This window comes from Magallana gigas, chromosome 6 (genome assembly GCF_963853765.1).
Source record: "Magallana gigas chromosome 6, xbMagGiga1.1, whole genome shotgun sequence".
In the NCBI taxonomy this organism is placed as follows: Eukaryota; Metazoa; Mollusca; class Bivalvia; order Ostreida; family Ostreidae; genus Magallana; species Magallana gigas.
The window spans coordinates 1006617-1527606 of record NC_088858.1 but is presented as its reverse complement, the minus strand read 5'-3'; the positions used below and the strand labels follow the sequence as shown (position 1 = coordinate 1527606).

The 520990-nt window shown below is 34.1% G+C and overlaps 30 protein-coding genes and 2 long non-coding RNA genes across 68 annotated transcripts in view; 19 read left to right on the top strand and 13 right to left on the bottom strand.

Moving 5' to 3' along the window:
- Nucleotides 1-4420: 4420 nt before the first annotated feature.
- On the bottom strand, nt 4421-15271 carry LOC105320874 (Bardet-Biedl syndrome 1 protein homolog). Of its 3 annotated transcripts, XM_034469244.2 has the most exons (17): nt 15087-15271; nt 14422-14445; nt 13482-13651; nt 13104-13193; nt 12679-12803; nt 12471-12517; nt 12072-12183; nt 10683-10814; nt 10168-10274; nt 9741-9864; nt 8860-9088; nt 8192-8350; nt 7044-7177; nt 6686-6820; nt 6415-6501; nt 6053-6179; nt 4421-4990 (listed from the first exon to the last, which is right to left on the bottom strand). In XM_034469244.2, exons 1-16 carry the CDS (start codon nt 15128-15130, stop codon nt 6060-6062), a joined length of 1839 nt encoding a protein of 612 aa, XP_034325135.2. In that variant the 5' UTR covers nt 15131-15271; the 3' UTR covers nt 4421-4990; nt 6053-6059. The 3 variants fall into 3 exon arrangements, with proteins under 3 accessions (XP_034325135.2, XP_034325136.2, XP_011417321.3); XM_034469245.2 differs by lacking the exon at nt 14422-14445; XM_011419019.3 differs by lacking the exon at nt 6053-6179 and having other exon boundaries at nt 15087-15270.
- A 167-nt stretch (nt 15272-15438) lies between these two features.
- Nucleotides 15439-23263, top strand: LOC105321149 (crossover junction endonuclease MUS81). The gene is made up of 20 exons (XM_066089250.1): nt 15439-15629; nt 16394-16553; nt 16742-16814; nt 16912-16968; nt 17118-17308; nt 17564-17665; nt 17945-18025; nt 18136-18359; nt 18597-18673; nt 18922-19006; nt 19783-19907; nt 20118-20397; nt 20634-20755; nt 20840-20946; nt 21046-21162; nt 21320-21415; nt 21602-21727; nt 21827-21930; nt 22299-22382; nt 22882-23263. Exons 2-20 carry the CDS (start codon nt 16416-16418, stop codon nt 22946-22948), a joined length of 2256 nt encoding a protein of 751 aa, XP_065945322.1. The 5' UTR covers nt 15439-15629; nt 16394-16415; the 3' UTR covers nt 22949-23263.
- Nucleotides 23264-23795: 532 nt separating this feature from the next.
- On the bottom strand, nt 23796-26647 carry LOC105320864 (probable ribosome biogenesis protein RLP24). Its single transcript, XM_011418994.4, has 5 exons — nt 26489-26647; nt 25130-25316; nt 24786-24849; nt 24231-24313; nt 23796-24030 (listed from the first exon to the last, which is right to left on the bottom strand). Exons 1-5 carry the CDS (start codon nt 26567-26569, stop codon nt 23954-23956), a joined length of 492 nt encoding a protein of 163 aa, XP_011417296.2. The 5' UTR covers nt 26570-26647; the 3' UTR covers nt 23796-23953.
- Nucleotides 26648-37131: 10484 nt separating this feature from the next.
- On the top strand, nt 37132-61542 carry LOC105320850 (limbic system-associated membrane protein). Of its 2 annotated transcripts, XM_011418976.4 has the most exons (9): nt 37132-37366; nt 51010-51119; nt 51485-51689; nt 57125-57283; nt 57440-57517; nt 58493-58621; nt 59018-59308; nt 59445-59588; nt 60935-61542. In XM_011418976.4, the coding sequence occupies exons 1-9, from the start codon at nt 37312-37314 to the stop codon at nt 61027-61029; spliced, it is 1266 nt and encodes a 421-aa protein (XP_011417278.3). In that variant the 5' UTR covers nt 37132-37311; the 3' UTR covers nt 61030-61542. The 2 variants fall into 2 exon arrangements, with proteins under 2 accessions (XP_011417278.3, XP_011417286.3); XM_011418984.4 differs by lacking the exon at nt 57440-57517 and having other exon boundaries at nt 37139-37366.
- A 2100-nt stretch (nt 61543-63642) lies between these two features.
- On the top strand, nt 63643-67406 carry LOC105320831 (uncharacterized). 4 transcript variants are annotated; one of them, XM_066089249.1, is made up of 4 exons: nt 63643-63801; nt 64498-64554; nt 66365-66577; nt 67138-67406. In XM_066089249.1, the coding sequence occupies exons 3-4, from the start codon at nt 66368-66370 to the stop codon at nt 67255-67257; spliced, it is 330 nt and encodes a 109-aa protein (XP_065945321.1). In that variant the 5' UTR covers nt 63643-63801; nt 64498-64554; nt 66365-66367; the 3' UTR covers nt 67258-67406. The 4 variants fall into 4 exon arrangements, with proteins under 4 accessions (XP_065945321.1, XP_011417234.1, XP_011417245.1 ...); XM_011418932.4 differs by lacking the exon at nt 64498-64554 and having other exon boundaries at nt 63645-63801; XM_011418943.4 differs by lacking the exons at nt 63643-63801; nt 64498-64554 and adding an exon at nt 64874-65032.
- A 706-nt stretch (nt 67407-68112) lies between these two features.
- LOC105320818 (nicotinamide riboside kinase 1) lies at nt 68113-72481 on the bottom strand. Of its 2 annotated transcripts, XM_011418913.4 has the most exons (7): nt 72300-72481; nt 71306-71396; nt 71070-71127; nt 70368-70512; nt 69668-69739; nt 68787-68890; nt 68113-68301 (listed from the first exon to the last, which is right to left on the bottom strand). In XM_011418913.4, exons 1-7 carry the CDS (start codon nt 72335-72337, stop codon nt 68216-68218), a joined length of 594 nt encoding a protein of 197 aa, XP_011417215.3. In that variant the 5' UTR covers nt 72338-72481; the 3' UTR covers nt 68113-68215. The 2 variants fall into 2 exon arrangements, with proteins under 2 accessions (XP_011417215.3, XP_011417221.3); XM_011418919.4 differs by lacking the exon at nt 69668-69739 and having other exon boundaries at nt 68122-68301.
- Nucleotides 72482-76472: 3991 nt separating this feature from the next.
- LOC105321141 (uncharacterized) lies at nt 76473-129140 on the bottom strand. Its single transcript, XM_066086994.1, has 22 exons — nt 128913-129140; nt 127333-127491; nt 125288-125413; nt 123134-123295; nt 122982-123020; nt 122558-122614; nt 122307-122432; nt 104088-104210; nt 102958-103029; nt 102261-102385; nt 101454-101543; nt 100924-101013; nt 96351-96461; nt 95883-95999; nt 94908-95232; nt 94457-94633; nt 89737-89792; nt 89471-89517; nt 79327-79754; nt 78853-78997; nt 77989-78062; nt 76473-77770 (listed from the first exon to the last, which is right to left on the bottom strand). The coding sequence occupies exons 2-22, from the start codon at nt 127469-127471 to the stop codon at nt 77721-77723; spliced, it is 2679 nt and encodes an 892-aa protein (XP_065943066.1). The 5' UTR covers nt 127472-127491; nt 128913-129140; the 3' UTR covers nt 76473-77720.
- An 82-nt stretch (nt 129141-129222) lies between these two features.
- On the top strand, nt 129223-168712 carry LOC105319446 (uncharacterized). Of its 2 annotated transcripts, XM_066086987.1 has the most exons (25): nt 129223-129329; nt 130302-130363; nt 130670-130773; nt 131291-131407; nt 136518-136739; nt 137433-137865; nt 137969-138012; nt 138126-138406; nt 161169-161323; nt 161436-161488; nt 162904-162984; nt 163297-163425; nt 163597-163692; nt 163849-163938; nt 164298-164413; nt 164511-164606; nt 164881-164952; nt 165074-165181; nt 165359-165503; nt 165884-166024; nt 166436-166536; nt 166976-167046; nt 167161-167195; nt 167908-168116; nt 168497-168712. In XM_066086987.1, exons 2-24 carry the CDS (start codon nt 130347-130349, stop codon nt 168075-168077), a joined length of 2877 nt encoding a protein of 958 aa, XP_065943059.1. In that variant the 5' UTR covers nt 129223-129329; nt 130302-130346; the 3' UTR covers nt 168078-168116; nt 168497-168712. The 2 variants fall into 2 exon arrangements, with proteins under 2 accessions (XP_065943059.1, XP_034325144.2); XM_034469253.2 differs by lacking the exons at nt 129223-129329; nt 130302-130363; nt 130670-130773 and adding an exon at nt 135866-135986 and having other exon boundaries at nt 168497-168711.
- A 1237-nt stretch (nt 168713-169949) lies between these two features.
- Nucleotides 169950-206298, top strand: LOC105334155 (uncharacterized). 3 transcript variants are annotated; one of them, XM_066086984.1, is made up of 25 exons: nt 169950-170124; nt 172776-172838; nt 173144-173247; nt 177119-177235; nt 178851-179072; nt 179493-179925; nt 182288-182325; nt 182647-183110; nt 183701-183855; nt 183947-183999; nt 184583-184663; nt 193634-193762; nt 194225-194320; nt 195307-195396; nt 196342-196457; nt 196541-196636; nt 197200-197271; nt 197418-197525; nt 197624-197768; nt 198234-198377; nt 199844-199932; nt 200186-200256; nt 200361-200395; nt 204056-204222; nt 205488-206298. In XM_066086984.1, the coding sequence occupies exons 2-24, from the start codon at nt 172822-172824 to the stop codon at nt 204220-204222; spliced, it is 3042 nt and encodes a 1013-aa protein (XP_065943056.1). In that variant the 5' UTR covers nt 169950-170124; nt 172776-172821; the 3' UTR covers nt 205488-206298. The 3 variants fall into 3 exon arrangements, with proteins under 3 accessions (XP_065943056.1, XP_065943057.1, XP_065943058.1); XM_066086985.1 differs by lacking the exon at nt 169950-170124 and adding an exon at nt 170159-170311; XM_066086986.1 differs by lacking the exon at nt 169950-170124 and adding an exon at nt 171669-171816.
- Nucleotides 206299-225012: 18714 nt separating this feature from the next.
- Nucleotides 225013-242135, bottom strand: LOC105334154 (uncharacterized). Of its 2 annotated transcripts, XM_034469255.2 has the most exons (7): nt 241980-242135; nt 238963-239650; nt 236982-237149; nt 231282-231405; nt 229161-229322; nt 226575-226671; nt 225013-225864 (listed from the first exon to the last, which is right to left on the bottom strand). In XM_034469255.2, exons 2-6 carry the CDS (start codon nt 239538-239540, stop codon nt 226642-226644), a joined length of 1062 nt encoding a protein of 353 aa, XP_034325146.2. In that variant the 5' UTR covers nt 239541-239650; nt 241980-242135; the 3' UTR covers nt 225013-225864; nt 226575-226641. The 2 variants fall into 2 exon arrangements, with proteins under 2 accessions (XP_034325146.2, XP_034325145.2); XM_034469254.2 differs by lacking the exon at nt 226575-226671.
- Nucleotides 242136-251489: 9354 nt separating this feature from the next.
- Nucleotides 251490-256411, bottom strand: LOC105337802 (monoglyceride lipase). The gene is made up of 8 exons (XM_011442708.4): nt 256190-256411; nt 254274-254383; nt 253806-253942; nt 253448-253558; nt 253052-253144; nt 252886-252935; nt 252114-252276; nt 251490-251832 (listed from the first exon to the last, which is right to left on the bottom strand). The coding sequence occupies exons 1-8, from the start codon at nt 256294-256296 to the stop codon at nt 251734-251736; spliced, it is 870 nt and encodes a 289-aa protein (XP_011441010.3). The 5' UTR covers nt 256297-256411; the 3' UTR covers nt 251490-251733.
- A 5022-nt stretch (nt 256412-261433) lies between these two features.
- Nucleotides 261434-300235, top strand: LOC105343821 (uncharacterized). Its single transcript, XM_066086989.1, has 29 exons — nt 261434-261569; nt 268329-268391; nt 268701-268798; nt 269227-269343; nt 277922-278143; nt 278568-279000; nt 279099-279136; nt 279371-279636; nt 279869-279936; nt 280040-280110; nt 280560-280600; nt 282001-282083; nt 282407-282435; nt 282877-282957; nt 283302-283430; nt 283575-283670; nt 284600-284689; nt 290338-290456; nt 290543-290638; nt 290964-291065; nt 291174-291281; nt 291406-291550; nt 291888-292028; nt 292147-292247; nt 292468-292538; nt 292719-292753; nt 293244-293365; nt 298745-298920; nt 299452-300235. Exons 2-27 carry the CDS (start codon nt 268375-268377, stop codon nt 293303-293305), a joined length of 2859 nt encoding a protein of 952 aa, XP_065943061.1. The 5' UTR covers nt 261434-261569; nt 268329-268374; the 3' UTR covers nt 293306-293365; nt 298745-298920; nt 299452-300235.
- A 1615-nt stretch (nt 300236-301850) lies between these two features.
- On the top strand, nt 301851-329410 carry LOC105343823 (uncharacterized). Of its 4 annotated transcripts, none has more exons than XM_066086991.1 (28): nt 301851-301914; nt 304483-304627; nt 305807-305860; nt 305950-306047; nt 306757-306873; nt 310304-310507; nt 313196-313628; nt 313719-313741; nt 313937-314220; nt 314454-314551; nt 314649-314728; nt 318620-318660; nt 318952-319034; nt 319390-319418; nt 319867-319947; nt 320306-320434; nt 321355-321450; nt 323028-323117; nt 325435-325553; nt 325634-325729; nt 326034-326135; nt 326243-326350; nt 326487-326631; nt 326960-327100; nt 327221-327321; nt 327544-327614; nt 327741-327775; nt 328191-329410. In XM_066086991.1, the coding sequence occupies exons 3-28, from the start codon at nt 305844-305846 to the stop codon at nt 328223-328225; spliced, it is 2856 nt and encodes a 951-aa protein (XP_065943063.1). In that variant the 5' UTR covers nt 301851-301914; nt 304483-304627; nt 305807-305843; the 3' UTR covers nt 328226-329410. The 4 variants fall into 4 exon arrangements, with proteins under 4 accessions (XP_065943063.1, XP_065943062.1, XP_065943064.1 ...); XM_066086990.1 differs by having other exon boundaries at nt 304483-304658; XM_066086992.1 differs by lacking the exon at nt 304483-304627.
- A 1429-nt stretch (nt 329411-330839) lies between these two features.
- LOC105343824 (chymotrypsinogen A) lies at nt 330840-333985 on the top strand. Its single transcript, XM_011451321.4, has 7 exons — nt 330840-330965; nt 331046-331222; nt 331754-331949; nt 332416-332512; nt 332636-332807; nt 333526-333659; nt 333767-333985. Exons 1-7 carry the CDS (start codon nt 330911-330913, stop codon nt 333929-333931), a joined length of 996 nt encoding a protein of 331 aa, XP_011449623.3. The 5' UTR covers nt 330840-330910; the 3' UTR covers nt 333932-333985.
- Nucleotides 333986-334829: 844 nt separating this feature from the next.
- Nucleotides 334830-337392, top strand: LOC105343817 (piRNA biogenesis protein EXD1). Of its 3 annotated transcripts, none has more exons than XM_011451306.4 (7): nt 334830-335024; nt 335624-335778; nt 336029-336156; nt 336238-336315; nt 336505-336618; nt 336727-336842; nt 337059-337392. In XM_011451306.4, the coding sequence occupies exons 2-7, from the start codon at nt 335670-335672 to the stop codon at nt 337267-337269; spliced, it is 756 nt and encodes a 251-aa protein (XP_011449608.3). In that variant the 5' UTR covers nt 334830-335024; nt 335624-335669; the 3' UTR covers nt 337270-337392. The 3 variants fall into 3 exon arrangements, with proteins under 3 accessions (XP_011449608.3, XP_011449609.3, XP_011449607.3); XM_011451307.4 differs by having other exon boundaries at nt 334830-335034; XM_011451305.4 differs by lacking the exon at nt 334830-335024 and adding an exon at nt 335027-335168.
- Nucleotides 337393-339335: 1943 nt separating this feature from the next.
- LOC105343818 (SH2 domain-containing adapter protein F) lies at nt 339336-355669 on the top strand. Of its 4 annotated transcripts, none has more exons than XM_011451309.4 (6): nt 339336-339792; nt 346211-346328; nt 349162-349947; nt 351122-351251; nt 353623-353742; nt 354073-355669. In XM_011451309.4, the coding sequence occupies exons 1-6, from the start codon at nt 339709-339711 to the stop codon at nt 354251-354253; spliced, it is 1419 nt and encodes a 472-aa protein (XP_011449611.3). In that variant the 5' UTR covers nt 339336-339708; the 3' UTR covers nt 354254-355669. The 4 variants fall into 4 exon arrangements, with proteins under 4 accessions (XP_011449611.3, XP_011449610.3, XP_011449612.3 ...); XM_011451308.4 differs by lacking the exon at nt 339336-339792 and adding an exon at nt 342104-342443; XM_011451310.4 differs by lacking the exon at nt 339336-339792 and adding an exon at nt 343572-343729.
- A 3314-nt stretch (nt 355670-358983) lies between these two features.
- On the top strand, nt 358984-361333 carry LOC105343816 (uncharacterized). Its single transcript, XM_011451303.4, has 3 exons — nt 358984-359687; nt 360542-360688; nt 360916-361333. Exons 1-3 carry the CDS (start codon nt 359480-359482, stop codon nt 361329-361331), a joined length of 771 nt encoding a protein of 256 aa, XP_011449605.3. The 5' UTR covers nt 358984-359479; the 3' UTR covers nt 361332-361333.
- A 432-nt stretch (nt 361334-361765) lies between these two features.
- LOC136269450 (uncharacterized) lies at nt 361766-368517 on the top strand. Its single transcript, XM_066089036.1, has 3 exons — nt 361766-361988; nt 364530-364676; nt 365082-368517. The coding sequence occupies exons 1-3, from the start codon at nt 361766-361768 to the stop codon at nt 365585-365587; spliced, it is 876 nt and encodes a 291-aa protein (XP_065945108.1). The 3' UTR covers nt 365588-368517.
- On the bottom strand, nt 367589-410351 carry LOC105343815 (organic cation transporter protein). Of its 5 annotated transcripts, XM_066089034.1 has the most exons (15): nt 407991-408150; nt 404924-405055; nt 404720-404818; nt 403914-404021; nt 400949-401036; nt 374816-374965; nt 374204-374359; nt 373547-373777; nt 373193-373389; nt 372744-373010; nt 371950-372084; nt 371609-371694; nt 371211-371331; nt 369294-369366; nt 367589-368877 (listed from the first exon to the last, which is right to left on the bottom strand). In XM_066089034.1, the coding sequence occupies exons 6-15, from the start codon at nt 374963-374965 to the stop codon at nt 368701-368703; spliced, it is 1593 nt and encodes a 530-aa protein (XP_065945106.1). In that variant the 5' UTR covers nt 400949-401036; nt 403914-404021; nt 404720-404818; nt 404924-405055; nt 407991-408150; the 3' UTR covers nt 367589-368700. The 5 variants fall into 5 exon arrangements, with proteins under 5 accessions (XP_065945106.1, XP_065945107.1, XP_065945105.1 ...); XM_066089035.1 differs by lacking the exon at nt 404720-404818; XM_066089033.1 differs by lacking the exons at nt 403914-404021; nt 404720-404818; nt 407991-408150 and adding an exon at nt 410264-410351.
- On the top strand, nt 381736-385537 carry LOC136276342 (uncharacterized). Its single transcript, XR_010714842.1, has 3 exons — nt 381736-381994; nt 382454-384279; nt 384711-385537. It is a non-coding gene; the product is annotated as an uncharacterized lncRNA (long non-coding RNA).
- A 4426-nt stretch (nt 410352-414777) lies between the features above and the next one.
- Nucleotides 414778-420518, bottom strand: LOC105343814 (uncharacterized). The gene is made up of 4 exons (XM_011451298.4): nt 420374-420518; nt 416173-416254; nt 415577-415934; nt 414778-415016 (listed from the first exon to the last, which is right to left on the bottom strand). The coding sequence occupies exons 2-4, from the start codon at nt 416252-416254 to the stop codon at nt 415004-415006; spliced, it is 453 nt and encodes a 150-aa protein (XP_011449600.2). The 5' UTR covers nt 420374-420518; the 3' UTR covers nt 414778-415003.
- Nucleotides 420519-426795: 6277 nt separating this feature from the next.
- LOC105343812 (uncharacterized) lies at nt 426796-429524 on the top strand. Its single transcript, XR_902772.4, has 3 exons — nt 426796-426920; nt 427649-427795; nt 428503-429524. It is a non-coding gene; the product is annotated as an uncharacterized lncRNA (long non-coding RNA).
- Nucleotides 429121-430961, bottom strand: LOC105343811 (ARL14 effector protein). The gene is made up of 3 exons (XM_011451297.4): nt 430800-430961; nt 430024-430139; nt 429121-429619 (listed from the first exon to the last, which is right to left on the bottom strand). Exons 1-3 carry the CDS (start codon nt 430902-430904, stop codon nt 429382-429384), a joined length of 459 nt encoding a protein of 152 aa, XP_011449599.1. The 5' UTR covers nt 430905-430961; the 3' UTR covers nt 429121-429381.
- Nucleotides 430962-431058: 97 nt separating this feature from the next.
- Nucleotides 431059-436298, top strand: LOC105343810 (uncharacterized). 3 transcript variants are annotated; one of them, XM_011451293.4, is made up of 3 exons: nt 431059-431198; nt 433298-433364; nt 433771-436298. In XM_011451293.4, the coding sequence occupies exon 3, from the start codon at nt 433775-433777 to the stop codon at nt 434840-434842; it is 1068 nt and encodes a 355-aa protein (XP_011449595.3). In that variant the 5' UTR covers nt 431059-431198; nt 433298-433364; nt 433771-433774; the 3' UTR covers nt 434843-436298. The 3 variants fall into 3 exon arrangements, with proteins under 3 accessions (XP_011449595.3, XP_019929102.3, XP_011449596.3); XM_011451294.4 differs by lacking the exon at nt 431059-431198 and adding an exon at nt 432997-433171; XM_020073543.3 differs by lacking the exon at nt 433298-433364 and having other exon boundaries at nt 431091-431198.
- A 2303-nt stretch (nt 436299-438601) lies between these two features.
- Nucleotides 438602-467419, top strand: LOC105344453 (band 4.1-like protein 1). Of its 5 annotated transcripts, none has more exons than XM_011452242.4 (16): nt 438602-438728; nt 439640-439740; nt 439843-439950; nt 443897-443939; nt 447391-447466; nt 447745-447789; nt 449981-450160; nt 450430-450517; nt 451296-451448; nt 451584-451681; nt 451949-452142; nt 452441-452742; nt 460372-460713; nt 464118-464246; nt 465414-465437; nt 466350-467419. In XM_011452242.4, exons 2-16 carry the CDS (start codon nt 439642-439644, stop codon nt 466407-466409), a joined length of 1941 nt encoding a protein of 646 aa, XP_011450544.3. In that variant the 5' UTR covers nt 438602-438728; nt 439640-439641; the 3' UTR covers nt 466410-467419. The 5 variants fall into 5 exon arrangements, with proteins under 5 accessions (XP_011450544.3, XP_034325157.2, XP_011450556.3 ...); XM_034469266.2 differs by having other exon boundaries at nt 464118-464261; XM_011452254.4 differs by lacking the exon at nt 465414-465437.
- Nucleotides 452749-459487, top strand: LOC136276558 (serine-rich adhesin for platelets-like). The gene is made up of 2 exons (XM_066088885.1): nt 452749-458181; nt 458251-459487. Exon 1 carries the CDS (start codon nt 452803-452805, stop codon nt 457483-457485), a length of 4683 nt encoding a protein of 1560 aa, XP_065944957.1. The 5' UTR covers nt 452749-452802; the 3' UTR covers nt 457486-458181; nt 458251-459487.
- Nucleotides 467420-469775: 2356 nt separating the features above from the next.
- Nucleotides 469776-474809, top strand: LOC136276557 (neurofilament light polypeptide-like). Of its 5 annotated transcripts, none has more exons than XM_066088881.1 (4): nt 469944-470412; nt 471508-471651; nt 472803-472826; nt 473740-474809. In XM_066088881.1, the coding sequence occupies exons 1-4, from the start codon at nt 470359-470361 to the stop codon at nt 473797-473799; spliced, it is 282 nt and encodes a 93-aa protein (XP_065944953.1). In that variant the 5' UTR covers nt 469944-470358; the 3' UTR covers nt 473800-474809. The 5 variants fall into 5 exon arrangements, 4 of the variants coding, with proteins under 4 accessions (XP_065944953.1, XP_065944954.1, XP_065944955.1 ...); XM_066088882.1 differs by having other exon boundaries at nt 469951-470412; nt 471508-471636; XM_066088883.1 differs by lacking the exon at nt 472803-472826 and having other exon boundaries at nt 469967-470412.
- Nucleotides 474810-482154: 7345 nt separating this feature from the next.
- On the bottom strand, nt 482155-484407 carry LOC136276095 (dentin sialophosphoprotein-like). The gene has a single exon (XM_066087033.1). The coding sequence runs from the start codon at nt 484405-484407 to the stop codon at nt 482155-482157; it is 2253 nt and encodes a 750-aa protein (XP_065943105.1).
- A 5343-nt stretch (nt 484408-489750) lies between these two features.
- On the bottom strand, nt 489751-491463 carry LOC136276092 (serine-rich adhesin for platelets-like). The gene has a single exon (XM_066087009.1). It carries the CDS (start codon nt 491461-491463, stop codon nt 489751-489753), a length of 1713 nt encoding a protein of 570 aa, XP_065943081.1.
- A 5675-nt stretch (nt 491464-497138) lies between these two features.
- Nucleotides 497139-499716, bottom strand: LOC105344445 (uncharacterized). The gene is made up of 2 exons (XM_011452234.4): nt 499562-499716; nt 497139-499211 (listed from the first exon to the last, which is right to left on the bottom strand). The coding sequence occupies exons 1-2, from the start codon at nt 499587-499589 to the stop codon at nt 497203-497205; spliced, it is 2037 nt and encodes a 678-aa protein (XP_011450536.3). The 5' UTR covers nt 499590-499716; the 3' UTR covers nt 497139-497202.
- A 1651-nt stretch (nt 499717-501367) lies between these two features.
- On the top strand, nt 501368-515375 carry LOC105344431 (mitogen-activated protein kinase kinase kinase kinase 4). 2 transcript variants are annotated; one of them, XM_011452222.4, is made up of 7 exons: nt 501368-501558; nt 503514-503649; nt 504307-505525; nt 506454-507328; nt 508994-509098; nt 510147-510215; nt 514623-515375. In XM_011452222.4, the coding sequence occupies exons 2-7, from the start codon at nt 503550-503552 to the stop codon at nt 514736-514738; spliced, it is 2484 nt and encodes an 827-aa protein (XP_011450524.3). In that variant the 5' UTR covers nt 501368-501558; nt 503514-503549; the 3' UTR covers nt 514739-515375. The 2 variants fall into 2 exon arrangements, with proteins under 2 accessions (XP_011450524.3, XP_011450518.3); XM_011452216.4 differs by having other exon boundaries at nt 501369-501558; nt 503514-503658.
- A 1810-nt stretch (nt 515376-517185) lies between these two features.
- Nucleotides 517186-520990, bottom strand: part of LOC105340100 (AP-4 complex subunit sigma-1) — a 5488-nt gene continuing 1683 nt past the window's right edge. Inside the window, exons 2-6 of one of the 3 annotated variants that reach the window (XM_034469274.2) lie at nt 520835-520990; nt 519616-519702; nt 518674-518742; nt 518052-518063; nt 517186-517587 (exon numbers count right to left, since the gene is read on the bottom strand). The exon at nt 520835-520990 is cut by the window's right edge and continues 11 nt beyond it. In XM_034469274.2, the coding sequence (XP_034325165.2) occupies nt 517465-517587; nt 518052-518063; nt 518674-518742; nt 519616-519702; nt 520835-520963 (420 nt within the window). In that variant the 5' untranslated portion in view covers nt 520964-520990 and the 3' untranslated portion in view covers nt 517186-517464. The remainder of the gene's footprint in view (nt 517588-518051; nt 518064-518673; nt 518743-519615; nt 519703-520834) is intronic. The other 2 variants (XM_066089090.1, XM_066089089.1) reach the window with 2 other exon arrangements.

Here is a 520990-nt window from a genome sequence, read left to right as displayed (position 1 = left end):
ATCAAAGCACCATCTTAATATATACGTGAGTTTCCCAGGAGAATATGAAAGTAAAGATAAATGTGGCATTCGACTGTATCTCGGAGTTTAATGGAGCGATATCTGGATGAAAGAATATGTGTCAACGTCATTCCATCAATTAATGGGCCACATTCTCTTAATTTAGGCTAGCTCTGTGGTTATTTAAGCTTAAACTGTTCCAAATTGGGTTAAATCGTATATCATAGATAAAATTCGTTCTTTAAATCAAAGTACTGAAGTACTGACGGGAGTTGATTTTATCGATTATTATTTATCTGAAAATCAACGAAATGTTATTTTGCTTGGCAAGTAGTTTATAATTTGTATTTGAAATACGCACATTTTTAAAATATGAATTCTCGGACTTTTCCGACAAGAATTTTGAGAAAAACCCCGTACGAATCACGTTGTGTAATATTTAAAATTGGAATCAATTCCATCAAACTATATGTATCGGTATCGAAATTTTTCAAAAATTGTATGGATCCAACCAATAATGAACTCTAGTCTCGTTCAACCAGATGCTCGGCTGTCTCCGTTAATCTCCGACAAGTAAGAGATACGTATACCAAGTCACGTGATAGTTTGATGATGCGACCTCTAAATACTAGTATAGACTCTCTGCTTGTCGGAGATGTACGGAGACAGCCGATGGTTGAACGAGACTATAGTACTGAACCCTGGCGTAGGAATACAAACGACTGCAAAAAAATTGTAAATTGCTCGTACTATTTAAAATCTGACTATTTTCAAGGTATTTATAAATAAGTTTCCTTTTTAAAAATGCTTCAGCGTACATTACATCGAATTTATCGATATTTTCAAGAACTAAGTCTTGTCAGCGGTGTTGATTTGTGCTTAGGTCTAAACACTGTTTCAGTTTCGGTTTGCAAGAGTAACTGCATAGAAGAGTTGATTAAAAATCAACTCCCAAAAATGATACAATGTAATGTATATAATGTAATAATGGGTGACGTCAAGTAGGAACTGAATGTAACATTGTGTAATATCAAGCAGTATTTTAATGCAATAATGTGTGATATTAAGCAGTTTCTAAATGTAATTATATGTGATATTAAGCTGTATCTGAATGTAATGATATGTGATATTAGGCAGTATCTGAATGTAATATTATATGTGATATTAAGCTGTATCTGAATGTAATGATATGTGATATTAAGCAGTATCTGAATGTAATATTATATGTGATATTAAGCAGTATCTGAATGTAATATTATATGTGATTTTAAGCTGTATCTGAATGTAATATTATATGTGATATTAAGCAGTATCTGAATGTAATATTATATGTGATATTAAGCAGTATCTGAATGTTATATTATATGTGGTATTAAGCTGTATCTGAATGTAATATTAAATGGGATATTAAGCTGTATCTGAATGAAATGATATGTGATATTAAGCTGTATCTGAATGTAATATTATATGTGATATTAAGCTTTATCTGAATGTAATATTATATGTGATATTAAGCTGTATCTGAATGTAATTTTATATGTGATATTAAGCTTTATCTGAATGTAATATTATATGTGATATTAAGCAGTTTCTAAATGTAATTATATGTGATATTAAGCTGTATCTGAATGAAATTATATGTGATATTAAGCTGTATCTGAATGTAATATTATATGTGATATTAAGCTGTATCTGAATGTAATATTATATGTGATATTAAGCTTTATCTGAATGTAATATTATATGTGATATTAAGCAGTTTCTAAATGTAATGATATGTGATATTAGGCAGTATCTGAATGTAATATTATATGTGATATTAGGCAGTATCTGAATGTAATATTAAATGTGATATTAAGCAGTATCTGAATGTAATATTATATGTGATATTAAGCTGTATCTGAATGTAATATTATATGTGATATTTAGCTGTATCTGAATGTAATATTATATGTGATATTAAGCAGTATCTGAATGTAATATTATATGTGATATTAAGCTGTATCTGAATGTAATGATATGTGATATTAGGCAGTATCTGAATGTAATATTATATGTGATATTAAGCAGTATCTGAATGTAATATTATATGTGATATTAAGCTGTATCTGAATGTAATATTATATGTGATATTAAGCAGTATCTGAATGTAATATTATATGTGATATTAGGCAGCATCTGAATGTAATATTATATGTGATATCAAGCTGTATCTGAATGTAATATTATATGTGATATTAAGCAGTATCTGAATGTAATATTATATGTAATATAAAGCTGTATCTGAATATAATATTATATGTGATATTAAACTGTATCTGAATGTAATATTATATGTGATATTAAGCAGTATCTGAATGTAATATTATATGTGATAATAAACGATATCTGAATGTAATATTATATGTGATAATAAGCAGTACCTGAATGTAATATTATATGTGATATTAAGCAGTATCTGAATGTTATATTATATGTGGTATTGGACATTTTCGGTTGGACGAACATTTACTAAACAGCGACAACGATCTGTCAGTATGGAGCGCACTTCTCACTAAAAGTGTAGAGTGTCTTGTTGTAAATTTTGCATTAACCAGTTGGTGGTTTATACAAAATTTAAAACATGACAACTTGTAAATTTTGTATTTACTGCCATCCGGTAAATTCAAAATTTACAATATGACAAAAGTTTCACAAAATATATTGCGATAACATTCTAATGACTTACACCTACAATGTGCTCGTTGTTAAACCGCAAAACATGTATAAACTCTGGCCTTGCTACAGGTACATGTATATAAAATGGATCATTTAGATTCTATGACAACCTTATAAACTGGTACCTTAAGTATTGTGCACACACATAGACAGCACCCCCCCCCCCCTCCCAATAAAACAAGGGAGTTGTAACAATATATTGTTTCATAGGCTTTCAGTTTTGCGGTTGATCTCTGTTTGATGATATAATTCTGTTGTATTTTCGTCTAACCCTGTGGTGTTTCTCTATTTATTTGCTGTTTATGATCAGTGAACGAAGTCCTAATTGGATAACGATTTGAGCAAATTTTCAAAGTTAGAGAGGAGGGCGTACTGCTTAGAATCATTTGGACCTGGAAATCCAAACCGAATATGCCGTATTTTACACAAATTGTCAATACATGTACAACCTGTGCGTAAATAGCATGAAAATGTCTATAACCCGAATGATAAAGTTCTTAGGGTCTCTCTTTGGTCTGTATATTTTAAAGGATCTTCCATCTACTGCATCTACTGCAGATGACAATTTTGCCAAACAATTAACATCTGCTCCCATTTGTTTATGGTTGGCCAAGATACAAATTGAAAACAATACACTTGAAATAACTCGATAAGATATGATAGTTCCTCTTTCACTATTGTTACGCTAAACAAATGTTAAATAAAGATGATCGCATATGATATGTAGAGTAACATCTCAACCAAATTAAGAAGAGCAGTGCTCTGTTGTTTGACGTAATCAGGTGATGTGCTGGGATTGCATCGCTTCGAAACTCAAACATATCACGAGCAATATCGACGAACGAATCGGGAATTTCGCCAGTTATTTCATAAAATGAATACATGGATGTACAGAATTAATGACAAACATCTCTTCCATTTCACTCCACTGGGAGTTAGTTTTAATTAAGAAAGTCGTTCGCCTTGCTACCTCCCGCTTTCAATAGAATTAAATGTTTTAGTGTTGTAATTTTTATCTAAATTCAATTGTCTTTTAGTGTATGAATATGAACTTTGACATGAAAAACTTATTTATTTGCCATATTAAAAAATACAGCATTTCAAAAACATTTATACAAAATACATGCAGAAATTTAGTGTCTTTAGGGTTCCATACAGTTTATCGATAATTGCAAGTTGTAGTAAATGTTCACCCAACCGAAAATGTCCAGTAAGCAGTATCTGAATGTAATGATATGTGATATTAGGCAGTATCTGAATGTAATATTATATGTGATATTAAGCAGTATCTGAATGTAATATTATATGTGATATTAAGAAGTATCTAAATGTAATGAGCTTTGACATTAAGCAGTATGTGATTGTTATGATATCTCATTTTAGTGATATAAAGCATGATTTGAATGTAATATGTGTGACATCATAGCAGCATCTGAATTTAATGATATGTGTGACATCAATCAGTTTCTAAATATGCGAAATAGCTCTTTACTTAATAACAGTTTATTGCTGAAAAATCATGTCTAATCTTTTAGGAAGGTTTAACACATAGCTTTCAAAAAGAGCTATAAAATATTCTCTTCTCATGCAACCTGGTTGAGGATCATACATATTGGATGTGCCATCCGATACTTCATGTAGTGATTCATGTAACATAGCAATGCACTCCAAATCTAGGGAAATGATTCATCCAACAGAAAAGGAACATGACTGATTATTTATTGTTCTTTAAATGAATTATAATTGAAATGACACCAGAGGTATGTATACAACTATATAGAAGCAATGGAAATAGTGGACATGCACACAGATCAGGAAAGAATAGAAGTGTTTCTATTATCTTCAAACATGAATTTATCAAACCAGGCATACTGTGTTGTGTTGGAGAGATATGTTAACAATTCTTTAACCTCATAAGACACAAAATAAAAAAATATGTAATAGTTCTTTTCGTCATGAACAGTCACTTGAATCACAGGCAGAAAATAATTAAATAAATTAAAACAATTCAATTTCTGGCTGTACGGATTCACTACCAGAATGATCCCAAATCCTGTCACCATTGTTCTTTGCATGCTTTTAAGATGTCTTCAAATATGACCTCAAATGACCCTAGCTTGACCCCAATGACCTCACACAACAACTAATCCCTCGCTGCCAGACATGCTGATGACCCAGGGGGACCTCACACAACAACCAATCCCTCGCTGACAGGCATGCTGATGACCCCGGTGATGATAGGGACACTCTTTCCATCCTTCAGAACGAACACCTGTCACAGAAAAAGATCAAACATCAACAGCAATGTCACCCTGTCACAGCTCAACATCAGGAGTTACACACCCCCATATCATACTCTCCTCTTTCTGTCCATACATAGGCTGAAATTCAATTCACCTATTTACATGTATATATTTTTATATTACAACTACCAGTATTAGCATTATTTGAAATGAACATACCTGTATACAGCTGATATTTATCTAAACTTTTCTTTTTACAAATTCATGATTACATGATCAACATTATATTTGTTAAGGAGCTAGTACACCTTTATTATTCTTCTATAAGTAGTAAGGTACATGCTTATATTAACACACCAAACAACTGTTACAGGTCAACAAAGCATACTAATTAATGGTAGTTGAATTAATACACATTTAATTAAATAAGTCAATTCTTAATGTAATTATCATAAGCATTCTTCATTAAATACCAATGGCAATAACTCTTGTATTCTTTCAGGTAATCTGAAACTGCATGCACAAATACCTCGAAAAAATATTTGATCCTTAAAAGGCAGTTCAAGTTCACATACCAAGACCATAACCTGAGAACAACTCTGGCAGAATTTGAAATTGACAATTTTTTAAGAATAATTGTATAAAGTTTCTGCTGTTTGTTTGTAGTTGTGATCACTATTAATACTAAGGAGTAATGGTGGAAAATTATGGCATACAAAACTAAAATAAAACTTTTTTGACTTCATTCTATTGCCAGGCTATGATTTTAAGGCCAGGCCAAATTTGAGCTTGTAAATAGGAACACTGATAAAAGTATGCCTTACACATTAAAGTTTATACTAATAGTAAAAACAGGATGCTGGAATCGGCCCAACTTAAGCTACTGACATTCAAGTGGATTTTTGTGGCCATGGGGTTGCTAGTTATCAAACAGCAGATAACATGACCTATCATATATTACTGGACTAGCCAACATGCATTGAGTTCAGATTACGTTCTACCATGCTGACATGTTAATATTTAGATTTACTGCTTAATCATTGAGTTCAGATTTCGTTCTACCATGCTGCTGTGTTAATGTTTAGATTTACTGCTTAATTATTCAAAGAGGTCCTTGTTCTTGGTCGACACTTGGGATACTGGTTCGATGTCAGTGCAGGGCATACTAATTACCCCAGTTATCAGAGGTACCTGAGATCCCTCCTTTAAAACAAAGGCCTGACAAAACAGAGAATAGGATCAATAAATTGATAACTGATCAGAATTCTAGAAGGGTTCATTTTCATCCTGATTGACAACCCAAATAACCAATGTAGAAAATTCTGAACTTATGATATGATTCAAATTAAACATGAACAGTACAAAGAAACCAGATTGTTTGGTGTATGGTAATACATTGGAACCCACAGGTCAGAGGAAATTTGGGAGGGAAGTATAGATGATAACATTTTACCTTGATGTTGTCCGAGACTCCTTTGTCACTCAGACATTCCAGAAACGTCTCAAAAGCATAGTTCAGACCTGGAACCAGCATAGGGACCTGAAAACCATTAACAGGTGAATATAAAGGTAAATAAATGTAGATAAATAATACAGGTATTTCTTCCAATACTGAACTTTATGGTAGAACATAATGATGCTGATATTGTTAAAATTAAAATGATTTTAAAAAACAATCAATAGTGTCAATTTCAGAGTTAATTCTAAATTAAAGAGATATATACCTCAATGAAAGACTTTTTGAAGTTGTAGAGTTTTTCGTCATACAGAAATGTGATCAGTAAACTGGTAGAGGGCTGGCTGAGAGACGTATTCTGGAGGTTGACCGTCAGCTTGAAGGTCGGGCCGATTCCTTGGACCTGACACAGATAAATAAATAAGATAAACATTGTGAGCTAGCTCAAACCAATTCTTTGACCTGATAAATAGTTCTCTACTAATCTAACATTAAGCATTATACCAAATGAAGGTGCAAAAGAATTTTAAATAATTGTATCCAATGTAATCCATTATAAGCTTTTTAAGATGGAATATAAGATACCGGTAGCTGTATCTAAAACAAACCATTATAAGCTTGCATACCTGGGCGTTTAGTTTCAGCGGCTCCGACGGATCTGACGAGATTGGATTCATGCTGTTGTCCAGAGATTTGGCGTACTCTCTCAGTGTGTTCAATCTCAACAGATACAGGTCTCGCTGGAATGTCCTGTGCATTGCTGACAAACAAAAAATAATTCACTGACTATCAATACTAGACAAGAGAAAAGCTGTCAATGTGACAGCAAACCGGGTTTTCTTTTATGTGAACTGTATCCATAATCCTATCAACACGTATCCAGTGAAATGGAGTACTCTATATGCAACATTTTCAAAAGCTAGTATTTTTTTTCATGAATTATTTGAAATCAAAATCCTAGCAATATGCACACCTCTGATATATGTACAATTGATCTGCAAAAGCACAACTTCCTATCTTGAGAACTGTAGGAGGAGTTATCCGTACAATGAGGGTACCCTATATGCAATATTTTGCCAAAAAATGACTAAGTTCAAAAGCTGGTATTTTTTTCATAAATTATCAGAAATCAAAATCCTAGCAATATGCACACCTCTGATATATGAACAATTGATCTGCAAAAGAACAACTTCCTATCTTGAAAACTGTAGGAGGAGTTATCCGTACAATGAGGGTACCCTTTTGGCAGCCGCCCGCCCGCCCGCCCACCCGCCCGCCATTTTCACCATTTTAATAACCGGATTTTTCCGTTGGAAAACCCGGTTAAAAAACCTTTCAGCAAAGTCAGAAAGGCTTCAATATGGAATGTATTTTTTAAACATCTCTGAAATACATGTACAGCATATATGTTTAATCTATGTTTACCTGAAAGGCATAATTAACAAAATCAAATACTGTACACAGGGAAATATTTGTCCCTGTTTTATTTTCACCATTATTGCCCTTGTTGTCAGCAGGCAAATTTTAAGACTTGGTAAATTCAAAACAATTTTAAATCACTGTGTTAAGTACGAAGAGTATCTAACGCAAAACTGTGTCTGGGTGAGTTCAAGACGAGCAAAACCATTTGCAAGTGTATAAGGGGGGAAAAACACAGGGTGAAAATAACCCTGTATACGATAGTATTTTCTTTGTTAAATAACCACATAATACAGAGAAGTATCTTCTTTAACTACATAGCATACGGAATTGTCTTCCTTCTACAGATACATACTGATGGCGTTTTCTCTCTCCCTCATGGTCTGGTCCACGAAGAGCTTTGTCTTCTTTGGGACGTTCAGTCGTGTGTTCTGGGCTGAGGGCGGACCCCCCGACAAATCCTTCTCCTCAAATGTGGCGTTCCTCTTCAGAATCTTTATGACCAGTCCTCCCCCTGTCACACAAAGACAGGTTATGTACAATGCCATTACAAAAAGATACATTGAGGTATATGTAGTACATTGTAACACCTAAATAATCAGTCACAGCAAAGTACCAAATATTGTATACTTATTATATTATAGTTATTTAACCCTGACAGATTGAAGGACAGGTTTGCGAAAATAGATTAAGCACAAATATTCTTTGAGGATTTCATTTTGTTATTTTTGTTGGCAGTATTAATCAATGAAATAAAATCCATGATGAATTTTTAACCTAAGTATTCATAAATACAGTGTTGATAAGTGGTACATTTGAGAGATCAAGACATGGCTAAATTAAATCCCAATGAAATGTTTTGGTTTAAAAACAATGAAATATTAACCAAATGAATATATGTGCTTCTACAGTACTCATGACTATAAGTCTCCTGCATTACATTCAAATAAAAGATGCTTCACATTATCTGTCTTTTTAATGTATTACATAAAAAAACTTCTGTCTTGAGGAGAGGAGGTTTACCTTTGAGGGTCATGATGAGGGTCCCCTCCTCCCGACCAAACTGTCCGAATTTGAGTCCGGTGACGATGGCGTCGGTTTTGATGACGTTGACGAGGTACTTCTCCTTGTAAATGTGGACCTGACAGTTATTGAGGGCCACGATCACCGCCTTGAAGCCCTTACTCTTGTAGTCAATCACCTCCATCGTCGTCATACTGCCCGGCAGCTTCACCGTCCACAGCTTCTTACCCTGAAAAACGAATGCCACTAGAGGGTCAGCCACACGGTAAAGGGGGTACTGTTAGACACAGACGTGATTTATTTACAGCTTTAGACACAGACTTAATATACAGTAAAACACAGTTATAACAAAGTGCCAGGGATGGGCGATTCTGCTTCATTATAAGCTTAATTCGATATATCTGTCAAGTTCACAACATGTAATAAAGTCACAGGGAGTGAAAATCAGTTTGATGTTAGCGTCAATTCATTATAAGCGTGTTCACTATAACATGTTTTACTGTACATGTATTAACAGCTATACATCTCTTATTTACTCAGAGTTCACAGCATAAATCAACTACATCATTCTTAACAAATAGTAAACTCCAGTGTTGTACATTCATGTCACTAGTTTCTAAATCAGTGAGAATTTTTAACCACAATGGCTTTTAAAATGGCTATCAAAACAAAACAAATTAGATTTTGCAGAAGAGCAGAAGATTTTCAAACAAAAGTGGTAAGCATACGAAAGAGTAAAATAGTGGTTTATTTGCACTGAAAGAGATAGAGTTGCAAGTAGGATAAGAGAGGGGCCTTACAATGAAAATTACATCATTGGCAAATTACTAGTATCACGCCAGAGGAGACAGAAACCCACTATATAAAAAAAGATGCCTGACCTTGGACGTGTAACAGTGCAGAGATTCGTCCATTGTTCCAACGTAGATGGTTTTGTTGATTCTCTCTAGCCCAACGGGCTGAGAGTTCAACTCTATACAGTTCTTCAAAGGATCTGTTGTTCCCCTGTTTACAGTAAAACAATAATTATTACATTTTCTCATCTGAAAAAATGTATTGCAGTGTACAAATTTATTAGACATTAGAAAATAGGTTTCTAAGGAATTGCTTATCCCCTGCAATGCACTATAAAAGGGTTTTATTTCATTTGCAGTGTATAAATTTATTGGACATTACAAAATATGTTTAAGGAAATGCTTATCCCCCGCAGTGCACTGTAATATTGTTTTACTTCATTTGATGAATATGACTGCCATGTTTTAAATCCTGAATTAGTTGACATCCATTACCATGGATACTCTGACTGACCTCTTCAGGGTGTATATACATCCGTTACGACAGGCCACCACAATGCGGTACTCCACATCAAACAGTCCCGTCACACTCAGGAACACAGGCACCGCCGGCAGGTCCAGCTGTAACCAGACAAACCACTCAGATTCAAGAATTCAATGAATTCATGGGCCATGACAGACATGCTCAAGTTGATCTCAGTCTCATCTTAATGTACATGTACATTGTTTTTGTGAAAATGAGACTTTCATCACACCTGAGCTTTACATAGTTCCTCAGTTTTGGTTTGGACCACTTGTTGGGTAATATCTCCGCTGCTCAATGAATCTATCAAACTCTCTATTTCCTTGATTATTGTTTGCATAATTTCTTTAATTCAAACAAAATATCTGGAACTGTCAAAATTTTAGCCAAGGGGGGTTTTAATAAAAAATTTAACTTTACACCATGGTCAGCATATTGATGACAATGAGAAATTAACTTATCAAGTTAGTGGTGTTACCTACACTGTAAGAAAAACATAAACTTACCGTGGTCAGAACGGTGAAGGCTTCAGGGTCAAGGACATAGATGGACTTACTCTCTGTCCCCAGCACCAGACAGCTGATAGCGTCCTCCTCCGCCATCGACTTCTTCATTGTACTCAAGCAGGTTATCACAGTCTGAAATATACAACAGGAGTTAACACTATACTCAGGCAGGTAATCACAGTCTGAAATATACAACAGGTGTTAACACTATACTCAGGCAGGTAATCACAGTCTGAAATATACAACATGTGTTAACACTATACTCAGGCAGGTAATCACAGTCTGAAATATACAACAGGTGTTAAAACTACACTCAGGCAGGTAATCATAGTCTGAAATATACCACAGGTGTTAACACTATACTCAGGCAGGTAATCACAGTCTGAAATATACCACAGGTGTTAACACTATACAGAATATAGTATTCATTCAGGTAATGACAGTCTGAAATATACAACAGGTGTTAACACTATACTCAGGCAGGTAATCACAGTCTGTAATATATAACAGGTGTTAACACTATATAGAATATAGTACTCGGGCAGGTAATCACAGTCTGAAATATATAACAGGTATTAACACTACACTCAGGCAGGTAATCACAGTCTGTAATATATAACAGGTGCTAACACTATATAGAATATAGTACTCAGGCAGGTAATCACAGTCTTAAATATACAACAGGTATTAACACTACACTCAGGCAGGTAATCACAGTCTGAAATATACAACAGGTGTTAACACTATATAGAATATAGTACTCAGGCAGGTAATCACAGTCTGAAATATACAACAGTTAACATTCTACAGAATGATAGATCTGAGTGGATGATGTACAGCTTTTTAAACGTCATGTCACAAACTGGGGAATTTAAGGTTGTAAATGTATATATATATATATATTTATTTACCTGTCTTTTGAGGGGGTGTATTCATACATATTGTGTATATATATATATATATATATATATATATATATATATTATATATATTGTTATTTACCTGTCGTGTGTATATATTGTTATTTACCTGTTGTGTGTATTCATTCATTACTTACCTGTCTTTTGAGAGGAGTGTATTTATACATGTTGTATATGTTTCATGTTGTATGTGTATATATTGTTATCTACCTGTTGTGTGTATACATTCATTATTTACCTGTCTTTTGAGAGCAGTGTATTTATACATGTTGTATATGTATATATTGTTATTTACCTGTCTTTTGAAGGGTTGTATTTACACGTTATATATGTATATTATATATATTGTTATCTACCTGTTGTGTGTATGCATTCATTACTTACCTGTCTTTTAAGAGCAGTGTATTTATACATGTTGTATATGTATATACTGTTATTTACCTGTTGTGTGTATGCATTCATTACTTACCTGTCTTTTAAGAGGAGTGTACTTATACATGTTGGCGAAGGTCTCGCAGTCCCCTACGTCTTGTAGCTGTAGAAATCTCAGTGACCTTACTGTCAACACCGTCCCCTCCGCCCTGAATGTTAGCAATTATATGAAGAGGTTAATTGAAGTTTAACAGAGTTTCAGTAATCTTTTCTTTAGGCACTATGACTTCATGATAAGACACTTGTTTTTGACTGGGATAAATCACTGCTTCCTCTTTAAGAAATTGTCAAATACATTTAGTGAATTTATTAAATTTTGCCCTACCTTTTACTGACAACTTAGATTTCTTTTGCTAAACTGTTATCATTTCATCAGTGTTTATTGTTAACAGAGGGATGTATGACAGAATTTATAATGTGGTCTTAGCAACCTTACCTCATTCCTTCCAGCATCTCCCTCAGAACAAAGATATTTATTTTCTCCTGAAATGAGAGATTCAATGGAAATAACAAAATAACACAAAGAGTATAAATTTACATGTAAATATATCAACCAAAATATGTAAGCCTTTAATAGAGACCCTAACACCTTCATTATAACCAGGTTTAACTGTAACAGAGGCCTTAACACCCATGTTTTATACCTCCTTGACCTGGTTCCAGAGGTCAGCTTCCACCGGGTTGACCTCTAACGTTGGCAAGGTGAACTTGAAATATGGTCTGAGGTTTTTATACACATAAATGTAGGGTCCTGAGGCAACAGCTATGGCTGTAAATAAAATAAAACCACATAGGCGAAAACTCTTAAAAGATAACCATTATCATAATAAATTTTTAATTTTTGATTTAGACACTTCGATGAAAAACTGAATTAAAATATTTTTATTTTTCATTTATAGTGATAAAAATTCTTTACTCATTTATTGCTTTATTTTCCGATTTAACAAAAATATTCATCTGACACTAAAATAACTCTTGACAATTTAAACTAGGTTTCAGTATAAACTGAAAATTCACCTGACAATGAGATTATTTAATTGGACAATATTAACGCAAACTTTGTGTATACCTGGAGTGCGTGGCTCGTGTGTGTCCATGTAGAACGACACGACACCAGTGGGGAGGTCGATGATGGTGTGCTCACTCATCAGGTTAGTCCCTGAAAGTCAGACCAGGACAAATCAAAGCCTTAAACATATAAACACTTGTCAAAATGTCAAGTCTGATTTTACCTCAACTGTAATACACATGTATAATTTGATGTAAAGTTTATCAAAAAAAGTTGAAAGGATTGCTGTTCTGGGGTAGGAAAATAATTTTGTAGAATTGAATATATGTTTATGCAGATTCTCAGATACCTGCCATCCTCCTCAAATATTTCTGCTTAGCTGAGCAATGTGTAGCTAACAAGCAGCAATCAACACACAATAGTGTACTTAACCCTCACCTTTGTAAACTTTTAATTTCATGTTGAAGGAGCCAGTCCCTAGATCAGCGATGATGAGTTTCCAGTCTCCATCAGCCTGGACGTCAGACAGACATATACACTGAGTCAGCGTGTAAAGGGAGGCCACTGGGTCCTTGTAAGCTTCCAACCACTTGTCGTTCCCAACCATCCTACACAAAGAAAGATAAACTACATGTATCAATTTCCCTCATCTGTAACTTGGACCAATTGACTGTATACAGGACAGAAAAATGTGATAAATTTTAATGAATCGTGTAAGGTATACATTCGTGTATAATACACATCAACCAAATTTTGGTGAAAAATACTGAAAAAACTATTTCTATGGAAAGTGCAAACCCCCTCAAAAACACCATTTTATCAATCAAATTTTTTTCTTCAATGTGCACGTGTTCATAATGTTTTAATAATACATTTAGAGAATATCATTAATATCATTAATAAATGTTTCCTTCTTTGATTTCACAAGAAACATGTCTTTAGTGACTCTAGTCCAGATCTATTGAATGATGGTTCTATTCAAAAAGTTTCTAAGTTAAAACATTAAATTCATAACAGGATACAAGAAGTAGATTAAAAGTTTTCAAAATCTTTCTGCACTTGATTAAACTATAAGGTCTGACATGAGACAATTAAAATAATATATAAGTGCATGCTTCACTGGAAATTGCTAAATAAAAACTGACCAAATTTGTAGCAAGTCAACAGGCGGCTGATTTTTTAATGGCAATTACACTAACGAGATTCTTTTGATGCAAGGAACAGTGGATGAATATTCAAAAGCATGGTTACTAAATAAACAATAAAATAATCCACAACAAACGTGATATTGCATGGTGGTCATTCTTTTGTATAACCTGCAGTGAGAAACACTCTCCAAAAAGACTCGTCAACATTTTTTCTTTTGTGTAGTACTCACCCCCCATTTTTAATCAAGTATTTGCTGAAATAAAAGTGCAACCGGTACTATACAACAGACTAAGTTATGTACCATATCAATCGAGCAAGCAAACATTTCGCTGCAAACAATAATATCTGTTGTTTGCTAAATAATAGTGTTGATATGTATTTGCTTAAGCACATTGATATGTAGTTGAATATTAACACGCTTCTATAAATATTTTAGACACATAATGGTAGCATTAATGTTTCATCTTACTGAATATCGATATAGTCAATCCTTTTATGAATACAAATATCATCATTTAAATATTTTTTACGTACTATGCTATAACGTCATTGTGTCTCAGTCCTGCTTAGCTCTACTGTGTGTTTTATATGTGTGTACAAGATAGATATAGTGAGAAGGAAAGAAAGTTTCAAGAATGAATTTGTATATATCTTTTGTTAATCTTTATTCACTCAGAAGCTATACTCATTGTCACAGCTGTAATAAAAATATTGTTATGATAAAGCCTGAAATCTTCTGTTGAATTTGGATAATTGCATGGTCAATCATCCATTAAAATATAACATACAAGAATTAGAAATATCTGCACTTATATCAAAATGAATGATTCTTAAATATTTGGTTTTCTTAAAGCTTGACCAAGACATTTATAATTAACTGAGTTTTGCATTTACCCTGGCGTGTCATTTTCTATCTGTTCTTTATCTTCCGTCGACATTCTGTAGAAACACGCAAAAATGAAACGTTTTCGTTTACATTAGCGTTTGGTTACAAAGGCATCAAAGGTTTAAAGGAAAACTTCAAAAAAAATTGTTGCGAATGAAAACAATTTCACCGGAAGTTCGGACCAGATAATTAGATAAGTCGATCATATTTCTCATATTAAATTTTCAGTACAAAATTGGGGGAATGCATTCTAAAAATAATCTGCATGAAAAATGTTTCTATTAATTTCATAGAGTGATAATTTTGCAATGTTATTGGACAGAAAATTATACCAAAGAGAATGATTTAAAGTAAAATCTACCTAAAAATCGTTGGCGCCATTTTTGAAGGCTTACGATTTTTATTTTGTGAGGGAAAAAGACTATTCATGTAAAGTTCAAATGTGTACTAAACAGGTTGTTTCATTCAACTTCAGATATATTGCTTATAATGTATCTAAAAAATGAGAACTTCCTTGATTTAAGCAGCTTTTAGAGCACTAATTTAAGTTTGTAAGTATTATACTGTTATAATTACATATATGTACGTACTGTATCCTGACATTATCCTTGTTGTTAACCAGGGATGCAAGACATGTATATATATATAGTATGTTTTATGGTTCAAACTTTAGAGCGAGCACAACATGAATTACAGACAACCCGCCCATTTGTTAAATATCCCAATGTATACTATCTTTCTTATCAAAGTGCATTAGCAAAAGTGATTTCAGTTAATAGGTACTCGCTGTACTGGCGTGCGACCAAAGCTCGCTGAGGACCATTTATTGTCAGTGTATTGTAATCATTTTGTCAAGACATAGAATTATATACGAAAAATGACATAACAATGCACTGGCAAGAAATGGTACAGTGAAGTTGCCAATTCCGGGTCATCTCCAATTCTGGGTCATTCATGTGTATTTCATGTCACCTTGTTTAACTTGAAGCATAAAAAACTTAAGAAATACATTCATCACAAACTATAGTCCTTTCTGTTTTTGATCATTAAACGATATTCGAAAATTAACATTTACAGACCCCCCGAGAAATGAATTTAGAAATCAAGTGCATTCGAGATGGATATATTTTCACACATCTTAGACATGCTATTTTCATTATCTATGCTTATTTTATATTTGGATATTTTTCTGAATAAAAAATGATAATAAATACTCAACATGTACGATTGAAATAAAAACTTGATTATCTCAATGTGTACACCATTCTGCCCTGTAATTTTCTCATAGTCCAATAAACATCTTATCTTGGTGTAGAAAGGATCCATAGAGCAGAGCCATGGAAGAGGAGTTGAGGTATGGGAAGAGGAAAAAGAAGAAGATCAAGACACCCAACCCATTGTTTGAGGCGTGGTTAAGAGAATGGAAAGAAGAGGCTGCAGAAAAAGGGATCAAATCACAATATGTGTATGCTAAGGTACCTGTTCATCTCTCAGCATGCTACTTAACAAAATTACATGTCAATATAAAAGTCTATGTAAATTATGTGATATTCATTAATAACAGTCTTTGGTTTTTGACATATATGCTTTTGTGTTTCAAAAGAGAGAAAACCACAAAAATAATTTTTAAAAGATGATGAAAATGAATACTTTCACTTTTCAGGCTTTAAAATCACTTCAAAGATACCCTCTTCTTCTAACATCAGGAAAAGACTGCAAAATCTTGGAAAACTTTGGTAATTTTTTGACAAGACAAATTTAACAAGCTGGCATGATTTTATTTTGATTAGAAGTTTAAAAATCAAAATACATGTCTATATTGTTTGAATCTAGGTGATAAGCTGTGCAAAATGTTGGAAGACAGACTTCAGAAACATATACAAGAACATGGTAAGTGTAAGGATATCTCTTGAATTATTTAGAGATGTACATTTATTTGCAAAATTCATGGAAAATCGGTCAAACAATAGTCTTCATGTTTATTTTGAGAGAATGCAAGATACGATGAAATTAAAATTGTTTAACCTTTGGCCTTTAAGGAGCTATAGTCCCTCCAGACCCAGAGGCCTCCACATCCAAAGCACCTGCTAGACAGAAACCCAAACCTACAAAAAATGCAGCCCCCACAGTAAAGAGAGCAGGGACACAGGGAGGGGGCCACCAGCGTGTAACCCATGCTCTGTCAGATTCAGACAGTGAGGGGGGCACCGGGGCTCCACCCCCACCCAGGGTAATTATGTAATCATTATTTGATGAAGATGCATCATGTTGTAGTTGGTTTTTTTTTTACAGATTAAGAAATTTTCCCTGTTCACCCTGCTTTTTTGCTATCTGCAGAAATATATTTTTCATGAACTTAGAGGATGATAAATATGAAAACTTCATATCTCTCCCAACACTTAAATTGTACTTCGTTTGTAATAAAAATGTAATTGATGATTATATTTAAAATAAGGAAATTAATACAATATATTTTTATGTGTAGAAAAGACAGAGATCAGGAATATGCAGTGGAGAGAGGGAATATATACCAGCCTACAGATCAGGGCCGTACGCTCTCCTCATTGCCCTCTACCGAGACAGACAGGTTAGTCAACTCATGTACATACCAGCCTACAGATTGGGGCCGTACACTCTCCTCTGACATAGCCCTCTAACGAGACAGACAGGTTAATCAACTCTTATACTGGTACGTAACGGCCTACAGATTGGGGCCGCTCGCTCTTCTTATTGCCCTATACAGACACAGACAGGTTAGGTAACTCTTATTGCAATAAAGAATATGTAATCTTAAAATAGCATATTCTGAAAAATGTGTGGTGAAGATCCAGAAGTTCATTGTACAATAATGGTTTCCTTTGTACAGTCTGCTGATGGGAGGGGATTCATGTCCAAGACGGAACTGTGCAACAAGGCCCAGGAGCTCGCCGACAAGTCCTTCACAGTGGTAAGTCAATTAGGGTCAGTCTAAGATTGATAATCCCTAACTATGTATCAATTACCTGTGGTAGATAATGTGTCAACTACCTGTGGTAGATGTGAGCTTTGTTATTACAGGCTGACCCTGGGTGTCGCTACACGGCCTGGTCTTCTATGGGGACACTGATAAAGAAAGGTCTGGTGACAAAGGAGAGCAGCCCTGCCAAGTACTCGCTCACTGAGGCTGGCTGTGAGCTCGCTCATCGGCTCGAGATGAGTCAGGCCGACGACTACCCGGTTTGCCTTATACCAACACCAAGGGCACCTGCTGGAATCCCTGAAGCCTCAAGTCAAGATATTGGGTAAGGTATAACATATTTATCTGTAACTAGAACAACCAGTTGTAAGCTAGATTCTTATTACCGGGTACACAGTATGATGATGAAGGGTTAGATGAAAAAGAGAATATAACTACCGGTAGTTGTCAATTTTTTCAGGCAACTTCAATACAAATTGAATGTTTCAGGCAACTTCAATACAAGTTGGTTTTTTTTTTATTTCAGGCAACTTCAATACAAGTTGTTGTTTTTTTATTTCAGGCAACTTCAATACAAGTATGTAACCAATGAAGGAGAAGAAGTGATTAACAAGGACAAAGCGGCAGTGTTGATTGAAGGTGAGAACTGTCAGTGTTGATTGAAGGTGAGAACTGTCAGTGTTGATTGAAGGTGAGAACTGTCAGTGTTGATTGAAGGTGAGAACTGTCAGTGTTGATTGAAGGTGAGAACTGTCAGCATTGTGTCTCTGTATTGGTCGGAGAGAGAGGAGACATCAGTGTTGATTGAAGGTGAGAACTGTCAGCATTGTGTCTCTGTGTTGGTCAGAGAGAGAGGAGACATCAATTTGACATAACATTTCTTTCAGATGACTTTGGGTTGGGCTTTTTGATCAAGGTCAACTACCAGAAGCTACTGACCAGTGGAAAGCGCTACAGACTGGACACCACCAGGTCAGAATCCATTCCTGTAGCCACTGTCAACTGTTAATCTTCACTATCAATGAACAACAATTTTTTGCTTCACTGTTGATTAATTATCTGATGTTTTACCATCAGTTAATGTTATCTCACTGTCTTCACAGTCAATTATTTTACAACTTCATTGTCAATTATCTCGCTGTCAATTATATCATGGTCATTTATTTCACTTTCAAATATTTCACTGTCTTTAATAACTGACAATTTTCTCACTGTCTTTACAGTCAATTTTCTTACTATCTTCACTGTCAATTATCTTACTATCTTCATTGTCAATTATCTTACTATCTTCACTGTCAATTATCTTACTATCTTCACTGTCAATTATCTTACTATCTTCACAGTCAATTATCTTACTATCTTCACTGTCAATTATCTTACTATCTTCACTGTCAATTATCTTACTATCTTCACTGTCAATTTTCTTACTATCTTCACTGTCAATTATCTTACTATCTTCACAGTCAATTATCTTACTATCTTCACTGTCAGGTATCACACTCTTCAGTACCAATTATATCTTTATCTTCTCTACCAATTATTTCTCTTTACCGTCAATAATTAATTGTTAATTATCATCACTTTCAATTATTTTTATCTTTGCTGGCAATAATTTTATTGTTTTACTGATATTTCTATCTTCTATAGGGAACTTTTTCATAAAGTGTCTGCAAAAAAAATTGAACAAACCAATTGTACTGAGGATTAAAGATATACATGTATGTGTGCTAATTGTTCCTCTTTTCCAGACCTTTGGGTGAGGATGTGTATGTTTATTTACATGGCGATGATACTGATGAGTTGGCCATCAATACAAACATGCCACGACTGCTGTCACTGGACGAAGACGATCTACAGGAAGCAGTCAATGTGGGTAAGCTGACATATAACTTACTTGTACTTCTTGATTTCATATTATTTGATTACCTTTATTAAATTTTCAATTCATTTAGCAAGTAGTGATTTGATGATTTTCCTTTTTACTTAATTTTCCTGATAAAAAGGTAACAAAAAAAGAACTTTTTAATTTTCCTTGAGAATTAAAATGGTAAATGATAAATAGTTTGTAAACTATGAATTGTAGAAAAACCTAGAAAGGAGGTAAAGAAGAGAACAAAAACACCAAAGGACGTAATGTCCTCAGCCTCAGCGGAGCCCCAGCTGCTGTCATTCCAAAGCTCCTCTCCCCAAACGGCCACTAAAACCCTAGGGCGAGTCCACTCCCAGAGGAGCTCAGCGACCAGCGAGAACTCCCAGGATTCCATAGAGTCGGCCGCCAGTACATGTGTACCCAACTTTGTATTTCAACCTGGAGAGTTTGAAATCATCCTGTGTGTGGACAATGCTGAATTCTATGGCTCCAGGTATCTTACGTATCAATGAGAAAGGGTAAACAGCAACAAATACATTTTCATATCTTTATATTAGAATGTTTTCATGCATACAGTGTTTTTTGCATCTAATAAGGAATTTGTTAAGCCCTAAATGTACATATTTGTAGAATTTGTAGAATTTAAACATTATTTACCAGTAATGTATTTTATTGTAAACATCTGTGTTCTGTATTTTAAAGTAAACACTATTTTGTATTTTAATGTAGGCAAGGAGGAGGGAAATCCCTGCTGCCCGACCTCATAAAAAATGGGGTGACCTGTGACCTCAGAAAGCTCCATGTGGGTGATTTGTTGTGGGTGGCAAGGGAGAAAACTCAGACAGAAGCAGGTAAGGGGAGGTAATTAAGGCTTCATCCAAAAAGATAGTTTGTTTTAAGATGAGACCTATTTTAACATGAGCCTGTTTTAACAGGTCAGCAGCCCAGGAGAAGGGAGCTGGTATTGGACTACATCGTGGAGAGGAAGAGGATGGACGACCTCGTTCACAGCTGTACAGATGGTCGACTCCCGGATCAAAAGGTCAGCATCTCACAGTAGAGGTCATTATGGTAGTCAGCGTGTAGTGGAAGGATACAGGGCTCTTGTAATAAGGATTAATATGGAACCTTTGTGTTGTAGTTCCGTCTGAAGCACTGCGGACTGAAGAAGCCGATCTTTATGATAGAGGATTATGGGTCACTCCAGCATTTCAGTATGCCCGAGGATCGCATCAGACAGACCATCACCAATCTCAAGGTCAGTCTACACCAAGGTCAAGGTCAAGTAACTCTGCCTTCAGCCTGGCTCTGCCATCTTCATCATTAAAGTGTGCAGTTGCTCTCACATACAGAAAAATTTCATTACATATTCAATGTTTTGTTAAAGATTTTTGTGTTTATGTCTGTGATTACAGGTGATCGACGGTTTTCAAGTGAAGAAAACAAAGAACGTCAAGGAATCTGTGGCCTACCTAACGGTGATGACCCGATATCTTCAGAGTTATTACAAGGTCAGAACAGAATTAAAAGAATATTGATATGATATCTGTTAAAAAAATTACAACAGAATTAACCATACAAAATATCTGAAGAGCTTTTTGCAAGATTAGGAAAATGTGTATAACTGTATATAAATTTAGAATCTGCTAGCATTGATTAATTTGCTGGAATCTATGGAACAATTTGATTTTCCACAGGACAAGCGGTTGTACGCCTGCAGTATAGATGACATAAAGGATCAGGTCTGGACCAATGACATCACCGACCGGGAGATCAGGTTGATGGAGTTCAACGAGTTCAATCAGGGGTCTGTTAAGTCCAGGGTAAGGGTTCAGTCATCTGGAGTCTATTCCTCTGTGTATGTACAGTTATGTATATATAATTTATGAAATTGTTCATAATTTATGTTTTGTACTTTGTAGAACTTAAGTGTACAGGACATGTTTTGTAAACACCTCAGTAAAGTGAGTGGGATGTCTGGAGAGAGGGCAATGGCTGTGACACAGGTCTACCCCACCCTCACTCAGTAGGTGTAAATATCATAGACTCACTTATCAAAGCAAGTGTAAACTCTACATAGACTCACTGTATCAAACCTAATGTAGATCTTGAAAATGTAAACTCTACATAGACTCACTGTATCAAATGTAATGTAGATTTAGTAAGTGTAAACTCTACATAGACTCACTCTATCAAACCTAATGTAGATCTTGTAAGTGTAAACTCTACATAGACTCACTGTATCAAATGTAATGTAGATTTAGTAAGTGTAAACTCTACATAGACTCACTGTATCAAACCTAATTTACATCTTGTAAGTGTATATTCCTGGGATGTGATGTATACATACTGTGCAAGTATAAAATAAAAGAAAACTTCAACTTTCTGTTTCAGTTTAATGGATGCTTACAGATCTTGTCCTAACAAAAGTGTAGCAGAAAGTTTACTGTCAACCATAAAAGTGAACAAGTCTCTCAGGTAAATTTCATCCACTAATCTATATCACAATAGTATGATTATTATGAAACAACAAAATTATACTAAACCATTTTCATTCACACACCAATATATTGTAGCGCCATGAAAATTTCTGCATCTACAGTATGTTAGCACCTCAACATGGAGTTCTTAGTTACTCGGAAGAGACAATAAGGGACCCTGATTCAAACTAAAAATGATTAAATCATGGATTGATACCAGTACATTATCCTTTTCTGTATCGAGATGTTTTCAGACACATTTTCCAAGATCAAAATTGATGGGTTCTCAATTCTATAAGGGAAATTTTATTCCTCAATTATGAACGTACATTGTCAACAAGTCTTTAACATCAAATTACTGAAATAACCCCCTTGCACCTTTAAAATTTTGCCAGTTTGGCAATCCATGAAAATTTGTCCCCACAATACAAGAATTTGTAGCAGATATTCTTAATCAGTGAAAAAATTTGCAATTTTAATACTTTTTTTTTCCACAGGAATTTAGGCATCAATCCCAGCAGACTAATCCACCAGCTGTACACAACACCAGGTGCCCTTACCTGATCCAAGTATTTAACTGGTTCCCTTTCTTGATCAAATGGGAATCCCCCAAAAACATGCTGTACAGAGCGACTGGTCCTTTAGCAGGATCGATTAGAGTTTCCCTCCACATACGTAACACGATGGATGGCGTTCCGTCTACAGCTCTATATACTAAATTATATACAAGTTACAATACCCAGTATAGATCAGGGATTGAAGTCTGATATACCTGTGAATACTTTTGCTGCATGGTTCTTTGTGGTTTTTTTACTGTAATTTACTGACAATATGAAAAAAATTTGTAAAAGAATTCTTATAAAAGAGAGAGAGAGAGAGGAGAGAGAGAGAGAGAGGAGAGAGAGAGAAACTGTTGTCCTTGATGCAATATCATTAAAACAATTTAATGTTGTTATCTGCATTGTTTACTTTATTTTGGACTTAATTCAAAAACAATTCTTAAAACTGTCAAAAGTTGTACAGTAAGTAATCTTGTATTAAAAATCTTTACAATTGCATTTATGTGAGAGCAACCACATGAATTATGGAATAACTTTTCACAAGCAATTCAGATGAAGTGAATTTATAACATGATTTTATCAAGCACAAAATATGTGTTTCAAGTAAAATCCAAGTGAATGTTCTTTTTATGTGAAATGCAGGAGGCAGAATTTGCTCTGCAAGTACTGGTACATAAAAGGAAAAAAATTGTGTATTTAGATATTAATTCTTAACGTTCTCAAATTTCCATTTGCGTCAATTTTTGGCAGGCCGAGTTTTATGAATTTAACACTGCTCAACCACTGTAGTTGCAAACAATGAGGACAAAAGTAACTGGGAAAAGAAATTGATATAATGAAACAAAAGAAAAGAATTTAATCTCTTTTATTTTTAATACAATGTATAATGATAAAACAACAAGGTCACATTAGATCAGTATGAATGTCTGTAGGAGCTGGTTCCCAACCCCCACTCCTGTTAGATCCTGTATTACAGTCCCACCCCTGTTAGATCCTCCTGTTTGGATCTTTACACTTCTTCCATATCATCGTCATCTTCCTCTTGTATCACTTGAACCATTTTCTTCTCCAGTTTCTTGACACGACCTGCAGGTATATCACATGATACCGTTATCCATATATAATGTTACTTTAATCATTCATACGTTCATGTACATCTTGACATTGCTATTACAATAACACATTACGATATCGGTATGTATCATGTTATAACTATTGCTTTAAAATGCATTTCAAATAAGCTTTCTTTACAGAGCATTAAAATCTGATTTAAAAACAAGACATACCTGCTGGGGCCTTAATTAAGTGGATGTTAGTTTCAACTTCTTTCACGTCAGCCTCCTTCCTGAGTTCTTTGCCCTTCTTTAATCTGTGTAAATATAAAAATTCAAAATTCAACAATTGTTTACTACTTCATCAGCCCTCCGTTTTATTAATACGGTACATGTATATACAATTTTTTTCCACAGTACACACTTTGATCCCTGGATTTTAGCACACATGTTGTGAAATCCTTTGAACATCTTCTTCACTGTTTTAAATTTATTCCTAGTACATTTTTTGCATAAATAGCACCATGGTATTAAAATGTCAATACCGTACTTCGTAATTGTAGAACCCTGAATTTCAATGAAAAGTGTTTAACGTAAGCTTTACTTAGTACTACATGCTTGAAGTTCGCAGCAAGATAATCTCAATTTTCACCACGTAAAGGACTTTTGCCAAAGCTCTCACAATTTGGAAGTAGCTTTTTGTTCAGCCTTGTGTGATTTATGAAATATGTCTGCAAAAAGTACCGGTAGTCAAAATTATGAAAAATGTATTTTTGAACCGCCACCTACCTGTTCAAGATGAACTGATTCTGTCTCTTGATTCTGATCTCTTCTATTCTCTTCATTGCTTTAACTGAAACAACAAATGAAGATCATTACTTGTCTTTAGTATAAACATTATATATTTAATCATCTACCTGATGGTATAGAAGAGAAAAAAGAAATTTTAGACTTTCTTCATTCAAGATATTTTTGAAACATTAAAAATTGGAGGGAAAGAAATATGAGGCAGATTTATAGTTGAGAATTAGACCTTAAAAATCCATGAAGTACATTTTACCGACATTACAACCAAGAATCTTCTAAAAAGGATATTTTCTCTGTAATCTAATTATATGGTACAAGGAACTCACATGTTGTCTGCCATAATTCTCTGTTGTATTTGACAGGAACATTTCTTCGTTTTTCAAATTCCAATGAGGGATCCACTGCCAATTCTTTGCCGGCCGCTTTTCTGAAAGCTTTGGTCCATTTGGCTTTTCTTGGATTTCTCTTCTTTTTGAATGCTTTGTGACATTTTGATCGACAGAATCTGAAAATCTATAAAATTATTGTCCTTTCATTAATTGTGTTTTAACAACTACATTGAAGAACAAACCAATTTAATAAGACGTCAGGTGGTATAATACCAAGCACAGTAAAATCAGAGAAATCTTGCTTCAGGAAGCCAGACTTAATGGTAACGCATATAAACAAGAAAATATATAAAAAAAAAAATTGAAGTTGAATCAAGGAGCTAAAAATATTACTTTCAGCCACTGCAATATTGGCAGCTATTTTGTTTGACAAAGTTAACTAGATCATTAAATGACTGGCGCTTGTCAATGTTTATTACCCCTAAACTGCAAGGCTAATTTAGTGGTAAATAAAAATAATTGACTATGCAAACCAGGTAAGTTTCAACAGTTTTTTAATCAAGAAATCTGACTAGTTTCATGTGTGTCTAATCAAATCAATTCAGCTATACCTGAGGAAAAAACTTGTTTACGTGTCCAACATGACATCATACATGTACCGGTAGCATAGATTGAGCATGCGATATTAAGTTTAAATTTGGCTTATATGAATTTGAGTTGACAGGTGAATCTTACTGTGTGCATTTCAAATTAATTCTTTTCTCTCTTTAACCAATTTATCAAATTGTACTGTCTCTGTCACCCCCAAAAATCTACGCTTGGCCCATGGTTCACACCGTTTACATGTACTGTATATGATATCATAGGCCTATGAATTTCTATCAATATTCAAAGCCGTTAAGTGTATTGGCAGAAAGATATATATATATATATATATATATATATATATATATATATATATATATATATATATATATATATATATATATTCCACCAATTTAAATAAAAATACATTTATATCAAAATAGGGTGTATTTTTCTCTCTACCTATACATTTAACGGTTTATTGATAGAAATTCAGAGGCCTGTGATATCATATACAAGTGGGAACAATTGTCGTGTTGTCAAACTTTGACAAGATCTTAACGTTAGTCAAATTAAGGTTTTGTTATAAATTATATATTTCCATTGATGTGTTTCTTTGTGTAAAAAGGAAATTAACGACAAAACGCCATAAATAAACACTGTCAAAAACGGTTCCCTGTCGAAAACACGTGCTTCCGAAAAACATCATCTGGCAACATGCGCTGTAAACAAACTCTGGAAAGTCTTAAAAAGGAAGAAACGACAACTAACCTTACAGTCGTTACGAACAAACTGTATCCCGTGACCCGGGTAGACGGTGGAGGAACAGAAATAACACTTTTCTAACCGCATTTTGTTGTTTCGTCTTACACCACCACCATGTTGTTTTGAAAGGAAGTTGCGTCTCGAAAATTGGAGTTGGGTAAATTGAGTGTGGGAACTGGGTAAACATGGGAAAACTCACCCTCTTTCACTGTCTGAGTTATGCATATGCAGTCACTGTTGCGTTGAATTAATATTCAGTAAGATAAATTGTGGTTTTTATTTTTTTTAAAAATAATGATTATATTGATTATTAAATGGTACGGTTTCAAGCACGACTTTAGATATGGCCAGAAATTACATGGTCCTTATCCCATTTCATTTGTAACCAGTAACAATTAAGGCACTGTTTTTTGATGACAAAAGTAACATAATCTGTGACAAAACTGTTTATTTTCTTTCCGCTGGATGGTTTAATTTCATCCAGTAAAAATGGTTACAGCTATATTTTCTTGATGACAAAGGGTACCAGAGTGACACAACTTTTTAGCAAGGGGGTCTTATTTCATTTAGTTACAATAGTTACAGCTATATTCTGTGGGTGACAAAAGGTAACAAGCTATTTTCTGTTTAGCAGGAAGTCTTATTTTATTTGGTTACAATTGTTACTATATTAATTCTCTTGGTGACATACGGTAACAGTGGTCACGAGTGGTGACAGTCATTTTCATGATTTATAGGGGGTCTTATTTTATTTGGTTACCCAGTCCCTAACCCTAAACCCTAATCCTAACCCTAAACTAACCCTAACCTACCCCTTATCCTAATTATTCCTAACCCTATCCCCAAACCTAACCTATCTAATTTGTAACCAACGTTACCAGTAACCACTGTAACCTGTCATAAGTACATCCAAGTTTGTAAATCATTCATAGTCAAGTAATGTATAACCAATGTTACTGGTTACAAAGAGAAAGGGGTCAAAGTCAGGACTAATTTCAGGCCATGTTTGTCTTTTTATCACCGTATACAGACTGTACATGGTATACAATTCATAACCATGCTAACGCGTGGGAGTCGCCAAAAAGTAAAGGAATGGGGGGGGGGGGGGGGTCGACTCCAACGTATGAGGGAGTCGATATTCTCCACTTCGTAGACGGGGGAAACTTAGGTCATGGCTTTTGTAGGAATTTATAACAACTATTTCCCCAAAAATACAGTATATACCACACGAAGACAGCGATGGTCAGACTTGATGTTGGTCAGTGGTCAGAGTCTCGTAAATATCATGGTAACGTTCATGCATAAGGAAAATGGACTGTTCCTTTTGTGCCAGTAACGTTTTAACAGTAATACATGTAGCAAGTAACTTACTTTTTATTAATAATTCATAAAATGGATCAGAGGTAAATGTGAATATGTGTTTCATACGCACATGCAATGATGTTAGCAAGCATTTCAGAAAATATGTACGTAAACTGTCAACTCAGGTTTTGTACTTCTTTTTTTAATGTTAGCTACCATCATACCTGCATAAACCAAAAAGAAAGCATTTTATTGGGATTAAACACAGTTGGTGACTATACATATAAGAATCGTACATTTGGCGTAGATTCGGTGTACAAACATGTATATTTATGTTATTGAACAGTCAAACATATAATTGATATGCACAATGCCTCAATCAGCTCAAAAAAGAAGAAAATAGCAGTAGGCATTCTGTTCACGTACACTTTTTGCTATTTTTACTATATTGCAGACACCACAAAACAAATTTTACAAGTCATCGACGCCTTATTAGATAATCATATTGACAAGAGCACCCACCAACCACCTTCGCTTCCTTTAAAGAACACCAAAGCGGCATAGAATTCAATTACGCCTCGTCCCACTTTCTGTCATGGCGAGTGCGATAGAGAGAAGATGGAAGGGTAGTGATAGCAAATACATGTATATAATATACAGATGACAACCCCCCACCCCCCACCCCCCCAAAAAAACAACAAAAAAAGAAAAAACATTTCAAACTAAAAAAAAAACACCCAGAAAAATAAACTACAACAGGTAAATGATTTTCGTTTTAAATTTTAGATCTTGGAGTTGTTTGTTTTTTGTTTGTGAATGTTGTTTGGTACCCTATGTGCCTTTAATATGGTTTGAGATACACAAATTATAAGAAGAGAGAAAAGTCAAATTATCAATATACATATGTATCTTTTTATCGGAATACATATTTTGCTGGCTAATGTCAATACAATATGAAATATTCAATATTAGTCAATGCTACGACCATGATTCTTCTTTTTTGGTATATTGAAACTAATTTTACTTTGTTGAACTCACGAACATTTAACTTTAACATCAAGCTAAAAACTGTGCATTTATAATTATCATTATTCTTGTAAAGCGCACAACATAAAACGTAAAATAGCTCACCCCCTTCCCCCCCCCCCCCTCCCCGTCTGTTGAATTGCTTAATGATTCTAGAAGCAATCTGTCACATGTTTATTCATAGTCGGACACCCACGGCCAGTCTTGTATATGTTTACAAACAGTTGGTTTACACGATTTGTTTTTATTTTTCCATGAATAATAATTCATCTCAATCAGCAAACGAGAAAGCAGATTTTATTTTAGTTTTAGGAGGCCTGAAAACGATGATTGTATGGAAAAATGCAGTTGATTATAAATCCATGCATAAGTATTAACGCGATTAGTGAGATTTCCATCACGAAAATGTGAAGGAGCCAATCGGAATATAACATGAATTATTCACGAGAACTAGAAGAATTCAGCAAATTGACCCACTGCATGTTAGGAAATTTTAGAAAGTTTGACTAGGAGTGCCGACAATGGTTTTAATAAACATTTAAATTTCTTGAAGACTAAGAGATACTAGTACATGTACTTACTTTGATTTTAAGAGCCACTAGACAATATTAACACCATAAACTGAGAATTTTTTCCCTTAAATTCAGTTTTATAGCTTATACCAATATCTGATATTTACTTTACAACTTTCCCTTGGATATTACTTTGGCGTCTTGTAAGCGACCTTTATGTCCGTTAGCTTTAAAGCCGGGAATATCCCTTCCTGGTGGATTAAGATGTGGAATGTCTATGGTGTGTACCAATTGTTAACTACACAATCTTCTTAACCATCCCCAAAATGTTTTTTTTTAATTTTACACTTTTTAAATTAATTCTTAATCAGATTACAAATAACAAAATTTTCCTGAACATTCGGCATTTTTATCAGGTTTTGTAGACTTTTGAGTTTCGTGTTATGAAGTCCGTTTTATAAAGACGTAATAAACATTAAAAAAAAAATCCCCAAAGTCAAAGAAAGAACGAAGGGAATTCATTTTAATTTTTTTAGAAAGAGGATTCGATTGTTCACGCAATTCAACAATGAAATGATTGTAATGCAGTCAATACTGTAAAAAGAAGAAACGACTTGGACAAAAATACCATGCATTGTTACTGACACCGGGACACGTGCGGCGTGAAATCGTCAGCATGCAAGAATTTCGTTTTTTATACTTTATTCACAAGCTGTGCATTTACAAAGATCGCATTTCTTCAATTATGAAAAATAAAAACTCAAGTAGTTAATATTTTTGAGATGATCTGCAAACTATCCAGCCTGCAAGATTGTGTTGCATGTCTATCGGTATAATTCAAAAATTAACAAAAAAAAAATAGAATCATTAGCGAAAAAAACCTTGGTGTTTACTTGCAACCATTTATCCGTCAAGATAATTGTAGAAGATCTAAGATTCAATTACGAAACAATTCGACGGGAAAATTCAGAATCTCAAGGAGAGATGAAAAAGATAGGAGAGCTGAGAAAGAATTAGTCATTGTTCTATAAAAGTAACATCCGGGCACTGTTTGCAATTTGTATGGTGGACATGAATGGCTCACCCCCGCTCTGGTCGCCGTTATTCCCTTACCCCCATCCCAGTCTTCCGTTAGACTAATACGATGGTTTTCTCGGCATATGAATGAACTTCATCATTTTAGTTTGTTCATCCGACAGAAAATTGCCGCGTTGCTTCGTCCGGTGTTTCTTTCCCTGGAAATTCAATTCAGCGACCGATTAAAGGCTGCAGGAGAAGGTCTTAAGGCCTATTGTAGCACCCTAGTAATGAATCTCGGCCCGTGTTGAGTGGAGAAATATTAATCTACTCTGCTGTACTAGAGCAGTTTTCTCTGACCATGAGCTGAAGTAATCGCCCGAAAAAGATATTAATTTGTTGTAAATCAATTTAGTAAGGACAGACTATAATCAGTATTCAGGATCCTAGGTGTCTGTAAAAGCTACCTTGCACAATGGTCGAGATTGTACTAGTCTTTTCTGTCTTTTTGCAACCACTAGAATGGAGCCGGGGGGGGGGGGGGGGGGGGCAACGCGAAATGTAATAAACAAATCTAAATGTAATTAACTCCCGTTATTACATTTTGCGTCGATATCAATGCAAATTGTAATAGCTTCTGGTAGGTAACTATAATTACACTATAGAGTCACATACTCGAAATCTTTGATAATTAAAAGCCGGAAAGCTATGACCTTATAAAGTGTATTATGTTCAAGATGTATTAAGTTTGTTGATTTTACAAATTTTATAATCTTTGTCAAAGCTTGATCTAATATGGATTGAATCAACAGTTCAAACTGCCTAAAGACGCCCAGTCTCACCCCCTCCCCCACGGTTGGATACACTGTCTAGCCATGTTTCATTACATTGCACATGGGAGAGACATCTACATGACAGGCAGGTTTATTATACTTTCATGTTAAATACTGAAGTCTGATTGGTTTAGCAGCAGTTGATAATTCGTTTTATTACCCTCAGCGTTAGCAACACACTTAGCAACGGGTAACACAACAAATTGTTACATGCGCGTAAATTATGCGCGTACTGTTCGCCGTAAAATTCACGTCATTTCTATATAAAAGCAGTTAAAATTCTCTAAAATTAAGACATTCAGTATAATAAAATAAATATTGCCTGTTTGGGAGCATAACAGTTGAAATTGACACCCCTCAAAAACCATTGTCAACCTCTTCTTCGCGTCGGTTGACAATGGTTTCCTCGGGGTGTCAATTTCAACTTTTTTTTCTCCCAAACAGGTACTATTTATATAATGTCATACCACATGTATGCCCACAGCAAATCGATACGTTTTCTAACTAACTGGTCTACAGTATTGGTATACGTTTGTAACTTTATTAAGTCGGTAACTGCATGGTGTGAGAGAATTGGTGCTCTAGCTACGTTCCGGCTCCAGTTTCCTCAGGAGGCAGTTTCTATAGTAAACTTATCCAAAGAACTATTTCTACGTCTCTGAAAGCTTTAGACTTGTAATTATCTATCCAGATGATTTTCAATGAGGTGGGTGTTTTTCCAAACCTTATAAATGCCCAACCTCCGACCAACAACAGTTCATTTAAATTACTTTACCAGAACAAATCCTACTTTCAAGTTCTGTTATTATACATAGTGATGCTACCCTAGCCCCCGGTATTCAAAGCGATTAGATGAAAATTGTAATCACCGGATTTCTCCAACAGAAATAAAAACAGCGCGCCTGCGGAGAGCGACACCTCGCGACTATTATTTCATTTCAGTCCACAAATCCAAAGATTCCATGTGGACTCGGGCTATAATTTTAATTCGCCAAATACCCTCAGTAGCAGAGGTAATGAACAGTTCATCTGCAGATCTTGAGGAACCTTTTACTAGGCCTAACAGAACGAGGCTAGAGCAATAGGAATAGATTAATCAGTGCTACAGCGAGGACATCCCTAATACATCATTTTAATTCCAAGTCGCGTAATCTTACACATCGAGTTTCGGAACGACAAGACAACTTCTGATATCCTGAGGGATATTAAGTTTTTAGTTAAATTCTGCGACATTGTGAAATATAACTCCCATGTACTCAATTATGCCTGGAATTCTTTATCATGGATGCTTGGCAATTCATTTGTACGGACTACGGACGTCATAGTTATATTTTATTAATTTTCTCTAAAAAAATCCACAAGAAATGTCACACATAACACCACCATTTTCTGCTCAAGAACTGTCAAGTACAAACGTTTACAATTAAATAACGTTACAATTAAATAACGTTACACATCACGTAATGAATCAAAAGTAAATCTAAAAATGGTTGAATTATTTTTGTAATTATTTTGTTGAATATAAGATGAAATAGCATTGCGCCATAAGTGATCTATCTCTTCCTGAATTATAGTTTATCCCAAAACATCTGCTTTACGCTGTAAAATCAAGCCGATTTTTTTATGGTCGACGTTTATATCAAAGCAATGAAACGGATTGATTTTGATTTATTCCCGACCATATCGAAGTTTGTTTTGGGGTTTTTTTTCTAAGTTGTTTCATGTTTCAAAATTCTAATTCTTTCACACTATTCCATTAACACAATTTGGGCTTTTTCATTCAATCGTATATCAAACCTTCGTAGAATCAATTCAAAGATCATTCATATTAATTTTATCGGGATAAATGCGGATATCGTTAAAGCATGTAGGAGTTGAAAAATAATCAAAAACTGAATTTGAATAAATCAAATGTCTCTAAAACACAATTTGAATTATTCAAAGAAAACCTTCAACTTACAAGGCACCGTTAATAATATCATGGGCTCTTTAGTACTATTTTCAGCCTGCTATGAGTAACTTTTTATCAGAAAATCTTATTTTAATATTCAGTTGAATTTGAATATCCTGCCTCGGTTAATTGCAGTTTGCATGTTATAAAGCCGGATATAATTAGTTATTAGCTGTTTTGGGATCAAATGTCTTGGAACAATAGCCGACATTACGGATTCTGTGTAAAGACTCGATTCCTTTCTCCAACATCGATCATTACCTGGCGAACACCTGGATGATTAGAGCCGTTACGAGGTATTGAGTTCCCCCTCAGGGCCGAGGGACCCGATGTATTGTTTGTATATTTCATTGTAGTTTTGTTTTTACTTTGTCTGTTGTGTTTCAGACGTACGTATTAGTCATAGCAGAAATCACAACAGATTTGTTCGTTAATGAAGCCGATTTCGCCGGATGACCAACAATGTTCTCGTGTTTCACAATACTTCATTTACGGTCGCCAGTAGGATGGCATGCTCGATACATAAATATTTGCAATACGGGCTCCTGAGAGCATGTGAAAGTCTCAGATGTATGCCCAAAATCGATTGGTCAATGTGAACAAGTGGCGCCTGTCGTGTTCGATTATCTCCCCTGTCAATTCACATCACAATCGGCCGCTAGGGTTCTCTACAGTCCCGTTAAAATAACTCCCGAGAACTCCCGATTGTCATGCAACGTTGTCTTGTCAACTTTTACGTTGCATCTCGTAAATCTGCTTCCCGCACAACTGTTGACGGTTTTGCATGACTACTGACTGCGTGACTTAAAACACCTTACGGTTTTTACAGGAATAAATTCAGCAAACACTGACCCCCTGTTTGTTTCGGAGATAAGACCCCTAAACGTCAGTGCCAGAACCACTCTGAAGCTTACCGTATTCATAGATCCTAAAAGTTTGACTCGCAAGTTATTTTAATTCACTCAGATGTCACAATGTTTTTATTTGTATTTTTCGACATAATATGCAATGAACTCTGAAGAGAACTCGTAATCTTTAATTAATTCAGATCTCCACGCCCTTCATTTTCCCTTTGTTAATTATTTGAATACAACGTTCATTTTAATTTCAAAGTTAAAAATAGTGTTGTTATATAAACAGACAAGATCGATTCAAAGAGAACTAAAGGAAAGGAAAACTTTTTTTGTCTCTTGATTGCAAAATGTAAAGAGACTATCGCGGTAAAAGTGTTGTCCCTTTTATCAGTTGCCATGGCGACTATATATCATAACTATAGTGTAGTACTATCTATCAGTTGCTAAATGTACTTATAATTACAGCTAATACGGGAATCAGTTGCCATTGTGACTGTCCCATTATTAATGTAAAGTTATTTATTAGTTGCTATGACGACTGTCTCATTGTTAGTGTAGTACAATTCATCAATTGCAATTGCAATTGCTAACCCTAACCCTAACCCTGTCTTACTAGTGTTGTAGTTTTTGTACTAGTTATTAGCTGCTATTTGCCATTGTGACTGTCTAAGTATTTATGTATTGCTATTATTAGTGGCCTTAGTGACTGTCTAAGTGCTAGTGTATTACTGTCATTAGTTGCCATAGTGAATGTCTAAGTACTAGTTTATTACTATCCTTAGTTGGCATAATGACTGCCTAAGTACTAGTGTATCACTATCATTAGTTGACATAATGAATGACTGCCTAAGTACTAGTGTATTACTACCATTAGTTGCTTGTCCATAGTGACTGTCTAAGTACCACTGTATTAAGTTTTATTAGATTCTAAAGTGACTGTTTAAGTACTAGTCAATTATTTTTTATTAGTTGCCATGGTGACTGTCTTAGTACAAGTGTATTATCATCATTAGTTGCCAAGTACTAGTGTATTACTTTTTAGTAGCTGCCATAGTTACTACTAAGTACTTGTATATAACTATTTTTTAGTTGATTAAGTGACTTTCTAAGTACTAGTGTAGTATCATTTATAAATTGATGACGTCATCACTCACTATATATATTCAGCCTATGAGAGGTGACAGATCTGAGTCAGTTGACCACCTCAGTCCGCTGTCACTAACATCCGAGAAATTGAGACCTTGCATCATGACCCGAGCTTCCGTGAGAGTCCCTGTCAATTACTGCTCCTGCAGTACATCATGGCCCTGAGAACAATCCCTTACCGGGTTAACATGCTGTTAATTGAGCGAGCATGTATACAAATAGTGACACCAACGCCCCGTGATCTATGACGTCTAGAGGCTGCCAATCAATGGACTCCTGTAGCTTGGCGTACTTATACATAGATAGTGTACACAAACTTACTTGGTCGTCAAAATTGGAATAAAGACAGTACAGACTTGGGGTAGACACAGAGGGGAAGGGGAGTCCCTTTGCTCATTGAAATAACTCAGCCTCATTAAATCAAGTCGAGGAAACGTTTGCCAAGCTCGCCATGTTTACTTCATGGAACATCCTCTGTTAGTTTTATGACAAGAAGAAATTTTAAGCATTCTTTGAAATCAATGAAAATCGCAAGCCGTGCCTCTACGGGCAATTTGTAGTTTAAGACAATAACTCCCAACACACGTGATACGTAGATTTTATAGTCTTCCAAAATTAACAATTTTATTACGTTGATCGCTGTATCGCCTGGTGGTTCAAAATCAACTTACGCACATTGACCCTCTGAATTGAAGTAGCCCCTCATATTTTTTAATTTTACATCAATATCCGATGTTTCTGGTTGACTTGGTCGCTGAGCTGTAAAAGCAACAGTTTCCATTACCCGGTGTCTGTATCATTCCCACTTCACGGGATCTAAGGGGCCCCCGTCAATCATCTTTCAGACGATTCCTTCTCTCATCCCCATCACAGTGTCATTCCAAGACTTTAACGACTCATAAGCCTCTTTTCAGGTCTCTCAGATGACAGGGCAAAAACGAAGATACAAATATTTGTGAAAACTCTAGGACACAGTTGCAGTGTTTGTGTGGCGTGCCTTCCCGCCACTGATGCGGCATACGATACGGGACCTCTCGCGTGCTGTTTGCCGAAGGACGAGACCTCGACAATTTCTGGTGTAAGCTCAGATGATAAAAATGTTACCGATATGTTTGTATCAAAATTACGGAATTTGTAAATATTTAGAATATTGGAAGATTAATGGATGATGTTACACTGTTCTTGATAAAATCTGGCTAAATCAACCAGAGATTACATCATAATAAAAGCCAATCAACGTGTGATGACGTAACTTCTGATTTAATATTTTCAAATTTATTATACTCATTTTCATGAAATAAAGTATTATTTAAAGAGGAAATTCGAGTGATATATTATCCAGCTAATATGGTTTATATAAAGAAGAAAATAGAGAAAGAGTATTTAGAAAGAAAGCTTTGGTCAAAACACTAGGTGCATGAAAACACACGTTTGGTATATAAAACAAAACGTTGTATAGGAAGACGGTGAGAAGGCACCCAGTAAAACCCTACACTAGTACTTTCTATGTTTCTATCCTTTCTGTGGCCCGGCAGTAGTTTTACAGTTAAAGTTTAAAATCGAAGAATTCCTAATATTCTAATTAACCTTTTCAAGATTTGTTTAGAATTTTTTGGTTTAAATGTAGCTGTTAATATCAATGCTCTTTCATTGACTGTATATATAATTCAGACCGAAATCAATGGAACTGGTTAAAGCACATAATTTCTTGAGAAAGTTAAAAAGTTATTTATGTAAAGAGATTATTTATAAACCCATTTCTTGCCATTAAGTTAAATTTTTGTGTGATAAAGATTCAAAAATAGGTTTTGGTATTGAGCGAAAAATCAAAATATTTACACTTCCAAAGAAGTGAGCATATATATTTTTGTAACTGTAGCGCTGAAATGTTTGGATCAGATAGTACTTCCACAGAGACCGACAAAAGACGATTGGCCCTGTGTAAGCCGAGCTCAGCAGCAGGTGTCCGTTCATTGGTCCTTCGCCGTGAGAACCTTCACAGTAGGTACGGGGGCGGGGCGCGCGCTCCGCGCTCTCACTGTGCTTTTTTCTGTAATTGTCAGAATGTAAAACTGTTGTGATCCGGAATGTTAACAAATCTGAAGCATAAACTCCGAATAAAGTCCCAATCTGGCCGGATTAAGAGTGGACAGGGGATGGAATAGCTGTGACCGTGGGTACAGCAGTGATGGCCCAGGATCTCGTGGGCTACATTCTGGTCTTTCTGACCCTGTTACGTAAAGGTAGGTCCAGGGAGGATACCCCCCCCCCCCCCCAGTCTGGTCGGGGGGGGGGGGGGACAGGTTAATTGCACGTTTATCTGTCTGTTAATTGATTTACAAGTACATGAAATTTATTGCGTTGTTCTGTATTTAAACTTGCCTTGCATCAAGTTTCATGTAAAATACTAAAAAAAAGAGATGGATTAAATCTTGCCAATTAAAGCCTACATTTATTGGGTTTAATTGCTTTAGATTAAACAAAATACTTGAAAGTACATTTTGTATATAATGTTTGCAGGTGCGATGATATAAGCAGTTCCCATTGATAACCTCTCTAAAATAATGTCAATTCATTAACTCTTAAAACTCTACTTATTGAATGAATTTCTTTTCAAACCTAAACATAATTCGATTTATTTTTTCTTTCTGAAAAGCCATTCATTGATCTTTTGCGTTGTTTAAATGGGTGTAAAGTATTTATTTTTTGTCTTTAAAAACAAATTTATTTTAATGTGCATTTTATTTGACTTCCGCTTAATATTAGCCGAAGTCCTCGAATTCCAAGGTAAAAAATTAATATGATAAAAGAATGTCGGAATGAACCTGGTGTTAATTTCAATAGTCCACGTGCATATATTCTGGCGGGCATGCTGTTGTAGGTAAACTTATCGACCTGTGATCGATGCCCCGTGCTTTGTCTGTCTATAATACGACATCAAGGGCACAGCAAGGAGCAAATTACCTCCCCGGCCGACCATTGTTACCCAAGTCTCGGAGAGAAAGTATGAAGCAGCTTACAAACTTTATTTCTGTGAAATGTCAAAAAACAACGGTCGATTCTGCGGTCACACGACCTGAAATTAACTCCTTTAAACCGGCAAAACAAGAAGCAGAAATCCCCAGTTGTTCGGATCACGTCAGGAGTGACGGGGGCTCACCGTCTCTTATTGCCTGAAATTTCCCCTCTCTTCCTCGTAACGATTTAACACTTCCATCTAGAATCGACTAATTTAGGTAATATCAAAGTTTTCATAAACGCTGCTGTATGGCTTTCCTTGTCGGTAATGAAGTAGTTAGAAAAGTGATAGATGAAATGTGTCTCTTTTTGTGAAAGTTGTTTTTGGAATGAAAAATTTGACGAGTCATTTTTGTCATTCTTGCCTCTCCCCTGACAATTCTTCATTACATTTTCAAACACTCTTAATCTTTTTTCTGGAAGTTCTCCATTTTCATAGACTGCGCTAAATTCGTGATTGGCCCATCGTAAATCAATCAGAAGAACAAACTCTGTCGGGGAGAGTTAAAAAGTAATTGTAAACATGTAGATGTTGGGTAATAGCTGAGGGTCTGGACTGCTAACTCATATAAAATATGGTAATTCATGAAATGTATTTGTAAGAGAATTGCAGGAAAATGAGCATTAGTATTGGATAAACCCTGAACCGCTTTCAATTAGAATTGTTTTTGGAATATAAATATTAAATGTTCCTTGGAGACACGAAAGTACCATTTATATGATATTATTTGGCTATGAAGAACAATAAACAGTCAGCTGTGAGGAAAGTTAGAGCTGATAGAGACTTCCTTGCTCCAGACAGGAGATTTTATTATTTATGGTGCTATGGTGCAGTGGTTACGTGCAATGACCGTTCGAGGTTCGAGGTTCAAAACCGTTTCAGTATTATTAAATCAAATGAGTCTGGAAATGGTCACGGCTTCCCAGGCTTCTTAAATCAAATAACGCGCCATTGTAAGGACGAATCTTTTGATATACAGGGCAATGCAGTTAACACATTTTGACGAATCTTTTGATATACAGGGCAATGCAGTTAACACATTTTGTGAATGTTAATTTCTGTACGAAATTAGTGATTGACGGAAAGCAAATACTTTATAAGGTGTAGCATGACTAGAGTGCCGAGGTATTTAAGTTACCTGTTTTAATGAGATAAAAAGGTTACGTGCATCAGTGCTAAGATATTAAAGTCACGTGTATTAGTGAGATAAGGAAGTTACCCGTATCAGGTTTGAGATATTAAAGTTACCTGTATTTGTGAGATGTAGAAGTTACCCGTATTAGTGATATAAAAAAGTTACCTGTATCATGTCTGAGATATTAAAGTTACCTGTATCAGTGCTGAGATATAGAAGTTATATGTATAAGCGAGGTAAGATGTTACTTGTAGTGAGATATAGAAGTTACCTGTATCAGTAATGGGATATTAAAGTTACATGTATTCGTAAGATATACTATAGGAGTTACCTATAAGGATTGAGATAGAGAAGGTTATCTTTTTTAGTATGATATAGAAGTTACTTGTAATAGGGCTGAAGGTAAGAAGTTACCTGTAATTGTAAGTTATAGAAGTAACATTTTAATTCCTCAGATAGGAAAGTTGTCAGTATTGATCCTGAGATAAAGAAGTTACTTTAGTTGTCCTGAGATATAGAAATTACCGTTACCAGGTACCTTTATCAGTGCAGAGATTATCTGCAATGACACCGAGCAAAATTCAAATTACCTCAATTAGGACAGAGATAGAGAAGTTATCGGTATTAGTTACCTGCATTTGAGCTGATATAGAGAAATACCTATATCAGTGCTGATTACCTGTATCAGTACTAAGTTATTTAAGCTTTCTTTAATATTGCTGAGATATAGTTATCTGTGTAAAAGCTGAGATTTAGAAAATACTTGTATTAGTGCCGAGTTACCTTATTTGTGCAGAAACTTAGACGTTAACTGTATTAGGGCTTGGATATAAAAGTTACCTGGATTAGTGCTGAGATATAGAAGTTACCTGTATAAGTGTTGAGGTATATCAGTTACCTGTATTAGTGCTGAGATATAGAAGATATCGATATCAGTTATCTGTATTAGTGCTGAGATATAGAAGATATCGATATCAGTTACCTGTATTAGTGCTGAGATATTGTAGTTATCTATATCAGTTACCTGTATTGGTGTTGATATATATCAGTTACCTGTATAAGTGTTGATATATATCAGTTACCTGTATTAGTGTTGCTATATATCAGTTACCTATCAGTGTCAGCTGGTGCCGCGTTATCAACTATTGATCTCCATGGCCTGCAGGTCCCTTGATTATGAATGACCCTAAACCAGTGGTAAACTTTCATCAGTACAAAGCTAAAAAAATGATAAAAACGAATTGATACCAACGAACGATTATGAAACCACAGTAAATAGTTTTTAGACCTGTTTCTATCACGTGTTTAAAGCTTATTAGTCACTGTATATGTTTTATCAATGAAATGATAGAGAGGTGTATTTATTCATTTCCTAACTGTTGTAGAATTTAAATGACTGTCCTGCATTCTCATCCATTTGATCTTAGTACCTTTGTAAGTACCGATGTGAAGGACCGAGACCAATTCACTTGTTGGAATAATCTAAGTCAATGGAGGACACTTGCACCTTTCCTGGGTTGCATTCATCTGAAAATAGAAGCGCCATACTTTGACTCAATGTTACAAGATTTTTGTGCGCCTGTACACGAATTCCTGTCTAGTTGTTCCTCGTCACAAATCGTTTTACGTATCGAGCAGATATCAGCTTATCTCTCTGATATCAACACAACTATCTGGATATCAGACTTATCTCTTTTTGTTATCTATATATTTATCCTGATCTGAGCTTGCAGCAAACTTACAAGTACCGATGATCGTTTTACAGCCAATTATCCCCCTTATTATCCATCCTTTATCGGGCTTAAACCTTCTTGAGTTTTCAATTCAATGTTGAAATTTGATAGAACTATTATTTTTCAAAGATTCCTAGTTTTTCCCTTTCTTCTATCTTGGCGACTGATATTAGTAGTTACCATTTACTTTAAGTGTTTTGATCTAAGAGAGAGAGAGAGAGAGAGAGAGAGAGAGAGAGAGAGAGAGAGAGGGAGAGAGAGAGAGAGAGAGAGAGAGTAATGAAACGTTTTTGTGTTGATATAAGTCTGTTCTTCATTGACAGTCCTATATTAGGCCACTCTGACAGCTTGTGTTGTGTTTTGAGGAGTAACACCATCAAGATCCCGTAGAATGATAAGCCGCCAATGTTCTCCGCTGTCGAGATTTGAAAAAAAAATGGATTCATTTCCATTTGTTAAGTTATTTTTTTCTTTTTTTACTGAAAACTGCTATCTTATCAGAATGTTGTTTTTTGACTCATTATTACAATACAATAACAGGCTGGTTGGGGGGGGGGATATATTTTTAAACTGCCCTACAAGAAGCTGACATTTCCAAGTCATTACATTATTAAAAAAGAAATCTGTCTATCCACCACAGTCACTATACGTAGCAGTATAAGTACCTGAACTGAAAACGCGACCCATCAGGAGTTTGTCTCATTTATTGAACATTCTTAAGGTGGGTCCCTTCTTAAGGTCAATATCTAGTAAATGAAAGGTGCCTACAGGTTTATGAAATTCAAGATATAAACTCTTTTAATGATGCTTCATAACAAAATCTTTGATTCATAGTGTGTACCGGGGCTTGATTTTTTGGTAAACAAAATGAAAAATCATGTTTTAAACAATCATTTTCTATGAAATATGAAGGATAAAAGTAACAAATTTCAAAGTTTTGTCCATTTTTGACTAATGAAATATATCTAGAATGCCTACAGTCTCTCCAAAAACGGCATTATACAAGCTCTTGACCTCCTCTTTAAAATGATGTCAAATAGAATATAGATACCGGGATTACTTTTCCCGTGATTTAATATAGAAGGTCAAAATATTGTTTTATTTTCTACATAATTCCTTTCAAGCCGTAAAATAAGGGGAAAAAATTCACCAATCAATTATGCCGCCATAATAGTTCTAGCACAAAAAAGACAGTCTTGAATCATTTACTAGATCTTGACCTTAAGTGACGTCATAATTGATTGTTCTGAACAAACTTCATTGGAAATACGTTATTATCCCTTTTGGAGAATCTAAGAGTTATTGTATATACCTTGTGTTAATAATATTGCTTTCAGTGGCAGACAATATGCAGTCCTCTCAATGCTAAAAAATTTGATTTTTAAACACTTTGCTCCAAAATATTGTATATATGTTGATGGATTGTAGTATATGCATGTAAAGTTCACGCAGCTATTTTTGAAAGAAAAATTGATCAATGACTTTTTCACGCAGTATACGTGTTTTTAAAGCTATCGAATTAACCACTACAATTTTTACTATTCAAGTCTCGAGTACTCGTGCCTTCACAATGTCAAAAACGTCAAAAAGGGAAATCAATACACTGCTTTTTGTCTTTTTTATTAATCAAAAAAGTGTACCTTGCCCTATACAGTAACATCCTGTGTAATTCTTGGAGGTGTGTATTAGCAGAGGAATGAATAATTAGATAATTTATATTTATAATGAAAAAGACACGTGCAAAAGATGGCCTTCCAGAAACAGTGATTCTTAAATGATATACACAAAATCAAATTAATATCTGGCGCCCTTTGATTGAAGGAATTTGCCAACCAGACATTTACTACCAGGTGATCCTCATTGGAACTGTTAGGTTAGAGTCTGAGATAACGATGAGGAAACTCGGCCTGAAATCCCATCACCTCCGTGAATAAACGCGAGCGCGAGAAGTCAGCGAGATAAGGTCTGTCAATGTATATGTCGACAGACAATTAAAACAACGTAAACGCGTCAATGCTATCTTACGGCGTTTGTTGTTTAACAGAAGTCAGAACGCTACCGTAGCGTAGCTTTATAGTCTTAATGATATCAAAGATAACGGTTTGTAATTCTTCATGATCCTCGGTAATCGTACGGAAATATGTCAATTCAAACCGAGGTATTTAGCTGAAACATGTTCTTCTACATTGTGTAAATGGTCCATCATCTCAGCTGCTCCATTTCTTTCTGAATTCACCAGAAGTTACTTTATTCTTGCTAAGAAATTATATTCGTTTTACATAGGCTAGTTATGTAATTATCTAAGGTGAATTGAACACTTTTTATTTATGCGTTTTGTACAATGGAGTCTTATCATTGCTTTATTGGTCTCTAAAGGTCATTTTGCTACGGAGACACATGGTTACGCTTTCTATGTTCAGTGATAAGAGATTATATGATACCAAATATACCTTTTAAAAACATGTTAATGGGCAATTTTATGTTAAATTATGTTTTGTAAGTCTAACTTAATTGTGTGCATTTCACCTACATTCACATTTTTTTAAAGATTATCACGAAAGGACGATGCGCAAGTACATTAATATAAATAAATGGGAGGAGGGATGATTTCTAACTATTCTCAAATTTCAGAATGAATGTTATCTAGTTTCTCTAATGTTCTTGTCAGATTTAGAATTTAACAATTTCTCTCAGCACACCTGTGTTTCACACTTTCAATAAGATTCTTTTAAAGATTGTACATCGTTTTTTCGAAATTTCATGTGGCTGAGAATCGTAAAATTCAGACAATTTCTCATTACGGCTATAAAAATATAAGCCAGCACTAGAAGTGCTCGTAAAAGTGAGTAGGTTTCAAAAGGAACATGAAACAAAACATTTCATGACCAACAAAATACTTGATTAATTAATGTCAAGGATTTGCTTTTTCTTCGTTTTAATACCCCCTACTCCAAAGTTTTTATTTCTTTTTTTCAGTTTCCCCAATGTATATTGTGATTTAAACTTTAATTGCAACCTCGATCCATCGACATGTGATGTGTACGTTTTGATGGTTGAAGCTCTCATTTGACATCTCGTTGTCTTCATTTTATTCTTTCAGCGTTAAAGTCGGTCTACGACACGACAAAAGTACACACACCTATATACCCTGATGATTTTGTTCCTATTTTCTCCCTCACACTCACAGCTGTGTGAACATTACGGCTTACTGACGAGCAACTGTCTGGTTTTCTGCAGAAGCCGAGGTCAAAATACTCCAGTCATTTGATTTGACAATTTCTTGGACAGCGGTAATCAAATTTGTAGTAATGTTCTGTTTTTGAGGACTTAGTTAATGATTTTGATATTCAAGGTGTGTGATATCGCGTCTGTAGACCACTAATTCTATTGTTTGAGGGGTTTCCCAGGAGTATTTTCACATTCACGGTCTCGTCTCGTGAGATTTTTGGACGTTGTTGGCATTTTGCTTTATTCACCCTGTAAAATTACACCTTATATTAGATCATGCGGATAATGACCAACAAATCGATGACTATTGTTTTAGGGTATTATAAAATCAAGGGAAAAGCCGAGATTCTGGGAATAAAGAAAACTGTTCAATAGATCATCGGCACCGGATCCAGTATCGAAGGGTTTGACCATAATATTCTTGTTACTAATTTCCACAATCAACAGCATATCAGCAAACATATTCAGGGGGTGTTTTATGTTTTTTATAAGGCTGAGATGAAATGATACCGCCTTTAACTTGATTTATGGCGGTGTTTGAATGGGATTCTTGGTTTCAATGATGGCTCCTGTGATGCCGCGATAGTGTTTGTATTTGTATACAGACTTCGGCAGAGGCTTATCTGTAGACGAGTTACCACTTGAAATCTTACATGTGTGGCTTCAATGAACGCTCTATTGTTTGGTGATCTAAATAGCCGGCAGTTGATGAAATGGGACAAAAACCAGGATCTCCGACCATCATCGGATATTTCATCACCTTTCACGGATATTGATCCCGAGCTTTAAGAATTTTTATGACAAATTTCACAAACAAGTTGTTATTCAAATACATGTATTTAAGCTGCTAAATCTTCATTTTTTTAAAACTAAGACGATTTTTAAAATATTTTTTAAACACTTTTTATCGAATGATTTTGCATAGATAGAGAGAAAACATCTAAAAAAAATGGAAATAAAAAAAGAACATGACCCCTGACAAATATCACAATTAGTTGTAGGCCTAACTGTTGCATAAGTAAAACAACAATTTTTGTTGAAAGAATACTAGGTGTTGCTTCCCTTATAAGTATCTCGTAAAACGGTATCTTAAAATCAGACAGGGGAGTGATATTCTTTTTTCCCCTTGATTTGTCTGAATTTGCGAAAAATCGCGGAAAAAAATCACGACTGCTCCCGTCCAGTGGACGCGAATCAATGAGAGCCCGTGTACTTGTCTAGAAAGGAACAAGTTTTATGATGGTATAATAATGTTCCAACACCATATCGGACATTAATTGAACAGCGAATCGGATCTACACCATCTTGGTTCTGTTATTAGTAATTTGTATCTTCCGTTTTGGTATTTTACCCATGGGACATTAGGAAAAGTGCCACCTAACGAGAACCATTGCAAAGAAAAAGAAAAATGACTAACAAAACACAAAATCCCCCGTGAAAAAGCGCGCGAGCAAGTGCTTACCGATCGGTACCCCGGGGAGTGGGTAATTATCTCTATTCGCGGACCCGATAGCGGATTTTTTTTTATCGTACTCGAAGTGAGCTTAAATATCTTTACTTTCTTTTCCGTCCATTTATATTCCTTTTTTTTCTTCAAAGCTTTTGTCAAATAAAGTATCCAAGGGTTGTGTTGTTATGATCACAAAATATGACGAAATTATTTTCCGAGTAGAAACATTTTATTACTTGATTTGACACTAAAAGGGTTGAAAACAAGTCGATTTCGTCATTAGTTGATTGAACGCACCATATATGCTGTAAATCTAAGATTTGCAGTACTAATAAAGTGTATATACATTCTGTGGTCGACACGCTACACTAATAACTAAGATGTTAGAGCTCTAATAAAACGCTCAAAAATGTCTAGCCAGTAATCTAGCCTTATTCTTAAATGAAGAACAAAACTTAAAAACTTTGCCAATCTCTCTCTCTCTCTCTCTCTCTCTCTCTCTCTCTCTCTCTCTCTCTTTTGCCCTTGGATTTGACACCTGTCAATATCAATTCTAATACATGCCAATATCTGTTGATAAAAACAATTAGTCTGTAATACAAAGCTTTAAACGCGGAGAAAGATATAAATATTTTTAAATGTTCGTGACATTTATATCAACAGGTCAATACTTTCTCCGAGTCACTTCATATCAATAGACCGACATTTATTGAGCTATAGATACCATCAATGCATAAGCAAATCTTACGGCAGAATTTTGAAGATACCACATTTTAATGTGAATGAAAGGAAAACAGGTTAATAATTTGTAAAAGAACCCCCCCCCCCCCCAAAAAAAAAATAAATTAAATAAAACCGTGAGACAGTAGGTGCTTATGTGAAATTTATTAAATTATGAGAAATTATTTTTGCACTCAAACTTTTTTTAAGACAATTTTTTGAACAAATAAATATTTCATCACCTATGTAATAGTTGATAATAGATATTCGAATTGGACAGGGGCCGTCAAATAAACTTTTCCGAGAATAGTAACGAAATGGCAAGAATTTAACGACATAACATTGAATGTTTTATCATTTCATTTTTGGTCTTTGAATGTAACTTGTTTGAGGCAGATCAGCTTGTGGACAAAAGAAGATGAATTTTAACTTAACATGAAATAAATTATTAAAAAAAAGAATTTTTCCTGTGGCAACTGTTCCAAATGCAATGAATTATAAATATTAAGTAGTAAGTTTGAAACTAGTTGTTTATTACTTAACCTTATACATTTGTAATTAAATGACTTGTAAGATTTGAAATTAATACTTTTTACAGTGCTACCTCTTGGGAAAACGCAGTCAAATTTATACCATAAAATATGTTTATTATCTCCATCTGGACATCATACATGATTTTTAACACTATATTTATCATACATAAGGAATAAGGAATCATTCTTTGAGTATTATGAGGTGATAATTTTGGTCGGGGCGTGATCAAATCCAATAAAGCCCGAAGGGCTTTATGATAGATTTGATCACGCCCTGACCGAAATTATCACCTCATAATATTCAAAGAATGATTCTTTATTACTTATATTCATATAATTTTAGGCCATCGTACGATTAAATATTTAAATATAAATAAGCAAACCCCGCTCGCGCCTCAACTTGGCGTCATTTGTATTATGGGTTATATAGTACAAAATCGATACGTAGTGTTATCACAGGCAAAGACACTGGATAATGTAAATATATATAAATAAATGCAATCGAGGCGTTCATTGAAACAGTAAGGCGCAAATAATCTGTCAAATAATGCTTATTTTCAAGCCACTTTTGAAATGCGTTTCTACTTTTTTATGATTTACTGAAATGCATTGGTTCTTTGGTCGGTTAGTTTCTCTTTCTGTTTCAAAGAGAATATAAACACTTTTTTTCTTGCATTGTGTTTATGGTAAGACTCATTTGTAAAGGAAAAAAAGTTGTAAACATTCAATGAACCACTATAATATCAAACGTTGCCATGTGTTTCTGTAATAAGATTTTTGGATCACCTGAGTCACTCAGGTAACCTACTAGTATTGCAATTGGTCTTCATCCGTCGTCGTGCGTCGTCCGGTGTGCGTCGTGCATTAACAATTTTACATTCTTAACTTCTTCTTGAAAACCATAAGACCATTTTTGATGTGAAGTATCTCTATGGTAAGAGGAGCCAAATATGCAAAAAAGCCAAATTTTCAAAAATCTTCTTCTGTTATACAACACATGTGAGGAAAAATCTGAATGCATGGTTATGATGTCCTCGAAGTCCTCTTTCATTGTGAAATTCATACCCCCTGGGTCAGGGGTTCAGGCTCTCGGTATTCAACCGTTAATGTCTATTGGCCTCTTTTGAAAAAAATGTTAGCAATACCTAAAACTGAATAATATTGAAAGCCAAGCTACAATAAATCCAAATCTATAATTTTCTTTTTAAATGTTGCGATTTTGATTTATGCATAATTTCTATAATTTTTTTTATAAAATGCTTAAAGCTTTCTTCATCACAAGCATGTATTACTGTTTAATAACGAATAGACAAGGGTCGGATTGTTTGAAGAAAAAACCCGTCTTATTTTTAAAAACCACTTTCAGTTTGTTATGTTAGTTTTGAGATAGCAGTTAGTAACCTAAGATATATAGCAGTTAGGAAGGTGAAATATAGCTGTATAAAGCATATAGTTATACATGAGGATGGCAGCTTTGGACTTTTTCTGCCGCTTTCATTAGTTCAGAGAACTCGCAGTGCCAGTCTTCGCGCATGCGCTTGCTATATTTTCTTTGAAATGAAGATTTATGCATTTGTATTTGCAAACCATTTTGGCGCTAAAAGAAACCATTCATTTCAAAGTTTTAAATGCCAGTTCTTTAGCTATAATTATTGGAATCTCGGCAGATTATCTGACAATTAACGGTAATTAGATTTGGGTGACGCTCGTGGTGCCTGTTGGTAGGACACGTGTCATTTATCTCCCTCCCCTTGTCACGACACCATTATACGCATGGTACACTCTGCAGCAGTTGTCTTCCATGTGCAGAAACCGAACAAATGTTCAAACAAACTGCGAGTGTAGTGGCTTTTCTCGTAGACTACTTCCAAGTTGCGTATAAAACAAAAATATATGTGCATGCAAACAACCCCGAGAGAGTTCTATTGTGATCACTCTGTTTTGTGGATTTTGTCATTTCATTTTTGGAATTATCGTTTCAGACGTGCAACTAACACTCATTTTTTCTTGATTATCTAACAATGTAATGTCTATATAATCACAAAAATATCACATTTTGTAAAAAAAAAATAAAATAAAAAATGAATAAACTAACAACAAACAACAACAACAAACGAACAAAAACAACAGACAGTGGGGTGGTTTGACGAGAGATAACAATTAATTAAAGCGCTTATTTTTTTTTGGAAATTTACGAGAAAGCTACATCGGTACTGTCCAATAGAATAAACAATTCATAACCAATCGACCAATCAATTGATCTATCTGCAATCAGCCGATTTGACACAATACTGCGTCTTGTTGGTGTTTTATTTGAGAGCTTACTCCGTTGAAATACATAGTACTTTTTTTAAAAACTAACTTAATGCAAAACTTTTTCTGTGAGCTGTGATTTGAAGTCCTGTCTCAAGTTATTTGCTTCTTTATCTGGAATTGGAATTAAATCGTATCAAAAAAGACCCATAGCGTCTTGTTTTAAACTGTTTTACTTAGAAACAGTAATTACAGCCTCCTTCTGTTATTTTAGGGATTCGTAAGCCAGTTTTGCCTTTAAGAAATAAAAACAATTATTTGGAGACGAAATGAGAACAGACGGTACCAGTAATTGTTTGAGACTTGTCGAAATTGCTTACTGCAGAAATCAATAAACGACATCCCAAGGTATCCAAAAACTATTTACTCTGCCCATTCCTGCCTGTTAACCAGCACAGCCACGCGAACTTGTCATGGCCGGGGAAATCTAAAATTCAAATCCACTAAAACATATTTGAGACCTCGTTTTTGTGTCTCTTGGTCGCACCATTGGTCACGATAGCGCCGAGAACTCCTGTGACTCACGAGACGTCGGTCAGATTTCTGTATTCAAATACAAGTAAACCTCAGAAAATGTTCGATAATTCTATAAGATAACTCATCGATCAATAAAGGAGATGTCAAAGGAAGCTGGATGGTCTACAAATTACCCAACAGATCTACCTAATATAGACTTTAAAATTTAGATATGATTTTTAGCTGTAAACTATATTATGTCCAATTTAAGTTTAAAATATGTACCGTGGAATCATTTAAATTCGTGGGTGCCAATTTCCGTGGATTGTGGTTTTTTTTCTAAATCGTGGGGGTGTAATTTCGTGGAAGCATCGGTTTTCAGTTTCAGAAAGAAAACTAAATCTTTTAAAATATGTCTTCGTGGTTGATGTAAATTTGTGGGAGACAGTTATCCACGAATACCATGAAAATTGAGCCATCACGAATTCTAATGATTCCTTAGTATACACTGGTGTATTTTCCTATATCTAGATTTCTTTTTCTGTAGGAGATTAATATAGCCCGAAATGGCCTTGACCCTTCGGTTCTTAAATGAGTTTTTTTAATATGTCTGCTGTTTATGTCTTATAAGATTAATATCTGCAAAAAGTTTGACGTTCAGAAATTTTCGGATTCGGTGGTGCATGTACTGTACATCAAAGGGTTTATTTCAGATCTTCTTATAAAGGTCGCAGTCACTGGTGTGATTTGATGTGCCTTTATTTCTCCACTCTAATCTGTGAATACGATAATTAAGATTCGTATGTCTGTCCGTATGATGAAAGTCCCGAGGGACAGTGAAATTCACTTTGCCGACTACTCGTGTGTCGGAGAAGGGTGAGAAAAATGGCCCCTCTTGACTGTGGAAAAGAAGATGTACCGAACGACAGAGCGGCTGTGACTCAAAAAGATAAGGCGATGAAGCATACTGTCTTAGAAGACGTAAATTGAAATTGCATGTCCATCCATTAACCCCTCCCCTGTCGATTCGATTATCGTGAAACAAACGACTAACCTTCCCTATTAAATAACATGCCTTCAGATTTACCGATGGTGTCAAAAAGAATACGTAATAAAAAGCCACCAAGATAGTCCTTTTTCTGTTTTTTCTTCTTCTTGAGATTCATAACGTTTCCAGAAATCGATAACAGTGAGCGGTTTTACGACAACCGGGCGATTGGATCTCTTCTTATATTACTGAAAACTCGCGCGCTCTTTGGTTGGGTTTAGTTTAACTTTATTTGTTTTGTTTATTTCTAGGTGCTTTGACTCTGGAGCCCAGTTTTGATGTTCCGGTGATAAACATAACTGTAGTGGTCGGGAAAACCGCCATTTTGCCTTGCTCGGTTGAGTTTCTGGGAGATCATAAGGTATATTTTATTAAATAGAATGATCTTTCAAAAGCAGACCAATCTAGATTCCACACCAGTTATCAGTTGTTTGAAAACGCGCCTTTGATGTTTTGGTTAACATTGTATTTTCAAAATGAATTAAAACGGATAAATATTCAATCCACCAGCTGCTATCTCTTAAATGCAGTTAAGTTGACATTCCGTCAATTATGCTGGATCAAGTACCCAGGAAACAATGTTTGTAAAACCAGCTTTACCTACAGTACTGTATTCTGAGAAGAAGTGCATAAAAATGTCTGTTTTTGTACGGTTTCTATGATGTAAATTGTCTGTTTTCCACATTGCTAACCTATGACAACACTTGTGTGCCTAATGTTTTGCAGGTTGTTTGGACGGACGAGTTCTCCACCTTGCTGACCTTTGACAACAAGCGTATCATTGATGACGATCGGATTGGGATAGACAGACCCTACACCAGAGACTGGAACCTAATTATTCATGACGTAAAAGTCAAAGATAGAGGGCGCTACATTTGTCAAATCAACACTCAACCAATCAAAACAAAGCCCGTGGATCTAAATGTTCTAGGTAAACTAGTACTGAGTCTTCTCAGGCTGCTTCACGAAATCACAAACTTGTCAATTTTACGTCTAGATTTCATTAAATATAATTTGAATCAGATGACCTGGCCCCGCTTCCTAGCACTTTATACAAAGTATGATAGGATCTGGACAGTAAAGTGGAAGATTTGTTTAGTAATACTTAATATATTGCAATTAAAACGGGCTTACATGTGACAGTTTTTCCCGAGTAAAATTCAATTGATTGCGAGATTTCATTCAAAGCATCAAACAATGTAACAACTTCAGGTTCTGCGAGGGGGGGGGGGGGGGGTCCTCGGGGGGGGGGGGATCTGTATTTTTGGAAATGCCATGGTCAACCTGGTTACCAGATTGGGTTTCTTACATAAAGTAAATTTTTGTACGAAGTATGAATAGTTGTACAGTTGTTTTTTGCGAAGACCTTTTGGCAAAAATTAAGGAGAGGATGTATTTTCTACTTATATTACGATATAACATAACTTGGGTCAGTTTACGCTTTATAAAACGCTAAGCAGTTTATAAATAAGGGTAAAAGTGTCCTATTTATGTTAAATATACTTGTATAACAGGTTGAAATAAAATTTATTCCATATAATTTAATTATCTTCAACTAATAAGATACAATGCCAATTATTTTGAAAAATGACGTAAATTTATAATTTAAATGTAACATAAAGCGAATTAATGCGTTTTGCACGCGCGTCATTTTGTGACGTAGGCAATTTTATACAATATTAATGGATTTGTTGGCCAATCAAATGAGGCTTTACAACCGGAAGTGAATTATTTAAGGAATAAGGAATCATTCCTTGAGAATTATGAGGGGGTAATTTTGGTCGGGACGTGATCAGATCCATTTAAGCCCAAAGGTCTTTATGATAGATTTTATCACATCCCGACCGAAATTATCACCTCATGGCATTCAAAGAATGATTCCTTTTTACTTATATTTATACAGTTTTAAGCCATTGTACCATTAAATATTTAATATAAATAAGCAAACCCCGCTGGCGCCCCAATTAGGCCTAAAAAAAAAGTTGTGTGTTTCGGGTAACCCGACCTAACCTACAAAAATGGCCCGATCCCACCATTTTTAGATGCCTGATTTAATCCGATTGTGAATTTTATCTTATTTCCAATAAAAAATACGTTTTTAAATATGAAACAAACAAACATTCTTAGGATTCAGGCAAAAAAATGATAAAATAATAAAAAAATCCCTACCTACCTAACCTAATTTTTTCATCAGTGTTACCCTAAACACACTATTTTTTTTTTAGGCCTTATACGTAATTTGAAGTTATGGGTTTTATAGCACAATATCGATACGTAGTGTTATCACAGGCAAAGACACTGGAAAATGTTAATATTTTGAAATAATAACAAACACAGGGCATGAGCACGCGATGTATTACAGAGAGTCAATGACGTCAACAGGCACCGTAATGAAGGGCGTGCAGATGAAGTCCCTGGGAATGGTGTTTACACTCGGCTTTGGCGAATTCACAGCTTTAATAGATAAATAAATGACAATGAATTTCTCAAAGATGCACACAGATAATCCTGAAATGTTCAATTTAACACCGTCAATAGCTTAGAAAAGATATGTAAATTACAAAAAAAAAAATAACCATTTTAATGTTATGAGATTCATCTAGTGTGTTAACTGTGAAAGCCATATTCCATTTGTTATTTAATGATTGGCTATTTCTGACTATATATGGGCTGTCTACTCTGGCTATATCTGATATGTTTACTGTGATTGGCTATATCTGATATGTTTACTTAGATAAGCTGTATCTGAGCTGTTCTGCATTAGGTTAAATCTGACCTATTTATTTGCTACATCTAACATGTTTACTGCGATTGGCTGTATCTGACCTGTGTACTGTGATTGGCTGTATCTGACCTGTTTTACTGTGATTGGCTGTATCTGACCTGTTTACTGTGATTGGCTGTATCTGACCTGTTTACTGTGATTGGCTGTATCTGACCTGTCTACTGTGATTGGCTGTATCTGACCTGTTTACTGCGATTGGCTGTATCTGACCTGTTTACTGTGATTGGCTGTATCTGACCTGTTTTACTGTGATTGGCTGTATCTGACCTGTTTACTGTGATTGGCTGTATCTGACCTGTTTACTGCGATTGGCTGTATCTGACCTGTCTACTGTGATTGGCTGTATCTGACCTGTTTACTGTGATTGGCTGTATCTGACCTGTTTACTGTGATTGGCTGTATCTGACCTGTCTACTGTGATTGGCTGTATCTGACCTGTTTACTGTGATTGGCTGTATCTGACCTGTGTACTGTGATTGGCTGTATCTGACCTGTGTACTGTGATTTGCTGTATCTGACCTGTTTACTGTGATTGGCTGTATCTGACCTGTCTACTGTGATTGGCTGTATCTGACCTGTTTACTGTGATTGGCTGTATCTGACCTGTGTACTGTGATTGGCTGTATCTGACCTGTCTACTGTCTACTGTGATTGGCTGTATCTGACCTGTTTACTGTGATTGGCTGTATCTGACCTGTGTACTGTGATTTGCTGTATCTGACCTGTTTACTGTGATTGGCTGTATCTGACCTGTTTACTGTGATTGGCTGTATCTGACCTGTTTACTGTGATTGGCTGTATCTGACCTGTTTACTGTGATTGGCTGTATCTGACCTGTGTACTGTGATTGGCTGTATCTGACCTGTTTACTGTGATTGGCTGTATCTGACCTGTTTACTGTGATTGGCTGTATCTGACCTGTTTACTGTGATTGGCTGTATCTGACCTGTCTACTGTGATTGGCTGTATCTGACCTGTTTACTGTGATTGGCTGTATCTGACCTGTGTACTGTGATTGGCTGTATCTGACCTGTTTACTGTGATTGGCTGTATCTGACCTGTCTACTGTGATTGGCTGTATCTGACCTGTTTACTGTGATTGGCTGTATCTGACTTAATTTTATGTGATTGGCTGTATCTGACCTGTTTACTGTGATTGGCTGTATCTGACCTGTTTACTGTGATTGGCTGTATCTGACCTGTCTACTGTGATTGGCTGTATCTGACCTGTTATACTGTGATTGGCTGTATCTGACCTGTTTACTGCGATTGGCTGTATCTGACTTAATTTTATGTGATTGGTCTCTAGTATACTGACCTGTTCTGATATGTGTGATGGTCTGAAGCACACACAACCATCGTCTCAAAGGTTGAGCAGTCTTTGTGTTCTATCTCCTTACACAGCTCGGAGTGGTCCAAGGAGGTGTGATCGTGATTCCCGGGGGCGGCAATGATGCCTGACGAAAACGATAGATCATTTGAATATTTCTTCGTTTGGTAGTTGTGATTTTTTTTAATGATAACCATTATTTAAAAAAGTTGTTTTTGAGCATTTTTGTATTTCAGTTTATGTATAATTTGATATTCTTACATTGTTTCATCTAATTTTGCAAAAACAATTGTTTACACTGATGTTTTTCTACACCTTTTCAGAGTGATGAGTAAATACCAGAAACAAACTATAACATTTCTATTCTAAACTTTTCAATAGACAATTCTTTTTGTACTGATCTTTTCCCCATTAAAACTCTATCAATTTAAGAAGGTTGGATCCTGCGATTACAAATCTTAAAGTTTTTAAATAAGGAATAAGGAATCATTCTTTGAGTATTATGAGGTGAAAATTTCGGTCGGGGCGTGATCAAATCCAATAAAGCCCGAAGGAAAATGTAAATATAAGTATTTTTAAAAATAAATCTATACAATATTCATTCTATTACGAACGATTAAAACAAAAATTGAGGTCTATATGATTCTTCCCTGCTACAGTGCTTTTAACTTGACCTAACTCACTGAAGTGAATCGTAATAGATATATTTTCGTTTTTGGCATAATAAATATCTTTCTATTTATCCGTGACAGCAGATACATATTTGTCAAGACCATTCCTTATTCCTGATCGGAATCTATATTAGGACACATACATGTACCGTGTTGATTTCACGGTTTTCTATATGTTACGTAAAACGTCTTCCGGGAAATGGCCTCCTCGTCCAAATGTTTAGTCCTAATAAGATCTACTGCAAAATTTTTGCAACAAAGGGGCATGAAATAAAAATCTTACCAACACACAGAAAAACGAAAACTAGGAGTCTCAACATGGTGTCAGTTTGTGGTCGTTGTGGATTCCCGGCAAGATAAGGTGGAACTTACCGAGTGATAACGACTACGGTCTCCTTTATTTGTGTCATGTGTGGGAAAATCGTGAAATGGTATCTCTTTCCACGCGACCTTGAGCATTGGAATCAACTACGTCATATGGATTCTGTGGCTGGTCAACACTGGCTGCTACAAAAAAAGACCATTAAAATTGTACATCTTTTATTTAGATTTAAAGAAGATAATCTTGCAAGTTGTGCTCGAGCATTTCAATTAAGATTGAGATACTTGGAAAACTATAGTAACTACAACGAATTATTATGAGTGCAAATAGGTGTTATGAACCTAAAGAAGGACCGTATAAAGCTGTAGATATACGTAGGTATACCAATTTCATCAGGGGTTTAAGGGTCAGTGGGATCATGTTGTTCACCCAAAAAATATATATGTATGATTATATCAGAACCAGCTTCTTAACGATTAAGATACAGATAAAAAAGATTAGGCACGCCAAAGAAACTGGCAAAAAACAGAGCACAAGGAGCAGATACAATTCAGGGCGCTGCTCAGGACACGGTCACAGTCAGGTCAAACGGAGATAAAGCTCAGAAGTCACGACGCTGTTACACAACATGAAGCACAATCAAACAATGGACCTTAAGAGCCCGGTTTTGTCGTAATATACATGTATACTTGTACCAAGGTGGTTTTTCTGTCTATCTATGACGTAGAGGGGGTAAACATGTACTTACTTTGCTTGCTATAATACCAATAGTTTGTATCTTTGTATGTAAACATTTTGATACCGATGTTTTTGGCTATATATGATTGTGTTGACTTGGAGAGTAGAAATATTTTTTGGCGTGGGATCAAAACTATGGTATCAAGAGGTCTGATTCTTTGCCCACTTAAAGTACGTGTAAGACCATGCACCAAGAAGTATTACTGTGGTTTGGATTTTATTTTTGTCCTATTTCGATTATGGTCGTTTTGGTAAGAAGGCCATATCTGGGGTAGAGTTACTTTATATGTTTTGTAAATTGTGTATAAAATAATTGACATAAATTCTTCCTGTGACTATCTTTGGACGTCCCGTTTCACAGTATGCCATGCATTGATCTTGTGTTTTGTTTAGTTGAAAAAAATCTTACATATTTTGAAAATCAATGCCAAAAAGGAATCGGATCGCTTTGAGAATGTACTTTGAACTTTTTAGATTAATTTTTATTTTCTAAAGCTGATTTTTCGTTGTCTTTTTTTAGTTCCGCCACAGATACTGAACGATGATGGTGGTGGGAGAGAGATCATCGCCAAGGAGGGAGAGACCGTCAATGTCGTCTGCAACGTCTCGGGAGATCCCGCACCGAGCGTGAAGTGGTACAGGCGCCCTCTCACGGATATAGAAGGAAAAGAAAGAGAGAGTAAGAACATAATCCAAAACTTACATTGCGCGATTCTATTACGCTACTTCATTGTGGATGATAACGGAATGCCTTAGCTGTGTTCATACACTGACATACAACATTCAACATAGTAAGAAGCATTGATCACGTGACCAATTGAATATTCGTTGACAGGCTTAGTCATCTCCCAGCTAGACACACCCGACGGCAGGTCGCGAGAGCCATGCATTTACACGTGCCCAGGCGAGTCAGGTAGTCCGCGAGCCTTCCACGTTGTTTGTAGCCAACTTTCGCGCGCTTTGTGTAAATGCATGGCCTCTCTACTAACAAACTTACAGATGCATGCTAACTACTACAACCTCTGATCTTTAACTCCTATAATAAAAAAAGGACTTATAAAGGCTCACCTTAAATTTATGATGGGTACATTTCTAAACACCCTGCCTGAACTGCTCATGCTTATTGTGATATGGTATATGTATCGATGACGTAATTTCTAATCGTTTTCTCGATCATTACCGGTCGCCAGATTGTGGTCGGTTATATGATATGAAAGTAAAAAGTATTTGTGCATTTCTGCAGAGCTGTTTCAGTCTCGACCAGACGCTTGTGCTTACAACACAAAATGCAAGATCAAGGTGATCAAGACTAAGCTCTTCTGAATGTCTAGTTCAACCAGACGCTTTGTCTTTGCCTGAGAGAGCGTGTTGTTGAATACGACCAATTGTATAAGTTTAAAAAAAAAAAAAAAAAAGTAAAATGTATTTTGATAAATGACATAATGGTTCTTGCATTTATCAATATATTATATTATAAGTTTTAAGATGGAATAGCAAAGGTTGTACTCGCTAATGTAACATAAGAATTATGGAGAAGCCAAAGAAACTTACTTAAAGAGTTAAGGGGCGATTTGGATTGATATAACCTCATATCTGTGTCTCAGCTTTTATGTAACTTAGTATGTACTGTATCATGAACGTTTTCTTTTCATATTAGTAATTTTGATCCTGGGGTAGGCACCATTTTGACTGTATTTCTTAGAATTGCGTACAATACACAAGTTCTTCAATTGCAAAACTTGGGTTGCCTGTGTTATTATAGAGGAAAGAAAGAAAGACATCGGCAGACAGTGGACCGAGAGTGGAGGCCATATAATTTTCTTTACGGCATATGTCAATCAATTTATGATTACCTTCGATTGTTTATTACGCGACTACTTTTTTGAAGGGATCGGGATGGAAGGGGAAATCCTTGTAATTCATAACGTGAGTCGTTTTTGTGACGGTGTGTACCAGTGTGTGGCTTCTAACGACGTCCCCCCAGCCGTGGAAATGGAAACTAAAGTGATAGTAGAATGTAAGTAAAACAGTAAGATATTATCATGCCAGGACAAAGGTGTCATTTTGCATCCGTCGAAGGTGCAGTTTTCGTAAATTCAAGAAATGTTATACAATGTACATGTATGGCAGACTATTACCTTGATGATATAAAACTACTATTCCTTCCGACAGGCGGGACAATTACCGTAAACGTAACAATCATACGGAGAAATTACAGCTTTAATGGAATTTTTTCCAATAAGACATATTTTATTGAAATTTTTCTGTTCTATTCAGAGTCGTTACGTAAAATTCAAAGTCCGATAACTCGAAGTTTTTTTTAACAAACTCGACAACACCAAACATTATTTTGTTCCTGTTTAATAAAACGCTTTTTTAATGACTCTACTGTTTTGGTTATGTTTTTTTCCAGTTCAGCCGGAAGTGACTATGGTGAACACACGTCAATCTCAAGCAAAGGGTAAGATGACAATCCTGATGTGTTACGTCACGGCGTTCCCCCAGGCCCTCTCCTACTGGAGGTACCATGGACAGGAAGTGCCGACATCAGAGAGAATCAAGGTGGAAATTTACCCGGAAAGTAAACCCCACACCATTTCTCTCAGACTCCGGATGCTCAATATATCGGAGTCGGACTTCGGGGAGTATGAATGCGTGGCCTCCAACAAGTTAGGGCGGGACCGGGAGGCCATGATTCTGTTCGGTGAGTAGTGACGTCACAATCAAGCATTGTGTTCGACGAGGACTCGTGAACTGTATTGTATTTTTGTTTTGAAAAAGATCTTCGTCGTAGGTGATATTTTGTATCCAAATCATCATCTCTTTTTAAATTCACGCAGAATATCGGCCTCCCGAACCGACCAGTACAACCACAACCTCTGTTGTTATCCCGACGACCAGTACAAGCCGATCATTGGTGGCTCTTGTGACGTATAGACCACGTGTCACGGAGAAAGTACAGCCATTCAAACCTGGAGAACCAAGTAGGTCAATCATCAAGGATCGGTAGATAGTGGGTGACCAAAGAGATTTATATATTTTCTTGTTTAACAGCCTTCCCGTTCTGTAGATGTTAGCAATAAATCATTAAAGGGCTGGGTGGTCGTAGCCATTTTAAGACTATATTAATCTCCTAAAAAGAAGATTTCTGTATACAATTAAAGCATAATATTCAAATTTTTAATCTTAAACATTTGTTGCTTTTCTTTACTAAAAGATAGTTTATAACTTAACATATCATATCTGAAAATTTAAGGTAGATCTGATGGTTCATTGACCGCCCAGCCTCCTTATTAATTATCGTCAAAAGATTTTACATTGAAGAGTATCGGAATCTATCGAATGACCTTGAAATTAAAACCACCGTGAAATACTTAGTAGTACATAAACAATCGGTCTTGCATCATCACTTTTTATTCGAGAATTCTAACGATTATATGTGGGGGAATATGACACTTCCATTTAATAATTAAATGGGGTTTTTTTGTTTGAGAAAAAAAAATTGGATAAACCTTGACAGTATTTATATCCTCACAAAGTGAGCGGGAGGCCGGCTAAGTCTCGGGGGAACAACAATTTTCTAAACTGAATCTCAGAATTACAGTGATTTTATTCTGTGTACTCTAATTCACGATGAAATCCCAAAGTGCCCCATATCACCTTAAGGATGTAATAAACGCCTACTATTCGGGACGAACTATATATTTTGAAATAATAAATACATTCAGATTTAGTATAGTCTGTATGTTCTTCATGCCTTATCGTTAAGACTACATTGTACTTAAAGGCTAGCTCAGATTGTTAAAGCATTGCTTTTGATCTGTAAGAATTCAACCTGTGGATTTTACAATTTTTACCTTTCTTTTTTACAGATTTTTAATGTACATATGATTTTTGATGGACAAATAATGCAACTTATATAGCGTTTTTTTTTAAATTTTGAATATCATAAATTATTATCTTTTGTGTGCATATCCCATTCCGCCTTACTTATCATTGGATGTGTCTGAGAAGCTATTTTATACAAAGACTTCTCATTGGATGTGTCCAAGAAGCTATTCTTATATATAGACTTCTCATTGGATGTGTCGTAGAAGCTATTCTTATATGAAGACTTCTCATTGGATGTGTCTGAGAAGTTATTTTATATAAAGACTTCTCATTGGATGTGTCCAAGAAGCTATTCTTATATATAGACTTCTCATTGGATGTGTCCAAGAAGCTATTTTTATATAAAGACTTCTCATTGGATGTGTCTGAGAAGCTATTATATATATATATTTATAGACTTCTCTTTGTATTGTCTGAGAGGCTGTTTTTTTCTTTGTAGGTTTTGTCAGTAGCCAGAACGGAGGGCATATTCTACATAAAAATTTAGCCGTTATTGTGGTGACATTATTTTTAAGTTTGCTTTCAATATCTTAGCACGGATTCTAATCACGTGACCCAGTGAAAATGGCGCCCAGAGGAAAGAAAGGCGAATGGATTTCATCCAATCATACTTTATACTTTGTGTTTCTTACATTCCACGTGATTTGGAGTCCGTTACTAATTTTGGTGACATCACTGTGTGTTCTAATAGTCTTGTTGTGTTATAACATCACTGATTGTTATCTGTTATTAGATTTGATTATTTTTATGCTCTTTATCCATCATTTCATCAAGTGCTAACATTTTCATTGAACTTGATTTTTGAGTTCGTATTCATACATGAAATGAATAGACCGATTCACAGTATCAGTCCCTACTCTTTTGAATCCATATTCAGTGTTATGTCTGACCAATGTGTGCGCATGCGTATGTGCATGTGAGTATGACCAATGATAGGGGTATTTTAAGCCCCCTTCCCCCTCCTCATGACCTTATTTCGTATGTGCTCATTTTTTGTACAATGACGACATTTATCAGATAGTGATATCTAATAAAACATTAATTTTACCTATAAGTTTCATCTTTTTCAATACCCTATCATAAGTAGATCAAGTCTATTCTTTCGTAAACTGTGTTTAAGATGATATGCCATGCTATATCAATACAATATGTATGTGTATACTACATTGTGTAAACCTGGGAGAACAGTTCAAACTCTCACTTTGTCACTTCCCTCTCAGGAATCTCACTTTCATCAGAGAGTTATTTAGACTTCTAAAAAAACAGCATAAAGGGATATTTTCAAGTCCCCGACTTCCTTCACACAGATGTATATCACCGGTTATAATGTGTAATTTGCTTTTATGTCACTTCTGGTACATTTTTCAGTGTAAAAAAAAATATTGAGCATGGATTATTTCCCTTAAGTAACTGGGCTGCGTTTTACAAACAAAACTTACGACTTACCAAAATAATAAATGCTAATCAAAAACAAACAAATCAATATTTCATTTTCATGTCTGTAAAATATCATCATGGACATCAGAGTAGTTTTATAAATATGGTTATGTCTAAGTTTTGTTCTTTAAATATCATTCCATGAGACTGAAAATATTTACGACTCTAGTTCTTTAAAATATCATTCCATGAAACTGAAAATATTTACGACTCTGTCGTTAGTTCTGCTGTAAAACGCGACAGAGCAACATTGTAGTTATTTACAGTAACAAGATAGAGAAATTTTTCCCAACATTTCATAAACATTTTTAAACGCTACTAGATTTTGGGGATAAATATGTACAAATTATAATCATGGTTTTTGAAGAGATGTTTTTTTTAAATCATTGTAGAAAAGGTTCTGACTGTGGATGGCATTATCTAAGAATGATGTCTGATCTATGCCAATATGATACAATCAACCGTGTGCTTTAGCATCAATCTTATATACGTCAAACTTTTGTAAGAGGTTGGAGTTAGTATAACTGATGACATTTTAAATTAACACGAAACTTGCATGATTCCAAACAAATTTGTTTAAGAAATCTTCCTGAGGTGATCAAATACTGTCAGGCGTGATTAAATCTACCATAAAACCCTTCTCCTTATTACGTATGTTTATGTGATTTTAAGCAATGCTGTCATTTAAACAATAAAATGCTTTCTTTGGTGATTCATTCGAGATATGAAGGTAGCGACATTGCAGAAAAAATACATAACCCGCGTTAGCGGGTTATGTTATTTTTTTCTGCAATGGTCGCTACCTTCATAACCCGCATGAATCATTAAAGAAAGCTTTTTATTGTTTATATTAACATCATTCTTAATACTAATTAATAAATTGAGCGTAAAAATTAAGTGAAATTCACTTAATGTTTATGTACATAAGTACGTAAGCTGAAAGAAACAGCTAAATCGTCTCCTGTGAGGCTTTGAGTCTGACATCATCATGATTACTTCGTGCAGTCCGTGATAGTTGTAGGTCTCGACCAATCGATAATCAGGGCGTGTCAATTCAAGTCCTGTCACTTTCTTGTCAGTTTCAGCCGCTGTAGATTTCGACCAATCGATAATCGGGGCTTGAAGATTTCAGTCTGGCTGTTTCTTTAGAGCTATGAATTAACTATAAGTTTCCCTAAGAAATAGAGGGAATAATACTTACTTGGTAGATGTAAATATTAAATCTTAAAAGGGTCATTATTGAAATGTATTGGACTATACATTACAAAATCAATTTGTAGCGTTGTCACGGACAAAAACATTGGAAAATGTAAATTGACAAATGTTATCAGTTAATATTTACATTTATTTTGATGTCTGTTTTAGAGATATATTGTTAAAACTGTTGCTAAATTCTCATTCCTTTATATCTGGAATACATTTTGCTTTGTGAATTTATTCTAAAATGTGTATCATCTCATAAATTGTAAAGACGTTTTATACAAAGCAACTCAGATATGGATTACTTTTTTTAGCTATCGGTGTAACTAGAAATCCAAGTCTTAGCTAAAAAATAATTTGAAATTTAAATAGAGTACATTTTTTTGTAAACTGACCTTTACATACTCTCTTAACAAATTGATGGAATTTTTCTACATTTAAAGTTAGAGAGATTTTTTCTTTTGTTTACTTATGTGACACCCTGTAAGCAGACACCTTGTGGTGGAGTAGTAATTTTGGGCAGAACCGTATAGCATTGGGTAGCCGGAGGACGTTTAAATACTAGTAATTCCTCACACCTCCCCTATCGCAGACAACAGTGTAGACTTAGTGATTACCTGAATGAACTTGTGATTAACAAGAATGGCCCTATCTGTCTGCAGCTTACAGGTGGGTCCTCTCTCTCTCTCTCTCTCTCTCTCTCTCTCTCTCTCTCTCTCTCTCTCTCATAGTTTATAAGTTACAAGCACTTGAAGTAGATGGTAATTAACTACTTAAATCAGTCGCCAAGATAGATGAAAGGGAAAATTAGGCATCTTCGAAAAATAATAGTTCTATCAAATTTCAACATTAATTTGAAAAATCTCCCTTCTTATACCGGACTATCTTTTGAACTGCTCATACAATCAAACTTTTTGAACCCTTTTGATAAAGTTTGCTGGTTTTCGTTTTAAAAGTTTAAAGTAAGAAGAAAGAGAGAGAGAGAGATAGCTGTGATTTACAAGGGGTGTATTGATGTATTGTTTGATATAAAACTTCGCCATGAATTGATCAAGTAACACTTGGTAACTGAAGAATACAGCTGATCTGAGGACGAGCTGGTAACTATAGCCCAGAGGGGGTGTGTATTAGGTATTTAAACTTATCAGTGAGCATTGACAGAGCGCGGGGCACCCAGATTTACAATGAACTACGATTAGATTGTATTCAACACAAATAATCAATTGTCGCTTATTTGTCAAATCTGAAACGGCCAGATGGGGGGTGTAAGATGGTTGCCAACCTCCCGGGTTTTGTTAAAGTGTTGATTGATCTATGATAGAAAAGTCTCAGCCGTAAGATTACACATTACACTCTTACTTTTAGAAAATCCGCCAGATCTTTTTATACAGTTCCGCGCCAGTTCCCTGAACATCGTCACTAGTAAGTCAACGTGGAAAAAAGGCTGCGCTTTTATTCTTGTTAAATGTAGCGGGGACTGCAAAGAAGCGGTGGCTAATAACAACCAATTGCTGTAAATGACTCACAATCTCTGTTCAAACCCATGTTTGGTCTCTCCTGGGTCCAGAAATCAATAGCAAAAGTTACAGAAATACGAGCCCTCAGAGTTCTCGAGATATGGCCAAGGCACCTGTAAAAAAATCTTTTCAGCTTGTTGTTTTAAGTACTTTAATGAACACCCTAACAAAATTGCAATTAACCGCCTCACGTGCACTTATTAGTTTAATCCTCTTTATCGCGCGGTCACGTGATTGGACCGCGTCCACGGTGAAGCCGGGATCAGCTTTAATGTGTTTTCCTTTCCCGTCTCCTACAAAGCTTTTTAAATACTCCATTCAAAATATTGTGTTTAAGGTTCGGGGCAGATTACCACTGTTGGAGAGAGAACGTAAATATAAAGGTATATTTTTTGCATAGAGGAGTATATAACTTGTAATTCACAGATTCACCTGTATCAGGTATTCAATAGGTAAGGATGACGTTTAATTTATTGACGTAAGTAAATATTTTTAATCTAAAACTTCCTGATATTTGAGAAAGGTTCATGGATTGCCTGATTGACCAGTTGTTCATCTGTTAGGACAGGTGCGAGAAGAGAACAACAATGTCGCCCATCTATGTATGTCCACTTATGTCACTGAATGTACGTGCTTGATATCTGGTAGTCATGGTTAGGCATGTACAGAACTTAGTTATTGACGGTCAGTCTCGCTGCTGGCCAATCTTTCGGCCATGTCGTCTAGATTTGAATTACTATCCAGGATAGGAACTTTTCCACTGAAAGAATAACAGTATTGTGTTCCTTTGCAGTAAATGCCCACTATCCGTTCGTCTGTCCATCATAACATAGTGTTCCTTTGCAGTAAATGCCCACTATCCGTTTCTCTGTCCACTATAATATTACGTTCCTTTGCAGTAAATGTCCATTATCCGTTCCTTTGTCCATCATAATAAAGTGTTCCTTTGCAGCAAATGCCCACTATCCGTTCGTCTGTCCATCATAATAAAGTGTTCCTTTGCAGTAAATGCCCATTATCCGTTTCTCTCTCCATTATAATATTGTGTTTCTTTGCAGTAAATGCCCACTATCCGTAACTTTGTCCATTATAATAAAGTGTTCCTTTGCAGTAAATGCCCACTATCCGTTCGTCTGTCCATCATAATTTAGTGTTCCTTTGCAGTAATTACCCATTAATTGTTTCTCTGTCCACTATAACATTATGCTCCTTTGCAGTTAATGCCCATAATTTTTTTTTTCATTTGGCTATTTTAATACTATGTTCCTTTGCAGTAAATATCCATTATCAGTTCCTCTGTCTATTATAATAAAGTATTCCTTTGCAGTAAATGCCCATTATACGTCTCTCTGTCTATTATAATATTGTGTTTCTTTGCAGTAAATGTCAAGTATTTGTTTGTCTGTCCATTATACATGCACATGTCTTCCTTTTGCAGTGGTCGATGATTACTTTCTAGAATCTATTTGCCTGTCTATAGCAGTGTGTTCCTTTGCAGTAAATGCCCATTATCCGTTTCTCTGTCCACTATAATATTATGCTCCTTTGCAGTAAATGCCCATTATACGTTTCTCTGTCCATTATAACATTGAGTTCCTGTGCAGTAAATGTCCAGTATTCGTTCGTCTGTTCATTATACACTGTATATGTATATGTCTTCCTTTTACAATGGGCGAGGATTGGTTTCTAGAATCTAGCAGTGTGTTCCTTTTCAGTAAATGTCCAGTATTCGTTCGTCTGTCCATCCTAAACAGCTGAACCAGCCCTGGGGGACGATCCTGAAGCCTGAGTACGGACTGGGTCACCAGAAGATGACTGACTACGAGATTGACCAGACCGTGGACCGCCTGTACAAGATCCCGGCCACCAAGGAGAGGGTGTACGAGAGGCCCGGCAAAAAGATGTCCGATGAGGAAATCGCAGAAATGGTAACTGTCCATTAGCTGGTGTTAAAACAGGAAAATCCTCTGTCAAACATGGCTTTCTTTGTTTTCTATTTTTAATAGAGAACGGTTCAGCACCTGTAGATCTAAATACTATTTATACAGACATTTACGTCGGGAAAGGGTGTATGTACAAACGTCGGTGTCACGATTAAAGTTTTAAAATCGTTATAACTATGGCTTACGAAATCAAACAGGTAAAAGTTGTATTATTGATTAATATATGTGTATATCATCTGAAGAAACCCAATTTGACAATTTGGTATCGCAGAAAGAGTTTAATGGAACAATTGTCATTCGGTCTCAACGCTTGTAAATGGTATTTTTCGCAGAAAATATTAGCTTTGGTTCCAGTAAGTATTGAGTAACATGCACGTTTTAGGAGTAGTTAACATTGCATAGCGGCGAACCAAAACCGTAAACTACTCCTAAAACCTCTACCCTCAGACCACACCTACGTTTGTATTGTTAAGACCGTTGAGAGGGGCTGTAATAAGATAGCCAAGAACTTTGACTCAAGAACCCTTCAATGTTTTGCCTTCCAGCTACAGCGTCTGACCAAGGCGCCGGTGGAGAAGATTCCTGACAGTGACCGGCGGGTCACCAAGTCCATGTACAACAATATGGGTGTGGTCAGCTCCTACGCCTGGAAGGGCTACAACTAGCACCACGTGATCGGAAGTGTCACAAGCACCACGTGACCGGAAGTGTGTGTAGGGAGGAGACTTGTCAACTCTGCCTTGTATTTATTTTTTTATGTTATACAGACTGCATTTAAAGTTGTTTAATTTTCAATAAATTGTTTATATTTATATATACAATTTTTTTTTATTGAAAGAAAAAACAAAAGTGGTAAAACTTGCAAATAGATAGAGCGTTACTGGCAAACACCTACACTTGTAATAATGTAAGAAGGATACAAATTGTTCCATTACTTTGGACGAGAACAGCACATAGTACTTATATGTGGACTCGAGTGTCATCTGATAAATGAATTGTGTAATTTAGAAGAATTTGTCATCATCACTGTAATTTTAGGAACTGGCTTTCTGCACAATGTTATTTATATGTCAACTATTGGCCATTTGAATCATGTAAATTAATTGTTGAATCATTCATTACATAAATATGACACATGGATCTGGACATCTGATTCAGGAAATCAACTAAAATTTTATCCTGCGTCTATATTAATTTTACTGTTCAATTAATTTCGATGATATGATTCAACATTGTAATTCAATTTTAAAGTTAAAAGGTCATACCCAGTCCACCCCTGAATATCAAGTGTGTTAGGCCTTACCAGGTATATAATTACATGTAGCATATGTATTAGCTGCAGGACTGTAGCTCCCGGTCTGAAAAAATTCGGATGGACGACCTGGACCCAGGTCGTCCATCCGAATTTTTTCAGACCGGGAGCTACAGTCCTGCAGCTAATGTATACGTTACTGGCCTCATAGTAAGTAGAATTTTGTAGCTTCTTATTCCGAGTAAAAAAATAAGAAAAATTTCAAAGAATCCAATATTTTATTGTAACATTAATCTAGTATAACAGTTACTATGTCAAAACCGGATGTAAACGTTGTAAAAGGGACATGATAAAACACACACTGGACCGAACTATGAGGACAGCCTGCATAGTCTTTGGATATCACACAGGACTCTCTGACATAACTCCTCCTGATTGGCCGTCCCGTCCAAATATTCTGTAAAAGAAAAATAAACAGCTGACATTTTATAAATTGCTTAAAACTAACCAAGAAATATCATTTAAAGAAACATAAATATTCTAAATATTCATATAACAAGACTAAAAATTAAAGACTAAAAGACTCAAAACAAAAATCTATAAAAGAAAGTACATGTATTAAAATTAATTTTAACCCCCCCCCTCCCAAAACAATAAATTTTGTATATAAACACCAAGATTTTTTCCTTTAAACATTTAGATTAAGATTTTTTTGGGAAGTTCATTAACCTAATACCTACACATATCTATATCTCATCCCTAAACATTTTACTTCTTATTTAAGTACATCCTTGGAAACACTTCACCTTCATTAACTACAGTTGAAACTTTTACTAAAGAAGAGAGAAGTTTAAACTTACTTTGTGTAATAGAATTTTTTAAAATCTATCTTTAATGTTTATTTGAAATGGAGGTCTTTTTAATACAAATGCAAGATTTTACCTATATCATCTTGATCCTGTATTTCTCTCTGGTGGTTTATCGACTCGGGCCATACAATCTTCTCAAAATACCCTGGTTTGTCTGGAGGGGTGTAATGCCTTGTTCTATAAATAAAATAATTTCTATAAATTCCGATATTTGGATCAATTTCTAATCATTTTTTGGGAGTTGATTTTAATCAACTCTCCTATGCAGTTACTCTGGCAAACCGAAAGTGAAACAGTGTTTGGACCTAAGCACAAATCATCACCGCTGACAAGACTAAGTTCTAGAAAATAATAGAAAAAAAATCGATGTTATGTATGCTGAAGCATTGTTTTTCAAGGAAACTTATTTATAACACTTTGAAAATAGTCAAATTTATATACTACGAACAATTTAGATATTTTTGTAGTCTCATGTATTCCTACGCCAGAGTTAATATAATAAATAAGTCTCGTTTAACCAGACGCTCGCTGTCTCCGTAAATCTGCAACAAACAGAGAGGAGGCTCTTTTGCTTGTCGGATATTAACGGAGACAGCCGAGCGTCTAGTTAAACGAGACTAGAGTTCGATATCAATAGTGCTTGGATCCATACAATTTTTAGAATTGTTTCGATAACTAATACATACTATATAGTAGTTGAAATCTATCTTTAAATATTACACAACACTATTCATATGGGGTTTCTCGAAATTCTTGTCCGAAAAGTCTAAAAATTCATATTATAAAAAAGTGCGTAATTCAAATACAAACTAGAAACTAATTGCCATGCAAGATAAATTGATTTTAAAATAAATAATAATCGATAAAATCAACTCCCGTCAGTACTTCAGTACTTTGATGTTTTAGTTGTATGAGGTTAGACTGATGGAACAAGTTATAAATCTTTATATTTACCTTCGTCTAACTTTACAAGCATCAAAGGAAACTCTTATAAAATATTTCTTGTTTATCATCTGTTCCAAATCCCTGAAAAGGCAAAACCAGGTTCTATATCAGATCTGATGTATTTGTGTAAGGGTACCCCCTTCAAAAGTTGGCAAGTCTGTCTTAATGACACACAAACTCCGCTATGGTACACCAATATAGAGTTCAATTTCAGTATAAACATGTACTGTAGATTCCTAATTAAAATGAGGAATTAATACATGCATGAACTTGCAAGAAGCAGCCCTCGAGGATTTTAAAAATCTTGCTTTTATTTTTCAAACAGATGTAAACTATATGGATCTTTAACTAAAATTCACCACTCACAATTTTTCATTCTCACTATTTGATGCAAAACAGTTGGAACGGGAATAAAGTACTCACATAAAAGAAGGAATCTACAGTATCCCCTACCTCAGCATAAATTAACATTACCGGTACCTACATCTATCCTTTACTTAATTACTTTAACAAATTTTTTCTACTTTTACAATATTAACAGGTTTCCCTCATGGAGTACCGATATATACCTGTATTCATAAATACCAAAAGCTACATTTACAATTTCACAGCATATATCAGTATCGTTTACCTGAGAGCTTACATTACAGGATATATCGGTATCGTTTACCTGAGAGCTTACATTACAGGATATATCGGTATCTTTTACCTGAGAGCATACATTCGGAACCCGTCCAGAATGAGTACATTATTATAGAGATCGCTGGGGGTGGGTCCTAAAAGGTCGGAGGTTTGAGCATCTTTCCAAGTCTGTACATCTGCTATCATTGCATCCATGTCCAAGGCATTTAATTCTGAGAGAAAAGGAAAGAAGAGCTTGAAAAAAAGTCTTCAAAGAATAATGTTTAATTTTTTGCATCCAATCATCATTAAACTACTGCGAATTAATAGATTTTATTTTAGCATTTACATATACCTACATAGAAAATCTTCCAGTCAGGTTAAAATGAAAACTTCACAAGCTTCTTTCATTTTGATTTTCGTGTGAGCTTGTAAAGGTTTCATTTTAATCAGACTGGAAATCTTCCATACAACAATCATTCTAATTTTATGCCATGAATAATTATTTTAAAAATTTCTTTTCTTATAAATGAGAACATGTAAAAGAATGGGAGCTTTTGAAACAAACTAATCATATGTATTGTAGTGTATTAAAAATGAACCTAATTTTTAAATCTTGATAACTATGGTACTCTGTATTGTACTAATAATGAAATCTGCCTTTTTAACATAGTATCAAATTATACATGTATAAAATCAACAGATGTGTGTGGTGCTCCTTTTTTCTAGTATGAGTTTAGTAATGGAACAATTACAAATAGAAGATTCTACAAAATCTATGAGTACAAACCATCAAAGTTATAATGGTCAAGCTCTGGAATCGGGGTCAGGCGCGGGTCAGGGGGTTCCTGTGAAGCACGGAGAGGAAATGTAATGATGATATAAGCCTCCGAGCATGCAATGATGAGTAGACAATACAGTACAATGACATTAAACAGTCTGCTATAAGGTCATGCTGATGTGTGTTTGTATTTGTGATAATTTAGAATAAGCAGCTGACGACTACCAGAGAAAGTTTTTACGAACCAAGAAGTAAGAGTCCTGACAGATTGTGCGGCACCCAGGGAGGTGGGCTCTCAGTTTGTTGGTCAGTGAGGTCTTGCCACTGTTTGTGATCCTGCAAAGAGCCAAAATACAGGTAATGTTAACACACTACAATTACTGTAACAGATATCATATTCTGTTATTTCTTCTTTGATGAACTTTCAAGGGAATCTGTCTTGAGTTTTCTCTGATGAAAGTTGCCAACTCATTTTCATATTCTAAATGTCATTGATTATTACCTATCTACTTTCCAGACTTAAAAATTTATAGGGTCAGATTAGGAGAAACAAAGCCAAGAAGTATTTGATAAAGGTCTAAAAATACAGGACCTGAAAATATCAAAATTAGCTTGTTTTGATAAGCATGTGTTAAAACAGGTTCTGACATGTTTTAAAATATTTTATAATCAGATGGAATGGATTGAGATACATTTCGGAATAAATAAACACTGATATAATCTGACTGACATAACCAGAGCCTCTTAACTAAGACAAATAAAGAAAAATATCAAAGTTAGACAACTTCTTAATATCATTTCATAACTTTTTTAATTATTATGCATAATCTATGTGTACTGAAAACACCCTCTTAAAAAGGCCTCTTTACATCTGTTATGAAGAAACAAATGGAAATATGTGAAGTTACAATTCAGATGTTTACTTTATAACTTCAAAATGCAACGCTATATCTTTTTTTCTATTTCTTGTTTTTGAAAACCAAATCCCCCAGAACATGTGTCAATTGTATTAAATTTTAACATTGATATAATGGCCATTAAAACCATGTAGTTCACATACATAAAACATATATAACAGTCTAAGCACTATGATTTAAAGGTAGTTTTATAACACTGCCTTCTATAATCCATACAGTAATTATAATTCAACATTATGAAATTCTCTTTCACGTGGACATGAACAGTTAAACCCTTTATCTTTTACATAGAAAGAAACTTTACCGAGCCTGTTCGACCTACCCAGATATTCCTATAATGATTGGTGGTTTTCCGGTCATGTCTCACTTCTCTTCCTCCCGATCCTCGCTCTTTACTTCCCAGTCTTCGTCTTCCACCGGTTCCACCTGAGGAAGTTCGGGTTGCGAGTTACCGACGTTTATCCGGTCAAGAAAAGCGGACAAAAGTCGCTTGTTTAAATGGTCCGTCTGTGTTATCTCCCTCTCAACCACCTCCTCCTCTACCGGCGGAGGCTCTGTTTCTGCGTTGCTTAGAGTTGTCTCATGCAATTGATTTTGCACGTTTTCTAAATTTGGTTCCCGATTGTTGATGTTTGCGTCAGCCATGTCCAAATTCTACTTCCGCGTGGAACCTGTTACGAGTAAATGATAAAAATCCGGAAAAAATTAGAATTGCGAATTTATATCTGTTTTATGTGAATTAGGACAATTTCCTCTGTATTATCTATGTATTAAGAATATGTTCAAATTTTATAAGAGACTGGAAGATATGGAACAGAAAAATGACTATAATAATTACTTAGTAACATCTGCATTCAAAGAAGACAAAAAATTGTCTTCTAGAGTATCTTGGCAAAGAAAACTGTCTTCATTGCTACAAAAATTAAATATCAATTCTTTGAATATCTGTCACAAAATTTCAAAGAACAAGTTAAAAGAACAATATCAAAACAAAAAACATGAACAACTAAACAATATATGTAAAGCTGACTCTGGAAAATTGTCTTTTTATAGCAAAATTGTAAACCAAAATGAATATGAACTACAACAATACTTAAAACTACCTTTAAAAAATGTGACAGATCTGTTCTAACAAAACTAAGAATCAGTGCTCATTCATTATTTATTGAAGCTGGTAGATATTCTAAACCTCCTATTACAAGAGAAAAACGTCTGTGTAATTTTTCAAATTATTTATTGAAGATGAGAAACAGTTTGTATTGTATTGTTCAAGATATGACCAATGTAGTTTGAATTATAATGATATTTTTAATGTGAACACATATACAAATGTCAATCCCATTAAGGAACTTGTCAATCCTAAAAACATTACAGCTGCTAGAAGGATATGTTGTTTTCTAAAAAACTGTTTCAATGCTAGAAAGGAAAGTCAACAATGAACACTTATACAATTCTATGAATACCAATAATAGTCTTCGCACAAACCTAGTTTTGTTCACCCAATGTTTTGTCCATTGTAGATTTGTAGTGTAGATTTATAAGTTAATGTTTTAACTTTAGCATGCTATGTTTAATGTTTTTGTTTTATGTAACTCATATTCATGACTGTATGCCAACATGGTAATTGTCAATAAATGAATTGAATATATCTTTTTGACATGTTTTTCTGATTTATGATATTAGGGCTTTTAAAATCAAAAATTAGTACATGGTTAGCTATTTACCGATGCTCTGATGTTGGTCACAGATGTTACCCCCCCCCCCCCCCCCGACGTCCGGGTATAATTTTGACAAAAATAACCTAAAAGGAACATTCTTTAAAGTCATACCCCTCTATAAAGTTGTATTTTATAGACGTGTACGATTTTATGTAAATGCCACATAAGGGTGTTTAATGAACAAAAGAAAGTAAAGGCCCGGGGGTATACTTCGGGGTGGGGGTGCATGGCCAGTCGATGCTGTCAGTTACTGTTTTGTTACATAGATTTCAAATATATTTGAACATGACAACACTTTATAATTTATCTGTTAGTAAGGCGTTCCAGCTCAGTCACGATTGGTCGTATGTGCTTCTATGGGTTGTCTATGGGTGGGTTTTATTGAAAATCTTGCGAGACACGCAAGTGCATCTTATGATTTTGGAAGGACGTACGCTTCCCGTCAGCACGCACTGTGACTGTTGGATATGCACAACAATCACCACGGTTGTTACGATAAATATGTCAAAATATCATTATCTACTATAATATACAAAGATGTGTCATCAGCAAATAATCTAACTGAGTTGTCTAAGTGTGTTGATATGTCATTAATGTACAAAAGGAATAAAAAGGGACCTAAGACAGATCCTTGTGGGACGCCAGAGTTGGTACTTCGCAATGTTGATGAAAAAACACCAAGGATTACTTTCTGTGTTCTATCAGACAAGTAGTTTTCAACCTAACATATAGTAATTTATTAGAGATTCCATAGTATTTTAATTTGCATAGAAAACCTTTGTGCCCCACTCTATCTACAATGATACCATTCATCAAAATCAAATCAAACCCTGTATAGAAACAAATACCAAACAGAAAAATACATAAGGTTCTTTTTTACAAAATATGGAGGACAAAGTAGAAAAACAGGACAAGCAGGGAGCAGATATTGAAGTAGATTGTACAGAAAACAGGCACGTAGCATCAGGGGGGGGGGGCCCACTTTTTCTCGCAGCAACAAATTTTTTAAAATTTACATATAAAAAAATGAATTATAATGGAGTTGCCCCCCCCCCCCCACTTTTTTAGAAGTAAGTAAAAAATTGATATGAAAATAAGGAAATGAGGAGTCAAATTGAAGTTACCACAACCCCCCTCCCCCCCCCCCCCCACGGATTAGGAATTTCATGAATTGGAGGGAAAAAACTTTTGGTAGGGAAGAATTTTGATATTAACATTTGTAAAAGCAATTTGATGTGGATTTTTAGTTTCGCAATAGCTTTTTCGAAGATATTATCACCGTGCAAAGTTCACTATTCATCAGTAACTTTTTTGGGGACTTGACTTCTTAAATTCTACATCTGTCTTGTAATATTTTTTCATGGTTTATTTCGTACAAAATTACTTATTCAATCAGTGATTGAAACTTTTCGGACTGTATATCTTGTGATTTCAAAGAGACAGATTGTTATGTCTCATGAACTGCTAATTAATCCCTTAAAACAATAATGTGCAATTATCTGTTTTTATTGTCTATGACATCAAAGACTCATTGCGTTTATTTAATTATTTTATAACTGTCAATATTCACTCAGCATACTTATGTCATCACCTGTCAATTTTTACTCTTTGTTCAGAATCCAATATATACTAGTCTTTCTAACGGCCCAGACAAGTGTTTAAATAATATACTATTTGTAATTCCCAAAATTTTGACCATGACAATGATCAAATAGGAAGAATAAATAATAACAAAGCATTTTGTTGAAAACTCAATCAGAATTTATTTAAGGGCTTGATGAAAAAATGAAGAAGCTACAGGTACCCAAGAAATAAACATCACAACATTAATACCTCATACGTTCCACGGTCGCGCTAATAACAGCATCTCATTGAGATCCCACGATAAAATAAAAAACCATTGCGGAAGGTTATTTCATGTTTATGTGGTCTAGTTCGGCAAAATTCGGATGCTAATTCAGGAACTTTCCACTCTTGGATTTATATCGTCCCGCCCATAAAAGCCATTGATGTGGTCTAAAATGTGCTGTGCAGTTGCGCGTGCTCTACGGTGTCTATGAGTATCAGAAATGTGAGTTACCCTAATGTAGCGGTCATGTTGACGTGTCGTTACATGACGTTTTGGCCTTCATGGCGATTCTTCAACACTTCCGGTTGCACTGAACTACTGGTCAAAACTTAGAATGATTTAGTGGTGTCTGTAAAAAATGTAACGATCTGTGATGAAAATCATTTATTAGGGGAAGCTGTTTTATTGTTTTTTTTAAAGGTTAAAAGTAAATAAAGCAATTGTTTTGAAAGGAAACAAACCAATTGTGATCCGCGTTCTGCTTTGGCCACACCAACTGATCTTAAAGATTCTTGGGTAAACATGCGCAGCATTTTTCGTAATTGTTTCTATGTTTTTTACAATCAGTTAAAGATGGGAAATCAATCGAATTAAGTCATTTTGAATAACACACCCGAGAAACACATCGAACATGCGTTCCACGCTTTTCAACAAAAAACGGTCATGGTCGAATAATTACCTACTCGATTACAATTTTTTTTACATGAACAGTTGAGCATTTTTAACAGCAGTCGATAGTGGTTACGACTTAAAAAAAATGATGTTAAAGTTTTGTATGTAATAAAAAAAATAAAAGTGGGGCGTTAGAAATTTTGGCCAGTACATAGAGTTGTGTACAATTGTCAGCCAGCAGTCCGGAATACGGCGGCCAGCTTCGGCCACGTCCGACTCACCCAGAGTCTTGAGTCATTCATAATCCAACACTAAGACGAGAAAAATATATTTATTTAAGGAAATCCCAAATCTATGATTTGTACATTAACATGTTGAAATAAGAATATGATATTGAAGTAGATTTTTATTTTGATACAGGAGAACTTGGTCACATGTGCAAAAATGGCAAAGAATAAAAAATTGCTATAATTACATGATATTGAAAGATAAGAAATTTTAACCAACCAAAATAACAAACAACAAATATCAAACCATCTCACATATATTTACACGTATGTTAAAAAAACAAAACCAAATAAAGTGGCTAATCACTGATATCTTAAACAAAATAAAAGTTGAAAAGGGAAATATTGTAGTAAATTCTATACAGTTCTTGTAAAGATAAACAAAAACCTTTTGGTTTGTAATTTACATTTGCATCAACCAATCTGGTTTTGGAATTCATCATTTTGCAAACTACATTTAGTGAATTGTTATTATTTATAAAAAAATCCTTGTGATGTAGTTAAAAATATTTGCTTAATTGATAAAAATTTCAACAGAGAATACAAATCATACAGCATATAAAACGCCGACCGTATGTGATCACTTAAAAATGGTTTCTATTATTAGATGAAACAACGCTGAATAAAAGGGTCTGTATAGACTCAAATAAATTTAGTAGATATAAAATACAAACATGAAAATATCGTAATAATATAACACCATAAATTAAAGCCACAGAAAAGCTAAAAAGACAATAGGACAAACAGATAGACAGAAGAGAATATACCAGATAGACAGAAGAGAATATACCAGATAGACAGAAGACAATATAACAGATAGACAGAAGACAATATAACAGATAGACAGAAGAGAATATACCAGATAGACAGAAGACAATATAACAGATAGACAGAAGAGAATATACCAGATAGACAGAAGACAATATAACAGATAGACAGAAGAGAATAACTATAACCATTATTCTATGAATAACACAGTTGGTCAAAGATTTTATAATTCCACTCCTACTGAGAATTTAACTACATAGTAATTAACGACAAATTGTAATCCTGCTATAAACAAATTCACCACTACAGCAAAGTCAGTTTCATTTCCCTCATCTTAAAAATGTAATATAGACACATTACAGATAACGTAATAATTTTTTAATCAACAATCTTTATGGCACTTCACTATAACTGAGTTTTGCTGTACAATGTAACAAATGTTATTTTCACAGCATAATGTTGTATATTGGATGATAGTAAATAACTTTATGACATCACTTCCTCCCTAACTATGCAGACCACATCTCCTGAAGCTCTCTCAACTTTTCAGCATCAGCTTCTGTATATATAGAAATCATATTGTACTTCAATATCTTTTAATAAAAATATAATTATTATCGTATATATTTTTTAAGATAAAAAAAACCTGAAAAGAAATCTTGATATCAAGAAAGCTAAAATTTAGAAATAAATTTATCCACAAAATAATCTGTAAGCTGTCAACTGTAGAAACAGGTATTTAATCTTGATTGATTTTAAAGAATTAGTCCCACTCACCCACTCTTCGGACTGGCCTTACGACTTGTTTTTCCACATTTCTTTGCTCCATGCTTTTGAAGATTATTCTTTCCCTAGTTGTGACAAATCAAGTAATAAAATGATTATTCGTTTATTGTTATGATTCCCTGATTAAAAGAATTCATTCAGTGTATGTAATTGTACACTAACTCAGAAAGGTTGTGTATAAGGACAGTGTGTGGTCAACAGTCACCCATTAAATCTACCTAATAATGTTTTAGATATGTTTATGAAAGCTATAAACTATATTCTTTAGAAAAAAAAATTCATATTATAGCTTTTTTAGAGCTACTCTTCTATAGGAGGTTAATACAGTCTAAAAATGGCCACAACCATTGTGTCCTCTTTAATCAACAGCTTTATAGTTATTATGGACCATAGGACAGATCTGTGACCCAAAATCCCAATACTGTAGATTCCTAATTAAACGCAACAAATTAATTTCTGCGTAAAATCACGAGAAGCAACCATCGCAGATTTTAAATTTTTTATTTTTTCAGACAGTTTTGAACTATAGAAAATTATAACTAAAAATTGGTTATCGCGATTTTATATTCTCGTGATCTGATACAAAACAGTGGAATCGCAGAATTAAGTACTCGCGTAAAATAAGGAATTTACAGTAGTCCATGTAGTTATACTCAGTGATAATTTATACTGTTAACAAGTGCCGCAGTAAAATGTATTTGAGCCACATTAAAAATTTGTTGGGACATTAAAGCTTTAAGATATACCTAGCCGCCACTGTATACAAGGGTCTGCAAGGCTGTCAGAGAAATTATTCTTGAAAAATGAATTAGTGAATGAAAAAGTAAAAAATTGAATCTTAGCTTTGGGACTTACGAGCCCTTTCCCAAGTTAATAACGATGCTTCCTTTACACTTGCGCTTCAGATATTCAGACTCCACCCGCTTTTGGATATCAGGGGAGTACGACCTCCAGTCGCCCTGGTCCGTATAGTACTGCCAAACGTAGCACACTTCATCGTCTAAATCAATGTACATATATAGGTTAATGTTTATTTTAGGCAATAAAGGTGACATTCAAAAATCTGTCATGAGACCATCAGGCCTGGAAAGAATTTTTTTCTTGCCACTTGAAGGTATTGTAACTAATTAACCAAAGTATTTTAATTACATGGGATGTAAAAAAAAATGATGCTAAGTGGAAGGAAAAACAATGTAAGAAGGACAGCATTTTAGCCATGTAACCAATAGGCATTAAAATATCAAACAAAACAATGGAGGAATTTGAACAACACAAAATTGTTACAACATGTGAAATAGAGGACAAAACTTGTCCCCACTCCTGGTATACCTGGTGTTTTTTTCCTGCTTGTGGTATTTGTGGTTGATGTGGTGCCTGCGATGGAGGATCCCTCTGATCTACCAGCTCCCGCTTGATTGGTTGCTGCAGTGGTGCTCTGGGATGGAGCTTCATTTCTTTTGTAGATAGTCTCGGAAGTCTGTGATGGGCGCTGTGCTCCCTGGGACCCCACTGACTGCTGACCCACAAAACCACCGGGTTGCTGACCTTGGGGCATGCCTGGTGGCTGACCGGTGGCGGGTTGAGGACCAGTCTTGGCAGCAGCCTGCTGTTGCTTCTCTCTCTGTATTCTGGCATACTCCTCTGCATGTTTTGGATTCAGGAACGGAATTTCCTGCGGTGGTTGTCCTGAATCCCTCTTAGGAGGACCTCCTCGGGGGTCAAACCCTGAGGCCCCAGAGGGGGTTGACGAGTTGGGCCTAGATTTCCAAGAAGAAAAGAAGAAACTCTGATAAAATCCACAAGAGCATGCTTGAAAGAAAATTTTGATTTAATAGCTTTTCAAATGGACAACAACTTTTTGATCATGTATATATAAGTATATATTTGAAAGAAAATTTTGAGTTCTGTTTTTCTTGGTGCAGCAGTTTTCTATAATTTTATATTTTTACCTACAGAAGTCATCATTGTCAGAATGAGAACAAAAATTGCTTGCAACCAAGGAACTAGCATATAGGGAAATCAAAGAGATAAGGAAGCATTTCTCTATCCTATATGTGTTGGTTATAAATACCATAACTAAATTCATGATTCCCCAGTACTTCCTTGTAAGCAAGACTGACTGTATATATGTACATATGTACAAAGTGGATACAGACTGTTGGGTGGAGGAGCTGTATATATAATAGATATAGAGTAACAATGGTACAAAGTGGATACAGACTGTTGGGTGGAGGGGCTGTATATATAATAGATAGATATAGAGTATCAATGGTACAAAGTGGATACAGACTGTTGGGTGGAGGAGCTGTATATATAATAGATATAGAGTAACAATGGTACAAAGTGGATACAGACTGTTGGGTGGAGGGGCTGTATATATAATAGATATAGAGTAACAATGGTACAAAGTGGATACAGACTGTTGGGTGGAGGAGCTGTATATATAATAGATATAGAGTAACACAGGTACAAAGAGGATACAGACTGTTGGGTGGAGGAGCTGTATATATAATAGATAGATATAGAGTATCAATGGTACAAAGTGGATACAGACTGTTGGGTGGAGGAGCTGTATATATAATAGATATAGAGTAACACAGGTACAAAGTGGATACAGACTGTTGGGTGGAGGAGCTGTTTATAAGATAGAGGTACAAAGTGGATACAGACTGTTGGGTGGAGGAGCTGTATATATAATAGATAAAGAGTAACAATGGTACAAAGTGGATACAGACTGTTGGGTGGAGGAGCTGTATATATAATAGATAGATATAGAGTATCAATGGTACAAAGTGGATACAGACTGTTGGGTGGAGGAGCTGTATATTACATAGAGGTACAAAGTGGATACAGACTGTTGGGTGGAGGAGCTGTATATATAATAGATATAGAGTAACACAGGTACAAAGTGGATACAGACTGTTGGGTGGGGAAGCTGTATATATAATAGATAAAGAGTAACACAGGTACAAAGTGGATACAGACTGTTGGGTGGAGGAGCTGTATATATAATAGATAAAGAGTAACAATGGTACAAAGTTGATACAGACTGTTGGGTGGAGGAGCTGTATATATAATAGATATAGAGTAACACAGGTACAATGTGGATACAGACTGTTGGGTGGAGGAGCTGTATATATAATAGATAGATATAGAGTATCAATGGTACAAAGTGGATACAGACTGTTGGGTGGAGGAGCTGTATATAAGATAGAGGTACAAAGTGGATACAGACTGTTGGGTTGAGGAGATGTATATATAATAGATATAGAGTAACACAGGTACAAAGTGGATACAGACTGTTGGGTGGAGGAGCTGTATATATAATAGATAAAGAGTAACACAGGTACAAAGTGGTTACAGACTGTTGGGTGGAGGAGCTGTTTATAAAATAGAGGTACAAAGTGGATACAGACTGTTGGGTGGAGGAGTTGTATATGAAATAGATAAAGAGTAACACAGGTACAAAGTGGATACAGACTGTTGGGTGGAGGAGCTGTATATATAATAGATAGATATAGAGTATCAATGGTACAAAGTGGATACAGACTGTTGGGTGGAGGAGCTGTATATATAATAGATATAGAGTAACACAGGTACAATGTGGATACAGACTGTTGGGTGGAGGAGCTGTATATATAATAGATATAGAGTAACACAGGTACAATGTGGATACAGACTGTTGGGTGGAGGAGCTGTATATATAATAGATAGATATAGAGTATCAATGGTACAAAGTGGATACAGACTGTTGGGTGGAGGAGCTGTATATAAGATAGAGGTACAAAGTGGATACAGACTGTTGGGTTGAGGAGATGTATATATAATAGATATAGAGAAACACAGGTACAAAGTGGATACAGACTGTTGGGTGGAGGAGCTGTAAATATAATAGATATAGAGTAACACAGGTACAATGTGGATACAGACTGTTGGGTGGAGGAGCTGTATATATAATAGATATAGAGTAACACAGGTACAATGTGGATACAGACTGTTGGGTGGAGGAGCTGTATATATAATAGATAGATATAGAGTATCAATGGTACAAAGTGGATACAGACTGTTGGGTGGAGGAGCTGTATATAAGATAGAGGTACAAAGTGGATACAGACTGTTGGGTTGAGGAGATGTATATATAATAGATATAGAGAAACACAGGTACAAAGTGGATACAGACTGTTGGGTGGAGGAGCTGTTTATAAAATAGAGGTACAAAGTGGATACAGACTGTTGGGTGGAGGAGCTGTATATATAATAGATAAAGAGTAACACAGGTACAAAGTGGATACAGACTGTTGGGTGGAGGAGCTGTTTATAAAATAGAGGTACAAAGTGGATACAGACTGTTGGGTGGAGGAGCTGTATATGAAATAGATAAAGAGTAACACAGGTACAAAGTGGATACAGACTGTTGGGTGGAGGAGCTGTATATATAATAGATAGATATAGAGTATCAATGGTACAAAGTGGATACAGACTGTTGGGTGGAGGAGCTGTATATAAGATAGAGGTTCAAAGTGGATACAGACTGTTGGGTGGAGGAGATGTATATATAATAGATATAGAGTAACACAGGTACAAAGTGGATACAGACTGTTGGGTGGATGAGCTGTATATATAATAGATATAGAGTAACACAGGTACAAAGTGGTAACACAGGTACAAAGTGGATACAGACTGTTGGGTGGATGAGCTGTATATATAATAGATATAGAGTAACACAGGTACAAAGTGGATACAGACTGTTGGGTGGAGGAGATGTATATATAATAGATATAGAGTAACACAGGTACAAAGTGGATACAGACTGTTGGGTGGAGGAGCTGTATATATAATAGATAAAGAGTAACACAGGTACAAAGTGGATACCGATTGTTGGGTGGAAGAGCTGTATATATAATAGATAAAGAGTAACACAGGTACAATGTGGATACAGACTGTTGGGTGGAGGAGCTGTATATATAATAGATAAAGAGTAACATAGGTACAATGTGGATACAGACTGTTGGGTGGAGGAGCTGTATATATAATAGATATAGAGTAACACAGGCACAAAGTGGATACAGACTGTTGGGTGGAGGAGCTGTAAATATAATAGATATAGAGTAACACAGGTACAATGTGGATACAGACTGTTGGGTGGAGGAGCTGTATATATAATAGATATAGAGTAACACAGGCACAAAGTGGATACAGATTGTTGGGTGGAGGAGCTGTAAATATAATAGATATAGAGTAACACAGGTACAATGTGGATACAGACTGTTGGGTGGAGGAGCTGTATATATAATAGATATAGAGTAACACAGGTACAATGTGAATACAGACTGTTGGGTGGAGGAGCTGTATATATAATAGATATAGAGTAACACAGGCACAAAGTGGATACAGACTGTTGGGTGGAGGAGCTGTAAATATAATAGATATAGAGTAACACAGGTACAAAGTGGATACAGACTGTTGGGTGGAGGAGCTGTATATATAATAGATATAGAGTAACACAGGTACAATGTGGATACAGACTGTTGGGTGGAGGAGCTGTATATATAATAGATATAGAGTAACACAGGCACAAAGTGGATACAGACTGTTGGGTGGAGGAGCTGTATATATAATAGATATAGAGTAACACAGGTACAATGTGGATACAGACTGTTGGGTGGAGGAGCTGTATATATAATAGATAGATATAGAGTAACACAGGTACAATGTGGATACAGACTGTTGGGTGGAGGAGCTGTATATATAATAGATAGATATAGAGTATCAATGGTACAAAGTGGATACAGACTGTTGGGTGGAGGAGCTGTATATAAGATAGAGGTACAAAGTGGATACAGACTGTTGGGTTGAGGAGATGTATATATAATAGATATAGAGTAACACAGGTACAAAGTGGATACAGACTGTTGGGTGGAGGAGCTGTTCATAAAATAGAGGTACAAAGTGGATACAGACTGTTGGGTGGAGGAGCTGTATATATAATAGATAAAGAGTAACACAGGTACAAAGTGGATACAGACTGTTGGGTGGAGGAGCTGTTTATAAAATAGAGGTACAAAGTGGATACAGACTGTTGGGTGGAGGAGCTGTATATGAAATAGATAAAGAGTAACACAGGTACAAAGTGGATACAGACTGTTGGGTGGAGGAGCTGTATATATAATAGATAGACATAGAGTATCAATGGTACAAAGTGGATACAGACTGTTGGGTGGAGGAGCTGTATATAAGATAAAGGTTCAAAGTGGATACAGACTGTTGGGTGGAGGAGATGTATATATAATAGATATAGAGTAACACAGGTACAAAGTGGATACAGACTGTTGGGTGGAGGAGCTGTATATATAATAGATAAAGAGTAACACAGGTACAAAGTGGATACCGATTGTTGGGTGGAAGAGCTGTATATATAATAGATATAGAGTAACACAGGTACAATGTGGATACAGACTGTTGGGTGGAGGAGCTGTATATATAATAGATATAGAGTAACACAGGTACAATGTGGATACAGACTGTTGGGTGGAGGAGCTGTATATATAATAGATATAGAGTAACACAGGCACAAAGTGGATACAGACTGTTGGGTGGAGGAGCTGTAAATATAATAGATATAGAGTAACACAGGTACAATGTGGATACAGACTGTTGGGTGGAGGAGCTGTATATATAATAGATATAGAGTAACACAGGTACAATGTGGATACAGACTGTTGGGTGGAGGAGCTGTATATAAGATAGAGGTACAAAGTGGATACAGACTGTTGGGTTGAGGAACTGTATATATAATAGATATAGAGTAACACAGGTACAAAGTGGATACAGACTGTTGGGTGGAGGAGCTGTATATATAATAGATAAAGAGTAACACAGGTACAAAGTGGTTACAGACTGTTGGGTGGAGGAGCTGTTTATAAAATAGAGGTACAAAGTGGATACAGACTGTTGGGTGGAGGAGCTGTATATGAAATAGATAAAGAGTAACACAGGTACAAAGTGGATACAGACTGTTGGGTGGAGGAGCTGTATATATAATAGATAGATATAGAGTATCAATGGTACAAAGTGGATACAGACTGTTGGGTGGAGGAGCTGTATATAAGATAGAGGTTCAAAGTGGATACAGACTGTTGGGTGGAGGAGATGTATATATAATAGATATAGAGTAACACAGGTACAAAGTGGATACAGACTGTTGGGTGGAGGAGCTGTATATATAATAGATAAAGAGTAACACAGGTACAAAGTGGATACCGATTGTTGGGTGGAAGAGCTGTATATATAATAGATATAGAGTAACACAGGTACAATGTGGATACAGACTGTTGGGTGGAGGGGCTGTATACATAATAGATATAGAGTAACAATGGTACAAAGTGGATACAGACTGTTGGGTGGAGGAGCTGTATATATAATAGATATAGAGCAACACAGGTACAAAGTGGATACATACTGTTGGGTGGAGGAGCTGTATATTTAATAGATATAGAGTAACACAGGTACAATGTGGATACAGACTGTTGGGTGGAGGAGCTGTATATATAATAGATAAAGAGTAACACAGGTACAAAGTGGATACAGACTGCTGGGTGGAGGAGCTGTATATAAGATAGATATAGAGTAACACAGTTACAAAGCGGATACAGACTGTTGGGTGGAGGAGCTGTATATATAATAGATATAGAGTAACACAGGTAAAAATTGGATACAGACTGTTGGTTGGAGGAGCTGTATATAAGATAGATAAAAAGTAACACAGGTACAAAGTGGATACAGACTGTTGGGTGGAGGAGCTGTATATATAATAGATATAGAGTAGCACAGGTACAAAGCGGATACAGACTGTTGAGTGGAGGAGCTGTATATATAATAGATAAAGAATAACACAGGTACAAAGTGGATACAGACTGTTGGGTGGAGGAGCTGTATATTTAATAGATATAGAGTAACACAGGTACAAAGTGGATACCGACTGTTGGGTGGAGGAGCTGTATATAAGATAGATATAGAAAAACACAGTTACAAAGCGGATACAGACTGTTGGGTGGAGGAGCTGTATATATAATAGATATAGAGTAACACAGGTAAAAATTGGATACAGACTGTGGGTTGGAGGAGCTGTATATAAGATAGATAAAAAGTAACACAGGTACAAAGTGGATACAGACTGTTGGGTGGAGGAGCTGTATATATAATAGATATAGAGTAACACAGGTACAAAGTGGATACAGACTATTGGGTGGAGGAGCTGTTTATATAATAGATATAGAGTAACAATGGTACAAAGTGGATACAGACTGTTGGGTGGAGGAGCTGTATATATAATAGATATAGAATAACACAGGCACAAAGTGGATACAGACTGTTGGGTGAAGGAGCTGTATATATAATAGATACAGAGTAACACAGGTACAAAGTGGATACATACTGTTGGGTGGAGGAGCTGTATATATAATAGATATAGAGTAACACAGGCACAAAGTGGATACAGACTGTTGGGTGTAGGAGCTGTATATATAATAGATATAGAGTAACACAGGTACAATGTGGATACAGACTGTTGGGTGGAGGAGCTGTATATATAATAGATAAAGAGTAACACAGGTACAAAGTGGATACAGACTGTGGGTTGGAGGAGCTGTATATAAGATAGATATAGAGTAACACAGGTACAAAGTGGATACAGACTGTTGGGTGGAGGGGCTGTATATAAGATAGATATAGAGTAACACAGTTACAAAGCGGATACAGACTGTTGGGTGGAGGAGCTGTATATAAGATAGATATAGAGTAACACAGTTACAAAGCGGATACAGACTGTTGGGTGGAGGAGCTGTATATATAATAGATATAGAGTAACACAGGTAAAAATTGGATACAGACTGTTGGGTGGAGGAGCTGTATATATAATAGATAGATATAGAGTATCAATGGTACAAAGTGGATACAGACTGTTGGGTGGAGGAGCTGTTTATATAATAGATATAGAGTAACAATGGTACAAAGTGGATACAGACTGTTGGGTGGAGGAGCTGTATATATAATAGATAAAGAGTAACACAGGTACAAAGTGGTTACAGACTGTTGGGTGGAGGAGCTGTTTATAAAATAGAGGTACAAAGTGGATACAGACTGTTGGGTGGAGGAGGTGTATATGAAATAGATAAAGAGTAACACAGGTACAAAGTGGATACAGACTGTTGGGTGGAGGAGCTGTATATATAATAGATAGATATAGAGTATCAATGGTACAAAGTGGATACAGACTGTTGGGTGGAGGAGCTGTATATAAGATAGAGGTTCAAAGTGGATACAGACTGTTGGGTGGAGGAGATGTATATATAATAGATATAGAGTAACACAGGTACAAAGTGGATACAGACTGTTGGGTGGAGGAGCTGTATATATAATAGATAAAGAGTAACACAGGTACAAAGTGGATACCGATTGTTGGGTGGAAGAGCTGTATATATAATAGATATAGAGTAACACAGGTACAATGTGGATACAGACTGTTGGGTGGAGGGGCTGTATACATAATAGATATAGAGTAACAATGGTACAAAGTGGATACAGACTGTTGGGTGGAGGAGCTGTATATATAATAGATATAGAGCAACACAGGTACAAAGTGGATACATACTGTTGGGTGGAGGAGCTGTATATTTAATAGATATAGAGTAACACAGGTACAATGTGGATACAGACTGTTGGGTGGAGGAGCTGTATATATAATAGATAAAGAGTAACACAGGTACAAAGTGGATACAGACTGCTGGGTGGAGGAGCTGTATATAAGATAGATATAGAGTAACACAGTTACAAAGCGGATACAGACTGTTGGGTGGAGGAGCTGTATATATAATAGATATAGAGTAACACAGGTAAAAATTGGATACAGACTGTTGGTTGGAGGAGCTGTATATAAGATAGATAAAAAGTAACACAGGTACAAAGTGGATACAGACTGTTGGGTGGAGGAGCTGTATATATAATAGATATAGAGTAGCACAGGTACAAAGCGGATACAGACTGTTGAGTGGAGGAGCTGTATATATAATAGATAAAGAATAACACAGGTACAAAGTGGATACAGACTGTTGGGTGGAGGAGCTGTATATTTAATAGATATAGAGTAACACAGGTACAAAGTGGATACCGACTGTTGGGTGGAGGAGCTGTATATAAGATAGATATAGAAAAACACAGTTACAAAGCGGATACAGACTGTTGGGTGGAGGAGCTGTATATATAATAGATATAGAGTAACACAGGTAAAAATTGGATACAGACTGTGGGTTGGAGGAGCTGTATATAAGATAGATAAAAAGTAACACAGGTACAAAGTGGATACAGACTGTTGGGTGGAGGAGCTGTATATATAATAGATATAGAGTAACACAGGTACAAAGTGGATACAGACTATTGGGTGGAGGAGCTGTTTATATAATAGATATAGAGTAACAATGGTACAAAGTGGATACAGACTGTTGGGTGGAGGAGCTGTATATATAATAGATATAGAATAACACAGGCACAAAGTGGATACAGACTGTTGGGTGAAGGAGCTGTATATATAATAGATATAGAATAACACAGGCACAAAGTGGATACAGACTGTTGGGTGGAGGAGCTGTATATATAATAGATATAGAGTAACACAGGCACAAAGTGGATACAGACTGTTGGGTGTAGGAGCTGTATATATAATAGATATAGAGTAACACAGGTACAATGTGGATACAGACTGTTGGGTGGAGGAGCTGTATATATAATAGATAAAGAGTAACACAGGTACAAAGTGGATACAGACTGTGGGTTGGAGGAGCTGTATATAAGATAGATATAGAGTAACACAGGTACAAAGTGGATACAGACTGTTGGGTGGAGGGGCTGTATATAAGATAGATATAGAGTAACACAGTTACAAAGCGGATACAGACTGTTGGGTGGAGGAGCTGTATATAAGATAGATATAGAGTAACACAGTTACAAAGCGGATACAGACTGTTGGGTGGAGGAGCTGTATATATAATAGATATAGAGTAACACAGGTAAAAATTGGATACAGACTGTTGGGTGGAGGAGCTGTATATATAATAGATAGATATAGAGTATCAATGGTACAAAGTGGATACAGACTGTTGGGTGGAGGAGCTGTTTATATAATAGATATAGAGTAACAATGGTACAAAGTGGATACAGACTGTTGGGTGGAGGAGCTGTATATATAATAGATATAGAGTAACACAGGTACAATGTGAATACAGACTGTTGGGTGAAGGAGCTGTATATATAATAGATAAAAAGTAACACAGGTACAATGTGAATACAGACTGTTGGGTGGAGGAGCTGTATATAAGATAGATAAAAAGTAACACAGGTACAAAGTGGATACAGACTGTTGGGTGGAGGAGCTGTAAATATAATAGATATAGAATAACACAGGTACAAAGTGGATACAGACTGTTGGGTGGAGGAGCTGCCTCTGTTTATCAGCCTCTTCATGGTCTCCTGTAATCACAAATGTCAAAGCAATCACACAAAATTTACACAGAATTGGTAGATTTGATATATTGACAAAATCAAACAATTTTTGTTTATTTATAGATAGTGGTAATTGAAAAAATTTCAAAATGCACTTCATGGGTTTTAAAATTTACGAAAAGACACTAAATTTTCAGTTGTACTTCAATTTAGTTTATGAATGATTAACAGAGTTGTAGAACTCACCACAAAGTCCTCGTCATCATTCTGGGACAAGTCCTCCTCCTCCAGGATGATCCTCTCTGTAAAATTTAAAACTATTCCTATAGAAATATCAGGCATTTTGTGAATACAAACTATTCCTATAGAAATATCAGGCATTTTGTGAAAACAAACTATTCCTATAGGAATATCATGAATTTTGTGAATACAAACTAATCCTATAGAAGTATCAGGCATTTTGTGAATACAAACTATTCCTATAGCAATATCAGGCATTTTGTGAATACAAACTATTCCTATAGGAATATCATGAATTTTGTGAATACAAACTATTCCTACAGAAATATCAGGCATTTTATGAACACAAACTATTCCTACAAAAATATCAGGCATTTTGTGAATACAAACGATTCCTATAGGAATATCATGAATTTTGTGAATACAAACTATTCCTATAGGAATATCATGCATTTTGTGAACACAAACTATTCCTATAGAAATATCAGGCATTTTGTGAATACAAACTATTCCTATAGGAATATCATGAATTTTGTGAATACAAACTATTCCTATAGGAATATCATGAATTTTGTGAATACAAACTATTCCTATAGGAATATCATGCATTTTGTGAACACAAACTATTCTTATAGAAATATCAGGCATTTTGTGAATACAAACTATTCCTATAGGAATATCAGGCATTTTGTGAATACAAACTATTCCTATAGAAGTATCAGGCATTTTGTGAATACAAACTATTCCTATAGGAATATCAGGCATTTTGTGAATACAAACTATTCCTATAGAAATATCAGGCATTTTGTGAATACAAACTATTCCTATAGGAATATCAGGCATTTTGTGAACACAAACTATTCCTATAGAAGTATCAGGCATTTTGTGAATACAAACTATTCCTATAGAAATATCAGGCATTTTGTGAATACAAACTATTCCTATAGGAATAGCTGGCATTTTGTGAATACAAACTATTCCTATAGGAATATCATGAATTTTGTGAATACAAACTATTCCTATAGGAATATCTTGAATTTTGTGAATACAAACTATTCCTATAGGAATATCAGGCATTTTGTGAATACAAACTATTCCTATAAAAATATCAGGCATTTTGTGAATACAAACTATTCCTATAGGAATATCTGGCATTTTGTGAACACAAACTATTCCTATAAAAATATCAGGCATTTTGTGAATACAAAATATTCCTATAGGAATATCTGGCATTTTGTGAATACAAACTATTCCTATAGAAATATCAGGCATTTTGTGAATACAAACTATTCCTATAGGAATATCATGAATTTTGTGAATACAAACTATTCCTATAGGAATATCATGCATTTTGTGAACACAAACTATTCCTATAGAAATATCAGGCATTTTGTGAATACAAACTATTCCTATAGGAATATCAGGCATTTTGTGAACACAAACTATTCCTATAGGAATATCTGGCATTTTGTGAATACAAACTATTCCTATAGGAATATCTGGCATTTTGTGAACACAAACTATTCCTATAGAAATATCAGGCATTTTGTGAATACAAACTATTCCTATAAAAATATCAGGCATTTTGTGAATACAAACTATTCCTATAGGAATATCTGGCATTTTGTGAACACAAACTATTCCTATAAAAATATCAGGCATTTTGTGAATACAAACTATTCCTATAGGAATATCAGGCATTTTGTGAATACAAACTATTCCTATAGAAATATCAGGCATTTTGTGAATACAAACTATTCCTATAGGAATATCATGAATTTTGTGAATACAAACTATTCCTATAGGAATATCATGCATTTTGTGAACACAAACTATTCCTATAGAAATATCAGGCATTTTGTGAATACAAACTATTCCTATAGGAATATCAGGCATTTTGTGAACACAAACTATTCCTATAAAAATATCAGGCATTTTGTGAATACAAACTATTCCTATAGGAATATCTGGCATTTTGTGAATACAAACTATTCCTATAAAAATATCAGGCATTTTGTGAATACAAACTATTCCTATAGGAATATCATGAATTTTGTGAATACAAACTATTCCTATAGGAATATCTGGCATTTTGTGAACACAAACTATTCCTATAGGAATATCTGGCATTTTGTGAACACAAACTATTCCTATAAAAATATCAGGCATTTTGTGAATACAAAATATTCCTATAGGAATATCTGGCATTTTGTGAATACAAACTATTCCTATAGAAATATCAGGCATTTTGTGAATACAAACTATTCCTATAGGAATATCATGAATTTTGTGAATACAAACTATTCCTATAGGAATATCATGCATTTTGTGAACACAAACTATTCCTATAGAAATATCAGGCATTTTGTGAATACAAACTATTCCTATAGGAATATCAGGCATTTTGTGAACACAAACTATTCCTATAGGAATATCATGAATTTTGTGAATACAAACTATTCCTATAGGAATATCTGGCATTTTGTGAACACAAACTATTCCTATAGAAATATCAGGCATTTTGTGAATACAAACTATTCCTATAAAAATATCAGGCATTTTGTGAATACAAACTATTCCTATAGGAATATCTGGCATTTTGTGAACACAAACTATTCCTATAAAAATATCAGGCATTTTGTGAATACAAACTATTCCTATAGGAATATCTGGCATTTTGTGAATACAAACTATTCCTATAGAAATATCAGGCATTTTGTGAATACAAACTATTCCTATAGGAATATCATGAATTTTGTGAAAACAAACTATTCCTATAGGAATATCATGCATTTTGTGAACACAAACTATTCCTATAGAAATATCAGGCATTTTGTGAATACAAACTATTCCTATAGGAATATCAGGCATTTTGTGAACACAAACTATTCCTATAAAAATATCAGGCATTTTGTGAATACAAACTATTCCTATAGGAATATCTGGCATTTTGTGAATACAAACTATTCCTATAAAAATATCAGGCATTTTGTGAATACAAACTATTCCTATAGGAATATCAGGCATTTTGTGAATACAAACTATTCCTATAAAAATATCAGGCATTTTGTGAATACAAACTATTCCTATAGGAATATCTGGCATTTTGAGAACACAAACTATTCCTATAAAAATATCAGGCATTTTGTGAATACAAACTATTCCTATAGGAATATCTGGCATTTTGTGAATACAAACTATTCCTATAAAAATATCAGGCATTTTGTGAATACAAACTATTCCTATAGGAATATCATGAATTTTGTGAATACAAACTATTCCTATAGGAATATCTGGCATTTTGTGAACACAAACTATTCCTATAGGAATATCAGGCATTTTGTGAACACAAACTATTCCTATAGGAATATCATGAATTTTGTGAATACAAACTATTCCTATAGGAATATCTGGCATTTTGTGAACACAAACTATTCCTATAGAAATATCAGGCATTTTGTGAATACAAACTATTCCTATAGGAATATCTGGCATTTTGTGAACACAAACTATTCCTATAGGAATATCATGAATTTTGTGAATACAAACTATTCCTATAGGAATATCATGAATTTTGTGAATACAAACTATTCCTATAGAATTATCAGGCATTTTGTGAAAACAAACTATTCCTATAGAAGTATCAGGCATTTTGTGAATACAAACTATTCCTATAGGAATATCAGGCATTTTGTGAATACAAACTATTCCTATAGGAATATCAGGCATTTTGTGAATACAAACTATTCCTATAGAAATATCAGGCATTTTGTTAATACAAACTATTCCTATAAAAATATCAGGCATTTTGTGAATACAAACTATTCCTATAAAAATATCAGGCATTTTGTGAATACAAACTATTCCTATAGGAATATCTGGCATTTTGTGAACACAAACTATTCCTATAAAAATATCAGGCATTTTGTGAATACAAACTATTCCTATAGGAATATCTGGCATTTTGTGAATACAAACTATTCCTATAAAAATATCAGGCATTTTGTGAATACAAACTATTCCTATAGGAATATCATGAATTTTGTGAATACAAACTATTCCTATAGGAATATCTGGCATTTTGTGAACACAAACTATTCCTATAGGAATATCAGGCATTTTGTGAAAACAAACTATTCCTATAGAAGTATCAGGCATTTTGTGAATACAAACTATTCCTATAGGAATATCAGGCATTTTGTGAATACAAACTATTCCTATAGGAATATCAGGCATTTTGTGAATACAAACTATTCCTATAGAAATATCAGGCATTTTGTGAATACAAACTATTCCTATAAAAATATCAGGCATTTTGTGAATACAAACTATTCCTATAAAAATATCAGGCATTTTGTGAATACAAACAAAGTAACTGAAGGTTCATACTGGTTCCTATCTTTCCCTCTATGTTTGATACAAAGGAATTTTAAGAAATAAACAAAATATAAATATCACGAATAATAGAAACTGTGATAGTTTCAGTTGTGGCAGTTGTCAAGTTTATACAAATCTGACAGTTGAAGAAAATTGCTGGTTTGTCAGCCAAAACACATTTATTTAAGTATACGGATATCAACTGATTTTGAACTTTTCTGTTAAATGTATTTCTCTTACTCAGAGTCAATTTACTAAACTATGAATCAAAACTAACAACACACAAATCTCTGTAGAACAACCCCCTCCCCCTGACAGCTGACCCTTGACCCCAATAAGCAAGCCTGACCTTTTCCTGGAGGCCACTCCACAGCATCCATCCCCCCTTTCAGTGGTTCGATGTCAAACTCGTAATCCAGGCCAAATCTGTAATCCTCCTCCACTCCATTGTCCCACTTGACCCGAATCCAACCGTCAAACTCGCCGGTGGGGTTCTCTTCATCGGGGCGAGATTCCACCACGGTCCCTGTACACCACAAACATTGATCATATTCCACACCATCAACTTAAGCTAAAGTAACCGTGTAGAGTAAAGACATTTCTTATAATAGGTCAAACTCATATTATTGATGTAACTGAGTGAAAGGTAAAGTTCAACGGAAGAAGCAGACTTTTCTTTGTTTACAATTTTCTACACTCAATTATTGCTGTGCCTCATGATCAGAAAAGAAACAACATTGTTTTCCATACATGACAACCATGAGATCTCAAAACCCGTCCAATGACCTTGACCTAGATACCTTGTTCATTTTCTTCCACCCCATTCATCCTCCACATCCAGTTTGGTCCGGTGGCGACTCTGACCCCCGGTCTGAGAGGGATCGGGAGGTTGTCCTTCTTTGGCGGCCCACCCCCATACTTCTCTAGAAGCTCATTGATTTTCTCCTGTGTGATTTCCTCTGCTTCCTCGCCCTGAGCCTCGGGACCGTCCGGCCCCCTCATCTGACCTGGGAGTTGGAACGGCATTGAGTTAGTATCCCGGGGCGGCCAGTCTTGAGGAATACCCCCACCATTCCCTGTTATTTCAGGAAATCCCCCCGGTAAAGAAGCACCGTCGATTCCTCCCTGTAATCAAACCCAAATATCAAGACATTACCAGTACATCTTAGCATTATTTGCTAAGCCGAAGACAAAGATGCTTGTTGAATATTGTACTTTTCAGGTAGCTAAATCATCATACTGACCTTAAAAACAGCAATAATTGTAAAATGTTAATTTTATACTCTGAAGAAATAAATAAATCTAATTCAGAAATTAGGTCTTCTAATATTTCAAATAATGTATATTACAAATTCCCTACACTTTTCAGAATTTTCAATACAAATCATTCAGAAATAAATTACGAGTATAGCAAGATACTACAGGTCCCAAATTTACCTGTAAAAAGACTGAAGTTTTGATCAGATATTCACTTAGTAATCCTGATTACTTGTAGAATGAATAAATCCTGATTACCTGTAGGATGGCTTAATCCTGATTACCTGTAGGATGGCTTAATCCTGATTACCTGTAGGATGGCTTAATCCTGATTACCTGTAGGATGACTTAATCCTGATTACCTGTAGGATGGCTTAATCCTGATTACCTGTAGGATGGCTTAATCCTGATTACCTGTAGGATGGCTTAATCCTGATTACCTGTAGGATGGCTTAATCCTGATTACCTGTAGGATGGCTTAATCCTGATTACCTGTAGGATGACTTAATCCTGATTACCTGTAGGATGAATCCAGGACTCCCCACAATGGACTGCACCGACACGCCTGGCCAGGGGTACCGGAACACAAACTCCTTGGGAGCGCTCGGTTCAGTAATTAGCACCATGACGGCATCCTGAAAACATCAGATTTACCAGAACAATTCATGAATGTCTTAATGTCGGCTTGAGCTTACTAAAGATAGTGGAAAGAAAGACATCTGGGCTGCATTTTACAAAAGAACTTAAGACAAAGTCGTAAATATTTACAGTCTCATAAAATGATCTTTAAAAAACCTAATTGACATAAAACTATTTGTTTACAAATATTTCAGTTCCCATAATTATATTTTCAAACCATAAGAATAAATCATTGATTAGTCTGTTATTAATAAGCATTCATTATTTTGGTTGTAAGTCGTAAGTTCTTTTGTAAAACGTAGCCCAGTGCTACTTGATGAATTAAAACACAATGGAGGACAACATACTACATCTCTGTCCTTCAGGGAGGGGAACTGCGATCGACCTGTGGCCTTGACCGTCAACTTGGTGATGGATTCACCTTTCTTCTGATTCTCTTTGACCTGTGCCGTCACTTTCTGTATAAAGTATAATCATAATACAAGGACTCTAATAAACAAAGCAAGGACGAAAGGTCCCATAGTTTTAATATGTGGGTAAGTTAATTGGATAACAGACCAAGTTTACCCCTTTAACAGTAATATACAGGTTTTGCCATACAAATATGAATTTATAGATATCAATTAAGTTTTACTAAGATTAATCATAGAAACTGAATTTGACACAGAAAGATACATGCTGATATTACACCTGCATGAAATGAATTAATGAATGTTACAACGGACAAAGTATTACGTAATACAAATACCGAACATAAAATTATGTAAAACTGATTACAGTAAAATAACTTAAAAGATGATAGATATCAGATCTAAAGAATAATGAAATAGTTGCTTACTCAGCATCAGTGTTATACGGAGTACATATTGTACTGGTAGCGGGAATAATGAAATAGTTGATTACTCGGCATCAGTGTTATACGGAGTACATATTGTGCTGGTAGCGGGAATAATGAAATAGTTGATTACTCGGCATCAGTGTTATACGGAGTACATATTGTACTGGTAGCGGGAATAATGAAATAGTTGATTACTCGGCATCAGTGTTATACGGAGTACATATTGTACTGGTAGCGGGAATAATGAAATAGTTGATTACTCGGCATCAGTGTTATATGGAGTACATATTGTACTGGTAGCGGGAATAATGAAATAGTTGATTACTCGGCATCAGTGTTATATGGAGTACATATTGTACTGGTAGCGGGAATAATGAAATAGTTGATTACTCGGCATCAGTGTTATATGGAGTACATATTGTACTGGTAGCGGGAATAATGAAATAGTTGATTACTCGGCATCAGTGTTATACGGAGTACATATTGTACTGGTAGCGGGAATAATGAAATAGTTGATTACTCGGCATCAGTGTAATACGGAGTACAAATTGTACTGGTAGCGGGAATAATGAAATAGTTGATTACTCGGCATCAGTGTTATACGGAGTACATATTGTACTGGTAGCGGGAATAATGAAATAGTTGATTACTCGGCATCAGTGTTATATGGAGTACATATTGTACTGGTAGCGGGAATAATGAAATAGTTGATTACTCGGCATCAGTGTTATATGGAGTACATATTGTACTGGTAGCGGGAATAATGAAATAGTTGATTACTCGGCATCAGTGTTATACGGAGTACATATTGTACTGGTAGCGGGAATAATGAAATAGTTGATTACTCAGCATCAGTGTTATATGGAGTACATATTGTACTGGTCGTGGGAATAATGAAATAGCTGATTACTCAATATCAGTGTTATACGGAGTACATATTGTACTGGTAGCGGGAATAATGAAATAGCTGATTACTCAGTATCAGTGTTACACGGAGTACATATTGTACTGGTCGCGGGAATAATGAAATAGTTGATTACTCAGCATCAGTGTTATACATTGGAGTACATATTGTACTGGTCGCGGGAATAATGAAATAGTTGATTACTCAGCATCAGTGTTACCGGTATACGGAGTACATATTGTACTGGTGCAGAGACAGTAAAACATGCTTATGGCAAACACACTTACAGTGAATTGACACGTAGTGATTTAAATTCCCCATGGATTATAAACACATTGTGAAGCTTACGGATATAATGAATTATCTATACTACTGTATTAAAATAATAGACTCGATTTTTTGGTCTTTAATACTGAGAAATCGGAAGAGTACGGTCTTTTGTTTTATATATTTTAAGTATCATTGGTACTTGAAAATTACCAATTTGTTTTTATTTTTTCTTAATCAAGCTTCGCTTATTAATAATCAACGAAAATCCCTTTAAAAAATCCGGAAATCATCTGGATTTTTTGGATTTTACAATCTTGCGCATGCGCTTAACATTCACGCTAAATCACGGGACGCTCTTTCGTTTATGTTTCCACAATATCTCAATGATAAACTCAGAAACGATAATACAAATACGTGTAAATTTTCATTGAAAATTTGCTATACATGTATATTCTGTTCAGGAGATAAATCTAAAATTCTAACTCAGCGCATTTAATATAAAAAATCCAGAGAGTTCCGAAAGTCAGCATGGTGTGTAAATATGAAGCGAGTAAAAACGCTGGTGAAAAAGTGTTGAATTCTTCATTGATATGAATTAAATTTTTAGATGAAAGGTATTTACAGCCTCAAAATGATTTGTTATGAATATTTTGACTGTTATTTTCAATGCAGCTTCATTAATTTTCTCCAAAATCATTTCGGAGCGATTCTGCAATTTTTGCTACATTATGGCTATATGGGAGGCATTTTAACTGTGGTGAACAGCTGGCGAAAACCTATCCCGAGACAAATTAGATTATTCTAACTAAGCAGAATGTAGTGAATTGTAGGCTTAGAGCTTGGTTACGTAAATGTCAATAATACTGTGTGTCGATGTACATGTATATATTTCGTAAATGTCTGATATCATATGCAATGTCAACCCGTGCACGCACGGGTAAAAGTCTAGTGTTTATAACGTAGCAACATCTATTATCCCAGGCACTTTGTTATAAGCGTGTTTCACTGTATAACCAAAAGCATGTTGCACCTTTTTTGTTTTAAACATACCCTTTATCTCTGTATATGTGTTATATATTCATTACCTGTTGTTTATGATGCATGTGTATAATTTATTCTATATAATACATATTATGTTACCTGAATTACCTGTTGTATTTGATGCATGTGTATAACCTGTCCTATATGATACATATCACATTACCTGTATTACCTGTTGTATATGATGCATGTGTATCACCTGTTCTATATGATACATATTACGTTACCTGTAATACCTGTTGTATATGATGCATGTGTATCACCTGTCCTATATGATACATATTACATTACCTGTATTACCTGTTGTATATGACACATGTGTATCACCTGTCCTATATGTATATATATTATGTAAACTGTATTACCTGTTGTATATGATGCATGTGTATAACCGTCCTATATGATACATATTACGTTATCTGTATTACCTGTTGTATATGATGCATGTCTATAACTACAATATATGATACGTATTACATTACCTGTATTAACTGTTGTATATGATGCATGTGTATAACTACAATATATGATACGTATTACATTACCTGTATTAACTGTTGTATATGATGCATGTGTACAACCGTCCTATATGATACATATTACGTTATCTGTATTACCTGTTGTATATGATGCATGTCTATAACTACAATATATGATACGTATTACATTACCTGTATTACCTGTTGTATATGATGCATGTCTATAACTACAATATATGATACGTATTACATTACCTGTATTAACTGTTGTATATGATGCATGTGTACAACCGTCCTATATGATACATATTACGTTATCTGTATTACCTGTTGTATATGATGCATGGATATAACTTGTCCTATATGATACATATTATGTAAACTGTATTACCTGTTGTATATGATGCATGTGTATAACCGTCCTATATGAGACATACCGTATAACGGGTAATTTTTACTGCTGTGATTTTTACGAATTTGTCATAAAATAGGGTGATTTGAATTTTTATGCGTAATTTTTTTACATATTGGACATGTCCGTAAGAATTAAAATCATCTGTGGTAAAAGGGGGGAAATTTCAGCGTGACTTTGTTACAGTTAACACACATACAAATCAGAAAATTGTTTTTCTGTTAACGATTCCTTATATTTATGATTGTGTTTATACATTTACCTTTATTTCATATGTAATATACACTTAACTTATTCCTATTTATCTGGGTATCATCATTGATGTACACCATGTGCTCGTCTCAGTTCGATTTACCGGGAAAAAAGAAAGACAACTCCATTTCAATTTAATTTCTCTCTCTCTCTTTCTTTCTCTCCCAACCAAAAAAGACATCTAGCTAATAACGTGGCATTAAACATTTTAAAAAATACCTAAGACTGAAAAGAAAGATCTGAACTGTTAATACCACGTGACCAAAAACGCTCAAATATACCTACATGTACAGCCGTCAGGGACTGAGCTGAAGGTCATTAACATTACTCTCATACGTACCATGTAGAAAATTTACGTGCGGTGTTTTTTTACTTCTGTGAAAATTTACGCGTTTAATTTTTACGGATTTATAAAACTCGTAAAAATTAGCATCACGTAAAAAATACCCGTTATAAGGTATTACGTTATCTGTATTACCTGTTGTTTATGATGCATATGTATAACCGTCCTATATGATACATATTACATTACCTGTATTACCTGTTGTTTATGATGGATGTGTATAACCTGTCCTACATGATACATATAACGTAAAATGTATTACCTGTTGTAAATGATGCATGTGTATCACCTGTCCTATATGATATATATTACATTACCTGTATTACCTGTTGTTTATGATTCATGTCTATAACATGTCCTATATGATACATATTACGTTACCTGTTGCATGTGGAATGACGCCAGACTCCCGATGTCCCCTGCCAACACAATGTGGGCCATGGCCACTTGACCTAGGCTTTCCGAAAATGTCTGAACCAAAAATACATCATCATAACATATAATACTAGTACATATTCAAAAAGCAAGTGAAACTTTGTCAATGTGAATTAATGAGGCAGAGTTATCCTTACAATATCATAGACATAACAGCAATCACTTAAAATATTACAACTGTTGATTCTGGACTTGCTTTATCTATAAGTTAGCCCAATGAGAAATCAATCATTCTGAAAAAGTTACTGCAAACCAACTTTAATTCACAATGAGTTTATTTCACGATTAACCGGAGATAGACTTGTTTGCGGAGACTACTATTCCCTATCAAGCCTTTAATTTACATCTGTGTCATAATAATAGCCATATGGCAAGGACTAGATTGCGTGAGAAATATTTACAATGACGAGGGTTTTATGAATTTCTGGCACGCGAATTAATTTGGTTTACAGTACACAGTATATATATTGACTTACACTGTCCGGGTCTCCGACGGGGATGTATATAAACTTCATGCACAGGCTGGTGATCAAGTATTTGATCATTTCGATTACTCCCGGTGTTTCCTGGAATCGAGTGTTATTTATAGAGTCAGAAAATAATATAAAATAATCAGAAGAACAAAATGTCAAGAAGAATACAAGAAAAACATAGGTAATCAAAGATTAATACAGGGCTCACTGAGACAGGCATCACCTTTATGAGATCGGCTTTATCAATTCATATAGAATCATAGTACTTCTATCGATATTTAGTTAAAATATTGTATATTATAGTGTGGATTGACACAAAAGAATTGAGAAGAAAAGGAGGGTACTAGATTGACGGTCAAAACTAGCATTGCTTTATAATAATGTTTGATAAAATTGAAGCTGTCAGAGCCAAAGGAGACAGGTTTAGGGGAGGGGTGCTGAACACATTTACACCTTGAATTGTAAAAATATAACCACAGAGAAATTTTTTAAATTTATGCAAATCTGAACATAAAATTTATGATTGGTTTAAACTATTGTACAGTTTTCTATAGATTTTTAAATCCATTTCTGACTTTATTATATTATGAATGATTTACAGGAAAAAAATCATTTTATGCATACTAAAAGTACATGTACATGTATGTTCAGTGATATCTATCTGTAGGCTCTTTTTGATCCTTAAAATTTAGCTTAACACAGCCCAGAACATAGTTGGGCCCAGTGCAATTGTAGGTGCCACCTTTTTTTATTGCTGGATTAGGGGGACGTTGGGCTGCATTAAGTAATAGATGTTTAATCAGTACTGACCTGTTGTGAGGTTTCATCCGTTGAAGATTCCTGTGCTTGCTGGTTTAGTGGATTAGTGGCGTGACCGTCCGAGAGAATGATCACCCTCGGATTCAGTACATGTCTAAGTACCACCTCACGTTGTGCTGGAAATAAATCACATAATTATTATATCTGTATCTTATGTAATAATTAAAAGGACTCTATATATTCTGTAATATCCGACCCCTTTCTCAAGTACATCTAATAAAGAATTCTTTATACTTTGTAATATCAGATCCCTATGTCATGTAATAAAGGACTATATATACTATATATGTAATATCAGATCCCTATGTCATGTAATAAAGGACTATATATACTATGTAATATCAGATCCCTATGTCATTTAATAAAGGACTATATATACTATGTAATATCAGACCCTTATGTCATGTAATTAAGGACTATATATACTATGTAATATCAGATCCCTATGTCATGTAATTTGAACTCTTTGTACAATGTAATATCAGATCCCTGTGTCATGTTATAAAGGACTATATATACTATATATGTAATATCAGATCCCTGTGTCATGTAATAAAGGACTATATATACTATGTAATATCAGATCCCTGTGTCATGTAATAAAGAACTCTTTTTACTCTGTAATATCAGATCTCTATGTCATGAAATAAACCAGTTTTTTAGCATCAAGCTCGTTAATATTCCTTACCTCTTTTGAGTGCAGCAACAACCAGGGATAAAGCACGCTGTAATGGGGTACTTCCTCGGGGCTGGACCCTCTCTGTAAGAGAACAGCAGGATTAGGTAATACAGAGCAATTGTGACCATTTATACTCTGTACCAAGATATCAAGATATCCTCGATTCACATTTTGCTAAATTACTCAATATTTATAAATACCTCGAGGTTTAAACAATGTTCATTCAAAATTATGAAAAAAATCCAAGACTTCTGAGTTGAAACGGCCCCTTTAGCTTATCATGTTTCAATACAGGGCTAAAAAATGTGATGTCTATTGGGATTTTGTATTGCAGCAGACTAGGATGATTAAGTTGAAAAATTGCCCAAGGTATTCCGAGTGACTTCCAGATGGAGAAAAGATGTGAACATTCCCCATAACAAATCTCCATAAGAAATCTTTTTTCGTTCTTGTGAATTTTTCTGATTGAAAAATCACAATGTGTCAATGAAGATATCTTGGAAAGTTTTCCTTTCATCCATTTCAAATGACAATTGCACTTCTTTCATGGGTATGTGTATTTTTTTTTTTTTTATCAAAAATTGGCCAAATGTGCTCCATAAATATCTTGGGACAGACTCTACAAATGGAGCACTCCAATTGTCAGACACACACACATAATTTTTAAAAAGTTTTTTAATTACTGGGGTAAGCTGTAATTTTCTGTGCTGATAGTGGATTTGAGATTTCATGAACAATCATTGATTCAGAAGTTTTTTTTATAATCCCTTTTTACTTCATTTGCATAAACTACTAACAAATAAATAAGCAAACTAATGAACTTAAAAAGGTAAGTAAAATCCCTCTACTTCTATTCTGTATCTATGATAGTGTGACGTCAGTCCTGTTACATCATCTGCACTAGATATAGCTCAGAAAGGTCTGGAGGAGGGCAGTCTTGGGAGAGGGCGGTCTTAGTTAAGGAACTTGTGCTCAATCCGAATTGTAATTTTGTACAATAAAAATATGTTCAAATCAAATCATAGTTCAGCTGGTAGAACACCTAACTAGATATTCAGGGGACCAAGGTTCGAATCCCTGCCTTGTCCATCATTATTTCCCTCAACCTGTTACAATAAAAAATTGATAAACTGGTTCACCTAAACCGCGCCTGATCAGCTGGTAGTCGTTGGTCAGGTGCTGTACTACGCTGGTCTCACTGCCACACGTGATGAGACACAAGTTCTCCTCCAACCCACTCTCCATGGCGACGTTCTCAAGCTCTACAACAAAATATCGTAAACACTCTCCATCTTCTTATTCACAACAACAGAGATACAGGCATTACAATCAGGAGGAACCAATCTCAGACAGAACAATTTCTGTGTTTAATAACAGAGTAAGTAAATCAAATATCACATTAAATCATTCTCAGACTAAACACTTTTCATTTTAATTAAAGTCACAAATAACAAGTAAGCAAAAATATACCACATATCCAGTTTATTTTGCGTGTCCAAAAATTTGCAAATATGGGTCAAATGTGTAAGATTTTTAATTTGCATCAGTCATTTTTAAGATTTGAAAAGTTTCATGTAGAAAATAATACTATAATAATAATAGACTAGAGCAAAGCTCGTTGCAAAGCAACGAGTGGGTCTCCCGTTAATGTCGGAAGTAAAGCTGGAAGTTCCTGTAAGAAGCAGAGCTTTTAAACCAGTAACAAGAGAAAGTAAAATAAAAAGATGAAAAAAACGAATTATTCCTGGTACGACTTAACAAAATCCGAATGATTTTAAGTACGACTTAACAAAAACCTTCTTGATTTTAAGAACAACTTAACAAAAAAAAATCCGAATGTGTCTAAGTAAGACTTAACAATTATTTTTGGTACGAGTTAATTTAACTATTAACATTACGCTATTTTTTAAACCAAGGACGCGGAAACAAAATTTCCGGAAAAATCAATTTTTAAACCCCGATATCTCTGTAATGCATCGTCCGATTTTCAAACGGATTTCAGTTTCGTATTCAGCATGAACAACTCTACAAACCTCGTAAACATTTAAAATTAAAACGAAAAATTCGAAAATTTTAAACACTTCCGGTTTAGACCGGAAGTGACGGAAACTAAATTCCAGCCTTATGTCCAAATAAAAACGATCAATGCTTCAACACAAAAAATTCCAAGTCTCTATCTTGAAGCGTTTTTGAAAATCGCCCTGGACAAAATCACGTTTTTAAAATTTAAAAATTGACGTAACGTTGAAACGGAAGTGACGTTGTAGTTGAAAATTTAACATCTTTTAGGGACGATAATGGTACATAATCCCTGAAAGTTTCATGTAAATCTGTTGAAAACTTTTTGAGATATTAAACTTTAAAAAAGTCAGAAAAATAAAGAAAAAGAATAATAATAATAACTAGAGCAAAGCTCGTTGCAAAGCAACGAGTGGGTCTTCCGTTAATGTCGGAAGTAAAGCTGGAAGTACCTGTAAGAGCTCTTAAACCATTAACAAGATTAACTAAAATAAAAAGATGAAAAAATCGAATTATTCCTGGTACGACTTAACAAAATCCGAATGATTTTAAGTACGACTTAACAAACACCTTCTTGATTTTAAGAACAACTTAACAAAAAAAAAATCCGAATGTGTCTAAGTAAGACTTAACAATTATTTTTGGTACAAGTTAATTTTACTTTTAACATTACGCTATTTTTTAAACCAAGGACGCGGAAACAAAATTTCCGGAAAAATCAATTTTTAAACCCCGATATCTCTGTAATGCATCGTCCGATTTTCAAACGGATTTCTGTTTCGTATTCAGCATGAACAACTCTACAAACCTCGTAAACATTTAAAATTAAAACGAAAAATTCGAAAATTCGAAAATTTTAAAACACTTCCGGTTTAGACCGGAAGTGAGAGAAACTAAATTCCAACCTTATGTCCAAATAAAAACGATCAATGCTTCAACACAAAAAATTCCAAGTCTCTATCTTGAAGCGTTTTTGAAAAACGCCCTGGACAAAATCACGTTTTTAAAATATAAAAATTGACGTAACGTTGAAACGGAAGTGACGTTGTAGTTGAAAATTAAACATCTTTTAGGGACGATAATGGTACATAATCCCTGAAAGTTTTATGTAAATCTGTTGAAAACTTTTTGAGATATTAAGCTTTAAAAAAGTCAGAAAAATAAAGAAAAAGAATAATAATAATAACTAGAGCAAAGCTCGTTGCAAAGCAACGAGTGGGTCTTCCGTTAATATCGGAAGTAAAGCTGGAAGTTCCTGTATGAAGCAGAGCCCTTAAACCAATAACAAGAGTAACTAAAATAAAAAGATGAAAAAAATCGAATTATTCCTGGTACGACTTAACAAAATACGAATGATTTTACGTACGACTTAACAAAAACCTTTCTGATTTCAAGAACGACTTAACAAAAAAATCCGAATGTGTTCAAGTACGACTTAGCGATTATTTTTGGTACGAGTTAATTTTACTTTGAACATTACGCTATTTTTTAAACCAAGGACGCGGAATCAAAATTTCCGGAAAAATCAATTTTTAACCCCCGATATCTCTGTAATGCATCGTCTGATTTTCAAACAGATTTCAGATTCGTGTTCAGCATAACAAACTCTACAAACCTCGTAAACATTTTAAATTAAAACGAAAAATTCGAAAATTCGAAAATTTTAAAACACTTTCGGTTTAGACCGGAAGTGACGGAAACTAATTTCCAGTCTTATGTCCAAATAAAAACGATCATTGCTTCAACACAGAAAATTCCAAGTCTTTATCTTGAACCGTTTTTGAAAAACGCCCTGGACAAAATTACTTTTTTAAAATTTAAAAATTGACGTAACGTAAAAACGGAAGTGACGTTATAGTTGAAAATTTTAAAACTTTGAGGCGCAATAATGCTTCATAATCCCTGAAAGTTTCATGTAAATCTGTTGAAAACTTTTTGAGATATTAAGCTTTGAAAAAGTCAGAAAAATAAAGAAAAAGAAAAATAATAATAATGAAAAAGAAACAATAGAATAACAAGAGGGTCTTCCGTTGAAAACGGAAGACCCTAACTAGAGCAAAGCTCGTTGCAAAGCAACGAGTGGGTCTTCCGTTAATGTCGGAAGTAAAGCTGGAAGTTCCTGTAAGAAGCAGAGCTCTTAAACCAATAACAAGAGTAACTAAAATAAAAAGATAAAAAAATCGAATTATTCCTGGTACGACTTAACAAAAAACGAATGATTTTAGGTACGACTTAACAAAAACCTTTCCGATTTCAAGAACGACTTAACAAAAAAAATCCGAATGTGTTACTGTACGACTTAACAATTATTTTTGGTACGAGTTAATTTTACTTTGAACATTACGCTATTTTTTAAACCAAGGACGCGGAATCAAAATTTCCGGAAAAATCAATTTTTAAACCCCGATATCTCTGTAATGCATCGTCCAATTTTAAAACGGCTTTCAGTGTTAGATTCAGCTTAATAAGCTCTACAAAACGTATATACATTTTTGATTAAATCAGAAAATTCATTTTTTCGAAAAATTTGTTTTACTTCTGGTTTCGACCGGAAGTGATAGATTTTCATTTCCAGCCTTATTACAAAGGTAAATCGATCAAATCATAACCATTCAAAATTTCAAGCCTCTATCTTAAAGCGTTTTTGAGAAAAGTCCGGGACAAAATGACTTTTTGAAATTTTTAAAAATGACGTCACGTCAAAACGGAGGTGACGTTCTCTTTAAAACTTTTAAATTTTTTAGGGACGCCAACTTGCAAAAATCTCTGAAAATTTCATCAAAATCGGTTAAATACCTTTTGAGTTATGAGGCAAAAAAGGAGTCAGAAGAAAAGAAAAAGAATAATAATAATAACTAGACACGATCTCGTTGCGAGCAACGAGGAGGTCTTCCGTCTGATTTTAGAAATTGAGATTTATGTTCGATCTTGATTTTGCTATTTAACAGCTATACATGATTTAAAACAGGAAAAGAGGATCTTCATTTTAAGTGCCTGATACTATTTTGTTTCAGGTGTTTAGAAATTCGTCACCGTTCTTGAGATATTTCAGAAAGAATATTTTAGGGGCCGGACCTTATCTCCTTATTGGGGCCGCTGAACAAAAATTGTAAGGTTGCATGTTATTAGGTACATTATTTTGAGCATCTTTTCTTTTATACTGCATTTCAAAATATTTTTTCTTTTTGAGATATAGGTTATCAAATTTTTGAACTTTTGCCCCTAAAAATCCTTAATTACGTAACACATGAGAAAAATCATTATAATGTTAGGCTACATAACTGTTAGATAAACATATTTGCTTCTATAATCTATTACGAAATACCCCTCGGTAAAGAACTATAGGAAAAAGACTTTAGAGCCCTCTATGCCCCTAATATTAGGGTCCAGCCCCTTTTTCATGGTATCAAATGAAAGGTCATTTGATTATAAAGACATTTTGTTCAACAAGTGTTCAGATATCCGTTACCATTCTTGAGATATCTCAGAAAGAATATTTTAGGGGCCGGTCCCTTATCTCCTTATTGGGGCCGCTGAACCAAATTTTTTAGGCTGCATGTTGTTAAGGACATCATTTTGAGCATCTTTTCTTTTATACTGCATTTAAAAATATTTTTTCTTTTTGAGATATAGGTGAGCAAAGTTTTGGACTTTTGACCCCTAAAAATCCTTAATTACGTAACACATGAGAAAATCGTTATACTGCTTGGCTTCATAACTGTAAGATAAACATATTTGCTTCTATAATTTATTACAAAATATCCCTCGGTAAAGAACTATAGGAAAAAGACTTTAGAGCCCTCTAGGTCCCTAATATTAGGGGCCAGCCCCTTTTTCTTGGTATCAAATGAAAGGTCATTTGATTATAAAGACATTTTGTTCAACAAGTGTTCAGAAATCCGTTACCATTCTTGAGATATCTCAGAAAGAATATTTTAGGGGCCGGTCCCTTATCTCCTTATTGGGGCCGCTGAACCAAATTTTTTAGGCTGCATGTTGTTAAGGACATCATTTTGAGCATCTTTTCTTTTATACTGCATTTCAAAATATTTTTCCGTTTTGAGATATAGGTGGTCAAAGTTTTGGACTTCTGACCCCTAAAAACCCCTAATTACGTAACATATGAGAAAATCGTTACACTGCTTGGCTTCATATTTGTAAGATAAACATATTTGCTTATATAATTTATTAAAAAATATCCCTCGGTAAAGAGTTATGGGTAAAAGACTTTAGAGCCCTTTAGGTCCCTTATTTGAGGGGCCAGCCCCTTTTTCCTGATATCAGCAGAAAGGTCTTGTAAATATAAACTTTTTTTACATTACATGTTTTAACAAAATATTATCCAGAAAAGAGATAAAGAGACAAAAGCACAAAAAATTACGACGCTTTTTTAATGTCAATTTTCGAGCCATAGCGAGCTTTGGCGCCAGTAGTGCTAAACATACAAAACAACAATCATGCAAAACTTCAATCTTTTGTTTACCAACCGTAGAAATCTGAGCTCAAAATCTCTTATAGTTTAGGAGAACAACAGAAGACAAAATACCCATATAAAAAATAGAAAAATCTCAATATCTCCAAAACGGATGTGACGTCATCAGTGCAAAAAATTTGCTATCAACTTCAGACCACTATCTATCACATCTAAAAATTTGATGGAGATCGGTTGAGCCGTTTCTGAGAAATCGCGTGCACAAAAATGGGAAGAAAAAAAAAGAATAAAAATAATAGGGAAAAAGAAACCGAAGAATAACAATAAGGTCTTCCGTTGGAAACGGAAGACCTTAATAAAAAGAAACCGAAGAATAACAAGAGGGTCTTCCGTTGGAAACGGAAGACCCTAATAATAAAAAGAAACAATAGAATAACAAGAGGGTCTTCCGTTTCTAACTAGAGCAAAGCTCGTTGCAAAGCAACGAGTGGGTCTCCCGTTAATGTCGGAAGTAAAGCTGGAAGTTCCTGTAAGAAGCAGAGCTCTTAAACCAATAACAAGAGAAAATAAAATAAAAAGATGAAAAAATCGAATTATTCCTGGTACGACTTAACAAAATCCGAATGATTTTAAGTACGACTTAACAAAAACCTTCTTGATTTTAAGAACAACTTAGCAAAAAAATCCGAATGTGTTTAAGTACGACTTAACAATTATTTTTGGTACGAGTTAATTTTACTATAAACATTACGCTATTTTTTAAACCCAGGACGCGGAATCAAAATTTCCGGAAAAATCAATTTTTAAACCCCCAAATCTCTGTAATGCATCGTCCGATTTTCAAACGGATTTCAGTTTCGTATTCAGCATGACCAACTCTACAAACCTCGTAAACATTTGAAATTAAAACGAAAAATTCGAAAAATCGAAAATTTTAAAACACTTCCGGTTTGGACCGGAAGTGACGGAAACTAAATTCCAGCCTTATGTCCAAATAAAAACGATCAATGCTTCATTACAGAAAATTCCAAGTCTCTATCTTGAAGCGTTTTTGAAAAACGCCCTGGACAAAATCACTTTTTTAAAATTTAAAAATTGACGTAACGCAAAAACAGAAGTGACGTTGTAGTTCAAAATTTTACATCTTTAAGGGACAATAATGCTTTATAATCCCTGAAAGTTTCATTAAAATCCGTTGAAAATTGTTTGAGATATTAAGCTTTAAAAAAGTCAGAAAAATAAAGAAAAAGAATAATAACTAGAGCAAAGCTCGTTGCAGAGCAACGAGTGGGTCTTCCGTTAATGTCGGAAGTAAAGCTGGAAGTTCCTGTAAGAAGCAGAGCTCTTAAACCAATAACAAGAGTAACTAAAATGAAAAGATAAAAAAAATCGAATTATTCCTGGTACGACTTAACAAAATACGAATGATTTTAAGTACGACTTAACAAACACCTTTCCGTTTTCAAGAACAACTTAACAAAAAAAATCCGAATTGTTCAAGTACGACTTAACAATTATTTTTGGTACGAGTTAATATTACTTTGAACATTACGCTATTTTATAAACCAAGGACGCGGTATCAAAATTTCCGGAAAAATCAATTTTTAAACCCCGATATCTCTGTAATGCATCGTCCGATTTTAAAACAGCTTTCAGTGTTTGATTCAGCTAATTAAGCTCTACAAAACACATATTCATTTTCGATTTGATCAGAAAATTCATTTTTTCGAAAAATTTGTTTCACTTCCGGTTTCGACCGGAAGTGACAGATTTTCATTTCCAGCCTTATTACAGTGGTAAATCGACCAAATCATCACCATTGAAATTTTCAAGCCTCTTTCTTGAAGCGTTTTTGAGAAAAGTCCGGGACAAAATGACTTTTTGAAATTTTTAAAAATGACGTCACGTCAAAACGGAGGTGACGTTCTTTATAAAACTTTAACATTTTTGAGGGACGCCAACTTGCAAAAATCTCTGAAAATTTCATCAAAATCAGTTAAAAACTTTTTGAGTTATGAAGCAAAAAAGGAGTCAGAAGAAAAGAACAAGAGGGTCTTCCGTTGGATAAAAAAAATCGAATTATTCCTGGTACGACTTAACAAAATACGAATGATTTTAAGTACGAATTAACAAATACCTTTTTGATTTTAAGAACGACTTAACCAAAAAAAAATCCGAATGTGTTCAAGTACGACTTAACAATTATTTTTGGTACGAGTTAACTTTACGATAAACATTATGCTATTTTTTAAACCAAGGACGCGGAAACAAAATTTCCGGAAAAATCAATTTTTAAACCCCGATATCTCTGTAATGCATCGTCCGATTTTAAAACAGTTTTCAGTGTTAGATTCAGCCTAATCAGCTCTACAAAACACATATTCATTTTTGATTCGATCAGAAAATTCATTTTTTCTAAAAATTTGTTTCACTTCCGGTTTCGACCGGAAGTGACAGATTTTCATTTCCAGCCTTATTACAGAGGTAAATCGACCAAATCATAACCATTGAAAATTTCAAGCCTCTATCTTAAAGCGTTTTTGAGAAAAGTCCGGGACAAAATGAATTTTTGAAATTTTTAAAAATGACGTCACGTCAAAACAGAGGTGACGTCCTCTTTAAAACTTTTACATTTTTGAGGGACGCCAACTTGCAAAAATCTCTGAAAATTTCATCAAAATCGGTTTAAAACCTTTTGAGTTATGAAGCAAAAAAGGAGTAAGAAGAAAAGAAAAAGAATAATAACTAGAGCAAAGCTCGTTGCAAAGCAACGAGGAGGTCTCCCGTTAATGTCGGAAGTAAAGCTGGAAGTTCCTGTAAGAAGCAGAGCTCTTAAACCAATAACAAGAGAAAATACAATAAAAAGATGAAAAATCGAATTATTCCTGGTACAACTTAACAAAATCCGAATGATTTTAAGTACGACTTAACAAAAACCGAATGATTTTAAGTACGACTTAACAAAAAAAATCCGAATGTGTTTAAGTACGACTTAACAATTATTTTTGGTACGAGTTAATTTTACTATTAACATTACGCTATTTTTCAAACCAAAGACGCGGAAACAAAATTTCCGGAAAAATCAATTTTTAAACCCCGATATCTCTGTAATGCATCGTCCGATTTTCAAACGGATTTCAGTTTTGTATTCAGCATGACCAACTCTACAAACCTCGTTAACATTTGAAATTAAAACGGAAAATTCGAAAATTCGAAAATTTTAAAACACTTCCGGTTTGGACCGGAAGTGACGGAAACTAAATTCCAGCCTTTTGTCCAAATAAAAACGATCAATGCTTCAACACAGAAAATTCCAAGTCTCTATCTTGAAGCGTTTTTCAAAAACGCCCTGGACAAAATCACTTTTTTAAAATTTAAAAATTGACGTAACGTTGAAACGGAAGTGACGTTGTAGTTGAACATTTAACATCTTTTAGGGACGATAATGCTACATAATCCCTGAAAGTTTCATGTAAATCCGTTGAAAACTTTTTGAGATATTAAGCTTTAAAAAAGTCAGAAAAATAAAGAAAAAGAATAATAATAATAATAATAAAAAGAAACAATAGAATAACAAGAGGGTCTTCCGTTGGAAACGGAAGACCCTAATAATAACTAGAGCAAAGCTCGTTGCAAAGCAACGAGTGGGTCTTCCGTTAATGTCAGAAGTAAAGCTGGAAGTTCCTGTAAGAAGCAGAGCTCTTAAACCAATAACAAGAGTAATAAAAAGAAAAAGATGAAAAAAAATCGAATTATTCCTGGTACGACTTAACAAAATCCGAATGATTTTAAGTACGAATTAACAAAAACCTTTTTGATTTTAAGAACGACTTAACAAAAAAAATCCGAATGTGTTTAAGTACGACTTAACAATTATTTTTGGTACGAGTTAACTTTACGATTAACATTATGCTATTTTTTAAACCAAGGACGCGGAATCAAAATTTCCGGAAAAATCAATTTTTAAACCCCGATATCTCTGTAATGCATCGTCCGATTTTAAAACGGCTTTCAGTGTTAGATTCAGCTTAATAAGCTCTACAAAACACATATTCATTTTTGATTTGATCAGAAAATTCATTTTTTCGAAAAATTTGTTTCACTTCCGGTTTCGACCGGAAGTGACAGATTTTCATTTCGAGCCTTATTACAGAGGAAAATCGACCAAATCATAACCATTAAAAATTTCAAGCCTCTATCTTAAAGCGTTTTTGAGAAACGTCCGGGACAAAATGACTTTTTGAAATTTTTAAAAATGACGTCACGTCAAAACCGAGGTGACGTTCTCTTTAAAACTTTAACATTTTTGAGGGACGCCAACTTGCAAAAATCTCTGAAAATTTCATCAAAATCGGTTTAAAACCTTTTGAGTTATGAAGCAAAAAAGGAGTCAGAAGAAAAGAAAAAGAATAATAATAATAACTAGATACGATCTCGTTACGAGTAACGAGTAGGTCTTCCGTTTAATTTTTTAAACGATTCGATTAAAATATCAATGAAATTTCAGAATTCTCCCTCAACCACCTCCTTTTAGATAATGTATACGATTGTCAATATCTTTTAAAATGCTTAACAAAGAGTTTTGCTTTTTAACATACAGCACATTAAAGATTTAATATTTTAGTCCCCTAAAATCTCTAATTACGTCATCAATGGGTTTGGAAATGAGTTTTACAAACAGATATTGCTGCTATCAACAACTTTGCTTCTATAATGCATTACAAAATCTTGATCATTTTTAAGGTATGAGTAATTGAGTTTAGGAGTCTATTGGCCTCTAATTTAAGGGGCCAGCCCCTTTTTCTTGATTTTATACGAAAGGTCTCATGAATACTAACATTTTTTGTTCTTACATCCATCTAAAATTGTTGATCACTTTTGAGATACAAATGATTGAATATTTTAGGGGCCAGCCCTCTAGATCCTTAATGGGGACAAAAATTCGTCTTTTGATAAGTGGAATCAATTTAAATCATTTTTTCAAACATTTTCTCTTCTATGATGTCTAACAAAATATGTATACTTCTCTAGTTATTTTTCGTCAAAGTTTAAGTACTTTGGCCCCTAAAAATCCCTAATTACGTAATAAAAGGGCGTGGCAATAATTTTTTCTTATAGATATTGGTACGATCAACAACTTTGCTTCTATAATGCATTACAAAATCTTTATCGTTTTTAAGTTATTCGTAATAGAGTTTATGACTGTCTTGGCCCCTAATTTAAGGGGCCAGCCCCTATTTCTTGATTTTGTTGAAAAGAACTTTTGATTATCTACCACTTTTGTTATATATGTTTTAACAAAATATCAACTCATAAAAAGATACAGATCAAAACGTATGAAAAATTTGATTCGAAATTCGTACCCAATTTTCGAGCCTATGCGAGCTCAAAGAAATGGCGCCACTGGCGCAACAAAAATACATTGTGCACAACTTCAACCTTTAGTCTACCTATCCTGAAAATTTCATATTCCTATCTCTGATAGTCTCTGAGTTTATGTCTGCACAAAATTAGTCGTAAAAACTTACAAAATCGGCCGTAAATCGGAACCGGAAGTGCCGATTTCAAAATTTAAAAAAACTTCTAGAATTATGACCACTGGCAATCATCTGAGAAAAAATGGTCGAAATCGGCCGAATAGTTTTCGAGAAATCGCGTGCACAAAATTCGTGGAAAAAAATAATAATAATAATAAGAAACAGTACGAAAACTATAAGGTCTTCCGTTGGAAACGGAAGACCTTAATAAAAAGAAACAATAGAATAACAAGAGGGTCTTCCGTTGGAAACGGAAGACCCCAATAATAACTAGAGCAAAGCTCGTTGCAAAGCAACGAGTGGGTCTTCCGTTAACGTCGGAAGTAAAGCTGGAAGTTCATGTAAGAAGCAGAGCTCTTAAACCAATAACAAGAGTAACTAAAATAAAAAGATAAAAAAATCGAATTATTCCTGGTACGACTTAACAAAAAAGGAATGATTTTAGGTACGACTTAACAAAAACCTTTCCGATTTCAAGAACGACTTAACAAAAAAAATCCGAATGTGTTACTGTACGACTTAACAATTATTTTTGGTACGAGTTAATTTTACTTTGAACATTACGCTATTTTTCAAACCAAGGACGCGGAATCAAAATTTCCGGAAAAATCAATTTTTAAACCCCGATATCTCTGTAATGCATCGTCCAATTTTAAAACGGCTTTCAGTGTTAGATTCAGCTTAATAAGCTTTACAAAACACATATTCATTTTTGATTTGATCAGAAAATTCATTTTTTCGAAAAATTTGTTTCACTTCCGGTTTCGACCGGAAGTGACAGATTTTCGATTCCGGCCTTATTACAGAGGTAAATCGACCAAATCATAACCATTGCAAATTTCAAGCCTCTATCTTAAAGCGTTTTTGAGAAAAGTCCGGGACAAAATGACTTTTTGAAATTTTTAAAAATGACGTCACGTCAAAACCGAGGTGACGTTCTCTTTAAAACTTTAACATTTTTGAATGACGCCAACTTGCAAATATCCCTGAAAATTTCATCAAAATCGGTTAAACACCTTTTGAGTTATGAAGCAAAAAAGGAGTCAGAAGAAAAGAAAAAGAATAATAACTAGACACGATCTCGTTGCGAGCAACGAGGAGGTCTTCCGTCTGATTTTAGAATTTGAGATATATGTTCGATCGTGATTTTGCTATTTAATAGCTAAACATAATTTAGAATAGAAAAACGGGGTCTACATTCTAAGGGCCAGATACTATTTTGTTTCAGGGATAAGAGCTTTGTTCAACAAGTGTTTAGAAATTCGTCACCGTTCTTGAGATATCTGAGAAAAAAAGTGTTAGGGGCCAGTCCCTTACCTCCTTATTGGAGTCGCTGAACCAAATTTTGAAGGTTGCATTTTGTATAGTACATTATTTTGAGCATCTTTTCTTCTACACTGCATTTCAAAATATTTTCCTTTTTGAGATATAGCTGGTCCTAGTTTATTGACTCTTGACCCCTAAAAAATCATTACATTACTTGGATACAGAACTGTAAGATAAACATATCTGCTTCTATAGCCTTTCATTAAATTTCCCTCTGTAAAGAGCTACAGATGAAAAGTTTTAAAGCCCTTTAGTTCCTTAATTTTAGAGGGCAGCCCCTTTTTTGATATCATATAAAAGGTCATTTAAATCTCAACACATTTTGTTCAACAACTGTTTAAAAATTCGTTACCGTTCTTGAGATATATAGGAAAGAACGTTTAAGGGGCTGATCCCTTAACTCCTTATAGGGGCCGTTTTACGAAATTTTGAAAATTGCATATTATTTAGTACATCATTCTGAGTATCTTTTCTTCTTTACTGCATTTCAAAATATTTTTCCTTTCTGAGAAATTGGTGATCAAAATTCTATAATTCTGGCCCCTAAAAACCCCTAATTATGTAACACATGATAAAATCATTACATTGCTTGGATACATCACTGTAAGATAAACATATTTGCTTCTATAACTGTTCACAAAATATCCCTCAGTAAAGGGTTACAGATAAAAAACTTTAGAGTCCTTTGGTCCCCTAATTATAGGGGCCAGCCCCTTTTTCTTGATATCAAATAAAAGGTCATTTAAATCCCAACCTATTTTGTTTAACAACTGTTTAGAAATTCGTTACCGTTCTTGAGATATATGGGAAAGAACATTTTAGGGGCCGATCCCTTAACCCCTTATAGGGGCCGTTTAACGAAATTTTGAAAATTGCATATAATTTAATTCATCATTCTGAGCATCTTTTCTTCTTCACTGCATTTCAAAATATTTTTTCTTTCTGAGATATATTTGATCAAAATTCTGGACTTTTGGCCCCTAAAAACCACTAATTACGTAACACATGATATAATCATTACATTGCTTGGATACATAACTGTAAAATAAACATATTTGCTTCTATAACTATTCACAAAATATCCCTCAGTAAAGGGCTACAGATGAAAGACTTTAGAGCCCTTTGGTCCCCTAATTTAAAGGGCCAGCCCCTTTTTCTTGATATCAAGTGAAAGGTCTTCTAAATATTAACATTTTTGCATTACATGTGTTAACAACATATTTTTCAGAAAAGAGATAAACTAAGAAAACCATGAAAAATTACGACTTTTTATAGTCTCAATTTTCAGGACCAGGCGAGCTTTAACGCCGTTTGAGCATGACAAATATGAATGCCAAATAGCACATCTACAATCTCTTGTCTACAATCCCTAAAAGTTTGAACTCAATATCTTTTACCGTTTAGGAGAAGATCCCTGGACAAGCCGACCCTCTGAAAATCGCTAAAACGTCATTATCTCAAGAACTGAAGTGACGTCATCAAAATAAAAAAATATGTATTTAGTTCAAATTAATATCTATTGGATCTGAAAGTTTCATGAAAATCGATTGAGCCATCTCCGAGAAATCGCCTGCACAAAAATGCGTAAGAAAAAAAAACAAGAATAATAATAGGGAAAAAGAAACAAAGCAATAACAATAAGGTCTTCCGTTGGAAACGGAAGACCTTAACTAGACACGATCTCGTTGCGAGCAACGAGGAGGTCTTCCGTCCGATTTTTAGAAGAGGAAATGACCTTGCCTTTTATCTTCATCAACGAAACATATCAGGAAATGCAGATGTGATCTAAAAGAGCGATGGATGAAGGATTATACACCCCGTTGGATCCCTAATTTAGGGACCAGCCACATTTGATTTCATATCAAATAAGAGGTCTTTTGATTTCGATACATTTTGTGTAAAAAGTTTAGAAATTTGTAACCGTTCTTGAATTATCTGGAAGAGATCATGGGAACGGATAACAAACAAGTTTTGGTTGCAGATTGTTAATCACATTTTTTAGCATATTTTGTTTAATACTGCTCCTTAGAATTGCTTTTTTTTTTAATTTTGGGACGTTGATGATAAGTTTGGACTTTTGACCCCTTAAAATCCCTTATTACATAACATAGGAGTAAACAATTTTCATGTATAGGTACATAACATTTCGATTAACATAATTGCTTCCGTAATGTATTACAAAATATTTCACAATTAAAAGTTATGATTAAAAGACTTTAGAACTCTATCGGCTCCAAATTTGAATAGCCAGCCCCTTTTTCGTGATATAAAAAGAAAGCTCTTGTCATTTTAAACACATTTTGTTCAACAAGTATGTAGAAATAATGTACCGTTCTCGAGATGTCTGGAAGAGATCGTTTTAAGGGCCGACCCTATAACTCCTTTTAGGGACCGGATAACAAAAAAATTTTGGTTGCAAACTGTAAACGATATTATTTGGAGCATCTTTTGTTCAACATTGCTTTTCAAAATTTCTCTCCACTTTCAGATATATAAGATCAAAATTTCGGACTGCTGGCCCCTTAAAATCCCTGAATACGTAACAAAGGAGTAAACAACTGTCATGTATAGGTACATAACGTTACGATGAACATAATTGCTTCTATAAAGTATTACAAAATACTTCACATTAAAAAGATATTATTAGAATACTTTAGAGCCCTTTCGGCCCTTAATTTAAAGGGCCAGCCCCTTTTCCCTAATGTCAAATGAAAGTTCTTGACTTTTTAAAGTTGTTTTGTTCTATAAGTCTTAACAAAATACTTTTTTGAAAAAATATATTCAAAGAAAACCACAAAAAAATCATGACGCTTTTTATCTCAATTTTTAAGCTCAGGCGAGCTTCGGTGTTTTTTGTCACAGAACAATGAAAATGCTTCTGTCATATCCACAAACATAGGTCTATAAACCCTGAAAATTTGAATCAAATATCTGTTTTCGTTTAGGAGAAAATCACCGGACAAGCCGACCCTCTAAAAATCGTAAAAACGTCAATATCTCTAAAACGGAAATGACGTCATCAATATAAAAAATTTCCAATAAGGTTCAGATCAATATGTGTTAGTTCTGAAAGTTTCATTAAAATCAGCCAAGCCGTTCCCGAGAACTCGCGTGCACAAAAATGCGTAAGAAAAAAAAGGAATAATAATAAGGGAAACAGAAACAAAGCAATAACAAGAAGGTCTTCCGTTGGAAACGGAAGACCTTAATAATAACTGGAGCAAAGCTCGTTGCAAAGCAACGAGTGGGTCTTCCGTTAATGTCGGATGTAAAGCTGGAAGTTCCTGTAAGAAGCAGAGCTCTTAAACCAATAACAAGAGTAACTAAAACAAAAAGTTGAAAAAAAAATCGAATTATTCCTGGTACGACTTAACAAAATCCGAATGATTTTATGTACGAATTAACAAAAACCTTCTTGATTTCAAGAACGACTTAACAAAAAAAATCAGAATGTGTTCAAGTACGACCTAACAATTATTTTTGGTACGAGTTAACTTTACTTTGAACATTAAGCTATTTTTTAAACCAAGGACGCGGAATCAAAATTTCCGGAAAAATCAATTTTTAAACCCCGATATCTCTGTAATGCATCGTCCGATTTAAAAACGGATTTCAGTTTTGAACTCAGCATGAAAATTACTGTAAGATAGGTATGTGAAATTTTTAAAATTGAAAAACATGAAAAAACAAAAAAATTGGTTTTGCTTCCGGTTTCGACCGGAAGTGTCCGAATTGAGTTTCCAGCCTTATGTCATAAGTAAAACGGTATTTCTACCTATTCTGTAAATCTCATAGCTTTATCTTAAATCAAAAATGAGAAAAGCTCCGGACAAAATCACTTTTTAAAACTTGAAAAACGTCAATATCTGACGAATTTGATGACGTCATCAAAATTTTTTTTCATATCATAGAGATCTTTCAGATACACATTAAAGCTGTAAATTTCAAAACAATCGATGCAAGCGTTTTTGAAATATTTGAGTTGGAAAAAAAATAAAAAGAATAATAATAATAAGAACTAGAGCAAAGCTCGTTGCAAAGCAACGAGTGGGTCTTCCGTTAATGTCGGAAGTAAAGCTGGAAGTTCCTGTAAGAAGCAGAGCTCTTAAACCAATAACAAAAGTAACTAAAATAAAAAGATGAAAAAATCGAATATTCTTGGTACGACTTAACAAAATACGAATGATTTTAAGTACGACTTAACAAAAACCTTTGCGATTTTAAGAACGACTTAACAAAAAAAATTCGAATGTGTTCAAGTACGACTTAACAATTATTTTTGGTACGAGTTAATTTTACATTGGACATTACGCTATTTTTTAAACCAAGGACGCGGAATTAAAATTTCCGGAAAAATCAATTTTAAAACCCCGATATCTCAGTAATGCATCAACCGATTTTCGAACGGATTTCAGTTTCGTATTTAGCGTAACCAACTCTACAAATCTCGTGAACATTTGAAATTAAAACGAAAAATTCGAAAATTTTTCGAAAATTTTAAAACACTTCCGGTTTGGACCGGAAGTGACGGAAACTAAATTCCAGCCTTATGTCCAAATAAAAACGATCAATGCTTCAACACAGAAAATTCCAAGTCTCTATCTTGAAGCATTTTTGAAAAACGCCCTGGACAAAATCACTTTTTTAAAATTTAAAAATTGACGTAACGTAAAAACGGAAGTGACGTTGTAGTTAAAAATTTAATACCTTTAAGGGACAGTGATACTCCATAATCCCTGAAAATTTCATGTGAATCCGTTGAAAACTTTTTGAGATATTAAGCTTTAAAAAAGTCAGAAAAATAAAGAAAAAGAATAATAACTAGAGCAAAGCTCGTTGCAAAGCAACGAGTGGGTCTTCCGTTAATGTCGGAAGTAAAGCTGGAAGTTCCTTTCAGAAGCAGAGCTCTTAAACCGATAACAAGAGTAACTCAAATAAAAAGATGAAAAAAATCGAATTATTCCTGGTACGATTTAACAAAATCCGAATGATTTTAAGTACGAATTAACAAAAACCTTTTTGATTTCAAGAACGACTTAACAAAAAAAATCCGAATATGTTCAAGTACGACTTAACAATAATTTTTGGTACGAGTTAATTTTACTATAAACATTACGCTATTTTTTCAAACCAAGGACGCGGAAACAAAATTTCCGGAAAAATCAATTTTTAAACCCCGATATCTCTGTAATGCATCGTACGATTTTTAAACGGATTTCAGTTTCGTACTCAGCATGAAAATTACTGTAAGATACGTACGTTTAATCTTTAAAATCAAAAAACATGAAAATTGAAAAAAAATGGTTTTTCTTCCGGTTTCGACCGGAAGTGTCCGAATTGAGTTTCCAGCCTTATGTCATAAGTAAAATGGTAGTTCTTCCTTCCCTGTAAAACTCGTGGCTTTATCTTGAATCAAAAAGGAGAAAAGCTCCGGACAAAATCACTTTTTAAAACGTGAAAAACGTCAATATCTGACGAATGTGATGACGTCATCAAATATTTTTTTCATATCATAGAGATCTTTCAAAAACACATATATCCTGAAAATATCAAAGCAATCGATGCAAGCGTTTTTGAAATAATTGAGTTGGAAAAAAAATAAAAAGAATAATAATAATAAGAATAAGAAAAAAAAGAAACCGTAGAAAAACAAAAGGGTCTTCCGTTGGAAACGGAAGACCCTAATAATAATAATAAAAAGAAACAATAGAATAACAAGAGGGTCTTCCGTTGGAAACGGAAGACCCTAATAAGAAAAAAAAGAAACCGTAGAAAAACAAAAGGGTCTTCCGTTGGAAACGGAAGACCCTAATAATAAAAAGAAACAATAGAATAACAAGAGGGTCTTCCGTTGGAAACGGAAGACCCTAATTAATGCAGGATATAATTTCTGTATATTTAATATTTTTCAATACAAAAGACACTGCTAAAAACGTGAAAATTAGATCATCATGAAAATTACCAGATATATAGTACGTATCACAATCAATTTTAAACTGAGGATTTTTTGTTTTAAGGATCTTGACCCAGATTAGGGATCTGACCTGACATGAGCCTCTCTACGGCCCCCTTGGCCTGACTTATCCCCTCCCCTCTCATGCTTTCTGATGTGTCCAGGACAAAAATAGTGTCCATTCCTGCAAGGGCATAAGGGTCTTGGCATGCTTCCGCTAGTGAAGAAAAAGAGAACAAAGTCACTGTGAGATGATCGAAAATGTCACACATCCAATGCTCTTAGTTCACAATTACAGGAAAAGCCCAAGTTGTTCTATTTGTCCTAGAAATAACGACATACCTTTCTCAGTTTCAGCTCGGATTTCACGAGAAAAAGCATCAGTTGGAGGTGGGCCACCTGTTTAACAGTGTAAATTCATATACACTAAATCACTCTAGATGAATTCAAAACAATGCAGACTAAAGTCAGATAAGATGCCTGTTTTAAAACACATAACACTTAAGTTGCATATAACTTGATATCTTTAAAGAAATACACTTAAATTCTGTAAATACTTCTACATCAATTTCTTATCAATTAAATATTCAATGAAAGTAAGAAAATTTAATTTGTATAAGAACAAATGTTCATGAATATATTTACCTAGAAAATGCTAACTTTACTTTAACAATAAAAAATAATGTCCACCAATATCAATGAAACCCTACTGTAGTACTTCATGTATCTGTTTAGTAAACATCTCCACCCATTCACAAAAACTTACTTGGTTGGTTAGCGCTCGGTTCAGAACTTCCTCCAGGGACTAAAAAAAGACCAAGTGCAATAAAAAGACACATGAACAAATACGAAAAGCCATATAAACCACAATTCTTTTTACATCTACAGTGGCATATAGTTATTCCATTTAGTGCTTACATCTTCCACCCATAGAGGTGTTTGTTCCGGGGAATCCCATGGAACCCTGTCCTCCTAGACCGGGAATGCCTCCCATTCCTGGATTAAGCATGCCCCCTCCACCTCCAGGATTCATGATTCCCCCTAAACCACCAAATTGGCCTCCTTGATTCAGCATTCCCCCTGAAGAGAACATTCATTGAAATGTTATACCAGTTTTTAGAAATATTTTCTATCTATGAAATAAAAATATATATTGTATTTCTCCGAATCATTTGATACTAGTAAGACAATTGTTGTCATGTGATGTGGGATTGACATGTGCAGTATTGTGACATCAAGCAACATAAACGTCCACGCATGATAAATTTTATCCATTGTTAACTGTAAATTATCTTTAAGGGTAATACACATGGTAAAGTTCAAGATTTATTAGGATACATGTAATATATAAATAGTGCCTGTTTGGGAGGGTAACAGTTGAAATTGACACCCCGAGAAAACCATTGTCAACCGACGCGAAGCGGAGGTTGACAATGGTTTTCGAGGGGTGTCAATTTCAACTGTTATCCTCCCAAACAAGCACTATTTATTTTGTTATACTGAATGTCTTAATTTTTAAGAAAATTTTACTGCTTTTAAATAGGAATAACGTGAATTCTACAGCGAACCGTACGCGCATAATTTTCGCACATGTTACATTTTTTAATGTTACCCGCTGCTAAGTGCGTTGCTAACGCTGAGGGTAATAGAAAATATTATTAACTGCGTCTTAACCAATCAGATTTCAGTATTTAACATGAAAGTATTACAATAGAATTATAGCCTTTTGATATCAGTCAATAAATGCTTCTATAAAACTGAGGAGCCAACATTGACCTTGATTTTGTCCTCAGTCAAAATACAATCAGCAGGTCTATAAAAGTACATATTGACCTCATTGAAAAGCTTAAATTGAATATCATATTAGATCTTTTATTATGCTGTTTGTATAAGTGTGTAAGGATCTACTGTAAAGTTGTTTGTAAGAGTATGTTAGGATCTACCATTACGCAGTTTTTAAGAGCATGTAAGGATCTACTGTTTGTAAGCTGAAATTGAATATTATCTCGGATCTATCATTATGCTGTTTGTATAAGTGTGTAAGGATCTACTGTAAAGTTGTTTGTAAGAGTATGTTAGGATCTACCATTACGCAGTTTTTAAGAGCATGTAAGGATCTACTGTTTGTAAGAGTGTGTTGGGATCTAGTGTTAGGAACTAGCAATAGGATGTTTGTATGTACATGTAAGAGTCTACCATTAGGCTGTTTGTAAGAGCATGTAAGGATCTACTGTAAGCCTGTAGGAGTGTTAGGATCTATGATTAGGTTGTTTGTAAGAGAATGTAAGGATCTACAATAAGACTGTTTTTGACAACAAAAAAGGATCAACTGCTAGGCTGTTTGTAAGAGCGAGTAAGGGCCCACCATTAAGCTGTTTGCAAGAGTAAGTAAGGACCTATGGTTAGGCTGTTTTTGAGAGCAGTTAACAGGATCTAGCTTTGTTTGTAAGAGTGAGTAAGGGTCTCCTTTTAGGCTGTTTGTAGGTCTACAGTCAGGCTGTTTGTAAGTCTACAGTTAGGCTGTTTGTAAGATAAGACCTACAGGTAGGCTGTTTAAAGGAGTGTGTAAGGATCTACTGAGAGGCTGCTTATAGGAGTGTGTAAGGATCTACTGGTATGCTGTTTGTAAGAAAAGAATCTACCGGTCGGCTGTTTATAAGAGTGTGTAAGGATCTACTGGTAGGCTGTTTATAGGAGTGTGTAAGGATCTACTGGTCGGCTGTTTATAGGAGTGTGTAAGGATTTATTGGTAAGCTGTTTATAGGAGTGTGTAAGGATCTACTGGTAGGCTGCTTATAGGAGTGTGTAAGGATATACCAGTAGGCTGTTTGGAAGATAATGATCTACCAGTAGGCTGTTTATAGGAGTGTGTAAGGATTTATTGGTAAGCTGTTTATAGGAGTGTGTAAGGATCTACTGGTAGGCTGCTTATAGGAGTGTGTAAGGATCTACTGGTAGGCTGTTTATAGGAGTGTGTAAGGATATATCAGTAGGCTGTATGTAAGATAAGGATCTACTGGTAGGCTGTTTGTAGGAGTGTGTAAGGATCTACCAGAAGGCTAAAGCATATACCTTCGTTTCCCTCCTGCATGGCTGCCAGCACAGCTCTCTGATCCTCCTCAGACATTCCCTGCAGGACACTCGGGTCGAACCCTCCCCCAAGCATCTCCCCGAGTCCGCCTCCAGGAAATCCTTGCCCTAAGGAATTGATCATTTAATGATTAACTTGTGCTATGATGTCTGATACTAAGATTAGAAAAACTTTCATGATTTCGTAATTAGTTTTAATTATTAACTGTGAACTAGTGAACATGTTTAATACAATTTCCTTTAAATGGCCATTGTGCCAAAATTCTTTACCATCTAAGGGCAAATTTATTGATCAAAAACTAGTTCGAGTTTAGGTTTATGGTTTAATAATAGTTTCATATCTGTTTGAAACTAGTTAGGTGGTTTGAAGGTTTAGCACTAAATGGAAAGTTAGTTTGGAAAATTGACTGTCATTGCAGTCGCATACCTACTGGATTTGTTCTTGGAATTTAAAAAAGATAATTTTTGAACTCATCTGCATTTGCATGAAAGTCTTTATTAGACAGTGCAGACATTTTTGTCCTGGCAATACCCACATATTAGGTTATTCTGCGAACCCATTGCAAAATTGGCTTTTAACACCATATCAATATTTTGGAAAAGTGAATGCTGCTATGAAAAACTATATTAATATTCATTTTTCTACACGTATATCAATGGAGATCATTTGATTCACTCAAGGCGTTTGAAACAAGACAGGCGAACGTATTACATGCATTACAATGTGTACTAAAATAAAATGTTATGAGCAGATCTTTCAATGAATTCTTTTTTTTCATCAACCATTTTGAAAGTTTTTCCTTTGCCTGTTGTAAATTGCAGAGTGTAATTCTCGGTGTTAGTATTAATGGAATCGCTCTCTTCCACATTATTATTTTGGTCAGTACTATATGTACCATCATAGATCCTTTGAGACACGTATGTTTAACGTTAGAACGATACCCATATGCTTTACTGAGCTCATCCTTTGATACATGTGCCACACTTGAGCATCAACAACTCTTTTTGAACACCCCTCCGCCATCTTGAAAGGATTTAAAACCCCCGAAACCGCACTCGAAGGTGGTTTTAGGTTTCCTGGAAACTTGTTTCAGTTTAAAGCCAATAAACACAAAAACTAGTTTTAGTTTAAAACTAGTTCAAAACCAGTTTTGCAAATAAATGAAAAGTTTGCAAAACCGAATTAAAACCTAAACTAGTTTTTGATCAATAAATTCGCCCTAAATGTCATAGAATCTATATTTCTATAATTTTTTACCACTTCCTCTTCCAAAATGTTATTATCATACAATTTGTTGAAGCAAAGTCTATAATGCATTCTAAATAATTATCATAAACTTTATTGTAGGTTAAAATTATAAATTTAGCTTGAGGTGTTACGATACATTAAAAAGTTACATTAATTCCTTATTTTCACAAATCAGAATCTTCAGAAATCCTGACTTATTAAGATATTAATCATTAAATTTATTAATATATTGACAAATATATACTAAATGTCTGTCAGAAATATTTTGCATTTGGAAGTATAGAGCGCAGGTCTGCTCAAGTGCGATTTTAACATATGTTTTTCTTCAGATAGTTATACATATTATACTAAAAAATGGTACTTGAGCAAGCCTGCGCTCGATGTTTCCCAGTCGAAAAACCATCGGAAAACACCCATATTTTGCTACAAAACATCAATTTAGCAAAATAATGCAATATTCATGACGTCATTTCTACATTATGACGTCACTGTGGTGATAATCTTTTACACGTTTATTTCCAAAATGATTTTAACTATCTTTCACCTTATTTTAAAGCTCTTTCTAAAACTTTGATTTTGGGAGGCAAAAATTGCATAAAACCGCACTTAGTCCTTTGACAAATATCGGTACATTAGATTCCATAACGCAGCATTTAGATCAGAATTTAATATAAAAAATTATATTTATGACAATCAAAACAAATGCCTTTCATTGCAGTTAACAATCAGGGTACAATAAATTTAAAACTTTTTAAAAATTTTTTAAAAGCTTCAATACCTCCTCCATTCCCCATCAGATTAGCCAATCCCTGACCTCCGCCTTGACCAAAGATGTCCATGGGGTTTTGTCCAAACAGACTTGCATTGTTTAAACCACCAAAACCCCCGGGTGGACCTCCTCCAGGAAAACCTGACATAGTTGTTCTCTTATATGTAACTTCATGGAAAAAGAGAGAAAAGAAACCAGATGAAATAAAGAAGAGGCCTATGAGCCATATTGCTCACCTGGGCAATAATGTCCAACTCTGACCTAACTTTGACCCAAGTAGTCTACTAAATTTAGAAAATAAAATACAATACAAAAAGTATTAATATTTAGTAATTTTTGTCAAACTTATTTTTAATGATAAACTGAATGCAAGCATTCAAATTTTACAAATACAGGAGATACAAGTTTATTTTTATAAAGTTCAAATACAGTATTGATAAATCTGACGCTATTGTGACCCTCTCCTCATGCAGTTTCTTCCTGGGACATGTTTGAAAAATCCTTGAATACTCTAATAACTCAACTGAACAGAGATTTTTTAGTTCTTTAAAACTTTAATAATTCATTATATTTTTTTTTGCATCTCTATATACATGTAAGACACCATTTATAGAATATGAGGCATGGAAAAATGTGCAACTTCCTTATAATTGATAGAGTTTTCATTACATCCTACTTCCTAACAAGTGACTTTTCTGTAATATCTTAATTTAACATTATATTTCACACATATTTCACAAACCGGTGTTTTACACCCACTAGGTTTTTACATGAAAAAGTTTTTGTATATTAATTTATATTAAAAAAAAGTGGATCTCCCGTTGTGGCCGCTTTCTGATCTTAATAGGTTAAAGTATGAAAATACACTCTAATTTAAGTTCTTCAGAAAAAGATTTTAAAGACTATTCAATCTCCAAATGTGGGAGCCTTCAAATTCCTGATGCCTGTTATTGGGGGGGGGGTAGCTATATGTACTGTATGTTGTCGTCTCATGCTTCGTGCAGAATCTTCAGTTCTACTTTCAGAAGCTGTAAAAGTTTTGTTACCAATAATACTTGCTACTTGGTTTGTGAAGAGAAGGTTTTTACATCCCATACTATATTCATTATTTTCTTATTATAAATTATCTCCCATTGGATCTGGCCCTAATTTGTCTATGATCGATGCTTAAATGAATTCGTTATGAACAGCATGTGCATAGTTTAATTAAACATAATTAACACTCTGCCGGCTCAGTTGTTCAGGAGAAGTTGTCAAGTGTTATAAAATACAGAGGGACAAACAGATCACATCAGACATAAAGTTGTACTGAGCTTAAAACGAGCATAAATTACCCCCCCCCCCCCCCCCCCCCCACTCATACCCTCCAGACTTCAATAGTCTTCATGAATGAATTTGGTTTATATAGAAAACATCACATGAACTATAAAAATATCTAACTATGAACTATTCTGGCAGCAACACTGTAATATTTTAAAAGAAAATCAAACAGAGGTTTGATAAAAAAAAATGGCAATAATGCCAATTCCTTGACAGGAAGAAAATGAATTTTGACTATTAATATAATCATAAAACTGAATGTTTATTACCTCAATGATCAATGTCCATATTACACGTTTTAACGTTATCAAAGTAAGAGCATCAACTGTTGTCCTTAGATGTCTGGTAGTTTTCAAAAACTTTATAGTTTTTTTGGAACTTTTCAAGACGCTGGATTTCCTGCACTGACTCAAAGGGAAACGAAAGTAGAAATATTTATGATTTAAACTTCCGAATCACTAATCTCTATCGAGGTCATAGCGTTATAAAAATAAAAGAAATATTCATTTGCTTTCGTTTGTTTCTCGAGAAATATGAAAATTTAATGCTTTCTTATGTTTTGAAAAAAGGTTTCCTTTCAACTTTCGGTTTCTATATATAGGAACACACGTTGGCTGCAGTTGGATGGATTCCCATCACGAATGCTCTGATGTACATAAACTTACTTGATGCATCCTTTAGCACGGGTATGTAGGTACTCTAAAAGAGAAGATAAGTAAAATATTGAGATGATGAAAACCACGCGAGGACAGCAAGTTGCATACATGTTCATGTACCATGTGTACGTCTATATAAAAATAGAGCGCTGCAAACCGAAACAAAAACTATAGAATTAATTAAGAATGATGTATGGACTGTTATGTTTTTATCGCTGATTTTGATTGGCACTGTACAGATCTTTTATGTAAATATACAAACATCCTGATCTAGCTTTTTAATTGGCGTTGGTACTCACTGTACATACATGCATGAAGTGCTCATAACGCACACGCGTGCATGCATAACGTTATGCATGTTAATTCAATGTCATCCCATAATGAACATCAAATGTTATATCATCTTGTTTAACTCTTTATATGATGGAAAATGGTTTATCTTAAAGATTCATTGGTGGGGTTTTTTTTTTTTTGCATTGTCCACCATTTCTGCAATGGGCTGTCAGCACATGAGTAATCAACACTTTTGAACTTGTTGCTATTGTAATTCTTGAAAGTCAGACTTTGGTAGTTAGTAATTTTATTTAATTGACAATTTTATTTGATATATATTATACATTAAATATCATGCCAAAATCACAAAAATTGAACAACCTGCATGTGTAAACTGGTGTAAAGGGATGGGAGAAATGATGGACCACAGCTAGACCAGGATTTGAACCTGGTCCCCTTGAATCTCTAGTCTTGTGCTCTACCAACAGAGCTATCTGGCACTGGTATTCAAACTGGTCTGACTGTCACACTGGTTATTTATTTAATTTGTCTAATCCACACTCATCCACTGTGTTTGGTATTTATTTTGTCTCGTACTTGATCTACCGGTACATATCTTTATACCAATCAAACCATTTTAGCGTAATTCATTTTATTTGAGCCACATGAACACCCACTTGCTCTAACATTTTCAAAAATTATTACATGGTTTAAATTCATCTTTGACAGGTGCCCCTATCCATCTTTCACCTTATTTTATGAAAATACTTTAAAATGGACAATGAACAAAGGTAAGTGATCATGAGTACCAGGTATTGTCAAAATCTTTTTCAAATTTCTGTATCTGTAATTAAAAGTTTATACATTTTAAAATACATGATTTTAAAATTTCTTGATTTGTTACAAAGTGCCAATTGAGATGATGTTAATTTCACTATTGGAAAATATGCTTTTATTTGACTAAAAAATTTCTTAAAATAATACTGGTAAGTTTAATTTTAATGAAAAAATGGTGTATCACAAACCTGATAAAAAAAATACCATGCCTTGTGTTTAATTTTCCCAATTTATATGCATATGTAAAATCATTTAATTAGTACTCGCACAGTCAACATTAAGGCAAGAGGGGGGTCTCTGGTGTCAGGAAGAGATACAGTGACCATAGACCAGCCACATGGAATGCAGCTACCGGAAGTCACAAGTCAGTATACTGTCAACCTATGGAGGCTGGACGGTCAACAAATTAACCTTAAAATTTTATCCACTGAATGATATATTCTCCAAAACCAAAAAACTTTATATAAAAAAATGACCATTGTTTAGAATCAAAGGCCTTTTCAAAATCAATGAGGACCAAATGACTTGAAATGACGTCATGTATCCCTGTGTAGGACATTATCCTTGAAATTTTAGAACATGATTTATTATCCATAACCATATTATTTAGTAAAGAAAAATTGTGAAACTTTAGCTTATTTTTTCATACCTATATATCAGAGATCTTTATATCGAGGAGATAAATTGAGTCTAAAAATGGTCACAACTCTCCAGCCCTCTTTAATATAAGATGGTGTTCTTAAATAATTTGTGTGAACAGCTGAGTCACTGTCAGTCATGCAGTGTATCATTTCTCAGTGGTTCTCAGTGGCACAGTGTGCCAGGGGCCCTGGGTTTGAGTTCTAAAGAACCCTTCTTGACCTCTCTCTTTCTTTTTTCAGTGTCAGGTGATTTCAGTAGGCAGCCTACCTTCAACAGTGTCAACATAAAGTCCTCTGGTGCCAACGTTTCTTTGGCCGAAAAGACTGCAGTTCTCATCAACTTACGATCTCCAGAAGGTACAAACTTCTTCCAATGGTTCACATCGATAGTTTAAATTAAATTAAGTGTTTGAGCTCAACTTTACACTTGATGTTACAAATGTTTTACAATTTTTTTGTGTTGTGAATGGATGAGGTTTGTTACCTTTTTTAGCTCACCTGAGCCAAAGGCTCAGGTGAGCTTTTCTGATCACAATTTGTCCGTTGTCTGTCGTTGTCGGCGTTGTCGTCGTTGTTAACTTTTCACATTTTTATCTTCTTCTCAAGAACCACTGGGCAGATTTCAACCAAATTTGGCACAAAGCACCACTAGGTGAAGGGGATTCAAGTTTTTCAAATGAAGGGCCACGCCCTCTTAAAAGGGGAGATAATTGAGAATTATTGAAAATTTGTTGGTATTTTTCAAAAATCTTCTTCTCAGAAACTATTTGGCCTGAAAAGCTAAAACTTGTGTGGAGGCATCCTCAGGTAGTGTAGATTCAAGTTTGTTCAAATCATGGTCCCCGGGGGTAGGGAGGGGCCACAAGAAGGGGATCAAGTTTTACATAGGAATATATAGAGAAAATCTTTAAAAATCTTCTTCTCAAAAATATTGGGCCTGAAAAGCTCAAATTACAATGGGAGCATCCACAGGTAGTGTACAGTACCCGCAACGTTATTTTTTACAAGATAAACGATAGGATAGGATTCACGCACGATAGGATAGTGTTAACGCATGATAGAACAGTATACACGCACGAAAGGATAGGATTAACGCACGATAGAACAGTATACACATACACGCACGATATGATAGGATTGATACACGATAGGAAAGGATAAACGATGTTCATGATAAACGTATGATCGCTTTAAACGATATTCACGAACAAACTAAAAATGGCAGAATTTGAGAGAGAACACGTATAAATAAAGATTTACGTGGAATTTCTTTTGAGTAACAATTGCAGAGTTGTTAATCATCGATGCATCATTTATAGAATGTATAAAAATTACCAGTTATTTTTTTTTCAACTAGAATTATGAGCTTTAATGATCAATAAATGTTCTGTATTGTTTTCATTACCAAACACCCTAGCCGATCGACGCGAATATTTCATCCCGAGATTAAATCACTCGGAAAATAGCGGGTTTAATTATATAAATCCAACTCTTGTATAAAGTAAATATAAAATCTATCATAAGTACATTTCTTTCTGTATAAGAAAATGATGCATTAAAAACGAATTATTACAGACAAGTTAAATAAATATTTATGCACATTCCGCGTACGATTTGTTAACATTGTTTTCATTACCACACACCCTAGCTGATTGCCGAGAACATTTCAGCCTGAAATCAAATATCACACGGTAAATAACGGGTTCAAAATACAACTGGGGTTTTAAATAAATATAAATTATATCATAAATAGTTTTGTTTCTGTAAAATATGATGCAACAAAATTATATTGCATAAAAGTTAATGTTTACGTAGGTATACACTCTGCTTACGATTTAATATATTCGATATACAGGTAAATATGTTACCTTGTTCCTAAGAACTTCGTTTTTCATTTTCAATGTTAACAGATATGATTTACATATAATATTAGTTAATTTTGATCTAAAAAAATTTAAAATTTAAAAATTAGTATCCTGACGGAATGTTGGATAGGATTTTACAATTCTTGTTCGATAAATATTCGTATACGGAGCACCGAACGAGTTGCAACTTAGTAATAAATTTACATGCTTATGAAAAGGCACGAAACGATTAACACGATAGGATAAACGGAAGAATTGTTTAAATTAAACGATAAACCTGATAGGATTAACGCACGATAGGATAGGATTAACGCACGATAGAACAGTAAACACGCACGATAGGATAGGATTGATACACGATACGATAGGATAGGATTGTAAAAAATAATGTTGCGGGTACTGTAGATTCAAATTTGTTCAAATCATGGTCCCCGGGGGTAGGGTGGGGCCACAATTGGGGGATCAAGTTTTACATAGGAATATATAGAGAAAATCTTTAAAAATCTTCTTCTCAAAAACTATTAGGCCAGGAAAGCTCAAATTTGAGTGGAAGCATCCTCAGATAGTGTAGATTCAAGTTCGTTCAAATCATGGTCCCCGGGGGTAGGGTGGGGCCACAATAGGGGGATGAATTTTTACATAAGAATATATAGAGAAAATCTTAAAAAATCTTCTTCTCAAAAACTATTAGGCTAGAAAAGCTCAAATTATAATGGAATCATCTTCAGGTAGTGTAGATTCAAGCCCATTCAAATCATGGTCCCTGGGGGTAGGGTGGGGCCAAAATGGGGGGATCAAGTTTTACATAGGAATATATAGAGAAAATCTATAAAAAAAATTTCTTTCAAAAACAATTAGGACAGAAAATATCAAATTAAAATGGAAGCATCCTCAGATAGTGTAGATTCAAGTTTGTTCAAATCATAGTCCCTGGGGGTAGGGTGGGGCCACAATGGGGGGATCAAGTTTTACATAGGAATATATATTAAAAATCTTCTTTTAAGAAAACTATTAGGCCAGGAAAGCTCAAATTTAATGGAAGCATCCTCAGGTAGTGTAGATTAAAGTTTGTTCAAATCATGGTCCCTGGGGGTAGGGTGGGGCCACAATTGGGGGATCAAGTTTTACATAGGAATATATAGAGAAAATCTTTAAAAATCTTCTTCTCAAAAACTATTTGACCAAGAAAGCTCAAATTGGCGGGTAACCATCCTCAGATAATGTAGATTCAAGTTTGTTCAAATCATGGTCCCTGGGGGTAGGGCGGGGCCACAATGGGGGATACATTTTTATATAGAAAGAAAATCTTTAAAAATCTTCTTCTCAAAAACTATTAGGCCAGAAAAGCTCAATTTAAATTGGAAGCATCCTCAGGTAGTTTAGATTCAATTTGTTCAAATCATGGTCCCTGGGGGTAGGGTGGGGCCACAATGGGGGATACATTTTTGGGAGTTGATTTTTAATCAACTCTCCTATGCAGTCACTCGGACAAACCGAAAGTGAAACAGTGTTTGGATCTCAGCACAAATCATTGCTCCTGACAAGACTTAGTTCTTGAAAATAATTGATGAATTCGATGTGATGTATGCTAAAGCATTGTTTTTCAAGGAAACTTATTTACAAATACCTTGAAAATAGTCAGATTTTAAATGGTACGAACAATTTAAATATTTTTTGTAGTCGTATGTATTCCTACGCCAGAGTTCAATATAGTCTCGTTCAACTCGACTGTCTCCGTAAACCCTTGTCGGAGATTTACGGTGTCAGCCGAGCGTTTGGTTTAACGAGACTAGAGTTCAATATAAAATAATTGCTTGGATCCATACAATTTTCGAGAAATATTTCTACCACTGATACATAGTTTGATTGAATTAATTTTATCTTTAAATATTATTTAACATGATTCATATGGAGGTTTCTCGACAGTCTAGTCGAAAAAGTTCAAAAATTCATATTATAAAAATATGCGTAATTCAAATTAGAAACTGCGTATACATGTACTTGTCATGCAAAATAACATATCATTGATTTTAAAATAAATAAACATCGACAAAATCAACTCCCGTCAGTTCTTCAGTACTTTGATTATACATAGAGACAATCTCTAAAAAATCTTCTTCTCAAAACTATTAGGCCAGGAAAGCCCAAATCTGAGTGGAAGGATTTCCAAATCGTATAGATTCAAGTTTGTTAAAATAATAGTTCAGTGGTATGGTGAGGCCACAGTGGGGGATGAATTTTTATATAGGAATATATAGAGAAAATCTTTAAAAATCTTCTTTTTAAAGACCATTTGGCTAGAAAAGCTTTAACTTGTGTAGAGGCATCCTCGGGTAGTGTAAATTCAAAATCACAGTCCCTAGTGGTAGGGCGGGGCCGTGATGGCGGTTTGAATTTTTACATAGGAATATATAGAGAAAATCGTTAAAAAGATTTTTCGGGGAAAGTTTTTCGGTCCAAAACTCAGTACTTAGTGTGAAAGCACAGGTTATGCAGATATAAGTTTGATGAAACCATGATACCCTAGAGAAAAGTGGGGCAACAAAATAGGTGGGGGGGGTATATAGAAATAGAGAAAAATCATCTTACAGGTACAACAACAAAAGGGGCTTGGTATTTACCAAAAGAAAGAGGTGGATAAAAATTAGCAGGTTTTCAATTTTTTTTAGCAAGATCTACTGTACTTAGTTGTCAAGATATTTTGATACTGTAATGCTAATTAATTTGATCAGAATTAAGGCAATTGTTGCTCAGGTGAGCGATGTGGCCCCTGGGCCTCTTGTTATTAATTGCCGACATCTCTTAAATAATGCTGCTTTTTTTGTAGACATTGATTTGATGTTTTTTTTGTTTACAGAAATATGTATTTTATTTTTATTGAATTCTAGTTAATTGTGTTTTAAGATTTGTTTGTTACATTTGAAGACATTAATTTTTTTTTTATTTTTAGTTGATTCAGGAATCAGTTACAAGTTTTGCTTTAGTTGATCAGATTTTAATGGAATTTTAGTGCTTGGATTAAGAAAATTCTCAAATATTTGAAGTTTTCTGCGATTGTTACATATTCCAAGGTAAAGTCTTCTTTCTTCTTCGGCCTTTTTTAATCATGTGCCTGGCTCCAATGTGGGGCATTTTTTCAAATTAATAGAGTAGGCCTATTTTTTTTTCCATTTTTAAACACATGTTTACTGAAATAAATGTAAATAAAAAAAGGAGAAAAAGAATGTACAATTTCTCTTTTGCAGTAGGTTTAAAATCATAATATGGGAAATCTATATTAAAAAAAACTGTAAACTCTTTAAGAATTGATATATGTACGAAAATTATTATTTTGAATTAAGAAGAGCTTCAAGAGTTATCTGAGTTTTTTTTAATAGCCCCTAGGTATCTGGTACAAGCATACATATTACTTTATTAGGCAAATTGTACTGCTTTAATTATATGTTATATTATATAATAATATGTTGTATTATATGTTATTGATGATGACATAGAAGTAAAGGGTTATGGCTATGTTGTACATGTAGATCACACATTCCTGATATTTTCACTTAGGTTTTGAGAAGTATACGTAATTTCCTTATTTGTCTTTTCCTTTTCAGAGGCCCAAAGTCGAACCACAGGTAATGTCCTCTCCACAGACCAGAGTTCCCTCCCTTCCCCTGTTAATGTGACAGGGGGTACATCATCAGGGGACACAAATCTTCACTTCTTTGTCCATGAGCAAGGGAAGTACATTCAGATAGGCCAGTGTTGTGTGATTGTTGAGATGCATGTCAACGACCAAACAATGGAGAGACTCAAAGCCCAGGGCACCTTAGAAGGTCAGAACCACTGTCCTCTCTCTTTTAACAGTTTTTAGTTAAAATATATAGACTTACTTGTTAAAGTAGTAATAGGTTTGAAATTGATAAACTCTAAGATTTCCTCATTCACATATCACATTTTGTTTTAACCCAGAAAAATTGACAAGAATGAAGCAGATTTCTTTTTGAGATTTACAATGGGAAAAATGGCATAAAACTTAGATGTTTACCTCAAACAAATTTTGAAAGCTGATTCTTAAATCCACTTCTCTATGTTATTACTTTCAGTTGTACATGTATAGAGTGGAACTGTGCACTAGCTCTTTAGATTAATAAATCCGAACATAAAATAGTGCTTTAAAAAAATGAGAAGAATATTACTGTAGACCACTAGAAACATATTGAACTGGTATTCAAATTGTATGCAGGATGATTTTAAAATGATGAAGTTTCCTTAATCTGCAAAATCATAGTTATTAGTGTCTATAAGGCCAAAATAGTCAATCATTGGTTTTTCAGGCCGAAAAAATCACAATAAAATGAGGCTGTATTATTGCAAGATATACAAAGGGGAATAAGGCAATTCAATATTTTTTAATGAAGTAATATGATATACCTGATGCACCTGTGCCTGAAAATTGAAAAACAAAACACTAATTTCTGTTACCTTTTGGCTAGTTTTTATTTTTACAAGATTTTGTTTTCTTTTAGTTGTGTCTCAGATTGATGCCTCTTTGGTGACAATGAGATGGATAGGCAATGAGGTGGATGAGGCAGAACTGAGGACCAAAATTAAAGTCCAGCTGACATCCTCACTGCCAGAGGAACTCGTTGACCTTGAGAGAACAGTCCTTCAGGATCTGGTGGCCAATCAGTGTGACAAGTGTCAGCAGCTTGTAACCTTTCTCATGAGAAAATTCAGGGGTTACTTATCAAACATCCGACTTGGGTGCATTCAGCTCACATTGTTCTTTAGCAACAGAGAAGACTTTCAGAGAGGCAGATCTTCCGAGGCGCTCGCTAAGATCCAAAAGTTCCTTGATGGCCTACTGTTGACAGACAGAGTAAATGAAAGATTCAGAGTGACAGTCTTGGAACAAGATGATGAAGTAGCTAGCCTTATGGATACCACATTCTTCAGCAGGTTGTGACTTTGCTCAAAAAATCCCAATTTTATATTTTTGTGCAGATGTATACTACATGTATTAGTATATGCATTGTATTTATCATAATTGATATATTTTTAGAGATCTGGGAAATGCAGCATTTGATGAGAATTTAGCTGGTACCGGTAAGTTACACTGGTTGTTTATTATCAACCATTTGATTGAATATGTTTTGCTAAAATGAAAAAAAAAATGACTTGATTAGCATAAACTTAAACTCTGTCATACATCCTTGTAGATTTATATGAAGAACCTGGCAATTTGGCTAGTGGTCAGTCAGGAGAGATAATGAGACAGGACCTGGTTATGCACCAGATTAGCCTGCCTTCAACGATCATGACTTGTTCTGGAAAATTTTCTGATGTATCGTATAATGTGCCAGTGTTTAGAGAAGTCTTAATACCAATAAAACCAAGTGAGGGAAAAGAGTTATACACAAATAAGTCACATGGTGGATCAGGGAAACAATGTCTAGAGTTATCAATATCTTCAAGATCGTCAGAAGGGTCATATCTAATGGTGAGTCATAAAGTTTCGTTTAGAGTCCATACATGTTTCAGATAAACCAAAATAGAGATACTGAATGAAAGTTTTAGATAAAAAAATTTAAAGTGAAACATAAAACAGTTAAATTCAGAAAAGAATTTAGATGAAAAGTATAGTTAAGTTTTAGTACATGCAACAATAAGGGTTTGGGGAACTGAAACACAAAATTTAGCACAAACACATGAAGTGCTAAAATTAGAAGAGAGCCAACAATTTTCCACTAATCAAACTTTTCATGTTTCCAAACTATGTAATACTTCAAATCTATTGCTATCCGTTTTTGTCTGTCGTCATACGACGTGCGTTGTCCGTCGTGCGTTAACAATTTTACATTTTTAGCTCACCTGAGCTGAAAGCTCAAGTGAAGGTTAATATAAATTGCAGAAATGAAAGACCGATCTTTATTCCAAGCGGAGAAAACCTCGAAACTGTAAAAAAAAAAGGGGGGGGGGTGCATTTTTAAAAATCTTCTTCTCAAGAAGTACTGAGTCAAATTCAACGTAATTTAGCATAAATCATCCTTAAGGGAAGGAAAATATAAATTGCAAAACTTAAGGGCTAATTCTGTTTCAATCTTGAGTAATTTACGAAAATAATAATAAGACAGAGAGAATGGGGGTCAATCAGTTTAACTTCGGGCTCCATATTTCATATATCGAAAACCAGTTTAGAGGACCAGTCTATGTTAAAAGCAGCCATCTTGAACAGAGATGAATCAATCTAATTAAAATTAGATCCTTCACGCTGTCGTATTTGATATGTCGCTGTGAGGCATATCAAATACGAGAGCGTGAAGGATCTAATTTTAATTAGATTGAGAGATGAATTTGCTTGTTGTGCTACAGTTTACATGCAAAGGGAATATTTTAAACAACCAAAATATATATGTGCCATTTATGTGAAGTAAATTGAGGTTAAATATTTCAATGCGTTGACATTTTCATTTGTGACGGTGGTTTTAGCTTCTTTTGATTTTCGTTTAGCATGTTTAGTTTCTTTTTATTTTGACTTGAGAGGAACCATCGTCTTTATTTTTCGAATTTGAAATTTATACGATTAGACCGGTAAATCAGACAGTGATTGTTTACATGTACCTGTGCAAAATCTGATGCACTAACAACATCTATACTACATGTACTATATTAAAATAATAGACTCAAATTTTTGAGCTATAATACTTATAAATTGGATTTTTCAATCTTGCGCATGCGCATTACATTCACGCTAAATCACTGGAGGCTCTTTAGTTTATGTTTCCACAATATCACTTTTGCATAGATAAACTCAAAAACGATAATACAAATACATGTAAATTTTCATTAAAAATTTGTCATATATTCTGTTAACTAAAGGAAATACGGGAGATAATTCTAACTCAGTGCATTTATTATGCAAAATCAAGAGACTTTCAAATGTCAGCACTGTGTGAAAAAGTGTTTAATTCTTCATTAATATGAATAAAATTTTTAGATGAAAGGTATTTACAGCCTCAAAATGAATAATAAACTGTTATTTTCAATGCAGCTTCGTTAATTTTTTCCAAAATCGTTTCGAAACGATTCTGCAATTTTTTTACAGGTATATGGAACGCATATTAACTGTGGTGAAGGCCTGTCCCAAGACACAGTTAGATTATTCTAACTAAGCAGAGTGTTGTGAAATTAATAGCATTATAATAGGCTGAAAGCTTGGTTATTTGAATGTCAACAATACGGTGTGTCGATGTATCTATTTCGTAAATGTCCGATGTCAACCCGTGCACGCACAGGTCAAAGTCTAGTATTATAAAATAATATTCATTAGGCCACATAAAATTAATTTTTTGATTCTCATCCCCAACCGCCCCTCTGAAAATGGCCCGCCCCGAGGCATTTTATTTTATTCTAAAAAAAAAAAAATGAAACAAAAATCGGAAAAAAATCGGGCTCGCTATACAACAAATTCACAACATTTTAATGGCTGCCTAAGTTTGATTTCAGTCATGATTGTTATCATAAGGATACACATGTCTTCGTGCATAAACAGTAAAGTTGAAATAAATTGGAATCATAAAGTGGGTTTGTGTACTCATATTAGCATTAACAATTTAAAAGAATAAAGTTGTTATTTATAGAACTGTTCTATAAATAACAACTGCTCTATTCTTTTAAATTCAAATTTCATTTATTAATGTTTATTTTTAAGAAATTTTTTCACTGTTCATGTTCTGAACATGAACAGTGAAAAAATTTCTTAAAAATAAACATTAATAAATAAAATCCACCCAACTGCCCCACATTTTTTGCAAATCAGGATGAGAATTTAAATATTAATTTTATGTGGCCTTATGTTGGTACATGTTATTCGGTACGATCTCTACGCAATGGTTGATTAATGCAACATGTTTAATTAAGGTATCTCACTACACTCAGACTTTTGAAGACACTACGTCACAAGATGGCGATTTGAATGTTTTGATAAACTGTTTGTATCGTTCTGTTGGATTGTATATCATTGTAGCTCAGTGGTTAAAGTATTGGGCTTCTAAAACGCAGACCATGAGTTCAAATCCGCCTGAAGCTTTTGTTCATGTTTACTGAATTAAATTTTCGAATATGTAATCTTCTTATCTATTATGATATCTATCAGCATCAAGCAATTTTCTGCTGATTTGAGAAAATATTTCAAGATAGGTAAAGTTAGCTACTAGTAACTGGCTACTAGTAACTGGCTACGAGAAGTAAGAAAAGCTAGCTACTAGTAACTGGCTACGAGATTAAATAAAAGTTAGCTACTAGTAACTGGATACTAGTAACTGGCTACGAGAAGTAAGAAAAGCTAGCTACTAGTAACTGGCTACGAGATTAAAGAAACTTGGCTTCTAGATACTTCTTACTGTCCATGGGAGAACACATACCAAGGATTTCTATTTTTGTTCTTAAGATGTACATTGCACTATATATCACTGTCAATTGTCAATATATCTCAAGTAGCTGTATATATAGACTGAAGATATATGCTTGACTTGCTAATATCAACATTCTGCCGAGTCATCCACATAATATTACCACACAAATACTCAGATATCTCTCTTTATGTAGTCAGCTACTTGTGCGTTTCGTTACAAATATCTTTATTTTTTGGCTGTTTTTTCAATATATCTCAAGTAGCTGTATATATAGATTGAAGATATATGCCAGACATGCTAATATCAACATTCTGTCAAGTCATCCACATAATATTACGACACAATTACTCAGATATCTCTCTTTATGTAGTCAGCTACTTGTGCATTTCGTTACAAATATCATCATTTTTTGGCGGTTTTATCAATATATCTCAAGTAGCGGAATATATAGATTGAAGATATATGCCAGACATGCTAATATCAACATTCTGTCAAGTCATCCACATAATATTACGACACAATTACTCAGATATCTCTCTTTATGTAGTCAGCTACTTGTGCATTTCGTTACAAATATCTTCATTTTTTTGCGGTTTTATCAATATATCTCAAGTAGCTGAATATATAGATTGAAGATATATGCCAGACATGCTAATATCAACATTCTGTCAAGTCATCCACATAATATTACGACACAATTACTCAGATATCTCTCTTTATGTAGTCAGCTACTTGTGCATTTCGTTACAAATATCTTCATTTTTTTGCGGTTTTATCAATATATCTCAAGTAGCGGAATATATAGATTGAAGATATATGCCAGACATGCAGATATCAACATTCTGTCAAGTCATCCACATAATATTACGACACAATTACTCAGATATCTCTCTTTATGTAGTCAGCTACTTGTGCATTTCGTTACAAATATCTTCATTTTTTGCGGTTTTATCAATATATCTCAAGTAGCTGAATATATAGATTGAAGATATATGCCAGACATGCTAATATCAACATTCTGTCAAGTCATCCACATAATATTACGACACAATTACTCAGATATCTCTCTCTCTATGTAGTCAGCTACTTGTGCATTTCGTTACAAATATCATCATTTTTTGGCGGTTTTATCAATATATCTCAAGTAGCTGAATATATAGATTGAAGATATATGCCAGACATGCTAATATCAACATTCTGTCAAGTCATCCACATAATATTACGACACAATTACTCAGATATCTCTCTTTATGTAGTCAGCTACTTGTGCATTTCGTTACAAATATCTTCATTTTTTTGCGGTTTTATCAATATATCTCAAGTAGCTGAATATATAGATTGAAGATATATGCCAGACATGCTAATATCAACATTCTGTCAAGTCATCCACATTATATTACGACACAATTACTCAGATATCTCTCTTTATGTAGTCAGCTACTTGTGCATTTCGTTACAAATATCTTCATTTTTTTGCGGTTTTATCAATATATCTCAAGTAGCGGAATATATAGATTGAAGATATATGCCAGACATGCAGATATCAACATTCTGTCAAGTCATCCACATAATATTACGACACAATTACTCAGATATCTCTCTTTATGTAGTCAGCTACTTGTGCATTTCGTTACAAATATCTTCATTTTTTTGCGGTTTTATCAATATATCTCAAGTAGCGGAATATATAGATTGAAGATATATGCCAGACATGCAGATATCAACATTCTGTCAAGTCATCCACATAATATTACGACACAATTACTCAGATATCTCTCTTTATATAGTCAGCTACTTGAGAGAGATATCTGAGTAATTGTGTCGTAATATTATGTGGATGACTTAACAGAATGTTGATTTTAGCATGTCTGACATATATCTTCAATCTATATATTCAGCTACTTGAGGTATATTGACAAAACCGCCAAAAAATGAAGATATTTGTAACGGAACGCACAAATAGCTGACTACATAAAGAGAGATATCTGAGTAATTGTGTCGTAATATTATGTGGATGACTTGACAGAATGTTGATATCTGCATGTCTGGCATATATCTTACATCTATATATTCAGCTACTTGAGATATATTGACAAAACTGCCAAAAATAAAGATATTTATAACGAAATGCACAAGTAGCTGACTACATCAAGAGATATATCTGAGTAATTGTGTCGTAATATTATGTGGATGACTTGACAGAATGTTAATATTAGCATGTCTGGCATATATCTTACATCTATATATTCAGCTACTTGAGATATATTGATAAAACCGCCAAAAAATAAAGATATTTGTAACGAAACGCACAAGTAGCGGACTACATAAATTGAGATATCTGAGTAATTGTGTCGTAATATTATGTGGATGACTTGACAGAATGTTGATTTTAGCAAGACTGGCATATATCTTACATCTATATATTCAGCTACTTGAGATATATTGACAAAACTGCCAAAAATAAAGATATTTATAACGAAATGCACAAGTAGCTGACTACATAAAGAGAGATATCTGAGTAATTGTGTCGTAATATTATGTGGATGACTTGACAGAATGTTGATATCTGCATGTCTGGCATATATCTTTAATCTATATATTCAGCTACTTGAGATATATTGATAAAACCGCCAAGAAATGAAGATATTTGTAACGAAATGCACAAGTAGCTGACTACATAAAGAGAGATATCTGAGTAATTGTGTCGTAATATTATGTGGATGACTTGACAGAATGTTGATTTTAGCAAGACTGGCATATATCTTACATCTATATATTCAGCTACTTGAGATATATTGACAAAACTGCCAAAATTAAAGATATTTATAACGAAATGCACAAGTAGCTGACTACATCAAGAGATATATCTGAGTAATTGTGTTGTAATATTATGTGGATGACTTGACAGAATGTTGATATTAGCATGTCTGGCATATATCTTTAATCTATATATTCAGCTACTTGAGATATATTGACAAAACTGCCAAAAAAGAATGATATTTGTAACGAAATGCACAAGTAGCTGACTACATAAAGAGAGATATCCGAGTAATTGTGTGATAATATTATGTGGATGACTTGACAGAATGTTGATATTAGCATGTCTGGCATATATCTTCAATCTATATATACAGCTACTTGAGATATATTAACAAAACAGCCAAAAAATAAAGATATTTGTAACGAAACGCACAAGTAGCTGACTACATAAAGAGAGATATCTGAGTAATTGTGTGGTAATATTATGTGGATGACTCGGCAGAATGTTGATATTAGCAAGTCAGGCATATATCTTCAGTCTATATATACAGCTACTTGAGATATATTGGCAATTGACAGTGATATAGTGCAATGTACATCTTAAGAACAAAAATAGAAATCCTTGGTATGTGTTCTCCCATGGACGGTAAGAAGTATCTAGAAGCCAAGTTTCTTTAATCTCGTAGCCAGTTACTAGTAGCTAGCTTTTCTTACTTCTCGTAGCCAGTTACTAGTAGCCAGTTACTAGTAGCTAACTTTTATTTAATCTCGTAGCCAGTTACTAGTAGCTAGCTTTTTTTACTTCTCGTAGCCAGTTACTAGTAGCCAGTTACTAGTAGCTAACTTTACCTATCTAATATTTCACGGTGTAGTGAGCCACCTTAAGATGCTCAGCATTTTCTATCTAAACGGAGATTATTCTCGCTGCTAAAAGTACATAAGTATATATATGATGAAAAATAAATTGTTTTTCCTTTGTTTTAGTGCATTTTTCTCTTGTTTTAATAGTTTACAAATTTCTATTTACTAACCTGAGAGTCAATCTTCGAGTTATAAGCAAGATACAGAGCTTTGCGCTCACTGCTACTGTATGTTTGTACACGAAGCTGAGGCCATGCTTTAGTTTGTTTATATTTTAAATTCAGCTATGCTGAATAGGAAATACCAAGTTTAAAAAGCCTAAGTTGAATGTAATAAATTCATGTGAACAAAATCATGACTCAAACCAAGCTTATAATTCTACGATTGACGCTGAAATTTTGGTTGATCAATAGAAATGCCTTGCTAAACGGATGATATGCTGTAACTACTTTCTGGTGCCCCTTCTAAAACGATGAAACGCATAATATGTACACACATTTTTGCAGTTTTTAGAGTACAAATAAAACCGACGTCTGTTAAACAGTTTCCATAGTCCTGACACATTATTATTATAAGTATAAAAGTATTATCGTTGTTCTTAAAAAATATTGCAACGGAAAATCATCTTTGTAGACATTTGTTTTTTAATTAAAATGAAAATAATGGGTGGGCCTTGGTACATTAGAGCGACATGCCTGCTAATACATTGATTTGAGTTATAGCTCTTTAACATATGTGACAACATTTTTCAGTTAAGTTTATTCATCAGTGAAGTAAGTATATGAAATGTCATACGAAATGAATTCATGTCTGGTAAACGACAATCGTTTATATTGGAGAAGGCCAATTAAATTTTTCAATGTTTTTAATTTGAAGAATTCTGGTGCATTGAGGTACACTTTTCTTCTTTCACATATAGGATTTTTAAAAAAAAAATACAATAACTAGTAAGTAGTGGAGGGAGAAAATGAAACTTTATGCTCTCATGTTTTTAATCGTTTTGTAAAGTGATTGGGGGAGGGGGGAGGGGGCTAATATAAAGAGAACTGGAAGTTAACTGTGAACACCAACTGAAAATTTAGTAATTTAAATTGCATATGATCTTATTTTCGGTAAAAATGGCATTCCATAAAGGTAAATATAAAAAGGTTAAGTATATACAAAAATGAGTGTAAAATTCGGATATTCATTTTTGGTGAATCTACCGAGGGGCCATATGGCAAAATATCCTTTAACCGCCCATATAAAACCTGACGGTGTTGCTCAGGTGAGCGATGAGGCCCATTGTGCCTCTTGGTCACTTCTTATTATACCCCCGCAAACGAAGTTTAGGGGGGTATATTGGTTTCACCCTGTCCGTCTGTCCGTCTGTCCGTCTGTCTGTAGATGCAACTTTGTCCCCCCTATAGAATTTTTTATTACTGCATGGAACAGTTTGAAAATTTGTACATATGTTGAACGCCATCTGAAGATGTGCACCTGCAATTTTTTTTAAGATCAGACAAGATTTAATGATTTTATGACAGTTTTCATTTTCCTTATTCTATATATTGTACACTAATGTTGAAAAGTAAGGGAGGTAATCCTCACAGATTTTATTAATTAATTAATAGAAAACACTCTAAAATATATTTATATAAATACATCCAGATGGATTTTTTTGTCTTTATGTCTTAATTAATAAAAAAAAAAATTATTTTTTATAAGTATTCTATCAACTGACAATGCAAAGTTTTTGTTTGTCAATGATAAATTCTTAGGAGCTAATGAGAACATCAAAGACAAGTGTGGCTGAATTCATTTGTCCCAAGGGAGCCATTATCTGAGCCATGGTTCAGATGGAGCATGTGTTTAGGGGAAATTGATAATCTGTAAAATGGGTGATGGTTTTGGGGCTATTTTAAAACTGTTTCATGTAAACCAAAAGGTCTATCATTATAAGGAAATAAATAATATAATTAGAAGTTAAAGAAGTTAAACTATTTTTAAAGGTTGTTTAAATTTATTTGTCAAGTAATTCGTGAAGTGACCCTATTGGGCATTAATTTAAATGAAATTCAAAATTACTGATATGATTGTAGTGTTTTGGCAATTTTAAAATTGTTTGTATTACTAATATTAAATTTTCTTTTTTACATATTTTTACATAGTATGGTATTTATGGTAATTTTTGGGAGTTTATTAAATTTAACAAGCTCATCAAAGAAAATCATAGTCCTATGGGATCAATTTTCTAATATGGACTTCAATTGTGCCATAGGAGAAAGTGAGGAAAATTTGAAACAACTAATTGCATCTGTCAAGACTCTTATTAGAAAGATATTGAAAGTTTTATCAACAGAAGAGCATTGCTTGGCTACCGGTATTTCTATTCACTGCAAAGGGAGGGGTTATTGTCATTTTGTTGGTTTTTCTTTAAATCAATTGAATTAAAAAAATATATCATCAAATACATACATTTGTAAATGTATTACTGTTATAGATATGTATTTACAGTGAAATTCTGACAATTTTGATTTTTCTTTGTTAACTATTTTTTTTTTTTTTAACATTTCTAGAATTTTTTTTTTGTATGTGTTCCAAACCTTAATTATTATTCAATTATTTTTCCCATTTGAAATTAGCCTAGCGGGGGTATTAGTCCCATTAGGACAGTTCTAGTTAAAAACTACAAGGCTAATTGTTACAATTTTTGGTGTGAGGCATCTCTATAATAGGAATCTAAATTGTAAAATTTGTGGCTCTACCACCCCCGGGGCACCACAAATAGGGCCAAAAATTTTCAAAAATCTTCTTTTTTACTCCCACACATGTGAGGAAAAAATGGTTGCATGGTTATAATGTCCATGAAGCCCTCAATAAAAATTTTGAAATTCATGGCCCGTGGGTCAGGGGTTCTGGCTCTAGGGTGGGGCCAATATGACAAAATAGTAATAATGTATTAGGGAGTAGAGAAAATCTTCTTGTCTATTCCCATATTTATTTGTTAAAAACTAAATGAATGATTATGATGTCCATGAAGCCCTCTACCAAATTTTTTTAATTTATGACCCTTGTGTCAGGGGTTCTGGCTCTAGGGTGGCACCAATATGGCCATATAGTAAAAATGTATTAAATCTTAGAAAATCTTCTTCTCTACTCCCATATTTATTTGTTAAAAACTAAATGCATGATCAAAGTACTGAAGAACTGACGGGAGTTGATTTTGTCATAGCTGCAGAACTGTAGCTCTCCGGGAAAAAAATATTGACAGGTCTGTCAAAATTTTTTTTCCAGGAGAACTACAGTTCTGCAGCTAATTTTGTCGATGTTTATTTATTTTAAAATCAATGATATGTTATTTTGCATGACAAGTACATGTATACGTAGTTCCTAATTTGAATTACGAATATTTTCATAATATGAATTTTTGAACTTTTTCGACTAGAATGTCGAGAAACCTCCATATGAATCATGTTAAATAATATTTAAAGATAAAATTAATTCAATCAATATTTGTTTCAGTGGTAGAAATATTTCTCAAAAATTGTATGGATCCAAGCAATTTTGAACTCTAGTCTCGTTCAACTAAACGCTCCGCTGACACCGTAAATCTCCGACAAGGGTTTACGGAGACAGCCGAGCGTCGAGTTGAACGAGACTATATTGAACTCTGGCGTAGGAATACATACGACTACAAAAAATATTTAAATTGTTCGTACCATTTAAAATCTGACTATTTTTAAGGTATTCGTAAATAAGTTTCCTTGAAAAACAAAGCTTTAGCATCATTACATCGAATTCATCAATTATTTTCAAGAACTAAGTCTTGTCAGGAGCAATTATGATTTGTGCTGAGGTCCAAACACTGTTTCACTTTCGGTTTGTCCGAGTGACTGCATAGGAGAGTTGATTAAAAATCAACTCCCAATTATGATGTCCATGAAGCCCTCTACCAAATTTTTTAAATTCATGACCCTTGTATCAGGGGTTCTGGCTCTAGGGTGGCGCCAATATGGCCATATAGTAAAAATGTATTAAATCTTAGAAAATCTTCTTCTCTACTACAATATATATTTGTTAAAAACTAAATGCATGATTATGATGACCATGAAGCCCTCTACCAAAATTTTGAAATTCATGGCCCCTGGGTCAGGGGTTCTGGCTCTAGGGTGGGGCCAATATATCCATATAGTAAAAATGTATTCAATCTTAAAAATTCTTGTTTCTTACTCCATGTGGGCAAAATACTGAATACATGGTAATGTTGTCCACTAACTCCTCTACCTAAATTGTGAAATTTATGGCTCCTGGGTCACGGGTTCAGGACATGGGGGAGGGAGGTGGCAATAAGGCAATATAGTGTTATTGCATATAATTTTTTAAAATCTTCTCTATTCTCACACATCTGTAAGAAAAACTGACTTCATAATTATGCTTACCAGGAAGTCCTCTACTAAAATTTTAAATTTCATGTCCAGGGGGAATATGGGGTTTGACTCAAGGGCAGGGCCAAAATGAATGTATAGGTGTTAATGCATATAATGTTTAAAAATTATCTTCTTTACTCCCACACACCTGAAAGGAAAACTGAATTCATGATTTTGTAGACCAGATCTTTAAGTTTTTCGCCAAAATTATAGATTTTATAGTTCTTTTTGAAAAATTTCAGGCAGGGAGGTGGTCATCATTTTAAATTTATAATTGTTCTTCTCCAGAATGAAACCCAGTTAAATGAATATATGAGACTTCTTGACAAGTTTGTGTATGGATTATATGCTACTCAGGTGACTGTTAAGGCATATTGGCCTACTGAAACGTCATGCTCACATATGTTTGGACTGTCAATGAATTTTGTTCACACATTCACAAAGGTAAACAGTGAAAGTTATTTCCGGAACCCCCCCCCCCCCCCCCCGAGATTTACCAGTACCAGTTTTTTGAGCTCAACTGAAGCGACGGTTCAAGTAAGGTTTTCTGATCATCTGTTTTCCGGCATACGTCCGTACGCCTGTCTGTCCGTCCGTCTGTGAACTTTTAAATGTTTGATCCACTGGGCCAAATTTAACCAAACTTGATACAAAGCATCCTTATAGAAAAGGAATTTTGAATTATAAAAAAGGTTTAAACCCTTTTAAAAGGGAGAATTTCGAAACAATGAGTATAGGGTGTCTTTGAAAATCTTTCCCTAAGAACCACTGCACCAGAAATGTCAATATGTACACAAAAGCTTGTATATGGTTAATTGTATTCGGTGCATCAACGCGCTCGCGGCGCAACAGATTTTGTTGGTATAGTAAATTATCGATATCATCGGACACGATGTTTCACTCTGCCAGAAGGAGTAGTGAACAACGATAGTAATTAATGCACAAAGTAATAAATAATCCTGATATCAATGAGTTTGATTTAAATGAGGCACTTTGTCGTTTACAATAGAAAACTTTTAGAAACATTGAGTATATGCGAATGTAGAGATGATAAATGAATGAGAGAAAAATCACAAACTGTTTTGATACGGTGAATTTTGTTTGTTTGATGTGTATAATACAGTTTACATTTTTGTAATCAAAGTAAATGTTATTTTCATGTAATACTAGAAATCAGCTTTATTTTATCTCAAGAACATGAAGGGGAAGGAGGGGGCACAGCCGCTAGCTGATGTCAGAAACATGAATAATAGGTTATTTATGTCTCTGCTGATGTTAAAAATATTTCTTGCGATAATGAGATAATTCTCTGTACTTTAATAATTATTACTAGTATTATAGTACAGAAAATTGCATATTATTAAAATAAATATTTCAATGTCAGACAATGTCAGACAACGTGCCCTGAACCACCATCCACGCAGATAAGTATTCATTGATCATGTCATAAGGTACGGGTTCAAGGCTGGAGAGGGAAACATAATATTATTAGGTTATCCTGTGCACAAATGTATAGTAGTACCTTGTATTATTAGATTGGCAACAAATTCACACTTGATAAATAACATTATATTATATATATATATATATATATATATATATATATATATATATATATATATATATATATATATATATATATATATATATAAGGTATAGAAAATGTCTGTACAAGTCATGAATCTTTTTTTCATAAACCTTATGATATTTGATTGCTCAGACGTCAAAAAGCAATGTGTAAACATTTATTTGATACCATTCACATTATGGACAGTATGGACAAATCTTGCAATTAAAACTCTTAGCAATACATGAAAATTCACATACTGGACGGCCCCATACCCCATTTTATAATTTTTAGGCCAGCTGGGCTTTTGGCTTAACAATTTCCAAATGATTACATATTCTAATTTTAAGTTGGTATATAAAATAAATACACAAAGTATTTGTTTGTAAACACATGTGCTATTCATGCCTCCGGGCTAGATTACTATCCCCCAGTTGTCACCAGTTTGTACACATGGTAGGGAAGTGAAATTGATCACAAATGACTGATATTTAAGTTATCAATGAAACAATATAATTAAAATTAAAACAATTTATTATGTTGTGTAAATTTAACAAACACATTTTATTTACCTTTTGTTTAAAACTGTAAACCATTGAAGGGGCATGGTCACGTTTTTGGTCCAAAATTATTTTTACGATTTTAATGTTTACAATGCTTAAGTAACCCATTTTTAATAAGCAACTAAAATTTGACTGTTATTCGTTGAGTTATAAGCAAGGTACAGAGGTTACAATTCTTTGCTATGTCAACAAAGTTTTTGTTTACATTTTGATTGTTAAGGCGAAAATTCCTGTTTAAGACCTAAAATAAATGTGTTTAACATTAGGAGATGTTTATTTATGCTTTAGGAGGCACAGGACAGTTTTTTTAGTACAATTCATTGTAGCCAAGGGATGCATGTCTTTAGAACTATTTCCTCAGTTCCCATTCAGCACAATTGCATTTAATTCACTCTTTATAAGGCCAATCACCAATTTCTAAAGAAAATTACTAGTCAAAACTTGTAAAATTCTCTACATACTGGTTTTGATGAGATTTTGACTCTTTCATATTTTGCTGATTTTTCATGATTTTTCAGCTTTTTAGACCTCCCCCAGCTAATTCCCTGCAGAGGGTTGACCTTCCGTACCGCATGCATGTTGCACTATCACATGTCAGAAACTTACCGGTGTATAGTTTACAATGTCCTATCCACCTACTTTTTGTGTTATTTACTCTCCCGTCTGTAACTTGCAATTTCACTGTGTAAAGTCAACACAACAGTCATAGCCGCAGGTTTCGCATTTTACTTCTGATTCTCATGTACCTAACATATGGGCCTACATATTGCATATCAATTTCAACAAGAGACACCTCTCTAACTAATGATAATCATTAAAAATAATTTCATGAATTTTAGCAACACTCATAAGCCTTCAAGTACAGCAACTCTCAATTTTACAAAAATATTGACGGCTACTTTATCCGAAACTGTCCCTTGCTACCTTTAACATACCTTAACATTCTCTGAAAAGTCATCTTGTCTTAAAATTAAAAAGCTTATGCTATTCTGAGAAAAAGTACACCACATTTTGCCAATTCCATTTAGGTTTAAGAAAAATATGGCCATTTAAGTGAACCCACCATTTCAACTTTCCTCTATTTAACACATATTCATAGGGCCCTCCATAAATAAAGCATCTTTACCTAATCTTTTAGAGCTCAACTGTTGTTCAACCTCCTTAAATAAGAAACCTTATTTAATAATACATACATCTACTTGATATTATAATGATAAAAGCATCACATCACTTAGATATACCTTTACATGTATACCCTCCCCCTATCTTTTGATATTTTCACAAGACGCATTAGTTTGAACACGTAAACCTAATATCATGAAACTTGTGGCAATTTCATTGAGTCATTTCTTACACATATTTAAAAACAACCATCACTGATATTTAAAATTGATCTTTTTTGGTAATTGGATGATTTGTAGCATTTTATTCACAAAAAAATATGTCGCCCTACATGTGATTTCTTGTTTTCATATCAAAGGGTATTGTGCCGTATGGCCCCTCGGTAGATTCACCAAAAGTGAATATCCGAATTTTACACTTATTTTTGCATATACTTAATCTTTGACATATTTACCTTCATGGAATACCATTTTTACCGAAAATAAGATCATATGCAATATAAATAACTAAATGTTTAGTTGGTGTTCACGGTTAACTTCCAGTTCCCTTTATTTAAGCTCCCCCCCCCTCCAATCACTTTATAAAATGATTAAAATATTTTGTATTTTATTTTTAAAAATCCTATATGTGAAAGAAGAAAAGTGTACCTCAATGCATCAGTATGAATGCACTCAATTCTTCAAATTAACATTGAGAAATTTAATTGGCCTTCTCCATTATAAACGATTCTTCTTTACCAGGCATGAATTCATTCCCTATGACGTTTCATATCCTTACTCACTTGATTGAAGATAAACTTAACTGAAAAATGTTGTCACATATGTTAAAGAACTATAATTCAAATCAGTGTATTGGCAGGCATGTCGCTCTATTGTACCAAGGCCTACCCGTTATTTTCATTTTATTAAAAAAACAAATGTCTACAAAGATGATTTACCGTAGCAATTTTTTAAAAGAACAACGATATTACTTTTATCCTCATAATAATAATGTTTCAGGACTATGGAAACTGTTTAAAAGACGTCGTTTTAATTTGCTTGTGTTCGAAAAACTATCAAGAATTTGTGTATATTTTATGCAATTCATCGTTGAAGAAGGGGCACCAGAAAGAAGTAACAGCATATCATCCTTTTAGCAAGACATTTCTATTGATCAAATTTCAGCGTCAATCGTAGAATTATAAGCAAGGTACATAGCTTGGTTTGAGCAATGTTTTTGTTCACATGAGATTTTTTTTTTACATACAACTTAAGATTTTTAAACTTGGTATTTCCTATTCAGCATAGCTGCATTTAAAATATAAACAAACTAAAGCATGACCTCAGCTTTGTGTAAAAACATACAGTAACATTGTGCGCAAAGCTCTGTATCTTGCTTATAACTGGAAGCTTGACTCTCAGGTTAGTAAATAGAAATTTGAAAACAATTAAAACAAGAGAAAAACAACAAAGAAAAACAATTTATTTTTCATGATATATATATACTTATATATTTTAAGCAGCGAGAATAATCTCCGTTTAGAATGAACTTGCTGAGCATCTTAAAAAAACATGTTGCATTATTCAACCATTACGTAGAGATCGTACCGAATTACATGTACCAACATAATGAATAGTATATTATAACATGCTGTTAGTGCATCAGATTTCGCGCAGGTACATGTGAATAATCAACTGACTAATTTTCCGGTCTACACGTAAAAATTTTGAATTTTAAAAAGACGATAGTTCCTTTTAAGTTAAGATAAAAGAAACTGAACATGCTAAACGAAAATCAAAAGAAGCTAAAACCACCGTCACAAATGAAAATGTCAACGCATTGCAATATTTAACCTCAATTTACTTCACATAAAGGGCACAAATATATTTTGGATGTTTCAAATATTCCCTTCGCTAGTAAACTTAAAACTGTTGCACAACAAGCAAATTCATCTCTGTTCAAGATGGCTGCTTCCTACGTAGACTGGTCCTCCAAACTGGTTTTGATATATGAAGTATCGAGCCCGAAATTAAAAAGATTAACCCCCATTTCCTCTGTCTTATTATCATTTTCATAAATCACTCTCAACTTTGAAACAGAATTAGCCCTTAAGTTTTGTAATATATATTTTCCTCCCCTTAAGAATGATTTATGCTAAATTATGTTGAATTTGACTCAGTAGTTCTTGAGAAGAAGATTTTTTAAAATGCATCCCCCCCCTTTTTTTTTTTTTACAGTTTCGAGGTTTTCTCCGCTTTGAATAAAGGCCGGTTTTTTATTTCTGCAATTCTTATTCGTCTTCCCACCAAGTTCAAAATGTAACAAGTTTTCAGACGGACAGACGGACGGACAGACGTACGATGGACAAAATGTGATTAGAATAGCTCACTTGAGTTTTCAGCTCAGGGGAGTTAAAAACAGAAAATAAAATTTGACCAAAATCGTGACCATGCCCCTTTAATGGCCAAGAATGGTCTTATGAGAGTAGACTAGACTCCAGGATTAATGTCATATTAAAGATTTAAAATAGTGTTAGGCGATGTCCAATGAAAATAAAAGCCAAAGCTTTAACCGCTCAAAGTTACAACAAAACAGACAAAATCCACGATCAAATAATGAATTAAAAATGATATACGAAGACATTGGTTTTTGTCACTAAAGATTAAATCAGCGATATATGAAAGCTCTACCGCCTACCATTAAAGTTAATCAAAACTATGTGACAAGGTAATTACTATCGAGATCGATATTTTTTGACATGGATGTAAGCGATAACCCTTGAAAATAAAGAAAAATCGACGTCATTTGAGTGTTTTACTACGGGAAGATTTTACTTGGAATAAAAGAGATGAGATGGATACGCGGGCGCGCCGACGCGCTGAATACAATAAGAATGAAGATTCTGAATTGTTAAATCCGTGGCCCCTGAACAAAAACGGGGGCCCCAGCAGGGCTCAAAGTTTAACATAGAAATACATAGGAGAAATGTTTAAAAATCTTCTTCTCAAGAACCACTGCACCAGAAATTCCACTTTTAACACAAAAGCCTGTATATATAGTGAAGATGCTAAATTGTTATTTCATGACTCTCAGACCAAAACTGGGGCCCCAGGCGGGGTTCAAAGAAACATGTTGGAAATGCGTAGGAAATTTAAAAAAATGTGCTTCTCAAGAACCACTGCACTAGAAATGCCAATTTTTACATAAACGTTTTATATATAATGAAAATTCTAAGTTGTAAAAACCGTGACCCCGGACAAAAACTTGGGGGGTTCAAAGTTTAACATATGTAGCAAATATATTAAAAAAATCTTCTTCTCATTAACTACAATGCAACAGATTGGGATATTTCTATTCCTACATTCTGGCTATAGTAGATTCTAAATTATGAAATTGTGACCCCCGCACTAGTACTTGGGCACCAAGAGGGATTCAAAGTTTAACAGAGAAATGTATTAGGAAACATTTTTAAAAATCTTCTTCTCAAGAACTACAGTGTTTATAATTGTTAAGACTTTGGCCCCAGGACAATTCTTCGGCCTCACAAGAAGGTTTAGAGTTTGATGTAGGTTTATATCCCATATATAAACATTTGTTAAGGATGTTTTTGAGAACTGCAATACTCAACATGTGATATGACAATAAAATCATCCTGTTATAAAAGGGACTAATGATTATAAACATAAGAATATCCAGGGGGAAAATGGATTTTATTTATACATGATCTACATGTATGATTGTACATTGTCCAGATAGTTTGTATTATGACTCCATTAAGCTGATTTTATCATACCTATTGTTCTTCAGGTGAGCGATGTGGCCCATGGGCCTCTTGTTAAAAATCTTCTTCTCAAGAACTACAATGTTACAGTTTGTGAGATTACTGAATGCAAGTATTTTCAAATAGTGTAGATACTAAATTATGAAAGCCATGACCCCCAGATCAACACTGACCCTTGAAGGGGTTCAAAGTTTAACATAGAAATACCTAGGAAAAGTGTTTACAAACCTTTTTCTCAAGAACTACATTGCTACAGTTTATAAGATAATTACGCAAGTACATGTATCATCAAATTTTGAAGATTCTAAATTGTGAAAGCTGTTGCCCCTAGACTAATACTGGAGTTCCAGGCAGGGTTCAAAGTTTAACATAGAAATATACACTGAACAACTTTTTTAAGGGTTCATCCTGATAAATAGAATAATTTTGAAAGTACGAAATAATATGATGTGCAAATTATAATAAAACAACCCTTAAAGTCTGAGTGAAATTAAACAAAACTGGAAGAGTTAAGGATATTTAACAAAGTCATCTCGGGTAGTAACCAGAGGTCAAGGTTATTGAAAGTTTAGTGGAAATCATGTTACTGACCCTGACGGCAAGACATTTCAAACCGGAAATACATAATACTGGGAGACCATTATGAAGTTTTGTTGAAGTATAGGGAACATGTTTTAAAATCGTCTTCTTCTACAGTGCAACAGTTTGTGGGATTAATACTATGCAAGCATCCGTGGCTATTGTTGATTCATGATTGGTAAAATCGTGACCCCAAGATTAATACTTTAGCCCCAAGAGGGGGTTCAAAGTTTAACGTAAAAGTAAATTGAAAAAACGTTTAAACATCTTCTTCTCGAAAACTACAATGCTACAATTTGTGGGATTACTTTGGATAAAGTAGATTCAGTAATTTTAGCTCACCTGAGCTAAAAGGTCAAGTGAGCTTTTTTGATCACTTTTTGACCGCTATCTGTCTGTCTGTAAATTTTTGTCCCCCGCCGCAACGCGGAGCGGGGACATAGAAATGCCGGGCGTCCGTCCGTCCGTGTGTCCGTGGGTCCGTGTGTCCGTGCGTCCGTCCGTCACACTTTTTTGTAAGCGCTCTCATGCCTACAAATTTTGACGGATTTTCATTAAATTTATACCAAATGTTTATACCACTATTACCTTGGTCAAGTTCGAAAATCAGCTTTGGTCGATACTTTTTTGTTGGAGTTATGGGACTTTGACTGCAATAATGACTCCGTTTTATCCAAAAATTGACCTTGTAAGTGCTCTCATGCCTACAAATTTTGACAGATTTTCATTAAATTTACACCAAATGTTTATACCACTATTACCTTGGTAAAGTTCGAAAATCAGCTTAAGTCGATACTTTTTGTTGGCGTTATGGGACTTTGACCACAATCATGACTCCGTTTTATCCAAAAATTGACCTTGTAAGCGCTCTCATGCCTACAAATTTTGACGGATTTTCATTAAATTTATACCAAATGTTTATACCACTATTACCTTGGTCAAGTTCGAAAATCAACGTTAGTCGATACTTTTTGTTGGCGTTATGGGACTTTGACCACAATCATGACTCCGTTTTATAAAAAAGATTGACCTTGTAAGCGCTCTCATGCCTACAAATTTCGACGGATTTTCATTAAATTTATACCAAATGTTTATACCACTATTACCTTGGTCAAGTTTGAAAATCAACGTTAGTCGTTACTTTTTGTTGGCGTTATGGGACTTTGACCACAATCATGACTCCGTTTTATCCAAAAATTGACCTTGTAAGCGCTCTCATGCCTACAAATTTTGACGGATTTTCATTAAATTTATACCAAATGTTTATACCACTATTACCTTGGTCAAGTTCGAAAATCAACGTTAGTCGATACTTTTTGTTGGCGTTATGGGACTTTGTTTTATAAAAAGATTGACCTTGTAAGCGCTCTCATGCCTACAAATTTTGACAGATTTTCATTAAATTTATACCAAATGTTTATACCACTATTACCTTGGTCAAGTTTGAAAATCAACGTTAGTCGTTACTTTTTGTTGGCGTTATGGGACTTTGACCACAATCATGACTCCGTTTTTTCCAAAAATTGATCTTGTAAGCGCTCTCATGCCTACAAATTTTGACGGATTTTCATTAAATTTATACCAAATGTTTATACCACTATTACCTTGGTCAAGTTTGAAAATCAACGTTAGTCGTTACTTTTTGTTGGCGTTATGGGACTTTGACCACAATCATGACTCCGTTTTTTTCCAAAAATTGATCTTGTAAGTGCTCTCATGCCTACAAATTTTGACAGATTTTCATTAAATTTATACCAAATGTTTATACCACTAATACCTCCTAAATCAGCCTTGGTCGATAGACTCGATACTAGTATACTGCTTGACCGGCGGGGGACCCTGGAATTCTATTCTTGTTTAAATACATTTTCGACTTCTTTTCCAGAACCACTGGGTCGATTTCAACCACATTTTGCACAAAGCATCCTTAGGTAAAGGGCATTCAAGTTTGTTAAAATAAAGTGTCATGCCCCCTTTGAAAAAGAGATAATTAAGAAATATTAGGAATTAATTGATATCTTTAAAAAAAATCTTCTTTTCAAAAACTAATTTGTGTGGAAGCATCCTCAAGTAGTGTAGATTCAATTTTTTTTAAATCATGATCCCCGGGGTTACAGTGGGGCTCCCATGATTTTTACATAGGAATACACAGAGAAAAATCTTTTAAAATCTTCCTATCAAAAATCAATTGGCCAGAAAAACTTTAACTTGTGTAGAGATCCTTGAATAGTGTTGATTCATGTTTGTTCAAACCATGATCCCCAAAGATAGGATTGAGCCACAATGGGGGGGGGGGGGGGTGTCAATCACATTTTTACCTAGGAATATATAGAGAAAAATCTTTAAAAATCTTCTCCTCAAAAATCAATTGGCCAGAAATGCTGTAATTTGTTTGGAAGAACCCTCAGGTAGTGAAGATTTAAGTTTGTACAAATCATGATCCCTGGGGTTATGGCGTGGCCACAATGGGGGATCACATTTTTACATAGGAATATGAGAAAAATATTTAAAATCTTCCTCTCAAACATCAATTGGCCGGAAAAACAGTTACTTTTATGGAAGCATCCTTGGGTAGCGTTGATTCAAAGTTTTCAAACCATGATCCCCAGGGGATAGGATTAGGTCCCAATGTGGGAGGGTCAAATCTTTACATCGGAATATATATAGAGGAAAATCCTTAAAAATCTTCTTCCCCAATATCAATCGGCCAAAAAATACCTGTTACTTGTAAAGCTATGTCTGTTGTTGCTCATGTGAGCAATGAGGCCAATGGGCCTTTTGTTTTAATCATGATTTCTAGGGGTATGGTCGGTCCACAGTTGGGGGTCATTTTTTTATACATAGGAATACATGTACATGTATATAGAGAAATATCTTCTTCTCTAAAATCAATTAAGCAGAAAAGCTGTTTCTTGATTGTAAAATAAGCACCTTTAGGTAGTGTAATATATATATATATATATATATATATATATATATATATATATATATATATATATATATATATATATATATATATATATATATAAAATCTTCAAATATCAGATAAAAAATCATGAGAGTCTAATGGGAGGGGAGGGGGGGGGGGTATGTGTCAAATTATTACTTAGGAAATAAATTTGATCATTTTTAAAAATGTATAGTATGTAGTATTACTAATATCCAAGCAACCTGACATTTGTTAATTCTCATTTGTTTAGACTGTGGCCCTGGATAACTCTTGGGCCACACAAGGGGTTCAAAGTTTGATGTAGGTTTATATTTATATGAACAGTTGTTTAAGATCTTTTTTTAGAATGGCAATGCTCAATATCTGTTATAACTATGAAATTTTCTAGTTACAAAAGGGGCTCCATGTAAGAAAATCTGTAGAACATTATGAAAATCGTTTAGTACAGGATCTATTCTACTCATTCATTGTCCTGATATTTTTGATATGACTTCGTAGAGCTTATTTTATAATGTCTATTGTTGCTCAGATGAGCAATGTGGCCTATGGACCTCTTGTTTGAATTAGTGACCCCTGGAATGATACTTAGAACCCAATCAAGGGTTCATATTTAATGTACAGTAGAAGTTTATATGGAAAATGTTCAAAAATCTTTTCGAGAACTACAGTGCTTCAATTTGTTTTCAACTTATTACTACATAAGCATAGTCAAATAGTGTAGATTCTCAATTATAAAAGCCGTGACCCTCGATCTAATACTGGGGCCCAAGAAAGGATTCAAAGTTTAACATAAAAATAGCATATGCTACGAAGTAGAATGTTACAATAAACTGTTGTTCAGGTGAGCGATATGGCCCGTGGGCCTCTTGTGCCTTCAAAATTGGGATTTTTCCACGTAAATTCTCTTTAGTTTTTCAAAGTGAAAAATTAATCAAGTATAAATATCCATCATGCTAACAATACATGCTTTTTAATGCAAAAATGTGTATACAACAAAATTTCTCATTATATTTTGACCTTGAACACTATCTTAGTAAGTTTGAAAAAATGGCATCGATAACCACATGTATTCATACATGTCCTAAAATTGATTTTTTTTTAAGACAGGATAACAAAAGACGACACCTAATTTAGGCATCCAATACTTTCAAACAAATGCAACATTCTTTGTATTTCAGAATATAATTAACACAAAACACCCCCAATTGTATTGATTTAATGATGAACATCTACAGTATTTGCATGAGTTCTAGTTGATTTACATTTATTTGTTTAAGGAATGCAGTGAAAATCTTACTGAAGATGAAGAAGTATGTGAAATCATGAGCCTTGTAGAGGCCATAGGAAAGAAATCTTACCAAGAGGTCATGGTCAAACAAAGGTCACAACCCATAGACTTCTCACACTTGTTCAATGCAATTCATGGAAGGAGGTACCAGGATGTTTTTAAAAACAGATTTGCAATGAATTTGTAAGAACAAATTCAAGGTCAATCAGACAAAGAGGAAAACATTTTATAGTAATTTTAAATTTTGGTTTTTCAGAACTGAAATGAGAATTGAGAAATTAGAAGTATGTCTGGAACCTGAAATAACTGGTATGATCATAATTTTATGACTATATAACAAATACATGATATTTAATTACAAATTAAAAAAAATTGTGTTGGGGTCCAAGGGATATTTAAGTTTGCCAGGAGAGAGAGGTTAGGGGTTTGAGGCATATTTTCGGTGATTTTTTTATTGGGTGTGAACAGTATCCATAATTCATTTTTTTTATATCAAAAAAAAAATCAAGGTTTTTTCTTATTGCTTATTTCTCTGATTAATATTTGTACAATTGAATTGTAATTGCTTGGAAACTGTAGGAGGAAATGATACACCCTGTGTGCAACATTATGGAAAAAATACAAAGTTCAACAGCTGTTATTTTTGCATATATTATCAAAAATCAAATCCAAGTAATATGCACATCTTTGATCTCTCATTTTACAATTGATCTGCAAAACAAAAATTTCTTATCAAGAAAAGTCTAGGAGGAGTTATCCTTACAATGGGGGTACCCTTTTGGCAACAGCCCGCCCACCATTTTCACCATATCAATAACTGGATTTTCCCTAGGGAAAACCTGGCTAAAAATCGTAACGATAATGGAATATAAAAACATAAAACAAATTTGTGAATTGAATGATACTGGAATATCAGTCATTTAATAAAAATATCAATCTTAACAATATATGAATATGAAACATCATAAAAATGACCATGCAACATTATATAAATAGTTCCTGTTTGGGGAGGTTCACAATGGTTTTCGAGGGGTGTCAATTTCAACTGTTATCCTCCCAAACAGGCAATATTTATTTTGTTATACTGAATGTATTAACTTTTAAGAAAATTTTACTGCTTTCATATAGGAATAACGTGAATTCTACAGCGAACCGTACGCGCATAATTTTCGCGCATGTAACAATTTTTAATGTTACCCGTTGCTTAGTGCGTTGCTAACGCTGAGGGTAATAGAAAGAATTATGAACTGCGTCTTAACCAATCAGATTTTAGTATTTAACATGAAAGTATAACAATATATAAATAGTGCCTGTTTGGGTGGGTAACAGTTGAAATTGACACCCCGAGGAAACCATTGTGAACTGACGCGAAGCGGAGGTTGACAATGGTTTTTCGAGGGGTGTCAATTTTAACTGTTATCCTTCCAAACAGGCACTATTTATTTTATTATACGGAATGTCTTAATTTTAGAGAATTTTTTACTGCTTATAGATATACTGCTTATAGATATTACATGAATTCTATGGTGAACGTTACGCGCATAATTTATACGCATGTAACAATTCGTTGTGTTACCTGTTGCTTAGTGTGTTGCTACCGCTGAGGGTAATAGAACGGATTATCAACTGCGTCTAAACCAATCGAATTTCAGTATTCAATATGAAAGTATAATATTGTTATTACATCAGCAGAACAAATATGATTAAAATTTATTTGCTCCTAGAGCTTCACGAATATTTGAAAGAAATCTTGGGAGAGGACTCAATGAGGGTTGTACAACAAGCCTCGGACATTGCTAATAAAGGTTGGAGAGAATTGTGAAGCATGTTATAAATTATCACTATGAACATCATTTAATAACTTTTAAATGAGAGAAAAGAATTTTGCAGACAAATCTTATAAAAGTAATGCATATATTAAGAAACAACAATTATTATATAGCTTTATGAAATATGAGTGCTATACAATTGTATAGTAGTATATCTTTGCCATGTTTTATGTCGGCAAACTTTTTCTTTAGATTTATTTATTTTTTAGAGGAGGCATAGCATATTTTCAAAACTGCAATTAAGTTATTTCATTTGGTGCATTTTATTGAAATAATTTTGCATTACAGTTACACGGCCTCTGGATGATGCTGAGATCTCTGAGAAGTTTTGTACGGTACTGTGTGTTGATTTATCTCACAGCATGGCAGGTCAACCAATCAAAGACCAGGCCACACTTGCCGCAAAAATCATTCAAGGTAAACTATCGCTTCTTACCAAAGACTTAAGCTCCATTCCAAGGAAACAATGCTTTATACTGTTCAGTGGACTGAATGGCAGAGTTTCATTCAGTGATATACAAATATATGCAAAAACTGATTTCATGGTGATTTGTAGCAGCTTATATACCACCATTGATTTATTTTCAGATTGTTTGGGTCATATTGGCTTGGTTTCTATTGGTTCTGAGACAAAAGTGGAACAAGAACTGACCAAGGAAAAAGATACAGCTCTAAATGTCATAGGTAATTGGGCCAAACTCAGGATTCCTTTGGTTATCTGCCCATACATGTGTCTAGTATCACTGAATTGTCAGACATCAATTTTCTCTCCTCTTTTACAAACTGACTCAAACTTCACCCTTTGAGTGCCTTTAGCTAAAGTGTGTTTAACCATTGCAGGCCAACTACAGATTGATCCTTATGGACACGGCTCAAGTAGTCCAGTATTACAGGGACTATTCACAGCTCTGAAGCTCCTACAGGGCAGAGGTAAGGATCCAACTGTTCAATCATCGCAATGCTGTAAGACCTACAATAACCAACACTTAATGTCTCACTAAGGGGTTATGGTCATGTGGTCTGGACTTGGAGTCAAGGGAACATTTCTTTAATTGAGCCACAGTTAAATTGTGATATGTTCCATGAAGTCCACTTCTTATAATAATAAACTTTAACACCAATGGTTTCATTCTTACAGAGCAACAAAGGAAGCCATTTACTTGTGGCTAACCTTTTTCTTTATTAAATTCCATTTATATTGTCAAATTTTGAATGGAATATAGTAGCAATAGGTTTGGGACCTATGAATTATTGATTGAGACATTGATACATTGTACATTCATTCACAGTCAAGCCTACAGACTACGGTTCTCACCACACCATGTACCCAAAGATTGTCATCATTTCTGATGGCTTCTTCAATGACTGCTTCCCAGACTTGGAGGGAAAACAGCCATGTCAGAAGGTAAGGGTTGTGTTTAGTGAGCTAATTGGTTACATGACTCTTCTTGGAGTTTTGGATGAAAAATGTATATTACAACATGTTTTTAAAATAATTATAGACAGACAAGTTGCTGACATCTGTCCTAGAGGTTTTGGTTGCCATGGATATAAAAATGCCTATTTACTTTGTCCCTGTCGGAAAGAAACAGGATTTGGTTTGTTATATTTTGTAAACTAACTATGAAGAAAAAAAATGTAATTTATCATCAATGACATGGTTATGATTCCAAGGCAAGAATGAAAATACAATTATAAAATAATTATTCTTCTATATCACTATTGTTGAAATAATTACGAAAATATGATATTAATTAACAATGGAAATATTTAAGCCTACTTTTAATTTTGATTATATTGATAGTAATTTTTTAAGCCAGCTTATCACTGGTAAGAACAGGTAACCTTTTATGGTTATTATTTATGTCACAGACTTGTGGATGGTTCAGCAAGCTGTCAGTTGTGGAGGATGTAGAAGTTCTGTCTGATTCTGAAGTCAAAGAGGTAATGGTCTTTTTTTTTATCACGCCAAGAAACAAAAATAAGATAAAATTCTACTTAAAAATATTATGATTGTAAACGACTGTAAAAAACCTGTAATACTTTCACATCAATTGTACATCAGATGTTCATTGGGAGAGCTATGAATGCTATCATGTGGCCTTCTGAACCTGAAGCCCCATATGACTCATGGCAGGCAGTGAAGAAGAAATTTGCCAAGAACCATTCTACTGTAAGGAGTGAAATAAACCATAGTCAATTAATTGACGGTTTCAATTGTTTTATCTTCTTAGTTTTAAAGGTACCTTAATTCAGTGAACTTGCAAAGGTCCTATTTCTAAAGTTTGTTTTTGCTTATTTTACTTAAATTTTGCATATTTTTCCCACAAAAGAATCTTCTATATTGCAGGCTATGCTCGAACAGATTGAATGGTTCATCACTGAGCACTTCAAACATGCCCCTCCAATTGGAACGCGAGTCAAGATTGATGAATTAAAGACACACCGGACGGGAACAGTGTTTTGTCACATTCAAGGTGGAAAAGGAAATCAAAGTAAGTTGATCAATCACCACCCATCTCTACATGCGTTCATGTATGTTCTAGCTGAATTTCTGTTATTCAATGATGTCTGAATTACAAAACTATTTAATTCAGGGAGAATTATAGTGTCATCAATTCATAATTTTGATACAAAGAGAATTAACTAAACTAAACGTTCAAGTAGTTATCAAAAAATGTTCATGAAGTGCTTGACATGTATTTGAATAATAAGTATGTTCTTATAGCAATGTACATGATGGTTTCATCATTCATTGTAAAACATTTTATATCAAATGTTCTTTTTACCAATCAAATTCAACTTTTTAAGTTTTACTTTTACTAGAAGTAAAGCATTACAATACGTTACATCATATAATATTTGTATTTTTTAGCTGAAGAGGTGCTGATTGTACATGACACAGGGTATATTTACAAATTCATCTGGAGTTTTGATCAGGAAGATATTTTGTTTTATAAACCCTTCAAAGCTTCTTATACACCAGGATTTCCAGTTGGAACTCTGGTTCGCAAAGGTAATTAAGAACTTAATATATCAAATGGCATGATTGCCAACTGCAATTTCTGACATGAAATTTGGCAATATAAGCATTTGGTAGTGATAAATGCATGCGTAGTAATTTTGTTTATTTTACTTACTCTTTACGGCTAAATCATTAATTTGATAATATAAAGATGTAAATACATGTATAAACAATAAGGTACTTTCTTTGGTGATTCATGCAGGATGGGATATGAAGGTAGATACAAAATAAAAAAGAAAAAGACATAATCCGCGTAAGCAAGTTATGTAGATCCAATAAAAATCCTTTTGAGCTTCAGAAGATTTGAACTCGGGACCAAACAAGTTTAAATCCAGGCAAACTGTTTAACTTTGCTGTTTATGTTTCTGAATTAAAGGCAGTGAAAGCAATGATATATTTCAGGAGGAGAAAGGAGTTATGGTGACCTCGGGGTAGTTATTAGTAGCCAACATGCAACACATCATTTTAAGATGCCCAAGACAGAGGATTCTGTTAGCTTAGAGGTAATGTTGAAAACAGCCCTTCCGACAAAGGTCCTGTCTGTAATCGTTGTACATACTATAAATATAGGTTTCTATATTTGTTTAAGTGAAACTCTGAAAGTTTTGGTTTTAACCATCGTCGGATACCCACGGGTATCACCCGGTGATAAGTAAAAGACGCGATCACCCGTGGGTATCCGACGATGGGTTTTAACAGAATTACCCTATAACGCACAATCCTACACCTCCAACACTCCAAAAAAATGTCGTTTAAAATGAGTCTTAGACTTGCAGAAGTTGCAGGGTTAGCAATTCCTTTACCAAAGCAACCGAGTTTTTCGGAGAGAAAATAAATCCTCAGAAAAGCTTTACATCAACCTTTTAATTCTGTTAAAATGTTTCTTTTAAATTTTTTATCAAATGAAATGGTATGACTAAATATTTATTTTTAACCCATTAGGTTTGTTGGCGCTCGAAGCTGTCTTTTGGAGATTGTTGCCAACTTCACTATAATTATGAACTAACTCCCGCGTGAGTAATTTATCAATAGACACAGTTTCTATTGTTAATGTTTTTATTGTATCAGAACATTTACTGAATAATTTGGGGTTTTATTTTGCTTTGACAATGCTTTATTTATTTCAGGGAATCACCCCTTTTAGATCTGACAGGATTGATTGGTAAAGTTTAATATTATATTAATAATTTTTTACTATGATGTTAGAATTCTTGTTGCTTGTAATTATTATTGTTTTGTAAGTTAAGAAAGGAATAATTTGGAATAATTTATTTTGATCTATGAAATATCAACATATATAAATGGGGAATATTGTTTTTTAAGATATGTAGCAGGTCAGTGCCGTATAGGTTTTTATCAGTACTTCGTGTTGTGTTTATTTTTGTTTTGAAATTGAATTTGACCTCTACATTAAAAGACGGTATGAAAACGACTTTACTCTCAATATAGATAAACCAGATGAAATAAACCCAACTCAAAGTAAATGAAAACCAAGATTAACAACCCTTTTTAATTTATTACGACGAAATAAGAACAAACAAGTCAATGGCAAGTACTTAAAATTCCCCAACCCTAAAACTTAAGTTTAACAGGGACCTAGTTTAGACAGACAAGACGGGGACTCTGGAGAAAAGTAGCTTGCGAAACCAGCTGTCTCCCTCGTCAAATATGAAGATACATGACTTTATATAGGGACATAACAATAGACAACTGTCATTAACGATATTGGTTATCGTAAGAAGTGGGCGTTACCAAACTAATGGAATACTAATAATAATAAATAAAACGAAATCCCGATCTACCACAGATAAAAAAATCTATCACTGACAAATTATTATTGGCTCCATGACTCAAGTGCTTCTGCTTTTTTCTAGATATAAAGACATCAGTATACAATAGTCCTTCAGCTTCAAAGAGTGTGGGGAAAATGAAGGAGCAAAAAAAGATGAAAAGCCTCCCTAAAGGACTGAAGGGATACAAAATCTCACAAGCAAAAGCATACCAAGGAAGGGAAGAAAGAGTACACTCTCCCCACTGTTCATAAATTTGGAAAAATCAGACATATGGTGGTACCAAAACCAGGGCAAGCGAGCATTTTACACATGTATCTTACGCAATGATTTTTTTTTATTTCTTGAGCCAGGAAGGTATGAGAAACCAAAATCTGTAGAAGTTATATTGAAACCAGCTTGTAATAAGGATAATTTATATTTGATTTTATCCTTATTTTGTGATATTTTAGTGAAAATTGTATGAATACTATCATGTAAGCTTGTCTGTGTTTAGAAATTAAGTAAGGCATAATTCCTCAGCGAAGTAACGTGGTACATGAACCTCTTGTTTATATACTTATTTAAATTCTGTAGTTTAATATATATATATATATATATATATATATATATATATATATATATATATATATATATATATATATCCAATTTAACTTTCTTTGAATTTTTACAGGATATTTCATGGAAGAGGCGGTCCAAACCTTGGTAATATAAACTACAGCAGAAATATCGCATGCCGCATCAGAAACTTCAGATTTCAATACTTTTTAAATTTAATTGTTTTAAAAAATTTTAAAGGTTGTTTCAGTGATTGTATATATTTTTTGAATTAGAAAATGTATTGTTATGTTAATAAACTGCGATTTGTGACAGTCACTCCATTTTTATTTATCATTAAGAGCAGGATTTGAGCAGCATGCAGACTGTTAGAGTCAAATCCATCACCGTATGTATCTCCATATAATAATCATTTTGTCTTGAGGGTAATCCGCATGGTTTAATTCATGACTAAAGCAGTGTAAAATTAATTGTTACCGATACTCTTTTAAAAGTGATAAAAATGAATCGCAGTTTACACTGTCGGTCAGTGTGTTGATCGGTCGGTCGAACAACAGTTTCCGTTTATTTTCTTTGCAGGGGTTGGACATATTGAAATGAAATTTAGTATTCAGATTTATCTTAATAACATCTCGGTCAACTTCGATTGTGGGTACGATCAAGCTATTTACGACAGAGTTATATGCCACTTGGACATAGAAAAATTCCAATTAATTTGAGTTTCCATTCATTTTCTTTGCAGAGTTGCACATATTGAAATAAAATTTGGTATACAGATTAATCTTAATAATATCTAGGTCAAGTTTTATTTTTGATACGATCGAGCAATTTTTTGAGTTATGTGCTTTGGACTTAAAGATATCCAATTATTTGCTGTCTCCAATCATTTTCTTTGCTGATGTTTCAAAGGGAGGGGGCATAAGTTTTTCACAAACATATCTTGTTTGAATTAGGGATAGCAATCTCTAACCGGTTAACCGATTACTTGGACGGAACGATGGTAACTGGCTACAAAATCAGTAACCAGTTAGTAGTATTTTAATAAAACATTTATTTTAACTCAATTACAAAATAAATTTTATTTTATTGTCTGTAGAGACTATTACCTAATCAAGTAAAATTTGAGACCATTCAAACCCCAGGGCTGAGCTCTTGGACCACAATTGATCATTAGGTGTAAATTATATATAATGACTGTTAAAACAACAAGTCTGTTCAGCAGCTTTTCATAAATCATTAAAGAAAGATACCTATATCACTGTTGAGTACCGTTACAATAGTCATTACTGTACCTACGTTCAGTGTGTTTATTTTTCCATACGATGCACATAAAAATCTTATTCCAAAAAGATTTCTCAAACTAATCACATGTGATGCATTCGAAGTAAAAACACCTTCGGATTAATTGGCCTTCGGACTAATGAATCATCGGACTACTGGACCGTGACCAACTCAATAGGTAACGAAAGTAGAAATATTGATGATTTATACTTCTGAATCAGTATTCTCTATCAAAGTCATAAAGCTATAGAAATAAGAAAAATATTCATTTGATTCCGCATGCCTCACAAGAAATGTGAAAATTTAATGATTTCGTATGTTTTCAAAAAAAATTCCTTTCAACTTTCGGTTTCGATATATTGGTACCACCAATGCCAACGTTTGCTACAAGTTGAATGGGTATCCATTCACAACTGATCGGATGTATATAGACTTGTTTGATGCGACCGTTAATAACGTCGGGTATGTAGGTAGTTTACAAGATTAGATAAGTAAAATATTGAGATGATGAAAACCACACGAGGATAGAAGGTAACTTTAAAGTTTTACGTCTTTAGTGCTGCGAACTGGAACTATAGATATAGAATGTTCTATCGTAAAAATGACAGATGTCTTGCCTACGGACCCGGTTTAACGTAGCTTGGGCACGGTAAGATTATTCTTTCTAAAATGAAACCTATGGTGGCATATTATATCCGTCCCCTACATGCAAGGTAAATTATGTCAACCTGCTATTCTCTTTTGAGAAATGGACAGGCATAGCCTACATCCACTTCTCTTCTATTCTAGGTCACCTAGACGTTTGTGAATACTTTGCTTTACGACAAAGTGGGGAATCAAACGGCTTGCGTGACCTAGGCTACTGCTCTTTGCATGTATTGTGTAAAAGAAGTCCGGGACATATGTCACGAACATACATGTCTTGCGATGTCCCAATTTCCTATTTCGCGTCTAACCTTTAATCAGATATCAAAAAGCATCTAAATTTTTGTCGATTGTATTATTTCTGATTCATAATAAGTTTAAAATCGCCAATTTTCCCTCGCCAAAAGTATAAAAACGTTTTTCGATTTCCGGTTTTTGTTTTGCCTTTGCAAATACATAAAATAAACATATGATGTTTTTTATTGTAGTTGTTTCTTTATTATTTGTTATAGTATTAAAATCTTAATTTTTATCACCTTTCAACCTCAAAAGCAGTTATTTACTCTTTTCCCTGCGGGACATTTCAGTTTACGTTATAACGGAAAAGATACAGTACAACTGAAAACCCAGTAAAGTTACATACAGGAATTCCAAAAAAAATCATATTTATCAATTATTTCAATTATGTCGACATGCACGATAATTATGATGACATGCAGGTTACAAATCTGTTTAGATAATCTGATTTTTATATGGGTAAAATGACTTACTTTTAGTGGCATATTTTTGCCCCTTTCATGCAATATAAATTATGTCAACAAGCAAGATGATACTGCATATATGCAAGATGAGTACATGTATGTTCACATGCAAATTAAAAATCAATTTACGGAATCTGATTTTTATATGAGTAATATTACTTACTTTTGCCCGTATCTTACATCATAGATGCAAGATGCAACAAAAGTATGACAACATGCGACTTTCTTTATGTCAACATGAGAATTCATTATGTTAACATACATGATAAGTTGTATTTTGACACGAATATCTTGCATGTTAACATAATTATCTCGAATGTTAGCATAAAAAACTTGCATGTTAAGTAAGTCGCTTGTCTTCATAATTAACTCGTATGTTGACATAAATAAGTGCATGTTGACATTATTATGTTGCATGTTGACACAATTATCTTGCATCTGTGATGTCAGATACAGGCGTTATTCAGTAATTTTTAAAACTACATAAAAATCAGATTTATTTTCGAATATTTGTAACGTGGTTATCAAAATAGTTATTTTGCATGTATACATTAATTGTCTTGCATGTTTACACAAAGAAGTAGAATTTTAGATAATTCATCTTTCATGTAGGGGGAAATATGCCACCAAACTAACTAATGCCGGACTCTGACATCATAGATGCAAGATGCAATTCAATGCCACCTTGTCACTGGCATTATTATCCGGCACAGTGTTACAAACATCCAGATGTCTACCCTTTAAAGTGGTACACGCTACATGTATTCTCACTTGCATAAGTATTCGGACTGGTAATACTCCATGAGGCGTTTTCACTGGCAAGAGTTTTATTGAACATATCAGTTCCACGGTTTGGTCACTGCACCAAATGTAATTGAATGGGAGAAATAATAACAAACCAGACCGGGATTTGAACCCGGCAACTCTGAATTATTAGTCAGGTTCTCTTCCGAGCTATCTAGCGACGATGTTTGAATCCGTCTGCATGACGGTCACACTGCATTGCTATTTTCCTTGTCTAATCAACACATCATCTTGTTTGGTATTTATTTTGCACATGATCTACAAGAATATATCAATCAAACCACTTTAAATTAGTGTTATTCATTTGATCAATCGCAACTTCTCGGGCCTTTCCGAGAGAGCTCGGAAAAATTAACATCTTAAATGTATTACATAGGCGTCCATGGCAACTCCCCTTTTCATAAAACTTGTTATAAACACAACACCTTTTACGATCTGTTTAGATGTAAGTTAGACTTCATCAAAATAAATAATATACCCTAAAATATACCACAGAAGTGACTTATAATGTTGTCTAGCCGATCTTTATTTTAATGGGAAGCGACTCCATTTTGTATAAAATTTTATTATGCGGTAATGTTAATACATGGAGGTGTTTTTCCAAGCTCTGTCGGAAATTTATTGACACCAGTATTGTCCGGTATGAGATATCAAATTCACAAGTAAACTGATGTTGATATAATGAATGTCTTTTTCATGGTTAAAAAGATTTTCAAAATATCTAACCTGTTCTTTTGTATTATATTCAATATAAAAAGCTAGTGTGGTTCAAATCAAATGACAATCACAACTTCTCAGGCATCTAGAGACATATTAATACCAAAATCTTTACCACTGTTTATATTATAAGATACTGCATGTCAATATATACATTTACATGGTTATATAACTCATCTCTGACAGGTGCCCCTATCCATCCTTCACCTGATTTCACGAAGACTACTTGAAAATGGACAATAAGCAAAGGTAAGTGATAAGCGAGTACCAAGTAACGTTTAAATTTTAAAAAAATGTCTATGATTACAATTCAAATTAAATTTTTAAAATTTCATGATTCTAAAATTTCATGATTTGTTACAAAGTGCCATTTGCGATCGATGATGTTAATTTTATGATAAAGGAAAATGCTTTAATTTGACAAATAAACTTTTTAAAAATAACAGCATTCATGAAAAGTTACATTTCATAAAAAATGGTTAATCACAAACCAGGTGAGATTAAAACCATTGTGTAAATTTCCCAATTCACAAGTATATGTAAAACCATTTCAGAACAAGCACAATCAATGTTAAAGCTGAAGGGGGCTCTCTGGCAGCAGGGAAACACACAGTGACCATAGACCAGCCACAGGAAATGCAGCTACCGGAAGTCACAAGTGAGAGTAGATATGTAAACTTAAGGAGGCTGGATGGTAAAAAAATTAACATTAGAATTTTATCCACTGAATAATATATTCTCCAAAACCAAAAAAAACCCCAAACTTTATATGAATAAACGACCTTGACATAGAGTCAAAGACCTTTTCAAAATCAATTCGGATCAGCTTTCCTGGAATTCCATATACTGTGGAATCATTTTTATTCGTGGGGTCAATGTTCATGGGTAGTAGGGCTTGGTATTGGGGGGAAATTTTGTATTGCGATATATTTCGATATTTTCAAATGTATCGCGATATGTATTGCAATATTTTTTCCATCGAAATTTGAATTTTTGTTTAATGTTAATAGACTGTAATTGATAGATTTATATACATAATTCATTTACACTATAATCTATACTACTATATTAAAATAATAGACTCGAATTTTTTTTAGCTTTAATACCGTTAAATCGGAAGAGTACTGTCTTTTGTTTTATATATTTTAAACATCATTGGTACTTGAAGATTACCAATTTGTTATTATTTTTTCTCAATCAGGCTTCTTTAATTAATAATCAACGAAAATCCCTCGAAAAATTCCGGAAATCATCTGAATTTTTTGGATTTTATAATCTTGTGCATGCGCATTACATTCACGCTAAATCACTAGAGGCTCTTTATTATTTTATGTTTCCACAATATCATATTAGCATGGATAAACTTGGAAACGATAAAACAAATGAGTGTTAATTTTCATTGGAAATTGTTTTATGTTCATCAAAGAAAATACAGGAGATAACTTTAAGACAAATCCCGAGAGTTTTGAATGTTAACAAGATGTGTAAAAAACGTTGTTGAAATATGTTGGATTCTGCAATTTTAGGTTTAAACTTTTCGAGGAAATGTATTTACAGCTTCAAAATGGTTTTTTTGATCAATTTGACTGTTATATTCAATGCAACTTAATTTTCTCCAAAATCGTTTTGGAGCGATTCAGCAATTTTCTGCTACATTACGGGTATATGGGAGGCATTTCATCGTCGGAACCCACGGGTTTTCTATCCGTTACACTGCAGTGTAACGGATAGAAAACCCGTGGGTTCCGACGATGGAGGCATTTTGACTGTGATGAAGGCATTTCCTGAGACACAGTTAGATTATTCCAACTCAACAGAGTGTAGTGAAATTAATAGCATTATTGTAGGCTTGAAGTTTCGTTATGCAAATGTCAACAATATACTGTGTTTCGATGTATATATTTTGTAAATGCCCGATATCACATGCAATGTCAACCCGTGCACGCACGGGTAAAAGTCTAGTACTATATAAAATAAAAGACAAAACATTGTTGATGTTAATATTGATAAACTGTTTAAATACAAAAAAAACTTTGAAACATTAGATGATTTATCATCCAGGAAACCCAAATAGTCAGTTAATTAGGTACATTTGGTACAATGCAAATTAGGCAGTTAGGCGTTAAAATGAATTTGATTTTACAGTTACTATTAATAAGAAATGAATGTTTAGACTGATTGTATGAACGTGCATGGAGAAACAATTACAACTACAACAGAGCCTACTTCAAATTATTTATTAAGAACATCAGCATGTCAACATGTTTTGGCGTTAGGGAGATTTTGTAGCAGTCACAATATCAAAAACCTCCGACTTTCTTTTCGAGTTTGGAACTATTACAAATGCATCAGCCATTTTAATTCAAATTAGAATTTTGGAATCCTGAGCCCGTAACAAAATTCTGAGCCCGATCAATTAACCTGGTATACTGGTATTAAAAAATGTATCGCGATACGAAATTTTTTGTCCACGTACCGCAATACACCGGAATACCAGTATTATTGCGCAGCCCTAATGGGTAGCCATCATTTTTAGCTCACCTGAGCTGAAAGCTCAAGTGAGCTATTCTGATCACATTTTGTCGGTCGTCCGTCTGTCTGTCCGTCTGTCCGTCTGTCTGTAAACTTTTCACATTTTCAACATCTTCTCAAGAACCACTTGGCCAATTTCAACCAAACTTGGCACAAAGCATCCGTATCCTAAGGGGATTCAAAGTTGTGAAAAATAAGGACCACGCCTTTTTGCAAAGGGAGATAATTAGGAATTTATGAAAATTTTCGAGAAATTTTCAAAAATCTTCTCATGAACCATTAGACCAGGAAAGCTGAAACTTGTGTGGAAGCATCCCCAGGTAGTGTAAATACAAAATTGTGAAAATCATGACCCCCAGGGGTAGGGTGTGGCCACAATGGGAGGCCGAAGTTTAACATATGAATATATAGAGTATATCTTTTAAAAATCTTCTTCTCAGAAACTAATCGGCCATGAAAGCTGACACTTGTGTGGAAGCATCCTCAGATAATGTAGATTCAAGGTTGTGAAAATCATGACCCCCGGGGGTAGGGTGGGGCCACAATGGGGGGTCGAAGTTTAACATATGAATATATAGAGTAAATCTTTAAAAATCTTCTTCTCAGAAACTAATCAGCCAGGAAAGCTGAAACTTGTGTGAGAGCATCATGAGGTAGTGTAGATTCAAGGTTGTGAATATCATGATCCCCGGGGGTAGGGTGGGGCCACAATGGGGGATCGAAGTTTTACATAGGAATATATAGAGTAAATCTTTAAAACTCTTCTTCTCAAAAACTAATCAACCAGGAAAGCTAAAACTTGTATGAAAGCATCCACAGGTAGTGTAGATACAAAGTATGTATTATGTATTATTGTATATTGTCCAGATAGTTTGTATTATGACTCCATCAAGCTGATTTTATCATACCTATTGTTTCTCAGGTGAGCGATGTGGGCCATGGGCCTCTTGTTTTGGTTCTTGGGGACGTAATTTCGTTGGTAGTAAGTCTGGGATAATTTTCATAAATATGAAATAAATGCTTGTATACTTTCTTGGGGATGTAAATTCGTTGGCAAGCCTTACCCACAAAAACCACGAACATTGGTCCCCCACGAACAATGATGATTTCACAGTATATATCTGTGTAGGACATAATCCTTAAAATTAAATTATTTATCCATAACCATATTATTAAGTAAAGAAAAACTTGTGACAGTTAGCATATTTTCTCATATCTTAAAATCAAATCACTTTTTTGGGGAGTTGATTTTAATCAACTCTCCTATGCAGTAACTCTGGCAAACCGAAAGTGAAACAGTGTTTGGACCTAAGCACAAATCATCACCGCTGACAAGACTAAGTTCTTGAAAATAATATGTTATGTATGCTGAAGCATTGTTTTTCAAAGAAACTTATCTACTATATAAACACTTTGAAAATAGTCAAATTTAATAAACTACGAACAGTTTAGATATTTTTGTAGTCTCACGTATTCCCACGCCAGAGTTAATATAGTCTCGTTCAACCAGACGCTCGGCTGTCTCCGTAAATCTGCGACAAGCAGAGAGGGGGTTCTCTTGCTTGTCGGATATTAACGGAAACAACCGAGCGTTTAGTTAAACGAGACTAGAGTTCGATATCAAAAGTGCTTGGATCCATACAATTTTTACAATTGTTTCAATAACTAATACATACAAGTAGTTGAAATCTCTCTTTAAATATTACACAACATAATTTATTTGGGGTTTCTCGAAATTCTTGTCGGAAAAGTCTAAAAATTCATATTATAAAAAGTGCGTAATTCAAATACAAACTAGAAACTAATTGCCGTGCAAGATTAATTGATTTTAAAATAAATGGTAATCAAAAACATCAACTCCCGTCAGTACTTTGATCTAGAGAAGATTACCGGTAAAAATATAGTCTAGAAATGGTCAGTAGATGAACAGCTGTAGAACTGTCAGTCATGTGTCAGAGGCCTAAAACCTAATATTGACCTCTCTCTTTGTGTTTCAGTGTCGGGGGATTACAGTGAGCACCCTTCTCCCATCAGTGTCACCGTAGAGTCCTCAGGTGCCAACGTCACTGTGGCCGACCAAACTGCAACTATCATCAACGTACGATCCCCAGAAGGTACAATTGAACTTCTGATGATCCACATCTATCGTTTAGTTAAGTTACATTACTGGGTTCAACTTTTGCATTTGATGTTGATGCTGTAGTTCAAGAAACTTTTTTAGTTTTTGTGAATGGGTTTACCTTGTGTTGTGAATGGGTGTAGTTTGCGACCCCTCTTTTGGGAGTTGATTTTAATCAACTCTCCTATGCAGTCACTCTGGCAAACAAAAAGTGAAACAGTGTTTGGACCTAAGCGCAAATCATCACCGCCTACAAGTCTTAGTTCTTAAATATAATAGAAAAATTCGATGTAATGTATGCTGAAGCATTGTTTTTCAAGGAAACTTATCTATAAACACTTTGAAAATAGTTAGATTTTATATGATACCAACAATTTAGATATTTATGAAGTCTTATGTATTCCTACGCCAGAGTTTAATATAGTCTCGTTCAACCAAAAGCTCGACAGTTTCCGTAAATCTCCGACAAACAGAGAGGCTCTCTTGCTTGTCGGAGATTAACGGAGATGGCCGAGCGTCTGGTTGAACGAGACTAGACTTCAATATCAATAGTGTTTGGATCGATACAATTTTTAGAATTGTATCGATTACTAATTAATACATAAATTGAAATCTATCTCCAAATATTAATTACACAACATGATTCATATGGGGTTTCTCGAAATTCCTGTCTGAAAAGTCTAATTAAAAATCATATTATAATAAGTGCGTAATTTAAATACAGACTAGAAACTAATTGCCACGCAAGATAAATTGATTTTAAAATAAATGATAATCGATAAAATCAACTCCCGTCAGTACTTCAGTACTTTGATATCCATTTCAGACTTCTCTAAAACTTATGATGCTTTTTTGTAGACATTGATTTGCTGTTTTTTGTTTACAGAGATATGTATTTGTTAAATTCTAGTTAATTGTGTTTTATCAAAATATATTTTTTTGCTACACTTGAAGACATTAAATTTTTGTTTGTTTGTTTGTTTTTTTTTAGTTGACTCGGGAATCAGTTACGCCTTTTGCATGAGTTGATCAGATTTAATTAGAATTTTAGTGCTTGGATCAAAAAAAATTTCAATGATTTGAAGTTTTCTACTAATGTTACATATTCCAAGGTAAATTCTTCTCAAATGTTGGGCATTTTCGCAAATTAATTAAAGTGATACTGTATATTCTTTTTTTCATATGTTTAACACCTGTGTACTGAAATAAATGTAAATATATACTTGAGTATTTATATTTTGCAGTAGCTTTGAAATCATAATATGGAAAATCTATATTTAAAACCTGTAAACTCTTTAAATTAAATCTAAGAAAATCATTGTTTTGAATTGATCAGACGAGCTTCAAGAGTTATCTCAGTTTTTTTAATAGCCCCTAGGTTCCTAATACAAGGATACATATTACTTTATAAAGCAAATTGTACTGCACATTTAAGGGCTTTAATTATAGGTTATATCATATATTATGTATATCATATTATATGTTATTGAAGATGGCTCAGAAGTATATGATTATGTTTTTATTTCAAATCACAAATTCCAATTATTTCAGCCTGATATTTTCACTAGGGTTTTGAGAAGTAATTTTCTTTTTTGTCTTATCCTTCTCAGAGGCCCAAAGTTCAACCACTGACAGCCTCCTCCCGACAGACGAGAGTTCCCTCCCTCCCCCTGTTAGTGTGACAGGGGAAACATCATCAGGAGACACAAATCTTCACTTCTTTGTCCATGAGCAAGGGAAATACATTCAGATAGGGCAGTGTTGTGTGATTGTAGAGATGCATGTCAACGACCAAACAATGGAGAGACTCAAAGCCCAGGGCACCTTAGAAGGTCAGTGTCCTCCCAGTTTACCCTTTCCATCACTTTTAACAATTCTTACTGATTGAAAATACACTTACCTGTCAAAGTATTACATACCTTTGAAATTGATATAAGGGAAAAACTCCAATACTTTTTCATTCACACATCATTTTCTTTTAAACCCCCCAAAATTGACAAGAATGAAAGCAGATTTCTTTTGGAGATTTATAAATGGATGCTTGCCTAAAACAAATTTTGGGAGTTGATTTTAAAATCCACCTCTCAATGTTATTACTCTCAGTGATAGTGGAGTGGACCTGTGAACTCATTAGATTAATGAATCTGGACTAATATAATGTATCTGACACACCTTTGTCTAAGAAACAAAGCACTAATTCTTTTGGCCTTTAGGCTAATATTCAATAGTAACAAGTTTTCGTTTTCTTTAAGTTGAGTTACAGATTGGCGCCTCTCTGGTGACAGTGAAGTGGAGAGGCAATGAGATCGATGAGACAGAACTGAGGACCAAAATTAAAGTCCAGCTAACGTCCTCACTGACAGCAAGACTCCTTAACCTTGAGAGAGCGATCCCCCAAGATATGATGGCCAATCAGTGTGACAAGTGTCAGCAACTTGTGACCTTTCTCCTGAATGAATTCAGGGGTTATCTAACTGACATTTCACTTGGATGCATTCAACTTACATTGTTCTTTAGCAACAGAGAAGACTTTCAGAGAGGCAGATCTTCCGAGGCGCTCGCTAAAATCCAGAAGTTCCTTGATGGCCTACTGTTGACAGACAGAGTGAATGAAGGATTCAGAGTGACAGTCTTGGAGGAAGATGATGAAGTAGGCGACACAATGGATACCACATTCTATAGCAGGTTATGAATTGGTCATATACAGATTACTCCACTTATATTGAAATCCCTTATTTTGAAATTCCACTTATTTTGAAATAGAAATAAATCCCCAGTTCTAGCCTCTCATATTCTTTGCATTAAATTAACAGTTAAAATGAAATCGGCTATTTTGAAATATCGCTTATATTGTCACTGATCGGTCCCAGAGGTAATAATGAGTTGTGTTCATAACGGTTATATTGAAGTACTGTCGTCATGGTTGGTGACAGTAATTATGCCAGACTAACTGGTTGATATACAAAGGTATGAAATTCTCACCACATATGTTTTTATACTTCTTTTACAAATAGAATTTATTAGGGCCCCGCAAGGATTTGCAGGTGCCCTATAGTGATCACTCTGTCTGTCCATCTGTCTGTCCGTCTGTCACGCTTCCGTCCACAAATTTTCAATTTTTTTTCTAATAACTTTTTTTAATGGTTGCCCAATCAAGTTCAAATTTGGTATGGTTGTTCAGTAGGCAGAAATACATATTTTGATGCTAAGTTTGGTTCTCTATGTCTTTTGGTTTGGAGCTGGGGTGGTGGGGTAGATTCCTTAACTATGCACAAGAATGAATGGGTAAAGAGAGATAACAGCTGACAATGTTACCATTGTATACTTGGAAGGCTGTGCAATATTTGTCCTTTGGGATTGATTAACCTTCCACAGGAAGAAAATCGTAAGCTTTATCTTTATCTGTCACATTGAGATTTATAATTACTGCACTGCCTTTGTCTGCAAATGAACTTTGTTTTGAATTTTGAATTATGTGTAGTATTGTGTACATTCTTTGAAATATGGATTTAAATATAATATTCATACTTTATTTTTGTTAAAATACCGTACACAATGATTTATGATAATTTTATTGAATTCTAAAATCAAGATATATACTAAGATATCCTTTTTCACTATTTTATTTTTTAATTATTTATTTTATTTTTTTCTGCCTTAATGCTGTTAATTTTAACAGGTAATCAGATAATAACCCCATTCTGTAATTTCTGAAAAAAAAATCTTATTGTAAATTTAGAAGAAAAGAATGAGAGAGCAGAACAATTTATCCCCTGGGATTAATTATCTTGCCTGCTACAGAAAATTTAGAGGTTTATCTCTATCTGTCATATGAAGATTAATGAACACCTTTGTCTGCAACTGATGTTTGTTTTGAAATTGAGGTCAACCCTGGGTGATACAATGTATTTGCATTCACTGAAGGCTTGCATTTTATAAAACACCTGTTTAAATCTTTTTTAAATACACATTTAATTTAGTTTTTTTTATAAGACATGAGGTTATCCCTTTTATGCAGATACAAGGTTACTATTTAGAGTTTTTGGACAATCGGGAATTATCTTGAAATTTTAAAAATACAGTTGTTACTTATAATTTTCATATTTTTTGTTTTAAATGTAATCAAATTAAACTCTCATTCCATGAGCTGCACCCTTATATCCAACTTGTGTGTTTTATCCCCTCACTAAGGCTCAAGAAAAAACACTTAAATTGTTGGATGAAAATCATATCCAACTACAAATCATGAGATCCTATATATTGCAGTTCTTTACATCTTATGCCAGGCATTTATTTTTCATCATTGTTAATATAAATAGGATGGAATTCAAAGTTTTTTTTTCACTTCTCTATATTAATTGTCGTAGCGGGGCCCTTCCCGACTGGTCAGTTTTCTAGTTCACAGTTGAATTCTTTGTTTTTACGTATACGGACATATTGAGGCTATATGTAATAAATACATGGAAACCCCACAGAAAAGATAAACCGTATATTTGGAAAATATTTATGAATAATTAGGAACGAATTAAGCCTTAATTCAAAATAGCTAAGGATTTTGAGATTAACCGTAGTACGCTTACGATGATAAACAAGCAGTGTTTAGCAGTGATTGAAGTGTTTGAGTCTGATGATTTTTCTTTCAAACGTAAAAAAAAATGCGATCGGACATTTTGATGAGGTTAAAGATTGTAAAAATGAAACTTACAAACTTACTAATATTTAAATTAAACTTTTAAGTACTAATATTCTTTGTAATCTGTTTACAGTAATAGATAAACGATGACCAAATAATTTGTTTGGGTTTGTTTTTCTATATTTTAGATCAAGATTGAACTTTTTTAAAATGGCTGCTTCACGTCAGTCGATTTCGCTGTTGTTGAATTATGGATATATCGAAATAATTTGCATGGCTCCCTGAAGTTCAATATATCCGGAGTAGGCTGTAATCCCAATTTGATATTTTTGTGCAGATGTATATTAAGCTTGTTAATTACACGTATACTATTAGTATATGCAGTTTATTTATTATAATTGATGTATATTGTAGAGAGCAGGAAAAAACAAATTTTCCTGAGAATTTAGCTGGTAAGTTATGTGGATTGTTTATTATTAACCATTTGATTTACTACTGTAGATTCCTAATTAAATGTGAGGAATTAATATCAGCATAAAATTGCAAGAAGCACCTCTCGCAGATTTTTAGATTTTGCTTTTATTTTCTGAGCATTGAGAACTCTAAGAGGTTAGTAGGATAAAAGTTGCTCATTCACAATATTATATACTGGCAATTTGATAAAAAAAAAATAGCGGGATTGCGGAATGAAGCACTCGCATTAGATAAGGAATCTAAATTCAGTATGTTCAAACCTTTACTTTGTACATTCTTGTTGCACTTTTAATATGAAGAGCCTAGCAATTTGGCTAGTGGTCATTCTGGAGAGATGTTGACACAGGACCAGTTTACCCGCCAGATTAGTCTGCAGGTTAAGCAGACCATTACAGAGGAGCTGGATCTATTCCGCCAGGAGCAGGCCCAGATTTTACGTGATGCCATGAAAGACGTGCTGCCAGAAATGGAGCAGAGAATTATTAAGAATATTTCTACTAAACTTGAGGCTGGGAAAGAAACAGTACCACCTGAACCAGATACTCTTAGTGGGTCTGGACAAAGTTCTGATGAATCAAAATTGCAAGTAAGACGTTCAATGTATATGCCAATATCTTCAGAATTCTTCTATGAAGAACCATTCATTCCAGATAGAAAACAAACCTCTCGAGCTTTAACAATAAAGCCAATTGAGGGAAAAAAGCGTAGAAGAAGAATACCATTTGAACATTACTTTTACAGTGCATCAAAAGGGTCACATTCAGTAAGTTATTATGTTTTCATTTTGTGTTTATACATGTTTTAGATAGACTGAAATAGTGTGAAAGAATAAAAGATTAAGATGAGAATTTTTTAAATTGAAACAATAAACTGTTACTTCCAGAAAAAATTTTAAATGAAAATTTTCAGAGTTTATGTTCATGTAACAATAAGGGTTTGGAGAAGTAAAACACACTACATGTACAATTGATACAAAATTGTGCTATTTTCCTTGTCAATCATAGATAGTCATCCAAGCTGACAATTCATCATATTCACTGCAAAAATTTGTAATCACTAAATTTTCTCATATAAGGCTTTTATATATTTTGGCTGTTATCTTTTAATAGTAAAATTGAAAAAAGAAATACATTGATAACCAATTATTACATTCATACATGTTCAAAAATTTAATTTTTTAATAAACAAAATAACAAATCTAAGATGACATCTATTTTAAGTATTCAGTATTTCCAAACAGATGCAACATCCTTTGTTTTTCAGACAAACTCCCCAAATTTTATAGATTTTATGATGAAAAGATATAGTATTTGCATTGCATGAGTTGTTTAGTATTACATCTATTTTTTTAAGGAATTCAGTGAAAATCTTTCTGGTGATGAAGAAATAAGTGATTTAGTGAGCTTTGTACAGTCCAAAGTGAAGAAACCTCACCCAGAGGCCAAGGTCAAACAAAGGTCACAGCCTCTAGACTTTTCACACTTGTTCAACGCAATTCATGAAAGGAGGTACCGAGATGATTCTGAAAATAGAATTACAATGAATTTGTCAGAACAACCTCAATCAGACAACTTATTAAAATTTATGGGTTTTTTTTAGAACTGAAAACAGAATGGAGAGGTGTAAAGTATATGTGGAACCTGAAATGTATGGTATGATCATATTTTAATGTCTATATCTCAAATCTCAAATACATGTATATTTAATTACAAATTAAAAAAAAAATGAAGTAAAGGGTATTACACAGAAATAAGGGTTAATAATAATAAACGTGCGGGGGGGGGGGGGGGGGTTGAGGCACATGTTTTGGTAATTTTACTATGTATATTTTAGAAACTTGATTTTTATACTAGGACAAAAGATTGAAAATTTTATATAAGATGTCAAACTAGAAAATCTCCCATGAGATGTGATGTGGTGTGATGGAATTTTTTATAATATTATTATCATGGAATATCAGTCATTGCATTTAGTTTCAAAGAAGAGACAAATAACTATAGAAAATATCAATTTTCTCATCAAATTTTGATACTTACCATCTTATTATAAAAAATCATAATGATGATGGAATGTAAAGACATTAAACAAAATTGTGAATTGAATGATAGTGGAATATCAGTCGTCTAATAAATATGTCAATATTAACAAATGAATATCAAACATCATAAAAATGACCATACTACATTAGTTATAACATCAGCAGATCAAATATGACTTAAATATATTTGTTCCTAGAGCTTCACAGATATTTGAAAACAATCTTGGGAGAGGACTCAATGAAGGTTGTACAACAGGCCTCATCAATGGCTGACAGAGGTTAGAGAGAATTGTTAAGCATTTTATTAGTTATGATATTATTATGAGCATCACAAAATAATTTTGTTATGAGGGAAAGAAGAAACTGTGGGCAAATTTATTAATCAAACATAGGTAATCACAGATTACAAAGCTCACCGAGACGAGACATCACCCTTCTGAGACTTCACCTTATGAGATTACCTTTATCATAATATGTTTTACGCTGCGACCGTTAGGGCGAGCGCAGCATATGATCAAATAATTAATTATGATAAATCAATAAAAATAAAAGTATCAACGTAACGTAAATGAATTTGAATGCAAAATAAAATATAAACATGCCTATTTTTTCTAGTAAATTTTCATTATTCATAATTTATAAGATTGTTTATTTAATTAAATAGAATTTATCTCAGATACAGTGTTGTTGAATAATAACATTTTTACCATAATGTTTATTGCAGTTTCTTTTCTTGCAGCAGACATTTTTCTTAAACTTACATAGAAAACATTGACTTATCAAAGAGCCCCCCCCCCCCCCCCGTTTAAAAAAAATATAATTTACGTATAAAAAAAATTTGCTGATCATATAAGAAAAACGGTTTTGGACCCCCCCCCCCCGGGAGGATGTAATAAATGTGAAAATAAAGATACCATTGAGTAGTTAAAGAGCTAAATGCATACTACGCACTCACCATTCCTCACCCGGATTAGAATTTCCCTGATTTTGAGAATTTCTTTTTCATTTTGCTTGTAAATATTTTTTGAATGATGCTGCCGCGCCCCCTTTTAAAAAAAACGTTCCTGGAAATAAATTACTGTAAATATATAGTGAATAAAATAAATGTGAGCATTCATCCAAATGAGAGTAACTTACAACTGTTTCCTATTTTAAAAAAAAGATGTCCCCATTCGTTAGGTTTGCAAGATTTTGGTATTCATAATTCAGCAGATTTACAATAACTACTTAGAGTAATTTCCCCTGATTGTGACGTCAAAGTTCACGTCGGTCAAGTGTCGTCAGTCTCTTTGAAAAAAACCCTGAAAAAACCTAAGTGAAATATGCTGTTTTTTTTACTTAAAAAGCATGATATTCTTGAAATTACACAATTTATCTGTTTCTCAAAAGTTTTACTTTGATTCTCGCGAGAAGGAATCAAGTCTAGTGAGATCGTCCGACATTGATAAATTGCATTGTGGGTCGAAATTTACTGACGCCGAAAAATTCTGTGGGACGTGCAAGAAATCTATTGTGACGTCACTCGAGGGAACGACAACTCTGTTAGTCTTTTGTAATGGAATTATTTTATTTACAATGCATGATGTACATAGTCTTTTATCTTGTTCTCGTGAGAGTGTGAAATGGGAAACCATACTTACAGGGAATTACTGGGACGATTAAAACAAGGCATTACTGGTCCGATTTACTGACGCCAAAAAAATCCGTTGAATGAATGTGCATCTAGTCCGAATTTTCTATTCACACACGCCTTGTCGGTAGAGCTCGCTTCGCGCCGGCGCTGTGCGCCGGCGAGCTGCGCTCGCTATTAAATGAAAATCATACTTTATGATCTTGGATATTCATGGATTCTGTTTTGACACAATATCGTATATCATCTGTTAAAAAATTGTATGATAATCATGTGTTCATATGTTAATCAATACAATAATATAAAATTAAATATAGCATCCTATCATATTTACAACATATATCATATAATACAATAAAATACCATAATAAACAATGATGAGTTATGATATTGTAACGTATGATATGACATTGTATTGGTTATACGTTATTGTATTTGATCACATAATACAATATCATAATATATAAAACAATAAAGTATTATAGCGAGCGCAGCTCGCCGGCACGCAGCGCCCGCTCGAAGCGAGCTCTACCGGCAAGGCGTGTGTGAATAGAAAATTCGGACTATTTGCACATTCATTAAACGGATTGTTTTGGCGTCAGTAAATCGGACCAGTAATGCCTTGTTTTAATCGTCACAGTAGCTCTCTGTAATTATGGTTTCCCATTTCACACTCTCACGAGAACAAGATAAAAGACTATGTACATCATGCATTGTAAATATACTGCCGACACAACGCAATTACATAAGACTAACGGAGTTATCGTCCTTTTGAGTGACGTCACAATGGATTTCTTACACATTGATCCGACAGAATTTTGGTAGCTAAACACAGTTTCGTATAAAATCCAGGGGGTTTTTCTCTGGGGAAAAGCATGATGGGTAGGGATTTTCCTGCTATTTTTATGCGGTATACATGAAAATCAAATTTTTAAACTCTCAGTTACATAATATAGTGAATTATCTTTCGAATACATGAAAAAAGTATGTAGAAAAATTTTAAAAATTAATTTTGTGAGACTCTAAAATAAAGGGCGGTAACTCCAAAAACATCCCGATTTTACACATGCAGAATTTCATGAATTTTTTAGCGGGTAACATAGCTCTTTAAAAAGCTGGCGAATGTACCCTGAAAATACTATGAAATGATGCCTAAGGACTTGTTCTTGAAAATGTACAGAAATAAAACTGGCTGGTTTGGTTGCATTCTGCTTTTAGGGGGAGCCTAAAATGCATGGGTGTACTGCATTTAGAGGCATCCTTTTGTCCATTTTACGCATGTTTTGAGTGCCAAATAAATTCTAGCATTAAGTTACATGTGCATTATTTTTAAATATTTACAAAATTCACGATTTTATCTTTCTATTGATGTATAAATATATATGTAACATATTTTAACAATTTATTTTTATAGGGGTCAGTTTTGCTTGCCCCTCATCTGAAAACGTCCTTATAACGTTACATATAAAACTGTGTTTTGCACCCTTAAGGGAACACATAATATAACGTTGATCTGTTTTTATCTTACAAAATTGCTGCGTTAGCATTTTTGTTCAGTCAGTAGAGTTTTAGTTTGACCCTCAAGCATTAAATAAATGTAAAACATGCTTTGTGCATGTTTCATTTCTCACTTTATGACGTTGGGTATACGATTGTGTATTGTGACGTGTTGTTTTACATTGTGATGCATTAGCATTGTGACATTTTTAAGTGTGACGTCATGTCAACAAAGCCGCTCCGATCATGAGTTCATAACTTTTAGTTCCAATAATAGAATAGAGAGAATATGATACACTTAGTTTATGTGTATGTGTATTTAATTATGTGTTAAAATGAGTATCCGGTTATGGACTTTTGAGCCGCTCTATTAATTCAACAAAATTTCATATGAAATGATTACACATGTGTGCATAATTCAAATAGACAATTGTGTAAAGTATCCGAAATTGTTTTAGACGGGGGGGGGGGGGGTGTAATTATTTTTTTTTAAAAATGTGTTTGTCATCAGTATCAAATGCGCAGTACCATTGGTTATGTTCAATTCATTAAACAAAGTAGAATTAGTAAGTGGAAAGTCAGTTTTGAACTTTGAACTGCACAGTCGTGTTCGAAAGGTCTATCTTTGTATTTGACACATCCTACTTAAATGACAATATCTCGGCCATTTTTTCACTAAATTCAACTTTGCGTACACCAAAATGTTTGTAATATTCTCCTCTTTGCATCAAAGCATTAAAAAGTGGCATACAAAAATATTTTATTTCCTTTAAGGTAGCTAAACACAGTTTCGTATAAAATCCAGGGGGTTTTTCTCTGGGGAAAAGCATGATGGGTAGGGATTTTCCTGCTATTTTTATGCGGTATACATGAAAATCAAATTTTTAAACTCTCAGTTACATAATATAGTGAATTATCTTTCGAATACATGAAAAAAGTATGTAGAAAAATTTTAAAAATTAATTTTGTGAGACTCTAAAATAAAGGGCGGTAACTCCAAAAACATCCCGATTTTACACATGCAGAATTTCATGAATTTTTTAGCGGGTAACATAGCTCTTTAAAAAGCTGGCGAATGTACCCTGAAAATACTATGAAATGATGCCTAAGGACTTGTTCTTGAAAATGTACGGAAATAAAACTGGCTGGTTTGGTTGCATTCTGCTTTTAGGGGGAGCCTAAAATGCATGGGTGTACTGCATTTAGAGGCATCCTTTTGTCCATTTTCCGCATGTTTTGAGTGCCAAATAAATTCTAGCATTAAGTTACATGTGCATTATTTTTAAATATTTACAAAATTCACGATTTTATCTTTCTATTGATGTATAAATATATATGTAACATATTTTAACAATTTATTTTTATAGGGGTCAGTTTTGCTTGCCCCTCATCTGAAAACGTCCTTATAACGTTACATATAAAACTGTGTTTTGCACCCTTTTCGGCGTCAGTAAATTTCGACCCACAATGCAATTCCTCAATGTCGGACGATCTCACTAGACTGGATACCATCTCGCGAGAATCAAAGTAAAACTTTTGAGAAACAGATAAATTATGTAATTTCAAGAACAGAATGCTTTTAAGTAAACAAAACAGTATATTTCGGGGAGCTATTTTTTAGGATATTTTCAAAGAGACAGACGACACTTGATCGACGTGAACTTTGACGTCACAATAAGGGGAAATTACTCTAAGTAGTTATTGTAAATCTGCTGAAATATAAATACCAAAATCTTCTCAAAATCTTGCAGAGCTTACGAATGGGGACATTTCTTCAAAGATAGGAAACAGCTGTAACTTGCTCTCATTTGGATGAATGCTCACATTTATTTTATTCACTATACTTTCGGTAATTTCCAGGAACGTTTTTTTAAAAGGGGGCGTGGCAACATCATTCAAAAATTCTTCGCAAGCAAAAAGAAAAAGACATTTTCAAAATCAGGAAAATTCTAATCCGGGTGAAGAATTTGGAGTGCGTAGTATATGCCTTTAGCTCTTTGGCTGCTCAATATTGTCTTTATTTTCACTTCCATTTATTACATGCTCCCGGGGGATCCATTTTCCTTATATGATCAACAGGGGTTTTTTTTATACGTAAATTTGATTTTTTTTTAAACAGGGGAGGGGGGGGGGACTCTGTGATAAGTCAATTTTTTTAATGTAAGTTTAAGAAAAATGTCTGCTGCAAGAAAAGAGGAAATAAACTGTAATGTGCATTATGTTAAAATCTTTATTATTCAACAACATTTAAATTTATCCGAGATAAATTCTATATATAAATTGATAACAAAATCTTATGAATTGTGAATAATGAAAATTTACTGGAAAAAATAGGCATTTTTATTTCATTCTGCATTCAAATTCATTTACTTTACGTCGCTACTTTTATTTTTATTGTTTTATCATAATTCATTATTTTATCACATGCTGCGCTCGCCCCAACGGTCGCACCGTAAAACATATTACAATATCATAATATTACAATATCATATTACATAATACATCAAAACATTGAAACATATGATATTATATTGTATAATATAGTATGATTTTGTATCATTTTTGATACACAATATATGATATTGTATCATATGATACAATATAAGTTGATACAACATTGTATCATATCAAATTTTACAATATTATGTGATAAAGTAAAATATTATATAATACAATATTATATTATATATATTGTATCATATGATACAATTATATATTTTACAATATCATACAATACAATTGCATGTGATGTAATAATATATCATATTATAAACCAATATCATATTATACAATATCGTATGATACGATATTATATAATATAACAATATCATATTATACAATTTCATGTGATAAAATTCTATATTACGGTAACTCATATCATATTATACAATATCGTATGATACAATATTATCGAATATACAATATTGTATCATTGGATACAATATCATATTTTGCAATATCTTATGTAATAGTATCATGTGATAAAATGATGAAATTAATAATACAATATAATATCATACAATATTGTATTATAATATACAATACTATATATAACGATATCATGATACAATATCATAACATAAAATATCCAAAAAAATAAAATATCATATCGTATCATATAACTTTTTATAATATTACATATGATATTATATTGTATCATATTAAACAATATTGTATCATACCCTACAATACTATATCATAGGGATCATGTTATATAATTTATCAACAAACACATCTATCTATAGAGCAGGTTTGAGTGAGGTAGGAGATTTCTTTAGCATCCTTGATAATGGAGATCAGGCTCTGCATCTGAAGCAACCACTGCGTTTCATTTATAATTTAGTTAAATCAACTATGCATGCTATCATCTATAAAACATGTGACCTGTTCCAAAAAAACTAAACTTTATACAGCATCCGAAACCTATGGCTCAGATTCAGCATTCAAGCCTGTCAGGTGCATCAGTATACATAAGACGCATCTCCATGCAAGTTTGGTGAAGTGCAGACCAGTAATAACTAAGATATCATCATCAGAGGGCACTAGCAATTAAAACCTTAACCTGCTTCAGCATCCGCAATCTATGGCTCAGATTCAACATCCATGCCTGTCAGCTGCATCTGTATCATAAGACACACCATCCATTCAAGTTTGGTGAAGTTAGGACCTGTAATAACTAAGATATATTTTTTAGCATCCTTGATAATGGAGATCAAGCTCTGCATCTGAAGCTTCCTCTGTAATTCATTCATATTACAGTTTAATCAACTATGCAAGTTTGAAAAGTACTATTATCTATTAAACATGTGACCTGTTCCAAAAAACTTAACCATATCCAGCATCCGAAACCTATGGCTCAGACTCAGCATTCAAGCCTGTCAGGTGCATCAGTATCATAAGACGACCATCCATGGAAGTCTGGTGAAGTTAGGACAAGTAATAACTAAGATATATTCATCAGAAGGCACCTGTTTCAAAAACTTTAACCAGCTCTAAAAACCTTAACCTCCTCCAGCATCTGAAACTTTGGCTCAGATTCAGCATTCAAGCCTGTCTGGTGCATCAGTATCATAAGACGCACCATCCATGGAAGTCCGGTGAAGTAAGTGTAAGTAGTAACTAAGATATAATCATCAAAGGGGACCTGCAACAAAAAATTTAACCAGCTCTAAAAACCTTAACCTCCTTCAGCATCTGTAACCTATAGCTCAGATTCAGCACCCAAGCCTGCCTGGTGGATCAGTATCATAAGACTCACCATCCATCAAAGTTTGGTGAAGTACGGACCAGCAGTAACTTAGGTATTGCTATCAAAGGGCACCTGCAACAAAAACTTTAACCAGCTCTAAAAACCTTAACCTCCTCCAGCCTCCGAAACCTATGGCTCAGATTCAGCACTCAAGCCTGTCTGGTGCATCAGTATCTTAAGACTCACCATCAATGCAAGTTTGGTGAACTACGGACCAGCAGTAACTTAGATATTGCTATCAAAGGGCACCTGCAACAAAAACTTTAACCTGCTCCAAAAACCTAAACCTCCTCCAGCATCCGAAACCTATAGCTCAGATTCAGCACTCAAGCCTGTCTGGTGCATCAGTATCATAAGACACAACATCCATGCAAGTTTGGTGAAGTAAGGACCTGCAGTAACTTAGATATTGCTATCAATAGGCACCTGCAACATAAACTTTAACCTGGTCCAACAACCTTATCCTCCTCCAGCATCTGAAATTTAGGACTCAGATTCAGCATCCAAGTCTTTCAAGTCCATAAGTAGGTCCAGATGCATCATCCATGCAAGTTTGGTGAAGATAGGACAAGTAATAGCTTAAATACAGGACCTGCAACAAAAACTTTAACCAGGTCCGGACGCCGACGCCGAGTGTATAGCATAAGCTCCCCATGACTTCGTCTCGGTGAGCTAAAAACGAGTTCGAGTTTAGGCTTATGGTTTGATAATAGTTTCATATCTGTTTGAAACCAGTTGGGTGGTTTGAAGGTTTAACACTAAATGGAAAGTTGGTTTGGAAAAATGACTGCCATTGCACTCGCATACCTACTGGATTTGTTCTTGAAATTTAAAGAAGATAATTTTTGAACGTATCTGCATTTGCATGAAAGTCTTTATTTAAAAGTGCAGACAATTTTTTTCCTGGCAATACTCACATATCAGGTTATTCTGCGAACCCATTGCAAAATTTGCTTTTAACACCATATCAATATTTTGGGAAAGTAAATCCTGCTATGAAAAACCATATTAATATTCATTTTTCTACATGTATATCAATAGAGATCGTTCAATTCACTCAAGGCGTTTGAACAAGTTAAAAATGACACTGGTTTCAAGTGAAATATCCACTAATTACATGGTCTTAGCTCGAAAGCCAGACAAATCTTGCTGATTTCAAAGAGCCATAGTTGAATGGCCAGCAATGAAATAGACTTATTACATGCATTACAATGTGTACTAAAAGTATGTTATGAGAAGATCTTTCAATGAATTCTTTTTTTTTTCATTAACCACTTTGAAAGTTTTTCGTTTGCCTGTTGTAAGGGCAATTCTCAGTGTTTGTATTAATGGAATCGCTCTCTTCCACATTATTATTTTGGCCAGTATGTACTATCATAGATCCTTTGGGACTCATATGTTTAACGTTAGAACGATACCCATATGCCTCGCCGAGTTCATTCTTTGACACATGTGCCACAGTTGAGTATCAACAACTCTCTTTCGAACATCTCTCCGCCATCTTGAAAGGATTTCAAACCCCCGAAACCGCACTCGAAGGTGGTTTAAGGTTTCCTGGAAACTTGTTTTAGTTTAAAGCCAATAAATACAAAACATAGTTTAAAACTAGTTCAAAACCAGTTTTGCAAATAAATGAAAAGTTTGCAAAACCGAATTAAAACCTAAACTAGTTTTTTATCAATAAATTCGCCCTATAATTTTGGCAATGTTGTGCATGTATCAAGAAGGTTTCATAATTTCATGATTTCTGTAGAAGATCTAGAGGTTAAGCACATTGGCATAATCACAATAATTAACATGTATATGAGCTTAAAGGAAGTTGTCGATCATTCTATTTGGTGCATCTTATTAAACAAAATTCTTGAGTTACAGTAACTTTGGCACTGGATGATGCTGAGATCTCTGAGAAGTTCTGTACGGTACTGTGTGTTGATTTATCTCACAGCATGGCCGGTCAACCAATCAAAGACCAGGCCACACTTGCAGAAAGAATCATTCAAGGTAAACTCTCGCTTCTTATTAACAACTAGAACATTTTTAACAAGGCCTTGGACTTTTGGTAAGACGTAAGTAGCTATTTTTTGCGTCAAAATAAGTTAAAAATGACACTGGTTTCAAGCAAAATATACACAAATTGCGTAGTCTTAGCTCAAAAGCCAGACGAATCGTGTTCATTTCAAAAAGCCATGGCTCAGTGCCCAGCAATGAAATAGACATACCTATATCATATTGTTGCTATTTTACACAACTACCCAAAATCCAAGCTCTTGTTAAAATGGTTCTAAAGCTCCATTACAAGGAAACAATGTTATTTTTATACATGTCCTTTTCTCATATTATTTTAAGTCCATTAGAATTGGACTGAATGGCAAATTTAATTGAGAGATATACAAAGATAGAGAAAAACTGATTTCAGGGTGATTTGTAGCAGCTTATATCCCACTATTATATTTTAATTTTCAGATTGTTTGGGTCATATTGGCTTGGTCTCTATTGGTTCTGAGACGAAGGTGGAACAAGAACTGACAAAGGACAAAGACACAGCTTTAAAAGTCATTGGTAATTAGTTTAGCCTCCATTGAATCTGTCTACCCACACATCCATTTAACTTGTCTGAAATTAATTTTCTCTCCTCTCTGTCCAATATGGCTTAAACTTCACCCATAGACTAGAGTGCCTTTTGATATTTGGTGTGTAGTGAAATTGACCCAAGTTTCTAGATCAAAGATCATGATTGGTAAAAAACTATCTCTTTGTATCTAATGTTTTTCTGGCTTTTTTTAATGATTTTGAGATTTTACACTGATAAACAACAGTGTTGTTGATATATTTTCTCGCGAGATTTAAAAAATGCACGAAATCGAAACAAATCTCAGCAGCTTGATAGAATGAGTTCAACAGTCTGTTTATGGGATGTACGGACAAATAAAAGCGATATTAGTGGGCAGTTAAATCATCCTTTTATTAATTAGTTGAGAGTGAAACAATTGATTCAACTTCTTAATAAATATTTAGATTGAGCCGAGTTGGAGGCAGCGAATTTCCAGTTTTCATAATGGCCTCGGTTCCGACATTTTCCTGGCATGCAAAATGTTAAAAGCGTTAAAAAAGCTAGGAAAATATCAGATATTTCTTTCCAAAAATAAGTTTCTTTCCCCCTTTGCCCTATCTGGCTAATACATGTACCTCACTCAGAGTTGACATTGGTTAAGAGTCAGAGTACAAAGATCTTTTACCAAGTTACAAGGTATGAAGTTGTTGCAAAAAGTATCTCAAAGGTTAGTGTCAAAGGAGATCTATTCAATTTATTGTATACCCATGCCTCCTTTTTCTAATCTGGTTCATACCTCAATCAAAAAATTGTCTGCATAAAGTATTTGCAGTTACCTTGAACTAAGTTTCTAAGTGAAAGATTAAGGTAAAATCACAGTCGTTTACAAGTGCCTTTCATTTTGATATCTAGTTCCATATTCATTTATGTTAAAAAAAATCTATGCAAGAATTGTGTACATTTACAGGCATAGAGATATCTTTAACTATTGCAGGTCAATTACATGTTGAACCTTTTCAACAAAGCTCAAGTAGTCCAGTATTACAGGGACTATTCACAGCTCTGAAGCTCCTACAAGGCAGAGGTAAGGATCCAACTGTTCAATCATTGCAATGCTGGAAGACCTACACTAGTCCACACTTAAGGTTTGACGCTACGCCAAACTTTCATTTTATGGATTGTTAAAGTATCATTTCTGATGTTTTTTCTTTACATAAATATTTTTTTATTTAAAAATTTAAAACATCTTGTTGACATTATTGGACATGGTTTATTAGATATTTATATTATGCATTTATTCACATCAAATTTTAAACTCTACTGTGTGTTACTCGCAACCAAAACAGATTTCCCACTTTTTTGTAAAAAATACCAAAAATATCGTATAAAAAAATTAAAGGCATATATCCTTATTTGGCCAACGCAATCTTGCTTCAGAAATGATACTCTAACGATCCATAAAATAAAATGTTGGTGTAGCATTCCACCTTAATATGATACATTGGTGGTGTAACTGAAATAGTTGGAGTGTTGTGTCTTGATAGGTGTTTGATTGTTTCACTATATAATGGGTTATGTCCATGTGTGCAGGACTGGCAGTCAAGGACAGGTCATGGCCTCAAGGTCAACACAATGTGGAATTGTTTGTTTCATGTTTAATGAACTACATAAAGTGTAAATTTGATACAGAAGCATCATTAATTAATGTAATACATGTATACTCCAATAAAGGGTCCACAGATGGAATTTGAAATATTTTACTTGAATCACAGTTTTTTTTTCAGGTGAGAAATGTGGCCAATGAACCCCTCTGTCAAAGTAAAGTTAAACACCATTGGTTTTTGTTACATTTTAACACAGCAAAAAGAAAGTCACTAACCATTAGCCAACTTTTCTACTTAGCTTCTTAATTCCAAGTTTTCATTCATATTGTCAAAACTGAATGTTCCTACCTATGAGCTATTGATTGAGACATTGATGCATTGCCCATTCATTCACAGTATTCATACTTGTATACTTTCATTCACAGTAAGGCCCACAGCCTACGGTCTTCACCACACCATGTACCCAAAGGTTGTCATCATTTCCGATGGCCTCTTCAATGACTGCTCCCCAGACTTGGAAGGGAAACGGCCATGTCAGAAGGTAAGGGTAGTGTTTTGTATGCTTACTGATTTTAAGAATCATATGAAAATTTGTTTTATCACAACATGTTATTAAAATTACAGACAGACGAGTTGCTGACATCTGTCTTAGAGGTCATGGTTGCCATGGATATAAAAATGTCTATCTACTTTGTCCCAGTCGGAAAGAAACAGGATGGGGTTTGTTATATTTTTTATTTTTAACCATAAAGAACAAAATTTGTAATTTATTATCAATTATGTGGTTATGATTTCAAGGCAATTTTCTTTTTTAAGTTATGTACATTATTAAGCATTTTTAAGGATTTAATCCACTAAATTGTCAAAATCATTATGATTTTTAAGAAAAAAATTGTTATAGGGTATCATTCTCTTAAGGTGAAAATGCAGATAGAATATTTACTACTCTGCAATATTACTATAAAGTTATTGTAAGTGTTCACAAAAAAAACCTTTTTTGAACTATTAATAAAACTTAGTTTCCAAAATGATCATCCCTGCCTTTAAAACTTTTTTCATTTCTGGCCCCAAAAACTGAAAATATTTTGACGTACTTGTAGTTTTGATTATGTCCATAGTGACTTTTAAGCCACCTTCTCACTGATAAAATAAAATATTTTGACGTACTTGTAGTTTTGATTATGTCCATAGTGACTTTTAAGCCACCTTCTCACTGATAAAATAAAAAAAACCTGATATGCTTATTTACTTAAAATTGTTAATGGTTACTAAATCTGTCACAGACCCATGGATGGTTCAGTAAGCTGTCAGTTGTGGAGGATGTAGAAGTTCTTTCTGATTCTGAAGACAAAGAGGTAATGGTCTTTTTTATCACTCCAAAAAATAAAATTCTGCTGAAAAAGAATATTCATCAAATGTTGAACTTGATTTTAAACATTGAAAATGATTTTAAATAATAAAACTGCACATGTTATGCTTAAATGTCAATTGTACATGGCAGATGTCCATTGGGAGAGCAATGAATGTCATCATGTGGCCTCCTCATCCTGAGACCCCTTATAAGTCATGGCAGGCAGTGAAGGAAGAATTTACCCAGAACCATACTAGTGTAAGGAGTCAAATTAACCATAGTCAGTCTATTGTAACCACAGAAACAACACTAAAGTAAAGCAGATGAATCACCCACAAAACAATCTTGTGTTGCAGACTATGCTCAAGCAGATTAAATGGAACTTGGCTGAGTACTTCAAACATCCCCCTCCAATTGGAACTCGAGTCAAGATGGCTGAATTAAAGATAAACCAGACGGGAACAGTATTTTGTCACATTCAAGGTGGAAAAGGAGAACAACGTAAGTTGATCATTCATCAGAATTTGTCCCCCAATAAGTACATGTGCGTTCTAGTTAAATTTTTCAGTTATTCAATGACTTCTTGATTACAAAAGCATTTAAAATAGAAATAGATGAAAATATATTGGTGTCATCAATTCATAATTTTGAAACAAAGTAAAAGATTAAAAAATTCTACCAATTTTTTGCCTAAACTATACATGTATTTAATAGGTGATCAAAAAGTGTTTTTAAAATGCTTAGAATATATTTGAATGCAAGTCCTAGTGCAATCATTTACAAATTAGTTTGTTTTCATATTGTACATGTGTATGCTAGAGAAAGGGTAGGCATGGACATGTTGTTTCATCATTCATTGTAAAACATCTTTTAAAAGTTAATCTAAAGTTTCGTGACCAATTAAATTCCACTAATTAACACTGGTGTAAAGTATCAAAATATGTGAATATATATTTGTATTTTTAGCTGAAGAGGTGTTAATTGTCCAGGACAATACAGGGTATATTTTGACATACCTCTGGAGTTTTGATCAGGAAAATATTTTCTTTTATGAACCCTCTGAAGAATCCCATGCCTCAGAATTTCCTGTAGGAACACTGGTCCGCAAAGGTAAGTAATTAATTTATATATCAAATAGCATGATCACCATCTGCAATTTCTGCTGTGTAACTATTCAGTAACAGTTAAATACCAGTATATAGGCGCCAAAAATAACCCAATGTTGAGTCAAACTATCCAGAATGAGGGATACAGTCAATTAACTTTTTTCAAATATTACACAAGCTGTCTAATACCAGAAATGAATATGATCAAGTTTTTTTTATTGTGTTAAGTCAAGATAACCAGAATCTGTGAAAAATAATTAGATCTGATGTGTCTTGTCAAACAATTTATTGTCAATGATAAAAGACTTAAAATGAATTAATATTAAGTCTTTTTATTATCAGTGATAAAAGAAATTAAGTGGATTAATGTGTGAAGTCAAACTATTGAATGTCAGCAATAAAAGTGATAAAATAAATTCAACTCTTGAACTGTTTTAGAGTTAATGATGTCGACCAAAGAATATAGTAAAAATTCTAGCATCAGTGATAAAGATAATCCACTGAACCAGTGTGTGATGTCGAACTACTGAAATATCAGTGTTAACAGTAATCAAGTATACCAATGTGTGTAATCAAAATACCAAATATCAGCTAAAAAGATAATCACCTTAATCAATCATTTTATATAAAGATTATCAGGTAGACCCATGTGTAGTAAGACTATCTATATAGGGCAAGGTCATAGCAGTTTTTATCAAAAAACTCATGTCCAAACAACAACATATTTTCCCTTCGGCCAAAACAAGAACAGACTTTACCAGGAGACAGTCTGCAGATAAGGGGTTTTCAATGACCTTGAATAATTTTTTTAAGCCAAATGTCTTGGTCAAAGCAGACCTCTTTGTAAAATCATTGTCCAGATCCTAGTTTTTAACCGGGTTTTCCAACGGAAAAATCCGGTTATTAAAATGGTGAAAATGGCGGGCGGGCGGCTGCCAAAAGGGTACCCTTATTGTACGGATAACTCCTCCTACAGTTTTTAAGATAGGAAACTGTTCTTTTGCAGATCAATTGTATATATATCAGAGGTGTGCATATTGCTAGGATTTTGATTTTCGATAATGTATGACAAAAATACCAGCTTTTGAACTTAGTCATTTTTTGGCAAAATATTGCATAAAGGGTACCCTTTCACCTTATCCATTTCACTGGATACGGGTTGACATGGATTATGGATACAGTTCACATTAAAGAAAACCCGGTTTTCTGTCACATTGACAGCTTTTCACTTGTCTATCTTTTGCCATATCTTCCTTATACAATTTAAATAGAGTGCTTATTGATAAAAGATTTGCAATGATTTTTGAATCCAAGGTTAAGGTCAAAGCAAGTCCTATTAAATGCTTTTTATCCTTAGCTAATGTCCATTATCAAAGCAAGGCCCTTTTAGAAGGTGCCCATCTCAATGATGTCATTATTTATGTCATTTCAAAAATAAAAAGTGAAGTCAATAATCAGTATATATTTCAGTTGGAGCAAGGAGTTATGATGACCTTGGTGTGGTGTTTTCTACAGTTAGTGCATTACCGCTCTCTCCAAAAGAGCATGACCCCTTGATGGTAGAATCAATTTGATGTTAAACAAGGCTCCTCTGAACAGGGCCCTATATTGATGAATTTTAAGATAACTTTTTAGTGAAAATTTCTGATTTGTTTATATATTTTCAATGATTACAATTGTCTTGAATGATAATGCAATCTACACTGTATTCCTTTATTTATCAAATGGGGATTTTAAAAAAACATATCATCAAATAAGTTTAATTCTTTTTACATGAAATATATTGACTAATATTGTACTTTTACCCAATAGGTTTCTTGGCGGTCAACGCTTTCCATTGGAGATCGCAGCTATGTTCTTAATGAATTTAAAGTAACCCATGCGTGAGTACCATGTCAATAATGGACACAGATTTTAGTTTATATTGTTTCAGAACATTTACACATAGTTTTGTATTCTTGCTTTGACAATTCTTTACTTATTTCAGAGAATCCCCCCTTTTAGATCTAACAGGATTGATAGGTAAAAATTTTGAGTTAATTCGTTTTCTATGGTACATGTATTAGATTTCTCATGGTCTGTAATTTTATTGACTTTAAATTTTAAGCGTGATTTGTTATATTCCCTCAGGTTTGTTCCCATTTTGCACACATTTGAAAATTAGGTATCGAAAAAATGTGTGCAAAACAGGAATTTGACCAGCTGAGATAATTGCTTAATTGCTATAGTCTATATCACAATTCCTGCAAGGGCAATTGACAATAGAATTAATAAAACAGATCTACTCGCAATTGAAATTAACATGTATTTTATGTTACAATATAACTTGCATAAAAGCACATTTACATAATAATTGACATCCATATTCATGAATTTGATTTCAAACATCAATTTGGTCATGAACAATTTCATTATTTTTTTTTAAACAAGAAAGATTATTGCAAAAATGGTGAATATGTAGCGCCTTTGTTTAACTTACTGCCTATAGGAAGTACATATACATGCTTAAAGTTTGAAGAGAAAATATCATATGTTAATATTTAATTATTTTTTTTGCTGGCATAAATAGAAGAAATGCGTCTAGTGAAAACACTGCTAAATAATTTTCATTTATGTTGTGTTATATCTTGAATAATCGAAGAAAATATACAAACTGTATGATGATAAATAGGCAATTTATATGCATGCTTCAAAAACTGTAAAGATTATTTCACAAAACCTATCAAATGTAGATCTAATTCATGCATTTTCAACCTTTTTCAGTTTGAGGTATATCGCATCAATATTAAAATATTATTTTTGTCAGATTTTTTTATGTATTTAACCTCTGATTTGAAAATCTAGAAAGTGACCCGCCATATACTAATGCAGTGATGTCATAAGAACTACTGTCAATGTCACTACTTCAAAGATTAAAATATTTGGTGATTAAGATCTTTTTTCTTTCATAATATTCTTTCTGTTGATACCAAACAATCAATTATAAACATGCGTTTTACATAATTTGCAACTCAATAGTAAAAAGAGACGCGGAGTACCCCATATGACTGTCTATGTAGTTTTCCCCTTCATCATATAATTATTCATTGAATCAGCTTCCAATTGACTTTGGACCAGCAATTTTTCCTAATTCATTTGGTTTTATATTTAAGGTAAATGGATCTTTGACCGAAAGCAGACTATAAATGCTATCAAAACACAAATCACACCTATTGTTCTAAACCCAATTATCAAATGTGTGCAAAACGGGAACACACCTTCCCTCAGACAAAGTTTGGGAGTATATTATATCACCATGCCCATCTATCTTCAGACACTCTCAAACTTGAGAATTTATACATTTGTTGAACCTCATCTGGAAAGTGCACATACAATAATTTTCATTACAGTAACGGTAAATCAACATTTAAAGCAATATGAGCTGCATATTTTTGTCCCCCGCCGCAACGCGGAGCGGGGACATAGAAATGCCGGGCGTCCGTCCGTGTGTCCTTGGGTCCGTGGGTCCGTGCGTCCGTGGATCCGTGCGTCCGTCCGTCACACTTTTTTGTAAGCGCTCTCATGCCTACAAATTTTGACGGATTTTCATTAAATTTATACCAAATGTTTATAACACTATTACCTTGGTCAAGTTCGAAAATCAGCATTGGTCGATACTTTTTGTTGGAGTTATGGGACTTAGACTGCAATAATGACTCTGTTTTATCCAAAAATTGACCTTGTAAGCGCTCTCATGCCTACGAATTTTGACAGATTTTCATTAAATTTATACCAAATGTTTATACCACTATTACCTTGGTCAAGTTCGAAAATCAGCGTTAGTCGATACTTTTTGTTGGCGTTATGGGACTTTGACCACAATCATGACTCCGTTTTATCAAAAAATTGACCTTGTAAGCGCTCTCATGCCTACAAATTTTGACGGATTTTCATTAAATTTATACCAAATGTTTATACCACTATTACCTTGGTCAAGTTCGAAAATCAGCGTTAGTCGATACTTTATGTTGGCGTTATGGGACTTTGACCGCAATCATGACTCCGTTTTATCCAAAAATTGACCTTGTAAGCGCTCTCATGCCTACAAATTTTGACGGATTTTCATTAAATTTATACCAAATGTTTATACCACTATTACCTTGGTCAAGTTCGAAAATCAGCGTTAGTCGATACTTTATGTTGGCGTTATGGGACTTTGACCACAATCATGACTCCGTTTTATCAAAAAATTGACCTTGTAAGCGCTCTCATGCCTACAAATTTTGACGGATTTTCATTAAATTTATACCAAATGTTTATACCACTATTACCTTGGTCAAGTTCGAAAATCAGCGTTAGTCGATACTTTATGTTGGCGTTATGGGACTTTGACCGCAATCATGACTCCGTTTTATCCAAAAATTGACCTCGTAAGCGCTCTCATGCCTACAAATTTTGACGGATTTTCATTAAATTTATACCAAATGTTTATACCACTATTACCTTGGTCAAGTTCGAAAATTAGCGTTAGTCGATACTTAATGTTGGCGTTATGGGACTTTGACCACAATAATGACTCCGTTTTATCCAAAAATGACCTTGTAAGCGCGCTCATGCCTACAAATTTTGACAGATTTTCATTAAATTTATACCAAATGTTTATACCACTATTACCTTGGTCAAGTTCGAAAATTAGCGTTAGTCGATACTTTTTGTTGGCGTTATGGGACTTTGACCACAATAATGACTCCGTTTTATCCAAAAATGACCTTGTAAGCGCGCTCATGCCTACAAATTTTGACAGATTTTCATTAAATTTATACCAAATGTTTATACCACTAATACCTTGGTCAAGTTCCTAAATCAGCCTTGGTCGATAGACTCGATACTAGTATACTGCTTGACCGGCGGGGGACCCTGGAATTCTATTCTTGTAGAAGTTCATTTTGCTGTCAAAACATGCTTTTTATGATAATTTTTATTTTCATCAACTGAGAGGGAAAGGGGAATATTGTCATTTTATGCATACTGTTTCTTAGAATCAAGTCAACATATTGAGTAGGAAAGTCAATTTGATTTTATTCTGATTTAATTTAGAGAAGTAAAATAAATATTTGATTAATAATTTTAAAATTACATCGTCTTTTATTCATAATTGTCAAAAAATAATTTTAATTCCTTAAATTAGGGAAATTCACATTTGCCCTATTTAACACTTGAAACGAGTCATGCTCGGATGTTAGTCCCATTAAGACATTTCCAGGAAAAGAAATTACCGTAAAACTGTTTGCTGTTAAAGGATGAATGGTGACATTAAATCCTGTTTCTAAGACAACTATGGAGATCATAGCAGACCTCTGTGTAAAAAGTCTTGCCCTGATTTCATTTTTTGCCTCTTAGCCCTACCGGTACCTCCTTTATACTACACACATAGTGTGGCTTTTGGATAAAGGATGTGCAGAAATCTAGAACTTGCTAGTCAGAAAGCAAGAGACTAAAGTGAAAGCCCTTTTATCCATTCCATCCTTTTATCCTTCATTAAAGTGGGACACTTTGAAATGGTCACCATTGGTCTTAATGATGTCTACTTGAATAACACTTGAGAGGTTTTACTTTTTATAAATGAAGACATCACACTTAAAGTTTAAACATGTTAAATTGTAAAAAAAAAAGTAAGTTTATTCCATCTATATTGTCATTTAGCTTCAAAGACTGTGGCATTGCCTTTTTCTCATGATGTGAGAAAAAGTAAAGAGCTAGGAGAGAAAAGCCATTCAAGGAGCAGGGCATTCCAATCCTTAGAGCAAAAAGGTAGTGGAGAGAGGAAGGGGGGCCAACAGAAGCAGGGCAGGGCTGGTATATTTTTTTAGGTATGTAAACATTCTCAGTCATTGAATTTATTAATAATTCTAAAGATATAGCTACATCATTATTTTATTGTTCGATGAAAACAAGATGTCCTCTCTCATACGAAAAAGTTTTTTTTTAAAACAGGTTGGTTAAATGATATGGATTCAATCTTTATATTGTGATATTTGGTGTTAATATTTGAGTGTATATTGAGTGAGTTATCTGAGGGTTAAATTTTCTGTGTTTTCAGGTTAAAATTAAATAAGACATAATTCCATAGTGAAGTAACTTGGTACATTGTTTAACTTATTTTAAGTTTTTACCGTCTATAGACTAAATGCTTTATGACATATAACCACTAACCAAAACTATTACGCAACAATGAAAGTGATGAATCAAAGTATTGAGGGTATTTAAAGCTGGGCAGTTTGATATTTGATAAGGTGAAGCAATAGTTTAACCAAGTATTGATCCAGAGTTAAGCGATGAAACGAAATATGTAATGGCAACAATGATTAGTACTATGAAAGAAATATATCCATTTCAAGAAAATGAATAGATTGTGTAAAATAGGGAATTCGTCCTCTGGTTCTCTGTACGTTTATATTAAATTCATTACGGAAAATATCAGTGATAATGTAATGAAGATATGCATATCCGATGATACAGACTACATTTCATAGTAAAAATCCTCTATATAATTTTCTCAAGAAACCAATTTTGTGATTGGCAGTTGTAGACATTACTGTTACCCTATATCGTTTCCATAAAATGCAGTTCATGGTGGTAAATTGTAATGTTAATTACTATTTTAATTAAACATAACAAAAATTCCTTCTCAGGGATAATTGGATCCCGCTATCTTATATGTAAAATGCAGTTAACGGTGGTAAATTTACATGTTAATTACATTTTTAATGATGCATAATAAAAAATTGTACTCTTGGGATAATTGGATCCCATTTTCTTTTATGTAAAATGCAGTTAATGGTGGTAAATACATTTTAATAACTGCATGTTTTAATTAAGCATAAAAAATATTTCTACTTGTGGGATAAAGCGATCCCCTTATCTTTTATGTAAAACCAATTTTAAAAATGATTAATTTTAAATGTAACTTTATACTTGAGTTCAAACACTTGTTTTTTTAAATCATATATGCAGATCATAACTGTTAGAAAATAAATTTAATGTATGTATTCCAAACAAATTGAAAACAAGCTTCCTATCACATGGTCAATGATATTGTGTAAAACCAATTTGATTTTCCTTGAATATTTTACAGGAAACTTCAGAGGAAAATCGTTTCATCAAAACCTTGGACTGCAGAAGAAATATTCAATTAATATCTCAGGTTTTTTGGGAGTTGATTTTAAATCAACTCTCCTATGCTGTAACTTAGGCAAACTGAAAGTGAAACAGTGTTTGGACCTAAGCACAAACTATCACCGCTGAAAACATTTAGTCCTTAAAAATAATCAACATATTATAAAACATTGTTTTCCAAGGAAACTTATTTATAGACGCCTTGTAAATGGTCAAATTTTAAATGGTACGAACAGTTTAGATATTTTTTGTAGTCGTACATTGTATGTATTCCTACGCCAGAGTTCAATATATTCGTAAATCTCCGACAAGCAGAGTCTCTTTTGCATATCGTAGATTAACGGAGACAGCCGAGCGTCTGGTTGAACGAGACTAGAGTTCAATATTAGTTGGATCCATACTTTTTCTTTGAAATATCGATTACTGATACGTAGTTTAATGGAATTAATTCTTTGAATATTACACAACATGATTCAAATGGGGTTTTTGCGAAAGTCTTGTTGGAGAATAAATCATATTATTAAAAAAATGTGCATAATTCAAATACATATAGGAAATTACTTGCCATGCAAAATAATATATCATTGATTTTTAAATAAATAATAATCGATAAAATCAACTCCCGTCAGTTTCTCTTGTTCTTTGATTTATTTATGTATTTGTAATTGTAATTCATGTATCTAAAATTTTTAGAGTTGTTTCAGTGATTGTTTGTATATTTTTAATTAGAGAACGTATTGTAATGAATGGTAATAAACTTCAATTTGTGACTGTGACTTCGTTTTATTTATTATTTTAGCAGGTTTCAGGAAACCTGCTGTAAGAGTCAATTCATCACCGCTCGCATTTCTGTATAATAATCATTTTGTTTAAAAAAAAAACAGTTTTATCCGCACGGTTTTATTCAGTGTAAAATCATTACTTTTCCTATTTCAAAAGTGAATCATTTTTACATGGTTTACATATTTGATATTTTGCGAATTTGCACTAATGCGTAACTTAGAAACTACTAGCTTGCTTGGCATATTGTGCACAACCAACTAACAACACCCCCCTTCCCCCTCACACACACACACTGATCATTAAGTCTTACTTGGCAGTGGAAAATTAAAAAAATTTATCAAACTTTACAATCTTTATGCCTTTATCTAAATAAAAAGTAAGTAAACTATAGAGAAGAGTTCAATTTAGCCTAGTATAATCGTTAAATTAATAGATCTTAGAACATGCATGTTGACTATTGGCGCTTTGAAGATCCTGAATTCGTAATTGTTCCAACGTTATGTTTGAAAACGATTGGTTACACTGACAAGCAAACAACTCGTGGAACACTGTCAAATGAAAAAATGCATCAGAAAAGTTCCAAATTTTAATATTTTTTTTAATTACATGTAGTATTTTTTAAAAAATAAAGTTTCATTGATAGTACATTTTTTGCTAGAAAATATATTACAATATTAATAAACTATGGTCTATGAATATGACCCATTTTTATTTAGTTTTACATCAGGTTTGGGGCATCAAAGCTGTTTAAAGAAACAGCACCGCACGTATCTTAGTATCTTAATTTCTTCTCAAGAATACCACACTGTAATATGCACGATTTTATTTATGTCTAATTGCAGTGTAATATTGTTAACTTTACCCTTTAAGATATGATAGTTTATATATTTTTATATAACTGACATATTTTCCATATTCCCCTTTTTTGTCCACCATTACGTATAGATACAATTCGCCTCAGTTTAAATCAGCCAGTCCCGGAATCACATGCTACCTGGCTCCGTCGTCACCAATTTTCCTCAAGTCAATACTCAGCCTCAAATCTGAGGTTTGACCTCAAGTTTGTGCACTTTCCTTTACAGGATTTGAGTTGAGGAATGAGTTGAGGGATTTGAAAACTTTGGTGACGGTGGAGCCAGATTTACTTTTTTGCGTACTGCGTCATCAAAAAAAGGTGTATAGAGCCACCTTAAGATATGATAATTTATATATTTTTATATAACTAACACATTTTCCATATTCCCCATTTTTGGGGAATATTGAACAAATGCTAACGCGGGTTACTGTATACAAGAAAATATTCACCCCCGTTTTATTTTCGCACTTTTCGCCCTCGTTGTCAGTTGGCGCATTTAAGACTGAGCTAATCTAAATGCCTTTAATTATATCTCATTTAACATGAATTTATTTTAGCGAATCCAAGACGAACCAAACCGTTTGAAAGTGTAGAAGGGCGAAAATAACACGAGGCGAAAAAACCCACTGTATACAGTATGTATTTTTTCTGCAATGTCGCCACCTTCATATACCGCATGAATCACCAAAGAGAGCATCTTATTGTTCAAATAAACGAGGCCTTCGTTTATAAATGATGAGTGTCCATAGCTACCTCCAAGGTCCATAAATACGAATTTGTTTCAGCTTATATAAACTTTTTTAGAACACATGCCTGATAAAATTCAAAATATGCATACTATGTTTTCCTGTAATTTTTTTTATTTGATAAATTTTCTCTGGTAAAGGAAATGTTTACTTAAAACGGTTTAAGACCATGTTATTTTATAAAAGATAAAGGGATTTTATCAGGAACATACCGATTGGTTGGATCGCAAAATGTGATTCAAATTTCAAACTTTGTTTTAAATCAACTAATTGGTAACTACTTTTCAACACCAATCAACACTTCGAAAGGAAGATTTTACACAGTAGTCAACGGAGAGAGAAAATTATGTAGGTGAATGTGTTTCTATTTAAAAGCCAGTCCAACTCGCAGAATTATTATCTTTATTCCACCAGGCTGAAGAGCAGCCACTAACAGCAGCAACTAATAGTGTAGCGGCTAAGGTCAAAATTTCAGCAAGATATTTCACTTGTGGAGACAAGCACCAAATTTTGCATGAAGGTTCCTTGAACATTACTTGATTAAAAAAGACCGTTGGCCATCAAGTTTAGGTGATTTTCAAGATGGCCGCCTCTTTTTCAAAATGGCGTCTTTTTCATTTTTTATGATATTTTAAATATTTCTATGTAATATTTTTATTTTCTGTAAAATTATGAAGAAGAAAATGTTTTATGATAAAATTTGAGTTCATGTCATATATAAACACTCTGCGCATGCGTTTAAAAACATGCTGCAGTTCATTTTTGAATGTACATGATCTAATCGTCTGAGCAGTTGCAGCTGCAAAGAACAGTGCAAAATAATTTGGTTCTGAAACATTTACATTCCCAGAACAACTAATATTACATCAACATTTCAGTCGTTTTTGACATCAAGCCGCAATTGGTGGCAAGGATGTCTCGTGTGAAACCGGAAAACCGCAATCTTATCCCAACCCCATCTGGAAGGTAATGCTGTGGTTTTTCACTTACATAGTAACTGACCCAATGTATGTTAAACTTGCAATACATATCTTTTAATATGCTATACAAGAGCAGCTGTTGAGGGATCGATGGATGCCATTGTATTGACGCTGCTTACTAGCAAAGAGGTCAAGGCACGTGTCATTTACTCTATTGGAAGTGCTAGACCCAACGTACATGATGACAACAAATTCTTTTAATTCATTAATTATATGTTCTGTCACAAGGAGAACTTAAGAATATGAAAACCTCTGTAACGTTTTCAAACACATTTCAGCCTGCCATGCTGTCATTTTACCTGTCCCAACAAATGCTGACTCAATCAATGTATCCCAATCCGTGAATGCATGAAAGAATGACAGTCCTTTTGATCTTGAACCCAGTGATCTAACAATGTCATGAATTGGTATCCATCGCAATTCCTTGCCCTTTCCAAATGTCACCCATAGATCATCATCTTTTAAATCATCCACACCAATAACAACAACAATCTGTATCCGAACTTACTATGATGATTGAATTGATACTACCCAAGGCTGCATTTTTTGCATTTGCAGTGATTTGCAATCCCCCCCCCCCCCCTTTGTTACAACTATAGTAGTTTCTGTCGTAATAGTTGCAGATACGTTTTGGTCTGCGTAAATCCAGATGGTTTTGTTTTGTTCTCAATACACCAAAGAAAAGTGTTCCAAGAGTTTGGTGTTTTTAGCTATCCTCCTTCTAGATCTTATGCCTCGCTTTCTTCTAGTTTCACCCTTATGACTATCATCCTAGTAAACATCAAAGACAATATCTACTCTCCAATGGCCTTGCGCACGCGAAGTGATGTGCGTTGGGATAATGTCATTGGCATATTTATGAAAAGTTTGACATTGCTTGGTTGTTTTGAATTGACTAACGATGGACCGTCAATAACGAATGAAGCAACTATCGGTACATGTACACTGTTTGGCAAAACTTGACTAGCTTCCAAAATAGGCGTCGACTAAGATTTCAAACCAGTATTAAAAAAACATTTTGGGAAAGCGAGGGGGGACTTTCTGATTTTCATATTCCGAAAATTCTTGTAAATCACATTGCTTTGACAAGAAATAAAAGTCTAGAAAACAGGCTACAGTCATCTTCTAAATTTGCCAACTATGACTTTGAAGAATCGGCTTTTTGTTTGGAAACTTTTCCAATAAAAAAACCAAATCACTGAAGTTTTCAAGCATAGCCTTTGCACAAGCCATGAGCAAAACAATGCAATTGTAAAAGATGATGGTGCGATATTGCTAACTGTCAAAGAATCTAGAGGGTAGGTAACTGGAAACACTAGACTTGGAACTCTTTTCTTCGGTGTATCGAGAAAAAAATGAACTATTGGATTTTTAGCAGACAAAGTCATATGCAACTATGACGACAGAAACTATTACTGGCACTGTACCAGCTATCGGCTAAAATTTAACGGTTTTTTTTCGTAATTCCTTATTTCTTGATATTTTTGGATAAAATTTGACATACTTTAAAAAGGTAAATTCTTATTTATCAATCTGTTAGTTTATATCATTATTTAGAACCAAAAAGATCTTGTTTTGTGCTTTTTAGCACGCCCCGAATTTGCCGAGTTGTTACGATTTACTGTACCAGTTATCGGCTTCTTGATAATAACATAGTAAAACCCGCGTTCATGTTGATTTTATACTCTGTTTAATGTAGTTTGAATAATGCCCCTTGTGGGGTCAAACTAATGTAGTCGGGGTCATGATACATTATAAACAAAGCTAATAAAATTATTCGTTTATTATCATACGGTAATGCAAAAGATCGTAAACTATTCAATACATAATTGTGCAATCAGGCGTTCAATTGCACTACGAATCTCTCGGAAATTTGTGAATTCCTTTTGTTTATAATGTTAAATGTATTGATATTATATGTCAAATCAGAGAAGGGATATAATAACGTATCGCAAAGAGGTAATATTTTACTTTTAACTTATTACGTCACTTCCCCCACTGCTGAAAGTGCAAAGATGTAAAATCAGCGGTAAACAATGGTCGTTTAAGCTCGTGTATAAAACATATTCAAGAAAGTTTTCAAGCAAACTTACTTTTCTTTATTCGAAAAAGACGACTGAATTAAAAAATCTTGGATTGTCGCGTGCTATAAACCCGAACTCTCAGTTTAGCCGATAACTGGTCTTAGCCGATAACTGGTACAGTACCAGTATAGTTGTAACAAAGGAAAACATGTTGTCAGCAACAGAGCTATAGATACAGACTATGTATCATCTTGCAACCATGAAGAAGCTGAACCTTGTATGTTTCTACATGTAAAAAATGCAGCCTTGGGTAGTATCAATTCAATCATCATAGTAAGTTCGGATACAGATTGTTGTTATTGGTGTGGTTGTTTTTGATGATTTAAAAGTTGATGAGTTATGGGTGACATTTGAAAAGGGCAGGAATTTGCGATGGATACCAATTAATGATAATGTTTGATTTCTGGGCCCAAGATCAAAAGGACTGTCAATCTTTCATGCATTCACGGATTTGAAATACAGAGTCCGCATTTTTGGGACAGGTAAAATGACAGCATGACATGCTGAAATGTGTTTGAGAGCGTTACAGAGGTAACAATTCGGATTCTTAAGTTCTCCTTGTGACAGAACATATAATCAATTTGTACACATCATGTACGTTTGGTCCAGCACTGCCAAAAGAGTAAATGACACGCGCCTTGACCTCTTTGCTCGTAAGCAGCGTCCATAGACTGGCATCCCTCAAGAGCTGCTCTGTGCAGGTTTTGCACCATTGGCTGCACTAATGAGTATTTTATTTATTGCTTTATTTAACAGAAAAATTGCTTTATTTAACAGAAAAACCAACTCCGGTCGTTTTCTTCTAAAGGTCGGCCAACAAACGGTTAATGGATTCTTAAAGGGAGTAGTACCGAAGTAAAACTGTTGTAATAGATGCATTTGTGTTTTTTTTTCTTTTAACAAACGAATGGAATGAAATGTAAAAATATCAACTAGTGCTTCGTATTTTATTACGTAAAATATATGTTAACTTACACATAATAATAATATAACAAAAGCAAACCTCATTGTGATCTGGCTTGGACGTATCCGTGGGTTTAACCTTACATTTAAATTAAACAGTGATCTTCCCAAAAACAGACATACTGCATAGCATTTGCAAAATGATAAAATAAAGTAGCTGGAAAAACCAGTCATCTTTTTCTCAGAATAGCAAGGCACCTGGCTTAACGAACAAACAGAAAGTAACGTCGTTTAAGCTGTTTGTTAAGAGATAAAATTGGCGTTAACAAAATAAAGGATAATTGATGGAGGATCAAAACAATAGTAACAATGATCGCAATCAAACTCAAGTTTTAAAAAAGGTTAAAAAGAATCAAGTGATCTATTTTTTGCTGGGTTACTTAAAGGTATTTTAGTAAAGGATTCAAGTTTTATTTAATTTGAAATCTTTAAAAGTTGTAAAAATTGTAGAGTTGAACAAATGTAAACTAAGTCTGATGCAAATGTATCTAACTAAAGAAGTAGATAAAGAAAGGTGCTTTTTTCAAAACTCTGAGAATTTGTTGAGTAGATACACTTGTGAAAATTTATAGAAATGTTCCTTTAACTTTCGGTTTCGATTTTCCTGAAATCAGCTGTTAGATTAATGCACGCCTTATGTTAGCTCAATAATTGATGGGACAAAAAAGTGATATGATAACGTAAATGATTCAAAATAAAATTGAACTTAAGAATTCCGTGAGTTCAAACCTTAAGTTGTCTAACTGATATATTTACTGTACTTTACGTACGACATTACGCATCTGACGGCTAGCGCACGTACAATTTATAGCCTAGATCGTGTCAACTTAAACGGTTTGATGATTGCAAAGATTAGACATTCATCAATGTGATACTGTAAATTTATTAGTCCCCTACTGGTTTCACCGGAGGGGACTATAGCTTTCCTCTGCTTCCGTCAGTCCGTCTGTCTGTCTGTCCGTCCATCCGTCTGCCTGTCTGTCCGTCTCATTTCAGTTTTCCACGCTTTTTTTCTTTATGCGTTTGAGGAATAACATGAAATTTGCTAAACAGCTTCAAAATATCCAACTACAGATCAAGTTTACATTTTTGTAGCGTCTGGTTGACATGTTTTCGAGAAAATTATTTTTTTACATTCCAATTTTTTAGTTCGGTGTGTAACGTATAAACGAGGAAAGTGTGTAGTCAGTAATAATATTGTGCATTACTTGGACCATTCTATTTATTGTTTCTAACAAAACAAATTAGTTCTCTAAAATAGTTTCAAGCATTGTGTCGTTAATTTAATCGAAAGGGTTTTTTGTATAATTACAATCGGGTTCGTTATCGGGTTCGTCTGTTGATTCGGGGTACAGAAGACGGTAAGAATGATATTCTGCATAACAGTGCATTGTTTCCACAAATCTTACAAACCGGTAGGGAACGTGTATTGCTTATGCAATACTCTCAGAATGCTTGTTTTATTTGGCGTGTACGATATTTGGCGGAAAACTTGAACAAGTTGGCGTGGATTTAAATTACCTTATTCCTGTATGTGACCATTCGTATACAAAAATGAATGGCATTTAGCGACGTTTTTTAATTTAGTGGAAGTCGATAAATAGAATTTTCAGCCAAATGTAAAACGTTTAGAGTATAGGTTTGTCAAAGATTATGTAAGTTTATGTTTTTGAAATCTATGAGGATAAAAAGGAAATTTTTGGTCCATTAACTTCTTAAAATAATGATTTTTTAAAGATAAAAACCAGAATAGTATGAATAATATGTTGATTTTGTAGATAGTGGCATATGTACGTGGATAAATACTGGTGCGAGGACACATTTGCTCGGCCTTTTTTAAAAAAGCAGCGCTTCGTAGAAGTATTCGCAACGTTATATCAGTACTTATTTTTAAAGTGTACAAAATTCGATATACGAGCAAAATCTTTTTTAAATTTACCATTGTTGCTACCAAGAGGCAAATAAGTAGGAAATGTGTACTGCCAAGGACGTATATACTATTGGGATAGTCAACTTCTATATTCGCCATGTTTACTTCACAAACTCTCACGCGAGGCTTGACAAGTATTAAAAACTCTGTTTAATCCCTGTAAAATATGTCGTTTTTTATTCGATTCTTTATTTACTCTTTTAAAAATGATAGCTTCTTCATACATTTTTAATCATATGTAGCTAACTAATTTAGATATAGAGAAAATAAACATAGATTTTTACGTATATATATAATAATATATATACATAGATATATGAAGTTAAAAATCACCTACGAAGTCACGTGTACGGCGTGATGTCGGCGAGGCTGGCGAGAGTTGTCAATCCCGTAAGTATATACGTCCCTGGTTTTGCTGAGCATTAATTAATTTAATCTAGATTCAGTTTTTCTCGGTAAGGTCAGTCTTGTCTTATTTCTTGAAAGAACATGAACGTTTGTAGATTTTTTTAATTGTACAGCAACTTGTTGATTTAATAATCGATCAAATCAAATGCGTAATATGAAAAAATTGAACGCTCTCTTTTCCTTTAATTTTTTAGGGACTATACAACACTCAAACATCACAGCTATTTATGGCAAGGCACACCAGTGTACAACCGTCAGCATGATAATAACAATAGTGTTGTGTTGTGCATGTTCTATGCCTAAATAATAATCAACACAACATTATTATATAAATAACGAATGGCAACAATCTCTTACATGTCGAACTAACCTTTAAAGGTTTACCGTATATCCGAATATTTTTGCAATGATCTAATTTTCGCTTTTTTCGCGATCAGTTTTACACCTCAAAATATTCAAAAGGAAGAAATTATATCTGGATTTGTTTGCTATAAGAAACTTGTTTAATGGCAAAAATTACTGATGCAAATAAAAACTTAAACACAATATTCCCATTTTTACAAATTCTTGGAAAAATAACCCGAATATACGGTATGCATTAAACAGATTTTCTCACACAATCTCTCAATGATAAAATCAGCCAACTGGAAAATGCACCCTCCCAAGCATAGCATTCCAGAAAAAGCTATGTATATAGTGGCGTTAATCTATATTATCATAATTTATACGAAATGCAAACTCACTGAACTAAAAAAATTAGAAATTTAAAAGTGTTTTTATTTAACTATAAATTTGTAAAGTACATACCAGTATACAATTATAAAGAAATATCGGTTCAACTTTCGTTTTGATAGATAATCCCGAAACAAGCTGTGAGATTAAGCCGCGCCTCATATTTGTACAAAAATCGACGGGACAGGAAGGTGATAAGGTAATGTAAAAAAAAAGTTTCATTTTTCAAATTGGTGTCAAATTGAACTGAACCTAAGAAAGAGGTCTTTTCTGGTTTTCGACTTTTCAAAAGTAAATTTGATTAAATGTTCATTAAATAAAGATGAAAGGAAATTAAAATATTATATTTTTCTTTAGCTTTTACTATCAAACAAATTGGCATAAAAATAGTAATTAAAGTTTAGAATCTAACAAGGATTACATTTTTGGCAGAATGTTGGCGTAGGAAAATATCATTTCTTGTGCAAATCAGAACTGCTATAGATTCACCAGTCTATTTAGCATTTTTAAAACAATATCGTGGATATTGAATTTTTTCAACTAATGTGAACTAATGATATGGTATTTGGGTTTCAGAATTTGTTTTAAAAATATGATTTGCCTATCAATTTACAATTTCATTACCTTTTTAAGAGCTAATTCTATAAATAAAGTTATGTAAAATAAAATCCAAAAATCTGATTTTCTCTCTTATCAAATAGTCAATATATTAGCTTTTTTGTCAATTTATAATGTATCTTTATGTAAAGTCTTCATAATATGTAAAAATCAGAAATATTTTAATATTGGAAGCATAAAAGAATAATCAAAATATCTTCAAAATTTAAGAAAATTAAAGGAAATGCGGGCTAAGCAATATCAATTAAAGTTTAAATATTTATTCCAATTAAGTACTTAAAGCTGATAGACAGACTGACGTTCTATCATCTTATTTAAGAATAGAAACATTATATCTTAAACAGGTGTCTATATAGATGCAGATAACTACATTTACTTTTATCATCCTTTAATTAAGTTGAGGGAAATGGTAGTGACCTTGATCTGACCTTTATGCGAAAACAAAGGGTTAACTTTGATTAAACTGTTATAATTATCAGGTTATATGATCTGTTTGACTGTGTCAACATTTCATGTATTTTTTAATAAGGACGTATGTCTAATAATGAGAAGACTCCTTCCATAAGAATCCGGTGCAAATCAACATGAAGTTGTCTGTACTGATATATTAACTGAAGTTTACGTACGTCATTACGCCTTTGAACGGCTAGCGCATGCACAATTTTTAATTCAAACGGTTTGATAATTGTACAAATTGGACATTCGCCAATGTGATATACGGTTTGTCAAAGATTATGTAAATTTATGTTTTTTAATATATACACGAGGACTGCAAAGTCTGCATAAAGTCCGCAACGAAGATTTTAAAAATAAAATACCAGAATAGTAGTAAAATTAGGTTCTACAATTATATTAGTTTTCTAGACAGTGGTATAGGTAGAAGTAGTGGTGCGAGGATAAACTTGCCTATTTCTTTTTAAATGCACCACTCCGTAAATGTAGTTTATTCTTTTTAATCATTAAAATATTTGATACACAAACTGGATCTTCTTTGATAAGTCCTTTTAAGTCATCCACCATGACTCAGTAGTCATAAATTCTCTTAATAAATGTATATATTTTTGTCAATAAGCTGTTCATTGTTTTTAGCTAAAATTTCATCTTTGTAACGGGATCGAATTTACATGTACCATTGTAATTTACAGCATGAAGGTAACTTTTTATAAGTAAAGAAAAACAAGCATTTTCCTCGTCATTCAATATCGATGGAAATTAAAGCGTGTATAGCTTTAATCAATATACATATATATATTATGTCATTAAAGGGGCATGGTCACGATTTTGGACAAAAATTTGTTTTTCAATTTTTATGTTTACAATGCTTCAGTAAGGCATTTTCAATAGGCAACAAAATTTGAGTGTCATTTGTTGAATTATAAGCGAGTTACAGTGCTTACAATTCTTCGCTATGTAAACAAAGCGTTTGTGTACATTTTGAATGTTGAAGTGAAAATTCCAGTTTTAGACCTCAAATAAATGTGTTAATCGTTAGGAACTGTTTATTTATACTTAATATGAATAAGAAAATAGACAAATCACCTTGAAAAAGAATTTTACTGGTATATTGAACCTATGTAAACAAAAACAGGACACGAGCCTTATTTACATGACGAAGAATTGTGAGCCCTGTATCTTGCTTAAAACTCATCGACTGGCACCCAAATTTCATTTTATCATTAGAAGTGCATTCATAAAGCATTGTAAATAATAAAAGCAGAAAAATAAAATTTGACCAAAATCGCGACCATGTCCCTTTAAGCTGTCCATTGTTTCTACCGGAAAGTCAAATTGACAGAACATGTGTAACATGTGGCATGTTATTCTGTACCGATTTATCACTGGCTCTAAGGACTGCGAATGATAGCAATGTCTTACCGCCTAACTAAAACTCATTTTTTGATAAATGTCTGATTAAATTAAATTTTTTTTATAATTATGTAAACATTTATTAATATTTTCATTTCATGTAAATGATTTGGTCAAACAAAGAGAGATAAATTTGTATTTTGGATTAAAATAGCTCATTTTATAATAGACTCTAACGGAAAATGGATTTTATTTAAAAAAAAACATCCCCCGTGAGACAAAAATTCCTTTTGAGGGGTTTTATATATTGTAATTTAGCATATTTATACCAAAGGGTTTGTTGTTTCACGGGTGGGGGGGGGGGGGGGGGGGGGGGGGGGGGGTAAATGTCAATAGACCAAAATGCATTTCCAAAAAATGCCAACGTAAATATGTGATTATTAAAGTTTTTATTCACATATCGGCCGCTAAATAATATTTTCCTCACTCATATGGACCGATTTCAATAATTTTTTTAGACCCCCACCCCCCACCCCCCCCCCCCCCCCCCCCCCCCCCTCGTAAGCAAACCTTTTGTTTAAAAATAAAAAATTTAACTACAATTTTTAACTTCATATAAATTAATTAGGATTTGATTATACTTTTTAGTAACTTTGTTTTTGAATATCTGAGAGAAATTCAGAAATATTTCGATGTAAAATATAGACGGGAAACGGGCGTTAGGTTAACTTAAGGCGTTCACAGTTCTTTGGGTGTTATATTTATTTAATGGACTTCATAGTCAAAATCTTTGCTTAGGTAATTCAAATTTAATTAAAAGAACCCAGAATTTTTATAAACTGAAGAACCGTTTCCAGCGCATAGAATTTGTTAAGACAATTTTTTCCATTTCCTCACACGTTTAGTAAAACAATGTTATTCGCGCCGCCATGTGCTATTTTCATTTTCACATACAAATTGATAGCAATGGCACGAAATGTAGTAACGATTATAAAAACACGTGTAATGTATGAATTCTGGTATTTTACCTCTTACATTCGGCCCACCTGCACCATGTTCGTTGTAGCTTCAAATTTCTAGTTGTTGTTTTTAAGTATGCGCAAAATACCCTGACCATTCATACGCTAAGGGGATTATTTTAAGAATAATAACAAAGAAAATATGGCTTTCTATGATTCTTTATTGCTGCTTTGTAGAAGAATAAATGCTAAAGTAAAAAAAAAAAGAGCGTCTCACTAGATTAATGTATATCTCATTTAAAAAACTACAGACAGAATTAAAACTTTAAATTTATCTCCTTTAACTATGTTGCCTTCAAATGATAATTTGTATGCACTATATTGACATTTCTCTCTGGTACGTGGTTTTAAAAAAGAATTCCTATTACATGAATACTCCCGCAACGTTTACGGAAAGTTTTGGCTGTACATGATAACAATATACAATAGTAACTGCACATGATTACAATATACAATAGTAACTGTGTTTTATACCTCTGTTGTATTATCACTGCTTATACTTTATCATAACGTGTTGGTATTTCATTGATAAATATATATATTACAAGGTTTTCAAGAAGGAAATGAACAATTTTCACCACTCAGAAGTTTTAGAGTACCTTTTGGTTAGCTTCCACATTTTCAGCGCAGACCAAACTTCTAGATAGTTTGTGTTTTATGATTTATTTATGATGTTCTAAAAAACATATTTAAACTGTATTTTGATATTTCTATCGATATATTTTGGCATATTTAGCGTATATTTCATAGAAGTCAAGAAAAAATTAAAACTCCAATTTTGGCTTAAAATTATCTTATTTTATGCTATATCTCAAATTTTTTAGATGTGGCCCCTTACCTTTTTTACTTTTCAATGAGACATTAAATGTATTTTTATTTGTATCCAAAGTTTTGGAAAGATAACATTACCATATTTTTGTTTATTTGCGTTATAATTTGAAACTCAAAAATTTTGTAACATATGTTCTTGTGTTTACTATGTACTGGCCTTTGAAGCCACCAGTAAAGCAAACAATTTTAAACTTTCAATTAGATTTTACTTTAAATTTATAATCACTACATATGTTTAACTTCATACTGTATCAAAATCATAATTAAATGATAGTTCAAACTGTAAATATTTGTTTAATTTCTTCAAATTCAATTTCCATGTCAAATTTTAGCAAAATTTCAGGAAAAATATCATTTCTGTTTGGGGTCCTATATTTCTAAACAAGAGGCCCATGGGCCACATCGCTCACCTGAGGAACAATAGCTATGATAAAGTCAGCTTAATGGAGTCATAATACAAACAATCTGGACAATGTACAATAATACATGTAGATCCTGTATAAATAAAATCCATTTTTCCCCTTGGAAATCTGATAGCCCTGATTGCTGCCAATATTTACAAGAGCAGACTTTACTCCCCACTCATATATATAGGGACTCAACGTTACGCAGGCAGAGATGACCGCACACCTACGCAACTCAACAGGTACCAACGTTAACGCAAGCAGGGATGACCGCACACACTTTATTGCCATATTGCACCCCCCCCCCCATGTCCTGAACCTCTGACCCAGGGGCCATGAATTTCACAATTTAGGTAAAGGAGATTGTGGATATCATAACCATGTATTCAGTTTTTTGCCCACATGTGTGGGAGTAGAGAAGAAGATTTTTTAAGATTTAAATCATTTTTACTATATGGCCATATTGGCCCCAATCTAGAGCATGAACACCTAACAAAGGGGTCATGAATTTCACAATTTTAGTAGAGAGCCTCATGGACATCATAATCATGCATTTAGTTTTTAACAATAATATATATGGGTGTAGAGAAGAAGATTTTCTAAGATTTAATACATTTTTACTATTTGGCCATATTGGCCCCACCCTAGAGCCTGAACCCCTGACCCAGGGGTCATGAATTTCACAATTTAGGTAGAGGGCTTCATGGACATCATAAACATGCATTTAGTTTTTAACAAATATATATGGGAGTAGAGAAGAAGATTTTCTAAGATTTAATACATTTTTACTATTTGGCCATATTGGCCCCACCCTAGAGCCTGAACCCCTGACCCAGGGGTCATGAATTTCACAATTTAGGTAGAGGGCTTCATGGACATCATAATCATGCATTTAGTATTTAACAAATATATATGAGAGTAGAGAAGAAGATTTTCTAAGATTTAATACATTTTTACTATATGGCCATATTGGCCCCACCCTAGAGCCTTAACCCCTGACCCAGGGGTCATGAATTTCACAATTTAGGTAGAGGGCTTCATGGACATCATAATCATGCATTTAGTATTTAACAAATATATATGAGAGTAGAGAAGAAGATTTTCTAAGATTTAATACATTTTTACTATTTGGCCATATTGGCCCCACCCTAGAGCCTGAACCCCTGACCCAGGGGTCATGAATTTCACAATTTAGGTAGAGGGCTTCATGGACATCATAATCATGCATTTAGTATTTAACAAATATATATGAGAGTAGAGAAGAAGATTTTCTAAGATTTAATACATTTTTACTATATGGCCATATTGGCCCCACCCTAGAGCCTGAACCCCTGACCCAGGGGTCATGAATTTCACAATTTAGGTAGAGGGCTTCATGGACATCATAATCATGCATTTAGTATTTAACAAATATATATGAGAGTAGAGAAGAAGATTTTCTAAGATTTAATACATTTTTACTATATGGCCATATTGGCCCCACCCTAGAGCATGAACATCTAACAAAGGGGTCATGAATTTCACAATTTAGGTAGAGGGCTTCATGGACATCTTTATCATGCATTTAGTTTTTAACAAATATATATGATAAGAGAGAAGAAGATTTTCTAAGATTTAATACATTTTTACTATTTGGCCATATTGGCCCCACCCTAGAGCCTGAACCCCTGACCCAGGGGTCATGAATTTCACAATTTCGGTAGAGGGCTTCATGGACATCATAACCATGCATTTAGTTTTTAACAAATATATATGGGAGTAGAGAAGAGGATTTTCTAAGATTTAATACATTTTTACAATATGGCCATATTGGCCCCACCCTAGAGCCAGAACCCCTGACCCAGGGGCCATAAATTTCACAATTTTGGTAGAGGGCCTCATGGACATCATAACCATGCGTTCAGTTTTTTCTTCACATGTGTGGAAGTAGAGAAGAAGATTTTTGAAAATTTGGCTTTTTTGCATATTTGGCCCCGCCTGTGGCACCCCAGGGGTGGTAGAGCCATAAATTTCACAATTTAGATTCTCCTTACCATAGAGATGCTTCACACCAAAAATGGTAACGATTGGCCTGGTAGTTTTCAAGAAGAAGTTAAAAATGTAAAATTGTTAACGCACGACGCACAACGCACGACGACGGACGAAGACCAATTGCAATAGGTCACCTGAGTGACTCAGGTGACCTAAAAATTGGAAATAAAAAATAAACAGACTAATCCGGCCTAACCCAAAACTACTTATGCAGAACAACTTATATACATTGAATATTTATTATTGTATAAAAATAATCATCACAATAATTGGTTAACAGTGGATGCATTAATTAAAATAATCAAGAATCAATAAATCAAGGGCAATAACTCAAAACAGTAATACAAAAAGATTCTAATGAAAAAATAGCTGCCTGCTTCAATTTTATAGTCATATCACATGTTGAGTATTGCAGTTCTCAAATAGATCCTTTACAATTGTTTATATATGGGATATTTAGCTACATCAAACTCTGAACCTTCTTGTGAGGCCGAAGAATTGTCCTGAGCCAAAGTCTTAACAATTATAAAGAATCATCTTGCTGATTAGTTTCTGAGAAGAAGATTTTTAAAGATTTACTCTATATATTCCTATGTAAAACTTTGAACTGAACTGAACTGAACTTTATTTATTTTACAACGATTGATAAACAAGTTCTACAACTTATATTAATATCTCTCGTTGGCACGGATGTTAGCGCGAGGGGGTCATTGGTGTGGGAAGAAGCCGGAGTACCCGGAGAGAACCCACGTGTCCAAGCGGGCGACCGCCATACCCTATCACATACTACCTCTGTCGATCACGGGGATCGAACTCGGGTCGCAGCGGTGAAAAGCGAGTGCATTGTCCACTACGCTACCTGGACACCTCATTTTACATGAGGCATGTAAAACTTTAACACCCCCCCCCCCAATGTGGCCTCACCCTATCCCCAGGGGTCATGATTTTCAAAACTTTGAATCTACACTACCTGAGGATACTTCCCACAAGTTTCAGCTTTCCTGGCTTATTAGTCTCTGAGAAGAAGATTTTTAAAGATTTACTCTATATATTCCTATGTAAAACTTCGACCCCCCATTGTGCCCCACCCTACCCCCAGGCCTAGGATCATGATTTTCACAACTTTGAATCTACACTACCTGAGGATGCTTCCACACAAGTTTCAGCTTTCCTGGCTGTTTAGTTTCTGAGAAGAAGATTTTTAAAGATTTACTCTATATATTCCTATGTAAAACTTCGACCCCCCATTGTGGCCCCACCCTACCCTCCGGGGTTCATGAATTTCACAACTTTGAATTTACACTACCTAAGGATGCTTCCACACAAGTTTCAGCTTTCCTGGCTTTCTGGTTCTTGAGAAGAAGATTTTTGAAAATTTCTCGAAATTTTTCATTAATTTCTAATTATCTCCCCTTGAAAACGGGTGTGGCCCTTAATTTTCACAACTTTGAATCCCCTTTGCCTAAGGATGATTTGTGCCAAGTTTGGTTGAAATTGGCCTAGTAGTTCTTGAGAAGATGTTGAAAATGTTAAAAGTTTACGGACAGACGGACGGACAGACGGACAACAGACAAAATGTGATCAGAATAGCTCACTTAAGCTTTCAGCTCAGGTGAGCTAAAATGGCATGTGACATGGGTCACAATAAAACAAATGAACATTTTAGTCCCCCATCTTTATATCTTATGACTTTATGGTTGACATTACTATTAATTCAGGTGCCAACCTCCTTAAGTTCAAATAAAGTGTTTTTGACAGTTAGTCTTTTATTGTCGCCGGATAGAAAGACATTAATTTCCCCGGTGATAATCATGAGGCTGACTTATTGTATTTAGGGATAAATCAATGATTACTCAATAAAGCGATATAATTAAAACATATCACTATGAATTTAAACAAGAAGAACAAGTTGAGGCAGACCTTTGTACTATCGTTTTTGAAGAACTTCCTTACTTGTGCGATGCAAAACTTTCAGATCCTCTTGAATGCCAGCATCAAAGAATAAAATTTAAAGCTGCTTGGTCCGATTTATTTTGTAATTACAGTATCAAAATTTGTTCCATACAAATCATTTATCTCAGAAAGTTATGGACTTTCTCCTATTTACACCAGCAGAATCAGTCTCCTTTCAAAGTTAGAAATATTCAAAGTAGATAAAAATAATTTCTCTTTGGGCAAACAAAAAAACAAACCAAAATGCATCACGGGAATGTTTAGAAAAGGAAACCGCTTGGTTTTGTCCCCCGAATGATTGGGGTTATTCAACCCGCATGCTATGCATCGATTGTAAAGAAAGCAGACTTTGGAAATATTAGCGAACAAAACGTACACATGTTTATTTGTAATTTGTCTGATCATTTCGACCTTTATTTAGAGCGATGTCAAAGTCGTAATACAACCATTCCCGTCTCGTCGCCAGGGGTGAAATTTAACATGAGGCGAAATAACGCGGTACCTTTTAATGTCGTTTGTTTTGTTAGCAAATTTTGTACGTATTTTTCTTCATTGAAATTTGGCATAATTGACGGGTAAAACTACTGCAATGTCTATTATTATACATATATTAAGCATAGCCATCGTTTAAAAGCGTGCATAAAATTTGATATAAAATCGGACCAAGCAGCTTTAAACAGATGAAATACATTGTAACTTCAAAATATTCAGGAAATAAATATGAAAAGTATAGTAATTGTATTAAATCATATGCTGTGGGTTGTATGTGTGTTACCAATAATGTAGTGAGATGCATGCCACTTTGACTGCACTGACTTTCACGTGTGTTTCCATAAAGTGTAAAAATGTAGTGAGAGTCATGTGCATTTCCAACATCTTATAATTTAAAATAGCCAAAAACGCAGTAGAGACCAACAATGAGGATGCTCAAACCAAACATATTCTGAAGTCAATATCTCTAAAACCATAGCAAAGCAGTGTAGTGAGATTCTGGTCATAAGTCAGATGTAGTGGTTTGCTGGTTTTAATAGGTGTGTGTGTGTGTGTGTGTGTGTGTGTGTGTGTGTGTGTCCGTCAAAGAAAAAATATGCATTTACAAAAAGGGGGATCGATCCAGGACCACAAAATCAAGAAGACTTTTGCATTACCCATGTTACCACTAGGCCATGCATACAACACAGTCAAAATGTCTTTTCAATATGAGTGGCTATATACATGAATGTTTTAGGAGTGTCACTAATTGAGATGTATGTTTAATTTTTATTATGGGCCAAGCTAAACCAAAATGCATTCACTGTAAACATGTCTTACAATACCTGTAGAACATAACTCAACCCAGATTTCTTTGGTTTAAAGTAACTTTTTATTCAATTCTTATCAATTTTCAATATGCCCTTCACAAAACCTTAAGATTTCATTGATGTCGTTGAAGATACAATGTAAACAGGACTCTTTAAACTAGATAATTGTTTTATTTCCATTTCATTAGATATGTTTTAACAGAATATTGTATAATTTTGAAAATGTATGATGCGCTTTTGTATATTGTAGGCGAAATGAAGTGCCCTATATCTTTTTGACAACCCTAATGTTAACTTGAAAATGGTTTGCTGATACTGTAGAATGAAAACTGCAAGGATAAACATAATAGACAGGAGGCAGAAAGACATGAATTACAAATATTTTTAATAAAGGACAACAACAGTTTATTTCTTTTTTATAAACTGACTGGAATAGTTCTAAATTCAAAAATGTTCAACTTTTGGGCTTAAAAAATGAAAATTACCTAAAAGCAGCAGTAATGTAGAGAAGTGATAAAGCTGATCATGAAAGGTCTAAATTGATGATACAGTTATTTTTTCACAATTTATTCCAATCCAAAATAAAAACTCCATCAAATCTTTTCTATCCTTGGAAATCAGGTAATTGTACGGTTTTGTGTAAAAAATTGTTCCACTTTTTCTTAAATCCTTTTCCATAGTGGAATCTGTAGAAGCTGATGTTTTCTTTTCCTGATGTTGACGTGTTTTCTCATAATTTTTATTTTCACCCTTTTCATCCTCATCATCTGATATACTTTTGATTAAACCAGAGCTGTCATCTACTTCCATTCCCTTTATCACAACATCTTCACCAAAATCATGTATATATTGATAATGTTTTGTTGTGATTTTCAAACAAGTAAAAATGAGCTGAAAAAATGAAACATTAAACATGTATTGTTCTTTTCAATATTGTAATATAATTCCTTATAAACATGCATGTAAAATGTAGTTATATTCTAGATCACATAATTTGGAATAATCTACCCATTTTCTTTCTTTCATTTGTTAAACATTGAGCTGCTTTTGTTGCTTTAAAAGATTTTTCTCCTTCATAAAGATTCAACCCATAATGTGGCCCCACTTATGCTTTGATCAAACTTGAATTTACACTACCTAACGATGCTTCCAAACACGTTTAAACCTTTCTTTTGAAAAGAAGATTTTTATTTAAAAATTCACCACCACCCCACTGTCGCCCCATCCTGCCCTCAGGGGATCATGATTTGAACAAAATTGTATCTACACTACATCAGGATGCTTCCACACAAAATTCAGCTATTTTTTTAGAAAAAGATTTTAAAAGATTTTTTACTTAATACTCCTTTCTAAGAATTTGACTACCCCCCCCCCCCCCCCCCCCCACATTGTGGCCTTTTCCTACCTCTGGGGATCACGATTTAAACAAACTTCAATCTTCACTACTTCAAGATGCTTCCACATAAGATTCAGCTTTTCTGGACAATTGGATAATGGGAAGAAGATTTTTTAAAAATGCCAACAAATTAATTTTATTATTATTATAATAATAATAATTATTATATTATAATAATATATATTTAATATTCTTAATTATCTACCCCTGAAAAAGGGCATGGTCCTTCATCTGATCAAACTTGAGAGCCCTTCATCCAAGGATGCTTTGTGCTAATTTTGGTTGAAATTGGACCAGTGGTTCTTGAGAAGATGAAAACGAGAAAAAGTTTATGAGAATAATGATGACTTCAACTCCAACAACAACAAAAGACAACAGACGAATTTCGATCAGAAAAGCTCACTTCAGCCTCTGGCTCAGGTGAGCTAAAAATGTGAAAATCTATTGCCTTTCCAACAAAATCCCATAGGATTCAACAGTAAAACTTGATAACTTTCAAGACAGCCCCTACGAAACAAGACGGTAACTGAATTATTTTTCAATCAAACAAGAGATGTTTGTGAAACACTTATGCCCCCCTCCCTTGGAAACCTCCACAAAGACAATGAACGTAAACTGCAAATAACTGGAATTTTTTTAAGTCCAAGGGTTATAACTCTGTCGAAAATTGCTCTATCATACCCAAAATCGAACTTGACCTAGATATTATTATGATAAACCTGTATACCAAATTTCATTCCAATATGTTCATCCTCTGCGAAGAAAATGAGCCGAAAGTGTAAATAACTGGAATTTTTCTACGTCAAAGGGCCATTACTCTGTTAAAAATTTGCTCGATCGTACCCAATATCAAACTTGACCTAGATATAATCATGATAAACCTGTATACCAAATTTCATTTCAATATGTACATCCTCTGCAAAGAAAATTAACGGAAACTGTTGGTGGACCGACTGACAGACCGACCGACCGACAGCAGCAAAGCAATATTCCCTCCTTTCTTCGAACTCACATTTTCAATTCTTCTATGAACGAATGAGCCAATTTTAATCAAACTTGGTACAAAACATCCTTGGGTGAAGGGAAATTTAAATTGTAAAAAAAAGGGGGCAAGTCCCCTTACAAGGGGAGATAATCAAGAAAAGACAATAATAGAACCACTGGGTCAGAAAAACTGAAACTTATGTGAAAGCATCCTGGGGTAGTGTAGATGCTAAATTGTTAAAATCATGACCCCCAGGGGAAGGTGGGGCAACAAGAGGGAATTAAAGTTTAACATAGAAATGTATAGGGAAATAATTGGCCCCACCCTAGAGCCTGAACCCCTAATAAAGGGGTCGTGAATTTCACAATTTTGGTAGAGGGCTTCATGGACATCATAACCAGGCATTTAGTTTTTAAATATATATCTAATAGTAGAGAAGAAGATTATTTAAGATTTAATACATTTTTACTATATGGTTATATTGGCCCCACCCTAGTGCCTGAACCCCTGATACAGAGGTCACGAATTTCACAATTTAGGTAGAGGGCTTCATGGACATCATAATCAAGCATTTAGTTTTTAACAAATATATATGGTAGTAGAGAAGAAGATTTTCTAAGATTTAATACATTTTTACTATATAGCCATATTGGCCCACCCTAGAACCAGAACCCCTGACCCAGGGGCCATGAATTTCACAATTTCAGTAGAGGGCTTCATGGACATCATAACCATGCAATCAGTTTCTTCCTCACATGTGTGGGAGTAGAAAAGAATATTTTTAAAAATTTGACTTTTTGTTTTGCATATTTGGCCCCACCTGTGGCACCCTAGGGGTGGCAGAGCCACCTATTTCACAATTTACAATCCTCTTACCATAGAGATGCTTCACACAAAAATGGAAACAATTGGCCTTGTAGTTTTTAAGAAGAGGTTAAAAATGTAAATTGTTAACGCACAACAACGGACAAAAACAGATAGCAATTTTTAAAAATTATAGCACTTTAGTTTTTCATCAGAAGATTTTTTAACATGTTCCCTATATGTTTCTTTGGACCCCTCTTGAGGCCCAAGTACTGGTATGGGGGTCACGATTTTCACAATTTAGAAGCTACACTATCTGAGGATGCTTGTACAATACTCTCACAAACTGTATCACTGTAGTTTTTGAGAAGAAAATTTTGAAAACATTTTCCCAATATATTTCTATATTAAACTTTAAACCCCTCTAAGGGCACCAGTATTGACCTGAGTGAGGGTCATGGTTTAAACAATTTAGAATCTACACTATCTGAGGATGCTTGCATATTTTAGCACTGTAGTTCTTCAAAAGAATATTTTTAATCATTTTCCCATATATTATGGCCCTAATATTGGCTCAGGGGTCATGATTTTTATGAATTAGAACCTACACTATATATACAAGCTCTGATGTAAATATTGGCATTTCTGGTAGATTTATTCTTGAGAAGAAGATTTTTTAAGACACACACCCTATTTTCACTGTTTCTTGATTATCTCCCTTTTAAGAAGGGCTACACCCTTTATTTTAACAATTTAGAATCCCCTTCCCATAAGGATGCTTTGAACTAAGTTTGGTTAAATGGCCCAGTTGTTCTACAGAAGAAGCCAAAAATGTGAAAAGTTTACAAAAAGATATATAATCAGATGGAGAATGGACAAAAGGTGATCAGAAAATCTCACTTAAACCTTCGGTTCAGGTGAGCTAATAATAAAATATATTATGAGCAGAAGGGAAGGATGCTAGACAAAATAAAATTGCTTGAATTGTTAAATGGTACTTACTGAAGTCTGCATACAAATTATGCCAAAAACTGCCTCTAAGTCACGAAAAACAGAAAACTGGAAATCTAACAACAACTCCCCTGCGTGTTGACCCAAAACTCTGTTGTCTAGTGCTTGGTGAATATCAAATGGTACACTATTGGCCAATGCAGACTTTTTAATCTAAAAAAAAGAGTATAGCAGTCTTTTGAAAATAATCTAATAAGTTGTAGGCTCTGTGTTTTTCAAAAGATACTGTCATTTATAATATGCACTAGTGTATAATATGCATTTTCCTTTTGTGCCTGAAAATTAGGAAAAATACAGGTAATTAAAGAGTAGAGAGCTCACTAAGATGAAGCATCACCTACCTTGATACATGTATCATTATCATTAAATATGAAAATCATAACTAATGATCTAGTATCAATATTACAATATCTTATTGTAAGGTATGATACAATACTTTGTTTTCCCTCAGACTGAAAAACCGTATCATAGTTTATGGTATGTGACTGCCAGATATATCACTATGTCCATCTGTTCAGAGTAATATTCTGCAATATGGTCGACGCTACACGCGCTTCGCCTACGTTTCACAACATTTCATATTATTTGAAACAGAAACTGCATTCCGCATAAGTTCTTTTTATTTGGAGTAGTTGCCCTTTGAAACATCATTTGAAATAGAGTACTGTATAGCAGGAAATTAACTCGCAGAGTGAATTTTTGCTATATTAGCTGAAATAAAAATTCCACGAATTTAACATCTAGTGAATATAATAATGAACATATTTTACTTTTATATGTTCATGAAAACATACACAAAATATGTTTACATTTGAATATGGCATAGAAATATTTCATACAGCCGAGTAGCAGATCGTGTTAGTCGTTATGCAATTGTACAGATTGGTCACCAACTTCTTAAAATTAGTTTAAATTGATAATTAAACTTCTCTACTATCAGGGTGGTAAACATTTTAACATACATCTCTGATAATGATAGGATAAGTGAGCTCAGGCTAGTCAGGGGCTGACAAATCCTATTGCCCGACACGTGGGGCGAGTGATTTTTCTGATCGAGCAAGTAAACAAGAGGTTCATGGGCCACATCACTCACCTGAACAACAGTTCTTGTATCTCCACATTAAAATCTTCCAAAAGATTGCAAAACTCAAAAAAATACCTGTCACGTATTCCAAAATTTGACAATATGTAATGCAATCTATAAAAAGGGACATCATATCCTAAAATCTAAAATACATCAATTGACCAATCTTATTATCCTTAGCCTCAAAGTATCAAAGATAACAATATTGGAAAATAATTAATGATAAAAAGTGAAAGAAGATCACAATGACTTGATTTGAGGATATAATGATATGAGGATGCTTGCATAGTATTATTGCTAATTGTAGCACTGCAGTTTTTCAGAAGAAAACTATTTTTGTATATATTTCCATGGTGGACTTTGACCCCTCTTCGTGCCCCAGTACTGGTCAGGGGGTCAAGGATTTAACAATTTACAATATCTGAGGATGCTTGCTTACTAATCTCATAAATTGTAGCACTGTAGTTTTTGAAAAGAGGATTTTTAAATATTTTCCCTATACATTTCTATATTAAACATTAAAATATATTGGCCCTACCCTAGAGCCTGAACCCCTGAACCAGAGGCCATGAATTTCACAATGTTGGTAGAAGGCTTCATGGACATCATAACCATGCATTTAATTTTTAACAAATATATATGGGCGTAGAAAAGAAGATTTTCTAAGATTTAATACATTTTTACTATATGGCCATATTGGTCCCACCCTAGAGCCTAAACCCCTGAACCAGAAGCCATGAATTTCACCATTTTGGTAAAAGGATACAAGTAACATGTTTAAATATTGTCTGTATAAATTTATATCCAATCTTTGATTGGTCATTGAAGTTACTCAGGCTATTGGAAAGTTACTCGAGCTTTAAGTATTGGAAGTTATTCGAGAATTCGCTTGCCTCGCAACAGACCAGTATTATATGAAATAATAGTCTGTTGCACTTGGGAAGGCAAGTTGCTCCTATATAGTAGTGATTGTTTAGAAATATTCTACGTTCGTTTGAACAGATGAATTAGAACATAAAATATCTTACCTCAACAACTTCAACAACAAAGAGTGAAGGAGGTGAAGATGTTGATAGTGTCAGACGTAAATCTGGGTTACTGGATGTTGGAATGTCCTTTATCATCATCACTGATTTACGAAATTCTCCTCTTCTATAAATCAAATGAAAACTACATGTATATCATCATCATCAATAAATTTTAATTTCTATAATATGTACAGCAGTAGGGCTAAGATGTTAATTCAAATTTAAATGCTGATAAAACTATTTTTAAATATGGACAATATGCAGATTAATGTGTGTATAGAAAATTGATATGAAAATAAAAATCTTTGAATGCTTACAAAAGGCCTAAGGTCATCTGAGTACAAGACAAACACTAGTACCTAACATTGTAACAACAAGAGATGCTTGTGAAACACTTATGCCCCTTAGACATAAATTATTAGGTGTACAAGCCTTTATTATGAGCAGTATGGAAATGACCTTGACCTTCTGATCTCAAAATCAATAAGGGTCATTTACTATCTGGGATGCATCAACCTATCAAGTATGAAGTCTCTAAGCTAAAGAGTTGTTTAATAATAGGTTGCACAAACAGTGGTGGACAAACCAACCATAAGCCAACATGAGCAGAAAATTGTTCCATGGTAGCCAATTTAGGACTTGACCTAAACATTCTCATGATATATCTTACAGTACATCAAATTTCAATTCAATATGTCCATCCATTACAGAGATAATGAATGGAAACTATGATTTATTGGAATTTTTCTAAGTCCAAGGGGCATAACTCTGTCAAAAATTTGTCGATCATACCAAAATAAAACTTGACCTCGATATTTTCATAATAAATCTGTATACCAAATTCATCTGTAAGCAACTTCTACATAGATAATGAATGGAAACTATGATTATTGGAATTAAATTTGCATCTTTACCAAATTTCATTTCAGTATGTGCAACCTTTGTAGAGATAATGAACGGAAACTGTTGGTTGTGGACTGACATACCGAAAGCAGCAAAACAATATGCACCCCCCCCCCCCTTTCACATAATTATGACAATTCCACAAAGTTTCCGATAAAAAATACTGAAATGGCTGAAGCAAAATAATTCCAGAATTCCCTTTTGAATTTGCGGTGTTTCCACCAACAGCAGATGGCTGGGTTTTTTTACGAGATGAAAAAGAATGACTATAGTAAGATGTCTGACTGTCCCCCTTTTGTAATAATATAAGTCATTTGAATTTTTGATGCAAGTTGTTACCAGAGAGAGGTTAAAAGACCCAGGCTTGATTTTCAGGCACCTGTGTTACTTCAATGTACCGGTAATCAAACTCTATAGCCTTTCCAGATGGGCCTGTGATTTTTGCTACTAAAATGTATAGGAAGTATTGTTTTAAAGAAAGTCAGGAGGAGCTTTTGAAACTGTTTCTAAAGTTACATGTTTTTGGTTAAAATATACTGCAAAATTCAACTAGAACTCTCCTGAAGGAACTAATATCCCCATTTAAAGAAGCATATTTTTAAGTGACACAAACCATTTTGATTGTTCTTTTGCACTCAAAATTTAAAAGATTTGCAATGTAAATAGACAGTCATCATTCAGTTTAGAAAAACTATTAATTTATGAATATGCAAGAATTTGATAAATCTCCACTCTCTGATTAAACTGAATACAGTGTATCCATCTTCTCTTCTGAGCCCAAGCAATGGCTCCCTAGGGACAGATTACTGTATACAGGGAGACATTCGACCCATTTTATTACCGCCCCTTTCGACCTCATTGTCAGCAGGTGAATTCAAGACTGCACGAATCGCAATGTCTTAAATCATATCTCTTTTACTGAAACTGTGTCTGAGCAAAATCAAGACAGGGCAACACTATTTGCAGGTGTAGAAGGACGAAAATAACACGGGGTGAAAATAACCCTGTTTACAATAATCAGCCTTTCTTTTCTTTGAACTGTTCAACCTTCATTCATCTTTAATTAGATTACCGGTGCAATGGCAAAAAACAAAATATTTTTCATTTTTGAGAGCTATGGTATATATGACATAAAAATTAAATTATATTTTTTTTACTCGTAAATCATTAACATTATACAAGATGCCCATGGGCCTAGAAACGGTCTTCGGATAAACTGTCAAAAGTTTAAATATTTTATGTAAAATATACTAGTAAAACAAGAATATATATAGTTTAGGCGTGAGGATCTCAACCATTTTCAGGATACTAAAAAAATTCTGGTTTGTGGGGGATCAGAGTGACCCAAAAGGGTCATGACCTACTTATCATTAGATGCCCCTTGACACAAGGAACAAGAATATATATGGTTTAAGGGTGAGGAACTCTATCATTTTCAAGATATTTGATCATTTCTGTTTTCTGGGGGGTCAGGGTAACCCCCAAGGGTCATGACCCAGTTATAATTAGATGCGCCTTGATACTTTATATATGGTTTAGGGTTGGGATCTCATTAATTTTCAAGATATTTGATCAATTTTTTTTCCTGGGTGGTCGGGGTGACCCCCAAGGGCCATGACCTACCGACACTTATCATTAGATGCCCCTTTACACACGGAACAAGAATATATATGATTTAGGGGTGAGAAACTCAACCATTCTGAAGACATTAATTTTTGTTAAAAATTCAATTTCTATGTCAACTTTGAGGTGACCTTGCGGCCACGCCCTTTGTCTAAGGGTCAGGGTTTGAACAATTCTTAATCTACAACATATACTTATGTGCAAGTTTGGTGATAATCTACCCAGTGGTTCTTGAAAGATTTATTTAGCAACCACTACTTTTGTTTATATTTTCTTTATTATCTCCCCTTGTTTCAGGGCCACACCCTTTGTATTACTATGAATGAAAGCGCTTGGGCCAAGGATGCTTTGTGCCAAATTTAACCAAAATTGGCCAAGGGGTTCTTGAGATATGGCCCACATTCCAAAAAGTTTAATCACACCACACACCAGGCTATAGCATTAGCTCTTTAAACTTTCGGCTCAGAATAGCTAAAAATGGATTTTGAGTTTCTTTTCGCCAACCCAATGGCGAAAACTGCAAAGCCCAGCTCGAGCACTGGACTCAAGTAATTAACAAATGACACTGGTGTATGAATGAACTGTGTTCTGATTATTTATAATTCTACTACAGTTATTGCCGAGATTAAAGAGATGCATTATTCTCCAATATACCACAAACGTCATCAGTAAATTATCAGATCAGAAATACATTTTAGCATCGCACCGATCATATAACTTTAGAACGCAAAAAGTTTTAAAACCATGTCAATTTCATGTCTTAATTCCAGCCAAAACGATGTGAATTGCCTCAAATGTTTATTTCGAAGAGCTCTATGCAGCTGTTCCAAGGACCTCCCTAACACATTTCCACTGCATGTTCTTACATAAATAAAATATAATGTTAATAATCGTGTTTATACTATCATTTAAACTAAAATGAATATGATACAATGACATGTAAATGAGAAAAGTGTTTCTAACATCCAACTAAAAATATGTCTGCATGTATTTTTGATCAGTAGTCTGTGATCGATACACATGTATATATTACTAACAAAACCTTTGGGGTTACACAGAACAGCCTTCTCCATGATCTAGTTCATCTCTCTATAGAGGAAATGATCAGTAAAGATTCTGAGCTACTAGAACAATAGAAATAAAGTTCTTGTTATCATAAATGTTGCAGGATAACCTCCTCCATCGCGAAATGATGTTTGAAATATAAAAGCCTCGGCTAACGCCTCGGCTTTTATATTTCAAACAACATTTCTCGACTTCGGAGGTAATTCTGCAACATCCATGAAAACTCGTACTTTATTTCTTAAGTAGATGTCAAAGGAATTATTTTGGCAGCCAAAACTTGTTAAAATCAAAGATAATGAGTAACAAGAGGCCCAGGGGCCACATCGCTCACCTGAGCAACAATTGCATTAATTCTGATCAAATTAGCATTACAGTATCAAAATATCCTGACAATTGAGTACAGTAGATCTTGCTAAAAAAAATTAAAAATCTGCCAATTTTATCCACCTCTTATTTTTTGGTAAATACCAAGCCCCTTTTGTTGTTGTAACTGTAAGAAGATTTTTCTCTATTCCTATATACCCCCCCCCCTTTCCCATTTCGTGGCCCCACTTTTCTCTAGGGAATCATGGTTTCATCAAACATAAATCTGCATAACCTGTGCTTTCACACTAAGTACTGAGTTTTGGACCGAAAACTTTCCCAGAATATTTTTAAAGATTTTCTCTATATCTTCCTATGTAAAAATTGATCCCCCAATTGTGGCCCCACCCTACCCCCGGGGACCATGATTTGAACAAACTTGAATCTACTCTATCTGATGATGCTTCCACTCAAATTTGAGCTTTCTTGGCCTAAGAGTTTTTGAGAAGAAGATTTTTAAAGATTTTCTCTATATATTCCTTTGTAAAACTTGATCCCCTAATTGTGGCCCCACCCTACCCCTGGGGACCATGATTTGAACAAACTTGAATCTACACTTCCTGAGGATGCTTCCATTTTAATTTGAGCTTTTCTGGCCTAATAGTTTTTGAGAAGAAGATTTTTAAAGATTTTCTCTATATATTCCTATGTAAAACTTGATCCCCCTCTTGTGGCCCCACCCTCCCCCCGGGGACCATAATTTGAATAAACTTGAATCTACTCTATCTGAGGATGCCTCCAATCAAGTTTGAGCTTTTCTGGCCTAATAGTTTTTGAGAAGAAGATTTTTTAAAAATTTCTCTATATACTCCTATGTAAAACTTGATCCCCCTCTTGTGGCCCCACCTACCCCCAGGGACCATGACTTGAATAAACTTGCATCTACACTTCCTGAGGATGCTTCCATTTTAATTTGAGCTTCTCTGGCCAAATAGTTTTTGAGAAGAAGATTTTTAAAGATTTTCTCTATATATTCCTATGTAAAACTTGATCCCCCAATTGTGGCCCCACCCTACCCCCGGGGACCATGATTTGAACAAACTTGAATCAATACTACCTGAGGATGCTCCCATTTTAATTTGAGCTTTTCTGGCCTGATAGTTTTTGAGAAAAAGATTTTTAAAGATTTTCTCTATATATTCCTATGTAAAACTTGATCCCCCAATTGTGGCCCCTCCCTACCCCCGGGGACCATGATTTGAACAAACTTGAATCTACACTACCTGATGATGCCTCCACACAAGTTTAACCTTTTCCGGTCGAATAGTTTTTGAGAAGAAGATTTTTGAAAAATACCAACAAATTTTCAATAATTCTCAATTATCTCCCCTTTAAAGAGGGCGTGGCACTTCATTTGAACAAACTTGAATCCCCTTCACCTAGTGGTGCTTAGTGCCAAATTTGGTTGAAATCTGCCGAGTGGTTCTTTAGAAGAAGATGAAAATGTGAAAAGTTTACGACGACAACGACGACGACAGACAACGGACAAATTGTGATCAGAAAAGCTCACTTGAGCCTTTGGCTCAGGTGAGCTAAAAATCAAAACTTCTGTCTACATTCCAATTGATATGATTAAAAGTATGATGTATATAAAGTACTTAATTTCCCCGTACATCCCCAGAAATAACAGTAATTCCTGGATTCCTTGGAAATACCAGTATTTTTAGCTTTTTGCCAATCATGGGGAAAAGATCCTTTTCAATTTAAGCTATAGATACATTTGTAGAGTATCTGTTATCATCATACCTTGGCGTAAGGAAGAAAATTTCAAAGAACTTTGAACAAAGTTCTGTGTAGGTTCCTTCTGGAACATCTGACTGGGTACTGCTACTACTTCTCCACATTTCCTCCTGTACATAGTCTTTAAGTGCCTTGTAGAAATTTACTAAGGCTGCATAGCACCTTATGTGGTTCCTGGAAGAGATATCGATATTACAATTAACCGTAGAAAGAAGTGCTTTGATTTACAAATGCTGTAATGATTAAGATTACCTATCTAGAAAACTTTAAGTCAGATAAAAAAGACTAGTTCACATTCAGAAGGGACAATAAATCAAGCAAAGACACGGTCTCACATGCTTTTGAGACATAAAAACTATTCTCTTTCATTGAAATCGACAGAAATAGCGGCTGAAGGGTGCATCCAATGCTTTGAATCAGGAGAGGCAGGAGGCAATTTATTCATTACTTCATCAAAAAAAATATATCAAAAGTCCTGTGCATCATATCTTCAGAATAGTCTGTATCCTTTAATCTTACTGTGCCCTCAGTACGTAGGTATACAATCATTTTATAAATAAAGTTTATTTAAACATGAAAATTAAAAAAACATGCATTGATTTCAAAATTAAGGGGTAAATACTCTTTGTTACAAAAAGTTATCTGGAACTCTGATAATCTGGCTCAGATTAAGCCTGTCGAGTGCAACAGTATCACAATACGCATCATCCATCCATGTTTGGTCAAGATAAATCCAAAAATGACTTATATATCGCCATCAAAGGCCACCTGCTCCAAAAACCTTGACCTCCTCCATCATCTGATACCCATGACTCAGATTTAGCACCCAAGCCTGTTGAGTGCATTATTATCACAAGATGCATCATTCATTCAAGTTTGATCAAGATATAACCAATAATAACTCAGATATGACCATCAAAAGGTACCTGCTATAAAACCTTAACCTCCCCCAGCATCCAAAACCCATGGTTCAGATCTAGCATCAAAGCCTGTCTATTGCATCAGTATCACAAGATGCACCATCTATTCTAGTTTGGATGTACCAATAATAATTAAGTTATATGGCCATCCAAGGACCTGCTACATAAACTATAACCTGCTCCAAAAACCTTGAACTCCTCCAGCATCTGAAACCTATGGCTCAGATTCAGCATTCTTGCCTGCCAGTTATACCGGTATATGTATTGTAAAATTCCTTATCCATAAAAGTTTGGTCGCCCAGTAATAACTTAGATATTGTCATCAAAGGGCACATACTCCAAAAACTTTAACTTGCTAAAAAATACCTTAACCTCCTCATGCATCCAAAAGATATGGCTCTGATTGAGCATCCAAGCTGGTCAGGTGCATAAGTATCATAAGACGCACCATCCATTCAAGACTGGTGAAGATAGGACCAGTAATAACTTAGAAATGGCCATTAAAGGGCACCTGCACTAAAAACTTTCACCTAACTAACTTCCTCCAGCATCTGAAATTTATAGCCCAGATTCAGCATCCACGTCTCTTATGTCCATAAGTATGCCCAGATCCACCACCCAAGTTTGGTGAAGATAGGACATGTAATAACTTAGAAACAGGACCTGCTCCAAAAATTTTTACCAGGTCTGGACACCGATGCAGAGGGTATAGCATAAGCTCTCCCTAACTTTTTCTCAGTGAGATAAAAATGAGAGCAGATTTATTATGGAGATTAATGATGGAAAAGACATCTTATCTCCATTTGGAAATTCTCCCATAATCTTTATCATAAGTTATCATCTGGGTAATTTTACGTTGTTTGCAATGCAAATTCCCCTTTCTTAAACCTGACAAGATAGCCTTTCAAAGGAGAAATCTCGTGATTTTTTCAACCTAGTGCATGAATACCAGTATTAATTGAACCATGGATATCTATTAATGGTATTGAATAATTTAAGAACTTGTGATGTGCTGCATAAATATCTGGGGGCAAAGTATTGTAAAGTATGAATTATTTGATACTCACCCAGAATAAACTGAAGGTCTGCCTATTTCATTCAAGACCCTGACAGCATCACGGCATTTTGTCCAAACAAATGGCCAATCTGCAGCTACTCTCCATTCCCAGCCTGTTTCCATTTCGACCCCATATTTCTCTATCAATTCATCTGTCTGCTCCACTAAAGAATCCAACAATTTTTTATCTTCACCACTTAATGGATAGATAAACCCATATCTACTTTTAGCCTTGCAGGAACCAAAAAGATCATAAAAATCAGTAAATCTTGAGGCATCTTTTTCATAAAACAGCCCAAATCCCTCAGCCGTTTCCTTTGTCCAGCTTGATACATGCGTTTTCTTTGTCCAGCTTGATACATGCATTTTCTTTGTCCAGCTTGATACATGAGTTTTCTTTCTGGATGGTTTAGAATCCCAGTTGTAATCAGTGTCTGAAGATGTGGATTGTTGTTTCTTTTTCTTTAACCCATCACCTCTTGATAAGCTTCCACCTTTTTTTTTTCTTAACGAACATCTTGGAGGCGATGATAAGTCAAATGAAGCACTAGTTGAGGAATCACTTGACTGACTTGTTCTGTTTGCCATTCCACCTTTGACCTTATGGTTCAAATTTTGTGAATTTGTAAAGTCATACTATAACATAGTGGGTAAGTTTGCGTGGAGAATGCCTTCTGGAGGATTCTTCTCCTTATGATCTGAAATGAAAATCGACAATTATTCCTTTTAAAGGAATGATCGGCATGTAATATCATTGGTCAGTTCTGTTAATTCAATGCGAATGCATTACAGTACATGCATTAAACATGATGAATAAGATAAACAGCACCGATTTGTTCATTTCCAAAATAGCAATGCATGGATAAGCTTTACTTTTAGTAGGCGAATCATACCTTGATTGATATTCTTACGCACATGTGAAGAAAAACGTGATTTGAATCATTATGCATGTAACTGTATAATTGTATTACGTTCAAGGCAAACGCATAAGAGTAACATTTTTAGTAAATTACATGTAATTAAAGATTTAAATGAGGTTGTCATTGCATAGTAAATAAAATAGTACAAGCGCAATGCGTGCACAAATAGTAAAATTTGCGGATGCCTCATATGGACACAACTGTGATCGGCCGCCGAATAGCTCACTTGAGCTTTCAGCTTAGGTGAGCTAAAAAGCTCACTTGAGCTTTCAGCTCGGGTGAGCTAAAAATGTTATTTTGTCAAGTTCAAACATCAATATAAGCACTACTTACCTTATATGTATATCTACGTATCTAGCATGAACTTCTTACATTTTTAACCTTTCTTTGTGATTTTCACTCATTTATTGAGAAATTGGTTCCAAGATATTTGAAACCAAGTAAAATAAAGAAAGATAACTCTCTCATACCAAGATTATTGTAATAATTGAGTATTAATTCAACAAAGCGATTCACACTTGAAAAGATTGAATTTTTACATGCATTGTAAAGGTAGGCTAATTAACAAAATAACTGATAGGTGAGATACTGATGATAAGTTCTCTGACTACTGAAATCCGACGGTTATGATTTCCAAAATATTGTACATTGACGTACTAACTCTGTTTAATTTCATAAATAAAAGATGATAATAAATCTAAAAGCTAAAAATGTTGTAAAAATTTTGTTTGAATATAATCATATATTAATGTCTTGTCACTTAGTGTGACCATACTCCATAAACAACATGAGAAGCGGTCACCAGTCTGGTTTCATTTTACAAGAATCAAAATAAGACAGCAGAGTTTGTAATGTAATAAGAGAGGAGGAATAACCAGTTTAAAAACCAACGCTCTACCCGACTGAGCTAAAGGGTTAATTGAGCTAAAGGGTTAACCCTTCAGCGGTTATAGACAGTTTATAGCCACAGTGCCCTTTGCATATATGACCGTCCGCCGTTACTTCCAGTTGCCACCAGACGTAAACAAAAAACATTGATTTTTTTAACTCTCTTGTTTTTCAAAATTTTTCATATTTATCAGTATCCAACCCTAACTAAGAATATATCAATGAAAATAAACTTTAAAAGGAATGTACAGCAAACTCATATTTTTTCGATTGTCTTTAAAATATAAGTATACTAGATGATATATCGCGCAAGCATGGGGAATAAAACTTTACACATTAATCGTGGGCTTTGTATGTTGAAGCAGATTTTTTTGTATATTTTTTTAATATACTTTTTCTTGATTGTTTTTCTTAACCTTTTTTTAACATTGAAATAAAAAAGGAACTGGCTGGATATTTACAGGAATGGACAGGCATGAAAATCTTAACTGAATTTGATTATAGTATTACATGTTTGTGACTTAAATTCTTTTTGTTGCAGCTGACTGGAAAAATTACAAACATTTTGCATGGCTGTTCCATATACAGTTTATTGTTGCGACTGGAAATACTTTTATTTTGGCATTATCTGTTGTATTAAATGGCAACCCTCAATCACAAATACATGCATAAGGATTTTATTTCAAAACGGGGAAGGGGGGGTGGGGTAGTGCGTCATATCTGTTTTCTAAATCTCATTTAGGTCAAAATTTCACTATGATTTTTAACACTGTCCCAAATCAGAATTCAGATAAAAGCCTGTTTTTAAATATATCTAAATATATTTTTTTTTAATTTTTAGGTGGACTAGGTACGTAAAATATAGTCTACTAATTTTACATCGTCATGAATAAAAAATCCCGAACCATGTGATGCACATGCAGGCACGTAGCATCGGCCTGCCCCCCCCCCCCCCCCCCAACTTTTTCTCGCGGCAACAAATTTTTAAAATTTACATATAAAAAATTGAATTATCATGGAGTTGCCCCCCCCCCCCCACTTTTTTTGCAAGCATGTAAAAAAATAATTTGGAAATAAGGAAATTAGGAATGAAATTGAAGTGTCGTACAATGCCAGATTTTGAAGATTTTGGGGAATACCTAATAGTCTGCCCCCCCCCCCCCCTTTCAAAAACGATGCTACGTTCCTGACATGTACTTTTAGTTTTGTTATAACTTACTGGCTTCTTTGTCCTGTACAGTGCTGTGTCGAATTGGCAAAGAACAGAGACAGTCGACTCCGAATTTGTCATTACAGAGTCTAACTCCAAACCAAAGTCAAGCTACTCAATAAGCTACTCAGCAATAACGAAATTTGTTTACATTTATCGACTATATAATCAGAATTTTCCGATCCCGATTGAAAAAAATAATCATATACAGGGAGCCTAGCGCCCAAACTAGGATTTGTGACACCCAGGTGACACCTGATTCTTGGGGGTACGGGTGTCCCCCGGGATTCCTGTCCCAAAAAGGGGCAATATTGGTCCAAGAATCCGGTGTTATCTGGGTGTCACACGTCCTAGTTTGGGCGCTAGGCGCTCAGTTAAGACTCCCTATTAAACAGTATGATAGGGTCTACTCAGCGCCATGGCGCCAGAAATCGGTGCTAATATTGCCCCTTTTGGGACCGGGGATCCCGGGGGGACACCCATGCCCCCAAGAATCCGGTGTTATCTGGGTGTCACAAGTATTGGTTTGGGCCCGGCGCTTGGCGCCCTATTTAAAAATATTTTTTTAATCGGGATCGGTAAATTCCGTTTATATAGTCGAGTAGCTTAATAAGCTGAGTAGCTTATTGCTGAGTAGCCTGACTTTGGTCTAACTCCAACGCACTAACGAAAATTTCATTAAAATTATCCGCTATTTTTCAAGCGTTCTGGTCCCGATGTTAAACAACTGAAATTAACAGATTGCCCTGCGCCCAAAGTAAGACTTGTGCTCATTAGGTGGGAGATCGAGTGTTCCCTCGAGGATTCCGGCGCTAAATACGGCACTAGTGACACCGATTCCTGACGCAAGTGCGCTCAGTAGACCCTAAGTGAACAAATCATTTCTGTTATGTAGGGATCTATACTGGGCGCCCTGCGCCCAAACTAGGACTTGTGCTCACTAGGTGAGCCCGGATTCCTCGGGGGAGGGGTGTTCCCTCGATGATTCCAGACCCAAATAGGGCACTAGTGACACCGATTCCTGGCGCCAGTGCGCAGAGAAGACCCAAAGTGAACAAATTATTTCTGTTATAAAGGGATCTAAACAAGGCATCAAGCGTTCTGAATTAAATTGTCGTAATAAATGTATATACTCTCTACAAGTATAGGAACTATTTTTATTTAAGGACTATTCTAAAAAACTGGATAAACCCAATTTTAACCGCAAAAATATTCCACTGGTAATTCATACCCTGCACGTTCACACATATAGACTAGTTTCATTGAAACCACAAATGTTATCCTTTTTTAAAAATGCTTACAATGATTCAGGTTAAAATAACTGGTGCTCTCTCTCTCTCTCTCTCTCTCTCTCTCTCTCTCTCTCTCTCTCTCTCTCTCTCTCTCTCTCTCTCTGAGACTCTCTCTCTCACTCTCTGTGACTCTCTCTCTCTCTCTCTCTCTCGCTCTCTCTCTCATTAAGGTTTCCGACCAATAACAGCCCATGTTCAATGAATCGTGATGCATTTTAGATATGTAGGGGCATTATACTTTGTATACTTGGACATACTTTTCATGTTTAAGTGGAATGTGTCCTAATAATTAACTTTTTCCTGTTATTGAAGAATTGCCCCCCCCCCCCCCTTTGATTTTACAATGCAATCTATAAAATTCAATTTAAAAAAATCTAATTGGTAAAAAAATTTTTAAATAGTTTTCTTAGACAAGCTCATATTACCAATATAACTAAGGAAATGAGAGATGGTTTTTCCAGAGCAGATAGAATAAAGTTTGGTTTGAATTTGAAACTTGTCGTCTGATAATACGTACAATGAACAAGAAACCATGGTTAAATAGAGAATAAAGAGTAGAGCAAGAAATAGCTTTCACTTGGCATCCATTTGTTAAACCACTGTAATTTTTAATTTATCATAATGACACAAGCATTTGGTTTTATGCTGCGCTCGCCCAACGGTCGCACCTTAAAACATATTTATATTATGTGAACGTTGCCCAGGGTGAGCGAAGCATGATATGTAATCGGTGTGGACCGTTGGGCCGAGCGCAGACGTTTTTTTCTAATAGCTAAGGATTACGTTTATTCAGGGGCGAAAACAATTCTATAATTATAGGAAAGAAAAACTAGCTTTGTACACCGAGTCCTTCTAGTGTAAAGTTAATTTTCACTTTCAACTAACTAGTCAATGACCCACTTTTCATGCTAGTGACCTCTAATGTTTATTGAAAAATCCCTCAAAACTGTCCACCCTTACCAAAGTTTTCAATATTTTGAAACACATAGAAACTTTTTTGCGATTATATTGTTTGCAAAAAAAATTTAAGTTAAAAAAAAGAAATAAAAAAATTAGTCCGAATTCCCTGTGTATCAATATAGATTTACCTTTGTCATCACATTTTCCTCAAATAAACAAAACGTGAAATCAATTTCAATATTTGTTTATATAACATTGTTATTTTGTGTTTTGAAAACCGTCTTTGACTTCAGATATTGAACTTCGTAGAAATATTTTTTGAAACTCAAACCCTTAGTAAACGTAATCCTTAATTTAATCAAAGTACTGAAGTACTGACGGGAGTTGATTTTATCGATTATCATTTATTTTAAAATCAACTTATCTTGCATGGCAATTAGTTTCTAATCTGTTTTTGAATTACGCACTTTTTTATCATATGAATTTTTAGACTTTTCCGAAAAGAATTTCGAGAAACCCCATATGAATCATGTTGTGTAATATTTAAAGATAGATTTCAAACTATGTATTCGAATCGAAACAATTCTAAAAATCGTATGGATCCAAGCACTATTGATATCGAACTCTAGCCTCGTTCAACCAGACGCTCGTCTGTCTCCGTTAATCTCCGACAAGCAAGAGAGCCTCTCTGCGTGTCGGAGATTTACGGAGACAGCCGAACGTCTGGTTGAGCGAGACTTTATTACACTCTGGCGTAGGAACACATGATACTACAAAAATATCTAAATTGTTCGTAATATATAAAATCTGACTATTTTCAAAGTTTATATAGATAAGTTTCCTTGAAAAACAATGCTTCAGCATTCGTTACATCGAATTTTTCTATTATTTTCAAGAACTAAGTCTTGTCAGCGGCGATGATTTGTGCTTAGGTCCAAACACTGTTTCACTTTCGGTTTGCCAGAGTAGCTGCATAGGAGAGTTGATTAAAATCAACTCCCAAAAATGAAAAATCAAGATTTGCTTTATCAGACGTCTGCAACAAAGGAATGTTAATTAGTTACGCAACCAAAAGGAAATATAATGTACTGATTTGTTGTAAAATTAAAATGAAGTCTGTTGAACGTGTGTTTTAATTTATAAATGAGTTAAGTTCGTTTGAACTGGTGAATTAGAATATAATTCTATATAAAATTATGCAATTTTGATTTTATTTCAATTATAGTTGTGTGTTAATGCGCTGATGGCGTGAAACAAGGTAATTTGTATATAATTGTTATACATGTATAGTGCATTGTTCCGTTGTTCATAAATAGCTTTTTTTAAGAAAACACACGAGTGTAAATGTGTTTGACATGTTCTCCCTATACATTGATTGGAATTCACGGTAAAATATCTTAATATGTATTATTACTACTTACTGTATCAAATAAGCACGAAACTACTGTCACATTTCAATCACTTGTGTTTTTTATTCTTGTTGTCAAACAAATTTTGTGCACATTGATGTTTTATCGCAAAATGCTACTGTAATAGAAAATTGTATTGTCGTATGAAATTCCATGATTTTATTTGTCATATCTCTTGTGAATCATTTAATGTCATTTCGAATATATAATTATATATTTTATTCTATGGTCCACTGTTATTGCCGGTGACTGCCAGTGCTGCCGAGGATCTGTCGTTGATTTATAGGAGAGCGCGTTGGTTATCGGGGGATTCTCTGTAGAATCCTAATTGGATTTTCTGAAGATGTAAATATTTAAGGTTAATGGCACTAAACTTTAAGCATGGGTTACATTTGTGTACGGTATTCTGTTCGATTTTGGGGCATCATATTTATTTATGTTTATATTAAACAGATATATGATATCGTGCGATGTTATAATCTAATAACCCCCATTAAAAGGTCTGCAAATTGGTGCAAATCGGTGAAATATATAGTTATTCAGAAATAACGCTCCAAAAAGTAAAAAAAAAAGGATGATTATAAAGAAAAAAGTCGAATAACACGAAGGCCTTCCGTTGGAAACGGAAGACTTTTAAAAATGATAAATAATTTTCATCACAATTAGTACAAAGTCTTCCACTGGAAGCGGAATTCACATTTTAGAATGAAAATGACTGAAGGCGGTCAAAAAAGGAGAAAATATTCCACATACGCACACAATTAATTATTTTGCTATTAGACAATAAAATTTGAATAAAAAACAAAAATCTTGTGTTTCTAAATGAGGTTGACAATCCTTCAATAAATGATTAAATTTTATTATGTATAGTTGGTTTTTTTTAATTTCCTTTCTTACATTATAATAATTAACTTTATACTCTGCACGTGTTGCATTTTTTTTTAAGAAAAAGGACTTTCAAATCAAAGGCATGTATATACAGTGTTTAACCTGATAAGCAAGTAAGATAAATATCTATTCAAAGTATGTTTTAATATGTGCATTTTAAATACAAATTAAATGCATATGAATTCAGTTATTACATTCAAAAACGCATGCAAATGAAGCATGAAATTTTATTTTGTAAAATGTGTGCACAGTATATCTTAATAGAGATCTCTAAAGTAAGGATTCATTAAATGTTGATATTACATATTCTCATTTGCCTTTTCGTCGTTTATTATTTCTCTGTCCTTATTCATATTGTATGAAGTGGAATAAAGACCACTTTCTTTCAGAGTATATATCTATCAGAACTGTGTGTGTATGGGGTGGGGGTGTAGGGGGCGCGGTTTTATTTTCGGTTGAAAATAGATGGTGTGTTAAATATGATATATAAAATGGAAAGAAAACCAGTATAACTAATATCTAATTATATTTGATGTCTTATTGTCAAAAACCATAAAAAATAAAAGCAATATTGCTTTAGGAACTGCAAACTTACTTTGATAATAATTGATGTTTATATGGTTTTATAATCTAATAAAAAACACTCTCATTAACATACTCTTATTTAATATCTAATTAATAAGTAATTATGTTTATTGTTTATCAATAACAACGTAAGGATTACTGTATTTTGTCTGGCACTCAGATCAGGGAATCAGTGGTCTCAAAAAATATATGTCTCTTTAGAATGTTTTTTTTTTTAAATTAAACTTTATTTCACTTCAACTACAATACCTATTTACAAATGCCAGATATCCCAGATATTAGGAAAGCTGGCATCATAATTATGAAAATAACAGAACAAAAGTAATGTTTAACAGGTTTGTCAAACACTTTTTTTTTAAACATAGTCTTGTTTGAAATTTCTAGCATGATATCAAGATCCTTGTATAAATTTTTTTTAACAAAATTGTTTTAATTTTAAACAACCTTGACAATCTTTTTTCATTTTACATCCCATTTAGAATTTTTAAATCTAAAAAGCTAAATAAGATATAATTGTATAATAAAACAACACTTTTGGGTTGGTTTCAACATAAAAACCAATTACAACACGTTTTCATTTAACAATAAAGTTTAAAGCATTGTTGAAGTTATGCCACACCCGTTTGACATCATCACTATCAAAAATAAAATGTTTAATATCTTCATTTTAGACGTCACAATAGTCTTATCAAGGATTTTGTCTTAGTTTTCATTTTTGCAAAAAAGAATTGGTACATAAAATATTGTTAAGCAGGTTGTAGTTCACTTAAGCGCTTGTCATACATGTTCTTTACCTTGTTTATACAGATATTGGGCCAATATTCTTTAATAATTTCTGCCTAAATCAGATTGATGGCAAGGAGGTTAAAACTTTCTTGACAACATACATGTATTTGCGTACTTATAATTACACTTTTTCTCTAAGATACAGTGAACACCGTTTTAAAAATTTAATGCATTAACAAAATCTGTTCTAGTAAAAACACGGCATTTCATATCATTTCATATCAAACAATACAGGTATACTCTTTTTCTTAAGAGCGAGGATCAATTCAAGATTTCGCACCTCTGCGCAGATTCCACGCATATGCTTTGAATTTGACTGTCGTAATTATGTACATCAGAAGAAGAGAAAATACAGTAAAACACGCTTATAACGAAGTCCCAGGGACGGCCAATTTAACTTCGTTATAAGCGTAATTCGTTATATCCGTCAAGTTTACAACATGATATAGAGACTTGGGGAATGAAATTCACTTTGCTGTAAGCGTCAATTCATTATAAGCGTGTTCGCTATAACCGTGTTTTACTGTAATTACATTTTCATTCTACTAAATAAAATTTGTGATGCGAAGATATTTTAGTGGGGAAAAAATAAGAAAAAAAATTAGTTCGATTTTTCTCTGTTTGCGACAAGTTTGTTATATTTTCACGGTTTATAAATCCTAAACCGCCCAAAGGCAGTTAATAGTGTTATTATCTGGTAGATATTGAATTTATATCTTAACCTAACAATATATATGTATATAACAGTTAATGTAACCGCTTTCTAGAACTTTCAGTACTTTGATTTATTCTGTAGTCCATATATAAGGAATAAGGAATCATTCTTTGAGTATTATGAGGTGATAATTTCGGTCGGGGCGTGATCAAATCCAATAAAGCTCGAAGGGCTTTATGATAGATTTGATCACGCCCCGACCGAAATTATCACCTCATAATATTCAAAGAATGATTCCTTATTACTTATATTAATATTTATATAATTTTAAGCCATCGTACGATTAAATATTTAAATATAAATAAGCAAACCCCGCTGGCGCCTCAATTTGGCGTCATTTGTATTATAATGGGTTATATAGTACAACATCGATACGTAGTGTTATCACAGGCAAAGACACTGGGGAATGCAAATATATATAATTATTTTTATTCCTATCACATGATCAATAATATTGTGTAGATTCAATTTGATTTTCTTACAATGAAATCTTTTACATGATATTTCAGAGAAGAATCGTTTCATCAATCAATAAAACCTTGGTATTATGAACTGAAGAAGAAATATTCAATTCATATCTCAATGTTTTTTATTTATGTTTTTGTACGTGTAATTTATGTATCTAAAATTTTTAAAGGCTGTTTCAGTGATTGTTTATATATTTTTATTAGAGAATGTGTTGTAATGAATGTTAATAAACTACGATTTGTGAATGTGACTTCGTTTTATTTATCATTTTAGCAGGTTTAAAGCAGCATGCTGTTGGAGTCAATTCATCACCGCTCGTATCTCGTATCGTAAAATCGTTAAATGAATAGATCTTAGAACATGCATGTTGACTGTTAGCGCTTCGAAGATCATGAATTCGTAATTGCCCCATGCAACGTTATGTTTGACAACGATTACGCTGACAAGCAAACATCTCAGCACTTTGTGGAACACTGTCAAATGACTTTTTAAAAAAGGTTACGTTGAAAGTTTGATGGGAGATATTCTATATTTCATATCATTTATTAACGGTATTGTGTAAATTCAAACTAATTATTCTTTGAATTTTTAAAAAATATTTTAGAAAAGAGCAGTTTTATCAGTCATTCAAACCTAGTAATCCCGAACCACAGATTAAAAACTGCATCAGAAAAGTATCAAATTTTATTATTTTCCTTTACTAGTATGTTTTAAAATCTTTCACAGATTGTTTCATTGATAGTATATTTTTTTGCTAGAAATTATATTACAATGTTAATTAACTACAATTTATGAATATGACCCATTTTTACTTAGTTTTACATCAGGTTTGGAGCACCAAAGCTTTTTAATGAAACAGCACCGCACGTATTTTAGTATCTTAAAATTTCGTCTCAAGAATAACACACTGTAATATGCACGATTTTATTTATGTCTAATTGCAGTGTGGAACTGTAAACATTACCCTTTAAGATATGATTATTTATATATTTTTATACCATTTACATATTTTCCTATCCCCCCTATTTGATCATCATTACGTATATATCCTGTAAACTTCAAGTTCGGGTTCCTGTATACAAGGAAATTTTTATCCCTGTTTTATTATCGCCCTTTTCGCCCTCGTTGTCAGTTGGCGCATTTAAGACTGGGCTAATCTAAATGCCTTTAATTATATCTCATTTAACATGACTTTGTTTTTGCGAATCCAAGACGAAACAAGCCGTTTGCAAGTGCAGAAAAGCGAAAATTACACGAGGCGAAAATAGCCCTGTATACAGTATGTATTTTGTCTGTAATGTCGCCACCTTTATATACCACATGAATCCCCAAATAGAGCATCTTATTGTTTAAATAAACGAGGCCTTCGTTTACAAATGATGAGTTTCCATAGCTACCTCCAAGGTCCATAAATACGAATCTGTTTCAGCCTATATAAACTTTTTTAGAACACATGCCTGATAAACTCTTGAATTCAAAATATGCATACTATGTTTTCCTGTATTTCTTTTTATTTGATAAATTCTCTCTGGTAAAGGAAAAGTTTATTTAAAACGGTACGGTTCAAGACCATGTTAAGATATATCAATGAGGAACATACCAATTGGTTGGATCGCAAAATTTGATTCAAATTTCACACTTTGCTTTAAATCAACTAATTGGTAACTACTTTTCAACACCAATCAGCATATCAAAAGGAAGATTTTACACAGCAGTCAACGGAGAGAAAAAATTATGTATGTGAATGTGTTTTTAAAAAGCCAGACCAACACGCTGAATTTTCTCGGTTTCATAGAGTATTATTATTTTTAATCCACCATTAACAACCCGATATATAAAAGGAATTTATATAAGGAATAAGGAATCATTCTTTGAGTATTATGAGGTGATAATTTAGGTCGGGGCGTGATCAAATCCAATAAAGCCCGAAGGGCTTTATGATAGATTTGATCACGCCCCGACCGAAATTATCACCTCATACTATTCAAAGAATGATTCCTTATTACTTATATTTATATAATCTTCGGCCATCGTACGATTAAATATTTAAATATAAATAAACAAACCCCGCTGGCGCCTCGATTTGGCGTCGTTTGTATTATGAGTTATATAGTACAAAATCGATACGTAGTGTTATCACAGGCAAAGACACTGGATAATGTAAATATAAAGTACATTTAAGCAATAAACAATGCAGACGAAATGGTCTTCAGTACAAACTGAAAATACAATTATACAATACAATGAATGTTTCATTTACATCACTAATAAAAACATATAGAAATTTTCGCGATACAAATAGAAAAATACGGTACAAAGGAGATTACAATTCCGAGATTTAGTATTGCAAAATTAAAAGATTACGTAAAGAAAATTGTTGAAACATAATAAAAGAAAATGGCAGTGTACAACATTTTTTTTTCATTGCATATTCGCTGTATACGAGAGACAAATTCCTAGAAGGGTTGTAACTATGTAATTGGGAGCGTGGTACCTTTTGCTATTTTTGTACCGTACGATAAATATTTATAGAATGTACATGTTACTAAACATTTTCATGGCAAGATTTTCCTATTTTTCCTGTATTTAACATCGTTTAAACCTTTTTGTCTCTCTTGGACGCACTATTCAGATCATTATCTTTCAACTGTTTTGTATGGACGCTTGATAACACATTGTGTAGTGGTCTGTTTTCCTTTAACTAGCTTCATAGAATCAACTCATATCCTTTTTTCTAGCCATTGTTTAATGTCTTCCAAAACTTGCTTCCTATCTTCTTCTAGTTCGAGTATGGGATTATGAAGACAACCTGGATATATCTACAAATAAAAAAAAATAAGTGATTATTTAAGAGTAAGAGTAGTAAGAAAGCAAGCAATTTTCATTATTTACTTTCATTACCTGTATAAAACACCTGATGTTATATTGATGAGGTAAGATGTCAAAGGTAAAAGAATATAAAATTCTTCCATGAAAGTTTGGACACTATTTTTTGAATCAGTATAACATCCGTGTTTTAAGCTGAAATATTCTATAATACTTTAAAATAGTGTTCTGGAATTGGTTTGTAGAGTGTCAAAACCAATAAGACATGACCAACCTTCAGTTCTTTGTCCTGACTCTGAGCCTCGTCATACAGAGTTTGGGAGAACTTTATATCGCCAATTTTGTCAGCTTCTCCATGGAGAACGAGTAAGGACAATTTTATCGAATTGAAATTTTGTTGCAATTTTGTAGCACAATCAAGCCAAGCTTTCCAAAGTCTGTAATAAAATTGTTCTGACAAACATTAGTTCACCCAAACTCTTTATTTAGCAAAAATTCCTTTATATAACGTGCTTTATTGCACATGTCTAGGACAACTTGTTGAATGCAATGCCATTTTATGTTATTATAATGACAAGTTGCACTTTTTTTAAAATTAAATTTCTCTCAGCCACAACGTGCAGAAAAAGTTTGAAATCACGATGTCTTGGGCAAAATAAAAAAAAATATGCATGTTTTATGAGGAGTAAACGTTTGTTTGAGGTCACAATTCACATTATAGGCCAAATAAAAATATGTATGTTTCACGTCGCCTATCATTTAAAGTAGGGTCGGTAGTCATACTTAAGTGCTTAGTATCTCCTCTATTTTTAAAAACTTAATTCATTGTTTAAACAAAAAAATGCAAGGAAAAAAGGAGAAAAGATTTAGAAGACTAAAATATATTTCAAAGAACATTCTGTTTTCAAACAATACTAATTCGTTAAATCGTGCATTAACAGATTCCGAAATTTGATCAGCAATAAAGTTAATGATCAGTTAAGGAACTGACCGGCGACCGGAATGATACATTCTTTTATTTTGGCCTTACGTGTAAATTTCTCTACCCTGCTTTGAACGCCGTGTGGAAGAGCGGGTCATTTTTAATTTTGTCCACCTATAAAGAAAAAGAAACAAAAGAAAACATGAGAATTGAGGAACATGCATGGAGAGATAATAAAAAGTTATATAAAGCATTAATCAATTAATTATCTTGTATTTATTGTTACTCACTTTCTTGGGATCACGTGACACCTCGTTCGGGTCGATTTGAGAAAGTTCTTGTTGAGGGAACATACGTGCTCCGATATTTTTAAAGTAAAACATCTACAAAATAAATTAAAACACAGATTGTTATCGTCATAAATACACTCTATGATGTAATATTAGCAATAAAACATCTACGAAATAGTCGAAACAAGGATTTCTCTTAATGTAAAGACAGTAATACCAGGTATATGATATTCAATAATAAAATATTGCATGACAAATTAAGCTACAATATCAAAATTAAACTTAGGAAAACCCGCTCCTCTACTATACATTATATGTTTATGGTTTATTAAAATGAGTAAATGAAAAAAAAATAAGTTTTATTAAATTAATAAAACTAAAAATAGTAAAATTTACCTCTACCCTGGACGAAAAAACTTTGGGAGGAATGACAAAAGGACTTGAAATGATGACGCCTTTGAAATATTCTGGTTTTTCTAGAGCTGCTAATAAAGCTGCAGCGCCGCCCTAAGAATATAGTAGACAGAAAAATGAAGACAGAATAACATTGTTTTATTATCACACGCACGTGCTTTTAGAGATAGTAATGGAGAGTGGAGGCATAGAGAAAAGGGTCCTATTTATATTTATTTTATGACTCAGAGAGAGAGAGAGAGAGAGAGACAGACAGACAGACAGATTGAGAGAGAAAGAGACAGACAGACAGACAGACAGATTAAGAGAGAGAAAGAGAGAGATGTGTGATTTTTTGTACTATTGAATGTCCAAACAGAAATATTGGTAAATCGGGGTAGTTTTTCTTCATTTCGTCGCAGTGGTCAAAGATTAATTTGGTATATTCCTTAAAGTTTCCAACATGACTGTGTGTTCCGGAACTAGTCCCATGGCCGACTAAAACATAATCAAAAAAATTCAAATCAATGCAACTGTGCCCCGATAAAATAACATATCGTAAAATAACTTTCATCAACGAAAGAACAAGAACATTTTCTACTCCATAACTTTTTGGGATAGTAAGTATTTTGGTCCGTAAAACATTATTTTACATATCGAAGACAAACAAATCAAATTTAACTGATGTATTAGTTTCTAACAAAGATCGCATGTAAAAAAAATTAAATTCGAACATGTGATTATAGACCATTGAACAAATTAGAGCATTTATATTGACTTGTAATTTAACGGTAGATTTGATGTTAGTTCATGCGTAGAGCTGTCTTACTGTGATCGTGTGTGAAAACTCGAAAGCCAGAATTCACCAGAAAATATCCAAGCTCATCGTAATAATCAAAGTGTTCCCCCAGTCCATGGGAAATAAACAGCAAAGCTGTCCTGAAAAAGAAAATAAACCCATTTAAATCATTTCACTTCGCATCTTTTAAACTTCTATTAATTCATCGCTTATTTTGGCCTAATTAACATTTTTTATACGCAAATTCTGTAAAAACAATTAAAACCATTAAATTCTTCATACAATTTACTACTGATATCGTCTCTTTAGTTGCCTTTGATAGTCTTTTAAACACCATCCCCAGCCCCGTAAAGTAAAGTGCAGTTTGTTTAGATGTAAAAATGGCGACCCCCAATCTCGATTGTAATTTCCCATTTTCCAATATAATGGTTCGATCGACAATATGATATATATACATAGATTTTTTAACTGTTTATTTTTTCTTTTTATATCATTTAGTTCAAAACGACCTTTTTTATCCACCCCCTTGTTAAAGTTAAATGTTAGCCATTTTGGCATAGCACTATGGGAGAAAACATAAGAGAGCAGTATGGGATGTTGCCATAAAAAATTCTCGAAGAATTTGTAGGTTTAGCTCGTTCTTTTTCCCGCGCGCACTGTTTCATAGAGCTCGCTTCGCTCGCCGGCGCTGCGCTCGCTATAATTACTACAAAAAATAATTTTAAAACTTTCTATATTAAGTCATTCTTAGCCGAACTACAGCCAACTAAATCTCAAATAATTATAATCTTAAACTTCATAGCGAGCGCAGCTCGGCGGCGCGCAGCGCCGGCGAGCGAAGCGAGCTCTAAGAACCAGTGTGCGCTGGAAAAAGAACGAGCTAAACCTAAGATTCAACAAACAATTTTTTTTGTCTTTCGTCCCATAATGCTTTCTAATGTTTTCACCCGTGGTGCTATGCCAAAAATTGCCGACATTTAGGTTAGAAGACTACAAAAGCTTTGTTGAGACCCAAGAGATTTGTTACATACTTCCATACCTACGTAAACAAAGACAAAAAGGGTGCCCTCGCGCTATATTTCCCGCGATAAATTTAGTGGTGGATGATACATCTGTAATGTATGTACTAGCTATTACAGTATAGACAGCGGTACCTGCCTCGTTTACGTAGTATTTGTTTTTTTTATATAGAGATTAATATATAAATATATACTAGCAAGAGTCATACTTTACTGTCATATCGATCCAATTTTAAGCTAACTGTGCATGTATGTACAGACAGCAGGTACTTGAGTATATGAGAAGGGAGGAAATAAACAATAGGACTAAATAAAAAAGAACACAGATAAAAAATAAACAGTTAAAAATTTATGCAGATATTGTAAATAGTCAAACCATTAAATTTGAAAGTGGGAAATTACACTCTTACAAACAGGGATCTCTCTCTCTCTCTCTCTCTCTCTCTCTCTCTCTCTCTCTCTCTCTCTCTCTCTCAAATTCTTTTACGTCCGTTGATACCAGTAAATAACACGAAGTTGACAATGATGCAAGATATGTGTAATTCTTGCTTCGCTTGTCACAATGCATATAGTAGACCGTAAATAATATTACGTTTTGTAATAAATGGAATCAAAACCAAAATATTCTAAGGTTATCTAGGCATTTATAATGTATTTACCCAGCAAAGTTGAAATGGTCAATATATAAAAGAAGGTGATTTGGTGGCTGATCGGAGAATCGAGCAAACTATATGTATATCACATGAGCCACCGTTTGTTTCCGTGGGACCGGGATTATAATTGCCAAATACCACATTCACAATAAAATTAATTAACAAGTTTTCCAAAATAAAAGAGCAATTTATGAACTGAACAATACATTTCAGAATATATGCTTGAGTTATCGAACATTGCTGAGGAGCGCCCCAGGGGTCTAGCTATAAATACCTTGTTTTTTCCTGGTCATCCAATTCCATTTCCGTCCATTTCCCGGTCCACAATAGTGGTCCATCTCCAAACCTATCGTAACATTTGTTCCCATATTTAAGCGCCATAACGCAGGTCTTCTTATATCACTCTACAACGTAGATGGAGATTTATATAAACAACAGGGCTTGTCCATTACTACAACTTCCTGTGGTCAGTCTCGCGTGCTGGTCGGGGGTCATTGCTCTCTCTAGAGTTCACTAATTAACCAAGCCCTATTCCGATTGGTCAGTTATAATCCCACGAGTCCTTTATGACATTTGCGCGCTAACTTGTACCTGTTTTGAAAACATGATAATGTACTCAATAAAGAAGGGTTTTTCTTGTGTCAATTTTTTTTTATTTAAAAAAGTGTTCATTTTGTCTCAACTGACCTGTTGATATTTTTTGTAAACTTTGATTTAAAACGGAAATTCCGTTGTGAATTGAACTCTAATGTTGTATGATTTGTGTTGACATCTTTATCAGATTAACAAGATTCGGAAGCTATAATAAATAATTAGGTATTAATGTTAAGTTTTTAAGTGTTATGATTTAGTTTTCTTATTCCATCCGATTATTGAAATCTTTTCTTGATTTAAATTTTAGGTTTTAATTCTTTTTTTAAATGTGCGTTCGTAGTATTGGTGAACTGACCTGTGTAAAATGGAAATTTTGATGATAAAAAATATAATTTTAAAACAATTTTGATTGAATTTAGAGTTAGGTGAATTTAAACGAATAAAAAAATGGCCTATTTACATCATTACATTAAAAGGGCATAGACACGATTGAGCACAAAATTTTCAAATTTCATTTTCCATGTTTAGTATCTAGAATGTTTATTATGAGCATTTGTAATGCTCTGTCAATAGTTGGAAGTCAAATATCAAGTTACAGGTCTGAAATATTTTGTTTTGTAAACAAATCTCGAGTCTTGTTATTGTTTACATACAAGGGCTGTTCGGAAATTATTAAGACATTTATTCTTACTCCCTTGGGAAAAAAGATAAATCATTGGCATTTCACTAGAAAATAAACCAGGATACCTTTTATTAACGAGAAAATTTTTAAGTGAATGACATCAATTGTTCATTCCTGGTAAGCTAACACATTTGCCTACATCCATTGCCCCGGAACAACCACAAGCTCATAGCAACATCATTTTAACGTTTCTCCTTGCTCATATGCTTTAAAATCCTTACATACGAACGGAAGACATGAAACATTATTAATTTTCAGCACTAAACTCGGTTGCCATTCTTCTCTACGCATGATGATCTTCAACTTCTCTGCTGTTGTATAAGAAACTCTTTATGAAGTGTCAAATGATATTTGATACCGCCCTTGTAAATCATGCCCTCCTTTTTAAGTAAAATTGTAAGAACTTTGACTTTAATATCGTTTGGGCCATGTTCCGATCACGAAATTAGTCACATTCGGTATAGTCACATTCGGTAGATAGAGATATTCGGTATAGTCACATTCGGTAGATAGAGATATTCGGTATAGTCACATTCGGTAAATAGAGATATTCGGTATAGTCACATTCGATAGATAGTAACACTCGATATAGTCATAGTCGGGGAAAGTCACCAGTGTTTTGGAAAAGTCTCAATCGGGAGTGTAAAGTTCTGAAACAGAACGGGTGCGCACTGCTCTGGCGCGTTTTCTCTAGCACGGTCTCTTGGGTACTCTCGATGACGGTGGTACCTATGTTATTGAAAAAAATTTAAAAGTTAATTGATAAGATTTAGAATTAACAGTATATTGTGTTAGATTAAATGATGGAATACACATAAAATTTAAAGCGATTTGATATGAAATATTCAGATATTCATATATATATATATATATATATATATATATATATATATATATATATATATATATATATATATATATATATATATATATATATATATATATATAATAAAAAATAACAGAAAGCCGATTCAAAACTCTACCGGTTTCATTATAATCTTCAGGAGTAATCCTGAAGATTATAATGAAACCGGTAGAGTTTTGAATCGGCTTTCTGTAATTTTTTATTATTTGATACTTGTGTGGATTAACTTTACTCATTTTGGATTATATATATATATATAAAGCACTAAAAATGGCTAACGACACGAACAATAGAAATTGTCAAATTTTCGGGACAACCAGTCCCTTCTTCAGGACTGATTGGTCGAAATCTACAGCGGCTTAAAGTGACAGGACTGAAATTGACAAGCCCTGTTTATCGATTGGTCTTACCTACAGCGACCTAAGTAAACTCACGGACTGAAAGAAATAATCATGATGATGCTAGACTCAAAGTCTCACAAGAGACGATTTGGCTGTTTCTTTTAGCTTACGTACTTATGTACGTTAACAGTAATTTAGTGAATTTTACTAACTTTTCATAATCAATTTATTGATTAGTTAAAGAAAGATGTAAATATAAGCAATAAAATGCTTTCTTTGATGATTTATGCGGGTTATGAAGGTAGCGATCATTGCAGGAAAAATACATAACCCGTGTTAGCTATGTCGCTACCTTCATATCCCGAATGAATCACCAAAGAAAGCATTTTATTGTTTAAATAATGCAGTGCATTGTACATTGAAATAATTACCTGGAAGTTACATGGCAAGAAGTTTCCATGTTTTTCTCCGATTGGCCCATCTTTACCCAGACGTCTGGTGGTACTGGTGCTGTTTAAGGGTGTCCTCCAAGATGTAGCTTTTGTTGGTATGGATCGCTCGTCTTGTATCATTGATTTGGAATGCGCATTTTTCGTTTATTATACCCCCCGCAAACAAAGTTTGGGGGGGGGGGTATATAGGAATCACCTTGTCCGTCCGTCCGTCTGTCTGTCCGTCTGTTTGTGCAATCGTGTCCGGTCCATATCTTTCTTATGGAGAAACATTGGAAGTTCTTACTTCACACAAAGATTGCTTATGACCTAAGGAAGTGTCATGACCTTGACCCAAGGTCATTCGGGCAAGGTCAAGGTCACTGGCATAAAAAGTGCAAAATTCGTGTCCGGTCCATATCTTTCTTATGGGGAAACATTGGAAATTCTTACTTCACACAAAGATTGCTTATGACCTAAGGGTGTGTAATGACCTTGACCCAAGGTCATTCGGGCAAGGTCAAGGTCACTGGCATAAAAAGTGCAAAATTCGTGTCCAGTCCATATCTTTCTTATGGGGAAGCATTGGAAGTTCTTACTTCACACAAAGATTGCTTATGACCTAAGGGTGTGTCATGACCTTGACCCAAGGTCATTCGGGCAAGGTCAAGGTCACTGGCAGAAAAAGTGCAAAATTCGTGTCCGGTCCATATCTTTCTTATGGGGAAACATTGGAAGTTCTTACTTCACACAAAGATTGCTTATGACCTAAGGGTATGTCATGGCCTTGACCCAAGGTCATTTGGGCAAGGTCAAGGTCACTGGCAGAAAAAATGCAAAATTTCGTGTCCGATCCATATCTTTCTTATGGGGAAACATTGGAAGTTCTTACTTCACACAAAGATTGCTTATGATTAAAGGGTGTGTCATGACCTTGACCCAAGGTCAATTGAGAAAGTTCAAGGTCATTGTTTCAAAAAAGCTAAATTCTGTCTGTGTCATATGTTGTATTAATGGAAATATTAGAAGCTAAAAATTAACAGTTTTCAAAAATAAAGCAGTTGTTATTTATAGAAAATGGACAGTGAAATAGATTCATCCAATATTTTCTATAATAGCAAAAATACACGCGTTATGATTTTTTCTTAGCGGGGGGTATCAATTGTGAGCTTGCTCACAGTACCTCTAGTTAATTTTGGCAATCAAGTCCGGCAGTTTGTGAGGCTTTCAGTCGAGGGATTGTTTTAAGCGATTGTTCATGGACTAGGAGTTATTGTTGGTCCATTGCTCGGTGACAGTTTCGTTTTGTAGTGGGAGAATTTTTTTTATCCAAAAGTGGGTTTAAACGGGTTTGGAAATAACATTTAAAATGTGGAAATTTGTTCAGGTAGGAATCCAAGTCGCCAAGTTTTGAATCGTATGAAAAAGAGCCATCACTGTTTATAACGACATTTTGTCCAAATATGGAAGACACTACAAACTCCATGTCCATTGTGCTGCATCCCTCATTGCTTTTAAGTATCGGCGGACGCCGTCTTGTAAGTGTTTTGTACAAAGTTATTGAACTGGATTGTCGAACACATTTTGGATGGCTTTTTTGATTGCTTTCTCTTCATAAATACGAATATCTACTTTTATTCCGGAAGGAAATCTTTGTTTTGAATTTATTTAATGAGTAAAAAATTGGTAATATGATTCGGATTATCCCTCCCAGTGTAATAAGGTTGGACAGAGGAAAATGGGATTTTGGAGTGTATCGCACTTTACAATTTTCCTGTTTTTGTATGTATCTGTGGTTACGAAGAGTTTGTAAACTATGTTCACTATCACAGATTGAAGATGAGTTTCATTTTATTTTAATCTGTCCATTTTATAAGGAAATAAGAAAGTTGTATGTAAAAAAATATTATTATGAAAAGCCTTCTGTTTTTAAACTTATTTAATTACTTTCAACAAAGAATATCAAAGAGTTGTGCAACTTGGGAAAATACCTATATAAACGCTCAAAATTACGATAAAATTATAATTAGTTTTTGTTTTGATAATATACTCTTCATTATCCTGTTTACTTCTGTCATGTACTTTTTGCAGACTGCTATGTGCACACGCAGTCTAATACAAGATTATGATGGTCTTTCATATGTTTGTTCACTTATGTATATATGTTAAACCTATGAATCGTATGGTTCTTGGTAATAAGCAATACAATACAATACGAAGCATGGTCCAATGTTGAATGTTCTATCGATGCCAGTGACACTGCCTTTAGGGCCAATACCGTTTGTTATACTTTTATGTTAAATACTGAAATCTGATTGGTTTAGACGCAGTTCATAATCCGTTCTAATACCCTCAGCGTTAGCAACGCACTTAGCAACGGGTAACATTAAAAATTGTTACATGCGCGAATATTATGCGCATACGGTTCGCCGTAGAATTCACGTTATTCCTATGTAAAAGCAGTTAAGTTTTCTTTAAAATTAAGACATTCAGTATAACAAAATAAATAGTGCCTGTTTGGGAGGATAACAGTTGAAATTGACACCCCGAGAAAACCATTGTCAACCGACGCGAAGCCTATAAACAGGCACTATTTATATATTGTCCTTCAGTCCTCTAGCTCTTCATTCGAATACACAATAACACTCTGTGGTTTATTTGGTGTTATTATTACTTCCCTAATATCATTCCCCCCGTTTTGGCACATTGTAAGGGTTGCGAGGACTTCGTCGGCAATATTGGTGAGTTTGAAATTATTCTGGTTATTGTTGATATTGAGATGATGAAAACCACAGTATAGAATAGTAAAGTTGTTTACGTCTATAAAAAGATCGCTGCGAACCGAAACAAAAAACTGATTTAGAATGACGTGTGGATTGTTATGTTTTTATCGCTGATTTTGATTGACATTGTACTAATTTATGCCAACATCTAGATCTAGCTTTTTAATTGGTGGTGGTGCCTACAGTTTGTAGCTGAAAGTGCTTCACGCATCTATATATATTTACATTTTCCAGTGTCTTTGACTGTGATAATATATAAATAGTGCCTGTTTGGGAGGGTAACAGTTGAAATTGACACCCCGAGAAAACCATTGTCAACCGACGCGAAGCGGAGGTTGACAATGGTTTTCGAGGGGTGTCAATTTCAACTGTTATCCTCCCAAACAGGCACTATTTATTATGTTATACTGAATGTCTTTTTTAAAAATTTTAAGAAAATTTTACTGCTTTTATATAGGAATAACGTGTATTCTACAGCGAACCGTACGCGCATAATTTTCGCGCATGTAACATTTTTTAATGTTACCCGTTGCCAAGTGCGTTGCTAACGCTGAGGGTAATAGTAAATATTATTAACTGCGACTTAACCAATCAGATTTCAGTAGTTAACATGAAAGTATAACAACACTACTTATCGATTTTGTACTATATAACCCATAATACAAATGACGCCAAATTGAGGCGCCAGCGGGGTTTGCTTATTCATATTTAAATATTTAATCGTACCATGGCTTAAAATTATATAAATATAAGTAATAAGGAATCATTCTTTGAATATTATGAGGTGATAATTTCGGTCGGGGCATGATCAAATCTATCATAAAGCACTTCGGGCTTTATTGGATTTGATCACGCCCCGACCGAAATTATAACCTCATAATACTCAAAAAATGATTCCTTATTCCTTATTTAATAAATGAACTCATTGTCTCATACGAGTATAACCTGGGTTGGGACAGTTTACGCTTTATGATCCGCGGATTATGAAAAGGCGTAGCTGCAGGTCTGTAGCTCCCGGTCTGAAAAAAATCGGATGGACGACCTTGGAGCTAAAGTGCTTCCCTAGTAAAAATCTGCAATTTACGGCGCACAAAAATCTGCGCTAGTGTTGGACTGTTTAATCTTATTTCCGAGCACGTTTTTTATACGGTAGTAAACTAGTATAAGTTTATACTCGTCATTTCAATCTTAAAATTTCTCTTCGGAAAATAATATGGATCAAAACAGTGCAAATATTCAATAAGAAATCGAATCAAAATTTCTAGAGAAGTGTTTCTCTTTCTTTGATAAAAATGTTGATTCTTGTTGTGAAAATATTTCCCCTAAATCCATATCTTTCAAAAAACTACATATATTCTTTGAGTGTGGTTTTTTTTTTACCATGCCTCGATATTGTTTCCTGTACACGGAGCACGGGTAGGTCTGATTTGCAGATGAACATCTGTATGCGTAATTTCGAACATTACAATAAGCTAAGATATTTCTGTTGAAGGAAATTACATTCGTAAGATTCGTTTTTCAAAAAAAAGTTAAGAAACCAATTAAGAAAAAAAGTCGGACACAAATGAATGTGTACAAAAAACCTCAAAGCCCATTAATTTTTAAAGTGTTGTGTTCCGCACCTACGCGGGATGTCATATAGTCATTTTTATATATTATTATCAAGGGTTTTCATATCAATTGCGTATACTGCAAGTATATTTTATATAAAGTTTCTAGTCCACTTGTCAAGAAAAACACTTGTATCCAAATACTTACAAGCACTAGTACTCCACTTTTAAATCTCATTAATCCAAAGCCTATATAGTTGTTTTCAGTTTCGCACTCATTTGGATATGACAGCTATGTAAAAGGAGGTGCAAGGTCGAATAAAAAACTGCTAATTACAAAAATAATCGCAGCAAAAATATTTGTTTTTCATCATTAAATTTTTTTAACGTTTTCATTCATACAATGGTCATTCTATTGAGTTTACTTACCTTTACAAACCAATGCTTAATCATAGAGCTACACGTACAGTAAAATTCTGAATATATGCTTTAAACAGAATAAAATAATGGCAACTAATGATATTCTGAGGAAGTTTTCTATTTTAATTTGCAACTAAAGGTACTGTGATCAAGCTCACAATTGATACCTCCCGCTAAGAAAATCATAACTCATGTATTTTTTCTGTTATAGAAAATATTGGATGAATCTATTTCACCGTCCATTTTCTATAAATAACAACTGCTCTATTCTTTAATAAAACTGTTAATGCTAATATGAGTAAACAAACCAATTTCTATTTTTTAAATTCCATTTTAGTTCAAGTTAACTGTTAATGCATGAGGACATTTGCATCCTTATGTTAAAAAACATGACTCGAATTAAACAAAATTCCACATGTCAAGCAGCCATTTAATATAAAAATTTTGAATTATAAGTATGCTGAGCCCGATTTTTTTTTTAACAATGACCTTGAACTTCCCCAATTGACCTTCGGTCAAGGTCATGACACACCTTCAGGTTATAAGCAATCTTGATGTGAATTAAGAACTTCCAATATTTGTCCATTAAAAAGATATGGACTGGACATGAATTTTGCACTTTCTGCCATTAACCTTGGCCTTGCGCAATTAACCTTGGGTCAAGGTCATGACACACCCTTAGGTCATAAGCAATCTTTGTGTGAAGTAAGAACTTCCAATGTTTCTCCATAAGAAAGATATGGACCGGACACGAATTGAACAGACAGACGGACAGACGGACGGACGGACGGACGGACTGATGGACGGACGGACGGACAAGGTGATTCCTATATACCCCCCCCCCCCCAAACTTCGTTTGCGGGAGGTATAATGATATCAAACTCCAGGTCAGATTATTCTCTTGAGATATACATTTTCCTCTACATACTTTTTTTTTATACTTGTGCCAGTTTAATACCATAACGTACTGAATTGTCAAGGAAGTATTTTTCTTTTTTACATCCATTTATCATTTCATTTGATAAAAATCAGAGCTACCTCTTCTATTTGTTCATTCGCTTCGACAAACCACGCTACTTACAACTGTACACTTCCGTTCCTTCAATCTGCATATAGAATATTGTAGCACTGAATGATTTATTTTTGACGTCGTCGTGTCAATAACTGCCGTCAGGTGAGCAAACAATCCAAAAAAGCCCAAAGGGTAGAAAAATTTGATTCCGCCCCGACCGAAATTATTACCTCATAATATTTAGAGAATGATGCCTTATTTCTTATCTTTATATACTTTCGATTAAAATTTAATTATTTAGTAAGGAAACCCCGATTGCGTCCCAACAATACGTCATTTGAATTTAGTGGACTGAAAAGTACACAATCGATTCGTAGTGTGATCACAGACATAGACACTGGAAAATGTAAATATTTCTGCATATTGAAAATAAACAGAAATATAAAAGTGATCGCGAAAAATGCAAAAATGAAAATATAAGCGAAAGTCACCGGATATTATTTCTTATCAAGGTTAGTTATTGACTGACTACTGTTTTTCCTCGGACTGAAATATCACATTTGTTTATTGTTTTAAACATAGCACGTTACTGCATCAAATATCTCTTTGTCTGTTGGTGAGAATAAATATTAGGCAATATGGCCGTCATTGGCCGACGCTTCGCCTACTCATTTCGACATTTCATATTATTTAATACAGAAACTGCATGGCGTATGTTCTTAAAATATATAAAGAAGTTGCCGTTTGAAATTTTTTAAGAAATCTTGACGCTGCCATTTTATTCTGTTCCAGACACAACAATGTGACGTTCATTCAAAGGGCAGTTACTCTAATTTAAAAGTTATTTTAAAGTAAAACTACTCCAAATATTTTATGAACTAACGGAACGTGGTTTCTGTATTGAATAATAATATAAATTTTCGAGATGAGTAGGCGAAGCGCCATCCATATTGTTTTATATCATATAGTTCTCACCGGACGGACGAAAATATAGCCTGAAGTCATTTGTCATGTTGAAGCTAATGAAAGTGTGACATTTCAGTGAATTGGGGAAAACAAACAGTATTACGTGGCTTTGAGAGGGAAATACCAGACTATTTAAGGCACACCAAATTCACAAAAATGAACTAAACATAGTTTCACAAAAATCAACTAAACATAGCTTTACAGTTTATGTATTAGGTTTATTGGCTTTAAAGTAAAGTTTACAAGCTGTTACATGTAACAATAGTAAAGAACTCTTTGACTATAGTTTTTATCTGTTAACAGTTGTAAACTTTTGTTAACGAATGATAAGCTAAGTTTATATGTCTGCAAATAATGTTTACAATATATTCTGCTGATAAATATAGATTCACATCTGAAAACTATAATTTACATTCGTAAACTAGAGTTGTTAATCATAGTTTTACAATTGTGAGACCATATTTATCAGATAAACTATATGATTTGCAACCCCAAACGGTTGTTTTCAATTTCATAGTAATTATAGTTTTACACTTCTTAAACATAGATGATCATGTTAACTATGGTTTACAATGTGAAGATAGATTATCGGCATTAAATAAAGTTTCTCTGATGATACGTTAGGTTTATCGACTGTTAACAATAGTTTACAAACCTTAAACTATGGTTGACTGGTAACTAAAGTTTACGAACCTGAAACTATAGTTAACGATCCAATAACTTCACTATAGTCTTTAATCTGTAAATCTATATTTAACGGTTGTAAACTATTGTTAACAAATAATATTAAGCTAAGTTTATGTCTGCAAATAACGTTAACAATAGATTCTGCTGAATAATATAGATTCACATCTGTTAACTATACTTCACATTCGTACTGTTAAGAGTTGTTAATCATAGTTTCACAATCGTGAAACTACATTCATCAGATAAACTATGTTTACCAATTGCAACGGGATTTTTTTCAGAGTTAATTATAGTCTTACACTTCTGAAACATCTATAATCGCGTTAACTTTGGTTTACAGATGTAAATATAGATTAAGAGAACTTCAATATTATAATCAGTTGGATCTTTTTTTTCCATTTGGTTACAGCAATTGGAACAACCACATTTTCATGTAAAACATTTTAGATAATTTTTGTGCAATTTTCATGGAGTATAATTGTTTTGGACAAAATAGTATATATAGATTAGGATTTTTTTGTAGAATCTTTTGTCTATGTTAGACATATTTTTACCCCCAAAAATTGCCTTTTTAACACTATCATATTGCATTAAACTTATATCCTTGAGGTTGTATTTACATTTGAATTCATCAATACCTAAAAAAAAAAATACAATTAAATCCTGTATGACTTTTACACCGTTCTTGTACCAGGCTTTTATGAAAACATATTTATTTGCTATTTGTATTTTTGAATTGTACCAAATTGGAGCATTTAAAGAATAATCTTTTGCCTCTGGGTGATCATAATAGGTAGTAATAAAACAAAACCATGACTTTAACACATCGAAAATCATTGTTTAACCTTGTCTAAACATTCAATTACAAAACTATAACTTAAATCAAACAATTCTATGAAAAATCATTTCCATAAATGGTAAAAAAAAATCCATCCATGGTTTGTGTGATTTTGTAAGCCCTTTTTATCCATGAACACTTAAGAGATGTTATGAAATTGTTATTATCAACCATTTGCAAACCTCCTGAAAAATGGCTCTGTGTTATGTCTTACCTTTTAACTTTATCAATATTTTTAGTAAGGTATGAAATTGTTTCTTTCTTTGCATTTGGTAGTGAAATAAATGAATGATTTAGTTTTGGAATGAGCAATTTTGAAATAACAGTAATTCTACCAACGGATCCGTTGCTCAACCAGAGCTATAATATTTGGATTTTGTGAATTATTATTCATATCAACAATATTATTAAGATCTACCGAGAACTGAATTCCTTAAAGGTTAAATGTTGTTAACCCCTAATCCAATTCCCATCTTGTGTGATGATGAACCTTAACTTATCAGCTTGCTTTTTCATTTCAAACCCGACGTAACTGATATGCAGAATAATGGCATGGGAGGATGATAGAGTAGTTTCAGGAGAGAAATAAAGCTATTTCCTTTAAAACAATTAACTGTTTCAAGGAGGACAATATGATTATTCCCTGCACAATCAGCAGTTTTCGGGGCAAAGGTATAGGATAATCTTATTTGTGACATAAGAATTAGAAAACCTATTAAAATGTTAGGTAAATGAAGATGTACATTTATCCAACCTGTTTATGAAAAAAGATGCACCAGACATCTATTTGAACCGGGCCCCCCTAAACTTCTAGTCAGGTGCCCTACCTAACGAGATACTTAGTATCTGGCGCCGGTATGAGGACTTGTCGACACATTTCTACCTCTCTAAATGATCTTCGACCTCAAAGAACACCCAAGTCTTTTCCCATGGGAGGAGTTAAACTGTCAGTTCTATGGATTGGTCACGGCACCAAATGGAATGGGATTAGAAAATAATGACGAATCAGACCGGGATTTGTATCGATACCCCATAAATCTTTAGTCAGGTGCTCTACCAACTGAGCTATCTGGCGCCGGTATACGAACCAGTCTGACCGTCTCACTGATTAAATTGTCTAATCTACACTGAATTACTTTATATATATACTAATTACTCAGTAAACCACTTTAGCGTAATTGATCCACACTAACTCTAATTACACTTTCTATCATAGTACTATTGTTAAAATTAATCTTTGACAGGTACCCCTATCTAACCATCACCTGATTTTATGAAAATTACTTTAAAATGGACAATGAGAAAAGGTTAGTGATCATTGAGAATCAGGTAATGATAAAATATTTTTAAAACGTCTATAACTACAAGTTACATTTTAAAACTCTATGATACTTAAATTTTATGATTTGTTACAAATGCCAATTGCGAGGTTGTTAATTTAACGATATAGGAAAATATGCTTTAATTGGACAAAAAACTTTAAAAAAAATATAAAGAGCATTCAAGTCAAGTTTAATTGCATGAAAAAATGGTTAACCACGAACTTGGTAAAATTAAAACCATGCATTGTGTAAATGTCCCAATGTACAAGTATAGGTAAATCATTTTAATACTAGCACAGTGAACATTAAGGCAAAATGGGGCTCTCTGGTGTCAGGAAGAGATACAGTGACCATAGACCAGCCACAGGGAATGCTGCTACCGGAAGTCACAAGTCAGTTTTATTGTCAACTTATGGAGGCTGGACGGTCAACAAATTAACCCCCAGATCCATCTGTATATATTATTCAATACAGAAACATTTGTAATTATTAAACTTATTTTTTCAATCCTTATATCAAAGCTCTTTTTGTAGAGGAGATTAGTATAGTCTAAAAATGGTCACGGCCCTCCAGCCCTCTTTAATATCAGATGGTGTTCTTTGTGTGTCAACTTATGAACAGTTGTGTAATTGTCAATCATGCAGTGTATCATTGCTCTTTAATATCAGATGGTGTATTATGTGTGTCACCTAATGAACAGTTGTGTAACTGTCAATCATGCAGTGTATTATTTCTAAGTGGTTCTAAATGGCACATTGTGCCAGGGGCCCTGGGTTTAAATCCTAAGAACCCTTCTTGACTTCTCTCTTTGTGTTTTCAGTATCAGAGGACTTTAGTAGGCAGCCTTTGTACAGCAGTGTCAACGTAGAGTCCTCTGGTGCCAACGTCACTGTGGCTGACCAAGCTGCAGTTCTCGTCAACTTACGATCTCCTGAAGGTACAAACTTCTGATGATTCACATCTATAGTTTTAAGTACAGTTACATAACTAATCTCAACTTTTGCATTTGGTTTTTGTGAATGGGTTCACCTTGTGTTGTGAATTGTTTTACCTTGTGTTGTGAATGGGTTTACCTTGTGTTGTAAATGGTTTTACCTTGTGTTTTGAATGGTTTACCTTGTGTTGTGAATGGGTTTAGCTTGTGTTGTGAATGGGTTCTTTCTTCTGTTGTGAATGGGATTACCTTGTGTTGTGTATTGGTTTACCTTGTGTTGTGAATGGGTGTAGTTTGTTACCCTTGCTGCTTTTTTGGTAAATATTGATTTGGTGGGGGGGGGGGGGGGGGTTTGTTGAATACAGATCAAGTTTTGTATTACTGATTTCTAATAAATTTTGTTTTAAGATTTTTTATAACATTTAAGGACATTACATTGTTGGGTTTTTAGCTCACCTGAGCTGAAAGCTAAAGTGAGCTATTCTGATCACATTTTGTCCGTCGTCCGTCTGTCCGTTTTTCCGTCCGTCCGTCTGTCCGTCCGTCTGTCCGTCCGTCTGTAAACTTTTTACATTTTGAATGTCTTCTCTAAAACCGTTTATCCAATTTCAACCAAATTTGGCACAAAGCATCCTTATGGGAGGGCGAATATAAATTGCAGAAATAAAAGTCCGATCTGTATTCAAAGCGGAGAAAACCTTGAAACTGTAGAAAAAGGGGGGTGCATTTTTAAAAATCTTCTTCTCAAGAACTAATTAGTTCAATTCAACGTAGTTTAGCATAAATTATCCTTATGGGAAGGAAAATATAAATTGCAAAGATTAAGTGCTAATTCTGATTCAAATCTGAGTTATTACGAAAATTATAATAAAGGAAAGGCGTGTTTCAATCAGTTTAATAGCTTCGGGTTCAGCATATGGTAAAATGGGTAGGCAAGACTTCTGAGCAAAACAAAAGATTGGCAGTTATAGATCTCGTAAAATTTGATCAAGGCATTTTACTACTACACAAATTTACATTGTTACAAAATCGAACTATTAATTTCTACTTCTTTAACGCAATGGTTGGATTAATTAATAAAGGTGTAAAATAACATGATATAATCCGACATTTTTAAGTCCGACTTAACATATATGTAATTGGCGGGTAGATAGCGTTTTTTTTTTCCCGCCACAATTCAGCGAACGAACTCAAGATGTCAGCATCGAAAAAGTTGAAGCTAGAAGAGGATAAAACAACTGTATCGGGTTTCGTCCAAAACGTTTCTCCCATTCGCACGAGTAGGACGAATTCTCGGTACTTCAATGCAGTCGTTCAAACCAAAAGAAATGAGTTTAACAGAATCGCCTGTTTCGATGTTTCAAAACACTCAGTACTTACGGATGCTAGTCGAGCACAAACCCCCCTTAAATTGTCGGATGTACAACTAGTACCGAGCAGGATTGACTCTTCAAAATCTGAAGTTTTGTTAAACTACAAAGCCAAGATAGAAGTGTGTAGAACTCTGGACTTTAACTACAAAAAATCTCCAGACGACGATGACAAGACGGGTGAAAAAGTCAAAACCCTTGCAGAAGTCCAAGCCACCCCGGAACACAACAAGGTATTTATCGGATAAAACGAAGATAATCGCCCCCATATTAGCTAGTATTTTATAAAAAAAATTAAAAAGTGCTTGTATTTATCATAGTTATCACGCGCGGATTCAGTTTTATTTTCAGGGGGAAAGGAGGGGGGTTCCGAGGGTTGAATTATAGACTTTTAGGCCCCAACAAAGACGTTTAGGACCCAAGATGTTTAGGACCCAAGCTGTCTAGGCACCAATTTCAAAATGTTTCGGCACCTATTTGAATTATGTATCTCTTAAGCAGTTTTAAGAAAATAAATGCATTTTTGTTAAATTTGGAGAAAATTAATTATATAAAAATTGCGATGTCAGAGCTGAGATTCATGACTAGAACACAAAATTAAAGTTATATGAGGGTATGCATTTTAATTAGTATTCATATTTGATCATTGGTTTGTTGTCCATTATTGGAATTATACAAAGTTTGAATATTTAAAAAACAATCTTTTATCATTGGTTATCTTCAACCGTCTACTTGAACACAAGTGATTTATGTAATCATTCCAGCAGAAAGATATCTCGACAATTATAAAACTTCGCTGTTATAATTATGCTTATTCTAAAGGTGGGTCGCGGGTTTACCCCATAAAAAATCTCACGAAAAAACATACCCTGAAAATTTGTCATGATGTATATATGCTTCCAATCTGCATTTCCAACTTACGATTCTTATATGAAAACTAAGACTTGGTATGAATTACTACTTTAGTATTTACACTATAGACCTAAATCAAATTACTTTATTATAACTAAGAGCATTTGACGTTAAAAATGTAAAGCGGGACACCTTGAGATGTCTCCTTTATGATGTCATAAACAAATGCGCCAAAAACACCCATTCGAGTTGTCTAAATTGTGTACAGAATTTGATGACGAAAGCAAACCCGCGACCTACCTTAACTATAGATGCAGGTGATGAATATATTTCTTATCGATATTTTTTAGAATATTCATGAAATTTATTTAACAGGCATGCAAAGCAAGTACACCTTAGATTCATGTTTGAGTTAATTAATTATTTTAAGTGGAAAAACCCATACATGTGTAGAATATGTGATATTTATAACAGATTTAGATAAATTATTGCTTAAAATTGCTTAAAGAACACTAGCCTCTTCATAATTTACTTCTCAAGAGTGGTGTGAAACACCCATTGTAGTACAGGTTTGGACCCCCTACCCCCTTCTACATCCATGCATAATTATAGTTGAAAGAAGCATGTTTGAAAATCATATATGTTACCTTAAATTTGTAATGTTTAAAACTGCATGGTCCATTTTTTTTTATCTACTACAGTATCAAATAATATTTCATACAAAATAATTTTTGCCTATTTACATGTACACCAGCAAAATTATTAAAATTAAAAATATTTAGAATAGTTAAAAATAATTTCATTATGGCAAATGCCCAAATACAAAGAAACAAAAACAAACCAAATGTATCATGCGAATTGGAATTGTATGGATTTGTCCCCTAAATGTTTGCATTTATTCATGTTCTGCCTTAATTGTAAACAAAACATATTTTTAGAAATAATAGTAAACAAAATGTGCACACTGGTTTATTTTTTATTTGCCAAAACATTATGATCTCTATTAAACGACATATATCAAATCCATATTAAAATCTTAAAAGTTTTTTAGTGTAGAGCAAAAATCATTATATGCAATAGAATTTGTTTGATAATATGTTATATATTATTATACTTCAATGTTAAATTCTGATATTTAATTAATTTAAATGTAGTTGATAATATGTTCCGTTACCCCCAGCAACACACTTGGCGAAGGGTAACAGTATATAAATAGGGCCTGTTTGGGAGGGTAACAGTTGAAATTGACTCCCCGAGAAAACCGTTGTCAACCGATGCGAAGCGGAGTTTGACACTGGTTTTTGAGGGGAGTCAATTTCAACTGTTATCCTCCCAAACAGGCACTATTTATTTTATTATACTGAATGTCTTCATTTTAGAGAAATTTTTACCGGTTTTATATACAAAGGATGTGAATTCTACTGCAAATCGTACGCGCAATATTTACGCACATGTAACAATTCATTGTGTTACCTGTTGCCAAGTGTGTTGCTAACGCTGAGGGTAATAGAACGGATTATTAACTGCGTCTAAACCAATCAAATTTCAGTATTTAACATGTAAGTATAACAAAACGAATTGTTACATACTATAAATAAATAAATAGTGCCTGTTTAGGAAAACAAGAGTTGAAATTGACAACCCTCGAAACACACACACACTGTGTACAAGTCAAAATATTTGGTAGACAAACTTTTTATACCAAGTTAAAATACTAGACTTGTGTCATTCTCAGAATGTTAAAAGATTTTTTTCTTTAGAATGTTATGTCATCTGCGTTTGTTTCCTTAGGTTGCTGTAGAAGTCAGAGTCTTGTCAGTGTCTCAACAAACGGTACAAGTAGTGAGGGAATCGCCCATAAAACGCCAAGAAATTACAGTTGCTGATTCTACCGCTGCAATGAAGCTCACCATTTGGGAAGATTTGGTATCCAAATTGGAAGTTGACAAAAGCTACAAGATCCTTCACTTATCCACAAGACTCTTCCAAAATGCAAAATCAATTACCTCTACAAAACAGACGACCATTTCACAGATTCCTGACATCATCAACTGTGCGCCAGCGATAGACTCTGATGTAATCACAAAAGGAAGGCAAAATCACCCAAGCAGGACTTACACTTAGTTACCTGTGCGACAATTGTAAATCAAAAGTTGATTTCAGTAATCAAAAGTTTGTCAGATGCCAGTCTTGCAAACTAAAAATGACCAAAGAGTCACTGCACAGGTCCATCAGCGGAACCTTGTGTTTCTCGTCTGGATATGAAAAATACAAACTCACTATTTTTTCTTCAGTCTTGTTAACATTAGCAACGACAAACAATCTAGATTCAGATGACAGTGAGGTACTTGAAGAATATTTGCTGTCAAATTCGTTTAAAATCTCTTTCTCGCAAGACAACAAAACTGTGTTAGACATCAAACTTTTCGTTCCAAACACGTGAATCAAAATGCTCATTTTGTTTTGCACAGTTTAGCTAGAACTTTTGCATTTTGATATTAATCATGTTACTTTTAACTTTACTTTGTTGTCCATATTTGTTCAACATCTTCATACATGCTCTAAAATTTGTTCAAGATGTTATTCGAACGGGACAACAGAACTTTGTTTTGCATACTATTGCTTAAACTGGATTTTAGTATTGTTCATGTTAAATTATGACATAACTTTGTTGTTCCTTATCTATCCAACAACTTCATATTTGTTGTCAAATTCACTCAATTTATCATTTACGCAGGACAGCAAAACTGTTGGACATCAAACTATTAATATAGAATCTGTAACTCAAATTGCTTTATTTGTTTTCATAATATTACTAGAACTGTCCATTTTGGTATTATTCATGTGAAATTGTTTTTAAATTTCTTTTTTTCCCCTTATATGTACGGCAATTATTTTTATGTTTCATAACTCATAATTAAGTGTTCATTTTTTTTGTTCCTTATCACACATTACATCTGTTGTTCTTTTATTTTTTATATGGCAGGTAACATTTCCTATTTCATTTTTATTTATTTACATTTCTACAAATGTAAAATATACCTTTTTATATTACATGCAAGATGCATATTCAATTAATGATCAACCATATTATTCATACAATACACAAACATGCTGATATAATAAAAAAAAATTGCAGAATTATTTAATTTTTTTAAATGATCTCTTTAAGCCTCGAAATTAACATGACCCATTTTGATTTTTAAGTTTAACACTACTGCACTGCTGAAATGTATGAAACATTTTTGTGCATGCTTTTTTATCTTATTTGTTGCAACAAAGAGCAATATATTTTAATTTTTTGTTGTTGTTGGTTTTGTTTGTCTTTATTTAGACTAGAAAAACTGTTTTTATGCAATGTGCATATTTTTTGTGGGTTTTTTCCTTATTAAATTGATGGTTATTTACTATTTACTGCTTTATTTTTCTTTCAAATACATGTATATATGATTCATGGCTTTCAATAAGATCTTGTATTTTTCAAGGGTAGCGTAGTACACCTATAACTTAAATGTCTTTGTTCATTTTCTATTTTTACTTCCTCAATTTTTCAATTGATCTAAAAAAAAAGTAGACTAACTCCTTGATAATTCACTTTTTTAATTGTAAATTAAAGAAATCTTTGATACAACACAAGGTTGTCTCTAAAAATTGAAGTAGAAGGAGGAAATGAAAAAGTAGAAGGGGGTCTGGGGGTCTTGCTGATAGCTACATTGTGTTTGAAATGGGAAAATAGTCATGTAATTGAGGCATTATAGGTGGGGGAATTCCCCACCTCCTGGGTTTTGGAGACAACCCTGCAACAGAAAGTTAGGGGGGAGGAAGGCAATTCCTCCCTGATACTATGTGCCTGTATTCAAAATTCTGACTAAACTGTCTTTTTTTTTTTTAAAACTGACAGTTACAACTTATTTGCATTTTTATTTATGTCAGCTTTTACAGTTTAGGCAAACTTCTATGGCCTAATAAGTGCATAAGCAGAGGAAGTTTTATATATAAAGAAAATATCATATCGACATCTATATCTGTCTCAATGCCAAATTTATTCTGTATTTCTAAAGTTTTGGTAGTTAATTTTAATCAACTTCTATGCAGTTAACCTGCCAAACCAAAAGTGGAACAGTATTTGGACTGAAGCACAAATCGTGATCACTGGCAAAACTTAAAAATAATTGATATATCTGTACTTATGCAATCAGAAGCATGTTCAATGTATAATTACATTGAAAATACCCTGATTTTAAATGGAACAAATATTTTACTTTTTTAGTCGTATGTATTCCTACTCCATAGTTAAATATTGTTTGTATACAATTTTTCAAAAATATTTCGATTACTAATACATGTACATCGTAAAATTTGATGGCATTTATTTTTTTCACGACATCATTTCTGGTGGGTTTATGTCTACAATAGCTCAGAAATCTTGTAGATAAAGCCTCATAATTCATATTACAATAAAAAGTGCGTAATTATTCAAATACAGCTAAGAAACCACTTGCCATGCAAAATTACATTTAAAAGTAAATTAATGATCAATAAAGCCAACTTTCCGTTAGTACTTCTGTACTTTGATTTTAAATTGGTAATTAAATAACCCCATTCTTAGGTCACCTTAGTCACTTGGATCACCTATTGTTATCTATTTTTGTCCATCTGTTGTAAACTTTTAAACATTTTTACCTTCTTCACCAAAAGCACTTCATCAATTTCATCATTTAGCATGAGCAACTATTTTTATGGGTAAAAGGAGTTTATTTTGTGAATTTCATGGCCCACTGGCAATCTGCAATCATTGTTCAGGTGAGCGTTGTGGCCCATGGGCCTCTTGTTTGTTGACTCAGGAATCAGTGATGAGTTTAAGCTTACCAGATTTTAATGGAATTTTAGTGCTTGAATTACTGTATCAAAATTCTCAATTATTTGAAGGTTTCTGCTTTTGGTACATATGCCAAAGTAAATCAAATCTTTACGTTTTATAATATTTGAACACCTGTTGAGCAAAATAGATCTAAATATTAAATGGAGAAAAGAATGAACTATTTTCAATTTATTTAGTTTATAGCTCACCTGAGCCAATGGCTCAAGTGAACTTGTCTGTCGTTGTTGTTGTCGTAAACCTTCTCTAGACTACTCGGTTGATTTCAAACAACTTTTTCAAAAAACAACACTGGTTCACAGTGGTCAAGTTGGTTCAAATGAAGCACCACGACCTTTTCAAAGGGGGGATCATTTAGATTTGTTAATATGTTTACGTATTTTTCATAAATCTTCTCACAAAAACCATTTGGCCTGAAATGCTCAAACGTGTGTAAGCATCCTCAGGTAGTGTAGATTCAAATTTGTTCAATCATGGTTCCCAGAGGTAGGGTGGGGCTACAAAGGGGGTGAAGTTTTACATAGTAATATCTAGAGAAAATCTTTGAAAATCTTCTTTTTAACCAATTGGCTAGAAAAGAAGACTTGTATTTAAGCATCCTTAGGTAGTGTAGATTAAAGTTTGTTCAAATCATGATCCCCCAAGGTAGAGTGGGACCACAATAGTGAATGAAGTTTTACATAGTAATATAAAGACAATCTTCAAAAATCTACCTCTTTAAAACCAATTGGCAAGAAAAGCTGGAACTTGTATGGAAGCATCCATAGGTTGTGTCTATTTTAGTTTGTTCAAATCATAATCCCCGGAGGTATGATGGGGCCACAATGAGGGGGTGAAGTTTTACATACTAAAATATAAAGAAAATCTTTAAAAATCTTCTTCTTTAAAACCCATCAGCCAGAAAAGCTGAAACTTGTATGGGAGTATCTAGCAGGTAGTGTAGATTTTAGTTTGTTCATGATTCCCGGGATAGGTGGATCTCAAATTTATACATAGAAATATAAAGAGAAAAATCTTTTAAAATCTTTTGGAAAAGCATTCAGCCATTCATGACTTTTGTTGCTCAGTTGAGGGATATGGCCCTGGGCCTCTTGTTTGCAGAAGCTTTGAAATCACAATCTTGAAAATCCATATTAATGCAAAATGAATACTCTTTGAGAATTACATCAATCTAAGAAAATCAATGGTTTTATTTTTAAAAAGCTTCAAGAGCTATCTGAGGTGTTTTTTTTTATCACCAAAAGGTATCTGAAACAAGTGTACAAACTACTTTTTAATCCAAATTTACTGCAGATCTATTAAAGGGCCTAAATATAATTTTATATTATATTCTATGTTATCACAGTAAACTATGTAATGGTGGTGGTACAAATGTAAATAGTTATGGTTATATTGTAGAGTATAAAATCCAATTATTCCAGCCTGATATTTCCACTTTGATTTTGAGAATTAATTTCCTTCTCTACCTTTTACATTTCAGAGGCTCAAAATCCAACCACAGACAGCCTCCTCCCCACAGACAAGAGTTCCCTCCCTTCCCTTGTTAGTGTGACAGGGGGTTCATCATCAGGGGACACAAATCTTCACTTCTTTCTCCATGAGCAAGGGAAGTACATTCAGATAGGCCAGTGTTGTGTGATTGTTGAGATGCATGTCAACAACCAAACAATGGAGAGACTCAAAGCCCAGGGCAGCTTAGAAGGTCAGAACCACTTTTCTCTCATGGTTTGTTCCAGTTACCACTTCCATCAATTTTAACAAATTAAGTGAAAAAAACTTACCTGTCAAAGTAGTACATTTTAAATTGATATAAGGGAAAAGAATTTTTCATTCACGTCATCTTTTTTAACCCAGAAAAATTGACAAGAATGATACGGATTTCTTTTAAAGATTTATAATGGCAAAAATGGCATCATTCTCGGATGTTTAACGCCGCAAACAAATTTTGGGAGTTGATTCTCTATGCACTTACTCGCTGTGATAATGGAGTGGACCTGTGAACCCATTAGAGTAATAAATCCAAACTAATATTATCTATCTAATACAGCTGTGCCTGAGAAACACAGTATTAATTTCTTTGGCCTATTGACTAGTTTTCAATTTTACAAGTCTTTGTTTTTCTTCAGTTGAGTCACAGATTGGCGCCTCTCTGGTGACAATGAGGTGGAGAGGCCTTGAGTTAGAGGAGGCGAAATTGAGGACCAAAATCAAAGTCCAGCTGACAGAAAACCTCCTTGACCTTGAGAGAGCGATCCCTCAGGATTTGATGGCCAACCAGTGTAACAAGTGTCAGCAGCTTGTGACCTTTCTCCTGAAAGAATTCAGGGGTTATCTAACTAACGTTTCACTCGGGTGCATTCAACTGGCATTGGTCTTTAGGAACAGAGAAGACTTTCAGAGAGGCAGATCTCCAGAGGCAGTCTCAAAAATTCAGATCTTCCTTGACAAATTACTTTTGACAGAGAAAAATCCTCCGATATCTGGGAATGTGAGATTTTCTTTGACTCTCCCAGAACAAAAGGGTATCACAAACAAAAATGACACCATCGTTTACAACAGGTTGTTACATACTCTTTGCACTCATTACAAATGACTGGTTCATTGACAAAAAGAATAATCTCATTAAATTTTGCTCATACCATTGGGGTTTTTTACAGAGAGACTGAAAAGACACATGTGTCTGAAAAATCAGCAGGTAATTTTGAAACATTTTATGAATTCATAAACAAGGTTCTATTCTAAAATAGTAAAATGTAAATTTGTATAGAGTTACAAAAACATTTGGAATGGTCATTTGTTAGGGGGAGATGTCATAATCAAAGTATATAGAGAATACTTCGATCTTGCGTAAATATCTATTTATGAAAAAATCCATTTAGTAAACGAAATCTTATCCGCTAAATGTGAAGAATTTCTCAACATTATTCAGAGACTCCTTCTATCTGTGAATACGAGAGAACTTCGATAGGCGGTCAATCTGGAGTTATTACGGTAGACGAGTTTACTCGCCAGATCCTACAGATTAATGATTTCCTCAGAAATGAATTAGTCAACAGTTTACGTAATGTCATATCCGAAGAATCAGAAGGCATTGAAAAGAGAATTTTGGAAAATATTTCTAGAATACTAGATAGAAAAATCCGTTCAACACCGGAATTGGAAAGTCTAAATGTTCCGAGAGACAGTAGTAACAGGGTAAGTAATTTTTGGGATTTTATAAGTTTTGGGAAAGTTTTTTTTACTGGTATAAGTTAACGATATAAAGTGCACATTTTGGAATTTATTTTTATAGTAAATAATATGTTTAGTTTCGTTTGTCAGAATCGGATACTGTTTTTTATAAAATGAACTTATATATATATATATATATATATATATATATATATATATATATATATATATATATATATATATATATATATATTAGGATTCTGGATGCCCTTCCCTTTCTCCAACGAGTGGTCCCACCCAATTGGGCATGACAAATTTTGAAAGGTTGAGAACTTTTCTAAATTAAAATGAGAAATTTTTATGAATATATTTAAAAAAAATTCAGAGAATTAAGAAGCAGTGGAGTTTTTTTATGAATTTATTTCAGAGACAAAAAGGAAGATCGGGAGAATAAAGGCACTGAAACGCCTGGTATTCAAGAAAAACAAGATGCAAATGGTAATGTCATAAAAAGTTATACTGTTTATTCTGATAATGGTCATACCAATCATGGTATTAACGATGGAATATACATGTACATTCATATAGAAACATACAAACTTATCTTTAGATAATATGTTCTTTAGTTGTCCTAAGACGAAAACACAATGCTCAATTTCCCTCAGATTTATGGATTAAATTCGAGAGGAATGGAGTATTGTGTTATCGTCTGCTAAAAACTTGTTTTTTTCTATATCGTTACCTATACCAAGGATTTATTTGTTTTTTCATAAATATATTTGACTTGCACTTTGCTCAAGCGAAGAGTTTATCTGTGTAGTCCGTAAATATATAGATCGACCACATGAAAGACTATGCATATATTTGTATAATGTGAAATAATTGATATGCAATTGTTGTGTTGGTTTTTTTTACAAACCATGCGGCCAACGATTTCTTTGAATCAGACACCGGGAACAAATGGCAAGCTTCAAACGTTGGAAAAGAAGTAAGCATATGTTAAATTTCTTTAGAAAAATTTCTTTCTTTACCGATAGAAATACATGTATTCAATTATAGGAAAATATCATATTTTTTCTTTATTGAATTAACCATGATGTGAATACACAAGGTTTTCAAGTTAAATTTTGAAACTAGAGGAGTTTTTTGTTCACGTTAATTTACATATCGGTGTCTCTGATTTGTATATATTTCATTGTATATATAAGATACATATAAAATGATTAGGATTGGTGTCTCTATTTTGCTTGATGAGTAATTTCCCATTTTGTTGCAATGCAAATATATACAGTCGCATCAGAACTTTGGATATGTAACATGATCATCGTTGGAATTGCTTGATTTTTTAAAAATAATAGAATTGGCCTTAAATATTCAGAAGTTTGAATATATTTTTAAAAAGAGAGCAAAAATTTGAGTTAGTCAAATGTATATATGTAATGTGATGAATTGGCATCAATTTTAACCAAATTTTTCAATAGAAATAAAGACCATTTTGTTTAATTTTAATATTATGTGTAAATTTATTTATTCCACAGATTAAAGTTACAATTGTATGTATTATAAATATTATTTGCTTGTTTTGATTATATAACATATGTTTGTCTTAAACAGTTTTAGTGGCATGCTAGAACTAATCATAAACGTTTAATGCAATATGAATAGTTATATCATTTAACGCAACACATCGAGGAAAACACTCAAGAATATTGAAATTGTAGTTTAGTTTTCTAAGTTTTCTGAATAACGAAACTTACATTTATACGCATGAGATATCACAAACTGTTTTAAAAGAATGTTTACTTAGAATGTTGAAGCAAAGAATGGTTTAATAACTTTATTTCAGTCATACATTCACTGTGTTACTGATACACATACCCCAAAACGTATATGTACAAATACCTTATTTGCCTCTATTGTGCAAGATCCCTGTTTGAGATAGCAATAAAATAGTAGTAGAAACTTCTGTCTCCTTTTTCAGTATGTAAAATTAAAAAGTTTTTCAACCGTTCTGTAAAACTATATACCCGGATCACTTTCATTTTAACCGGTAAAGATTGTTAAGTGTAATTTTATAAAAGGTGATTTTAATCGTGCTGATGAATAAGCATTACAATATTTAAACGGGGGTTACATAACTCTAAAAGTACGAATAATTGGCATTTAATGTTATCCGGGAGTTTGTTTATGAACCATATATTGTGTCCCTCTTGTAACTAGAATGTTACATTAATCAAGATATATTGGTATAGAGGTCCTATAAGTTATATAAAATGTACCCTCTAATTCTGATATTAATGACGTATCTTTAAAAAAAATATATGGAAAAAAAATCCTTCAGTTATCAAATGTGTTTACTTATCGCAATTACTTGACATGTCAATTTAGACGCAGTATGAAGAGGAAAGTGGTCAAGTGGAGGGCGATTTTGTAGATTTTTCGCACTTGTTTGATGCTGTTCTTGGAAAGAGGTATTTAGTTCATTTAAATTTATTTCTTGCGTCAAAAATTAAAAATGACGCTGATTTCATGCGAAATATGCACCGATTGCGTAGTCTTAGCTCACAAGCCAGACACATTTTCTTGATTTCGATGAGCCATGGCTGACTGGCCAGCCATGAAATAGACAGGCTTACTTTATATTGCTGTTTGACACAACCACCAAACGTCCAAGCTCTTGTTAAAAATGTTTCTAAATAGTTTTAAATACTGATTATTATTTTTCACAATATATCTAATGTGTATGCATTCAAACGAACAGAAAAAAAGAATAAATAAGTTTTTTTTAATTTAGGGCTGAAAGTGGTCAAAAGAAATTTGAAGGTAACCTTTACATTCAATCATCTGGTATATATCTTTTAAAAATGAAAAACAGTTGAAATACAATGTATGTTAAACCCCCAAAATAAACAATTAACGATCAATGCATAACTTGAAAAGGTAAAACAAGCTTATATGGGGTTTCAAGTCTTGCATAAATAAATCTAGTATACTTTTTATGTCAACAGTAGTTTCCAAGACAACCTACAGTAATCTAATAAAAAACAAGATTAACAATACGAACCAGAAAAAAAATAATATGAACAAACCATTGTTGATTTTTAAAGAAATTATAATGGTGACATTTTGATATCATACAACAAATGAATAATAAAACATTGATATGTGGGCATTATAGAGTAATTGTTTGAAGATAAAAATGTCTTTTATGAAAGTGATAGGTTATAAGCGTAGGTATATAATATTATAGATATATGTTGTTAGAGCATCATGAAACACTGAAAGAAATATGGGGAGAGGACTCGCTGAAGGTTGTACAACAGGCTTTAGCCAAAGCTGTCCAAGGTTTGACTAGGATTGTAAACATTTCATCAATATCAATTATCATCAGAATCGAATTTAAATTTTGTTGATGTGATGAAATAACAAAAAGTGTTAAAGCTAAGATCAGATTAATAATAGTGTCGCATGCATCATAAAAAACACACGATTTTATGAATGAACTTAAATTCTGTGGTAGTCTACAAGGGTAATTCCTTTGGTGTATTTTTTTTCTCACACAAATGAGAGTTCTTTAGTCTTTTGCTATTTTTCACAATCCTTGTATCTATTTGAATAGTCTTCAGTGTTTTTTGCTTCTTAGTTAAAGCAATCTCAACAAACATTAAAAAAAAGACGTTGACTTGTAGTCACTAGAGAACTGGATGACGATGAGAAATTGGACGAGTTTTGTACGGTATTGTGTGTAGATGTATCTCACAGTATGGCAGGAGAACCGTTTGAGGAACAGAGGGCAGAAGCCAAGAAAATAATTGAGGGTAAGACCTCTCTGTTACATTAAAGTAGAAAACTTCATTTTAATAAAACATAATGAATATGCCCTTAAAAGTACTTTAGTGTTTGTGTCCTACAAAACGGTTTTAATGACCAGTTATAATTCTTTCTATTTTTATTAATTTCAGCATGTCTGGGTTATATTGGCTTGGTCTCCATTGGTTCTGAGACGAAGGTGGAACAAGAACTGACCAAGGACAAAACAAGAGCATTAAAAGTCATAGGTAATGATTGGTCATTTGATATATTTATTTTATATTGACTAATATTGTAGAATAATTGATATCAGCCTATTTTTATCAATCGAATTAAAATTAGATATTAAAATTAGATCCTTTTATAAAATATTTTAGAATTTCAAATAACCATAATACGTTTTGGTGACCAAGAAAAGGGGCTACAGTCATTTCACTCTTGATCCAAAGACAATTAGCCCCATGTAATAAGTTATGAACTATTTTCGGAGCGCTCTGCTTATGTTTCCTGGGCGCCCGTTATGCATTTCATATTTCATGTGAAATTTAAGCAGTTTCCGTCAGAACACTCTATGCAAAATGTTTAGGAAGGGGTAATAGCTGAATTGTGTAAAACCGATAAATTTAGTTAAAGAATTAAACAAAAGCAGATTTAATCTTCAGGCTCTACAAAGGCAATACTACTAGTGGTGAGCATTAGTCTTTATTTTTCAGATTGAAGTGAGTTATATTAGATGATACATGCAATGCAGTTCTTAAAGACCATAAATCATTAAACTCACATAAATTAATAATATTTTTAAACATATTGTTTGGGCTCGTATAATATTGTTCAAACAATATTTCATATACCGTATAGAAGATAAAGATTATATATGAGTATCTGCATTAGTTGTTCATAGGCTTTTGAAAAGAGGACTTTTTAAAACCCTCCTCTCATTTTTTCCTTCTTTTATTTTTTTTTAAATTTTTTTTATCTCTGTCAAAAATGAAAAAGAAATTGAACTCAAGTATACATTTTACATGTCAATGTATATTTTAATTGGTTTAATACTTTCGAAAGAACAAAACTTTTTGAAAAGTTGATAATGAAAACAATGAATTATACTCATTTGATATGCCTTCCAAAAAAAGAGCGATTATGAGATTACATGCAGTTAAATACTTAATGGTTACAGATCAGCTAAATATCAATCAGCTTCATTCCTCATCTAGTAGTCCAGTGATACAAGGAATAATCACAGTTCTTCAACTTTTAAACGGCACAGGTAAGAAATCATTTGTTTATTATTGAAATTAAGTGCGACAAATCATTGTTTATTCATTAAAATAATTATGAAACTCATGATAATGCAACAATATAGATTATAGATTACTTAAATGTAATAAATCAATGCCGTCTTTAAATACGCACAAATTGAAATGCGTACATTTCATTGTTATTTTTAAATGATATTGAAATTAGAAGTACTATAAACTTTGTAGTGAATTAAATTGAATTCACATTTTAGCTCACCGAGACGATATCGGGGGGAGCTTATGCTATACCCCCGGCGTCGGCGTCCGGACCTGGATAAAGTTTTTGTTGCAGGTCCTGTATCTAAGTTATTACTTGTCCTATCTTTACCAAAGTTGCATTGATTGTGCATCTGGACCTACTTATGGACTTTAACGGCTTAGATGCTGAATTTCGGCCATGAATTTCAGATGCTCTAGATGGTTAAGCTTTTTGTAGTAGGTTTTTTGGTGCAGGTGCCCTTTGTTGACTACATCTTATTAGTTATCCAAGTCCAATCAAGGGTGTACAGGGATTTACCCCGGGTTTCATTCCATACATCCTGAGGCCGCAGCGTCAGATAGAGAGAGTGATCTTGATTATCTAGATGCTTAGACAGGTTTAAGATTTTAGAACAACTCAACTGGGTTTTGCTGTGGGAGCTTGTTATCAAAAGAAGTAAATGCTTCTCATACTTAGAGTAAAACAGTTGATATAACTTTGGATGTGTAAATAGAGATAGCTTCAGATACAGAGTATATAGATGCTGGCGCAGCTAAAGTAGCTTAAGCATGTTTGATTGTTGAAAAATTGCTATTGCTGTCCTTGCTTACTGTAATTGTTCATGTAACTGAATTTGAAACGAAAGGCTAGCTTCAGATATAGAGTCTGATCTTTATAATCAAGAATGCTTAAAAAACCTCACTCAAACGTGATTGATAGATGTATTTGTTATAATCTGATATATCATGATTCCTTTGATATTGTACTGTATGATATAAAACAGTTATGTATAATATGAAACAATATGTATCATATGATGATATTTTTTTGTATTATTGTATCAATTTATGTATGGCATAATATGATATTAAATTGTGTCATGTGATACTAAAATGTATGATATTGTATCATATAATACGATATTGTATAAAATAATATGATATTACATCCTATGAAATTGTAATATACATGTATAGTATTGTTTGATATAATACAATTTTGTAAAGAATGATATTGTATTTTAGTATATGGTATAATATAAAATTATATAATATAAAATAATACCATGGTTCCTCGTATCATATTGTATCATACTGTACAATTTTGTATGGTACAATATGTATAATACAATATTGCAATATATCAACAGATATGATATTGGATCATATAATATGATATTGTATCATTTGAAATGATGCTATATTGTATAATATAATACATTATGATACAATATCATATCTTGATACAATGTCATATCATCATACAATATCATATTCTATCATAATTTTATACAGCACTATATTGTGCCATATAAAATGTAATAATAATATTATATAGTATCATATGATACAATATTGTATTGTTTAGTAGTGTATTGGTAAATATTTTATCATACAATACAGAATAAAATTTACACATAATATGATTATTAAACAACTTTGCATTATGTGATTTCATATACCATTGTGTCAACCGACATTTCAGTATCCAATATTTCTTTGAAGATCATTAAGGTCTTCCGTTGGAAACGGAAGACCTAATTGTTTTTGCTTTGTTTCTTTTCCTCTATTATTATTATTATTAATTTTTTTTTCTGTCACGTTTTCTCAAAAACGCTTCAGCCGATTTTCATGAAACTTTCAGATCTTATTTATGACAAAATTTGTAAGAAAATTACACGAGATTTTTTTGGTCGTCACTTCCGGTACCGAGATATTAAAGATTTTATGTTTTTGCTTGTTCACAATTTTTCTCAAAAAAAATTCCAGATAGGACTTTCAAATTTTCAGAGAAGGTAGAGAGTGAACGGCCGCAGTGTCCTTTGCATATCCGAACGTCTGCCGTCACTTCCGGTCGTCACCGGAAGGAAATGAAAAACCTTAATTTTTCAATTTTTTGGATTTGAATTTTTTTTATTTTTTCATTCGATAGAGACGCTCTGAAAACTTCTGAGTATGAAATTCGTTTTAAAATCGATCCACGCATTCTTGAGATTTTGGACTCCAAAAATTTTGAAGCGAGGGTCTGCGTAGCTCAGTCGTTAGAGCGGTGGACTTGTGGCCAGGCGACCCAGGTTCAGTCCCTGAGTGCCGAATCTTTTTTCTTTCTTATTTGTGTTTTGATTAATGGTTTTATCTTTAAAATGATGGATTTGAATGTGTTCCGTTTTATTTTTGTCATAAATAAAAAAAAAATAGCGGCTTTTTTCAGTACAAATATAGAGCTCTTTTCTGTCAGCAGCTCTCTAAATTCCGACGCTCGTCGCATCGCCGACATCAAAGACATGCCGCCGAAGTGCCCCTGCAGTTCGACCGCATTAGAGTTCGCTGGGTCACTTTGCCGGCATCAAAGAAAAGCCGCCATCTCAATGACTGTATGCACACAATATTTAGCAATGCACCCACGTTATTCTACTCGGCTTAAAAAGGAGGACTGCTTAGTATTTAATCCCATATATAGATACACACATGCATGTATACATGCGTTTATTGAAATAGGTTGCTTATATATAATGATTTCCTGAACATTATAAAACACTATGTAACCTCTCTCTCTCTCTCTCTCTCTCTCTCTCTCTCTCTCTCTCAAGTACAAATGTTTTAGCATTTGAATAAGAACTAGTACAGGGAACATGGAGTAAATTGGATAGAAGCTAAATGTACATTGGCGTCCAAAAATTATACATAGTTTATATCAAGTTACGGGATAATGTCTATGGATTCAAATAATTTGAATGATTGTCTTCTTACTGATTGGAAGTCAACGCTAAAAAGTCATCTTTATTAAAGATGGTGTACTTTTTCCTTTTTTGTGCATGTCTATATACTGATACAAATCTGTTGCCTGTCTGGGATTAAGAAAAACCTCCTAAGTTTTTACACGTAACTATACAAACGAACGGGTGACTGCAACAAGGTTTAAAAACTGACCACCTGTTTATGAGTGTTTGAGCCTAAGAATAAATAGATGTAAAAAAAAATCAATAGTTACATCTTTCAAACAACGCTTATACATTGTTCTAACATATGCATTTTATTTATAAATTGTGTAATATGTGATATTTAGAATCTAATGTTCTACGTTTAATTTAGAAGTCACCGACCGACCCCCCCCCTCCCAATTTATAAAATCATTTAGTTTTTCTGGCCCGATTTTACTTGATCTTTGATCTTGGGCCTTTAATTTCAAATAATTACCATTGTAGATTACTGTACTAATTACCAGACTAATTCGTTCATTAATAACAGAGTTATGAAGTTTTTGGCATTTGAGTTTCAACTGTCGTGTTTGACATGTACTATAAAAAAAATTCTAAATCCAAAGCAGCCCTTCACTCAATCCTAATGAAAATTCGTGAAAATGAACCTCGGACCCCATTCTTATTGTCTGTGAAATATGCAGCGGATTAAACAATTAAGACGAAATTCCTGAGATTAAACGGCGCTTATTGCCTATACGTGGAAATTAAATTTACACAGTACACCCACCGACCCCCCCCCCTCCCCCTCATTCCTATTCACAAAATCATTTAGATTTTCTGGCCTTATTTTACTAGATCTTTCATCTTGAACCTTTATTTTCAACCTAGTTCAAGTCTAGATTACTGTACTAATGACCAGACCTTTTCAAGAGAGATATGAATTTTTGGGCATTTGAGTTTCGATTGGCGTGCGTGACATGTACTGTAGAAAAAAATTCTAACTCCCGAGCCCCTTACTCAATCCTAATGAAGTTTTGTGTAAATGTACCTCGGACCCCATTTGTATTGTCTGCCAAATATGCAGCGGATTGAACAATTAAGAAGAAATTCCTGAGATCAAACGGCGAGTATAGCCTGTACGGGGACTTAAAATTTACACAGTACATGGGATGTAAGCAGCCGCGTAATATTTCTGTTGCATGTATATTTCTTGTTTTCCGTTTAATCTGTATCTACGATAGCGTGTGAACTACTTATGAATGTTAGAACTGTGTAAATTACTGTCATCAAATTTTTACCGAATAAATTAACGTGTTTCTGATTTCGTTATTTCTACATTTATAAAGATTTTATCAACCCTGCTGAAATAAAACAGCCAAACATAATAGTAAACGACACAAAAAAAACCTCAACACTGAAATACATGGGTAAAATGCATCAGTCATTGTTTTAGGACTTCCCCTGATTGTTGTTAACTGAATCCGAGATATACACCTCAAAATTCTATTTTCGATTTATTTAAGACGAAAATCAAGCACGGGTCTTTTCACCCCCTCCAGACACAAACACGCATCAATATTTCAAATGAGCTCGCACTGTTACCAAACCTGAATAGTCAGACATCTTACACGTTGTTTTTCATCTCATACAAAAACTCAGCTCCTCTCCCGGGCGGAAACGCCCCAAATTCAAAGACAAATTCGGGAATTATTTCGCGTCAGCCATGTTTTGAGACACATGCAAAGGCAATCGCAACTTCTCGGGCCTTTCCGGCAAGCTCGGAAAAACACCTCGAATGTATTAACACCACCGGATGTTAGAATTTTATACAAAATGGAGTCGCTTCCCATTTAATTAAGTATCGGCTAGACAGTGTTGTATGTCGCTTCTGTGCTATATTTTAGGTTATATCATTTACTTTAATGAAGTCTAGCTCACATCTCAACAGATCATACAATGTGTTGTATTTATATCAAGTTTTATAAAAAGGGGGGTTGTCATGGACGCCTAGGTAATACATTCGAGGTGTTTTTCCGAGGTTGCCGGAAAGGCCCGAGAAGTTGCGATTGCTGCAAAGGCTGTGTGTTCTAATCTCGCCGGAGCCAAGATTTGTTCTTTCTCTCTATTTCTTTCTCTCCTTTTTATTTAATTTTCTAACTAAAATATTCAACATAAAAGGGTTGTTGAACTGTAGTACAAGTTGAAAAACACTCTTCAATTAAGATTTAGACAAAAACATCCTTTTATTATTAGGGTCTTCCGTCTTCAGCGGAAGACCCTTCTATTCTTATTGTTATTAGGGTCTTCCGTTCACAAGGGCAGGCCCTCTTTTTTTCTTCGATTTCTTTTTATCACAGGTAATAAGACCTGTTATTAAGTCAAAAGACCTCTGATTTAATATGAAATAAAATGGGGCTGGTCCTTTAAATTAGGGATCCAACGGGGTGTACAATCCTTCATCCATCCCTCTTTTAGATCCCATCTGCATTTCATGATATGTTTCGTTGATGAAGATAAAAGGCAAGGTCATTTCCTCTTCTAAAAATCGGACGGAAGACCTCCTCGTTGCTCGCAACGAGATCGTGTCTAGTTACCTATGATTTTCGTAATATGATTAAGGTGGTCTCGTAAGCTTTGTAATCTCTTATTACATATAATTTAATCTGTAAATTATTGTAACATAGTATTATACTTGCAAATACTCGATTCTTTCACAGTAAGACCTACGAACTACGGTTCTCACCACACAAGGTACCCAAAAATTGTTATAATTTCTGACGGCTTCTTCAACGACTGTTCTCCAGACTCTGAAAGAAAACAGCAGCAATGCAAGAAAGTATGAGGTTTTTTGAAGCCATTTTCCAAGAACATATTCCAAAAATTTATAAAATTGTATGTATTTAATTCAAAATTGCATTGTAGACAACTGAGTTACTGGTATCAGTTTTGGAGGTGTTGGTTGCCATGAGTATACGAGTACCTATCTATTTTGTTCCAGTTGGGAAGAAAATGGAAATGGTTTGTAGCATTTCAAAAGCTTGTGCCCATAAAGACCCTTAATTTCATAAATTTAGTAGTTGTGATCATATGTGCAATAGCTGAACTAAAAACAATCCTAAATAAACCCCTACCAGTTGCCACGTGTTTAAAGGCGGCTAGATCTGATAAAACATCATTTGTCAATCCATTGAAAGCTGTTCTTTGTCCTTCTTAGAAACTTTAAAAACGTTTTTAAAAATATGGGCGCCAACATTGGCTCTAATCAAATAAATAACAACCATTGATATTAATCTGTCGTCGTTTTATTAAAAAATGTGATAAAAATAAATGGTTTTTTCTACAGAGTCCTAAGAGCATTAATATTTTGTCAGAGACCCATGAATGGTTCAATAAACTGTCAGTTGTGGACAATGTAGAACTGCTTTTTGATTCTAAAAAACGAGAGGTACTGATACTTTCATATTATCATATTATTGGGGTTTTTTTCATCTTTCTTTTCAATAATCTTGAAATAAACTAAAGAAAACAACTATGTTGCAATATTTATACTCAGACGGCCATGGGGAGAGTGATGACAGCAATCATGTCGCCTAATCAACCAGAGACCCCATATAAATCATGGAGGACAATAAAGGAGGAACTATACGAAAACCACACTGGTGTAAGGGAACAATTTGGGTAGACATTATCAATTCATAATATCTAGTTATTTCTCCTCCATTCTTTCATTCATATTTTGAATGTAGTAGTTTTGTCATAACAACACAAAGAAATGTGAATTACAGAAGGAGATGACACATATTGAATGGTTAATAACGGATTCCTTCAAGCGACCCCCTCAAGTCGGAACTCGGGTACGAGTGGCTGGTTTACAGCCACAGACAACGGGAACGATACTTTGTCGTATTGAAGAGCCTAACATAACACTAAGTAAGTTTTCATTTATATAATGTACTTACAAGCAAGACATATTGTTGATTTATCAATTACAATATAAAAATGACACCCTTTCTATAAAATTAAAACATGTCTCTATCATTTATGTTATCACCCAGTTATAAATTTATAGTTAAAGAAAGAACAAAATTATTGCAGTGTTTAATTTCTAATTTTTAAATACCGGTATTTTTAACAAAAATAATTCTTAAAGGAAACACTCTTAGTTAATTCATCAATTTTAGTATAACTTCATAAAATTACTAGCATGTATTATATGTTTTATTTAGATATACGTATGTATATGATACATGTATGTGTATACTCACAGCTGAAAAGGTCGTAGTTGTCAGAGACACCGGAGAAACTGGCATATTCTCGTGGAGCTTCAATCAGAAAGATTTACTGTTTTATGAACCTTCCAAGTCTTCTGATAGCTCTGAATTTACTGTTGGGTCATTAATTCGTGAAGGTAATTGGCTAAATAAGTGTGTGGAAAAATTAATCATTCCTATAAAAGAATTATTCAATACACGGTATTTTTGTTTTGGAGTTATTCAAGACGTTTATAATGTAATAAAACATTTTAGATGGACATCACATTTGTGGAGACCTAGGAGTGGTAATTGAAAACGAACAAGCAGCATCGGAGGGTTTACCAATTATACTTTGGGTTAAAGACCAAGTCAAGGTTTAAAATCAAAACAAAATCTACAAACATATGTCAACATCATGAAAACAAAGTTTGATGTTTGTGGAAAAAAAACATTTGTGGGATTTTTATTTATGCTAAAAGATGTGCTTATATTCCCCGGCGCTAGTAAATAAAATCCTACCGTCCTTTTTTAGTTGTCAGACATTTTGTCTCATTGTGCAATATCATTGTTTAGATTTATTGTTTGCATATTCAGGTTTGTTGGCGCTCACGGCTTACAACGGATGACAAATGTTGTTTTCGCATGAAATCTATGATAAAACATGCGTAAGTATCAAGTGTCAACTATTGATATGATGGTTGTATTATACTATTTATATATGTATAAGTATCAAAAGTGTCAACTATTGATATGATGGTTGTATTATACTATTTATATATGTATATTGTATTAATAGTTTAACTTCATCTAAATAGATAATCAAAGATATAAAATTTATGTTCCAGGGAATCACCTCTTATAGATTTGACAGGATTGATAGGTAAATTTATCATAAAGATACTAACTATTAGCCAGGAAATTGTATAATTATAAATATTGCCGTTATATAAAGCACTTTTAGTGGTCAAGAACAAAAACAATAAAGATTTATTTTTCACTTTCATTTTTAAGTCATTTGTGCTTGTCGAGTGATTCATATAAACACACACACTTTACCCACCGTGTATGAATAATTCAAAAGAATATCTAAAATAGTTAAGAACTGCAAAATTTGCAGAATAATATACCTGAATGCAACAGGCATGCCCATGTGATAGAAAAAAGAAAGCTTTTCATTGTTTAGATGGTTTGCATTGGATGCAAAAGTACAACTATTGTAATGTATTTAACTGATATATTTATAGTGTGTTGTTTATGGAACCAGAAAATTGTCGTACACTAGGGCCTTTGGCTTTTGTTAAAAGAAGAGTAACTTATATACTCTGTATAGTATAACTTTCAAAACTGTTTACTTTAAATTTATCATACAGCTTCGAAGACTATGGCCTATCATTTGAAGCAAACTTCAAGTTCAGAGGGGACAGTGACTTAGGAACCGAATTCTGATCGTCCACTACTCAGAAATACAGTAAACGAAGAAGAAAAAATAAATGTAATTTTATCTTACGATGCAGAAAATATGTAGAAATTGAGTGTCAGTATTTCTTCAGTAACTGATGACAGAAATCATTCTTAAACTGGAAAAGGTGACATCATGTTTGAGCAATTCATCATCTAACCGTATTTATAAATCTTAATATCATAATTAAATAACTCTCTCTGAATTTATACCTGACATTCTAATGTTGTCATTTTTTAATTGTTTAAGAACTATTCATTTGTTACCAATACAGTGGCATACATCATGTACTTAGTATTTACAAAACTAATACTTTGTAGGTTTGTATAATTCTTATTAGTTACTCACATAACCAGATTTATCACGTCATTCGGTATTTCCGATTTCATGATTGTCCTCATCTTCGCTAGCCAAGGGTTTTCGGTCCACTTTGCTCCCCATAAACCCTTGGCGGATTTCATTACGAAAACTCGGTGATGTGGTGGCGCTATCTAGCGAGCAACTTGAGTTGCGCCCCTTGCATATTTACATTTTAATCGAATTAAATAACGGGTTTTTTTATACACTATGGCATTAATACAACTTAAAACATGTTGACTACCGAATATCGGAACATAATTAACGATGCTATTAAATACGAATTAAGTTATAACTATGGGAAAGCACGGAATGTTTTATTCGTAGTGTTTTGTAAGGATCTGTACCGGGAGTGAAAAAGTCGCCGATTTATATGAAAGCTTTCATGCCATAAAACCCGGTATCTTTGTCGTGAATAATGCGAACCAAAAAAATAAAATAAAACAGAGCTCATTGAACCTTTAAAAGCAATAACCATAAGCAGGAACGAATATACTAACAGGATAGGCAACTTCTACATTCGCCATGTTTACTTCCCATGCATTCACGCGAGCCTTGACAAGTTTGCAGCACTATGTAAAATTCCAGTAAAATATATAGGTTTTTAAAGCGATCTGGTTAGACCATCGTTGGGGAGGCACTGTACTCGTGAACTTGTGCCTCAACTTGTTAAAAGCACCGAATGTTTTACCAAAGATCACACATGTGTTTTCTTTTAAAGTTTATATTTACAAGCACTGCGATTGGATCAGCTACTCGCAGCTGCAGCCAATCATAAAACGGAGCTTGTCACCGAGTTTTCGTAATGAAATCCGCCAAGGGTTTATGGGGAGCAAAGTGGACCGAAAACCCTTGGCTGGCGAAGATGGATTGTCCTTAACAATGAGTGTATTTTGCATCATAAGAATAACTGGTTTAAGGTGAAATAACACACCTGGAAAAAGTCACTCAAATTAACCGGGTATTATTTGATAATAAAAGATAAAATGATATATATACTGTACATGTGTCAAATAAGCTATATATTTGCAGTTCGGGGATAAAAAATGAATATCTGAAATAATTATTTCAGTAAGAAACAACAAAAGCCCCTGCGGGATACGAACTCGGGATAAACAGATCACAAGCCCGACACTTTATCCACTCGGCTATGGAGTAATTTACTTGTTGCAGTCGATAAAATTCATTTAATAAAACGAAATGTCGTTTTGATCAGCAGTCAGCCATTTTGTGATGATGTGTTATCCCACCTTAATCTGCATATGCAGCCGAATCATGAGAACTCAAACTCTTAAATCAGTAGCAATTAAAAGCTTCATATTCATGATTGTCGTGTTGTTTCTGTGATTGATTTTTCTGATGAAAAGAATGTTTCTGTTTAATTTGAAATACTTTATATATAAGGTGTTGATATTAGTTCTACTTTTATGTAATATAAATGTACAGATACTTTATTAATGCTTCATTGTAGACAACATATTTTGAGCAAGAAACGGTTTGTTTCAAGCGTCAAAGAAAACAACTGCAAAACAACCACAAACAATGTTTTAATAATTTGAAATGAACAAGAATGAGAGGCAACGCTGTCCTTAAGAATATTTTTCCATGAAATGCAACAATCTGGACTGTTTTAGATGTCACACTATGCCTTTCAATTTTAGTCATTTCAAATTAACGTACATGTAGTTTTACATATATGTTAATCAGAGAAACAAATGGTGTGGGGCTGTTCCTTTAATGCCATTTTTAGGTCACCTGAGTAAACTCAGGTGACCTATTGATATCTGTTTTCGTCCGTCGTCGTGCGACGTGTGTCGTGCGTTAACAATTTTACATTTTTAACTTGTTCTTAAAAACTACAAGGCTGATTGTTAACATTTTTAATGTGAGGCATATCTATGGCATCTCTATGGTAAGAGGAATCTAAATTATGAAATTCATGGCTCTACCACCCCGGGGCGCCACATGTTGGGGGACAAATATGCTATAAAAAACAAATTTTCAAAAATCTTTTTCTCTGCTCCCACACATGTGAGGCAAAAACTGATTGCGTAGTTATGATGTCCATGCGACCCTCTACCAAAATTGTGAAATTTATGGCCCCTGGGTCAGGGGTTCAGGCTATAGGGTGGGGCCAATATGGCCATATAATCTATACTACTATATTAAAATAACAGACTCGAATTTTTTGTCTTTAATACCGAGAAATCGGAAGAATACTGTCTTTTGTTTTACATATTTTAAACATCATTGGGACTTGAAGATTACCAATTTGTTTTTATTTTTTCTCAGTTACGCTTCGCTAATTAATTATCAACAAAAATTGCTCAAAAAATCCCGGAAATCACCTGGATTTTTTGGATTTTACAATCTTGCGCTTGCGCAATACATTCACGTTAACGGGGTCTTCAGTTTATGTTTCCACAATATCACATCTGCATGAATAAACTCAGAAATGATAACACAAATACGCGTAAATTTTCATTGGACTTTTGCTATATATTCTGTTCATAATTATATATTAATCATTTCTTATGAAAGAAAGTATAAAATAACAAATATACATTTCAACTAAGTACTTACTTTTGTCTTCGTGATGACGAAAAATATTTGATTTCATGCAAAAAAGTTACATTATATTTGTTAGGAGAGTGAAGATGGAATATGTTTTATCGTAAAAATGAATAATGTCATACGGACACAGTTTTACAAAGAAACTACGTGTACTTTGGTGAAAAAGCGTTTAATTCTTCCATTCTATGGATTAAAATGTTTAGCTGAAAGGTATTTGAAGTCTCAAAAAGGTTCTTTGTGATGAATTTGACTGTTATTTTCAAGGCAACTTCATTAACTTTCTGCAAAATCGTTCCGGAGCGATTCTGCAATTTTCTGCTACATTACGGGTACATAAGGGAGGCATTCTAACTGTGGTGAGGCCCTTTCCCGAGACACAGTTAGATTACAAACTGAAATTAATAGCATTATTGTAGGCTTATAGCTTTGTTATGTAAATGTCAATACTAAGGTGTGTCGATGTACCTATTTCGTAAATGTCTGATATGCAATGTCAACCCGTGCACGCACGGGTCAAAGTCTAGTAAAAATGTATTAAATCTTAGAAAATCTTCTTCTCTTCTCCCATACATGATACCTTTGTTCGGGGTTTAGGCTCTAGGATGGGACTAATATGGCCATATAGTAAAATGTTCTTTAAAAAATCTTCTCTACTCCCACACATGTGGGCAAAAAACCGAATACATGGCTATTATGTCCACTAACTCCTCCACCTATATTGTGAAATCCAGGGCCCCTGGGTCAGGGGTTCAGGACATGAGGGGGGGGGGGGCATTATAGTGTTAATGCATATAATGTTTAAAAATTTCCTTCTCTATTCTCACACATCTGTATAAAAAACTGACTTACAATTATGTTTACCAGGAAGTCCTCTACAGAAATTTTAATTTTCATGTGCACTGGAGTATGAGTTTTGACTCTAGGACAGTGCTAAAATGGATATTTAGGTGTTAATACATATAATGTTAAAAAATTACCTTCTTTACTCCCACACACCTGAAAGGAAAACTGAATTCATGATTTTGTAGACCAGATCTTTTGGGGGTGTTTTTTACCAAAATTATAGGTTTCACAGTTCGTTTTGAAAGATTTCAGGCAGGGAGGTGGTCGTCATTACAAATTTATAATTTTACTACTTTAGAATGAAACCTAATTGATTAAATGCATATATGAGACTCCTCGACAAGTTTGTGAATAGGTTATATGCTACTCAGGTGACCGTTAAGGCCAATCGGCCTCTTGTTTATAGTTCTTGTGGATGATACAAAATAGGAACATGATAGAGAAGAAAAACAAACTTACTATGTTGTTTCATTTCACCAGTTTCATAGGACGTCTTAAAATAAATTACCTCATGCATGTTACCAATATTTGATTTTCAAATACCCATTAAATATTGGCAATTCACTAAAATGGGACATCGCAGGGCATCTCTTGGCGACGCTATTTAGATCTTTCCATCTCCGGTGAAACGAAGTTCCATGAATATGTAACATATGAAATTTTACATGTATATTTCTGAATTTGTATGAATGTGTTATCATTGAATTTTTATGTTATCATTTTGTTATCTTTTGTCTTGAATTATCTTTTCATATGTTCGAAAATATAAATGAATCTTTTGAAAATGATTAATAAAAAAGTAGATTTCTTATCTTTAAGTACCTTTTTAAAAAAAAATTACCAGACCAATTAAAGAGAGATTCCAACATGTCACAAATATTAACATTACCTGTTTGACTGGTAGTCCATACGAACAAATCATCAACAATTTTATTTTCGGAATCAAATAGCTAGTTACTTTAAGTTTAAGCCATTATTTCGCGAATCAAGGAGGAACCAACATAAGGTGTCAGCTCGTTGAGATAATTTGAAAAATTCTTTTGAAGAAATTGGCGGTCTTAATTTATTTTCTTGTACATGGGAGATAAAGTAATCCATGACACAGAGTGTTTGATGAAAAGTACAACAACCATTAAATTGATAAATTCAGAACAGTTACAGTAGTTTAAAATAAATTGATTTATTCTAATCAGAATCACTTTTTACGTTTTATATCTTGTTAGTTACAAGTATTAACACAAAAACAGGATATCTCATTCTTTGACGGACCTCGGTGCAAAACTTCTGATAACGACATCAGACGCCATTGTGTTTATTACGAAAGTATGACACCCAACAGACGTCCGTCATTAAAGACAAGAGATATTAGAATTTGATAAATGTTGGTGTTTGTTGTTCTTACTTTAGAATTGGGACAAACTGTTTGTACAAGAAAAGAGATAGAGAGAGAGGTTGTCCAGAGAAAAAGTGAACTATTAATATTGGTAACAAAGACCTGGTCATTTATAACCATGTGGCCCTCGTTGCATGTTTTTAGTCGCTGGGATGGGTTTTACCAATGGTAATTTTAACATCTAAAAGGATGTCTATTACAGTTTGGTTTCGACACACATAATTCCTTCAATTTGTCTTCTTTAGGAAAACCTCAATCCAAGGCATCGACAAAGGACACGTGCACCACAAAGGGAGGGTCGTGTATTCATTCACACGACCAGTGCGGGGGTATATAGATCTGTATGCTCTGGGATGTCATAGGAATAGCGTGTGCTGCAAGCTAGCGCCAGTAACCGCCAATCCCGAACCAATATACCCAGGTAAGACCATGCCAATCTCGAACCAATACACTCAAGCAAGACCTTGCCATTCCAGAACCAATAACCCTGGTAAGTCCACGTCATTATAGGTTAAAAACGCTCACCCAAGGAAGACCTTGTATTCTATTTTACCAAGAAAAGATTACGTCATCTACATTGTCAACTTTATCCAGGTAAGATCATGATTGTCATCTATTGCTTTACCCAGGTAAGATCATTTCATCTTCTGGTTTACCCAGGGAAGACTGTATCACCTTTTACTTAACTCAGGTAAGGTTGGGTCATCTACTCATGACAAAAGACTTGCCATTTACATCATATTCAAGCCTGGTTGAATGAATTATGGTTCAATTCCCCAATGATCGGCTTTGACCGCAACTTTGATCCGCTCCACCCCAGTATAGCCCTTAAAAGAAAGGTCAAAATGGCATCAGACCTATACATAACATGCGTGTTCGTTGGTGAAGTTGAATCCGAATGTTTGATGTGGTAAACAAAATAAGTAAATACCTACATGATTTCTTGTTTCAGCATACACGTACTACTTGGCGAACATCACCAGGAATTGAAGTCAAACAACAAATGGAATGCAACCATCCAAAAGGTTCAAATTGCAAGGACCCCATTCCAACTAACTCCAACGTTACACATACGCTAGCTAACAACATTGGTCATTTTTAACCCCCTCCCCCGAATAAAAACAAAAAAGAACTATTTTGTTGTTTGTTTCTAGCATCCTGAATACTCTACCAATCATGGTTTTCCTCATGATATTGCGGTGGTGCAGCCCTCACGCACAGTAAAGGTGGCCGGACATTACGTCAGAACAGCGTGTATGCCACACGATGATGACATGTTTGATGACGCAGACTATTGTTATATCAGTGGTTGGGGATACACTCAAGGTACTCCAGTGTCATATGATGAGGTTTAGTCTTTGACTGTATTCCCTACTCACTAACGCCACACTAGAGTATGAACGACCTTGAACCTTTGGTAAAAATGTGCATGTTACTTCCGGTTTATGCAGAAAACTTGTTTCTTTAAGTTTGGATTGATTTCATTATTTACTTTTCATTTTAAGAAATTCATTTAAAAAAAGATCTCTTACAACCTGTGTATTTTTTTCAATTTACATAATACAGTGTATTAACTGTTTGTAGTTGTGTAGATTTATAAATGTACATACAAGCAATATACGTTAAATATCCACCAGGTACATGTACCAGCCTACTATATTTGATAATGTACTTCTTTCATGCATTGTTCATGCCTTGTACTCATTGTTATATGTAATATGTGTAATTAAAATACTTTGAAAACTTTTCTTAATTTATTTATTTTAATTAGATTAAGAAATAGATTATAGTCAATGCATGTTTTCAAGAGTTGTCTCTCTTGTGGAAAACAATATATGCTCCCAAGGGTTCATGACCCTGAATATTGAGTAGGCTGTGAGGTGTGACTATGTTTGAATCAATCTTACATTCGTGTTAAAAGCTAATTTTTAAATAATGTTCTTCAATTGGTTTGTAGAGCTTCTAAATCAATAACTCGATGCAATTATTGAAATATTTTCCTATTAGTTTCAATTCTTTATAAATGTGCGTTCGAAGCATTGGTAAATTGACCTTCGTAGAATGGCGTGCTTTTGGTGATAAAAATTATAATTTAAAACAATTTTGATTAAATTTAGATTTGTTGAATTTAAACGAATAAGAAACGAAACTATTTACATCAATACAAAAAGTTGAAATGTTTATAAGAATAATTGATATGAAAGTGCATCATCTCCAATGTGTTCTGATTATTCAATTTTTACAAACAAATACCCGGTATATCTAATTTTATATATAATTGACGGTTATCCGAAAATGTCACTTATTTTTTTATTCGCGATTTCAAATAATTTATCAATATAAATGCATTACCCATGATGCTTATTAAGTTTACACTGAATAAACATCGTTGATGTTTGCCCGAACCAAAAGAAAATACAATAATAAAACGAACTCAAAGTACGATGGCCGTTACAAACATTGAATACCGTATACATTAAGAGGGCTCGGTGGGCGTGACCATTTTTAAACTTTTGAAATCTCCTTGAAAAGAAGGGCTCTGTATGAAGAAATTCAAAACAGAAACAAATTCAGTGCTATAACATTTTCTTCACTCATTAATTTTTTGCGCAGCAAAGATTTTTTTAAAATTTACATACAAAAATTTGAATTAACATGGAGTTGCCCCTATTGCCCCCCCCCCCCCCCCCACACACACACACACTTTTATGGGACTATGTAAAAAATTGAATTGAAAGTAAAAATTTATTTGCCGCCCCCGATCAGGAATTTCAGAATTTTGCGAAGTAGCTTTTTTTTTTTTTTTTTAACGGTTTTACACAACTCAGCTATTTACAAATTATGTAATAATATTTTTTACTGCATTGTTGACCGGAAAAAATTTTGGATTTTGTAATAACGAAGATGGTTACAATCCGAGAGGTGAAATCTGCAGGAATATTGTATCATTTTTTTCATAGTGAAGAAGCTTTTTGTCTGACTTAAAAAAATTTTTTTTTACACATTGACTTAAAAACTATCAATCAATATTTAAATTGATATAATATGTACATGAACGTGAATCCACATTGCTAACCAGTTATGCGACAGCTACATTTTTTTTTTAAACTTAAGCTTTGATGTAAATGATAGTAAAGTAATACTATCTTTTCCTCATTCAGCAAGGTATTAAGTAATTGTAATTTTAAGTTGATGATTCACCCTTGAACAAGATCATTGTATTGCTGAAATGAAATTAAAAGAAAAGGCCAAAAGCTAATATCTTGACAGGAAGTAAATGATTGCTACCGTTAAAGTGTAAAGAATAGTAAAAAAAAAACCCATAGTTTCTTTTTTATTTCCTTAACCAATCGTTGAGAGTGGTGGGGTGATATGTGACTTGGCTTTTGCTAGAAAGATGTGTCACTGAAGTAACGTAAGTATTTTAAAGTTGTGTAGAATCGACTTGCAAATGATTACAATTAGATGCAGATGGCAATAATGTAAATTACATTGTAGACAATAAATATTTATTTATCATATCAGTTGAAATTTAAGTTTGGGTTTTCATCACTAGCATTTAACTTGATTTTGATTCAAACTTTACTCAAAACAACCAAATGTTTGCTGATAGTCGTGAGAAATAAGAGCGGTGATGAGGTTGGTGGGGCACGTCCTGTGTAAATCATTTTTTGGCGATACAATAGAATATTTGTGATCGGCTTTGGCCGATCACTGTTGTGTCCATATGATCCGGCAAATGCTTCCACGTGCGCACACATTCCGCTTGCATAAGTAGTTCTTATAAAAACTTGAAGTTTGGTTTAGTATTTATATAACATTTTACTCAGTTTTATTTCAATTCATATAACTTAAGAGATGCACATACATGAAATGCAGTTCGACCTGTTAATTCAAGAATGCACATTTTGTCTCACGCGTAAGAATTTCGATCTAAAGATTCATGCAGTTGACCTCGATGAACTGACCTCAATCATAAGAAGATGCTCCATGAACTGACCTCGATCTATTGATGTTGCATAATAGTAGCTAGGAAGACGGCTTGATTTATAAAACAAGGTTACCTTATAATGCGACCTCAATAGCAAGTTATGATGGCATTCAATGTTTCTCAGTCGCATTAAATTATTTTAATACAACTTTTCCTTTGTATACGTGTTAATGCTCTTTGAAGAGCCCTACTCAGTATTCTGAAGAAGAAGAAGAAGAAGAAGAAGAAGACAGATTAACATTTAATAATTACGTTAAAAATATAAAACTAGACAAGGAGTTTACGAACGGCTTTCCCAAAATTTATTTCAAAATTAAATTTGTTGACGGTTTTCAGTGATGAAATTATGGTGTACAGATTCAAAATATTCTATATTTTGTAAAATTACAGTATCTTTTTAATTATTTTACATCAAACTGATCACGTTGATTGCTTCTAGCTATCAGTATATCATTATTGCCGATCATTCCTTTAAAAGGAATACTTGTTTTCTCTATAACGCAATGGATTTTCTGATGATTGAAAACAAAACTGTTGTTTTTAAGGTTATGATTAAATGATTAAGATGAAACAGAGGTTTTGTTATGTATTGCAGAGGCGGATCCAGCAATTTTGAAAAGGGGGGGGGTTCCAATTGATGAAAATCAATATGTGCAAAATACATCATTTGTCAATAAACAAGGCCTTTTGAACGTTTTCCGTGCGTAAATTTAATAAACAATTATCTCATCAATATCTATTTCACATCTATTTTAATATCAGAGTGCACTGCATTATTGAGCGTTTTGGTTTAGGAAAGGAAGATTTGCATAATTTCTAGCCTTAAAAAAAACGAGTCTCCAGCAATGAGAACGTGCGTCTATGCTATGCTTAATAGAAAGAAACGCTAAGAAACCAAAAATAATTCAGACTTTTTACGACAAGATATTATAAAAATGAATTTTTGGTAAAAAAAAAAAAAAATTATGTCTTTGATGTTTAAACTCTGAACTATTCAATATTTATTGATTTTGAGTTCTATCGATTGCCTTCTTAAATAAAGGTCTAAATGATAGGATATGACAAAAATGGGGATAGTTTATCTGCTGAATAGATGGAACATGTGTAATACAATTGTACAAGCAGTAGTCGTCCCACGGAACTTGATGTGACCTCTGTATAATGGGTGCGCCACATCACCCGGCACTAGTACTGAAGCGATCTTATTCAGGAAAGTTTTGAAAAGTTGTGCATTTTCATGATGGTTTATATATAAACCCCGTACACGGTATTTTGTAGCATAATTTCCGATTCTTGGAAACAAATCAAAAAAGGGCTTTCTTTTGTGTTTCATGTGAGTACGAGGTACGGTATAGCTAGCATTCCAGAAAAATAGCATAACTTGCATAAAATTAACTATAATTGATTTTTTAAAGAAATAGAGTAGACAATACATTGTAGATGTAATTATAAATCTGTGTTTTTAGTGACACTGCTTAGTTATTTTTTTTTTAATTTTCCACATGTTTACTCACAGATGTACCTTTTTCGAAAAAAAAAAATCGTTAGGGTTTTTTATATGAAATACATGTACATGTAAATTACGGTGCGTTGTAAAAAATTCTTTAAATTAGCAATTTTAAAAGCATTTATTTGAAATAATTACAGTATTTATATTATAAATGGGGACAATTGCCTTTAAATAGGCATTACAAGTTTTCAAAAAAATGTATATGCTCCAGAGAAAGGGGGGGTTCCGACCCCCGGAACCCCCCCTCTGGATCCGCCAATGTATTGAAATATTTCCCTCATATCAAAATCAATACGGAAGAAAAAATTAGTTTTTTGTTAGATAAGACAGAAATCCCAGACTACCATCGACCACAGAATTTCATAGATAATAGTTGGAAAAAAAACACGAAAAAATATTTTGAAAGTGTATTATAAAAGTATGAATTCTTTTAAAGTATATATATATATATATATATATATATATATCATATCATATCATAGAGATATTCACCTTATTGGAGCTCCACCTCCGCCCCGGCCGGTACCTATGGAACCTATTCGCCTAGCAGTGAGGGGACACCGTGCTAACCACTCGGCCATCTGGGCAAGACAAAAATCTTGCTGACGAACGGAACCTAGCGCGCTGGTCGGTCACTTAACGGTCGTTTGAGATACAGGTGGAAAACAGTTAAACGACAATTTGAATACTTTTTTCAAGGATTCAATTTTTGTTCTATTTTTCAAAGAATACTCTTAATTTTCATGGTGATGCAAATTGTGGCAATATACACTCAATTTATTACTGTTGTTTTAAGAGGAGAAAATGTAATATTTGACTGAAATCCAAATTAATAGAAATGAAAGCAATCTTTTAGAAAATATGAAAAACAAAGTTGTATACAAAATCACACCCTTTGTTAACCTGTTTCATTCACCTAAAGAAAAAAACCCTTCCTAACATAATTGTGCGATGAACTGTTTGCCAGTCTTTTTTTTTCAACAAAATATGACCGATTGTACGTTACAACTATAAAGACCCAAGCTATCAGTACATTCAGTACTTTGAATTACAAATTAAGTTTGTCGATACGCGCGGGGGGATGGAACTACTGTTATTATACAGAGATGAAAACACAATAAATCGAATGCAATACATGTTGAAATGACGGAAGCATTTTCTGCGTTTAAAAATCATTAAAAGGGCTAGATGATTGTGTCCATTTATTAACGACATAAACTTCTTGAGAAGAATAGTTCAGCATGATATGAAGATATGGAATGATATTCAAAGCTGTTATATATTTTTTCTTTAATCCAAGTCACAGATAATAGCTTGAAGTTTGAAATGGTATATTATTTTTTACACATCTCTCTATATGATTTCTATTCTTTCACTAAGACCTTGGAATTTAAATTTAAAAAAACCCACACAACCCATTGGATATTCAAAACCGGAATATTTTGATGTGGAATTCTTCCATATATATATTTTTTCAGCTTATACAAGCAAACAATACGTTCCTGTTATTGAGTTAATGTGAATGCGGTGGTGTTTAACCCGATCAAAGAAATAAAAAAGATGTTTTCCTTCTACCCGTGTATCACGCTGTTTTCATAGGCGGAAAATATTTTTCTGGATTTCAGACTAGATTTAGATTAGTTCTTTGTTAATAATATAATTGTATCAGAATATTTAAGTCCTGTATATGGACGTCTTACCACAGTTAGCGACACCTCGATTTTGATACAATCAAAGTAGCAAATAAAATCTATATATAAGGGCGATCTAATTTCCTGAACACTGATTACCTTTCATATTTTACAGATTTAATTGCAATGATCAATGAACCAGCCACCTTAAGATGAACAACGAACCAAAGTAAGCTTGCACTTAGTCTTTTTAAAATGTTTATAAATAAATCTGTGATATGTGACATTATACATATACAAAAATAATTCTCTTATCAGCTCAGTGCATATTGAAGCTGAAAAGGGTTCGGTCATATCGGGAAAAACAACAGTTGTTGGCGACCTGCCTCATGGAACACAGAAACCCGACATCACATGTGAGTTTAAATTATCACCATTAAAGGGGCATGGTCACGATATTTGTCAAAAATTATCTTTTCGATTTTGATGTTTTGATGCTTCAGTAAGGCATTTTTAATAGGCAACCAAAATTTGAGTGTCATTTGATGAGTTATAAGCAAGTTACAGAGCTTACAATTCTTTGCTATGTAAACAAAGCGTGTGTTTACATTTCGAATGTTGAAGTTAAAATTCAAGTTTTAGACCTAAAATGAATGTATTTATCGTTAGGAACTATTTATTTATGCTTAAAATGAATGATAAGATAGACAAACCAGTTTGAAAAAGATTTTTTACTGGTTTATTGAACCCATGTAAACAAAAACAGGGCACGAGCCTTGTTTACATGATGAAGAAATGTGAGGCATGTACCTTGCTTAAAACTCAACGACTGGCACCAAAATTTCATTTGAATTTTAGAAATCCATTCCTTAAGCATTGAAAATAATAAAAACAGAAAAATAAATTGTGACCATGCCCCTTTAACATGAACTTTTTTTGTTATCTGAAGCGATATAAATATGTGAGATAAAATAGCATAATGAAGGTGAGTTTGTTATGAAATTCAGGTGAGATTGTGACATCTCGCAATTTCTAAGGTGAGTTTGGTATTCTACATGCAGTTAAAGTTAAGCTTTGATTCTTCAGCTGTAAATGAATTGTTCTCTGTATATTCTGTTATTTCAGCATCCGGGTTTAACCGTAGACTCCATCCTCCCGGAAGTGTACACATAGATGCGAGTGATGCCAACATCTCAGTAGCCAATGATATGGCTGTTCTTTTCATTATCCAACGTCCAAAAGGTATATATGTACTTTATTTGCTTAATTTTCCATAGGATTGTTAATTTGAAAAGCCCAAATAAAAGTGAACTCTGACATCATAATCAGGGACAAGAACTGTGCGTTGTCTTAACCCAAAATATAGCGCCGGAAATTGCAAATGAAAATGAGCGTCATATGTTTCCGATGGTATAATTTATGTGATGATTTTGTTAACGTTATCCTGGTAGAGCAAACATTCTATATAAGTGACATAACCCTCTGCTTTTAATTTAACTTAATTCTTTTAGTTATTCAATCTAGCCTATAACTTATATGATCATAATCATCGTCAGAGCCCACGGGTTTTCTATCCGTTACACTGCTTTGAAAGCAATGTAACTGATAGAAAACTCGTGAGTTCCGACGATGGATCATAATATGGTTATAACAATATCATCATCATTTGAATAGTGATTTTGGCCCGCAAAATTCACTAAAATTAACTTAACATAGTTTTGCAATCGATTAAGTTGGTTTATCGAATGTAAACTTGAATTTGCGGATCGTAAACTATAGTTCAACACGTTATCTATATTTCGCATATGTAAACCATAGTTAATGCAATAATCTATGTTTCAGAAGTGTTAGCTGTGATTCCTGTAAACTACGTTTATCAATCTGACTCTTAACTATAGTTAACCGATGTAAATAATAGTTTATAGGTGCGGATCTACATTTGTCAGCAAAATAAATTGTTAATGTTTAAGTAAAGACAGATAAACTTAGATTGGCAATCGTAAACTATAGCTTACCACCGTTAAATGATGTTTTACAGACGAAACGTACCATAGTTAACAAATCGTTAACTATAGTTTGTTGTTCGTAAACTAAAGTTAAAAGTCGATAAACGTAGTTTTATCAACTTTTAAGCTATGTTCTGCTCATTTTTGGGAGTTTGGCATGCCATTGTTAATAGTAAAACTTTTAGTCAAGGAGAAGTTTGTTTTTGTAGCGCTCCTAGGCTTCAACGTTAAAAACTTACAAAGTCATGTGATAATGTTAGCATCATCGGAAGTATATTTTACCAGACAATTAGCTTTTTTGCCGGGCTCTGCTGAAAGCAGAGTCCTGGCTATAGGCAGGCAAATCGCCAATGTTACTATAAATAGCACAACTTCAAAAGTAAACAAAAAATAAAACAGCGTCAAAGTAAAAGCTTCCTCTATACCAAATAGTTACACAAAGAGCCACGTTTTGTCAAAAGTGTTGGCATTTTGTTTCTTTCTTGTTTTAATTTCGAGAGAATTGTCTATCTTTTTTAGTTTTCTTATTAAGGACGTTGTTTACTCAGGGTTTGAGTTCTCGAATCCGGATTGTTAAAAAGTTCACTTGCATGAGTAAAATTTGTTTTAAAAACAAAAAGAATTAATGAAATGAATTATTATTGACAGCAATCGATTTTATTTTACTAAATTATAGTTTTAGGCTAAGATAAAGTTTGACTTTTAGCAAAACAGAGGAAATTTGGACTAAATTTTTCAGATTTTGTTTTCCACTGAAATATTGTTGGTAGTACTATAATATTTAAAGTTAAGATTTTATTTGTTAGTCAACATTATTTTGCATATTTTTTGTTGGTTTTATCTTGCCTTTTCGTATATATAATAGTATGGCACACACAACAAAAATATTGAAAAATGCTTTAAAATGATAAAAGACACCATATTTCATAATTTTGTTCATTGACCTCATATAAATTTTATGCCAGCAGAGAAAGGTCAATATACTTAGTTTAATACTATAAATGTTAATGCATTATCATTATTCAGTTTTTTTGTTATATTGAATCAAATATGGGTAGTAATTTGAAAACTGATAGAGGAAATTCGGACTAGAATATCTATAAAAATTGTGAATGAAAACTTAATGATTTGTATCTATTTAATGTCACTACCATTCATAAACTGTATTTCATTTGTTTAAGAGTTAAGCAATTTGTATTAATTTCACAATTAAGAAAATCTCAATCATATTGTAAAATTTTTATGAATTTTTCTTACATTTTCAAAAATATTCAATGGCCATTAACTCAAAAAGTCGGTCATTAACCAACTTTTATGAAAGTGAAGAACTACCATGAAAGATCTATAACACACAATAGTTGGTTTTTCATTATCATCAGTGGAATTTTTTTTCATTCTGAGTAAACGTCATCCTTAATAACGTGTTTTAAAAACAAGACTATGGATTTTGGACACATACAATCCGCATTAATTTCCATGAACTATTTGCTGCGCGTTGAAGAAATGGGGATTGAATATATAACGCTTGATGCAAAATTCAATCCAGCAACTGTTGAACTTTTTTCTACTAGACAGACACATTTTTGTTTATAGCCGCTTACAAAATCTGGTCGCTCTCTGACGCTTTGCCGACATTAAGAACATGAGAGAAGGGTATAGTCCACTAATGCATTTTCCATAGGCGGTAATGTTAACGTTATGGTTCATAGCTCCGGTCCTAATTTTCGTTCAGCAATGAGGGACCTCTTGAATGAAAGCTCATCAAATTGTCTCTTTCCTGTTAAAATTTCGTGGTTTGAAGTCAGATTCGTTTTCCGGCAAAATGCGTCTGTATTGAAAAACTCTGAAAATGAAAGTAAAAGTAGGGAATTTCTCGGTTTTGGAAAGGGTGTACACCAAACAATTTCAATTCTTTTCTTCAAATGATAATTCAATTTTGACACTTGTTTTTAAAATTGCAAATCATCTTTTCTGACATGTGTCAAGCATTCTGATTTAAAATGTCCCAATAAATATATATACACTCTGCAAGTATAGGGACTATTTTGCTTAAAGGCACTACTTTGTTGTCCTACCGATTCTAAAAATAGTTAGAGGGGTATACCCAGAAAGAGAGAGAGAGAGAGAGAAAGAAATATTTTCAGTCTTTACTACACAATATGCATAAAGACACACCAAAAGAGCCCGGCTTTCAGTACTTCAGTACTTTGATTAGATACAGTACTTTAAAAATTAGGGATTTGGGCAATTAAAGTTCAGGTAATACATGTAGTTAAAACTAACCATGACATAATTGTATGGTTTTAATCATTGCACACAGCAAAATTTTGGTGGATAGGAAATTTCGTTCGTCCGATGCCCCAAGTAGTTAGGAAAATGGCATCATCTTGGAAAACATAGACGCGACGAAAATAGAAAGTCGGAAATATAACGGTGAAGTTATCAGAAACATACGACGGCACGAAAAGACAATGCTTAGTTAAGTTTAAGTTGCATTTTCCTGAAGAAAGTGACAATTATAAGTTAAGTGGGTCAAAAGTTTGCATTTAAGTTTTTGCAGTATAATTGCCATTGTTTATATCTATCTCAAACAAATTTCACTGTCATATTTACTTACATTTACTTACGTGTTTACTTAATTATTTTTTTTCAAACTTCCACAACAGGTGAGGTGCATCTCCCTGCAGACAATAGTTCCATTCCTTCCCCTTTGAGTGTGACAGAAAGTGGTTCATCAGGAGAGGCAAAGCTTCATTTAGTTGTCCACAAGGAGGGTAGTTATATTCAGATAGGGCAGTGTTGTGTGATTGTTGAGATGCATGTAACCGACCAAACATTGGAGAGACTCAAAGCCCAGGGCACCTTAGAAAGTAAGCATTACACGTTGTCTTCCAAGACGCGTGTTTTATATACATGAATATAACCGTATAAGTTTAAACCAATCTGATTAAAATTAGATCCTCGGTGCTCCCTTTTTAATGGTATGTCACTACGAGCGACGTATCATTAAAACAGGAGCATCGAGGATCTGATTTTAATCAGATTGAATTTAAACAAGACAACATATTACATTACAAGGAATATTTTATGTCGTTCGTTTATTTACTTCTTGAGATAATTTTGAAAATATAACAGGTTTTATCAAAACAACTTTAAAAATCATATAACAACATTAATACAAATTAATAAAAAAATTCAAACAGAAAAAATTTGATTTTTTACTAACAATATCTATATAAAAAACCTCTTCAAGCTTGTCTCAATAGTTGGAACAATGAGATGGTTTTTTTATTCAGTGATAAAAATAATACATAAACAGTGCAGGAATAAGAATAGGAACATATGTACATAAATCTAAAGAAATCGATGAATACATAAATAGCTTGTATATTATGTTGAATATAACTTTTTTCAAACAATGAATATACGTATATTGGGTATATTATATTTTAAACAAAGTATTGCAGTGTATAAGTATAAAATATAATTACTGAAATATAATTAGACAATTATGGTACAATAGGGACCTTACAACACAAAAAGTCCAAACACTCCCCAGTGGACGATACTACTTGAGACCGTTCTCTCAAAGTAACTGATTAATTCATAAATTTACAAATTGAAAAAAAAGAACATGTACGTACTTTTTCACAATGTGTCAGCAAATTTTGAAAAAAAAACACATTTTATAAGACGTAACATAGAAGAATATTGAATAATAGCTTATTTGACACTTTTAAACACATTTATTTCAGTCTCTTGCAAAGATTATATTCTACAGTTCATTTTGTATTTAAATATATTATAAGCAGTAAAAGAAATTAATATATTCAAAGATTCAATCTTGTACTTTTTTCTAAATAAAAGTCGAAATCGATATGTTTCCTTTTTAAATCAATAGATAAAAAGTGTCTTAGTTTTTTTCCAAATATTTTCAACATTTTTACAGTCAAAAGATAAATGTTTTGAGTTTTCGATTGTTCTGCATAGAGTACAGTTATCACCATTGTCTTTGGTCCATTTGATTAAATATGCGTTGTTGCAGAGAACATTATGTAGCATATTATAATTAAATTCAGCTATTTTATTATCATTTATATTTTTGACTTTTCTTATGTATATACTTTTCCATACATTTCAATCATTTATCGGCATTGCAAACTCTAGAATCAAAGTTTAGATTGATTACCGGTTCAGCAAATTTCTTGTGTAACCCTTTTTATTGAAAAATTGGCATTTTATACCAATTAAACATGACACCCTATTGCGTTATCATTTCATTTTTAATGTTCAAATATTTAAAATTTGAAATATCATATTTTTTACACAATGGTTTTATTACTGAACATAGAGTTTTATATTCACAAAACCAGTTAGACTTTTCCTTTAATACATTAAAAAGAATTGTGGAGTTTTTATCTAGTATGTCTTTTAGGTAGAGTATATTACTGTTAACCCAGTTGTTAAAAAATGTTTCTCCTTTTATTTTGATTATGTTATTATTCAAAATGAGTTGTTTAAAAATATCATTAGTTTATATGTTCTCGAAGTTACACTTTTGTTAACTGAGCTTAGGGGGTTGCTTATTCTATCCAGTGCATTTAAATTAGTTAGAATTGTAAGACGTAATTCGGATTTAAATTCGCTATTTCCAAAAATAATAAACCTCTCAATGATTTCAAATAGAGTGTCCTTAGAAGATACAATTTGTGGTATCCATGCTGCTTTCAGAGTCTTGAACTTACTTTCAATATCTATGATTGATAAACAAATATCTGTTATATCGCCTATCAAGGTATTACGTTTGATTCTGTCAGATTTGTTCCATTTGAATTTAAATAATAGTCTTTTAACCTTAAAGATATATTCTCTATATAGATGCAATCAGATAATAAAATTTGCTTTAAACGTAACATTACTGCCAAGTTTTACCAATGTAAACAAAACATGACACGACACTTGTTTTTATAACAAAGAATAGAGAGTTCTGTACCTCGCTTATAATTTGACAACTGACATTCAATTTTGGCTGATCATTATTAATACCTGTAAATAGATAAGTGTAAAAACTTTAAGCCTAAATTGTGACAATGTCCCATTTATATTACTCTTTAACAGTAAGTGTTTCTTAACCCAAAATAGTGAATGTAAGATTACTGGATAAGGTTTGGATCAAAGGTTGTAAAATCCACATACCATTTTAACTTTTTCTTCATTTGGGCATCTGATACCTTGAAAAGGGCATAACTAGAATAAGAAAGGTTTCCACTAGGCATATGTAACTGATCATAAACCGATAGTTAATATAAAATCAATATTTCTATTGCTTCAAATCCTATAGAACAGAAAAAAATGAACAAGTACAGCTAGCACTACATTTAGTCTACATGCTGATTACTAAGATCTGCTACATGAATCCGGATTAGAAAGTTTTACGAGTAGATATATCATTGTTTGCCGCTAAGATTTTTGTTTTCCTATAGTTTTAAAAAACAAAACACTACGTTCTATGGCATATTGACTAGTTTCCAATTTTACAAGTCTTTGTTTTTCTTCAGTTGAGTCACAGATTGGCGCCTCTCTGGTGACAATGAGGTGGAGAGGCCTTGAATTAGATGAGGCGAAATTGAGGACCAACATTAAAGTCAAGCTGACGAAAAGACTCCTTGATCTTGAGAGAAAGGTCCTTCAGGATCTGATGGCCAATCAGTGCGACAAATGTCAACAGCTTGTGATCTTTCTCATGAAAGAATTCAGGGGTTATCTAACTGAGGTCTCACTTGGGTGCATTCAACTTACATTGTTCTTTAGCAACATAGAAGACTTACAGAGAGGCAGATCTCCGGATTCAGTCTCAAAAATTCAAAAGTTCCTTGACAAATTACTTTTGACAAAAACAATACGTCCAATTTCTGGCAGTGTGAGATTTTCTTTGACTCTCCCAGAACAAGAGGGTTTCACAAACAAAAATGACACCATCGTTTACAACAGGTTGTTATACGCTCTTTACTCAGGACTGGTGCATTCTCATAAAAAAAATCTCTTTACATTTTACTCAATAGCACTGGTTTTCTTTTACAGAGGGATTGAAAATACATCAGCAGGTATTTTATGAAACATTTCAAGAATTCATCAACGAGATTCTATTCTAAAAACATAATATTTAAATGCATTTAAAGTTAAATGCTATGTAGGTCTGAATCAAAATAAATACAGAGTATACTTCACTCTTAAATATCTTTTTATAAGAAATTCATTTAATGTGAAAAATGTCTCAGTAGTCTCAATATTATTCTCAGAGACTCCTTCTATCTCTGAATACGAGAGAACTTCGATAGGCGATCAATCTGGAGTTATTACGGTAGACGAGTTTACTCGCCAGATCCTACAGATCAAAGATTTCCTCAAAAATGAAGTGGCAAGTTTACGTAATGTCATATCCGAAGAAACACAAGGCATTGAAAAGAGAATTTTAGATCATATTTCTAAAAAACAAGATAGAAATGTCCGTTCATCAATGGAATTGGAAAGTCAAAATGTTCCGAAACGGAATTCACATTTAGGAATAGACAGGAGTGACAGGGTAAGTCATTTTTGGAATTTTATGGCTTTTGGGTAGGCTTTTACTGATATAAAGTGCATATTCTGAAATATTTTTTATGAAATTAAAAACATTAAAATTCGTTTGTAAGAATCGGATAAGGTTATTTCTCAAATGAACTGTGTAAGCAATATGTTGGGGGTATTTTAGTAATATATATATATATATATATATATATATATATATATATATATATATATATATATATATATAAGGACTCTGGCTTTGTACCTGGAATAACCCCTTCTCATTCTTCAATGAGCTTGACTGACGATGGTGGCGCAGCCCAATTGGACATCACAAATGTTGAAAGGTTGTGAACTTTACTATGTTAAAAGGAGAAATTAAAATTAAAAAACAGAGATTCAGAAGCGGTAAAACATATTTGGTTTCTTTTTTAATATATTAAGAAACGAAAAGGGAGTTCGAGAGAATAAAGGATCCGCACGCCAAGAAACGCCTGGTATTCAAGAAAAACAACATGCAAAAGGTAATGTCATAAAAAGTAATACTGGTTATTCTGATAATGGTCATACCAATCATGGCATTAACGTTGAAATATTAGTAAATGCGGAAATTTGAATTGTAGGGGGGTATTTAAAGAATAAAGGTTTATCAGTGTATGTATGTGTATTAATCAGTGCTAATTATGATGACTTAGGTCAAGAATCATTTTTTCTCTGACTATATATACATGTACACTAATAGTCAACAATTCTAACACCCCAGGCAGGCGTGTGTATTATACTGATCGTAATTCTAATTATATTGAGCATGACAATGATCAAATATGAAAAAAAATGATTAACAAAGCATTTTATTGAAACTCAATAAAAATTTATATAAAGGCTTCATTAATACCGCATACGTTCCCATTTGCACTAATAACAGCATCTCATAGAGATCCCATGATTGATAAAAATCCTCTGTGGAAGGTTATTTCATTTGTTTATGTGGTCTGGTTATGTGAAATTCGGATGCTGGTTATATATCGTCCCTCCCATAAAGGCCATTTATGAAATCTAAAATGTGTGGTGCAGTTGCGTGTGATGTACGGTGTCCATCAGAAAGGTTGGTTACCCTATTTAGCGGTCATGTTGACGTGTCGTTACATGAAGTTTTTAATTTATGTTTCCCTTAAAGGTATATGTGGCGTATTTGGAGTAAAATTTTTAACATGAGTTTTACTAAAAATATACATCATGCTTCTTATAATTAGACGTTTCACAAACTCTTACCCCGTAAAACATGTTCTTTCATTAGTTATTTGTCTCTAAACTTTGCTACACGTCTGATGAATATTAATGTGATCGGCCATTTGTAACGCCACTGCGCATGTGTGCGGGAAAACCTAGTATTGAAAACACGATGGAAGAACAGTTTGTTTACAAATTAGAAACACGTTATTGTTGTCTTAAATTAGATAATTCCTTTATCAGATGATAGCCGAAGCATTAGTATTTCCTTATTCATCAATGTAGAGCGATATAAATTGCTAATTTTGTATAATAAAGATGAAACACTATTTTAGCATCAGCGACACGGTAAAATGAGTGAATACCCCCTCTCCTGAGGAATGCATGTACTGAGAGTGTTTATTAATTCTTTATTCAAAAATTTCTCTAAACGGAAATCCACTTGTGGTTCATAATTTATAAAGTAAAGACATGGAACACATGGGGCCCGTACGAACCTGACTACCAAAACCCGTACAACTTCATGATAAAAACTTATTAAACTTAAGTTTAATGCGGCTTTAATTCCTATTCCATCAATCTACATGGTCTCCGATGACAATCCTCCCTTTGCTCCTATCCTTGACAGTCTGTCTCTTTTTTTCTTTCTTGGCCAAGTCTGTCAAACCTAACGGTACTACGGGTATACCTATCTTTCTCGTCGTCGCCATTATTGTTGTGATAGACTGAGCGTGGTATCACGTGGCTGATTTAAGGCGGGGTTTATTCAAATGCTGTATTTATTGTGGACGCGAAATAATTATTAAAGTTATTTATTAATTTCTATATCTTTTTAACCCGATTGATATAAACTGCGTAATTTATTGTAAAGATTCATCTTTATATAACATATTTAAATAAATCAATCGATCAAATATTTCTTAGTATGAAAAAATACGCCACATAATGAAGGATATATATATATATATATATTTATCCCAAACGTGTGATGTATATTACCGTGTGATAAACCTTTGTTATATCACACGGGTGAAGCTATATCAAATACTTCCGGTTGGAACTACTTTTGACACAGCACCTCGCTTCAACGCTTCAATGACCTAGTTTAAGTGGAGCTGTATTGAACATTACTATTTACATTAATAAAAAATAAAAAAAATTATGAAAAAAATATGAATAATTGGATCTAAATCACGTTCGTGAAAATGATGTAACAATCAATTATCAAAAATCTTCTGCTTAATAATTTGATGGCGTTGGGAAAATGAGTGATAAAAAAAGAGATATGGAGATTTTTTTGTCATTTGCAATAAATTATCGAAAACTCAAGACATTGGCAGCGAAGAAAATCTAAACACAGCTGTTGGTGAAGTTTCGGAGGGTGAGAAAACCCATAAATCATCGCCAGTGCCATTTATTGATTCAGAAATTTCCGAAATTGAGCGTTTAGAATTTTTGAGTGCATTATTTGAATCAGAGCTTTCAGAAGAAAATAATGGTGATAATGCCAAAATTTTGAAAGAAAACTTGTTAAATCATAATGAGTCAGAATTTGTTCATTACGAGAGTCAAGAAATCGAAAAATTCATTCAAGATAAAGAAAACAAAAACACATTGAGAAAAACATTGTATGATGTCAATTTGTTCAGTTCTTTCCTTCGTTCCAAAAATGAAATGCGTGAATTATACAAAATCTCTCCTACAGAATTAGATGTGTTTCTTGCCAATTGTTCGGAAAAGGGGGGGAGAAGAGTTTGAACCAATATCATTGAGAAGTAATATTTCCAGTATTGACAGAGCCCTTCGACGACACCGCTACGAAGCTAGCATCATGCAGTCGCCAGATAAATTATGAGATCCTATATATAAATATATATATATATATATATATATATACGAGGGTTGTTCGGAAATTATTGAGACAAATCGATTATTTTCTTTTCTAAGTGACGAATTTTGGTGAGAATTGGCATAGACACTGAAGAAACACCAACAAATAATAAAACAAAGTAATATTAAAAGAATATTTAATATTTTGTTTACGACGGTAGATAAACAAGTCAGTGGTCGGGGTACCCGGCGCAGCCATGAACTCGGAGATTAAACAACCTAAACATCTACTTTATAAGTGTCCGTAGAATTACAGTTAATGATAAAAGAAATCAAATTAAATATGTACATTTTGCTATTCTTTGCGACTAACTGTTGATTAAGTTTCACTGATGTTCAACGGATATGGTACACATATATTTACCAAACAATAAAAATCTGACAATGACTTTACATTGAATTTTGACGTCAAGGCGGCGCAACGAAAACCATTAAACTGGTGGAAATCTCAGAAGAAGACCTTTTAAAGCCACGCAATTGCATAATAAAACTATACAATGACAAGACAAGGTATAGAACTTCAGTTCATCATAATTTTTTTCCCTGATTATTTAACTAGAATTAGGCCAAAGTGATTAATTAACAACTTTTGACATACTAACTGTTGTCAACAGTTCTAAAATATGTAAAAAAAAAAAAAAAAATGACTGCAGGAGACATTCACAGTAATTAGACTTTCGGGTAAAAATATCGATTTTTTCTCTAAAAAAAACAAGAATGAGAGAAAATGTAAATGATGACATCTTAAGATGAGAAATAAAGAATAATTCTTATTTCAGTTCGTTTGTAAGGTGTTTAAAACACGGGAGCAATAAGAAGCGTTAAAATGACGTTGCGAAAAGTTTGCGGTTGCGCCAGGTTACAGGACGAAGGCACGTTGGTCAGCTTACTAGGAATGATCTATTCATGCCATGAACAAGAAACTTTTCACATTAATAAACTCTATCCTGATTAACGTTTTGGTGAAATTTCAAGAGTTTATCTTTTTTACTAAAAGAATAAGAGAAAATGTCTCAATAATTTCCGAACAACCCTCGTATATATATATATATATATATATATATATATATATATATATATATATATATATATATATATATATATATATATATATATATATTACCTTGCACTGTGCGCTCAGACGAAGAGTGTACTATGCGTATATATGTATCGATCTACCTTATGAAAGGACTTTGCACATATTTGTATAATGCAGCTGTGAAATAATTGTTATAGAATTGTTTTGTTGTGTTTTCTTCTTACAAACCGTGCGGTTACTAATTTGTTTTAATCAGACACCGGGAACAAATGGCAAGCTGCAAACGTTGTAGATGAAGTAAGCATTTATTATTATTTTTTAATTCTTCACTAATAAATATATTCAACGATTGGGAAAAAATCATTTATTTTTTAATAAACCAACATGTGAATACACAGTGTTTTAAATTTTTATCTGAACTAGTGGAGTATTTATCCACGGGTTTGTTTTATACTCTGGTTTCGTTTCTCTATTTTAACTTATATTAATGACGTATTTACGAAAAGAAAAATTGAAAATGTGAAGAAAAAAAATCCTTCAGTTCACAAATGTGTTTACTTATTACAATTGCTTGACATATCATTTTAGACGCAGTATGATGAGGAAAGTGATCAAGTGGATGGCGACTTTGTAGATTTTTCGCAATTGTTTGATGCTATTCTTGGAAAAAGGTAGATTGTAGAACCATTTTAACAAGACCCTGGGTTTTCGAGGAACAAACCAATTTATTTCTTACGTCAAAAGTTAAAGATAACGCTGATTTCAAGCAAATATGCACCGATTGCGTTGTCTTAGTTCAAAAGCCAGACAAATCTTCCTAATTTCCAAAGAATCATGGCTGAGTTTCCAGCAATGAAATAGACAGGCCTACGTCACAATGCTGTTTGACACAACTACCAAAAGTCCAAGCTCCTGTTAAAATGTTTCTGTTTGAAAGACTGATTATTATTTTTCAAAACATATTTCATTTGTATGATTCAAACAAACAGAAGAGAAAAATAAATAAATAATGTTATTTCATTTTAGGTCTGAAAGTGGTCCAAAGATATTTGAAGGTAACCTTGACATTTGATCATCTGGTATATATACAAAACATAAGAATAAAATGAAATATGTTAAATCTCTAAAAATAAACAACTAACGATCAATGTGTAAATTGAAAATGTAAAACAAGCCAAAATGGGGTTTAATTTTCAATTCTTGCTAAAATATATATGATATACGTTTTATGTCGATAGCGGTTTCCAAGACAGTCTACAATATTTTAATAAAGAACAAGATTGATAATACGAACCAGAAAATAATACATTGTTATAATAATGTAATCAAACCATTGTTTATTGGTATCTTTTTTTTTTAATTCTAATGATAACAACACATAAATAATAAAACATTGCGATGTGGGCATTTGATTGAGAGTGAATATTTGAAGATAAATATATCTTTTATAAAAGTGATTGATTATAAGCGAATGTATATAATAATATATATATATGTTGTTAGAGCATCATGAAACACTGAAAGAAATATGGGGAGAGGACTTGCTGAACGTTGTACAACAGGCTTTAGCCAAAGCTGTCCAAGGTCTGACAAGATATGTAATTATTTCATCGATATCAATTATCAGAATCGAATTAGAATTTTGTTGATGCAATGAAATTTTTAAAAAGTTAAAACTATGATCAGGCTAATAATAGTGCTGCATGCGTAATAAAAAAAAACCCAAGATTTTAAGAAAGAATTGAAATTCTGTGATATTTTAGAAGGGTAACTGCTTTGGTGGGTTTTTATTTCACACGAATGACAGTTCTTTAGTATTTAGCTTTTTTTAAATCCTAAATGGTCTCCAATACCTTATATCTATTTGAATAGTCTTCAATGATTAGTTGCTGTTTAGTTAAAGCAATCTCAACAAACATTTGAATAAGACGTTGACTTGTAGTCACTAGAGAACTGAACGACGATGAGGAATTGGACGAGTTTTGTACGGTACTGTGTTTAGATGTGTCTCACAGTATGGCGGGAGAACCGTTTGAGGAACAGAGGGCGGAAGCCAAGAAAATAATAAAGGGTAAATCCTCTCTGTTACACGAAATTTTAGGCTTTAATACCGAGAAATCAGAAGAGTATTGCTTTTGTCTATATATTTTAAACATCTTTGGTACTTGAATATTACCAATTTGTTTTTTTTTTTTTCAATCAAGCTTCGCTAATTAATAATCAACGAAAATTTCTTTGAAAAATCCGGAAATCATCCGGATTTTTTGGATTTTACAATCTTGCGCATGCGCATTACATTCACGCTAAATCACGGGAGCTCTTTAGTTAATGTTTCCACAATTTCACATTTGCACGGATAAACTCAGAAACGATATTACAAATACATGTAAATTTTCATTGAAAATTTGTTATATATTCTCACCAAAAGAAATACGGGAGATAACTCTAACTCAGTGTAATATGAAATCCCGAGAGTTTCAAATGTCAACATGGTGTGTGAAGAGAATAAAAAAAATTGGCGGAAAGTGTTGAATTCTTCATTAATTTAGATGAAGGTATTTACAGCCTCAAAATGGTTTGTTATGAATAATTTGACTGTTATTTTCAACGCAGCTTCATTAATTTTCTCTAAAATCGTTTCGAAGCGATTCTGCAATTTTTTGCTACAGGACGGGTATATGGGAGGCATTTTAATTGTGGTGAAGGCCTGTCCCGAGTCACAGTTAGATTATTCTAACTAACGGAGTGTAGTGAAATTAATAGCATTATTGTAGGCTTAAAGCTTGGTTATGTAAATGTTAACAATACGGTGTGTCGGTGTATCTATTTCGTATATATGTCCGATATCATATGCAATGTCAACCCGTGCACGCATGGGTCAAAGTCTTGTATAACATAAAGAATATGTTCTCAAACGTACCTTTATGTATGTTTTCTGCAAAACGGTTTTAATGATCAGTAATAATTCTTTATATTTTTATGAAATTTCAGCATGTCTGGGTAATATTGGCTTGGTCTCCATTGGTTCTGAGACGAAGGTGGAACAAGAACTGACCAAGGACAAAACAAGAGCATTGAAAGTCATGGGTAATGATTAGTCATTTGATATATTTATTTTAAAAAATAATGCATTGACTAATATTGTCGAATAAGTATTATTTTTATCAATCTAATTAAAATCAGATGTTAGATCCGCTTTATAAAACTTTTTAAAATTTCAAATAATCATTTTACGTTTTGGTGACCAAGAAAAGAGGTTACAGTCATTTCACTCTTGATCCAAAGGCAATTAGCCCCCTGCAGTAAGTTACGAATTATTTTCGGAGCGCGCTCTACTTATGTTTCCTGAACGCTCGATATGCATTTCATATTTTATGTATCGAATTTTGGCAGTTTCCGTCAGAACAAAGTACTCCTTGCAAAAGATTTTAGAAGGGGTTATAGCTGAGTTGTGTAAAACCGTTAAATTTAGTAAAAGAATTAAACAAAAGCAGATTTATAAAGTTCAGGATCTACAAAGACAATACTACTAGTAGTGAGCATATATCCTTATTTTTCAGATTGAAGTGAGTTATATTAGATGATACATGCAATGCAGTACTTAAAGACTTTCCCATAAATTATTAAACTCGCATAAATCAATAATATTTTTAAACATATTGTTTGGGTTCGTATAATACCGTTCAAACAACTTTTTGGGAGTTGATTTTAATCAACTCTCCTATGCAGTTACTCAGGCAAACCGAAAGTGAAACAGTGTTTGGACCTAAGCACAAATCAACACCGCTGACAACATTTAGTTCTAATCAATAAATTCGATGTAATGAATTCTTAAGCATTGTTTATCAAGGAAATTAAATTATAGGCCTTGTTAATAGTCAGATTTTAAATGGTACGAACAATTTAGATATTTTTTGAAGTCGTACATTTTATGAATTCCTACGCCAGAGTTCAATATAGTCTCGTTCAACCAGACGCTCGGCTGTCTCCGTAAATCTCCGACAAGCAGAGTCTCTCTTGCTTGCCAGAGTTTTACAGGTACTGCTGAGAGTCTGGTTGAACGAGACTAGAGTTCAATTTTGCTTGGATCCATACAATTTGTCATAACTATTTCGATTACTGATACGCAGTTTGATGGACTAATTCTTTGAATATTACACAACATGATTGATATTGGATTTTCACGAATTTCCTGTAGGAGGATTCATATTATGAAAAATGTGCGTAATACAAATACTTAAAGGAATTTACTTGCCATGCATGCAAAATTATATATCATTGGTATATAATAAATAATTATCGATAAAATCAACTCCCGTCAGTACTTCAGTACTTTGATTATATACTGTATAGATGAACATGAGTTAATATGAATATCTGCATAAGTTGTTCATAGGCTTTTTAAAAGAGGACTTTTTAACCTTCTTTTCCTTTTTCCTTTTTTTTTTTTATTTCTGTTTAAAACTTTTTATCTCTTTAAAAAAATTAAAACAAATTGAACTCGAGGATACATTGAACATGTTAAAGTATATTTCAATTGGCTTAGAACTTTCGAAAGAAAAAAACCTTTTTAAAAGTTGATAATGACAACGATGAATCATACTTATTATGCTTTCCGCAAAAAGAGCGTTTATAAAATACAGTTACATATTCCATGGTTACAGATCAACTAAAAATCAATCATCTTCATCCCGTGTCTAGTAGCCCAGTGATACAGGGACTATTCACGGTTCTTCAACTCCTAAACGGCACAGGTAGGAAATCATTTGTTTATTATTAATGCGACAAAGCATTTTTAATTCATTATATTTACATTTGTCAGTGTCTTCGCCTGTGATAACACTACTTATCGATTTTGTACTGTACAGTCCAATAACTTCATATGATATATAATTGGGGCGCCAGTGGGGTTTGCTAAAATATATTTTAATATTTAATCATACATTGGCTGAAAATTATATAAATATAAGTAATAAGGAATCATTTTTTCAATATTATGAGGGGATAATTTCGGTCGGGGCGTGATCAAATCTACATAATGCCCTTCGGGCTTTATTGGATTTGATCACGCCCACACCGGTGATAATTTCGGTCGGGGCGTGATCAAATCTACATAAAGCCCTTCGGGCTTTATTGGATTTGATCACGCCCAGACCGAAATTTTCACCTCATAATGCTAAAAAAAATAATTCCTTATTTCTTAAAAAAAATGATGAAACTCATGATAATGCAACAATATAGATTATAAATAATTCTATGTAGTAAATTAATGCCGTCTTAAAATACTTACAAGTTGAAATACTTTCATTTCGTTGTTATTTTAAATGATATTTAAATTAAAAGTACTTTAACCTCTGTAATGAATTAAATTGAATTCACCTTTTAGTTTACCGAGACGATATTGGGGGAGCTTATGCTATACCCCCGGCGTTGGCGTTGGCGTCCGGACCTGGATAAAGTTTTTTTCAGGTCCTGTATCTTAGTTATTACTTGTCCTTTCTTCGCCAAACTTGCTTCGATTGTGCATGTGGACAAACTTATAGACATAAAAGACTTGGATGCTGATTTTGGCCATGAATTTCAGATGCTGTAGATGGTTAAGCTTTTTAGCAGGTTTTTGGTGCAGGTGCCCTTTCATGACTACATCTAATTACTTATCCAAGTCCAATCAAGGATGTACAGGGATTTACCCCGGGTTGCATTCCATACATCCTGAGGCTGCAGCTTCAGATACAGAGAGTGATCTTGATTATCTAGATGCTTATACAGGTTAAAGATTTTAGAACAACTCAAATTGGGTTTTGCTGTGGGTCCTTGTTATCAAAAGAAGTAAATGCTTCTCATACTTAGAGTAAAACAGTTGATATAACTTTGGATGTGTCAATAGAGATAGCTTCAGATACAGAACTTGATCTTGATTATATTGATGCTTGCGCAGATGTAAAATGTTAAAGTAGCTAAAGCATGTTTGAATGTTGAAAAATTGCTATTGTTGTCCTTGCTAACTTTTATTGTTCAAGTAACTGGATTTGAAACGAAATGATAGCTTCAAATACATAGTCTAGTCTGTGTTATCAAGGATGCTTAGAAAACCTCATCAAAACCTGATTGATAGATGTGTTTGTTATTATCTGATATATCATGATTCCTTTGATATTGCACTGTATGATATACAGTAATGTATAATATGAAGCAATATGAATCATACGATGATAAATTATTGCAAAATACTATATATTTTGATAGTGTATTGTATCAATTTTTGTATGACATAATATGATACGATATTGTGTCATGTGATACTGTAATATGTGATATTGTATCATATAATACAATATTGTATAAAATAATATTGTATCAAATGATATTACATCCTATAAGATTGAAATATATAGTATTGTTTGATATTATACAATTTTGTTTAGAATGATATTGTATTATATTATATGGTAAAATATAAAATTATATAATATTAAATAATACAATGGTTCCTCGTACTGTATCAAACTATATAATTTTGTATGGTACAATATGTATAATACAATATTGCAATATATCAACAGATATGATATTATATCATAATATATGATATTGTATCATGTGAAATGATGCTATATTGTATAATAGATACATTATGATACAATATTATATCTTGATACAATGTCATATCATCATACAATATCATATTCTATCATAATTTTATACAGCACTATATTGTGCCATATAAAATATAATGAGGCAAAATATTATAAAGTATTATATGATACAATATTGTATTGTTTAGTAGTGTATTGGTTAATATTTTATCATACAATACAGAATAAAATTTACACATAATATGATTATTAAACAACTTTGCATCATATGATTTCATATAACAATGTGTCAACCGACATAATAGTATCCAATATTTCTTTGAAGATCATTACCTATGATTTTCGTAATATGATTAAGGTGGTCTCGTAAGGGTAATGCTTCTCGGTGAGCTTTGTAATCTCTTATTACATATAATTTAATCTGTAAATTATTGTAACATAGAATTATACTTGCAAAGACTTGATTCTTACACAGTAAGACCTACGACCTACGGTTCTCACCACACAAGGTACCCAAAAATTGTTATAATTTCTGATGGCTTCTTCAACGACTGTTCTCCAGACTCCGAAAGAAAACAGCAGCAATGCAAGAAGGTATGACATTTTTAAAGCCAAATTGCAAGAACAAATTACAAAAATTTATATAATTGCATGTATTCAATTCAAAATTGCAGACAAATGAGTTACTGGTATCGGTTTTGGAAGTATTGGTTGCCATGAGTATACGAGTACCAATTTATTTTGTTCCAGTTGGGAAGAAAATGGAAATGGTTTGTAGCATTTCAATAGCTTGTGCCCATGAAGACCCTTAATTTCATAAAAGTAATTGTAATCATATGTGCAATAGCAGAACTAAAAACGATCTTAATTAAACCCCTACCAGTTGCCACGTATTTAATTGCGGCTAGATCTGATAAAACATAATTTGTCAATCCATTGAAAGCTGTTATTGTCCTTAGAAACTTTAAAAACGTTTTTAAAAATATGGGCGCCAAAATCAGCTATAACCAAATAAATAAGAACCATTGTCGTTTTATTTAAAGATGTGATAAAATTAAATGTTTTTTTCTCTAGAGTCCTAAGAGCATTAATATTTTGTCAGAGACCCATGAATGGTTCAATAAGCTGTCAGTTGTGGACAATGTAGAACTGCTTTTTGATTCTAAAAAACGAGAGGTACTGATACTTTCATATCATCATATTATTGGGGTTTTTTCATCTTTCTTTTCAATAATCTTGAAATAAACTGAAGAAAACAACTCTGTTGCAATATTTATACTCAGACGGCCATGGGGAGAGTAATGACAGCAATCATGTCGCCTAATCAACCAGAGACCCCATATAAATCATGGATGACAATAAAGGAGGAACTATACGAAAACCACACTGGTGTAAGGGAACAATTTGGGTAGACATTATCAATTCATAATATCTTGTAATTTCTCTGAATAATATTCCTCCATTCTTTCATGCATATTTTGAATGTAGTAGTTTTCTCATAACAACACAAACAAATGTGACTTACAGAAGGAGATGAGACATATTGAATGGTTAATAACGGAGTCCTTCAAGCGACCCCCTCCAGTCGGTACTCGTGTACGAGTGGCTGGTTTACAGCCACAGACAACGGGAACGATACTTTGTCGTATTGAAGAGTTTAATAGAAAACTAAGTAAGTATTCAATAACGTAATTACAAGCAAGACGTATTGCTGATTTATCAAGTTACAAAATTAAAACATATTCTCTATCTTTAAAGAATTAACTCAGTTGTAATGCAGTTGTAGAGAATTATTACAGTTTTTAATTTTCTAAATATTTTTAACAAAAATTAATTTTTATAAGACAGATAGAATGATTTTGGTATCATTTCATAAAATGCATTATGATTTGAATGATTTGAACATATTTTATTGTATACATATATATAAGATACATATACAAATGATGCATTATATAAATATAAGTATGTATATGATACATGTACGTGTATACACACAGCTGAAAAGGTCTTGGTTGTCCGAGACACCGGAGAAACTGACGTATTCTCGTGGAGCTTCAATCAGAAAGATTTACTGTTTTATGAACCTTCCAAGTCTTCTGATAGCTCTGAATTTACTGTTGGGTCATTAATTCGTGAAGGTAATTGGATAAATAAGTGTGTGGAAAAATTATTTATTCCTATAAAAGAATTATTCAATATATGGTATTTTTTGTTTTGGGGTTATTCAAGGCGTTTATAATGTAATAAAAACATTTTAGGTGGACATCGCATTCGTGGAGACCTAGGAGTGGTAATTGAAAACGAACATGCTGCATCGCAGAATGTACCGAAAACGTCTTGGCCAAGAGACGCTGTCAAGGTTTAAGTTAAAAAAAATATACATACATATGTCAACGTCATGAAAACAATGTTTGATGATGTTTGTAAAAACAAAAACAATTGTGGGATTTTTATTTATGCTAAAAGATGTGCTTATATTCCCCGGCGGTAGTAAATAAAATCCTACCGTCCTTTTTTAGTTGTTAGACAAATTGTCTCATTATGCAATATCATTGTTTGAATTCATTGTTTGCACATTCAGGTTTGTTGGCGCTCAAAGCTTACAAAGGGTAACGGATGTCTATTTCACAGAAAATCTATGATAAAACATGTGTAAGTATCAACATGTGTCAACAATTGATGTGATGTGTCGTTTTATTACATCATTTATATTTATATTGTATCAACAGTTTAATTTCATCTAAATAGATAATTCAATATATAAAATTTATATTTCAGGGAATCGCCGCTCATAGATTTAAAAGGATTGATAGGTAAATTTAATATATGGATACTAATTGTAAGCCAGGAAATTGTATATGAATAGAGAGAGAGAGAGAGAGAGAGAGATAGAGAGAGAGAGAGGGTTTACTCACCGTGTATTAATGATATAAGAGAATAATAAAAATAGATACGAACTGCAAAATTTGCAGAATAATCTACATGGACTGCAGCTTTCATGCTCTTATGCTTAAAAAAAATAAAACTTTTTATTGTTTAAATGTTTTGCAATGGATTCAATAGTACCATTATTTTAATGTATTTTACTGATACATTTATTGTGTGTTATTTTATTGAACCAAATAATTGTCATACACTAGGGGCTTTGGCTTTTGTTAAAAGAAGAGTAATTGTTATGCCCTGTATAGTATAACTGTTAAATTTGTTTACAATAAATTTATCATACAGCTTCGAGGACTTTGGCCCGGCATTTTGCCAAATGATGCCGCAAAATTCAGGTTCAGCGAGGACAGTGACTCAGGAACCAAAATGTGATCGTCACCACTCAGAAATACAGTAAATAATAGGAGAAGGAGATATATGTAGCTTTATCTTCTGATGCAGAAAATATGTTGAAACTGAGTGACGTTAATTCTTTCATAATTGAAGACAGAACCCATTCAACAAAATAACAGAAAAGAAGGTGACAGATATGAGCAATTCAACATCTAACCGTAGTTGCAAATCTTAATATCATAATTAAATAACTCTCTGTGTGGATTTATACATGACAATCTAATTTTTACATAGGGTCCTTTTTTAATTGTTTAAAAACTTGCCATCTGTTACCAATACAGTGACATATTTACAAAGCTTATTCTCTGTAGGTTTGTAAAATTCTTGTAAGTTTATTTCACAATCTTTCTATTTTTTTTCGATTTCTTGATTGTCTTAAACAATGAGTGTATTTTACATCATAAGAATTATTGGTGATTGATTTTTCTGATGAAATAAATGTTTCTGATTATTTTGGAAAAGTACTGATATTGGTTCTCCTTTTATGGAATGGAATGTACTTTGTTAATGATTCATAGGACAATATATGTTGAACAAGAAAAGGTTTGTTTCAAGCATAAAAAAACAACAGCAAAAAATGTTTCTTCTCTGATAATTTGAAATGAACAAGATTAAAGAAGAGAATTTTTAATGAAATGAATTAAACTGGATTGTTGTTTATGTCACACTATGCCTTTCAATTTCATTTATTTCAGATTAACGTACATGTAGTTTTACATATTTGTTAATCAGAGAAAAAATGGTTTGAGGCTGTTCCTTTGATGCTTTTTTCTATAGTTCTTGTGGATGATATTAAATAAGAACATGATAAGAAAGGAAAACATTACTTACAAATAAAACTTACTACGTTGTTTTATTTTACTAGTTGCATAAGATGTCTTAATATTAATTACCTTGTGTGTGCTACCAATATTTTTTAATACATTTTGATGTTATTATCATGTTATCTTTTGTCTTGTAACTATTTATTTCACATGATTATTAGAAAATAATACTGAATCTTATGGAAATGATTAATAAAAAACACTAGATCGATCCCTTTTACCTTTTGCAGCATTGAAAGTAAGGAACCAAACGGACTGATGATTATGTTTGAGTTGTTCCATTTTAATATATACTAGTACCTTTCTTATCTTTAAGTACTTTAAAAAATGCATGACTAATAAAAGAGTTATTCAAGCATTTCACAAATATTATCATACTTTCATGTTAAATACTGAAATCTGATTGGTTAAGACGCAGTTGATAATCCGTAATATTACCCTCAGCGTTAGCAACACACTTAGCAACGGGCAACACAACGAACGCGTAAATTATGCGCGTACGGTTCGCCGTAGAATTCTGTAATTCGAAAACCATTGTCAACTTCCACTTCGCGTCGGTTGACAATGGTTTCCTCGGGGTGTCAATTTCAACTGTTACCCTCCCAAACAGGCACTATTTATATAACATTACCTGCTTCACTAGTAGAACAAATATGCTACATTTTTTTCTTCGGAATCAAAACGTCAGTAGATTGATTGAGTAAAGCCAGTACTTCGCGAATCAAGGAGGAACCCATACGGTGTTACAGCTGATTGAGATAATTTGAAAAATTCTTCTGAAGAATATGACGGTCTCAATTTATTAGCTTGGACAATAATTTTAGGTGCCAAAGAAAGACCTGGCATAGATAGAGGCTTTAAGATACAGAATGTTTTATGAAAAGTACATAAGCCAGTATCTTGATAAATTCAAAACAGTTGCAGTAGTTTTAAATCAAAGTACTGAAGTACTGACGGGAGTTGATTTTATCGATAATTATTTATTTTAAAATCAACGATATGTAATTTTGCATGCATGGCAAGTAAATTCCTATAAGAATAGGCAAGAGAGACTCTCTGCTTGTCGGAGATATACGGGGACAGTCGAGCGTCTGGTTGAACGAGACTATATTGAACTCTGGCGTAGGAATTCATAAAATGTACGACTTATAAAAATATCTAGATTGTTCGTACCATTTAAAATCAGACTATTTACAAGGTCTATAAATCTTGAAAAACAATGCTTAAGAACTCATTACATCAAATTTATTGATTAGAACTAAATGTTGTCAGCGGTGTTGATTTGTGGTTAGGTCTGTTTCACTTTCGGTTTGCCTGAGTAACTGCATAGAGGAGTTGATTAAAATCAACTCCCAATAAATTGATATTTTTATGAGATGTGAAACTTTTTACTTTTTATTTTTTGTTATTTACAATTACACAAAAACACGATATCTAATTGTTTGACGGAGCTCGGTGTAACACTTCTGATAACGTGTATTACGAAAGCCCGATATCAAACAGACGTCCGTCATCAAAGACATCAGAGAGTCTATAATTTGATAAATGTCGGTGTTTGTCCGAGACAGGGCATTAACTGATGGATCAAGAAGGGTTTACTTATTGTAAAGTTGAGATGAACAAGTGCTTGTTTATACCGATACTAATGTTTTGTTTTCGCAACATTCTATCTTCTGAGTTTAGGATAGGGTCAAACTGTTTGTACAAGAAAAGAGATAGAGAGAGAGAGGTTGACCAGAGAGAAGGGAACTATTAATATTGGTAACAAAGACCTGGTCATTTATAACCATGTTGCCCCCGTTGCTTGTTGTTTTAGTAGCTGGGATAATGGGTTTTACCAATGGTAATTGTAACATATAAAAGGATGTGTATTATACAGTTTGATTTTCGACACACAAAATTCCTTCTATTTGTCTTCTATAGGAAAACCCCATTCCAAGGCATCGACAATCGACACGTGCACTACAAAAGGAGGGTCGTGCATTCATTCACACGACCAGTGCGGGGGGTATATAGATTTGTATGCACTGGGATGTAATAGAAATAGCGTGTGCTGCAAACCGGCGCCAGTAACCGCCAATCCCGAACCAATACACCCAGGTAAGAGCATGTCATCCACAACCATTATACCAGAATAAGACCATATACCCAGGTAAGTCCTCGTCATCTTAGGTTTTACCCTTACCCAAGGAAGACCTTGTATTCTAAGTTACCCAGGTAAGATCATGTCATCTAGATTTTCAGCTTTATCCAGGTAAGATCATGATTGTCATCTATTGCTTTACCCAGTTAGATCATTTCATCTTCTGGTTTACGAAGAGAAGACTATGTCACCTTTTACTTAACTCAGGTATGGTCGGGTCATCTACTCATGACAAAACTCTGGCCATCTACGGCATATTCATGCCTGGTTGAATGAATTATGGTTCAATTCCCCAATGATCGGCTTTGACCGCACAACTTTGATCCACTCTGCCCCAGTATAACCCTTAAAAGAAAGGTCAAAATTTAACTTATACATAACGTGCGTGTTCGTTGGTGAAGTTGAATCTGAATGTTTGATGTGGTAAACAAAATAAGTAAATACCTATATGATTTCATTATATCTGTACAAGTTCCTCTGACTGACAGGGACCGACAAATGCGGATTGATTACTCGACTAGATACACACCACCTGGATCCGCGCCTGAGGGTGGTGGGCGGGGATCCAGCCTTGGAGGGGGAGTGGCCCTGGCAGGTCAGCTTCCAGAACGAGCGGGGGCATTTCTGTGGAGGGACCCTGGTGGGTGACCAGTGGGTGGTGACGGCGGCCCACTGTCTGTACGGGTGAGTGATGTTACCATTGAAATTCTTCTCTCTTATGTACGTGTATATTATATTTAAATGCTAAATGTTGGTGTTTGCAACGTACTACTAGTATTGTTTCCACTTTAATTGATATACCCTTCATGGGCTTATATTTTTGGGAATTGAATTGGTCCGATTTTCTATAGGTCAAGGTAGTTAAAGTATTTGAGTATTTGTTCTATTAAAGTTTTAAAGAAATTGCCTCATCTCATCCTTAATCAATAAGAGGTAATGCTGACCGTTGATACGCGCTATTGGAATAAGTGGAATACACCACACACTGGTTAAGTAATTAACATTCATTGCTATGTTCTTAAGTTATTAGCATGCACAGGTTTGTAGATTGTTTCGTTTTCTTTATACAAAACGTATTGACCTTGCTTGGTCTACGATCATAAATTTTAAGTTATCAAATCTCATTTTGCTTTTGATATTGGTGTTTCAGACAAACCATTTCCAGTATACACGTACTACTTGGCGAACATCACCAGGAATTCAAGTCAAACAACGAATGGAATGCAACCATCCAGAAAGTTCAAATTGTAAGGACCCCATTCCAACTAACCCCCACGTTACACATACGCTAGCTAACAACATTGGTCATTTTTAAACCCCCCCCCCCCCGAATAAAAACAAAAAAGAACTATTTTGTTGTTTGTTTCTAGCACCCTGAATACTCTACCAATCATGGTCTTCCTCATGATATTGCGGTGGTGCAGCTCTCACGCACAGTAAACGTGACCGGACATTACGTCAGAACAGCGTGTCTGCCACAAGATGATGACGTGTTTGATGATGCAGACTATTGTTATATCAGTGGTTGGGGATACACTCAAGGTACTCCAGTGTCTTATGATGAGGTTTGGTGTTTGACTGTATTCCCTACTCACTAACGCCGCAGTAGAGTATGAACGACATTGAATCTTTGGTAGAAATGTGCATGTTACTTCCGGTTGATGCAGAAAACTTGTTCCTTAAAGTATGGATTATAAGACGGTCTGGTCAAATGCGTCGGTGACCTATTACCATCTGTCTCTTGTGTGTCGTCCATCTGTCGTAAACTTTGTAACATTTTCAGCTCCTTTTTAGAAACTAACACTTTATAGAGCCAATCTTGACTAAATTTGGTATATGCCATCTGTATGGATAGCTTTGAAATTAATGATTCATACTTTAGGGTACCATATATTAAGAAAAGAAAGGTGTGATTTTATCTTGTTTTTACCAATCTTGTCTTTTACAAATGGGCATCTAGCCAACAAAATAGGTGGTAGTCATCAAGGAGTTCGAGATCTCTGTAGTTCAATTAGGATTTGTGTGATGAAAAAACAACAAGCTCCAAAATGAGTTTCAGTATTTTTTAACAAAAAAATCAAATAAAAAATAATAAAAATCCTCAGTAAACAGTCCGTCAGTTTTTCCTGTATCTATGCATCAAGTTCGTTTTCATATTGTTCAAAGGTTCAACTTGATAAACGAAACTATATAGATGCAGAGACCTAGTAAACCACCATTGTTAGGCATTAGACTTTACTCTTCAGTTAATATTTTCTAGGAACCGGTGACAACGACGTATTGCGTCATCTGCGCGTCCTCATAACCCCATCTGTTACGTGCAACTCTAGCTGGGATGGCGTCATCACAAATAACCAGATCTGTGTTGGGCACGGTGATACAGGGGCTTGTCGGGTAAGCTGAATAAAGGGAAAGTCCAATGTTTAATCTGAAGTGTAGTTATTTGGTGTTCTGTTGGTATTTATTTAACCATTCTAAAATTATGTATATTTTGATTTTAGGGTGACTCTGGTGGACCATTGGTCTGCCGACGTCACGATTCGTTCGTGTTGGTGGGAGTGACGTCATGGGGTTCCGCTACATGTACTGAACTTGGCAAACCGAACGTGTTCACTAAAACCACGGCTTATCTCCCCTGGATTCGCAGCGTTCTGCAGATAATCTGATAACATCGCATAAGCTGACATTAAAAAGTGAAATAAATTACTTCAGTAAATATATTGCTTGTCTTTTCTCATTACACTTTAAAGGTGTGAAATTGATAACATAAGACGTCCTGGTGATAAATGACAATTCCGAGTGGATTACTAACATCTACAGGAATATCTATGCACGGTGTCCGGATAGGGTCATTTATAAAGCTATCTATGGTGTCTGGATACGGCCATTATGTTGAAGCTCAACAGTGCGTTGGAAAGCAACCACGCCATTGCGTAATCGCAAAACGCACTGTAGAGCCAACACAACAACACTTAACTGGTCGTCGTGTTACAAAACACATTGTTGCGCCGTCAAACAACATGCCATCGTACTATTATAATAACTTAAGCGTTATGTGGTGTTATGTTGTATTGTGTTGTGTTTTGTTGTGTTAGCGCGACGGCGCCTGGTGTGCAAAGTTGCGTTTTGTAGGAGGAGGGGGAGGGGGGGGGGGGTGATCGCGTTATTGGGCTTTCGTTATATAGCCTTATTCAGACCTGCATGTATATTCCTTTATTTTCCATTCTTGTATTCATGTCTTCATGTAGCATTCCCAGCAGACCTCTCTCTTAGTGCCGTCTGTCAAACGATTTCCTCTCCGTCATGAAGCGCCGTGTGTGTACAATTAGAGGGTTTCATTGTGGCAAAGTGTTTATGTTTAGTCGAAGACATATATATACATAACCATTCCTCCGAGTACAAAGTTTGCTTTGCCGATTTAACCTGTAATTATACATTCATACGATACACTCTCACGGCCAGGCCTGAATGTTTTCTGAACAAATTATCCTTGAATAGATCTTAATAGTTTTTCTCTTTTCTTACTAGCATTTAAATATATAACGACATCTACCCGGCATTATGCAGCCAGTAGGGGGCTTTGGCGCTGACAATTTAAACAAACGCTGTAGACTTACCTGTGTTTTACGCTTTCACTCTCTGGATATTTTTTGTCGATATTTCTGCAATAAATGGACCCGCTTAGACAGCGCCGTGTTTATTAATATTTCATCTCTCGCAGAAAGACTGGCCGATTCCCTAGGAACAGAACATTGCTGGGTTAGAGCAGGTGGGTGTAGATATCAGTAGGTATATACAGGTATTACCTGGAGAGCATTATCCCGCGTTACGTAAGATCGATTGTAGTTGATCAAAAACGAGTTAGAGATTACAGGCCCAATACTGCGGCCCTTCCTTAATCGGGTAAGTGTTTACATCTATGTGCTATGGTGAATTATAAAAAAAACATTTTCTGAATTCTCTATTAACACATTAAACGACCAATCTCTCTCTCTCTCTCTCTCTCTCTCTCTCTCTCTCTCTCTCTCTCTCTCTCTCTCTCGTCATATAGATGGCAAGATACAATATTACAATGACTTTGTCCGTGATATTTTTGCGATTTGTCAGGTGTTAATCATGTATATAATGATGGCAATAAATAGATACAATGTTATAATGATAAAGAATTTGACTAGCAGAATGTAATATGCCTATTAAATTCGAAGTGTTGAATTTCCTGAAATGATTGAAATTTTACTAAATGATACATGTATTTATTATGCAATTTTGAGATACATGTTTTAATTCTGGGGTTTTATTTTTAAATACATGGTCAATAAACGTGAGAGTCAAAATCAGTGAAATGACTTTATTTTTAGCTATGGTGACTAGATACAGGTCCTGATTGGTTCCTGTCGGCTCATCATGCCTCGGATAAATGTAGTGTCAACTGTCCCAGGGGCCGAATCGGTGGTGAGACAATTATTATGTGAACCCGTTGTTGCAGTTTCATGCCAAGGAAAACGCCATATAAGTAAGACCACGAAGATATACTACAGTATATAGTATTTGTGTGGATCATATCATGATAATTAACTATGTGAGACACCAAACTGATGCTTTCTAAGTTTAACATCTCTAGCATTAAATACATTGTCAACATATAAGTAGCATTTAATACTTAAAATATTAATTTCTGAGACAAGTTATAAGTGTAACGGATGATAGAAAACTTAAAATGATATAGAATTAAATTGTCATGCTTCTGGGACCTCTTTATGTAGATGAGCTGACCTCCATCACCACCCGCGTCCATTCTGGGGCCTTGTACGTGTTCGATGTGAAATCGTGTCCAACTATCGTGCTAGCTGGCGGACTGATAAGGTTATTCCAGTCAGTGGAGCTAGTAAAGGTGGGGCATTCTGTTCTGTAAAAGTAATTATACAAAGCGATCACAAGGTTTCCGAATTAATTAATAGACTTTCAATTTCAGGTTTTTCATGACATCAGCATAGACAGCAAATTTCTCCACCCGTACGGCATTACAATACGCAACTATTTCGACACTCAGGTAATACTCTACCTCCCCCCCAGTTTTACATTTTTATGAAAAGGATCCCTTTTTGAATTTTTGAATTTTTAGACAGATCAGTTGTGCCCCCCCCCCCCTGGTTTTTTTCCTATCTGATGTTATCTCAGTGTCTCAGATAAGATCGCATTCACCGATATCTAATCCTGACTCGTCTTGCATTGTTCAAAGGTCGGTTACTCTGTTCTTCTGGAGCAAAAGGGATTTCCCCCAAGAAAGATAACTCTGCCTCAACTTTGTAAGAAGTACCAACTAAATCTTCCGGTTCCCGATCCCCAGGAACAGGTAACAGTTTGTTCTTCAGGTGCAAAATCCGAAGTTTAATTTTATATTTGTTCTAAATTTTTAGGGAGTGTCTAATTGTATATTTTTGTACACCGTACAATGTTTCAGAAAAGAGCCCTGGAGGATGTCAACTATTGGGCGAAACGTCCCCTGTCGCGGCCCATGCTGATCACGTGCGCCGCATCGGTGATGGAGCTGGAGACTTTGTACACCTGTCTCGCCGGGTAAATTAATAATAAACCTTATTTATCTGAACCTGAAATATTTAAATCAATCCCTCGTAAATACAGCTTGTAATTAATGTACATGACCTTATATAAGGATTTTTACTAGGCTTCGTACGTCTCTCTCTCTCTCTCTCTCTCTCTCTCTCTCTCTCTCTCTCTCTCTCTCTCTCTCTCTCTCTCTGGATTTCTATTTTCCTTTATTTCCTCTTCCAGTCAGTTGGATCCCGACATGTGGGATTGGTTTGACTGTATGAGTGAAGAGAATCGCCTCGCACTGACCCAGAGGGCACGGATCCAGTCAGTGAAGTCCGCCCGGAGAACGGAAGAATTTCTGGATCACCTGTACGAGTACCCCATCACGCGGTTGACGGAGGAAGAACGACAACTCTTGTCTGACTCGTTCCCGGAGACGCATATTTCCTAACCTGTGATCAAATAATGCAATAATAATATTACTTTTTAATTTTGATGCATAATATTTTAATGAGAAAAGATGTCTTTGTTAAAAGAATTGTAAAAAATGAATTAAAAACTTTTAATCCTCTAATTGACTTAGACTGTGAACAATGAATTATCAGAATGACTTAAATTTCAATGCATAATACATGTATTTGACCTTGTGAGTTTCTGTTTTAAAGGGGCATAAACATGAACAATACCGGTATATTATAAGAATATCGATGATTTCTTTTCTTCAAAGAATTATGTAGAATGGAATAAAACTCGCATTCTTCTTAATTAATTTAGATTGTGAACAATGAATTATCGATATGAGTTTTTAATTCCAACGCATAATATTTTGCCTTGTTAGTTTCTGTAAGAAAAAAAGGCAAAAACTTAAACAATATATAATTAGATTAGTGATGTTTTTTTTACAAAGAATTATGGAGAATGAAAAAAAAATGCATTCTTCTTAACTTAGACTGTGAATGATGAATTATCAATATACTGTCAAGTTTTAGTGCATAATATGTGAGTTTCTGTTTGAAAAAAGGCTATATACTTGTAACTAAAATATCGTTGAATTTTTTTTATAAAGAATTGCAAAAAATAAAACACATAAGTTAGTATTCCTCAAACTTTAAGAAATATACTTTTCATTTTAAGTGTCGTTAACAAGTTTAGAAAAAGTTTCCCGAACCTGCACAAACCGATGCATTCTTAAAAGATGTAACATACAAGTATTTTTGTACGATTTTACAAAAATTACGCAACTTTAGGGGAAAATATAATTAACAAAATGTATTGCATATTTTATGTATATGAAAGTTTCTGTCGTATTCGAACTCATGATCTGGCTGAGGTTGAGTCAGTAGTGTTATATCCACTGGGCTCGAACGTGACAAAGTTAGACAAGTCTATATCGATGTCAACAATTCCTTTAACACGTGAATATCCGCGTTGTGATGTACTACTGTCTTTAACAGTTATAAGCACGCATGTGGAGGACCCTTAAAGCAATCGAGGCCAAACTATTTAAGATTTTATTTCACTGAATAACGGGCGTTTATATTTGTTTTGCAAGTTCCTTAAACCTGTTATATGAAAATAAAAAAAATCAAAACCGTAACATTAAGAGAGCTGGATGACCTTGGCCAGTTTTAGACTTTATCAATCTCTAAAAATAGAAGGAAATATTCCAATTTTGAACCTAATATAATTTGTTGCATAATTTTAAGTATATCTGGTAATATTTTGAGCACCGGGCCTTCTTACATCACCAGAAGGATTTCTATGCTGTGGGTGTGGAATTCAATATTGTTTTGATTTTTTTGCACAGGATGACAACAATAAAATTGAAATAGTTTTCACCCATTCAAATACAATGTATGAATATAAAGAAGTTTTTAACTTATTTGATAAAGAAATAAAAATCACAGCTATACAAAAAAATATTTCCTACATATATAATGCAGCTCATATTGCGTTAAATAATTTTGAGGTGCAAAAGAGGATGAAGTTTCAACGAACGAACAAAGACAGTTATATTTTTTTATCCTCATTCCAGCGATTTCCTTGTCTTAAATAACAAACATCCATAATGAAATCTCTGAAGACGATCTTTTAACAAACATTCACAGTAGCCCACACGTACACTGTGCTAGTCCTGCAGATCAAAGAGCGTCGTTGTTGCTGGCTTTTTAAGTTGACAGAGACCCTCGTTAATTATATTTAAGGAGAAAGACGCCTTATCCTTAAGGGGGTTCAGCTCTTCCTTCTGTAAGGCCATTGTCTCCCTCATCATTTATCTTTTGCAAAAAAAAAGGAGAAAATTAAGAATAAATGTATCGTCAGTAGACTTCATATCTTAGCTGTGTACCGTGGCCAAATCCCTGGCCTCTGTGGTCATCCAACTGACAGCAACCCCGACCCCGACACTGGAGAGCTCCTCAGCCGCCGGGCGCCATTGGAGTGGGCGGAGCCCCCGTCTCTCACTTCCTACATGTGTCATTAATTGAATGTAGAGATTGATATTGAGAGCAGTCTTCCTCCGGATGTCTCACTTACTGGTCTCCGCTGTCAGTTTTAATGTGTCCATTTAAGGATGTGTATTTCTTAAAATATCATGGATTTTTAATATGTTGTTGTCGGTGGTTAGAGTTAAACCGTTGCAGCGGATTGATTTCTTCAGCGATATTTTAGCACTTTTTCCACTTTGCACAATTGTGCAATCTCCGTATTTTTATTCTAAAATGATGAGACGGGAGTGAGAAATAATCGCACACACAGAAAAATTGTGTAGCTTCTTGCGGAAACTTTTCCTGTGTGCTCTAAAAAGAACTTCCGACGGAGATAATAAGATAAAAGGATGAGCCGTTTCCAACCAGCCGGTATATGAGATTGTGTGTGATCCCATAGGATAATGCAGGCACGGAAGGAGCGGGGTAGGCAGTGGGCAGCCCACAGTCGGCGACTTCGGCTAGGCAGCGATGCCCAGGTCGGCGAGGTAAGCTTGCACACGTCGTGTCTGTCCGGTCAGAGAGAGAGAGAGAGAGAGAGACAGACAGACAGACAGACAGACTTTGACAGATGCAAAGCACACCCCAGTCTTTGAAAAGAGAAATATTAAACATACAGTACATTGCACTCAGCCACGGTAAGCTCTCTCGATCTTGATACGGCGATCGGACCTTCGAGGTGCCAGTTAAGGTCAAGGTTAAAATACTTCGACTCAGAAAAGGGTGAGCGATATTCTGACTTTTGAGACGGTGGCAGTTTTACAGAGCTAGGAATTTTGAAAGACGTTGCTAATTAAGAGGGCTGGGTGGTGGTGGCCATTTTCAGGGTATATTGATCTCCTAAAGAAGAATAGTTCTGACTTCTGTACATGTATAACGATGTAAGGAAATGTTAAAATGTTAATGCTAAAATATGTGGTAATTTTGTTAACACAATAAAAGTTTTTAGCTTAACATATCATACTTGAAAATGTTTGGTAGATCTTTTGGTTAACTTGTTGACCATCCAGCATCCTTAAGTTTAATAAGTCAAGGCTAGCTACAAGTGACTACAGCATCCTTAAGTTTATAAGTCAAGGCTAGCTACAAGTGACTAGAATTTTTTTTAAAAGTCTCTGTGAAAAGTTTACATTAATTGTGCCGAGAGGGGAAGATAGCGGCGAGCCTTAAAAAAGTGTAAAATTAAAAAGAATTCAATTTATTCCTAACTAGGCCTGTATTCAATCAGGTAAAAGAGTCCAGAAAAAGGGAGGGAGGGGGTATGTAATATACATATCGATTCTATGTGCATCTTTTTAATCTAAATAAGCTATGGCTTTAAAGTGTGCCCAGTATTTGCCACTCAAGTGCCAAGTACAGCGAACATGTTAATGAGAACGCTCAACTCACGACCCCCCCCCCCCCTCCCCTCCCCCCCCCCCCCCCCGATTGATCACTTCACGTAATAGCTTGTTGTTACTTTTGATTTGAGTAGCCTTCCCTTGTTTGTGACTCTAAATAGAGTGTCCTTATTTACCAGATACATATAACTAAAAATAGCATTGAAGAGATATGTCCTTGTTTAGGACAATGTCATTATGAACAATATAGTAATCTACATTGACTGACACATCCCAACATACAACAGAGCAGTATGACCTTGACTGTGACATCACAACATACAACAGAGCAGTATGGCCTTGACTGTGACATCACAACATACAATAAACAGAGCACTATGACCTTGACTGTGACATCACAACATACAACAGAGCAGTATGGCCTTGACTGTGACATCACAACATACAACACAGCAGTATGGCCTTGACTGACATCACAACATATAACAAAGCAGTATGGCCTTGACTGTGACATCACAACATACAACAGAGCAGTATGACCTTGACTGTGACATCACAACATACAACAAAGCAGTATAGCCTTGACTGTAACATCACAACATATAACAAAGCAGTATGGCCTTGACTGTGACATCATAACATACAACAGAGCAGTATGGCCTTGACTGTGACATCACAACATACAACAGAGCAGTATGACCTTGACTGTGACATCACACCATACAACAGAGCAGTATGGCCTTGACTGTGACATCACACCATATAACAGAGAAGCATGTGTTTTACTTTTACATCACAACATATAACAAGGAAGCATGTGTTTGACTATGACATCACAACATATAACAAAGAAGCATGTGTTTGACTATAACATTACAAAGTAAGACAGAGAAGCATGTGTTTGACTAGAAGCATGTGTTTGACTATGACAGAACAACATATAACCGATGGACACGTGTTTGACTATGACATCACTACATATAACAGAAAAGCATGTGTTTAACCAGGGACGGTATATATACGTCCCTGGTTTAACTATGACATATCTGCATATAACATTAGAGCGTGTGTTTAACTATGACATCACTACATATAACAGAAAAGCATATGTTTGATTTTCAAATCACTACATATAACAGAGCAGCATGTGATTATAACCATGACATCGCTATTTGAAAGATGTATATTTCTGTATAGGTATAGTGAATTAAATGAATCGACAGCTATAGATTAAGTTAACTTTATTTACCTATTAATGAAATATACCGAATAGCCAGTAAACAGAGGATATTTGACATTTCATAAATAATTGTTATTTATCCAATTTTTGAATTTCGCGCCAAATCAAATTTTGAAATTATCCAATGACCTTACATTTCACTTTCTCTGCGGCGTTCAAGGAAGGAAAAATTTTTAACTTCCTGGAATAGAGATAATATGCGATTGTTAAGTGGTAAGGCAGAGTGAATCAATAAGTAATGTTAACAGGAAGTCCGCTGGATGCAGACGATCGTGTTTATTCGGAGCCTTTCAGCCATCTCCCACCATCTGTTCAAAAAGCAATAAATGACAGTGAATTGTTTAAGAAGAATAGGCCTGTTCGCAGCAGCAGAAATCGAACAGCATTCAAAGACTCCAGAACCTCAGCTCCTTACACCGCCGAGGCAAAGCCCACTAAACACGATCCGTCTGCCTGCCCCTCCCCCGAGCATGAACCCAGTCCGGAGGGGGAGGGGCCGCTAACACAGTGCTCTAGTTTAGGTGGTGATGGGTTGTCCCTTGTGTTACCTGAAGAAAAGGTACACCAGGTGTTCATTGTTGTAACCAGTAACACTACTTAGTACTGTATCTTGATCTGTAGTAATACCCTTAGTCAGTAGTGTGTTCAATATAGCTAATTTGATTCCTTGAAAGTTTGTGGAATGATGAATTACTTGTACGTTACATTAATTACTTTCACATTTAATGGAATGTTCTGTTAACTCCTGGTGACCAGCAAAGACACAGTGATGAAAATTTCTATCACGTAGTTATGATGATTCATGTACATTGGTATTTCATCATTAAAATGCTTTAAAATTCATTCTGTCAGGTGTGTCACAAATTATTGATAAAAGGATGCATGCTGATTTTAGCGGGTCTGTTAACATTTGATACATGAATAAATATTAGAATTCAAAAAGAATTAGAAAAATTCTTAAAAGATTACCAAGTCAGCATGTAATTCATCTGTCCACAAACTAGATGTTTATAATTTGTAGAATAATCAGTTAATCACGTATCAAGTTTTTAAAGATTACATCTAATGACCAGATCTATTTTTTCTTAACTTCAGTGTTTTTAACCCTATGTCGAGTTTTACAAATTGTAGCAATAATCTAATACATGTACAACTGTATATAGATTTGAGTTTTGTCCTCCATCAATCAATGATGATGAACAGATTTTTGAAAGTTAACCCCTGACTGTTTGAATTTCGGTCAAAAACGTCAGATTTTACTTTATGAAGGGGACTGAATGGTTTATTTGTACTGTTGGGATTTTGAGTGTGTTGATGAAACTCGGTAAATAGTTCAATGAATCAGATATGGAATCACATGATGTTTAGATTGTTGCGACACTCGCAGTGAACTGAGATGACATTTCAGATAGAAGGTTGGTACGTCACTGGGCTTGACATTGTAAAGTGGCACGGAAGATGGGAGAAACATGCTTTCATGAAAGTTTGCATCATAACAACATCCCCTCGTATAGAACACTTAGCTGAAGTGTTTGTGGCTGCTCGTACCGGCCGACTTCAACAATTCCACAAACTTACTCTCGTCTCATACACTTCATGTTTCATAAAAACACCAGAGCAGTTGCACTAAGAGTATTTTCATCTTCTTTTTTTAAATTTAAGATTAGTAAGCCACATCTAAGAATAGAAAGATGATGTCAGGCACAGCAAATTATATACCGGGGTACACTTGTAGGTTTGAGTTTTTACTTTGGTCTGTACATACAATCACTTCAGGCAACAGAAATGAAAGGAAAGAGAATTGTTGGATTAAGTTTTGTGCCAAGATGTACGTGTAGTTATAAAGTAAGAAATATTCCTTTATATATATCTATAGCTTTCATAGTTGATGAATTATGTTTTTATTTTACCGTACTTCTGTTGTTATGAAAGAAGTTGTTTGGAGAAAAAAAGTGATAATTTCATAAAACCAGGTCTTTTCAACATTTTAGGAAGGGTCAGTCTTAAACAACCTCTTTATGCAACTTATTCCAAGTAATGAAATTGTAAATGCAGATTGCAAAAAGGAATTACAAGTTCAGGTCACTGTTAGGTCCAACTTCCTTGTACAAGTTAAAAACTGTGAATATTTTTTTATACAGGCCCTGAACTTACAAAAATCATTGAACAATATAAACATGTTTTGTTATTATTTTTTCCCTGGATGAGCCGGACATAGATTGAGGATGTAAAAGTTTTTGCTTCCTGCAGGTGACTCTAAACGACAGAGCCTTGCTTTGTTACCCCTTTAGTTATTCTTTCAGTGTTATCCTTCATGTTATATCTTCACAAAGCATTTTGTCAGTGCACCCTCTGAGAAAAATTTGTTTACAATTTGAAAACTGTCTTGTCAGTTTCATTCAGTTTATTCTTTCTGAACCCTCTACAATAAGAATTAGTTTGTACCATTAAAAAATTTTAAGTTAGAGATACTTTATGATTCAAAGTATATTGTTAATTGAATGCTAGCAAATACAAGCTTCAAGAATAACTCAATATTTTTTACATAAATGTTCATTGAAAAAATTCTTAATCAATAAGATCACTTTTCTTGTGACTTTGAGTTGAAAAAAAATCTTTAATTTGACATTGATAAATATTAAGTAGTGAGAGTATTTTTGGTTATGAGGATTGGAAATGCCCCATTTAGTAGCAAGGACCAAGTAAAAAAGTGAGAAATAATTGTATACAAAGTCCCTTTATAAATATCTTTGTTCAATGAGTCAGCAAAGAATATATGTTTTGATTATCTGCCATCACTTTCAAATGTTCCCAACACTTTTCCCAAAATTTTTGTTGTGTAATTTTTGGAACAGACTGTGAAGTGAAACGTACCATGAAGTGTTTGTCCCCAGACTACAAAGTACTTCAGAACTCTGTGGGGGTAATGGTACAAGATTAGTAGATCAAATACGTTTACATACATATTGCGTAATACCTCAAGGTCCCTCCATCTGCCCATTTGTTTCTGAAACAAATTTTTTTTTGTCCCTTTCATCGTGTTAATTGGAAATGCCTTTTCACACAAGGAAATAGATATATGGGGTTCAGAAGTTATGACATATGAATATCATAGAAGTGGGTCGGCGTTCTTCCTTGATTTTTTAATAGTTGTGTTAATCAGAGATTACCATGGCTATTAGGAGGCCTCTATCTGTGTCTTTTCCTCTGAGACCACAGGTAATTTGATCTGTAGATTTGATTGCTGGATTAAGTAAGGAATGGGACCAGATTTTGTAGAATAATTATAGAAACTGTAATATTCTCTGTGTTGTAAAAAAATACCAAAGAGAAAACAATAACTTGTTTAAAATGTCAGACATGACATCCTCTTATTACGAGGCTTTTTAATGAGGATATAGTGATCCGATTCTGTGTGCCCTACTTCATCCATGATTGTATTAGCTGTTCATTTTTATTACATTCTTAGTAATATTTGCGCAAAACAATTTTTTGTCCAATTGATCTATAATACATCAAGCACGGCTTAATTAATTTGTACTTTATTTTTCTTGATGAGCTGCTCAGAGCAAGTCATCAAATGACAACCTTGTGATATAGCCCAGATTTGTGATGAGTTTTCAAGGGTTTGATCCACTGTTATGACAAGGACCCTCTCTATGGAGAGTAAAGAGTTATATAATGGAATTCTTTTACACTTAGAGTGATCTGCCCTTTGATATAGATAATATTGAATGAAATGCAATGAGTAGTGTATGTTATTATCTTGAATTAATATATGTATTTTAATCATTTCTAAGACCTTGATAAAGTTATCAAATACTCAAAATCCACATTTGAGTGATGAATTTGTTGTCCTTGAATTATATATAATATTCTCGAACCCGAATTTTTTTTTTTAGTGAACAAAATTATACACAGTCGAGTATTACACTAGTAGGGGTTCTGGCAAGCATTGTCGCTTGACTTCTTATTGGTATCTGTTGCCATGGTAACCAAGAATTAAGATGGGCATTTGGGATGTTGTCAATTTCAAACTATAGAGAAACATTGGTGGAGAATCATTACCTTCAGAATGTTAACATGGAAACTGCTATATATTTTCGAAATGTGGTTTTTTTTCTGTAAAAGCCCTATTTGGTTAGTATGGAAATTGATGTTGCTAGCTATTATTGTATTTACAACAAACATATCAATTATAAAAGATCTGCGATATATATTATCCACCAATTAGTAGGCGTACTCTTCTAATATTCACCATATATCTTGTACAATACCTGCTTCCTCCTGTTGCACTGTTTTGTATATTTGTGTTTGATCTTATAGGTGAGTCTGGGTGACTATGTGCTCCCCCCGGACAAAAGAATGGAACACCTGCAGGGAATCCCACGATGCAGTTCGGCGGAGTACACGGAACCCTACGAAACCAGTAAACTGGTTCATGGTACATACCTATGTTTAACACTTATAAATAAATTGCAGTCTGGTGTTTTCCATACCAACTACTTATACTGTCTTAAAGAAGTGAAGGGGTCATATTTTTTTTGTTCTATATAAGAAATACATCTATAACCAAATAAAAAAAACCCAACCACCATTGCTATTTGACTGTGGCCTTTCGGTGTTAAGTCAAGCATTCCTGGGAGATACAAAATTTTATTATAAATAGAATTGACCGTAGAGTTCCTCTTTCAATCAGGTTATAAATCAGTAGACCATTATCTCTTGAAGTGAAGTGATTTTGCCAACATTAATAACTTAAATTTAAATTTCAACATTGATATTACACATATAAATGTCAAATTAGTCTGAATTTTGTGCAAATCATACTTTTGTCAGGATTATTTCTCCCTCAGTAGTAATTGAGATACTTATCTTGTCCATTTTAGCTAAAAGGGCAATAACTCTTTATCATTGATTTTTAAATCAGTGTTAATTTTACTTACCATTTCCTTCCCCCACTGATGTTAATTGGGCTTGTGAAGCATGACACAAGGGGTTACCATGATTCCATAGAGTCAGCTGTCATCACGACCCTGGAATGACCTCTATGTGACATGAAGGTCAAATCCCACTTTGTATCTATATATATAAACCAACTGATCAAGAGATCAATTGAATTGTCAATCTTGGTTTTCAGGATGAGCAGGATGAATCACCATTTAATGCACTTGGGCTTATTCTTCAGACACGAAGAGCTGTAGAACTTAAGAGTGATGTCGTAATCCTGCACTCTTTTTCTGCCATATTTAGTTTTGCTCCATAAATAGGTTCAAGATCCTCAGATTGGTTTTTGATTTAAGGAAGAGATTTAGTTTTTATTTCCTTGCAGACAGTTTTCCCTGATTGTAATGTAACATTGATTGCCAGGATATTTATGCAATATGACCTTGTACTAAAGTCTATACCTGTACTATGACCTTGTACTAAAGTCTTTACCTGTACTATACAACATGTTCAGTAGAAAACATTGCCAGTCATAGATGAGTAACCTTTTCATTTCCTATATGATACTACAGTTACTGGCCGGTTGTTAATTACCACACACCCTGCTATAGCGGGATCAAGTATCGACATGCTTAACTTCCTAGTACAATAGTAAAAAATTTTGATATTTGATCAAATTACAAGTTTCACTTCAAATTGAAATAAAAGTAGTAAAACATGTACAATGTACGCTGGTATCAAATATCAGTCATGTGTATATGACCGGGTCCAAACTCCGAGTGGTGAGCATGGATCAATACATTACAGTTACTGTGTAATATACCAGTTTGGCTTCCTGTCAATTGACCCCATTGTCATATAAAAGAGGAAAGAAGGGTGGGAGAACAGAGTGAAAAATCAGACCCCCCACCCCCCAGGTCTTTGATGATAAACCCCTCCCCCTACTTGCTAACCCCCTTTTCTTTACTTGTTTAGCGGTTGGAGGTTTAATTCATTATATTGTATATAACACTGGTACTTGTACTTGAAGACTCCGGAAAATCCCCTTGATGGCCCCACATTCCATTATTTAACTACAATTGGGTGATGACTATATGTAGGAAATGCTCCATGTAGTCAGTGTGTTTGAATTTTTGTAGGACGAGCTATCCAAGGGTCTAGGTGGGTATAACAGGCATGTATATACTGGAGGAAGGGGTATTGTAATTCTGATAATGTATGATTTAAAACTTTTTGAGAAATTTACAGTAAATGATCCACAAATGAAAAACAGTGCACCATGCATTATATTTCTTTTAATGGAAAAAAATGTTAAAATCTTTACTGTAAAACAGGCATAAGATCTATATACTCTTGTGGGTGTTTAGTTGACTTGATTGCCATAAATCTGCCATGGGTTGTTAATTGTCATTAGGCCTATTTGTTATTTGAGAGATTGGGATCTGAGTCAATATGTAGACATGTATTAACCATAAAACCATTACATCATATGAGGAAACAAATCAGGTGGGAGGGAATTACCTGTGTGTCTGTCATGGTCATTGACTCGCTCCAGTCAAGCGTGACAATGGCTGTAGGCCGTGTATTAGTAAACAAGATGTATTCATAATCAATGGGTCGGAACCAGGCACGATTAACATGTAGGAAACTGTACTGAAACTGTCGGAACCTCATCGCTGAGAGAATACTTCCCCCTGATAGGCTGCGGGTCACACACTTGTACTGTGCTGATTTTCTGGATATATTAGCCAATATTTTGAACCAAACACTCCTCTGGTAAGCTTTTTGGTGGTCTGTTGGGGAATTATTGTTATAAGTGCAGTGTCTTGAGGGTAAGACTAACAGATTTCTCCTTATCACTAGCATTGGAATACTGGGTTGATTTTTTGATCAAACACTTCCTTAATTAATACTGGTACTCTAAACAGACTGAGTTTGATAAATATTTGAGTTTTTGTTATTTTAATTGAGAAATATTTCATGACTTAACTTCTTTATTTGAATGGCAGTACCTTTTTATTTAAATCAACATAAAATATATGTTTATAATATAGTTATATAGAGAGTATAAGAGTTTGGTTGGGTATAATTGATATACATGTATAAAGCAGTCAATCGGTTCATTTCATATTGATCATCAAGGTAAATGGCATTTAAAAAATGTCATTGCATAGCCTCAGGGTACCTACTGTGCAATGTGTGATTAAAGGTTTATTTTTAAATGGAATTCAGAAGATCAAAATGTCTTACCCGGTGGTTGGTATAACAATAGGAGAGTTTGAGCAGCAAGTAGGCTGTCTGTGACTCACTGTGTTTATCTTGTTTTGTAGCGATCAGAAGAGAAGGTGGCGGAGCAGGAGGAGGAGGTAGTCGAAAGTCGTCTCCCTTAGAGGACAAGCCCAGCGGGTATTCATTGGCCCGCTCTGTAGGTCCAGTAAGGACAGAGCCCAGCGTACTACACAGAACCCTCTCAGAACCCTCAGGAGGGACCCCAGAGGACGATAATTCGGCCGTGTATGATCATCTTGTGACCTGGAAGTTGAAGGAATCTGTGTCCCCTCGGTCGCCCACCTCCCCCCGGACTCCGGTTATACCCCAGTATGAGGATCCGTGGGACTCCAGGGGCAAACAAGAGCAGTTCAACCAGATTTGTGAAAAGGCAGATCTAGTGTCTAGGAAAAGTCAACCTACATCTCCGACAAGTCCGAACAAACCAAGCCAAAGGATGGATGTTTACGAGGAAGCGTGGGATTCCAACTTCAAACAAAAACAATTAGATGCTAAGCTTATGGAGGCCCGCCGGGCTAGTGAATCCAAGCCCAAGGGCAGATACGAGTATGAGGAGCCCATGTCATCAATCTCCACCAAAAAATCCTCTCCGGTGATGAATCGTAGCTCCCAGAATTCCGAGCAAGTGTATTCTTCTAACTACGAACAGCCTTGGGATTCGAAGCAGAAGGAGTTAGAGGAGAGATTTAGTCGTGTGGGGATGTCAGGGGGACAGGTGCCCCCCGGGAGCCCCCCACCCCCAGACTTTGCCCCACCCCCACCCCCTCAGACGTACGAAGAAGCATGGGACATCCGACCACATTCTAAAATTATCTCTCAGGTGTCGTGTAAGTATCAGCTGCCATACAACATCATTGCTCTGTTGTAATGGTTACTAGTTCAAATGTTTAGCTCAAAGTTAGCATAGTTCAGTGATTGTGTTGGTTTGCATTAGTAATTAAGAATAAAGAATTTCCTGCTATAAAAGACTTAATGTGGACCATAAAGTTGTATGTGCAGTCATCTACGAAATACAATTAAAGGTCTTTATATGATATTTAAAGAGTCAGTTTTAGTTCCCATAAATCAACATTTTATTAGTTTTTCAATTAGCATGCTTTCTAATTCAACTCACTAACAGTGTATTGGTCAGAAAAACATGGAGTGCAAGTTTGGTTTAGGAAGATTTTTCTGATAGATCATTGACAAAAATATAATGTTTGCCTATAAACCTGCTGTCAATGTTTTCTTAAAGAAAAACTGTTCCATGATAAGCAGTTTTATGCATAATTCACAAATGGGCAGAAAAGAAAATCTTTATGATGTATTACTTCTAAATTGAGGGTAATGAGATCATATTGAAAATCATAAAAAAAAAATCTGAAGTATATTTATCAAAAGTTACACAATTTATAATAAAAGATTAAGATATTAAGTTTAAAAACTAGGATGCTTTGTTTTAAGAGTCCATTTGAGATCCTTACTATATACCGGTGCATGTATAGTCCTTTATATTATGAGCCCCCTACTTACTAGCCATTTATTAGAATTTTATGCCTTTATGATTTACATAATATTTAATAATTCAATAGCTATGCTACACATTCTGATGAGTATAGTACATGAATTAACCATGCTGTTCTCATCAATGTATTCCATGTTTCTTTACTGGAAATCACAGTGAAACATGGTTACAGTGAGAATGGTTGTAATGAACTCATGCTAATAGCAAAGAAGGTTATAACCCTCTGATCTGAGAAATTATAAATTAATTGGATATAACTAACATTTCTAATGAATCAAAATCGCTCGACCCTGGCACTTGGCTATAACCCTGTTTTACAGTACATTGTTTATTTTTGTAATGAATACATACCAGGCAATAATAAAAATGAATTGCTCAAAAATCTTATTCTACATAATGAATCTGTCATAGCCCATTTAATTACAGCCGTCAGTATGTAAAATACTTCATATAAAGATTGTGATTTCTGTGTTGATGTATTATTATTGTCATTGCAGCCACCCCTAAGGCTCCAGATCACCCACCCCCACGGAGGACCAGCCCCCAACTGTCACAGAGTATCCCCCCTTCACAGTCCAAATCTCTGGCTGAGCCCATCGACCCCAAGCTTCCGCTGGACATACAGAAGTAAGTGTAGTAATATAACCAAGTACTGGCTGCCATAATGGCTGCCATAATCTCCATGTTTATTGTAACACCAAGCACTGGCTGCCATAATCTCCATGTTTATCGTATCACCAAGTATTGGTGGCCATAATCTCTGTGTTTTTCGTATCACCAAGTAATGGCTGCCATGATCTCCATGTGTATCGTATTACCAAGCGCTGGCTGCCATAATCTCCATGTTTATCATATCACCAAGAAATGGCTGCCATGATCTCCATGTGTATCATATCACCAAGAAATGGCTGCCATGATCTCCATGTGTATCATATCACCAAGCGCTGGCTGCCATAATCTCCATGTTTATAGTATCACCAAGTAATGGCTGCCATAATCTCCATGTTTATCGTATCACCAAGTACTGGCTGCCATAATCTCCATGTTTATCGTATCACCAAGTAATGGCTGCCATAATCTCTGTGTTTATCATATCACCAAGTACTGGCTGCCATAATCTCCATGTTTATCGTATCACCAAGTAATGGCTGCCATAATCTCCATGTTTATCGTATCACCAAGTACTGGCTGCCATAATCTCCATGTTTATCATATCACAAAGTAATGGCTGCCATAATCTCCATGTTTATCGTATCACCAAGCGCTGGCTGCCATAATCTCCATGTTTATCGTATCACAAAGTAATGGCTGCCATAGTCTCCATGTTTATAGTATCACCAAGTAATGGCTGCCATAATCTCCATGTTAATCGTATCACCAAGTACTGACTGCCATAATCTCCATGTTTATCGTATCACAAAGTAATGGCTGCCATAGTCTCCATGTTTATAGTATCACCAAGTAATGGCTGCCATAGTCTCCATGTTTATCGTATCACAAAGTAATGGCTGCCATAGTCTCCATGTTTATAGTATCACCAAGTAATGGCTGCCATAATCTCCATGTTAATCGTATCACCAAGTACTGACTGCCATAATCTCCATGTTTATCGTATCACAAAGTAATGGCTGCCATAGTCTCCATGTTTATAGTATCACCAAGTAATGGCTGCCATAATCTCCATGTTTATAGTATAACCAAGCACTGGCTGCCATAATCTCCATGTTTATTATATCACCAAGTACTGGCTGCCATAATCTCCATGTTTATAGTATAACCAAGCACTGGCTGCCATAATCTCCATGTTTATAGTATAACCAAGCACTGGCTGCCATAATCTCCATGTTTATTATATCACCAAGTACTGGCTGCCATAATCTCCATGTTTATAGTATAACCAAGCACTGGCTGCCATGATCTCCATGGTTATAGTATAACCAAGCACTGGCTTCCATAATCTCCATGTTTATCTGTAACAGTGCTGGGGACTTGCTGAGCTTAGACTCCTTGTAAGGGGACTCAATGATCCTTGCTTCTGTAATGCCGTAGTATACCTTTTGTAATACAGTAGTGTAAATTACTTCATAGCTTTTTGTAATACCATAGTGTTAATTACTACATACATGTATATGTAACATGTACTGGCAAAATATATTTGGGGGTTTGGGGAGGGGGGGGGGGGGGGTTAGGGGGGGTTACCCCATTTACAGGATAATATTTTTTTGCTAATGCTGCAATTTTCCTTTAATTCTCACTCTTACATGTAAAATAGAGTCAACATTGCATGTGAGATGTCAACTGTTATTGGATAAGGACATTTCATTGCTGAAAAAAACCATATCAGAACTTCCCATTAGGTTAAGTTCTTTTTTATAAGTGGTTAATTATATCTAGGTTTGATAATTTCATCACTTGACAGCATACTTTGTGTGTCAACAACAAGATGTTGGTTAATTGGACACAGCTGTCTGTGATATACGTTTATATATCAGGAACTCAGTTTAATCCGCAAATAAAAAGGATATGATTGAAAATTATATGTGGTAAAAATTGTTCATAGCTAATTATTATACTTATTATACCTCTACTTGTTGTAGCTAAAAATCTGTGATCAAAGCTTTTCAATTTATTGATATTAGACTACAATAGGTTTATGTGTATGTGGTTTTATTTCCTGGACTGGTATTGTGGAATGTTACAGGGAGATACTCGGCAAACTATGCTGTATTGTTAACATTACGGTCGATTTACACTGACAAATTCTTGGCTCACTCTGATTTTTCGTCGTTTTACATGAGGAAATTGAAGCCTTGTACTTTCAACATGTTACAATGTCTCCAAAATATTGAACAACAAACAAAATGACTTTGGTCTTATTTCTTGTAGATTAAAGCTCTTAACAACTTAGAAATTCAAAATTTCTATTTAATATCTTTTCTGACATTAAGTTGTTTGTATTCCTTCATGCTAATAAAGACCTCTTTTTTGGACATTTCAGATTTTACCACGGTGGAATTACCAGAAAGGTTGCCGAGGACATGCTTCGTGTTCACAAAGAAGGCAGTTATCTGGTGCGGCGCAGCGAGACCCAGAAAAATGTCTTCTCCTTGTCACTCAAGTAAGTACACATAATAAAACTATCAGAGAAAAATGGCAGACTGGGGAGGCAGGCAAACTAAGGGTGGGATTTCCCTGTTGCCCATTTATGCACACTAAAACACAGTTGCATCGAACACAGTTATATTGTATACAGGCTTACAGCGATTTCAGTGTCATTCCTCTAATTAATACACATGACACACCAGAGAAAATGACTGTGAAGAGGGAATTTTTTCTTCATTTAGAGTATTTTTTTTATCATCAGTGCACCTCCCATAACAAATCCTAAATGAAACAATTGTATTTTCTTTGAATGTTTGAAACTAACCAATAATCTGTTTTATTGTAGGGGAGTAGGGGGCATTCCGATGCACCTGAGAATAAGCCTATCCCAGGGGGAGTATGTACTCGGAGAGAACAGCCAGCCATTCCCGACTGTTCCAGAAATGGTGGCATATTACACACGACACGATTTACCAGTCCAGAATGCGAGTCATATTAAACTGCTTCATCCGATCGCTCGACCATAGCATGACCTTGACCTAGATATTTGACATTGGTGCTTGTAGTTGTAGAGGTCGTCTGATTCCTTGACGTATTGTGGGAGTTAGTGTCACTGCGTGGCGTTATCAACTCATCCCTTTCCCTGCCAAAGTGTTCCATTATCCTCTTTGTTAGACTTGTTACTGAATAAGTTTCTTTGTTTTGTATGTGATTCAATTCATTTTAGAAGAACTCCTGAAAAAATATGCAATGTTTTTAAATGGACATATTTCAGTTTTTTATAGACTTGTTGAGGAAAACTTTTAACTCATTTTATGCAACAAGCTGTGATCATCAGTGACTGTATTTTATATGTGTACACCCTAACTTTTATACCATTATTCCTACACTTCCTCTGGAAGATTGTAGAGTTCAGAATTCGTTCCTGTATTATTGTTCAGTGTGAATGAATGTACCTGTGTTTATCTGGGACCAACGTAGGAAAATTATGCAGAGAATAAATGATGGATCACCATACTTAAATGAAGGGGCCATTAGCCAACAGAGTTTCCGGCCAGCAGATGTAGTGTTTTCAGTACAACAGGATGCTAGAGGGAGTTAACAAACTGAACTGTTACTGTCAAACTGATGAACATCAGACTTTTAAACTTTGCTCATGCATAAATCTGTATATCACGCTAACCTTAAGGATGTGCACCAGAAATAGAGCAATCAGAAGCATCTACTTATATTTGATTATGGATCTTGCAGAATTTTTGTATGAATTTAACATCAAACCAATAAACCTACATTAAATTATTTGGATATATGCAGTAAGCCCAGTCTTTAGTGATTGAGATCAGTTTCTGCTGTGTGATTTTTAATGTTTATAAATGTATGTAATTTTTAGTTCGATTGGGCTATTCAATATGTATTATCTCAATTATTCATGAAAAATACAACAATACTCATATCATGCATATTCTGCCATTTCAATGTCACCTGGCAATTGGAGAGGATGATGGGAGTTTTGTGTGTAGAGGATGCTGGGATACCATCTCTGAGTGTTCTCACTTATCAGTTCTTCTGTTAAGTTAAACAAATGATGATTACGTGACCCAGAGTTTGACATCATCACTAATTTTGCAATCAGCTAGAAGGGTATTTTCAGCTTTGTTTAAGAATCTGATTGTGTATCATTCAGTGATTTTATTCTTAACTTGTTAAAGAGTTTTGTCAGGAAAGCCTGAGTTACGTTTCCTTCGTCAGGTTTTTATTATTCATGCATGTGATTAGTCAGGCCTTGGCTGTACTTCCTGTTAAGTGTCAAATACTCTCTTGTTGATAAACCCAAATGTTTAAAATGAGCTTTAAGTTGATTCTGATGAATTTTTTTTTTGCCAAACATGGTCATTTTACTCATGAAGTGTATTTATTCAAGTGGAAATAAACATAAAACTTGAGTTTATTTTTTTATTTTGTTTACACTAAATACTTCCTACGCAATCTTATCTTTGCATAACGTATAAAAACAGACCGATTTTCTACATGGAGAAATGTCGACCTTTCACTCTTTAAAAGTGTAACAAGAGTCCTTTTGTTGAATCGATTTCCCAGTGGATTTCTCTGTCCTCTGATATAATATGTGTTGTTGATTTAACCTTCCTTTAGAGATAAATAAGTGAAGGAATTCAAAGGTTTAATACGTTTTAAGGGTTGGGTGAATCTTTATTTCCTTGTTAATTTTAATAAAGATCTAGCTTTGAATTCCAAGGCATAATGCCAGCAAACTGTAAGCATATGACTGTCAGCAAAGAACACCCCCCCCCCCCCCAGTCTACTGTTAGGGAAGGGCATAATTAAGTACATAGTGAAAGTGCATTTTTTTTTAATTTATGTAAAATGTAGGTGGCACAGGACACTGGAATAAAATACGGGCAAAAGTACACCTTGAAAAGAATTGAAATAACAATTTGAAAATTTGAAATGTGTACAATATTTAACCTTTAAGGAAATTAAAAACTATATAGGGTAAGAGTTGATTTAAAGACGACAGGTTTCAAACCCATGACCTCAACAGCTGATGTTTTGACCTGCTGCACTACACTGATAGGTCAAAATTTGAGGTCGCACCTTGCTGCCATGTGCCTGAAATCCTAACGATTTTACTCCACAATGATACTGGATCCTATTTCTATTGCTGTGTTTCAGGTGACCATTGATGTCTATGCACCTCATTTATTAAGTACTCGGTATCAATATTTTCAATAAAGTCATAGTTTTGCCCTTTCCCACAATTCTGAATAACCCATTCCATGACTAGATGACAAGAAATACAGGTACTGTGTGTTACAGTAGTACTTGTTATGTGTACATGTACAATGCATTTCAGTAGTACTTGTAACACATACATGTACCCTGAGTTACAGTTATACTGGATACACGTACATGTACCGTGTGTTACAGTAGTACTGGTTACACGTACATGTACCCTGTGTTACAGTAGTACTGGTTACACGTACATGTACCCTGTGTTACAGTAGTACTGGTTACACGTACATGTACCCTGTGTTACAGTAATACTGGTTACACATACATGTACTGTGTGTTACAGTGGTACTGTTTACACATACATGTACCCTGTGTTACAGAAGTACTGGTTACACGTACATGTACCCTGTGTTACAGTAATACTGGTTACACATACATGTACCCTGTGTAACAGTAGTACTGGTTACACATACATGTACCCTGTGTTACAGTAGCACTGGTTACATGTACATGTACCCTGTGTAACAGTAGTACTGGTTACACATACATGTACCCTGTGTTACAGTAGTACTGGTTACACGTACATGTACCCTGTGTAACAGTAGTACTGGTTACACATACATGTACCCTGTGTTACAGTAATACTGGTTACACATACATGTACCCTGTGTAACAGTAGTACTGGTTACACATACATGTACCCTGTGTTACAGTAGTACTGGTTACACGTACATGTACCCTGTGTTACAGTAGTTCTGGTTACACGTACATGTACTGTGTGTTACAGTTATACTGGTTACACATACATGTACCATGTGTTACAGTAGTACTGGTTACACGTACATGTACTGTGTGTTACAGTAATACTGGTTACACGTACATGTACTGTGTGTTACAGCAGTACTGGTTACACGTACATGTACCGTGTGTTACAGTAGTACTGGTTACACATACATTTACTCTGTGATAAAGTATTACTGTTTACACATACATTTACCCTGTGTTACAGTAGTACTTGTTACATGTACCCTGTGTTACAGTAGTACTGGTAACATGTACCCTGTGTTACAGTAATACTGGTTACACATACATGTACCCTGTGTTACAGTAGTACTGGTTACACGTACATGTACCGTGTGTTACAGTAGTACTGGTTACACATACATTACTCTGTGATAAAGTATTACTGTTTACACATACATTTACCCTGTGTTACAGTAGTACTTGTTACATGTACCTTGTGTTACAGTAGTACTGGTAACATGTACCCTGTGTTACAGTAATACTGGTTACACATACATGTACCATGTGTTACAGTAGTACTGGTTACACATACATGTACCCTGTGTTACAGTAGTACTGGTTACACGTACATGTACCCTGTGTTACAGTAGTACTGGTTACACATACATGTACCCTGTGTTACAGTAGTACTGGTTACATGTACCCTGTGATACAATAGTATTGGTTACACATACATTTACCCTGTGTTACAGTAGTACTAGTTACACATACATGTACCCTGTGTTACAGTAGTACTGGTTACACATACATGTACCGTGTGTTACAGTGGTACTGTTTACATGTACGTGTACCCTGTGTTACAGTAGTACTAGTTACACATACGTGCACCCTGTGTTACAGTAGTACTGGTTACACGTACATGTACCGTGTGTTACAGTTAAAATAGTTCCACTTACGTGTATCATGTGTTAAAGTAATACTGCTTACATGTACATGTACCCATGGTTACAGTTATCATGGTTACACGTACATGTACCGCGGGTACAGTACATGTTGTACTGATCACACGGATATCCTTTTGTTAGCATGTGCGAGTTACACGTGTCAAGCGATTACTGTGAGATCACTTATCTATGTAAATGTAATCGCCGTACTCGACCAAGTACTTTGCAGTTAGCTCTCAGAAGCTAATTAGCTCCTCAATCCTCACAAAACAGGCAATTTTTAAAGGGGATAGGGGGCAGACTTCTTCAAATCTTCAAATCTGAACCTGCGGAAAGGGCGGGGGCGAGGGGCGTTAAGGGGCATAGTATCTGAAATTTCTATTATGATGCTTAATTTGGTAAATATTCATCAAAATCTCAACAATCTACCAAAAAGTTTGTTAATTTAAGGAAAATGTCAAATGACCATCTTAAGTAAAATATGGTGGTGGGTGGGTCACCCCTACCCCCCCCCCCCTTCTTTGATGCTACGTGCCTGCAACATCAGAAATCCTTAGTCCCACGGCCTCTAGTGACTTCAGGATCCCTGATGTAATGAACTCGCAATCCTATTCAATAGGTAGAAATACAAGCTTGGTTTTTCAATAAACAACTCAAAATGCATGCACTTTTCTTGTCGGTGTATCTGGCATTATCAATTGTACATATAAAAAATGTATCTTTAAGAGACACGAGTCATGTTACCTATCTATTAATGCAAGTGATTTAATGATGAAAGTTCTATTACCAATCTTTGAGCAGCTTTGTGTGGTAGATTCACGCGTTTTACAGTCAGTTAACCGATTAGAAAGGATATATTGATATTATATTTGCACGAAAGGCAGAGCATATGAAAAGAAATCGGAATGTTACTGAAAGGAAGCTTTGAAAAGTTTGCTGCGATTTTGAAAAAGAGATTTAAATATTCTACTTTATGGCCATAAAAGTTCGAAGTCTTTATAATGTGAAGGATGAAAGAACCGACGTAGTTCTGGGACGTTGAATGAGACCAGCGGGGCCTGTGATTGGCTGTGTGTGGGTTTTTCAAATGAGGTTTTCTAGGCCATGAAGAAATAACTTCTAAGTCCGGATGCCTTTGAGGTGTATTTCGGCATCCAAACCCTGTTGTTGAGTAAATATAAGGGATATCTTATTGAGATCTGAGATCTTGATAATATTGGAGAGTTGGGGACCATTCCATCTGGCTTTCTATACATTTGGAGTAACTTCTAGAGAACGGACAGAATCATGCTCTAGACACGGCTGACGGTGGCCATGGCGTGCTGTGGGTACGCCTCAGGGTGGGCTAAACTTTCCCTGGGGTGTCTGGCGCTGGCCTCTCTTTTCCAAGTGGTGGCCTGGTCCACGCCTTCCTGGATGATCGGTGCCAGTGGGGGCACTACCACCAGGGTGGGGCTGTGGAAGACGCGCATCTGCACGAGCGTTTGCGTGGAATCCTCGGTAGATATCTCATACAAGAACGGTGAGTTTGAGAGAGAGAGAGAGAGAGAGAGAGAGAGAGAGAGAGAGAGATCTAAAATACATAACATGTCATTGTATTTATTATCATGTTTTTTTTATAATCTAGATTAACCCGCTTTAATACAGGGAAGCATTTATTACGTGCATGATAATACTCATTTTACATATAATACTACAATCAATGATTTTCTGATATCTCTGTCACGTGCTCGTGTACTATTGTGAAAGCAGCATTTGTAAAACTATATTGGATATCGTTCTCGATTTATTTTGATGTTTTACGTCTAATTTGAGTACTTGTCCCTCACATCACGACTTGGTTTGTTTAAAAATTATCACTAAATACTATTATGACAGCTAAAGAATATTAAAGTGATTTAATAGTCAGAGAAAATGCTCATTTTCTAATTCAAATAAATTCTTGAGCTTGTACTACCAAGTACTTTCATTTTACCCCACTGTAATCGCCAAACTATTAATGTAGCCAGCAAAAAATAATTTCATAAGGGTGTGTTTGATTTATCTTTCTGTATTATTACACAATTTGATTTACCTAACATTATACAGTATCTGTTATAAATAATATCGGGTTTTCGATTTCTCTATTTTAATACTGTGTCTGAATTCAAAACTGACCTTCGGTGCGTTCGATTTATCGAACACTCGTACGTACGATTCTCTAAATCGTTCAAATGATTTCTTTTATTTTTTCTGACAATTCGAAATGGCATTTATATACACCGTCGTAAACACTACATTATAAAGTGTATCCACAAAACACTAAAAATGACATCGTATGTTCTATTTATCAGAATCTTTGTATTTCATAACAGTCGATGTGGTATGACATTTCAGACGCTTTCCGTACAACCCAGGCAATGGAGACGATCGCCTTCATCCTGTTACTGCTGATGCCGATACTGGCGGGGGTATACGTCATGTCCGATCGCTTTAGGACTCGCACCATAGCGTCCTGGTGTATGACGGGATGTTTCGTCACAGGTAATAAAAAAGTCATTGGTCGTTGTTTTAGAAGATAATTTTACAGTATGGTATGATTTGCCGTCACTTTTCTCTTGGGAAGTGAATATGCAGGGCCTTTTATCCTCCCTGACCTCTTCTCAAGAATAAGTCCTTATTATATTACATGTATGTGAAAAGAAATACAGTAGCAAATTATATGATCTGAAATAAATGTTTACTGTGTGTTAATTTTTTTTTAATTATAGCCGCGTTCATGCTGATGGGAATGATAGCCTGGCTTGTATACGTCACCGACCCCTGGGCTGTGTCTTATTCTTTCGGTTTCAGTATAATCGCGCTCGTTCTGGTCGCCATATCAGGCATCCTGCTTATCCCGGATGTGGACGAGAACAATTCCTATAGAATTTGCGCAGACTGTACTACTTCCGGACCATCTGATCGAACCAAAACGCGATCAGTGTCCCCGGATATGAGTACAGGAAGATCCTTGTCCCGGAACGACCGAACCACTCCATTGAATTCCCGGTCCGAGTACGACCAGATGCCGCGCCCGATGTTGACACCAGTGGAGAAGACCGGAAGTGCGAACCGGAACTTGAGACCAGCCACTTTTAACAACATATCGGCCGTGACTCTTCAAAGAGACCGCGCTGGTTACTAAATTGGGGACACGTACGTCGTTTCTACATATCGTGTATACATATCATATCTATGTTTCGACTTTCGATCGCGTCATAACTATACAACGATTAGAAAGGTGTATATTATTATACTTTCACACATTTCGCTTTTCAATTCAAAAATTGTAAATACTGCGCATAATTTGACAATTGGTCGACAATAGAAGCGTTGGTCGTTCACTTTCCAATCACAATGTACATGGAGCGGGTATCATTGTTTTAATGAAAAGGCCAATCAAACGCTTGTCAGATTTTGAAACACTGGGATCAGCGATTCGTGAAACCACTGCCATTCTATTGAATAGATTTTGGGTTTTGACCAGAAATCATCCACTCATCGAAGAAAAAAGTCGAAAAGTGTGTACAATTTTTTATTTTCGACATTTGAAACTTTATTCTGTGGCTGTATCAGAAAATGGGAGGATGCTGTGGAGAAGCTTCCGGTTGGGCGAAAGTCGGTTTTTTGCTGTTGATGTGCGCCACGGGACTACAGTTCGCCGGATACCTGACCAATAATTGGATGACGTATAACACAGTGAGGGACACGTACGACCTGAGGGTGGGGCTGTGGTGGTTCACGAACTGCTCGGGGGGAGCGGCCTGCCACACGGAGAATACGCCCTCTCAATACGAGTCGTGTGAGTACAATTATAGGGGGCTTTATTCTACTTTTACCGCCTCCCCCTAGTAAAACATTAGTATAAAACAAATTGTAGTTCTGTTTTTACTTAATTAATTCTATTTAGAATTACCTTTCGAATTTAATAAGAATTCCACAGAGGGTTTCGATTTCTGCTCGAGAATTCGATTCGATCTGTATGGTTCCGGACTCAATAGTTATTGCAGTTCCAAATATTATATTTTTTTTAAAAAGCCGCGGGTCTTTGATGGGTTTTTTTGCGAACATCTCTTATCAAATAATGATTTACTTGTTTTAATTCAGATAACCAACATATTTAAAATACATGTAGTTCTGAATTCGATCAAGTCGATTTGTGGAGGGTGTTTTTGAAAAAAAAAAAAAAAATAAGATTTAACATATGATTTTAATTAGATCTGTTTATCTTCGAAATGTTACTTTTACAAATGGTAAGAGAGTCTGTTGCAATGTTTATAAATGTAACATTATTCAAAACCAATAGCGCATTACTAGAGACACAGTAACAGATGCTTGCAAACGACTTAATGATTGTGCTACAATATAGCACAATTACCACAATCCGTTTGTTCTCGAAACCATATTTAGGCGGGCGAGCAGATATAAAACTATTACCAGGAACACCTAATGCTTGCACACAGAGTTCCTGGCGGAACCGAAATAAAGCGGCGCTGATCGGCGGTACTGTATGGAACCATACACGTCATAGATTATCTCTTTCATTAGAATAATTAGGGAGCTTGCGCAGGTGGGTTTACATGAAAATCACAGTAACACCATGCCGTTTCACGTTTTATTATTTTCCGAGGTTGGTTATATCTTTGTTGACGTCAATTTTCTGAGCTAACAGCTATAGTCTTCTGAATATTAAGTTGGAGACTTTTTTAACTGATAACATTAAGAAAAATAATTAGTGCATGCATTTCATAGTAAAATATCGTCAATTATTGAAAATGTTAAATGTTAATTATATATATAAATATATAAATATTTTTATGTTCTTTCATCCGTAATTTTCCCATTTAATTATTATTTCATCATTGTTTGTTGTCAAGTGAAACAGAAAAAAGCTAAAAATCAATTTACAAGTTCTTTTATAGAAAACAACTTTTCATTTCTGATAATGCTCAAAGAGTTATAAAACGTTCGTATTAATAGACCCCAATCAACAAACATTTACTTCAAGAAAATATTCTGTTTTATTTTGAACATAAACATAAATATCAAAAGGATTTCATATTTTAAACTTTCGCCAAATTAAATTCATGAAAGGTTTGACTTTCCTGTGGGTACTGGTGTACCGGTGTCATTTAACATCATTCAATTGGCACAGACATTTAAATACAGCCCAATCATTCAGGCTGGTGACAAAGTCTATTATGCGCACCACCTTAAAGAATGTCATTTCTTTTTTCCGACTCAAAATGTCGTTTCGGGTTTCTTGCTTCATTCTTTTTTACGTTGAATTGTTTTGGTCATGTCTATGCAAAATTAATTAAAAAATACTTATTTTTCTGATCCATAAGTTGTACTAGGTTAATAGATATATACTAGAAATAACATTTTAGCGTTTATGTGTTATATTATTTATTTTATGCAAGACCCACTTTCATATTTGTTTAATTAATACTTTGGCATTGTGAACCTTTAAATTATAAGCACAATTTCTTTTCCCGGGGAGGTTGTGGGGGATATTACTCCCTGGTTCCATTCGTTAATAGGAAGGAATCAAAGTACTGAAGTACTGACGGGAGTTGATTTTATTGATTATTTTATGCTAAATCAACGATATGTTATTTTGCTTGGCAAGTTGTTCCTTAGCTGAATATGAATAATATTGCGCACATTTTCTTATACGAAGTTTTAGGTTATTCAAAGAAGAATTACGGGCTACATGTATAGACGGAAAAACAAAACAAAAAAACTCATATGAATCACGTTGTGTAATATTCAAAGATAGAATTAACGCCATCAAACACTACAATATGCATTTGTATATCAGTAATCGAAACATTTCTAAATAATTTTATCAAAGCAATATTGAACTCTGGCGTAGGAATACATACGACCATAAAAATATCTAAATTGTTCAAAACATTTAAAATCTTACTATTTTCAAGGTATTTATAGATAAGTTTCCTTGGAAAAACAATGCCTCTGAATACATTGCATTAAATTTAATATATATTTTTTTAAGTACTAAGTCTTGTCAGCGGTGGTGATTTTGCCGAAGCCCAAACGAGAGTTAATTAAAATCAACTCCCAACTAGAGTAACTGCATAGGAGAGTTGATTAAAATCAACTCCCAACCAGAGTTACTGTATAGGAGAGTTGTTTAAAAGCAACTCACAACCAGAGTAACTGCATAGGAGAGTTGATTAAAATCAACTCCCAAAATGGGGTATACAGATTACATTGTCTGCCCTTTTTAATTGTAAAATGCATTAATTTTACATCCGTGACGTCATGTTATTGATGTTATGGATAGGTTACTGATGGTCAGTGACGTCTTCTGTTACAGTCGAGGTCACCTTGGTGCGGTGGTTTGAGGGCGCCGCCGGCGGTATGTTCTTTCTCTGCCTCATCCTGAGCGGCTTCTACGTGGCGACCGATAGGTGTCGCACCAGATGCGTGGCGATCTGCTTACTTCTGATGACGCTGCTAGCGGGTAAGCGTTCTCTCTCAAGTTTATAACTTGTAAAGTCTCAGGGAATGAAAATCACTTCTCTGTAAGTGTCAATTAATTATAAGCGTGTTCGCTATTTCCATGTTTAACTGTACTCTCTCTCTCTCTCTCTCTCTCTCTCTCTCTCTCTCTCTCTCTCTCTCTCTCTCTCTCTCTCTCTCTCTGTGTATATATCTGAGCATCTTAAAAAATTACAAGCGGTATTATTCAAAACCAAGATTAAGAATATTTTTCAGGTCCATGTATTTTCTTGGATAACCTCGCCATTTTACGAGCGAATTGGCATTTTTTTTTATAATATATGTAGCTAATATATTTTTGCCTTTTACTGTGGATAAATAATGAGACATAAGACATTTTACTTTTGTTTTTTTTTTTACTGTGTAGCTGGGCTGTCCATTGCCGGCATTGTGATGTGGGTGCTACAGGTGGAATCGCCCTACTATCCAGCCTGGTCCATGGGTCTGTCCGCACTGGCCTCCAGCCTCGTTCTAATCGCCGCCATGACCCTGATCCCGGACATAAAGGAATACGACTACGAGTCCAAGTCCACGGTGTACCCCGACCATACCGGCAAATACACGCGTCTGGAGAAGTCCGAGAGTATTCGAAACGTCAGCGGAGGACCTGGGCTACCCAGACGGCCCTCTGACATCATGCTGACGACAATCGGTGACGACACTTCCGGCTACAAGAGATCGAGGGACCTCGGCAGGGAGTATGGACGACCTAAACGACAGGAAAGTGTTGGCAGCAGCCGTGATTTCAATCCCTACCCGTACGGACCCCCATCTTCCAAGGATGCTTTCAACAGAGAACAGGACAGATTTGATCTGGAAGTGATCACCCCTTCAGCGCCACCTAGATATGATTTCATGCAGAGAAAATTCTGAGAGAGAGAGAGAGAGAGAGAGAGAGAGAGAGAGAGAGAGAGAGAAACTGTCGTTATTACAAACTGAAAGGGACTGAGGAATTTGTGGATTAATTAATATGATTATTTGTCTACTGACCTATATAGCCAGAATAGTTGAATTTTACTTCTGTTCGTAGGAGTATAATGAAAACAAGTATTTTACGCATCCTTTTTTATATGCGAACATCAATTTGTGATATTTATTTCCAGATGTGCGTTTTGATTACAAGTCTCGCGGATATTCATACTACATGCAGAGTTAACGGAAGTAGACCGTATTTGAATAATTACGCTATCAACCTAATTACTTATTCGGCAGACTTGAATTGAAAGTTTGTGAGCTGATTGACTGAAAGAACTGCGTCTACACAGTACATTTGTCTATTTATATTTTCATATTGTTACTTGCGTTCCCAGTAAATGAGCTATTAATTTCTTGTTGAAAGTGTACATCTTTGTGTTGAAGAAGTTTTCGGTGTTTTTTTTTCTCTCACCACATGTACAACATCAATATGGTACATGTTACTTGATTTCGTCTGAAGTGGTAGAATAGTACAATTGTTTTGATCGCATATATATGTAACCACTGTGTGTGCGGTCGGTTCTAGAACTTCTTTCCAGAGGTGTCCAACGGCTAATTTAGTTTGTTGAATGGAGTACGCGTTCTGCGACTTATTTTTCGACTGTTTTATTAATTGATAATGTAATGAATTTTCCCAGTGGTGGTCATCGGAGTGAGGTTGGGAAGGTCCCGGGCCTCTAGATCCGCGCAAGTATTAGTCCTAAAACACAAAAGTTTGTTTCTGTGCGCATGCAATTGATAGGTTTATAAGACTTTTAATTCATGGTGGATTCTTTCAGGGTAAAAGACATGAGTTATTCTTGTTCAGAACTGTTCAGAACTGAAAAAATGGAGGTCCTGCGCATGGACAATCTAACCCTTTATTTATATACCCAAGTTTACTAGTTTTGTGCGCTTTGTCACCAAAGATTGATTGATTGTTGAAACATATAAACATATCTTCTCGAGAACATTTAGGAACAGCGATGGAATATCTTGTACTGTAATGTATTTGTTGTTTATTGCATAATATACCTCGGCTTATTTATTTTACGTTTTACTTTTATCTTTGATTTGAACTTGTTTTTTTTTTCGATTTGTTTTCTTTTGTGCATTAAAATGATATAAAACTTCACTGTATTTACTCTTGGAAATGAAGAGGGGCTATATCAATCGTAGATCAAAATAAATTTTAAAAAGCTCATCCAAATAGTTTAATATTTCTGGATCGTTCATTATATGACCCAATGACGACAAACCAATCGGAACACCTCGATACGTGTGTGTGTGTGTGTGTGTGTCACAGGCACCGGACTCTACAATATTTCTTTTTATAAGAAAATAACATATTCTCTTTAAAGGGACTTAGACACGATTTTAGATCAAAATTGTATTTTCTATTTTTATGTATAAACTGGTTTACTTGCACATTTTGAACGATTGACCAAAATTTGAAAGTTGGAAGTCAAGTTATAAGAGAGATACAGAGGTAAGAGTTCATTGTTATGTAAACAAAGCTCGAGTCTTATACTGTATTTGTTTACAAATAATGTAGAGTATGAAATTACCACTTCTTTGAGGTTTGGAATTGGGAATATGTAAGCTACGTGTATTACCTCTTCTGTGTTGAATCATCAAGGACTGTGTACACACGATCAAATCTTGTCTAATGTTCAGGGTGCTGGAATTAATCATTTACAAATTACATTGTAGATTGTTGATTTTTTCCTTTTCCCATCCAATGGCAGATCTCTTCAACTACCCAGGAGGGGTACCCAGTGTGCAGTTAATGGATGGTTTGTCGCCATACTTCTGAGTTCTGAGTTCTGATCCCTGCTCTAATTTTGAACTCTGAAATTTTTCACAGCATTTCCTTTTTTACTATCTTTGCCTGATTTTCACTAAAAAATTAACACTTAATGAGTATTTTTAAGTTTTTATTCAATGCCACAGCCAGTGATACTGATATTGAACTTACAATACAAATTAAACACAACAATCTCTGGAATGACATCTAAGTGTTTGTAAGAATAGAGCAGAAAAAGCTATAAAATGATAACAACAACACTTGGGGGGAAAAAGAAAAATAAAACATAGATTATCGGCATTATAGTTCAGATTTCACAATACCAAGGCCAGATCACACAATGAGTTTATTATTCTATAAATCCCTACAAGACCAAGGGATGATTCAAAGTAATATTACTCTCCACTGCAGGGACAGAGTAGTAGAATGACCTATAAAAGGTAACTTGATTTGGGATGTGAGTAGCTGCTATTTGTTCTGTAGCAATTCAGTTATTATCCCCTATTCCATACAAAATTTTCAATTCCAAATTTGAGCAAAAGGTGAACAGACATCAACTTATAGTGGTAAGGAACACCTGTTCATTTTAATGGGGATAAAATCATATTATAGTCAAAATACTTTCACTGTTGTAGAATTTTCAAATTTTGTAAAAACTAAGTTTTAAAAATTTCGGAAATGAAAAAATTATAAAAGCCCCTAAGGAGTTCAAACTCAGTAGTTACCACATTAACCGGTTGTGCTTTGCTGTGAAGTAACAATACTGGTAAAGAATACAAAATAAATAAATTTTACATGATTTTATTGTTTATTTCGATACGCAGTATGTCATTATATGGAGGTGTGCCATACATAGAAAAAAATGGTTACAACTACATGTATCACAGATCACAATACATGTAAAGTAAGTTCTCATGGGGTATCTTGAGATCCAAATGTTTACATTCTGATATATGCACCAATAACAGAAGCAATAATATAATTATGCACCTTGATTAAATTTAAATTCTATCAAAAATATACAGCAAAACAAACTATGATATGTCTGCCTTAAAAAAAATCCCATGAAAAAAACAAGTTTCCATTGGTCACATTGATGATCACTGATTGAGATAGCTGGTGTGCAAAAAGGAAATAATATTCACCTTCATAACCTAGTGTCTTAATGACCTTCATGTGACCTGAAAATTTTAATTTAATGACCTTCACATGACCTTAACCTTAGTCAGAGATGTGTATTTTCTGTCACAGGGGCAGATTTCTTGGTCCCGTATTCTATTTCTTCGATGGTCTCGGGGAGTGGCTTTTTGTGGGTCTCGGGCAGGAAACAGGCCAGTGTCCCACCTATTATCATGATGACCCCAAACAGCACCAAGGGAATGTAGGTCAAGGTCCCACTCGTCTGAAGTCAGGAAAAAAGTTTGATATTTATAAGAAATGCAAACAAGATGACACACCTACATGTATGTTACTGCATTAAAAAAAGTTGATATATAATTATATTTTTTTTGTTGAAAAAGGGACAAAATCAGAATTTACAAAAGCATTTGGATCAATTTGTAGCAAGTGTTTAAGTTATATTCTTATCATCAGATCATGAAATGTAAGAAGAAAACCATAACATTGCAACATGAAGTCATCAAAGCTTTCAGTTCCGTGTTAAACACTTTTTGAATATAAATTATATTCTTAAGGATGTCTACTCTGATTTAGCTTATAATGATTACACTAAAGTAAATAGTCAAAAGGAGTACAACGACACCAAGTCTCAATGAACAAATTGATGCAAAGGGTCTTAACTCTTATCAATAAACTTACTGCATATACAATGAAAGGTGCAGATATTCCACCAATGTTTTCAAAGAAAGAGGAAAGTCCTACTGCATGGTTTCTGAAAATAAAACAAAATCAGCATCAAAATATATAGAGGATATCTATATTGTGTGATTTTATATTTGCTTTATCCAACGAGTTGAAATGGTGTATATATTCGCGAGGCTTGCCGAGCGAATATAACCATTTCAACGAGTTGGATAAAGCAAATATAAAATCACACAATTATAGATGTTCTATTTATCTCATACAATTTGATTTATATTATGAAGCTTTTGAGACAGTCCCTTGTGTAACCCAAATTGTTTTTTTTCAAAGATTAAAAACGATGATGCAACGTTGTGTTATGCGGCTATAGTGACCTTGCGCAATACAATTTAGTACGTCATTCCTGAGATAAATCTAACTGTTTTAATGTAAAGTTTCAGTGAAATAAACCTTAAAATAATTTTTTAGCTCTAGATAATTTTTCTTAGAGCTTATTCACTTGATTAAATGGATTAGAAGACTTGAATAATCAAGTTTGTTGACATACACAAAGTTGCGAATGCTCGTTAGTTTGAATTGACTTGAACGAGGAACAGTTGTTGATGCATGATGTTTATTAAAACAAACACTAGGCTAGCCTTATGATTCAAAATTGAAAATAGTGAATAAGGATGCTTACTGGTGGTGGAATAAAAGTCTCATGAAACATTATTTCGGTAAGTTCTTGTATATAAACACAACCAGAGCGCCCTGTTTTCATCGCATCGTCAGGATGAACTCCTTGATAGTTAACGTAATTTGTAGTTTTATATACTTCACAAAGCACATTGAAAGTTGGAAGTGGGCTAAATTTATCAAAAATCTTGACAAACAAGAAAAAAGGGTCTTGTGGTTACGGTTATGAATAACTTTGCAAAAAAGGTGTTGGGGGGGGGGGGGGGGGGGGGGGGAGGGCAACCCCCCAACAACCCCCCCCCCACTCACAATAGCCCCCCGGTTCCGACGCCTGTGCGACGCAGTTATTTGTTTTTCTTCATATTTGTAATTTAAATCTTAGACAAAATCAATTTTATATCAATTTTTGTAGTAGATATAGTTATGTTGAAAGTACTAGCAAATCTTTGAAAATAGGTCAATGAAGCGTTGAAGCGAGGGGCCGTGTCAAAAGTAGTTCCGACCGGAAGTATTTGATATAGCATCACCCGTGTGATATAGCAAAGGTTTATCACACGGGTAATATACACCACACGTATGAGATAATATTTTCTATCCTGCATATATATCAACGATACCAATACAAGACCAAATACAGGTAAACCAAAAGACCAAAGCTATATTTAGTCAATGACGCAATACAGCCTCATGCATTTATCTGGCATTCAATGCATTGTGATTCGTTCTTTTTGTTTTGTTTACACCATGGTGCCTTGGTTTCAACTGTATGCACCAAATTTTATTAAAATAGCTCATTTGATGCATGCATGTTGCAGAATAAATAAAATACAGGCATACTGTCTTAAAATATAAGTGATAATTGGGCTTGAGTTGACAGCAAGCCTCATCCTATCACATTTTCTTTCCCTGCCTAAATATCGCTTATATTTCAAGAAGGTATTAAATCATACATTTTATATTTAGGTAAGTTCTTTATGGGAAATATATGTGAAATGTGTACAGTTAAACACGCTAATAATGAAGTGCCAGGGATGGGCAATTTTACTTCGTTAAAACTGTAATTTGTTATATCCCTCAAGTTTATAACGTAATGTAAAGTTTCGCAGAATGATAATCACTTCTTCGCTGTAAGTGTCAATTCATTATAAGCATGTTCGCTATTTTCATGTTTAACTGTACTCTCTCTCTCTCTCTCTCTCTCTCTCTCTCTCTCTCTCTCTCTCTCTCTCTCTCTCTAACCTGACGACTGTGGGGAAGATTTCAGATGAGTACAGGTATGACAGGGAGTAGGCTCCAGTAATTCCAAACTTCCCGATCATGGCTGCTGTAATCTGCAACCAGACCAGGTCCACGCCAGAATCTACAACATATTCAAAGAGCCCATTCTGTTACTCGAGCATATCATTACGTATTACAATTTTACATCAAATCATTTCTATAAACTTATTACATTCAGCGTAGAAATTGGATTTTCAATAAGTTTGATTGAGTGCCCTTTTTATTTGAAAGACAGGTACATATATATTCCTAGCATTTGACAATGAATTTAATTTAACAAGAAGCTGCATTCTTCCAAAAAGTTAATTGAATCACCAGGTATACAGCCTAAAGTAGAATGTTTACAGAACACTACATACCTGTATTTGTTGGAATAAATATGGTGATTATGTTCATAATGCCAGATAGCAGCAAGAAAAAGATGAGGGGCCTCTTTCTACCAATCCTATGAAGTAAAATGCTTAACTTTGAAATTTTCATGATAATATTTCACAAAAGGTACTGCTTTGAAGACAGAAAGTTAAACAAGGCAATTACAGTCTGTCCAGAATTTTGCAGTTTTGCAGGGAATATAAATATTCCAGTTAAGGGTTTTAAGAGAAGAACACATAAAATCTTGATGACAAAAATGTAAAACTAATTTTCAAGATTAAAAATTATCATACCTTGACATTTTGACCCACTTCTAAAGAAATCTTACCTGTTGATGATAAACATACAGATGATAAGAGCTGGGATTTCCACAATGCCACTAATGCCGATGTTTAGGAACTGGTTCCCGTGGAGTTGAGGTGTGGCGAATAGAATCCCAAAGTAACAGACACTGTCCGCTGTCCTGTAAAACAGACAACACTCTCTGCTACCGTCATTTTGTTTGAACTGCACAACCATCTTAACAGCTTAACTATAAATGAATTGTTTACATGTACAGTAAAACTCAATTCGTTCGAACACTGATATAGCGCATTTTTCGATATAGCGAAGTTTTTTTGAGTCCGCGGTAAAATTCTTGACAAATCTTTGCAAAATTTTACGGTTATAAAGAATTCAGATGTAACGAATTTACCAATATAGCGAACTGATTCTGAGTCCCGTAGAGGTGAATAATAATGAAATTTAACACTTTTATAACTAATTTCTTTACAGTTTAAAAAGTTTGCACTACCATTTAACAAAACAGTATGAATGAATTTATTTTCATATAATTTTTTCAATTCACAATCCAAATTTTAAAGGTATCAAAGTACCGGAAATGTATTTTTATTTTAAGCCTCAACTAGCAAAAATTATTGTCTGGTGAAAGAAAACATGTATATAGTGAATTTGCTATAGATATTATTATGAATTCTTTATATGGATATAACGAATTACGGATATAATGAAGTCATTCCATTGGTCCCTAGGACTTCACTATAACCAAGTTTTACTGTATACTGACATAAACAATCATATCAAATTACACATAAATCATCAATTAGATTCTCTCACCCTTACCACAGATAAAACATAATGAGAGTGTATCTCCTCAGTTTCGATGTTTTAAATAGGTCAAGGACAGTGTACTTTTTTGTGACCTTGACATTCAGGAGACCTTCCTGACTCTGACCAGCTCCTGGTGCCTCATTCATTTCCTGATCTGGAACAACCAAAACCTCAGATGGAATGTTCTTCCTATTCATTTTGGCTGCAAATTTGGCAACAGATTTGGCTTGTTTGAACTTTCTGTTTGCTATAAGCCATGGAATGGATTCTGGTAAAAACCTGAAATCAGCCCCAGACCCTTATCAATGATCAGGTCATATACCATTAAAACAAAAAAATACTTGCTGTCTAAACACATAACATGCATTAGGGATTTTATTTTAAGTGAAAAATAAACACAAAAGTCATGAGATGCACTTATTGAATTATTAAGAAGAAAACAATGAGACGCAAAGACATACCAAGCATATATGACTGTGAGAAAATTTGGCACAGAAATAACGAGCTGAAGGGTCCTCCAGTCTCGTATGAAGTATCCCAGGACGGCCAGAAAAACTAACCCAATCCCCCAGGAACAGTTAATCCCCACGGACGGAAAAGAACGACTAGATGCTGGAAACATTTCTGTTACCATGACATATGTTGTCAAGGCAATCGGCTGTAAAAAAACAAAATCAGAAGCATGACGTACACATCTTCAAGCATATATGCGTCAAACTCATAATAAAACAGGTGTGAAAATTCACACTTTAAAAGCTTTGAACTATATCAAATCATGAAGTCAAACATTACTGACATGGATATAGCGCACTTACCATATTCAGTAGACCTATGAAAAATCTTAGCACTGTAAACATGATATAATTGCTTGAAAAGGCTGTTGCTATGCCGATGGCCCCTTGTATCCATAGAAACGACAGAATGACCCACTTCCTCCCAAACTTGTCTGAGAGGGGAGTGAGACAAAGGGCTCCAAAGGTGTTCCCCACCATGTAGATTGTTGAAGAAAGGTCGACCATGAAGTTGTCATCACACACCAGATCCCACTGAAGGAAGAAGCTTGTAATATACATGTACACTGTCAGTCTATTAATCTATAAAATATTATCTAACTACCAAATCCCGACAAAGGTAAAGCAGGATAAATACAGCCAGGGAAAATGTCATCTCTCATCAAGCCCAACAGAGTTAGAGATATAGTGGAAATAACTGTTCATTTCCTGGATAACAGTCATTTAATGCATGAAAGTGTTTGAACGTTGACATGGGACTTTGTCTTGGAGTTTACAGAATTAGTTTATTAGGTCATGTTTTAGGCCTTCACGTACATGTATGTACTCAACAAAGATATACGGTACTATAAAGGTAATGGATATTATAAAAGGCAGTAAAACCTAATTAGGAAAATCTGAGACCTCCATTTATAACAGAATACCAATATCATTCACTGGAAAGTTCCTTTGTGCATGTACCTCTGTCAGAATGGTAGAGTCAAATTCATCTCCGTACGTCCAACCGTTAGAGCAGGGAGTCGTCTGATTGGTCAGTAGAGACTTTATCTGACACTTCTCATAATTTCCACTTGAATCCACAGGTATGACGTCAGAAATGGATTCATTGACAGGTACCTGTACAGAGACAGATTTTAGATAAATGTTTATTGGCCATTAGGATTCTTCATGATGATGGTGAATTAAACAGGGGTACAAAGAAAGATCTGGGCTGATATAACTTGAGTATCTGTCAAACATAACTGACCAACAATAAAACATGTACTATATTAATCAACATGTACTATATTAATCAACATGTACTATATTAATCAACATGTACTATATTAATCAACATGCTTTGTAAAGCATGGAAAGACAGAGTCAATCAAATCAACAATGGTGTCCACTGTTTTTATAACATCATATTTTTCCTTTCCAGATTTTTGAAAGATAACATTTTCAATTTGAAAAAGAGTTATAATGAACCGGAGCATCATTGATGATTCATGGAAAAATCCATCATGGATAAAAGTGTGACTTGTCAGTATTCTTTAAATTCAACATTACAAGGGGACAGAACTCTGTTCATACCTGACAGTGATGGCCTGGATCCCCTCCCAGAAACAGAATCCCCATCACCGGCCACGCCCCCCTCATGTAGATAAATGACACGCACAGGAAGAACAGCACCTGGAAGGTCCCGAATCGACCCAAACTCTCCAAGACCTGATCCGCATTCATCTAAAGCAGCAAAATCAAAGTACTAATTAAAAAAAACGATTGGTTCATAAAGAAGCCCAAACTCTCCAAGATCTGGTCCGCATTCATTTCAATCAGGAAAATTAAAGTACTAAACATACTGAGGGGTGGGTGGGTGGGGGGGGGGGGGCATAAAGCATCCCTAACTCTCCAAGACCTGGTCCGCATTCATCTTAACTAGACTTTGACCTGTGCGTGCACGGGTTAGCATTGCATATTATGTCGAGCATTTACGAAATAGATACATCAAATTTGCACACCATGTTGACATTATTCAAAACTCTCAGAATTTCTCATATTAAACGCACTGAGTTAGAGTTATCTCCCATATTTTCTTTCATGAATAGGATATATAGCAAATTTTTTATGAAAATTAACATGTATTTGTATTATCGTTTCTGAGTTTATTCATGCAAATGTGACATTGTGGAAACATAAACTAAAAAGTATCCCGTGATTTAGCGTGAATGTAATGCGCATGCGCAAGATTGTAAAATCCGAAAAAATTCAGACAATTTCCGAATTTTTAAAGGAATTTTCTTTGATTATTAATTAGCAAAGCCTGATTGAGAAAAAATAAAAACAAATTGGTAATCTCCAAGTACCAATGATGTGAAAAATGTATAAAACAAAAGACAGTATACGTCCGATTTCTCGGTATTAAAGCCCAAAAATTTGAGTCTTTTATTTTAATTTACCGGTAGTACTGTAGTATAGATTAGCAAAATCAAAGTTCTGAACATTTAACATATAATGGCTTGCAAATATTGATGCCACATAAATCATTGTTTTTGAAAATGCATTGTATTTTAATGGAATTTCTATGATTAACTATGATAAACACTCTAGTCTATATTACATGTAGCATAGTCTAAATTTATCAAAAAAAGTTGTGCCACTCAGGATAAAAGTAAACAAATTTCTTTCTGAGGCCATCATTAAAAATATCTATGTTTCCCCTAACCTGACCCTAAATTCTGAAGTTGGGTAGGTAGGTAAATATTTTTTTTCTGTCAGGGCACAATAAAATGTACATTATAAATTAAAAATGAAAAAAAATAAATCAATTCTTTAATCAATTACAAAACTAAAAATATATGACCAGTTGTAAAACAAATTTTTATACCTGTGCTGATGGAATGTACTACAAATTTAATATCGGATTCACAATTTGATATTGTTCATTTTAAATTTTAACCCTTAGGCTGCTACACGCGACAATTGTCGCGCCGAAATTTCAGGTCCGCCACTGCTACGCGCGACTATTGTTGTTTTTCCGAGAGCAAGTTATCTAAGGTTTCCCTAAGCCTCGCTTTGAACAAAAACACGATGGCTATTGTTAGAAATGAAATATGATTAGTCAATTGATGTTTTCGGAAGGTTTCTAGGGTTTTCAGAGTTTAAAATAAAGTTTATAGAGCGGTAAACTTCCGCGAAATGTTTTGAATTTGTAGCCAAAATTGCGAACGTAGAATGAAGCCCCGATACAAAAGGTTTGAACTTTTTTCACAGTGATAGCTAAGACGAAAATAATTTTGATGGATTAAATCCTGCAGAACATAACTCAGGAGATTTTAATTTATTGATTTATGTGTCTTTAATGGACTTTGTGCCAAAAAATGAACGAGAATTTGATGCCAATCTCGAGGTAGGCTAGTCGCATGTTGATCCAACGCCATTGAATATCCTATTCATCAGAGAGGAAAATCAAACGCTAAAATGGAGGATTAGGAACCTTTATCGTTTCTAAATTATTTTTTAATGATATGTTTATGGAAATTGTTGTTTAATTAATCAACATCTATACTGAGAGACATGTGCAATCCGAGAATGTGAACCAGAACAATATTTAAAAAAACATTGATAAAGTGTTTGATGTATTTCTTTATTTTTCAGTTATTTTTACTGATTTTTTGTTTACCCGATGTTCAAAAATTATATGAATAAATATGAATCTCACAATGTATGACTTATTATTGTAATAAGGAACTTTTACAGTCATTTGGGTTCTAAAATATGACAATTGAAGAATGGATCAATAAAAGGCATTCGTTTTAATTGAATTTCACATTTGAACGTTCCTAGATTGATAAATATACAAGTTAAATGAAGAAAATGAGCATTGCATTAAAATTTTCAACATTTTCTCTTGTATTTAAATATAAGTTTGGTAACTGTAGCATAAATAGTTGCTGAGATATATTATTTTAAAATCGATGGTCAATTACCATTAATTGTGATTAATTAATTCAGCAGTGGCGGCCATCTTGGCGAAAATTAAAGCAGCAGCCTAAGGTTTAACATGCTTGATTCAATGACTAGATGTGCATCAATACATTCATTCATGATGACAAACATCATTTGTATGTTGATGTACATGTAAACCTATATTTAAATATCATTTAAATGATCATAATGTTAATTTTTAAAAATAAGTTTTTTTCACCGTGAAAAGAGTAGCAGAGTGAATAGTCACCCTTGGCTAGCGAAGATGAAAGACTCCTTACATTTTGAAAAATTTAAACAGTTCTCTTAACTTCATCAAATTTCAAATCAAAAGATACAAAGAGTTGGTTTTGGTTATGACTACATGTACAATTAAAATGAAATTACTACATGTAGGTAAATTTACAAAAATCTTTAGTATCTAAATTTGTTTTCTTCCCTAGCATTATGTTTCAAATTTGGGTTAAAATTTCCTTGTTAAAGAAGAACATTGTCTGCAAGTGTAGTGATTTTGTGTAACCTTACTGTTGTAGAATCATTAAATTATATGACTTCACAAATACTGACATTTATTACATTACCTTAAGGTTATCAAATATTATTGTTTTAATATACTTTTAGACATTTTATATACCAAATTTGAAAAAATAATCGAGACTTTGAAGTAGGTACATTTTCATCTAAATGAATTAAATAAAATGAAGCAATGGGAAAGAAGCTCAATTCATATATATTCTTCTGTAGGCTAGCAAATATATATTATTTCTCCTTCTTTCATCTGAAAACAGACTATAGCTTACCTGTACTTAAATTCGTTTGTTCTCCACCTGCACCCTATTCCCACTTAGCCAACACAAATCTACCTGTATTTTACCTGTATTTTTTCAAAATGTTGGCTAAGTGGGAAGACACCCAGATCGGATCGTCACCCTTGGCTAGCGAAGATGAGAGTCTTTTCATTCATAGAGTTTTAGGAGATTTATTTCTCCCTAACAGAAAAGTAGGGAGAAGTTTGACATCAGAGAGACTGTCAATATGTGATACAGCATAACCTACAGGAACGATGATATACACAGACTCAACCTTACTTAAATTGGATTAAACTTTAGGCAAGTTAATAAAAAACAAAAAAACTTCTAAAAGTTTTAAAAACTTATCCAATCTATCAAATTTAATTTATTTGATGTATTCATACATTTTATTGATGAAATGTTTGGTAATTGTGTTAGCTAAATGACAAATAAAATCAGTCTCTGTACTGCTGTGTATTTTGGAGGTATTAGTCCAATCTTTTGTCCCAATTACAATTATTGTGTAGATGATCATTTTAATTTTTAAGATAACTGTAGGCAGATGGTTTTATGATTATTTTAGCATTAATTTGGTAGAGTTATTAAAGGGGCATGGTCATGATTTTGGTCAAAAATTATTTTTCCAATTTTAATGTTTAAAATACTTCAGGATTTTAAGGCATTTGTAATAGGAAACCAAAATTTGAGTGTCATTTGCTTAATAGTAAGCGAGTTGGAGAGGTTACAATTCTTTGCTATGTAAACAAAGGTTTTGTTTACATTTTGAACGTTGAAGTGAAAACTTCAGTTTTAGACCTTTTATGAATGTGATAAACGTTAGGAACTGTTTATTTATGCCAAAAATGAATAAGAAGATAGAAAAATCAGTTTGAAAAAGAACGCTTACTGGTATATTGAAATAATGTAAACAAAAACAGGGCACGAGCCTTGTTTACATGACAAAGAATTGTGAGTCCTGTATATTGTTTATAACTTTACTACTGACTCTCAAATTTCATTTGGTCATTGATAGTAAATGCATTTCTAAAGCATTCTAAACAATAAAAACAGAAAAATAGAATTTGACCAAAATTGTGACCATGCATATGCCCCTTTAAGTAATTACAAGTTACCAACTATTTCTAATATCAACACTAAAAGTAATAAACATCGGTTGTAACTTTCAATGCAAAGTAGGCATTAATATCTATACCCATTAAAAACAAGACAATCGATTAATCACAACAATGGTTAACTGAGGCCGTGGAAACGTCTATTGAATTATATGATTATCATTTTAATGTCTATGGGGTTAATTTACACGATCGTGAACTTGGAACACATTCTCTTTCGGAGGAAATTCCAGCAAAGTTACCGATCATAAAGCGAGTATTTCGTCCATGTTAATGATTGAGGCTTTCAAAATGATTGGAAAACGAAAAAGATGTGGGTCTTCTTAAAAACGATTTTGGGTGAAATTAGGTTTTTTATAAAAAAAAAATAAATGTATTTTCAATGTGGTGAAAAAACAATTCAGTCGGCAGGATTTAATTGGGTCAGTTGTGTTAGGGGAAACATTAATATTTTTAATTTTGGCCTAAACAAGAAATATCTTATTGACGTGTAAGCTCATATTGTGACAATTATATATTGAGAAGTAACATAGTCAAAGTCAATATGGTGTCATCCTCTTCTCACTGTATCAGGTTTGATGCAGAGAACTCTAAAAATATTGAGTACTGTTTTTTTCAGATTTCAGATAAAACCCATTTATGGGGCAATATGTAGAGCCAGTTTTCAGAAAAAAAATTAAAAAGTATAAAAAGGGCGACTTCCAAGAATTGGTCAAAAATGTACCAATAATACAAATAGCAGTGGTTTATTCAATAACGCTATCAAAGTAGCTCTTTATCTTAGATAGGTAAAGTTAGCTACTAGTAACTGGCTACTAGTAACTGGCTACGAGAATTAAGAAAACCTAGCTACTAGTAACTGGCTACGAGATAAAATCAAAGTTGGCTACTCGTAACTGGCTACTAGTAACTGGTTTCGAGAAGTAAGAAAAGCTAGTTACTAGTAACTGGCTACGAGATGAAAGAAACTTGGCTTCTAGTTACTTGTTACTGTTCATGTGAGAACACATACCTAGGATTTTTATTTGTGTTCTTAAGATGTACATTGCACTATATCACTGTCAATTGTCAATATATCTCAAGTAGCTGTATATTTAAAATGAAGATATATGCCAGACTTGCTAATATCAACATTATGTCAAGTCATCCACATAATATTACGATACAATTACTCAGATATCCCTCTGTATGTAGTCAGCTACTTGTGAATTTTGTTACGAATATCTTTATTTTTTAGCGGTTTTGTCAATATATCTCAAGTTGCTGTATATTTAAATTAAAGATATATGCCCGACATGCTAATATCAACATTCTGTCAAGTCATTCACATAATATTACGTCACACTTACTCAGATATCTCTACTTATGTAGTCAGCTACTTGTGCATTTTGTTACGAATATCTTTATTTTTTAGCGGTTTTGTCAATATATCTCAAGTTGCTGTATATTTAAATTAAAGATATATGCCCGACATGCTAATATCAACATTCTGTCAAGTCATTCACATAATATTACGTCACACTTACTCAGATATCTCTACTTATGTAGTCAGCTACTTGTGCATTTTGTTACAAATATCTTTATTTTGTGTCGGGGTTGTCAATATATCTTAAGTAGCTGTACATTTAAATTGAAGATATATGCCAGACATGCTATTATCAACATTCCTTCAAGTCATCCACATAATAATACGACACAATTACTCAGATATCTCTCTTAACGTGGTCAGCTACTTGTGCATTTTGTTACAAATATCCTTATATTTTGGCGGTCTTGTCAATATATCTCAAGTAGCTGTATATTTAAATTGAAGATATATGCCAGACATGCTATTATCAACATTCCTTCAAGTCATCCACATAATATTACGACACAATTTCTCAGATATCGCTCTTTATGTGGTCAGCTACTTGTGCATTTTGTTACAAATATCGGTTTTTTTGGTGGTTTTGTCAATATATCTCAAGTAGCTGTATATTTAAATTGAAGATATATGCCAGACATGCTATTATCAACATTCCTTCAAGACATCCACATAATAATACGACACAATTACTCAGATATCTCTCTTAACGTGGTCAGCTACTTGTGCATTTTGTTACAAATATCCTTATATTTTGGCGGTCTTGTCAATATATCTCAAGTAGCTGTATATTTAAATTGAAGATATATGCCAGACATGCTATTATCAACATTCCTTCAAGTCATCCACATAATATTACGACACAATTTCTCAGATATCGCTCTTTATGTGGTCAGCTACTTGTGCATTTTGTTACAAATATCGGTTTTTTTGGTGGTTTTGTCAATATATCTCAAGTAGCTGTATATTTAAATTGAAGATATATGCCAGACATTGTATTATCAACATTCCTTCAAGTCATCCACAAAATATTACGACACAATTACTCAGATATCTCTATTTATGTAGTCAGCTACTTGTAAATTTTCTTACAAATATCCGTATATTTTGGCGGTTTTGTCAATATATCTCAAGTAGCTGTATATTTAAATTGAAGATATATGCCAGATATTGTATTATCAACATTCCTTCAAGTCATCCACATAATATTACGACACAATTTCTCAGATATCGCTCTTTATGTGTGTCACAATTTACGTCCATAATTACTTTCCATACATTTTGTGCTACGTTTATAATGTTACTAATTTATTGTTAGAGTTGCTTTCCATAGTTTAAAGCTCACTCAGCCGGTTTTACTAGGCGGGTTCTAATCCCGTGCATTTAAGAATTCAGTCTGGGCGTAGCAATTGGAGAGAGCGGACGTTTTCTACCAGCTCCCTCATTTCATCCTACATGTAATGTATAAGTATTTCTGACCAGAGTCCAACTATTCTGGGTAAGTTTGTTTTTATTTTAATGAAACGGATTTAATGCCGTATTTATTCCTAAAATGGCCAGATAATCTTGTTTTATATTTTCCGTGAGTAATTTAGAAGTATTTTGAAGTAATGTGTGATAATGAGTATTTGCTCATACGGAAACTATTAAGTAAAAGTATGTGTATTGTTGTGATGTAAACATATGTTGTATGTATTTCAGAGTAAGGCGCGTAGTAGTAGCCGTAAAATAAATGTATTAATGTAGTACACAAGTATATGAAAGTGAAGTACGTGTACGAGTCTAGTGATTGTGTAAAGTAAAGTATATGTAGTAAAGTAGTAAAGTTCTGTACAGCAAAATGTGCAAATATAAGTGTAAATACAGGAAAATGTATTGAGTAAAGTAATGTGCAGTAAAATGCAAGTATGAGTAAAATAATGTTATCTGTGTATTTATCATTTCATTTATATTTCAGATCCCTTTTTGTACCTTAATCTCAAGTCTGTTGAAGAATTGGAAATTCATCTGTAAATTATCACCTGAATAAAAGCTACGTAAACCTATTGAACGTTATTATTTTGGAGCTGCAACGCCACCCGGCGACAAATGGTGTCGGAAGTGGGATGCTGCAGTGCCTATCCAGAAATACTTCTTCAAGGATCCAGCAATATATATACAAAGATACCTATCCAATGATCTTACATCATTTTGTATAAGATACCTACACCAGAGAGATACCTATCCAGGGATACGTCTCCAAGGATACCAAATCAAAGATTTCAAGACCTAAATCAGATCTCTATTAAACTGACTTAGGATCCTACGGGAACAACTACTCATATCAACTATCTTTGAAGTTATCCTCCAAGAGAAAATATCTCCGCAGACCAGATACCCACAGAATTACTACACTCCTCAAAGATGTCCTGATTAAAACCCAGGAACGTGATACAATTCCTCAAACAAGTTTTACTGTTTCTAAAAACAAAACTGATTGTGTCTTGAAAACTAATCTGAAACAGAATTTTGACTTAAAAAGTTTTCTTTTGAAACAAAGCAGATGAATTAGTTTGTACAATATTTATCTAAATTTGCTGTGTGTTCTGTCATTGTTTATGAATGTATGCACATTTGTTAATCTATTTGGCTGTGTTGTATGTCTTTGTAGGAGACACGGTCATTTGGTCATTTGGGATCCAGATCTCTAGAAAGGGTGTTGGTTGGACTTCATCAGAGTGTGTGGAAACTGGTCAGGGTAATTGTATCAAAGTAAATAAAACAAAGTACAATTGTGTCGCCCATTCTGAAAAGTCAATTGCTGAAAAAAGTTGTAGAAATAAAAAGTTAGTAGATTACAAAGAAGTACTGCAGTATTTGTGTCCAAACCAATGTGTTAATAAAGTATTTGTGTCTTGCAAAATGTCTCATATGGATTCAGTACAAGAGTTAATAGCTGCAGGTGAAAGGTTAGGTTACAAAGATGATGAGTTGAAAAAATATGTTAGTGATCAACAGAAATTTCAGAGAGAAGAGAGCAGAAATTCGTCAGAAAGAAAAAGATGAAAGAGAACATCAACTTATGATGGAACGTTTGTACTACGAAATGAAAATGAAGGAGTTAGAGGAGGAACACGAGTTAGAAATGACAGAGAGAACTGCTAGAGGTAAGGCTGTTGACGCAATGGTTAAGCCCAATCTTCCCAAAATTCCTCCATTCGAAGAGAATAAAGATGAGATTGATAGCTATTTCAGAAGGTTTGAGAGATATGCGACCGCTATGGGTTGGGACAAATCGTTGTGGTCTACACATTTAAGTGCTCTGTTGAAAGGACGAGCTTTGGATGTGTATGCTCTTATGTCTACAGCAAAAGTCAGTGATTACGATGAGCTCAAAGCAGCTTTACTTAGAAGGTACGAAATGACCGAAGATGGTTTCAAGCGAAAATTTCGTTCATGCAGACCTGAAGTTGGAGAAACATTTTCTCAGTTCACAGTTAGACTTTCTTCATATTTAACTCGTTGGATTGAAATGTCGAAAATAGATTGTACTTTTGAATCTCTAGTTGATCTTATGCTTCGTGATCAAATTTTACATGTATGTAATTTTGAATTGTCAGTCTTTCTTAAGCAAAACGTTCCAAAGACAGCTGATGAGATGTGTACACAGGCCGATCAGTTCAGGGAAGCAAGGAATACAAGTGCTATAAACTTATGTTCAAAAGTCATGAGGAAACCAGTTGAAGTAAACAAAATACCAGAGAAACCAAAAGAAGGACACCCTCAACAACAACAGAAGTCAAGGTTTGTTCCAATAAATGAGAGAAAGTGTTATATTTGTAATAAACACGGTCATATAGCCACTTGTCAAGCTACTGCAAAGAATTGCGCTGCTCTTATCTACACCCAAAGTCCATCAATTTATACTCAAGTAGGTGACCATACACCTGTCTTAACATCTGCTTGTCACTCTGTGCAAAAACCAATGCCACTCTCAGCGGGTTACGTTGATGGTCAACCAGTAACGTTACTTAGAGATTCTGGTTGTCGGAACATTGTAGTTCGGAAAAGTCTTGTTAGAGATGACCACTTTACAGGTAAACAGGAAACTTGTATTCTAGCAGATAGTACAAGGATAGTGGTCCCAGTGGCAAAAGTTGTTATTGATTCCCCTTATGCATCTGGTGAATATGAAGTTTGGTGTATGGATAACCCTGTATTTGATTTGATCATAGGTGAAGTAGATAATGCAAGAAAACCACATGATCCAGATCCAGAATGGAAACCAAACACTGTGTCTACTGTGGAGACGCGAAAGCAGGTAAAAGACAAACAGAAAGCCTACCCACCACTCAAGGTTCCTGAAATCGTCAAAGAGGAAATCAGTCCTGAGGACATACTGCGAGAACAACAAGCAGATCCTTCGCTAGAAACAGCACGTCAGTATGCAAGAGAAGGTCGAACATCACGTGATGGTAAAGTAAAATGGATTGAAAGGAAAGGTTTACTATACCGTGAATATGAAGGATTAGAAAAAGATAGAGGTAAAACCTATTGTAAGCTCATTGTTCCTGCAAAGTTTCGCCATATTGTAATGAAGTTGGCTCATGAATCAATTATGTCAGGGCACTTAGCAATACAGAGAACGATTTCTAGAATTTTGTCAGAATTCTTTTGGCCAGGTATGCAGTCCGAGATCAAACGGTTCTGTCAATCTTGTGATACCTGTCAAAGGACAGTGTCAAAAGGAAAGGTGAGTAAAGTTCCGTTAGATAGCATGCCTTTGATAGATGTACCTTTCAAAAGAGTTGCAGTCGACATTGTGGGTCCATTACATCCTCCTACTGATAAAGGTAATCGCTTTATTTTAACGTTAGTAGATTACGCTACAAGGTTTCCACAAGCCAAGGCTCTTCCTGGAATAGATACCGAGCGGGTAGCTGAAGCTCTTCTCGAAATGTTTTCTTATACAGGCATACCAGAGGAAATCTTGACAGACATGGGAAGTCAGTTTACTTCAGGGCTTATGAAGGAGGTAAGTAGGCTCATTTCATTGAAACAGCTGACCATTACGCCATATTACCCTATGTGTAACGGGCTAGTGGAACGTTTCAACGGTACACTCAAACAAATGCAGAAGCGTATGTGTATAGATAGACCTAAAGATTGGGATAAATATTTACCCACTGTGCTTTTTGCATATCGTGAGGTTCCCCAAGAAAGCCTCGGGTTTGCTCCCTTTGAGTTATTGTATGGCCGTACTGTTCGGGGACCAATGACAATTCTGAAAGAATTGTGGACAAAGGAAATCCAAGATCAGCAGGTAAAGTCTACATACCAATACGTTTTAGATCTCCGAGAGCGGTTAGAATCAACATGGGAGTTAGCGCAGGAGAATCTGAAGAAAGCAACACATAGACATAAAGTGTACTTTGACAAGAAGGCTAGAGTGCGGAATATGAAACCAGGTGAGAAAGTTTTGATTCTTTTGCCATCTGATAGTAACAAGCTCCTGATGCAATGGCAAGGTCCATACCAAATAGTTAAAAGATTAGGTAAAGTAGACTATCAGTTAGAAGTAAAGGGCAAAGTAAAGACATATCATGCAAACATGTTGAAGAAATATGTAGAAAGATGTGAACCAGTTGTGAATTGTGTAATGTCAGTTGTAGATTCAGAACAGATTGATGACTCAGATGTTGAGTGAAGTCAAGAAACAGATTTCTTGGAAGTTCAGTCTCAAGAAACGCACGTTGATGTAGATGTAAATCCAGAGCTTAGTAGAGAGGAAAAGCAGAAAATGAAAGAACTTCTGTACAGGTATAGTGATGTTTTGTCAGACGTACCAGGGCATACGCATGTACTCGAACATGAGATACAGACGACAACAGATAGACCTGTAAGAGTAAGTCCAAGACAAATCCCGTTCGCTATGATGGACACTGTTAAAGATGAGGTGAGCAAGATGCTAGAATTTGGGGTCATAGAACCTTCAGATAGTCCCTATTCATCCCCAATAGTCCTTGTAGTCAAGAAAAACCACACTTATCGTTTTTGTGTTGATTTTAGGGCTCTCAATCGTATCACTGTGTTTGACGCTGAACCAATGCCAGATGTCGATGCAATGTTTGCTAAACTATCAGGTCATAAGTATTTTTCTCGGTTAGATTTGTCTAAGGGGTATTGGCAGGTTCCATTGACTCATTCTGCCCGTCCTTTGACAGCTTTTCAGACTCCTTTAGGTCTTTTCCAGTTCACTAAAATGCCTTTTGGGTTGGTCACAGCACCAGCAACTTTTTGTCGTCTCATGCGTGATGTGTTGCAAAATGTATCAAATGTGGACAATTTCATCGATGATATTTTGATCTTTACTGATACTTTTGATCATCATATGTCTGTGCTATCTGAGGTGTTACAGCGTCTACGTTCAGCAAATCTCACAGCAAGGCCAACGAAGTGTTCATTGGCGTACCCAAAGCTGGAATGTCTAGGACATATAGTGGGAGACAATAAACTGCACCCTCATCCCGACAAAGTCAAAGCTATTCGAGAGGCAAATCATCCTGCAACGAAAAAACAGTTACGGTCTTTTCTAGGATTGGTAAATTTCTATAGAAAATTTATTCCGAATTTTGCTCAAATTGCACTTCCTTTAACAGATCTCACCCGGAAGTTCTCACCAAGCAAACTTCAGTGGACGGAATTCTCAAGAGCTAGCTTTTCAAACTTTAAAATCCTCAATTACCACATCTCCGATTTTGAAATTGCCAGATCTTTCTAAGGTTTTTATAGTGCAGACAGACGCATCGGATAGAGGACTCGGGGCAGTGCTTCTACAGGAAGAAGGTGATTTCAAACTCCCAGTGGCTTACGCTAGTCGAAAACTCAAGACAAGTGAGGAACATTACTCAACCATCGAAAAGGAATGTCTAGGCATCATATGGTCAGTGCAAAAGTTTCATAGATATCTTTATGGAAAAGAATTTATCTTAGAGACTGATCATCATCCTCTCATGTATCTGAACAAAACAAAGTTAGTAAATTCTAGATTGATGCGCTGGGCATTGCTGTTACAGCCATATCGATTCCGCATTATTGCAATTAGAGGAAAAGACAATGTTGGAGCGGACTATTTAAGTCGTCAGACGTGAGTAAGAGTAGAAGTGAGTGTTTCAGTGGAAATAAAATGAGGAAATAAACAGTTTTATCTTGTTTTTATCTAAAAATAAAAAAAAATACGTAAAAACATAGTTCATGTACATAAATTGTTGTGTATAATAAAAAAATATTTATTTTTTTTATTAAAGGGGGGAGGTATGTCACAATTTACGTCCATAATTACTTTCCATACATTTTGTGCTACGTTTATAATGTTACTAATTTATTGTTAGAGTTGCTTTCCATAGTTTAAAGCTCACTCAGCCGGTTTTACTAGGCGGGTTCTAATCCCGTGCATTTAAGAATTCAGTCTGGGCGTAGCAATTGGAGAGAGCGGACGTTTTCTACCAGCTCCCTCATTTCATCCTACATGTAATGTATAAGTATTTCTGACCAGAGTCCAACTATTCTGTGTAAGTTTGTTTTTATTTTAATGAAACGGATTTAATGCCGTATTTATTCCTAAAATGGCCAGATAATCTTGTTTTATATTTTCCGTGAGTAATTTAGAAGTATTTTGAAGTAATGTGTGATAATGAGTATTTGCTCATACGGAAACTTTTAAGTAAAAGTATGTGTATTGTTGTGATGTAAACATATGTTGTATGTATTTCAGAGTAAGGCGCGTAGTAGTAGCCGTAAAATAAATGTATTAATGTAGTACACAAGTATATGAAAGTGAAGTACGTGTACGAGTCTAGTGATTGTGTAAAGTAAAGTATATGTAGTAAAGTAGTAAAGTTCTGTACAGCAAAATGTGCAAATATAAGTGTAAATACAGGAAAATGTATTGAGTAAAGTAATGTGCAGTAAAATGCAAGTATGAGTAAAATAATGTTATCTGTGTACTTATCATTTCATTTATATTTCAGATCCCTTTTTGTACCTTAATCTCAAGTCTGTTGAAGAATTGGAAATTTATCTGTAAATTATCACCTGAATAAAAGCTACGTAAACCTATTGAACGTTATTATTTTGGAGCCGCAACGCCACCCGGCGACAATGTGGTCAGCTACTTGCGCATTTTGTTACAAATATCCTTATATTTTGGCGGTATTGTCAATATATTGCAAGTAGATGTATATTTAAACTAAAGATATATGCCAGACATGCTATTATCAACATTCCTTCAAGTCATCCACATAATATTACGACACAATCTCTCTTTATGTAGTCAGCTACTTGTGCATTTTGTTACAAATATCCTTATATTTTGGCGGTCTTGTCAATATATCTCAAGTTGCTGTATATTTAAATTGAAGATATATGCCAGACATGCTATTATCATCATTCCTTCAAGTCATCCACATAACATTACGACACAATTACTCAGATATCTCTCTTTATGTAGTCAGCGTTTTGTGCATTTTGTTACAAATATCTTTATTTTTTTGCGGGGTTGTCAATATATCTCAAGTAGATGTATATTTGAATTGAAGATATATGCCAGACATACTACTATCAACATTCCTTCAAGTCATCCACATAATATTACGACACAATATCTCAGATATCTCTCTTGATGTAGTCAGCTACATGTGCATTTTGTTACAAATATCCTCGTTTTTTGGCGGTTTTGTCAATATATCTCAAGTAGCTGTATATTTAAATTAAAGATATATGCCAGACTTGCTAAAGTAACATTCCTTCAAGTCATCCACATAATATTACGACTCAGGTACTCAGATATCTCTTGTTTGTTGTTTGCTCTTCAATATTTAAATTAAAAACTAGATATCTTTAATCTTTAATCTTTATGTACAGAAACTTGAGTAACATGGAAAGTGTTAACAATGAAGATATTTGTAAAGAAATGCAGTAGTAGCTGACGAGAATATGAGTGATATCTGAGTAGTTGTGCCGTAATATCATGTGGATGACCTAATAGAATGTTGAAATAAACATGACTGGTTAATATGAGCAATCTATACATAAAGCTACTTGAAAAATATTGACAAAATCCTAAAAAAAAAAAAAAAAAAAATTAACAAAATGTTTTAAAAGCTGATGAGATTTAAAGGGATATCTAAGTAATCGTGTCATAATATCATGTTGGTGACCTTATAGAATGTTTAAATCAACCACTAGTAGATATCTTCATTTCTTTACACAGCTACTTGATATTTATCAACTAAACTGTTGAAAATGGACATTTTTATAACAAAATGCACTTGTAGCCGATGAGATTGAGAAAGATATATAAGTAATTATGTCGTAACATCATGTGGATGTCCTAATATAATATTAAAATGAACATGATTTGTATATATGAGCATTCTATATACAGCTACTTGAGATATTTTCACAAAACCGCTAAAACATAACGATATTTGTAACAAAATGCACAAGTAGCTGACCACATAAAGGGAAATATCTGAGTAATTGTGTCGTAATATTATGTAAATGACTTAAAGGAATGTTGATAATAGCATGTCTGGCATATATCTTCAGCGTAAATATACAGTTACTTGAAATATAATGACAAAATCGTAAAAATATAAGGATATTTGTAACAAAATGCACAAGTAGCTGACCACATAAAGAGCGATATCTGAGTAATTGTGTCGTAATATTATGTGGATGACTTGAAGGAATGTTGATAATACAATGTCTGACATATATCTTCAATTTAAATATACAGCTACTTGAGATATATTGACAAAACCGCCAAAAAATGAGGATATTTGTAACAAAATGCACAAGTAGCTGACTACATCAAGAGCGATATCTGAGTAATTGTGTCGTAATATTATGTGGATGACTTGAAGGAATGTTTATAATAGCATGTCTGGCATATATCTTCAATTTAAATATACAGCTACTTGAGATATATTGACAAAACCGCCAAAAAATGAGGATATTTGTAACAAAATGCACAAGTAGCTGACTACATCAAGAGAGATATCTGAGTAATTGTGTCGTAATATTATGTGGATGACTTGAAGGAATGTTTATAATAGCATGTCTGGCATATATCTTCAATTTAAACATACAGCTACTTGATAAATATTGACAAGACCGCCAAAATATAAGGATATTTGTAGCAAATGCACAAGTAGCTGACTACATAAAGAGGGATATCTGATTAATTGTGTCGTAATATTATGTGGATGACTTGAAAGAATGTTTATTATAGCATGTCTGGCATATATCTTCAATTTAAAATTTACAGCTACTTGTGATAAATTGACAAAACTACCAAAAAATAACGATATTTGTAACAAAACTCACAAGTAGCTGACTACATAAAGAGAGATATCTGAGAAATTGTGGCGTAATATTATGTGGATGACTTGAAGGAATGTTGATAATAGCATGTCTGGCATATATCTTCAGTTTAAATATACAGCTACTTGCAATATATTGACAAAACCGTCAAAATATCAGGATATTTGTAACAAAATGCGCAAGTAGCTGACCACATAAAGAGGGATATCTCAGTAATTATGTCGTAATATTATGTGGATGACTTGAAGGAATGTTGATAATAGCATGTCTGGCATATATCTTCAATTTAAATATACAGCTACTTGTGATATATTGACAAAACCGTAAAAAAATAACGATATTTGTAACAAAACTCACAAGTAGCTGACTACATAAAGAGAGATATCTGAGAAAGTGTGTCGTAATATTATGTGGATGACTTGAATAAATGTTGATAATAGCATGTCTGGCATATATCTTCAATTTAAATATACAGCTACTTGAGATATATTGACAAAACCGCCAAAAAATGAGGATATTTGTAACAAAATGCACAAGTAGCTGACTACATCAAGAGAGATATCTGAGTAATTGTGTCGTAATATTATGTGGATGACTTGAAGGAATGTTTATAATAGCATGTCTGGCATATATCTTCAATTTAAACATACAGCTACTTGATATATATTGACAAGACCGCCAAAATATAAGGATATTTGTAGCAAATGCACAAGTAGCTGACTACATAAAGAGGGATATCTGATTAATTGTGTCGTAATATTATGTGGATGACTTGAAAGAATGTTTATTATAGCATGTCTGGCATATATCTTCAATTTAAAATTTACAGCTACTTGTGATAAATTGACAAAACTACCAAAAAATAACGATATTTGTAACAAAACTCACAAGTAGCTGACTACATAAAGAGAGATATCTGAGAAATTGTGGCGTAATATTATGTGGATGACTTGAAGGAATGTTGATAATAGCATGTCTGGCATATATCTTCAGTTTAAATATACAGCTACTTGCAATATATTGACAAAACCGTCAAAATATCAGGATATTTGTAACAAAATGCGCAAGTAGCTGACCACATAAAGAGGGATATCTCAGTAATTATGTCGTAATATTATGTGGATGACTTGAAGGAATGTTGATAATAGCATGTCTGGCATATATCTTCAATTTAAATATACAGCTACTTGTGATATATTGACAAAACCGTAAAAAAATAACGATATTTGTAACAAAACTCACAAGTAGCTGACTACATAAAGAGAGATATCTGAGAAAGTGTGTCGTAATATTATGTGGATGACTTGAATAAATGTTGATAATAGCATGTCTGGCATTTATCTTCAATTCACAGGTAAATGTACAGCTACTTGTGATATATTGACAAAACCACCAAAAAATAACGATATTTGTAACAAAATGCATAAGTAGCTGACCACATCAAGAGAGATATCTGAGAAATTGTGTCGTAATATAATGTGGATGACTTGAAGGAATGTTGATAATAGGATGTCTGGCATATATCTTCAGTTTAAATATACAGCTACTTGCAATATATTGACAAAACCGTCAAAATATAAGGATATTTGTCACAAAATGTGCAAGTAGCTGACCACATTAAGAGCGATATCTTAGTAATTATGTCGTAATATTATTTGGATGACTTGAAGGAATGTTGATAATAGCATATCTGGCATATATCTTCAATGTAAATATACAGCTACTTGCAATATATTGACAAAACCGTCAAAATATAAGGATATTTGTAACAAAATGCACAAGTAGCTGACTACATAAAGAGAGATATCTGAGTAATTGTGTCGTAATATTATGTGGATGACTTGAAGGAATGTTGATAATAGCATGTCTGGCATATATCTTCAGTTTTAATATACAGCTACTTGCAATATATTGACAAAACCGTCAAAATATAAGGATATTTGTAACAAAATGCGCAAGAAGCTGACCACATAAAGAGCGATATCTGAGTAATTGAGTCGTAATATTATGTGGATGACTTAAAGGAGTGTTGATAAATATAGATTATCACACTTTTGTTTTGATCTCGGCCCTGGTATCAGCCCGAGCGGTTGGTATCGGCCCAAGCCCGAAGGGCGCGGGCTGATACCATCCGAGGGCTGATACCAGGGACGAGATCAAAACAAAAGTGTGATGTTGTTTATATCATATATCTAAAATCAAAGACTTTAATTCAAATTCAAATTCCAAATAAGGAATATAATTTATCATGAAGAAGCTATAGATTTTTTTCGGATTTACGAAACTTGTTCGTTTTTATTTCTTTTTATATGTGTTAAAACTGTAAAGAGTTGTCGGACTTTGTTGACAAACAATCGTCATTTAAAATACAGTAGAAGAGAGTCTGTCGTCTGAAATGAAGGACTATTTTCTAGAATTCAAAATTATCGCGAGATAAACTTCCCTCCTACGCAGCTTCGTTATGAGTCAAATTCTTTCACTGGGATTTCGTAAGTTTCCCGTCAGATTCCATTCATAAAGATCCATACTGTTATATAGAAAGTTATTGGAGAACGTTCATAAGCGCGTCCATTACTTTAACCCCGTAATTTTTACAGTCTAATCTCTGATTTTCTAAGATTAAGTCTCGTTCCATCCTTCTCTATATCCTCCATAATTTAAACGTTGATTGATATTAAATAAATCGTGCTATTGTTCTAAATACACAACCGTTGTGTAGGTTACCTCCCCTTACTTAGATACACATCACTCTTTGGCGCTATTTTTGAATTATTATTTTTCAATTTTCGGTAATACATCAAAATATTCAGACGTGTAAGGTGATAATTTGTATTATATATTCGTTATTCTATCGTTTTTTCACAAACTAGTCTTAATTTAAAGCAGAGATATATGGAAATTATCAATTTCAAATTTGAGGGCAATACACCCCCTTGACGACGGGCTGAGACAGGGGAATATCATCCCCGAGGGCAATACAGCCCTAGCTTCCGGTTGCTGTCTCACCTAGTCCAAAGCACGTGTATCAGGGCTTATACACTACTAGGTATATGATATTACAATATCTGGCATATATCTTCAATTTAAATATACAGCTACTTGAGATATATTGACAACCCTGCCAAAAAATAAAGATATTTGTAACGAAATGCACATGTAGCTGACTACATAAAGAGAGATATCTGAGTAATTGTGTCGTAATATTAAGTGGATGACTTGAATAAATGTTGATAATAGCATGTCTGGCATATATCTTCAATTTAAATATACAGCTACTTAAGATATATTGACAACCCCGACACAAAATAAAGATATTTGTAACAAAATGCACAAGTAGCTGACTACATAAAGAGAGATATCTGAGAAATTGTGGTGTAATATTATGTGGATGACTTGAAGGAATGTTGATAATAGCATATCTGGCATAATTCTTCAATATTAATGTACAGCTACTTGAGATATATTGACAAAACCGCCAAAATATACGAATATTTGTAACAATATGAACAAGTAGCTGACTACATAAGTAGAGATATCTGAGTAGGTGTGTCGTAATATTATGTGAATGACTTGACAGAATGTTGATATTAGCATGTCGGGCATATATCTTTAATTTAAATATACGGCAACTTGAGATATATTGACAAAACCGCTAAAAAATAAAGATGTTTGTAACAAAATTCACAAGTAACTGACTACATACAGAGGGATATCTGAGTAATTGTGTCGTAATATTATGTGGATGACTTGACATAATGTTGATATTAGCAAGTCTGGCATATATCTTCAATTTAAATATACAGCTACTTGAGATATATTGACAATTGACAGTGATATAGTGCAATGTACATCTTAAGAACACAAATAAAAATCCTAGGTATGTGTTCTCACATGAACAGTAACAAGTAACTAGAAGCCAAGTTTCTTTCATTTCGTAGCCAGTTACTAGTAGCTAGCTTTTCTTACTTCTCGAAACCAGTTACTAGTAGCCAGTTACGAGTAGCCAACTTTGATTTTATCTCGTAGCCAGTTACTAGTAGCTAGGTTTTCTTAATTCTCGTAGCCAGTTACTAGTAGCCAGTTACTAGTAGCTAACTGTACCTATCTCTTTATCTTAATGGTTTACAGCTTTAAACAAAAGTTAAATAAAATGTGTTTGTTAAATTTACACATCATAATAACCCATCTTATCCAGTACATATTGTTTCATTGATAACTTTTGTGATCGATTTCCCTTCCCTACCATGTACACTGTATACAAACTGGTGACAGCCTGTAGGCATGAATGGCACATGCAACCTGGTGTCCATATATGCATGTTGGTAGAGTCTGCAGTAACGATTTAATTATAGTATGTCCCAAGTTATTTAAATTATGCAGCATGTTTGGATGATTTTTAACAAGAGAAAAGCTGTCAATGTGACAGCAAATCGGGTTTTCTTTTATGTGAACTGTATCCATAATCCTATCAACACGTATCCAGTAAAATGGAGTACTCTATATGCAACATTTTGCCAAAAAATGACTAAGTTCAAAAGCTGGTATTTTTTTCATAAATTATCAGAAATCAAACTCCTAGCAATATGCACACCTCTGATATATGTACAATTGATCTGCAAAAGCACAACTTCCTATCTTGAGAACTGTAGGAGGAGTTATCCGTACAATGAGGGTACCCTATATGCAATATTTTGCCAAAAAATGACTAAGTTCAAAAGCTGGTATTTTTTTCATAAATTATCAGAAATCAAAATCCTAGCAATATGCACACCTCTGATATATGTACAATTGATCTGCAAAAGAACAACTTCCTATCTTAAAAACTGTAGGAGGAGTTATCCGTACAATGAGGGTACCCTATATGCAAAATTTTGCCAAAAAATGACTAAGTTCAAAACCTGGTATTTTTTCGATAAATTATCGGAAATCAAAATCCTTGCAATATGCACACCTCTGATATATGTACAATTATTCTGCAAAAGAACAACTTCCTATCTTGAAAACTGTAGGAGGAGTTATCCGTACAATGAGGGTACCCTTTTGGCAGCCGCCCGCCCGCCATTTTCACCATTTTAATAACCGGATTTTTCCGTTGGAAAACCCGGTTAATAAAAATACATACGGTATATACCTATGAAATAAATGCAAGGGAATATATCCAAGATAACTTCATTCACACATATCATTTAAGAAGTCACTTGAATTACCTCACACAATTTTTCAATGTTACCCAGGGCTGTCGAAATACAAAATCTCTGATGACAACACATTTTTTAGTCATGTATTGAAACCTGATGAGCTAGAGGATGCGTTTCATAGAAGAAATCTTGGAAATTTGTCATACATTGTTTGAATTCTTAGGTATTTATAAATATCAAGAAATTAAGCAAAATGTGAATAAAGGAAATCTTGGGACAGGGTATAGTTAGTCGCAGGACTCTAATATTACCGGCCATCTATCATGATCGTTGTTATTCTTCCTCAAGATTTTTGGTAAGTCTAGCTTTTAAACTATTATTCATATATTGTACCATATAGCTTAAACAACGATTAAATAATCATGATAAATGTCCACACCTCTGTGTGACTGTTTACTGTGTATATACACATGATAAATGTTCACACCTCTGTGTGACTGTTTACTGTGTATATACACATGGGCCAAACCATCTCTAATCTGTATAAGAGTCCGTGATATGATTAGCATATGTGAAGAGCTTGACTGTGTAGAAAGTAGAAACTTTTACCCAGACTAAATTCAGAGACACCTGGTTAAGATTTCACCAAGAGTATTATTTTGAATTTAGAGATATAAAAACTCGGAATTCTATACCCGTCCGAATTTTTTTTTAATCCAACAATATTTTTTCCCATAATTACCCTTGGTACGGTTCTCATTACACTTTTACCATTAGAAATCGATTTCCTGTTATTGTGTCTGAACACGGTCACTTTGCATGTAAATAATGATTGAGAGGCCTTTTAATCTTAGTGATTGAAGTAAGAAACATAAGAAAATAAATTTATTCACATTTAATTTGCTATGATTAATTACTACTGTATTTTATTAAGATTTGTATAAAGAGCTAGAGCCACGAAGCATCAAAAATTGCCCTATCATTAAAAATTACCATATTTTGGTAAAATATAGGGTAGAATCTTAGCTTTTCATAACTGTTTTTCTTTTTTCGATATCTATCATACTTTTTTATAAACGGAGTTTACAATATGGCATTGTTTTGATGAAAAATGTAGAACAGACGTCATTTTTGTTAAGTAACGTCATGAAATGATAAAACTACGTATGACTTGAATCTAATAAAATAAACAAAAAACAAATAAAATTATCATGTAGACATTATAATTAATTTATGAAAATAAATTTATTGATGAAAATAGCATGAAAAGATTATTAACAATAAAGTTTAAAACATATTACAGGACCAGTGCTGAAGGTCAATATAACGGCGGTACATTTAAATATGTCGGTGTCTTAAAAGTTCTTTTTTCTGCAATTTGAAACTGCATGAAGTAATGCTGATGATGCGTAATGTATAACTGATGATTAATCATTGAATTCTACCAATGCAATCACAAATTATTAAAAATAAATATATAAATATGAGAGATATACGGTTATTGAATTTAATAGAGATATATGTAATCTCGAATTTTGATGCATTACTGTAACAGTCTGTGTGCATTATTCTGAATGATTATTTTACTTGTTTCAAGGCTTGGATATTTTCACCCAATCTTGGCGCTTTACAGCAGTTAGATGCCAGGGTTCAGTCCTTTGAAATGTTTTATTTTCCCAGGTTCCCGTGGGCTCACCATGCGTTCATGTGCGCTCACCGTGCGTTCACTTGCGCTCTCCGCTCCGCTCCGTTCCCGCTCATCGTTCACAAATCACCGTGCGTTCACAAAGATTTCGCCTTGCGCTCACTGCGTTCGTTCAGTGTTCACTAATTGTTTAGTCAGATAATATTATATTTAGGCTTATAACAATACAAACATTTAGTTTATTGTTATCTTTTCCTGATTACCAACGAAACACAATGTAACAATACCGCCCGTGGCACTCCGAATAAATCGTTCATCTTGCGTTCACAAAGAGTACATATATCGTTCAACGTTCACTTTGCGCTTGTGTTTGCGCTCTGCGTTCGCTCACAGTTCACCGTTCATAAGCGCTATCCAAATTCGGCTCAGCGAGCACTCGCCGTTCGTTTAGAGTGCACTCACTGTGCGCTCACCCTTTACAAACTGTTCAAGTGAAAAATAAAACTTTTCAGCGACTGTGTATATGTAATGGATATACTACTGTCTAGTATGCCGAAAGCAGTTTCGAGGCCCGTTATAGGGCCGAGAACAGTGATATTTTTTCATACAGAAGTGTTTGAGGCATATATAGTACTTAAATCACTCCACTGAATATCATTGTTGATTCCTGAGACAGCGCGATTTTAAAGAATAACAGTGTTGTAACCATTGATAATGGTCTGATATTAAGAAGCTCTCTAATATAATCGGACTGTCACAAGTAAAATTTTTGACTGCTGGAACAAGGGAATGACATTACAGCAGTGTTTTAATGTTCATTAATTAAATGAAAAAAGAATATCGATTTCTTTAAAAATATTCTTATGAGTTATATATTCCTTATAAATGCCATAACGTCTATTCATTTACATTTCATTTTTTCTAGTGATATTCATGTACTTTGAGAATTGTTACAAGTGATAAGCTATCCGTAAATGTCTTGAGAATTAAGATCATATTTCAGAGAGAGAGAGAGAGAGAGAGAGAGAGAGAGAGAGAGAGAGAGAGAGAGAGAGAATGTGGGTTTACTATTTTGAATCGAAGATAGGTTAAAATGAACATTTTTATTTAAAACATCAAGCAGTAGCACATAAATAATGTCGTAAAATTGTCTTGAAAAGTCGAATTCATAGCAAGCATGTAGAATTTGTGGTATCATATATACAGATTTGTAGTGAACTCGGCCGTAAATCGATTTTTTCAGAGGGTAGGGAAGGGGGGGGGGTTGAATGGAAACAAATACTGTTCTAAATCTCTCTGTACTCATCGGTGTTTTTTTTTAAAGAAAGGGCCCGGCAATCTGAATTTTTTTCTATGTGCCATACAAGAAAAACTTTAATTAGATTTAATACGCATAAAATAATCAAAGATGATTTCAATCGAGAATTTTATAGGCAAAAGTAAGTCACCGATGTTCACAAATTTAGGGTTATTTTTTATTTTATTGGATAAATTATCAACAAAGACATCGCAATTAGAATTAGACTTCTATATAGTGCACATGCTGATAATGTATTCTAAGTTGTGTATACCAACAGCCGTCTTGATCGAAACGGACACAATCGATCTTTTAAGAAATGAGTGTAACTGCATGTAACGGTTCACCGGAAATACATTGACCACGCGACGAATCAACACTGATCAACAGGTGGCTGATAAAGAAAAGACGTATGCATTGGCAAAATGTTTTTTATGCAAGGGACGATGGCTTAATATTCAATTACAGCTGTACTTAGGAATTAAATAATCAAGTTTTTTGACGAAGTTTATCATGTGTTCACGTGATGTCGACTGTCTTTCTCCCGCAGTATTCAGGAACACGTACTTGTGTGAAAAAAATCGTTTGCATCTTTCCTTTCGTTTAATGCATTTCACCGTTTGACAAAAAACCCACAACTAGCTACTTATACATGCTATCGCTTATTCTACATAAAGGTATAGGAATATATATTTACATACGTACGTACAATGTTAACTTTGCCAATTGATTTTTTTTCTGTTTGTTAGCAATGTTCATGTATCTCATATTCTACTGCAATTGAATAATACCGTGGTACATAGAAATAATGCTTTTTAAAAATGCAGACTTTACTGGTAAATTCTATTGGCAAAATACTGAAAGAACTCAAGATTCCATGTACAGATTCAACTGACGTCGCAAACGTCAAACTATGACGTCATTGATGATGCACGATGTTAGCATGAATACACAGTATAACATTACTAGATAAAACATGTTAAAGTTCAGTTTATATGCATTTCTTCCTCAAATATTTAATAAAATGATGATTTTGTAAATAATCACATATAATTCTTTATCATTATTAATTAAATTCTGCTATTTCAATAAAAAGGAAGCAAATAATTACCCTAAAATAGAGTGGTCAGTTTTATTTTCTGTTACTAAAATTTTCAAGATTTGTAAAATACACATTGGCCACACTTGAGTACCTCTACGAAATTTTGCAGGCAGAAGCATTTATGCAATATCTCTCAGTTTTAAAAGTTTCAAAGAGGTACTCAAGTGTGGCCACATTCAAATTTGGGAAATACTGCAGTAAAATCTACAATTTTCAGCTATTTTTAACGATCATAGTATGTTTGATGATGCGCATGTGCTAAACGGTGGGGCCGAAGTGAAAAAATTTGATATGCGTAGAAGCAGAATATTGTGCCCTACATTAAAGTAATTACAATTTGTATTGTTTCAAACTTGAGTTTTGAGAAAATTTTAAGGCACATTTTGATACTTCGTGGCTCTAGCTCTTTTTGTAAAATTTTATATCAAATTGAAATAAAATTTAACCTTATTAAATATGTCGTAACAATAAATAGGGCGAGATTCACATGCCAGGAAAAAAATATTGACCTAAAATTTGAAAAATATTGTAGTTTGCAATGTACATAAGCTACTCATGATAGATAAAAAGCATAAATTTTACAATAAAGAGTTCAATAAAAGCAAAATATGTTTTATTAACACATAAGACTCTCCAGATATTGAGGAGGCAATGCTTTGCCCAGAGTAGGATGGTCATTGACCTCAAAATCAGTAGGGGTCATCTACCTCCTATAGGGTACCACTGTACAATGTTTGATGTCTGTACAAAGATACTGAACAAGCAACACTTGATCTACTGACCAACAGTCATGAGATGACCAACATGAGCAAGTCAAATTCCCCCTTTTTTTAAAATTAGGAATAAAACAGGAAAAACTGTCTCAATCAAATGAATCCATGCAAATCTGGTCTTTAAAATCTTACCTTGCATGTACAAGTTCCGAGTTTTGTGAGCAGTCTAGGGTACAGGTGGTGTCATTTCTATTCTGTGTGTACACCAATCAAGTCTTATCTACAAAGGTAAATTAAATCAATGTTTGTTTTTATGACCTGGAAAGAATTGACACACTTTACAGTACACTACAATTTTTATTAAAGTTTTATGCACTAGGTATTTCTTGTTTAACTACCATGGAATCCAATCTGTAGAAGTTGGAAAAGAACATTTGAACAGCACTTAATTGTGAGAGTAATAGACCTGAAGATGCTTTTCTAAAATAATTTCAGTGCAATTCTCATTCAAAAGTAATGAACTGTATGTAAAATCAAACAAACAAATAAGAATCGCATACGCCACATCTCTCACGTAAGGCCACATTTTTAAAAAGTTGTTGTAAAAGACTTTTCCCTTAAAAAATTTGGTCTGAAGGTTGAAAGAAAACATATTGGTGACACATAAAAACTGAATGTAAATATATAGTAATACTACCACCGTCACTCCATCCAACAGCTTAAAATCATACACAATGAAAACTCTTTTTGAACTTTTAAGAAAATCTTTGAAATATTAATTGTTTAAATTTCATTTCATTTATGCTGATTTTTCTAATGAATGTGTTGGTTTTACTAAATTAAATCTGACTCCACATACAAAAATTTCTCCCAATTATGGAAAATGAATTGGTAAGTCTTGAAAAACAACCAATAAGAAAGGGTAGCATAAGTAAGAATTCTCCAGTGATTTTAAAGATTCTTTTCTTAATTTTCTTACATAAACTCTGCGCTTCTATTGCCACTACACCTTTGCCTTGAGGCATCATAATTTAAACCTATCATAATCTCTATTTCTGAGCCACCAAGGTAATATCTCACACAACACTCAGTGGATCAGATGAGGTTAACACACACTACCAACTTCTGAAAATCTGTAAACAAATTCTAACCCCAAAAATGTTTCTGCTTTCATAAATCTTTTGAGAATCATAAAGATATTAATGCTATTTAGCCACCTATTTGTGTAAATTACAAGGGTTGTGTAAATTACCAGAAAGTAATGTCACAGATGCACTTAAATCTTGAAAAAATCGGGGAAAAGCAATGAAATTTTGTACTTTAATAAAACACCAATTTATTCTTATTCAGATAGGAAAATTTCATGGCAAAATGATTTTCATGTTACATTGTACTTTTTTAAAATAACAGAACATGTAGAGCGTGAGATATAGAGAGGCAACACTCGCGGTCTAAATCATTTCTGGATTCTTGATACTTCTTTTAAAATCCATAATTTATGTCCTTTGCAGCGTTTTGGCAGTTTCAATCTTTGCTGTAGGGATGAGAATCACAGCTTAGATAATCCAACTCAATGGTTCTGTTACCATGTTATTTACAACAGTTGAAAAAAGTACATCCCATATTTGTTTTAAAATATTGTCACAGTGTAGTTTAGGGCTTTTTAAAATATATAATTGTTATTTCCTCTGAAATAACAAGATATCTGTGAGCCAATTTATGATCATTAGTGATACCCCAGCTCTGATGTGAATATACAACATAAGCAAAGTTGACAGTTAACAGAAAGTTGACATCAAATTTGTTTAAAGATGAATCCAACCATAAGGCACAGCTACCGGTAAACAAAGAGTGTGTTAAAATTTCAAGCATCTGCAATTAATACTGTAGATTCCATATTTTACGCAAGTACTTAATTCCACGATTCAACCGTTTTCCATCAAATTGCGAGAACATGAAATCAAGTTTAATTATAGGAATCTACATTAGTTGCTGAGAAATCTTTGATGAAAATTTGTTAAAAAATTTAGGCTAAAACTTAACAAAGTTGTCATTTAATATGAAGTTTACATCTGTTGTCGGTACAAAAATGGATCCCACCATATGGCACACAGGTCTAAACAAAGACAATGTATGCCCCATCTACATCCCTACATAGGAACATGGAGCCTGTTCGATAACTCCTTGTAACTTTGCTGTGCCTCTCCATTTACAGGAAATCCGTCAGCACAGCAAAGAGTACCTGTTACATCATTACGATCGTCATTGCCACTCAATGCACAGGAAATTTATCACCTCAGCAAACAGTATCCGTTACATTATACAGATAATGTAATCATAACCAGGGAATGTAATATTATACAGATAATGTAATCATAATCAGGGAATGTAATATTATAGATAATGTAATCATAATCAGGGAATGTAATATTATACAGAAAAAATAATTTCATTTCTTAAGTCCATTTAATTTTTTAAGTCCATTTAATTTCATAAGTCCTTTACATTCTGACAAGAGGTCAAGTATAACAGTTTAATGTGTGTAACAGGTTTGTACTAAATATACAGTGGAGAATTCTTTTGTTTTTCTTTATGATATCGACTGTCTTAATGCCACGTCACGCATACTGGCGCATACACATAACAAAATGCTTCATTTAGTTGTAATTTAGTCTTTTCAAGACCTTTAGTCCAACCTTAATCTATATTGAAAAATACCTGGTACATGACAAAGCATTCAATTGATTAAATATTGATTACAATATATACAATAAATACTGTAATCACCTTTTCCTCTGAATAGGTTGAGTGAAAATTTTAAAATTTCTAATTCTTTAAAGACAATATTAACGAGGCCGGGTCTAATTTGTTCTGCCCTAGATTTTTGGATGCAATTTTTTACATGAATTTCTACTGATATAATTATTATTTTAAGATTAAAAAATAAAACATTTACCACACCGTTTGTTTAGGGGTCATCTCAAAGTTTGTTAATCTTTAACATAGGATCCTATGGGATTTTGCTTGAAATGTATCAATTTTGCATATTTTTTACATTTTTTCAAAACTTCTGCCCTAGGGATTTCTTTTTATGTTTTACATATTAAAGTTATTGCTAAAAGGCATCAAATGGTCAAATAAAAAAAAAACCTTTTACCTCATGGTTTGTTCCAGGGGTCTTATCAAAGTTGATTTTTGTATGCCCAATTTCCCAGATTCGTCAGACAATGGCTATTTTTTATTTGACAAAGGCGGAAAAGGTGATCTATATAGTATTATTAAAACATTCAGACATATTTAAGTAATAAAAAAATATATAACATCACATATTAAGGGTCATTAATATAAAATACATGGTTACTGTCTTGAAATATATGAATTAAGCTATATTTAGGCGGGTGACAGAGGGCTAGGCTTGCTGAACCCTCTTCTCGTTTTCGACCCGAGCCCAAATATAGCTTATACTTCGAGACATTTATGTTTATTCCACAATATAACATTATTTTTACGCATCAAACGAGATATTTTCAACAATTTTCGCTGAATATCTGCAGTTGAAACTATCACGCCATGGCGTCAACCAAGCAAAAAGATGACGTCACAATACAAATGAAACGCTGCGCGAAAGCGGGCGTACTCGTTCTGTACTCGGCCTCGTTAATATTCTGAATTCTGATGCTTTCAAGTCCAGATCCTCCCATTGAGCTCATTGCAGAACATTTCATACTTTTATCAATGGGTTTGGACAAGATTTACTTTTTGAGTATATTTTATTCAATCCTGCTGCCACTGCTTGAGATAATTTCACACAAATTACCAAAGCAAGCCACAAATTATATTTTTTACCACACTTAGATATCCTTTACATTTTAAGACAAGAATTTTTTCTTCTTATAATAATGAATATGATATATAACTTACATTTCAAAACAAGAACAATGGGTTTAATACAATCATGAATACCTTCAATCAGAATAAATGACTTTTGGTTTTCATGGCCTCAAAAAAAGTGTGAATCCTTTTGTCTTGTCACACATGGTTAACCATTTGAACCAATTTTGACTATGATTCATAAAAACAGGACAAAAGATCAATAACTCCAAACATACGTATACAATTCATAATAACAATAAATATTAATCATGTAATAGTTTGTAATAAACTTACTGTTAAATGACATTGTTTTCATCCAATCAGCATCAATGTCTTGTCGTCACATCGCACAAGCTTCTGGTTCATATATGTATCTTTCAGTTGGGATGATAATCAACATTTGCAAAACAAAGTAAACTGCATGGCCTGTTAAAAAAAAAATCCAGAATATCTTTCCTGCATTCCCCAGGAGATTTTTATCTCTTTATGGTATATCCTAATACATTTGAGCAATAATGTAACATGTCTGTTGATTGCATAAGAGAGTTCTATACAAAGTCATCCAAGGGGAATTGATTGCATAAGAGAGTTCTATACAAAGTCAACCAAGGGGAATTGACTCAAAAATTTATTAAAAAAAAAAAAAAGAAAAAGTTAGGGGCGCCTGTAAAGTGCGAAACGAAATCGAAACGAAACGAAACGAAATGAAATCAAACGAAACGAAACGAAACCAATCGAAACGAAACGAAATCAAACGAAACGAAACCAAAAAACGAAACGAAACGAAACGAAACGGAATTCAAACAAAACTAATATCAATTTTGACTACATAAAAGTGAAAATAAATTCATTGAAATAAATTTTTGATCCATAAAATATAACTACCTGTATGTTTCAAATTGGCGCTGTAAATTTTTAAGCCGATTATCCGACATTTGCAAAAATTATATAATTATGTAAATAAGTGATGTACATTCCTATACCTTTTAATGTTTCTATATAATTTGTTTTATTAAATGATTAAAAAGACATTTAAACGTTTTGAGAGAGAGAGAGAGGGAGAGAGAGAGAGAGAGAGAGAGAGATGCCTTAAAACTTATCAGCGACATCACATAGCAAAGTATATACGCAAGTTTGGGAGAGAGAGAAAGAAAGACTGAGAGAGATAGAGATATGATGATGATACTAAAGGGGACATTTTAACATCAATTTTCTTTCTGTCGATTTGAAATATTGTAAAAACGAAACGATCGAATACAATGTGATTTAGAGCATACTGGTTGGTTACCAGTTTCTAACATATAATAAGAATTGTTGTAATATGTATAGCATGAATTTGGACGTCGTAATTTGACAAAATTAACTTGCAATATAAAGATGATTATACTGTAAACGTATTCTAAAACTGTCTTTACCCCTTTGGCTATGTATTCTATTTTGCGTTTTTGGCGGAAAACGGCGTCCGCAAAATCAAGTACATTGCCAAATGTAAAATATATATGTTGATAAAAAGGTAATTTCAGAAATACATTTCAACTACACGATTTTTTTTTATATCGATATGAAATATTGTAAAAATGATTCAAATACATTGTGTTTGCGTGTGAAAGGGAGAGAAAGAGAACAGGTAAAAAACCTCTTTATATTGCACTTTAATTTTGTCAAACTACGACGTCCAAATTCATGCTATACTTTCTTATTATATGTTAGAAACTGGTAACCAACCAGTATGCTATAAATCACATTGTATTCGATCGTTTCATTTTTACAATATTTCAAATCGATAGAAAGAAAATTGTTGTTAGAATGTCCCCTTCAGTATCATCATCATATCTCTATCTCTCTCTTCCAAAACTTGCATATATACTTTGCTATGTGATGTCGCTGATAAGTTTTAAGCTCTCTCTCTCTCTCTTTCTCTCTCTCTCTCTCTCTCTCTCTCTCTCTCTCTCAAACGTCTGAATATCATTTTTATCTTTTAATGAAACAAATAAAAAACATTAAGAGGTATAGGAATGTACAACACTTATTTACATAATTATATAATTTTTGCAAATTTCGGATAATCGGCTTAAAAATTTACAGCGCCAATCTGAAACATACAGGTAGTTATATTTTATGGTTCAAAAATTTATTTCAATGAATTTATTTTCACTTTTATGTAGTCAAAATTGATATTAGTTTTGTTTAAATTCCGTTTCGTTTCGTTTCGATTTTTGGTTTCGTTTCGTTTGATTTCGTTTCGTTTCGATTGATTTCGTTTCGTTTCGATTGGTTTCGTTTCGTTTCGTTTGATTTCGTTTCGTTTCGTTTCGTTTCGATTTCGTTTCGCACTTTACAGGCGCCCAAAAGTTAGATGCTCAGAACTGTATTGCTCTAGACCTGTTTAGATTTGTAACAGATTAATAATTATTTTACACTTCCAACTTTGACACTAAAAAAGAATCCAGAAGCATCTTATCAAAACCAAGATGCCTAGAGCTTAAACCAACATGAATACTTTCTAAAACTTGTCATTATAAACATAAAGTATAGCTCTTACTAATGATATAAACAGACAAAAATATTCATCGTTGTAATTTAGATCTTTGTCTATGATGGTGCACAAAATTTAATGTGGAAATAGCTAGAATAATCCATACTCTGTCTCAAATTTGATATCTTCGATTCACATTTTGCTTAATTATTTAATGTTTATAAACACCTCAGAGTTCACACAATGTTATGTCTATTCAATAATGTGAAAAAGTTTCAAGATTTCCCCTTTCAAATGCCCTCTAGCTTGCCAGGTTTCAATACACAGCCAAATTTAGTTCTACGGAGAATTCGCATTGCTGCATCAGACACTGAAGTGCCCAAATGATAACAATAAGAAATTAAGCAAGGTGCTCAGAGAACTTAAGAACGGCGAAAAGATGCAAACATTTCCTATTTTTAATCTTAATAAGTACCGGGTAATTTGTTTTCATTCAAATTAGATTATGTGTCTCTAAATATCTCGGAATTTTTCCCTTGTATCTTTGAAGTGTATGTGTACTTCTGTTTAAATTCATCAAAAGGTGAGGGAAATGGTAACCAGGGACAGACAAAAACTTACAAATCCATGGCAGATACCGAGATACCAAGGTGTATGAATTGTACTGGGTATTAAATCTGTCTTAGTATAGAGGATATCTTCCAAACAAACATTAACAAACCAGTTTAGTTATCTACTGTCATTGAGTATATTTAACAAAACATTAATTGAAATTGTTCTATTATCTAGTATACAATATTTCATTTAACAAAAAATAAAGATACCCCCCTTGTCTGTCAGATCAAGGTCGGGACGTTTGAAAAATTGCGTAATTATTTCACTTACCACCCTAAATAACTGTGAGATTATTGTAAAACGTCCAATCGTCATAAAATTAAGGTTCCCTTTCCATTCACACTTTGAACTTCCATTCTTTATCATAGAAGTGTCACTAAGTTACAGTCCACATGTGTTCCTGTTATTTACATCCTATCTTCTACTTTCACTTTCGGTATATAGTCATTCCATAAATAATTCGGCATCGATGGAGATGGAGAACTCGTACCTTGGAAAAACTCTACTTCTCTTGATTTATCTTTACTATTTAATATTACGTTAAAAATAAAATGCACTTCCATTTGATTATCACGGTGGCTGCTATAGGACATATGTTTGAGCTATTTCATGACAACGAATCTTTCCCATTGCTTTAGAGAGCTTTAGTTACACGGAATTTATAACGTGTATACTATAAAAAAAATAGTTTATTTCCAATTTTGGTCCCAGAGAGCATACTGTAGCCATTGCTTATTTTTGGTACAGTGTCCTATACCCTTTCAATTGAGTATTTTTTGTCGGAAAATTGCTCTTTTGGGGGAAATAGTAAACAAATATGACTAAATGCAAGTTAGCAATAACAAAAATCTTGCTTTCCATTGCATATTTCACATAATTATAATCATTAAATTAATGTTTTCATCATTATAAACCACACTTAACAGAACACTCAGATATTTCAAATAACATATTTAAGGAGGTCTCGCTCAGCAAAGTTACAAATTCAGCAGCTTATCTTTTATAACACAATACGACACAATTATTTTGGGAATTTTTTAATTAGATTTTGAAAAAAAGTAAAATTTTTAATATTGGGAATGGGTCCTTTCACAGGACCCGGCCGCATGTAGGGGATATTATGCCCTGATAGCCGTAAACATAAAAATGCTTTAGTTACGCGTATTACCAGAAGTGCTTTTGGCAGACGTCAAATTAAATCAGCAGGAATGGGGTATTAACCATTTCAGCACTGAAAATCTATTTTACTTGCTAGATGAAGGGTGAATATGTTCCCTTTTATCGATTTCAACTGGTATTTCACAGGTATGTGCATTTTTATTAAAAATCATCAAAAAGTGATGGAAGCAATAACTTGGGACAGACTGTAGAGTTACATCTATATATTACATAATCGGTCTTCTCTAGAGTTGCTTGTAAATCTTCCTACTTAAATTTGCAACTTGTGACAGGAAATTCTTAATATACTTAGAGATTTCCTACAGTCAATTTTTTTAACTATTGATAAATAATTTTCATTACCCCAATTTTGTTTTGAGTTTAGATATCTATGCGCTTATTTAGTATTTACCATATATAGATCATTTGTTGACTTGTTAACCAATTTTTAACATAATAATCAAATATTGTTTTATGACAGACTGACTTAAATTTATTTTTTCCATAAAAAATTACTTCATCTTTAATATTCAGAATTGTTCTTAATTTTTGTGTGAGGGTGGGGTTGGTAAGGATTAAGCTACAGTCTGTCCCAAGTTATTGCTTCCATCACTTTTTGATGATTTTTGATAAAAATACACTTACCTGTGAAAGAATTACAGTTGAAATTGATGAAATGGAAAATATCCAAGATAATCAAACAAATTATCCCTTTACACTCATAAAAGTTTACAGGTACGAAAACAAATATCTTACGGAGATTTATAATGGGAAATTTTTACATCTTTTCTCCATTCGGAAGTACTCGGGACACCTCGCACAATTTTCAACGTTATCATCCGGGCTTATTTATGGCTGATGCAATGCAAAACCCTCGTAGACTTTCTATTTTGGGGTGTGTATTGAAACCTGTAGCGGGAGAGGGGGCGTTTCAAAACATATACTCTGGACATTTTTCATATTAGTGGATGAACGTAGATTAAGCACAAAGGTATTTATTATTATCGAGCGATAATCAAGCGAAAAGTGGTGGAAGCAAAAACTCGGGACAGAGTTATAGGATACAGTAAGTCGGGATTGTAATTGACATCGTAATGTGATTGCAATAATTTTTATTCAACATGATAAGACTGTCCTTAAACTGATTTAAATTTTTTAAAAATGTATGTCGTCGATGAACAGTTGTGTACAACATAAAGACACAATTTTTCTTGGTGGCTCAATATATTTTTCACAACTCTTTCAATGAATGAAACATGTAGGCCTATAAAATTAGTTACACGACATTATCTTTTAATGAGATTTGCTTTTAAAAATTCAGCGGATTTGATAGGCGTTGTAAATCTTTGCATAAACAAACAAAGATGAAAGATTATACTACTTACGTGAAGGACTCTGTCTACAAGGTCAAAACGAGTGGCTACACGTAAAAATATCACGTCATGTGTGCATTGTACGCATAATTTGATGACGTCATATTTAAGAATAAACGTTATTTATAGCGAGCGCAGCGAAGCGCCGCTCGCGTAGCGAGCTCCATAGACAACGTGTACGAATGGAGCGCATCATGGAAAATATGCCAGCAGAGCAGTTGCTGTTTGTCTTCGCCTATAATATTTACAAAAATTAGCGTTTTAATTACATACCTGCATTGTATTCTTTTTGTATAACGTTAACGTTAGCAACACTAAATTATAGCAGTGGCTTCAGTGCTCATTCAATTTGGCAATTGAGTATGTTACTAAAATCCAAATGATTCTGTAACTAGGCTAATAGTACACAGTAGCAAATGGTAGATCTAAATGCTGCACGTGCAAAATAAAGGACAAGAATTTCTGTTGCCGGTGTAACGTCGAAAAGTGACCCCAGTAGAATATTGACCGGGGCACGGTCATGTTTTGTTAATTAAAGTACACTGAATAAAAAATGTTTCCATTACATTACATCTTGGTAACGGAAGAAAAAGACGTACCTATAGATAATGACTGAATTGTAAATTATCATTTCAATAAGAGAAATTTGTAAAAAGTGTTATAAACATGAAAGACAAGTAAAATCCTATTACTTCTGCATTGTGTTGCATCGCTTATGAGTAAAAATTTAACGGTATAAAATATGATCATTCTTACTTCATCAGATAATTTGACACCCCTGAAACAATAATGGTTAAAACCTGAAACTTGGTCCTAGTAGATATTTTGATTTACCAATCGACTGTCAATTTGATCTGTTTAATAGTGTTATTAGCCCAATCTTAATTTATGGTTGTGAAGTGTGGGGCTACGAAAACACAGATATTTTAGAGAAAGTTCATTTAAAATTTTTGAATTTGTACTGCATATTAAGTCCAGTACCCCAAATTGTATGGTTTATGGGGAAAACTGGGCGATATCCTTTGATAATCTTTATCAAGGTACGGATAATAACTTACAGGGCTAACTTTTAGTGGTGCATGATTGTAAACTTACGCCAATATTGTATCGCTATTTTTATAAATGTTTTTCTGAGGGTTCTTTTATGCATCCATGGTTGAAATATGTTCGAGATATTCTTAACTCATGTGGTCTTTCCTTTGTCTGGATTAATAAAAGTTTTTATAGTACCAAATGGCTAAAATCTATTGTTAAAGAGACACTCGTAAATCAGTTTTAACAAGATTGGTACAGGAGTGTAGAAAACTCACCCAAATGTTTTAATTACAGAATCTTTAAGAAAAGCTTTGGGCAGGTTCATTATGTAATAAAAACACTTTGGGTGACGAATACCACTATGTTATGGAATGCCAGGCATTTTTTTTATTCCGCAACAAATTAATTGAAGAAAATATTCAACAAATGTTAATATTTATAAATTTGGGAACCTTATAAATACCATGACATTAATGACATTGATTCATTTAAAAAATTGTCCATATTTGTTAAAAAAATATTAGATCGATTTATTTAACTCTGTACTCTTCCTAACTTGACCCTGCATTTGTACATTTGTAAATATTTGTTTTTTTTGTTTGTTTTTTTTTGGTACCTCATGTACCATTGATATGGTTTGAGAGAAATAAACATTCATTCATTCAACTGAATATAACCGCGGTACTTACATGAATAATCGACATTTGAATCTAGCAATTAATACAGGCTTAATCTGTCCTATTTTTAAACTTTCCTTTGATTTAATATATAAATGTAAGTGTCCCAGGCACTTACTAGTATACTCATTTTTAACAGTTTCTAAAAGTAGAAAAAAAACAGGGGTTATTTTATTAATATTCTCGAAAAAGTGATCTCTTAACTGGATGTTAATGAAGTATATCATCTATTGAGATATGTTTGTTGATAAGTAAAAAATGAAGTTATCATCAACGTGTTGCATACTGCATACAGAAAGTCGGGAAGGTGAGGCCTTTACAGTATTGCAATGTATTTGACGCTCCGTTACAGGTCAGACTAATTCTAAAATTTATTTGAGACAAAATGCATTTGTTAGGTAAAAAGCATTCGGTCTAATATATGTATAATGTTTTATAGTTTATAAACAATATTTTATTATGTAAAATATTACAAAGTAAATAGTATAATGTAATGTCATTTGTGAATCATTGCACTATTGTATCCTCCAATAACTTGATTCAGCGATGCGTTTATTTATTAGATTTATTTTATTATTTGATCAGAGTAAAGTTCCTTGCATGTGTTGTTTGTATATTTAGGACACAATTTTCTCCTATGGGGGGAACTTTGACATCAGAATTTGAACAAAGCAAACCGTTTTGCGACCTTTCTTTCGTGTTGGTTAGATTATAAAAATTGGTCTCTGCAATTTTTTTTCTCTTACAAGTATTTGATAAAGGTATTGTTCGATCCTGAGAGCAGTTGAGTTAAGTACATTGAAAAAAAAACCATGGTAATACAATGGCAGTATTACATTCTTAAATTACTTTGTAATCTAAACGCAGACTTGATCAAAATCTATTAGAATCAATAACTCATATCTGTAGTCATAAAAATGCTCAATAGAACTATCACTAGAAGACTCCTAAAACCATTTAGTGTGGTTATTCATGTGTATTGAACTTAAAATCAATAAAATCATCAAATATGTAAAAAAAAAAAAAAAAAAAAAATATGAAAATAAAATTGAGGCCAAAATTTTTGTAGAAGCCAATCCAAATTTGAGACCAAAAGTCCTAATTCACAAAAAGTGAATGTTTACCTGTAACATAAGTCTGTCGGTGTGACGGTGTTTTGTTTGGTTGCCAGACATTCACTATTAGCTAAATAGAACAGATATTAATTTTTTTAAATCCGCTTTATTCGTCGATCGAAATTTCACATCTGTCTTCTGGGTTTTTTTCCTCTAAAAAACTGCAATACATGTACATAAATATGTCATTATATAGGTTTGTCTATGAAATCATCTTATACTAGTGGGGCCTATTCAGCAGAACGAGCAGACGACAGCTGTCGTGTCGTAACCGTCTTTAGTTACGCAAAAAACGAGCGCAAGCGAGCGCATCATCATTTATGTACCTTTAAGGGGAGATACAACCCTAAAATGGCTCAGCGAGGAGGCACCGTAAGGCAAGCTGACGAGTACTTTAAGTTAAACAAAGCCGTCGATTTGTTGAAACTGATACTATATATGTACATTGGTAAAACGGGAGGCGCATCCATCCATCTTTTATACGCTTTGGCTGTCCCCCTCGCCAAACATGACTGCTAAACGTATCACCTTTGATTTCTATAATTTGTGTGTAGTTTATAAGCGAGGTCAAAATTCTATGGGGTCAGTTTTCAACGTGTGGGGGTCGTACGTCTACACGTCTGGAATGGATTTCGACTGTAGAAAAACTGAGGACCCTACTTGTCATAGAATACTGACCCTGGGTCAGTTTTCCCCGTAGAAATTTGACCCCCGGGTCAATATTCTCAGGGGTCATTTTTCGTCGTTACGGTGTATGATTTCATGGTTTGACTTGCTTCCTCACATAGTCTACAATTTAACGTCAAACTAATTATTATAGATTGGCAAATAATTTCACTATGTTTGCGATTTATTAGAACCATTCTAACAAGACCTTGGACTTTCAGTAGGTTGTAACGATCTTTTTCTTTTGTCAAAACAAGTTAAAATGACGTCGGTGTCAAGCGAAATATACACCGATTGCGTAGACTTCGCTCAAAAGCCAGACAAATCCTGCTGATTTCAAAGAGCCGTGGCTGAGTGGCCTACAATGAAATAGACAGACCTACGTCACATTGCCGTTTGGCTCAACAGCCCAAATTCCAAGATCCTGTTAAAATGGTTCTATTTTTCTGCGAAGTTAAATACTATCAATATCGTTTAGAAATGTCCCAATGCTTCGACTTATGGGGGCCAAGTTTCGCGTATATTCGCAAAAGTAACTCGTTTATTGCAGACTTTTTGCTTTTGTTCGCGAAAGGTTCGCGCTTATTATAAATTTTTTTTTTTTTGCCTACGAAAATGAGGTCATTTGGTTTTCGTAGACTTAAAGTATATCAAAAGGAAATCTTGTAGAATTTGTCACTGGGTAATGGATTATATCTTAACATATTAAAAATCCACAAAAATCGATGGGCTCTATTTTATATTCCATTTCAAATTTGCCAATAAGATTTAACAGCCAATTGAATGGGAATGGAAACCGATGAATACGCCAATGAACTGCCATTAAAGCAATAAAATGTTATCACCACTGGCACTAGGTACCGTGAGAAAAATACTCCAACAAAATGAAAACTATTATCCAGTTTATCAAACTGAATCTTTATAAGATCTAGTTAATTATTTAATTTATTATAACTAGATATGAAAAGAATCAAATCGTTGGCATATAGTTTAATAGAAAAAAGAACAACAAAGACACTTTAGATTTTAATATATTTGTTTAAATTATAACAACACATATAACGCTTTATACCTGAATGGTTGTTTTGAAATCGTGTTTTTCTGGGAACGTCATGTGTTGCCTGTTCTTTAATGTGTCAAAGCTTTTCATAATGCACTATAATAATATGTCAACAGATTTTATTAATTTAATTTGTTTTTTATTTTTGTAACATGGAATCAAGCAAATATCACAGCATTATCTCAATAACTCAATCCAATTACACCAGGGGCCTGCAAAATAAAATATAAATTTTATTTTTAACTATCAAAATAAGAAATTGAAAGAAGTAAATTTACAAGAACAACAACAACAAAATCAGTTTGAGAAACAATTATATACGATTAGAATTTTATATTGGGCATTCTTAAATTCATGGAGAAAAATAATATGTTTAAATAATTTTAACATAAATAAATGAAATGATATACGATAAGAATCAAACACATATGCTAGTGATTAAAAATAAAATACATGTTTGACTTTAAGAATATTTTGCAATAAGCTCCATTAATTCATCCCATAGAGAAAGAATATAGCTTTCACCAGTGGGCTTCCACAAATCTTCAATATTGCCGAAAAAGCAAGGGACGCCTCTGATGAGAGACTGGTGAAGGTGTGGCCAACCGTCACCATTTTCAAATTATTCGACTTAATTTTCAATATAAATCTTAAATTTAGGGTCTTAGGAAAGTTGACGGCGGGGCCGGATATAATTCACTGTATGTGAGTAATACCAAAGACGAATATATGTCTCTAGTAACATTAGCAGTATGGTTTTATGGAGTTATACCTGATAGAGCGCCGCCTACGTCTCTTGCCGAATCCCGAGCCCCCGAGGCCCAGCGACTGCTGCCCTAAGCTACCCCCCATCCCTGGCATGCCTCCCCCTCGTCCGAGTCCACCCATGCTCTGTCGATTTCCCGGCATACCTCCGCCCATCCCTCCCATCATGCCTCCCTGCATCCCTCCATTTGGCGGGAAACCCGACATAAACATCATGGACATGTCCTGTGCGTTGATGCCCCCGAAGGAGCCCCCGAACATGGGGCTATAAGTGGGCTCTTTCCTTTTTTGGCCGAAAAGTCCACCAAATTTATCGCCAAATCCACCAAGCATTCCAAAACCGAAGAGGGCTGGTGCAGCGTACGCTGTTCAAAAGAGAAAATTATTGTTACTATTACGTCGTCAGATTACGGCCGTAATACCGTGAAAAGTAGTTGTTTCAAGTTACTGTAGTTCTCAAAACAGCTAGCTTTTGCATTATTCTTAATATTATTAAACGTGTCTTCCTCCATGCACTTCTTCCTTTGTAACCTGTTAGCATTTTCCCTTTCATGGTTTCCCTTTCAGAGGTTTAGTACTTTGATTATAGTGAAAGTTACACACCTAGCAAGGGCAAGGCCGCTGAGGCGAGGTGGGTGAGTGTGGATATGACGCACAAAGTCAGCAATACTTGGTCAACCTTCATCTAAAAATACAGAAAAATTAGATGTATGTAAATTTACATAGAGTCAATAATACCCGTTCAACCTTCATCTAAAATCAGAGAAAAGACATACAGCAAAATTCGAATATAACGAACACGAATATAGCGAACTTATAGCTATAACGAATTTTTTTTTCGTATCCCGCCAAATTTCCTAAATAACCCTATGTTTATTTGCCGTATATAACAAATAAGGCTCTATCGAATTTACATGATTGAATTTATACGGGTAAATGTCATATAGAGTCAACCATTTAACACCCATTCTGTGTCAACCTACATATGAAACCAATAGCCTTGTTTATATATATATGTATATATATATATGTATATATATATACGTGTTAAAGGTATTCAAGCACCATAATTGTACCTAATATGGTCCGAAAATTTTAATCACGGCATCATTTTGAAGGTGTTATCAAATGACAGAAAAAGTGAACAAGCTCACATATACCCCACGCTCCCTCATAACTTGAAAATGCCACACATAATGAAAGGCAGGATACGGATAAAATAATTTGATGAAGAGAAATATTTCTGTGTCATCCACAAAATCTAAATTCCATCAGAAATTCCAAGAAAAAAATAATGAAATCGGAATTTCCTGGTAATACGCACTTCTAAACATTGTGTCCTAAATACTTACAAAGTGAAAGCTTCACGAAATTCCGCGGAGCGGTTTAAGAGGGGTTGCTCATACAAAGACTGACCGGCAGACTAACTGACTGACGGACGGGCGGGTTAAAAGCATTACACCTATCGCAACTTCGTTGCGTGGGGTATAATAAAACTGTTGCACCAAAGAATTTTCAAAATGTTTACTATTGTCCAGGGGCCCGTTTCACAAAGATTTCCTAAGATGTTTCCTAAGATAGAACTTAAGATATGCCTAAGTTATAACTTAGGAAGTTCCTAAGATTTGTCGTAGCTGTTTCACAAAACTTTCTTAGCATATCGCAGTTGACTTATCTTAAGATACAATGTAAGCCACTTTCATATCATATTGGTAATTGTTAATTGATACCGTTTATTTAAATTCTTTAAATTTCAATATGAGACGAATGTATATATACTTTTTCAATGAATGTAAAAATTCATTCCCTTATTCACCTAGAAACATCTTAGAAAAAAGAGTAAAACGTGTAAATAGAATGTAAGTAGTGTACTGTCTAAGTACATGTACTAAAATTTTGTATGATATTTTTACATTCACATGCATAAAAGAGTAGATCAAAATTACGTAATAAATTCGTATAGTTTATTTTATTTTATTTGAGAGAATGGTTAGATCGTACTATATTTTTTAGCTATATATACATGTATTTCGTTATTTATATTTTAATATTATTTTTTGGACCGCATAAATTAATGGAAAACATTGGTCACTGCTATACTTTCTGTTATTTTTATAAATGTTCGAGTGTGGGTTTTTTTGTCTAGTTGGTCCATTTTAAACAGCTTGTGTTAACGTATACTAATACATTGTATGCTTATTCCTAAATCTGAAAACGATCGTTGAAATATCCAGATGATTTTACTGTTCAATAGGGTATGTTCCAAATGGAATACAATAATCATATGCAGTGACAAGTAGGATTTGGAATGGACATATGTGGAACTTTTAAACTAAGTTTTATATGACGCTAGTTTTCTTGTAATGATTGATATAAAAATGGTGTGTTTTGTTTAGTTTTATACAAAAAAGAAAAAAAATCGAAATTCGCAAATAAATGCATCTCGGCTGATAGACGAAACGAAGATGTAAGGCAAGATTTTCAGTTACTGTGTAAAACAGTATCCCTATGAAGGATTTAGCGTCGACATTCCTAAAACACTCCCCGGTCATTCCTACCCCCATCCCCCAACAAAAAAAATCAATTAACACCCCCTCCCCCCCCCCAAAAAAAAAACCACACACACACACACACCTAGCACCTAAATTTTCTCCCGTAAAAAAAGGCTTATATCTTGGAGGGATAGAACAATTCATCCAGTCAATCTGTAATTGGGTATTTATTTAGTATGTATTCCTGATTTTATCAAACGATTTAAGAGATCAGTGATTCCCGGGCGTGAATAATTTAATTAACATCAGTGCACTAGCTATAAGTATACCCGCTATCAATCTGCGTGTGCGATCAGATAATCTAAAAAATGTAAAAATTAGAAGTCTACACCACAAATTTAACTGATCATGAAGAAATATAGGTATATTTTGATAATTTTTAAGTTTGCAGTTTAGGGTAATGTATCTATTGACGGAGCTTTGAAATTAATAATTTTTTACCATATACCATATAAATCTCGCATTTTTATGGCCAGTCATTAATTTTTACATTATAAGGAACATATATTGCGTCTTTTTGAAAAGATTAAAAATCTTGATAATAGCTTTGTTCAACCTTAATATGCATATAATCAATTAAGATAGACAGTCGCCATGTTAAGTTTGTTCCTAAGACATCGATTTACCTGTCTTAAAGTTAAGACACAACTTAGGAAATTCATAAGATAAGATTGGAATAGTGAAACGGATAAGTAATGAACTTAGGAAAAAGTTCTTTCCTAAGATACAACTTAGTCCTAAGTATGCTTTGTGAAACGGGCCCCAGGCAGTTGAACCTTGTATTTTACATTTAAGTCAGTGCATGTTTTATTAAGATATTGTAAAAAGTAATTTGAACATACAAAACGCTTTGTAAATACATGCATTAACTCCCCTCTTTATTTAAATATAAATAAACTGAATCATTTACCGCAGATATTTTGACAACAGTACATTTTTTTTCTTTTCATATAATGGGAAGAAAACTCTTCAAAAAAGTGCAAAATGGCCGACTTCTCATAGATGATGAGTCACGTGGATTTGGTTCATTTCACTGTTATCCAGCATTACATATTCAACTACATTAGTTAATTAATCAAAATTGTTCAATACTCCTTCATTTTACATCGAAACCTTAACAAATTTTAAGCGTTAAAATATGTCTATTTGAAAGAATTTTGGAGCTAAATGTCAGATCTGAAGTAGAATCTGGGGACATTCTAATTGATCCTTTTCTTTTTTATTGAGTAATCTACATTTGTGCGATGCTATTTCTGTGTTTTTGTGCCGCATATATTGATATAAGTATACTGTGTGATAACGACCCATAATAAGGCGCTGATAGTGAGTCACACCTAACGTTCAATATACGGTGATTGACGGGAATCGCGAGGCCCAGGCGGCGGGATGAAACAGGTGCCCGGTGACAAGGAACGGTAACTGGACCGCAGGGACTCATTATCACGTGCTCTGATTGGTCGGTCGCTGGACGACGTAATGAGGCGTAAATGGCTTCCTGATTGACTGAATGAGAGCCAATCATCATAGGTGTACCACTTACCTCACAATATCTAACACACTTGTTCAAAGGAGTTCGTATTTATATAATGAAGTGTTATTTAAATCGTTTGCAGAAACTTGTTGAAAAACACAAGACCAGTTTGCAATATGTTTTGAGTTTGTATTAACCTACATGCTTATTGTAGTCCAAACTCAAACAACCCCATTATGCACTAGTCCAGTGCTTCCCAAGCGAAGTACTACATTATCTTGGCATCAATTTTAATATCTATATCAAATCATCATGTGAAATAAGTAATTCTGCGCGAACCTTTATTCGACTGAAAGGGAATTACTAGTATTGCTGGATAATTCATCAATGGTACGGCTTATCTTTTTTCGCAATTGCGAGATTTTACATGCGATTTGAACTTCTTCAGCTTAGCTTTCTTTTTCTGCCAGTAAGGATTTATTTATCTATTCTTTAATTTGATTTTTAGCGCATACCCGTGATACCACAAGAAATGATTTGGAAATAGAAGTCGTATGAACTAACCTAAGCCACCTTAACGGGACAAGGTTTTCGGATCCCAACTTGAATATCTGCTCGGAAACTCTTGTTTTGCGATATTCAAAGAAACTATGCATGCTGCTTGTCATGAAATTATAGAAATATAAAACAGCTAGATACCTCGAGCTCCGCCATAAATTTATAACAATACCAAAAAAAATCAAGGAAAAACAGTTAATAATGTTGAGAATAAATATCAAACCTTTGTGTGTTGGTTGTCTTGTCTGGAAGTGAACACAATTCCTGACCCGCTCTGTTTTCTACGGATCCAGGAGCGGCGCTGGGGGCTGACCTCTTGGACTGTTTGTCACCGGGAGCCCCGGGGTGGGAGTCGTAACGGGACATGCAGTCGTTAGATAAGGACCTGGCGAGGTTTCCTGCTGTGTTGTAATCAAAGAAAATGGACGAACGCGTACGTCCTATAGAAAATGTTTTGTAAATGTTTTGTGTAATTGTTCAAATTTGTGACCCAATATGCTTCTAGAAATAATGTATGAAGCTCCCAAAGTAGAAAATAATTGATTAATAGATCACATGGGGATAACTTTTGAATTATGTACATCTGAAAATCCTAGCGGTGTAGGATATTGGAAACTAAATACCTCATTGCTTAACAATGAAAATTTTTGCAAACAACTAAAAAAATATATTCGAGAAGATACAACAGAAATACAAGACCCTATAAGTAAATGGGAACACCTTAAAATACGAATTAATTTTTTTTTGCATAAACTTCTCTAAAAACTTGGCTAAAAGTAAGAAAAATCGTATAAACTTCATTGAAAAGCACATAGGAAAAATAGAATCTCAGCAATACTCTGAAATAAATATGAACTATAAACGTTTATTAGAGAAAGAAATAGATGATTGTTATGCGGAAAAATGTAGTGGAGCTTATGTTCGCTCTAGATCTGTATGGTTAGAAGAAGGAGAAAAAACTACTTCTTATTTTCTAAATTTAGAAAAAAAACAACAAACAAATTATACGATTAACAAGATAAAAGATGAAAACGGAATAGAATATACGACGACAACAGAAATAATAGATGTTCTTATGAATTTTTATGATAAACTATATACAAGCAATGATATTGATACTGTTGATATTCAAAATTATCTCGATAGTATTAATTGTGAAAAACTCAGTGATAATGAAAAGGAAATGTGTGATGAAATACTAACATTAAATGAATGTAAAACTGCAGTTGAAAATATGAAAAATAATAAATCTCCCGGACAAGACGGTTTGGCGGCAGAATTCTATAAAGCCTTTTGGGATGATATGAAACATATTTATTATGAATCTCTAATCAAGAGTATAGAAAATGGAATATTACCCTTTTCACAAAGAAACGCGATAATGACTTAATTTTCAAAAAAGGAGAAAAAAATAATCACCAAAACTACAGACCCCTTAGTTTAACAAACACAGATTATAAGATATTTGCACACGTATTAGCTGATCGTTTACAAAAAATAGCAAGTAGATTGATAGGACATGAGCAAAGTGCATATATAAAAGGATGTTATATTGGAGAAAATGCTAGACTAATACTTGATATTTTTTAATATTACATGCACAACGACTGAGATGGAATATTACTCTTTCTTGATTTAGAAAAGGCCTTTGATTCAGTAGAATATAATTTTATGTTTAAAACGCTAGAAAAGTTTAACTTCGGAGATAAATTCATAGGAATGATAAAAACATTGTATAATGACACAGTCTTTGAAATTAAAAACAATGGTTGGATATCGAAATCATGCACAATGCATAGAGGAATTCGACAGGAATGTCCTGTATCCGCTCTTTTATTTATATTTGTAATTTAAATATTAGCCATTAGAATTAAAAATGATAACGATATCAAGGGTTTAACTCTGAATAAAAATGATACTTGCAATGATTTAAGTTTTAAAATTGTTCAACATGCGGACGACTGTACAAACATGCTAAAAGATACAAACTCTTTGTGAGAAAAGTAATAGAAACAATTACCGAATTTAGTAAGGTTGCTGGACCTAAACTTAACTTAGAAAAAACAGAGTGTCTGTTAACTGGTTCATTCATCGATATGTATTCCAACGATTCTCATATACATGGAATAAAAATAACAAAGACCTGTATAAAATCGCTCGGTATTTACCTGGGACATGATGAAACTGTATGTTATGAAAAAAATTGGATAAGTAAACTAGAAAAACTAGAAAAAATACTAAGTGTCTGGAAAAGACGAAATTTAACTATATTTGGTAAATGCACTGTAGTTTATACCCTAGCAATATCAAAAATATTATATAATGCTAATATTTTAGAAAACCCTAAATGTGATTTTTTTTAAAGCTGCTTCTAAACTTATATATAACTTTATTTGGAAAAAGCGAGACCGAATTAAAAGAAATACTTTAATTGGCAAAATTGAACAAGGTGGAATAGGTGTTATTGATATTGAGAGCAAATTCCATGCTGCCAAAGCGCCATGGATAAGTAGAATATTAAATGAAAACAGTGTTACACATAGAGCACTTAGTGCAGTTATGAGACATTATAAACTAAATATCTCCGATATTTTAAAAACAACAGAATACAACTTTTTGGAATCATCATTTTTCAAAATGCTGAAACTTCCTGTTTTTTACGGAAATGTATTTTCAGCTTTTAACAGATGTAAAAAACAAAAAAATGTGAATACGCTAAATAGAGACGAATTCCTGAGTCAATTTATATGGAATAATAACCTTTTCCAGTATAAAAATAAACCACTATGTTTTGAAAATTGGATAAAAAGTGGATTTTTGTATGCTAAAGATATTTTTGATGAAAATGGAGAGTTTTATGATATGATGTACTTTACACAAAAACTGGTTAGAAAAACCAATATCTTATGTGAATATATCATGCTTAGAAAAGCATTTAAAGTTTATAAAGAAAAAATTGACTGCAGCTATTCAAAATACGTCAAAATCAAACCTTGTGTATCATTTTTATTTCGAAACAATACCGTAAATTCAGTTAACAATGTTAAAAGTAATTTTTATAATTCAGTGTATATTGATATAAAGTTTTAAAAACCAATATATGAAAATCGATGGAGAAAAGATTTTAACGACACATTATGTCTATGGGAAAATGTGTATGTTGCAAAAATCAAAGAAATGTATGAAAAAGAATCTCAGAATTTAATTACAAACTTCTTCATGGTATATTGAACAATAATGTATGTGTCAGTAAATGGAACAAAACTGTCTCTCCATTGTGCGAAGTGTGCAATGTTAACGAGGATATAAAACACCTTTTGTATGATTGCAAAATTGTCAAACATATCTGGGAGAGAATAAGCATTTACTTAAAATTTGATGTCACATGGAAAATTGTTGTACTAGGTTTTTACAATGAAATTAGCGAGAAAACTTCTTTTTTGAACTTTTTATCTTTCATTAGTTTTACAATATATAAATATAAAATGAAATGTAGAATTCAGAAAGAAAGAATGTGTGAGCAAGACCTAAGGCACAAGCTTAAAAATACTCTTTTTCTCCAGAATGTAATTGTCACCAGTATTGGTAAAAATAAAAACGATTTTTATAAAAATGTTGGAAACTTTCTACAGCTTCAAAACAGTACATGAAGTACCATATTTTTGATATATGATATATGATACAGTAATACGATGTATGTTTATGATGAATACTTATTATTATAATCATTGTATAATAGATTTATATACAATACTATTTTTTTCATGTATGTAAAACTATGCTTATTACACAGAAGATATATTTATACGATACGAGTATCAAAATATGTATGTTTTGTGATGAATAATGATTTTAATAAAAGATAAAAAAAAAATGTTTAGTTTAATAAATATTTTATTCAAAAATATACATATAAGTATATAAATGAATCTGGATTGAACAGCAGGCAACACTAGCCTATATTAGTTCTCTCCATCTGAGATCAAGGTATAAATATTTATAATACTAATATCATATACTTTTCAAAGATTTACATGGACATTTACTAACTTATAAAGAATATAGTAATAAAGGATTTAGATAAATAACAATATAATGATAGACAAAAGAACAAAAGAGAAAATAGATATATATATATATATATACACATATATAGTACTAGTTATAGTATAATAGGCTCATTAATTAGTATATGTAAAGTACATTTAACACAGTGTTACTCATTGTTAATTTACATTTCAAAATCTTTTACTGTTTTTTATAAATTGATGAACTTGGTCAAAAAATGATATATTTTCTGCTAGAGATAAGCAATCATAACCATGTAATAAAATATTAATATCTATTGGTATGTCATAACTCATGTATCTAAACAGAGAGTTTCTCTGAGAATTATAAAATTGACAATGAAAAAAAATGAAATGAATCTTCATAGGAGTACCCACATCTTAAACATTTTGATGATTCAACTAAATTATGATTATACAAGTCTGCATTAAGGTTACTTGAAAAATTTCTTAACTGGCAATGAAGTATATTTAAATTTCTTTGTCCATGGTTGTATAATTTAGATTTTATTTTATCTACAGGGTTATTGTTTTGCACGCCTTGCTTAAATTTGGCTATACTTGTTGCAGATTTTAAAGTGTTTGGCAAAGTGTTCCATAATTTAACTGTTGAGGGTAAAAAAACTATTATAATATGCAACAGTTCTGGTAATTGGAATGTGAAACAAATTATTATTACGTAATGAATAATTGTGTGAGACTGGGAGACACTGTTCAACCATATCATACAAATATTTGGGTGTATAATTGTTAAGTATTTTATACATGAGTGTAACTTTGCGTTTTTTCCTTCTATCGCTTAACGTTTCCCACCCTAATTCATTATATAAGTTTTGTCTTGAGGAGGTGCGCCTCAGTCCTGTAATGATGCGCTCAGCCTCTATTTGTACACTTTCTAAAAGATTGCTCTGTTCTTGTGTACAATTATCCCATACTACATCACCATACTCTAAAATAGGACGAATAAAGGAAATGTAAATTTTAGTTAAAGACTCCCTGTTTAATTTATATTTAAGAGTACGAAGAACATTTAAACGTTGACATGCTTTATCAAAAATGTTTGTAATATGTTCAGACCAACAAGCATTTGATTGGAGAGTTAGTCCGAGATGACAGTGATTTTGCTTACAGTCTATATAGTTTATTGTATGACCAAAGGAGATATCTGGATGTGATTTATCTGACCGAGTGAAGTTAACATTTACAGTTTTGTTAGGGTTAAACTCCACCAGCCATTGTGTTGACCATTTTTTAATTTTTTCTAGGTCATTTGTTAAAGATATTGCAGGTCCTATTGTATCAGAGTCTACAATTACAAAGAGAGAAGTATCATCTGCAAATAACCGAATTTGATTTTCAAGATTAAGAGTGATATCATTAATATATACCAAAAAAAGAAATGGACCAAGTACAGAGCCCTGGGGAACACCAGCATTTATACATTGTTTAGTAGAGGGATATCCATCTAACAATTCTTTTTGTTCGCGGTCAGTAAGATAATTTTCAATCCAATCTAAAATGTTCCCATAGATACCATTTTGTTTTAGCTTATATAATAATCCCTTGTGCCAGACCTTATCAAATGCTTTTGAAATATCACAAAATATAAATCTAACATCTTTTCCTTGGTCTAGATTGCTAATAATAGTATTATATATTTCCAAAAGTTGATTCACAGTAGAATCTCTAGGTTGAAAACCCGATTGGTTTTTAGATAAAAGATTATGCTCTAACATGTAGTTGTAGAGGTATTTAAAAATGATTTTTTCCATAATTTTGCATAAAATACTAGTTAGAGCGATTGGTCTATAATTTCCTGGCTCTTCAGGGTTACCTTTGTTTTTGTAAACTGGTGTGATATTAGAAATCTTCCACACATGAGGGAGTTGTTTATTACTTAATGATGACTTGAACAATTTTGTAAGGGGTTTAATAATGGAAGGGATAATATTTTTAAGTATATGTGGAGAAATATCATGGGGTCCTGGAGGTTTAGATGGATTTATATTTCTTAGTTGATCTTCAACATCCTGGTCAGTGATGCAAAATATGTTCATAGAAAATGGGGGACCAGGTCCCTGGGGGGGGGGGGGGGTAAAAGGGGTTCTGAACTATCATCAACTCGTGAAATATTTGCAAAATAATTATTGAGTATATTAGCTTTGTCAATCGGATGAATAAAAATTCTACCATTAGATTTAATTGGAGGGGATTTAGTTTGTTTTTTTAGAAAATTTAGTAATTGATTTAACTATTCGCCACCATCTTCCAGGAGGGATTGTTTTATCTAACACTTGAGAGGTAATTTTTTCTTTGTAAGCTTGTTTTGAAAAAAATGTATGAAGCAATACAAATAATTGACAAATATCAAAAAACAACACATACATGCTTCATATTTTCCAGTTATTTTGTGATATTAAATTAATCGTGGTTATTATGTCATTTTTAAATTCTATTTTTGGGGTAGATTCAAAAGAAAAAATAGCGGGAATCAATCGAACACGCCCCCACACAATCCACGCCGTGAGGACATAACTCACGTAAATACAGGGATCTGTTTAGGCTGCAGCTGCTAACAGCCGGTTTCTTCACAAATTAACACTAAGTAAAGAACACCTATTTATCCCCCTATTATCACAATTCCCCTCAGATTCTCTTGATGTTTGTAGAGTTGACACGGAATCTTATTCTTCTACAAAGACGGTATGAATTTTTCATTCATTATTTGGGCTTTTTGTAATTTACATTGAATTAATTTATTAAATCTTTTCAAAAGATCTTATATCTTTAAAGATTTATTACGAACTTCTCCCATCTCAAATCAGTTCACGTACTTCTCTAAAGTTGATATACTTTATTGAAAACTGGAATTGTAGATAGTTATCTAACTTTACTCTTAAAAGATGTACATGTACCCCGAAGCAGTTAGCTGTTGTTCAGTGCATATAATTAATTGGAGCTATAACATATCTATAAGATGCAGGTTTATGTAGATTTTTCTTGTTTTTTTTCATATTAATAAAAAACCAAACTATGTTTTTTTCTCACGGTAGAGCCAATTATAAACCTGTAGAAAAATGTTAGTCACTTTTTTCCCGTTCATATGATTAACACAACTTGTCAAGAGAGACAATACATCTCGATCACACTGAACACAGTGTACTCGTAATCGTGAAAATTACTAAGTACTTTGTAAATATCCTATATGATCTCTTCCGAAAAATGTAGATAAAAAACTTTACAGTGTGTAATGAAGGGTATGTCGTTCGCTGACCCTGACTTTCAAATTTTATTTATCTTGACACTTTAGGTTATCTTAGCTTTCTAAACTTAGCTTTCTTAAGTTTGACACTTTTATAAGTTAAATGTATCTTAGTTTCTAACCTTTGACACTTTAGGCTATCTTAGCTTTCTAACCTTTGACACTTTAGGTTATCTTCGCTTTCTAAACTGACTGCAGAGGACGCCACTGCTGTAAATGATGGAGTTCAGAGGTCAAACTTTGCTGTTTGTGGTCTTGTTCATGTTCATCTCAAATGTGGAAGCCAACAACAACAGCACATCCAACCAAACAACAAGTAAGTAGCAGCACATCCAACCAAACAACAAGTAAGTAGCAGCACATCCAACCAAACAACAAGTAAGTAGCAGCACAAACTAGATGCACACATCCAACCTGCATTATTAGCTACACAGCAAAGAAGATAGCACACACCCACTAGACAGCAAAGAAAATAGCACAGTAAGCATACAGCTAAACAATTAGAAAGCAAAAGCAAACACCAAATTAAACAGACGTCAATCAACCAGATGGCACAGAACCAGAACTATAGCATTCATCCAAACAATGTAACAACACAGGTTTAAAAATCTATAAAATATCCATTCAAACAACAATATACTTTATATCTATCCTATCATAATTAAAATATATATACATCTAATATAACTATCGAAGATATCACATTAACCTGAGTAGCACACACATCGAACTACACATCGAAAGAACCACAAGATAGAATCCAAACAAATAACAATCACAAACTTCATAATTATTTCAATCTAAATTTCATTCAAAATTTTCAACCATTCTATTTCTTGAGGGCCAGAATATTACTAATTTTAAATCTGCATGCACACCATGTATACGTGTAACTATAGAACTTAATTTCTGAATTCTTATAAAGTATTGCTTTTAATCAGATTCCTAACTTAATCCCCAAACATTTACACAATACATAAAAGATGGAGCAATATAAATTGACAGAGTTTTGTTTTCAATCAGTAGTGCCAGATGACCACGGAAGCAACCCACACAATGATGCATCATGGACAGTGGCCGTTTCCTTGACTACATTCCTCTGTGCTGCCGTTTTGATAAAAATATTCTAGAATGCTCACATACAGACATGTATCAATGCAAGGTTTTATGTTTTAGTTCTCCACTGTTTGAAGCTTTATGTGTTATAATAGATCTCTACTGTTTGAAGTATATGTTGTGTTGATCTTAGTGAATGTTTTATTATTTGGTTCTTCAGCTGTAGTCTTGGTCACTTAAGTAATATCTTATAGAGCAGCCATTGTTAATAAAAGAGATAATACAGTCCAATTGTTTCAATACAGCAATTGTCATTGAAGTGGAAAAAAGCTGGATAACAAGTCTTGCTTTGCAAGACATTAATTTATGCTGTTTTCAACAAAGAGGTTGTTCATGTACTCAGTTATATTTTGTATGATATACTTTACTTTTAAATAAATGTACATGTACTAAAGATTTTCTTCATATAATTATACTTATCTTAAAAATGACTGACATTCCGGTTTAATGTATGTGAATTTGTTCTTATTTTTTGTAACTCATGTAAAAAATAATCAATAAACAAATTGATAACAAACAACATGATGTTGATTTATGATTGTATTGAAGAATGCTTCAAATGTTACAGACATTGTACAACCAGTGGCCATTTTGAAATACATTGTTCACAAAAACAAATGCATGAAAATTCACATCAGGCATCTACCTTAAAGTGATTCTTGTACTCCTCTGTAGATAAAATTCCTCTCAACAGATCTTCAATTTGTGAGCCATTTCAAAGAGCGCCAGCTTTCTTTGCGTCCTTCTAGCTGCCATTTTGACTTGAGGTTCAGAGCTTTGTGTACATCACCACTTGTTCTGATTTTCAAGCTGCGGCCATTTCAGTATCAGATTTGTCCCTTCAACTTCCACATGTTCGTAGATCCACTTCCTGCCACATCGACACTCAGCGCCACACTTTTGGGAGCCACATTTGGGGCACGGGAAGTGGCAGCCCTTACAGGACAGGTCCAGGCAGTCACACAGGTCCTGGCTGTTGTCCAACAGGATCCCGTTCTCATCATACACCTGGTTCTTCTTGATGCTGAAGAAAACAGCAACCTCCACTTAGTTATCACATCACTGCATACAGTAAAACCCTGATACAGCAAATACGTTTATAACAAATTCACACTTAGTTATCACATCACTGCATACAGTAAAACCCTGATACAGTAAATACGCTTATAACAAATTCACACTTGCAGGGAAATCGCTTTCATTCTCCTTATTAAAAACGTGAACTATAAGTTGATCAAATATTTAAATTATGTTAATAAGATTCAAAATCAAAGTCCCTGGTGTTAGGCTAAAACTTTATCTTATTGCAGATGTCAAAAATCATACATGAGGAATAGAGTTCATGATAAGTCATTAAAATATACTTTAAATTTCCAAAATAAAATAAAAAGAAAATTGAATCTCTGTGGTAACCAGTAAATGACGTACTTTTCTCTGTAGATACGTCTATTCATCTTCCTCATCTCCCGAGCACTTCTTTCTGGATCAAAATCTTCCATGAATTTTCCTGGATTTTTAAATTGTAACATTCTCAAGTGTTTACTCTGCAAGAATAAATGGGAAGGAAAACTTAATGGTACACAAATTATGCTATTAAAGGAGTCAAATTACCAACACAAACTCATATGATTCAAATTCACATACTTTGCATATTGGCTATTTCGCTTCCTAAGGCAACAAAAAGCTATAATATTCAAATTAAGATACAGATCATATTTGTTCACAAAAAATATTGCTTATGGGAAGCTGGGGGAACCAAAACCTCTTGTCTAGCAAAGATAGCAATTCCCACACAAGAAGACCTGTCCAATTCATTGATGGTGTTGGTCCATATTCGAAGACAAGCCGGACATCCCCAAAGATTAATTAATGAGTCTCTGGTATAAAAGTAATAATGCAGTCAAAATAAACAATACATATTTCGATATATGCATATGTATGATAGATAATACATGTATACATATAAACTAGTTGGGGCACTATATACATATGATATAGACCGTGGATATCGGCCCGGGTAGTTCAGTGGTAAAGCTTCTGACTAGAATTGCAGGGGTCCTGGGTTCGATTCCCGGTCTAGCCACATGTTTTCATTATATGTATATGCTCATTCCTTCTACACGAGTATACAATTTTCGAATTTCCTCGACACTTTATAAATGGAGAAGTTCTGTAGACTAATGCAAATACAAAGAAACTTTTACCGATGATTCTTCGTGTCTTCCATCGTTCGAGTTGGAATTCTCATCATCTGTAGACTTTCTAGAGAACGCATTCGATCGCAACCTTCTTGCATCTTCTTCTTCCATTTTCTCTGAATTTAATTGATTTTTACGTTTTTACCGGAAGTTCAATTTTATCATCTGTTTTGATAACTCGTACATGAATTTCAAATTATCTTTCACGTTAAAGCAGGGACGTATACTATGATATGATACTATGGTATATACATCCCTGGTTAAAGATATGATTAATTTGATTTGGAATTCATGAAAAAAATGATTTTTTTCCCAAACCTTTTTTCCCCATCTGAGTTTATTGAATCCGGAATTTTTTCGTCACATCGTAAACTGGTTCTCCAAATAATCCCCACCATCTGTCAGGTAAACACACATATGTCAAAACAAAACTTTTTGCAATATTGTAGAAATTTTATTGCAGCAGTTTTTCATTTCATGTCTTTTAGTATACTCTAGATTCAAAATATGTTTGTGATATTTGCATCGTGCAAATGCAAGAACTAAATTATGTGTGTAAGAATGCGGACTTGTCTGTTTACATTTTTCTGTAGGTAAAGTTATGGAGGCATATCTCTGCTCCTTGTGTGCAAGTTATTTTTCTATTAATTATGTCGACATGCAGGATAAAGATGTTGACATGCAAAATAGTTATGTCAAAATGCAACATAACTATGTTGACATGCAAGAAAACTGCAATCATATAAGAGTTACAAAATAATCTCCAAAAATCGCCAACGTGTGACATCCAAGATGCTAGATATGCTATTGATGTCTACATGCAACTTATTTATGTTAACATGCAATTTCTTTATGTCGACATGCAACTTCTCTATGTCGACATGCAGCTTAGTTATGTAAACATGCAGGATAAATATGGTGACCTTCAACATATTTATGTCAACATGCAGCTTATAAGTTGCATGTCGACATATTTATCTCGCACATAAACATAACTAAGTTGCATTTCAACATATTTATCTCGCATGTCAACATAAGTAAGTTGCATGTTGACATAAATAAGTTGCATGTCAACATAAATAAGCTGCATGTTGACATAAATACGTTGAATGTCAGCATATTTATCTTGCATGTTTACATAAATAAGTTGCATGTCGACATAAAAAAGGTAGCATCTTGGATGTCACAGGTGGGTGATTTTTGAGATTTTTTGATATTTTGTATAATTCGTATCTGATTGCAATTTTCTTGCACGTCAACAGTTATGTTGTATGTTGACATAATTATCTTGCATGTCAACATATTTGATAGAAAAATAACTTGCACACAAGGGGCAGAAATATTCCACCATGGACTGTAAACGCTTAGATAAAGTTGCCATTCAAGCCGTGCATTGACATAAGCTAAAATACACGGTTGTAAATTTTCTTACATAGCTTTGAGATCTGATGTATTATGTTAAACAAATTGAAGACCCTCATTTTTTCAAGTGTAATTAATTCATATATCATGGTCAAACACCTTGTACCCTAGTGAAGAACATTCAGATTGTTATGGGCTACATTTTCTTGTATAGCTTATAAAATCTGATTTAATCAGTTTTATACATCATGGTCATAATATAACTTGTATATTTTTTTCTTTTTGGTATTATATCCCACCACATGCATAACACTGTGACAAATCTCTCAATCACTTAAAGTAAACAATTTTTATAACAACAAAAGGCCAAAAACAAAAACCTCAAATGGTAGTTGTCCCAAGGATGTATAGTATATAGAACCGTTTTAACAAGAGCTTGGACTTTCGGTAGAATGTTTATGTTTTAGTTTGCTCATCAAAACAATCTGTCAAACATTGACCTCCTTTCTTCTTATTCTCTAAGAGAACCTCATTAATATTCATAGAATGTCAAAACCGGTGCTCTGCTATGTGAAACTGATCCTGTTTCAGCAAAATATACATCCCTGGATGAAGTCAGATGAGAGTCATTGCGTTCAATGTATGCATATCTATTAGCCAATGGCTGGACAGTTAACTATTAGTAGATCCCACCTTCATCAAATCGGAGTTTATCACATTCTGCCCAAAGTCCAAGCTCTCGTTAAAACGGTTCTATGTCCATGGTTGTCCTAACTCCCCCCATGCTGGTCTCCTAACAAAATTTAATCAAGTACAAAAAATTACTTCGCAAGATTGGTTTCATTGACAAGTACTTGTGGCAAACTTGATCTTAATTAATTCTTAAGTAGATGAATGGCTTTGTAGATGAATATCCTTTGGTAATCAACCATTTAACAGCCAAAATATTGGTGCAAATTAAAAAGAAGAGACAAATGTTTTGATCCTGGGGGCATGTTGAAGAACATTGTTTAATGGTAAATAATTATTCCATGATTAAAGTGTAAAAACTTTTAGTCTTCATTGAAGTTTTTCTACAGATTTATGTGAAAATAAGATGAAGATTAATGTTAATGTGTTCTGATTTTTAAATTTATTTATAGGCACAATCAGATATCAAGAGAAACAGGAAATCCCAGCCCCACTGATTTAACTCACATCTTAACTGATGTAAGCTATGTTTTATACTGGTCTGGTGATGTACCAATTGAAGTTTGTTCATTTCATTTATCTACTCACACTAAGACATAATTCTCAGTGTCAAACAGAAAGCATCATACTGTTCCAAGTACAATTGGTAAAATGTGAATCATGATAATAAATAAAACAAACATTTATGAAGCATTTGACCTGATTTAAATTGAGGAGTGAATTTTCTATTTTTGCATGAATTGTCGTTATTGTTTGCCATGTTAAATTTGCCTCAGAATGTGTATTTTGTAGTAAACTCAATGTTATTCCATGGCCAAATCAGGCAACAGCAACTCACTGTATTAATATATACTGTAAAAGTGCAAGTAAAGTAAACATTCATAGAATTGTAAGTTTTTGAAGTTGTATTGTTCTCTGGTTTCAGATGGATGGGCTGGAGCATGGGCAATAACAATGTCAAAGGTCACAGCCTCTGGCCCACGCACTGCATGCCCAACCTAACGGAGCCCCACCTGGAGGGGGACGAGGATCCATTGGAAGACAACTCCGGCCAGCCTTCTGATGCCCTCCTACTGGACAATCTGATCACAAATAATGATTACAAAGAACTAGAAAAGTTCATTAACAATACAAATGTGGATGTCAATGTGGAATTAAATGAGAAGAAAGAAACAGCCCTGATTATAGCAGTGAAACTCAGCCATGTTGAGTGTGTCCAAGTGTTGCTGGCTGGAAAGTCATGCTCCAAGAATTGTCTTAATGTCAATAATTGCTCAGCATTTGACGTGGCTTTGATAACTGCCTTTGACAATCGGTTGGAACCAAGACATTCCATCTGCTGGGAAATCATCAAGTTGTTGATGAAGGCTGATGCGGAACCGATCTGTAAGGACGCCATGATGTACACCGTGAGGACGGCATTCAAGTTTCAGGATGACAAATTTCTGCACATGCTCATTACTATGGCCCAGCAGTGCTCCAACTCAATTCTGTTTCACGAACTTCTCCTCAAAATACTGCATCGGCATCAACCGATCTATGTTGACCCCCTGGATCCAATCCTTATGAACATGTCTGATTTTAGTTTAAAACTTTTACGATGGGCCCCTTCCACAGATTTGGATTTTGTAATTCGCTCCCTATTTTATTACTTTGAATGTTACTGGAAGTCTCGACGAAAGAGAATGAGGACATTTTTCAAGTTGACAATGTATGCAATAGCGGCAGGCTGGGTTTATCAGACTTCCAATGTGTACCACATCTCCCGATCATGTCCCCACCTGGCCAAATGGCTGATCCAGCAGATGAAGACCCCGCCCACCCTGAGACACCTGTCACGTGTCTCATTCCGGCAGCACATTGTCTGTTCCGTGCCCGTGGCTATTGAGGGACTTCCGTACCCTGTGCCTGAATTGCTGAAGCGATACCTGTTGATGGAAGACGTGGACGCTCTGTGTAGCTTAGCCAATGTCAACATCAATCATGTCTCGTTCTGATTGGATCGCCCTGTGTAGCCTAGGCAACGTCAATATCAATGTCTTGTTCTGATTGGATCGCCCTGTGTAGCCTAGGCAACGTCAATATCAATTATGTCTTTGTTCTGATTGGATCGCCCTGTGTAGCCTAGGCAATGTCAATATCAATGTCTTGTTCTGATTGGATCGCCCTGTGTAGCCTAGGCAACGTCAATATCAATTAATATGTCTTGTTCTGATTGGATCGCCCTGTGTAGCCTAGGCAATGTCAATTTGGCCAGTTTTGTAAACACTAAGTTTACACTTTAAAATATTGGGAAAAGTAAATAAACTTTGCTTGTTCTCATGAATAATTCATGCCCCATTTAACTTGTGTTTTTTTAACTTTTTGGAAGGAAATTTTAACCAGTTGCTATAATACTTATTAAGGATGCTTTTATTAATACCAACATGTTTTTGCAAGAGTACCATTTTGATACTTCTAAAACTGTAAAGCTTTGCTCTCTTGTTGGTGGATTGAGAATACTAACGGTAAATATTTTTACAAATGAGAACAGAAAAGTTCAATGTGTTCGGCCCAGCCAATAAGAAGGGATCTGATTTTTCTTGATGTCTGACGATGTATGCTGAATTAATCCTTTCATGTATTTTGGCTTCAAATGAAACAATTACATGTAGACTTATCTTTTGTATTGAAGATCTGCTGTACTTGTTTACATGGTGTAACGCCTTGTCTGTATAATTAATGTGTGTAATACTAATAATACAGCTATGTGTGGAATTGAAAATGGAGTTTGATCCAGTTTAATCACCCCCCCCCCCTTCCTTCCCATCATTCTTTGCCAATGCTGCATATATACAATTTATAACTCTAGTCTCACTGTCTATAATATTTTCTCCTTTCATTTTTGTATTTTACGTTATGGTTTTATTTGAATCAAGAAAAGTTTGTCTAATCTATTCTGTCTTTCATCCTCTGAAATATTTTTAAAGTGCAATTTCTGTGTATTTTTTAATTTATGATAAGATTTTTCATTGTTGCTATGGTGACTACCTCAAGGATGTTGATATCTTCTTAAGGATGTTTCATTGCTATTTCTTGGATGATTTTTATAATTATCCCGTACTTATTTCCTGTGTTTGATATACTGTATACAGACACACCTTATGTCAATGCATGACAATAATCTCCGTCAGGACAAGTTATTTCCCCTTCATGTTTAATCATTACTTAACAAAGTAATAAGTATTTATACATTTGAGAAAAAAAACCAAATTGTAATATGTCAAACATGCAAGACTCTTAAATTCAGAAAACATGTATTAATTTATCAGTTCAAATGAAAATTTGTGTAATTAAGGGTAAAGTGACCATTTATTTTAATAAAGTTACTGTTTTAAATTTAAAATTCAGAAGTCTAGAACATGTAATGTGTCAATCCATGTAAATGAACAATAATTAAATGACTCCATTCTACGGCTGGGTTTTGTTTCTTAATTTTATCACATTGCAGTGGAGATGAAGGGGGTGTGCTGGTATTTATAGTACCTGTAATGCATGTGTTTGTAAGGGGGGGGGGGGGGGGCAGTAGTTTGAAGAATTTAGAAGAAATCATTCAAATCAAGATTAAGGTCGCATGCAATAAGACTCTCTTAATATCAATGAAAGTCAGTCAAAAACGCAAAAATTTAAAAAACAGTTTTAAAGACGAATAGGTTACATTATCAATTATTATTCACATAAAAACTTAAACAAGAAAAAAGTACAAGTTTACCTCGTATTATTTAAAAAAAAAATAAGATTCGGGGTGGGGGGGGGGGGGTAATAGATGTCCACGGTGCCTGTGGAAGAGAGAGGGTTCAAGATGTGAAATATTTTATCTTTGGTAAAAGAATGGTATTAAATCATAGCACTGAAGCAGTGATTTTACAGACGTGTACAAAGTTCGGTGAAGTAATCTAAATAGTAAATGTATTCACCGTTAGTCCTCGACATGTGTTATTTGTGTTAGGTGAGTACATATTTTATCCAAGTCGCTGATAACAACAAAACGGCGCTTTTTTCTATATAAAAGTAATAAACATAATTCAGTTTGGACAGAAAGCGATATTCCGTCTCGTTTTATACTTGACTTGTTTCGTTTTCTACAGTGTCAACTTTTTAACAAAGCTGCGTGATTTTCAAATGTCTTTATGATACCTGCGTTCAGAAAACTAAAGGCTCAACCAAGTAAATTACATTGAAAATTGCAATTAATTTTTATCATTGCAAATGTAATACCGGTAATAATGGCTGTAATTAATTTATCAGACCGGTTTGTTCTTTAATTTGAAAACAAAAACAATGAAGCAAGCAATTTAAATTTATATTTTAGTTTGTCATATTCCATTGTGAACTTATAAAGCCTAAAGTTTTGAAAAACGCAATTAAATTGTTAAATTCCATAAATATGTACAATTTACAACTCATCATTAATCCAAAACCTATATGTTGGGAAATCTAAGAACCACGTGATGTAATATTTCAAAATGACAGGACCAATTTCTACTAAAACGACATAACTTGCAATTGTGCGTTGAGACAGGCTCGTAGCATTGTTTTTGAAAGTAATGGGGGATGTGGACAAATTTTAACCTATGTATGGGGTCCCCTTGGTCATCAATCCGCCTGCCGGAAGAATATGCTTTAAACAGTTTTAAACACGTCCAGATTTTCAAATTCAAAGATTCTCAATGCTGGAATCACAGCTTTATCAATCACCGTAATTTTATCGTTCACTTGGTGCTTTAATATAAAGGAAAACAGAACAGGCAGAAAAATTAACAACGCAGTATTCAAACATTGTTATCTTTGTACCTTTAATACTGAGCAAGTAATTCAATTATTAAACTGATGAAGACAAAAATGCGTAAACATCTTAAAACATTACCGAAATTGGTAAATTAAGAAAACCATGTCAAAATATTTTTTTTTATAGTAAAATGTTTACACAGATTACAGATTGCAAAAACTCTGAGAAAACGTGGCTAACTTATTGATCAGATTTGCGTATGGTCATCACTAAAACCCAGCGCCCTTCAAATGGGGCGTATCAGAGACTATGAATATTTTATATTAGTATCTATATTTTATTTTAAAATGTAAACAAAATAAAATATAATGCGACATTTTCCTTTTAATCTTCAGGGAACCCAAGGTCAATGTTTATTGATCTCCTTGTTTCAGCGTCACAAAATATTTTAATTTATCATCGTGAACAGATAATGAACAAGGGTCGATACCTTTTCCTATCAGTTATACACGTGTTTTAATTAGTAGTACTCTTGATGACTTATGCCAAGGAATGGTTGTGTCATCATTTAGTGACTGATTGATAATATGACCCATTCATATCTTGAAGCGATTTTTTTTTCCAAAACAGCGATCATTGCATAAAAAGCCCTATCTTTAATTTGGCCGATAAAGATATAAATTAATTGTGAGGGGGTGGGGGGGGGGGTGTCCTCAATGGGCGGACTTTGTGACTGCATCCTATTCTCCGTTCCTCCCCTATAAACAGGTAAACGTGAAAACATGTAGATCAACATACATTCCAGAAGTAAAATAAGGAAATGACGGTCTATATATAAAATAAACTAATTATTTTTTAAAGTATCTTGATTATATATATATTTATCCCTAATTCATTTTGGCTTTTTTTCACAATATTTGTTATGAATGCAACTACCCGATTTTCGAGTAATTTCCCTGCCGACGGTCCACATATTTTTTGATTTACCATACGGAATACCTGAGACGGTGACGTCACGGACCGCTAGGTGGCGCTGCATTTTAAGCGTTTGGATATTTTGATAACCGACATGATATAAAAACAAGCCTGCGAATATACGGACCCTCGAACAAATGGTAAGTTTACCGATTCCAAACAACATGCCACATTCCCTATAAGTTTGTTTCCTTTCTACAAGATATGCTATTGTAATGATCTACCTGTGCACGCTGTTTACACCTGTAATTTGTTAAACTGATTTCCGCATTTGAAGCAGAAGTTATTAAACAAGTGTTAGGAAACAGAATCTTTGGGAGGGGCGGTCTGTGTTATGTATTGTCGTTTTTTATTCAATCTCCATGAGCTTAGGATTCAAAACCCCATTAATTAATTCTCTAAAAGTTCAAAACGGGAAGCGACTTATGCATTCAAGGGAAGTCACTCTTTCATGATGTTCTTATCCAATGCACTAGATAAGATACACCTGTGGAACTTTTTCATGAAATTATGATAAAATACTATCCAGTCCATAACTAATCATTACATTAACCCATAATCTTGAATTTTTTTTATTACATTGAAAAACTATGGACGAATTTTTTCATGAAAAGCATGGTCATGAAGTTATATGCATATTCCCACATTTGTGTTCTGTAAATATTGATCCCTAGGTTTTTAGTTATGTATTCTAGTAAAGTAAGGATTAAAGCCCAGTTAATTAAACCAAGGATGTGAAAGGGTTTTTTTTTGGGGGGGGGCTCATGTACTTAGAAATTAGGATCAATCAAGTGGATGGGATGGGAGCTAGTGTCCTGGGAGTGGGGTAAATGAAGGAAGGATCGAGATCATAGATCGATCGAGGCATTATAATATTGTGAGTACATAGTTATGAGTCTAGTACATACGCTAATCTTGGAATGGTCTGTAATTAATCTGTAAATCACATATATATTCATCCTAGTATTTCAGATTTATCCATACTCTCTGTTGTCTGACTCTCGAAACCACAAATGTCCCAAATTTGATAACAGGATTTTATTTATTTTAGAAATGGGTGAGAATCGGAGGATCACGCAGGTTCGCACCGCCCGCTCAGTCATCTGTCGCATCCATCTCCTGGACGGCAAACTATTCGAAATCGATGTAGATGTAAGTAGTTCCGCATCATTCAGTCAGGTTACCATAGTAACAAGTATACACTGGGCTCATGGTCAACAGACATATTCAATCTCATTTTTTTTTAACTTTCAGAAACGAGCTGTCGGACAAATTCTTTTCGACAAAGTGTGTGAGCACTTGGACTTGATTGAGAAGGATTACTTTGGACTGTCATTTACAGGACTTCACACTGGACTCAGGGTAGGTGTAAGGACTGTGTAAACCAAGGCCTGTCCATTAAGTGAATAAACAAACTTTAAAGAAACTTACCAAATAAACTTACAAAAAAGTACCGGTAACTAAAAAAATCTAATCTCTGAAAGAAGTTAAACAAATTGATATAAATTCTCATGTTGGATTTACCAATGTTCAAGATGATCGAGTAAAAGACGATCTCTTTGTGGTCAAAGACCCATTGCAGGTGCCCCTTCATAAGCAATATCCTGTACAATGTACCGGTATTTTGAAGAGAATGAGATCTTAATATAAAATCTATATCTCTTCCTTGTCATTTTCTGATATACTGGAAAGTTATTAAAAATTTGGTACTTCTGGATGCAGAAGGCACATACATGCACCAAACATCTATGGAGGATATTTGTTAACCGGGTTTTCCAACGGAAAAATCCGGTTATTAAAATGGTGAAAATGACAGGCGGGCGGGCAGGTGGCCGGGCGGCTGCCAAAAGGGTACCCTCATTGTACTCCTCCTACAGTTTTCAAGATAGGAAGTTGTTCTTTTGCAGATCAATTGTACATATATCAGAGGTGTGCATATTGCTAGGATTTTGATTTCTGATTATTTATCAAAAAAATACCAGCTTTTGAACTTAGTCTTTTTTTGGCAAAATATTGCATATAGGGTACTCCATTTCACTGGAACGGGTTGACATGAATTATGGATACAGTTCACATAAAAGAAAACCCGGTTTGCTGTCACATTGACATCTTTTCACTTGTTAATATTTTTAATCAATAATTATTAGGGCCCCGCAAGGATTTGCGGGTGCCCTATAGTAATCACTCTGTCCGTCCGTCCTTCTGTCCGTCCGTCTGTCACTCTTCCGTCCACAAATTTCCTGTTTTTTTCTAATAACTTTTTTTATGGTTGCCCAATCAAGTTCAAATTTGGTATGGTAGTTCAGTAGGCAGAAATACATATTTTGATGCTAAGTTTGGTTCTCTATGTCTTCTGGTTTGGAGCTGGGGTGGTGGGGTAGATTCCTAACTATGCATAAGAAGAATGGGCAAAGAGAGATAACTGCTGAGAATGAATGGGCAAAGAGAGATAACTGCTGAGAATGTTACCGTTGTATACATGGAAGGCTGTGCAATATTTGTCCTTTGGGATTAATTAACCTTCCACAGGAAGAAAATCCTAAGCTTTATCTTTATCTGTCACATTGAGATTAATTACTGCACTGCCTGTGTCTGCAAATGAACTTTGTTTTGAAGTTAAGGTCAATTTTGAATGATGTGTATAGTATTGTGTACATTCTTTGAAATATGGATTTAAAATATAATATTCATATTTTATTTCGGTTAAAATACAATGATTTATAATAATTTTATTGAATAGAGGCAAAGCCTAGGTATCATTGCATTGGTATCAATTCTTTGTTTTTTTAACAAATTTTATTTCATCCCATGTTAACCCACTTTATCCCGTGGATATGACTCATTGGATATTTTTTTGATATCCCACAGTTGTGACTTTACAATGGGATTTGCCTAGGCATAATGAAGTAAAATAATGTAGAGTTTTATAAACAGTGTAAACATTGATTGCGGTGTATAAAATATGGGATAAATAGAATCTCATGATTTGCAGTATAATATGATTTTTATCCAACTTGTGTGTTTTATCCCCTAACTAAGGTTCAAGAAAAAAACACTTTAATTGTTGGATGAAAATCATATCCAACTACAAATCATGAGATCCTATATAGTCCAGTTCTTTACATCTTCTGCTGGGCATTTATGTTTCATCATTGTTAATATAAAGAGGATGGAATTCAAAGTTTTTTTCACTTCTCTATATTAATTGTCATAGCGGGGCCCTTCCTGACTGGTCAGTTTTCTAGTTCTAGTACAAAACAATAAAAAAAGAAACCATATACATGTTATATATAAGCTATTGATATGTCTGTTTTTCACTGTTGTGTGGATGGTAAAAAAACAGAGAATGCATGATGAAAACATATACATGTATTATACATGTACAAGAATTCAGTAGCAGCTAAAGTGTCTTATTTATAATGTTTTCTGCGGGCAGCACTTGTATAAGTGTGATTTTATTATCAGGTAATAAACCACAAGATATCCAAACCCTGCACGGTTTGCTCAATAGTTCATGAAGGAAAATGTTGGCATTCTGGTATTTTCTCAGTATACACTGTTTACATCTTTTTATTGTAAATGTACGCTATATTTGAAAAAAATGTACTCTTAAAGTGCATGTAAATAGACAATTATTTAAAGTAAAAACAATTATAAAAAATAGTGCAGCCTTTGAACTAGTGCAAGTTTTCTTTATGGACGGTCTGTTCTGGGGTCAGTCACCTTGGTTCTATTATTGGGGTGTCACCTGATGTAATGTGTCTTATGGGGTCAATTCACCAGAACTAGATTTAATGGAGTGTCCTCGATAATTTGGTGGGTAATCCTGTTCACTGAGGTGATGATTTCTGTTGTCGTCCTTTGGGAGGTGGGCATTTAAATTGATTGAACTGTTAAATTTACAGCAAAATTCCCATGATCGCTAAGTAAAACACACATCGTAAATTGTGAGAAATCCTAGATGCGCTAGTTGTTAAATTCAATGCAGACACCAAAGCTCATAAAGATTAAACAAATCTAATAAAGGCACGAAAAATCCATCTTTTGTTTGATCACAGCAAGATCAAGTTTTATCATATGTAAAAATGTATTGAAAATTTAGTTGAAACTGAATGAATTGAAGAAAAATTGAAATATTGCTGGAGAAGATTGTTTACTTCTTTTTGGGTGACCTTAATATATGTCAGGTAACTCGGTTTTCATGGTCTTCCGGGTGCAGGTAATCATTGATCCAGGTGAGATACACCTGTATAATACCTGTAGATCCTGTCTAATCAGGACTTACCTGAGCACGGAATTCAACCATCCATCAACAAATCATCTGTCAACTAATTTACTACAAAACACAAAGAATTAACTTGAACTCTGTGAGGAAGAGTAAAATAGCATTAATTCAGAGGCATTTGCATTGAATCAATACCTGTTCATTTTGATTGATTAGTTCTCTGAGGGGAAAGAACACAAACTCTGAACCTGTCTATATCAGGTCAAGGGCGAGGGCTTAAATTATGATGAACTGCTCCATTACCATCAAGCTGTTTCAGGCAAATTACCGGTAGTAAATGTTATGAAAATTGAGGTTCATTTTTTTATAGAAATGCAAGTCAACTGAATTATTAAGTTAGGTCATATTATTTTGAAGTATTACAGCAGAAAGAAAACAAGTGATAAACATGATAAATTATTCTTCTGTTTGACTGCGAGTCAATAACTGCAGAATATTTTGAGATTATTGACTGTTGTTTGCTGTAAAGTCATTTGTGATTCCCTGGGCCAGTGCCTATGTGTGGAGTTGTTATCACACAGTAGCTTCCCTTGAGTAAACATTCTACAGACCCGAATGACACTGTAGTTCAGTTGATTTGTTGTTCCTTGAGGACGGTCGAGTAATTCACAGTGATAAGCCCACTCAGCTAACCACCGATGTAAATACGTCAGGGACCCTGACACATGGAAGAGAGAGTCAAATCACAATGACCCCCCACCCCACCCCCTCCAAATACACAGACCCCAAGAAATAGCATAATGCCAACATATATTGTTTTGTAGCTGTTTGTATTATCTGACAAAGAGTTAACTTTCCCATGTCTATGCTAATTAATATTTCAAGAGCATATGCCTAATTAACATATGAGAAGGGTTTTCATCAATTTCGCTGTAAAACTAGTAAGTAATTAGATCTTCACACTGTTAGTTTAAAAAGAATCGATATGATCAATACAAAGCCCAAAGATGAACTCTCTCTCTCTCTCTCTCTCTCTCTCTCTCTCTCTCTCAACACTAATAACTCAGTTTTGTTGTCTTGCAGGAATGGCTCAATGTAGAGAAAAAGATATCCAAGCAAATGAAAGGTAGTAAAAAATTCAGTCATGCATTTAATTTCATTTTTAGCTCACCGAGACGAAGTCAAGGAGAGCTTATGCTATACCCTCGGCGTCGGCGGTGGCGTCGGCGTCGGCGTCCGGACCTGGTTAAAGTTTTTGTTGCAGGTCCTGTATCTAAGCTATTACTTGTCCTGTCTTCACCAAACTTGCATGGATGATGCATCTGGACCTACTTATGGACTTGAAATACTTGGATGCTGAATCTGGGTCCTAAATTTCAGATGCTGGAGGAGGTTAAGGTTGTTGGACCAGGTTAAAGTTTTTGTTGCAGGTGCCCTTTGATAGCAATATCTTAGTTACTGCTGGTCATAACTTCACCAAACTTGCATGGATGGTGTGTCTTATGATACTGATGCACCAGACAGGTTTGAGTGCTGAATCTGAGCTATAGGTTTCGGATGCTGGAGGAGGTTAAGGTTTTTGGAGCAGGTTAAAGTTTTTGTTGCAGGTGCCCATTGATAGCAATATCTAAGTTACTACTGGTCCTAACTTCACCAAACTTGTATGGATAATGCATCTTATGATACTGATGCACCTGACAAGCTTGAATGCTGAATATGAGCAATAGGTTTCGGATGCTGGAAGAGGTTAAGGTTTTTAGAGCTGGTTAAAGTTTTTGTTGCAGGTGCCCTCTGATGATTATATCTTAGTTACTACTGGTCCTAACTTCACCAAACTTGAATGGATGGTGTGTCTTATGATACAGATGCACCTGACAGGCATGGATGCTGAATCTGAGCCATAGGTTGCGGATGCTGGACGAAGTAAAGGTTTTAATTGCTAGTGCCCTCTGATGATGTTATCTTAGTTATTACTGGTCCAAACTTCACCAAACTTGCATGGATGATGCGTCTTATGATACCAATGGACCTGATGGGCTTGAATGCTGAATCTGAGCCATAGGTTTCGGATGCTGGATGAGGTTTAGTTTTTTGGAACAGGTCACATGTTTTATAGATGAAAGCTTGCATAGTTGATTTAACTATATTATAAATGAAACGCAGAGGTTGCTTCAAATGCAGAGCCTGATCTCCATTATCAAGGATGCTAAAGAAATCTCCTACCTCACTCAAACCAGCTCGATAGATAGATGTGTTTGTTGATAAATGATATAACATGATTCCTATGATAAAGTATTGTATGATATGAAACAATATTGTTTGATATTATACAATATGATATCATTTGTTATATTAGTTATAAAAAGTTATACGATACGATATGATATTGTATCATTTTTTTTTTTATATTTTATGATATGATATTGTATCATGATATTGTTATGTATAGTATTGTATATTATGATACAATATTGTATAATATTATATTGTATTTTTAATTTATTATTTTATCACATGATACAATTACATAAGATATTGCAAAATATTATATTGTATCATACAATATTGTATGATATGATATTAGTTTCAGTAATATAGAATTATATCACATGAAATTGTATTATATGATATTGTGATATTATATAATATGGTATCATACGATATTGTGTGATATGATATTGGTTTATATGATATATTATCATATCACATGAAATTGTATTATATGGTATTGTAATATATATTATTGTGTCATATGATACAATATGTATAATACAATAATGTATTTTATAATATTTTACTTTATCACATAATATTGTATCATTTGATAAGATACAATGTTGGAATCAAATCATATTGTATAATATGATATAATATCATATAATGTATCAAATATGTTTCAGTGTCATTCAATACAATATCATACTATATTATACAAATATAGCCCTTTCATGAGGTCGATCCATAGATATATCGTCTTCACAGAAAAGCATATCGACCGAGCACGAAGTGCGAGGACGATATGCTTTTCTGTGAAGTCGATATATCTATGGATTGACTGAGTGAAAGGACTACATTCGTTACATTATTTTCGAAGTCTTTATATACATATCTCCATTCGTTGTTCTAGCTTCCATGTAAAATTTAGCTAGCAGGTCGTCTAACTTCTCGCACTCGAAATTTACGAAATATCCTGTCTGCAACTTCCATCTTTGTTGTTTGTTTACGCGGAGAGAATTTTGATTGGTTGGGGTGAATCAGGCCAGCCAATCAAATTCATTTTAACATTAGAGGAAAATTTTCCTTATCTATATTTAGAAAGTACAGGTCAATCCGAGTTTTTAAAGCTTATTTTTAGAAAGTACAGGTCAATTCGCATTTTTATACTTTGACACGTGATATCAAAAGAACCAATGATAGAATACGTTATAATGCATGAAAATAATATTATACAATATAATATCATGTTTCAATGTTATGATGTATTATGCAATATGATATTGTAATATAATACTATATTGTATTATATTTTATGATATTGTATTATGTGATCAAATACAATAAGGTATAACACTATATAAATAGTGCCTGTTTGGGAGGGTAACAGTTGAAATTGACACCCCGAGAAAACCATTGTCAACCGACGCGAAGCGGAGGTTGACAATGGTTTTCGAGGGGTGTCAATTTCAACTGTTATCCTCCCAAACAGGCACTATTTATTTTGTTATACTGAATGTCTTTTTTAAAAATAATTTTTAAGAAAATTTTACTGCTTTTATATAGGAATAACGTGAATTCTACAGCGAACCGTACGCGCATAATTTTCGCGCATGTAACATTTTTTAATGTTACCCGTTGCCAAGTGCGTTGCTAACGCTGAGGGTAATAGTAAATATTATTAACTGCGTCTTAACCAATCAGATTTCAGTATTTAACATGAAAGTATAACAAAATACAATGTCATATCATACGTTACAATATCATATCTCATTATTGTTTATTACGGTATTTTATTGTATTATATGATATATATTATAAATATGACATGATGCAATATTTAATTTTATATCATTGAATTGATTAACATATGAACATATGATTATCCGAAAAAAAATTATCAGATGATACACGATATTTTGTCAAAACAGAATCCATGAATATCCAAGATCATAAAGTATGATTTCCATATAAAATGATAAAGGTGGTCTTATGAAGGTGATGTCTCATAAGGGTGATGCTCCTTCTCGGTGAGCTTCGTAATCTATGATTACCTATGTTATCTTAGCATGCTGCAGCTTTGTATGGACTTTGTTACAGCAATCAAGTATGCAATCACTGTTAGTACATGTATATGAATGCCGATCACGTCATAAATTCCATGTAACATTTTGAAGATTAAAATCTAAATCAATATTGTTCTTTGCACAGGCAAAATGAAAAATAAAAGTGAGAAATTTGGTTATAGACAGTAATAAATAGAAAAGAAAAGAAATTTGATAAAATCAATTCTGATCCTATTGTGGGTACCAATTTACCAGACTTTTTCATGATGCATTTATTCTATCAATTTAACTTTGTAGGTCTGGCCTGGGAGTTTAAGTTTGAGGTGAAGTTCTACCCCCCAGATCCTCAGACACTGCACGAGGACCTTACTAGGTGAGTCTATAGTATAATTCACCCCCTTAATGCCTACCTCCCCCCCACACACCCCCCTCCTCCCCCCCCCCCCCCAATCTGACCTCTCCTTAATCACAAACAAATAATTTAAACCATGGTATGTTTTCTTTTCTTCTCATTCTCCACTTTCTCAATGAAACAGATTGAACTTGAGTTGTTCACAAGTTTTCTTTCTCCATTTACCCAGAGAAAATCAATTTTATTTAAAATTTTCTTTGTTTTGAATCAAAGCTAATTAATTTTGTTTTGTGTTGTAGATACCAGCTGTGTCTGCAGATAAGAAACGACATTGTCAATGAGAAGTAAGTCAGCTATTGAAAATCATGACGATTTTAAAAATGTAGATAAGAAATTTCAGGATCAAAAGGATTTTTTTAAAATAAATACCTCTTTTGTCTGACATGCAGAAAGTACCTTTCTTTTGAAATCCAATGGTCAGCAGATATATTTTTAATTAATTTATATTTTCTAATATTTTTTAAAATATCTCTACCTACTAGGCATGGGGTAATCGAAATTGAGTAATCGTAATCGATTGTAATGATTACTCTTTTCAAGTAATCAACAGTAATCTGTAATCAAAGATATTTTCGATTACTTGTAATCGTAATTTAATCGATTACAGCTAAAAAGGTCAGTTTAATTATAATTACTTTTTCGATTACTCTTTACATAAACATATTATGAAGCACTTATTGTATGAAAAAATACTCTTCAAGTGTTTATAATACAATTCATTGAATAAAATTGTTTATATTCATTTTTATTATTTTCTACTTTCACTTAAAGTAGTCCGAGTATCGCACTACGTCATAATACGGATTTTACAATATTGGTTCGGCTTTTACAAAGCGTTTTTGATACCCGGTATTGATTTTGCTCTACATCGCTGTTGTAAACAATGGCAATAATAAGCAATTAGAACGGTAATATATGTATTCTATGAGAGATAGAAATGAATAATGTTGAGAAACTCGATTATGTTAAAGTAAAATAAAAAACGAAGTTTCTGATTAACCAGGATCTCAGGTATGCTTATATCTTCTTTGTTTTGACCCCCCCCCCCCCCGAATTTTTCTTTTTCTTTTACTAAAACCGGTTTAGAGACAGAAGCTATTTCGAATTTAATCAATCGTCAATTAATTAATGTTTAAATGATATCTAACATTGTTGACAGATCTAGGCAGAAAACTGTAGCAAAATGTGATTTTTACGGATTTTTTCGTCAGGGTCTACTTGGTTTAGAGCTTATAGCGTGAAAAGTAATCCGTCAACATATAATTTATTTTACCAAATCTTTTTTCTAAGATGTCAATCTATAGAATAATCACCATGAATTTAAGTTTGAGTCCATAAAATAGTAAAAAAATTACCAAACGCGATACTAGCATTGCATTTTTTGTATTCTATTTTGATACATCAGGTCCATAAAGCGTAATTACTTACAAAAACTTGCGCAAAATTATTAATGAGATATGGCTTAAATAAATATTTTTACTCTATTTTGTATGTTCAGTTCTAATTTTCCCAAATTTTTGTAATTATTTTTAGGAAAAACGGACGTCTGGCAAATTTCATAATTGTCAATAATTTTTGTAAGGGGGTATACCCGTCTGAGAGGTGATAACAACCAAACTAGCATGTAAACATACATATTTTCTTTTGAATATGTATTGCTAGAATGTATATTTATCTTTTAAAGCTAAGCTTTTAATGATTGAGCCCATTTAGTGCCGAGTGTAGGACTACCTTAAAATATAAATATTGGTTGACATGTCATTGAGTACAGAATCAGATAATCAGTTTACTCTGTGTTTCACACTTCTTTGCAGAATTTTTTAACATAGTGTGGCTCTGAAAAACCACTAAGCTACTGACAATTATTAGAGAGAGAGAGAGAGAGAGAGAGAGAGAGAGAGAGAGAGAGAGAGAGTTTTATATTTTGTGTCTATTTTGCCAGAGAAAGATACAAAAGGGTGTGTAAGTGTCACTAAGTGTGTTTGTCCTTGTCAAGTAAGGAATCCACAAAGCAGTTAATAAGATGTGACCTCCCTAATCCTGTTTAGATAACAATTAAAATAGCCCCATTAAGGATCTATTTTAAAAATCAACACAATTACAAGCTCCAAACACGTACAATTCATTCAAATCATCATGAAGCAAGGCTGCCTAAAAGTTCTTTGCATATTTCCGATGATATTTTTAAAAATTATAAAATTTCAATCAAATTCAATTCTCGTATTACCAATTACAACTGAATAATTATGATGGCTAAAGGTGCAAGGTCAAGAATTCATCTAAACTCGTTAACCCCCAAGAAAAAAAAACTTGTTTACATGACAGAGCTGTACCTACCAACCATAAGTTTGAGCCCTGGGTCAAAATATAGCAACCAAAACTTTATGAAAAGATGGCCTCAGATAATACAGGTAAAGAAATTGAATACATTTAACAGAATGATGCACATGTAGCATTTCTATTATTGTATCTTAGGCTTCCCTGCTCTGCGGTGACATACGCACTACTCGGCTCCTATACCGTCCAATCAGAATTAGGAGATTTCGACATCGATGAATTCGGTCCTGGAACAGAGTACATCAGAAAAATGAGATTCGCTCCTCATCAAGACCGCGAACTGTTGAAGAAGATTGCAGAGCTTCACAGGACTCATAAGTAATTGATGAAAACTGTTCAATTTTAAACATATACTTGATATATACTTATCCTTCAGTTTATACAGTAAATTATGGTGTGCTGCAAAAGTTAAGTTTTGCCAAATTAAAGAAAAATATAATGAAGAAATAGATTGTGATCATTTTAATAAAGTTAACTTGCTGAGTTGAAATTATGAAAATCTACCAAGGTCAGCATTTCAAACTCTACTTTTAATGAAAATTTGTCAAAATTCCCAAAACCCAAAAATGACTGTCTGGCTTTTTCAGGGGTCAGACACCAGAAGCAGCAGAGTTACACTTCCTGGAAAACGCCAAGAAACTTGCGATGTATGGAGTGGACCTCAGTAATGCAAAGGTAGACATCTTCATTTTCTCTTATATGTGTCCTTGAAGGCACATCACATACGGCGGGTGCTTATTCCCAGTTTCCATGGTGCTAAGCGGATAAAGTCACTGATTCCCCCTGGATGAGACACCAGTCCATAACAGGTTAACCCCCAGCATAAGCCGGTACCTAATTTCAGCTGGGTGGACTTAAACAATGTAGATGAAGTGCCTTGTCTAAGTTAAGTGACCACTGTGGGGTTTGAACCATTGACCTTTCGGTTACTGGGCTAACGCCAATAACCACTGAGCAGTGTGCTCCATCTTATATGTGTGCTCGTTAGTAATTTATCTCATTGTATGCTCGATAGTAATTTATTTCATTTTGTGCTCTTTAGTCAATTAAAAACTGATATTTTGCAAGTGTGTCTGAACTACTGTTTGCAGGAAAATATTTTTTTTTATTTCGTCCTTTCGCCCTCGTTGTCAGCCAGAAAATTTAAGGGTAGATTTTATCGTCTCAAATGATCTCTCTTTAAACTCAACTGTGTCTTGGAAAATTCAAGACAGCGCAAAACTGTTTGCAAGTTTAGAGGGGCAAAAATTACACTGGGCGAAAATAACCCTGTATACAGAGTATTTGTTGATTTTTGTTAAGACATGGTGATTTGTAGAAATTTACTGGTATCAATGAGTAACTGAGATTTTATGAATGATAGATTTTTGTCAAGTCGAGGAGAATACAGACATTTAGCTGATATGGCTGAGTTTATTTAGACACTTGGTTTTACGATTTGTTGATTTTGCAGGATGGGGAGAATGTCGACATACAGCTAGGCGTGTGCTGGAGTGGAATCCTAGTCTTTAGGGAGAAACTCCAAATCAACAAATTTGTGTGGCCAAAGATTCTGAAGATGTCGTACAGGAGAAAGAAGTTCTACATCAAGTTACGAACCGGGGAGGTAAGAACAGTTGTAGATTGTTGTGTCTGAATCCAGTAAGGCTTATTCAGGGACGACTGTCACGACATTGTCCTGTTCATTAATTACCTTAATTACCTTAAATGGATTTCTGATCATGAAACATTTCGTTGGCAGTTTGAAGAGTTCCAGAGCTTGATTGGATTCAAGTTTATGTCAAGCAGGCACGCTAAACGCATGTGGAAAATCTGTGTAGAAAACCATGCTTTCTTTAGGTAAATACTTGCCATATACTTATGTATAACCCATAAAATATATCACATATTGTAAGAGGTAGGATAGGAGGAAGAGAAAGAGAAAGAAAGAGAGAGGGGGAAACAAATAATTTAATGTCAATTGATTCATGTTTGATAACCAAAAAGGAAAGAAGATGATGAAAAGAGATAGGGAAAAGAAAGTGATTTTAAGAATTGACTAGGAAGATAGAAAAAATGAGATAAGTTGGCAGTGGATTGATGATGATTTGACTGTGTGTGTTACAGGAACAGGGAGCCAGACTCACCTGGAACACAAAGGGGACTGCTCCGACTTGGATCCAAGTTCCGCTACTCCGGTCGCACCCACTTCCAGACCAAGCAGGCTATGATGGGCGTGGACCGCCCCTCCCCGTTCTTTGATCGGGTTCACAGTCGCGCTACATATCACGGCAGAACCAAGAACAAAGACCTTCATGATGGTAACAAATGGAAGAATATTTATATAAAATAGAGTTTCAGTTGCTTTTATTTGTTTCCTAGTATTATCATCTTTAAATTCAGATATCACTCTTGGTTCAGCAGTTATAGCATTGCGTCTTTGATCTCTATTTTTTTTTTTATTGAATATTTATTGAGCAATTCATTATATTTTCATCCTATGTTTTGGGTTTGTTGGTCCTCTATCTTGCTCAGATTATCTTTCATTTCATACAATTACCCATTATTTTAATATTTCCCAGCTATGTTTTTGATTTGTTGTTTCTCTGTCATTGACAGAAATGTTTAAGCCTCGCCCAGAGCCAAGACACATCCCAGAGTACAACCGTGAGGAGAAGATGATGAAGAAGGTTCCGGAACCGGAGATCCATAACAGAGAGCCGGAGGATGTGTTTGATGATGACGAGGAGGAGGGGCCTGACAACAGGAAGAGTCGCATGGAGAGGATGCACGCAGTGCCCACTCCACTTGCAGCAGTGATGAAGAAGGATGCCCCAGTGAACAACAACTTAGAGCACCACCACCGCCGGCGGCGATCATTTGAGGAAGCGGACGATAGAGAGGGAGCGGAGGATGACATGGTACGTACTGACAGACTATATAATCTAGAGTATACACATGCTAATACTAACTCAGGGAATATGTGGATTGTGAAGGACACTAATCAGAAAAGTAGCTCACATAGCTCATTAACTAAACCTAATCTAAAACGGCAAAGAGGGCGCCAGCGTACAGGAAGCGAAAATTTCAAGAAGGTGTCGTTTGATGAAGAAAGTCTCCGAAGTGCTAGTTCTCAGTTTAGCAGGAGTGACAGTGAACTTTGGCCTCAGAAATTGTCAGTGCCCAAGGGGCGGTACCTTAAGAAGAGAACCAGCAGTCAATCAAGCATGGACAGCCCACTGAATGTTCAGTCAACCATGACATCCACTCCTAGGAATCCTCTTCAGTATAATCAGAAGGTCAGGAGAAATCTTAAAGAGAGCGATTTCAACTCCAGTGTGGATGAAGGTTTCTCTGACACTTTCGAGAGAAATGCATCTGGAAGGAAAAATGATAGTAATATTAGTTGTGCAAATTCTTCTAAATCCGGTTCATTTGACCGCAGTCCAGAACTAACAGGTGGAAATACAGAGATGGACAAGGCTCACAGAAGTTCAGAGTCCACACAGGGTCAGATCTCATTTGGTGGCAGTTTGTATCGGTACAGCTCTTCAGAGTCGGATGATGACCACAGAGCTGATGTAAAGCTCGAGGAGAAAAAGGTTAACTCCACCAGACAGAAAGGTAGAAGAGACAGACAGAAGGCCCAGGCTGATGTCAAGTCACCACCAGCCAGAGTCAGTCTGGAGAAATCTGGATTTGTGATCCAAGACTTGGATTCAGAACCAGGACACAGACAACTTGGTACTAAAAGTCTTAGCAAGAACTATAGAATTGCTCCTTCAGAAAAAGCCATGGAAAGAAGAGCTTTCTATAACGAAAGTCCTGGTAATTCAGAGGACAGCTTCAGCTATAAAAACAATGAAGCCATTTTGTTGGAGAAATACATCATCAGAAAGCCTGATTCTGAAGCCTCCAAAAGCCCCCGGGATCAGAAACCCCTTGATGACAGCATCCTTCGCTCTAACCTTAAGGATCCTCCAGAGGAGATGGAGCTACATGACAGTTTTGAGTACTATGGATTCGCCGCAGGCCCTCAATCTACCTCCTCAACTGGCAACATTCTGAATGAAAGTGAAGTTGATAGTTACCATTGTGATTTAGTGAATGAGAAGAGATTAGTGGAGGAAATTCTTTATGAAGACCCTTCAATAAAAACAGAATTAACAAAGACTACAGCTCATGGTACAGCGGAAGATGAACATGATGGAAATAGGAATGGGATGGAAGATGGAAGAGATGCCTGGACAAACAGTACAGCCTCCATCTTGTCACTGTCTTCAGAGGAAGGAAGTGCCAGTGTGGATGATTTTCTCCAGGAATACGACAATGAACCGTGTGTAAGAAGAGCAAGGTCAGTCACACTGGGGGGAGAGGTCAGTGCCCCCAAGAACCCTCCATCAGCCAGCAAAAAAGTCCGATTTTCCAGTGAGGACAATCTAGTGTATGAGCTGAGGCATGGGTTCTCTGATGAGGAGAAGTCCAGTGGGTCCCCTCAGAAACTGGATTTTGACTTTATTGATGACTGTCACTCAGATGACCAGATGTCAGGGTCAGAGACCTCCCCACCCACCCCATCTCTCCCTAGGTATTTCAGCGACTCAGACGGGTCATCTAGCTCTTGTACCCCAGAATCCTCTCCACGGTCACCTAAAAATGAGGCTCCTTTGGAGGAATCCAAAACCCATAGGACACTGCTGCAGAAAAGTCTGAAGATGCCAGCAGAAAAAAAGATCTCAGAAGAAGATCGGGATGAATATACATGTAAGGAGGGTTTTCACCATGAAGAAGGATTTTCTAATGACAATTCTCTGAAAGATAAATCTTATGTGTCGGAGAACCCAATATCAAGAAGATCTCAAGTAAAAAATGATGTTCTAAATACATTCAAGGAAAGAACCAGTGAAAGTGACAGAGTGATAGAAATAGATAAGGAAGAGATTTGTGCTAATAAACCTTGTGATGATCTGACTCCACTTCAGTCAGAGAAAGAGAGTCACATGATGACAGAGAGAAATGTTTGCAGAAGTTTATTCAAAGAAGCTGAGAACTCTTTCGAAGAATCATCAAAGCCTTCAGCATCCCATACCAAACCAACTACCTCTGTAGAAATATCCAGGAACATTCTAGATGCTGCTAATGCTTCCAAGGATGGAAACCAAGTTTCAGGTTTAGATCATGAAGACTTGGAGACTAAAATACAACAGAGCCATGAACTAAAAGTGGAAGATGACAGTAAAAAAAATTCCTTACTAGGAAAGGAAGCGTGTGTCCCTAAAACAGCTTTCGTCCATGTCTCTGATGAAAAACAGCGTCAAGGAATTCAGACTCCAATCAGCTCTGGTTCTGTCTTGTCCCCTTCTAGCTCTCTACCTGTCAGAGCTGCAAGAGACAGCCATTCAGTGTCACAGAATGATCCAAATTTCTCCACGCCTGACAGCGCTCCATTGACTAGTGATAGTGGGGTTTGTACACCAGTACAGGATGACAAACGATTCACACCCACTGCTGCTGTAGCAAAACAATGTGTTCCTGGAGTCTTAGTCCAGGAGAACAACACATCAACAAATTCATCTTTTGCAACAAATGCCTCTCCTCCAGTTGATCAGTCATATATTGATAACCAAAGTCAGGGTATTCTCAGTGTCAGCAAGTCTGGAGAATCTCAGAGAAACTCGACTTTTGTTTCTTTCCAGAGCTCACCTGTGGATAAGCCCTATATAAGCTACTCAGTGTGTGCAATAGTTTCAACCCAGGGTACAACTCCAAGTTCCCAGAGCTACAGTAATTCTACACTTGGCAGCTCTTCGTCTACACTTAGTCCCTCTACATCTACAGCAGCAAGTGTCTGTAAGCCCTCCCAGAATTCCAGTGGTCAATCCCACAGTGCTTTCTCAGACTGGAACAGGAAGTCTGCACCTGTCAAACCTTTGACTTTCATCCCTCCAAAAAAGAATGTAACAATAACATCAACACAGCAAAATAAATCTGAGAAAATCATGACCCCATTGGCATCAAAGAGCACTTTATCTCCAAATGTCACTCCTCCAAAAGTTACAGACTCTAAAAAAGAGCCAAATTCTCAGCAGCAGCTCGATGGGTGTTCCAAACAGGATAAAGATTGCCAATCTGGAAAACAAAAGCAAAAGTCATCAGGAAACAAATATGGCAGCACTGCAAAGTGGGTCCTGTCCCACTCAGAGAGATTCCTCCATGGGACAGATGAGCTAGACAAACAGGAAAAACAAGCAACCACAAGAGACACTACAAATCGGGAGAATAGAGGAGCTGATGAACATTCCAGTTTGAAGATAGATGTAGCAGAAGGTAAAGAAGACACTACAATCCAGGAGAAAAGAGGGGCTGATGAAAACTTCAGTGGAAAGGTTGAGGCAGCAGAAGGTGAAGGAGACAGGAAGGTAGAGCAGGAGGGGAAAAGAAATGAACAAGAATTAGGTCCTGAAGGAAGCAGCAAGTGTGCTAAGAGTGAGGGAGAGATTGGTAAAGAAGCTGAAGTCCAGGAAAATACTTTAATTTACAAAAAAGAGAATAACACTGCATCTGTTAAAAATATTGGTAATAGTGGTAGTATTTGGGTTAAGAAAGATTGCCAAGACACAACAATGAAACTAGATATCCATCAAAACAATACAACTCTTGACTATGAGTCTCCGTCAGACATATCTTCAAAGCTACAGGAACTGAACCATGATATGAGCAAAGGAGAAAAAGAACAGAGCTCAAATCACACAAGAAACACCACAGACTTGGTCAGAAGTCAAAGAGAACCTGGTGACTTTTATGTCAGTAGGTCATATCAGATGTATCCAAAGGAAGCCATGTTCCACAATGTCTCAAGCAGGCTGTACAATGAAAACCCAAAGAAAAAGGTCTACATTGATGGATCTCTTCAGGGAACTACCAGGAAAATGGAGGCAAAGAAGCAAGAGCAGCAAGAGAAAGGAAAAGATTCTGTAGACGGTGTTCATTCTGTAGACAGTGTTCATTCTGTAGACAGTGTTCATTCTGTTCAGAATAGGGAAACAGAAGGTGAAAATGCATGGAAGAAAGATATTAATTTCATAAAAGACTCAAAACAAGAAGTAGAAAACATACCAATTATTGCTCAAAGAGAACTTGCAAGTGAGAGACAAGGAAAAGATTACTTAGACAGCTCAATGATGGGAAGAAGGGGTGTTACAGCAAGTAAAGAAGAAGCTGAAAGTAAAGGTAAACTTGAAACAAACAGAAATAGGAAGGATCTTAAAACAAGAGAAGCAGCTCCTCTCTGCGAGTCTGAAAGCTCAGACTTTGAAGCAGAACTGGGATTGACAGAATACAGCACAGATAATCATCCAGAGACTTTGATCAGGGAGAAGCCTCGAGAGCAGGAAAAAAGCACCAAAGCGGCAAGTACTTCCTGTGGTCCAAAGAAAACCAGTCAACCGGAACCTCCTCAATCTGTAAGACAAAAGGAAGGCAGTCGACCAGAACCTCAGCACAGCGTAAGAGAAGTTCCCACCATGCTGGCTAGGACTTTAAGTGCAAAAAGGTTAAGTGCTTTGGTTGTCCGCCCAGAGAGCCCAGAGTCAGTGTATATCCTGTCGGAGATATTCCTAGCAATACTGATATTTCTTGTCTCAATGCTCTTTTTGTTCATCTGAGTCAAACTTGAGGACTTAAAACATCCGTTTGGCATCACAAATCACAATTTCATTTATATTGTTCTTAGTAAAAAATGAATGCATGGGTTACAAAATTTTTGTGCGGGTACATGTATTTGATTTTTTTCTGTATAACTTAAGTTTAGGAATAATGTCATAACAGGACGGTAAACTTTGTACACATGTCTGTAAGGTTTGTAAAGTTTTGTGATATGTGCTAACTAATATTTAAGAATTAAGATAGTGCTCAAGTTTTACACCTGTGTCTAAGTATTTTATAATCCGAAATAATAAATATGTACGTGTTAAAGAAAGTGACTTTCCAATTGCTAGACGATTTGTTTCTTCTGTAGAAGTTAAAGACAGTACTTAAAAGTACATGTATAAATATATAGTACTTAGTTCTTTGTTTTCTTATTAGATATTGTTCAGCTACATTTATTGTTTTTTGTAAGTCCTTTTTTGAATGATTATGTTTATTATGTACAGTAGACAAGATTAGATTTGTTGTATTTATTTTGATTTTTTGCTTGATTCTGTGATAATGGTCCAGGCTTGTACTTATAGTTGATGATTCTGCTCTAGTCCCAGTGTTAACATAAAACTAAGATTTACAGTCCCAATATTTAGGGAGTTGTAAATCACGGATATATTCTGTTGTTTTGTATATTAAAGAATAGTCCCAATATTTACAGAGTTGTACATCAGTTCACATTTATATTTCTGTAATTTGTATATCAAAAGTTAGTCCCAATATTTACAGAGTTCTACATCAAGGTTAGATTCCGGTATTTGTATATCAAGGAATAGTCCAATATACTGGTACTTAGAGAGTTTTACATTAGGGTTATATTCAGTTATTTGTATATATCAAAGATTAAGTCCCAATATTTACAGAGTTTTATGTCATGATTGCATTCCATTAAAAGCTGTGATGTTTTTTCATTGATAAATATTGAAAGAGGGTGCCATATTTAAATTGATTTAATTGCCAGATACTTATTGTATATTGTTTGATGCCTTCAAGATGCTTATTACCAAATACTTAGAATGTTTGTTACAAGAGTATTATTAAGAGAAGAGTAAATGACCAAAGTTAGCTTATATTTCTATTGTTTTAATAAGATTTCATTACATTTCTGTCTCAATTTTACATTATGAATTATATATGTGAGTTTACTGCCAAACAATTTTTTCTTCTCAAGACATATGAAAATATTTTTCTTAGAGTGATATTTCAAGAATTTATTCCAAAGCATACATTCATATATTTCTCTATTAAAGTTGATCTCCTAATGTCATTTTAGAGCTGTTCTAATCTTTCTCTAATATACATTCCTGTGATTTGACATTTATCTACTTAAAGCAAGATCAAATGTTCGACCAATATGGTTAAAATTACAAGGGTGGGGTAGGGGTCTGGTAGGGATGATAATCTTGAGAATTTCATGACTAAACAAACACCAGAAACATTATCTTATTTTCTATTATCAGGTTTGGTTTTGTGTTCTTCCAATTCAAATTGTTGTCATTTTGAAGTTTAACATGAAAGTTTTTTTTTTTTATAAATATGCATATACACATAATTGATAAGGAGGTGGATTTATTGTCCCTTTTCTGAAATATTCATAATGGACCAATCATTGATGAAACTAAAATAATAATAAAGTGAATTAGTGAGCTTCTCAGGTTATAAGGAATAGGGATAATTTTGAATGAGATTAATTTGTAGTTTTCTGCAGCCATTTTGTGTATTGTTTATTAGTGCTGCTTTTTTGTTTATTAGTGCTGCTTTTTTACTTTATGTTATAGTGATACTTGCTGTACTTAATTAATCCAATCCACACACTATGTAATCATGTTGTTTATTATGTTTCCGATTTTGTGAACAAATCTGGATGTGTTCAGTGATTCCTTCTGTTTAATGCAATACTTGTACACTGACGATTGTTTATAACTGTGCTTGAATACGGAAGCTGAATAAATCCTGTTACAGAAACTGCATGCATTGTTTTTAAAGAAATCATGGTTTATAGAATGAGGGACAGTAATCCCTGACTGATGACATTTTTTTGTGAACCATCCTCCTGTCTTGTTGTTGTTGTGAACATTTCTGTTGTATTCACGGAAACATTTCACCTGTCCACATTGTTACTATAAATACATATCTATCAGACCATGTACATTTATGTTGTCAAATAACATGTCTACATGTAAACACTAGCTGTTGTCATCTAACTCGCCCTACACACTGTAGCTAAGTCTCACAGGGCCACATATCTGGCCCAAGCCCTCTGTATTCCTATAAGGGCACCTGTTGAGGGCACCTGTCAAGGTGTTTTGAGGGGCTCCTGACTCTGGTGTTTTGAGGGGCACCTGTTGAGGACTTTGAGGGGCACCTGCTAAGGGTTTGGAGGAGATAAGACTGATCTTTCCCTCAGAGACTATATATATACTAACCAGCTAATAACAAACTAGTTAAAATAACCTAATGCTATTAAACTGCTTCATATAGAACTGTATGCTTTGCTTCAATATGTCAGATTCATAATTACTTATATGTTCATTATTGAAAATGTTGAAGATTTAAATTGTAAAATTAAAAAAGAAACTTACTATACACATAATATATTGACCAGATTCATTCCCCATGCATTGTAGTTAATAAGAACTTGACAGGAGGAATTTAAAGCTTATTAATACTTGAATTGCTTTGTAATGTTTACATTTACTGGTATATTTTGCCTAAAACTTAAAATTTTAATAGGAAACCAAGAATTGAAATCTTAAGCAAAATAGTTATGATAGGCATAAAACTTTGTGGGCAAGAAAAGCAGAGTTAACACAGAAGGCATCATTTGATACGATTAATACATTGCTTTGTAGGAAAGGTCAGTTGATGCTCCTCCCACCCAGCAAGAACCTCCCAGTGTGCACGACCTTCCCTCCCCACCTCTCGACCCCCCGGAACTCCTCAGTAAGGAGGAGAGAAAGAAGCGCGAGAAAGAAGAGAAGGAGCGCAAAAAGAAAGAGAAAGAAGAACAGAAACGAAAGAAGAAAGAGGAAGAGAAGGAGAAGAAGCGGCTGGCCAAGGAAAAGAAGAAGAAGCCGGCGGTGGAGGAGAAATGGCAGGAAGCCGTGGCCGTGTCTGCTACCTCGGAAACCATCGTGACGATGGACAGGGCACCACGAAGGATGAGCAGCTTTGAGGAACAGAAAGATGACAAGGTCAGTGAGTTGTGTTGTTTTTTTGCCATATTTTTGTTTTGTTTTAGGTAATTCTTGGTTCATCGTTCTTGAAGCAGCATGAGTAGAGACTGTGGAATCATTAGATTTTGTGGTGGCTCAATTTTCGTGGAATTCGTGGGTACCTTTCATCCATGAATTTACATCCTCCACGAATTACTAAATTATGATTATTATAAGTCATATTTCTTTTTTTAGGTGTATGATAAAACATGAAATTATGTCCCCAAGAACCTGTAAAATTTAAGCAATCCACGAAATTTGTCCCGTATGAATTGAAATGATTCCACAGTATGATGTCTGTAAGTCTAATGGTGGTCCAATGGAGTAAAGTTCTGTTAATATTACTTATTCAGGAATCAGTATCCTGTACCTTTTATTTTAGGCATGCTTTGAACATAACGATTTGTTGCTGTTGTCTGTGGTTATAGTTAAATACAAAATTTTAAACTTTGAAAAGAAATAAAGGTTATCTAATCCAATTGAATGTCAAGATCTAGTAAATGAAAGGTGCCTACAGGTTCATAAAATTTAAGATATAAATTCTTTCAATGATGCTTCATAACAATGGCTTTGTTTGATAGGGTGTACCGGGGCTAAAATTTTTGGTAAACACAATGAAAAATCATGTTTTAAACTGTCATTTTCAATGAAATATGAAGGAATTGAGGAACAAATTTTGGAGTTTTGTCCATTTTTAGCTCACCGAGACGAAGTCGGGGGGAGCTTATGCTATACCCTCGGCGTCGGCGTCGGCGTCGGCGTCCGGACCTGGTTAAAGTTTTTGTTGCAGGTCCTGTATCTAACTTATTACTTGTCCTATCTTCACCAAACTTGCATGAATGATGCATCTGGACCTACTAATGGACTTGAGAGACTTGGATGCTGAATCTGGGCCATGAATTTCAGATGCTGGAGGAGGTTAAGGTGTTTGGAGCAGGTTAAAGTTTTTGTTGCAGGTGCCCTTTGATAGCCATTTCTAAGTTACTACTGGTCCAAACTTCACCAAACTTGCATAGATGGTGTGTCTTATGATACTGATGCACCTGACAGGCTTGAATGCTGAATCTGAGCCATAGGTTTCGGATGCTGGATGAGGTTAAGGTTTTAAGAGCTGGTTAAAGTTTTTAGAGCAGGTGCCCTCTGATGATCATATCTTAGTTATTACTGGTCCTTACTTCACCAAACTTGCATGGATGGTGTGTCTTATGATACTTTTGCACCTGACAGGCTTGAATGCTGAATCTGAGCCATAGGTTTCGGATGCTGGATGAGGTTTAGTTTTTTTGGAACAGGTCACATGTTTAATATATGTAGGTAATAGCACTATTTCAAACTTGCATATATGATCTAACTATAATATAAATGAATGGCAGAGGTAGCTTCAGATGCAGAGCCTGATCTCCATTATCAAGGATGCTAAAAAATATATCTTAGTTATTTCTGGTCCTAACTTCACCAAACTTGCAAGGATGGTGCGTCTTACGATACTGATGCACCTGACAGGCATGAATGCTGAATCTGAGCCATAGGTTTCGGATGCTGGATGAGGTTAAGGTTTTAAGAGCTGGTTAAAGTTTTTAGAGCAGGTGCCCTCTGATGATTATATCTTAGTTATTACTGGTCCTTACATCACCAAACTTGCAGGGATGATGCATCTCATGATACTGATGCATCTGACAGGCTTGAATGCTGAATCTGAGCCATAGGTTTCGGATGCTGGATGAGGTTTAGTTTTTTGGAACAGGTTACATGTTTTATAGATAATAGCTTGCATAATTGATTTAACTATAATATAAATGAATTGCAGAGGTAGCTTCAGATGCAGAGCCTGATCTCCATTATCAAGGATGCTAAAAATTCTCCTACCTCACTCAAACCTGCTTGATAGATGTGTTTGTTGTTAAATGATTTAACATGATTCCTATGATATAGTATTCTATGATATGATACACTATTGTTTTATATGATACAATGTAATATCATACATTATATTGTAAAAAGTTATATGATATGATATGATATTGTATCAATTTTTTTGTACATTATTATATGATATTGTATTATGATATTGTTATGTATAGTATTGTATATTATTATACAATATTGTAGAATATGATATTGTATAATATATTATTTTATCGAATGATATTGTTTCATATTATATTGCAATATATGATATTGTATCATATGATACGATATTGTATATTATAATTATAGCATATCGTATGATACAATATTGTATAATATGATATTGGTTTATATAATATATTGTTATATAATACATGAAATTGTATTATATGATATTATAAGATATCATATAATATGATATTGTATAATATGATATTGTATCATATGATATGATATTGTATAAAATGATATTGTATTATATAATATCGTACTGTATCAGATGATATTGTATCATATGATATGAAACAATGTTTTATCAAATTATATTGTATCATATGATACAATATTGTGTATCAAATATGATACAATATCATACAATACAAAATTATACTATATTATACAATATAATATCATATGTTACAATATTGTGATGTATTATGTGATATGATATAGTATCAAATAATGCTATATTGTATTTATATTAGATATTATGATATTGTATTATGTGATTAAATACAATAATGTATAACACGATACAATGTCATATTATATGTTACAAAATCATATTGCATCAATATTTATTACAGTATTATATTGTATTAAATGATATATATTGTAAGTATCATTGGATGCAATATCATATTTTATATTATTGTATTGATAAACATTGTATCTTATAATAATGTATGAAGTGAACATAGGATTATCATACAATTTTTTTACATATGATATACGATATTGTGTCAAAACAGTATCCATGAATATCCAAGATCATTAACTATGATTTTCATATCATATGATAAAGGTGGTTTTAAAGGTGATGCCTCATAAAGTTGATGCCTCGTCTCGGTGAGCTTTGTAATCTGTGATTACCTATGTTTGACTAATAAAATAGATCTAGAATGCCTAAAGTCTCCCCCAAAATGGAATTAAACAAGCTCTTGACCTCTTCTTTAAATGATGTCAAATTGAATATAGGTATCGGGATTACTTTTCCCATGAGTTAACATAGAATGTCAAGAAATTGTTTAATTTTCTACATATTTCCTACAAAGCCGTAAAGTATGGGAAAAAGATTCTTCAAATCAATTATGACATCATAATGGTTCTAGCACCAAAAAGACACTTTAGAATCATTTACTAGATCTTGACCTTAACATTAAGGTTATGCCTGTAATATTGATACAACAATGTACTTTTAACTCTCTAACACACAATGTAATCAGGAATAATGCATGCTCTTTTCCTGTAATTAGCCTGAGCCTCGTGAGGCTGAGGAACAGGAAGTTAAGAGGGCTGATCGTGCTGAGGATTCTGGGAGTAATCGAGCTGACCAGGGCTCGGAGGAGGGGTCTGATAGAGAAGGCGACCCCAAGGACGAGCAGGTTACATATCACACGGTGTGACTCTCCGCACACTAACTGCTTCCTCGCTTCTACATTGTACTAACAGTAGGCTATAGACGTACCGCAGTGTATCTACTGGTCTTACGGTGATCCATGACCCACATCTAGACAGGGACCTAGGTCTCTGAACGCTTTGTAGATGTAGATATAAAAGCTTGCACCCAGGATTTATTATTTAGCTAGATAAAAAAAAATAATAAGATAACTATGAGTTTAATCAAGTCTAGTGCAAAATCTCCGTGGGGATATTTTTTGTGTGTAAGTTAAATATACCTGGTTGTAAGCCTATGCTTGAATTTCAGTAATTTAGAACTCTTTTGCAGCATATATTTTCTTGATTTCAGTAGGAAGATTTTTTGAAGAAAAATCAAAATGAAGAATAAAAACTGAGTGATGATCAGTTTTTTTTGAAGAAAAAAATTATGTATATATAACTTTCAGAAAAAAAATTAGCAATGAATAGCTGATCATTCTTAGATGTAATGAGATGAACACAATTCCAAATTTTATGGAACTTAACTGTTTCCAGTATAATCATAATTGGTTTTTACTGTGGCTTATTGTATATCACTCTGGATTGCTGTGTTGGGTGCTCCTTACACTGTTTGTAATAACAAAGCTAGATTTAAGGTCATTTCTCCTCTGCTACATTGTTCTCTTAGTTTTCTGTTTCTCTAAATATTACACAACAGGACCTCTTATCTCCTCTTTATTTGTAAATAAAATCTACATTTAATGTTTTATAGCTCTTGAAGAATTAGTATATCAACAAAAAAATTGATTGCTAACCTGTATAATTATTAAGTTTCATAAATTATTAAGGAGGTTGGATGGTTAATATTTGGTTCATAAACACATCTTCAAGCATGCTAAATTTTAATTACCCAAATCACAACTTATATCATGACTCCGTAAAAATCAATTATTACCTCTCTTCTCAGTTAACTGTTTTTTTCCCATAACAAGCACTAGCAACCATACACGTAGTTACAAAAATTTCATCCAATGTTTCTTTTTTAACGTGTAAAAAAGAGCTATAAAGTGGCCATGACCACCCTGCCTCCTGAAATTCTGTCAACTTTTGATCTGATCCCTGAATTATACAGAGTCAGTGCTAACATTAACCTGAGGCTGTTTCTGTTTCAGTCCTACCATAACAAGGCGTTTACAGTAAGAACCGATTCCCTCGTAACCTTGGTGCATCCATTTGATCATGCTAGATGTTTATCTTTTATTTATTCTCAGTTTGCGATTGGATCAGATCGGTTAATACTGACAATCATAATTGCATCTATCAATTAAAGCATGATTTGAATTAACAATATTTTATAAGGGCAGAATGATGAAAAATATTCTTTATATACCTTTATTCTGTAGATTCCTTATTCTACGCGAGTACTTTATTATGCAATTCAACCATTTTGCATCAAATCGCGAGAATATAAAATCGGACACACAGAATTGTTATTTTGAATAGTTTTATTTAGTTAACATTTGGTTGAAAAAAAAATAAAAGTGAGATTTTAAAAGATCTGCCTCTTGCAATTTTACACGGATATTAATTCCTCGCGTTTAGTTAGGAATCTACTGTATATACCAATGCACATGCATTAAGTGTTATATCTTATTTTGTCTGTGACTTACATGTGTTTATACATGTAGTTATATTCAGGGCCGACTCTCGGTTTTCTTGTTGTTCATTTGTGTGGATATGAGAGAGACAGAGAGAAAGAGACAATGAGTGTTTTAGTTTTCATATATCCACCCTGTGTTGTTTAGAATTTCATACATTGCTTTCTCTCCATGGAGAGTTGTTGGCTTAGTGTAGTAAATTAAAGGATTTATCTTTCTTGTCTGCTCCATGAAACATGTATCTACTCTGTACATACAGTATATCCTATATAGTTCCAGCTTTTGGTGTTTGTCAAAAATTTGCTTTAAGAATTTATTGTGATTTTTATTTAATAACACCTTATAACTGACAAGTTGTGCATAAAATCCGTTGATTTTGTTGTCTTAAAAAAGATTCCTTCTTAAAACATTAATATAATTGCATAATTATGCATTATTCTATGCTTCTAGGCCAAAGAAGAAGACCTGAATCGCAGCACAGATCGAGTGGGAGAGGAGTTTGATTTATAGATTTGAACCTGCAGCAATTGACAAGCCAGACAAGTGGATGAAGAGAACTGTGATGCAGCAATAGAACTACAAACTTAGGGGACTATAGTAGAAAGTGTTCAAACTCATCTGCTTATCACTGTTCAATTATTTTTTTTATAGTTGGGAAGCATAGCTTCAATGTAACAAGAAATCTGATTGGCTGACAGATTTGGCATTAGCATGTTATTCATAGAAACCATTTTTGTCTGTTTATTCATTGTCAGCTAATCTTGTTACTTTAAACTTTTTATATCATTACGAGGACATGTAATTCATATTCATATCTGTCCAAATAATTATGTATACACCAAATTTATGTATGCATGTATATAGACATTCCATGAAGTTGATGTGATGTAACCATAATTCCATTGTTATATATTGATGGTTGTCCCTGTTACTTTTAGAAAGATGGTGTATTTATCACTAGTGATTTTTACTGATTATTTATTTGTTGGATGGTTGTGCCATTTAAATACTATGCCTTGTTCAAATTTTATCTCTGGTGAATGAATTTCAAATTTTAGAAATCATTTTATATATTCCTCTTTTTATACCCATTTTTACTAATCAAATGTTTTACCAAGTTATTTTTGAGACATTCCCTTTCATATATTTGTAGAATTGTAGATTACTATAAGAAACATGATATGTTGAATCAACAAATATTTTAATTGATTTAGGTCATATATTTAATCATGACCGTTTTATATTGCTTCATCATGATGTGCTAAGAAAATTTGTCTAAAACTTTCTTTCTCTTTTGAATTTGGGAATGAACAGAATAATTCATGGCCTTGTAAAAAGACTAACGGATGCAAAACGGACACAAATGTATTTGATGAATCTGGATGGATGTATCTCTTATACTCCCAGAGTGTAACACGGAGCTAGACATTATAGCAATTGGATATCATTCAGCTAATGCTATCTTATGATGATGAGATTTTACACGGGATGAATTTAATAATTAAACTTGTAAACAAATAGTTCTGTCTTTCTTTTATTCGTTAGGAGTTTGAGGGGCTGTAGGATGTGATGAGATGCAGGGTTGCCGAGCACATTGGAAAATTGGATTGGAATAATTAGAATTATTCATACTGTATTTATTTCAGCCACGAGATCAAGATGCTAAATTTTTTTTACATGTGTGCATTAATAAAATGAGTTTTTCATGTCCAATATTTTCACCATTGAATATGTCCATTGACCTGCCGGGGGTTAGGTGGTTGTGGCCAATATTTAGAATATATGAAGGTGGTATGGGGCACCTGTTGGTATTCTATTGGATTCAGGTACATTATATTCATAATGCTTTCACCGATTTAGAATTTTCTAATATAACAATATTTGACCACAAAATGTGTTTTAAAAATGTTGGGAAAGGTTCAAATTTTAAAAGCCCCAGTGAGATTTGAACTCATGACTAACACATCCGTAATTCGCACTCTAACCAACTGAGATATGCTGTTAAGAGCAGTGTAACAATTTTGGGACAGAAAAAAAATGATTATACTTGATTTTATTGTTTAGTTCGATAGGAAGTACGTCACAATATGGAAGTGTCCCATACAACCCTATTCACCATAAGACTACAAGCTTTGTGTACCGACATAATAAAATATTCAAATTTAATATTTCTTTACTATATACTAGTAATATTTTATGAATAAATACATCATAGTCAAATTTTAAGGCATATCTGATAAGTAACTTGTTGACCATCCACGCATCTTCCTGAAACAGTAGTAAAAATCACGGGGATATTGGTTTGTTGCCATAGTTTTTTTCATAGCATTTTACTGCGTTTCTTAGCAACAGAATCGGTTGACGTGCTTCTCTTCCATGGGTCTTCACCTCATTCCTTTCAAAGGTTGTCCGAGGAGGAAACGGAAAATCACGGTTTTTTTTCTCGTGCTATAACATTAACCACTTAACTCTTTCCGGACATTCACCGTCTCTGACCAGGAAGTTATATACTCCAATTTGTTGAATTTCCTTTTTGCCGTTTTTCATTGAAAACAACCGTTATTTTACAAAGGATTGTCTTAGGACACCATATTAGTCGGGTTTTGAAGATACTATATCTATGGATGCATCTGCTTTTTTTTTTCACTTTTTGACACATGTTTAAATAATTCTCCGATCACCCTTAAGTAAAATTATTTCAAACACAACATTAGTTTCAACTTCATAGCCGTTACATACGAAAGACGAATAGGGCCACATAAAAATATTTTTATCTCATAATTACGAGAAAAGATCTCGTTATTACGAGTTAACCATCTCGTATTTACGAGTTAACTATCTCGTAATTACGAGAAAAAATATCGTAATAACGAGTTAATTATCTCGTAATTACGAGAAAAGATATCGTTATTACGAGTTAATTATCTCGGTATTACGAGTTGATTATCTCGTTATTACGAGAAAAGATATCGTTATTACGAGTTAATTATCTCGGTATTACGAGAAAAGATCTCGTTATTACGACTTAATTATCCCGTTATAACGAGAAAAGATTACGGGTTAAAATCTATATAAAATGGTGCGTTTCTGAAAAGACCTCCTAGTCGACTGGATCACCCTTACAGTCTATCTTTTTCTTTCTAGAAACGTTGATTTAATTTCGAATAATTTTTAAATAACGACGATCATTATTTCTTTAATTTTTACATAAAATGATCGGATTTGACATTTTATGTTATATGAATAAGTGAAAAAAGTTTTCAACTTGTATACTAAAATCCCACTCCGAAGTAAATACCAGGTAGTCCTAGAGTCGTAAAAACACAATTCTATTTGTTACAGATGACATAAATTACTATATAGTTTCAATCATGGATATATAGGATTTACCCGAATTGTGTTTTATATGTTCATACACAACCTACATGTATATTGAAAATAATTGATTTTGTATATTAACATTCTGAGTCTAAAAGCAAATAAACATTGCACTAGTTCATACACTTTACATGAAGGGAATAGAACAATGAAACCCACCATTTTAAATAGATCTTTTAACGAGATTATTTACTCGTAATAACGATATCTTTTCTCGTAATAACGAGATAATTAACTTGTAATAACGAGATCTTTTCTCGTAATAACGAGATAATTAACACGTAATAACGAGATCTCGTAATTACGAGATAAAAATATTTGTTTATGTGGCCCTATTCGTCTTTCGTAGTTACAAGCTGCAAACCGAGAAATCTTTTTTTGAATATCATCACATCTCAAAAGTGGAGGTTGGGATATTTTGATAGTATGCCAAATACACATAAACACTTATATATTTATCTATTTAAAATCTTTTCAAATTCAGCCTGAAGATTTAGATTGTAAAATTAAAAAAGAAACTTACTATACACATAATATATTGACCAGATTCATTCCCCATGCATTGTAGTTAATAAGAACTTGACAGGAGGAATTTAAAGCTTATTAATACTTGAATTGCTTTGTAATGTTTACATTTACTGGTATATTTTGCATAAAACTTAAAATGTTAATAGGAAACCAAGAATTGAAATCTTAAGCAAAATAGTTATGATAGGCATAAAACTTTGTGGGCAAGAAAAGCAGAGTTAACACAGAAGGCATCATTTGATACGATTAATACATTGCTTTGTAGGAAAGGTCAGTTGATGCTCCTCCCACCCAGCAAGAACCTCCCAGTGTGCACGACCTTCCCTCCCCACCTCTCGACCCCCCGGAACTCCTCAGTAAGGAGGAGAGAAAGAAGCGCGAGAAAGAGGACAAGGAGCGCAAAAAGAAAGAGAAAGAAGAACAGAAACGGAAGAAGAAAGAGGAAGAGAAGGAGAAGAAGCGGCTGGCCAAGGAAAAGAAAAAGAAGCCGGCGGTGGAGGAGAAATGGCAGGAAGCCGTGGCCGTGTCTGCTACCTCGGAAACCATCGTGACGATGGACAGGGCACCACGAAGGATGAGCAGCTTTGAGGAACAGAAAGATGACAAGGTCAGTGAGTTGTGTTGTTTTTTTGCCACATTTTTGTTTTGTTTTAGGTAATTCTTGGTTCATCGTTCTTGAAGCAGCATGAGCAGATACTGTGGAATCATTAGATTTCGTGTTGGCTCAATTTTCGTGGAATTCGTGGGTACCTTTCATCCATGAATTTACGTTCTCCACGAATTACTAAATTATGATTATTATAAGTCATATTTCTTTTTTTAGGTGTATGATAAAACACGAAATTATGTCCCCAAGAAACTGTAAAATTTAAGCAATCCACGAAAATTGGACCGTATGAATTGAAATGATTCCACAGTATGATGTCTGTAAGTCTAATGGTGGTCCAATGGAGTAAAGTTCTGTTAATATTACTTATTCAGGAATCAGTATCCTGTACCTTTTATTTTAGGCATGCACTGAACATAACGATTTGTTGCTGTTGTCTGTGGTTATAGTATAATACAAAATTTTAAATTTTGAAAAGAAATAAAGGTTATTTAATCCAATTTAAGGTCAAGATCTAGTAAATGAAAGGTGCCTACAGGTTCATAAAATTTAAGATATAAATTCTTTCAATGATGCTTCATAACAATGGCTTTGTTTGATAGGGTGTACCGTGGCTAAAATTTTTGGTAAACACAATGAAATTTAAATCATGTTTTAAACTGTCATTTTCAATGAAATATGAAGGAACTGAGGAACAAATTTTGGAGTTTTGTCCATTTTTGACTAATAAAATAGATCTAGAATGCCTAAAGTCTCCCCAAAAATGGAATTAAACAAGCTCTTGACCTCTTATTTAAATTATGTCAAACTGAATATAGGTATCGGGATTACTTTTCCCATGAGTTAACATAGAATGTCAAGAAATTGTTTAATTTTCTACATATTTCCTACAAAGCCGTAAAGTATGGGAAAAGATTCTTCAAATCAATTATGACATCATAATGGTTCTAGCACCAAAAAGACACTTTGGAATCATTTACTAGATCTTGACCTTAACATTAAGGTTATGCCTGTAATATTGATACAACAATGTACTTTTAACTCTCTAACACACAATGTAATCAGGAATAATGCATGCTCTTTTCCTGTAATTAGCCTGAGCCTCGTGAGGCTGAGGAACAGGAAGTTAAGAGGGCTGATCGTGCTGAGGATTCTGGGAGTAATCGAGCTGACCAGGGCTCGGAGGAGGGGTCTGATAGAGAAGGCGACCCCAAGGACGAGCAGGTTACATATCACACGGTGTGACTCTCCGCACACTAACTGCTTCCTCGCTTCTACATTGTACTAACAGTAGGCTATAGACGTACCGCAGTGTATCTACTGGTCTTACGGTGATCCATGACCCACATCTAGACAGGGACCTAGGTCTCTGAACGCTTTGTAGATGTAGATATAGGAGCTTGCACCCAGGATTTATTTTTTAGCTAGATAAAAAAAAATAATAAGATAACTATGAGTTTAATCAAGTCTAGTGCAAAATCTCCGTGGGGATATTTTTGTGTGTAAGTTAAATATTCCTGGTTGCAAGCCTATGCTTGAATTTCAGTAATTTAGAACTCTTTTGCAGCATATATTTTCTTGATTTCAGTAGGAAGATTTTTTGAAGAAAAATCAAAATGAAGAATAAAAACTGAGTGATGATCAGTTTTTTTTGAAGAAAAAAATTATGTATATATAACTTTCAGAAAAAAAATTAGCAATGAATAGCTGATCATTCTTAGATGGAATGAGATGAACACAATTCCAAATTTTATGGAACTTAACTGTTTCCAGTATAATCATAATTGGTTTTTACTGTGGCTTATTGTATATCACTCTGGATTGCTGTGTTGGGTGCTCCTTACACTGTTTGTAATAACAAAGCTAGATTTAAGGTCATTTCTCCTCTGCTACATTGTTCTCTTAGTTTTCTGTTTCTCTAAATATTACACAACAGGACCTCTTTTCTCCTCTTTATTTGTAAATAAAATCTACATTTAATGTTTTATAGCTCTTGAAGAATTAGTATATCAACAAAAAAATTGATTGCTAACCTGTATAATTATTAAGTTTCATAAATTATTAAGGAGGTTGGATGGTTAATATTTGGTTCATAAACACATCTTCAAGCATGCTAAATTTTAATTACCCAAATCACAACTTATATCATGACTCCGTAAAAATCGATTATTACCTCTCTTCTCAGTTAACTGTTTTTTTTCCCATAACAAGCACTAGCAACCATACACGTAGTTACAAAAATTTCATCCAATGTTTCTTTTTAACGTGTAAAAAAGAGCTATAAAGTGGCCATGACCACCCTGCCTCCTGAAATTCTGTCAACTTTTGATCTGATCCCTGAATTATACAGAGTCAGTGCTAACATTAACCTGAGGCTGTTTCTGTTTCAGTCCTACCATAACAAGGCATTTACAGTAAGAACCGATTCCCTCGTAACCTTGGTGCATTCATTTGATCATGCTAGATGTTTATCTTTTATTTATTCTCAGTTTGCGATTGGATCAGATCGGTTGATACTGACAATCATAATTGCATCTATCAATTAAAGCATGATTTGAATTAACAATATTTTATAAGGGCAGAATGATGAAAAATATTCTTTATATACCTTTATTCTGTAGATTCCTTATTCTACGCGAGTACTTTATTACGCAATTCAACCATTTTGCATCAAATCGCGAGAATATAAAATCGGACACACAGAATTGTTATTTTGAATAGTTTTATTTAGTTAACATTTGGTTGAAAAAAAAATAAAAGTGAGATTTTAAAAGATCTGCCTCTTGCAATTTTACACGGATATTAATTCCTCGCGTTTAGTTAGGAATCTACTGTATATACCAATGCACATGCATTAAGTGTTATATCTTATTTTGTCTGTGACTTACATGTGTTTATACATGTAGTTATATCCAGGGCCGACTCTCGGTTTTCTTGTTGTTCATTTGTGTGGATATGAGAGAGACAGAGAGAAAGAGACAATGAGTGTTTTAGTTTTCATATATCCACCCTGTGTTGTTTAGAATTTCATACATTGCTTTCTCTCCATGGAGAGTTGTTGGCTTAGTGTAGTAAATTAAAGGATTTATCTTTCTTGTCTGCTCCATGAAATCATGTATCTACTCTGTACATACAGTATATCCTATATAGTTCCAGCTTTTGGTGTTTGTCAAAAATTTGCTTTAAGAATTTATTGTGATTTTTATTTAATAACACCTTATAACTGACAAGTTGTGCATAAAATCCATTGATTTTGTTGTCTTAAAAAAGATTCCTTCTTAAAACATTAATATAATTGCATAATTATGCATTATTCTATGCTTCTAGGCCAAAGAAGAAGACCTGAATCGCAGCACAGATCGAGTGGGAGAGGAGTTTGATTTATAGATTTGAACCTGCAGCAATTGACAAGCCAGACAAGTGGATGAAGAGAACTGTGATGCAGCAATAGAACTACAAACTTAGGGGACTATAGTAGAAAGTGTTCAAACTCATCTGCTTATCACTGTTCAATTATTTTTTTTATAGTTGGGAAGCATAGCTTCAATGTAACAAGAAATCTGATTGGCTGACAGATTTGGCATTAGCATGTTATTCATAGAAACCATTTTTGTCTGTTTATTCATTGTCAGCTAATCTTGTTACTTTAAACTTTTTATATCATTACGAGGACATGTAATTCATATTCATATCTGTCCAAATAATTATGTATACACCAAATTTATGTATGCATGTATATAGACATTCCATGAAGTTGATGTGATGTAACCATAATTCCATTGTTATATATTGATGGTTGTCCCTGTTACTTTTAGAAAGATGGTGTATTTATCACTAGTGATTTTTACTGATTATTTATTTGTTGGATGGTTGTGCCATTTAAATACTATGCCTTGTTCAAATTTTATCTCTGGTGAATGAATTTCAAATTTTAGAAATCATTTTATATATTCCTCTTTTTATACCCATTTTTACTAATCAAATGTTTTACCAAGTTATTTTTGAGACATTCCCTTTCATATATTTGTAGAATTGTAGATTACTATAAGAAACATGATATGTTGAATCAACAAATATTTTAATTGATTTAGGTCATATATTTAATCATGACCGTTTTATATTGCTTCATCATGATGTGCTAAGAAAATTTGTCTAAAACTTTCTTTCTCTTTTGAATTTGGGAATGAACAGAATAATTCATGGCCTTGTAAAAAGACTAACGGATGCAAAACGGACACAAATGTATTTGATGAATCTGGATGGATGTATCTCTTATACTCCCAGAGTGTAACACGGAGCTAGACATTATAGCAATTGGATATCATTCAGCTAATGCTATCTTATGATGATGAGATTTTACACGGGATGAATTTAATAATTAAACTTGTAAACAAATAGTTCTGTCTTTCTTTTATTCGTTAGGAGTTTGAGGGGCTGTAGGATGTGATGAGATGCAGGGTTGCCGAGCACATTGGAAAATTGGATTGGAATAATTAGAATTATTCATACTGTATTTATTTCAGCCACGAGATCAAGATGCTAAATTTTTTTTACATGTGTGCATTAATAAAATGAGTTTTTCATGTCCAATATTTTCACCATTGAATATGTCCATTGACCTGCCGGGGGTTAGGTGGTTGTGGCCAATATTTAGAATATATGAAGGTGGTATGGGGCACCTGTTGGTATTCTATTGGATTCAGGTACATTATATTCATAATGCTTTCACCGATTTAGAATTTTCTAATATAACAATATTTGACCACAAAATGTGTTTTAAAAATGTTGGGAAAGGTTCAAATTTTAAAAGCCCCAGTGAGATTTGAACTCATGACTAACACATCCGTAATTCGCACTCTAACCAACTGAGATATGCTGTTAAGAGCAGTGTAACAATTTTGGGACAGAAAAAAAATGATTATACTTGATTTTATTGTTTAGTTCGATAGGAAGTACGTCACAATATGGAAGTGTCCCATACAACCCTATTCACCATAAGACTACAAGCTTTGTGTACCGACATAATAAAATATTCAAATTTAATATTTCTTTACTATATACTAGTAATATTTTATGAATAAATACATCATAGTCAAATTTTAAGGCATATCTGATAAGTAACTTGTTGACCATCCACGCATCTTCCTGAAACAGTAGTAAAAATCACGGGGATATTGGTTTGTTGCCATAGTTTTTTTCATAGCATTTTACTGCGTTTCTTAGCAACAGAATCGGTTGACGTGCTTCTCTTCCATGGGTCTTCACCTCATTCCTTTCAAAGGTTGTCCGAGGAGGAAACGGAAAATCACGGTTTTTTTTCTCGTGCTATAACATTAACCACTTAACTCTTTCCGGACATTCACCGTCTCTGACCAGGAAGTTATATACTCCAATTTGTTGAATTTCCTTTTTGCCGTTTTTCATTGAAAACAACCGTTATTTTACAAAGGATTGTCTTAGGACACCATATTAGTCGGGTTTTGAAGATACTATATCTATGGATGCATCTGCTTTTTTTTTTCACTTTTTGACACATGTTTAAATAATTCTCCGATCACCCTTAAGTAAAATTATTTCAAACACAACATTAGTTTCAACTTCATAGCCGTTACATACGAAAGACGAATAGGGCCACATAAAAATATTTTTATCTCATAATTACGAGAAAAGATCTCGTTATTACGAGTTAACCATCTCGTATTTACGAGTTAACTATCTCGTAATTACGAGAAAAAATATCGTAATAACGAGTTAATTATCTCGTAATTACGAGAAAAGATATCGTTATTACGAGTTAATTATCTCGGTATTACGAGTTGATTATCTCGTTATTACGAGAAAAGATATCGTTATTACGAGTTAATTATCTCGGTATTACGAGAAAAGATCTCGTTATTACGACTTAATTATCCCGTTATAACGAGAAAAGATTACGGGTTAAAATCTATATAAAATGGTGCGTTTCTGAAAAGACCTCCTAGTCGACTGGATCACCCTTACAGTCTATCTTTTTCTTTCTAGAAACGTTGATTTAATTTCGAATAATTTTTAAATAACGACGATCATTATTTCTTTAATTTTTACATAAAATGATCGGATTTGACATTTTATGTTATATGAATAAGTGAAAAAAGTTTTCAACTTGTATACTAAAATCCCACTCCGAAGTAAATACCAGGTAGTCCTAGAGTCGTAAAAACACAATTCTATTTGTTACAGATGACATAAATTACTATATAGTTTCAATCATGGATATATAGGATTTACCCGAATTGTGTTTTATATGTTCATACACAACCTACATGTATATTGAAAATAATTGATTTTGTATATTAACATTCTGAGTCTAAAAGCAAATAAACATTGCACTAGTTCATACACTTTACATGAAGGGAATAGAACAATGAAACCCACCATTTTAAATAGATCTTTTAACGAGATTATTTACTCGTAATAACGATATCTTTTCTCGTAATAACGAGATAATTAACTTGTAATAACGAGATCTTTTCTCGTAATAACGAGATAATTAACACATAATAACGAGATCTCGTAATTACGAGATAAAAATATTTGTTTATGTGGCCCTATTCGTCTTTCGTAGTTACAAGCTGCAAACCGAGAAATCTTTTTTTGAATATCATCACATCTCAAAAGTGGAGGTTGGGATATTTTGATAGTATGCCAAATACACATAAACACTTATATATTTATCTATTTAAAATCTTTTCAAATTCAGCCTAGTAACTTTCAAGCAATTATATGAAAATTCATTTTTTTTTTAATCTGCTTGGTCTGATTTTATATCAAATTTATGTACGCTTTTAAACGATGGTTATGCTAAGTATATGTATAATAATAGACATTGCAGTATATACTTTTCCTTGTCAATTAGATTTAAATTAAATTAAATTTTCAATGAAAAAAATTATGTACAAAATTTGTTAACAAAACAAACGACAATTTGGTTTGGGTTTTTTTTTTGTTTGCCCATTAAGAAACTATTTTTATATATTTTGAATATTTCTAATTTTGAAAGAAGACCGATTCTGCTGGTGTTAATAGGAGAAAGTTGGAAAATTATTTGATACTGAAATGTAACAAAAAATTTGGACCAAGCAGCTTTAATTGTAAACTGATACGTAAAAAAAGTAAATTTATTTTAAAATTAGTATATATTTTATTGATTTAATTAATATATACTAATATTGAAAGAAAAAAAATTAATAAATTTATCTTACTATAAATAAACAACTAATTTAATTAATATATATAATATACAATACTTGATCGACCACAAGAACATGCAGTGATTTTATTCTACAGTTTCCTACAGTTCAATGTGCTGGTATAGATGCTAACCAGTTATGACTCCCACGCGCCTTTTTACCCGAGGATTTTGGAACTGTAGATCTAACACCTAAGTTGGCTTCATTCATGATTCCAAAAGTCTACGGCCAATGGATGCAAAGAAAGATATAAATAATTGGGAAAAATGTGATATACAAAGGGGGAGTGTCGGTAATTCACCATGCATCAGACACATACCTTGAATCGGACAGCTTTAGTTAAAAATAAGAGTAATTATGTATGCACTCATGTGTTGTTTCGTACATCCCTGAATCAGAACTATTGAGCTTTATCATTATCAAGAATTTGACTAACAAATTGTCAAAGCAATAACTTTATAGGCATCGTAAAATGAAGTCTTATACGTACGCCATCTTTAGAAACTTGGTTACTAAGATTTTACACGAAAGCATAATTTGAATGTCGTAATTTGCAGTAACATTTATATGTAACTACAGGTAAGAATTCAAAGTGTGAGGTCAGCTCGCGTGCGTCTTTTCCTCTCCGTGCATGAGGATGCGCTATGAGGATTGTAGACAGTAACCACTTCTGTCATATCTTTCCAACAGTGACCACTGAGGTTGAAATGTCACCTGTTGAAATTTTTTTTTTCTTGGTCTTAAGGTGGTATGGGATATCTGTCGATATTAATGTGGATTAAAGTACATTAAAATTAGAAAACTTTCACCGGTTAAGAATTTTCAAATTTTACAATATTTAACCAAAAATAGCTAAATTGAAAATATTTGGAGAGTTTTAAATTGTAAAACCTCCAGTGGGATTCGAACTCATGACTTACAGATTCGTAGAAAGCCCTCTAACCATTTGCGCTATGCTGTAAGCTGACTAAACTGAGCAAGAAACTACTTATATGATTACACTTCATATTATTGTTTTAATTTATTGATAAACAATGCATCACAATATGAAGGTGTCCCATACCACCTCATTGGTGGAACGTTGGTTAAAGATTTTTGCGGAGGTTTCGTGTCCGTCCAATGCATTGTTTTAATTAAGCAAACCTTACACTGATAAGATAAATGCAGTTAAGTTGTCTGTGCGACAAGGCATGTTACACAATATTCTGTGAGTGCACCCGTAATGTGGATATCCAATCTATCAGTGTCGGTGCTGTAGTTACACAAATTGCACCTAGATTTCTCTCCTAGGACGGGGTGATGGGTTGTGGCTAAGTCTTGTCTTTTTTTGCATTGCAAAATAAAGAGTTTCCATTTTCTTGGATTGTTTTTTCTTGTTTGTCACCTCACAATTCAACTGCAGATTGCATTGAATGAGCTGAATTCACAGATGGGATTTGATACATCTTTCTCAAAGATTTTATCAGAAGAGGTTAGTTTATTCTTTAGGAACACATTTGAAAGTGTGCGGGGTGTGGCAGCTAGCCGGCTTGAGGTACGGAAAAGAGAATCAGTGGGTTTGGTATGGAGACTGGACTTTACGTCGCCATCTTTCAGATACATATAGTTATGTTTTCTGTTAATTGATTTTAATAACTGTAAATTAATTCGAGATGCAACAACATTTCTTTCGCTTAGTGAACTCAATGTAATATCGATATCTTATTCTAAGTTTATTAATAGAGCTCTAGCAGTCAGATTAGAACCAAACCCATGCAGGGTTCATTTCTTGTACAATCAGAACCTTTCAATCTGCAGCCAAGAAAATAGTTAGACCATCACATTCAAAGAATGTAAACCTAACATCTACTTAGTTGTCGAGTTGTTAAAGTATATAAAGGCGAGGCAAAGGTTTTGTAGACAGCTTGTAACGGACATAGGAAGTGTTTCGTTTTGTTGATGAGGATGTTGATGATAGTAATAAAGTGAAGATAAAAAAATAAAAGAAACAAACAAGAACTTTTATTATACTTTCATGTTAAATACTAAAATCTGATTGGCTTAGACGCAATTGACAATCCGTTCTCTTACCTTCAGCGTTAGCAACACGCTTGGCAACGGGCCGACAGAACGCATTGTATCATGCGCGTAAATTATGCGCGTACGGTTCGCCGTTAAATTCACGTCATTTCTATATAAAAGCAGCTTTTTTTCTAAAATTAAGACATTCAGTATAATAAAATAAATAGAGCCTGTTGGTGAGGGTAACAGATGAAATTGACACCCCTCAAAAACAAAATGTCAACCTCCGCTTCGCGTCGGTTGACATTGATTTTCTCGGGGTGTCAATTTCAACTGTTACCCTCCCAAACAGGCACTATTTATATAAAGGCACACAACACGACACTTCTGTATATTCCATATCATTGCATATTACGCGCCACTTCCGCATAGAACACGAGATGTCACTTCATATTATACAATTATGTATTAACAAAAACAGTTCTATTTCAAGGTAACTGTCAAGCAACCACATACCGTATATCCGATAATTTTCGCGATAATCTAATTTTCGCTTTTTTCGCGACCCTTTTTAAATCGCAAATATTGGATAAGGCAGAAAATATATCCTGTGTCGTTTTCTATAAGAAACTTTTTATATCGCAAAAAAATGACTGTCGCAAAATAAATTTTTACAGATTTTTACTATTTTCGCAAATTTTGTGACACGGGAAAAAAACCTGGATATACGGTATGGCGTTACAAAAAAGTGAATTGATCCAACTCAAGATAAATTAATATTCTATCAATCTTTAGGTACAAAGATTCCGAGACAATTGGAAATTAAGAAAACTCTGCAAAAAAGCCCTGTACAATTAAACCCAATTAAGGTTTGATTGCTTTTATTAATTGATTTAAATAAATACTATGCAGATACATATATAAGAATTTAATAAGGTTGACACACATTTTAAATGTAGAAAGTGTTCCAAAATTTTCAATTTAAAAAATTATAAAAAAGGGATGGCAAGTGAAAAGGAAAAAAAATCAATTTCTATATAAGATAATCTAGTGGAATAAATGTTGTAGATTCCTTGACATTGCCAATATCATTTAGGTTAAAACAGATGTTTTTAATGGACCCAAGAAGGACATGGCGATTGGGGTCGTGGTCATCATCATCATTGTTTACATTTTTCATCCGTGTTAAGTCCCTAAAAAGGGTTTTATTAGATTTAAAGTTATGAACAATATTCTATTTTGACGTCTGAAAAGATGTTTGATCAGAAAGTGAGAGTTCTGTATTTAAAACATGTTTAGACAGAAAGCTGCGTTTTTGCAAAAATACTTGAGACTGAATTTATAAATGTTTATTGTTTATAAGCTACCAAATATTGCCTTATTTCCGGTAATTTTAGCGATGCTGTAATTTTCGCTATTTTCGCGATCGCTTAATATTGAATACGCAGAAATCACATCCCGTATTATATTCTATAAGAAACCTTTGAAATCGCAAAAAATGACTGACGCAAATTTAAAATGCATATTTTCCCCGTTTTTGCAAATTTTGTGACACGCGGAAGAACGGATATACGGTCAGCCATTTTGTGATGATGTGTTATTCCACCTTAATACCAGTTAACCGTACTTAGAGTTGAAACAGTTTGATATAAATGATAGTGCGTGAATTTTACACACGTCCGTTATATTATAATCATTCTGTAAGACCGAAAAGATTTACGACCTTAATTGTTGCAAGTTTTGTTAAACGCAGCCCAGATAGCTGAACCGACATATCACCTGAACCAAACTTGTTTGAGAGCACGTTATTACTAACAAATACATGTTAACACTTCAAAATTACTAATGCCAAAAAGTTACTAATTACTACATTCATGAGCACTGTGTAAGTCTACATTGCCCCACTGAACCTCTCTAAATTCTCCAGTATCGGGGTATGGCAAATAGAAAAAAACATTAAAGGTACTACACCATGAACGTAATGCGCCCATGAGGATTTCCTTTCATTAAAACAAGCTATAAACACGTTTACATGTACATGTATACTGAATTCTCAGCTAGTGTATCTAAAATGTAGGCTTTTTTACCCAATATCCGTTTATTGCAATTAAGAATACTGCAACGTTCGCTTCTTCTGCATGTGTATCGGGCAGCGATAAATCATTGCGAAAAACGTCGTCTTCATCATCATCGTCGTCGTCTTCGTAATGATGATTGAGAAGAAAAATAGGTTTAACGACATTGACCATCTTATTTCTTCGTGAATCCGAATATCCTGACGACGGAGCAACAACACAGTCTCCTGACGGTCGAAAGCAATGTGTGACGTCACGGGCGGGAAAAGGAGCGGTCTTGAAGGGAGTGGTTGTCTCTTCTACGTCTGATGGAAATGAGTTAATGAAAATCTCATGTGGACTTGGCGGAGGTTGAAAGCTATTGCTTACTGATCGTCTGCTCATCGCAGAATTGTTTGATGGCGGTTCTGAAGTCGACATATAACGAGAAGTTAAATCTACGGATGGTAATTTGTCAATATGCAAGTGTAGAAGCTGGGGTTTGGATGACCATAGTTAAATAAAGGCTGGTGGATGTTCTTAGAGTCTGTTAGAGACCCGTCCTGATACGAAGAATCGCTCGAGCTATTTTTCGTATAAAAGTTCCAAAGCGTGTTACTGACATTAATCGGTTGAGGTGTGGGGGACTGCTTGAATTCGTTTTGTGTTGTTTCTCTCCTGTTGCTTCTATTTCTTTGGTTAAGTGGCGATGATTTGGAGCTATGATTTGCGTTTGGAACTTCTGACGCATCTTGAAAATCTGTTGATGGAATGTTTATATTTGAGTAGTGCGATGATAAACTTGAATAAGTGGCGTAAGAAAAATGCCTCTTGACGTCCGTTTCGTCCTGAGATGATGATGTTCCATTTGATGTTCGCTGTTCACCAATATCTCTGTGTATTGGTGAACGGGCCTTCTGTTCGTTTGATTTTACCGATGACACTGACTCGAAGAATGAGCGAATATTTAGAGATGGCGCGTGCGGGAGGTCATCCGTTTGGTCTGCTGACTGGTTGAAATAGTTGCTTGATGTTTTATTTAGTGGTCGCTCTTCATCATTATTCATTTGTAACGGTGATTTGGTATTGTGTTTGTGTGATTTCACCGATGCATCTCTTCGTGAATCCCAATATCCCGATGACGGAGCAACAATACAGTCTCCTGACGGTCGAAAGTAATGTGTGATGTCACGGACGGGAAAAGGTGCGGTCTTGAAGGATGTAGTTGTCTGTTCTATTTCTGATGGAAATGAGTCTATAGAAATCTCATGAGAATTTGGCGGAGGTTGAAAGCTAATGCTTACTGATCGTCTGCTCATCTCAGAATTGTTTAATGGCGGTTCTGAAGTCGACATATAACGAGAAGTTAAATCTACGGATGGTAATTTGTCAATTTGCAAGTGTAGAAGCTGGGGTTGTGGATGACCATAGATATATGCAGGCCGGTGGATGTTCTTAGAGTCTGTTACTGACCCGTCCGTATGCGAAGAATCACTCGACCTAGTTATCGAATGAGAGTTCCAAAGCGTGTTACTGACATTGATCGGTTGAGGTGTGGGTGACTGTTTGAATTCGGTTTGTGTTGTTTCTCTCCTGTTGCTTCTATTTCTGTGGTCAATTGACGATGATCTGGAGCTTAGATTTGAGTTTGGAACTTTTGATGCATCATGAATATCTGTTGATGGAATGTTTTTGCTTGAGTTGTGCGATGATAAAGTTAAAAGATTGTTGCATTCAACCTCCACTGCAACTGGCAAGCGATGTTCTAATGATGGCTTTGTATTGAATAAAGCGTTTGATTTTGTTGAGTTTTGGATACTGAAATCCGAATTTGAGCATGACGATGTTGTTTTAGGTGTATTAGGTTTAGTGGTGTGGGAAAAATGCCTCTTGACGTCCGTTTCGTCCTGTGATGATGATGTTCCATTTGACGATCGCTGTTCACCAATATCTATGTGTAATGGTGAATGGGTCTTGTGTTTTTGTGATTTCACCGTTGACATTGACTCCCTCAAAGATCGAAGGTTTAGAGATGGCGCGTGTGGGAGGTCATTCATATCGTCTGCTGACTGGTTTGAATGGAGACTTGTCTTGTCTTCATATTCACATGGCGCCGAACCTGTGGACTCTGGCCACTGGCTGTTGCGCTCATCGCTGCCGTAAGCAGAATCGCTATTGAAGCCCTGTCCAGTGGTTTGGTCTCCCTTTCCGTTCGGTGAAGAGGATTGTTGGCTGTATGATTGGTAGGTGCTATGTGAGTAATAATCCGAATCATCCTGTGAAGGCATTCTAGATCTCTTGTGTTGAGGGTATGACCATGGATAGTGGTATTCCTTAATTTCCGGTAACTTGGCAATGACGTTCCAGTACAACCAATAGATGTGATTTCTTAGCTCCTCCTTCTCTTTGTTCACTCTGTTTTTAATCGCTGGTTTTAAAAAGGTGTCTACTGTTTTCTGAGAAATAATGTCATCTTTGTTGTAAAAGTCAACGGACCTCAAGCATTTGATTCTGAGCGGGATTTTTTCTTTCATATGACGCGGGTTATTCACTAAAACGGGGACAATGGTTACGTCTTTGTCATACATGGCTCTTTGAAAGAACGGTTGTCCGGCCAGTGTTCCCCATTCCTCCGTGCAAAACTCTGGGGTCACCACCAAAAACCCTAAAGAAGCCGACACCTCTTTACCGTCGTTGGTTTTAAAATGCATGGAACCATTGTCGACGGGTGTCCACGACTCTTTCGAGAAAATTTCAATTTTTGGTTCAAGTTGGAACAAAATCTTTTGAAAATGGTTCTGAATTTCTATGGCGATGGAATGATTTTTATTGTGTGCAAAGATAACAGCGTCCACGCGACTTGACGGAAAACGCGGGTCCAAAGACTTCCGCCAGACAGACAGACTAACGCTCAATACAACGTCTTTAACCTTCGCTTTTCTTTGAAACCAGTTTTCAACATATTCGCCTGTTATATTGTTTTTGCGTAGAATTCCTTGTATTTGATAATCTAAAAAAAAGAGTTAGAGAAAACGGAAGTGACAATGAGAAGCTAGTTTAATATGTCTATTTTTTCAGCTGTATTGATAAAAGATGTAATTGTTAGATCTAAATTTACGTGGGTTATCGTAATTTCTGTAGACATGGATACGTTTACTTTTAAAAAATACATCCAGTGTTAAAAAAATCTCAATGAAGGTTTCATAAACAGAATGAAAGTACTCTTGACAACGTAAACATTTTTGTCGTCGGCGTCACGTGACCAGGTTAAAAAGTTAACAAATAATTATCTGTTATGATAAATGATTGGAGATATCAGAAGAATTGTTGTTTAAATTGGTTTGTAAATTACCGTTTTCATGTCAGGGATTCCCATCCATTTTCTATGGCAGAACTAAAAATAACATTGAAACAAAAATTGCGCAGTGATGGCATATTGCGTACAACTTAAAATTTTGTCAGAATGTTTTTATTTGTTCAATTGATTTCATATATAGGAACATATATTAAATCTTAGACAAATAAATTTATTCTTAAAAAACACGGTACGGGGTAAATGTAGGATATTAAATACCGAGCCGGTACATGGCAACTCGATCACCATTGACATAACTGAATGATTCACTCAGGTTTTTTTTAAATTTAAAATGGTATAAGTTTTGTATTATCAGATGCTTCTTAAGTTTCGTCAGCCATTCCTCTCACTCCCTACCCTCTTTTTTATTTCTTGGAACCAGATTCAAGTAAGAAAATATATGTTTAAGAATTGGTTAAGAATATCATGTCTAAATGAACGGTGTCTACATAGACCTATGTCACGACAGCCGTCGTGTGTCTAATCAGTCGAGCAACAAGAGGAACATCAATAAGTATTTACAATCTTTATCTTTGTATAAAATCAATAAACGTTGAATACCGGAACACCGGTGACTATTGCTGGATCATCACTGGAACATTGCTGGAATCTTGCTGGAACCCTGAATGGAAATTTGTTACTATAAAAACACGCTCAGTTACAAATCATGCTTGTACTGCAGTACGTGATAATGGACACTGGCTCACTGACCCAAAAATTAGTGTTGGTAGTACAAAAGGTCCCCTGATACATATCAAATCCATTTAATAAAGTGGTATGGGGCATCTGTCGATATTATTGTATTGTATTGTTTATTTGTCAACAGCTGTACAGCTCATAGACATATACAATTTATATACACATGTTATAATACATATACTGGTCACTTGAAAAAGGCAAGTTTAAACATGAAGTTTTCTGATCATAAAAGCATTCTTAATTTATTTACCTAAATTGCACAAATCCTTTCCATTTTGTGTTGACAATAATTGAATTAATTTAAAGACAGAGGGTTTAATATAATAAAACTTCTTAAGGATTTTTTCTCTTAAATAACAGTAATAGGGACATTTCAATATAAAATGATATTCATCCTCTATATTTAAAGTACATCGAGGACATAAACGTCTTTGTAATGGAATATTGTTATATCTGCCAGTTTCGATGGTAAGACAATGAGATGATAATCTTAATTTACATATAAGTTTCTTATATTGTAAAGGAATTCGTTTTGTTAGATATGAATGCAAGGTACAATGATCAACTAAATATTTATAGATTGTACATTTGGAAGAGGCATTTATGTCAGCTAGTATAGACTGTTTAAAATTATCAACAATACGTTGCTTGGCGGTTGTTAAAATAATTTCTGGCTTTTCAAAAAATTGATTTTCCCATAAGTTCATCACCCCAATACTTGTTAATATGTTCTTAGTTTTCACATCTGTTTTTACATATAAACATAACATGAAATCAAAATGCAATTTTTTGATGATAAAATAATAATGTCCATAAAGCAATGTACAATATAATAGTGCACAACTTCAAACTATAGACTACCTATCCTGAAAGTTTCATGGTCATATCTCAGATAGTTTCTGAGATCAACTCTGCACAAAATACGTCGTAAAAATGTACAAAATGTCCGATAAATCGGTACCGGAAGTGACGACAACAAAAAATTCAAAAACATATAAAATTCAGATCGCGTCTCACCTTTCGCCGGTTTAGACTAGTTTTGCACTATTTGACACAAAAATATGTTTTGATTTTATGGAAAGTTCAGACTTATTTATTTATTATCTAAAATTTAAAAGTCTGTGCTTCCAGAACCCTTCTTCTCCGTGTCCATCCAATATAAGGATTATTAGTATTGTCACACCTTTCCATTTGTGACCCCTGAGGATAATTTGTTTCCTGTTGGACTCTTTTTGATTTTTTTGTCTTGATGCTCGAATGGTGGTTGAAGAATTCTTGTTTCCTCTGTATCTTGCTTTGAAGGAACATTACAGCGAAAAGAGATATATGCAGTTGACATTTAGGACAAGTTGCCCATTATTTCTTGGGTACGACCCGTAATGTGGCTAATAAACCTGTCAGTGTTGTACCTATACAAAAGGCACCTAGACTTGTACCTGTACAAAAGGTACCTAGACTTGTACCTGTACAAAAGGCACCTAGACTTGTACCTGTACAAAAGGCACCTAGACTTGTACCTGTACAAAAGGCACCTAGACTTGTACCTGTACAAAAGGCACCTAGACTTGTACCTGTACAAAAGGCACCTAGACTTGTACCTGTACCAAAGGCACCTAGACTTGTACCTGTACAAAAGGCACCTAGACTTGTACCTGTACCAAAGGCACCTAGACTTGTACCTGTACAAAAGGCACCTAGACTTGTACCTGTACAAAAGGCACCTAGACTTGTACCTGTACAAAAGCCACCTAGACTTGTACCTGTACAAAAGGCACCTAGACTTGTACCTGTACAGAAGGCACCTAGACTTCTTTCTTTGGATGCCGTTATGGTTATTGTGGACGGTTGTGGATAGGTCGCGACAAGTGTAACCCTACTATAGTCTTTATGGTTTTTGTTTGTGTGTTATCTCATCCTCATTAATGGCAGATCACTTTGGATGGACTGACTTTGAAGCCTTAAATTCACAGATGAGATTTCGACATCTTTCTCAAAGATTTCGTCAGGAGAACAGATTCTTCATCGGGTAGTTTATCATTTGGGAAAACTTTTAAAGTGGGGAAAGGAAGGGTGGTAGCTAGACGGTCTGAGGTGCAGAATAGAGATTCGGTCGGTTTAGTATGGAGACTGAACTTTATATCGCCATCTTCCTGATATAAATAATTATATTTTCTGTAAATTGTTTTTTTATAAATGTAAATTCGAGATGCAACGCAATTTCTTTGATGTTAGGTACAAAAGATAACTACCGCAAAAATAAAATAAACCCAGGACCTCTTTATAATGAGCGGGGACCCCAAGACTGGTTCATCCAAAGATACTTGTAGTACCAAGCTATTATTGTCTTTTTCCTGTTTGTATTTCAAACTTTTCCTTGTCTGTTTTTTTTTTGGTTGTTGTTATTTCACTAGTTGCAGATTGCTTTGTATGGGCTGAATTAAAAGTGTTTTTTGTAGAGTAACCAATCTTCTTGTATATTATTGTGAAGAAAATATGTAATAAACAAGAAGCTACAATCACGTATCATTTTTATAGTTGCCGGCTATAGAAACAACGTTTTATTAAATGATGTTGCAACATTTTAGTTTGGGATAAAATGATTAATACATTTTTAAAATGACACACAACACGCCTTTTTTAATCATTAACGAAAAATATTTTTTCAGCACCTGGCGTTGCAAAAAAAGCATATTGTTCCAATTACAATCAGTTAATATTCTATCAGTCTATAGGTACAAAGGTATCTGAGGTACAAACCTAAATATAATCACTTTGTTTTAAAAGGAAGAAAGCAAAATACCCAATACAATAGAACGCATGCAGTTCATGTTTGTTTGATTTTATTTATCAATCAATACTATAGGTCCAAGATTTGAAGTTGACACAAAGGACTATGAATAATATAATTCTAATAAGTGTTTCTAAATTTTCCATTTAAAAATATAGAAAATAGTGTAAGTAATAGGAAAAAATCAATCTTTATAAAAGATGACCTATTAGAATGAATACTGAAGTTTCCTTGAATTCCAATATAATCTCAATATTTCACGAAAAATATGTTTTTAACGGACCCGAGAAGGACATGGCGATTGGGGTTGTGGTCATCATCATCATTAATATCTACATTTTTCATTCATGTTTAGTCCGGATATTCACTTTGAAAGTAACAAAATATCATGCTTGTAACAGAAATTGACAAAGAAATACAATTGGACACATGCTAAAACTTATCTCCATGGAGACGACATAGAGATAATTCACAAAAATGGGCTTTTGGGAAAACTCGAACTCTTTAGATTTCAAACAATATTCATTTTTTTCTGAAGAGAAAATTGATCAAAAAGTGAGAGTTCTGTGTTTGAAAATGTTTTAGATGGATAGCTGCGTTTTGCAATTAAATTATTTTTAAAGACTTTATTTACAAATGTTCGTTGTTCAGAATTACTAAATATTTTAACTTAATACCAGTAAATCGTACTTAAAATTAAAAAAGTTTAATATAAATGATTGTGCGTAAGTTTTACACGTCCATTATCATTCCTTAAGACCGAAAAGATTTACGGTCGCAAGTTTTGTAAAACGGAGCCCAGATAGCTGAACCGACATATCACCTCAACCACACATAAATTGTTTGAGAGCACGTTATTAAGTTACTAGCAAGTACATGTTAACACTTCAAAATTACTAATGCCAAAAAGTTAACAATTCCACGCATTCACAAACGTTTGTTAAGTGCAGCTCATATATTTACAATAATTTTTTGAGTTTCTTTTACTACACCCATGAGCACTGCATACATGCAAGTCTACACTGCCTCACTGAACCTCTCCAAAGTCTCCAGTATCGGGGTACGGCTAATAGAAGAAAGCACCGTGTACGTAATGCCCGTGAGGCTTTCATTTCATTAATCCAACAATCGTTAAACCACGTGCCATATTAAAACTTGAGCTACTCATCTAAAGTGTAAGCTTTTTTTTTAAATTTTAATTCAATCTTTATCTTACTGCTTAACGAACGTTTCTTCTGCATGTGCATCAGGCGGTGAAAAATCATTGCGAATAACGTCGTCTTCATCATCATCGTCGTCCTCGTCTTCATGATGATGATTGAGAGAGGAAAAAGGTTTAACGACATTAACCATCTTCTCTCTTTGTGAATCCCAATATCCTGAGGAAGGTGCAGAGACGCAGTCTCCCGACGGTCGAAAGCAATGTGTGACGTCACGGGCGGATAAAGGAGCGGTCTTGGCGGGTGCGAGGTTACTAGTACTTGTCTGTTCTACGTCTGATGGAAATGAGTTAATGAAAATCTCGTGTGGACTTGGAGGAGGGTGAAAGCTACTGCTTACTGATCGTCTGCTCATCACAGAATGGTTTGATGGCGGTTCTGATGTCGACATATAACGAGAAGTTAAATCTACGGATGGTAATTTGTCAATTTGCACTTGTAGAGGCTGGGGTTGTGGATGACCATGGTTAAATGCAGGCCGATGGATGTTCGAACTAGTTATCGAAGGAGAGTTCCAAAGCGTGTTACTGACATTGATCGGTTGAGGTGTGGGGGACTGCTTGAATTCGTTTTGTGTTGTTTCTCTCCTGTTGCTTCTATTTCTTTGGTCAATTGACGATGACCTGGAGCTTAGATTTGAGTTTGAAACTTCTGATGCATCTTGAATATCTGTTGATGGAATGTTTTTGCTTGAGTTGTGCGATGATAAAGTTAAAAGATTGTTGCATTCAACCTCCACAGCAACTGGCAAGCGATGTTCTGATGCTGCCTTTGTATTGAATAAAGCGTTTGATTTTGTTGAGTTTTGGATACTGAAATCCGAATTTGAGCATGACGATGTTGTTTTAGGTGTATTAGGTTTAGTGGTGTGGGAAAATTGTCTCTTGACGTCCGTTTCGTCCTGAGATGATGATGTTCCATTTGACGATCGCTGTTCACCAATATCTCTGTGTAATAGTGAATGGGTCTTGTGTTTGTGTGATTTCACCGTTGACATTGACTCGCTCAAAGAGCGAAGATTTAGAGATGGCGCGTGTGGGAGGTCATTCATATCGTCTGCTGTCTGGTTGGAATGGAGACTTGTCTTGTCTTCATATTCACATGGCGCCGAACCTGTGGACTCTGGCCACTGGCTGTTGCGCTCATCGCTGCCGTAAGCAGAATCGCTATTGAAGCCCTGTCCAGTGGTTTGGTCTCCCTTTCCGTTCGGTGAAGAGGATTGTTGGCTGTATGATTGGTAGGTGCTATGTGAGTAATAATCCGAATCATCCTGTGAAGGCATTCTAGATCTCTTGTGTTGAGGGTATGACCATGGATAGTGGTATTCCTTAATTTCCGGTAACTTGGCAATGACGTTCCAGTACAACCAATAGATGTGATTTCTTAGCTCTTCCTTCTCTTTGTTCACTCTGTTTTTAATCGCTGGTTTTAAAAAGGTGTCTACTGTTTTCTGAGAAATAATGTCATCTTTGTTGTAAAAGTCAACGGACCTCAAGCATTTGATTCTGAGCGGGATTTTTTCTTTCATATGACGCGGGTTATTCACTAAAACGGGGACAATGGTTACGTCTTTGTCATACATGGCTCTTTGAAAGAACGGTTGTCCGGCCAGTGTTCCCCATTCCTCCGTGCAAAACTCTGGGGTCACCACCAAAAACCCTAAAGAAGCCGACACCTCTTTACTGTCGTTGGTTTTAAAATGCATGGAACCATTGTCGACGGGTGTCCACGACTCTTTCGAGAAAATTTCAATTTTTGGTTCAAGTTGGAACAAAATCTTTTGAAAATGGTTCTGAATTTCTATGGCGATGGAATGATTTTTATTGTGTGCAAAGATAACAGCGTCCACGCGACTTGACGGAAAACGTGGGTCCAAAGACTTCCGCCAGACAGACAGACTAACGCTCAATACAACGTCTTTAACTTTCGCTTTTCTTTGAAACCAGTATTCAACATCTTCGTCTGTTATATTGTTTTCGCGTAGAATTCCTTGTATTTGATAATCTAAAAAAAAGAGTTTGAGAAAACGGAAGTGACAATGAGAAGCTAGTTTAATATGTCTATTATTTCAGCTGTATTGATAAAAGATGTAATTGTTAGATCTAAATTTACGTGGGTTATCGTAATTTCTGTAGACATGGATACGCTTACTGTTAAAAAATACATCCAGTGTTAAAAAAATCTCAATGAAGGTTTCATAAACAGAATGAAAGTACACTCTTGACAACGTAAACATTTTTGTCGTCGGCGTCACGTGACCAGGTTAAAAAGTTAACAAATAATTATCTGTTATGTTAAATGATTGGAGATATCAGAAGAATTGTTGTTTAAATTGGTTTGTAAATTACCGTTTTCATGTCAGGGATTCCCATCCATTTTCTATGGCAGAACTAAAAATAACATTGGAACAAAAATTGCGCAGTGATGGCATATTGCGTACAACTTAAAATTTTGTCAGAATGTTTTTATTTGTTCAATTGATTTCATATATAGGAACATATATTAAATCTTAGACAAATACATGTAAATTTATTCTTAAAAAACACGGTACGGGGTAAATGTAGGATATTAAATACCGAGCCGGTACATGGCAACTCGATCACCATTGACATAACTGAATGATTCACTCAGGTTTTTTTTAAATTTAAAATGGTATAAGTTTTGTATTATCAGATGCTTCTTAAGTTTCGTCAGCCATTCCTCTCACTCCCTACCCTCTTTTTCATTTCTTGGAACCAGATTCAAGTAAGAAAATATATGTGTAAGAATTGGTTAAGAATATCATGTCTAAATGAACGGTGTCTACATAGACCTATGTCACGACAGCCGTCGTGTGTCTAATCAGTCGAGCAACAAGAGGAACATCAATAAGTATTTACAATTTTTATCTTTGTATAAAATCAATAAACGTTGAATACCGGAACACCGGTGACTATTGCTGGATCATCACTGGAACATTGCTGGAATCTTGCTGGAACCCCTAATGGAAATTTGTTATTATAAAAACACGCTCACTTACAAATCATGCTAGTACTGCAGTACGTGATAATGGACCCTGGCTCACTGCTCCAAAAATTAGTGTTGGTAGTACAAAAGGTCCCCTGATACATATCAAATCCATTTAATAAAGTGGTATGGGGCATCTGTCGATATTATTGTATTGTATTGTTTATTTGTCAACAGCTGTACAGCTCATAGACATATACAATTTATATACACAATGTTACAATTAATATACTGGTCACTTGAAAAAGGCAAGTTAACTTGAAGTTTTCCGATCATAAAAGCATTCTTAATATATTTACCTAAATTGCACAAATCCTTTCCATTTTGTGTTGACAATAATAGAATTAATTTAAAGACAGAGGGTTTAATATAATAAAACTTCTTAAGGATTTTTTCTCTTAAGTCACAGTAATAGGGACATTTCAATATAAAATGATATTCATCTTTTATATTTAATGTACATAGAGGACATAAACGTCTCTGTAATGGAACATTGTTATATCTGCCAGTTTCGACGGTAAGACAATGAGATGATAATCTTAATTTACATACAAGTTTCTTATATTGTAAAGGAATTCGTTTTGTTAGATATGAATGCAAGGTACAATGATCAACTAAATATTTATAGATTGTACGTTTGGAAGAGGCATTTATGTCAGCTAGTATAGACTGTTTAAAATTATCAACAATACGTTGCTTGGCGGTTGTTAAAATAATTTCTGGCTTTTCAAAAAATTGATTTTCCAATAAGTTCATCACCCCAATACTTCTTAATATGTTCTTAGTTTTCACATCTGTTTTTACCTTAAGTTTCATTATACATATAAACATAACATGAAATCAAAATGCAATTTTTTGATGATAAAATAATAATTTCCATAAAGTAGACTGCAATGTACAATATAATAGTGCACAACTTCAAACTATAGACTACCTATCCTGAAAGTTTCATTGTCATATCTCAGATAGTTTCTGAGATCAACTCTGCACAAAATACGTCGTAAAAATATACAAAATGTCCGATAAATCGGTACCGGAAGTGACGACAAAAATTTTTTCAAAAACATATAAAATTCAGATCACGTCTCACCTTTCGCCGGTTTAGAATTGTCAAGTTTTGCACTATTTGACACAAAAATATGTTTTGATTTTATGGAAAGTTCAGACTTATTTATTTATCATCTAAAATTTAAAAGTCTGTGCTTCCAGAACCCTTCTTCTCCGTGTCCATCCAATATAAGGATTATTAGAATTGTCACACCTTTCCATTTGTGACCCCTGAGGATAATTTGTTTCCTTTTGGACTCTTTTTGATTTTTTTGTCTTGATGCTCGAATGGTGGTTGTAGAATTCTTGTTTCCTCAATATCTTGCTTTGAAGGAACATTACAGCCAAAAGAGATATATGCAGTTGACATTTAGGACAGGTTGATCATTATTTCTTGGGTACGTCCCGTAATGTGGCTAATAAACCTGTCAGTGTTGTACCTGTACAAAAGGCACCTAGACTTGTACCTGTACAAAAGGTACCTAGACTTGTACCTGTACAAAGGGCACTCAGACTTGTACCTGTACAAAAGGCACCTAGACTTGTACCTGTACAAAAGGCACCTAGACTTGTACCTGTACAAAGGGCACTCAGACTTGTACCTGTACAAAAGGCACCTAGACTTGTACCTGTACAAAAGGCACCTAGACTTGTACCTGTACAAAAGGCGCCTAGACTTGTACCTGTACAAAAGGTACCTAGACTTGTACCTGTACAAAAGGCACCTAGACTTGTACCTGTACAAAAGGCACCTAGACTTGTACCTGTACAAAAGGCACCTAGACTTGTACCTGTACAAAAGGCGCCTAGACTTGTACCTGTACAAAAGGCACCTAGACTTGTACCTGTACAAAAGGCGCCTAGACTTGTACCTGTACAAAAGGCACCTAGACTTGTACCTGTACAAAAGGCGCCTAGACTTGTACCTGTACAAAAGGCGCCTAGACTTGTACCTGTACAAAAGGCACCTAGACTTGTACCTGTACAAAAGGCGCCTAGACTTGTACCTGTACAAAAGGCACCTAGACTTGTACCTGAACAAAAGCCACCTAGACTTGTACCTGTACAAAAGGCACCTAGACTTGTACCTGTACAAAGGGCACTCAGACTTGTACCTGTACAAAAGGCGCCTAGACTTGTACCTGTACAAAAGGCACCTAGACTTGTACCTGTACAAAAGGCACCTAGACTTCTTTCTTTGGATGCCGTTATGGTTATTGTGGACGGTTGTGGATAGGTCGCGACAGGTGTAACCCTTCTATAGTCTTTATGGTTTTTGTTTGTTTGTGTGTTATCTCATCCTCATTAATGGCAGATCACTTTGGATGGACTGACTTTGAAGCCTTAAATTCACAGATGAGATTTCGACATCTTTCTCAAAGATTTCGTCAGGAGAACAGATTCTTCATCGGGTAGTTTATCATTTGGGAAAACTTTTAAAGTGGGGAAAGGAAGGGTGGTAGCTAGACGGTCTGAGGTGCAGAATAGAGATTCGGTCGGTTTAGTATGGAGACTGAACTTTATATCGCCATCTTCCTGATATAAATAATTATATTTTCTGTAAATTGTTTTTATAAATGTAAATTCGAGATGCAACGCAATTTCTTTGATGTTAGGTACAAAAGATAACTACCGCAAAAATAAAATAAACCCAGGACCTCTTTATAATGAGCGGGGACCCCAAGACTGGTTCATCCAAAGATACTTGTAGTACCAAGCTATTATTGTCTTTTTCCTGTCTGTATTTCAAACTTTTCCTTGTCTGTTTTTTTTTGGTTGTTGTTATTTCACTAGTTGCAGATTGCTTTGTATGGGCTGAATTAAAAGTGTTTTTTTGTAGAGTAACCAATCTTCTTGTATATTATTGTGAAGAAAATATGTAATAAACAAGAAGCTACAATCACGTAACATTTTTATAGTTGCCGGCTATAGAAACAACGTTTTATTAAATGACGTTGCAACATCTTAGTTTGGGATAAAATGATTAATACATTTTTAAAATGACACACAACACGCCTTTTTTAATCATTAACGAAAAACATTTTTTCAGTACCTGGCGTTGCAAAAAAAGCATATTGTTCCAATTACAATCAGTTAATATTCTATCAGTCTACAGGTACAAAGGTATCTGAGGTACAAACCTAAATATAATCACTTTGTTTTAAAAGGAAGAAAGCAAAATACCCAATACAATAGAACGCATGCAGTTCATGTTTGTTTGATTTTATTTATCAATCAATACTATAGGTCCAAGATTTGAAGTTGACACAAAAGACTATGTATAATATAATTCTAATAAGTGTTTCTAAATTTTCCATTTAAAAATATAGAAAATAGTGTAAGTAATAGGAAAAAATCAATCTTTATAAAAGATGACCTATTAGAATGAATACTGAAGTTTCCTTGAATTCCGATATAATCTCAATATTTCACGAAAAAGATGTTTTTAACGGACCCGAGAAGGACATGGCGATTGGGGTTGTGGTCATCATCATCATTATTATCTACATTTTTCATCCATGTTTAGTCCGGATATTCACTTTGAAAGTAACAATATATCATGCTTGTAACAGAAATTGACAAAGAAATACAATTGGACACATGCTAAAACTTATCTCCATGGAGACGACATAGAGATAATTCACAAAAATGGGCTTTTGGGAAAACTCGAACTCTTTAGATTTCAAACAATATTCAATTTTTTCTGAAGAGAAAATTGATCAAAAAGTGAGAGTTCTGTGTTTGAAAATGTTTTAGATGGATAGCTGCGTTTTGCAATTAAATTATTTTTAAAGACTTTAATTACAAATGTTCGTTGTTCAGAATTACTAAATATTTTAACTTAATACCAGTAAATCGTACTTAAAATTGAAAAAGTTTAATATAAATGATTGTGCGTAAGTTTTACACGTCCATTATCATTCCTTAAGACCGAAAAGATTTACGGTCGCAAGTTTTGTAAAACGGAGCCCAGATAGCTGAACCGACATATCACCTCAACCACACATAAATTGTTTGAGAGCACGTTATTAAGTTACTAGCAAGTACATGTTAACACTTCAAAATTACTAATGCCAAAAAGTTAACAATTCCACGCATTCACAAACGTTTGTTAACAGCAGCTCATATATTTACAATAATTTTTGAGTTTCTTTTACTACACCCATGAGCACTGTATACATGTAAGTCTACACTGCCCCACTGAACCTCTCCAAAGTCTCCAGTATCGGGGTACGGCTAATAGAAGAAAGCACCGTGTAGGTAATGCCCGTACGTCATTTCATTAATCCAATCGTTAAACCACGTGCCATATTAAAACTTGAGCTACTCATCTAAAGTGTAAGCTTTTTTTTTTTAATTTTAATTCAATATCCATGTTTTGCACGTTATCTTACTGCTTAACGAACGTTTCTTCTGCATGTGCACCAGGCGGTGAAAAATCATTGCGAATAACGTCGTCTTCATCATCATCGTCGTCCTCCTCTTCATGATGATGATTGAGAGAGGAAAAAGGTTTAACGACATTGACCATCTTCTCTCTTTGTGAATCCCAATATCCTGAGGAAGGAGCAGAGACGCAGTCTCCCGACGGTCGAAAGCAATGTGTGACGTCACGGGCGGATAAAGGAGCGGTCTTGGCGGGTGCGAGGTTACTAGTACTTGTCTGTTCTACGTCTGATGGAAATGAGTTAATGAAAATCTCGTGTGGACTTGGAGGAGGGTGAAAGCTACTGCTTACTGATCGTCTGCTCATCACAGAATGGTTTGATGGCGGTTCTGAAGTCGACATATAACGAGAAGTTAAATCTACGGATGGTAATTTGTCAATTTGCACTTGTAGAGGCTGGGGTTGTGGATGACCATGGTTGAATGCAGGCCGATGGATGTTCGAACTAGTTATCGAATGAGAGTTCCAAAGCGTGTTACTGACATTGATCGGTTGAGGTGTGGGGGACTGCTTGAATTCGTTTTGTGTTGTTTCTCTCCTGTTGTTTCTATTTCTTTGGTCAATTGACGATGACCATGAGCTTAGATTTGAGTTTGAAACTTCTGATGCATCTTGAATATCTGTTGATGGAATGTTTTTGCTTGAGTCATGCGATGATAAAGTTAAAAGATTGTTGCATTCAACCTCCACAGCAACTGGCAAGCGATGTTCTGATGCTGCCTTTGTATTGAATAAAGCGTTTGATTTTGTTGAGTTTTGGATACTGAAATCCGAATTTGAGCATGACGATGTTGTTTTAGGTGTATTAGGTTTAGTGGTGTGGGAAAATTGTCTCTTGACGTCCGTTTCGTCCTGAGATGATGATGTTCCATGTGACGATCGCTGTTCACCAATATCTCTGTGTAATGGTGAATGGGTCTTGTGTTTGTGTGATTTCACCGTTGACATTGACTCGCTCAAAGAGCGAAGATTTAGAGATGGCGCGTGTGGGAGGTCATTCATATCGTCTGCTGACTGGTTGGAATGGAGACTTGTCTTGTCTTCATCTTCACATGGCGCCGAACCTGTGGACTCTGGCCACTGGCTGTTGCGCTCATCGCTTCCGTAAGCAGAATCGCTATTGAAGCCCTGTCCAGTGGTTTGGTCTCCCTTTCCGTTCGGTGATGAGGACTGTTGGCTGTATGATTGGTAGGTGCTGTGTGAGTAATAATCCGAATCATCCTGTGAAGGCATTCTAGATCTCTTGTGTTGAGGGTATGACCATGGATAGTGGTATTCCTTAATTTCCGGTAACTTAGCAATGACTTTCCAGTACAACCAATAGATCTGATTTCTTAGCTCTTCCTTCTCTTTGTTCACTCTGCTTTTAATCGCTGGCTTTAAAAAGGTGTCTACTGTTTTCTGAGAAATAATGTCATCTTTGTTGTAAAAGTCAACGGACCTCAAGCATTTTATTCCGAGCGGGATTCTTTCTTTCATATGACGTGGGTTATTCACTAAAACGGGGACAATGGTTACGTCTTTGTCATACATGGCCCTTTGAAAGAACGGTTGTCCGGACAGTGTTCCCCATTCTTCCGTGCAAAACTCTGGGGTCACCACCAAAAACCCTAAAGAAGCCGACACCTCTTTACCGTCGTTGGTTTTAAAATGCATGGAACCATTGTCGACGGGTGTCCACGACTCTTTCGAGAAAATTTCAATTTTTGGTTCAAGTTGGAACAAAATCTTTTGAAAATGGTTCTGAATTTCTATGGCGATGGAATGATTTTTATTGTGTGCAAAGATAACAGCGTCCACGCTTGACGGAAAACGTTGGTCCAAAGACTTCCGCCAGACAGTCAGACTAACGCTCAATACAACGTCTTTAATTTTCGCTTTTCTTTGAAACCAGTTTTCAACATCTTCGTCTGTTATATTGTTTTTGCGAAGAATTCCTTGTATTCGATAATCTAAAAAAAAAAGAGTTTGATAAAACGGAAGTCACAACGAGAAGCTAGTTTAATATGTCTAATTTTCAGCTATATTGATAATAGATGTAATTATTAGATGTAAATTTATATGGGTTATCGTAATTTATGTAGAAATGGATACGTTTACTTTTAAAAAATACATCCAGTGTTAAAAAATATCAATGAGGGTTTCATAAACAGAATGAAAGTACACTCTTGACAACGTAAACATTCTTGTCGTTGATGTCACGTTTAACAGACCAGGTTAAAAAGTAAACAAATAATTATCTGTTATGTTAAATGATTGGAGATATCAGAAGAATTGTTGGTTAAATTTGTTTGTAAATTACCATTTTCATTGCAGGGATTCCCGTCCATTTCCTTTTGTCTAAACTATAAATAACTTCAGAACCGAAAGTGCGTTAATATGGCATATTTTGTACAACCTAAAATTTTGTCAGAATGTTTTTATTTGTTCAATTGATTTCATATATTGGAACACATATCATACCTTGGACAAATAACTTTATAATATAAATACGTAGTAAATAAGGGGACAGGGTAAAAGTAGGAAATTGAACACCGAGCCGGTGTCGATTGTTCATTTGAAAAACATCAGAATGATCGCTGAATCATTACTTTGTCACGCAATTTAATTTTTCAGTAAATGATGTATGTTTAATATAATCAGATGCGGCACAAGTCTCGTTATCCTGTCCTCTCACCCTGGCCCTTTACCGGCCCTTTTTTCAATTCATAGAACCAGGGTCAAGTCCGGTATATGAAAAAGAATTGGTTAAGAATATCATGTCTAAATGAACTGTTTCTACATAGGCCTAAAACAATTACCGGGTATAGATTAATCATAATGATTCATATAATATTCTATAAATTCATCATAAACGCACGGCGTTAAATGGTAGCAAAATCTAGTCGATATAGCTCATAACATTTTTTTAGCATTGTGACTTTGCATATAAACTGTACATGTAGTTCATTGTGATTTATTATGGTATCATTGTGGTTCATATTCTGGTTCAGTTTCATGCAGTTCATGGTAAACATACTTCCGATAAATTAGAGGGATATCATTCCATTCATGAATTTTGAATTTAAAACTGTTAATTGAATGGAATATTGATATGTTGATTTTATGAAAGACAGCTAATATGAAGGAACAATAGTTCTTATTTTATTTTCTTGCAAATGAAGTGTTTAAGAATAATCTAATATTTTATGATTTCCGGTTAAATACTGCGGCGAGTCGGGATTTTCTGGAATTCTATAATTACCAATTTCTCGATAAGTTTTGTTACCCCAGTCAATCTGTCACCAACAATTGTCCAATCCATCCACATAAACCATTGGCGGATTTAGAGGGGGAGGGAGGGTCCCCCTTTTGTGATCAATTTTTTTTAAAAATAGATAAGACCTAGAAAAATGTCAAATTAATTTTTGTTTTTTTATCGTTCTTATAATATGTTAAGTCTAACTTAAAACACCTCAAAACCTGGGAACTTTCGGGGGCTTCGCCCTCCTGGATCCCCCACCAGGGCTTTGCCCTGGACCCAACGGGGGCCTCAAGGCGGCCCCAGACCCCCGGCCGCCCCGGACCCCTTTCAACAAATCCTGGATTCCCCAATGTATTTTCCCCAAGAGTTGGTCAACAATTCCCAAATTTTAATTATTCCACTTTAGGATTTGTGAAGGCTCCGATGCAGATAAAATAATCCATTTATTAAGGTAATATTGGACACCTGTAAATGTTAATGTGGATGAACGTACACTTTCACCGGTTTGGAATTTTCAAATTTTGCAATAAAAATATAATGTTTTAAATATTTTTAAAAGGTAAAACTGATAGCCGCAATGGGATTCAAACTCGTGACTTAGCCTTTTTTTTTTGGGGGGGGGGGGTATCAGGGGGTTGCCTCCCCCCCCCCCCCCCCCCTACACACACACTTTTTTTTTGGGGGGGGGGATGTAATAACAACGGGGATAAGTTACAAGGAATACTACCCCTCCCCCATGGATTTTCATAATTTTGAGAGATTTTAAGAATTTTCTCGGCAAATTTAGTCTACAACAATACAACTAGTAGGTCCGAACTGATTGACTTAAAGGGGCGGATTGACAGGAGCAGTTTAATTGGAGGACGAAATGAGTGGCAACCCTGGATAAATATAGCCTCTTCCGTTCTAGAAGTCAATGCGGAATTTTTACACAAACGAAACTAAAGAAACTACAAATACAGGGAATCTCCATTTATTACTGGTCACTGAATGACTAATGTCTCTGTTCCAGAGATGATAGAGACAAACTGACATGGTAGAGATCAATCCTTAAGGTGAGAAATGGTCTTCCGCCTAGCGATTTGACAAGATGGTGACATGACATCATGCACCATCGAATAATGATCAGTTAAAGTTTGACTTATTTACTGAATTGTATTTTAAGTATTGTAAAAGGATAGTTTAGTAATTTAAGTGACATCATTGCTATCCAATGGCTGTGACGATCCGCTCCTGGACTCCTTTTACAAAACGTCAATAGTAAGCTTAAGGACTGAGAAAGGAGCGGATCACCCCTTTCCGTTGATATTGTTAAACTGAAAGGCTGGTAAGTTTCTTATTTTACTTCTACACCCACAGAACCTTTGTCATTTCTCCTACTGTAAAATATTTCTGGTTTACTTAAGACATACTCCATTGTAAGCCTGTGGGTGACATATATGGAAACTAGAATTGAAATGTGAAGTCTGTAGTAGAAAAGGAGGAATTATGACTGGACAGGGAATGAAACCCATGACTCCTTTAACTCCAGCCAGGAGCTCTAGAATTAAGCTGTCTAATTCCATTGTTTATTTTAGTGTTAGCTACTACATTCCTCCCTCCTAAAAATATAATTATACTCTGTCCTCAAAGACAACACAGCACTTATAAATAACACAGCCTATATAATAAGGAAGGCAAGTACACCATCTGTTGTAGGAAAGGAGGAATGAACCTATAAATACAATGGCTGGACTGAGAATCAAACCCCAGACCTCTTGTAACTCTATGCCACTGATTTACCAGGCTGATATCCACAATTCATAATTGCCCCCAACTACTACAATTTAGTCTAAAGTGTATTCTTACTCTATACACATATATTCTATCCTCAGCTGTTCCAGGGTCTCTTTTCCCTCATATTTTGACTAAATTAAAAATTCCAAACATCATTTGGGGGTTCAATTGAAAACTATATTCATTTATTTTTATATTCGATATATAATATCCAAGATTTTTTTCATTAACATTTTACCTATAATTAATTTAAAAAAAATTACAAGAACAAAGACAGATTTCTTATCATCTGGTTATCATGGTTATGGAGATGATTGTTTTTAATAAACTACAATTTGTGATAAATCGATGTACTACAGACACTTTGATTTAGGTTAAATTCAAATTTGACTATTGTTGAAGTTTAATGTATCTGCAATCTGAACTGAAATTCTGCATACCAGCAGTTAATTACTGTAAGCATATTACAGTTGGTTAGTATTCTATTATGTATTTCTGGCCGAAGGCAGCTATAGTTAATTAAATCAATTATTCATGTGTCGTATAAGTAAATGACATGCATATATATATGACTGTGTCAAAATTGAAATATTATGGCATGAACATTGAGAAATATGTTTAATGAAATCCATGCCATGAACTCGCTGAAATATGAATTTTATACTGCCAAATACATATATGTACCAGAAATGCATAATAAAATGCCAGGTTCATTTACTGTAACAGTATTCAGGATGACTGACCATTAGGCTGTAGTTCTGTAAATTCCAGCTTAGAGAGACAATATCGATTGTACATGTATAAAAAATACATATTGTTTAAGAACACTATGTTTAAAATATTTCCCAAGGTTTTGATAGGAAATTGAGGAATCTTTGCATGTTTTGTTTTACTGAGTATAACTTTAGCCAGGTTAGGTACACATATTGAATAGGGTAATAAAGGCTAATGTCACTAGTTTAATTAATAAATGTAATTAAGAAGAGAGCATTATGGACAAAGACAACACAAGACTGAATCATGTATGTCTGTTGAATACATAAAAAAAGTACACTATAAACTCTTGCCAGGTTTGCTCTGAAAGTACAATGTGAGATGCCCAGTGACTGGGTTGATCAGGATCAATGACCAAGTCAGTGAGAGAAATCTAAATGCACAAATGCAATTTTACTTCAGTTATATAAAATAATTAAATGAAAGATTGAATCCAAAAGAATGTCCTTCTTTTTGACAGGATTTGACATTTGTAAGGAGATAAGCCGGATAAGCTATGGCCCAGAGTAAGTTTCCGAGCCGTCTGGATTCTCAGGTCTCCGTGGATGCCCAGCCGTCCAATATGTTCAGTTCCATGCCCTCCTTCCCACCCGGAGGTACACGTGGTATGATATTATTGTCATCAGCATTTTATGCTTTAAAGTTTTTTTTTTCTGTGAGCAAAAATTAATTGGGAATATTTACATTTGCAAATATGCTTCCTTATATGAACCTATAGAATAGCGAAATAGCATATAGAATATGAACATTTTCGTGACGTCAAAATGATAACCACACGGGCTTATCGCTTGAGGTTGCAATATTGTAAACATAAAAATACTGTTAATACATGTATAATGATTCTAAACTGTTTGCAATTTTTAAAGGTAAACATAAGTTATAAACAGCAAGGTTAAAAAGTTCACCGGGATATAAACTCGGTTGGTGCGTGATCAAATCCCTTCGGGCTTCACAGGATTTGATCATGTGACCAACCAAGTTCATTGTCAATTACCCCATTCCTATATTATTAATATTCCATTCTAGGATTGTCAAATTTTTATTTCAAATATACATACACTCTCAATATGTTTTTTCTGCGCTATGATACAGTGTCATGCTTGTAGTTTACAAAGAAGAACAGAATTTATTTTACATCTTTGTTTCATTTACATGCTTAAATTAAGTGATGCGGTGGTATTGAAGTAACACATAGAACATGGCATTTTATTACATAAGAGGTAAAAAAAAAATATTACAACCTATTCTTTCAGGATTTTCATTTGAAACAGCCGATTCCTTCAATGATTCTAATCGTCAGGAGATGCAGAGGTTGATTGACCAGTATTGTGACAGAATGCCGTCGGACGTAAAGATCGGCTATTATGACGTGATGATTCTGTATGCAGAGGATGACAGAATACTGGCCACCAAATATCGGGATCACTTAATGAAAGACATCTTGTTGGAGGGAGGACGCCATGTAAAGGCCGTTCTGTACGATGATGAAGAACTTGTCTCCATCGCAGGGGGCAAACTGAAAAGCCTGGAATATGGGTTTGAGAGATGTACATTTGCCTTTATTTATCTCACAAAGTCGTTCTGTCAGTGTGAGTGGTCTACCCTTTCCAGTGAGGAATGTCTGATGGAGTCTATATATAACCCCGAGAAAAAATGGTGTGTGGTCCCAGTGTACACTGTATCCAGATCGAAAGCCAACTTTAAAATCCCCATGGGACTGAACTCGTTAAAGGGAGTGAATTACTACAATGACGATGATTTTTATCGAAGAGGACTTCGACGATTAATCGGTGATAAAGTCATGGTGAGGCTTGCAAAAAATCGTGAACATTTCAGAAAACAATACAACTATGCCTGTCAATTAAGGAATGATGACATGGTAAAGAGGAAGTATGAAGAAGACCTACATCGATACCAAGAAATGAAACGAAAAGAGTTAGAACTCAAACAGGAACGAAAAATGGCCCAAAGGGCAACTGCAGCGGAAAATACAGACAGACCATCAGATGCAGATGTAATAAATCAGCAGGGAAAATTGCTGGAAAAGTGTCAGAACAGCGGTGAAGTGATTCCTCAGAAGACTCCAGTAGAGTCATTGGATAGGGGCAATGTAAAACCCGGTGAACAAGACGAAAGGTATTCACTCAATAAACCAAAGTTACAAGAAAAGCCTGGCAAGAGCACTAAACGGAATGACCAAGCTATGCAGCGTAGCTCTCCGGTAGACATTAACGACACCTCTGACTATGTCAGAGTGGCTTTAGCAAAGGAAGAGATCACAGAGCAGGGGGTTGTTGTGAAGCATTACCATTACTACCCAGAGGGTCCGGGCCAAGTCACAAAGACCTACAACATTTACAAAGCTGTTAACGTAGCTATTGGAGATAATGCTACCATTGTGTCACCAAACGAGACAGAATATGTACATGATGATGAGGAGGAAAAAGAAAATGAATCTATACACAGCGGGAGGTAAGAACCTTTTTCAGAATGTATTTTTGGATGATAATTGAGTTTATTTCATGATTTAATGGTTGTGATTGAAAGTTTGATGAGTTGTAATAATTAAATCTTATTATACCTAATAATAATAATAATTCTAAATAATCTGTTTTCGGTTCGAGACAATCATGTGTCGGGGAAATAACTTCATATTTCCGTGTCATCGCCATATCTTTCATCATATCCCACCTCTTAAAAAAAAACGTGAATTTTCATCCCATGCAAATGAAATATCTCGAGCAGAAAGACATGATGTTGTCAAATGATTAATTGTAAAAAAAAGTTTGTTTTAAATCCTGTTGATATCAGAAATCTGAAATAGAATGAATTGGTTAAACATTCACTACGCGTTTTGCTCTACAAAGTTAAAAACTCACTAGAACCCAATGTATTCTTAATCATTATATGTCGCTCGGTTTAATAATTAAAACCATTTATTGCTTGAACGTTCAGGAGATAGGAAGATTGATTCCCCCAGAAAAATAATACTGTAAATTCCAATTTAAAGGCAAGGAATAAATATCCCTGAAAAATCGTGAGAGGCACATTTCGCAGATTTTAAAATCTTCTGACAGATGTAAATTACGGTAAATGAAACTATGATAAAAAAATTGGTGATCGCGATTTTATATTCCCGCAATTTATTGCAAAATGGTTGAATTGCGGAATTAAGTACTCATGAAAAAAAAAGGAATCTACAGTTTTTCCCTCAGGCATAGCCTTCGGGAAATGTGATATTCCTTGGGGAAACAAATCTTCCTATCTGCCTCACAATCATGCAATAAATGTAATGATATTACATAAAAGAGAATTCATATTAAATGCAATGCTTTATAAACTGTGTCTCGATTATGTTTAACATGTTTTAATTTGCAATATTTGTGGTGTTTCTCAAAAGGACATCGATTAGAAGTACCAGTGTGGATGCAGCTCCAAGTTCAGCACCTGGGGATCCTATTACAATGCCCACCGAGCACTCCACTGGAAATTCTCCGCAACCGAGATCCCCTCTGGATAACTCCTCCCTTTGGGGGAAATCCCCTCCTGATAACTCCTCTGGACTAGGGAAATCCCCACGAGATAACTCTTCCGGACAGGGTAAATTCCCTCCAGATGCTACCTGTTATAAAGGAAATGAAGAAGAAAGGAAAACACCTGACAGTGCCAAGACATCAAATTCAAAGGACTTTGTCAGTGCAAGAATGGACAGCAATCGTTCTAACCCAAACACCCCAATGAAGGGATTTGGTGTAGCAAAGCCCATGATTGGAGTAGCTACTCCAAGAAAGCCAGTAGTAGCCAAGGTTCCTCCTATGCAATCTTTTGATAAACCAAGCAGTGAGAAGGAGGAGACAGTTGTAAAGCAAGTAGTCAGAGACACTGATCCTGAATGTACGGAGGTCAAACAAACACCTACACCTAGTATAGGGAACGGAAATTCAGACTTAGAAAAAGTTGCTATAACACATTTTCATTATGACTCAGAACAAACTGTGGTCAAAAAAGAAGTCCCTATATTACACATGAAGCCACAGGTTGTAAGTATGGAGAAGCAGGGTTGTAGTGAGCCAAGCAGGGGGATGGGTAACGGCCCATCTGTAGAAGCACCTGCTACATCCATGAAGACTTACTATGAGAATGATGTTGTAGAAGACGGGGATCAGTCGGACAGTGACCAGAAGCGGGACAGTGGTGGGTTTGTGGAGGTGAAGAAAGAAGATTTAGCATTCTATGTTGATGCAGAAAGCATGGGCACTGATGTGGATAGTGGCAGTAAGTCTCGCATTCATGGTGAACTCTGTCAAAGGGCACAGAATAGATACACAAATTGTAAACTCTGTCAAAGAGCACACAATAGATGCACACAACTCTGTCAAAGAGCACAGAATAGATACATAAATTGTAAACTCTGTCAAATAGCACACAATAGATGCACACAGATTGTAAACTCTGTCAAAGAGCACAGAATAGATACACAAATTGTAAACTCTGTCAAAGAGCGCACAATAGATGCACACAAATTGTAAACTCAGTCAATGAGCACACAATAGATACACAAATTGTAAACTATGTCTAAGAGCACACAGTAAGGATACACAAATTGTAAAATATATAAATTATAAAGTTAATTGTAAAATACATAAATTGTAAACTATCATAAAGCACAAATTAAGGATAGTTTACAAAAATTGTAAACACTGTCCTAGAACACACAGTAAGAATACAAACATATAAATTATAAACTACCAGGTATCAAAAAGCACAATTTAAGGATACACAAATTGTAAACTCTGTCATAAGGCACAAAGTAAGGATAAAAAAATTGTGAATGCTGTCTTAGAGCACACACTAAGGATGCACAAATTGTAATCTTTGACATATAGCACACAGTAAGGATACATAAGTTGTAAACCTCTGTCTTAGAGCACACAGTAAGGATACACAAACTGTAAACTCTTGTCATAGAGCACACAGTAAGGATACACAAATTGTGAACTCTGTCATATTGCACACAGTAAGGATGCACAAACTGTAAACTCTGTCATAGGGCATACAGTAAGGATAAAAAAAATTGTGAACGCTGTCTTAGAGCACACACTAAGGATACACAAATTGTAAATTATGTGAAAGAGCACACAGCAAGGATACTCAAATTGTAATCTCTTTCATATAGCACACAGAATTAGATACACAAATTGAAAACTTTAAACTACAGCACACAGATAGGAAATCTTGCCTGTAATCTTACCTTTAATATTATAAGGAAATCTTGCCTGTAATATTATAAGGAAATCTTACCTGTAATATTATAAGGAAATCTTGCCTGTAATATTATGAGGAAATCTTGCCTGTAATATTATAAGGAAATCTTACCTGTAATATTATAAGGAAATCTTACCTGTAATATTATAAGGAAATCTTGCCTGTAATATTATGAGGAAATCTTGCCTGTAATATTATAAGGAAATCTTACCTGTAATATTATAAGGAAATCTTACCTGTAATATTATGAGAAAATCTTACCTGTAATATTATAAGGAAATCTTGCCTGTAATATTATGAGGAAATCTTGCCTGTAATATTATAAGGAAATCTTACCTGTAATATTATAAGGAAATCTTACCTGTAATATTATGAGAAAATCTTACCTGTAATATTACAAGGAAATCTTGCCTGTAATATTATGAGGAAATCTTACCTGTAATATTATAAGGAAATCTTGCCTGTAATATTATAAGGAAAGGCTAGTTGTAACTCTCACATTCATGTTAAGTGTATGAATAATATGTCAATGCTGACATGTACGTTTTGATATAAATATTAACAAAATTTGTTTGATATATATGTTGACAATACAAGAGTTTTTTCTAGATTGATTTCAGTGACAATATGCATTGTTTTATATCAGAGATTTGATTTGCTTCTGTTTTATTTCAGTGTTGACAAAGGATGAAAAAGGGTTGGAATGTGTAAAGCATGCCCTCAACCTTGGCTACTCTGAGAAAAAAATCAAACAAGCTTTACTCAAACTACGAGTCAAAGGTACAGAAAATCAATTTCTTACTATCAGAGCTTGTGTACGGCAGCTAATTTGTCAATTTTCTATAGTTCTTGATATATACTACATTCATAGAAAACAAGGATCTTTTTCAAAGTAAGACTATGTTAGTTTTATTAAAATTGACCAATTCTCGGCCCACTTTTCCTAATGTCCAGATCTTCCCATTAGAAAGATTCACAGGTCAATATTTTTCAGACGCGCTAATATTATGATTATTGACTATTCGTCTGTATATAGTTATATAGTGAGAATATACTACTGAAAATAACAAAAAGTTTTATTATACCCCGGCTCCAAAGGAGAAGAGGGTTTACTGTTTTACCCTTATGTGTCTGTCTGTCTGGTCGTCTGTCTGTCTGTCAGTAACAAAAGTTCTGGCACATTTTTCTCAGCAACTATTTGTAGATGCTGTAGATTTTAACACATTCTTTGTCTAATCATGCCACATGTTAGGATCTTTTTTTAAAACCAATCAGATGTCAACTTCCTATTAAATAACGATTTGTTTATTTTTAGTCTAAATTTTCGTCTAAGATTTCTCAGCAACTATCTATTGCAGATGTTTGAAATTTTAACACGCTATTTATTTAGGCATGCCTTATGTTGGATCTAATCTATTTTTGTACCAAATTGGAAGTCAACTTCCTGTTAAATGAAGACTCTTTTTTTAGCCTAAATTTTCAAATAAATTTCTCAAGAATTATGCATTGCAGATGTTTGAATTTTTAATACACTATCTGTTTAGGAATGCCATATTGTAAGATATATTTATTTTACCATTTTGTCAAGAAAAAATACAAAATTTTCGTATAAAATAATTGAGAGCATTTATCTTTTTATGAACAACGAAGTCATATTCAGAAATGAGACTTTAACGATCCATAAAATAAATTTTGGTGTAGCATCTTCCTTAGGTAGAAGATAAAACATAACTGCATAAGTAACATGCGCATGTAAAGGACTATGACATGTTGACAGGTATTATTGAAACACACTGAATATTGACATCCTGATTTTTTTTTTCTTTAGGTAAAGTGGACATAAACCTCTTGCTGGACGAGATGGTTGACACCAGTGACACAGCCTCACCCCCAACTAGTAAGTCACCCTCCCTCATCACAGTACCTCCTAACCCACTGCCCCCCCCCCCCCCCCCCATTACAGAAATAGTTCAGGATGAAGGAAATAGCCTGTTTAAGTAGATTTAACCAAACTTTTAAATTTAGGCAGATATATTGTAAATTTATTAAGCTTTCCTTGTAGCATTAAAAAGTGGCTGCATATTATTGAGATTTGCCAAAAATGCCCTAGTTGCAAGTACAATGTATGTCTTGTACAAATCATTCTTTTCTTACACAGCCATATCTTTGTTATCTAATGCTTTTTGTGAAATAATTCCCTGCAAAGGGGGTTAGCACTGGGAAGTATGAAGTAAAATTACAGTGAGTAATGGATGGTTTTATGTCTAAAACATTACTGGGGGTACTTGAAAATTTCATTAATTTGCTGATATATTCGAAATGGAATGATTTGAAAAATATCAGTACTGAAACAGTCTGATATTTCACATTAGTACAGATTGATACTGTAATCATTACTGATACAGCCTGATATTTCACATTATTACAGATTGATACTGTAATCAATACTGAAACAGTCTGATATTTCACATTAGTACAGATTGATACTGTAATCATTACTGATACAGCCTGATATTTATACCCCCGCAAACGAAGTTTAGGGGGGTATATTGGTTTCACCCTGTCCGTCTGTCTGTCCGTCTGTCTGTAGACGCAACTTTGTCCCCCCTATAGAATTTTTTATTACTGCATGGAACAGTTTGAAAATGTGTACATATGTTGAACACCATCTGAAGATGTGCACCTGCAATTTTTTTTAAGATCAGACATGATTTAATGATTTTATGACAGTTTTCATATTCCTTATTCTATATATTGTACACTAATGTTGAAAAGTAAGGGAGGTAATCCTTACAGATTTTATTAATTAATTAATAGAAAACACCCTAAAATATATTTATATAAATACATCCAGATGGAGTTTTTTGTCTTTATGTCTTAATTAATAAAAAAAATTTATTTTTTATAAGTATTCTATCAACTGACAATGCAAAGTTTTTGTTTGTCAATGATAAATTCTTAGGAGCTAATAAGAACATCAAAGACAAGTGTGGCTGAATTCATTTGTCCCAAGGGAGCCATTATCTGAGCCATGGTTCAGATGGAGCATGTGTTTAGGGGAAATTGATAATCTGTAAAATGGGTGATGGTTTTGGGGCTATTTTAAAACTGTTTCATGTAAACCAAAAGGTCTTATCATAATAAGGAAATAAATAATATAATTATAAATAAAGAAGTTAAACTATTTTTAGAGGTTGTTTAAATTCATTTGTCAAGTAAATTGATGAAGTGACCCTATTGGGCATTAAATTAAATAAAATTCAAAATTACTGATATGATTGTAGTGTTTTGGCAATTTTAAAATTGTTTGTAATATTTAAATTTTCTTTTTTACATATTTTTACATAGTATGGTAATTATGGTAATGTTTTGGGATTTTATTAAATTTAACAAGATCATCAAAGAAAATCATAGTCCTATGGGATCAATTTTCTGATATGGAGTTCCATTGTGCCATAGGAGAAAGTGAGGAAAATTTGAAACAACTAATTGCATCTGTCAAGACTCTACTTAGAAAGATATTGAAAGTTTTATCAACAGAAGAGCATTGCTTGGCTACCAGTATTTCTATTCACTGCAAAGGGAGGGGTTATTGTCATTTTGTTGGTTTTTCTCTAAATCAATTAAATTTAAAAAATATATCATCAAATACATACATTTGTAAATGTATTACTGTTAAAGATATGTATTTACAGTGAAATTCTGACAATTTTGATTTTAATTTTTCTTTGTTAACTAACTTTTTTTTTTTACAATTCTAGAATTTTTTTTTGTATGTGTTCCAAACCTTTATTATTCAATTCAATTATTTGTCCCATTTGAAATTAGCCTAGCGGGGGTATTAGTCCCATTAGGACAGTTCTAGTTCACATTAGTACAGATTGATACTGTAATCAATAATGAAACAGCCTGATATTTCACATTAGTACAGATTGATACTGTAATCAATACTGAAACAGTCTGATATTTCACATTAGTACAGATTGATACTGTAATCAGTACTGAAACAGCCTGATATTTCACATTAGTACAGATTGATACTGTAATCATTACTGCAACAGCCTGATATTTCACATTATTTCAGATTGATACTGTAATCAGTACTGAAACAGTCTGATATTTCACATTAGTACAGATTGATACTGTAATCATTACTGTAAACAGTCTGATATTTCACATTAGTACAGATTGATACTGTAATCATTACTGAAACAGCCTGATATTTCACATTAGTACAGATTGATACTGTAATCAATACTGGAACAGCCTGATATTTCACATTATTTCAGATTGATACTGTAATCAATACTGGAACAGTCTGATATTTCACATTAGTACAGATTGATACTGTAATCAATACTAAAACAGCCTGATATTTCACATTAGTACAGATTGATACTGTAATCATTACTGAAACAGCCTGATATTTCACATTAGTACAGATTGATACTGTAATCAATACTGAAACAGTCTGATATTTCAAATTAGTACAGATTGATACTGTAATCAATACTGAAACAGTCTGATATTTCACATTAGTACAGATTGATACTGTAATCATTACTGAAACAGCCTGACATTTCACCTTATTACAGATTGATACTGTAATCATTACTAAAACAGTCTGACATTTCACATTAGTACAGATTGATACTGTAATCATTACTGATACAGCCTGACATTTCACATTAGTACAGATTGATACTGTAATCATTACTGAAACAGCCTGACATTTCACATTATTACAGATTGATACTGTAATCATTACTGATACAGCCTGATATTTCACATTATTACAGATTGATACTGTAATCATTACTGATACAGCCTGATATTTCACATTATTACAGATTGATACTGTAATCAATACTGAAACAGTCTGATATTTCAAATTATTACAGATTGATACTGTAATCAATACTGAAACAGTCTGATATTTCAAATTATTACAAATTGATACTGTAATCATTACTGAAACAGTCTGATATTTCAAATTAGTACAGATTGATACTGTAATCATTACTGATACAGCCTGATATTTCACATTAGTACAGATTGATACTGTAATCAATACTGAAACAGCCTGATATTTCACATTAGTACAGATTGATACTGTAATCATTACTGATACAGCCTGATATTTCACATTATTACAGATTGATACTGTAATCAATACTGGAACAGCCTGATATTTCACATTAGTACAGATTGATACTGTAATCATTACTGATACAGCCTGATATTTCACATTAGTACAGATTGATACTGTAATCATTACTGAAACAGTCTGATATTTCACATTAGTACAGATTGATACTGTAATCATTACTGAAACAGCCTGATATTTCACATTAGTACAGATTGATACTGTAATCAATACTGAAACAGTCTGATATTTCAAATTATTACAGATTGATACTGTAATCAATATGATATTTCACATTAGTACAGATTGATACTGTAATCATTACTAAAACAGCCTGATATTTCACATTAGTACAGATTGATACTGTAATCAATGGTGAAACAGCCTGATATTTCACATTAGTACAGATTGATACTGTAATCAATACTGAAACAGCCTGATATTTCACATTAGTACAGATTGATACTGTAATCAATACTGAAACAGCCTGATATTTCACATTAGTACAGATTGATACTGTAATCAATGGTGAAACAGCCTGATATTTCACATTAGTACAGATTGATACTGTAATCAATGGTGAAACAGTCTGATATTTCACATTAGTACAGATTGATACTGTAATCAATACTGAAACAGTCTGATATTTCACATTAGTACAGATTGATACTGTAATCAATGGTGAAACAGTCTGATATTTCACATTAGTACAGATTGATACTGTAATCAATGGTGAAACAGTCTGATATTTCAAATTGGTACAGATTGATACTGTAATCAATACTGAAACAGCCTGATATTTCACATTAGTACAGATTGATACTGTAATCAATACTGAAACAGCCTGATATTTCACATTAGTACAGATTGATACTGTAATCATTACTGAAACAGCCTGATATTTCACATTATTACAGATTGATACTGTAATCATTACTGTAAACAGGGTTAATTTCACTTTTCACTTTTAATTTCACTGTTTTTTGGCCCTTCTACAGCTGCACATGGTTCTGCACCGTCTTCAATTCGCCCAGACACAGCTGTGTTAAAAGATATATAATTTGAGGCAATTAAATTTGCCCAGTCTTAAATTTGCCTGCTGGCAATGAGGGCAAAAGGGACAGTTATATAATTATATTTCTTTTTTATTGTTGACAGACACAAACCCGGTTTCCAAGTTTGAGATCTCAGGAACAGGTAGCACCAAGACAAACGACAACAATTCCCGGCAGAAACCCGGCCTATTGCAGCGCATCTTCAATTTCAAAAATTAAAGTTGAGTGTGAGAAATAAGTACATGGATAATGAGTGGAAGTGTCTTCTTGTCTGTACGTGTGTCTGTCAGTGCTAGGCCAATCTGCCAATAGTTGTCTGTGATAATCTAGTGCTACTGAGATCACGATGTCTTCACATAATTATTTGACGAGGTCTGATAAATTCTCCAAAGGAAAGACACAAGTAAAACTTGAAGGAATGTCTTGATGCAGCTGCGTTGTCAGAAATTGATGAAAATAAGTACCGGTAATGCTGCTTCAAGATGGAGAAAATAAGTACCAGTAATGCTGCTTCAAGATGGAGAAAATAAGTACTATGCTGCATCAAGATCGAGAACCAGTTTTTGAGTTAGGATAAACACAAACTGATACAGAAATCCTTGACGTCTCTCAGAGATAAACTTATTTTGTTGATGTATCTATTTCATTTGAAGAATATGTAAATTGAATTGATATTTGGTATACTGTATCGGTTCATTCTTTTAGCAATGGTGCAGTCGTGGCATTTGATTTTGAGAGTAATGTTATTGAACGAAGCACCATGCTTGAATTTCTTTGTTTTCATGTTTTCCACATAGTGGAATTGTCAATGACTAAATGATATATTATGGAAAGAAATAAAAATAAAACCACAAAACCTTGTCAGCTTGTTTAATTCAGTTACAGATAAGGTCAAATGTTGTAATGTCAAAGGAATTTCTAGAACTTATTCACATTGTACCATTAATTGAGGTGGTATGGGACACCTGTCGATTTTAATGTGGTTAAAAGTACATTAAAATCAAAATACAATGCAAGTCACCACTCACCAGTTAAAAATTTGAAAATTTTTACAACATTTGACCAATAAAAAAATGTTTTTGGAAAGTAAAAGCAAAAAATCACAAGTGATATTTGAACTCGAGTGACTTACAAATTCATAGTTAAAGCTCTAACTTATTGTGGTACGCTGTTATAGGTAACAATTCTAGGAAAGCAAACATAAAAATATGCCCAATTTTATTGTTTGTTTCGATAGGAAGTATGCCACAATATTGAGGTGTCCCATACCACCTTAAAGGGATCAACATTATGTTCTCTTTCTCTTTGCTCTGCCGAACTTGAATTATTTTCTATTTTAATAAAATAATACAAACACATCATACAGAATAGACGTAGTTAGCCATTTATTAACCACAAATTGCACATTAGTCCATAGGAGGGCAGGTCAACTTCCATAGTTAAGTTACATCGATTGGATCCTGTACATAAAAATCCATGACAACTGTAGATGACTGAAATTAATTCCCAACGCTTATTTATCTGAAAATAAAACTCAATTTTATAATAATAAAAAGAGTTACTTAGTAACTTGTCAGTCGTGTGGCTAACTAATGCCGAATGATTACTATGACAGATTCCTGGATTTAAATACCCTAGAACCCAGGTACCCATAAAACACTACAATGCACAATGCACTGTATTAGTACTTTTAATATAAAACACATGACTGAAACGTTTAAATACCCAGTATAATGCAGTGTGAGTGGCCGAGTGGAACTTACGACAGCCCAACAACCAAAACCTCGCAGGCTCGAACCCAGCAAACAACACTTACGTTTTTACATTTAAACTAAAAGAAATGTATCCCCCTACTGGACAAACTAAAGAGTCATTGTCATCTCCCATCTTGTAATTTTCATTTTTTGATATGAAAATTTAATAGAAAGTTTTAATTTTACATTTTTTTGGTTTATTATGCTTTACCTTGGTATTTCTGATGCTGGAACAAATTTGAATATCAGTTGTTGAAAAGCAAGCAAGATAAAAAGCTCGCCTATTTTTTTGTTATGTACAACAAGGCTTGTGTCGTATTTTTGTTCCAATTTAAATATGTTGCTGAGAAGAAAATTAAATGTTTTATAAAACCAAACGGCATTTGACAAAGAAACTTTCCAGTTGTATGGTAATATGTTTGCAAAATGGAACAAGATATCTGTAAGCCAGTGCTCTCTAGTGATATTCCCGCTCTTATGTGAATATGAAAAATAAGCAAAGTTGACATTTAATAGGAAGTTGGCATTTGTTTGGTACAAAAAAATATCCGACAATGGCATGCCTTGCTGAGAAAAATGTAACAGAAATTTTTGTTAGGGACAGACAGAAGGACAGACACAAGGGTAAAACAGTATAAGTATACCCCCTTCTCCTTCGGAGCGGAGGTACGAAAATATGATTAAAACAAAATCTCTACCAATATAAAAACCTGTATGAACATAACATGGCTAAAGCCTTGTTTACTTAGCGTATAAAGAATTAATATTGATACCATCTGATTTTCAATGGTGACCCAGTACAATTGTTGCATGCAAACAGAATTGCAAATAGATTGAAAAAAAAAATCTAATGGAGTGAATCTGCAATCAGTTTTTCAATTTTAAACTAAACTACCAAAACATGAGCCTTGGTTAAATGTTGACTATCATTTATTGTACATTGTACATACATGTATCTAAAAAGTCTTCACAAGGTTCTGTAAACGTTAGAAGTAAATGTACATTGAGAATTGAAATAGTCAATTATTTCTTTAATCTGTTAACACCAGCATTATACAGGACACACTCTCTGTTCTCTTGATGGACAAAAGGTGCTCAATCTCCCGTGTAAATGGTACCGGGTGTTTGGTGCAGCAGTTTTATCGTTCATTGCTACCGTGCACAAGTGCTAAGGCAGGTGGAGTCACCCCTTCATTTAGCGGCGTCCATCAGCTGAAGTGGTACCAGAATTCTACTGCTACATGTCTCTGCGATTTGTCCGTCAATTATCATCTCATCAATAATCATGTAAACTCGGTCCATATTGAATATGATCTTCACAAAGTCAAGGAATTTAAGATTTGTAATGTTAATGATTGTACTGGGCACTACAGATTTTTATCCTGCAATTTTGTTACCAATGTTCACATGTAATCTTCAGAGTCTATACTGAATCTGTTCATTCTGTTCTCATAATATTGTCAATTTTTATAAAAAAAAATTCTCATATAAACCAGGTGGGTTCAATAGAGCATGTGCTCCTGAGCACTTGCCAAAATTTATGTTACTGGTATAGAGGAATTTTTTGACAATCGCTCATGAGCACCCGCTCTGCTAAACACGCCTTAGATTATGATCATCTTGAAATCTCATCCAGGGGAATTCAACAACAAACAATGCAACATATAGGCCATAATGATTGGAACAATCAAAATGAGGCATTCACTCAGTTACATTAACCTTACAAAATAATAAATGATCTGAAGCCCAATGACTTTAAGCTTTTGAAACAAGGATACATCCACCTCAGTCTGAAAAGAAAAAAACCCATTAATTTTACTCTAATGTTTTACTCTTTTTATCAACATGCTCTTCAAATTCATTTTAATGTCCCCATCCTAATAACCCCCCAGTATATGTTATATTGTACATGTATTACATGTACCGGGTATATACTAGTAACATATGTAAATGTTAAATTCATTTCTTTTACACATTTGTTGCCATCAAGAGAAGACAATAACATATTTTGTTATAAAAATTACTTAACATTGTTTAAAATTTAAAAGTTACATCAGATGACAGCGGATTAGAAAGATAGGATGAAATTAAATAAATAAATAAGGAATCATTCTTTGAATATTATGAGGTGATCAAATACGGTCGGGAGTGATCAAATCCAATAAAGACATTGATCACCCTTGACAGTAATTTTATCACCTCATAATCTTCAAAGACCGATTCCTTAATTATTACTTATATTTAATAAATAATTATCAGCAATTGAACGATTTAATATTGAAATAGTCATTGGCGAAATGTATTGAACTACCGGTATACGATACAACTTGATTCGAGTGTATCATTGACAAAGACACTGGAAAACATAAATATGAAGTGTTACACTTTTTAAAAACTTACCACTTTTCCTAGGTATGTCTTCAAAGTCTCCACCAAATTTTGGAACAGTTCAAACATGGCCAGCTCATTCTGTAAAAGAAAAGGTTAAATTATGGTGGATTTGGAAAAAAGATATTTTTTTGGAAGTACTTTTGTGAATTTACTTTGTTGGACCAAAACAATAAAACCAACTGTCATAAAACAGAGCATGTGTTGGTATATAGTGGACTGGTTTATATCTGAGCATTGCACAGATCAATCAAAAACATCAGTGGTTGAAGAATCTTAAAAATGCTGCTCCATGACACACACAAAGAGTACATGTTTGGGGGGGGGGGGTGGCTTTCTTCTCAGTTTATCTTAATACAAAAAGGTTTTTGGTGTACAAACTCTCAAATATTAGTTACATACTCCGGGAGGTTAGATACATACTCCATGAGGTTAGTTATATACTCTATGAGGTAGGTTACATACTTTGTGAGGTAAGTTATACAATGTGATGTTAGTAACATACTCTGTGAGGTAAGGTTACTCTATGAGGTAAGTTTTAAAATACTCTGTAATGTTACCTGTGGTAGTTATATATTCTATGAGATTAGTCACATACTATAAGATGTTAGCTACATAACTCTGAGGTAAGTTATATACACTATCAGGTTAGTTACATACTCTATGGGGTAAGTTACAAACTCTATGAGGTATGTTACATACTCTATTAGGTATGTTACATACTCTATGAGGTAAGTTACATATCTCTATGAGGTAAGTGACATACTCTATTAGGTAAGTTACATACTCTATGAGGTAAGTGACATACTCTTTTAGGTAAGTTACATATTTCTATGAGGTAAGTTACATACTCTGTGATGTTTGATATACATACTCTACGACAAATGTTACACATTTTTTGTGCTTAGTTACATGCACTATGAGGATGGTTACATACTTTCTGAGATTAGTTACCTCTTCATGGGAGACTCCTACAATGAACCACACATTCACATACAGTTTGTAGACCAGCGTCATGTCTTCATAATTAACAAAACCCTCCTGTAGAGTAAACGCAGTGTATTTATATTATTAGAGTCCAGATCAAAAATTCAATTATTATATGCTGGATGAAAACCAAATTTCATATGGTTTTGGGGAGTGGATGTTTCTCCATAAGATAGATATGGACCGGACACAAATTTTGCACTCTTCCTTCCAATGACCTTGAATTTGCAAGAATGACCTTGGGTCAAAATCATGACACACCTTCAGGTCATAAGCAACTTTTGTGTGAAGTAATAACTTCAAATGTTTCTCCGTAAGAAAAATATGGACCGGACACAAATTTTGCACTTTTCCTCCCAGTGACTTGAACTTGCACAAATGACCTTGAGTCAAAATCATGAAACAGTGTTACACCCTCAGGTCATGAGCTATCTCTGTGTGAAATAAGATCTTCTAACGTACCTCCATAAGAAAGATATGGACCAGACATGATTGCTGACAGACAGACAAGGTGATTCCTATACAATACTAATCAGACCCAACCTAACAAAAAGTGAATCAACCCTAGGTTTACTCCAGGTTTACTAGAGTGGATCCAGAGTAAACCCAAAGTGGATACAGAGTAAACCCAGTCAGAAGTATACCCCTGAAAGCAGATGCTAACTATGTATTCGGAATATACAAGGGGCAGGAATTACAGGCAGTAGGATGGTAAGATAAAAGACAGGTCTGCTTCACAATTCAGTGCATACATTTGACCTCAAAAGCAATTTCCAAGTAAACTCCAAGTAAACCCAAAGTAAACCCCAAGTGGACCCAAATTTTCAAAAAGCAAACCCAGAGTAAACCCCAAAGTAAACCTGGGGTTTAGTTGGGGTTTACCCTGGTGTTAGGTTTGGTCTGATTGGCACTGTATATCCCTAAAATTTATTTGCCAGAGGCATAATTACTGGAACATAACATTTCTTTCATGGAACTTTGCTACAGTCTTTGCAATATAGATGTTGGATTGATAAAATCAATTATCATTGGCCAGAAATGAAACTGTGATACAAAAATTGATGCCCAGGAATATTAATGAAACTGAAGTATCAGCTGACAGATTTCTATGACAGATTTATATCTGCATGTTGTGCAGTTTGCTCCTTCCACCTGAGCCGGTACGGACCCTCAAACAGTGGCTTACCTCCTTCCCGTCCCGGAGACAGAGTTTGATGACCGCAGTCTGTGTGGATATTTGCTCCTTCTGATGCGTGAAGAATCGACCAATTCTGGGCTTCCCTTGCTTACCAGCGACCATTAGGAAGTGAATCATCTTGTTCAGACAGAATTTGATTGCTGA

Excerpts from the sequence above, each read along its gene's own strand:
- LOC105334155 (XM_066086984.1), top strand. Across the intron at positions 183,111-183,700 it reads CATCAAAAGGGTCACATTCA|GAATTCAGTGAAAATCTTTC; the intron begins GTAAGTTATTAT and ends TATTTTTTTAAG. Across the intron at positions 200,257-200,360 it reads GAATTTAAAGTAACCCATGC|AGAATCCCCCCTTTTAGATC; the intron begins GTGAGTACCATG and ends TACTTATTTCAG.
- LOC136276558 (XM_066088885.1), top strand. The coding sequence starts at position 452,803 with ATGTGGATTGTGAAGGACACTAATCAGAAAAGTAGCTCACATAGCTCA.
- LOC105344431 (XM_011452216.4), top strand. The coding sequence starts at position 503,550 with ATGGCCCAGAGTAAGTTTCCGAGCCGTCTGGATTCTCAGGTCTCCGTG. Across the intron at positions 505,526-506,453 it reads GAATCTATACACAGCGGGAG|GACATCGATTAGAAGTACCA; the intron begins GTAAGAACCTTT and ends GTTTCTCAAAAG. Across the intron at positions 509,099-510,146 it reads ACTCAAACTACGAGTCAAAG|GTAAAGTGGACATAAACCTC; the intron begins GTACAGAAAATC and ends TTTTTTCTTTAG.
- LOC105344453 (XM_034469266.2), top strand. The coding sequence starts at position 439,642 with ATGGGTGAGAATCGGAGGATCACGCAGGTTCGCACCGCCCGCTCAGTC. Across the intron at positions 452,143-452,440 it reads GAACAAAGACCTTCATGATG|AAATGTTTAAGCCTCGCCCA; the intron begins GTAACAAATGGA and ends TGTCATTGACAG. Across the intron at positions 452,743-460,371 it reads AGGGAGCGGAGGATGACATG|GAAAGGTCAGTTGATGCTCC; the intron begins GTACGTACTGAC and ends ATTGCTTTGTAG.
- LOC105319446 (XM_066086987.1), top strand. Across the intron at positions 164,607-164,880 it reads TCGGAAAGAAACAGGATTTG|ACTTGTGGATGGTTCAGCAA; the intron begins GTTTGTTATATT and ends TTTATGTCACAG. Across the intron at positions 166,025-166,435 it reads TGGAACTCTGGTTCGCAAAG|GAGGAGAAAGGAGTTATGGT; the intron begins GTAATTAAGAAC and ends GATATATTTCAG.
- LOC136269450 (XM_066089036.1), top strand. The coding sequence starts at position 361,766 with ATGGGAGGATGCTGTGGAGAAGCTTCCGGTTGGGCGAAAGTCGGTTTT. Across the intron at positions 361,989-364,529 it reads GCCCTCTCAATACGAGTCGT|TCGAGGTCACCTTGGTGCGG; the intron begins GTGAGTACAATT and ends CTTCTGTTACAG. Across the intron at positions 364,677-365,081 it reads TCTGATGACGCTGCTAGCGG|CTGGGCTGTCCATTGCCGGC; the intron begins GTAAGCGTTCTC and ends TTTACTGTGTAG.
- LOC105343818 (XM_011451308.4), top strand. The coding sequence starts at position 342,123 with ATGTTAACAGGAAGTCCGCTGGATGCAGACGATCGTGTTTATTCGGAG. Across the intron at positions 349,948-351,121 it reads AATTATCTCTCAGGTGTCGT|CCACCCCTAAGGCTCCAGAT; the intron begins GTAAGTATCAGC and ends TTGTCATTGCAG. Across the intron at positions 353,743-354,072 it reads GTCTTCTCCTTGTCACTCAA|GGGAGTAGGGGGCATTCCGA; the intron begins GTAAGTACACAT and ends GTTTTATTGTAG.
- LOC105343823 (XM_066086992.1), top strand. Across the intron at positions 306,048-306,756 it reads ACAGAAACCCGACATCACAT|CATCCGGGTTTAACCGTAGA; the intron begins GTGAGTTTAAAT and ends CTGTTATTTCAG. Across the intron at positions 319,948-320,305 it reads TTTAGCCAAAGCTGTCCAAG|TCACTAGAGAACTGAACGAC; the intron begins GTCTGACAAGAT and ends GTTGACTTGTAG.
- LOC105334154 (XM_034469254.2), bottom strand. The coding sequence starts at position 239,540 with ATGGCAAACAGAACAAGTCAGTCAAGTGATTCCTCAACTAGTGCTTCA. Across the intron at positions 231,406-236,981 it reads ATTTTCTTCCTTACGCCAAG|AAGAGGAGAATTTCGTAAAT; the intron begins GTATGATGATAA and ends TTTGATTTATAG. Across the intron at positions 229,323-231,281 it reads TTGTTGTTGAAGTTGTTGAG|ATTAAAAAGTCTGCATTGGC; the intron begins GTAAGATATTTT and ends TCTTTTTTTTAG.
- LOC105321141 (XM_066086994.1), bottom strand. The coding sequence starts at position 127,471 with ATGTCAGGTTTTCCTGGAGGAGGTCCACCCGGGGGTTTTGGTGGTTTA. Across the intron at positions 123,296-125,287 it reads CATGCAGGAGGGAAACGAAG|GGGGAATGCTGAATCAAGGA; the intron begins GTATATGCTTTA and ends TGTTCTCTTCAG. Across the intron at positions 78,998-79,326 it reads AAGCAGGAAAAAAACACCAG|ACGATGAAGTGTGCTACGTT; the intron begins GTATACCAGGAG and ends ACATTGATTTAG.
- LOC105343810 (XM_011451293.4), top strand. The coding sequence starts at position 433,775 with ATGGGCTGGAGCATGGGCAATAACAATGTCAAAGGTCACAGCCTCTGG.
- LOC136276092 (XM_066087009.1), bottom strand. The coding sequence starts at position 491,463 with ATGCATTTTAAAACCAACGACAGTAAAGAGGTGTCGGCTTCTTTAGGG.
- LOC105343821 (XM_066086989.1), top strand. Across the intron at positions 283,671-284,599 it reads AAGAGCATTAAAAGTCATAG|ATCAGCTAAATATCAATCAG; the intron begins GTAATGATTGGT and ends TAATGGTTACAG. Across the intron at positions 292,248-292,467 it reads GGGTTAAAGACCAAGTCAAG|GTTTGTTGGCGCTCACGGCT; the intron begins GTTTAAAATCAA and ends TTGCATATTCAG.
- LOC105321149 (XM_066089250.1), top strand. The coding sequence starts at position 16,416 with ATGGAAGAGGAGTTGAGGTATGGGAAGAGGAAAAAGAAGAAGATCAAG. Across the intron at positions 16,815-16,911 it reads CAAAATCTTGGAAAACTTTG|GTGATAAGCTGTGCAAAATG; the intron begins GTAATTTTTTGA and ends GTTTGAATCTAG. Across the intron at positions 18,026-18,135 it reads CCGACAAGTCCTTCACAGTG|GCTGACCCTGGGTGTCGCTA; the intron begins GTAAGTCAATTA and ends TTGTTATTACAG.
- LOC136276095 (XM_066087033.1), bottom strand. The coding sequence starts at position 484,407 with ATGCATTTTAAAACCAACGACGGTAAAGAGGTGTCGGCTTCTTTAGGG.
- LOC105343817 (XM_011451306.4), top strand. The coding sequence starts at position 335,670 with ATGCCTCGGATAAATGTAGTGTCAACTGTCCCAGGGGCCGAATCGGTG. Across the intron at positions 336,316-336,504 it reads GCAACTATTTCGACACTCAG|GTCGGTTACTCTGTTCTTCT; the intron begins GTAATACTCTAC and ends CATTGTTCAAAG. Across the intron at positions 336,843-337,058 it reads TTGTACACCTGTCTCGCCGG|TCAGTTGGATCCCGACATGT; the intron begins GTAAATTAATAA and ends TTCCTCTTCCAG.
- LOC105320874 (XM_034469244.2), bottom strand. The coding sequence starts at position 15,130 with ATGTCGACGGAAGATAAAGAACAGATAGAAAATGACACGCCAGG. Across the intron at positions 13,194-13,481 it reads GAAATTAAAAGTTTACAAAG|GGACTAACCTGATGAGTGAG; the intron begins GTGAGGGTTAAG and ends TCTGACTTTCAG. Across the intron at positions 10,815-12,071 it reads ACACTCCTCTTAAAAGACAG|ACTGTGATAACCTGCTTGAG; the intron begins GTAAGTAATGAA and ends TGTATATTTCAG.
- LOC105320831 (XM_066089249.1), top strand. The coding sequence starts at position 66,368 with ATGTCCAGTATTCGTTCGTCTGTCCATCCTAAACAGCTGAACCAGCCC. Across the intron at positions 66,578-67,137 it reads ATGAGGAAATCGCAGAAATG|CTACAGCGTCTGACCAAGGC; the intron begins GTAACTGTCCAT and ends TTTGCCTTCCAG.
- LOC105337802 (XM_011442708.4), bottom strand. The coding sequence starts at position 256,296 with ATGGCGCTTAAATATGGGAACAAATGTTACGATAGGTTTGGAGATGGA. Across the intron at positions 253,943-254,273 it reads AGTTTTCACACACGATCACA|TCGGCCATGGGACTAGTTCC; the intron begins GTAAGACAGCTC and ends ATTATGTTTTAG. Across the intron at positions 253,559-253,805 it reads TTCTGTTTGGACATTCAATA|GGCGGCGCTGCAGCTTTATT; the intron begins GTACAAAAAATC and ends CTATATTCTTAG.
- LOC105320850 (XM_011418976.4), top strand. The coding sequence starts at position 37,312 with ATGGCCCAGGATCTCGTGGGCTACATTCTGGTCTTTCTGACCCTGTTA. Across the intron at positions 37,367-51,009 it reads TCTGACCCTGTTACGTAAAG|GTGCTTTGACTCTGGAGCCC; the intron begins GTAGGTCCAGGG and ends GTTTATTTCTAG. Across the intron at positions 57,284-57,439 it reads AGAAGGAAAAGAAAGAGAGA|GCTTAGTCATCTCCCAGCTA; the intron begins GTAAGAACATAA and ends ATTCGTTGACAG.
- LOC105344445 (XM_011452234.4), bottom strand. The coding sequence starts at position 499,589 with ATGGACGGGAATCCCTGCAATGAAAATG. Across the intron at positions 499,212-499,561 it reads GAATCCCTGCAATGAAAATG|ATTATCGAATACAAGGAATT; the intron begins GTAATTTACAAA and ends TTTTTTTTTTAG.
- LOC105343811 (XM_011451297.4), bottom strand. The coding sequence starts at position 430,904 with ATGGAAGAAGAAGATGCAAGAAGGTTGCGATCGAATGCGTTCTCTAGA. Across the intron at positions 430,140-430,799 it reads GAAGACACGAAGAATCATCG|AGTAAACACTTGAGAATGTT; the intron begins GTAAAAGTTTCT and ends TTATTCTTGCAG. Across the intron at positions 429,620-430,023 it reads AGACGTATCTACAGAGAAAA|CATCAAGAAGAACCAGGTGT; the intron begins GTACGTCATTTA and ends TGTTTTCTTCAG.
- LOC105343815 (XM_066089033.1), bottom strand. The coding sequence starts at position 374,965 with ATGAATGCGGATCAGGTCTTGGAGAGTTTGGGTCGATTCGGGACCTTC. Across the intron at positions 372,085-372,743 it reads CTCATTATGTTTTATCTGTG|GACAGCGGACAGTGTCTGTT; the intron begins GTAAGGGTGAGA and ends TCTGTTTTACAG. Across the intron at positions 369,367-371,210 it reads ATCTTCCCCACAGTCGTCAG|AAACCATGCAGTAGGACTTT; the intron begins GTTAGAGAGAGA and ends TTTTATTTTCAG.
- LOC105343816 (XM_011451303.4), top strand. The coding sequence starts at position 359,480 with ATGGCGTGCTGTGGGTACGCCTCAGGGTGGGCTAAACTTTCCCTGGGG. Across the intron at positions 359,688-360,541 it reads AGATATCTCATACAAGAACG|ACGCTTTCCGTACAACCCAG; the intron begins GTGAGTTTGAGA and ends ATGACATTTCAG. Across the intron at positions 360,689-360,915 it reads GACGGGATGTTTCGTCACAG|CCGCGTTCATGCTGATGGGA; the intron begins GTAATAAAAAAG and ends TTTTAATTATAG.
- LOC105343814 (XM_011451298.4), bottom strand. The coding sequence starts at position 416,254 with ATGAAGGTTGACCAAGTATTGCTGACTTTGTGCGTCATATCCACACTC. Across the intron at positions 415,935-416,172 it reads AGCGGCCTTGCCCTTGCTAG|CGTACGCTGCACCAGCCCTC; the intron begins GTGTGTAACTTT and ends TCTTTTGAACAG.
- LOC105343824 (XM_011451321.4), top strand. The coding sequence starts at position 330,911 with ATGTTGCCCCCGTTGCTTGTTGTTTTAGTAGCTGGGATAATGGGTTTT. Across the intron at positions 331,223-331,753 it reads TCCCGAACCAATACACCCAG|GGACCGACAAATGCGGATTG; the intron begins GTAAGAGCATGT and ends TCTGACTGACAG. Across the intron at positions 332,513-332,635 it reads CCATCCAGAAAGTTCAAATT|CACCCTGAATACTCTACCAA; the intron begins GTAAGGACCCCA and ends GTTTGTTTCTAG.
- LOC105320818 (XM_011418913.4), bottom strand. The coding sequence starts at position 72,337 with ATGACCGGAAAACCACCAATCATTATAGGAATATCTGG. Across the intron at positions 71,397-72,299 it reads ATCATTATAGGAATATCTGG|GATCACAAACAGTGGCAAGA; the intron begins GTAGGTCGAACA and ends GGCTCTTTGCAG. Across the intron at positions 71,128-71,305 it reads GTCAGGACTCTTACTTCTTG|GAACCCCCTGACCCGCGCCT; the intron begins GTTCGTAAAAAC and ends CGTGCTTCACAG.
- LOC105320864 (XM_011418994.4), bottom strand. The coding sequence starts at position 26,569 with ATGCGGTTAGAAAAGTGTTATTTCTGTTCCTCCACCGTCTACCCGGGT. Across the intron at positions 25,317-26,488 it reads TTGTTCGTAACGACTGTAAG|ATTTTCAGATTCTGTCGATC; the intron begins GTTAGTTGTCGT and ends ATAATTTTATAG. Across the intron at positions 24,031-24,230 it reads CTTAATTAAGGCCCCAGCAG|GTCGTGTCAAGAAACTGGAG; the intron begins GTATGTCTTGTT and ends ATATACCTGCAG.
- LOC136276557 (XM_066088881.1), top strand. The coding sequence starts at position 470,359 with ATGGACAGGGCACCACGAAGGATGAGCAGCTTTGAGGAACAGAAAGAT. Across the intron at positions 470,413-471,507 it reads AGGAACAGAAAGATGACAAG|CCTGAGCCTCGTGAGGCTGA; the intron begins GTCAGTGAGTTG and ends TCCTGTAATTAG. Across the intron at positions 471,652-472,802 it reads AGCAGGTTACATATCACACG|TCCTACCATAACAAGGCATT; the intron begins GTGTGACTCTCC and ends TTTCTGTTTCAG.